A 576,716-nucleotide genomic window follows, 5' to 3' on the forward strand; every position below is an offset into this window, starting at 1 on the left:
CTACCTCACCAGCTGACAGAAACTACCCCTTGCCCATGCTGATCTCCCACTAGGAATCCTGTGAACTTTTGAAATTTTTATTAAATACAAAAACCCAGGTCTCCACGACCGAATGCTGCATTCAACGTACGCTCAAAAAAAGGGTCAGACATTCAAATGTACAAAAGTTGCCAGTGCCCCTGCTGCCCAGCTCTTCCAGCTGGCTGCAGGGGGGTGGCTGTGCCCCCAGCTCCAAGGAGGGGAAATGGGGAGAGATGGGGCACCTGCCCCGCATGGCCCTGTCCTCTCCTCCCTGCCCCAGAGCTGGAGAGGGGAAGTTGGAGAGCAGCAAGGGCAGAGCCAGCCAGTCCCCACTGCCTGCAAACAGCATCTGGGTGGAGAGAGCCCTGGGGCAGCCCCTTGGCCAAGAGGGGCTCTGAGGTTTCACATCACCCTATTGCCCAAAGAGCGGAGAGCTGGTGCACGTGTGGGTTAACAGGGACACGCACACAGCATCTGCCTTCCGAGAGGGGAAAGGGGATGTGGCTGCCAGCCCCGGGGAAACTGAGGCACAGCGAGGGGTATTTGCTAACCAGAGGTCGCTGTTTAGCAGAGCTGAGACCCAGCCCTGAGCACCAGACTAAAGCAGAGGAAGACAGCGAGCCACATCTGTGTCTGATCCTGCCTGTTGTGTGGGCCTGGGCAACTCCCCACACCTTCAGCCAGGGTAGTAACCAGCTCCAGCACTGGTGAAGGGGGAAGCCTGCACCCCGCTTCTCGCAGCACCGGTGGGGACTGGGTGCTAGGCTTACCTTGGGGCTCATTCTTCCCTCCTAGGGTGCAGGCAGGAGCTGGCATGGGCAAGAGGCTCCTCACCGGGGCTGGGATTGTCCCCTCCCTCTGTCTGGGAGCTGCGCGCAGGGCAGATGGGTGTTTCAGCCAACACGCATAGTATGGGGGTTCTGGAAACACGCTTGTAGGGATGGGGAAAGGGGGGGGGGACAACAGATTGAAGAAATCCTCAGGACCAACAGGTGGGCTAGGGCACAGCCGTCTCCAAAAGGCAGCAGAGTAGGCAGAAGACATCCCCGTTTAGTCCTTGCCCGGGGGCTGGGGCAACATCCACAGCGTCCAGCCAGCCCTGGCACAGAGCACCAGCTCCATGCAGCTTCGCCTGCAGGGCAAGCACTAGCCCCGGGCCAAGCGTGGGGGCGGCCTGCCAATTTCCACTGTGATGTTGGTGTACATGGGCTGGCGTGACACCTCCACCAGCCGGTACTGCAGTGAGCTGATCCCATCCCGCTTCATGGTCATTTTGGTGTTCTGGATCTTGGTGAATCTGATGGAAACAGGAGCGGGATGAGGCGGGGGGTAAAGAGGGATGCCTGCTGCAAGGGCAGCAATGCCTGTGAGCCCACAGTAGGGCCGCAGGGATGTGGGCAAATCTGATAGCCACAGGTACAACAGCAAAGGCTGGGCACCTCCAGCTCACCTCTGCGGGTTGGGTTCGTTGTGTTTGTCGCGTTCGTGCTTGATCATGCGATACCTCCCGATGCGGATGTCGGGCCTCGACACCTTCATGCCATTCAGGGAGATCCTGGAGGATGCAAGCAGATGGGGATCAGTGTGCCACCAGGACACCAGGGTAGGATATTTTCCCAAGGGTCCTCATCAAAAATAAACCTGTCCATAGCTAAATGAGAAACACGGTTGTGCTAAGCCAGGCCACAGCTATGACAGTGCCCACGGCCAAGGATGTAGCTCACTCAACAGCAGGCCATGACCAAAGCTAGTGCTTCAGCAGACCTTCAGCACTTCAGGCAGTCAGCGGGTGCTAAGCAAACACCACTATTCCTCCATAGCTCTGAAGCCACTGCTGTTTACATTCTCCAAATGCCAGAGCCCTACCCTTCCCTTCATGCAGCACAGCTCCAGCCTCAATTGCTTTTTTTCTGCCTGTGCAGCCAGCAGGTGGGGAGAGATCTTCTCCGCCTAGAATAGTTCATTTGAAGTTGAGAGGCCAAGTGGGAGTAAGAAAGCTGGAGAGATCCCAGCTCATGAAGAGAAACCTCTCCTCATCCCAGCCACACAACCACCTATAGCTTGATAAGTGAGCAAGCTGAGATTCCGCTGCTAGAGTGGCCAAGTGGTGACACAGCTCCCTCAGGGCCCCCCACACATTTTAATGGCTGCCTAAATCTCCCAGAAAGCTCAGCATGCTGCACTTTGCCTCATCTGGGATCATGTCTTTGGGCTGCTTACTTCCAGAAGGGAACCACAAATGCTCTGCCACACAGCACTTGCTAAGGATTATCAGCTTATGCTACCCTGAGATGCTGTAGTGCACCACGAGCCACAAGCTGCTCACATGTGTTGTTGCTTGGCAGTGTCACAGGCCATGCTAGAAACAATTCTGAAGTTCTCTGGCTCCTGCATTAAACAGAAGGATCTACACATGGATCTGCTGCAGCCTACTGGTTGCAGGCAGAAGTGCCTGTTCTGGTGCTGAGCAGCCACTACAGAGCCACTTTCAAGTTTTGTATATCCTGATCCCGGCCTGGAACAGCGCCTGCAGGCAGGCTTTCCTGCTCATGTGGTTTGAAATCACAGTATACTGATCACAAAGAGCAAGAGGGGGAGGCTGGGCTCCACCATGCCAGACATATTCAGCTCCAAATGCTTCCTATATACTCCCATACCGGCTAGTTTGATTCATGGCACAAGCATGCTGTTCCCAGTCCTGGCAACCTGGAGCACACAGAGGGTAATTCAACTCCTCTTTGTTACATGGCAGGGAGCCAACATACATGTTCCCAGCAGACAGGGAGCTCCTGGCTGCTTACTGTGCCAGGGCTCTTCTCAGCAGGGAGTCCCAGCAAATCCCAGCAAGTTCTGAGCCAAGGAGCGGCACCTACCGGTTAAAGATGTCATCGTCCTCTCCTCCCCAGCCCCAGTACTCGTTGGGAAAGCCATTGATTTTTAGGAACTGGGACTTGCTCAGCCCAGAGACACCACCAAAATACCCTGCATAGGGCAACCTGCAGAGTGAGAGCAAAGAGATCAGGAGCAGGCGAGGAACAGGACCAGTCCCACTGGGGACCCCCAATCCATAGACAAGCAACAGCCCTTCACCATGACACTCTGAGGGCTCTGCACCCTCAGCCATCTCATGTCCCCAAATTAAGCCACTGACCCCATGCACACCCCAGGCATCCCTGGCTTTAACCCGACAAGGGCCACTCCAGCCCTGCCCTGAACATCACAGCTGCACAGGCACCCACCTGAACCCAAACTTGTCCATGCCAACAGCAAAGTGCCGTGGCTGCTCATAGCAGCGGTACAGGTTGCGGTCATCCATGGGGATGAGGTCCACATCGCTGAAAATGAAGCAGTCGTACTCCTCGTCATCCTTGAGTGCCTCCAGGAAGCCCACGTTGAGCAGCTTGGCCCGGTTGAAGGTGTCCTCGCCATACTGTGGACAAGAACACATGGCGCAGAGCTCAGCGATGCACAGACTGTCCACTATAGCCCCGCTGCCCGCTACAGCCCCTGCCCCACTCACCTGGTTGATGATGTAGATGCCGTAAGCCACCTTCTGCCGGCGCAGGATGGGGTGCAGGTAGTGCAGCCAGTATTTGAGGTGGTGCTCGCGGTGCCGGAAGGGGATGAGGATGGCCACCTTCTGCCGGGGCAGGCAATCTGGGGGGGTGTACTTGCCACCCAGGCTCACATCGGGGTTCTCCCGCTGCACTCGCTCCATGCTCATAGGGGAGCTGAACTCGATGAGCAGGCGCCCAACTGCAAGAGCCCAGGCAGAGCAATGGCAGTAGGACAACGACACAGGACAGGTCATGGTCACCTGCTGCTCCCACTTGGGTCAGCAGAGCAAACAAGGGGGACCCACAAAGGGGACCAGCACTGCTGAGGACAAAGGATTCCCCAGACCTTTCCCAAACAGCACTTGCTATCAACTGTGCTGGTACCAATGTTAGCCTTGGGTTTCTCCACCCTGGGACCACCGGAAAGCCTCGCTCAGGGGACATCCCCCACCAGCACCCAACCTCCCCCCTCCTTCACCCTGCACATCTCACCTAAGCCGGAGGGCATCTCCTGGCAGGGCTGCAAGGGCTTCTCTGTGATAGAGCGGTTGGTGTTGGGCTTGGCGCTGGGGGATGGGGGTTCAGCGCCAGCTGGGCCATAGCTGGGGGCCGTGCTGTTGGGCCGAGAGGAGTTGGAGAAAGAGTGCACGCGCGAGGTGTTCCTGGCATTGAAGCGGCTGAAGAAGTCCAGGTGCTGCGCGTAGACGTCAAAGTAGAGAATCATGATGATGACAAAGTGGAGCAGGCAGAGCAGCAGCACGGCCTTGCAAATCCTTTCCAGGGTCACCCCCAAGAGCAACCTGGTCATCTTCTGGGCACAGGGAGGCAGGCAGCTCCAGCCACGGTTCCAATCCTGCTGAGACACCCTATGGTCAGGCTGCGGCTAGCCACTGCCCCACTCTACTGGTAAAACCTGACCTCAGCTCCAGTGCCAGCAGGGCAGATCAAGCCTGATGAAGAGACTAGGACACTGCTCAGAGTCTCTGCTCTGAAAACACCATTGTGAATGCACAAGAAGAACTAGAGCTGAGCATAATGCAGGAGAGCCCAGCAAGGTGACCAGCAGAGACCCCAGCTTTGTTCAGTTCCTGGTCAAAGTGGACACTCCTGCACTCGTGTCAAGTCTCCACGCAATCCCCCATCTCAACTTCATGTAAGCACAGCATCCAGTGCCTTCTCCCAGCAAGGTGGAGCACAAAGAGGTGTTCCCCAGCAGCAGGTCCTGTCTGATTCCAAGGGACAGACCCGCTCTCAGCTCCCTGGCAGGGAACGGTGATTTCCCCAGAGTTGCTGCAAAGAGCCCCCACAGAGGCTGAGTCCCTGCAGAAGGTCACACTTCAAAACACAGCAGGTCTGAGGTGCCCCCAGGGCACTGTTGATACCCTCACCAGCCCCCTCTGCCCGAGGCATCACATCCTCCTGTTCCCACTCCCGACTGCCCCAGCGCTGGTTCCAAAATAGGGCCAGCAACAGAAGTCATGCCGGCAGAGCTGCCCCTGGGAGGGAAAGCAGCAGCTGTCAGGGCACTGAGTAGAGCCAGCAGCTGCAGGCAGACACAGGCAGGATGGAACAGGGCTGGGCAGGCAGCCCCCAAGGGGTCCCTGTCACCTCCAGGGGAGTCCAACTCACAGCAGCATTGTGGCTCCTCTCATCTGCTCCTGCTGCTTGGGATCCCTGGGACACTGTGCCCAGGGTCTCCTTATCTCACATGACACCTGGAGCCAGGCCAGAGCTCTGCTGGGAAGGTGGCACTCAGGCTGAGATGAGCCCTCCCATCCTGCCTTTTCCAGTCCTGTACAGAGGCTGGACCCGCAGCATAGCAGCATGCCTTAGAGAGGAATGACCAAGCCGACCGTGATCTCCAGTCCCTGCCTGCAATCCTCCCTTGGGCAAACCGCTAAGGCAGGAACATCACAAAGAGGGACCCTGGGCCAGGTGAATGCCACAGCATGGACCCTAAGGGACCCAGCAGCTGGGGAGCTGTGGCAAGATCCCCCAGAATGCATGCAATTAGGACTAGAGGGTGCTGGCAGCTGGCCCAGAGCCTCAGGGCTAACCCACCAGCAGCTGCCAGACCAAGCTGGGGAGCCTTTAGGGCAACAACAGGCACAGAGCCTGTGGTGGCGGTGATACAGGGTGGGAGTGCAGAGTAGAGCCAAGGTGTGAAGCAGGGGTTCCTGCCAGACCCTAGTGCACCCTGTGCAAACAAGCACAAGAAGCAGAGAGGAGCCAGGAAGGCTCCAAGCCCAATGCACTCCTTCCCATGCACAGCACAGGACCCTAACCTGACAGCCAGGCACTTTTGAGGAAATCACTCTGTGGGCTTAGGGCACAAGAAGTTTTTTGCTGAGTTTGCTGTTAGCTCCCAATCTCTCCCACGGTCACAGTGCCCCACATCGACTAGAGCCTCACTGCAGTATAGGGTTGCCTGCCGGAAAACTCTCCAAAGCATTCCCTGAGGAAGGCAGGTCTGACCGGCACCATGTAGCACAGAGCAGCACCTCCACAGCCAAGCAGAGAGGAACAGGTAGAGCCAGGAACGAGCGGGACAAGTTTTAGGGCAGCCCTCCCTTTTGCCTGGGAGCTTACACCATGCTACAAGGGCTGACGGTTGATTCAGTGCAAACAAAAGCAAAGCTTTTGATTTAACCACAGCCACAGGATGCTGTGGAGGCCAAGAGCACAAACAAACAAAAGCACAAACAAAAAATAGGCAAAAAACACAAGCAAATTCCTGGCGTGAAGGTCCACTGGGGCTATTAAACATGACGTAACTCTCAACACAATGTCTGTACCAAAAAGGCTGTGTGTGGCTCAACTAGCAGGACCTGCCCTCACACCTCTTCACAGCACACACCCCAGTGCCTGGGGCAATGGGGCTGGCCACACCTGCTGCAGGATATGCCTGTCCTATAGGCAAAGGGTGCTGCTGGAATGTGGGGGGCTCCAGTCCTCTCCCCTCAGCACTCCAAGGGCTCAAACTGCAGCTCCAGGCTGGGAGGAGGAGTAGAGGGACCCGAATGTCCTGGTGCTGCAGGGACGGCACAGAGAACACTCAGTGAACCAGCCCTCCTCAATCTTGCAGTCCGCAGGGAACGCAGAAACTTCCTGGAAGGCTAGGAACAAGCCTACAGCAGTGTATTTTCTCCTGGAATGGACTCAGAGAGACTTTTAGAGCCGAGCGCTGATGGACATTACTGCTGCACGCAGCTTTTCAAAATGCTCTCTTAAGCGGCGAGGCCTTCATATCGCATTACTCCATACCCAAGCACGGAGCATCAGGCCGTTACCGCCCTGCCCCACTCGATGCCAGCGGCGCTTTTCAGCCCGACGCCACACTGACCACCATCAGCGCCCACCGCCGCGCCCGGCCGGGTGCCCATCACCACTCGCGCACCGGTGCGGGCGGACTCCTCGACGACACCCGGCACCCCCGCAGCCCCTCTCTCCCCACCCCCCGCGGAGCCGGGCCCAGGCCTGGCCGGCACATCCCGTGGGCGGCACACACGTGTGCGGGGACGAGGCTCCGCAGGCCCCACGCAGCCGTTGCCTCTCATCGCGCCCCGGGACCCGCAGTCGGGGCTCACCCGCCGCGAGGCCTACGCGGCCCGGGACTCCCCGCCGCCCCCCGCTCGCCCAGGCCCCACTCACCGCGGCCGCCCCGCACCGTCCCCCGCCGCTGCCGCCGCCTCCACCACCTCCTCCTCCCGCGGCCCCGGCGCGGTCAGCGGCCCCCGCCGCCTCCCCAGGCCGCCGGCCCGCGGGCGCCCATGCCGGGGCTGCGGGGGCCCTGCCGGCCGGGCCGCCGCCGCCGCACCGCCGAGAGCCGCAGGGAGACGGGCCGCGCCCCGCACGCCGGCTCCGCCCACCGCCGCCGCACCGGGCGGGGTCGCCCCGCCCCGCTCCTCCCCTCCCTTCTCCGCCGGGCCGGGCCGGGCCGGGCCTGCGCTGCCGCTCCGGGCGAGGCGGGCGCGGGAAGGGCCTCGTAGGCCGACGAGATCCAGCGGCGCCCCGCAGCGCCGGGCCGTGCAGAAGGAGCCGCGAGGGGGCTCGGGGCAACGCCGTTACTTCCGACCTCGGTTCTGCTCGGCCCCGGTGGGTTTTAGCAGCCTCCTGAGGCCCCGCGCCCCCCGCCGTGGGGCTGTTCCCCAGCGCCGCGCATCGCAGCGGTGCTGCTAAAGGCCCTCGGGATGCGCCCCTGAGCGCTCAGCACTCCGCCGGCTGTTCCACGGGGTTGGAGCCTCTCCGTCCTCGCAGCCACCCAAGTCACTTATATTTCAGTATTTCAGTCCCTTTCCTTACCATTGCTCTGTGCGTGGTTGCTCGCTCAAGTGAGGCCCTTCTCTCTTGAAGGAAACGACAACGATCGGAGCAGCAGCCAACAGCTCTTGCCCTGCGTGCCCAGCAGCCCACTCCAGCCAGGGTACAGCTGTCCTGCTCCCACCTCCACCTCTCCTGTGGCTCCTTAGCAGGTGGCATTCTTTCTGCAAGTCACCCAATTGATGCGGCTCTTATGTGAGGCAAGGTGGAGTCCCTCTTAAGCTTCTTCTCCATGCTTGATCAGCAGGTATCCAGCACAAGTATAAAGTGGAGCAGCTAGAATAGCAGAGCACAAGGCATGCTCACTTTGCCCCTACCATTGCCATGTCAGTCCTCGGGGACCTTGCACGCCTGCACTGTGGTGCCCTGCCAACACCACGTTGCACACGTGCTTGTCTAAGAGGGTAGAAGAGCATCTCAGCTGGGAGACTCCTGATAGCTGACTTCTATCAAACCAAGATAAGGCCAGGCGTCACTGAGAGATCAAGTGGATGAGTCACATAAGAGCAAGGAAGGTGATTCACCTGCAGAGCTGCTCCTCTCATCCCAGGTCAGGCTGCCTACTCTCCTGAAGCCCTTGGCCTGCTCTGATAGGACAGCTGCACAGCTCCGAGGCACTCTGCACGTCCCTTCCCTCAGCAGCAGCAATGCCAAGGCATAAAGATACAACCCTCAAGCAGAAAGAGTAAAATGCTGCACAGATCTGACATCCTTCTGGCCGGTCCAGTTTATGTCCCTGCTATTACGTGGGAGACAGAGCTCCTGCTTGCAGCCCCCAGCCCCAAAGCGTGTCTACTATAGCTGGTGGGAGCACACTCTCTGCAATGAGGAGTGAGCACAGAGCACAAAGAGGTTCTCCCTTCTCTGCAAGCACTGGGCTTCACCACAGCACAAGCACCCCTACAGCGAAGTGGGTAGGGCTTGGAGAGAATACAGTACTTAGGTTTGCCCCCACAGTCTCCCTGCCCCCGAAGTGGTACACAGTTAAGCCAAAGAGCAGCCTCTCTGTGCCACATTGTAATCAGGCTAGAGTGTATCACAGCAAAGACAGCTTGCACAGCAGGCAACAGCATGTGCTGGATGCTGAGCCAGGCCACAGCAGGACCAGCCCCACCATCTGCCCACAGCACAGAGATCCCAGGTGAGCTCAAGGTCCCACAGCACATAGGACAGAGTGGAGCAGAGCCAGTAGAGAAGCAGGCCTTGGAGAGGCTGCACAGAGGCAGCTAGTCCAAGGGCAGAAACAATCATTAAGCATGAACACTTCTTGGCTCCAGCAGCCCCACTGCTGCCCCAGCTTGTTGCATCCAGGTGGGAAGGGAGGCAAGTAGCTCCAGGCATGCACCACAGAGCAACACTAAGCACTGAGGATGGATGCTCCCCCTACCAAAGTGTACTCACAGCACAGCAGGCTGAGGGCTTTGCATCAGATGTGACAGACTGCAAAAACATCAGCTCTCTGCAGAGTGGAGGCAGGAAGATCTTGTTCTTCCCTTCCCCCAAACAGAAGAGCTGCAGGCCCAGCTGTCCACAGCTGGCTTCCCTATGCTGAGTCTGCAGGCAGGAAGAAGGGAGCAAAGCCAGCATAACCTGCCTCACCCCCGAGACCTCCACTACAGCCCCCTGGCACCCAGACAAGGCTAGAAGACTTTTTTTTTTAGCCTCTGCCCTCCTGGTGCTCCCCACCTGCACAATGGTATTAAAGGTAGTGCAGGCAGAAACAGTGAGATGTTCCCTCTCTGTGCTAAACTGCGCTTGGATGGGAGCTCAAGGGCCCAAACCAGCTCGTGCCTGTGCCTCCACCAAGCCCTGCATGGGGCAGTGCCAGCACTGGTAGAAGCCTGGCAGAGCCAGTGTGGAACAGCCTGCTCCAGCAGCCTCCTGCTTGTAGTAGAACTCTGTGTTCCCACAACACAGCAAGGGAGGCCTCTTGCAGGCTGAGTGGGCAGCATAGCTGGGGATGTATGGCACCACCTCACACAGGGAAAAGGCCACCTGGAGCAGAGCAGCAGCTTTCCCAGTTAGGGGACCTCCAAGCATCAATTCAGCCCCAGCCTCCCCAGCACACACAGGGCACAGGAAGAGCTGCATCCTTGGACAAGAACCATATTTATTTCACGGACACAGAATTGCACTGGTGATCAATTCTACGCACACCGGGAACACGCAGCAGCACGGCCCTGCTGGGCCAGGCTGCTGGGGCAGAATTCACACAGGATACTTGTTTCTTCCGAGGGGCCAATCAGCGGGATGGGGCTCCATAGCCAGGCTCCCGCTCCTGGGCAGCTTCCGCCCCAACCAAGGATAGAAACGTTAAATAAGTATATACAGCACCTCTTGGGGCGAGCTGGAACAGGCTGGGTGGGACAGGGCTCAATTGCCCATTTTTACTTTAGATGTCTAGGAAGAAAGAAGAGAGGTTAGGCCAGGCCCCACATACTCCAGCCCAGCACCCCAATCCCTCTCAGTCTAGCAATCCCCAAGCACCCTGGGACAGTCCAAAAGCTGCAGGCAGCTGCACCAATAAGAGGTGAGCATGGTACAGGGCGCACCCAAGCTGACATCCTTGATGTTGCTTAGAAGAGCCTTAAAGGCATAGCACCTTGTGGAGATGGTTGTACAACCCCAAACCTCACAGTGCACAAGACTATGCTGGGGCTCAGGTGCGTCTACCTGGAACTAGAGAGCACTCGGCATGGCAGGTGCCTTGTGCTCACATACACCTAATGACCCCAAGAGGCAGGTACCTGCAGGATAGCAACGATGACCCCGAACAGCCCTATGGCACTGCCAAAGATCTCCACGATCAGGATCTTGACAAAGAGGCTGGCATTCTGGGCATCAGCCAGGGCAGCCCCGCTGCCCACGATACCCACACACACTCCGCAGAAGAGATTGGAAAACCCCACAGTCAGGCCAGCCCCAAACATGGAGAAACCTGTGAAAGAGGAACACTGCAAGATCAGGGGGTAAACCCTTTCCACCTGCAGCAGTACAGCATCTCTGTACAGAGACAATGGAAAAAAACAACACTGCTGATCACCAGCACTTCTTCCTTTTGGGAGCACAGTGCATCCAGGCTCCCACTGCAGCAGAGCAGTGGATGACAACAACTGGGGTAGTGCTGGCTGCTGCTCTGAGAAAGTAACTAAAGCCACTTTTTCACAGAGGAGTTGTGTTTGCCATCCAAAGCTACAGGAAGGACACTGACACATCATTCAGACACAGCTGAGGGGCTCAGCTTGCATGGAGCCTGACAGCACTGGCCATCCACCAGGTAAGCTGGGTCCTGCAATCTTGCTCCCAGGGGCAGAGGGAGCAAAACAAGTTATGATTGTAGGGAGGTGGCATTCACAGCAGCATTACCAGGGACTGAGCAGTCCTTACCTGCATGGTAGTTCTTGGCTCCAATCGTCTCTGGGGTGACTCCAGAGAAAGGCTGAGAAAAGCACATGGCCTGGGTTAGCAGCAAGTCCTGGGTGCCCAGGAGGCACTTGTTCCCGATTCAGCTCAAGGCTTTATGGCCACAGCTCATCCCCAGCTTCATGTTCTCAGGTGGCTACACAACCCCTGCTGTATGCCCCCCCAGTAAAACTCTTCAGTCTGAACAAGAGCCGCCACACCACAGATCCCTAGCGAAGGTGCTTCCAGAACTACAGTAGCATCCAATGTTCCCACACTGCAAGCCCATGCACAGCTGCCCGTCCAACCAAGGCCTTGAGGCCAGTGCAGGCAGCCCAAGTCCTCCTACCTCAGCCATGTTACTGATGACGATTGCCATGATGATCCCATAGATGGCCACAGCCTCGCAGAAAATGATGCTGTAGAAGAAAGGCAATATCTGACCAGTGTCCTGGGCTGTGCATGGAGCAGCCCATAACAATCCATGCCCAGCCAACCAGCAGCCAGATCCCTCCACAGCCCCATCTATGCCTGCTCCACTGCTGCCAGGGGCAGAAGAGCAGCCCAGCACACCCATCACCACTTTTCCTCTCAAAGGAGATCTGCTAAGCACAATGAAGGCTGGTTATCCTGTGTCACCTAAAAACCCATGAGAGCCCTGTGGGAAGCAAATCCAGGGAGCCCTCCCATATGCCAGCCCCTTCTGGAAAGGGCTGTGTAAGGCCTGCCCTGGGAAGCCCTTGCCTAGGGCAGGATGTGTAATTTCAGGGTGTTTGTTTTGAACACACTGGACTCATTCACTGCATGATATCATACCACTTGTGACCCTTCCAAGCAGTACTCTGGCTCCTTCAGAGCTCTTTGTTTTGAAAGCAAACAGCAGCAGCAGCAAGGAACAGCCTGCCAGCAGCACCCAGTGAGAGACAGGACAGCAGCCTCCACACCAGCCTGCCCAGGCACAGCATCAACTCCAGATCTGCACTTACCTGACTAGGTTCTTGGTTTTGATCCGAGGGGCTTTGACTCCACCACCGATGATGCTGGAGCCTGTGATGTAAATCCCCCTGTGACAGAGAAGGGTGGTTGGTGGAGGATCTGGTATTACTGAAGTGCTCAGTAGGATCTTCTGGCTAAGCAAAGAGTCGGGCACGCAGCTGTGAGACACTGCTGGCTCAGCCTGCTCTCCCCTAGGGCCCCAAGAGTCCCAGCCACTGCCACCTACGCCAGCAGAACAGCTGGGCTCACGGGCATAGCCTCTGCTATGAATGGGATGTCCCTAACTCTCTATCACCCTTGTATCCTGCAAAGCGGTCTGTTCAGACTTCCCTGGAGCCCAGTAGCCCAGCCCCACTTTAGCAACACATACAGTCCCACAGCCCTGTGTACACACACTGTGCTTCCCCTGCTCTGCTGCAACAAAGCACAAGAGCCTGATAAAGAGCCAGTTCCACTCACCAGGCAGCACCCACCACGGACAAGGAAATGGCCAGGCCAATGCCCAGGTTGGACCACATGTAAGGTGAGGTCTCCGTCAGGAACCTGGGCAGGAAGAAGCACTCTGTATTAACACACAGGCAGAATCCCGTATCACACTGCCGCACAACAGGTACCAGCCAGCCCATTGTGCTCACCATGCAGCCCAGGATGGGTTGGTCACTGTCAGACCCTCTCACTGAAAGCCTCTCTCTGCCAGCCAGTGACCCAGGGCTGTCACCCAAATGGGCTGAGACTTTCCTCCCAAACCCTCACCACGATGGGGAAATCAGGGCTAGGAGAAATTGGGCAGGCATAATGGTGGGAGGGCAGAAATGGCTGCACCAGGACCACACATGGAGCCAGCCATGTATGCGGGCTGCATCTATCCTGCACTTGGCAGGGAGGATGCCAGTATTTTCAGGCAACTCACCAGGCCACATCGAAGCGGAAGCCCAGGTCAAATATTGTGTAGCAGATTCCTGGAAAGCAAGAGTGACATGAGAGCCTGCAGGCAGGCACCAGCCTGACGTTGCCATTGTCTTCCCATGCACTGGAGCCCTGTAGTTCACACAGCCCAGGCAGAGGTGAAGAGCATGGCACACAAGGGGACTTCTGAGGGAATGCTTTGGACCTGTGGTGTCCTTCTCAAGTGGCCCTGCACCCCAGCATGTTTCATTTGCATCACCCAAGGGCTCAGCCCTGCCAGGAGCCACAGCACTGCACTGAGAGCTCTGCTCTGTCTCACAGTATGGACAAGGAATGGGGCTGTGCCCTGACCCATCATCACATGCTGCTCCATCAGTCACAGAAGCTGTGGCTGCCACTCCACTCCCATTTTTCCACAGCTGGGATGATGGAAACATATGCTCTGCTCACAGTTTCCTCCAGGGCCAGCTACTTCCAGGGAAGTTTGCACACTGACCCACAGGCTCCATCCAACACAGGACCCTCTCCTGCAGCAAACCATGGTGGGTAGCTGCAACTGGCAGCCCTGACCGCACACCAAGGCACTCGCACCAAACCCGGCATGCTCTAAACCCAAGTGGGAAATGCAGCTGCATGCTAGAAGAGAGATTTCCTCTTTACGCAGCGCTCAGCTGGAAAAGAGGCTGTGACTTGGCCCTATGTAAGGGATAAGCGCAGGCAGCAGGGCACTGCTGCACCATGTCAGATAGCTGGTTAACACACCAGGAGGTCACACCGACCCAAAATGGGAAGTGGTTACATGCTGCTCACTGCTCCCACCCAGGAACACGCAGAAATGAGGAACAGTGCCATAGCCAAGGAGCAAGGCCGCACCCTGCTGCGTGCCTGCAGCCTTCAGGTCCTCAGTGCTGCCAGGGCACTTGTTTGTGTTGTGGGTTCACTGCTCAGCTCACAGTGCAGGAACCAAACACAGTCAGCCCCAGCTGCCCCGTGTCCGGGGTGGCAGAGAGGAGCTGCAGCCAGCTCAGGGCGGATCCAATGGGCACCCTCCAGTTCCCCAGCAGCACACACGGCCTTGGGCTCTCATACAGTGGTGAAGGAGACTTTCCTGCGAGCTCTGGCTGCCGGCTCCGCAGCCCTGCAGCAAACAGCAGCAGTGCAGCACGGTCGTTCCCTAATAAAGGCCTTGCAATGGGGACAGGGAGCCCTTCGGCGGCCCCGGGCTCCACAGGCTGCGGCACCGCGAGGTCGCAACACCCGCAGCTCCCTGCTCGGCCTCCCCCCGAAAAGCCCTGACACAATGCGCGGCTCCGGGCCGCGCACAGCACAGTGCGCTCTCGTTCCCCGGGGCTTCCCGTGCACAGGGTGCACAGCCTCCATCCCCAGCACCCCGCGGCCACCGAGACCGCCAGCTCACCGATGCCCAGCAGCGTTGTCCAGAAGGCCAGGCCCAGCCCGGAGTACAGCAGCGCGAGCCCCGTCATGGCGGCGGCGGCGCGGAGCGAAACCGAGCGGCACCGGCCAGGACCGAGCGCGTCACCTGACCCGCGCCGCACACGGGAGCGGAACCGCAGCGCCCCGGCGGAAAGCACGTGATGCTTCCGCGCGCGCTGATTGGCTGCTCACACTGACAGCTTGAAGGGAACTACAGAGACCAGAAGGCACCGCGACGGACGCCTCTTCCCATTGACTGCCCTTTCCTCCTTTCGTCTCATCGCGAAGAGCGGTTGGCTGCTCTCCGTCGGGGGCGGGATTTCCGGAAACTGAAAGGGGCGGTGCCGGCTTCCTATTGGCCGGCTACGCGCCGCACGTTGGGAGCGGGAGTAGGCATCCCGCAATATGGCGGCGGCCTTCAGCTCCGATGGGGAGGCCGTGCTGCGGCGGACGCTGGACCCGGCGGCAGCGTCCCCGCGGGGAGACAAAGATGAATTTTACGAGGTGGACCGCGCCGCCGCCTTCGTGCGGGACGGCGGCTTCCATAAGGTGTGTGGAGGCGGCGGGGCGGGGACTGAGAGCCTCCTCTCCGCGTCTTCTCACCCTGTTCTCCCCTCAGGTCGCCCTGCAGTTCCCCGATGCGCTGCTGGCGGATGCAGCGGCCGTGGCGGCCCGGATGGAGGAGGCGACGGGAGCCGAGATGTACGTGCTGGGAGACACCACGTATGGCAGGTGGGTGTCACGGGGAGGAGATCCCGCATAGCGCCCTTCGGTGGGCACTCAGTGTCTCCCACCGACGCCTCTGGGTCTCCCCGCAGCTGCTGCGTGGACGAAGTGGCCGCCGAGCACGCGAGCGCCGAGGCCGTGGTGCACTATGGCCCTGCCTGCCTCAGTCCCTGCAGAAAGCTGCCAGTGCTGCACGTCTTCGGGCGGCAGCCCTTGGATGTTGGGCGCTGCGCTGAAGTCTTCCGGGATCTCTATCCTGATCGGCACAGCCGTGTGGTGGTGCTGAGCGATGTGGTGTATGCCCACGCTATGGGTGAGTGCTGTGTGGGAGGAAGGGAAAGTTCTGAGGGTGCTCCCAGGTACCATCACTTCTGCCCTCTCCTCACCTCCAGTCCTGCTGACAAACTGGTGCTTACGTTCCATTCTTACTTTTCTCTGTCATTAGGTGAGTTGCAAAAGCAGCTGTGCCATGAGTACCCCAACATCATCTTCTCTCAGGTGGTGTATGGGGACCCCCCCAGCCCCACACTGCCTGGGGAAGTGAGGCAGTTTGGCCGCCGATTCCCTATGGAAGCAGCAGAAGAGCTGCAAGACTGTTCCATGTTCTATGTGGGAGCCGAGGGCCTAGCCCTCACCAGCTTTATGTTGACGTGGAACCGCTGCCCCTTCAGCTCCTTTGACCCTGCCACCGGGCATGGCCGCCGCGAGACCCTCAATGTCAACCGGGCGCTGATGCGGCGCCTCTACCTGGTGGAGCGGGCGCGGGATGCCCGTGTGGTGGGCATCCTGGTGGGCACCCTGGGTGTGGCAGGCTACCTGGATGTGCTGCAGCACCTCCGCCAGCTTGTGCGCAGGGCTGGTAAGCGCAGCTACACGCTGTCTGTGGGGAAGCCCAACCCTGCTAAGCTGGCTAACTTCCTGGAGGTGGACATCTTTGTGCTGGTGGCCTGCGCTCAGAACTCCCTGCTGGACTCCAGTGACTACTACCGGCCTATAGTGACCCCCTATGAGCTGGAGCTTGCCTGTAACCCAGCCCGGGAATGGACAGGGAACTACCTCACTGACTTCCGAGACCTGCTGCCAGGTAACAGCTGAAAATCAGCTGCCGATACCCTTCTGGAAAGTGTCTCCCTCTGCAAGGAGGTTGCCTTGACTTGGTATTGTGGAAGGAGAGACGCAAGCAGCAGTCTGACATTGTCTTTTCCTGGCAGGTGCCTGTGCCTACACTGAGCTCCCACCGGCAGTGCCTGCAGCAGAGGCCATTCCTGATGTCTCACTAATCACAGGGGAGATGCGTGCTGCCTACCTCTGCGACTCCCTGGCTCCTCAGCCACCCCCCAGCACCACTCTGGCCTGCAGGGACCAGACGTGGGCCCTGGCAGAGATCAGCCCTGCAGGTTTGTTTGGTTTTGTGGTGGGGCTGAGTGCTTGCACAGGAGCAGTGCCACCTCCCTGCTCCCCAGAAACAGCTCCCCCTTTTTCTCTCCTCCCAGCCACCTTCCTGGAGTCCCGCAGCTGGCGGGGCCTGGAGCAGCAGCTGGGGAAGACAACCATCTCCAAGGCTGTGCAGGGCCGGCGAGGGATTGCCATTGCCTATGAGGATGAGGGCCGTGAACAGTCGTGATGTGGCAGCAACACTGGCTCTCAGCCAGGAGCAGAGGATGTGTAGGAGCCTGCATGCTGTTTATGTTAGACCTGAAAACGTCTCACAACGGTCCATAGCTGGCTCCAAGCAGGATGAGGAGCTGCTGCTGTCTGGCCCTGTGCTGAATATGGACTGCAAGGGGAGAATAGGAGGTACATGGGTTTTTGGGAATGCCCACTGCACCCCTGTGCTTGCAGCCAGGGCAAGAAACAGGGTCAGGAAGGACAAGAAGCTTGGTCCAACTCTGGCTGACAAAGGCTCTGCACATTGCCTGGGCAGTAAGAGCTTTGTCCCTACCAGGAGAGGTCACAGCTTCATGGGAGCTGATAACACTGGTACTGGGGGACTTGTATAGGTTACTGGTTTTAACTAAAGCTGAACTGAGAAGGAGTTGTGAGCGAATTGTCTTCTGGAATAAAGTGTAGGTTGAAGGGGATGTGCGGAGGTGACAGCTGGAATCCCAGAGCAAAAACATATCACAAGGCTCACCTTGGGATTGCAGCCTTGCACGCTAGCCAGTCTAAGAGAACAGGAAACTAAAATGAGCAGAGGCAAAAAGGGCACGCACATCCTCTGTGCTGCCAGAAGGCCCCTCAATGTGTAGAGGGAATGCAGTTCCCCCTGCAGGAGCATAACCCAAAGCTGCTCCATGCTGGACAGCAGACCATGGCACACAGTAGAGACTCCCAGTTTTGCCATCCCTGCTCCAGCCAGAGGGGAACAGGAGCCTGTGAGGCATATCAACCTTAATGTAACCACCCCACACCCTCAGTTTGGCTGTTCCCCAAGTGCAGGTAACAACAGTGATGACAGCCACAGCATAGAAATATCCTTAATATAATTAGGTGTGGGGCCTCCCCCCTCCCAACCTCACACATACAAATGAGCAGGGGGCGAGCCCGCCTGCCCAGCCAGTCCCTGCTGTGCAGCCTCCCCTCCGCAGGGCCGTGCCGGGGAGGAGTGGGCAGCCTGGCTGCAGTGCAGCAAAGAGCAGTCTGTGCTGGGGCAGTCCTGTTCTGGGCCCCCCCTCCCCACCTCCTGCAGCCGGCATTCCCATCCCCTGTGAGGGGGGAGCATGCTGGGGGAACAAAGATGCTGACACCGAGATGCGGCCACCAAGTCTAGCTGGGGAGCGTCCCGAGTAGGTTAAGTCTAGGTGGAAGGTTATTCTATGAGCTGTACTGCAGCAGCAGGGCAGGGAAGACGGGGGCTTCCTGGTGGGGAAGAGCTGGTCCAGGCAAACCATCCGCATTCCTGGTTGGGTGCTCAATAGTCTGCTGTGTACTCTGTGCCATGCAGCCCTCGGCACAACAGCGTGAACTCCTTCACCATCTCCTTCACTCGCCGCTTGTTCACACGCTCTCTGCTAACACAGAGGGAGGGGACAGATGTGAGGCAGGTGGGAGGGACAGCAATGCAAGATACTGCAGCTGCTGCAGCACAGCACTGGGGACACCAACCTAAGGATCTGCTGGCTGAAGGTCTCTTTCTGCTCGGGGCTGACGCGGGCTGAAGGAAAACCATCCTGCTGCATGGCCTCCTTGATCCAGATGCTTAGGTAGCTGAAGCAATGCTTGTTCAAGGCAAAGAGGATTTCTGCAAAGTGATCCATGAGGCTGCGGGAGGCCTGGCCACCGACACCCTGTACAGAGCACACAGATCCTGTTAAACCATGCACCAGGGGACTGAGCTGAGCTCAGTGCTTGCTGCCCCAGCATCACGCCCAGTGCACCCACCCATGCCAGCACCACTCACCTCCAGTACCGCCTGCAGCAGCACTTTGCCATTCTCATGTACCACCTGTCCCACAGGGGCGATCTCCCCGCAGCGTGGCAGCAGCTCTGTCTGCAACACAGCATCCAACCCAGTCAGTGCCAAAGCACTGCACAGCTGCTGCCCTGTGCAACTCACAGCCCTGCTCCTGCTCTGCTTGGTGGGCTGTAGCCACTCTGTGTATCCCTACGATATGCAGTCCCAATGCATCTGAGGAAGCCAAGATACTCACAAAGAAGCCACAGGATGCTTTCACTGTTGGGGCTTCAGGGAACTTGAGGGAAAGGACACCTGCAGACACAAAGCACTCAGGTGAGCGGCCAGAGCTCTCAGACACCATCCCAAACCAGCACCAGTCCCCAGTCCCTGGCTGCTGTGTTCACAGAGCTGCAGGAGCAGCAGGCTGGACTCTGCACAGGGATGGTGAGCAGGTGCCTGTGTGTACCATGTGCCCACAGTACTCACCACACTGAAATACTGCCTTGACATCCAGGTTGCTGCAGAGGAAGAGGTCTGGCTTCCTTTTCAGAGCCTGCAAGGCACACAGACAGACAGAATAAACACAGCCCTGCAGCAGCAGCCAGGAAGGCTCCAAGGATCCAGGCGCCCCAGACAGCCTCTGCCTGGATGCACACTTACCTGGGCACATGCATGGTAACAGCAGATTCACACAGTACAGAAGGAAAACGGTCGCTTTTCTCCCCAAGAAAACACCAATCATACATCCAAAGGCCATTTGCATTTGGGGAGCTCTGACCCCAAGACATGAGGATAGATACTCAGGTGGTATATGCACAAATGCTTCAGACACAGACAGAGGCATCCTGTCCCAGAACAGGCAGAGGCAGTGCTCCTGGGACACAGGTGTCCCAGCATATAACAGCCCCTGCTGGCTTGGTCCTCTCACTGCCAGTGTTCATGAGGTCACAGCCATCAATTTCAATGACACACATTTTGTTTGACTCCAGCCTAGGCCAACAACTTGCTCTGCTCTTGCTGCAGGGCAGTAGAGGGAACGAGATGCTGAAACTGCTTGGCAATTCACGAGCAGCAGGTGCGAGACCAAAAACTTTGGGTTTATTCTGCCACTTGGTGAGCCCACCAGTTGCTGTGGCTTAGCTACTCCACCACTGCTGGGAACAACCTGAGCTCTGGCACAATAGGACCACTGCTGGGCTTGGTCCCTGCTATGCCAGAACAGGGCAGTACAGGACAAAAACATTTCAGCCTGTTCCTGCTGTTCCATGGGTGGGTTTCTGCTTGCTGTTGGCTGGCACAGGGGACAACAATCATACATCCTGTCCCACTGTCACTGCAACAGTGGGAACAGCAGCCACAGCTCTTCCCAAGAGTCTGAGAGCCAGGAGTGGAGTCTGTTTCATGGGCTGAGCTGCATGCTACCCTCCAAACTTGTTCCACAGTGTGAAAGCATGGACAGCCATCAGCCAGCAGTGCTCAGTGCCATCTGCCCACAGCCACCCAGCCCTCCTGGAGCCAAACAGACTTATGTCCCCCTTCTCCTCTAGGGAAAACCCTTGGCCACTGGCCCCTTGCAGGGAACATAACTGGACAGCAGGAAGCTTGGCAAGTTTCAGGGTTACCCCTTCTCCTTTCTGACTCTCTGTATCACACGCTGCAAGAGATGAGACAGATTGGGCACAAAAGGCATTGTATACCCAACAGAGGTGGTGCAGCCACTGGGAACTGCTTGCCTGCTAGATGCAAGCAGTGGCCTTCGCTGGAGAGACAAGGGGCTGCATTATGCCTGTGTGTGTATATACAGCCTGTCCCACATGCTCACTGCAAGGACAGCCTGCTAGCTGGCTGCGCACCCACTCCCTGCTCTGCTGCAGTCTGCTCAGCCCCATACTGGACAAACACACACAAGATATGTTGTTATTTCAGTCCATTAAAGCCACCTGGCTGTCCCCAGCAGCATACTGCCAAGGGTGCCTGGCTCTGGTGCCACCACGCAGTCATCAACTCCTCCATTCTGCAAAGCTGTTCAGCTGGCACAAGTCTTCCAACATGCTCAGGTTACCAAATCCACCTACCTGCATGGTGTTTCTCCTAGCCAACCTGGCCTGCAGTAGCCAGAGGTGTCCAGGCACTCCTGTGGGCCCTCTGCAGCACCTGCTCCTGGCTTGGTGAGTACCATGAGTGAATGTGCTCTGATACAAGAGGACTCCTTCCTGCAGGACATCTCCACCAAGGGAGCACAGCATGCGAGCTCAATCCAGGCATGTGTACACATCTAATGCAGACAGAGATGGAAACGTGTGGAGTTGCTCCACGAGGAAGCCACACTGGGTAGGCACAGCTACTTCTTCTCAGTAGAATCTCACTTCTTCATGGGGCTTCTCACAGCTCATCTGTCCTCCATGTCTCTTGCCAGTGCAGCTCTGGGATGAGGACAGGTCTGTAGACGTTTCACACTGGAAACATCCCCCCTGTCCTCTGCAGTGGGTGCTGTGGAGGTAGGTCTTGCAGGCTGGACAGCATGGTTCTCCTCTGTGGAGCTGGGTCACCCTGCAGAGAGGTCTGAAGAGCAGCTCTTCTGTACCTGGGGACATGGGAGGCCACCAAGCTCCGCTCCTCCCACAGCCAAGGGATAGTATGTGCTGCACAGCTGGTTCCTGCAGTGCTCCAGAGCACTCTCCTCACGTCCAGGACCAACATATCTTCCCTAAGTATACACCTGATAGAGTAGAACCTCCAGCTCAGGAAGGAACACTGCCTCAGGAGGTAATAACCATGCACAGGCAAGGAGGAGCTGGAGGACAGTGCATGGGCAGGCAAAGAAAGTCCCACATCTTCTTCCCAGCGAGGCACATTCTGCCCCTGGAGACACTGCCAGGATGCTACAGAGGTCCACAATGGTGGTGAACTGCATGCCTTTGGGTGGAAGCTCTGGCAGCCACTGGGGAGGTGAACTGGAGAGTGCTGTTCCCACAGCCTGCGGCACTGCCTCCAGCCAGCAGCTCCTGCTGGACATGAAAACTATCCTGAGCCAAGAGCCAACATAAGCTATCATGGTTTGGAGATCGTGCAGCCTAGGAAGAGCCAGGCTGTGGTGTGCACTCCACCAAATCCTGTCTCAGGATGACCACAAGCATGCACAAGTGGTACCTCCTGGTTGGAAGCCAGGCAAGAACTCACAAACACATCACTGATGCTCCTCGCTTCGTCCTGCGCTCAGCCTGGCCACCCCAAAGGGTGCCAGCACAGCTCAGCAAAGGCTTATGGAAGACTGGTTAATTTATACTTGGTTATGAGTACTAAGAATAACTCCAGGGACTCCAGTATCCATACGACATTTGATTTAAACCAGCATGGTCTTGTGATCTGCCAGACATCATCGGGAGCAGATCACAAATTAACACATTGGCAAAGTCACCAGCTGCACAAACTGGGCAGACTCAGCTTGCAGTTGAGCCCAGATAAATATGCCAGAAAGTCAGCTGAGATCTTAAGTCACACACTGACAGCTCCCTGCACACTCATGACTGAAGGCTGATGTGCAGGTATCAGAAGTACGAGCAAGCAGGAGACAGAGGGACACGTCCCTTTTCTTCGCAAGGCTGGCAAGATGGAAATAACTGGCTGGAACTCCAGTATCCACCTCATAAATTCACAAAAAAGACACAGAGTGATGCAAGACCTAGGGAGGACAGACTCTAGAAACAGCTTTATGAAAGCAGAACGTGTTGGTGAGACTGGATGCACCTCTGCTATCAGGCATCCCCTGAAGTCCTGAGAGCCAGGATTTCATTTCTTGCTTATCATTCTTGTGTTTCACAGTACCCTGCTGGGTGCTCAGCCCTGGGAGAGCCACAGACTCAGGGAGGGAAGGAAACCTTAGAAGGAGTCCCACATGTGAGTGGAGAGGAAGGGCATAGGGAGTTTTTGGTCTCTGTGAGGTTGCTGGAGTAAAAAGCCCAAGGAAACATGGGGTCTTGGGCTGCTGTTGGAGGTGGTGGGCTGGCAGCATGATTGTCACCAGAAGGAGAAGGATCCCAAGCTAAAGAAGAACTCAGTACCTCCCAAGGACACAGCAAACAACCTTGGAGGAGTCTCTCTTGGAGGGGTGCCTAGTCCCTCACTCCCCAAGGCAAGATCACCTCTTGGTGCCCTCCAGGAGCAATGAGCTTACTGAGAATCCTGTAAGCCCTCCTACAGCAGCTCCCCAGGCGACCTGTCAATGCTTCCCCTTGCTGTTAGCTACACCTCCTACCGTCTAACCCAAATCCTTTTCCATGACCTCCTCCCATTACTGTTTGTTGCATTCAAAATAAACGAAGGGCTGTTTATCCATGCCTGTGGCCTCATGTTTTACACATCTGAAGACTCATGCATCTCCTCTAGTTTTCCTTCTCACCTTCTGCTGATCTTTCTGGATACCATTCCCTGTGCTCTCTAGTCTGGATCTACAGAAGCGTTGTGCTGGAGCTGAGGCCTCACCTGTCTGAGCAGCAGGGAAAGACATCTTCAGAAACCTCACATCCCATTCACCGAGCTTCAAATCCCATTCACCGATCCTCAAATAATGTTCAAAAACTTGTTAAAAGTCTCAAGACTGGTACCAGAAAAATATGCAAATGCTTCCTATGATCTCAATTATTTTATGTCTATTAACAGGAAAAGTGGGGAAGAAAATGCTACAATATGGTTTGTGAGATGAGATTCACAAACAGGATCTGCAGTTCAAAGTGTGATGTATGGACACAGGTGGGTTGGTGATGAGCTGTCCCCTCACCAGCCCCAGGCCTGCTCCATTCTACAGGATGGGCACATGGCCAAGCAGCCATCAGAGGAGTCAGAGCAACAGCCTCACTCTGAAAACAAGCTGGACCCAGCCCAGCAGCCTGTCTTGGACAGTGGTCAGACACTGCATACCCTCAAGGAGTTTATCTCCCATGAACTTAACATGCTTCACACAGTCAAATGTGGACACTATAGGAAAGAAGCAGAAAGTGACTTTGCCAGCTCCCACTTCACTACCAGCAGCTCTTATAGGGGACATGACTTCAAGGACGCCAGGCTCTGGAACACACAAGGCTCCTAATACCCCAAACAGGTGTATATACACACACGCAGCACAATGCAGACCCTGACTACCCACAGCCAGTAGCATCAGAAGTGCCACTGCTGCTTTGCCAAGCAAACAGGACTTCGCACCAGGAGCTCCACGCTGTAGCCCCATGGAGAGCCTCAGCACAGCTGCACAGCCACGGCCCCACAGACACTGTCCCCTTGCCATCACCCTTGCACCAAAGGGGACTGGCAAGCGACTCCTCCCGACACAAACCATGGCTGCATGCCATCAAACTGGCGGCACAGGAGCTGCAGCCACCACCCCGAAACGCTGCCAGGGCATGGTGGCACCCGGGCTCCTGGTGCCCCCACAAGCAGGTTGCTCGTCCCGGCAGAAAAGATGGTCCAGAGCAGGACCTGGTGGCCACGCAGCACAATGCCAAGCTCAGTAAGGCTGCAGGAACAGCCAGCCAGGTCCGCCTGTCCCAGCTCTGCAGGATGCATCGCAGGGCAGGCAGAACAGTAGGACCACAACCCCTTTATGCTCTAATTTTCTGGCCCCCCCCCCGAGCATGACCGTGGCAGCAGCCCAAAGCCCCTGGAGCTGGCTTCTGCTGTGCCCCCAGGCCAGGCAAAGGGGTGGCAGCTGGGGGCTGCCCCGTGAAGGAAGGCACTGCCCTGGGGATGGTGCGAACCCAGAACTAAAGGAGAATGTTTTGTTTTCAACTTCCACGGAAACAGATGGAGAAACTCGATATTCAACTAAAAGGAAAAAAAAAACGTTGTCAACAGAAAGTTAAAAATAGGTTTAAATTGAATTAAAAAGAGAAAGAGAGAGAACAGAAAGTGAATGAATAAGAAACTAAAACACACCTGTGCCAGGAGTTGCATAAATGAATCAACAATATCAGGATGATCCCTGGGCCCTAAAATATAATAAAGATGTAACTTAAGAGAAAAATCATACAAACAGCAACTCAACATCATATAGTTATGTGATACAGAAAGAATTTACAAGTGAAAACAGGAGTGTAAGGGAGAAGGGGTGTGTAGGAGAGGGGATGGGCAACATGAGCAGCTTGAAGCAAGTTAAAGAAACAAAACATACAAAAAAATCATGAAACTTGGAGAACCCAAGAACAGAAAGAAACCGCAAAGGAAAGGGTCTGAAGCCCCAGGGTCTCCAGCTAGCACCTGGGTGCTGCAGAGCCAAGGAGGAGATCTTCGTGTCCTTGGGGAGGAAGAGGAGGAGCAGGGGCTAGCTGGGCACCATCTCCACAAGGAGAATTAGAGCTTTTGCATTGTGGGGACTGAGCGGGTGTCTTCAGAGCACCGTTTGGTCCTGGAAGATAACTGCAAGTGAACGACAACACCTCAGCAAATGCTCGGCAGGCCCAGCCGGGCTCAGGCGTGCACATGCTCGACATCAGCGCCAGCTGCACGGGAACCCCTGGCACAGCCACTCTCCCACCCCGTTACCCAATGCTCCTCGAGACTCACATCCAGAGACCAACCGGTGCCCAGAGGTGTCCATGCCAGCACCACTCGCCCTACCTTGCCATCTTACTCCCTGCATGGACACGTCTCAGCCCCTGCAGGCTCATGCCTCTCACCCTCTCCTGCCGTATGGAGAGGAGCCCAGGGGTGGGAGCGCAGCCTGGGGCACACAGCAGGCTGCCCTCCTCAACCTTTCCTCCTGCCAGTGTTCTTGTTGCTGCTCAAATGCAAGGCAGGAGGACCTGCACGAACACACACCCATGCCACTGGCACAAGCAGGGACTTGAACTTGGGGTAAGCCTGGCTCACTCGTCACCCATTCAAGTGACACCGGAGTATGACAGGATGTGCTCAGAGCATGGTGTGCCAAGGAAGTGAGGGCCTCCAGCATTCCCCACTCTCTAGAGGGCTCTGAGCCCTGGGCTGGGGGAGGCATCGTGTTACCTACTGATAACGTGAGAAGCTCACGTAACTGGGATGTTGAAGGACCTAAGCCAGCAGCTCCAAAGGGTACTCATCCCTGTCACGGGGTGAGTCACCAGGAGGCTGGTTGGAGCTGCGGTGTGGAGGGGCCTGTCCTAACCCCATTAACCTTTCATAGCAAGGAAGTAATGCAGGCAGCGAGCCAGACACGAGGCCCTGCCCTGAGTGAAAATACTGGACACAGCAGGGTCTGAAAAAGTTTTGCAGACGTTCATCCACATGGCTTGCTGCCTATGCAAGGCCTTGACTCCTGGCCACTATAAGCACCACTGGTCCATGGACAAACCCCAGGACCTTCTGGTAAACATGCAGCCAAGCGGGCCTGGGCTCCTGCTCTAGCCTGGAACACAGCACCCAACCCTGGTGCAGCAGTGGGGCTGCCACCTGCATTGCCAGCCCCGCACTGGGGATCCCCATTTCCACTGCCCTGCAGGGAAGGAACCCACCTTCCAAGGGCTGGGATGAATCCAAGACAAAGAGATGGCCCCATTAGCTTAGCTAGGAGTGAGAACAGCCATTCCTGGAAAGACGCCTCCAGAATCCATGCATGCAACAGCCTGACAACAGCCCCAGCACAACAAGGAGTTAATCACACATACCTTGCTGGAAGAGGGTCAGCGTGACTGAGGTAACAAGCAAGAAGAGGGCCTTGATGGGGGGGAAGTGGGCAGGCTCGTGAGCAAAGATGTGAACCAGCTGCAAGAGACAATGGAGAAGGACTGAAGCTGCCCTGTACCCTTCCAGCTTCCCCTGGACCCGCAGCCCTGGCATGTCCACGTGGTCCTTACCTGTCGTGTCAGGTCGATGGCAGAGGCCTGGGGAATAGTGCTGTACATCTGCCCCAGCATCTCACACAGCTGGGGCACCATGGGAGCAAAGTCATCCAGGAGGGTCTTCACAGACTTCTCAAAGATGGCACAGACAGACTGAGGTGGGAGAAGAGAGACAGCATGAGTAACAGTGACGGAAGACCTCTACCTATGAGGCAGGGCTTGGCAGAGCAACAGGCACGGAGAACAGTCAGGAAGAGGGCTCGTATCTGCTCTGGTAATGACACCCTGCTCTGCAGCACATGATGACAGAATCAAAGAAATGCTTGAGGTTGGAAAAGAATTCTGGAGGTCATCTGGTTCGACATCTCTGCCCAACCAGGGACACCTAGAGCAGATTGCACTGGATGCTCCACTGCTGCTCTCAGATATTGGGATAAGGCCTTCCCCCAGTGCCAGGAATGAGTTGCTTATCTGGACTTTACTGGGCTGAGTGAGATGGAGAAATGACAGCAGAGATGACACAGGTCCCAGGTCAGAGCAGAGCTCCTCTGTTAGGGAACACAAGCATTTGGTAGCCCCAGCTTTCATTCCTCTGCCTCTATAACTGGAGAAGAGTAGGGCTCACTGGGGAAAAAGATGGACAATAGCCAGATGATGCTGGTGGCAACAAGCAGCACTGGCCTGAATAACCCAGAAAGTGACCCCTATTACAAAGGGGTCTCATCACTCTGTTTCCATCCATTGCCATCCACTGTTCAGACAAGGGAAGGCACAGGCAGAGCAGTAACATGAGGATCCCGATTACCTCCACCACCTGGGCATCATTCAGCCACTTGCTCAGGACCTTCTGTATGAGCTGAAAGACCTGCTGCAGAACAACCACCACCTGGGAAGAATGAGAAGGATGAAAAGAATTGGTCTCAGAACACTGGCGACAGGAGGTCCAGCGCTATCTATACACGGCCTGGATGCACGAACTACCATCTTCATGACACGCACTGCATTCTCCATTCACTCCCCTTACTGACTCTCCTGCCACCAGCCACGAACAGTGGGGCATATGACTTGGCAAAGAGCCTTGAACTACTGCTGTACTCACTGGGTTGGGTCCTTGCTGCACTGGCAGCTTCTTGACCTCAGTGCTTTCGTGGTCGTCGTCATGATGGCTGATATCCAGGGTGGTGAACAAGTTGGAGAGCAGCCCCAGAATGTGGATGATGGCCAGCTTGTTGGAGGGATTGGGCTGCCAGAGAAAATACAGGCAGAGTGTGACACAGACTGCATTGCTCAGCACTGGTCATGCCCCTGTGATCCTGTGGAGCAGCATCTGCAGAAGCAAAGTGCTAGAGAGAAGCTCTCTGCAATGAGTCCTTGTCTTTCCTCTCTACCTCCTGGATGAACCAAGAGTCCTTCCACCCATCCTTCCTAGTAGAGAAATCCTGGAGGATGCTCACGAATGCCATCGCTCACTCCAACAGAGAGCAAGTCAAGACAGCCATCACTGCGGTGGCATGTAGGACATTACACAAAAGAGGACAACATAGGAACAAAGTGTGGGCCCCACACCTAGGGTGGCAGCTGCTGATCCAGACAACACACAGCTCGCAAGAGCCAAGGAGCTCTTGGTGACGAGTAGCTGTAAGGGGCAAAAAGCCCACAACTCAGTCTGGTTAGTGGGATACTGCTTGTCATTTCTCTGCCTGTGTTGGGGTGAGGGGAAAGACCACCCATGTTCAGGAGTGCTGCTTTGACACACCACCCCAGGGACATAGCCAACAGAAGCAGCCCTGCAGGAGGAAGGCAGCAGCACAAGGGCACTCACTGTTTCATCAGCCAGCTTCTCCAGCTGCTGGATGTAGGGAGTGATGAGGGAGTGCAGGTTCTTCAGGATCTCCTCCACTTGCAGCGCAGAGAGCAGGAAGCCAAGAGCCTGCATCAGCCACATGCACTGGCTTGTCTGGGTCAGAAAGAGACACAAGCAGCACGTCACTACCCTGCTGCTGGCACTGCTCTGAGACATCCCTGCCAGCACCACCCACTCTTTGCACAGAGCTGTCTCAGCCTCTGTGGAGTCAAGCATCCCCCCTCTCCTGTTTGCAGGGGCCATGTCCCCATGCTCTCATTCCTTCTTTTTCTCTCCAAGACATGCCTGCAGCTGTTATCCCTGCATCCCTGGAAGGAACTGCTAGAGTTACACCTCTGTGGGAGCTTCCCTCTTTGAGGATATACCCCTACAGCCCACATGCAGAGAAATCCCTAAGATTAGCAGAGCAGTGGGTGGCTGCCAGCAGGTATTCCTGGCCACGCCAAGCTGGCTGCATTGCTGAGCTTTCCTCCAGGACAGCCTAACAAATGGTGGCATCCCTCACATATTCTCAGTGAGCACAACTAAAGGGCATGGAGTTGAGCAGAACAGCCACGAGTATGAGAAAGTGCCTCTTACCTTGTGAATCTGCTTCATCAACACCTCCTACAAAAGGGAAAAGGAGAAAGAAAAAGGAGAATGAGTGCTGCAGAAAGCCTTCTCCCTTCCAGGGACAGGACTGAAACAGAAGACAACTAGCAGCAATTTGAGGACAAGCAGCATACAGCTATGCACAGGCAGGGAGCAAAATTCTCATCCTGCAGTAATCTCTTCCCCATGCACCTTACTCAGCTGCCTGGGAGGGAAACCCTGAGATCAGGCAGGCTTTGCAGCAGGATGACTTGAGTAGGGCTTGGTTCTCCCAGCAGAAAGGAGCAGGGGACCCACCAGAATTAACCCTTCACTGACTTCAACAGCCAGGCTGCAACAGATGCAGGAAATGCTCTGTTAGATCAGGCCAGCAGGTCTTCTAACCTGGGGCTCTGTCTCCAGCAGTGGCAAAAGAAGTTTTCCTGAAGAAGGTGTGAAATAAAACCCTTTCCGCAGCCCTCTCCCCTTGTATTTGCCCAGTACCTACCATCTGGAGCTGTAGGCTCCTCGCTGTTTGCCCACAGGGGAAGGAAAGAGTGTCCCTCAGGCTCAAGACCTCCCTGCTCCCATGCAGATCCAGCACCTCCCTCAAGCCCAGTTCACCTCCTAATGCCTCCTAAATGTCATGGGACTCTGAGCCCCATCTGTCCCAGATCTCAAAGCCAAGAAAGCCCACGGGACAACTGTGCATTCATAGGAGGACACTGGGTTCCTACTGTCCCAGGGACTGTACAGACAACAGCTCCCCACACCAAGCAAGATATCCTGAGCTGCTGCTTCACTCCCTCTAATCCAAACAGAGGAAAGGGCTGCCATAGAGCTGTCAGCTCCCAGCTCTCACCTGCGACACAGCCACGATGTTGGCGGCATACGGCGGCAGGTCATACTTGCACTCCCGACAGATCTTCTTCAGGGTGGAGACACTGGAGATGGAGAGCTCAGGGTTGCCCAGAGCCTGGAGCACCAGCGGCAGCACGTTGTTAATCATGACAGGGTGATCAGCCAGCCACTCTGAGAGGGCTCCTGTGCACACAGACAGGGTCAGACCATGTTGCAGCAGCCAGACCCTCGGTCCTCATACAGTGGGCTGCTCAGTTTGCTTTCTACTGTTGTGGAAAGAAGGATGGGCATGCAGGGGAGGCAGGGAGCTGTGCAAAAGCAACCTTGGATGGATTCTTCCCACCCCAGCCTGCGCATGAGCAAGAGCCTCACCGATTGTGAACATGACCGTGTCGGCCAGCTGCACGTTGCTGATGCTGATACGGGGGATGAGGCCGATCAGCCCTGGCACCACATCAGAGTAGTTCACATCAATGGTCTCGGCAATGGACTGGAAACCATACAGTAAGGCCTCCGTGTGCTGGGGTGAGGGAGAGAGACAGAGCCATTTGTTAGACCCCAGAGCCATCCCCCAGCCCCTGCCCTGGCACTTGCTCAGGAACCAGCAGCAGAGACCAAGGATGCTGGGAGCGGGGAGACAGTTGCATGGGCAGAGCCAATAGGCACACCAGGCTTCAGGACAGGGGACATGGCCCACCCCAGACCAGGGTGTCACCAGGGTATAACAAGGCAGTATTTTAGCCACCAGAGTCCGATAGCAATGGCTAGCTGATGGGGATGCCAAGATGAACAGACACATGCCTACTAGCCTGTGGGACAGAGGACCCCGTGCTTCCCCTGCACTCACTCTGCTCCAGGCTCTGCATCATATCTCAGCATTGCACTCTGCAGGCTCTGACAGCAAACCTGGGTACCCCACACAAGCCTCTCCTCTGGTCAAGGGCTCATGGTGACCAGCAGAGTGGTAATGCAGAAAGGATAGGAATCCAGCATTTCTGCTGTGCCACAGCGGCACAAGACACAGAGTGGTAAAGGACCAAGGTCAAACTCCAGCTTGCCTCTGGCTCTAAGGACAGGGATGCAAATGAAGAACCATTTCAACAGGCTCTTGAGAGCCTGCATGTCAAGGAGATCATATTTCTCATCTCTATTCACATTCCTTCTTGCTCCATGGAAAGAACAGCCCCCTCTGATGCTCCCCATGGGGCAGGCAGCCAGCAGCCTGGTGCCCGACTTGCTCACCTGCCACGTGGATGGCTGCTCTGTGTTGGTCAGGAGACGTCCCAATTTGTCATAGAGGCTGCTTAGGAGCTCAGCACCCAGCATCTCATACACGTACATCAACGTGTCAGAGATGTCCACCCTGTAGAGAACATGGAGGTTACCAAATGCTGCCCAAGCCCAGACATGCTACAACCCAAAGGCAGGTCTGTGCCCTGCTCCTGCTACCCAAATAAAGAAGGGCCTTGGCTGCAACCGCACCTGTATATCCGAAACTGCTCCTTCTCATCCGACGACCAGAAACCGTACTCCTCATCGGAGGGGAACTGGGCTTTGTGCAGCAGCACATCCACCAGCTGGAAGTAGACAGGCCTGTACACCTGCTGGTACACAGCCTGCTTGTCCGGCTCAAAGGAGAGGATGTCATCCTACGGTGGGAGGGGAGAAGTCAAGTGTGGAAGAGATACCAGGGGTGGCAAAGCGAGCCCCAAGGCCAATATTCCTGAGCTTCCTCCTGCTTTTGGCTTAAGCCTTTGGTCACTGACCTGTAGCGTGTACCAGAAGGTGAGTGTCAAGGAACTGGTGGTTTCATTGACAGGATAGTGCCCAGGGATGCCCGTGCAGAACATGATCATGTTGACCAGGGCTAAGAAGCTCTGCCAGTGCTCCACCTGGTCCAGCAGTGCCCTGGGGAGCAGAGAGCACGGTCACACAAGCACTGCAGGTGTGGTGATACACCACGGGCAGAGGGACAGCACTCACCGGGAGTGGTTCTCCCCCAGGGCCACAGCAATGCGGCAGATCCCGTGCGACGTCTCCATGTCCCCGCTCTGGACCGCCTGGCGCAGCTGCTCCTGCAGCCCCAGCACTGGGGGGATGAGCTTCAGGAGGGTGTTCACATACCTGCAAGCACAGCCTGATCAGTGCCAGGTGTTGTCTGTAGCAGCAGTGTCCACCCCGCCTGACAACTCCGAGAGCTCCCAGCCACAAAGCTGCATTGTGGAGCAGGACACATCCGTGAGGCTTTACTGCTCCACGACCTCTTCTTCCAACTGGTGGCATGGCTGGGAGAACACCAGCAGCTGAAGCTCCTGGAGCCTTTGTAATCACTCCGCATCACTTCTGCCATCACTCTGCATTAGCCCCGTGCAAATCCTCCATCACACCAAGGCTCCACGACACTCCTCTCAGCACACCTGGGCCAGCAGTGGTTTGTCACTGCCGCAATCAGCTCCTTGGGCAGCTCTTTGGGTTTGTCACCTCCGTGCTCACATCCAGAGCTGCCACTGGGAACCTGTATGAACCCAGCAGGGGCTCCTCCTGCTGCAGGATCCATGCCACCGCATGGCCCCAGCCCCCTCTACTGGCTGCATCCCACAGGGCTCCCCTGATCTCCCTTTCCAGGCAGCCTCGCTCACATCAGCCTCCCCTCCTAAGCGATTGTAACCAAGGCAACGAGCAAGGAGGCAGGGAAGGTGAAACGCAGCCCAGGGCCCCCGGAGAGCGGCTGTGCTGGAGGCTCATCAGCCGGCTGTCAGTTACCTGCCCGGCGAGGCGTGTTATCTGGAGCTGCAGCTCCCTGCCGCACAGGAGCGAGGCTGCAGGGAGCAGGAGGCACTTGCAGTGCCAGCCCTCCCCTGGGGAGCACGCAGCTGATGGCACTAAGAGCTGCACGTCCATCCCACTGCAGCAGGCTGTCCTTGTTCCTGCCGCTCATTAGCAGTAAATGGATCTATCAGCTGCCACCGGCAGAGGGACAAAGCCATGCTGGTGGCAGCAGCTCACAGCTCTGGGCCAGCAGAAGATGTAAGAACATCTCCACTGGAGCTCCTGCACTGGGCTGCACTGCGAGGGCCACCTCCTCCTTCTCTGCCCCCCTCCTCCTGGAAAAAGCTCCTGGGGAAGGGCTGCTGAAGCATTAATCAATTCCAGGTCTCTGGAGCATTGTGAATGACGTACACAGCAGTGCAGGAACACAGTGCTATGGCGCGGATGGAGAACACGTCAGTCACACAGTGACATCTCCTTACCTATTCCCCTTCCCCTCCTGCCATCTGTGTAGTTCTCCTGGGCAAGATTTGCTATCTCTGTATTTAGCAGCTGAACTGATATTTATGTGAGTCTGCCCGGTCATTTCCCAAACTTGTGCTTCCTCTCTGGGACCAGCAACTCCTGCTCTTCCCACAACCCTCTCCAACCCTTACCAGAGAGAGACCACAGCACGGTGCATGGGAAAAAGCCCCTGTGACCAGCTGAGGGGAGACATGGGCAGCTTATGTGGAACAACCTGATTCCTCATGACCCAAATCTAAGCCAAGTCCTCACCAAAAAAAAAACCAAAAAAGCCACAACCTATTATGCATCTGCTTCTAATGAGGCTCTCAGAAAGCTCTTACAGTGAAATCCCTCTGTAGGGGTCCAGTGCCAGATGCTGAGCAGCGCTCTGCTTCTTTCAGGTGGTGCCTGGTGCTCCACAACTTACCCCCTCCATTAAGCCCCCTCCCCACTCTCCACCACCACCCAGTGCTGCAGCTCTGCTCCAGCATGCGCAGCCCGGCTCTCTGACCCGCTTAGCCTGAGGATAATCTTCAAACGAGACAGAAAATCCAGCCCAAGTCTCTTCTGCCAAAGAGATGCAACAAAACCTTGGTGCCTGCCCATCTGTGACTCAAGAGCCCTACTGCTCCAGAAAGCAATAGTGTGCATCAAGGGCCTGCAGCTGCCAGCTCCCAGTGCATCCCAACAGAAGGACAGCATCCAGCCTTGGAACAAACACCTCGTAGGCAGGGAAACAAATCTTGTCCTCCTTTTGCAGGAGCACAACGGGGGAATCCAGGGACAAACCCAAAGCACAGGTTGGGTGGCAGGGGGCAAGGCAGCAGGACGGCATCAAGAATGCTCTGTGAGGCAGGGAGCAGGCAAAAGACTGGGGAGGAAGAGAGCAGCTGAAAAGCAGTGTGAGCCTCTGAGACTGTCAAGAAAAGAGACAGAAAGGTCGGGAGCCTCCCTCGGGGGCTTCAGGAGGAGCTGGATATGTTGTAGCTGAGCAACAAAGGCAGAAGGCGGGACTGCTGGCACTGGGGTGAGCTCAGGGGGTCCCTGCCCCTGGCTCTCTCTTGAAAAGACACCCAGGACCTCAGCAGGGAGCAGAGCCCTGCTCCAGCCAGCCCCCCCGCAGCCAATGTCCCCACTGATGCGGCCAGCCGCGCCACACGCTGCCTGGCAGGGCAGCTTGGTGACAATGGCCCCACTGTCCCCATATTCAGAGAGGGGGGAGCTCTGCCATCAGTGACAGAGCTGCCTGGGGGGAGGACAGGATGAAGTGGTGGGGTGAGCGCCCGACACAGAGCAATGCATCAAAATCCTCTTTGCATGCTGACACTGGTCATGACCAGCAGCAGCACCTCTACCATTGCAGAGCACATCTCCATGGATGCCAGAGGCAGTCAGCCAAGGCAAGGATCAGTGCCGGCATTTGCAGCAGCATCCGCACCGCCGCAGAGGGTTGGAGCCTGCGTGATGCAACACTCAGCACAGCTTCAGCTAAGCCCTCCTCTTGGCGGGGATGGAAAAGGTTGCTAAGCAGCCAGGAGATGTGGCCGAGGGAGCAGGAGGAGATGCACTTTCTCTTCTATGGGCATCGGTCCTAGGAGCCAACAGCAACTTGGACAATGTAGCCAAGCCAACGAGCTCAGAGTCCCATTGCACTGAGCTGAAGGACCACCTCTGGGCAGCCACAAACAAAGGCTGAGCACACAGCTGGACTGAGCTGCTGGAGTCAGAGGTAGGGAGAAGACAGCCAGGTATGGTTTTATTATCACTGCATCAGATACGCTCCTTGGTTGAACCTGAAGCACAAGACAGAGAAGCATCTCTGGCTGCAGCCAGGCCAGCTGCCCCCACATCAGGGCCACAGAGCCCAGCACAAGGAGCCAGAGAAACAAGCATGCCTGCTGGAGAGGGGCTGTGACTGCGCCCTTACTGCTTGAAGGAGGGCTGGGGATCCCGGGTGCTGCTGCTCAAACCTGGTACAAGCAGTGCTCAAATCACATGTTCTGGTCCCCACAGCATGCCAGGCAACCTGTGAGCAGCACCGCTATACTAGCCCATCCCATACCCCTGGGAAAGCTCTCTAGCATGGTGGGCAGGAGCAATAACATGCAAAACACAAAGATGCCCACTAGCCAGCTGTGGTGCAAAGCCTTGCAGCACCAACCGTGTGAGACCAGCAGAATACAGCTGTTTATAACCTCTCCCTCTTCCAAACCATCATTATCTCCAGGGCCAACAGTAGCTAGAAAATGACTGAGGTTTCTCCTGCCTATCCCATTCTCCTGTAGATGCCCGGGAGCAGCATGTAGGAGGAGCTGCCCTTACCTCTGGGCATCCGGCTGGGAAATGGCATTGACAACCGCCTCTACCGCTGTATCAAAGAGCTCCGGGTCCTGCAGGGAGGTGAAAGCTGCTTGGATCAGGTTCTCGCAGTCCATCAGAGGGATCTCCAGCTGGACCCAGCTGGAGAAGCACTTCAACACCTTTTGCTTGATGAAGCCCGGAGAGTCCTGCTGCTGCAGCAGCTGCTCCAGCAAGGGGAAGACAGAGCCACACTCCTGCGCCAGGACGCTGCGCACCTGGCCCTTGCGGTACTGGGGAAGCCGGCTGGTCTGGAACTCCTCAGGCAGCACTGTCAGCAGCTCCAGCAGCGCCAGGCAGCGTGCCCGCCCGTCCACGTTGGAGTCCTCGGCCTGGAACATGCGCACCATGTCAGCCACGGCACAGGGCCAGGCCTCGGGCATCATGCTGAGCGCCAGCGAGGCCAGCGCCACGCACAGCCTGGTCAGCACGATCTTGGAGCCACCGGCGAAGCGAGTGATGTGGGTGAAGAGCTGGGACTTGAGGCTCTCGTACTGGTCGGCCGGGATGTCGTTCCAGTAGCGGGAGATCTTGATGTGCAGGGCGCTGGCGCCGAAGTACTGGATCTCGGGCACCTTGTCCATGTTGAGGAGCAGCCAGCTGAAGTGCCAGGCCTGTGGGGACACCTGCGCCTGCATCAGCCATTTTTGAGCCAAGTTCTTGTTCTCGATGTTGGGGTCGTAGTACAGCTGGTGGAGAGCCTGGAAGAGAGAGCGAGCACCTCAGGACAGCCAAGGAGCACGGCCCTGTCCTGGGCCCAGAGGAGCACAAGGACAGGGCAGCCATCAGCCCACCACAAGGCTGGGTGGAGATAAGACCCACAGCAGCAGGACCCACAGAATGTCCTCCCTTCCTTCCCACTCTGGAAATTTCTCTTCATGAGACATCTTCCATCCTCTCCTTCACCCTGCTGGGGCTGCCAGGAGGTGCCTGTGGTAGGCCAGCCCAGAAGCCACACAGCAATGGTGGCCAAGCCCTCCTTGCCTCTGCCAACACAAGCAGCTGCAGCACCACTGCCGAAGTTTCAGTCTGTCAGGTTTTATGCAGGCCTGGAAAACCACAGTCAATAAGCTCAGGGATTAATCTCTGCTCCAAGTCCCTTTGAAGTGCTCCCAAGCCCGCCCAGCCACAGCTGAGCCGGGAGCTGGCATCAAATCCTATAGCTGCCACCTGGGATGGTCTGAGGCTGCTCACTCAGCTTCCCTGCATGGAAGAGAACAGCACTTACCAGTGAGAGATCTAGTTATGGCTTTGCAGAGCTCAGTGATTCACATGCATAGCCCTGCATCAGCCACGAGGCTTTATTCTCAGAGGACCATCCTACAGAGCGGGCAGGATGGGCACAAAGGAGCAAGGAGAATGGTGCATGGCTTGGAGCAGAAGAGCATTCCTCTACACGGCTCTGCAAAAACCAGGAAGAGATGTCTCTGCCCAGCATCACCACAGCACAGCACAGTCCCACCTCGCTCCTCCAGTAGCAGGACCCAAGGGACAGAAGTCAGGCAGTGCCACCACAAGGACCAGCACATGAAGGGAGCAGAAACCACACCTCACAGAACTCCATCTTCTAGCAGTGAGCTCTCCTGCTCAGCACAGCACTGCTCAATTCAAATCATCAACTGCATGTCCCAGGAGCATGGAGCAGGGATGGCACTCATCAGGATACCATGAACCTAATATAAGCCAGGGCATGAGTTCAGCAGGTGGAGAGGATTTCTGGTAGCCCCATCCTGGCTCCAGATCTCAAATATCTTCCTCCTCCCCCTTTGAAAGCTCTCTCAAATTCTTGTGTGGTTCTTGGACCCAGGAGAGGATTTAAGCCCTATTTTTAAGCACGCAAAGCTGGCAGCCTAGGGCACAAGAACACGCTTCCTAAGCGAGCGCTTGTACCTCGTGCTGCTTCCCAGCACAAGAGCACAGAGCATGACAAAATGGCAGGAGCACTGCAGAAAGGCACTGCCTGGGACACTGTGAAACATCTCTTTTTAAGACTAGGAGGGGGAAAATGAGGACAACCTCTTCATGAGAAAGCAGAAGGTTATGAATAGTCTGGAGGACAAGGCCAGCCATTGGCAGCAGTGCCCCCCATCACAGAAACAACTCACCTCATTACCAAGCAGGACCTGCAGACATGCTAAAAGTTCAGCTGCTTTTGGGGCCAGGAACCTGGCCCCCATCTACACATAAGCCAGCATCCTGCTCCACCACTGCAGCCCGAATCATCCTGCAGCAGGGCTCCAGTCCCAACCATCTCCTCCTCACATTATCTTTGTCTTGTTTGCTTTGTCAAAGCTTGCTAGCTTGCTTCCCAGCAACCTCACTTGAGACTCACAGAGACATTACATTAGGAGGTACAACTTGCAGCCGTGCCTCATGGACCTCCAATTCAGTATGAGGCTTCAAAGCATGCAACATGTTAATTATTCAGACTGTGAAGGGTGTCATGCTGCAAGCTGCTGGAGGGCAGAAGAATATTCTGGAAGAACATCCCTGCTGGCTTCCTCACTTCCTCCTCTTGTCCCCGAGCATCCTTACACAGACAGGAGGCAGTGTGGTGGCTCACCTGGGTGGCCTCTGGCTTAGGATGCCCCCCTGTATGCTCTGTGGGGCTCTGCATAGTACAAGGAAACCCCCAGAGGATCCTCGAGGATGGGCGTAAAGACTAAAATCATGCTCTGCAGGAGGCATCTGAACATGAAGCATGCTCATCCCCAGCAAAAAAAGGCAGAGACCTCCTTCTGCAGCAGCTTTTGGCACCAGCTGCTGCTTGACTTGCACTCCAGACATCACTGTGCCAGCCAGCACTCAAGCCCATAAGGAAGCACTGAAGATGACGAAGGGAACTCAGTGCCAGGAGAGAGAAGCAGAAGGCATGAAATTGGGCAGCGACAGCTAATGGGAAGGCTTTGTGCATTCTGATTTGGAAGCCTGGCTGACACCAGACCTGCCTTTTCTGCAATTAGACCTGTAACATGAGACCTGGTAAACAGTCAGGCTGTCAGCTCTGCCCTTTGGCCAGAGAATGAGCTTTCTCCAACACCATCTCTGTGTGGCTGAAAATAATTCAGGCTTGTTATTATGGGCCCTCCCTGCTCTAAAAAGCAGTGGTCAGAGCCTTGTTGGACTCCAGCTCCCAGAGTGGTGTCAGCCACCGGAGAAGCTTGCCCACAGCATCACAGCTCCCGCTTGGTCCCTCTGGGAGGCACGGTGGGGAGCAGCCTGAGCATTGCTCCTGCCAAGCACAGACAATGGATATCAGCTCACACCGTGGCACCAGCAAGGAAGAGAAGCTGCAGCAGCTGCTCCAAGCCCAGCACCAGTGTAGGCCCAAGCAGAGCACAGAAACAGCATGTTGCCCTGTAAGTTCAGAGTGCCAAATGAAAACAGGCTCTCACCAGGAGCCGGTGCCCAGCAGAGAGGTGCCATCAGCACCATGTGCAGGATGCCAGGATCCCATGAACCGAGTGTGCTGCCTGCTGCTCCCCTGCAGAGACACTGCATCTCCAGAGGCTGATTTGCTGCCAACAGAGGTAACCAAGCAATGAAAACAGCCCATGCACATGGACATGCACATGCACATGTCCAGCACCCAGGGCAGCATCATCATTTCTTAGCCTCCTCCAGCCGCGGTGCTTCCCTCTGCAGCCTCTCGCCCTGCTTTCCAGCCATACACTCGCTCCAGGCCTGCAGCAGCACAGCCATTACTCTGTCGCTGCCGAGCGCAGGGAACATCAGCCCGCCTCCCCCCGCACAGCCGCCATCCTCCCCCCAAAATGGCAGGGGAGCCTGAGCAGAAAGCAGCCGCCTGCTGAAGCATGGAGGATAACAGATAGGAAATAAAGCCGTGTGTGTTCCTCCCTCCCAATATAAACGTGCTGCGGCTTTGGCCGCTCTTTACCCCCAGCCTGGCAGAAGAGGCGATGCTGCAGCCTCAAAGCAGTCTGGGCTGTCCTCCTGCTGCTTAGTGGCAGTTATCTCCTGGCAGAGAGCAGTGCGGTCCCCAGCCCAGATACAGACATGGCAGCCCTGAGCTCACCCTGCTCTGTGCAAAACCCCAGGGCAGCTGCCACTGCCAGCAGTAGTGGGGCCTTGAGGTTGCACGAGCAATGGCTGATCAGCACTTGGAAAGAGACTCAGAATGCAGAGTCAAGGTTGAGCTGCGAGGATGGACCCTGTTCTTCACTTCTTAGCTCTTCTCACTGCCCCAGGAACCAGCTCATAAGCACTTAGAGAGGCTCCCAGTTCCTGTGCCACCCCTGCACTGCAGGTCACTGATGACCAGAAGCTCTGTGATAGTGAAGCACAACACAGCAGAGCGGTGGAAAGCACAGTGTGCCTCTGTTTGCCCAACATCATGGCACAGGAAGGAGCAAAGTATTCAATCAGGGTTGGTTCTGAGGGGAACCTACTGTCTGCAGCAAAGATCTGCTTTCACAGCCAACAATATGACTCCTTTCTTCCTTCAACTTTACAGGAACGTTCCCCCTTCAGCCCCTAACATCCTCACAGGCACTGCTGCCCCATCAGCCTCAGCATCTCCCAGGGGCAGCCACCAGAGCCATCCCTGGGCACAGGGGCCGTGTCACCTTCTGCCTATGGCAGGATGCCACACACCATGGGGACCTGGAGATGCTCTGACTTCTGCCATGGGAGCTCACCCACCCCTCTCCCCACTCCCACCCCAGTGCTCACAGCGCCTGACTCAGCGCCGAGCCAAACCCTGACTTTAATCACTATTCAGTGTTATTAATAGAGCCGTGCACAAAATCTGAGAGGCAGAGAAGCCCAGGCCGGCAGAACATCATTTATTTGTCAGTACCAACTCTGACAACGCGGCTCTGCCCACCACCCTCCCACCAGCCCAGCCCCCAGCAAGAGACCAATTCTGCCCTATTTGTACAAGAACTCCCCACCTGAAATGACACAGGGAGGGCTCCTTGGCGCTCGGCCTCTGGGTTCCTACTGCTCCCACCCTGCATTTTTCTCTCTCCATTCCCATGGCCAACAGCTGCATCTCCTGCAGATGTCAAGGCGATGGTAAAGCTGAGGCTGTGAGGGCTCAGGGAGGGGGATGGGAGCAGAGCATCCTAGAGGGCATATCTGCCCGCTCCCATGCCTCGCTGCCCCCCGGCACTGCCCACCCTCCCGTGCCAATGCAGACAAAGGCGCAGTCAGTGCCTGCTGAAGCAGAGGGAGGTTGGAGGCAAAACGATCCTGCAGCCCTGCCTGCACACGGATTAAGCCACAGAACGTAGCATTATTGTGGCGTTTTGCACACAGGGGCTAATGCTTGGGGCTGAGCTCTGTGTTGCTAGCAGGGGGATGCGGGCTGTGACACCTGCAGCCACAAAGGCAGACGGCACCCGGCACCGGTGTGACACATCCCCAGGCCAGCAGCGATGGGGCCAGCCCCTGTGATGCTCCCACCGCCGTGCCGCGGGCAGCGTTTTGGCAGGAAGCTCCGTTCCCGTGAAGGCAAAACGAGGGCTCCGGGATTGCCTCGCGCTGCCCGGGAACCCGCAGAGGGTCGAGACGCTGGGGAGCTGCGGGGGGCTGCGCTCCTCACTGCGCGCCCTTCACCGCTACGCCCTCAGCCTCCATCACTCCCAGCATCGCCCAAGGGAAGCCTTTCCTCCCCGGGCGCCCTGCTCGGTCCCCAGACAGATTCGGGTTCCCAGCAGCCTCCCGCATCCCCAGTCTCAGCGGCCCCGGTCTCTCTGGGAGCAGCGCAGCCGCAGTGGGGCCGCACGGAGCGGGGTTCGGATGGCACCACCGCGCCTCGCACCCTCCGAGAGCTCTCCCCCACCAACCCGCGCTCCAGCCCCAAAGGATGCTCGGCACAGCCCTGCCTCCCGCTCCCATTTCTGCCTCATCATCTCCCTCCCTCGGGCAGCGGGCACGGCGCGCACCGCCCCGCCGCGGCCACACCGCGGCGGGAGACCGACATCGGTGACAGCGTCACCGCGCCGCGCCCGATCCGCCGCCCCCAGCCCCGCGCTCACCTTTTCCACGTTCTCCACGGTGAAGTCGAGGCCCTGCGGCGGCGGCGGCGGCGCCTCCGCCCTCCGCTCCATGGCTGCGGCAGCGGGCGCAGGGCAGCAGCGCTCCCCGCCTCCCTCCGTCCGTCCGTCCGTCCGCCCGTCCCGCCGCTCCGCCCCGCCCCGCCCCGCAGCCCGCCCCGCCGCACCGCACGCCGGGAGCGGTAGTCCCGGCCCCGCGCTCCGCCCCACCGCGGGATACGCGCAGCCCGGCAGTGCGGGGTCGGCCGTGCGGCCCATCGCTTTATTGCTACAGGAAAAGGCGGCTGTACAAAAATAGAGTTTATCCTCCCGTTTTTTTTTTTTTTTTGTTTTTTTTGTTTTTTTTTTTAAAAACAAATAATAGAAAAACCAAACCGAAACAAAAAACGCTGCGGGCACGAGGAGCCCAAGGCCGGGGCTTCGCATCAGCGCTGGGGTTGCATTACACCCGGCCCCGCGGGCCCAAAGTCATAAATAGGAGCTGCCGCTCGAGAACAATAAATAAATAACTTAGAGCAATAAATAGTTGAGTGCCGCAGCGCCGCGGGGACCCTTGGAGCCGGGCAGGGACCCAGGGCTGGGGTTGGGTGTTGCCCCATGCTGCTGCATGTTGGCCCATGTTCTCAGGGAGAGCCCCCCTGGGTGCCCCCTCCTGCCCTACTCCTGTCCCTTCCGATGCTCGCGGGGATGTGGGAGCAGCAGTCCGGCACAGGGATGCTCCATCCCCTCCATCTCTCCCAGGTTGGGGTGCACCCCCTGGCTCTCTGCTTGGCACTGAGCGGAGGAGCTCGGTTGCAGACCCTCCTTAACAGCCACATCACCTCGGTCCCTCGTGGCCATATCACATAGGGACCACCGTTCTGCCTCCCTCCAGGCTGGGGATCGGCAGCGCGCATCGAGCCGAGGCCGAGCCGGCAGCTCCCCATCAACCGATGCAGCTGCACTCGGCCGCCGAGAGCTTCTCCACCGTCTGCCACGTGTTCTGCACATCCATGAAGGACACGGCTTCGTAGCGCGTGGGCCGGCAGCACGGGTGGCTGAGCACGCGCTCCTGCGGCCCCGGCACAATGAGCTGCTGCCGCAGCAGGCTGCCCAGCGTCAGGTCGTAGTTGCTGCGCGCCCGGTGGCACGACCCGCTGCAGTACTTGAAGAGCACGATCTCGTCCGAGTTGAAGCCCAGCCCCAGGTCGCGCACCTTCACCATCAGGTTGCGGATGTGGCAGTTGCGCCCGCGGGCGCCACGCGAAGGTTTCCTCTGTCCCTTCTTGGCTTTGCCGGTGCCTGGTGGCGAGCGCTCAGCACGAAGCAACAGGTCCTCTGCCAGCTCCACGCCTCCTGGGGCTCCTGTCGTCACGTTGTCACCTGCAGGCCAGCAGGACAGCACTGTCAGCTCCTGCACTCCCAGCACCACTGAGCCTCCCATCCCCTACAGTGACCGCCTGTGCTCAGGCCACCGTGCCCAGGATGGACATGCTACCGTGCCCAAGCCCCGCAGTGTCTGTCCCCAACACGCACCGTGTGGCTGGCTCCAGGCGAGTGGTACCTCCACACCGTCCTCCACGCTGGCAGTGGCCGTGCCCCGCGGTGTGGGGGCTGCATCCAACGTCTTGTTGCAGTGTGGGGTTCGCACGGTGCCTGCCGCCAGCCCAGCCAGCAGTGACAGGATGGCGAGGACCCCCCAGAGCATCCCCTCCTGCAATACAGCAGAGCGTGGTGGGGTGAGTGCCGGCCTCAAGGATGGAGACGGGAGCGGGGAGTCCCGACCACCATGGGCAGCCAGGCGTGGGCTCACCTTGGGCTGTGGATGTGTGCTGGGTCCTGCAGGTCTTGGCTTTGGTGGTCCTGCTTGCTGCTCCATGCTGGCTGCAAGCAAAGTGTGTCAGTGTCAGTGCAGTGGGAATGGAGTGGACGCTGGTAGCACCCACTCCTGCCCACCCAGATACTGGTGGCATCCCAGAGAGGCCATCGAGCCGGCCCAGCAGCTGGCACACCTTTGTTCTACCAAGCGTGCCATCCCTTCCCTCATCTCCCAGTGCCCCATGGCTACATACCCACATCCCCTGTGCATCTCTCCTCAGGGATGCTGGCAGAAGGGCCTTTGCCCAGTACCTCTCCGTGGGAGGATGCAGACTGGCTCCTCACATGAGCAGCCCAGGATGCCAGGCTGTGCTGTAAGGCAGTGGCTGGGAGCGCCATAGAGGGGGGGCCCTTTTCCCAGGGCTCTTCCCTGGGAATGTTTTTCTTCCTGGCAGTGGGAGCTTGACCCTGGGAGCTCCAAATCCATTAGCACAGAGTCTCCTGGTACCAGAGCCACCCTCAAGCCCCACGCTTGCCTTCTTGCCATGCTGTCTGGAAGCTGAGGCACACAGCCCCAAGCAGCGCAGCTGAAGGGTGGGATGATTGGGTCTCTTGGGGACACAGCACTTCAGCACACTGCTCTATCCAAGGCCATTTCAGCCCTGTGCTCCCACCCACTGCCTGCTGACCCCACTACACAGGGACAGGGCTGTCCCCTTGAAGCTCGTTGGCATCCTGCAACAAGGACTTTCCCTTGGCTTTCTCCCCGGTGTTCTGTGGTGGAGAAGCATTGGGATGGGACATGCTGCAGAGAGCGTTGCTGGCCTAAGGATGGGTAGAAGCAGCCAGGGCGCTACCGGGGTGGGGAGACAAACTCCCCTAGCCCTTGAGGAGATGCTCATCAGGCTCCAGGCCCCGTTGCTGCATGGGTGGCACTGAGCCGTGCCATGCTGAGGGGCTGCCATGGGCACTGCCAGGCCTCCAACACACTCTGGGGTCCGAGCACCGGGCAGGGCTGCCAGCAGGCCCCCGCCGTAGCCGCAGCCTGGCCAAGCACGACCCACGCAGAACATTGCTCCCATGGCGGCCCGTGGCCCCTTGCCAGCCACTGCTGCCAGGTCATGGTTTTCCCAGGCCGGCGCCCCCAGAGGGGCCATGCGAGGGTCCCGTGGCCCCGTCGGGAGGAACCTGGGCCCCCGTCCCTGTCCTGCCGCCCCGCCGCGGCCCCTTGGCCCCAGCAGCACATCGGCACGGGACGGGGGCCCTCGCAGGCGGCGGGCCCGGAGCCAGGCGGTGACACAGCCTTGGGGCCCACGGTGCGGGGCTGCCGTCCCTTCGGCCCCGGCCCGGCCCGGGCACCGCCCGCCCCGTCGGGAGCGGAGCACCGCCGGAGATGTAAAGCGCTCTGCCGCCACGGTCCGAGCGGGAGCATCTGCCCCGGGAGAGGGAACGGGCGTGCGGCGGAGCCGGGCTGCAGTTCAGGCTTCTGCCATCCGGCGGCAGCACGGCCCCGAAATCCGCCGAACGGAGCGGGAGAGAGAAGGTCGCTCCTCTCGGCGGCCCGCGTTGGCTCCGCACTCTCGTGAGGAGCGCGGGCAGGGCTCAGCCGGGCTCCTGGGCAGCGCAAAAGGATGGCAGCCCCGCAGCCCCGGCTGTCTGACGGCAGACTGGGTGGGAGCTGCCTCCGGCACGGCTGGAAGAGCCCCGGCCAGTAATGGGTTCCGCAGCTCTTCCCAGGTCGGGATCAGAGCGATCCAAGCGAGGATGCACACTCGTTCGGTTCACGTTGTCCCCTCCAACACGCATCCCACCCCCGGGGCTGCGCACCTCTCGCCGCCCACGCCGGGGAGCCCCAGCGCCCGGGGAGCGCGCGTACCGGCATCCCGGGGGCTGCTCGGGGCCGTGCATAACGCCGGGTCTCCCTAGTAGTGCTCTAAGACCTCCTCGGGCACCTGCGGGCACCACCTCACTGTCCAGAGCAGGACTTACAAGGGGTCGTCCACAGGTGACGCGCGGCTGGCACCTGTCCGCAGGTCCGGAGGAGACAGGGACCGGACACGTGGGACCACGAGCCCCGTGGAAGCGGACCCTCCGACCCTCCGACCCGCGGGCAGCGCCGGGCCCCGCGTCCCGGTGCTCCCATCGGCACTACGGGACGCGCGGTCACAGCGGGAGCTGCCCCACTCCGTGACCGCACGCCGGAACCGGCTGACCCCGGGTTGCCCGATGTGCCCAGCGGGCTGAGACCGGCCCCGTGTCCCGGCCACTCGCAGAGGGGTCCCGGCCTCTCCCCGGCCCGGGCACGGAGTCCCGTTCCCCTCCGCGGCTCCCGAGCGCCTCTGGCCGCGGGGCCGGGGATCGGTCAGCCGCGGGAGCCGTCCGGCCGGGACCTGCCCGGAGGTCCGGGCCCCTCTCGCCTCTCCGCGGGTTTTACCGGTCGGGGCGGGCGGCGGAGCGGCTCCCCCCCACCCCCACCCTCCCTCCGCCCCGGTGTTCCCGCAGCGCCGCTGCCGGCAGGCTGGGACGGACGCTGCCGCCCGCCCCCCGGCCCGCACTCACCGTGCCCGCGGCGGGGACCATCCCCCGGGCCGCCGCCGCCCCGCATCGCCTCCGCTCCCCGCCGCCCCCCGCCGCCCGCCGCCGCCGCGCCGGGGCGGGGCGCGGGCGGGGGCCGGCGCTGCCCCGCCGACACCGGCACCGACTCCCGCCGCCGCTCGCCGTGTCGCTCCCGCTGCGCCTCGGAGATCGCGACGCGGCTCCCGCTGCGCTTCGCGGTGCGGTGCCGGGCCCGGCGGGCGAGCGCGCAGTGCGGGGTAGCAGCGGCTCCATCCCTCTCCCGCCGCAGCCGCCGGTGTCAAATTCCAGCGGCCGTCACCTGACCGGCGGGGCGGGCACCGGCACCGCGCCCCGACCGGCACCGGGACCCCGACCCGCGCCGGACGAGACCCCGCCGGTAGCAGGAGTCGCACCCCGCATCGGTACCGGGATCCGCACCAGCTCCCGAGCTGGGAGGGAGACTCGCACCGCCGGCGCCGGCACCGGGACCCGCTGGGATCACCGGGCAGACGGACCCCCCCAGGACGGGCCGCCGGACGGACGCCTCGACAGCGCGTTGCCAGCTGCACGGACGCACGGACAGCCCTGGACAGAACTCAGCCCTTCCCCTGGCGCTGCGGGAGGTGGGGACCGAACCCCGCGCGTGGGGTGGCCGCAGCCCCACGGCGTCGGGGGGAGCCCCGCGGATCCCCCTCACTCTCAGCAGCCCCGCGGGGGCCCCTCGCACTCGGGGACCCCTCGGAAGGGGTGGCCCGTCGGTTCGGGGGGAGGCAAGCGGGGACCGTCCCTACGGCGCGTCCCACGCACCCGAGCCACCTCGGGCCACCGTGTGCCTCGCGTGCGCGTCCGGAGGAGGAGTCCGCCCGCCTGCGGGCCCTTACCTCCGCCCGCTCCCTGCCTCCCTCCGCCGGGGCCGCCGCAGGCCCGGGGGACATGGGGGCCGGCTGGCGAGCCGAGCCGAGCCCGTGCGAGTCCTTACGTCACCGCCCAGGGCCCTCCACGTCCATCCCGGGGCTCTCGAGTGCTCCTTGCGAACGTGCCAAATCCCAGGGCCGCCTCCGCTCGGCCCCGCTTCGCACGTGCTCCCCGGGCCGGAGCGAGCCGATGGGACGCAGCCCGGCCCCGGCCTCGTCTGCTCGGATTATCCCGCGCGGGGATGACAGCTCCGCTCCCTTCTGCGGCATCACCTGTCGAGCAGTGTGAGGGCTAAGCTGTTCTTGCTGCAGGCGGCCACGCGGTACAGGGCACGGAGGTGCTGCCCCCAGCATGTGGCGGGGAGTACGGCTGCCTCTTAGCAGGGTTGGGGGTACAGGAGCATCCCTCCGGGATGGGGGACACGGAATGGGTTGCTCCGCTTTGCAGGGATGGAGAGTGGGGTGATGGGGATGCGCACTTGGAAACGGTGCTCACGAGTGGCATGCTGTGCCCTGGGGTGCCTGGCTGTGTCTGCAGGGCAAGAGCTGTGTCCACACTGGGGAGATGCCCACGAGATGGGCGTAGAACAGAGGGGTGCCCAGTGAACCTGTATGGTGCCCACGGTGTCCCTTGTAACAGAATGGCAGCGTCCAGCCTCTGTCCTCTCCTGTCCCTTTGTGGCTGTTATCCCAGAAACCAGGGGTCCTGGCTTCCTGCTCAACCCCTGGAAATGTCAGCCCAGTCACACCCTAGTGGCAGGGGGTGGCACTTTCCAGCATTGTGCCCAAATCCCAGCTGCTGCCAGTAGCTGCCTCCAAATCACCACTGCGTCGGCCCTGCAGGGCTGGGGCTGTCCCCATGTCCCCAGTCTGCTCTGACGTCTGTCCCTGCAGGTGCCACCCATGCATGAGGCAGATGAGGCTGATGTGCTCCAGCAGACGACGTGGTGTGACAGAACACATGTGGCAGAGAGCTGTGACGCAGATGGGCCGGACTCTTGCATCGTCCCTGCCTGGTGGCGACGTGGCTTTTCTGGGGACGTCTGCTACCAGCAGCGTCTGTTTCTGCCAACCTGGCTGTCCCCATACGCCCCGCTCTCAGGCTCTGTGCTCCTGGGAGCACATTTGGGCTGCCCCAGGCTGGTGGCAGCAGTGGCTCTGCTTATAGGGCCAGGAAGAGCAGAACAGGAAGGAGTGATCTGTGCGTCTCCTCACTGGAAGGGATCTGTGACCTGCGGCCACACACTGGGAGCCGGCTGTCCCTGCACTGTCCCACCAGTGATGGCAGGAAGCCACCGCCTGCATCTGGCAGACCTGTCACCCACTTGGAAGCGGCCGTCCCAAGCAATGAGACTTGTCCCATGGCTCTGGAAGCTCCCCAGAACCGCCAGGGTTTGCAGCAGGGGTCACATCCTCCCTCTGGGCCCTGGCAGGTGTTGGAGTCGGTCACAAGATCGGCCCCCGGCTTCCTAAACTGCTTCCTTCCTGGACTCTGCTGCGGTGAGAAGGTCAGCGGGCTGGACACCTGCCTTCAATGTGCTGCACCCAGCCCTATGGCTGCATGGCTGGGAGCAGCCCCAATGTGAGGAGACCCAAAGAAAGACTCAGCTGAAAGACTGCGGCAGCTGGGACACCAAACAGCTTTGAAATACACATGATGTGCACCAATGCTGAGCCCTCTCCTATGCCCTCGGTCACAAGGCAGGAGGAGGAGGTAGCAATGAAGGTAATGGGTGCAGCCTGAGCCGGGGAATCCCTCTGCCCACCACAGGCAGCAGAAGAAAGAGGCCACTGAAGCTTGTTTGATAGCTTTATTGCTTCTGTGATATGACTGAATTGATGTGACATAAGCCGGCTTGAAAAGCCTGCGAGACTCCCACCTCCCTGCCTAGAGGGGAAATTAAAAACAAACAAACAACAAAAACCTGCAGAAACTAAAACTACTTTTAAAAACTCATTGAGTTCTTGTACCTCAGTGTGGCACAGTACCGGCGAGCTCACCGCACTCAGAGCAGGTCCCTGTGTCACCTCGGGCTGCAGAGGAGCCCAAAACTGGGAGGTGGCTGCATGGCCTGCATCAAAGGACCAGGCTCCGGCCCTGATGCAGTCCTCAGCCCCAGCCCTGTACCAGCAGCACAGCCACAGGCATGGGGCTTCCCCTGTCCCCACCTCTCCCCTGGCAGATTCCCTGCCACTTCAATGGCCTTTCTGCACGGCAGCGTGGCAGAGCTGTCAGGCAACCCCGCTCTATATTTAGGCCTTGGAGAATTCCCCTGGGCTCTCCTTTCCGAGCTGAAAAAGGTGAGTCATGGTGAGGGAGAGGCCGAGACTCGCATCCGTCCCACTGACCCTGCCCTGACCCGTGCACCGCTCCAAGCTGGCAGGACTGCTGCGTTTTGGAAGGCAGGAGGTGGCTGCAGGTGCACGCGAGGAGACAGCCAAAGGAGCAGCTGCCAGGAGTGAAACTCCTGCATGGGAGGTGGAACGGGCCAGCAGCACCCCCAGCGCCTGGCCAGAGGATGTTCTGTGGCTGCCCTCGTCTCACCAATGTCAATGAGACAGTGAGATGGAGGGAACTGTGGTCCCCCAGCACCTCCATCTTCTCTCCTTCTTCTTGCAGGTGGCCCTGGGCCATGTGCTCAGCTCCTGGGTGCCCCACCAGGGTGCCCAGAGTCACCTCCCCAGGCAGCAGGCACAGCTTCCCATCAGGACCTGTCCCCAGGCGTGGTGGGGAGCTGGGATGGCAGGGAAAGCAGAGCTTCCTCCATGGGCCTGGAGCCAGTGAGCTGGAACGTAATGGTGCCCCACAGCTTTGTAGTGTTCAATAAAACCAACTGAATCAAACTGATGCTATCACAGGTCTCCATGGGGCTCCCTCCACAGCACCTCTGGTGGTAGTGAGGAACCCAGCACTGACACCAAAGGCTCTTCACCCTCCTCCTGGCTGCAGCTCCCTGCTCTCTGGCATCTCAGCTCCTGCAGCACGTGGATGGGGCCCAGCACCACCCTGGGGCTCCCACAGCAGCTGAAGACTCAGTTCAAGCATTAAGGTTCAGCTCAGAGCCAGGTCCAGCCCAGGCCCCTGCACTGTTGCTGTGGCAGAGCCTCTGCTGCTGATGGTTCCTGGGACCAGGCTGCCACAGAAGAATTGCTAAGGGAGGGAGAATACCCAAGTGAGTTATCTGCCACAGCAGATGCTCTAAATCTGCTGGAAAATCCATCTTTTTTGGGCTGGACACCTCATGGAGCATCCTGGGGTGAGCATGTACCTGAGGCAGCAGGGAGTGTCTGCCTGGCAGGGCAGGGGGATAGGAGTAGGGAAACTGGAAGGAGAATGGAAGGGTGAAACTCCCAGCATCCCTCTGCCTCCTGCAGCTTGTAATCCCTGGGTCCCTGCCTGCCTCTCCTGTACACCCCTGAGTCTTAGCCCTGGCGAGTCAGTGGGAAAGAGGCCCACGCAAGCCCTTCTCTGAGCATCTCCTGTTCATACTGGGGACATGTTCTCCCTTCAGCTCAGAGCAAGGCAAGCTGCAGTCCTTGGACTATGCCAGATACAGCACCATGACCCAGCCAGCATCCCTGCAGGATCACTTCCACCAACCCCAGAGGTGGCCTTGACACAGGGACGTGGCTCAGAGGGTACAGCACAGTTTCCCTCGGCAGTCCCCCTCCTGCCCACGCTCTCCAGGTGGATCAGATCATTCTGCTGTCCTTGCACTCAGCCACGGCGCTCAGTTTATTCCAGCCCCTCTGAAATACGTACACAAATCAAATGTGCAAATACTGCATCTTGGGACCAAGACAGCAAAGGAAGGGACATGCTCCTGAGAGCAGGAGGAGCAGCAGTGCTTGAGCAGCACAGGAGGAGCTTGGCCATGAAGTGAGCTGGGGCCAAGTAGAAGGCGAGGGTTCCCAGCAGGCCCCCACACTTGCCAGCACGCTCCATCACTGCTGAGGTCACAAGTCACTTAAATAGGGAACATGATCGAGCCCGGAACATAACACATCTTCGGTGGCCTGCTCTTCATACGCAAAGCTTCAGATCCTCACACAGCATCTGACCTCCTTCCAAAAAACAAACCACTGATCTCCCCCACAAAAACAAAGCAGGATGCTGTCCAGAAATGGTGACACCAATCTGCACGGACTCCACAAGGGCTCTGCACAGCAAGCACGGACCTGACAGCCCTGAGCACAACGAGGTGGACTCCGCAGTGCTGTGACGGGCAGGATGCTGGGTCTGTTGCAGGCAGAGAGCCACCAGTTCCCGTGTCAGGGCAGAGCAAACAGCTATGGAAAATGCAGCCAAGTGAGTGGCTGCTGCTGCCGCTTCTACATAGGAAGCGAATAAAAGTGCAGAAAAACAAACCCATGCTCATCTCCAATGAGAAGCTCCGAATGGAGAACGAGGGAAAGCCAACCTCCCTTTAAATTATAGCAGCACCAACAACACTGACGTTTTGGACGGATTTGTTTTCCTGGGGAAAGGTCTGAGGGCAGTGAGAATGCAGATGGAGCGTGGAGAGGCTGAGCTTTTCGCAGGGCTGTGCACAAGCAGACTTTGCTTTGCACCTTGGTAATTCTAGGATGATTTCAGCAGTTTCTTTTAAAAAATAATACTTTGTACATTCAGGCACTGCTGCCTCGGAGCAGCGTCACCTCCCATTTGGCACAAATCGCTTTACTCACAAACCTTTCTTCTCTCTCCTGAGTCTTTCCTGTTTAATTCTGGACACAGAAGATCCGTCTGTGATGCAGAGTTCAAGAACTGCCCACTCAGCCCCTCTCCCGCCTCCTGCCAGACCCAGAACTGGAGGCAGCAGATGCAACCCTCCTGCAGCCCGGCGATGCGAGAGGGCCTTCCCAGAGCACCCGGGCATCTCTGTGTGTCTCCAGGGAAGTGGGATTCTTGTGGGGGGCTGCCAGTGCCTGCTTCCAGAGCCGCAGCGTGCGTCTTCCTCTCCTCCCTTTGAGGCAGGGGCTGCAGCCACTCAGATCCCACTGGTCAGGTCCGTGATGACTCGGGCTTTCACCAGCTTCCTCAGGAACTCCTTCTCCCGTTGGATGTTGTGCGTCCAGGACTAGAAGGAAATGGGAAAGACAGAGGTCACCAGCTATCCTAGCCATGTGTGCTTCCGCACCTCACATCGTGGGAGGTTTCAGCTGGGGCAGGGCAAGGAGACAGGCCCTGGTGCCACCAGAAGAATCATTGCAGTCCAAGGACCTTCCCTGATCAAAAGCAGATAAAGCCAGCAGTCAGACTTGTGTATCTGAGGCAGGGGTTGGGTGACCCTTTTTGACATTGTGAGATCTGGGCTCCTCAGGTACCTTCACCTTGGGCAGACATATCAGCACGTGTCCAACAGCACAGCATTAAGACCCATCTGTGTGTGGAGGATGCTCACCCCGAAGTGTTAAAGATTTGTTAGTCACATGCCTGATCTCACGGAGTTCTCTCCTGGTGTTGTGTGCTCCTCAGCATTGGATTTCTACAGCAGGGCAGCAGCCCCTGTCCTGCCTCCGCCAGCCCTAACAACAGGAAATTGCATGCTAAAGGTTACGCTAATACAATGAGAAGGGTGAAATGGTCACATCTCCCAGCCAGGCGTTTCGGAGCAGTGATCGCTATGGCTGTTGGCAGCCCACCCAGATGCATTCCCTGCAGCAGGCTTTAGCAATGATCACAGCATTTGCCACCACCCCACTGCGCTTGTACTGTTACAGCACTTAATGAAAGCAGTGAGTAATTTGTCCCCTGGGGAGACAGACAGCAGGGAAAAGCGACTTTCCCCAAAATCTTCCTGTGAGACAAGAATGCCAGGGAAAGGATTCACGTCTCCAGCACGGCGCTCTGGGCAGCAGGTACTACTGGCTCTAAGTAAGATCTGGGATAAAATCCCTCCAGGAGAACTCCCCAGAAACGGCTTCAACCAGCAGAGAGAGGGCACTTGGTCAGCTGGGGGCTCGTGCACAGTGCCTGCCATGCAGCAGCACCCGCACTGACAGCACAGCCCCTTGCTACGAGCACACGGCACTGGCAGAGGCAGCCAAGTGTGCGTGTACTGCTGCCAATGCACAGCAAGTGGCTGTCTGCTGGCACAGGGGTTGTGCTGTGAGATCCTCAGCTTAGTGAGTGCTCTTTCCCTTGCATCCGGCTGGGCTTGTTCAGAGCCCACCTGGAGCATCAAGGAGCCCAACTGCTCCTGACAGCACAGGCTCATTCCTCTCTTGTGTCTTTCTTTCTCATCAGACAGGGGGAGAAGCCAATGGTTTTACCCAGTATGACCTCCGTACATCCTGTGCTACACAGTGACATACATGGAAAGTGGAGCAGCAGCCACTTCTGAGCAAACTTCAAACATCAGCTCAGGCCACAAAGCGAGGAGGCAAGCTGCTGTGAAAGGCACAAGCAGAGCAGGAATCTAAATATGGAAGGTGGGTGACAAAGCTTTGGGTGATACAACTGCACTGCCTTATACCACAGCCAGATCTGGCTCCTGCACTGCACACCAGGCTGCTGGCCAGAAGTACAAATCTCAAGCTGATCACAGCTTGAGGTTTGTACACAGCAACATTAGGGCTGCTCTGTACCCTGGCCACAAGCCTGTTTCCAAGCAGAAAGCCACATGTAAGGGAAATTCAACCTCCCACCTGATCCATGGCTATCGCTGATATCTGTGGCAATGCCTTGTGGTTGAACATATGACCACAGAAGCAGAGGAACGGGCTTCTGTCCCCTGCAAAGAGCACCCACAGAGCTTACAGTGCAGTGCTGTGCACCCAACAGCACCACAGGAAGGAGGGATGCAGCATGTCTTCAACACCAGCTCAGGTTACTGATTGCAGGAGAGGGACTCACCCCACTGACAGACACAGCTAATCAGGCGAAGGAGACTGCATTCCAGTGTGAGCGGCTGCGGGGGGAGAAAGATCTGGAGCAAATTTTTCAAACCTGCCAGTGAGAGGCAGGCACCTCGTTCCCATCACTACTGAATGGGGAAAGGCAACAAATTGCACTGCAAAACCTGCCTGGGAACTGAGTGCTGCAGATGCAGAGAGACGATGCTTCACATCCACGCTGCGCGCAGCAAAGTGCAAAGAACCCCAAGCATGGTGCTGCCAGCAACGTCCCATGAAAGCCAGCCCTCAACAGGCACAGGTCTGCTTTGGGGCCAGGACCACACTAGGGCTGTTGTAGGGGAAGTTCTCTGTATCACACCGAGTATTTGCCACCACTTGTTGGGTAAGATGAGGTGCTCAAGCTGTCCTGGTCTTCTTTCAGCTGATGCAATGTCCTAAGCTGCAGCAGGGTGGTAAGGGAGAGGCAATACTTTGACCACCTGTGACTCCACAGACAGGACAGTACTGGCAGTGCTTGTTTTGACATTTTAGGCACAGCAGAATCCACACCTGGAGGAGGATTACATGAAGCGGTCACGATGACAGCAGCTTATTCCTCATAGCACTGCTGCAACTAAGCCTTTTTTTTCTGCCCTTGAATGCTAGTTGTGTTTGGGCTGCCCTGGCAAGATGCTCACTGCCCCTTCTGATGGCTTTGTCCCTCTCTTCCCATGTGCACTCATTTCCTATTCCTGTATTCCCAGAGCTCTTGCCCTAATTCCTGAAGCCACACCTCAGCGTCACAAGTAGCAAACTCCAGCTACTTCCCTGTGAATCTGCACCTCCAGAGCCCTTGTTGTTTGGGGACCAGCTGGGATTTCCTTTGCTTCGGGTCTTTCACTGATTAGTGGATGCTTGCTCTTTTCTGTTGCGACAGCAGCAGGTGGAGAGCTGCTCTGTGGGCACATGCCCCGTTATGGCTGTCTGTTCCACAGGGGCTGCACTCGGACTGATGTATGATCGTTTGCTCACAGTCATTAGATCTAAATGTGTCATCAGTTAAAGCTGCCTTTCAGGACTACATGGAAATCCAGCAGCACCAGAACCGCTGCTTTTTTTCTTGATGATCCCACGAGGAAGCCCAAAACATCCTCTGTCTTTTCCAATGAAGCCAAGGAGAGTATTTTCAGATTAAGAAAACGTTTCAGAAACCACCCCAGCAGGAAGGTAAGTCACCATCTGCAATCAATTACAACTGTGGCAATGGCTGGGCTTCAGAGTACGTCTTATCAAATAAGTTGCAATACCACAAAATACAGGAAGATTAAATAAGAGAGAGTAAAGTTGACAAGGAATGCACTCAAGGAACAGAGTAGATTCTAAAGGCAGAGGTTTCTCACTCGTTACATCCTGTGTATTTCTGCAGCTCAGCAGCATTTATTCCTGAAACTCACACAGAAGCAGTTCACTCTTTCTAGAATTCCCTTCCTTGAGTCTTCCCAGAGCTGCATCTGCCTTTTTTCTACATCAATAGCCTCACATCCTGAATTGCCCTGGCACTTATTAGTACTTATCTAAGTACTTCCCTCCTCTGTTGTGTCATTGCCAAATAATGCTTTCTCAAATAGAACCAGAATCTCTGTTCTTGTCCCACACTGAATGAGACTCCATTCATACTCCCAGGTTTCATCCCATTTGTTCCTGTTCTTCAGGTAACCGTGGTCTTCCTGGATGATCTTTTGATTCCCTTTCTGTTCACCACACCTGGTTTTGTATCATCACAAATTCCGCTCGCACACCACTGCCTTCGGAGCCAAAAACCATTAATGCAAACACTACACATGACCTCCTCTGGGGGAACTCCCAGCCTCCCATTGAGTGCTGCTCTTTGTTTTCTCCTTCACAGGGACTATTCACATACAGGTGTTGCACCAACCCGTAGCTTCTCAAGCTTAACTAATAATATCTCACGTGGCACAGTTTCACACGCTTAACTGAACTTCAGATGACTGATCTACTACACTTCCTCTGTCCCTTGAATGATTTTTTTTTAATCAAATAAAGATATTAAATTAGTTTTTGTAACCCTCCTTTGGTAAATCCATGTTGTGTTTGCTTTTGGGATTTAATTATTCTTTCAGTCAAACTCTGCTCTGAAGTTCTGAATAGCACCTCTGAGGTCAGATTGAGAGGTCTGAATCTGACAGGGAAATTTCCCTCACCTCACTTCCATCCCCCCAAAAAAGAAAGGAAATACAGGTATTATGTCCACTATAATCTAATCCTGTGGAACCACGTGTAACCTGATAGAAAGACCTTTTCCTCTGGACTTGTGGCTTAATTGGCTCAGCAATGCAGTGCTGGAATGGAGATGCCCCAGGCTTCCTCACCCACAGCATTGCCTCCACCAGCTTTCTGCCTTTCACTACTGACCCAGTCACGTTCTGTCCCTATGAGCTTCTCACCACAAGTCACCCTTTCCCTAACATTCACCACATCACTTTTAGAGAGGTAACACATTCATTTGCACAGCTCCTGCTTAGGCTCTGTAATCCCTGTGCCTTCCGCTGCTTTCACCTCCCTGGATGCCACAGCCCTCATAATTCTTTCCTTGTTTCCATATCGTTTTCCTTTGCATGACCTAATTCAGCCTGATTTTGGCTAGTTTCCATTTTATTGCTGTCCTTTCTGTCCAATAAGCTGAAGTCTTCTCTCTTCCTCATGCTTTCTCTTGCTCCTCCAACCCCACTCCAAAGCAACTTACCAAGTTTCATCTCAAACATTTTCCTATCAATTCTCTCTTTGTTACAAACATGAATCACAATTTTTGCACTTTGGAGAAAAGGAAAGAGGAGAGAGGAGAGAGAAGAGAGAAGAGAGGAAAAGGAAAAGGAAAGGAAAATTTCAAATCCCCTCTACAAGGAGCTGCTGAGCTGCTTGATGCATCCACTCTTGCCTTTCCATTTAATTTCACAATGATGGTGTTGATCAAGGTTTATTTCCAATGGCTCTCTGCATGCTTGCTAAAATCAGCTCTGGAAGGATATCAGCTCTTCTTGTCCCCTTGTGGTTGGTGACAGAAGCAGCACTATGAAATCTGGGGATACCTGGGCTCCCTCTGGCAAACATGATGGCTTCGGTGTACCTTTGTGACATTACCCATCACAGAGGGCTGCGTTCAATGCTGGGGTCAGTAGCCGTGCTCCAACACACTCCTGTAGATCTTTTATTCTCTTTCTCTTCATCACAACTTAGTTCTGCTTTTACCCATGCTACAATCTTCTCTTCCCTGCGGTTAGGGCTCAGTGATGCCCCAAAGGCATCACCATTTTTTGTCCCACCTAACAGTGCAATACCTGTGCTGCAGTAGTGACTGATATCCCACCAATCTCTTCTAGACTTCTATTGCATACACACAGCCCTTACGCACACGAACGGCACATGAGGCCTTCGTTCCGCCAAAACGCTGTCAAACAGGTGGCTTCTAAACAAAGACAAAAATGTATAAACCTCATCAGTCATCACTGTGGGCCCCAAGAAAAAGCGGTGCCCTTTCAGAGGTCCCCTTGCCCCAGCCTCTAACCTCCCCCTCCAGAGCTGACCTCCATTTCAGTGCGCACCATTCCTTGTACTCCAATGGCAATTCATCAGCCGGGCTCGAATGGCTGTGTTTTCAGTCTATAAATCACTAGGCCAGACATCTGCCCTGCTTTCAAAGGAGTTTTGTTCTTCTTGTTGGCTACCGCAAACTTTTAGGTGCTCGGAGGCCAGGAGCAGCCTTGTCACCCCCTCCCAAGCAACTTTCCTTCATTTAAAATGCAAAAGACGGCTTCACAGAGAGAGCCCAGATGATAATAAAGCACTATTGTTTGTGTCTCTATAGGCTGAGGCTCCATACGTGATGTTTGTGGATCATTCTGAGAGGTGGGGAGAGACAGAGACAAAGCTGTGTGTCACTGCGTGCTGCAGGCCACCTCCCCGGGCCTCGTGACAGCCCTTGCACACACTGAATGAGAAGTGTTAGGTGTCCTCCAGCATCCCACAATACAGGGGAAGCCTGCTGCCATCAGAAAGGAGCCATCAAAGGCGGCATGTGGCCTTGCCCTTGGGTCAGGCAGCAAGGCATGAGGTGCCGGGCACAGCTGTATCAAAGGGACTGCCACCTCCGCAGCAGCGGCACTGCTGCTTGATCTGCTACCGCACTGAGAGGGACAGCAGTGGGCAGCCACCGACGGATCTGTGCTGATAAAAGGGCAGATCCCGGCTCCGGGCCTGGGGAAGGCAGGGTGTGCTGCCAGGTGCAGGGCAGTGCTCGCAGAGGAGGGGTTCTGGAAGCTTTGTTCTGGTGATTTAACACAGTCTCCTGCTCGCTCCCTTCTAAAATGATTCCTTCTTTGCCTCACCTCCATGTCCACGTTTCTTTTCTTTATGCTCCGGGAGGATCTGAAACTTCTCCTATATTAACAGACAGTGACCTGCGACAAAAACATACTTTTATGGAGCACTAAGGCAGGAAGCACCAGGGGACCTGAGCAAGAAATTAAAATGCAGTAAATGATAAAAAATAAAAAAAATTCAGCTCGACAGCTCATCACCATACGAACAGAATCAAGTGAGCATACACCTTGGCAAGGGATCGCTCATCTTCCGTACAGCATCCAGGGAAGCAGACAAGGGTCGAAAGCTGTTACAAGTTATTGGCAATAGGGAAAATAGGAAGTGAAAGGAGATAACAAGCTTAAACCTTCCACATTTTGTAAGTTGAAAGAAAAAGACAGGATCAGAACTGAAAAATAATGTGCAAGAATTCACACAGTGGTTTTCCAGTAATAGATGGGAAAGCAGTGGGCCCACACAGCTCATAAAACCCTGTGGAAGTTCTTTAGACAGGACTTTAGCATCTTTCCTTTCTTCCAGAGCAGGAAACGACCGTTCAGGCTTCAGAGTCTGAGATGTGGGAAGAATTGGAGGCAGCTGCCTCCTGCAGTAGCAATAACAGCACAGTTCTGGACCTGGAGGGCTTTCACCCCAGCCGGGAAAGCAAAGACTAAGCAAAACCATACACTCAGGCTGCCTGTTCTGAATCTTGGAAATGCAACCCGCCACAGAGCAACAGGAAAAATCACATTCATTTCCACAGAGATTTTATCACCTCAGACTTGGCATGGGAGAGGCATCTCCGCCCAGCTGTGAGCAAGCGAGCACATTTTGCTGGCTTTTTTTATGTAATCAGAACAAATTCCTTAGAGATGAGTCACAGGGTTTCGGGGGGTGTCCGGGGAGATGTCAAGAGGGCCTCAAGTAGAACTCAGTGACACACCTCACCATGGGACCCATCCCCTGCGGGCACTGGGCAAGGGAAGGGGATGGACGGATGTTTCCGGGAGGATCTCCAAAGCCACACGTGTGGCATCTCCAGATTCAGCACGCTGTTTTGTTTACATTTCTTCTGTGAAGACAGTGATGGTTTCAGGGTGGAGCTGGAGTGCTTCCCTGCAGCTGCTCCTGAGACTCAAACACTGAATACTGCTCAGTAGTTGGGGCTGAAGGAGCCCGCCGGTCGGGTTGCGGGATGGGGTTGTGCTTCAGGAGCCATCCAGGGCCATGACTGCCCTCTTCTCACGAAACTGTAGGTATTCGGTCCATCAGCGAGCCACAACGCCTGCTATCTCCACCTTTGTTTAACCCTTCCAGCTTCCCCAGAGTCTGAGATGAACCAGACCTAGATACAGTTCTGGAGGTCCAAAGGTAACACTGAGAAAAACGTTATGGAGACTGATGGGCCTTTGGGTATAGGAGCAGATGGACCAGATGAACGCCTTGGTGGAGCCTGGCTCTGGGTCAGACTCATTTCACTTGTACTGATGGCGAGGTTTGGCACAAGGTGCCAACAAGGTCAGCCTCCAGATTTTCAAACCACACGCAGGGCTGTCTCTGAGCAAAACGTGCAGAGCATGTCCAATCTAGAGTGGGGCAAATCTGCATTTGTGAGTTATCTGAGGACAACTGCAGAAGACAACTCAGCTGTCATGCCCTTCACCTTTCAACTTCACCCTCAGGTGACTAACAATTACCAGCTACCATTAATATTAAATGGGAGAGAAAGAAATACAATCTTCTTCCTGCTCTTCACATTCCACAATATCACAAACAATTTGTCATATAGGGAGGGGCAGGGGCAGGAGGAGCATTAATTATTGATACTTGGGAACAGATGGCTTTTCTTGTACCAGGACAGCGAAATATAAGAGGAGACTGTGGGCGAGCATGTGAGGATTAGATGGGCAGAAACAGATCAGATAACCAGCCTTCACGTGGAACAGGAACCTTCCTCCTAGAACCAGCCCTGCAGAGCTCTCATCAACGGCCTCGGCTGTAGAAACAAACCCGCTGACATCTGAATTAGTGAGGCTTCACCAGAACCTTTCAACGCTCCCTCACCTCCGTACAGAACATCTAGGGCATGACGACTGACAGCTTCCAGACAGCAGAGCCCAGTCAAACCCAGCACAGGCTGGTCTCTCTAGGAGACCTTACTGGTTGCATTTCTCATGTTCACCCCCACCTACTGCACTGTGCCGTGCTGAGACCACATGCTGTGTTCAAGAGTGACTCCCTCCTGTCTAGTCTTCCACTGGCTTCTGCTTCTTGCTCAGGGTGCTGGCCTCAAGAATCAAAGATCCAAGCAGCTTGCACACGTGTGACAGGGCTCAGGGTCCCATGCATACTCACATCAGCAGGAACTGATAGTGCTGCAGGGGATGGCAGGGAAGGGGCAGAGAAATGGGAAGCTCACTCACAGCAGAGCTTGTACTTTTTTTCTCACTGCAGACTCCTCTTAGTGGTGCTTCCTGACTTTTCCCTCTAAGAGCTTTTCTGCTCCCTGCTGACGTCTGTCAGCTTGTGAAGCAAGGGTGCAGGTGAGTGTAAGAGTAACACAGGGTGCTGCAGCCCCCTCATTCCCTCTGGTATGCTGTTGGTTGTGTGTAACTGCATCAGTGGCTCCCAGGTGAGGCCCTTGAGCATTTTAACTCTTCCCTTGCAGAGGACCAGAGATGACATCCAACTCCTTTTCCCACCAAGCCATGCAAAGAGAGCAAGACTTCATCCTTGTCAGCTCCCACTCTGACATCAGCGACACTTTCCAGGCTGCAAAACAGTCTTGGCACAGGACACAGGCTGTGAATGCCCCCACATTCAAGAGCTGACCGTGGGACTTAATAGCCTCCTTAAGACATAAGAACAACTGGGTAAGAGAAATTTGGCACAAGGGCTCTCCTTACAGTCCTCCTTACTGTGGCCAGAAGCAAATTGCCCAGCAAAGAGTCAGATCTGGGCAAGTCAACATGATACCTCTCCTACTACAGCAACAAAGATATTCCTCAGATATTGCTGGCTCAGGGATTTCACAAGATGCCATCTCTATATGTACTGACTAAACACGATTCTCCTCTTTGGATGTACCCTTTAAATCCCATAAATGAACACTTGCCAAGACAGATTAAATCTATGCTTATTCCATAGAGCGAGGCAGATTTTCGTGCTCCCTCTATAGGTGCAGAAGATACCTCAGGATCACACTTAATATATATGGGGACCTCCTCACAGTCTTTTCTCAAACTCAAATTGTTCCAAAGCATCACTGCTATCATAATGATATGATCTTCTACTTTCTCAAGCTGACTAGGCACTGATTGCTAATTCCTCCCAGTGAGCCTAAGGTTGTGCAGCCTGCAGTCTGTGAGAGCCCCAAGACGTGTACAGCCTTCTGAATTAGAGAAATACAACTTCCAGGCTTCCCTTCTGACCTGGATCAATGGCACAGTGGTTGAGGTGAACAAATATAAGTGCCTGGACATAGCAACTGCTAATGAACAACACAAGCATTCCCTCCCTCTGAGCACTTCCCCTTCTTGAATGCACAATGTGGAGTAAGACTGAGAAAGTTCCTCTTATCTAGGAGACATTGAAGGCCAGGAAGCAATTTTGGAATGACCTGTGCAAAACGTATGCTGGAAACAACTGGGCTCAACTAAAAAAATCTGCAAACTTTCCCAGTATAAAAGGTGCTGAGGCCAGTACCAAAGTTTGCCCTAATTCAGCACATGAAATGGTCATATTTGAAATACTGCTGTATTATAACAACATCGAGCTTCTGTTCCTCTAAAAGCACTGTACATCTCACTAGGACAGCACCAGAAAACGTTTCTAAGGTAGAGCTGGCATTAAGAAGCAGCCTCCACGTGATTACACTAGCTAACTGCTGCTTCAGTCAGCTGAGAGCCAGCACAAGCTGATCTTACCTCCCCCACATTTCACAGGGGCTGAGCAAGGGATCATCTAGCAAAAGAAGCCTGTGGATTAGAGCAATACAATGGATCACAAAGCTGTAACAGGTCACATCTTAACCCCTGAGCAGATTTGTTCCCTTTCATCCTATCTGACGTAATATTTATAGAAAATTTTCCTTGCCACTCTGAGAATAATAGAGCTTAGGTTAGAGGAGACATTAAAGATCATCTAATTCCAACTCCCTGTCATGGGCTGGTTGCCACCTACCAGATCAGGCTGCCCAGGATCCCACCCAACCCAGCCTTGAGCAGCTTCAAGGATGGGGCACCCACAGCTCTCTGGGCAAAGAAGATGGAATCACATTATACACACATTCCAGAGAACTTTTCCCAGTAGAAATAACTGTTTTAAACACACACTGTGCCTGGGAGAATGTCTAGAATTTTATGGCCAAATGCCTGGCTGGAGCTGTCTTTTGACCCGCACAGGAAAGCTGTGAGTCAACATCACCATCCCAGTTGGTCTCTGGAGTAAGGGTGGTTGTGGGCTTGGGAGGAAGACGTGCTCAATGGGAGCTTCCTACCTCTTTGATGGCAGACATCTTGATGTTCTCATAGTAGTGCAGCGGTGCATTGGGTGAACTCATGTCATAGCCAAACCCAGCGACCGCCACCTCATCACAGTTGTGGAGCGCCATGGTTATTGCTACGCTTCCCAAGGTGGGGATGTTCTGAGAAGAGAGAAAGCAGGAATGGAAGCCGTTAGCAGGTTGTCATTTGTGTTATCAAAGATGCCCTTTCATTGTCTCTGTTCAAAAGATACTGCTACTAGGCACAAAATACAGAATAGGATGTTTGGCTACATCTGCACACAAGTTGCTCAGTGCCAGCCTGCAGAGTCAATATCTTCCCAGCTTCCGAAGAAAATCTAGTGTTAGTCAGCTTCCTGCAAAGCATCTAGCACAAAAGCAGTGGCTCTTGTTTGGGACTCCAAGACCTGACTCTCCAGCAAAGAGGGACAAATGTAAATGGTTGGACTCCCAGAAGCCATTCAAAGAGGGCTGCTAGCACCCTGAGCAGATGCCAGCCTCAACCGTTCCCATTTCATCTTGCTCCTATAGTGCCACTGGATGGCTGCAGCTGCTCTTGTAAGCACAGATGAACATGACAGGGTGATGGATGAGTGTTTCCAGTGTTGAACACTAGCTCACAGACATTTCTAACTCCCCTTTAACCAGATCAATCCACTGAGTTAGCTTTACCCCAGGGGCTAGGGAGAGGCTGAGAAATCCACCCACATATCTTATCTTCACTTGTAGATTCATCCAACACCACCGTATCAAAAGTATCACGAACACAGAGGACGTGCTCAGACAGTCACTGGGGGTGACAGCCTCTCAGCTGAGATGCAAAAACCAAACATGAGCTTACATCTTGCAAGTAACAGAGATTTCCTGGTACCAGTGAGCAATGCCATTGCATTTCACCCAACATTCACAGAACTCTGGAGACGGACATGCTTCGAATTTCTCCCTCTAACTCAAAGGAACCAGCTTTAAGCAGCACACTCCCGTGCTCACATCTGATTGCCTGATCATGTCCTGAGACCGGTGTCTTCCAAGCAGAGAACTCCATCCATATCCTAACTGAGATGAGCAGAGCTGGGAGGACAACCTATGCGTGCACTACAGTACATTGAAATTACACTAATCTGAAGACAAGTGTCCAAAAAATGCAATGACCCCTCGTGTCTAAATAAACGATCATTAAATCCGAACATTTGCAGTACAACTGTAACTGTGCAGATCTGAACTGGAAAGACTTGGCTTCTGAGCCAGCTCTAGATGTCAGGAAGAAAAGACAGAGCCATTTTGCTGTTTGACATCAATCGATACTGGCTGCTTCTACCACAAACAATATTGTGTTTATTCTAGTTGCTTCAGTTAATTGTTAATTCACCGGTGGTCATAAAATCTCAAGGATAGGTTTTTTTAAAAAAATGGAAACAGTTGAACGGGCAAGGATAAGAAAAGTCCACTGAATTTCAGAATGCACAAGAATATCCTGCCTTCCCAGGCCTGGCAATTCAAAGGCAGATATTGTCAGCTTTATGTTTTGCTTAGGAGATGACATTCAGATGTCATTTGAATTGCATCAGCTGATACGTGGATGTGCCACAGAACTGTTTCCCCTGAGCTGAGCTGTAGTTACAGTGTCCAAAACACAGCAAAGAAACGGTTATGTTTTTGAGAAAGGGTCATTGTTGGGGAATACGACGGCGCTCACACCACCCACACTTGCACTGGGCCCATTCCCACGGTACAGCTCTGGGGACACGCAGGGTCTTTGCCTGGAGGGAATTTTATTGGCCAAGTTAACGTTCAAGAGCTAACTTTCTAATGTGAGTCTTGCAAACCACAGAGAATTAATCATACTACCCAACCTTATGGGAGAACTGCCAAACCACCACGACTTTCTCTCAAGCATAGTCTTATTTCTGCCTGGGGAGCAACTGATAACGCAAATCAAAAGTGAACTTTCCCTTTGCTCACCAAATACCTGTTTCACTTTATTCTACGTATAAATCCTCCAATGGCTTTTATGGAAACGCAGGAGATAACTTTCTAATCTGTTTCTAGTCTTTAATAATTCCCAACATCGCAGTATCTCAGCATTGCCTGCTCCTCTTTGTAGAATGATTGAAATACCAAAGAATTCCTAACCACCATAGCTGCAGCAAATCCATCTGGTCTGGGTCGTACACTATCAGAAGTTCAAATTGTGCCCTTAGCAAAATAATTTTGTGTTGCCCTAGAATCACATTCAGAAACTGGTGATCTGATGGCAGCTTTTAATTAAGCTACACCTTATCTGTGTTAATGTCATGGTGGTACAGCCTGGTGCACATATTCCCCTTGAGGGCCAGGATCTGTGTCCATCACACTCTCACTGCTGAGATGCAGCTTCATGCGCTGCTCCTGCTGTCAGATCACTGAGGGCTACCAAGGACCACCTACAAAATTCTGCCAAAATTATTATCTCTGCTATTCAGTGAATGCAGTGAGGCACAGCCCACCCTTAGCAAATGGCACAGGTAACAGTGCCTGTTAAGAGGAGAGCACGAGTGCAAAACCTGTGTGCACACATGCATATGGGGCAAATACACGAAACTGGGCATTTGCTTGCATTAAAAAGCAAATGATCATCAGACAGATTAAACAGTAACTAGGGAATTATGGAGACTTTTGGGAGAAGGGAAAAATAAAAAGGAGCCAGTATGAGAGGTGTAAAAGCATGATTGATGGTTAACTACACGTCTTTACTAAGTCAATAGAATGCTTTGGTCCTGGGTTGGTTTGAACAATAGAAACAGAGCAGTTTTCTCCCGTAACAGCTTGCTGAGTTTCTGCTGGAAATGAAGTGCTGCCCCACGTCCTGCTGGCACAAGCAAGAGAAGGCCTTGTAGGATCTCGGGACACATCTCTTCTGACTGCCTGCAGACATATTGATTGGTTTGTTGCTAAGCTCTACTCTGGATCCAATGAAGCAGACACAACCTTTGGGGCAGGCTGGGGGACAGGTCACTCCAAAAGAAGTTAGGCGTCGTGGACATGGTGCACCAAACCTGGCTTACTATGCCCTGCACGGTGCGTCAGTGCTCTCTCAGCACACACACCCTTGTGCCGTGCCCCAAAGAAATACCAAAGCAACCACCACACCTCTTGCATTGAGTTATGAAAAAAAAATCCTCTCTCAAATAACAGAATAGGCTTCTTGCTATTGTAGGCCATAGCTAAGAGGAAAAGAATGAAATCCCAGCATCATCCCTCAGGGTTCATAATCATGCTCAGTGCACGCCAGATTCTCCTCCATCACCAAGCAGCACTGCTTCCAACCAAGCGGTTTGGCAGTAACCAAGAAGCATACCTGCAAATCTGTTCATGCTTAAAAATGGTTAGCCTACATGTCTGTAGAAAACACTGAGCATAAGAAACACCAGCCCTCCTTTGGGCTTCATGGAGACCGAGCATCCCCTCACGGCCCTGTGCTGGAGACCCAGGGGCTGTGACTGCTCCCTGCCTGTGCATGTGAAAGTCTCCGGCTGACTTTCATTCCACGCCTGGGTCACTCCTGTGTCACTGCCTTCTGGACTGGAAGGAAATGACTGCTGTAAATCTGTTTTTAGAAATATTTGACTCCCCTAATATGTTAAATGAATTCCAGTTATTTATGGGATTTCACTTAGCTCAGGGTAAGGCATATTGGGTTGTTCAGACAACTCCAATTGTTAACTTTTTTTAAAAAAGGGTAAATGTTGCTAAGGAAAAATCCCCCAAACAACACTGCAGCTAGATATTCAAACTGGTTTGACTACTACGTTAATTTATTTGAGGGAAAACTTGAAAAACCACTTATCTGGGAAAAATTCATACCTTGTTTTTATCAGTTGCAGACCTGATCACTTAATAGCAATAAAGCTTTAAAAACAAACAAACAAAATACAGAGTGAAAATTGTAAGAGCCACCCCATGATACGCAGAACATTGACCACATCTTCTGTTTGTTCATTTGTTTTTGCACCCCAAACCTACTCTTTGATTCCCTTAGCTGGCAGGTTTGGAAATATACCATAAAAAGCAATTCAGCATTATTGTGAAGAAAAGTGCCTGCCGTTCTGCAGAGTGGTCCCTGTCACAGGAGCTTCTATAGCTGCCTCTATCCATGCACAGAGTCAGCTGCAATATTAGGCTTCAAAAGACAGCACAGAGCATCTCCAGCACTTTTCTTTCACCGCCCCTATCTGCCCCTTGCTGTGAGCTGGAGGGAAGCCTCCAGAGCTGGCAGTTTGCCGCAGAGTAGAACAGAAGGGCCAGGGACCTGAGCCTGGAGACGTGACATGCTGCCCAGCAGGTTTCAGTTCAGCTCAGCCATTTAATTGCTGAGCTCCTGTGTAACTTAGCCTGAGCCAGCACCTTTGACCACATCTAACCTAAACATATGAGCTCTGATTCAGCATTTGCCATAAAGCAGATTCCCATGCTATGCAGTGTTTCTCAAGGACCCAGCAGTTGAACAGAGGGCAAGCAAGGGTGTGACTTCCCTACATTAGCTGCTGCTTTGTGGTGGCCACACATGTGCTTCATCCCACACTAAATAGCAGTTGGTGGCCCAACTCTTTCATTGAAAAGTGAACTCCCTTCAGATACTTTCCATCCATCATGTGTAGGAGCATGCGGTCAGGAACTTACTAAGAAGTAGCTGAGGTGTGCATTTGCCTGCTACCCTGTAAATGCTTTTTCTGAGTGCCCATTCCCCTGTTGCTTGTGGGCTGATTACACTGCAGTGTTCACAGCCCAGCCAGTACAGCAGAAAGATGTGCCTTCCGACCCTGTGCTAGTAACAAGAAAGGGTCTTACGACCAGCCAGAGTAGCTGCAAAGCTGCCTACCAGAGTAAAGGGCTCTCAAGGAGATGCCCTGGGGCATGACACGTGTGCTCCAGCATCAGCACTCTGCAGAGGTGGGGTGCCCAAAAACAATCCTGCACATGGGCTTACAATGGTGTGCTTCTCCTGGTTCCTCCTTCAGCAAGTTGAAGGTTGGGTGCACCTGAAATGCCCTGTCAGCCACCTACACACTTCCAGGCTTCCTCAGCAGCCAGAAAGTCACTGCTCCAATGGCTCCAAGCACTACAGAGTGAGAAGAACTACTCAATACAGGGCAAAAAGTACCTCAGCAACAGCCATGCTGTTGTTCTACATGCAATAGGCAAAGGCACAGTTGAACTGATGTTCGTACTTGCCCTCCAGTAACCTGTCAGCAGGGTAATGTAGGTTATTATGTGCCTGAATTACTAGCTGCAGTATCAGTGCTGTTTGGTTTCAAGTCCCAAAGACCTATATACAGAGAACTTTCACCTAAACACAAACCACATTTGTGTCCCACTGCTCAGTTAGACAGCCAAGCTCGTGCCCGTTCATTAAGAGGATTTTGTAAGCAAAGAGACTAGCTCACCTCTCTTGCATTAAACCAGCTTCAGGGACAGACACATCTTTAATTTTCCCCAGGCATTACTAAAGTCCTAAACTGAAGTTTATCATTATCTTATCCCAATGGATAGAAGCCCATGCATGGTAGGAAATATCTGTCTCTCTCCTGAAAACTTCAGTAAATGGGCTGAGGAAACTCCTGACAAGCTTTGCTGGTCCCAGAGAAAAGTCACTGCTCACTGTGGGTGACTGGGTTTGCTCCTTGCTGACTGCCACATACCAATACCACAAGTACAATCTAAATGCACATCTGAGTTGCACCCCACTGCTGTCCTCCAGAACCATCTGGCCCAAATTACATTATCAAAGCAGAGGTTGTTACTACATTCACTCTTTATTGAATCCTGAGAAAAACGCTTTGAGATCAGCCCTGAGCTATTTTACTAGCTCTCCTCAACCTTGCTGAAAAAGCCACCAAATTACAAAGTTAATTGGCAGCACATTGTTACCATATGTGGTGTGCAGGAGGAACACTGAAGTTTATTTAGGCATCAGAACCAAAAAGCAGTGGAATATTACTGCCTTTTGTGAGGATTTCATGTTGGTCTCGATTACTAAAGGCATCCCCAGCCCTGAGCCCCCTGCGTGCAGCCTGCCCATTACACCACCACGTATTTCGACATGGAGGCACCAACCTGCCCCATCCCACTGAATCGCTGTGTCAGACCATCCTTGCCCAGACAGCACAGGCTATGTTCAAGTCCCAGCTCCACACGTTTCTGCACCTGCAGAGCTCTTTCTGTCCCATCTCAAGGAGCAAACTACAACTTACACAATCTAACAGGGGTCAGGGGTAAAGACTGCTTGTCTTAGGGCTCCATAAACTATTTTTTAATGCTCAAATAGACTTTCATGAAGTGAAACATCAGGTTTCAATTAAGCTGCCTTCATTTCCCAATCTGATCTGTGTTAAACAACCTATCAAAACCTCATAAACTTCAGTTCACAGCATTTTCATTTCCGGATTTCTCTCTTCTCCTCTCAGCTTAAGTAATAACTTGTGTATTAAAATAACGTGTTTAAAAATAAAACCAAATCTGCAGAAAATAAAGGCAAAGGTCTGGTGATTTCTGTCCTTCATTAAGGCATCAGTCCTGATTTTCTGTAAGACAAATCAAGACCACATCCTTCTAAAGGTAAGTATTGGAGAATGCAGAGAGGTGAAATACATTAGTTCCTAGCTAAGGGGAACATTTGGGATAATCACAGAATCATAAATTTTGGAAAAGACCGCTAAGATCACCCTGTCCAACTGCCAGCCCATCCCTACCATGCCCACTAACCATGTCCCTCAGTGACACTCAGCTGGGTCTGTCAGCTATGCTAACGGGCCCCTAAACATAATGTGTGGTCTCAACCAAGAACTAAACCGTGGGTACAGGAGCAATTTCCTATCTGAGTAATGCTTTTTCTAATGGTTGTATATTAGATAGAGTAAGTCTAAACAGGCTCTGAGGACAGTCGCAATGTCCAGGAATCAGAACTCTAGAAAGCCCTGCTCCACACTAATACTCTAAAAAGCTGGAGGCTAGGGATACTAGAAGGATCATGAAGGTGTTTTGTAACTAGGACCTAAAACCACCACATCGTTTTCTATTGCAAGCTTCTGTAACTAAAACCTGTCACTGTGATATCAGAATTTCCTACCATGGGCCTCATAAACCAACATTCACCTTCTTTTACTATAAGCCTAGAATACAGGATGAGTGATATTAGTGATTGCAGGTAATGGAGCCAAAGTTCCTTCCCTTCAATGTTCAACAGTGGAGGTCGAATGGAAAAGAGTTATGGCAGCCAACTCTGCTGCTTGTTCTCATCCTCGTCTTTGGTTTTGCTTGCTCTCTTTTATACCTACCCCTCTGCCCATCAGGCCGTTGTTGAAAGGCAGTCCAATGAAGCTGAAAGCTGCCTCCTGGATGAAGTAGGGATTCAGGATACGTATCTCATGAGGTTCTCTGGGAACACGGGTCGCCACTGACTTCCAAAAGCCATCAGAGGCGCTCTGGTAACAAAAAGGGAAAGAAAATATCAGTAAAGAACACCACACAAAAAATAGCAGATTGCTATTATTACAAAAATGCACCTCTGGCAACAGTTCCTGCTGTCACTGCTCGCTGCCACAAGGCACCAGTATAAGGTTACAGTGGGACAGTACACCCTGGAGGGGTGACAGCATCATGTGCAGATGCACTTGAACTAGTTGGATGACAAGTGCAAGGAAAACAGGGCAGCCTGGGCTTCAGCGTAGCAAACCTCCACTTTGGTGCCACAATTTCACTCTTGATGGCACTTCAGCTAGTTTGATTAATGGCTTAAGCATTTCAGCACACGCTGTGATCAGTCCCACCTGCCCACAAGGGGATGCACTCTTGGAAAACAAATGTTGTTAAGAACTTTCAAAGAGCTAAAAATGAGCACAGAGTGCTGCGTATGAGCTGCATGCTTCCTGCTTTATCTTAGATCTGTTACCTTTCATTACGTTTTTGGTGAATTAAGTCATGAGCTTATAAAGGTCCATCCTGACTTGTGAAAGCTGTGATGACAGAGCAGGAGAAAAAACAACTCAGTATGTTCTTTATGTTTTCCCAATACTGAATTTTAGATCCTGAAGAATGAAACTTTTGGGAGATGCTTCCTACCTTAAAAAGGCAATATTTCAGCAAACTCAACGAGGAAATTCGAGTCCTCTCCTTGAGGACAGAATGCACGTTCTTACCCAAACCAACAGTCTAACACAGCCAAATGTCTGTTTTGACCCCATCTCAAAGCTGCCGAAACACAATACACTTTTGCTGACCACAACAAGGATCCCAAGAATTAAAGCTCGCATTTTGACAATTGCAAAGTGCTCTCAGGACCCAAAATGGAAAAAAAATTCTAATTAGCGCTCATTTATTTTCATCACAGTTGAATTATCATGAATGCCTGAGGTCAGAGTGGTCTAACATTCTCCAATATAACACATTTTCAGTTGTTCGGTGATCCTAGCATTTTCCAAGAAAAAAAAAAAGAAGGGAAAAAAACCCAACTTCACGAATGTTAATAAAGTCCTACATCCATTTAACCAATGGATTTGAGGGATTTGGTACCTCAGCTGAGTTTTGCCTCCTTGTGAAAATTCATTTAAAAATGGATAAATGCTAAACCTTCGGAATTTCCGAAAGGCACATGTAAAGCAAAGGTCTCCCAGTTCCAGGGAAGAAAAAAAGAAATTGCAGATTCCACTTGTATTGAGCATGTTAGCCATCTCACAGAAATGAAGACCATAAACAAAAATCTTGCATAGCTTCTCACTCAATGAAACCATCTTACTGTGGGCTTAAGAAGGCACTCCCTGGAAAAACAGAGTGTGACCCCGAAACTAAAATAAATTTATATGTTGAATTAAGGCTTCACATGCAGTGCTAAATATGGCATTGCTTAAATTTTGCACACTATTAAAAAAAAAAAAAAAAAAGAAAAAGAAAGGGCTGCAAACTACTTAAAGTGGACAAAACCTGCTTTTTGCTTGGATCCGAACTTCGAAAGGGAGCCTACATAAGTTCTGGGCTTTAAAGAGAGTTTACACTGCACATAAAATGCTAAAGAAGTAAAAAGAAAGCTTAGAAAGGCTTCAGATTTTCATCCTTTCTGTTGCTTGAGCTGTCCAGAAAAGTTAAACAACACATACCACAGAGGCTTGCTTTCCCAGTGCTGTGTGAGCCGCTAGGACCAAACCTGTCCTCCTGCTGATTAGCTTAATGCAAGTGTGACACAAATACAGATGCTGGTTGCAGTTGGAATACAACCTGCCCACTTTGGTCCCATTGGTGTGGCTGCTTCTCTTGTCATTCATCCAGACTGATTCCCTGGCCACTTTCCTCAGCTATCTCAGACTGCTCTATTTTGTCCTTTCAGTGTTAATTTCTGCTCATTCTGTTTTCTTCCCTGTAACTTTTCAGTGCTAATCTCCTTTGCCTACAGAAGGACATCTCAGGTGATCTCTCATTGTGGCATGTTCACCATCTCATTTCTAAAACAATTCAAGGGAGAGATGGAGAGTCTCAGCAGATGGCTCTCAGATTTCTACCTACACAATAGGCAAAACCCTGGGATTTTCCCTCCTCACAAAGAACTAAAAACTGTTTTCCCGGCTTATAATTACTGAAATTTGCAGCCTTGTGGTTTTGGCTCTCCAAACTCTGTAATTTCAAGCTCCATCTCGAGCCTTGTGGTTTTGTTGTGCAGCTTGTCACTGGCAAGCTCCAGCACAGAGCCCATCCCGGCTGCTCCCCTGATGCAACCCCTTTGGGGCTGCACACTCGGAAGTGCAGCCTGCGCCAAGGCTCCTTGCTACTGCTGATGCTCGGCTGCGGGCCGCTGCTCTGCTGTGTGGAGATGTGCGGTCTGATTGGACACAGATGTTCAGGGAGGTTTCCAAAGCAATCACTTCCCGTCGGGGAACTCTGTCCCTCTGATGCTGGGAGGAGAGATGGAGCAGCAGGCATAGGAAGGAGGCACGCGGCAGATCCAGCAGCTCAGACACACCAGAGATGGTAGGTTAGGGGAAGTGATGAGGAATGGCACACCTCACCTAGAGCTATAGTCCTCATTCTGTCTATCTGCAGAAGGGTAACAGGGACAGATGGTTGCAGGCTTTTTTTTGGTCTCCATTCAGTTTTCTATCTCTTATTCACTAAAGTGGATCACAATGTAAACTAAAATACAGAAACTCAGGCCCTCAGCCAAGAAGCAGACCTTAATGGAAGAGCAAAGATAGGATGAGAAGTGATGGCTTTCAGTTGCTCCAGAGGAGGCTGGCTATCAGGAACGATTTCTTTTCTGCAAGAGTGGCACAAGCTGCCCAGGGAGGTGGTGGGGTCACCGTTCCTGGATGTGTTCAACAACTGTGGAGAAGCGGCACTGAGGGATGTGATCAGTGGGCAACATTGGAGGTAGGTGGGCGGTTGGACTAAACAATCCAAGTGGTCTTTTCCAACCTCGAGTCTATGATTAGGAGAAGGCTAAGTCTCTCAGAACAACATTTCTAATATCTCTCCAAAACAGGGGTAGTACTATTAAATGCAGGTGTACAATACTATGCTGCGGAGCAACAGGAAAGATGACAAGGCTGGAAAGAGAACCTGCGGTAAATGGCGATGACTGCTCTTGTTACCCTCATAACACCAGCAATGGAGAGGAAGGAGAGCAGGAAAGGAAAGCAAAAGCAATGGAATGACAAGGCAATCACAAGGACTGCAAGTGCCGTGAAGCACATAGCTATAAGATCTCTGCCCCTACCTGGGCTGGAATGTGGTTATTCTATACCTGCCATCCACAGGCACTTGCTGTCACACAAACACAGGGCACAGCAAAATTGCTGTAATCCATCTGCAGAGGCCTTTGAAAGGTTTCTGCTCAGCTGTAACTGGATTAGATGGAAGGTGTGTTTTTGCTAGAAAATAAGCATCTTATCAGCCAATAGGGCATTTCTTAGTGGTCAAGCAGACGTGGAGACCTTGAAAATGCTCTTCTACAAGTAGTAATCAAGATGAAATTACCAAAGCAAAGAGGAAGTTTTAGCAACGAGACAGAGGTGTTGAGAGTCTGCAATCTGGGCTGATGGTCAACTGCTAGCCACACTATCCTGTACTTCAGGTATGTTTAGCCAACTTTCTCAAGGTGACAGAGAAGCATTCACAACCTTCTGTACACAGCTCTGAGGACTGGCACTCATTCTGAGTTCCTCTATCTTTACCTTCTAGAGTCTGCATTTTGTTCCACTCCTATCTACACACTGAAAGCTCTCTTGCTCTGACTGAAGCAGGGTGCTCGAACCTTTCCCTCATCTTGTCCACCCTCATCTTGACTACGAAACAAGATGTAGCTCTTGGAGCATCCAATAATATGTCATTTCTAATCTTTTATCATATTTATTTAATCTCTCCAAGTTCTACTAAGTCTAAAATCAAATGGCTGCAATTTCCCAGGCCATTCCATCTCCCAACAGCACCATCAGCTAACATACTGGCCAAGACAACTCCCAATAGATTGCAAACCCCCAAATTTAGCTTTTACTACTGTTTCTCAATGAGAAACCCAAATATATTTTCTACCCAGGATTTTCAGTGGCAAAGACAGAAGCAAAGCAGGATGGATACAAAACCACCTTCAAATACAAGATGCTACTAGAGGCATTGTGTTTTGGGTTTTTTTTTTAGCAAAAATTTATGTTTCCTCAATGGAAGAGTTGAGCTAATAATACTTCACTATGTGGGCTTAGAGATCACTTCCATTAAGGCTTGATAACTGGGTTGAGAAGGCTTAGAGCTTTAAAGGGCCATGAGTGCAAATTTTTAGCTTTGTGTTATGCACACTGCAAATCCAAAGTAATTATTTTGTTTTTAATGCGTTTCTACAGCTTTATCAGTGTAACTGAGAGTGAAATCCAGTTCACAGTTGTAAGGTAACAAAAGGCTGTCCTGTGACAAAAATGGAACTTGGAACACAGCAGATGAGCTGCAAAGAGAACCAAAGATTATTTTGATGAATATTGTATTTCTCAAGTCAAAGCGTAAATGATAGCTTGCATACGGTGTGTCGGAAGATGTGTTTGTCCTATGTGAACAGAGTGATGGATAGGCTGTACTAGAGATTCTTTTGCTCAGAATGCAAGCTGGATTTTGAGCCAAAATCTGATGAAATTTTTGTGCTTTGAAATACCTTAAGACAGAAGTTTTTAGAAGAAAAACAATGGATTTAGATAATTTATGTTTGCGTTGTGTCTTTTTGTCCATTCATAATAACCTTTCAGCAGAAGAATATCTAAAGCAATACAGGTTCAGAAAAATCCCAAAGAAGAACAGGCCCAGTAATATTACGACTATTTATGGGATATTTTATATCCATCAGGGACCAGTCCCTTTAATTCACTATAATTTTTATTACATAGTTTAGGAAATGTCATACTCATATAACATCTATTACAAGAATATCATGGCTGAAAGGCCAAAACCACATGTTAGGAAGTGCTGAAGCAGGACAGCCCTGCGACTTCAGAACTTCAGCATTTCTGTTGTGAACATTGACATTCTAATTTTCCCATAAGATTTTTTTCTACTATTGCCATATATATAAGTATTTTACAAGCAATACTTTCATATTTACAACATCCCTGCAACATTTGGCATGTATTACACCATTTTACAGGGGAGAAAATGCACTAACAAACATCCAATTTCTACTGCCTCCCGATGCTCAAATTCAGACTCCTTCTCCTCAATTTCCAGAACTTTTGGGAAGCTCACAACACAGCTCCATTAGCTTTGCTGCTTCTGAAGGCACACTTTTTCGGTATGTCCACCCCAGGGGACTTCAACTACGTTTGGAAAATTCTCATCTAACTTCCCCAGCATCACAATGGTCATTTAAAGGCTAAATCACAGAATCATTAGGGCTGGAATAGACCTCTAAGATTGTCTAGTCCAACCATTCACCTACCGCCAGTATTGCCCACTGACCACGTCCCCCACTGCCACATTTCCATGCTCCATGAACACCTCAGACAGTGACTGCACCACCTCCCCAGGCAGCCTGTGCCAGCTCATCACCACTCTTTTGGAGAAGAAATTGTTCCTAATACCCAACCTGAATCTCCCCTGGTGCAACTTCAGGCCATCAACTCTCACCCTATCAAATCACCTCCTCCAGAGGAAGTCTCAGCATCCGCCATCAGGGAGCAATTCTTTTTCTTATCCACATGTCCTGTGGCTTCTGCAACTACTCATGCCAAGGCTTAACTCCTTCCACTATGGAAATCAGATTAAATCACAGCGTTCCCACTCCACCAGATAGACACCACCGCTCCAAAAGAGTGAGGATATAATAATGGATAACATCTGCAGAGAAGAACTGAATTAACACTGAAAACATAACATGAAATTTTGCTTCTCCTAGCTTCTGATGGCTGAATTTTACTACCGTGGAGCTCTTTATAAAATTTTACAGCGTAACTCAATACATTAAAAAAAAAAAACCAACAACTCAAGAAAAAAATCTCCATCAAATGGAATAATTAAACTCAGCTCAGCTCTATAAGTGCAAATATAAGCCCCAGTAGACTACTGTCAGCAGGATTAGCCATTAGGGCAGAAGGCAATCCAGGACTTCCAAACTACTCACTCCTAACCCACCTGCAAACTTTTGAAGAGATCCCTGTTGGTGACAAACCTTTTCTCTCTGTTCCTGTACTCACCCCCCTCCACCTCCAAGTCCCATTTTGGAAAGGAGGTCCCAAGGATACCCCTTGCTCTCTGTTGTTCAACGCCCCCATTTCACTTGGAGAAGCAATTGCAAGGAAAATCCTATTTTATCCCTATATCCTGGAGATGTTGCATCCCAAATGAGGGCATGGGAAGGACACCTGGCCAGCACAGGCTCGGGAAGCCTGGTAGGATGGACCATGCTCAGTGCACATGGAACTGAGCTGCCAGCATCGATTAGCCTCAGGGAACAGACCGAGCCATGGGATTTTACAGGAATAGCAAGAATCCCAGCAGGCTGCCATGGTAACGGCCTGACCAAATTCCAGAATTTCAGTCTCTCAGAATGGGGTGGGAGAGCTTGTTTGTTTTCAACACTTAGAAAATCATATATTTTCACTAGCCTCATCCTGAAAGACAGCTGAGTTACTTCAGCTGAAGTTCCCAGCTGAGCCAAACATGGAAAACATCAGCTTGAAGGTGACAGCATAATGAAGTGACAGAGCCATTTTCCTGGTTACTGACAAAAGAAAACATGAGGTGATCCCAACTAGAAGCACAACTACCTGCTCTACTTATAACAATATGCTGGAACCTTCTCCAAAAAAAGGAAAAAAAAAAGAAAAAAAAAAAAGAATGAAAACAGTGCTGTCTTTGCAGATTTTGGTGGCAAAGCATGAGGGTATCCCAGGGCGCTTGAGGACAACCCATCAGTCAAGTCTTTTTAGGGAGCTGAACTGGTTCACAAGTTTGAATACAAACAACATCTCATTAAAAATCACATATTTAGACTAAATCTTGGCACACTGCAAAAAAGGCAAAAGAATCACCACACTAAGAATTATGGCCTAGAAACCCTCATTGCTCTCTGAAGTTATCTTAAAGCGAGTCCCTAGGGAAAATTTTTACATTGTTTCTACAACAAGAGTACACAAAAAAGCTGTCCTCTCCCATTTTGGCATCTTCACTGAAATGAGAAGCCAAATACTGTCTATGTTCACTGAGTGTTCCTATAGAATATATACAAACTATTCAGCATCTTTTAGGAGGGGAAAGCAGAAAGGTCAAGACAGCAAGAGTTTGGGAAGATGCCAGGGAGATCCTGCCCTACTCTGTTTTCTAGACTTGCATTAATAATAGGTGTTTTACAAAAGACGACATTTTTAGCAACATTATTCTTAAAAGATGAGAACCTATATAAACTGTCATCTAAACAGAACGTTATTCTGGAGCGCTTTTCCAAACAGAGTGCTGATTACCTGGGCCAGACCCACCATCTGCTGTACTTGCCAGTTGTGAGCAAAATTCTTTTCACTGAAAAGAGCCAGAACATGGCAAATCAAACAGCTGAGAAGACCTTCTGAGTTGACCTAGCAAAATGTTCCCAGAGGCTCTCTTGCTCACAGCCTTCACACGGTTTGGTTTATTTTCATTTCAGTCATCAAGACAAGCAACTACAACTGCCAGAAAGGAGGTTGTGGTGAGGTGGGGGTCAGCCTCTTCTCCCAGGTAACAGTGATAAGATGTGAGGTGATGGCCTTAAGTTGCACCAGGGGAGGTTCAGGTTGGATATTAGGAGCAATTTCTTCTTCAAAAGAGCGGTGATGCAGTGGCACAGCTGCCCAGGGAGGTGGTGGGCATCCCTGGAGGTGTCCAAGAACTGCGTGGATGTGGCACTGAGACATGGTCAGTGGGCATGGTGGGGTCAGACTGGGTGATCTTAGAGGTCTTTTCCAACCTTAATGATTCTGTGATTCTATCTGCATTAAGTAACAGCGTGTGTAGAGGCAGGATTGAAGCTGAACCTAGAGGTGAGCTCCGGTGGATGAAGTCAGAGCTTTGCACCCCACACGCATCTTTCTCTTTTGCAGAAAAAAGTTGTGGCCTAGAAAAGAGCCAGAAGCACCGCACATCTCCCTAGCAAAAGGGGAGAGAGAAATGTAGGAAGATAAAAGCAAACAGAGACTTTAGCTACCTCACAGTGCGTTATAGCTAACCAGAGATATAGATCAACTCCCTTATCCTGGACCCTCAGTGCTTTGAGGCAGAGACATCGTTACAAATTGCTCAGACAGCACTAACTATGCCAGTAATCCACTGAGGCCGCCAAGGAACACATGTGTTTCAGGCATAAATCGTCCAATCTATTCCTTTCTGAATTAACATCTGTCATCATGACACCATTCAAAATGACTGAAGACTGGATCATATTAACAACCACACATCTTGGATAAATATTTACTGTTCAGAATTTTTTTTTTTTTTTTTAAAGAAAACATGCAGATACCAAAACTCTAGAGCTGTGAAAGGGAGCCTCTATTCAGTCACTGATAGAAAGCATGTGATTTTATTTACAAAATCAAATTAATGTTTCTCCTTCCTCAGTGGGTCTTCACATGGGTGAAATCACAGCATCCTGTGGTGTTGCAATGCTTTTTGAAGGGCTCTGCTGGGGAATTTTGTGAAGCCTTCTCCCTCAGGACACAGAGGCAGATCTGGCTAAGTAAGCACTGGGAAAAGAAAATTGGATGAAGCAATTACCTTACTTCAATGCAAGGCTGTCAAGGGCTCTACTGGCTTGCTGTCTTGCTCCTCAGTCAACAAACGGGTCACAGAGAGTGAAGACAGAGCTTCCCATAAGGCACAGAACAGGAAGGCCAGAAGGGAACACAAGAGTGCAGCTCAACTGTGGGTACACTCAAGCAACACAGTTTTCCCAGATACTGATGAAATCTGTATTTCAGTGGTTGTCAGTAGCCAGTGCTCACTTCCACTGGTATGTTGCTTGAGTACTATAAGCTCACATCTCTAGGAAATTACACCTGTCCAGGTTGATAACTCACTTCAGCTCCAAGCTACCACTAGGTAGGTACTGTTTTGTAACAGTACTGTGCAAAAAGCCAAGAGATCCTCCTGACATCCTTCAGACATCCTGCAGAGCAGGGAGCAATGCTCCCTCCCTCCATCAACAACCTCTACCAGACCTCCACTCTCCTGCAGCTTCAGCAGAACTTTACTAAGACATCCAGTCTTGATTTTAAGATTTGAAATAAGAGTAAATTCATCAAGCCTGTAGGGCAGATGTAGCAAAAATAATAGCACTGATATCAGCATGCTGCCTTTTTTGGTTGTTTGCCTAGCTTCAGGTATACTTCTTCTAACTGAAGTCTACTGAGAAAAAGAAGTTCCTTCTATGTAGGTACAGTAAGACTGTAAGTAAATCTCCCCAAAATCTCGTGCATAAAGTAAATAAATTGAACTGAAATCTTTTAGAAGAAAGGAGGCTTTGCAGACTTCAAATGATTCTTGTCCTTACTCAAGTGTTAACACAGAACATCTTTATTCCACTAACGCTCGCATGAAGGGCTGAAACCCCTCTGGGCGATGTCTCCATTTCGGTGCTGTTGATGTTCTCTGACTCCCCACGTGCTGCATTCACAACGCACTGCTCTTGCATTGAGGAACAGCTGCTGCACATGTGGGCAACTCAGTATCCACAGCAGGCATGGGTGGCCCTGGGGGCAAAGCCTGGATGGAGGGGACCCACACATCTGCATGTGGGGCCAGAAGGAGACGGTGCCGTGCGAGAACAGCACTTGCCTGCTTGTTTGGTCTGCTGGGTGCCCAATGACGTGCATGGCACAGCAAATGCACATGGCCTGGCCATCATGGGAGCACGCAGTAGTCAGGGGTCAAATGGAACAGAGAGGATTCATGAAGTGGGAGAAATTTGAGAGTACTGTGGTGCAAGAGGGAGGCGTGAGGGAGAAAGACATAAATCCAGAGGCGATCAGGCAATTTTGTTAGCTCTGCTGTTTATAGAGTCATGTCTTTCGTTAGTATCAGCATCAGACTTGGAATGAAATCCTTTCCACCGTCTGAGATATTCCAAGTCTGTGTTTGATCAGTGCAGCTACCAGTGTAACCTGGGTTTACATGCACTATGACCTTGAAATGCATCTCCCAGGATCTGTGTAATTTTGATGTCCAAATACTGCTGGTGTCTGCCAGCGAGGGAGAGCACAACACGAGCACCCTCTCGATGCTTTTTCAAGACAGCTGCATTAGCTCTGGAGTTGGCCCTTGCTCAGGCTGGCTCTTCAACAGAAGGAAATGGTTTAAAAAAAAAAAAAAAGAAGAAGAAGAAAAAAGAAAGAAAAAGCAATTTTCTAAATTCTCCCTTCTTTTTAAAAATAATTATTGCTACTTCATCTGAGCCATGGATGGAGAAGGCAGGAACAGGAAATACCCAGAAAAAGTAATTGTCAACTGGATGGCAGCAGACATCAGAAGAGATTTAGAAGATGACAATTTTAGGAAAAGAGTCTCAGGATAAAGCAGGACAGTGAGGCAACCAGCAGAAAGGGTGCCCTAGGACAGCAATGATCGAGTCTTTCCAGGCGATAATTCTGCTTTGGTGTCTTCATTTAAGAATGATCTGAAGAGGAACTGGAGAGGAGTACAAATCTAACTGAAGAGCTTTGATTTTCATGTCTCAGCTGGGATTACTGAGTCAGAAATGAAGATGATGCTGTCTTGGCAGATATGGGGTAAAGGTTCTTTAAGGACTACCAAAGACTAGCATGAATAAATGTTACTGTCCAGCATGAATCCACCTGATATTATTAAATGCCATGCAGGCATGCTGCAGTGGCAGCAGAGCAGCCCCTGTCACCAGCTGACGGCTGACAGTATACCTACAGACACAGAGTATGCCTGGGTGGGAGCAGCTCTCAGCTATGCAGGGACCTGTCTAATCTTATTATGCTGTTGCATGCAAGTATGTACCAAGGGCAAGCTCCAGCCTGCACCTTCCATACCAACAACCTTCCTTTGGGAATCTGGCCAGGATGTCTACCCCAAAGTCCATGTTGCAAACTGGGTCATTTGTCTACCGAAGTCCCCATCAGGCTGTCACCCCACTGCTATTTGAAAGCTTGTTAAAGCTTACATGGTACAGGACAAAGATCTTCTCCCTTTTCTGGTCAGCAGGGGAAAGATGTTTTATAGCATACACATTTATTTTCCAACCTCTTCTCTGACCATGATTGCAAAAAAATGGCTCACCTTCTCCAACAAAGCACCAGTGCTCACGCTTACTCTTATGTCATCGGGAAATGGTTCTGAACTCCTTTGCTCAAGCAAAAGATTTACTTTTGCATTTGTAAGTCTTCTTTGGTCCCCTTGGGCCATGCCCACCACTACTGCTCACTGAGGGAGAAGGTCCTGACCACAGGGGTACAACCTCTCAAGCAGCACAGTCTTTTGTATGGGTAGAATGTGATCAAAACCTAAGAAAGAGAAGTCCCAAGAATCATTCTAGAAACACAAACCAAATCCCAGTGACTCTACATTAAAGGAATACAGAGCATTCTCCAGAAAGCAAAGTCCCACTTCTTCCTCAGTCAGAGGCTTCACAGGGGCCAGAAGAATTTGCCTCAAGTTCCAACTCTATTCTTCACTTCAACATCAACAGTGGTTCAGCTGCCCTGACCCCGGCTCTGAACTACCACGACGAAGAAACAAGGCACTCTGCTATTGGGTGCTCCATACATCCCCTGCGAGTGGCAGTGGCCTTTGGCCATGTCTGCTGGGACCAGGGACATGTATCTCTGGGAAGGCTTCCTTGCCTCTCCCCCAGCACAAGCCCCATCGTGTCCTTCGTGCCTTACTCACCAGCCATGCCTGCCTACATTACACTTTTGGAAGGATTATTCATAAATGCCTATTTGGTGGAAAACTCAGATTAATGAAAGAAATATGACAGCCCTTAAGACGACTTCCTACATCAAAAGCTTCCTCTTACTGATGATGGGGCAGCAAGCTCAGCTTCTGTCCTCTTCTATCAGAGTCGAAGGAGAGCAAGAAGGCAATGCCCTCGCAAACAGAGGGCTTATCTCCTGCCCACTGCTGCATCTTGGCTGCTTTTCGGGTGGCATTGCTGCAGGGTGCAGGATTCAGAGGCACGCCCCTGAAGGGGACAGCCACACTTTGGCCTTGCTGGCAGGCAGTTGCTCACTTGCTTCCATGACTTTCACTACCAAAGTGCTTCAAGGTGCTGCCACTGCTTACTATACACGGGACTCCTCCTGGCAAGGGCTGCAGAGATTCCTGCTGAAAGCAGCCACGGGCTCATTACTGCACGAGAAGGAAGCTTGTGGGCTGCCAATTGCTAGTGAAACCTTTGCCCTCACTTGGCTGTTTCACTACCGTGTGCCAGATGTTCAGGGAACTGAGCCCTAAGCAAACAAAAGAGCTCCTTCTGACTCACTAATGATGGCAAAAAAGCACTCTGGAAGCAGCCGCCGTGCCAGTCTGTGATGGCTGGTTTGCATAATTGCTGCTTGTAAATTCCTCTGTTTCACACAGCATCTTCCACCCTGAATGCAACGGTATTTAATTCTTCTCCAGCAGAATAGAGAAGGGAACCACATAGAAAAATCTCTTCTAGTTCCCCCGATACTCTAGATGAGCTTCAGGATGAGCTTCTGTGATGGACAGACACAGGTGATGCAAGGTGGTGCAGCAGTGGTAAGGAACCAGGTGAATCATGATATGTGTGGGTAACATCCTTTGGCCAAAAATCAGCCAGGAGAAAGTTCTGAGTGACTGTCCATGAGTAATCCACCACTGGGGATGCACGGCAGCAGCTCTTCATTGAAGGAAGGTGCCTAGGAGCGTCAGCAGCGACTGCAAGTCAGCACTGCAGCCCAAAGTTGCATGAACAACTCACACCTGTGAACCTTCTGCAATAAACATAAAAGCTGTGGGGCTCCAGTCTGCTTCCTTCCCACCTGTACACACCTACACACTGGGTCAACATGGCGCAATACTCCCTTCTGCTAAACATGTCACCTTACTCCATCCCATACCCTCTCTTCTCCATTTACCCACTACACATGCCATTATTTTCTCCTTTATCCTCTGTCTCACTGTTCTGATGCTGCTATTTCATCACACTGATTCTTTCCTCCTAACATCTCCTGAAAATCCTTCTCTCTACAGCATAAAGTACTTATCCCTTTCTCAGCGTGCAAGCGTTGCGCGAAGACTAACATAACACAGAATAAATCCTTCTCAGCTGCATGGAGAATAAGTTAATCCAACCACTGACCCTGGTAATAAATAGCCACTCGTCTCTCATTTAGTCTTTCACAGATAAACTCCCTTTGACTTCATTTGCTTGAGAGAACCATGCAAGGATGATGGTACCTTGCCCAGAACATCCAGTCACACAGCTCCAAGCAGCTCTGGGGCTGATTACATCTGGAGGAAATCAGAAAGTCTCATATCTTATCATGACTGTGCCATGGACATATGTAGTTGCCATCAAAATTCAGAGACAAAGGAAACATCAGAAGTTTGAGTTTGGCCCATTTTTTGAAGGATTATGTCCATTTCCACAACAGTCACGTTCTTTGGCAGATGCTTCCATCTCCCTTATCTCTGTCCTGAGGTCAGACTCCTGACTGTAAGCACTGCTTTGCAGAGGGACAGGCTTAATCTCAGATAAGTAATAAGCAGCAGGTGGACAGAGTACCTCTACGAACCCAAGAAAGGGAGAACCTCCCTTTTCTCCAGATGATCAGCCAAGAGAGAAACAGAAATGCTCCACAGAGACCGTGGGGCAAGTGTCTGTCTTTTTGACCTTGCCACACACTGATAAAAATACCAACAATCACTATCAGAACAAACAGACACCCACACCTTATTCCCACAGCACTGATAGCTCTCCGCTGGGCCATTCCTCCCAGCCAGCAGACACAGCTCTTTCTGCATTAGTCTCCATTGGAAGACGCAGCTGTGAAACCACCTGCTTGCAGCCAGAGCCAGCGACAGCATGATCGCAGCTCAAACACAGAGAGAGCAGACCAGGGAGGACAAGACAGATGTTTTCCAGTCACCCGGACTCTGTCCTGGACTATTCAATGAACTGGTCACCCAGTGGCCTCAAAAACAGTAACGATTCCCTTTGGGAACTTGGTGGAACAGGTAGAGTGTCAGACAGCTGAAAAGAGGACAGAAGTAGTTCCTGTCCCTAAGGAGGCGAAAAAGGAAAGGGACTCAGTTTATGATTGCATTTCTCAGAACAAGAAGATCAATTATAAAAAAAAAAAACAAAGATGAAAAAAACACCCAAAAGAAAGATGTGCAGTAATTCAGGTGGATTTGTCAAAACCAAATCATTACTTATAACAAAACATTATTTCTTTCTACAGTAAAAGAATTACCATAGGGCAGAAGCAAGGCATGAACAGGAATTCAGTAATGCCTCTGACGTCTCTCTCCTCCACAAAGACGCTACAAACGTTTCTTTATTAACGACACTACTGTGATATGAGCTCAGAAGTGGCCATAAAAACACCTATTCAGAAGGAGTTTTCAGTGAAATGAAGGACACATTGGACTGGGGTCTGCCTAGGAACCAACTCTGTTTAGTGTTTTTATTGCCAACCTGGACGATGGAGCAAAAAGTATGTTTATTAAATTGCAGAGGACATGAATTTGGAAAGAACGGCAGGTATGCAGGAAAGCTCTGCCAAAGGAACTTGGCAAACTGGAGAAGCGCTCTGGAAGAAAGAATCAATAGGAACAAGTGCACAGCACTGCCTCTTTTGGCAAGAAGAACCAACTACAGAGCCCTGGAGCTGGGAGGTGGCTGCTCTTTGGCTCATCCAAACACCAGGACACTCACCGGCTGCCCTGTGACAAGGGCCAAGCAGACACAGCAAGCGATGTATAGAAATAGCAAGGAGTGCAAGGCTGATTAAACAGTTGTTTGCTCCTCTCTAGTTGATGTTCTTCGTACTTTTTTGACACTGATCTTCAAGGAAAATATGAATCAACTACAGACTTTCAAAAGAACAAGAGAAATTAAGAGATGTGGGAAATACCACCTACAAGAACTGAAAGAAGAGTGGAGTTTATTCCAAAGACAGAATGATAGTGAGCCAACTCCAAGAGTAACCAACAGTGCAAGAAGCTCAAGCTCTTTCTCCTGTGGGACAAACTGAGTGCTGCAGCATTCAAAGAAGATGACTGCAATCACCCTGCCAGTTCTAATAAACTGCTCACCATCTCTCTTCAGAACCAGGGACACGGTATCACAATCAGTGCTCCATGACTACAGGCATCAGGTGGAAATTCAATTGGATTTGAAGCAAACTAAACCACCCTTAGAACTATAGATCCCTAATGGTGCATTCAGGCAACAGAGCACTGATGCCATCAAGGTATTAAAATCCTTCCTTTGCCTAGAATGAAGAACAAGAGCATGACACAAACCACAAAGAAAACTTTTGACTCAATTGTTCATGCTACCAAATCCCACTGGTGCTTGCCCACAGGCTAACAGGTAACTTCTCCTGCCTGGTAATAGAAAAATAATTGGTGCCAGTGTGAGACAATAGTGAGTACGAGCCCTAAGACCATCTATATAACAGCTAAATAAAACTGTTTTCCCAAACTGTTTTCATTCTGCATAAGGCGAGCCGCCAAGCTCCTCTCTTTATCTCTAAACACACAATATAACATCTTATCCTCCAAACACTGATGGTTTGGTTATTTGTTGAGAAGTCATTAAAGAACATGTGAAAATAGAGAAATACAGTTTGTAAAAGAAGAATTATGGCCAAATAGAAGAGACTTATTCTGGACTTCATAACAACAGATACAGAGAAGCCACCCACTGAAAGAGAAGCCAGTCAACACAACCTGATTCCACTTTAGATGGGAGAATTATGGAGAACAGCACCAACAAGTAACAGGCCTATGGCACTAGAGAAGGGCACTAATGCAACTGATGGGGTCAAAATATTTACATAGGGGAAACAACGTCTTCTCCATTTCAGTGGTTTTAAAACATATGTGACATTGTTCTTCTAGATGGTATGTTAGGCAAACCGAAATTACGAATCTCAGTACAGCAACAAGTTAGCAATGCATAATGGCTGGTGCTCTTCAGGAGATCATATCACACCCATGGATTGTAGCCTTTTCAACACATCGTGCTGTTGCTGCCTCCTCCACCCATTCACTGCCATCACACTCTTACACCCAAAAGCCCATTTTCTTCTGTTGTCATTTTTGTCTTCCTTCCTCTGCTCTTAAATCCTACAGGTGCAAAAAATCACTGAATCATAGAATCACAAGCTTGGAAAGGACCTAGAAGATCATCTAGTCCAACCGTCCTCCCATTACCATTGCTACCAAATCCATGCAAAAGCTGTTCCTTTCATGTACTCTTTAAAATAAAAGTTCAATTCATTGTTCATACCACACACCGCATACTATTTAATGGAAAATCTCATCTGCGATGCAAGCTCAGGTTACAGAGAGTAGATGTATTTGTAAAACAGACTTAATTAAAACCAAAGTCCATGGATGTAAATCTGGGAAGGCACGCTGAGGAAACCTCCTCAAAGCAAAACGTGGCACATATGATTGGGATATAACATCTGCCCACCATTTCTCATTAGGTGACCTCCCCAGTGTCAGCTACCAGTGCTCTTACCACTTTCTCCTTGTAAACAATGTACTTCAGCCACTTGAAATCCTGCCATTTGAATCCCGCCAGAACAAACAGGGAATCCTTCTCATACTGCTCCATTTTCTGGATTGCACCTTCAGGATATGTGATCCGGAGAGTTGTTTTGCCACCCACATCTTTTTCAAACCCCTTCACTGGAGCTGAGTTCAGCCTGGAGGGAAGCAGAGAAGATGCTGTCACAGATCCCCATCACACACAACACACATCGATGATGCACACAGCTGCCATGGCTCCTGCAGTTCTTTGCTGTAAACATTTATACAACTTTACACTAACTGGCAACAGCTTAATTAAAAGCTATTTAAATTACTTGATTTAATACAATGTAAACCACTTTTGCACATCCACTCATGTGATTTAAATTGGATTGGAAGCTGTGCTGAAACAGGCTGCAGCTCTCTAGAACTTTAAGACAACAAATCGATCTCATACTCCTAACCTAGTGCAGAGCTTGTGCTCATCCCATCTGCAGCAAGACTAGGCAGGAACTCAGTTAGGTGATGCTTTTCAAAAGGAGGAACAATATCCAGCTGGTTTAATTCCCCATGCATAAGGCAAAGTGCCCTGCAACGCCAGCAGAAGGAAGAAGAAGGGCTGTGCTTGGGTAAGGTGCAGCAGCACCCTGCTCTCAGCAACTCGGAGGAGATGCTGCCACGGTACAGAACTCCTCTGTGCGTGCCAACCAGCCCATTCAACACCAGAAGCCCAAAGCTGAGGACATTTCAAGCATTTTGGAAAGCAAATCATGCTGACATCAAACAGCAGCCCCTGATGGGATAGCGCTGCCTGCTTGAATTATTACAGCTTTCTTGACTTGGGGTAGTTCAGTTCACTGGAAAGTGCTTACGGACTGCAGATTTTCTCATGTAGGAATGTTAACGAGGATCTGGATTTGTCTTTTTCAGCCCGGATAAGCATTTTAGGTGGGAAACATTTTAGTGGAGGAAGATCCTTACATAAAATCTGAAATTCAGTTCAGAACTAAAGAGGGTTAGCCGTTTTGCTGCTAGCCTTGCTAAATCTCCCCAAACTCAGAACCCCTACATTGTATCTAGACAGGAAACAAAACAAACCATTTCCCCCAAGTAAAATGAACTCCAGCAATGGGCCAGAAGGTGAGTTGCTGATGGAAGCTTAGCACTGAGCCCTGCTAATGAGCCAGCACCATCACACAGGGTCCATGCCCCTGGGGCAGAACTGGCAATTAAGCAAGAAAAGTTCTGGCTCAGAGACTAACGGAGGCACCAACATCACTATGTATCACCATGAGGTGAATCTCAGTCACAGGTTGCTGAGAGACACTTGTTTTTCCCCTCTGCAGTCTATTGTGAGGAGGCATCTCAACACATCAGAGCACTGGTAAGTACTGCAAGAAGCTCTTGCCAGGTAAAACAGCTGGGGGTAATATCTACACTGTAACACTTCATCAATAAAGCAGCAAGAAACTCACCTCAAGCTGTTCTAGGACTGTCAACGCTGATTTGATTCTCTTTACCACCAGATAAAAAAATTCTTGCTGCAACTAGTGCTCCTCACGTGGTAACATGCAATGCATTACGAATCTCCATATACTGCTGGATCACTCCTTTGTCCATAAAGGCATTACGTTTTTTTCCCCTCAAAATTCACCTCCTGGGTTCCAAAATCTGATTCTTCAAAGGAGCTTTGCAACCCATAAGAAAGGATGCTGTACAGAAAGGGCTTCCACAGGAGCAAGGAAAGCAGGTGGATACGTTTAAGAAGAAGTCTGCTCTCACCTCCTCCAGTCCCACTTCCAGCCACCTGGTTTCATTTAACCTTCATAGTTGACTTTTCTCTCCTTTATCCAACCTGCAACCAGTACAGGTGCTCAGCAGCCCTCTTATCCTCTCAGCTTGCAAATACTCAGATTTATTGACATGGGCAGAAAGAGTTGAATTTTTCATTTTGAAATTAAACAGTAGATATAAATTCTAGTGGGTGGCCTGGTAGAGACAGGTTGAAACTGTTCTCTTGTTGCTTTGTGAACAGCCTGAGCGCAAGAAGGGGCTGTAACTGAACATTAATTCAGCTCAAATCACTGCAAGTCACCAGACTATGACGAGCAGTACAAGCTCTTTGATAGCCACAAATAGCAGAATGAACTGAGGCTGTGAAAGTTCTGTCCTGTTCTGAGCAGCACTCGGCCTGTGCACAGCAATGCTGGGAAAACAACGGTTCACAGGAACAAAGGACTGAAAAGGACCTTCTTGGTCTTTGTCCAGAGTTGAGCAGGTATTTATTATGCTATGTTCTATTCATTCCTCACATGCACCGTGCAAAATTACTTCTTCTCTTTGCCTTAAATTCTTTCAGTAATCATTTTCTTTCTTCCACCTTAGCTAAGAATTTGCCATTTAGCACCACATCTCATGGTTGTCTAAAGTTCTGAGATCAGTTACATTCCCTTTGATATGAAATCAGTTATCTTACTGAGGAAAAATGACACCACCTTAGATTAAATTAAACCTTTTATAAACTCACACTGCAGTTTATCCCACTTTTCCTACTTTCCATCATAATATTTGGTTACTCACACTTCAGAACCTGCTCTAAAGCTCTGTGCTTTTCCCCAGTCAGACAAATGGGTCTGCAGCTCCCCAGAGTGCATCCCCCTCCCTCCCACACACACACTCTCTCACTCTCCATTAGTACAGGTATTATGTTTGTTAATCTCCAGTCACCCAGAACACCTCCCTGACCTGACAGATTAATTACTGTGAGTTACGACCAGACCTACGATTTCCCAGATCAGCACGTTTTTCAGGTGGTGACCCAAGTTCTCAGCAAAAGAAAAAAGTCCTAATTCCGACTGCAGTCGTCTCCACTTGATGCCACTCTGCTTCTGCTCCCTTGTTCAACATCATTACCCACAGTGAAACAGAGGCAAAGCATTCACAGCTTCCAAGGCACATCCTACTCCTGTTGCACCATTACTGGGTCCTCACTTGTGGAGGTTTACTGTGTCCTGAGATGCTATGTTGCACAGTTCCTAGTTCTTCCCCTCCTAACTGTGAGGCACTGGCGCAGGTTGCCTGGAGAGGTGGTGGGTGCCCCATCCCAAAAGACACTCAAGGTCAGGCTGGATGGGACTCTGAGCACCTGATGAAGCTATGGGTGTTCCTGTTCACTGCAGTGAATTTGGACCATTCAACCCTTTGGGGCCTTTTCCAACACAAACAATTCTATGCTTTGTAACTTTAACATTTATGTCTTCTATTTCCCTCATGTCAGTTAATACTTTTACACCATTGGATCTTGCCTCTAGTGCAGGTTAGACCTTCACCTGCATAGCATGTCAACTGACAGAGGAACTATATACGTGACAAGAAAACCGTGATGCCAAAGACTCACCTGACAACGACATCATAGTCATCAATTTTTAACCCCAATGACTTATTGGCAAGTACTCCACCATTTCCCACAATAATACATCGTCGGCAGCTGAGACTGTGGAGGAAGCACAGAGGGAAGAGATGACTTTTATAGCATGACTTCAAACACAGAGCTGCACATATTTAGTTTGCATCTATCTGAGAACTCCAGGAAACTTTTTTGGAATATGAAGGATTAAGGAGAGGACAGGGATACATTTGATCCCTATCTCACCCCATCAAGCCCAGGCATTACACGTGATAAACTGCTTTCAACACTTCCCCCAAGTGTGGTCTGATGAGATGGGCCATTGGGACGAGCATGTCTTCTCCCCAAAACCCCTGGTAGATTGGCTTGAATCTAACCCATCTGTTTAGTTAAACCTCCTCATTATTCACTTAGCACTGAAAAAACAATAAGGCAAAGGCTCGGTGAGGAAGTCCTCTTCCCAGCTAATCCTTGTCAGGTTATCTGGGCTGTGCTCACCTTGCTGAGTGCTTTTTTTGTCACTGTTCTCATGAGAACTCAAGCAATGGAAAAACACTAATGGACAGAAAAAGGACCTGCCCACGTCCTCTCCCCAGGAAGAAACGCATACATCGACAGAACGGGAAGGAAAATAACCTTAATTAACTGAGACACAGAAAGAGAAGGAAGAGAACGGTTTCTCGTGGAACCATGAGTCACAAGAACTCCGTGGCAGATGTTATAAAGTGATTTCGTTCTGAAGACAGGGAGAAGACTTCTTTCCAGCCATCTAATCCCAAACACAGCTGGCTCTTCTGGCACCGCGCCTCCAGCTCTGGTAGTTCACTGCAGGAATACGTGTCTGCACAACCTTCTTAGGAAAGGGTCCAAGGCAATCAGTTGCTTAGAGCAGATCTCTGCTGGGGGGCCGTCCTACCCCAGGCACAGCTGAATGGTCTCCTCCAGGCTGTCTCCTGGCCCCACTGAGATGTGTCTGAAGAGTCAGCATGAGGAAAGCTCTGCTGATGTGGGGTCTGTCTCAGCAGAGCGGGGCTGGAGAGCACTTGAAAGATTCAGCAAACCACTGAGGGTTACCCTGCTGACAGCCATTAGCTGGAGATCTGCACACAATTCACAGCGCAGCACCCAGAAAGCACTCAGGAACAGCTGTCTTTCCCAGAGAAAACACTTCCTCAAGAAGACAGACGCACGCCTGTGTCCCTAAGGGCCAAGGAAGTGGAGATGTTTGTGGTGATCAAATCCAACAGCAGAGGAAGAATTTTACAGATACTGGCACAGTTCTGGTGACAAGGAGAAAGCAGGGGCAAGGTCTGGTTCAGGAGGCATATTGTGGCAGGGAAGCAAGAGAATGAGCCTGTCCCAACAACAGGCACTTAGGTGACAAAGGGAACATTTTTGTCACAACCTGTAAGGAAAAGATGCTCCAAGAGGGAAAACAAAAACAGCTTGGTTCTGGACGGGTAAACTTTCAGATAAGAAAAGGCATGTTGGATGATTATGATAAGGAAGTTTCTCCTCCTGACCAACAGAGCACTGAGTGAAATACAGTAACTTCTTTCCCCAGCTGTCTCCAAGCCATGACTCGTCTTATTTTTAGTTTTTGATGAAAAATACCATGCTAAAATCTTAAAGCTACAAGTTACACACGCTCCCCTCTACCCACTTGCTTTCACCAATTTTGGATACAGATGTGTTTGTTCCAGCCTCAAACTACATGAGCACAGCCTTCTCTCGTCTGCTAAATTAAAGTACCATCTACTGTCAGCAGCCCCTTCCACATGTGCACGTGATGCTCCTCCTGACAGACTGCTGTGTGTAAACAACTGCCTGGAGGTGGATGAGCAGCCCTGGGTCGGACTGGTGAGCATTAGCTACACACGAGGGAAGCACCAGTTCCATCAGCTAAAGCTGTCCGAGCAGCCTCTCGTTATGGCCCCGTTCCCACACTGCACTTGTAGACTGATCAAAGCCCATCCTTAATTTTCTCTTGACCATACAAACTGAACCAAGTTCGTCCCATGCCTCATGCTATGGCAGCTCTCCTAGATCTTGAGTCACATTTGCACTACCTTTCCGAACTGCTTTCAGCTTCTCCCCAGACCTCTGAAGCACTGACTCTGGAACACCAGCATGCGGAGCTAACGCTGCTCAAAAACATCCCTTTTGTACAGAGATTTTATGTATATGTACATTGTTTCAGTGTTCCTTTTATAGTCACTGGTTGGCGGAACACAATTCTCATCTTGCAAGCAGACTCTGCGTCGTCACCTCTGCGATGCCTGATTTTTGGTTTGGCTCCAGTAAAGGAGCACTGCTCAGAAGAGAGCTCTACAGAAAGGTCGAGACTCACTCACTCCTCCTATTCCTCACAACCCCACTCTTTGGCTGCAGCAGATGTTTAGTGCAATTTCACGTTTCCTCCAGATCAGCCTTAGGCACTGGGAATACCTGCCAGCAGACTTGCATGGGAAGTTCACTAACGAATTAATTCTCAGCCCTGACAGTGATTTTTAGAAGCTGTGTGTCATATTCCATTCCTAGAAAGCTGATAGATCTACAAAGACATTGCATGGAACATAATGCTGGACAGAGATAAATAACTAATGCCTGTCTTTACAAAGGTTACCTTTATCTAGCTTCCAGCTTATCTAAAAAATATCCCACTTACATGAAAAGGTTTTATTTCCACAAAACCCAAGATAACCGACATCAATTATGCTGCCAGCCTAGCTCTGGTCTAGATCAAACTTTCCAGCATTTTTCCTACAAAACCAAGCTCATCAACATACTGTCACTCCATATCTCTTACATTTGCTGTCCTACTCAACATTCCAAGAAGGGTTAAAAAGCAAACAGTAATAATAAAGAGAACGCCTCATTTAACTCTTTAAATACTATCCAGGGCTTACTGATTTAAAAAGACATAATTGCCAATTAACATCTTCACAGTTACTAACTGAAAATATAGAACATATTTCATTGTCACTGCAGTACAGGACATCATTCTCTCTTTATTCATCGCTCTCCCCCTAGAACAGTAGGTTTAGTCTTTGATCTCCTAATGGCTTTACTTTTTTTTTTTCTTGAGAAGTGTTTTACACACTTTCCCTGCAATGCCAGCCATCTTGTAGGACAGTGAGAAGGTTATAATGCCACCCTATTATAGGTGAGAAATTGTGAGAGAGAAGCCTTGGGCAGGGAAGTGTCGGGCACCTGACTCCACATTCTGACCAGTAGTTTGGACACTTTGCATCAGTGCAGCTGAACTGCTGGCTCCAGGCAAGTTTCTGGCTAAAGAAACACACGGTGCAGGCAGCATCAGTTACATAGCTCAATGGTTTTCCTAAAAAGGTGTGCAAACACCTTTTGGTTTGCTCACATATCATGTCCATCCCATATGCCTTTTCCAGAACAGCTCATGTACTGAATCATCAAATGGAGCCCCTATTCCAATTTGCTACCCGGGTGGTATGAAGGAGGGTCATGGACTTTCTAGAGCAGAAAGGCATTCCCTAAAGCCCCAAGCTGGGAGCCGAAGCCAGATGTGCAGCCTCTGACACATGTGCTCAGAGCTTGAGTTCATCTATACCAAGACTAGGATTCACGTCAACATTCTGGAACAATACAGTACTGTAAGCACATGCATGCATCGTAGCCATTCTTGCCTCCCCTTCCTCCCTTGTCAGAGCACTTCAGGGATTTGTAAAAGGAAAAAAAACACAAAGCCTTCCTCTACGCAACTTTGGAACCAAATGCTTTGAGGAAAGATGTAACAGTAATTTAAAAAAAAAACAACCAAACAAAAACATCTTGAGGGCAACTGGTGCTTAGGGAGGCTTAGCATATGCCTGTCTGATCCGGCTGCTGCTTCTTCTACCAGTGCTATCAGCCTGGAGGGACACAGGCACTTCTGCTCCATCAAGTTCCTTCCTCGTTACTTCATATACTGCATTGGTAAATACTGTGTTATAAACTCAAATTTGCTGTTTTCCTTCTTTACCACCTGGAAGCAATACAAAATGGTCTGATTTTCCCCAGGAAAACTCAGAGCAGAGTTCCAACTACCATCGCAGAGACAACTGCAACTTTACCTACCTCCTGCCCTGGAGTAGAAGCATGACATCAAAAGCTCTACAACACAAAGGTGCCATAAGAAGGATGACATGGAGAATAACTAAGAAAGCAGGACATCACTTGCACTGTTACAGAAGCGAACTATAGCATTTGTTCACATGCCCTCCAGCTGCTGCAAGTTGTTAACAAAACCCTCTGCTCACAATGGAGGGATTAGTTGGAGTGAGTTGACAAAGCTGCTCTGGGATGATGAAAGGTGTACGCATACCCGGAAGGATTGAGTTTGCCTCATTTCGGCACCCAGTCGAGTACATTGTGTCAGGAAAGGTACATCAGGATGCCCTTTTGACACAGGGATAGTCAAACAAACAAGTTCACTTTCAGGGCTTCTAGGACATATGTGAAGTTAACATCTCAAAGGGATATTTTTGTGAAGGGGGACAGAAATGGAGAAGCTTGGGTGGGGACAAGACTGCAGGCTTGGTGTAGATCCCCCACCACACAGCCCTAATCCCCTCTTTCCTTCCTATGCTCTCACGCACTGCTCTGACCTCATCTCCCCTGCCTCTCCCACCCTTCCCCTGGGAAAGCTGCAGTCAGCATGTGGTTACACGAATGCTTGTTTCAATAGGTTCAGATGCACTCACCCTCCCCACCCATCCCTACTCCTCTGCCTCTCCGTGCTGCTGCTCCAGAGCTGTGCCTGAACAACTGTTCAGTGGGAGGGAAGCTCTGCAAATGAGGTGACTAAAATGACCTAGGTTAAGAGAAAAACTTACTTTAAAGCCTGCCCTCAGCCTAGGTATTAGGAAAACAATAGTTACTGGGAGAGTGGTCAGACACTGGAGCAGACTTCCTAGCAAGGTGGTTGATGTCCTGTGCTTATCTGTTCAAGAAGCATTCGCATAATGCCCTTAATAACATGCTTCAACTTTCAGTTAGCCATGAAGGGCTCAGGCAGGTGAACTCAATGATGTTTGTAGGTTGCTTGCAACAGAACTACTCTATCCTGAACATCAGCAGTACAAGGAGAGAGAAGGGAACAACAGAGCAGGTCACAGAAGGAAAGATAGCTTCTTATATTGTCTTTGCCAACAGAGAAAATGTTAATGCAACCCCATTCTAAAGAGAAGGTGAACTTGGAGCATCTTCCCTACTCCTAGAATCACCTTACTAAGCTCCAGAAAGCCTACATGTGGAGGGACTTGAAAGATTTGACCCCTTGTACATCACAGACTAGATACATCTAGTGGTATTGGACACGAAGATCTTCGTAACATTTGTTAATCTATGATTCTATTATCTCTCACCCAGCTCTGTCACAACAGAGCATTTTTTCAGCCCATAAATCAGGGCTGTTCCAGTTGCTGCAAAGAGAAGAGTAAAGGGTGAAGATGGAGACTTTCTCCTTGAATGGTGAGCAGTAAGGAAGCGACCCAAACCTCAGGCTCCTGCTCCCTGCACAGTGAAGCTGTATCAGAAAGAAACCGTTGGCTCTGTTTTGACCTTAAGATGGAAAAGCAGCTAGTCTTCCCTCAACAGTAGCTCTATCAACGCTTCTGAAATCCAAAATAGCAGATGCTCCTTGCTGCCAGGACTGTAAATTCATTAATGATCACACCAGCAGAACATTTTGGGAAGCATACCCAAATCTTCATTTGGCAAACTTCAAAGCAACCTAAATTAGCAGAGGGACTGCAAATAATAAGAATAAACTTTCAATACAAAGATGAACTCCCAACCATAACTACATTTGGCAAGATCTACAGTCCACATGAGAGCTATGGAAAGGCTGGAGAAACTCATGAACTTTGTCACATTGGGAGAAAGGCTGCTGGGCCAGGAAATAAAACGAGTGTGTTTAGAAAGCAGGAGCTGCACTGTTAGCCTGGGTTCAAGGAAGCACTGCTACTTGGAACAGAGCACTACAGGACTTTCAAAAGAGACTGTGCCCCAGTGAAAACCTATGACAGCTTCTGAAAGAAAGTACCTCCAACCCAGGATTTAGCACTAGACCAAAACTGCAGGGCAAAGAAACGAATGACAGAAAAAACAAGAATAGGAAAGACTAAAGGAATAATGCTGGGAAGTTGATCATAAACATGACAGTCTCAGAAGCAAGCTCTACCATAGGACTGAAGAATCAAAGGAACTTCTTCCAAAGGCATCAATCCAAATACCTCAGGACCCTGGAGTACTGCTATCGCATCCTGGCACAGGCTTGGACAATCACACATTCCTGCCTTAAGAGTAAGGAATTCTTGAAACATTTTGTTAAAACAAGCCAGATCCTTCTTTCCCTCTAAGAGGTTCTCGTGATCCTATTGCTTTGTCAGAAAGGCTGAAAAAGAATAATGTGTTTATAGAAAACTTGCTATTTACTTACTTGAAAAATAGTCAAGAGAGTGTATTGTGACACCATAGGAAACAAAAGATTAGGAAACAGTCAAAAGGTAAAGGCTTTTTCCCACTTGTGTTTGACTTAAAAGGCCTCTCACAGTTTACAGTTTACTGGAAAAAGTACTGCTTCCAGCTCCTGATCCACCTCCAAAGCACAGCCAATCTCTGGCAAAGTTTATTTAGGACATGGAAAATAACTGCTTCAATGGCTACTACTCTAAAAGGTCTCATCTTACCTGTCAAGAGCTGGAGTTAGACGGTAATCTTTGGTTGCTGACAGGATGGCTTTGATCAAATTATCTAGGGAGAAAGAAGAAGGCATTAGGAAGAAGTTCTCAGTTCTAACAGAAATGAAAAACAAAGTGATGTAAAGCATCTGAAGCAGTTACTTGGAGGAAACAAGGTTCATATCAGGAACAACAGCTTTTACTTGCGTGTACCTATTTTCTCTGAACAATGATCTTCACAAACTGTCTGTGAAGACATGATGGGCCAAGTTTTGATGTAATGCACGAGTGACTTGCACAGAGAGAGTGCCAGGAAACAGACACACTCCAGTTTAAGGCAGTGGTTTCACACCCACTTCCCTGGAATTGCAGTTCCACAAACACTTCAGCCATGCAAAGCCAACACCACTGTCAATGCCTGCTTTCATTCAAGCTTTTACACAGCTGAGCAGTGCACTGAATGTAGGGCCAGCAAATAGATATAGTATTTCTCTCAAATATAATTATTTTCAAATCAGGGATTTCATACGCTAGGTATAGGTTCTATGTATCTGGCAGCCATCAGTAAATTCTCTTCTATGAGTTCACAGTCCTCCTGAATTCATAGGGACCCATTCATTTTCTGATTTTGAATCTGGCTTCTCTTACCTTCAATTACACTGGAAAAGGCTGTGAACAATCAGTCCCCTTCCACTTTCCCTAAGAGACTACAAATTTCTCTCATATCCTCCCCCTACCGGTCAATTGGTTCAAAAGTGCTTAGGAAACAGCTAGTCAAAAGGAGTAAATAAGTCTAATTTCTTGAAAGATTAAAAATGACAAAGTACCATTGAAAAGACTGACATCAAGTCATTTTTTACAGTGAACATAAACGATTATTTTCCAGATAGACACTACTTATGGCATTTGGCACAGTTTGGGCATCTCTTTTAAGCAAGGACTTCTGTTCTTATGTACTAGTTATACTCTATTAGTCTGCAGAAACAGCAGGACAAGGGTGTAGGACAAACACGTAAGACTGAGGCAGCCAATGTGCCAAACAACTTGGAGCCTGACAAGAAATTGGTGAGACACAAGACAGACATAAAAAGGTGAAGAACAGAAAACCACAGACAGTTCCTCTCAATTTAGTGAATTTCTGACACGGCATTACTGACAGCCCCTGCCAACTGCTGCAAGCTGGGAGCCAGGGTTACTTTCAGAAGAAGGCAATATTCAGGAGTAGAATATGGAAAGAAAAATCTGTAGGGTAAAAGTCACTTCCTTCGCTAACAGAAACAGTTTTTGTTTTCCTGCATTTGAAGATTTCTTTCTGACGTTGACAACAAACTCCCTCTCCAACAGGAATGCTATTTCCCAAAGTCTTCTGCAACAGCAGTAGGTTGTCACGACCTCCAATGGCACGGCGCCACAGCCCTCTCCTTGGCCTGTCTCTTGCACTGACTCTTACTACATGGTATACATTACAGTGGTTATTTTCCCACACTCTCAGAAAAAAAGAGATCAAAAGATCCCAAGTCAAGGCTGCAACCTCCCATCTACCAAGCTTTTTTCCTGCCAGGTTTGGTCTACCATCCCACAGGTCAACACTCTGCACTTCTCAGAGGCCATCCTCTGTATCAAGAGCCACTAATGTGGTTTTTCTCTTCTTGCCAACTTATTAGAAATGCCTTCATAGCAAATGTTCAGTAATTAAATATGACTACTTTAGGACTGGATATGGCAGCATCTGGAATGGGGATGTTCCCCATTCCCATCACCCAGTGAGAAAAGACGAACAAACTAAACAAAATAGGACATTCAGATAAATAGCTAAGATAAAAATAGCTAAATGCGAGATACTTCCTCAGCAAACCCCACAGTCTAACAACTAATGGCATCCAAAGAGTTTTGGATGATGCACAAATCACAAGTGTTATCATTCAAAACTGCTGTCTGAAACTCAAAACAAGGTACTTCACTGCTGAGCGTTGGCTTGTGGCAGCCATGAAGGCTGCCCAGATGCCCTTAGTGCCAGCAAGGCACGGATGCAGACACGGTGCTGGCATATCTTCTCTTCTGGTTGGCACCGAGAGGAATGGAACACTGGTAGGTGTACAAGGTGTATGAGTGCACCAAGGAGGAGCCAGGAGGGGCCTGAGTATACATGTTGTCAGTACTACAAAAGATAAAAGATAAAAATTCTTCCTGTTACAAGCAACAGGTATGCGTGCACTCACCTCCTGCTTCCAGGGCCAAGGTACACAGCCAGCTGAGGTGTAACACAGTTCATTAGCTCAGACACATCCCCATTCAGGCAAGTCTCACTCTTTGAGAGACATTTCCCACCTGGAAACATTTCAGCTACTTCTGTTTGGTGCAGAACCCCAGCCAGCCCAGCAGACATGTCTCAGCAGCACAAGCCTGGAGAAGCAAAACTGGGGGGCATAGTGAAGAGATCAGAGGGGCTCAGAGAAGGGCCAGCTCTGACCCAGCAGAACTCACAGATGCCTCACTAAACACAACAGCAGTATCACTACACACATACTGTTCTTTCTATTCCTCCTGTGCAATTCAAGGCAGACACTGCCAGTACTAAACCTTTCCTCCAGCCTGTAGGAAAACAATGATAATAGAACCATAGGATCGTTTGAATTGGAAGGGACCTCTAAGGGTCATCTAGTCCCATTCCCCCACAGTGAACAGAGACATCTGCAGCTCCATCAGGTGCTCAGAGCCCCATCTAGCCTGACTTTCAGTGCACCCAGGGACAGGGCAGCCAGCACCTCTCTGGGCAACCTGTTACAATGCCTCACCAACCTCACTGTAAAAACTTTCTTCCTTATATATAATCTAAATCTCTTCTTTTAGTTTGAAACTATTTCCCCTTGTCCCTTCACAGCAGATCCTCCTAAAGAGTTTGCCCCCTTCTTTCTTGCAGCCCTCCTTTAGTTACTGACAGGCTGATCTCAGGTCTCCCTGAAGCCTTCTCTTCTCCAGGCTGAACAGCCTCAACTACTTCACCCTGTCCTCGTCAGGTATGTGTTCCATTCCTTGAATCATTATTGTGGCATTTCTGGTTAAAAGGGCAATGGCAGCATAGCCATCCTTAGTGCTACAAATGTTAGCCTTCCTGGAAGCAAAATGCATCTCAGCGTGGCTTCTCTCAGGATCAAAATCCCACATACAAGAACAAGCTAGATATTACAAGTGACATGAGCACGAATGCTTCAATTATTAGTATTTGTGTGATTTTTCCTATAAACATGGCTTTTAAGCCAATTTTTTTTTTGTATAGAAAGAGAAGTTAAAATAACACAAGCCATCCTCAGCTCTACATAGCAGCCTGCAAAGTGCGTTTCTTTCTCCTGCCCTGAGAAGCAGAGTGCGCTGCTTGGCAAGAAGAAATAAGGAGAACAAGGTACAAAAGAAGGGTTTCCCAGTTACCTTCCTGGGGCTCCCACCAGCACCAAGCCAGGTAAGAATCATTTTGTGTTCCTTCCAAATGAGTCAGTGGGGCATTGCTGTGTCCTTGCAGCTCCTTGGAGGGCATGCACAGTCACCAAAGCCTCCACTTTCTCCCAGTATTAAATAATGAACACATCACTGGGGCACGCAATCTATGACAGTTTTCCACAGCTAAAGTTTCTGTTTATTATACTTCTTCTCTTGTCATGGAGAATTTAGGTTACTGGGGACCGAGGGAGGTTATTTAACCCATTTGTCTATCAACCACTGTGCACGCACTATTACTATACAAACAGAGCCATAGGACTCTGCACATTTTCCTCCCATCTACAGGAGGAGTTGACCACGTTTATCTAAGAATCCTGAGTTATCATGACATATTCTATCAGCTTTTCTGTATAACAGCATAAGATTCAAAAGCAACTCAGGACTGCACGGTTTCTCTGAACTAAAGTACATCTTGACTTCAGGTTGACCCTGAAATTTTCAGACATTTGGAAAAACTAAAAGTAAATAGTTAGAAATTAGGCGGGCAGTGACCACACAGTGAGAGCCAGCCTAAGTCTGAATTCTATCATTTTTATCTGTTATTTATGTGGAAGAGTGGAAACCTTCACTGTAAATGTCAACAACACTTAGCACTGTTGTTTCTAATGCATAAGCCTCCTGCTAGTATCATTTAAAAAACCTGAGACCTTTCACTCCACAGAGTTTACTGTGGCCATCTCACAGGGCCTACTTTCTGCCTGCCCTAAAAGCAAGGATGCTGGACTGCTCTCAAATGGCCAAAAGAAGGGGCTGTAATGTTTCATAACTACCATGCCAGACACCTTCCTGTAAAATCAGCAAGTCTCCATACCCTTATTGCCACCAATAAGAACCCGAAGGGCATGGATTAGGGTCACGGAACAGCACGGATGGGAGATGGAGGAATGCTTTACAGAAGGATTTGCCATCCTGGCACCCATCATGAGGCCACAGACTCGGGTCCCACCACATACTCCGTCCCAGGAACACCCCATCCAGAACACGATTTGTATTTTAGAGAATCTGGGAACACCACAGGAATCAAAGAGAGTGAAATTCCTTGCAGCCATTCGTTCTATTGATCGGCTAACTTTGTGATGTCCATGCAAGAGAAAGCAGCAAAGGCTCCAGAACTTCGAAGCACACTGCTAACACGTGAACTGGCTCTCCAACACAGTTAGCTACAAACTGCAGGAATCTGTCCTCAGATCAGCTTTTGTATGTAAACACAAGGCAGTGTTTTCTTAAGGTTATAGCTGTGCCAGATTTAGGTGGTTTGCTTGACATGGACCTTAACAATAGAACTTAAAACCACCCCTGCTTCCAATATCACAATACTTCCATTGATGATTTTTAATCGTAGTAGAAGACACGTATTTAGTGTGGTATAGATACAAAATACAAAACAAAAGACAGAAAAAAAGCCTCCCTAACAATTTTAGGAAATCCTGGCATGTGGTAAATGTAAGCTCCAGAAAGCCCTTAAGGTCTTTTTTTATAACAAGATATAAATAAAATACATAACATTTGGACTCTTGATTTACATCGTAGTTTTAGAGCCTTCAGGGATTTTTTTTTTCCAAGCTTTTCTTCACAACCAAAAGTTTGTTTTTTTCAGAGTACAAGCTTAGTTCCCAACATAATCCCACGGCTCGGAAAGTTGGAACGTTAATTTAAAGAACAATTATGCCAGAAAATGGGCAACATTTTGCAATAGCCGCGCGTTAACCATTTTGAGCCATATTCAACTCTGACGTCTGGGTAGCAAGAAAGTCTGCACAAACACCCTCTAATCCATACCAAATGAAAGTGAACCTTGAAGGATTCATTAAGTGCTATCAAAAAGATACGAGGAAAAACAGAGATAGGTGTAAAAGTGGACTGTTCTTCCTTTCATTGCTGCATTGTTGATGCCACTTCTCAGGTGGACAAGCAACATCTTCAAGGCCAAAAACCTCCACAACAACTACTACAGCAATTTCTAATTTTCCCAAGCCTTGCAGAAGCATTACAATACAGCACTTAAAACAACCAGAAAGCACCTGCTCTTCCCTCTAAGAGGTAAAAGACAGAGATAACGTCCACTTCTCAATTGTACTTCAATACTGCTGAGAAGAACTTTACTTTGGAATCACCCAATTAACTGCAAATGTGGGGCTCAAGAACCCCCTCAAGCACCTTTTGCTTGTCAGTGGTTTGGAGAAGAGCTATTCCCTAAGCACATTCAACAACAGAGTACCCATTTTTTAATTGAAATAAGGGAGTTCACCAGAGGGTTATACTTTCCTCAAGAGACCTCGAGAGTGAAGGTTGATTTAACCTCAAAACCCTCAGGATTTCTTCCCTTTGCAGGCTTTATTCAGTAACAAAAAGATGGCCCTCTACCTCTTCTGAAACTTGAACATTCCTCCCGTCCCCACAACATCCCGTTTAATTTCTTGAGGCTATATAATCAGCTAGATTCCCTGGGGAAGCAGCAACATTTTTACAGATACATTCTCATGTGATAATGGCAACGATTACCAATATTGGCCAAGTGTAAAATTCTAGTGGGAAACAGTTCAGAATTCTGCTTCAATCAAACTCAAGAAGAAAATGCTGTGTTAATACTACTCAGAACAGAATTAACAGCTACGCATGCCTGTGCTTCTTGCTCAGTAGTTAAGAACACTTGGAAAATAAGAAAATGCTCACTGCAGGAAAACCATACATTCAACAGAGTGTAGGTAAGAAAATCAAGAGAAAGTTGGAGAATTAGAGCAGAAGACAGACATCTCACTATCAGGTGGATCCAGCCAAAAAGTAGGAAAGGCATCTGCATGCAGTACTTCAGCTTCTGCAAAGAGCCGGAAGGGCAGGTTGGGAAAGACCGATTTTCCAGATAGCTTTAGTTTGGGCCAGTTGTAAATTTCAGTCATGATGACCAAGCGAATATGTTTGCTCAAAGATAAAACACAGCTCACGCCAAGAAGGTTGAAGTGGAAGCCTCATGATATGAAGAGTTAATCACATGACATCCCTCCCTCTCCATACGGGGGAAAAAAGAAACAACAAAAAAAAAACCCAAAAGAAAATAATAATATTTCTTTCCCTGATAAAATTTCGATATGCCATTTTTGCACACTCAAAAACAACATTTTCACTGAAGATGAATGACCTCTTCCTCGAGAGACTAATGAAAGCACTGGTAAGCAGCACTGAACCATGGTTCTTCCCAACAGCATTCACACAAAGGAAAACATTCAAATAAAACCAAGCATGAGAACAATTAATCCTTGCACAACATATCTACTAGTTTTGGTGCTCTAGTAAACGTCCCTCCTCTATCAGATGAAAATATGAAGTCCACTGGCCTGTGCTGCATATTACAGTCAGTAAATCCGTAGCACTTCAAATACGTTCTTAATATTCTCATACTCCAACGGGGAAGAAACAGCTTCCTGGATTGCTGGTGAAAGCAAATTCTGAGCTGGTAACACGACAGCCGCTCCCTAAGAAATAAACATCACCTTCAAAACCAAACCAATGCAGGGCCAGCAAAGCTGCCTCTCTGCTTAAAACAATCTAGCAGGAACAAAGGTAGAAGACCTATAATTACTGCTATGCAACGACACCATTACTGACTGAAGGCACGAAGGAGATATTACACATCTCATGTTTGCTTAGTTTTTTAGTGTATGCTATGCCATATGTTTTCACTTAAGTTTAAAAAGCCCTGCAGCAACTCCCATCCTCATTACACAGAGATGATGCCAGATACTAGCTACTCTTTCTTATGAAAGCCCTTTATATTCCTTCAGCCACATGTACTGAGAAATTCTATTAATAGTCAGGTATTTCTCCAGCCTTGTTTGTTGTCCTTCTCCAAATAACTCTTTCCTTTTGCTTTAGCTACAGAGGTAAATTTGGGGAGGAGGCCCTCTGGGATAAATAAGCTCACTAACACTATAAACAATTTTCCATTGCTTATTCATTGACAAACTTAACCCTGAAAACCGTGCACTTGCCAGAGGAACTCTGCAACCATATGGACAGCCTGTGCGTATTCATACCTCCGTCAAAACCTTCCATGGAACTCATTTAACAGCTTGAGATTGTTGCAGTCTCCTTGTTCTTCAGAGGAAAAAAAAAAAAAAAAAAGCTGGAAGAACAGGCCTGGGGAGTGCTGGGAAAGAATCATTCCAAAAAAGCAAATGAGAGCCTTGCACATGGTGGAATGCGGGAGGCACTCCAACATTGCAGCCAGTTCTGAAACAATAGCCTGGGACACAGGAGGGTGCTTGGGGTTTGAGCTGTCCTCCGGGGGACATCTTACCATCCAGCTTTTAGAGTTCCAACTTCTTGTTACAGTTTGATCTTCTCAGCAGCTCTTAAAGCTGAGTAATTTCATGGCGTCTCTGAAGGATAGCCTTTATTTGGGTTGAATACATGCTAAGCAACAAACAAGCAGCAGCACAGCGTCCCACAAGCATCTCCTATCAAACTCCAGTTAGCAGAGTCCTTGCATTCACCACCAGGACAGAAAACACCCGCCTCTAATTCCTAATCCATTCAAAGGTTCAGGAGCTCACACAGGTGGGTGACCTTCCTGGGTAGGAAGACAAAATACATCCGCTCTCTTTTTTGGAGAAAGGGCAAGGACTTCACCTGGCTGTACAATGAGATCAACTGCTTTTGGGGCTCTTTTATTAATAGAAATGCAACCAAGCAGTCACAGAGGCACATCCTATTGTTGGTTCTGCCAAGTCACACAGCAGGAGAGTACAAAGCCCAACATGGCACTGGTAGGCTGAGTAGTAAAGTAAGTGCAGTCGAACGTGACAGTGGGCTGTTTAACAAAGCAATCATTCTTTGTCATTTAGAAAACCCTGATTTAGATTCCGAAGAACATCTTCACACATTCATAGCCAGCTGCAGAAGTCACAACTGTGTGAAATCCAGAGGCATCGTTTCACTAAAGGTCAACCAGATACTTGTAGAGATCGTTTTGGGGTTAAAAACTACAAGCAAATACATCACACTTGTTCAAAAAATATGACACATTTGCACACAGAGAGAGCAAGAGTTCCCAAAATGGGCTACAGACATCTGTGATGAATGAAATGATGCCTTAAATCTGCTGTATCGGCTCCCATACTGGGACAAGTTCTCAGCTCTGCTTCTGTCCCAAGTAGCTGGGGACTGCGATCAGGTAAGCAGGCCTTAATCTTGGGTGAACAGAGGGATTGGAGTCAACAAGAACTCTATGTCTATTTAAGACAAATGCTTTTCTTGGAGAGAGTGAAATCTAGATCATAAAAACCCTTTGCACACACTAATAGCCAAATCAGATAATGGCCAAAGGACTAAAGGTGAATTCTTCCCTGACGAATGTCAAATGTTAAGCTTTCTAAGTTCTACCGCATGCTTTTTATCAGCTTGAGATGGAAAAATCATCTTTGCAATCGGATTCTTTTTGAAGAAAATGAAGATCCCTAAAGAACTGTCAAAATGATCTGCATGCTGCCTTCTTGATATGACCGCCTTTACAGAGCAGTAGCCCCACCCTTAAAATTCCTGACCTTTTTCTACTCTTTTGCATGTGATTTATCCAGATGTGTGACTCCAAATTAGTGCAGCTCAGTAAACAATGCTCATCAAAAGCTGCTTTCCCATAAAGTCCGCAAGTTAGAATAGTTCTTTCTTGGACCAGTTAATACCAAGTAATGGATAGAAAAGGACTTTTTATTTTCCAGAGACAAAGCAAAGAAGAACGCTGCTATGAGTTTGAAGACCTTTTATGTAAAAGCCCAAAGAACAGAAAGAAACTTTAATAAAAGAGAACAGAACATGTTATCTCTGAAGCTGCTCAGAGTCTCTCAGTTTCATAACTCTGGTACTTCCAAGCTTCTACAGAGAAGTTTCTCTAAGTTTCTTGGAATATGCAGCATTACTGAAAGTGAGCTCATCCTCTAAGTGCATTTCACACAGAAAGCTTTTGCGCTTGGACTCGACCACAGTCACTTGAAAACACTGGGGAACAGAATATTCACCAAAGTTCTCAGCAAAATCTTCCCGTTACCACACCAGCTACGATGGGGCTCTGTAAACACCAGCACCTTCCCCAGTTGATTCACATCGGTAATCCCAGCTGCTGGCGTCATACATGCACCCAACAAAACCCTGCCCCATCTGTTTCAACACAGCCATGTCCATCTACGCTTTCTCAGCGCCCCTGACCACGCGTTTTCCCATGCACATCCCGCTCGGACTGTCTTCATCTCACACCAGCACGTGACTTATCTCCCCGCTGCCTGCCGAGGTTGTTTGGATATCAGCAGATCGCTCCGACTGAAAGCCCTAATGAGGTGCTGATCCCATTATCCCATCACTCAGCTGAGCCGGGAGGCGTCCTCTGGGACCGGCCAGAAAAGACTGATGCAAGAATTCCAAGTGATGTGTAACATGAAAGGGCGCCTTTCGCATCGCTAGGACTCGCAGCCTGTCAGCACAGCCATTAGAAATCCCGGGTTGCAGAAGTTTATAATTCAACCCTCCCACACACACAACTTGCTCCAGACTGAAACTTGGCACAAAATTCAATCCCAGGAGGGCATTAAAAAAAATAACCCATTCAACTGTTTCCGTCCCATGGCTTCAGCTCTCAGCCATTTAAATAATGGCAATTTCTTATTTCTCTCTTTAACTGAGGAAATCCAATATAAAACACCAGATTTACATAACATTGCGGTGGTGATACAAGCTGGCAACAAATCCAGGATGAGGGCTGCCAGAGCCATTCCGTCATCCCCTTTTGGTGAATTTCTCCATTTGGATCCAGTTTAACGGAATGATTTTTATTAAGTCTGGCTGACATCGTGTGTAATCTGCAAATCCCACCTCCACGTTGGTCAGGCAGTGTGCCCTAGCCTTGTGCACCTTGTGTGCCCATTAGAAGGGGGCGAGCCCTCCTGCAGTCAGCGCTGCCAGGGTTATTTCTCAAGGCCTCTGCTGCAGTCTGCTGGCTCTCCCACAGCACACCTGAGATGCAGCCCCTGCTGCCATATTTCAGCTGCAGGACGGGACGTATCGCACATCACCACCAAGGTATCCGAATAGATTTCTCCTATTTGTTACACAAGCACACAAGTGGCAACAACTATAAAATAAAGATGCGACCAGACGTTTCAAGAAGAAAGCAAAGCATCTGCAGAACCACGTTCTTGATTCAGCAGCTGTGTAGATCTCTCCTACCTTGTCCTTTAATTCCAAAGGGGGGTACAAAGTCCCTGATACGAGCCCATCTTCTGAAGGAATCATCTAAGAACATTGGTGCCGGCTTCGAGAACCTGAGGAAATAAAAAAAAGAGAGAAATTAGCTTCTTATTTAGAGAAGTCCAATTTCTGCAGGGAGCTGGAGAGAATTCAGACCTAAGAGCTTACTCTACAGTCTCACCAGCAGTATCACAACACCACATTTTACTGTTAACCACAGGTGCCTGTGAATCTGTTAATGAAGACACCAAAAAACCTCTAGTTCCAAGCTTGACAATCACTTCAGTTCAACAATTTAGAAGAACATGCTGAACGTCCACGCTATTGTTTGCTGCTAATTTAGCTACAATAAGTTGTAAATTGCAACCAGAGTTTATGTGGTTTTGCTTCAAGCCCTGTAGGCATGAGCCAACTTATGCGCTGTCTATGCCAGCGTGTGAAAGCGTGTGAGGAAGGGCCTCAGACCTCCTTTACACTGTTCATTACACATACTGCTAGCACTGCAGGTGTGCATGCTCAGGAAAGACCTGCATAGTTTCAAGGCAGGAGCTAGCTGCTCCAATGGCTGCTTCTGCCTCATTCATATGCAGGTACACAGCAGTTCTCATCACAAAGGAATAAAGGAAGCGAAGCAGGAGACCATGAAGTAGTACTTGGTTTATAGAGGACAGAAATTCAGTACAGATGTAGGTGTTTTCTTCTGCATTCATTATCATATAAACAATTCAAGAGACATCCTTGCCAAACCAAACAGTTGTGATCTATCCAAAATCACTTAGAAAGAGAGAACTAGTTTTTCTTAACCATGTCATTATGGAAATACAATTAGCCTAATTACACCCTCAACAGAAAAAACAGCAGCTACTAAAAATTTGTCCCTTCTAGAAACAAAACAATTAGCACTTTGCCGAAGAAGCTACAAGAATACTGTCTTCCATTCCAGACCACTTCTGAGTGTATTGAGATCAGTGCTAATGCTATAATAATTGGTGTTAATAACTGTTAAAAATCTGTTCAGTCAGTCATACAAGAACAGCAGTGGGGATGTTCTGGATCAGGATCAGACTGTGAAATGAAGATGGGAATGTACTGTGCCTTGGGAGTCAGAAAGTTCATTACACATCAAGTGCAAAGTACAGATATCTGACGAAGATGGAACTTGACTAACCTAGATCTCACTGGCAGGTGGGATGGAAGCAGGGTTTACTGCTGCTCCTTCGGGCTGTTTGTGCACTCAGCATACAAATCCATGCTACTGCAATCCCTTAACTTCTTGCACCTGAACCATCTGATTTAAGATAAACTCATTTCCACTACGCTGCTGTCATGCACGCAGAAACAACATCAGATAGCGGCACAGTGAGGAAATGTTGGAATGAAGATAAACTGCAAAATACAGCCCAACCTGAGCCAATGAGAGGTTGCGGAAATCTCTGGGAATGTGGGAGTGTTTAACTAAAGAACAGAAGACTGCAACTCACCCCCGTGCACTGCTTCGCAGTCACGCAGTCTTTAGTTAGATAACCTATAGCCATAAATGCAGGATGCACAGATTACCTGGCTGATCTAAAAACAAGGAGTGTTTCTCCAGAGCCCAAATGAGAGCTGAGGAAATGAAAGGATTGGTATAATTTTATCTGGGAAACAGTAGGGAAGATGCGTTAGATACATCACAGCTTCTGAATGCCTCAAGGAAAAAGAAGAAAAACAACAACACTCCACAGCCCTACTCAAAACAAAGCAAAACAACAACAACAAGAAAGAACAGGATACAATAATACCCTGACAACACTCTAAGAACTTCAATAACATGACAAATTAGTTTGTTGTTTGTACTGCTGATTCTTCAAGCTCTGATGCACCGAAATGTAAGTATTGCGTAACACTATTGAGTCTCCCAGGAGTTCTCTCTGCCTTCTGGCAACATCAACAGGAAGACTTCTTGCAGGACTCTCATGCAGGCTCTCAAGGCTTAGAACCCGGATGGCCGCAGGACAGATGTCACAGCTTTCCCTTTAGAGCTTACAGCAGAACGGTGCTCTGGAATGGTCCCCGTGTTCCCCAAGCAGCAGCCTCAGCGCAGAGCCATGGCAGCGCTTGTGGGGCACCACCAGTGTTGGGCTGACTTTCTCAGGTCATCAAATGGCTCTGGTTTTGTGGTGCCTAAACAGGAGGGTGAAGCACCCACTGCCCATCTTACTGCATTTGCTGCAAGTGAAAAGGAAGTTTTCTAGCAAGCGCTGCCTTAGGCCACCTACTGTTATCTGGTAGTACGTAACACTATTTTACTCAGAGCCAGGGAAACTGGCTTTTAATTCACATTTCTGCTTCATTTAAGGCCACTGGGGAACAGATTTGGGAAAAATATTATTGCCGTGTGGGGAAAAAAAAAAGAGCAATTAAAGGTTATCTAGCTGCCATAAATTCTGAAGGTAATCCCATTCTGGAAATATTAAGAGATCATGAATGCCATAAGCACATGATCTATGAAAAGCACTTTGCAACCCCAATAAATCAGAGCAGGCCAGCAGCAATGTCCGTCAGTGACAGGGAAATGCTGTCTGCCAAAGCTCTCCTGGAGCATGGCTGCCCTATCTCGGCTCTGAAGTGTGTCTGGTATACTCTAGGACCCTTCAAGAAATATCAGAATATGCCTCAAACAGTCCATGGGAATGCTCTCAGCACCTAAAATACATTCCAAGGAATTTGTGGGAGTTTGTCAAACAGAAAAACGAAATGCCTCTGAACGATTCTAAATTTTGTATTTACTGAGCATCTTACACGTGGGATGCAGCTTTTCTCCTAAGTCATGGAACCACAGAGGTTGGAAAAGGCTCTCAAGATAACCAAATCCAACCCCAGCCCACCATGCCCACTGACCACATCCCTCAGGCCACATCTCCACATTCCATGAACACCTCCAGGAACGGTGACCCCAACACATCCCTGGCAGCTGTGCCACTGCATCACCACTCCTTAGGAGAAGGAATTGTTCCTTATATCCAACCTCAAGTCATCCACCATGGCTATCCAAAAGGCAGGTCACATTCACAGCGTCAGAATCAAAAGAGGTTTGTTCTCCATGGGAAGACAGCATGTGAAGCAACAGCTTCTATTTTTCACATTCAAATATTAAGTACTTTGCTTTTATTACACCTTAAATTCCCAAACTGACACAATGCTATTTTGTATCACAGCAGCCACAAAAGGGTGAGGAATTTGAGTGTTTATGGCACAAAGCTACAACCTTTGTGATTTGGGAGGCAAACACAAGTATCTCAAAATCTCTAGTCTGAATGGCATACCCCAGCAAAGGATGCCCCAAAAGACAAAAATAGCCATTGAATAATTGCTGATACTTAATCTCAGGTACAATCCTTTACCAATCACTAGCTGCTGTTTTCAAGGCAATTAAATACGTAAGTGTGTAGAAAGGAATGAGCTCAACCAAAGTGAAAGCAAAATAAATAGAACATCTAATAGTCTTTTGCTATAATACAGAGGAAGGAAGACATGGCCAAGTCCCTGAAAGAGCCAGGGGAAGGATGGCACCACATATCTAGGAATCAGATAGTGAGAAAAGACAGCCGGGCACCCACTAAGCTCCATTGTGAGTTTATCTCCCAACTGCTTCCCTAGTAGGAGTTCAGCTGTTCCATTTTTTGTTTCTTTTTTAATTAGGGAGAATCAGAAGAGGAAACTGCAAGATGAAAGAAAATCCAACTGCATTAGAACCTAGAGTTGTATATAACTGCACATTACGTTCTTGAAAGGACATGGAAAGCCTCCAACAATGAGGTGTGTGTTTTGTTTCGTTTTTAAAAAAAAACACCAAAAAATGACTGATGTGTTCTGGCAAGACTTCCACGCTCTCTTTTGTTTGTTTATGCTGAAAAGCATCCACGGTTAGACAGAAGGAACAAAATCTACCAACTTTATTAATAAAATGGCTGAAATACAAACCAAAGCACTCCAGCAGTCAGTAATTAGCACTGAGAGATTTATAAGAGCACAGGGAGAAAGTCTAAACTAACCTTTTCCTTTCTCCCTAGTGAGGCCTAGATGTATGCTCTCTCCCCTGCTTCCCTTCTCTAGGAAGCAGCCTGGTTTGACAGCACAGCGAACAAGAAGGCTTGTGATGTCCTGCTTTCACATTTCTTATTGACAGTAATCCTTTGTCAGAAATCCAAGCAGCTCAGAGATTCCTGAAGCAGTTGAAAAATTTAAGAAATCGCACTAATAAGGATTAAACCCATCCCACAACCTACATACTTCTTTTCCTAAATCAGCAAATAAATGAGTCAAAAATGGATGGCTGCAAGGAAGAAATCTTTGACAACAGAGATCGGGAAAAAAATTAAGTTGATCTTAAACTGTAGAAAAGGACTAAAATAAATTAGACAACTTATTACTGAAGAACAGCCACCATGGGTCAGTATCACCTATCATGGTCATTTGAAACCCCCCTTTCTTTTTTTTTTTTTTCCTATTGCAGCAGTAAAGCCTGTTAAGCACTCCACTATATTCAGGATCAAAAAGCATCAGCTTCAGAGCCATTTCCAGTTCTGGGCCTCATGCAAAAACCATGAACAAACTGGAAACAGGCTGCAGGAGAGCTATGAAAAAGATCTAAGGTCTAGAAAACATGATCACTGAAGAAAATTAGAAAGAAGTGAATTTATTTAGTCTGGTGAATAGAAATTGAAAGAGGACATGATAAGCCCTTAAATATTGCAAGGCTGCTGCAAAAGAGAAAGGTTGTATCTCCTTATCTCTGGTAAATAGAAGTAGGAGCTTAAAATGCTTTAAAGGAAATAAACATTAGAAAAATGTTTCTTATGCTTGGGATTATCACGTATTGAGATCTATTACCTGGATACGTTACAGAACCTGAATCAACCACATGCGTTTCGTACTGTATTGTTCTGTTTGCATCTATTAAGAATGAATGAGTCATAGCTGTGCCCACTTTTAAGTGGGAAAATTAAATAGATGACCTTTTGAAGCGCTGCACTAGTCTACTTCCTCCAAAAGCACTTTCACATTGTGCGATGTTGCTAGGAGGTGTCAGAGTACCTAAGCCACAGTCTGCTGCAGTGGGGCATCAAGAGCTACCCGTCAGACTCCTTGGCACTCAAGTATTTACCTTTATATACAGCAATCAAATTTCAGTACAAACACAGCTTTAGATAAGCAGCACATGGATTTTGCAAGCCTGCTGCCTGCCAAGACTGCTTTCTGTTTGTACCCAGTACCTTTGTGATAAACAGGAAGACACGTAAAGTTTAACCTTTCTGCAGTCATTTAATATCTTGTGCTTACGCACCACCAGGACACAAAATCAAAGACTGATTTAATATCGTCTGTCTCCCCTGTCTCCTCTCCATGTTATAACAGGGATGAAGTCTAAGACTGTGCCCTGATGAGTTCACCTAGAGCGTCTCTTTATAATGACAACAATGATGTATGAGACTGTCAAGTTTTGAGATAAACCATAAATGTTAAAAACCCCAAGAAATCAGTTTGCCTAATCCAACCAATTCCTCAGACTCTGCTACAGATTCTCCAAATGCTTCTGACAAAAAACAAACAAACAAACAAACAAACAAAAAACAACACACGTGTGTACACAAAAATAACAAGATGCTTCATTTAAAGGTTCACTTCCTTTTGGAAAAGAAAAAAAAGCTGTACAACTCAAACACAAGGCAGAAACTTTGTCCTGACCTGCCTCGTGGCACAGCACATAAGACAATGTGGAAAACCTGTCATTGTTCACAGAACCCTCTAATACCAAGGCACAATTAGGTAAGGGGTGAAAAGCTGGCTTCAAGACAGCGTAGAATAATGTTAGTTTAAAAACCAGTCTTCTAGCAACATAGTTTGTTTTTCACGACTTATTGTCAAAGATGCAAGATTGAATTACAGCTGGTTTTTCCTACCAAAAGCCAGGTGGGGTGTTTGTGGCCTCTGAGGGAGAACCGAGCCAAATAGATGAGATTACATGGTATTTGGAAACATGATGAAGGTGAGCAAAAACAGACTGTAATTGCTGCTTGAGCTTTCAAAGTCCTCCATGCAAAGAAAAAAAAAAAGAAAAGAAGAAGAAGATGAGAAGGGAAGAAGAATGGATCTGGTTCTTCCTCCAACAAAAAGACTCCGCTCACATGGAAGATGCCAGCCAGCAACTCTATCAGTTGGCCAAAGTTCAGCACAATTATGGTCCAGCTCATGTTTCACCAGAACAGAAAGGAGATTGCTGTTTCTAATTAAAAAGAATGGCAGAGCAGTTGTCTTGGCTCACTGCAGCTGCGCAACATCGCTCTACCAAAAAGCAGGGAATCAGATCCTTGCGGTGAAGATCTAACGCACATACCAGAAGAGTGCAGGTGATGGCCACAGCTCACATCACTGACCTACTGTCCTTCATCATAGATGCTAATCACCTGATCAGTTAAAATGAGTGACTGCACTTTGATTTTATAAAACCACCTTTATCCTACCTGCAGACAAGAGCAAACCCATGGCCGCGCCACTGCCAGCAATCCTCTCCTACCCACCAGTCTTAGGGTGGAATACACCAAATTGCATTTCATTCTTCCAAAATCCTTTGGCTTTGTTTCTGGCTACCACGTTTCAGATGTAGATACCTGTCCTGATGTTATTCTGCAGTACCTGAATAATTTTTCAATTTGAAAGCACTGAAGGGCATAGAGAATTTTAGTGGCCTCCATGACGAGTAATAGTGCCATTACAGAAGGAGACTGGAATGCCTAATTCTTCCACCTAGAACAGCCAAGCACAAAACTGATGTGACTGCTCTGCACACGTACAGCAGAGGGGATAAAGCAAAGAAGGAAAAGACGTAGGGATGCTAATGAAAAAAGAGGCATAAGAGACAACCATGACCAGATAACGATACGGCCAAACTGAAGACAAAAAGAAGGTCACTCATGTTTAAAATGGGCAAGCTCCAAAATAGCCTTGTGATGGAAGCTGAGGAAGACAGGCAAGTACAAAACAGATTACTCATGTGAAGCTTCATGAATTTACAAAAAGAGTTGCATGTTTGGTGTCTGCACAGGCAGGAGACTAGACTTTGTAATTCATTTGGTTCCTGAATGCCAGGTAATCCTTCACATCTGGCACATTGCTCTTTTTCAGGTCAAAAATTTCCTTAGAGTAAAAATTTCCTGCATAAGTCATACTGGAGCAATGATGTTGGTAGAATAAATGTCAATGTTTAAAGCACCATTCTTGAAACAGAAAGTTTGTTCAGAGAAAGAACAGTGTCACATTCTTCCAGAATGATCAATGCCCTTTAAGAACCTAGACAAAAAATCCCATTAAGATTATATGGAAAATATTAATTTGCTTCAGAGTACACAGCATGGCATTAGCAGAGGTGTTGTTGGCTCTTTGGACTTTGTTATAAATAATACAACATTCTGAAAAGTTTTACAGCACCCAGTTCCCTAGAAAAATCTCAACTTTCACATAAGTAAAAAAGTAATGATAAATTAGAAAGAAAAAAAAAAAAAAAAGGATTTTCCTAGCCAACTATAAGTTGGAAATGAGATTTTCATAGCTGGTAGAGGCTCTGAAACCCGAGGAAAAATACCAACTAATCATTATTTCCAAACTGCTTGCATTTTCTGTTCTGACTCATCATTACTGAATATTTGTAGGCTGCAGTTCTCATCGGTGCAAGTTCCAGCAGTGACCTCCACGTGGTACAGAGAAAGCATCCCCAATGAAAATGCACCCAAAGGAAAAAAAAAAAAAAAGAAAAAAAAAAAGAAAGCAAAACAATAACAGTGGAAGAAAGAGTCCACAGAAGCTATTCTGCCAACAGCAGCTTACAGCACACAGACAGCCAGATGATAAAATGCAAAGAAACAAAGACAAGAATAAATTGTTCCACTTCTTTGTATACAATGTAAATGGACACTCAGACCATCATGCAGATAGCCCATTGTGATGCTGCTTAGAATTTTTATGTTTTTTGCCATTTCCCAAAAAGATTTGTTTTAGTCATCACAATCTGTGTCTGACACAAAAAAGCGGCACAGCAATGACAATCAAGTCTACAGTTTCACAGAGAGAACAGGAAGATAAGAACTAGAAACAAGAAAGACCTTAAAAGAGCTCTGCAGTGAAAACAAAAAGGGAATAAATCCACAGAATCGCAAAGGTTGGAGAAGACCTCCAAGATCACCCAGTGCAATCATCCACTTAGTGCCAATATTTCCCCACCAAACCATGTCCCTTAGCACAACTTCAAAACATTTCATGAGCATCTCCACAGATGGTGACTCAACCACCTCCCTGGGCAGCCCACTGCAGTGCCTGATGGCTCTTTTGGAGGAGGAATTTTTCCTAACATCCAACCTGAACTCACAGGAGAGGCTGGGCAAGCAATGATTTCTTAACTTCTTTAAACTGGATAATGCTTTCCAGTTGAAATCATAATTCTGCACCTTTCAGAAGGTGGACATCCTAACTCAAAGAATGGAAATGTCCATTGCACAAACTCCTAACTTCTTGAACAATTTACCCTGGCATGCTCCTTCATGTACAAAGTTGTTCAAGAAGCAATGGTAAGATTCTCAAGGTTGCTTTCTAGTCAAAGAAGTGCCATTCAGCTGCTCAGAGAATAAATCTTTTTTCTTCTATGAAGTACCACACAGGGTAATACAGCTTCGGGTGACATTATCTGAGTACACAAAAAGAAACCAACACCCAGTTGATGTGCATCTGCACCATGACAGAATCAAAGAATTGTAGGGGTTGGAAGGGACCTCTGGAGATCACTAATATCAGAGTATGTATCACATATGGACACACATCTACAACAAAATTACAAAGCTACTGATGAGATCCATATCCTAACAGGAAAAATTCCATTTGTGTTTCTGTTCCTTCGCTGCACAATAGTCTTCATGTTGTACCGGAGAGTGGATTGGTGGCAGTCAGATGTTCCTATTTAAAGTTCAGACAGAGGCTTTTACTTCCTCTAACCTCCAAGAATTTTAGGATCCCACAGGCACTGATCAGAAGCCCAGACAAAAAAGACCAAAGCAACGCACCCCAGGTGCCAGTAGGTCCCTCTAACTGCACAGAATGATTGACGTGGGAGATATGCCCCCTGCGCCCAGTTTCATGTCATTCTCTATCTCCACACCTTATTAATTCCAGCCCTTAGCCTGCGAGTTATCAGTACAGCAACATGCATTAAAATCTTCCAGATAACATCAGCACTGTTTAATTTAAGCCTCCCTCCTTTGGTCCCATGGTTTTAAAAATAAACAAGAATTTTAACAAAACAAAGCTAAGATACTGTGCTTGTAAAACCTCCTTCTCAGTGCTGCTTCCATAGATAAGGCTCAGGGACTGGGCACTAGAGAAAGCTTCTATCCAAGGGGCCACCTGACAAAAACAAAAAGCTTCACTGACTAAAGGAGTAAGTGGGTGCAGTTGATTCACTACTTAAAGCAGAAGGACTCTTTCCGTTTTCCTTATTACCACCTGAAGAACAGCACAGACCTCCTCGTTCCAGGAATGGAGCTTTTCAGTGAGATTCTTCATTCCAACAAGTTCCCACAGGAGAAGCCAGTAGTAAAAAAGGATGCTGCTGGTTTATGCATTTAAGATTTATGTAAGTCACCGAAATAAATACTAAATATTATTAGCTACTAAAGGAAATGGTTATGGTGAAGATGAGGGGATAAAAAAAAAACAGACATGTTTTCTCTTTCAAAATTCTTGATAAAGAAAGCACTTTTTCTACAACTGTGGGAAAGAAAACAAGACATAATGGTGAAAGTTAAAGCTACACGTTTTGACTGCTATCAAAGGGTGATATGGCCCATGGACAAAATGCAGCTTGAGCGATCCCAGGTCCCAAAGCATGGAAATGCTTCACTCCTGGGCTGGCTGACACAACTCATGCCCCACCAACAGCATTCTAGGAGGGAAGAAATGGGAAAGCGGCACAAAGCACAGAGTGAGCACCACATCTCCAAGGATCCACCATGGAGTCACAAAGGGAGCAATGCACTCTCTGCCTGAGCCTGGAGTTCAACTTCTTCCCTGTATTTTGTAGGTGTCACCCATTTTGGGTTTACTTTGTCATTTTTTCTTTGCCCACCTGTGTTTGTACAGCCACACAGATGGGCCTCACAACCACTGCAGTATGCAGGGGCTTCACAAACAATTATTGACAATTTACATCTGCCGTAGAGAAGGTTTTCGTGTTTTTATTCCACTTCTTGAAAGTTTTAAAACCAACTCCATAAAGGTATTAAACTTTGCACTTCAGACATGTTGGAATTAGACATGTTCAGCATCACAGAGCAGGAAATCTTGCCCTTACGATGACAAATTGCAGCTATTTCCTTGTCCTCTAATCCTACTTTTAACAAAACTATCACCTTTGTAAGAAAAATTGGAAAAAAAGTCATGAAAACTCACAGCCTGAAAAGCAAAACTTTTGGAATGCATTGGCAAAGAAGATGAAGAGCATTATATAAATAGTGAGTTATCTCAATCACCAGCTATTTCTAATGCCTTATCATCTTAAGTACTTTTACCCTCCAATAAATCAACAAATAGTAACTCACTCGTTGGAACTTACTGAAGTGCAACAGAAGAAATAACAAGAAGTAACAAGAAAGCTATGGTACAAGTTACCAAAAAATATTCCTTAAAAATAAGAATTTATTATCCAAAGTGTCATAAGATCCCAGAACACATTTTGACCGCTCTTCCCAATTCTCCCCAAAAGGCTACTGCTCTAAAACTCTATTAGCTGAACACAGTTTAAAAAACAAAGTCGAAGCATGCAAGCCCATCTAATTCAGGACGCTCTTAATTTTCCCTGTCTAAACAGAAAAGCTGAAGGGCTGCTTCATCTGAGGAGCCTTTCATCTTGATGACAGGAGAAGAGCAGATTTTCATTAGCCAGCAAAGCAGCAGCACGGTGGGCCGAACGGAAAAGTTCCCACAAGTATTTATGGGCAAATGTTGAAGAAGACTGAAAACAGACAACCACAGCACAAGCAAACACGGCAGCATCGCCCTACATCATTCACCTCCACTCTGCTCACGCTCGGCCCTCCGGAGCTGCTCTGCTCCTTCCTATGAGCTGCTCTGCCTTTTCCTCGGTGCAGTCGGTGGTGATGCTCACAAGCACCCCAATGACAAAACCTGCAGAACCTCACGTCAACGCTGTGTAAACATCGCTGCCTGACCTTAAGCATCCACATCACCAAAGTCTTTCAGGGACAGTCAGCACTTGGTCGAATTCGACAGAAACTGCAGTTATGTGTCTTCTCACCAAATCGGGCCATTTGTGTTGACCTAATTACCTTCCAGTCATTACTTCCGAACACCCCAGTGCAGATTTTTCTACACAGACAGTCTGATAGGTGCTTTGCAGCACTGGCTTTCATCTTAGCCACAGAGTGTCTCAAACGGACTGCCCTGCTGGAGACCCCGAGCTCCAGAGCAACACAGCAGGTCCGCTCCTGATAGTCTCTATCAGCTAACTCGGGGAAAATGGATTCACTCACTACAGGGATTAGGATCTCCCATATTGGAATTAGAAGTAAAAATACAAGAGTGGCTCTATCTGAAATAAAGGTAGGCAGATATGCAGCAGTAACAACAAAAACCTTCCCAACATGCCGGTGGGTGGCACAGCCTTGAGTTATCCATAGCAGATAGTGTGAGCTTTCATTCACTGGTCACTTAATTTCTTCTTTTGATATCAAGGCGTGCTTAAAAATCTAAGCCACCTTTGCCTGTTTTGCTCGTCGTTAGACAGATACTGAGTTACGGCAAGATTTCCTGGGCTCTGAGAGCAGTAAAATCAGTCCAAAGCAAAGCCTGGGGATCACAGTCACTGTGTTTCAGAGGAAGGAAAAAAGCTCTGCTCAACTTTTAGCCTGGCATTTTTTTTCAAGGATTCATTAACTTGATTGCACAGCAGTAGGGAGAATCCTACCTGAGGATGCAAGCGAGAGGAGCAAATCAGGGTTCAAAATCTCTTCTCTAAAAATGGCAATAAGCAGATGTCCAAGGTGAAGTAAAGAAAAGGGCAAAGCGATAAAATATTTTCTCTGTAACTTTCACATAGCTTTCAAACGCTTTCAGCTCAACGGATTTCCTGAGCTTGATGTGGTTTGTCTAATCAGCAACTCCTATCCCTCCCAGAAACAGAGCACTCCTCCAAATATTTGTCCAGACTCCCCTGGAATCCATACAGACGCTCTGCAGCCGCTGCATTCCTTGGCAAGGAGTTGCCCAGGTATATTACCTGATGCACAAAGAAGAGAATCGTTGGGGTTCTTTTTGATGCATTTAAGTAGAAACAGGTTATGTCGAAAGCTTTTATCAGTGTTTTTTTCCCTTCTTTCTTTCATGCAGGAGAAGTTAAGGGAGAGCAGAGCTTAGCCAGAGCTTGTTGTGCTGTCTCCATCGACCTGCAGGAAGTACAGCAGCATGTACACTTTGGTACAGCAATGCTGACTTAAAGCTCAGTCTTGTGTGGGAAGTGTTGACAAATTCCCTCTGGTAGACACTGAAATCATTCAACCAATTAACCAAGATTAGATTAGTTTTGAAAAATGGTACAAATAAGATGTGTGCAGCCACACGTGCTTTTACTCAGCCATGTAACAGTAGGACATGTATTACATCAGGCACCAAAGGCTACGCCACATCAGGCCAGCAGTTCCAACTAAAACAAAAACCAGCAGCACACCTCCCACAAAAGTAAAATAACTTTCCACTAAGCAACAGTGGAATAAACTGACCTGGGACACAGTTTCTCTCCCATCTCGATCTGCTTGAAAGTCAAGGCAAGTAAGCAAAATAATCCTTACTTTTTAAAATATCTGTTCTATAGTAATATATCTACTACTCATATTAATACACGATTGTTCATAGCTTGTTCAGATCCTGTCTCAGTAAAGTCTACAAGCTAAGACCAGTTTGAAATACAGTCTATTTCCATTTGTTTAAGAGCTGAGAAGGGTTAAAATTGCTGGATTTTTTTTCTTTGTCATCTACTAAGTTTCACACACCTAAGGTATTTCTTCTGCAAACTAAACACATCATGATTTTGCATACACAGACTGCAGCCTTCTCAAAGAGACAGGATGAGATTTTATTTTGGAATAGATTGGAAGTAGATCTGAAGTTTTAAGCACAGGAGATTTCAGACAGGCCCCACATTTCTTGCAGCCATCTGCAAGAAACAGCAGCACACTGTGGGGCTGGCCAGGATAGACCTGATGGCAGACATAAGCAGCGAAGGAATAAATAGCAAGTTTACTTTTATTTGCTGTGCTAAAGAGCACAAGCAAGACAAAAAAAAAACAACAACAACAACAACAAAAAAAAACAACATAGGAAAAGTGAATATAAAGGAATATAAGAACAACAAATTAGACTATAAATGACATAACAGAAGTCACAGAAAAGAAAGGGACAACATTGTGAAGTTTCAGCCAACCCTATTTGTGTAGATTCAGATGACAACAGGTTCACATTGCACAATCTTCAGTCATAGCAGCTGTACTGGGCCATATCATACAGTGGTCATCTAAAAGTCTAGAAATCTAAGTTTAATTTCCCTTTTAAAGAGTTTTCCTGGTAAACAAGGTTGATGCATTGTGGTTTCTAAATTTCCCTTTGCAAGTTTAGATAACACACTTGCTCCTTTTGTTTCTGCAGCTGAAAGTCTGATTTAATGAGAGATTGCACAGTTTGGTTTGCAGTTCAATCATTACGTTCTTAAGCCTCTTTAAAATTCCTAGATGTATACAGTCCAGGGCGGGTGATTTAGTGCTCATTAGTTTTGCAGTGAGAGAGACCAGAGACGCTGCTCCATAGAGTGCTGGAGCTGCTGTTCCCAGCGTTCAGTCTCAAAACCAAAAGGCAGGAAGGCAGATTCACAAACCCACAACACAGAGGAGGGCAGAAGCTTGAACTGGATACAGTCTATCCTCCACCTCCTTCCTGTCTGAGAAGGAGCAGAGACAGTAAGATGAGCAAAGGAGAGGCTCCTGGTGGACAACTGGTGAAACAAGAGCCAACACTGCATTTATACAGCAGAGCCCTGATGTGGACTGCTCAAGAGGATCCCTCTGAGCCCCAGCTGGGCACTGGGGCCAGCACCGGGCTCCCAACTGCCAGAGGCACACGGCAATTAACTAAGGTGATTAAGAGATTGGAGCATCTGCCATGGGAGGGGAGGCTGAGAGCTGGGGTTGTTAGCCTTGAGCAGAGGGGATCAGGAGAATCTGAGTCATGTGTAAAAATGTCTGATGGGGGAATACAGAAGGCATAGACAGACTCTTCACAGTGGTGACTGATGTACAGGATAAGAAGTAATGCAGGAAAAAAAAAATAATCCCCAAATACAAGAAATCTCATTCAAAGTAAGAATTTTGTTTCCCCTGTGAGGGCAGTCAAATATCAGAACAGGCTGACTAGAGAAGTCGTGGATTTTTCATCCATGGAGACATTCAATCCTACCTGAACACAGCCCTGAGCAACCTGCTTTGAGCATGGAGCTGGATGAGGGCATCCTCAGAGGTCCACACTCACCTCAAGGCGGTGATACGGTGATTCTTCCCCCATAGTGCAAGGAACACTTGAAGTACAAAACCTCAAATCCTACTGTGGTCAAATCTCAAAAGCAAGGGTTTGGTGCAACTCCATTTTCATAAATAGAATCATTAAGGTTGGAAAAGACCGCTATGATCATCCAGTCCAACATCCAGCTACCACCAGTACTGCCCACTGACTTCAGTGCCACATCTCCATGTTTCTTGAACACCTCTATTGGCAGTAAGTGTTGCAGCTCTTGCCTCCATCAGCCTAACCAACTGATCAGATTACAAAATGGTAAAAAAGGCATTTAATTTGATCAATGAGTAGCTATTCCACTGAGCTAATGCTTGATGAGAGGGAGCTTGTGAAAATGGGACGAACGCCTGTGACTACAGAATATCATCCACTGGAATTCATCACTTAAATTTGCCAATGAACAAAACTGGAAATCAGTGAGTGTTAATGTCATCCCTTTCCTAATGTACCTGTCTTAAAACACACAAAGGTGATTTGACCAATCAGTGCCTGTATTTTTATAAATCCTTAAGAGTCTGACTCTGAAATGAGTGCCCATACAAATGTAATGCCTGCTGCACAGTAGGTATAAGGAAAGCAAAGGCTTACTCCATTCATTTGATGCTGAGGATAAGCAAGAGAATAACCAACATAAGGAAAAGTGAGCCTCAATGCTGTAGTGTAGTCTGAGGTCTCCTAAAGTTGTAAATGCACAAAGTCCATGCACAGAATTTAACACCTTCCCAGTTGAAGAGATGAGGTAGAAGAACTGATGATAAGTAAATCAACATCAGAGCAGTGTTACACAACTGGGTATAGTGCCAGGAGACTCAGGACTACAATGAAGCCAACAGTGCTGCTGCAGGCAAGGACGAAAGGACAATGACAGAGCAGAGATTAAAAGAACAAAAATGCCCAGCACGTCCAATGAGCATAAACATTATGGCATTGCTACAAACTGTTAAGTTCTGTTATAAGGGAAACAGATAGTAAAAATGACAACTTCTCCCCAATGTTTTTTTTAAGCTAGTCTTCAGAACAGTCTTTTGACAAACTACAGAAACTATGCAACTGCACAGGGAACGCTAATAATGAGCATAAACAGGAAAGCTGCTTCGCTTTTGTCCTCAAGTCAAATTAATATTTCAACAATCTGTCGATTCCTCTATTAGTCACAGCTCCCAACAACCATAGGGAATATCTTGAGAGGAGCAGAGAGATGGGCAAACTGTAAATGATGCAGCTCAGACCTATGATCTGGTTTCACAACGTGTACCCACGTACCATTTTGGCCAGCAGAACAACCTGGTCCCAAGCACACCATGGGAATAATGCAGACTTCAGTTTATCTGGGCTGAGGTGTCATTTCTATGTAGGTCACTCCAAATGTAATGCCTCATATTTATTTACATGGAAACTACAACAGATACAAAGAGCACAATAACACTATTTGATAGAGAAAATTCTCAGGTACAAAATGCTATTTTTCAACACAGTCAACACTATTAGCTATGCATTTTCACCTGTGATGAACAGGAGCCTACATGCCTTGCTCATGAAAATCTGCACGACTGTCTGGAGTGTGGCTCATTGCCATTGCTGAAATGCACATCCACCTCTCACTGTCCCCACACTGTTTGGTGTTCATAAGTGCTCAGTAAGTGTCAATGAATGTCAGGAAATGAATTTCCCACATGGAGGAATGCAGTTCTTTTGCATTACCTTTGCTTAATAGAGATTTCCATGTCAGATGCCATTTTGTCAGGCTGCCCATCTGCTCTCATCTGTCACATGGTAACAAAATCTAATGGAATACTGGTGGGAAGGTTCCACCTCTGTTATTTCCTCTATTAGTTTTTCTGCCTGGTTACAAGCTATAGGTCTAAACACTGGAAAGTATAGTCAGCTCAAGCCAAAAGAAAACCTATTCTCTTTCCCCATACGTAAAATGCATTGCCAGTTGTCTGTGTACCTAAAGGCAAGAAAGTGCCCACCCTCTCTCTTCATCAGCATAGTTCACAGCACCTGAAAGCTACAAAATAAAAAAGGGAGCAAAGGAATCAACATTTAGAAGCTTCCCATGAGGCTAATCCTTAACCTTGATAACCTCTATTATGTTAGTTACACGGTCACTTTACAGTGACTTCCATCATCATGGCATGTTACTGTTATTTGTTAATAAAATGTGGTTCCGCTCTTCTGCAATACAGAGATGTCCCTCACGATGGCCACACATTAGAGAGATTCCATCCTTCTCCAATTAATAAACATAACTGAGAAATACAGCATAAAAACAAATGGGTTCTCTAACCAACAGCACTGCACATTCACAACATATAATACAACATTGCACAAGGACTTGAAGCTATCGCTGAGACAAGCTGGGATGCACATGGTGGCACACCATGCAAAGGCAAAAGCTTCATCCTAAAAGCAGCAGAGCCATGTCAGAGAGAACAAAACCACCCAAGAGAGCTCTTCACTCCTGCACAGCCATCAGTCAGGTTCACCTCCAGCCAGGTTCGCCTCCACCATCTCTTGCCCAGTGCCTGTACCCCTTGGCACACTGCTCAAACTTAGCACATTTGAACTCACAGGGTAGTTTATGGAAACAACTGACAAAGACCATGCAATTTAAATCTAGTTTATATTCCTCCTGCCGGACAGATGAGCAATCGTATGCCTTGTCTTGCATTTTTTCCCCCTCGTCTCAGGTATCCAGACATAAAGATGAAATAATTTTGAATACTTCTACAGGAAAGTATCATCCAATAATTCAACTGTGCAATTAAATTCACTACAGACTTGCAAACAGCTTGTAAGAGCTGTCTGAACGTTCCCAGGCTCGCATGGAAAAAGATTTTATGTTTAACTAAGCTAAGAATTAAGTGGTTGGCATTAACGGCCCACAGAGCCCTGTGGAGGCCAATAAGCCTGAATTTAATATAGTGGAAGAGGGACAGTTAGTGAAAGGAGAAAGATCTTGTCACTGGAAGTATGACAAATGAGAAGGGTGAACTTAATAGCAGTTTTACAAGAGACTAGAAGGAGCAATACAAGTGTAAACAAGAGGAGAAATATGCACATCACTGTAATGAGTCCAAAAAAGAGAAAGTCCCAGGTCAGGGCTCAGCTATGTTAAGAGGAGGCAGCTTAATGCTGTTCGTAGAACAATTCTGGAGCAGAATCCCACGGGTTATGCCTCTACATGGGTATACTATTTGGGTCACATTTAGCAATTGGGACGTGTTTTTTAGCAACACAGATTCAGGACTTGCTGATTCATACAAGCCAACCCAGATCATGAAGTGTTTGGGTTCTCTTTTCCTGTTAAAGTCTTCATTATTTACTGCCTGCAAGATTGCACTGACACTCTTGCCAAAACTCATTCCTGATATTTCCAATGTACGTTCCAAAACAAAAATAGTTGGCACCACACCAAATGTTAAAATAAGATTATCATCCCACTGCCAAAGAGGTCCTCCAGGTTCAGAGAAAAGAGAAATCACAGACTGTGGTGCACCAGAAGGAGTTTGACAAGTGTTTTCACCAAAATGGTATCCCAGCATAGTGGGAGACATGGTGGTTTACAGGAGAGAAGTATTTTAGCACGAAGAAAAAGGTAGATAAGGCAGCAGCTCATAGCCTCAAGCCAACACAGGGAGGACAGCATGCAGAACTGCAAAATGGGCAGAAACATTCAATACAGAAAGGACAGAATAATCTTTTGCCAGCAGAATAATCTAGTAGCCTCTAGGAATGTTACCAACAATGTCAATCACAACGTTAATCAGACCAAAGCTGAGGTCCTGTTGTGCTAAGCACTACAAAACGGAGACCACTGACCAGCCCTGCACTGAAGGAAACGTCTGTCATTCATGCAGATGAGGGAAAGGCAGCATAAATCCCACGAGCAAGGGAACTAGACAATGGCAGCAGTTATTTTAGCTCCATAATCTGAGAAACAGGTTTAGGTAAGAATGAAATGATGCAGTACGAAGAAACTAAGGCATAACTTGCATGAAATACAGTGATTTTAGGAAATCTGGAAAGTTCTAAGGCAGTTGTGGGCGACAGAGTCAGCAAGGCCTTAGAATACAGATGTAAATGAGCCGGTTCAGTAACGTGGCAAATTTAAGGAAGTTCAGATTGAAAAGCTGAAAAGAATTCCACAGTCCAACCACCTTCAGAATTTGTTTGAATTTCTTGTATCTATTTAGCTATTGCAGCTCTTTAAACTTTCCTAAACCCAAGGTGACCTTTAAAAAAAAAAAAAAAAAAAAAAAAACCTGAAAAATTTGCCAGCACATACAAACATATTCTAAAACATGCTGTCCGGAACAAACAGTCTTCAGAACAGGGCACCAAATAGTCTCTATAATAAACCAAGAGCAATTAGTCTGCTGGGAAACAAATTAGCTCGTTTCGTTTCAACAGAGTAAAGGTGGCTGCAGGGCTCCAGGGACGATGTGAACTATGATGTCTTTTACTGAGCTACCCTTCCTGGAAGTCCACCAGTTTGCACCTGCCAGATGGAACTGACAGAGCTTCCACAGCCTGAGACACAAAGCCATGCGCTGGCCGCGGAAAACAACAAGCAGTACCCTGCTCCCTTTGCTCCTCTAAAGCATCCCTCCAAGAGCAAGAAACTTCTGGAGCACCAGTACAGACTGTCCTTAGCCTCTTCTTTGTCTTTGATGCAGTAGGATCCTGCTGCACAAGAAGGTTGATGGAGCTGAAAGGAGAGCACTGGGGACAAGCTGGAGAGCAATGGAAGAGTTCATCTTGCATGGGAGAGAAAGGACAGGAGGTAATGGCCTTAAGTTGCTCCAGAGGAAGTTCAGGGGGGCACCACCCCTGGAGGTGTTCAAGAACCATGGGGATGCGGCCCACAGTGGTCAGTAGGCATGCTGGGGCAGTTTGGGCTGGATGATCTTGGAGGTCTTTTCCAACCTTAATAGTTCAGTGATCCGATGATTCTAAGACTGCTATGAAAAGCAATATTGCAGAGTCAGAGTTGACTCTTCACCACAGCCTCCCAAATCTTCAAGCAGCTAATGAAACAAGGAGATTGATATTAGGTTTTTTCAAAAGTTTGCATCTGCTTAATTTAATGTGTTTGTTTTGCAGCTACTTACAAGCTACTGATCCAGAATTTAAACTGTGATTTCTTAGAAAAATTGCTCTTATGTTTTGTTCTGTTAAGTGGTCTGATGAGCAAAAGTCGCATTGCAACTTACAAAAGAAAACCAAAACCAAAACCACACACAATCACAGATCTACAGAAAATGTAGCAGGCAACCACTCTTAACATGTGGAAAGTGGGACAAGCTTGGAAATCTCCCTTGTTGTGTACCTAACTCTTAAAATGGGATTTGTCAGATCTGAGGTGTTAGGAAGGAAACTCAGCAGCAGTTGGTAGTTGTGCCATGCTAAAAAATGAATGTACAGAAGTGAAAGTCCCAGAACTCTACAAAACCTTATGTCCCAATAGTGCTTAAAGCACCTGTTATAAGCTGGCCTTCCCACTTAATTTTTTACCACCTAACAGCCACAGAGTATTCATTAAGCTGTTGAGGGCTCTTCCTAAACCAGATGTCTTGTGTCTTTCTGGATTGTATCCCCCAGAAGGCAGAACGCAGCTTCATGCTCTCCAAACACCAGTAACTCTGATCATTACTCAGTTCATCAAACACATGTAACAATCCCTTGAGCATTTCCAGATAGGCAGCCCAATCTTGTTAGATAAAGCCTGCAGGAACCTCTTCGCTTTCCTCTTATGCTTCTCCCCTCTCCTCTGCCTTTATTGAAGCTCTTGCATCTTCAGAGAGCAAGATTTCTTTAGATTAGCTAAAGAGAGGATTATCTCAGAATAAACGGCCCTCCCGGTATCACTTTATTTGAATTACTTGATCTTCTAATTGTTTATCATAAAACAACATTCAAATATTTTGAAACCTTAACTGAATAAAGACAGTTCTGTCAGTGAAAATATTTACAGGAGACTCACTAATTGAGATGGATTCCAGCTTCCTGAATCTCATTACAGTAAGCTGGGCACTGCTGCGAAAGTGAAACAAATAAGAGATGAAGAAAAGCAAACATTTAGAAATGCAAACAACTGCATAGATTGACATTAATCATTACAAAAATTTGGTGAAAACCATCACTGTGATTGGCATCTGTCAAAATATCTCAGTGATTCCTCAGTGCACAGCTATGGTTGGAACGGAGAAAGAAAACCTGCAACAGGCAGCACTGCATATTTCACAGAGCTCTCAATTTCTAAGTGAATCATATATACATTATTTTGGTGATGCAGTGGCACAGGCTGCCCAAGGAGGTGGTGGGGTCACCATCCTTGGAGGTGTCCAAGAAACATGGGGATATGACACCCATGCAGATTTTCTCCATTCCTAAAGGTGTTCAAGGCCAGGTTGGATGGGGCCCTGGGCAGTCGGGTCTGGTATTAAATGGGGAGGTTGGTGGCCCTGCCTGTGGTAGGGGGGTTGGAGATTCATGATCCTTGAGGTCCCTTCCAACCCTGGCCATTCTATGATTCTATGGGACACTGAGGGACGTAGTCAGTAGGCATGGTGGGGTGGGCTGGGGTTAGACTGGAACATCTTAGAGGTCTTTTCCAGCATTAATGATTCCATGATTCTGGTATCTTAGAGCACTCTAACAGCGGTATGTCCTACTGGAGAACCTGTCACTATTCCCTCCTTCTCAGAGGGTGCAATGTCCTGAGTTAAAGGTAAACCTTATTACCTGAGAATGTGAAACTTCTGCTGTGGGCAAGCATGGACTGTTCTTTAGGCTTTTTGTAGTTCTGGTCAAGCCAACTTTGCTCAGCCAGCTTGGTCATCTACTATACATGTTTTTGGGCACAGTGGAAACATGCTAGCCAAATGTCTTCATTCAGTGACATAATGGGTAGGTGGGGACTGCAGTGGTTGAGCATATCCCATGATGAACAGAAGGGAAGTGGAGATCAGCTAAGGGGGTAGATAGGGGTTTGACTTAAATTGAGCGTGGGGAAGGTGAAGGAAGGGTGATTACTTACATTTGATTGTGTTCTTTTCCCAATACTAAAAATAAGTGATCAGAAGTTGTTATAAACCAGCAACAAATCAGGTAAACATTCAGTGAGGTTTTTTTTTTTTGAACTCTTAACCTTATTGCCAGCAACAAGTAATAGTTCAAAAATCTCTGCATTTCACTATCACCAATTTGTCTTTTCCCCATTACATTTCCATAGTTTATTTCACGTTTTCCATTATCAAGGTCAGCACACCCTTCTTTTATGTTGGATAACTGAAAGCTTAGGAATGCAGCTATCTGCAAGAGGTCTTGAACTTCATACTCCAGTAAGGCCCGATTTGCTATTACGGCTTTAATTTAGTTTCCTTCTGAGGAAATTAGGTTCTACTCATACGAATAACAACAAAACCTGTTAACTCTAGTTTCCTCTCATTTCCTGTCTGGACATTGTTTAGAAGTCCCTCATTTATAGCAATTCCTAATAATACAACACCAATGAACGAAGAACATGCTTCACAAAGAAGAGATGGAGGAGACAGGCACCTCAAACCTTCCCCTATATTCTGACCAAGGAGCAGACACCAAGCACAATTCCATGCATCACTGAGGTAGGAGGAGAGAACAGAACAATTCTGTCTTTCTTCTCAGAAAAGGAGCCTACTGTTTTCTTGCTAACATACCTTCCTGACTGAGCCCAGGTGAAGCGTTTTGCTGGTTGAGCAGACGTTTTAGCAGGACACCATAGCCAAGAAAGGCCAACAGCTTCTCTACAGATGTTTTTACTGAGCCAAATTTCTTTACCCTTGATAGACAAGGAAACCCCACGTGAAATGAGCAGTTACAGAGCAGAAGTAAACAAGCCTAGCATTTATAAACTGTTTGGTATCCTGTTGTTCCATAAATAGTTGTTGTTACTCAGGAGATCAGAACTGTGCAAAGGAGAAATGCCTGGTACGTGTGCTGACTAAAATCCACAACAAGGGAAAAAACAACAGAGAAAAGTTGGTGGTTTTCTTATTTTAGTTTTCTTTGCTTAAGCCAGAACCTGTAAGCATACTTTGCCTCCTTCAAATACTGGACATCCTTCCTCCACAGTTCCAAGAGCAGCGGACACAAGTCCAGCAACCACAGACTGCGTGCTAGTCTGCTCAGCAGGGCCTCGGGGCCAACATCTTCCTCTACAAATGCCTCAACTCCACAGACAATGTTTAAGAAACAAATCAAAAGTAAAAAAAGAGTTGACCCCCACCTGCTCCAGAGGGCTGCCTGTTTGGACAAAGGTTGTGTTCAGACTGCCTGGAGCGGGATATCATAGCTTAAAATACCAACCCAGCCATCAAATTATACATTTACAAACAAACTCTTAAAATCTAAACAAAGCTTGCAGAGTAGATAGCTGTGCTGCTATCCTTAATTCACTGCCTGGTGAAGCAGCTGGTGCAGCTCTGAGCTTCCCTTGAGACCATCCCCCAGTCGGCCCTCTCTTTCCAAAATGGAGCTCCCACCACAACAGCTGCTGTCCAAAGCACTTTATTGCAATGCAGAACCCCCGGCACAGAGCCCATGGCAGCTGCAGGACAGGGAATTCCACCTTTACTGAAGCATTTGGGAAGTGCTTGCATTCTAACTGCTCACTCATGGGCAAGTCTTCCCTCTCGGTGTAAACCTTTTCATTCCTACATAAATTAGTTGAATTCTCAGGAATCTGTCTATGATACTGACATCGCTGCCAACCGTGCAATTCTGCTTCTGTCCCAGAGTATGCAGTGGTGTAAACATGAACACATCACAGATCAGAAACAATCCGAAACACGTGACATATCAATTTAGAAAGTACGAGTAGTCCATATAAAACCCTATAAAATGATCACCTTTCAATTGGTTGATTGGTTTCTGCAACAGAAAATATGTATTATCTGAAATACACACAGTTCTGAAGCTTTCATCATCTGGTTAGACTTGGAAGAGTAACAAATCAGCTCTGTCGATGCAATGATCTTCAGGAAAATGACGATGAAACAGTTCTCTTAAGAGAGCTAGACAGTTGTTCTGGTTTATGAATGAAGCTCTGGAGAAAGCTAGGGCACTCAAAGGAAGCTTCCTAACTTGTAAAACAATGACTCAAAGTACCTTAAGAGAAAAAGACTACAGTAGGTCTCGAAATGATGGCAAATCACAAAAAAAGGAAAATAGCAATTCATTTGTGGATTTTATTTTGGTGCACGGTTACCTTAAAATTAAAATTAAAGGTACCAAGAAAATAACAGCTGAAACAACTTCCACTGCCTGTGCTGCAGTGAAGTCAGAGCTGCTACAAAATTATCTGAACAATATCCTCCAGTGACTTTTCACATTGCTGCAGTCAAAAGAGAATTTTTTATCTTTCTCGTTTTTATCTTTATTTGCCTAATGTAGAGTTAGGGGGCTCCCCAGACTCCCTGTAAATTAGCCTAATAATCTTGCATCAATTAGGCTTGCTTTTCATCCATATTCTCAGCCAGTGTACATTGGCTCGGTGACAGCATTTGGATCCTGAAACATTTCAATAATAGAACAAAGTGTGACAGCAACAGAGGAGGAGGGAAAGGTAGCAGAGAAAATAAACTGATTTGAAATCTATTCCCAAATAGGAAACTTGCTCATTCTCAACTGCCTGCTGTGGTTTTGATCAATTACCTCTCTGCAACCAAATGCAGAAAACTCTAAGAGATGCTGCACACTTGTTTACAGTGAGGAGAAAGCACTGGTGACACACAGAGCATCAGAGACACCAGGGAACTTCCTGAGGCTCTGGGAAGATGAGGGGCTATGCCAGTAACGATGAACTGGAGAGCTGGAGTTGGAGTTTTAATAAAACAAGAAACTCACAGGAAAGCTTTCCCGAGGGGATTTGTGAGTAATAGAAAAGAAGTCAAGGAATGCATATATAAAAAGCACAGAAATAAAGAGCTCAATCTACATGCTGATATTTTCAGTTTAACTGTATGCTATTAGTATTGTTTACATAAAGTTATCAGAACAAAACTAAAAGTGTTGTATGGATCATGGGTAAGTGAAGAAAGCATTTAAATGGAATTTACATCAATAACTGAAATAAGCATTTAATTGGATTCCTACACATTCAGATCCTCAAGCAATCTTTGCCCCAAGATTTCTCCGGAGTGAGATATTATTGCTATAGCTTTTGAGTAGACAGGCCACAGCAACAGAGCCCAAATACTCACCCACAATAAAATATGCTTGGTTGGTGGCATACATTAATTGTTTCTGTTACTATCATGCATGTTCACAATTACAGCTATTTATTTGTACATTTGCAAAGTCGTCCTTTTTTTTTTTTTTTTTTTGGTTAAAGTTCAGAATTCCAACATAACTATGTGGCATGAGATGAAATGGATTCACACAGGAGTGAGAGCACACATGCTCAGCACCTTTTTTTCAAAGTCAGAAAAGAACAGAATAGAATCATAGTATCGTAGATGCTCAAAATCAGAATAGAATCAGAATCATAATAGAATCATAGTATCGTAAAGGCTGGACCTCTAAGATCATCCAGCCCAACCCCATCCCGCCCCACCATGCCCCTCAGTGTCACATCCCCATGGTTCTAGAACATCTCCAGGGATGGGGATCCCTACATAGAATCTTCTGTCAAGATCAGTACATATACCAATGAATAGAATATACGTGTGCCACTTTGAAACACTTTTTTTTGAAAGTTAAAAACAGTCAACATGGATTAGAGAGGGCAACCTGCACGAACTAGAGGTGGAACTGGACACCCATCTGGTGTCCATGCTGGTAGAGTCACTGCAGTATCATCACCTGGGCTCTTCGCTCTCATGCTGCACCCCTGGTTGGTTTGGTACACTGATTTGGTAATTCCATAAACAACATCAGTGAACCAATCTGGATTAAAAATAATCTTGCACAAAAGGAATAGATGGATGGGGGAGAAGACCAATGTTTGGATATAAGGATTATTTCACTTATGCAGGTTATGGCACTATCCATAGGCATTTATACTAGCTCAGGAGGTGGAGCAGCACAGTGGACAGCAAGGACCCTTACACTACCAATGCCAAGATGAAAAGAGAATGCAGAAGCAAAACCTGACTTTTTTTTTTTTTATATAAATCTTTTTAAAATCTACTCTTGCTTTGGACCCCCTCTCCTTGAACCTGATGGCAGCAGCATGCATATCTTCACAGGCTGTCAAACGGCAGCAGGGAGCTGTTGCCACGTACGTTTGCTCTCAAGTACAAGCTCCCAGCTGGTTCATCAGAACTCAAGTGCTAGCACTAAAGTTTGCACAGCTATGTGCTCATCTCTGCAATCACTGTCACTGCCCCCTACAACAAAAATGAATGCGGAGAAACTGTCACAGACAGATGAGCTGTTTGACCACACTCTTTAAACACAGCTTTGGTTGCCACCCGAACCAGTGGTTCACAACAAACTGCACATCAGTTATCAAAAGTTGCCACTTAACTGCCAGCTTCCTCCTGGAGCCCATACAGGTGGAACCATCTGAAGCAGTCAGTGCACTGTAAAGGGCAATCCAATTGCCATGGTTACAAAAGGCAACAACAGCTCAGACAGCAACTCTGGCTTAAACATTAAAAGCACATCTTCCAACAGACTGCGCTATCCATGCTCTGAAGCACAGTCAGCTGTGACAAAGTATTTTCCAAAGTATTTTGCTTTAAAAAAGTCATGCCCTTTGTGTTTTCAAACCGTGTATAATACCCAGCACACTAACCATGAAGGTGAAAGAGTGAGAAAAGCAAAACACGCAGGGAAAAAAGGCACTATTTGACAAAATTCCAACCTCAGTAATGCAACAAACATTTCCTTAGTTTTTGCTGTGAGAACAGGCAGCGTAAGCAAGGTGCTGTTCATAGATTATAACTAATTCAGCACGTAAATGTATATATAATAGCGTGCATCCTATAATATTAAGAGCATTCCCCACTGCACCTGAAGAGACCAAAAATCGTGCAGAAGGCAGCTTCTGCTACAGTCAGGGAACAGTCCCAAAGTGACATCAATGGCAAACTAACTACCCAGCCTACTTCTTCAGTGAGCTCTCCAGAACCACATGAAGCTGCCGTCCTTTGGATTCTTGCTCTCTTTAAGCAGCTAATCCAAAAGGAAACAGCAGTCACCTTCCCTGGCAGTGGCTGAGCAACTGTGCTTGTGCCATGCCACTTCAATACAAAGCCATGCTGCATCCAGCAGCAATTCATGAAGTACTGGGACAGATAGAGAAGTCTCAGAATCACAGAATTATAAAGATTGGAAATCCCTCTAAGATCATCCAGTTTAACCCCAACCCACCCCACTATGTCCACCCAGTACACATCCCTCAGTGCCACATCCCCAAAGTTGTGAAATGCCTTCAGGGACGGTGACCACCTCCTTGGGAGCCTGTGCCAGCGCACCACTGCTCTTTAGTAGAATATTTTCCTATTAGATTAGATCTGCTAGCAGTCCTTAGGTCTGTTAACACATAAATTCAGCCCAGAGTTTGAGTTGCCAGCAAAGGCAGAGCCTTAGAAGACAGTTCTAAGTAGCAGAGTAATAATTGTTTCTGAATAGCAACAAAGCAAGAAAGTGGGAAATGGAAAGGTGTTTCTATGTGCTTATTTTAGGAGGCACAAGTTCCTGGAATGGGATATGGAAATGAATAAGGAACTATTCGGGATGAGGGGACCGTACTGGCAGTCATGCTGATCCCTATTAAGGCCTCTGCTAACACCCCAGTTCCACCTGTAGCCCCAGGCTACACAGAATTCTGGATGTACAAAATGCTTTTACCTGAAGAACAAAAGCTGCACAAACTACATTTGCATTACAGCAATGGCAAATCTGCCAGGCTCTGTTTGTGATGCAGAAGGCACTCTGGGGCTGTGCCAGCTGCACACGCCTGGGCTGGGTAAGCAAAGAAAGGCTTCGGAGTCTGAGACCTACAGACCTGAAGTCTCTTGAGGGAACATGTGCAGCAGAAAATACAGAAGAATGACTGGAAAGAAAGCCACTGAAATCTATGTCTGGAGAATATCTCCGTTATGTATTCACCACCAATATGAAAGCTTAAAGCATTTTGAACTTTATGTACAAAGAAACAGTTCAGCATGAAAATATAAACCCAGCAGAGTTTATGAGAGAGCTGTTTTTCCTCAGAGTAGGCTGCTGTATTTAAAAAGAACCCAAAGATGAAAAATGTCAAGAATACGCCAGTTGGTAATCCACAGAAAGCTTGCACCAACAATAACCAAACAAATGAAATAGATTTTTTTTACTGCACTGACTTAAATAAGTTTCTATTAATGCATATAGAACTATTTACCAGTACCAACTCACTTGAAAGAGATGCTTACTCTCGTTTCCTTAGTGCTATACAGTCTTACACATCTGAATCACAAATGCTGAAGTCACTATTCTGGTCACAGCAGCTATCGTGCTGTTGTACATCAAGTTTGCCTGCCCTCCGTTACTCTGAAATCCTTTCAGATACTCCTCCTTTCTTTAAATACCACTTCCCCATTTTCTCAAACCAAGCACAGATTCACAAGGCTGAAAGGCCGCATTCCCTGTGTTTATTGCCTCCTTGAATTTCTAGTGTTCACTGCCAGCTTACAAGAGTTTGTGGTTGGAAAATTATCAGCTGAACTGTCCCGGGCTGGCATGTTAACCACAAACCAAGGGCAGAGGTCTCCTTTCTCATTCGATAAAGAATAGGGCATAGAAAAAGAACTGCACACAGGCAGCATCATTTCCACAGCAAGGCCAGACACGCAGGAGACTGCAGTGTTAACACAAACACAAGCGAGTGCCTTCTACAGAAAGGTCAAAGCACCAGCTCCAGACTTGTAGGCGACCTCAGACCTACTAAAAATAGTCTAATTCACTGAATAAAGACCCAGTGATGCCATTTTACCAAAGATGCTTGCCATTTTCTTTGTCTCGTTCAGAAACCAATAACTTTACTTCAGACCCATTTTTAAGAGGCAGCATCAGACTGTCTGGTGAATTGAAGACTTATCTAACAGCATTCCAGCAGCAGAACTGCTCTGGGTGCAGTGAGCACCAGGTGCAACCCAGCTCCTGCACTGAGATGCAATACTGAGAGCATGCGTCCATCTCTCTTGCTGGACAATGGCTGTCATGACTCACACTGCAGCATGTTTCTATGAAGCTATGCCAGTCTGTCTCTAAGTCATACTAGTATTTAAAAAATTACACCCAAAAACACATTAAGGTCGAAGAACAACAACAAAACACTGGTATGGACATGACGAATTATATGACCTAATACTCATTTAGCCCTATCATCATTGTCCTCTGGCCATTACTTTGGTATGAAGTCTAAGAAACAGGGCATATTATGGAATGCCCTGGGTTGGAAGGGATCTAAAAAAATCACCCAGTTCTCACCCATCTGCCATGTGTGGCATATATATAAAGCTATCCTCAAAATGTGTTTAGGTTCCAGCCTCCTGTAACAAGAGATTTTCTTGCCATAGACTGTTACCCATGACTGTCATGGTCAACAGAACTTGATTTCAGTTAATATCTCAAATCTTGTAATGAAAGCAGCAATCACCCAAACAGTCTCCGCAGAGTTCACCGCTTTACACACAGCTACCAACACCTTCTGTCCTCCGATTACATCAGTCTGAAAAGATGAAATCTAGTCAATTTTTTTTGAGTGTGGAAATAGCTGTTTGTTTATTCTTTGTTATCAACATATATACCTAATTCTTCTACATCTGTTTCATAATCCGATCAAGAGACTTAGATCTAACATTGCAGGTGGAGGTGCAGATGGGAGATGCAGTGGGATAACACATTCCTGGTTTTCCTGCATTATTATTCTCATATGTCCAGTAAGTCACGGAACCATCCACAGTAATTCAGTATTTCTCTCCTGATTTGCAAGGCAAAACTGAGTCCATCAGTAGACATACGCTGTCAGATATTTGCAGCTTCTCAATAAACATTGCATCCTATCTAGCAGGACTGAACCTCATCTGACATTTTGTTGTCCCATCACTTGGTGCTGTGAAATCCCTGTGACATTCTTCCTACTCAGCTCCTGGTCTTCCTACCTGGAAAAATGCATCAGCGTTTTACTACTCATCCACTGTTCCAAATATTTTATGAGCACTTGGACCAGCACAGACCCCAGCACACATTCTCCAGAGAACAGCAGGAGAAATGTAGCTGCATTGTCCAATCTTCTCTTTTATTTTTTTTTCCATATGGTTTTCAACCTTTACCAAGTCACTACCTAATCTCTGCAGGATTAAACCAGTTTAATTTCCCAACAGTCCTTGAGTCCATTTCATTTTCTTTCAAAGATATCCAGACATGTTGTACTAGTTAAATTACCTTCACCAAATGCTCATCCAGCCATCCAAACAACATGAACAGATTTACAAGGCCAGACTTCCTGCCACAGAAGACAACTTGACTCCTCTCTCCTATCGCCTTTATTCTTGTGAACACCAATTCTGTTTTTTTTTCTTTCTTTTTTTTTTTTTTATTTTTTTTTTAACCGTTTCTACCAAGGTGCCTACTATAGAAACCAGGCTGTCTAAGAGTTTCCAGTTTCCCAAATGCTCCACGGGCCCCTCTTTGAAAGCCTGACACGTTTACTGCTTTTCATTCTTCCATTCTAAGGCCAATTTAAGCAACGATTGTACACAACCATGTGTAACTCAGCAACTTCATCACTGAGCCCTTCACAAAGTAAGAACTTTTCCTAGCAATTCAATGTGCCAATTTGCTCCAAAATGTCAACCTTCTGTCAGCTTTCCCCAGCTTGTCCCCCATAAAGGCAATCTCCACATGGGAACTACTCTGCAGTGATTAGCAATGCAAATAACTTCCCTGCTATGGCTTTACCTTCCGTTAGCTCACACGGAATGTTAGGTTCACCTATCGGCCCATCAGGATCTCTGGCACACTTTCTGCTTTTGACAGACAAAAAGCTTTATTATTTTTCATGCCTTTGTAAAGTTGTTCCTCAACATTTTCTGGCCTACTCCATTATGGTTTATATTTAACTTGCCAAAGTTAATGCTTTTTCCTATTCTATTCATTCGGATAAGACTCTTGCTTAAGAAAGATGACTTGTTTCTAAGGAGCCTTGTTTACGTTACTGTTTCCCCTCCCAAATCAGACTTTCACCACTGAAACTGGATACAGTACTACAGACTTGTGTTCTTCGCTTTTTTTTCTTTTCCTTTTTTTTTTTTTTGTTAAGATTGTAATGAATTTGACACACAAACATAATTTCTCAACTTACGCATGTACACAAGACCCTGAAACAGCATTTCACTATGATATTTTGTTAAGACTACAGGAAACCTTTTTAGTCTGCTTCCAAGACAGAGTTTTTCTATCTTAAAGGTATAATCTGCATTTGTTCCTTCCAGATGTCTCATTTCATACTTGGACATCTTAACATACATTTTGTTGGACTGTGGCCATCTAAATCAGGCAATCCAGACTGTTCCCTGAAACTACGCAATCATTTATTGAGCACAACCCAATAAATGTACTATGCATGCTTAACCTAGGATTTTTTCCAGCTAGGATTATTAATGAAGACAGTAAGTGCTGCTCCAATGAGAACCGACTGACTGAGGACCCCATGAAAATAACTTAATTCAGTCTTTCCTTACCAGCAACTGCATTTTGAGATTTCTCAGGGCATTGCTCTTTAATCCATCTTGTGCATGTTCATGCTTGATGAAGTCAGAAGTCACATTTTTACCATGAAAGAAGCACTTACCAAGAAGAGTTACATCCTCTGAAAAATATTTATTCTATCTTAACTATTTCCATCATATTTTGCCTATTTACATTTAAAATTGCACAAAAAAGTCAGGAACCTTTAGAATGGGAAAACATTTATTCATTTTATTCATGCTTGAAAACAGCCAAACCCACTTTATCCAAATAAAACAAACAAACAAAAAAACCCCTATGTTTTAAGGCTAGGACCAAGCCTCATGGCAGCCCCAGAGATCATGTTCTACTAATGATATAAGAAACTGAAAACAAAAGCTAAAATAACAAATCACGCAGCTCCAATTCATAAACCTGGTGAGCAAGACAACTTGCAATTAAGAATTCTAAATACATTAAATTATAATATTTGGCTTGGTAACATTAACTTTGCATAGTTCTTTAAATATGAGAGAAGTTTCAGAAGAGAATTATTTGCAGAACTACTAGTCAGCCATGCTTACATGAATGCTAGATAAAATAATGATATATCTGATGTTGAATTCTACTAATAAGGAAGGAAAAAAATCCTGGAAAAAACTGTTGACCTTAGTAAGGTGTAGGGGTCACATTAGAGAAGCAACTGAACACAGAATCCCCAGCAAGATGCCATCTTTAGAACTACACATCTCATTTTTCAATGTCTGAACAAGAAATCAAGCATCTAGTAAGGTCAGAGATGAGCTACTCCCTCTTTACATGGCATTAGTTCAATGCAATAAGCTACTGGGGGCAGGTAACTCAACAGTAGTCTGCAAGTAGCCACTGAAGCAGAGAAAATATTTTGGATTTTAGCACGGAAAAAAACTTGTTTGTGAATCCAAAAGTCTTATACAAATTGAAAATGAAGATGAATGTATTTGCAGTAATGAGTTTAAATCTGGCACGTGATTACCAGATTCTCCATCGGCTGAAATCTTTAAGCCAAGACAACTAGCCCATGAACCATGATGAATTTATTGGGAGAAGTATGGAAATTACTTACTTTGGGAAGATGACAGTCATGAGTGCTGATGCATAACCAGGCTTGCACGCTCCCTCAGAGAAATTCGCATACTTTGATGCCAATTCTGGAGGCCTATAAAAAAAAAAAAAAAAATTAAAAAATGAGAGAGTCAAGACTCTCCTGCTATGAACTGGCTTTTGCAATCATCCAAGCCATTTTTCGTTCCTTACAGATTTTCCAAATATCAGCTATGAGGAATAGCAGCCAACATAGGAAAGTATTCATTTGTTGCAAAATAGCATCACGGAAGAATGAACAATGGATAGGGTTAAAGATATTTGAAATACCACTGAACTACTACTTTTGCTGAAAGATTTTCATACCTAGGAAGGGAAAGTTCATGGAAGAAAAATATTACAACATAATTTTAGACTCTAGCATTTCAGAAGGAACAAAGTGTAACCAGCAGTTTGCTTTGGCTATTTTTCTAAAGTATGATCAAAGTTAAAATTACAGAAAAGTATTACTTGGAAGATACTTTTCAAACACTTGAAACAAATTGCCAAGGAGTTCTGAAAGGCTGTCATCAAGGGATGCATTCAGCATTTGGGACAGACAACGCTGCTGTTGTTCTGTTGAGATGTGCCTAATAATTCAGCTTAGCTAGCAATTTCAGGGCCAAATACAGAATACATGTTTTTCTCCATTTACCTTTTGTAGAGAAACAGGGCCTGTTCAGCATTTAGCAACTCAAGGAAATATATTTAAGATATTACTATAGACCTAATGAGTAACCTAAGAAAAAAAAATAATTTGTTTGTTCGAATATTGCAAAATGGATCCACAAAAATAATTTTGAACAGCCCGTTATTAAATAAAATTAAATAAAAGCCCGTTATTAATGCAAAGTAACGGCACAGTGTTGTTTTTTTTCACCAACATCTGTTGGCTAACCAACTACTGCTAGAGGTAACGGGCCTGGATTCGGAGCATTCTGAGTGCGCAATACAGAACTGCACAGGGTCCTGGAGAGACTGTGAACAGCAGTACAAACAGAACCCTGGCTGGCCAAATTTTGCATTTGAATGTCAATAACTCCATGCTGAACAGGCAGTAACTCCCCTTCTTGTACTGGTACTGAGATCACTTCCCAAGAGATCATGGCCAGTTCCAAGCGGATAATCGAGGCGCAGAGAGTTCATTTACAGTCAGGCACATATACCACAAAGTCTCCTAGACCTATAAAGAATAGGCTATTTCTGATGAATAAAACTCTAAGTATTCAACAGCTAGAAAAGGATATAAGCTAGAGAAAATAAAAAGTTACTGTAAGCGTTTCATTTGTTAAGACCTCTGTAGATGAAAAGAACAGGAAGAAACTTATGGTAACATTGACCCAACTCTAATTCTGTCACAGATTTCACACGTAATTTTGGTCAAATAAATTTCATCTTTTACTTTTGCAAATCCTCATCCATAGGATGGACAGAGCAACTTGACTAGTTATACTGTCATTTATTTACAGCAAAGATTATATTTCTCTTTCTCTATACATATAGACAAACATACAGATATTGCCTAGAACACCAACCTACTCGTTCACCTTCCACAGGTGACATTCTAATACACATCTCTAAATGAGAAAGTATCCAAGAAGTGAGCATCTGGAAAGCTGGATCCCAAACACATGCAGTGAACTATCTGTTCAGACTTCAGTCAGGACCTTTATATAAATAGGCACAGGAACGAAAGGTATTGTTGACAAAACAAAACCTTTTAATAGTGCTGAAATACATCCCCTTCTGATGTGATCCAAAGGGACAACATGGGGTACAGATCACAGCTTGCTGCAGCATGCTACCATTTCAGAGATGAAGAAATGGGGGAAATTTTAATCTTTTATTAAGCAAACTTAAGTGTTGCTGGATTTTTCTGGCTTAAGGAAAATACAGAAACCCTTAATACCAAAATCTTCAAAAACAAGCTCAAAGCAACTGGAATTTATCCATAGCCACCACTGCAGTGAGTCATTGCTGGCAAACCTGTATAACTATTTCAACAGCAGTCCTTTCTCAAACAACCTCAGTGGTCACACAGAATACCTTATGCCACAAGCATAGGCATTTTTCTCTTTTCTGATTTAATGGTGCTTTCATTATCAAATTAAGATGTCATTCAGATGCCCATCATGGTGTTTCTGTAGAATGGTAGGCTGAAAGCCCTGCACACACGATCAGCACAGCGCAGCATACTGATGGTAAAGCTGTCCATCACAGAGCCCACAAAACTCTCAGAGCCTGAGGGCAGAGCCGCTCACATTGCTTGGATGCAGTGAAGTCTATTACCCAGGCAGCCAGAGGCAGAATGCTTCTTGGATGCCCATTGTAGCTGGTGCCTTGTACATCCATGTCCTTTCTGGTAGCCACACGTTAAGCCAGAATGGTACAGAAAATGATAAATTGGCACTATTTTAAATAATCTTCAGATTCCACATTGAGGCCATGCTGCCATTGCTAGTATGCTCATAATGACGATATCAGTGTGTAACTCAAAGCCAAATATTTGGAATTAGGCCACATACAGCCTTGATGCCTACCATTCCGCTGCTTCATGAAGTTATCCAAACTAACATCTTAAGTTGCACCTGGGGAGGTTCAAGTTGGATATTAGGAAAGATTTCTTCTCTGGAAGAGCTGTTTTGCATTGGCACAGGCTGCCCAGGTTGGTGGTAGAGTCACCATCACCGGAGGCATTCAAGAACTGTGGCAATGTGGCACTGAGGGAAGTGGCTTAGAGTCATCACAGGAACGGGCTGATGGTTGGACTAGATGACCTTAGCATCTTTCTGACCTTTACAATTCCATGATCTCACAGACTGCACTTCTGTAAATTAGCCTGCAGAACACCTGGCGTGAAGCACCCCAAACTACGAAGCTGCAGGTATGAGGGAGAGACCTACATAGCCCCAAACAAACAACCCAGCTTTCCAAAGTCACACTGCCTGTTGGCAAGTACCCAGTTCTGTAACAAAAACAGGATGCAGAACTAAAATGCATGAATAAGCATCTCCCATGTTTGACGATGATGTACTTACTATACTGCTACTTTTGTGATTACGTTTCTTATTTCTAAATCAAAACATGGTGCATGGCATTACAGAAGCTTATGCTTGATTCTTCATTTATAATCTTGCTTGCTGCTTACAGCAGAGGGGCCAAGAACTACATTCCAAACCAAACAATATTCTTTCCTCAGTGCTTTACCAGTAAACGGTTTCAATACACTAGCTCTGTTACTGTGCCTGGAATCAAAGGAGATCCCAGTGCCACAGAAGCAGCTGGGGTAGGTGAGCCATGGCTACTATGACCGCTGTTGAATAAAGGCAGAAATCCTCTCTGCATCTCCCAAGTCCAAGCACACCTGTTCCAACTCCTGATTCTCGTACTCCTCATTACAGTAAGAGCATCAGGTGAGTGAAGAGCTGGTGGACATGGCAGAAAGCAAGCCATCAGACAGCACTACGGACCCTCACGTTTTCCTCAGGCTTTGTGCAGGGAAAAAAGCCCAGCAAGATACTACAGTTCTCAAGAATGAATGAAGAAAACAATTTATAGTCAGTAACTGTAAACATCTGCATTTTTTAAACAAGTGCCTGCATGAGGGTGATGCTAAAGTAAAGCAATTGGCTTCTTTCCAGTAAAAGGAAACCACACTCATTCTTTCTTTTTTTCCTCTAACTTTTCTCCTATGAGAATAGCACACATCCTGAATTCCTCCTTAAAATTTTCTGTGCTTCTCGACAATGTTATGTGGCCATCAATCTTAACAAAATTTCACAATTTGGATAAGTTAAAAATCCAGCTGCTTTCAGAGGATTAGAAAAAGGAACAAGATTTTTCCTTCTGCTCTTGAATTTGGCAGATGCGTGTCATCTTTTAATCTCAAATATGAAAGTGTCACCATGGTTAATTCCTTCATCATGTCCTGATCAGAGACAGCATGTCATCTTCATTGGGCTGAAATCTAAATTCATTTTAAAAAAATTAATGAGTATTACAAACTCTGTTTGAACTACTGAAAAAAAAAGTCTGCAATTGAGCTCACATAATTGAATATTACAAAATCCAGTTTAAGAGATATGTTTTGCCTCATCTTCCACATGAACTTTAAATTGTGAATAGTGAAAACTGAAAAACCTCATCTGCTTGAGATCAACTTTCCTGATTAACTCTTGCACACAAGATATATGTACTGGTATGAATAAGAAACAAGGAAAAGGAGTTCTTGAGCAACATGCTAACTCTTCGCCTTGAGGTTTCTCTCTCCTTGCTCCAAAATAACTTGAGTCTTATACCATTGTAACAGATTCACAAAGTGAACAGTTGATAAAGAATTGGCATAAAAAGGGCAAATCACATTAAAATGGCAAATTGAAGCAGCTTATGCTAAGAATCCCATATCCACACAACCCAAAGTTCAGAGCATTCTTCCTCAAATAGGATTTCCAAGGACAGGCTCCCTGGGCCAGCTGCATCCATCACAGACATGGCATGACGTTGGCCAGAAGTATCCCTGTGAACCCCTGGGTCCCAGATAAATATTGGTGTATTTCATAGGCACTTGGAATAAAACTTTCAGTTTACTTTCTCCTAGATATGACCAGAGCTACACGTCAGGACCAGCTTATGAACTCAATTAGCACACAGTACAATATGGGATTTATTTCAAAATTACAGGGCTGCTCCAAACTAAGACACTGATGAAGATACAGCCTACAAAAGCAAGTATGCCATCAACTCTCCCATTATAGATCGCCAGCCTCATGGCAAGCATTACAGTTCAAGTAAAGGCAAGGGAGGACACCCTCAGCAGGGCTGGGGATGCAGCTTCCCTTGCATTCCTTCAGCTAATGTTGTTGAGTCCCAGATAAAGAGAGGTCATTAGCAATAACAAGCAGGTTTAACGTACATAGCAGTCAATTCCCCTGCACCAGTAAGATCTGGGGACCGAAAAGCATGTTTGCACATCAGAGTTCTATAAGCAGAGCCATGATCATCACGTCATTTTGACAAGTGACGTCTCCTTGGGCCCAAGGTATGAAGGAAGGAAGGGGAGCTGATAGACCTTCCTAGCGCTCCCTATTCAAGAGGAGGGCAGCACGGTTTAGGAAACAAACAGAAGTTTGAGGAATCCTGATTGTAGTTCTGTTAAAAGTTTCCAAACTTTGGTTCAGAAGGATTACATGGATGGATCATGTGACACTTGCTGTTTTTCTAGTCCAGCTGAGGAAAAGCTAAACAAACAAAAAGAAGGAATGAGGAGATAGAAGAGGAAAAGCAAAATGCTTACACTGAAAGAGACAGGAAATGCATCTATCACTACAGCCAGCTAAACAGATGTAAATATTTTCAAATGCTACTCCAGTATGTAAGCAAATTCTTCAAGGAGATTGTATGACTGAATAGGAAGAGAGATGATTCAAATCCCTCTTTTTAAAGAAGATATGATGCACACTAAAAAAAATGTCCTATTCTGCTTCTCCACTGAGAACTGTGGCTTTTTGTGAAATTAATTTCTTAACAGCACAGATCACCAAAAAACACATTTATTTATTTATTTGGGCTATTCAAGAACACCAGCTGAAGAAGATTAGGTTACATTAAACTGTCTCAGGAAAACAACATTTTAAAGGCATTCCACGAAAACCCACAGCCCATCTACTTTGCCCTGGACGAAGGCAAGACACAACATCAGTGCTATCTTTGGGAAACATCCACTAGACAGAGGGACACTGGAAGCAAAATACCACTAACATAAGCAGCAGTGTCATCCACCCTTTGTGAAGTGCCACCTTTGACAAACAAGTTCTCCATTCATAAAACAGGCACGAGGATCCTAATTCCTTATTGAATTCCATTTGATATATTTGATATAAAAAGTCAGTCCCATCCTGGAATTAGATCACTAGGCAGAAGGAGGAATCTCAGAAGAGATCTCTGTGAGATACTGTCGGGTACCTGCCTTAGCAGGGGGCTGGACTCAGTGATCTCTTGAGGTCCCTTCCAACCCCTGCAATTCTGTGTCTCAACAGTGCTAAATACATAAACACCTTACAGCAACAAGTCATCTATTTTTCAGAAAGGTTTGGATCACTGCATCATCTCTTACAGATGCAGAATCCAGTAGCCTGCCTGGAGCTTCTGGATAAATAACCCTTTCTCAGCTCCAAAAAAACCCCAATATGTTAGGATTCATGCAGACAAGAGTCAGAAACAGCCAAGCTAGAAAAGAGTTTTTCAACCAGTAAATAAACTAAATGGTGAGTTTACAAAACTGGAGTCAAAGAATGCAGGTGAAGATCCAAGAGAAGTCCATGGCATGTTTTGCATGTGACTTTATGCAGCATGCGCCTCAACAAATTGAGCAATAAACACTGATTTCCTGATCTCCTGATTTCCTTTTTTTTGCTTGTTTTATGTTTTTTGTTTTTTTTTTTTAAACATATTTTCTGTCTTTAAAAAAAAAAAAAAAAAATTCTGCTTCTGCTACAGCTTACCTTTAGGACTAGCTGCAGAGAGAATAAAACAGAATTGTATTCAAATAGACATAGCAAGCAAAGATGTTCATACATAAATCTTTGAATTCCTACATAAATGTCTGAAATAACTGTCTAAAGAGTACTCTGAATTTCCTCCAAACTCAGAAATAACACTTCCTAATAATAGAACATGCAATTTCCAAACTTCAGCAAGTTAAATGCTGTAGCCCTCCACTTAAATTCCTCTGAAAACTCACAGTTTGCACAATGGCCATAAAAGATGAGCCAATTAAAAGTCTGATGGAAAATAAAAAAGCTCACCATTTTTGTCCCGCTGAAGGAATTCAGGAAGATAAATGTGAATGTCATAATTTTATTGCTATAACTCTCAGTCTTCATCATCACTCCTCATCTGTTACATCTACAAGCAGGCAATGCTTTCTTTGGATCAGGAACTGTGTTTTCCTATTTGCAGAGTAATGAATCCAGCAGTGTAGGTCTAGGAAAGACCAAGAAGTGCTATGGGGATGAAAATTAATAACTCAAATTCAATTAGAACACAGTAATCCCCTGCTCTTAGGAGTTGGTACCTCTGCAAACAAAGATACCTTTCCAAAGCTTAGAGCTGGAAAAAAAAAAAAAAGATTAAAACTTCCTGAAGCACCACAGCTGAAATCACAGTTTTAAGTTTGCGGATACTACAATTCAGAAGATCTGATTGTCAAAACGCAGTGGGTTAGCACACTTAACTGCCAAATGAGGAAATCAGTTAAACTAAGGTTTTAATCACCAAATTTTACTTCTGAAAAATGTCACAGAATAGAATCACAGAACCATTAGGGTTGGAAAAGACCTCTACGATCACAGAATCACCAAGGTTGTAAAAAGCCTCCAAGATCTCCAGGTCCAACCCCAACCTGCTCCACCATGCCCACTGACCACATCTCCCAGTGCCACATCCCCACGGATCTGGAACGCCTCTAGGTGACCCCATCGCCTCCCTGGGCAGCTGTGCCACTGCATCACTGCTCCTCCATTCATTTCATTTGGTAACACAACCAGCCTAGAGAGCAGTTAATTTCAGATAAACTTACAGTGCTTAGCTGGTGCGAAAGCACCCTGACACAGCAGAATGGTAAGGAAAAGACCAATAGTGATGCATTATTCACTATTTCCATATTGTCGGAACTAGAGGCATACATTAAAATTATCCTAAAGACAGCACAGCACTAACACAAGGAAGCCCTACTGCCCGGTAACATACACCTACTCATCAATTTCATTATAATTTCATCATAGCATTAGAGCAGCCACAAGTAGAGCAGCCCTCAAATTTCAGGTGCAGCTGGCAGAAACCAAGCCCTAGAGGACTAAGTCCCACTTGGAAGAATCTCTCACCTACATGGTAGCAAATCTATGTATTTTTTTTTTTTAGAGGGCAACAAAGATTGCTCTCTGAACTTTTATTTGAATGACCTGGAATAAAGAACTAATTCCTCTTAAACAAAGAATAAACATTTAAACAAAAATAAACGTTTTCCTTTTTTTCTTTTTCTTTTCTGATCTGGATTGAAATGGAAAGGAGAAAAAAGCTCATCAGTGAATAATTACTTTAGATGGCATGAAGAGACGACTTCACACTTGGGGAATGCGGTTTAGCCCTAGTTTTACAAAATGCTCATACAGTCATGGGGCCCTGAATTTTTTTGCACTCTACTTTCTGAAGAGATTTCGAGAAAAGCTGTCTTCACTCACCTGTATCAAAGACATGCCATGAACTCAAATGTGCACCAAGTAATCTAAGCACCACGCTGACTTCTTCAGAAGAGGAAAGCTACAAAGTGCAACATGCAAGAAATCTGTGTGTTTGTTCTACCAAGCCAAACCCCTGCCTTTCTGATCTGATACATGTTCTTAACATTTAATTTTTAGCACATACACACAGCACAGCTTTGACGTATCTGGTCACGTTGCAGCAAAGCAGAAGACAAATTCAGAGGCAGATCAAGTAAAGCTGTCTCTTCCCATTCACCCCATTCATAAAGCCTCCTCACTGCCAGACACAAAAATATAAATGATGAGCTGACAACTGAAGTGTGTCTAGATACCACAGCAAGAGTGCTTTTCAGAGCGACATGCTTCAGAGGCAGGCTTGATAAACATTAGAGTGTTCCCTTGACAGAATACACACGATTTCCAGTCAGCCGTTCAGGGAGGGCAGATGAGGATTCCCCAAAACGTTTCCCAGGGCAAACAGAAGGAAGCAGATTTCCTTGGAAGGAGAGCATTGCCTACACCAAGTCTAGCAGATGCAGAAGATAAGATGCTCGGTCACATCCGTGCTTTAGGGATTTCTAACAGAGGCAACTTTTGCATCAGTTTAACGAGAAGCCATGACTGCTTTGGTCCGGAATAGGCAGCAACCTGTTTCCACATTGCTCCTTTATAACCAATCATCAACAACATGGTGGTGAACCCCAAAGTTTCACTGCAGATTCATACCAAAACCCATGGTTCTATGGAAATCAACTCCTTGCAATAAGCTGTATAACTAATCAGAATTTGAATGGCACGTTCCCTTAACAATTTTAACACAGAATACTTAATTTCTTTACCTTTCTGAGTTTTGAGAACGATCTGTGTATAGACAGCCCAATCCATTAGAGTCATATGCATTTATTCAACTTCCAAAACATATTCCAAGAGTGAGAACACCTCAGTAGGAAGATATTTAGCAGCCAGGGCAGACGTTAGCAAAAAGTAATTGCTTGAACTGGTCTGTTCTCTGAGGCTTAGAAGATTTTTGGAAGAAGAATGTGAAGTGTGGTTTATCATACAATGTTATCCCAAGAGAACAAAGAAATAGGAAGACTACTGGCAATTTGTGAGCTTATGGGTGGTGCCTGAATTCAGCGTGGCATCTGAAGTAAGTTTACCTTTCTGAGATGGCAACAACTCCAACAACACTTGTTCAAACAACACTGAACAGAAATTTGTAAAGTTAACTAGTTGTAATCACACTCACCCTGAAAAAAAATTGCACTCTGTGAGATTACTACTGCTGCACTAATAAACTACAAAGTTAAGTGTTCCATGTCACAGATAGGGAGGGAAAAAAAAACGGAGACTTTTTTCTGTAGGCTTCCCAGTTTTAATGCAACCAGTCTGTCTAGTTGAAAGAACGAAATTTGCAGACCCAGTCCTAAGAGGAGTATTTAACAAGAACCAATCTCATGCCTATACCAGTTATCTCTGCAGATGTTCATCTTAAGAACGAGTCCATTCAACAAAAAAAAGAAATGCATACTAATTTGAACTACATGAAATGCTTTTTTTTGTGTGTGGAAATTCATATTGGAAACCATTAGTGTGCTAAGAACGGGCTGAAGAGCTTACAGTCATCATTTTTTGCCTTTAAAATATCAATTTTCTGCCAAGAATATGGAGTTCCCCTAGAGCTGGAAGATTTATTAATCATCCCAAGCTGACCAAAAAGTCTTCAACTACTTCTTTAAAGGCTTTAGCAAAAATGTTGTCCAGACATAACAATGTTGGAGTGCAAACATTTACGTACCTGCTGCTGTCCTTGTCCTTGTTGCTGAGGAAGGCACTTTCCATCCAAACAGAACGAGAGCCCATGTATTCACTGAACACTTCAACCTTTTCTGTAAATACACTATCATTGCTTTCACTTAACCTCTAGGTAAAACTTGCTTTCTGTGAACATTATTCTTTCTTTCTTACAAAACTTTCTTCCTCATGAACTTATTGGGGCACGCTGCTCAAAGCGATGCCCAGCCATTCATATTTTTTTGCTTTACATTCTTTTCCCACATAGTTTGGTTCATAATTACTTCCAGCTTCAGGAAACAGGCTCTTTGAAAAGCACCAAATGTTAAGTTTTTAACTTTGCTTGGACACAGCAAGCCAAGTAATGATTCAGTTTTATCTGTAATTCTGACTTCTACAATCTTTATTTTCTTCATCTCCTGATGTTGCATCTAATACAAGAAACCCAAAGTCTGATAAAAGAGATGCATGTTAGGAATTCACATGAGAACTCCAAAGTACCAAAATTGAAATGGAAATGAAATAAGCTAAGAAGAACAAACAAAAAACTGGGAAAGTAGTTAGATCCCAAACTACACACGAAGTTTGATGTGGTGAACAAAAAGCCCAATGATTGAATCAGTAAGAATAGCTAAGATTCACTTTAAAACAGCTGAAATACTACAATTATTGGTACAGATTGAAGGAGATTAAGTAGGCACTAATGGAAAGTCAAGGAAAAAAAATCTGAAATGAAGAAGAAATAAATAACTGAGCATCAGGAAAATACCAACGTTGTGAAGTATGTTAAGCCTTGAAATTGTTTTTCAGAAGCAGCACAGGGACGCTCATGGTTGGCAGAATGCACCCATCACCCTCACTGGTGACTGCTCACTTGACATTTCCCCCCACACCTTGGGCTGCAGAAATGCATAAAGATAAATGGGAAGGGGAATTGGGCACAGAAAAATCCCACAGCACTGGGCACAGCGAAAGCCCAGCATTCCAACAGGTTCATTGCTTATTTTTACAGCGCTTAATGGCGAGGTAGCACACACAGACACACGCAGTTTCAAAGCTACCTCCCACTCCAGAAACAAAATGAGGGGAAGGGGCTCTATTTCACTTCTTCATTATTAAAGCTCCGAAGGAAAGAAATTTCAACAAACAGAAGTAATCTGTGTTTTCCCCCAGCCCCAACTCCCCTCGTTTTTGCGGTCTTTTCAAAGACCAGATTAAGTTTCATTTGAGTTTGCAGGGTGAAGGTTGTTATTTCTGGCTTTCGTTTTTATTTATTTATTTTACAAAGACTCCGTTTCTTTGTCTTTCGCTTTTGAGGATAGCCTGCAAATTATCACAAATATTCAAAAGTTTTTGTTGCATCTCTCAAGTCTGTAATATTGGAAAAACATGTGGATAGTATCACAAGATAGTACTGTGCACAGAGCACGCTGAAAAACAAGTCACTTTAATTATCATGTACAAATCCCAGAACTATGAAATATACACAGTATGCCATATAGTGTAAGAACACTATATAGTAGGTATGTGAGTGTTATGCTACTGTGATCAATCATAACGATCTCGATCGTTTTTCTGATTGGGGGGGCTATGGTTTTTTTTCCTTTTGATTCTACCTATTATAAAAGTGAGCCTTCTCAAGTTAATACATTATAATATCACTGTCTAACCAACTGAACACTTTTTTACTTCCAGTGGTCCCAATTGCCAGCAGTAAGCTCAAACATTCTCTATCACTTGCAAGACATTTGCACTCAGGAATAATTCTTACCCAGAAAACAAAACAAAACAAAACAAAGCCTGGGATGCTTCCTCCACCATTTATCAGCTGAGATTTTAACGCTGAGAGCTGACTGTGGTAGCAGGTGGAGAGAACAGCCATCACCCATGCTGGGCTTTCTTCTGGATAAAGTATCTCTGGAAGTAGCTTTAGAAGGATGAAGTTGAGATGAGGACATAAGTGGCAGTGTGACCAGATGCTAGCTTCCATTGCACTGAGTAACAGAATGGCATGCAGGCATGCAAAACAAGTACAGAAGCACGAGGCAACAACGCAAGGGAACAGCCCATAGATCACACAGGCTATGACAAAAAAAGATCTGAGTGCCATAGCAAGCAAATCTACATTTGTAACATGCCAAGGCATACTTAAGGTAACCATTAACGGCATTAAACCAAATACAAAAAGTGATAAACCAAAGAAGGACCACATAATCTTAAGCCAGGCGTCGCTGAATGAGCATTAAGACACCGTCTATAATTAACTTCATGATCATACACTGATCCTCCTGCAGCACTCTCCCTCCACTCAGTGCAAATATAGAACCTGCTCAGAGCGTGACTCAGAGCCCACAGTGAATGAGGCTCTCGTTTCTTGGACCTGGCCAGCCTCAAAGAACTCCTACAATACAAATATTTAATAGTACTAAAAGCATGCAGCCCTTTTGCCAAACACAGATGTTAGAAAGCAACTGCAAATTTTGATGGCACCCAGTAATCCTCTGGCTGACTCACTAACGCGACTGATGTCCCTAAGTTGTTCAGAAACCAGTCACCCCTAAAAGGATCAAGACCTGTGAATTGTAATGTATTTATTTCTCTATAAGTGCATTTCCCTACACAACCAGTAAATATTGGATTTAAAGCTTATAAAATGGTATGTGGCTCTGCTGCTTGGGAAACTGCTTCACCTGGGAGAAAAAGATGCCATTGGCCCACCTGTGTACTTTGAGCATATTTGGGTTTGGTATTCTAGTTTTGGCAGTGACACTATGGCTGGTATAAACAAAACTCAAAGATCAGCTCCTTTTGCAGTACATCTTTTTACTAATCTGGTCCTGAGGAGCTTCACGGCTCATTTTTTAGTCAAAATTTGACTACAAAAAAAAAAAATTCAGAAACTATCCTGCCTGCAGATGTCTGCAGCTTTCCATTCATCCACTACCAATCCGTACCTGGATACTATCCTCCCTTTTAGAAGGGAAAGGACTTCCCAAATCCAGAGTTAGCCTAAGGATGGGCAGCAGAAAGGAAGAGGCTTTCTTCTTGACATTCTCTTGACAAGCTCAGAGCAATAAGACTTCTGGTAAGAACCCATCTTTTCCATTTCTTAAGAACCTCCCATCCCCTTCCAGGTGAGATTCCTGGCCACAGCAGCTGGGATCCCAAGTGCATGCAGTAACGCATGCATCAGACAAACACTTCCAAAAGAAGACACACACGTATTTCTGACACTTTCTTTCCAAAGCAGATAAATCTGTCTTCCTTACCACATTCACAAACTCAAAGCAAGCCACTGAACAGAACCATCACATTGCTGTAACGATGACAAAATGCACTGCATCTCAATAGCAAGCCTTGGGTACCTACAAGGTAAAGGACACTGAAGCAGTAATAAATGAAAAAAATGGAAGATGCAAAAAGCAAATGGACATATTACTATTTATTTCTGACAAGTGCTTTCCTCCGTATAATGTGATTTAAAAGGCAGGTTGAAGCATTTAAGTTTTATTGCAAATCTAGCTTTGTAGAAAGTGTTACTCCTCCAAGTCATTAGTTTAAACGAGATTAAGTAACACAACCAGCCAGGAACAGATTTTGAACAAATGAAAGATTAAGAGAGCCAAAAAAAAAAAAAAAAAAAAAAAATTAAGAAAACAAATTGTTGCCCCAAGTGCTTCAAAGTCACACAACGTTCTCACTCGCTGTCAATTAAGTGAACTCTATAAAATTATGATCTATGGCAAAATTCCACCAGAACAATTATATCACAACAGACATAATTGAATTATTTCTGCCAGTAAAGTCATCAGTGCAGAACTTATTATCCCTTTTAACTCCCTGAGTAAGTTGTTGTTAACCAGAAAGTCATTCTGTCATAGTATGATCTTGAGTAAAAGTCACAGAAAGCGATAACACATTTTTAACCCTTAAGTTTCTCTGACTTTTAAGTATGTACTTCAAAAAGGCATTTGGTATCATGACTACGTGGTGAACTTGTGGAATGGCAGCAAATTCCTCTGGGCTTCAGCTTCTATCACTCACTTTTTATTCGACGTCTACTTAGTATGTTTTATGGTATTATCAGTTTTTCTCTAGCTCTCTTGCCAGTGAAAACGGTCAGCACAATTCTGCTTGGAAGGCACCCCTGCAGGCCAGCAGGTCCACTCCCAAAGCAGGGCCATATTCACTTCCAAAGAAGGAGGAAAACAAAAATCCACCTGTGTGTTTTCACCTATACAGCAGTCAACAAAAATCTTTTTTTTTTTTTTTTAATTGAAGATAACAGCCTTTATCATAGGGAGTTTTTTTTTTTATTTTAAATAAAACTATTTAGATTTTGGAAGCCCTCCAGCAGATAAAAACCTCACTTGACCTCGTACTGAAGTGTAAGAAGGAACAGGCTGCATCTCAAAGATCTGTAACCTAAGCAGAGAAGTCAGCAAAGAAGAGAAGTTGTAACAGATGTATGAAGTTAAGAAAGGCTCAATGAGAGTTGTTGGAAGTAACAGAGAACAGGACAGTGAAGACAGGAGAAATGAAGAAGGAACAGAAACTGTAGCTTAGACACAGCACAGGCTGATGATATCCAAACCGAGTATATCAAAAATGTGAGGGAAGTCACTGAGTTGCATTTTCAATACATCAGTCATTACCAAAAATAAAAATAACCAGACTAATAAAAAACCCAAAGCCATTTTTCTCTTACCAACACCAAAATGTTCATTCAGAAGTCACTTACCCTCATCACTAAACTGAAAACCTTCATGTTACACCCAATGAGTACAGCGAAGCTCCTTAGAACATTAAGAATGTTTTCCATATTAACCTGATCCATAGTATGGGTGACGCATCCTCAAGGCATTAAAAGCCACTGATTGCCTCAATGTCATTTAGGTAGTAGAGTCAAGTTTCTCATAGTCTTTTTGCTCCTGATGTCAAAATTCCTCTATTGACCTCGGAAACAGAGTCACTGGTGACCCCTAGTGTTAGGAGGTTCAGTTCAATTTGACAGATTAGGGCAAAAACCACAAAAACCATCATCCTTCAGCACTTCTGCTCTCTTCTGTCACTCCTGCTAACTCCTACTGAGGTCCATTTTACAAACAAAAACTGGAGTACCCATTTTTTAAAGAAATAAATGGAAAGGAATCATAAAGTTCTAAACACCTCAAGTAAATTGCAGAGGTGGACAGACATTGCTCCTGCTTTCAATTTTTTTTTATACATTTCTACTCATTTGGAAGATGTCTATCTAGGATAGGACACTTAGGGCAGACTGGCAGGCATGGCTTCATGTGGACATTCATAGCTTCCTGATCAGTCGTTAAGAAATTAAAGGTAGCAAACCTCAATCCAAGGCAGCCTGCATAGTGTAAGCAATGAAGCTCTAATTGCCAGGCTGCCATAGGATGTGGCAGTCCCATAAGCTCAGTAAGCCAACCAGCTATGTGATGTAAGAGTTGCTTGCAAAAGAAAATCGTAACTGCAGAAACAAAGAAGATAGAGATGTACTCACAATTTTGAGTCCAGGTTCAGGAGAAAGCCCAGTTTGTCATACTCTGGAAAACAAAAGCAAGGGACAGCATCATAAAAACTGCAACTGCCTCCCTTCCAAAAGTTACCCAAACAAAACAGCAGCATACCTTTACAGAAGGGCAATAATTATTTCTAACTGAAAATAGATGCATTAGAATTTCCAGTTGCTAGCAGCTGCTATAACAGGTTGTTACATAAAAGTATTCCCAAACTGTAATTGCTAAATCCCACCAAATATTGCAGCATTTGGTCCATGATTAACTTAGAAATGTCCAGAAATGACTAGTCAAAATAGCAAAGCAGAGCCTGTAATTTTATGACAAATACTCCTCCTAGGTCCTGAAGCAGTGGATCTCTCAAATGTTTTTTGATTCCTTGCATGTTCCAACACATGATTTCATAGTCAAGCATCCTTCCTCAAGGCAGTCACACAGAGAGGCAAAAATGCATCACGTTCACATGATGTTGTTCAACACAAACTGCAAAGTCAGAGTCTGTGCTACAGGATCCAAAAGGGAACAGTCAGAGATATTCAGGGTGAAAACTTTGTTTCTGTAAATCCTGTATAAAGTAAGCTTTGCATTCAGCATCTTTGAATGTACAGTCATCTTTAAATCAAGTACTCCACACAACAGATTAAGCTCTGAGAATTCACATTAGATCCCCCTCAAAAAGTCAAAAAGGTGCAGAATCCTTATTCTATCACGTTATATGTGCTCCAGGGATTCCTCACACTGAGGACCACTACGATAAGATGAAAGTTAACACAAAAGTAACAGATAATCCCCCATGCACTCAGGATATATTAAACAAAAAAACAAACAAGACAAAATAGACCAACAAATTAAAAAAAACTCATATTTTTTTAGAAAGAGTACAGTGGAAATAGAGGTTTGTGTTCCTCATGAAACAACACAGGAATCTCTGCTGCAGAAGTTTACCCAAGATGACAAACTCACTGGCAGAAGGGGAAAGCCTAGCCACGTATCTAAGACAAAATGATTGCTCTGGACAGGTCAGTAGAAATTGCATCAATGGTTTCAAATATGTTAAAATTTAATTCCAGATTTAAGGGAAGAATCACAGATGACGTAACTTAGCTAACAGAAGCTGAAGAACACAGGCACTCAACTCAGCATGTCCCATCCATTCCCTGCCAGCACCCCTGTGCCACCCACCATTCCCAATGTACCCAGTATGAGAAATGCACCTGTGCCTCCCTCCTCCAATTCCCACATCCTGAAACTTGTGCTGCCCCCAGATGTTGCTTTCCTCCCAGTTTTCTCCCACTTTACTCCACCTAGAAGAAACCATTTCCTGTCGAACCCTCCCTCCTCCAAAGGAAGGTCTGGGAAAATCATGCTTTCAATTTTTATTAACCCTTTCTCTGTCCAAAAACATCCATCTGTGCAAATAGCAATAGAGATTTATTCTTTTTTTTTTTTTTACAAAGGAAAATCACTGGCAAACCTGTCATCATTCTTACCCCAACTCCAGCTAACATTCTCTTCTTCCCAACAGGAAATACAAATAGAAGAAAAGCAATAAGAGATACATCACCTCGTAACTATAACAGCATCCTGGGCTTTCTGCTAGCTCAGCATTTTACAAGCACCAAAGCACCAGAAAACAAACACATTCCAAACTCCATGTACAGCTGACATACCTCCACTGCAACCTTCCGTAAGATTTACCTTTTGTTTGCTGCTTGCTCTTCTCTATCCCTCAGTTTAAAGTTTTTAATGTAACGGCCTTCAGTTGTGGCAGGGGGGGTTAAGTTGGACGTGAGAAAAAATTTCTTCTCAAAAACAGTGGTGATGGTCTGGCACAGGCTGCTCAGGGCGTCACTGTCCTGGAGGTGTTCAAGATGTGGGGATGTGGCACTGAGGGGGATGAGGTCAGAGGGCATGGTGGGGTGGGATGATCTTAGTGGTCTTTTCCAACCTTACTGATTCTAGGATTCTCTGTTCAGTCTATACTAACAGAGATATGGAGTAACCTTATAAAATTTATGTCACCTATCTTAGAAAAGTCACTTTCCAAGATTAAGTTACCAAGATTAAGTAAGCATAACAAAAAAACCAAAACATTGCTGGTTTCAAAGTAGAAGCACAGGTGCACTGTTTGCTTTCAGGAGGACACATTCTGTCCTTTCAAGCTGTAACACCAGACCCAGAAGCACAAATCCCCTGCCCCAGGCTGGAGAGTGGTGCAATCTCAGGCAGGCAAAGGAACACTGCCCTCACCAGCGGTCACTGCACGCACACAGCCTGGCCTTTATGTGAGCAGCCTGATGTAGCAGTTGGCAATCCTGCCCATGGAAGGGGTGTTGGAATGGGATGGTCTTCGAAGTCCCTTCCAACCTACGCCATTCTGTAATTCCGTGAAGTCAGGTAATCGCTGTTGGCTGGGAAAGGCATCTCCATTACATCTTGCTTCTCCTCAAAGAAAAACATTAGGAGCCTGGAAGTTATGGATTCAAAGTAAGCTTTATTTTTAACATAAATCAGCTGTTACAGATGCCAAGCGCTATATGGCTGTGTCCCTTTTGGCCCTTGTGCTCCTAATGACCGCAGCACATAGAGGTACAGTCCATGTGCTGGCAGGAAGTGGTCTGGAATCGCAAAAGACCGATAAAAATCCAAATACATGGAAAAAGCCAAAATGCACATAGCCCAGCTGCAGGAACAGGCAATTCTTGTCTGGAGTTATGTGTGTAATTTAAAACACAATGAAACACAGACCCACTAAATCAAAATATAACTGAATTGAAAATACGGTATGATCAGGGTGTGATGACAACAGATGGGCTCTGCTCATCACACAGCCCTGTTAGGGGAAGGGGACAGTCCCACTCCTGTCCTATCCCCCTATGGAAACACCAGCTGCAAGAACCTGCCCTGGCACCTAACCTGAAGGTTTTTGCCACCTCTCGTCACCTTGTTCAAAGCCTGACTCACCAAGTTAGCTAGTTGATAAGCAACAATATTCTTTTACATTCTTCTTCGTTTCCTCCTCCTCTGCAGTGGGAAAAAGACTACTAGAAGAAAATGGAAAATACAGCCATAGAGTATGAGACAGAAATGCTCCAGCATCTCCAACTAACTCGGCCCTGATGAGCATGTTCCCGAGGTGTGACATTGGCCCTTCCACAAGAAGAACATCATGGATGAGTTAGAACAAGACTGCACCTTCTCAGCCCATGAGGCTGAGCCTCTAAATCCCGTATGTGATAAAAATAACAGTATCACAAGCAAACAAGGAGATCTGAGGACACTTCCTCACTTGTGCTAGGAAGCTACAGATCTCAGCTGAAAAAGTGGTGTACAGAAGCACAGAAATCAATGAACATGGGGAGAAAGTTTCATCACATGCCCATATGAGTAAGAGGTCTGCTTAGGTAAGAGATAAAAACGCATGTTTACACTTCCAGGAAGATCAGCATTGAATAACAATTTAATAACTGGCAACAATTTTATTATAAAACATGTAATCAGGTTTATGTGAACAGAAGTACAGCCAAACCATAGCAATTTCTATAAATGATGCTAATTGCATACCAAATTCTGTTTGCATAATGTGAAAATTTCTTCGAAGTATCCAACACAAAACTGAGTACCAGACAGCAAGTATGAAATGCAATGTCAAACGCCCAGAAACTCCATACAGACCACCCAAAAAGCCAGACAGCTTTGATACCAATCAAGTTTTCAATTTGCATTTTGCATCTGTAACCATATAGCTATATGCATGCAAAACGTGCAAAATTTTCCACTTCTGCTACTAATTGAAATCAACATTCCAGGCATTAACTTGGCTCACTTGTTTTATCCTTCCAAACCACTGTGATTTCACCGACACTTGAACTCTGTCCCTGTAGCACTCAGCTATTTAGAAGGTACAAATAACTTTGTCTACAAAAGCAGAAAATTAATTTAAACTTTTTAAAAAGATGGGCTAGATGCAGCACTAGATCTCTCTTGTAATGCAAATAGAGGAGGGAAGGCAGAAAGTTCAATTACAGCTGTTTTATTCAAGCTGCTTGTGCTCACCAGAGGAATCTGTATGACACTCAGGAGACAGAAGTGCTTGAAGAACAACTCAGACCACCCCGACACTTCTCATCCTGCCCAGTGCAATTCAGTCTCGGTGGAATCGAGGCCTTGAGCTGAACTAAGCCTTGGTCACTGTTCACATGCTCTACATCTGTGGCAAAGGCGAGGTAAAATGATTTATCCTGCGATGAAAAAGGGCCCAACACCTCACACTGACCTTGGATGAAGACAGCACATATGGACAGTGAGGAAAGTTCAGCTGCGATTCTGCTAGACCTCAAGAAACAAGAATCAATTGACGAAAAAAGGTCATTTGCAATGGATCAACTGTAATGGAAGGAGGAAAAGTTTTCCTTCAGGGTTAAAAAAATACTTCTCAGGACTAATGAGCAACAATAGACAAACAAGGGCTTAACACTGCATCCTCTCCTTAGGATTTTCACTTTAACCTGTTCAGGGAAAGATCTTCCTGATGAAAGCATTATTTCCTGAGGCTGAGTAACTACAAAAAAAAAAAAAAAAATGGATTGTAAGGGACAGAAGGTACAGAACTGAGGCCACTTGGGCTCCTCAGCCCTGTCCTTTCGAAGACTGCATGTCCATCCCTAAAAGCCTGTGTTCCACTTCTTCCCTAATCCCATTTACTCTTCTGCATATAGCCAGGATCGAGACAAATATGGAGAGTATTTCCTTAATTACTGGTACAATATTTTGAAGATGTTGATATTTATTTATTTATTTTTACATTATTTGAAAGATTAACTTAAACATTTAGGAAACATAACTGAAATGCGGTCTCCCCTCCCTGTTATAAAAGATTTCAGCCCAAGTGGTTAAAACTGGACAATATTTGATGCAGCAAAAGGCAGGAACTGTAGAGCAGTGCTCAACACAGGCAGCAAAACTTGGTAGTTCAGATCTATTAAAACTGTTCAAACTGTGCATATTGATCTAAAGACACCCACCCCGCTGCACCAAGCTCAGTATTTATTCATTAGATACTGCAACTGATTAAAATTGCCATATCTGATGGAGATAGATACTGCAAGCACTATCAGCACAAGAGAAATTCAAATCTGTGAGTTCAAAGCAGGAGAATGGGGAAATCTCTCCTCAGTCACAAACCCTGCATCTCCTGGTGACACCCAAACTCTTGAGAATATGGCTTATTTTTTCAGATCTAACAGCAAAAGGAAACCACTTTCATGTTGTTTTGTGCCTACATCTTCACAGTGTTTTGTGTTGTTTTTTTTTTTCCCCCTCTTGTAATTCTTGATTGGGACCCCCCAAAGATACCTGGCCCAGCTTTACAGCCTGAGGAAAGCAATACACAGAGAGGTCTCCTTTGCTAGGAATTGCGACTACATTACTCATCCCCCAGGCACATGGAGAACAAATAAGCAATCACTTGCAGGTCTTCTGCTGGCTGATCTTCCCTCCAAAATAGGTATAATAAAGCAAAAAAAAAAAAAAAGAAGATGACATTCTAGCACATTACATTAAGGGTAACCAAAGCCTTTCATAAACTGTATATCTGCTGACAACTTTTTCCTAATGAACCCACAGCAACCTCCAAGGATAGAAGAGCAATGGATTACTCTAAGACAAAATGAAAGACTACAATAGGAAGATGAAATATTTCCTCCTATGAACTACATATGCCCTTTTCTCTTCCTAGAGAGTCATCTATTTAAAGCCAGACTGCAATCTTTGCTAAACAAGCAGTTGTTTCATTTACTGTCATGTATTCGTGTGGCTAATGGAGTTAATGCTACCCTACTGAATCTTCTGAGGTATTCTTTATTTTAGAAATTGTATCGTATTTCCTAATAAAAGTCAAGAAAAATATTAACAAAACAGTAATCTATTGGCTTTTACTGACCTACAGGATGTACTGACTCGATGGGAAAGAGATGCCACATGATAGAGACAAATCCCATTAAAGTATTTGTATTTCAAGGTATTTTTTAGGCCGCTCCTTGGCATTTGCACCTCAGCTCACTCACAGCTGTATTTTCAATTGGAGGAAAAGAGCATAAATGAGAGTAAGATAGATAATGATGCTGAACATGCAGGCAAAGTCACATAAGGACTGTGTAACTAATACATGACAGCCCTTGGCACAGTCTCAAGCAGCTCCCACAGTCTACAGCTCAAAGAAGCAAAGAATGAAGCAGAACATCATTAATCAGAAACGAAAAGAGAAAAACATTTTTTGCCAAATAAAGCCACTAAGTCCAGCAGGACTTTAAAAAAAGATTATTTATTCTATTTATTCTCTGATTTACAGGAATACAGAAAAATACAGCATATTAAGTCCAACTCTTCTCTCCCAACAGCACCAGCAGTGTTGAGAGAGATTCTGACACACAACGTGGGAAAAGATCAAAAGCAAACAAACAATCCAACACTCAATCAAACCCCAACAGCTCCAAAGGTAAATTGAAATTGTTCTCCTCAAACCAAGACCACCTACCAGAGCCTCATAAATTCTTCAAACTTAATTAAATTAACTTAGATACTATGTAAAGAAATCAAAATGAGCAGATTTAAGGATATTTCTGAAACTGATCGACAGAACTTATAATTGCATCCACTGGTACTGGCAGACCTGCACGGGGAAAGCCACAGAACAGCACACCATCTTCTGCAGGTCACCAATGTCCTCCTCTCACTCTGGGCACCTGTCACAATTCCGCCAGCTTGACACACAACAATGTCAGCTGTATGCCTGCCCTAGCCTCCATCACGCCACTCTCCACCCAAAATGTAGGAAAACAGTCACTACGTTCACTCTGGGTTAGTATTTCAGAGGACATGTAATTGTTCTACTGAGGTTTAGCAAAGTAACATTTCACATGTATCTCATACACAGGAGGCAGGAAAAGTCTTAAACACAGCGAGAGCGTAAATTTTGCTTCCATGGTCATCCAGCGTTTGATATGCTAGCAACTGGGGCCAAGAGATCTTGCTCTCTGCTGTAAGCAGATGAAATCTAGGTCTATTCAAACACTGCGTCCTTCTTAGCGCTTCCCAAGATCAGGGCATGAAAACCTTTTCTGAATCAGTTTCAGCTGAAACACCAGCCTGCACATCACATCAAACATTCACCTTTGCTGCTCAAACTTTGTCTTTCAAAGGAAGGGGCAATCTGTCAGCTAATCACAAAGGCACCTGGGTACGAGAAGGCAGGAGCTCACAGAGCTCAGGCTCACCGCACAACATTTGACTATTATGTCTGTAGGCATCCTTCCATGAAGGATAATTTAAGGCTTAACAGCCAGGTGATCTTTTGAACACTGAGCTCAGAAAGTTTTATGCAGAGTAGCCAAATTCCCAGCCTCAGTGAAAACCAAGATTTGCACGGAACAAAAAATTAAGCAGAAAAGCAAGATGGAGATTAACAGCCAGCTCCAATAAATACAGACACTGCAACAAGACGTTGCCCTTCACACAGCGTGATTAACAATTACAAAAGAGCGATTCTAAAAGCTGTTTAGTATGCAAATAAAGGTCAAGTGTAGCAGTTCTAAACAGCATGACTATTTTAAACAGCAAATATATTATTCGCAGCTGTTTAATTGTGACTGATAAAGAAAAAAGCATATGTATTTATGTTACACAGTATGCAACTTTTGCCCCTTCTTACCCCGACCTGAAACGTCACCTACTGGGAATGGCTGGGTCTGCAGCTGCCATTGTCTCTTTGGGCTCTTTCTGGGCTCTGTCTTTTCCTGGGTCTGCAGCAAGGTGAGATGGGATGGACAGCGGAAGCACAATGGCCACAGCTTTTCTCTCTCTCCTTCCTGTTCAACAAGGAAAGCTATCCCTCAGTTGGACAGACATCACACATTTTATTACACATATCAGTACAGAGCAAGCTCGTTCCCAGAACAACGGATGCAAAATACTCAATATGAAGGCAATAAACATACAGCTCTCTGGTGTATTTTTCAGCCTCCCTTCTCAAATAAGAGAGTTTTCTTCATATTTCTTCAATGAAGAAATTCAATCTGGTTGCAGTGCAACAGAAGATCAAATTTTACGGTCTTATTCCTACCCAACCCAAGCTTGCATTGCAATGCACAAGCGGAGCAAAGAGCAGCGTTCTTCAAAGAGACTCAGACATTTTGCTGGCTCACATGAGCCTTGTGTCCCACCCTGCTCCTATCAGCACTCCACGAAACATAGAGCAGTTGGAGCAGCAGTTGAATTTCTTTCTTATAAATAAATCTACCACTTTGTTGGTAACATCAGAGCACAACGTACGTGACTAATTCCAGAGATACCCTCCGCTGGAAGCTCTCCACAGGGTTAAACTGCTTTGATATCAGTTAGAAGCCAAAAAGTATTAGGAAAAAAAAAATACAGTGGGTAATATTTCAAAGTTTTACTCCAGGACATATTCTGGTCTCAGTTGTACCAATATCAATCCAGCATCATTCCAGTAAAGATATGCTGATTCAGGCTTACTCAGCTGTAAGCAAAATAAAATACCGCCCTGAATTTTATTCCCAGATTTCTTACTTCAAACCTACAGAACTTCACCCCCTCCCAGATGGAAGAAGCTATCATCCAATACAGAAGGCAGCAGGCAGCGACACATTTCAGTTGTGACTGCTACACATCAGCAGAAGGGAAGTAAGAGAGGTTCTTCCTCCCCATCGGCATGGCAACATGCCCACTCTACACCCTGAGTTAAAATGCACCCACAGCAGACCAACTTCCAGCTACAAGTTTTAGAGAGTGGTGCAGGGGCAGCAAAGCGTTTGGGTACTGTCAACAAAGCAAGTTACTACCACTAGCTCTGGGGTTAGTAAACCAGAATTGCATCCAAGCTTTGTTAGTGTCAGGCAACAGGCTCTCTTTGAAACCGTGCAGGCAGCCGACAGGTGCTATGTTGGAAGGCAGCATGTTCCTCCTATGAGCCTAAGGCTAATAATTAAGGTACAATGTGAAACGTTTGCTTGGATTATATTTTCTTTTCTGCAAGAGAGTAAATAACCTCACCTTTTGAGTGTTAAGGGCTTTTTAAATTGTGAAAGTAATTCTTAGCTTTTCCCTTGCAGTTCACATGTTATTATGCATACACTGTAAACTGAATTTTATCTAGTATGGTGCCTGCTATTGTGCGGCCTTGGCTACAGTTCATGTATTACTGATAGCCAAAAGAATAGTTACTGATTTCATAGGCCTCCAACACAAAAGAATTTTTGATTTCTGATTCAGCTGAATTGAAGATCGTGCTTGGGTTCCAAAAGGAGTCAGATCGGGCAGCATTGGCCCTGAGGTTTGATAATGCTGGTCATCCTCCAACCAAAAAAAGTTTCCAGCCCTATTTGTTGAGCTACGACTCTTTTGCTTTCTCCTTCCTGGAAGCATTCCTGATTTCTTTCCCCAAATAACTCAATTGTTTATTTAACTGAGAAACTCTCCCAGTAGCTGGAACAGTTTTTCTTCAGCTGGCAGGTGACATCATCCTCATGCCTTTCACATAAGAAAAGCAGCACTAACGCACGTAACGCGGCCAGGTCATCCTCCTAGCTGGGCAGTGGAAGTGGTCCCACACATTAGCCCTTGTTTCACACTAGGACTAAGTTAAAACTTCCTCTAGGACCCATTTATCCACTGTGGGTTACCTGCCTCCCAACATGGCTACCGTGTCCTATCAAACAGAAGCCTTGTCATGAGGTGGGAGAGAGAGAAGAAGGCAATGTTGTACCTGAGCCTATTGTATGTCCAACGGAGTCAAAGGAAAGAACCACTGAATCTGTAACACAAGAGTACAAGTTCATTTTCCCCTTTTCCTTAGTATTGTTTCTTGCTGTAATATTTTCTTGCTATTGTTCTTTAATATGCCCTTATGCTTCATTGCACGAGGAAACAGAAGAACTTCTTCTGTTTCTGTTTCTGAGCCGGCCAACCAGCAGTCATCTAGCAATGGCAGAACACTGGAGAATGTAACAAACAATGAGGTCAATACCCAACAAAGTAGCTATAACTTATTTACTTAGACATAATTTTATTTTCAATATGTTTCGTCGATCTTGCCAGAACTGAACCATAACACTTTCCTGTTTGACTGCAGAATTCTTATCAAATATATTATCATTTTTTTGACCCCATTTAGGCACTTCTTTATTAAGATTAGCTCTTCCCCGATGCTGCTTGCTAAGCCAAGTGTTTTGTGCATGTTTCGTCCTCACCGTAAAGCTTGCTTTCCACATCCTTAATTGAGCTAGCGACTCCCATCTGAACACATTTCAATTCACCACCCTTCACTTTTGCACTGTTTGCAGGAAGGGTGCCAAGAGCCAAGCAAATATAGCCTCTGCTTGATGCCATTTATTGTGCCATGTGGGGTTCACATCAGATACTAATCACAGTCACAATGACAGCCATCGCTCACCAGTGGCTGATGATGACTTTTAGCCATTGGCTCATGTGATGGATCGTGTGACCGTAGAGCCGCCTCCCGCCTTCAGCTAAATGAATGGACTGAATTCCTCAAAGTTTATCTGCAATTTAAGCCTCAGAGGAGATCACCTGACCACGTCAATTGCAGCATCACAGCAGTGGCCTCCATGTAAGCCCTCACCACAAGGCAAAAATCACCATCAGTCGCTGTGCCAAAAACAGGTGGGGCTCAACTGCATTTGGGCAGGCGACAATCACAGGCACTGACAGTTACCCAGCTCAGCTGAAAGTAACTTGACACGGGACCATCCCACTGGGTTTTCTATGTTATATCATCCGTGCACTTAATTTCCAAATCTTAGAAATGTAATAAGGAAGTTTTTAAAAATCAATATAGTCAAACTACTCATCTAACTGGTTTTAAAACTATTTAAAGAATTAATAATCATAGAAAACTAGGTCTGCTCTGTCCCGGATCCAACAATGTGGTAGTAAAGTTTTGAAAAAAATAGTGGAAAAAAAAAAAAAGATTACTAGTCTCAAAACTTGTTCCAATAAAAATAAAAATCCATCTGGACTTAACAACTGCATTTCCTCTTTTGGGAGTAAAACTCAGACATTTTTATATTATTCTAAATAGCGAAGGGTTTAATTCACTTTAACTGTGTTAAATTCATCTGCCATCAATTAATTCTGAAGTATCTCTGTGGGGCTCTACTTGTAAAAAAACTGTTGAGATTTTTATCAACATAAAATATTGCTTTGTAGCTTATGCCAATCTTAAATATCATTCATTTTCCCCAATATATATTTTGGGCATAAAATATTAGGTCTTATCTAAGAACAGCTGAAAAGCGTTGCAAGCACCAAATTAATGTAATTCTTGCCACCTGCAGAAATGGTATAATGTTTCAGTCCCTTCACTGAGAACATTATCACCCTTCCACAAGCAAAAAGAATGACAAGCAGTAAGTGTGCAAGCTCCCCTTTCCAGTCCAGCTCTCCGTGAGACCATTAGGTTCCCAGTTTTGACACCAAATTGACAGAGCTTAGCCTGCACTGGGGTCAGCTCCCTACAGTGTGAGTGATTTCAAAAACCACAGATCTTTATTAAAGCACCATGTTTATTTCTGGCACTAACGCTTCTAAAAGGGAGAAACTATAAAAGTGCAGAGGGCTGAGAAAGCCATCACGCAATAACGCACAGCTTAGGGCTGTGTGCACCACAATGTCAAGCTTTTACATCTGTTTTCATGTTACCTACCATCTTTTTTCACTGGATACAGCAGTTTAAAAAAGAATAAAAGCAAAAACAAACACACAAACCAAAAATCAAGATACGGCACAAACCAAATGTCATCCTGGATCTGATCCAGTCCATCAGGAGAAACACACAGGGCACTCAGTGCCAGGAATAACAACATCTGAGACCTCATCAGCCTTGGGTCACCCTGAGGCCAAGAAAAGCCAGCAAACCCCTCTTGCAGGAGGGCTGAAACACAAGGATTCAGCTCAGTTTGGAAGAAAGAAGCTCCAAGACAAACTGCAGAGACTCAACTCTGCTCCAAGAACAAACTTAACTCTGTTCCAGCAATCCTATAAGACTCGCCTCTGAAGGAACACAACTGCATTTGCACAGCCCTGTCCTGAAGTCAAGAAAATCCTACAACTTGGAGATGGATCTGTGCATTGCTGCACTTAAGCACAGCTACCATGCAGGCCCAGTAAGTCACTCAGGTACAGGATTGATTGCATTTCTGAGCAAAGACTGGCCTTCAGAAGTCCCTGATCCTCATCTTCCTTCCACATATGCACACACCATTTCCAGCCCAGCATCCTCTATCCTGGTGGGCATGGTGGGGATGGGTTGGCTGTTGGACTAGATGATATTAGTGGTCATTCTAACCTTAAGGAATCCATGATTATATGCCCCCTGCAAATCCCTCATTTGGTTCAATGTGAGCTTTCCCACATCCTGGATAACTCTATGCCACAGTCCCATCCTCAGTTAGAAGAAATCACTCAACTTGCTGCAGATTGCCACCTCAGGCCCAGGCATTTCTGGACACCACATAACCATCCAGCTACTATTCCTCACAGTGCCTTCTGCTACTGCAGCCTCTGAACAGCTATGTCTGCAATGAAAGGAAAATAAATGAAGATCTGAGTCTTCGTAAGAGTTATGACCCTGACCAACAAATGGTAGGGTTTGTAGGAGATGCCAGAAAACATAATTGTCTCATCCTATTGGAAACCAAAAAAGTTGAACCAATAAAATTCTGTCATCCTTCTTTTCCTTTTTTTTTTTTCTTTTTTCTTTTTTATTAAATAAAACCAAACAAAAAACAACAAACCATCTCCAGACTTAAGCAATAACCTGACTTCCCTGGTTGAAAAAACAAAAACAAAAACAAAAAAAAAAAAAAAAAAAAACAACAACAACAAATGAGCAAGAAAGGTTGTGAGCTGCTTTGGAAGTGGTCCTGAGAAACCACAAACCATTAGTCCCGAAGGAGTCATAAGAGTTTAATAATAAAGGCTTAACACAGCCTCAATATCACACAGCATTACAGTAATATGCTCCACAGCCCAAGCCAAACAGGGAACAATACAGTAATACCTCGCAGCATAAGGCTGCAATTTGGCACATCCATCCCCTCACACAGCTCTGAGGTCCGTGCTGGTTTCTTGCATGCATGCTCACTGCTCAGTTTCTCATTCCCCATCTCTGCTCTCCAGATACTTCAACAGACTCCTACAGAACTGCAGCTTGTAGTTAATCACAGGCAATGTAATTTCTACCTCCAGAGCCTGACCTGAGACCAGATATCCTGCAGAGCTCCATCACCTGCACTGGGGGTGGCGACTGCAGTAACAACATTAAAGAACAAAAATTTTATTTAAGTCAGAATGAAAAGAATGTTGTGCTGCTTTTTTACCATGGAATTAGAAGACTAATTTGAGAACAGTCATCCAGCTCTCTCAAGTGAGCAATGAAAAGGATAGGATCAGAAAAACTATTAACCTTCACAATTTATTTCCTATTTGAGATTAATTTTCTATCACACAGCGTATAACAGAAAGTTCCTACACTTAAGGCACAGAACTCTCCAAAAAATGTCAGTAATAAAAGAAACATACTGTTATATTTTGCCTATTCAGAAAACAAAGCTCAAAACTGCAGTGCCAGTCTCAGAGCACAAATTACAGTGGGGATTCATTGGGCAGAGGATCTGTCTGAGCCCACCTCCTGTCCAAAACAAAATACCAGTGTAAAAAGAAAACCTGTGCAGTACACAACTATTAGGCAAAAAACAACAACAACAAACTGTATCTAAACACCCAATTAAGAAGATATAAACGTAAAGGCAGGACATAAAACAGAAAGTACAACTGGTATAAGATTTTCTCTTTTAAACAGATGACATGTATGTTCCTCTGGTTTCCCAAACATAAGAAACACTTCATAGATTATTTTCTCCTTACAACACTACTTGAACTTTACCAGAGAGGTTATACTTCTATTCCTAATCCTTCATTTCATTCTTTAAAGGCAGATATAGGGAAGGGCTAAGCCAGGTTTTCAGTCTAATGATAAATACCATCCTATCAATTTATTAACTATTCTACTTCAACTAAGCTTCACTTTTCCACCTTTTTCCAAGTGCTCTGAGATGGCTCTGTCCTAATTACACTGTCACTGGAGCACTTCTAATGCCACAGCCCCAAGGATGCTCTCAGCTGCCCATGACTCCAATCAGTCATTCTGACACTCCCTGTGCTCCTATATAAGCACTGTGTTCCCATACTAGCAGACCACAGAAGTTATAATTCCAGCATATTGCTTGTGCCCAATACTTTCAATTGTAGATACTTTTTTCAGTATCCACAATTAGATATATCAGGACAAGATACTCAGCCACCGCAAAGGCTGCAGATTTTGGCACCAAACCATGAACAATTTCAACCCAGTGCCATCTCCAACTGATGGGAGCCCTGAGATCAGAGTTCAAACTTATTCCCTTTATGGGAGGGGAACAGTCACTCTGCAACAGGACTTATCTTCAGGAACAGGAAACATCTGATTGTAAAGAACATTTGCAATAAACTCTGAATTTTCTACTTTAATAAAGTGGCTTAAAATGAGACTATGCTGCAGCCCTGATTCTATTACAGTAAATTTGATGCCTGTATGCCCTGGTTCAGAGATGGAAGAGCAGGCTAGTGCTAAATTCCCACAACATAAGTGGAGGGAAAGGCTCACCCTATTTTAAGAACTACTATAATTATTTCATTATACCACAGCAGGCACTGAAACGGGACACGAGTGGGACCCAGCTCACAGGCAGCACAGACACAACCACTGTGAACTCCCAGCCAGGCTGAAGTACAGCCAGCACGGGTAACCTCGCTGTGCCTGTATAATCCTGGGATGCAAGTGCTTCTCATCCCTCAAAACAAACCATCTGCTTTTTCTGCAAAGACCAAAGGCTTGAAAGCTATGGATATAGAAACTTAGCAGCAGACATGGTTAAGCATTATCACTTGTCTCCTAGGCAGCACGGAGATCAGTTACTACCAGTTACTTGGTAAGCTACAAAGTGGCCCTCCAGCAGCTCTCAGTGCCCCCTTGCTGAACCAAAGGTACGGCTCAGTGAGGCACTACTTGAAGATGCAGCAATCTCTTCCATGGATCTCATGGAGCTGGGCCAGCTCTTACGCTTGTTGTGCACATCGTTTCTCTTCTGTCAGGAGGGCTGTAATGAAGTGACAAATTTAATAGCAAGAAGCAACGCTCATGTTCCAAGCAGATGTATTTTTCTAACGTTCTGAGTACGTCAATTTTCTTTATTCTGCCATGAATGAAGTGAATGAAAAGATGTCCTGTGCCAGCTGGCCAACACTTCACAAGGATATTACATTGCTATTGTCTGCAGTCGTGCCCAAGTAAGTTTGACAGCAGGAAGTGCTGATGTGTTTCGCTCACAAAAGCAGCATTTCTTTAACTCCATCACATAACTTTGCATTACCATGACCAATAAAACCTGGACATGCGGACAATGTGGTGCTCTGCCACAAACATCAGGGTTTCACAGCTCCTTGGGATCTGTCCTGGCTCCCTGCCCTTCCCAACAGGGATGGGCGCAGAGTCCCCACATGTAGAGGAGAAGGGAAGACTAACATGCTGCGGAAGTTCAAAGAAATTCTACTTGGCTTGGAGGAACACAACTGGAGACAGATCTGCTGTAAAAAGTCAAGAAAACAAACAGGCCCAACCAATAAAGTTGGCATCTTAGGAGGTTTTTTTACTCTTGACAGAGAGAAATCCTTCAGTGAATCCCAGACAGATTCCCAGCATTTTAAGGAGCTCAAAGTTTTATTGTGTTACCCAAAGCCAAGTCTCATACTTGGGCTTTGATTTTTATTGTATTTACTGTAGCATCAAGAAGCGACTCAGACACCCAAATTCCATAGCGGAACATGCAACGAATTACAAAACAGTTAAGACCTCTCTCTTCTATGCTTATGAGGCATGTGCAAGACAGAAAGTGGATACTAGGAGTTAGGGAAGTACACAGGACCAAATATGAGAATGTGGCTCAAGAACACAGCCCCAGCTCAGCACAGTAATGTTTTTGTCAGCATCCATGGTAGCACCAGACTTCAATCAGGGCAATACAAAGGGAAGTTGGTTTTGTCTCTCAGCGAATCTCTGTTTTTATTAGGAATCAAGAAATAACAGTACTTGTGCACTCAAATTCAAAGCATTTCCCTCAGGTTCAGAATACTTATCTTCTTCAGAACATGCATCCCCATCTAATAGCTCCAAGTCGTAAAGTCCTCCACGCGTTCATTTTAACAGGTTCACTGTTGTCTCTTTGGGATAATCTTAGGAACAAAACAACACTTGAAGTGTCTCTATAATTAAAATTAAGAGCCAACTGGTACATTGGTACATGAGGGACGTATCAAGGGGCACGGGGGAAATGGCATTTAGATTTCCCTGTGTGCAACTGCTGGATCCAACTGTTAAGTACATTTCAATAACAAACCAATTAAGCCACTGAAATGTCTTACAGCAGAAAACTACTGAAATCAAAAGTAAATCAAAAACGATGACATCACTGCTGGAAAAATACTTATTCTTTTAAGGTAATTTTAAGTTAGTATTTATTTATTGCCATCATTAGAAAAATGTAAATGGCAAGCTCCCTTCAGTTTTCTTGCTTAGTGCTCACACCTAAAGTTTTCACATAACTTTTGGACTAATGAACAATTTCCATATAGAAAACCTGAGAAGATATTCAAGTATAATTACTCTTTACTACATGCTTGAAGCTATGAGATAAGCAAATTACCCTTAGATTTGTCCATAAGAAAAAAAAAAATTTAGCCTCCAACTAAAAATAAATGTGTGGATTAGAAACCTATTGCGTAGCGCTGGCACGAGGAAGTTAGTTCTGTACTTTCATAATGCGGTCTAAATTTCTGCTGGTACCTTTGATATCAGCAAACAGAAAACATTCAGAACTCGATACAGTACAAGAGTAAATCATTTCTATTATTTACATGGAGTTTTAACCTCAAAGCACAGTCCTGTAATGACAGTGTCTGACAGTGATGAACAGCCACTGGCTATCAAAGAGCTCGGGAAGGCTGCTGCACATCCTCACTGTTTTACATACAGAAAAATACTTGTGTGCCATCAGTGGCAATTAGGACAACAACTATTCTGATGCTCTACTCACTCTCATTTTAATGTCTACTGGAGCCATTAAATTGTTTTTCCCTCCCCATCCCCGCTATGGATAAAACTTTTCTGTGCGTTGGCTTTTCCGAGCTATCTCCCAGAAACCTCTCCTTCCTCAAAAGCAATAACCAGGGCTCCAGAAATATAAATAGTTCCATCAGGAAACTCGCATTCCTCAGTTTGTTTCAAAATGATCTACTGCTCTGCATAGCGAGCCAGTGGCTGAGAGCCTCCCAAAGCCTTAAAGCAGACAACATCTGGCCCTGCTGCCAGAACAACTGCCAGCAGGTTCCTATGGACAGCTTTACAGGGACACCTCTCGCCTCCCATGTCTGCTCACTGCAGGAAGGGGAAGAGTATGGGTGTAAAACAACTCCTGAACATGAGCTCTTTATAGGCATCTTTGCCAGAAAAGGGCAACGTTTGACTTACAAGGACAGACCAAGCCATTTATCCACATGAAAGGTGATGCTGAACAGAGAGAAATGTTGGATTCATTTTTCACCACTTTTTTTTTTTTTTTTTTGGCAGTTTGGAAGCAGGAAGGGATTGATTTTTTTTTTCCTGCTTGATTCCAAAATCTGAGGAGGTTTCTGACCCATCAAATCCTAAAACTCAGTCAGTTTCCAAAACACACACTAATAGGATTTGATAGGTCCAACACAGTAAATGATTTTATAGGTAACTGCCATACACAAAGAGATACCGAGCATGTGCTCTTCCAAAGACAAACACTTTGAGGAGCACCTTGGGTGACTTGGGCTTCTCTCAGTACGCAGCTCCACGATCACAATCTGCTCAGTGCATTCAACACCTGTACCAAACGCTGTGTGCTGTCCTGAGCCGAAACAACTGCACACACACTTTCATTTCCTATTTTTTTTTTTTTTTTTTTTTTTACAAAAGCGTTTGAGGAAATTATTTGCTTCATCAAAACATGAGAATAACAACCCAGAGATGGAAAAGCAGAAGGTCACTTTCACATGCAGAAACAGCAGGACAGCGCGACGTGATTCAAACAGCAGCACACAAGAGGAAGCAGATCATCACACCGATGGGACCCTGGACAATGCAGCTGGAGATTATCTAAAGGAAAAGTGCTCTTCCTATCACACCACATATAAAAATACAACGAGTCCCTTTAATTTAAGATTTGGCAGAAAAACCCACTGAGAAAACAGATTTAACCCAGAAGGTTAAGCTGTAAGAAACATCAGTTCCACACTAAGATCACTGGAATTAAACTTCTGAGCACCTAACTCGATTTCACAAGTTTGTGAAGTCAAACACCTGCTCACACATTTTTCTTCACATCTCTCTCAAATAAGCAGGAGAAATTTTAAGCTCTGAATCATCAGAAGTGCCACAGTTCAGGGTGTGAACCTCAAACACCCATATTAACCTCGCCCTTTAGCGTGGCCACCTGGACGTCCATTGGACTTCCAACACCTCTGGAAGAATCATCTCCTAGAATCATAGAATGTAGGGGTAGGTTGGAAGGGACCTTTAAAGCCCAGCCTTTCCAACCCCTGCCTTGGGCTGGCTGCTCTCCACCAGCTCAGGCTTCCCAGGTTCCATCCAATCCGGTCTCAGGCACCTCCAGAATGGGGCACCCAAAGCTCTCTGGGCATACTATGCCAGAGAAACAACAACATCAAGAAAAAAAACAAACACAAAAAGAACCCCATACAACAAAATCCCACACCCCAGATCAATGCATTGCTTTAATAAATCTATCAAGGCAAAGGAGCAGCTCGCTTCAGAACAGTACTCAGCATCCAGCAGAGCTGAGACATCAATTGATTTTGACAAAGTGCATCTGAAACTGCCAACCTCACCAAAAGCTACAACTTGCAGCAACTGATTGCTGCCAGCTGCGACTCCATCTGATATGAACTCAGTTTCCACAAAGAAAACCCACTGTACGCTCAGGCAGACCTGCCTTCCCCATTCCCTACCAGCATTTCCAGCCACCTGCTGACATCCACTCCCAGCCAGGATTTCATGGGCTCACTGGGATTCACAAATTTTAGAGTTTCGCCATTCCTGGATTACTTCACGAGCAGAACTCCTCATAAATGGCAACAGTCATTTTATTGGCTTCGTTCTAAAGCAGCTGTTCCTCCTCCACACCTTCACTCGAGTGGCAAAGTAACAGCTCCACGTTGGCAGGTCTGGGATCCAATCGGAAATGGAGCACAGCCTCTTGGTGTGTGACAAGCAATCCGTATGGGCAACATTTTGGCCACAGGTTTGACTGAAATTGCCTGCACACATGAACAGATGACAGGAGAGCAGTGAGTAGAACGCTCCGCAAATACAGGCTACTGCAAAGCTAGAGGCACCAGCTCACCGAATGCAAAGGATTGCTGATCTCTGAGAGAAAACAAACCATGTGCTCCCACATGGCTTCAGCTGGAGGTTTGTTAAGTCTGGGGCTGAGGTGTGGGGGATGCGGCTTTCTTTGGTTTTGTGACATTTTTAAGCTTCAGTAAAAAAGCATCTTTCCCAGTCTGGATAACCTCGACATTCTTTCTCAACCATACTAAAACAAACAAGCCTGTTAATTCTCCCAAGCCAAATCAAGCAATGGCAACCTAGCCATCATTGATGCTATTCAGCGTGTCACAAAACCCCAGCATTTTGAGGCCAAGGTCTCCACATGGAGAAATGTGAGCCAAAAACAGGATTAAAAGCCAACTTCAAAATTGCACATCTGGAAGAGAACTGCAAGCACCTTAAGATCCTCCCTGCATCCAAGCAGGCAGTTATCACCAGCTCCAGGCCCACTGACATGCGAGAGAAGGAAATGAGATTTATCAGTTGCAGCAGGCCACTTTCCCACAGCTGGCTTTAATTAAGCTAATTTGGTGGCCATAACTTACAGCCAGCAGAGCCTTCTCAAATCACTTGGCAAGTATTTCTGCCAGCATTTCACCAGCTGTGCTGACCAGGAACACCAAGTGCAGTATCATTCTGCAGCGCCTGAGGTCCAGCACTGAAGTGCACTACATGCATTCCCCTGAGCTACCAGCCAGTACCACCACTGCCTTCAGGTAACTGTGTGAGAAGACAGCATGTGAGGAAAAGTACCACACTAACTCCACTGAGTAGAAAAATCGCTTCTGAGAAGGCAGCTGGATCCCTAGCCAAACTCCTGTTATGAACTGGGCACACTTATGCTATATATAAAACTTATTACTGTGGATATTGAAAACATTTTGGAGCAGCAGGAACACAATAGCCTATATAATTCCTAGGCTAATTGTGCAGCAAATCCTCTAAGCCAATTTTTCTTCTCTGGGTACACATAGGATAGCTTTACCATGAAGGAGTGTTCTGGGCTACACTGTGACTTCAGCACAACCCGCTGCATTGCTACACTGTGCAAATTTAAGCCCAATCTCCAGGCTTAAATCCCCATCCATAAGTGGATGGCAATGGGTCTGGCAAGAGTCTCAGTTAAATGACATCTAACTAGATGGAGTTTTTACTAGGGAAATTTTGCATGCAGCAATGAGAATCAAAGAGACCACCAGCACAAGTACATAACCCCAACACGCATTAGAAACATATGCACCAGTAAGCATCACTTAGGAGAGAAGATTTCAGCCTGCTCAGGGACCTGCTTTCAAAAGTCCCATTCACAGGTATATTAGGACGAGTAAGGACAGCATGGAACTGCTGATGAATCACACAGCAGACCTGCTGGCAAAATAAATAAACAAATAAATGAAAAAGGGCCTGGAGAAACAGGCAGACAGAAGTCTCATGAAATTCAAAGGGAAATGCAAAGTCCTGCTCCCAGGGAGGAATAACCCTATGCACCAGCACACACTGGGTGCCAACCCACTGGGAATCAGCTTCACAGATAAGGACCTGGGGGTCCTGGCAGACAACTCGTGGAACACGAGCCATCACCACATCCCTATGGCATAGCCTGGGCTGTGCAGGGCAGAGCCCCACAGCTGTTGAAGGGGATCCCTCTGAGCCCCAGCTGGGCACTGGGACCAGCACTGGACTTCCAACTGCCAGCGGCACACTGCAATTAACTGAGGTGATTAAAGGATTGGAGCATCTGCCATGGGAGGGGAGGCTGAGAGCTGGGGTTGTTAGCCTTGAGCAGAGGGGAATCTCAGGAGAATCTTAGTCATGTGCATCTTTACTACTGGAGAAGAACAGTGCATAATCAACCAGCGATGACGCAGAAGGCCCAGCCCCAAGCTGACAGCCTCGAACACATCCCCTGTGCCTCTTCCTCTGAGCAATCCCAAGGCTGAAAGGTCCAGCTGCCAGAAGGCTGTTCCCTTTGGTCTCCCACTGCCTAGCAGCTGGCTGACACTGCCTGCCACGCCGTCAGTTGGACAGAGAATGCTGGCTCAAGGCAAGCCATAAAAACAAGGGCTAGGGCTGAAGCTCAAAGAGCATAAGTGACATTTCAAAACCTGTTTATAACCAGTGCTAGCAGCATTTCCCATAGCCAAAGCCCAGAAGCATACCAACACCTTTCTACCTACTCCCTCTCCATCTTAGCCCAAACCCTGCCAGACATTTATCTCCTGTTTTCCTCTCCCAAGCAGAGGCCAAGTCTCCCCAAAAGCTATCCTACCATCCCAGAAACACACAAAATGTATGTGAAGACAAATTAAGAGAGCAGTTTTCCAGAGTTCAGGATTAAACTTCAAGCTTGTCTACGTACAGACTTTCACCAATGAATTTACACTGCAGTTGAAGAACTTTGAGAAACAAACTCATTTAAGCTCCCTCTGCTGACAAATCCGGGATCCATCTGTACCTACAAGGGGTCTCTTCTGACAAGTGGAAAACGTGATGTGTAAAGAAGCATTTCTCACCAGCAAGACAACAGATAAACCCATACTAAGATGCCCAACAACGTAAGTCAGTTATGGTACAGTCGGCATATGGCTGTGACCAAACTGCAGATGTTTCATTCCCATCAGCATTACCAATTCCAATCCAAAATTAACACCAGCCTCAAGGTGTACTTATATAGTACTTTGGCAACAAAGCAAAATAAAGGCCATTCTCACTCTGTGCATTCCAGCACATCACTGCAGCTCCCCACCACATCTGTGCCAAGACAACTGCTCACTGGGTGGAGGCTATAAATCAGATCACTGAAAAAGTATGAGACAAAAAAATACCAAGAATCTCCCAGAAAAAAAAGCAACCACGTCGTTACTTACAGCAGGTTTGCCACCAAAGTCAACATCCCGTGTAACTGTACCCTCAGAAACTCAGTTTTGGAAAGCTCAGGTCCTTTCCACAGAACTCAAATGGTCCCTGGCAAAGCAGTAACATTCCTTAAAAGCGGGTCTTAAATAACTGCACACCTGTCGACACTCAAATAAAACACAACTCTATGGTGAACAAGGGCCAGACACTGCCTAAGAATGTGGCAAATAAAACAGAAGAGGAAAGATTGCAGTAAGGCTGTTCAACAAAAGACATGGAATAACTGAAGCTCTGTCCCCAAACCATCATTATTTCTCATGCTCAGATGGACAACTCTCTGCAAAGCTGCCCACGGTAACGAATGCCTCAATCTAGGACAAATCAGGAGCGTGGAAGGAAAAGCAAGCTGTGTCAGAAAACTCATCTTCTGAACGCTTTTTGTGGCAGCAAAAAATGAGAAAACATTCATGCTGACTTAAGAAAATTAAGGGATTGTCCACAAAATCACTTGGAAAATTCATAAATGACTGAGATGAAGACAGAGAGGTGAACCAAAGAGGATAGTGCAGTAGCGCATCAACTGTTCCAATGATCAATATATTGGGAGAAAAAAAAAAAAAAAAAAGAAAAAAAAATCAAAGCTCCATGCTCATATATCAACATTTGGAAGATAATAAATAATAATTGTATCTTACAACAACAGTACCCTCTACTGTTACAAAGTCGAATAGCAGAAGACGAAGCCCAGCTCTGACCGTCACACACACCCAACACAGCCACCAAGAACAACTACATAGCTGTAACAGCTATCTAGCTTCCTGTGGAGATCTTTCAAGTCTGTTGGCTTCTTTACACTAAGATTTGGGGTAGGTTATGAAGCCCATTTAATTCTTTTCCCCAGACCTTTTACTGTGGTTGGCAAAGTGACAGTTTCAGCCTTTTTTTTTTTTTTTTAAAAAAAAAAAAAAAAAAAAAAAAAAAAAAAAGAGAAAATCGAACACCAACTTCTTTAGAAGCCCAGAGCCAGTCAGCACTACAGCAATATCTTCTGGATCACTCACAGAATATCACTGTAAATGGAGCCTCAAGGCAAGCCATGAACTTCAGGAGACACGGCTCTCGTGGTGCCCAGCTGGAAAGCAAGGGAAGATGTGAAGATCTTTAGGAGAGCTACAGGGCTAAAAAGGCTCCATCAAAGGCTTGATTTGAAGCACAGGCATCCATCACGGAATGTTTGAATGAACAAGCAGTGAGAAGGGAAAAACACAAAAGTGGTGAACGCTTCAACCAGATGGTGAGGTTACAGTCAATATCTCAACATGGAACTGTGGATATAAACACTCGTGTGTGATCCAGAACTACACACCACTCGCCTTCAGAAAAAACAAAATCCTCAGTATCAAAAGGAGAAGAAACCCTCTCACTACTGAGGAACAGCTGATCCATGCAGAACAATCCTTTATCTGCAGCTGGCTTTTAGAATTCAACTTATGATCAACTCATAGCTTTTTAGTTTAAAATTTTCCCTTGAACTTACTAGGTTTGAACTTTAATTAGCCACAGAACTCTCAAAGTGAACAACATTAAAACAGAATCCATTACTTTGTTAGTGATCAACCAATATCATGAAGAAACAAGACTTTCTTGAAGCAGCTATCACCTTCCACACACTATGAGACCCTTAAAGCTGGACCCTAAAGCTCCTCACAACCTTGAGGAGCTGGTCTGGAGACTCCTCTGCTTCCCTTTGAATTACAGAGCATGCAGCAATAGCACTAGCAGAGTACGGTTCAAGATTCCTGCAACAAAACCCTACCAGAGCAAGGGCAGACCGAGGCACCTGGGAAGGACTCTGTGCCATTACTGAGAGGTAATTTATCAGAGCTCTTAATCTTACCTTAGACAGCTAAAATTACATATCAAGAACATACCCTATGAATTAATCCTGTCTGAAAAGCTTGTATTTGTCTTCTGTTTGGAATGTGATAACTACCAACCATAACCCTGGGGCTAGCATGTTTGCTTTCCCTCCCAAACACATCAAAACAGTTTCGTGTCCTTCCATCAGAGCAGAACCACGTTTGAATACAACCCAGGGCAACAGCAACAGGGCAACCACACAAATATTTGAATCTTGGCAAATAGGCATAGTGTGGGCTATAGTGGTGTTTATGAGTTACAGAGAATCACAAATTTACCTGAATCAGCACCACAAGACTGAAACCCCGACGCATTTGCACCGAAAAGCGTGAACAAGATTAAAACTGCGAGCCACATTTTGCTCCGCTCAAACATACAAAGCTTCCAAAAACAACATTCTAACACAGTGCCACACTCCAAGAAACATATTCACAAACCGCAGTGTCTGAAGAAAAGCAATGAGACGGACAGAGTCTAGAAAATTTAAGAAAACAAGACAAAAGAGAAGACTACCAGCCTAGAACATGTAAAGACACGCTGAGAAGAGGAAAAGGATGTGCAGAAGAGCTTTTCATTGACTTGATTGCAGTCAAAATGATTTAGGGCAGACATCAGGAAAAATCAGTCTACAGGGAAGAATAATTAAGCACTGAGATAGATTGTCCAAGTTTCAATCACATTTTATAGAGTACTTCTGACATACGCTGGCAAGAAATTATGTTAAAAATATTATTTCTAGAGGCCTGGAGAAAGAATTTCTGCAGCTCTTCCCAAGGCTATTTTCTACAATTTCCTATAAAGGAAAATATTTTGAGTGGCCATTGTTGAAACACACAGCTTCTAACATCAGTAGCAATGTTTAAGATAAGATAACCAGGAAATTAAATATTGGCGGAAGTGAAAAACAAAACAGGACAATTAGCTTACAAGTTAAATGTTTACTCAAGTATCTGAGATGGTAACTGAATTGTTATACAACAGGAAAGAAAACCACCTTGCAGTTCTAGCTCTCACTCCTGGCTGTTCCTACTGCCAGTGAGGCAAAGTAGCTGGGCTACAAGCTGGAGAGCCAGGAAAAGGAAAACACAACAGAAATACTGAAATAACTGAAGGGTTATCAGTTAAACCGATTGGCTCCTCAAGACCTCTATTTTCAATGTAACATCAGAGCAGCAATAAATGCTGTGTAGCAGAAGCCACATCTTCTTCTATTCAGCCCAAGTCCCACGATGGTTACAATCACAGCAACTGAACTTCTCCATGGTACAACTGCCCTGCATTCATCCAGAAATCTTCAGCATTTTCAAAACTGTTGTGTGTCCCTTCCAACTCAGGATATTGCACGGTTGTATGACTGCCCTTTAAGTAAATCCAAAATCATTGCCTGGAAATTGGTTGGAAAGCATCATGGGAGAAGAGAGAGATTAAAAGCAATGGTTTTGGATTTGCTCCTGTCTTCTAAATGAAACTTCTGATATACACAAAGCTGCATATGATCATAATCCTGTCCAAGAATGTAGCATCCAACATGCAACTGCACGGGATTTATACGCCATAGCATATAGCCACGTTCCCCCTAACATTTTATGGGAGCAGGCACACATTCCAGAGTCGAGGCTTCACACTGCACAGGATGTAGGAAGGGAACCACACAGCAATCAGTGCAAAACGAAGCCTTCTGGAAACATTCATCCTGATAGCTCCCATTGGATACGGATAAAGGAAATACAAGGATTTTTTTTATTTTAATTAAAATGTTTTATAAAGCATATGCTGAGGAACTGATAAAAGTTCTTTTAAGAGAAACCAGCTTAGAAGAGGAATATATTGCATTCTCAACTCTTAAAGAAGATTTTGGCGTTCGTGCGGCTCATCAGCTTGCACGCTTTAGAAATCCCACCTTTGAAGGCCAACAAGCAGCTGCTGTGGAAAAGAGACAACCACTCCTATCAGTGAGGTCACTGCAAACAAAGACAGTCATGAGCAGTTGGCTAAAAGGACTCAGAAAGTAGATGAATAAAGGCAATAAACTATCCCAAAAATATTTGGAGAATAAAAGCTGTGCTAAATGGGGAACCCTGGAACTGGAACTGTGGAACTGGAAGGATGTAGAAAGAAGATGAGAAAGATGGATTTTGTTCTACTGGAGTCTATTGAACAACCTGTTGGATTCTATTGAAGAATCAACAGAAATGTTGAAAAGGATTGGAAAAAAACAAACACAAGTCTAGAAGAGAAGCCTTGAAGGCGCCCGTTTTCTTGGATGCAATACATTGCCATCGCCCATCTTTCTCCCTGGAGCAGGCTGCAAACCCAAACTTGCAGTCACATCAGTGAAGAGCAAACTTGCTTTCAGCACACCAAACATCCCCATGCTGTCTGTCACAATGCAGACGTGCCTGCCATGAACAGCTGGCAGCAGTGAAAGGAGCGCAATGCAGCAGTGTAAGCATCTGACCCAGCTATTTCCAGCAGCACTATCTTCTGCAGAGGGAAGCAGTTATCACATGCAAGGCTTTCCTTGCAGCCATCATATTCACACCAGTCCTTGACGGCTGATCACACAACAGTCTGCAATATCCGCCCTTCTTCCAAATAGTTCTTTGTTAGTCCAAGCTTGCTAAATAGCTGCTTGCCAAGGACTTGGAGACTAAATTACTAGTGTTGCACTGCCACTGCCTTTCCTCCCCAACTTTCTCATCTATTGAGCTCTGGAAGTTGAAGATAAAGCCTCGATTATCTTGGAATACTGTATTCTCACACGGCCTTTGGAACTTTGCTTTCTATATAATTACATTTGCAGGGATAAAAGCAGACACGTGGAAAACACTCCCAATGCCCACCTCATCCCCTGAGCCCTTTGGGGGAAGAAGGTGACAGTGGCCAAAAGTTACAGTTTAGAAACACAGAGTCCTTTGAGCAGGAAGGGACTTTTAAAGGTCACTTAGGCCAACTCATGAGGGTCAGACCGGACATTAAGGAAAAGTGTTTCACTGGGAAGGAAATGCACATGGAACAGATTGCCCAGAGAGGGGGCTTGTTGTCTGAAGTCTGGTTTTTGGATCATCCCTCTGTTCTCACTCCCTTAACAGCAGCCACTTTTGGACTGAGCCTCTTCAGAAGCAAAGGGCCATTGTGCTTTGTGACAGCAACACCATTTCCCATCCTGTAGTTATGAAGAGCTATAATCTCTAGAGAGGCCTACAGACAAATAAGGGGGTGTGCAGATGACTGTACAGTACCCCGCTGGATGCTGACGTGTGCAACAAAGGAAGGCTTTGCTTAGCCTTAGGAGAAGACAAAGCTTTGGGAAGACAAGACAGCTGCCCTGCAGCACCTGCAAGAAGGTCATCAAGAGAACAGAGCCTGGTTCCCAAAGCATTGCATGGTGGGGCAGAGAGGCAATGAACATAAATCCAGACGTATGGAAAAACCAGCTCACAGTCAAGACAGCAAGGCACTGGATAAGGCAGTACAGAGAGGCTAAGAGGTCTCTTCCAGATTTTCAAAACCTGAATGGATAAAGAGCTGACTAATCTGGTCTCCAAATGAAGTTACTCTGAGAACAAATAATGCTAGAGAAGATTTTTTGTTTGTTTGCTTTGTTTTTAAAGTAGCATTTACTGAAGTTTACCCAGGGGATGGCCAGCTGCCACTTGGTAACTGCAGAAAAAAAGAACAATGCTGTAATTTTCTTTGTTTGAAGTCGTATTTTCTCCACCTGCAACAGCTTCTGACAGCACAGGGTGTCCCAGAGGGTCGAGCAGAAGACAGCTGCTGCCCTCAAGTGGTCCCTGACACAATCGCACATAGCAGAGCCCACGGCCCCCAGCCCGACTGCACACCTTCTAAGTGGTGCTGACACGGACTGAGAATTTCCTAAAGATTGAGACATTTGCTAAAGAGCTGGAGTGGGAGGGGATAGGCAGCTCCTGCATCTTCTCACCACATCAGTTTCCTGTTCCCATCCACGGCATGAATGAATTTTCCAGCATACTTGAATATGAGTCAGAGGAAGACCTGCTTAAACACGGGCTCAGCAGAAGGCATTCCAGTCCCACACAACCTGAATTCAATCTGTATTACCTCTGCTATCACATTATTTAGTCTTTGGAAGATTGAAGCACCTACCAACAACAAAAATCAGATCAGAAATCAAAGCAGTGATCAGGCTCCCCAGACAAAGATCACAGTATTGTATGTTCCTGAAGCTGAGACACGATGTGCCTTTTTAAACATCCTCACTTATTGGAACAGACAAGTGTAAAACACCGACCAAGGAACTGCTCACACGGGCAGAAAGATGGGGATACCAGAGCTGAGCGCTGCACGTCAACCCGAGCTCCTGGGGAGGGACTGGGCAGAAAACAATCCTCCTTTGTGCTATTTTCGACTCAATTAGCGAAGCATTTGAGTCACTGCCCCAAGAAACTCCACCTGTTCACAGGCCACGAGGTCTCTCCTCACAGATACAATGCACTGTAATTGTAAAACTATAATAAAACAAAATTAGTTTGTTGCAGCAAGGAGAAGCAATGTTACATTGTGCTGTAGCTCTTCTAAGCACCAATAGAGCCTGTTTCTCAAGGTGCAAACCCCTGTTTTGAAGGCTTTGGAAGTATTCATGCCACATCTGAATCACCCCAAATATGAAATAAATACAGAGAATCCCTTCAGAATTAGCAGCTCTTTAACAACAATTCAATTTGCAATCTTTACACTGCATTAACGCATGCTTCTGCTTCTAATAAAGCACCGGACCTGAACACAAGGGCTCTGAAATGCATAGAAATTAATGTTGTAATTAAGCACATTTTAAAATAATAAAAGCTTTTCCAATGCTCAGATAAGGCACTTCTAAGCAGAGACTGCAGCAACGGTGCTAATCAAAAGCAGCGTTACTAATTTCCCAGCAGCACAATGGGGAAGCACAGATGCTCTATTTAGAACGTGACAGAAATGTGTGGGACAAGCCTCAGAAGGCAGAAAAGTCTTAGCAACTAAATTCACAGTAATTAGATTTCTAATTATACCTACAGCACCAGTGACTGCTATGCTTGAAGCCGCCCGAACAGCTCCATTATTTCCCAAGTCTCATGTTTGAGTATGGAGAGCAAAAATTACACTTTCCCATTTAAAAAGAAGGCAGATTAATGCAGCTAGAAAGCAGCAAGTGTGGTGCCTTTGATGTGGTGCACCTGAAGGCTGAATAACCCTACAGCAGCACTCACAGCTGATCAGGCACTCGCACATCTCACCAGCAAGTAAAACCAGCTGCATCATCCCCTAATTACAGGGCTCACACCCAGCCACCAACACTGCCCCTGCAAACCATCCCCTCACCAGCTGTGTCACTGACACTGCACTTGGAAACACTGCTGTGCTTTTACAAATATCAGCAGAAATCTCAGCCCTGAGCCAGAGACTTCAGCATATTACTGTTCTGCACCTAGCAGAAGCAGGATGTGCATTACAGGGAAACAAGCCTCCTTTGGCTAAATGGATGCTGGATCAGGAGCCTGGAGACCTTTATTCTATTCATAGCTGTGCCCTTGAGCTTGCTGTGTGACATGGAATAATTTCACCTCCCCGTGCCTCTGCTTCCTCAGCCTTCTTGAGTCAAGTCTATTTAGGCTACTGCCCTTCATCCTAAGCAATGTGCCTCAGTGCATCTTTTTGATTTGGATCTCCAGACACAATCACAATTGAACAGCAATACTTTTGTAGTATTACTGCTGTGAAGAATTTGATTCACTTCTGACCAAGATTAAGAAAAAAAATAATGCAACTGCACTAATACAACATTAATGTGCCAATCACATCCTGCTTAGCCTTAGTATGTAGGCAGCCATCAGCTACTTACCTGCCTGAGAAATTCAACATGAACTGATTTCCAAGCCATTGTGTTTTCACTCCTAATAAAGCATTCCATAGCTACATCATGTTAACTCTGTTGGTTCCAGGACTTAAGGGGATACTGACTCAGCTCAGATGGACCTTAGGTTCAATCAGCATTCCTAATACTGGAAAGCAACAGGAAGATAGCTAAAAGAACAAAAGGACACACTGTAACAGGAGTAAATTAAAGTAGGAGTGACCCCAGCATCATCTGGAAAAAAAAAAAGTTAAAAGCATTTATGCTGCTTGCCTTTAAGCTCCCAAAAATGCAAACATTCTGGTTTGTCATTTTTGGAACAGAAAAAGAATAGCTAAATTCATACTCTCAGATGCAGGTGCCTGGACTGTCCAGGGTATGGTCATTCACAATACTAAGAACCAAACACGGTCTGGCTGGGCTGCCCTTGCCAGCCGTGCCCAGGTCTGCCCGGTTCATTGCCTCAGCCTGAGGCTGTGATGACACAAGCAGTTCACGTGAGAAGAATGACCTGTACAGGAACAAAAGCACCTTGGTGAAAGGCAACAATGGAGGAAAAACTGCTTTTCCAAAACTTGCCTAACTGCTGCAGATACAGTCAGGATCAGTACTGAGGCCATGACGGACGGAAGACCACAGCAGGAACAGCTCGTCCCGCTCCAGACAATCCACTATGAACCCTTTTGTGCAGGAAGCTATTGCACCAGTAACATCAGCAGATGCAACATGAAGCAGAATCCAGATGAGCACGAAGGAAGCTCAGTGCCAGCCCACCCCTGTTACAGGGCACAGAGATCTAGTCTACCAAACGAGCACTGTGGTGGAGCTCCCAGTGAGACCAGTAATACCTTAGGGTTCAACAGCCACGGCAGCGATCTGCACGTCACTGGGATAAGCAGAGAGGAGATGCAGGAAAGGCAGGAGCAGCTCAGCAGCGCAGCTGATGTGGCCTTCACAGGGAGGCACTGTTCCAGCTGAACCCGGCACCAAGGGGCTGGCAGGCAGCTGGGATGAATGAGTCCTTTCACCTCTGAAAGCACCCAGCTGCAGAGCATTTGCTGAGAGGTGAAGAGCTTTCACTGCACTGTGCCTCACAGAATATGGGCACTTGCTGACTTTGACCTCTAGAGAATTATCAGGGTGCAACTTCAGCTCCTGGCTGACACCGAGTGCAGCCCCTTACAAGCCTGAGTACGAGCACAGCGATGCCACTGCTCAGCCTGTGGGGGCTCGTGGTGCTGTGCTGCCCTTCCCACACCTGCCCCTGCACTCCTGAAGTCTCAGGAATTGCCCCAGCAGTTCTGTCCAGCAATGTTACAGACAAGCAGCAAGGAGCCCAGGACAGCGTGGCTGGGCACTGTTGGGTGTTTCACCAGAGGGCACTGGGAGCATCCACCTGCAGTCACACAGAGATACCACCACAGCTGTGCTTCCTGAGCTTTGGGAATTCAAGCTCAGCTGTGCTCCCTGTTCTGGCAACTTAACAGGGAGGACAGAGTAACCTGAACACCGACAGCAATTTCCGAGTATTAAATCTATTTTCCAGTGTTCTGCCCAGATAAGAGAACCAGCCAGCAGAGCAATGCTCAGAGGTTTCCAATTTCAGTCTGAACACGTTTCAGTCCAATAGGAGATTTCTTAGAAAAGTTAAGGTATTCTACTGGCAACTTGTCTCAACATCTATTTTTACACTTTTGTTTCTAACATTCACTGCTGCCACGATAATATTACTTCCTGTTTTGAACTCTTATTCCAGAATGTTATCATTGTGATACATCAATCCCTAAAGCATCTGAACAGCAGCAAAGAAGTTCCTTAAATCTGTAGCTGGATCGAATTACGAGAGCTTTCCAACCACTCGTTACCAGTTCTGGTGAAGCACAGCACTAGCACAGACTACAGAAGAGCTGAGCAAATGAAACAGGCCTTAAAGCAGCTGTTGCAGAAAGCTCAAACAATTGCAAAATACTGTCTAAAAGCTTAAAAAAAAAACAAAAAATGCCACAAACCTAATGCCCACAAGGTTAACAACCATCAGGTTTTTCAACCGACAGAGCAACAACAAGATCTACTGTAAGGAAGCAAACACACCCCTACAGCTAAGGCCACAGATAGAGAACAACTGAAATCAGATCACCATCAGTCTGTCACCCCTCACAATATGGACACCAGTGCTCTGTAATTCTATGCTAGAAAATATGCTCTCTCTTGCACCTAACCATAAATCCAGCCAGCTTAGTTCCAGCCACTCTCATCAGAGATTTATGCTCTCAGCGCCAAGCTGAGTTGGCCCTGAAATGCTATTTTTGTAGGAGCACTCTGCATTTCCCTCTTCTGGCAGAGGTGAGCAGTGCAGTAATCCCATAGCCAAAGGTCTGAGCACAAAGCTATTGCACACCCCAAAGGGCACGAGTTTGTCTCTGTGGCTGCTCACACACCAGCTGAACGCCTTTTCACTTGCCCTTAAAGAACAGAAAGGAAAGAGGTCAGGTGTCAGAGCATGCGGGACCAGTTCCCTTACACAGGACAGGCAGCAATGCCTGTAACTCAAGCTACAACAGTTGTACCCACATTGCATACCATCACATGTACAGTGAGATGAGAAAGAGCATGTGCATTCCAAACCCTCCTAAAAAGATCAATTTCTTTCACACATTTCAGCTCTCTGCACAAGAATTGACAAAAATACCATTTCATTTTAAAGGAGAAAAGTCACATATACAGGTTTGATTGCTTTTTATTAATTTAACCTTACTTGCTGAGCCTGGTCTCCATGGAAATGCAAGCAGAAGAAAAACCTGCAACCAGAAGTGAGTCAGTTTCGTCTGTTTATGTCTCCTCAGTTCCCATAGAAACAGACATTTAAAAAAAAAAAAAAAAAAAAAAAAAAAAAATAAGGGTCCTGAAATACCTTCAGAAAACCTCAGAGCTTTACGTCTTCAGCTCACTTTCCAAAATTAGAGTTGGAAACAACACCGAGCAACAGATGATAGAGAAGCAACTTGGTTTTGTTACATAGACACTGACACAAAATACCTGGGGATGTTTCAAAAGCCACAACCAAACTGAAAGCTCCCAGTCTACAGTTACAAACTGTACCAACTTCAGTTTCGACTGCAGTGCCTAAAGTAGGGTGTGTACTCTTCAATTAATTCAAAGCTGATGTAGATACAAATACAACAGAGAAGAGAAAATCTGCATCGTGCTCCCTGCCCCAAGCATATTTCAGTACTTTGAGAGGCCAATAAATAAATAAATAAGTAAAAATGCAGCCTCAGGGGAATGAGTCCAAGATTTCCATAGGCAGGATATTTTTTTTAAAGGAATCACTCCTGCCTTTGATCATTTTCATTTTTAAGTTGCAAAATCAGCTCTACATATAGTGGGTTAAGTAACAAATACCAGTATTAAACATTGATGCAAGTCTACTCTGTCCTTCACAGTTATGGGTACAAACGCACACTCCTCCAAGCAGATAAAGCAAATCCCAAGGCACTGACAGCAAGAATCCATCTCCCATCCCACTATCCAGGGGTGCTGAGGCACTTCCCATGCACGGCATTCTTCTCCATTGCACTGCTATCACCCTCCTTCCTTTCGGAGCCAAACACCCCTGGGTAGTAAGAAGGACAGGAGAGAGGAAGGGAAGCGGCTGTGGTGCATGTCTCACACCTCCCAGTCCTGCTCCTATCACTCCTGTTATTGGGTAGGATTCCCCTGGCATCACACACAACCAACAGAGTTGCTGCAAGGTCCTTCTGAAATGCACAGGACAACCAACCCCAGTACCAAACTTCTTTGCCTGTGTCCACAACACTGTCATCAATCCCACGTGTTAGCACACTTCCATGTGACTCAACACCTTTAATCAGAGGGCAGTGGCTTTTGTCATTATTGCCTGCCTGGGAAGAACAAGCAAGGGAAATGTTTCTCTTTCATCACTGCCACCAGAGCAAAGCAGCAGAAGTGAAAAGAAAAAGTAACAAACACAACAAAAGAAAGGCTTGGGGAAGAACAGCCCAGCGTGACCCTTCCTGCAAGGAGAAAGAGCAGCAGCAGTCACAGGAAGTTCATCTTCAATGGCAGATGCAGCTGAACTTAATTCAACCTTAATTAGCTCACATTAGCTGAATTCAATCTATTCCTGTTACAGGAAAGATAAGCCTTAGGGAATTAATTATTTTCTACTCCCCTTTGTACTTCAGAACAGCGTAATGTCACACCACAAGGAGAGCAATCTCTCAAAACCCAGCGAGGCAGCACTCAAAGTAGACAGATCTGAAGTTCAGTGGAGAAGGTACAAGAAACACCCACGGCCATCCTTTCAGATGCAAAGCCTCCCTTCACGGAGGTGTCAGGCAGCAGCAACCAGCACACTTTAACTATTCCTTTATTCCAGCAGCTAAATATACAAACAAAGCCTTAGCGTGACTACTTCTCTTACAGTTACCATTCAAACCCATGCATTACAGCTCCATACAAGCATTTCCTAAAGCATTACAGGGACAAACCAGACAAGCAGCAAAGCAGCAGATGGATCGCTTTTCCCTGTACTCTACGACAAATGCAATTCTCATTTGATAGTAGTTCATTAAAACCAGGCTCTGAAGAGATTCTGAGGCATCAGCTGTCAAGATCAGCTTAGTTTTGTACTTCCACCAGCACAAGGAACAGGGCAGAGAGAAGGTGAATGTGATCGCTGCAGCTAGGGAGTCACTGTTACACCCAATAAGGACACTGGTCATGAGAAAAAAAAAAAGAATTTAATGACATAAAATCAATACTCTGAGATTATTCAACACCTGAAAATTAAAACCGCTAACTTAGTTTTACTCATTAGGGCATCATTGTTGTATCAGTCATAAAGAAATGCACAAGGTCACAGCTTGAATTACTGGGAAATTAAAGCACAGCAGCTATCAAGCAGCACCTGTCCTGTGTGCTGATTAGGCAAGGTCCCCTTAGAAAAAAGGAAACATAACTGCAACTTTATACATCATATCACATCCCATCAGCTCAAGGAGGCCTCATCATGGCTAAAAGAGCAACCTCAATTCTGTCATTTGTTAACTCCCAAACGCTTATTTACAGCAGCTTAGTATTAACCCTTCACATCAAGGTTCCCAACACAGGATTTTAAGTCTCCATGTGTTCCTCACGTGCATAATTACAGGATAAATAAAATGTTTTTGATACATACAAAACTCCACAGACCAAGGGAAGGCTGCTTTGAAAAGCAATCATACAGAAACATTTCCTTCTTACATTTGGCTGCTGCTAATGCAAAAATTTCAAAGAGCTTCAGCAAATATCTAAGACGCGATCCACAAAAGTTTCTTGAAGAAAAGGAACTGTGGTGCAGAACATATTAATTGTGACAACTACGAAGATCAGGTAAGCAAACTTCTCAGACCAACATCACTGCTTTGCACCTGTTGAAGATGCTTAATGCAAGTACTGCAACTTCCAGGATCAACTGAAGAACACATTTCAAACAGAAAAGTGGAGAAAAGCAGATGTACCCCTAACAGATCACCTGCAAACTGCCAGAGCACTCAGCACATGCTGCTCTAAGGAGATACAACCCCTCCTCACCTCTGGTAGAAGCGTTCTGTTTCTAGCAACCCACCTTTGCCTACAGATTTGCAACACTGTATGACAAGGCAAAATTACCACCAAAGCCCCAGGAAAGTGACTTGGCTTATAACAACAAGTCACACACACAGCTGCAGCCACACATCCAAACAGGCGGAACCTGAAGGAATTCAGACCCCACCACGGCAGCCTGGCACACAGCACTTAAGCACACAGCTCCTCCTCCACGTTTAACAAAGTTCATTCTGAGGCTGTGGCCTGAAGGGCTTTTCGGTGCATGTTTCTGTTGTTTCTTTGCCTTGGGTTCTGTTTGGTTTTCATCTTTGACTGTTTGTTTTTGGGAAGTCTCAACACGATTTCTGACGCTATGAGAGAAGCAAAGGACAGAAGGCACTGTAAGTCAGCAGAACTGTTCTTTTAACTATTTTCTGTTCCTATTTCCATTCGGGAAGGATTTTCTACGTATCACTGACAAAGTGCTGGTTTATAGAACAGCAGTGAAGCAATGAACCTCACTCTGCGGCACACACCTGAAAAAAAAAAACAAACAACTTTCATCCAGAAAGACTTCCGTCTCCTCCTATAAATTGTCTTTTTATACCCATTCTAGCACAAGTCACTGCAGCAGTTCTCACATTAAAGTCACCGCATCAGTGCGGACAGAATCTCTGAGCCATCACCTGTCACCATACTAAACTTCTGGAGCACACAATAAAACATAAGGGGTGTGCAGAGGTGGGAAAACAGGATCAAGTTTAACAGGCACTGCAGCAGGAACCTCCGGCAGCACACACACCAACACATCACATCAAAGATGGAATTTGACCGATGCTTTGTCAGATACTCAAACAACACTTCTGTGTGTTTCTCAGCCCTCATCCGGGAAGGAATAGTGGGCAGGGAGGGGTATGAAACATCCTGAAAGAAGGCCAGCCTGGCTGTGTGCAGGGCAGGAGAAGAGCTGTTCCCTGCTTTTGCCATTCTGAGTCAATGGTCTCATGTGCAAACAAGAAAGCAACACAAGCAATAATAAAAGCAGTAACTGAGCAATCAAAGCTAATCCCAATGTATATCACATTGCAACCAAAGCCTCCCATGGCACTGCTGCACAGCACAATCCTCACACTGTACTCAGTGAGGTCAAGTGTTTCTTTGGACTTCAAAAGGATGAGAGACATCGTTTTAGATGACAGATAGCTGGCAGAGAATAGCATGGCAGATAAATGGAAGATGAGGATTTCTGAAGGACAAAGCGAGATGGCGATAGCCACCGTGTCGGGTCAGAGAAGGGAATCAAAATCCACCAGAGGGAAAAAAACCTTGGCTTTGACATTGGCTATGCAGAGCGGGTGGCAAAACTGCACAGAGTGGGGAACAAAAGCCTCAGCACTTAACTCTTTATTTTGGGAGTTATGAATCAGAAAGTAAAACGGGCTGTCCCAAGAACTGACAGCTGTAATACCAGACACACAGAGCACGAATCTGCTCTTGTACCTGCTACTAAAAGCAAAGCCGTAAGGAACATCACGCGACGACAAACTCAATCCTTTAAGCACACCGCGTTGCTCGGGCTTCGGCGCGTCCCTCCGACACCGGGACAGCGGCACAGGCTGGGCGGGGGGCAGCGCGGCGGCACGGCGCCTTACTTACTGGAGTCCTCCCAGCGGAGGAGGTGCAGCTTCCAGGCGGAGTAGTACAGAAAGCCCAGCACCAAGAAGAGGCAGAGGGCGAGCAGCAGGTTGCGCATGAACACCAGCAGTCCCATCTTCGCATCGGAGCCGCTCTGCTACGCGACCTGCGGAGGGAGGACAGGGTGAGGGAGGGGCACGCTCGCAGACACGCTCTCCCGGTCCACCGCGCCCTACGTCGGGTCTCCGAATCGGGCCCGCGCGAGGCCTCCTCCTCATCCCCCCCGCCCACGCCGGACTCCCGCCGCCCCTCCTCACCCGGCCGCCGCCGCCGGCCCTGGGCGTTCGGCCGCCGGCCGCGACCCCCGGGCTCGGGGCTGCGAGAGCCGCCATGCCGGGCGCGGCGCAGCGGGACCGGCCGCCGCCACCGCGGAGCTGAGGGGCACCGCGGCCGCCAATGGAGCGCCGGGGCGGGCCCCCGCGCCGCCAACCCGCCCGCATAGCGGCCGCCGCCAGCCAATGGGGAGGCGCGGGGGGCCGCGCCCGCAGCCAATCGCGGGAGGCGCCCGCGAGCCGACGGTGGGCGGGCGGCGGGGGGTCGCCGCTGGAGGGGCGCTGCGGCAGGGCGGTGGCGCGCGTGCGCGGACCCCGCTGTCTCCCCCGCGCGAAGCGGATCTCCGCACGGCGCTCCGCCAATCGGCGCTCCGGGCGCCGCGCCGCATCTTCCTTCGCGGCCCGACCCGCCGCGTTAAAACGCTGCCGCGCTGCACCCCGCCCTGCTCCGCGGTCCCGTTTAGCAGCCGCGCACCGCGCTGCGGTTCTCCAATTCCAGAATATCCTCAGACCCCCGCGCGCCTGATCGCATCGCGCAGCCTCGCCGTGCCGGACGTGCAGCAAAGCGTGACTCGCGCTGCGCGGTCAGCGTCGCTTCCACACGATTGCAGCCTCCGCCTGCCCCGTGAGCACGGCGCTGCGCTGCCCGGCTCGCTGCCGCCCTCGGCCTTGCCGGAGGCCCCAGTAAGATATCACGATGACAAATGTGTTTTCAAAGCGGCAAATAAACCCAATGATTTCCCGTTTCCATCCTGCGTGATTCACTGCTAACATGGGAAACGTCAAGAGCCGCGTGAATTTAAGGCGTTGTGGATAGGACTGCTGGCAGGGTGGTGGCGTTGCAAGCCCAGGTGCCAGGCACACATCGTGGCAGTGCAGGCTGAGCCCTGCCTGAGCCCCTCCTCACGGGGTGAGGAGCGGAGCACATACACAGCCCACGGGGAGCCGGGTTGTCACACAGCCTCTGAGGCACAGCTGAAACCTCACCTTTGTGTTCAGCTAAATGAAGCCGTGCCAGGCTATTGCAGGTGCTGCATCATCGTAGCTGGGCTCACTGATCCACCTACGTTCCCCTCTAGGAATCCTGCTGGGATCTTCAGATGCTCACTGCACGATGCAGAAGCTGAACACATCCATGCTAACGCACAGGTATCGTTGGCACCAATGGGGATGGAGAGGGGCCAGATCTGCATCCGAGCACCCCATGCTGCAGCTCAGCCCCTTGCCTCACACACCAGCCCCTGGCTCCTTAGGATGCTCAGACCCCACTTGTGCTCCCCCAGCCGAGGCAGCTGCCTCCACCCCAGCAGGCTCAGGCAGCACGAGCACTTCCATCTTGCTTGCCCCTTTACTCACCTCGACAGCCTTCCAGCTGGGTAGAGCAAGTTCTCCACTCTGTATCTACTCTGGACATGTTCAGATCTTGCCTAAGCACTGTGAGTTGACTGCTTGCATGCTCAGCGAGCACAGCAGCTGACCCGGTGTCGGTAAGAAGCCAGATAAGCAGAGACCTGTTGTACCGAGGCAGATAGTGACAAGGCTGGGGCTTGCCACGGTGCCCAGGTTTGTCACTTGGAAACCCTACACCATACTATCAGGTGTCAGCATGTTGGAAGGAGCCCAGCACGACATCAGGCAGTTTCCCTGCCAGGAAAAAGCCAGGGAGGAGAGTGCTGTGTGTTTATGGAAATCGGGTATCCGGCTGCTGCCTAAGAGCTGCGAGATGAATTACAGCAACGATCAGTGGAGTGATCTGGTTTGAGTAGTAGGGCTTTAGTCTGAGCGTGTTCCCACTTAGCTTACACATTTCATTGCAGGCAGATGTCAAGCTGGACGTTGCTAGGCGATGGACAGCAGGGGAATAATTAAGCCCAATTCAATTCAATAATATTCCACACTGCTTTCTGGAATGCTCTGGAGTTTTTCCAACAAAACTGACCAAAGGAAAGGGCAAAAACTATGGCTCATCTTGATCCACAAAAACCCACTTGTGATTGAGTCACTAAGCCCTGGCATGGAGCCTGTGTCCACCCACATGCCCCACAGCACCACCCCCACGAGTGAGGAGAGAAGACACAGACGTGGCCACTGCAGCAGGAAGATGACCTGTGGATGCCGTACACCCACCTTGCATCAACCCCACCAGCTCCTCTGAGGCACTGCCATTGGGCAGGATATCACCCAGTGTCCACACAATCCTTCCCCCCAAATTTCACGCCATCACATCAGACTAGATACCACTTAATACAATATATTGTTATTCATCAAATACCACAGCTAAAATCTATTTCCACTAATAGCCAGAGGGGGATTACCTCTGCTGATGCACAGACTGGGGGAACAAACTGTGGGCTGTAACTCACTCATATTTTGTCTTTGGCACTCTGGCCAAACTTGTTTCACCTCACACAGTTGTTGTGCATCATTCTTAAGTGTGGTCTCTGCCCTTCGGTGAGCAGCACGCTCAGTCTGGGAACAGGACTTTGCATTTCTGCCCTTCTAGCATTCTAAGAATAGCAGCGTTGAGGCTCTCATTGAAAGACGTGTTAATTTTTGAACAAATACTCAGCAACAGGGAGGCCAGGGTATTCTGAAGAGCTGAAGCAATGTGCAGAGACACAATGTATTGTACCCTGGGAGGGAAGAAACACAGATGATAGAACAGACTCTGTGAGCGAAACTTCTGGCCCTAGGAAAGGTCAGGAACCGGAGCATCCGTGCAGCACACTTGGGCTTTCCTACAGCAGTCAACAATGATGTAGGATTTTAATTAAAAATATGTATTATAAAGAATTAATAAGGCTCAGTTTAGATTAACTACGTGCATTAACAACTATGCTTAGAGGTCTGTCTGCATGCCAAGATTTAATGGGGAGACATCAACAGCTGGGAACAGATGTAGACCCCCAGCGACTGTTGCTTGGTCGAGTGCCATTTAATAGTTTTTAAAATCAATTATAGAGATGGCAAGGTGAAGGCTTGCATTTGTGGCTGACCCAAATGCTGATGGAATGCTATCATCCATGGCACGCTCACTGCCCTGGCTGCAAAGGAAGGTGCTGGGGAATGGCAAGGATGGTCTGTGCTGCAGGATGGAGGATCTGCTGGAAAGCAGGGGAGGGAGGGAGAGAAAAATAGAAGGAAGAAAGCCAGAAAGAAAGTGAGCTCTCCCACACGTGGCTAGAGCTTAGGTTTGCATTGCAGCACCGTGGCTAGGTGAGAGATGAGCCAAGGATTTACAGATTCAGGTTTCATTACCTTCAGAACAGGCACAAAAAGCTTAAAGAGCACCACCACCTTGAAACAGGTACTTAAGGTCCGGAAATAAGGCAACTAAGCAGCATCTTCTACCCCTCCCCATACCACAGCCTGTTCCCACCACCCCTTATCTTCCCGACCTGGTACCACTGTTGTCCTCACCTCCCCTTAGCTTGCAGGGAGAACCTATGCAGGTTTTAGCATGGTGGGCAGAGACTGTGGGGGTCCCTGCAGCTGCAAGGAGCAGCTCAGCCAAGGACAGCTTGCCCAACCTCCTTGCACATGTGTTGCTAGAACCTGGCATGACACAGCTTGATTTGCCTGCTGCTGTTACATTGGACATCAGCTCCTTGGTTCAAGGACGCTGCGTTTCTCATCCTGCAAACTGTACTTCTGAAATTGACCGCACTGTTGTAAGAAAGTTCTGCAGAAGACTCAAGGTGACGGAGCCATGCAGTGATCTCTTCCCTTTACTCTGCTACCTGAAGGCCATCTTATCTCCAGTCACTCCCCTGATACCTGACAAACTGAATCATAAAGTTAATCATAGAATGGCTTCTGTTGAAAGGAATCTCAAAGACCATCTAGATCCAATCCATCCATCACGTGCAGGGTTGCCGGCCACTAAAACAGGTGCTAGATAAGGCTGTCCATGGCCCCATCTAACCACTTCAAACACCTCCAGGGGTGGGGTGTCCAAAGATTGTCTCAGCAATCTGTGCCAGAGACTCACCTACTGAAAAGCTTTTCACCCACTGGGACACCAAAGTCCTTCTTTTCAGGGCTGCTCTGAATAAGTTCTTCTCCCAGTCTGTACATGTAACTGGGATTGCCTATCTTATTCCTCCTCTGCTATCTCCATCCTCTACAAGCTGGGAAACCTCCTCAAGTTCAAGAGCTGGTGCAGTGTGGAGGGGGTTCACCAATATGATCTCTTAAAAGCAGTAAGTTTGCCAGAGTCCAGAGGGAGAAAGAAGACCTCAGCACACATTCAGTACTGCTTTCGCAGCCCACTTAGTTACATATTGCTTACTTATTGCTTCCCTAAGGGCAGCTCTGCCTTAGAAACTATATTCAAACCACGTGTCTTTCACATACATGTATATATGATATATACAGTACACATGCAAAATATAAATAAATGAATAATTACGTGCCTTCTAGGTTTCCCTCCTGTCTCCCAGCTTCGTGTGCTCCCCATGGGCTCCAGCCAGCTCCTGCACAGTGGCTGTTGCCAGCAGGCTCAGGGCCAAGCAGGCTATGCTGTGGCAGGCAGCACATCCACGGCCCCCAAGCATCCTCGCCCAATACCCACACTGCTCCCCACAAAGCTGCACCCTGTGGAGGGCTGAGAAAGGCACCCCACGGTCCGGTTGCAGAGCTCATCAGCACAGGCAGCCCTAAAAACGTCCCGGGAGCAAGTGGGCTGGTGGCAGCTGTACAGCAGCCTCTGCTATGTTGATGGGAAGGGCTGTTCCATGCCTGGGGCAGTGCCAGCATTGCACCACATGCCTGGACACAGGGCATGGGCACTCTGTGCTGCCATCGCAGAAGGGGCTGAGGTGTGGCATAAAGCATCCCGACTGTATGCAGCGTTTCTGCTCTTGCCTGGGGCAGGGGAGGTGGGCAGAGGGGACCATCCTTCCCGTGTGCCTGGGAGGGAGGGCTGCACAGCCCCCCTGCAGAGCAGCTCTCTCTCTCTTCAGATGCTTGCCTTGACACAGGCTTCAGGGAGGGCTGGGCTGGGTTTTGTGGTGCCAGTGCTCAGGGTGGGAGAGAGGCTCCTCCTGCAGCCCACCACCAAATCACACGGATCTCATAGCAGCCCAACATCCCCACAATGTCGAAAACATTACAATTCCAAGTCACCAGCTACCAAGGCCCCCAAAACCGTGCTGCACCCCAGCCACATCTCAGACCCCCGTGCTCCAGAGCAGTTCTTGGGGCCCACAGGCAGACAACCCCAGGCCATAGCTACAGAGGCTGAGAGCAGCATCTCCCAGAGGGACATTCCCACATTCCCACCCCCAGGGAGCAGCGCCTGGACCGTCTCACCTGTTTCTCCTAGGGCTCAGGGCAGGTTGTGCTTGGAGAAGGGCGAGCCTGAAGCACTGCTGAAGCACAAGGCAGGCTGCTGCCAGACATGTTCAGTGGGGAGGGTACCAGGCACCTCCCCAAAAGTGCTGCACAAGGGCTCTTCTGTCCGTCAGCTTCAGGTCAAAGCAGCCAGGCATTCCGGCCTGCCTGGGGAAGGGGTGGGGATTTGCTGTGGGAGGCAAGGACAGCCCAAGCCTGAGGGATTGCCTCAGACCTGCGTCTCTTGCTGGGAACCATCTGTGCAGCCTCAGCACAGAGTCAGAGCGCTTTGGCAGGGCTGCACAGCTGCAGCGGGAAAGAGCTGAGCCCTGAGGCTGTTCTGCACACCAGTAGCAGCTGGGGGACACTGCGGGCCAGCAGCACAGGTGGCGAGTGCCTGGAAAAGGTTGCCCTACACTGTGAAAGGCTGGGTCTGAAAAAGCAGGGCATTAGGGTAGGAGAGACCCTGCTATCTGCAGGAACAGCTCCTCTGGAATAGCCTTGGGCTCAGCTGGAGAAGGGGATGGGGCACAGTTTCCTCGAGCTGGCCCATCAGGTGCCGACGTGCCTGGCTCACAGCCCGGCAGCTCACAGCCACACAGCCCCATGAACGCTGCCTTTCTTCTCACTGCTGCGCTGCCCTTGGCAGTCCCTCAGCTCCCTGGCTGGGGAGGGAGAAGAGCCAATGCCTGCTTTGCTGTCCCTTTCCCCTTGCCAGGTTTCAGCAAAGCACAGACCCCCATGTTGGGGTCTCCCCTGCTGTGAGAGCGCACAGCAGACCCCTGGCTCACCAAGGAGACATTCTGCATTACCAGCTCGTATGCCTAGACAAAGCAGAAAGGAAAACACAGAGGTCCCTGGCCATTCTTCACAGACACCAGCTGTTACACAGCATTTGGAAAGATCTACCCAGCTGGAAGCAAGGCAGCCAGCGAGGACTCGCCACAGACTTCTCTCTGGCTGCCAGCACAGCTGCTTCCTTCATCTCATCCTGGGCTCCACTGAGCCAGACAAGCGAGAGCTGCACCTCCAGTACAGAGCCAGGCCTCCACTGCAGGCAGTCACAGCTCTCGTGCTCATCCTCCAGCAGCAGTCCTGCATCCCCAGCAGCAGGGCAGCTCCGCATGGACCTCTCCCCATTTCCCGCATTGCTGGCAGTTCCTCTGCACACACCCTGCAGCCAGCACCCGCCCAAAGTGCCCTCATCCTGCACCCAACATACCGACAGGCACTTTGTGCCTCCTCCTCACCTCCCTCCCCAACTTCTTTCTCTTTTAATGACTTTTTTTTTTCTTTTTTTTTTTTTAATCAACCCCTGTTGCAAGGTTGAGCACTAGAATTAACCCAAAAGGTATAGGGGTATTGTATTAAAGAGCAGCATTTGAGGTAGATAGGCTGAAAATGGCAGCCCAGGCATACTAACCAACCACCAACCTCTCCCCATATCTCAGGCTTAACTGGGGGTCTACGGGTAGAATACCTCTTTCATTTCCCTCTTTTCAGGCTTTCCTACCTCCACTCCTTTTTGTCTACAAATGTACTAAACCCTTTTAATCCTTTTCCACTTCCATCCCACACATTTCCTTCTATCTCTGGGTGCTGTCAGAACAGCCTTGACTCGCACGTGGTCGCATTACTCATGCTGCAGCAAGGAGGCTGTGGCAATCATTCCCGCATGGTTTGGCCACAGGTTCCTCCAAGACAGCAATCTAGTGAGTATTTCCCATTCCTCTGCAGACCATGCTGCTGACGTCAAAGGAAGCCTACCAATACACACCCCCAGCTACACTGGTTATGGGAACCAAGCAGCATTTATCCCACCTCAAGTGTGGCACCCTTCACTTATTGGAATGAAAAATCTAACGCTGCTGAACAGCTCTAACAGCAACGCAAAGAAATGAAGAATGAGCACAGGAAGAGAGTAAAAAGCCCAATGTTCATTTTTAGCAATACCTCCCCTTGTTCATGTCAAACATAAAATGTTTTCACACACATTGACCCAAGTGCACACACCTCAAGGATCTGCATAGTGCCCAAACAAATCTGTCAGGAAAAAAAAAAGATGTTAACACCTTCCTCAGTTAAAAAAGCTGGCCCAAGGAATACCTGGCATTTTAGACTCCAAAGATATGGGCTGAAGTAATAATCCCACCAATAACCCATTTATTCAAGGTCACTCAGTGTATCAGTAACAAAAACCCTGAAGCAGAACAATCTCCTCTCCCTGACTGCCAGTTTAGTGAGTGGAAAAAAAAACACCAAGAGTCATCACCAAGTAAAGAAGATCTGACTGCACCCAGGTAGGACTTCCTGATGACCACTCTTGTGGCACTGCCACCCCTTCTGCTACAGGGGGAACATAAGACAACTCTGCAGTTACCTTTGCAATTGGAAACACAAGGAGAATTCCCAAGTCATGCTGTTTTAAGATTTTAAATTATCTAGAGGTCATCCATTTTGAAATTAGATTTATTACATGATCAGATTGAAAACAACATACAGGCTACCAAAGTCTTGTTTTCACCTCGTGCTTGCATTAAAAAAAAATGAGCACAACTGCAGATGTGTCAGACAACAGGAGCCCAGTTAGAGAATGGAAGAACTGAGATGCATGGAAGCCTCTGGGTGTGCCATCAGTCAGAGGGCTGCGCTCCTCACACAGTTCAGGATCAGTTCAACCCCAGCTCAAAACACCAGGGAGAGAGAAGGAGCAAGCAGGCTGGATTCTACTTCTGACAGCGCTGACTCTGGGCATCTGAGGAGGCTGCTGAAGGAGAAAGGTCTCCTAGAAGACCAGCCACGGGCAGAAACATTACTGCAGTCAGGTGCTTCACAAAGAATACAGTCACCTTTTTATACGTTATAAAAAAATAATCACTGGCTCACCAAGCTCATTCTGAATTAAGAACAAGCCACGATTATGTCATACTAAAAATGCTTTTTGTGGGTCCAACCTGAACCAGTTGTGGATGGACGCTCCATGAAGAATGAAGTGAGGTCTATGCCTGCAGCATCGCGGCTAACGGACCTAATTAGGGGCCACAGGAGCTTCCATGGGTGTACTGAGGATGATTTCCTATTGAACACATTCCAGAAGCCCCTGACTAGGTGATACTTCAGCAGCACTTCGTCCTCACTGGAATGATGCTGTAATAGGGATAAATACACTTCTAGAAAACAAGCCACTGAAGAAAATTATTATCAGTCAAGTTCAAACTACCAGTAACTGAAAGCAAATGTACCTTTGAGACAGCTGCTCTGAAAAGAGCTTTTATGGCTACCTGTTATACTCCAAGCCGTTAACCCAGTGTTCTTTTGACAAGCCAAATAATAGGGATCCCCACCCCCACACATCAGGATCACTGATTTTAGAAGTTCACAGACAGGAGCCAAAACGCAGTTCAGTCCCTGCACCGCGATAAAGTACGTTCACATCTGAACGATGCAGCACAAGAACCCACAGGACATTTGGGAAGGCCCTTGTCTCGGAGTGCACGATGGCAGCCTTTTCCAACACAGTGCAGCCAGCTGACAAGAGCAAAGTCTGGAGCCTGCGGGAAACACAGCAGAACAAAGCTCCAGCTCCAGAACAAACGCTAAGCATAGAAGCTCTTGAAAGCCATTCAGTACTGCTAGAAGTGGATAGCAAAACCTGCTGCCGTTGAGCAGCAGCACTCCACACAAATCCAGCTGTTTTGTGCTTGGGTTATCCATGTATGATGAAGCTGTTCAGAGCCAGGTGTTTGAAGCACAGGTAGCACACAGCACCTGAAGGTGCACTTGAGTAATACGGCAGTTTGAGAAGAATGCCCGAATGCAGGCATCCTTTTACCTGGAGGAGGAACGGCAGGTGGTAAGAGGAGTATGTTTTTCAGTAATATGAGACAGCATTCAGCCTACTTGAAGTTAATTCCAGATCTTATTCGGATATGCTGAAAGAACAGAGGCAAGTTTGTTGGGACCCTGCCACCTCTTCCCCATGTTGGCTAACAGCATATCACCTCAGAGAGGCTTAGGTACAGGCTAAGATGTCAAAGTGCAATTCCACTTCCATCGCCTGGGCCAGAGTACCTGCAGCTACTAGACTCTGGCTGTAATGCATCCTAGTTTTATCATGTCAACTATTTCATTCATCAGAAAGCAATTTAATACCCTGAGACCAGGAGTTTAGGGTATGGAATATTTAAAAAAAAAAAAAAAAAAAAAAAAAAAAAAGACACAAAGGAAAGCTGCTATTTCCTTTCAGAACCTGTTCAAGCCTTCCAATACTGATGAACAAGGTATTCCACCACAAAATGGAATGAGGGAGTCCATACAAAATTGTGGTTGTGCAAATCTTTGCTACTCCTATCAGCTTCCTGACCCTATAAAAATGTAGGGATAAGTAAGATTTTTCTTATAAAAGTTGTAGTTTCTTTCTTTTCTGGTCAAGAGCTGTATCACTACACAAGACTACGTTTTATTGCTAATCACAGACGGACGCACCAGGATTTCAGAATAGTTTGGTTTATAGCATTCCTACGTAAGAAAAGGAAAAAAGTTACAAACCCAGTTTTTTGCAGATACACTGCTATCTCCCTATAGAAGCAGGGATGCATTAGGTCTGTTTCACTAGAAAATTCTCCTCTTTAACTACTTCTGGAGAACGTTACTTTATTCTTCTTCAGCAGAAAAGTCATCCCATCATCCTATGCAGAAAGGAAGGTGGCCAATCTGCTCCACAGCCCCAAGACCCTTTCCTACAGAATGGGAAAGGAACAAATATTTACACGGCTCCTGCTGTGGCATGTTAATGCTTACGTTGCTCGGAGCAAGCTGGCACACCTTCAAGGTGCACTTACTACCCAGCTTAATTCACGTTCCTATTGCTGAGGTAGCAAGTCCTCACCAACACAACTGAGAGGTGCCCGACTTATGCTTTATAAAAATGCTGTGGAAACTTTTGCTAGACAGCAACGTGGCAGCACTCCTACTTGAGAAGAGCACTGCACAGCTCCTCAGTAATACATACGGTTCAGTGCATGCTTAATCTGTCACAAACCCAACAGCTTGTGGCCACACAAAAGGCAGTGCTGCCACAGAAAAGGTACAGCACTCATTCAGGTGCCACTGCCCTGTCGTACTCAATACTGTGATGCTTGGATTTCAAAGGTGGAGAGTTAGTTGGAACTCTGCCCCTTTCTTCATTATTGCATTAATTGGAGTGGGAAGAAACTCAGAAGAAACTCTTGGGTGATGAATGTCTATTGGAAGGTGAACGCTTAATCTTGTTAGAAGGCTGCACTGTGCAGGGCTCCAGACAGATTTTTTTTTTTTTTTTTTATACTGAGGCACATATAGTTAAGAGTAATTAAATCAAAACGAGCATTGGAACAAAAATATCAAACGGTTAAATAATCTGTCCAATAGGTTCGGTTTCACATTGCACCTGTTCACACGAGCACCTCCTGTCTGCTTGGATCTGAACAGCCTACAGCTCAACCATCAGAAAGAAGGTGCTGAGAAACAAGAGTCTGAAGCTGCTTACAACAAAAACAAAAAAAGGATATAAATATAAAAAGAGGTTCAATATCAAGCACCAGTAATACTGCCTGCTCAAGCCCATGTGTAGCCAACAGGGAGACTCTCAAAATCAGGAACATTATTCAATTAAAACAACAGACTTTGTACTATTCTGCAGCTGCCAAGATTCCTGGCTACAACTCCCAGAAGAGTTTTTCACCTGTCAAAATAGTCTCTAAAAGAAAAGCAAGATGGCTCAACGAGACGAAAGCAGCACCCTCTCAAGCTGGCTTGTTCAGTACAGACCCAACTTCAGACCACGAGATCGCAGGCATCAGCAAATGGGATCCGTTTCACCATCCAACAGCTGCCTGAGCAGAGCATCAGCTTCACAACTTTCTTTAAAAAAACAAAACAAAACAAAACAAAAAAACACCCTGGATTTGAAGCATCCAAATATGGCCTGTTGTACTGGAGCGTTTAAATCCTTGGGGGAGGTGGGCATCTTCTTCCTCTGCCACAGGCAGTGCTTACTCCATGATGGCCCGGTACAAGGCAGGTTCAATGTAATCTTCCCGGTAGCGTGAATTGATCACTCTTTGTCTCTTCCTCTCCTGCCTGACCTCCTTCTCTGCGAAGATCTCTGTGAAGCGCATATCTGAAGCTATTGACTAAAGGAAAAGCAGAATTAGTCACCAGAACACAGTCCAAATCCCTGCCTCCACATTCTCCTTCTGCGTGAAAGATAGGACCGGGATGGGACACTTGGAAACATTCACACCTCTCAAAAAAATGACCTCTTGGATTTCTGTGCACAAGAAAAATATTTAAGAAACTGGTTTTAAAAGTCTGGGGATAAGTTTACTTGAGCTGTTAATCAGAGACCTAAAGAATCACAGGTTTCAAACTTAACTGAGTAAATAATTTAAGTTCACAGTTGCTTTCTTAAACAAATAAACAGTTTATTCCAATTCCATGCAATCTAGTATATTCTGTGCTTTATTGTGCAGGCAGGTTTAAATGGCTGGTCACAGGAATCATCTATTTCATGCTTTCTTAAACCTTCAATACACTGTGTGCCTCTCAGCAGGTTCTGCAGGACCATGCTGTAAAGCAAGATACCTAGCACACAGTCCCTAGTTACAATTTTCATAGTTGGAAGCATGAAGCAGTGGAACAGGGACACAGAGAGGTTGTGGGATCTCCATCCTGGAAGACAATTAAAACTTAACTGGAGGGAACCATTAACAACTTTGCCCAGCTTCCAAGTTCAACCTGCTGTGATCGGAGTGACCCTGCGCTACTGATTCCCATTATTTTCAGAAAGAGAACAGAAGTTTTTCTCTCTATATCCCCTCTGTCCAGCTCTCCTTTTGTAGCCTGACCAAGCCACCAAGCTTCCCAACAACTCAGCAGAAAATCAAGCTGCAATCTTCTGTTGCTGTGCACTCAGCTTGCTTTTCCAGGACAAATTAAGAACAAATGAACTTATTGAGTAGATATCCGTACCCTGTTTACCTACCAGCCTTGACTTGACTCTCTTAGGAAGCTCCTCTTCCAAAGTGTACACATCATCCCTTTTCACCATCAGCTGTGAACCATCCTCAAATTCCACCTGAAAGAGAAACAAGTTGTTGTGCTACAAGTCTCAGAATTAGAACCCTTCCACAGCTACCCTTGTCTTCTCTCCCCTGCAGAAGCCTCCCATGAAAGCCAAGTGGTAAAAAGTCATTTCATATGATACATATGCAGGTATTTACACTGGAAGATTCTTTAACCAAAACCTCACCAATCCCACAACAGTAAAAGCAGCCAAGAAAGTTCTGTGACACTCTTTCAACACTCAACAAAACAGTCTCCTTGAGCACCTGAATGTTATCACCTTCTTAGCACTCACTCCTTTGGAAGTGTGCGAGGCAGAATGCACTCACAGCAAGCAGCAAAAAGGATAGAAGACTTCTAGATTAAGCCAGAGGAACTGAGTTTGCTCAGGAAAAGATCAGTGCTTTTCAGAAGCTGAGACCTTCGAACAGGTAGCCAGATACAAGCAGAGCTGCAAGTAACCACCTTGCTGTTAATTCCAGCAGCTGTTCCTAGCAACTGGCATTGCTGAAAACACCGAGCAGCTGCCTCTCAAGCATTTTAGCATGTCCCTCCTACAGTTCTGCTCATTTTGCTAGTGGCTCTGTTTATTTACTTCTTGCAAGCAATTCATTTTCAGACAGTTCTGTACCTGGTACATCTGGATTGCATGTGATGCAACAAACTTGGCTCCATAAACCTGTCCATCTGTCCATCTCACCTGCACAACTTCACCTTCAGCTGGAGGACCCAACTGAAGACAGTCTCGACTCTGTAGCACAAAGGAGAAATTTGGGAGATAAGAAAAAAGAAAAAAGAATAAACAGGTTCCCTGTGTGAAGATTCAACAACGCACAGGGGAATCTATCCCAGTCACATCAGGCACATTACACAGCACCCCAACAATCGCTCCATTTCAGGGACTGAGGAATATCTGTGTCACCTGTGTCCAAATCATGACTGTGGTCCTGACTTCAGTAACAACTCATGCAAGAATAGTGTAAAAGTAACAGTGAAGTTATGGACTTACCATTAAGCAGCTCAAGATTAGCTACACTCCCTTAAATCTGTTCTTAATTTAATGCAAGTCGGTCTCATGTAACACCTGAGATGCAGCACATCTCAATCACAACATGGCCTAGGTTTGGAGCACACAATAAATCCCATCCTGACCCAGCTTTGCAGTGGCAGGAATTCATTCACTTCATGTGCCCTCTACTGGAGCTAGGCTCCCAGTACATAAGGTAACATACCACAATGTCCTCTGGATACAGGTTATCACTGAAGGAACCATCATCAAAGTTGACCTCGTAGAAAGTCTCTTTTGCGAGGCTGACCACTTCGCACTGATAGAAGCGGCCATTCTTGTGCTTGCTGATGACTATCTGCCCAGGTGACAGATCTTGGAGTGCAGCCTTAGCTCGCTGAGAAGAAAAAGCACTTTTTAAACACAATGACAAAATAAAGAACACATTGAAACCCACAGCTCTGGTGCTGGCAGAGAAGGAAGCAAAATATTTTATATTTGAACTCAAGTGAGTATCTGTAAACTCCATCAGCAGCATTTTTAGCAAAGTTCTAACTCCAGTATTTAAAATGCTTAAAACCCAATCTGTTAGCTACAGCTGCCCAATCCTAATGCAAGCTACTTAGTAAATTAAGCTCTCATTCTTCAGAGCAACACAAGGCATTCACAGTCAATATTCTCTAATAGACTGTTGTGATTTTGAAAGCTAAATGGACTACACAAGAACTTTACAAACTGATCAATCACTTAAGCATGAAATTCTATGATAACTCACGCAGCCTGCTGGAGCCCCAGAACTAACACTTGCACATCAAACATCATGGCATAAGAACACTATTATTCTTTGTTATAACAGCCACAGGAGAAATGTATGCTCTCAGTCCGCCTGGGCAGCAAACTAAAACATAGCCAATGTTATAGACCTAGCTAATAGCCAAGATAGTTCAGAGCAGCAGCAAGCCTGAGATCAGAATCCAAGACCAATATAATTAGATTATGCTGAATATATACAAGAGTCGAGCCTTCAACAAAGTTTCAGTAGAATTACACCATCTAAAGCCTTTCAGTCCCTTCAAGATACTGCAGTTCAAATCCTAGATGTCACTCACCTCTGCCTGAGATGGGATCTTATGCCTGAAGCAGGTAATGAAGACAACAAACGGCCAGTCATCAGGCTGCATCATAACTCCTGCTGCCTGGGCACAGCTGACATGAAAGGATGTGGGACACCGACCATGGGAGCACTGTACACAGCAACCTGCAATTCTCTTCCTTCGTTTTTTACAGAAGATGCATTTCTGTGGACAGGAAACTAAAGGTCACTGGATGAAATAGGTCTAAAAGTCTGATGCTGTGTCAGTCACGCTGAGAAGGCACTGCTAATTTCCAATGAAAACAAACAGAAAGATAACAGCTTGATTTCATGGCAAGAATATTTCTATGTACGTAATTTCAACGATAAATAGTATACAGTAAATATCTACCAGCTCAGCACGCACAAGGCATGTGGCCTAAGAATTCTGGCACAAGGGGATGTAGGATTACTCAGCCTAGAATGCCTGAAAGTTAACAGGGCCCTTCAGCCCTGGCTATTAAGTTACAAAAGACAAATAAAAGATTAGAATAATGGGTAAAGATCGAGGCGGGGGGGGGCGAAAGTTAATACAGAATTAGCAGTTAAAATTCTATCACTACTACCAGTGACCCAAGGACACCTGGATCAGGCCTGATTGGGCACTGAAGGACACTACCCATAACACACTGCAAAATAGTTATTTCTTCCTTCTTCACTGACCATGAAGTGGAAATTCAAATCCCAACTGCTCAGCAATGGTAATTAGTGACCAAGAATTGTTTTGCTCTGTGCAAAAAGGCCTAACTGCAGAATGGGTTAAAACAGCCTGAAGCAAGAATGCCAGAGACAGAATGATTCCATGTAAAGAGTCATTTCCCTTATTAAGGAGGTAAAAAATGTTGCAACTCTGTCTTGTTTCAGTCATGGTATTTAAGTGCTCAACGATCAGCTTCCAGCTGATCTGGAAGTTGCTGGGCTATGACCCCAACACAGACACTCAATGCCAGGATAGGTGTTAGAGAAAGGGTATATAAGGGTATATAAGGGTATATAAGGGTATATAAGGGTATATAAGGGTATATAAGGGTATATAAGGGTATATAAGGGTATATAAGGGTATATAAGGGTATATAAGGGTATATAAGGGTATATAAGGGTATATAAGGGTATATAAGGGTATATAAGGGTATATAAGGGTATATACATATAGGCTCACGATGCATCTTTCTGCACTCCCTGTAGGACTGCTTCTAGTGCTAGGATTCTGTCTAATGTATTATAACATCTTCTTAAATTTCAGCATAAATATGCATTCAACTCGCCTCCAAAGATAAAAGAAAAATTCCACAACAGCTGTGAGGAGTTAAATACAGCTGCTTTCTTGCTGAAGACGTTCACTGACATTTCCATATTTTGAATGACCTACAGAGATGCTGTTTTGTGAGGTGATGCTTTTATTTTTCCCCATTTTTCCTTCTAGTCTTTGCTGAAGACAATATAGAGAGTTGGAATCTCAGACAATTTTTAAGAGAGGACTTCTCACAGAAGAAAGCCTACAGATTCAAATAGTTATTTTCTTCCCTGAGAGATTCTGCAGAATGGAAGCAAACTATTTTCAAACAGGTGAGAAAGCAGTTTTAACAAGGGACAAGAAGACTAAGAATGAAAAGAAGAGTCCAGAAGGGACACGCAGTATCTTTCCAAGGAGAAACTACATTTTCTCTGATCTGCATTGCATACAAGCAGTGGTATATTCTCTTACTGAAGGCTAATGCTCTCAGATAGCATTAGCAAGATGAACAAAACAAAGGAAAACCCAGCAGTGAAGCACAGGTGCTCCTTACCAGTCTGAAACGTTGCAGGGGAATCTTGCCGACATCTACAGGACTGCGCTCTGCAATGTTCACAAATTTTGCTTCCAGTACACCAACAGCACACATGACATGAACCCACCTGTCAGGACAGAAGAGTTGAGGGGGGAAAAGAGTGAGTACGATCTCCACAGCATCCTCTGTCGGACTACTGTAAGTAAATGCAGTTCTGATGAAGCTTGCCACATAAACTTAGTTTCTGCTTCACTACACAGAGACTGAGAGCTGGCAGTGCAATCTTCCCTTCTACTACTAACACAAGTTTTCTTTATACTTTTAATCTGCTACTAAACAGGTTAAATAGAACAGCAATTTAGTTTGACTTATGCTGGTTGTACACCTGCATTTTGAAAGCATGCCTGATGTGTTTATTCTCTCTCAAACATGCTTCACAGTAATGGCTCAGTCACTCCTGAACTCATCTCAAGACAATGACCAAGAGGCTGCGGCCCCACAGCCTTCAAAAATGTTCTGGGTGGGATAAGTTTCAGTTACATCATAATGCTCCTGGTCTGTACCACTTAGTTTGCATCAAATAACTTCAGATCACTCATCATGTGAAAGGATGCAGGGCAAATAGCTGCACCTGGCATACTTGCTACAGAGAAACCCTGAATTTCGCTCCTTGAAACTGTAGTTGTCCCGTGTCTCCATCTCAATACACTTCATGGAGAAAACAAAGTCTTCTGTGAGAATGTACTGAGATTATTTCATCAGGAATCTACTTTTTGATTTTTATGTGGTACATTACGCCTCTGTAATTTGGTCACTCTGTAACATCAAATGCAGACATTTGCTTTGCGAGCCTCGCCTCATCTACTGTGGAACTGAGCTGCTCCCTGAAGATCAAAAAAGCTGGAACACTCACTTGTCATCATTGGCTCTTTGCAGTGCTCCTCCTCGTAATGAACACAAACAGCAGTCCTGTCACAAGGAGAAAACATTAGCCGAAAGAATGAAGAATGGAGTCGTGCACTTGATAAAAACTTGCTCATCAAAATGAACATCCGGACAAAAAATTGTTTCACTGTCAGAAGAGAGCTAAACGCCTTGGACGGCTCAGCCCTTCATCTCTCATCAGTTGCTGCACTTACAGCAACAGATGTAGACTTCAAATCTGGCAAAGGCAAAGCCTGAAGTTCTTGTTATAGGTTCCTTTTACAAACACAATACCCTATATCCTCTGAGGACGTCTAAATGGATGTGAAAAAAACATAAGCAAATACAATTCCCAAGGTCAAGATATTCTGCTTATCTAGAGCCTACACAGCTTGTCAAAGGCAACATCTCCTGACAGAAGTTACTTTCTCTAACTGCCATATCATATGCTGAGGACTGAGCTATTCCCACACTGATGCGCCGACTCTAGAGATCAGCAGCTTTGCACACGTTGAAACAATTACATGCCTTCTTTACACAAGAGAGATTAAAACAACTGTAACACCATGGAATAAACTTTGAAGCAAGTTCCCAGATGTACTGTACTCCATCCGGAGACTCTCAGAATGAACTTTACCTCTTCTAAGGCATTTTCTGTACACCTGGAGCACATCCAGTCTTCAGTGGCCTTGTCAGGGGATACACCATAACAACCTAGAACAGACACAGCTCAGTTGCAAGCTTACCCTCCTGTACCACTCACAAGTAAAGTAACAGTAAAAATCAATAAGCCAAAAGACAAGGCTGTGTATTTCATGTTGTTCATACAGCCAGCTCCACACTTCAACACCCAGCACTGCAAACATGTACTGCTCAGATGACAGCTGGACTTGCTCTACTTGTACATTAAGGGACGGGTAGAAGCTTACTGGGATGTACAGACTTAACCCAGAAGGCCAGAGTTAAGACTAGTTGCACTCACTTGCATGAACGCAGACTTGGCAGTTCCTGCAGGTGATGAGCACGCTGGTTCCATCTTCCTCTAAGTAAGGGGTTGAAAGATTGAGGTCAGTGCTGCAGCCAGTTGTAGTGAAGCACATTTCAGGAATCAGGGGCTTGGTTCGGATCTTCCCATCTGCAGCACCTGCAGTTACTCCAGAGTTCTGACTGCTGCCTCCACATTCTGCCTACAAGGGATGCACATAAAAGTTTTGTTTTACAAGCAAAACCATCTCATCTTCACTCAACCATTACTCCACACATAATTCTACTTTCAAGAAAAAAGGCACTGAAAGATTAAACAGCTAGCAGATTTGGTGGAAATTAATTTGTTAAAATCCTTAGTAAGTGCAACGTGAAAATTAAATTATTAGTGGCTAAATGCATTGTATCCCTCTGATAAAACAAGCAACGTGCATGAAAAACTGCATCTCTTCCAAAGGAAATCCAAAGGATTCCTCATGGAATCACCTAACCCACCTCATGCTCAAAAAAAAAGTATGTCTGCTGCATCCACCAGCCCATAATGCCGCTGCCCAATACTGTTCAATCATCTTTAGTATTGAAGGATTATGATCACACAGCTAAATACTTGTTTAGATCTGAACTATGAAAAAGTAACGGGAACTGCAACAAGTCTAACAGGCTTGAAACTAATTTGTTCCAGGGAAAAAAGCACACTAATAACAGTTTCACAGTTAAAGCTCAGAAGACTTTTAGGCTAAGCTTTTGTATTTATTCATTTAAACTGATGTCACAGCAATCATCAATTACATGCAAAGTTAACTGAGATATGACTCCATTCAAGCTTTCTAACAGCTAAAAAGAAATCAATCTTCTTCTCTGAAGAAATGTTTCAAACTATCCTTTGTACCACCTCACAGGCCACCACAGAGGTAGAATGTCCGATTAGAAGCAGGCTGCATGGTAGAATGAACCTGCACTGTCCCTCCTGTATGAAAATGAGAATCTAACATAAAGCAACCAAGGTGGAAGCATTTCCAGCAAGTCTTCTTTATTCAGCTTCTGTAACAGATTTGCACTGCATGTCAAGCAGAAAGTAACCTTTAAGAAAGCTGAAGAAAACAAGTATGGCTTTTGTTTTTTGTTTTAAATAAAGCAGCTAAATACTTTTCTTCACAAAGGAAAAAGAAATATTTATCTAGCATTTTGTCTATCTGTAAGGGTAAGTGAAGTGAGTTCTCAGACTTGCTACAGACTTAAAGTTTGAACAAAGATCACAGCTGCAGCTCCATTCTTGGAACAGTCCCTCCTTTTCTGCCTGACAGACTCACCTGACAACCTGCAGCTAGACTTCTCTGCGTGCTGGCACCTGGAACATAACCTAACAGACAACCACACCAGCAACCTTTTCAGCCACCTCTACTACAACATTAACAAACCTGGACAACGTACCTGATACGTCTGGAAGAGCATGCAAACAGCACAGTGAGGAGACTGCTGAGCCATGGTCCGATTGTACTCTTTTTCAGCCTCAAAATTTGGTGGTCGGTTCTGCCAGAGCTGGCTAAGTGGCTTGGCCCAAGCTTCTGTCTCCTCAGCTTCTTCTTCAGGAGTTAGTTGCTCTGATGCCTCTGCAAAAAGAGATCGTTAGTCAGGGACTATGTGTTCTTACATAGACATCCTTCTTGCAAAACACAAAACAAAACAAAAAAACCCCTAAAATAAATAAAGCAAGAAATTAGGAATGGAGATGACAAAGACTGGCATAAGTTAAATTTGCAGAAGAGTGTTGGGAGCTAGTAACATAGCCTTATTTTTAAGCTGCACCTACTAATCAAGCAACCATGCATCAGATACAAAACAGGATTATTGGCATCGGCCAACAGCATCGACCCCAAAGCACATCAAGACAAAGGCTGTTAGATAAAGAATGTATCTATTCTATTTAAAAAAACAGAATAATGAATATTTACACCAATTACTGGAATGCTCTAAAACTGACTCAGTTATGGGACAGCCTAGGGTACTAGTTTCATTTTCCTTTCAGAGCTGTAATTTTCCAAAGAGCAGTACAGGAAAGAAGGAAGTCACTATTAGGGAGGAAAGATTAATGATGTGAACAGAAGAATGAGACAAGCACCTCATCTGTGATGCAGAGGTGTAACCCACGCTGTCCACCAAAGCTATGGCCCACCCTAAAGCTTCTCAAACTGCACAGGGCTTACCATCATCACTAATGCAGTCTTTAACCAAAAGCGGGTGGTGGCGTGGGAGCTTACTCAATGGCTGGCGACGACCCTTGGACTTCTTACTCTCCTTCATTGATTGTATGTATTCCTTTGTTACCTGGACAACGAGAAGCAATTCAGCAGTCAAACTAGCACACGTCCTTTTGAACTCTGTAACAATATATGGTGAACTTAAGAAACCTCCACAAAACGCACGTATGCTTCCACGATTTTGTTTCTAACAGTTTTCAGATGTAAACCTGGCCAAGCTTGTAGAAGAACTGCTTGCACCACGTCTGCTACGGAAAATCACACAGCAAACTTGGTGTATGCTGACTATTCAACTACGTACGTGCTCTGTTGAGTCATTCACAGACAGCACAGGTCTCACTGTGGCTTTTATAAAAAGCCCACCTATATAAGAATGGTGTCAAAAATAAAAACAGACAAAAGACAAACTGAATGATTGCACTCAGAAGGGCTGCAGTAAGAAGTCTCAAGCCTTCTGGAAAAGTCAAGAAGGCTGTATGCCTACTTAGAGATTCCGAGTTAAAAATGAGTGAAGAGCTCACTCAAAATAACAGGCTGATTTTAAAGGGAAGGAAACTTTCACCCCATCTGCTCATTACTTATCTTGGTGTCTTCCCAGACAGACTGGAAGGAGGAGACTACAACAATGGTTTTTATATAAAGCTATGGGTAGAAGAAGTAACAAGTGACACATACTGACAAAATGACTACTAACCTGACAAGTAAGGCAATAAAGGCAATGATTTTAACAGCCCATAACAGTAAGCCACTCAAGAGATAAGAACATCCTTTCTTTGAATCTGTCAGTCCTTTAAAAGCAGAAGCAAATCTTAGATTAAACGCAACTTCAATCTCAACAAATGTCTTTTCTTTTATACAACAAGCCAGAAGAGAGCAAAACCAATCATCATCTCTGCTCTCCTACATAGAGTTGGCTACAAGAGATCTCAGAAACAAACATGCTTTTGTTCTAATGTAGACCAACATTCCCAGTTACTGCCTAATGGAAAATTTGTTTTAAAACAAGCCATACTGGGGAAAGCCATCTACACCCATTCACAATTTCTTGTTTTCCCTGTATGTATTATGAAATGGAAGTGCCAGCATCAGCAACTCTGTGTCTTTCATTTAAGTGTATGTGAGAAGTCTGTCATTTTCAATTTTATCAATAGATTAGCCCAGCTGCTGCTCCATTTATGCAATTCCTGAATTCTGAAGACCCAGCAGTTACCAGCCTCCCACCACTTCAACTCAGAAGAGAACAAAGTTATTTGAGAAGACAACAACCACTGGTAATATTTTAACCTACGGTAGCCTTCTTTTGGTTTGTCTAGTGAAGGATTCATTAAACATTCAAATGTATTCTTATCCCACCCAGTCATTTTTGTTCCATCCTTTCTTTCTAAAAGAGGACACGTGCCCATGTGTGCAACTTTATAAAAACATCAAACAAATGAATGTGGTCACAACAAAGGCTGGATTGAAGTAGATTCACGTCAGGTATAAACAGGTGTCTGTTACCATGAACGGATCTGGATCAGCCTGTAATACTACCACCATCTCGAAACCACCAAGCTACCCTTTTCCTTAAGGCACTCGAATAATTTAGTGATGATCTCAAAACATCTCCCTTGTTTTCTAGAAGAGTAAAGAAGGTGAGGTGTTCACCTTTGTTTCCTGCTGTATTGTAAAAAAGAGAAATGACCGAGCAACCTGATACACAAACAGGCATGGAACGAAAAGTAATCTGCACAGGTAGAAGCTGTGGCAGCAAACCCATGAGCACACATTACAGCTCTCAAGCTTTTAGTACTCATGCCATTCATACCTCTGCCAATTCTTGTTCATTCACACCGGCTGTAGCACTGGCTTTCTTTCCTGAAGTCTGTTCGTTGTCAGATCCGCTGGCATCCCCTCTAGCATAGCTATGGACTGTAAGCACCCCAGCTGGCTCAGGTAGAGTTCTTTTTGGCAACAGATCAGTTGATTCAGAGTCTGAAGACCCTGAATATGCTGGTGAGCTGGGCTGAACACTGGAAGGTGCACTCTGCTTTGAAGTCGGCAAAACTGAAGCAGAATTTGAAGTATGGGAGATGGAGAGATCCAACACAGCTGCCTCTTGCTCTTCCTCTTCTTCTTCCTCAAGCTTCACCACTTTCAGTTCTTCAGATTTAGCCATGCCCACACGATCTAGAAGAAAGGATATACTGACTTTTTCTAAAGTCTGGGAAGCAGAGAGAACAGCCCACCACCACTTGCACAACGTCAAATAGGAAAGCAGACTGGACAAAAAATGATATGTGATGCTAAATCATGTAAATAGCAGCTCATTAATTCAAACATCAACAGAGAATAACCTATGTATCTGCTCATTGCATCTTACAGTACAGAAACTAGGGTATATGAAACCACGTCAGAAGGTGGACTCAAAAGAAACAGCAATGTATGGTCCCTTATATGATGCAACTGAACACTGCAACTCCTGGCCATCTAAGGCTGGGGGTGAGAGCTTACAAGGGTTCAAAGGAGACTAAATAGGGAATACAAACAAAAAAACAACACCAAACCAACAGAGGATTATTAAATACAAATTGCAAATAGAGGGACAACAGAATATGAGACAGCAGTATCATATGGATTTGCCTTCTTATATTGTTCCATAGGCACCCCGATCCTTCCTAGCCAAGAACTGTCCTGCTACAAGCCATATTAATTTTCTTCTGGCATACTAATTACAAAATTATACATCTGTACAGCATACCAGAGCCACACTACCAGGTAATAAGCATGAACAGGTCACACTGTACAACAGTGATATATAGAGGACCGTACACTACTGACAAGTCCAATGCATTTCTGTATGCTGGCAAAAAAAAAAACAAAAAACAGAAATTGGCATTCCTAGCTTTTTAAGCAAGCAAGTCTCATGTGATACTTCCCTTTAATTCAGCTGAAAGAAAACATCCCCATGACCTGCTGCATTCAAGCAGCTATGGAATAGCTCCCTATACATTTATTTTTCCTTCTTTTTTTTTTTTTTTTTAAGTGCAATTCTCACAGAGGAGTTATCCACACATAGGTCACAAAACAATTCCAACTGTATTTATCTCACTTCCTCAAAGTGCTTACTACTCAAACAGTGTCAGCCACATCTAACAAAACGTACTATCAAAAATTGTACAAGCTGCACTCTCTGGTCTTGAAAATTAAATGACAACTATCTTGAGTCTCATGACAGTAAGTGTCTGATGTGCTTTCCATGGCTCTGACAAATTAGGATCTGCTTAATTATTATTATTTTTTTTGGATGTGACAACAATCTACCCACCAGCCTGCTGTGAGACAGCGACACAGTTTAGTTCAGCAGCCTCTGTTTCTGAAGACTGAAACACTTGGTCCTGCAGTACCAGGATAAAGCTTGACACAGTTACCTGGAACCTTGTGTCCCTGCTCACTCTGCTGCGTCACTTCTCCTGTAGCTCTCTCACAAGGTTCTGCAGCATTTGCTTCATCCTGAGCAGAGCTCAGCTCCTCTTTGGGGAAGGCCTCGCTCTCACTCACTTCCTGAGGTACTTCCAGGCACACTCTGTGCCTTTTTGTTCCTATGCGATGCTTGGGCACGCTGCAGAAGACAAATTCACGCCAGGTTACCAAACACATCACAAGCTTGCTCAATTTCTGTCTAGATACACAAAATACAGCCTGCTTTGGGTCATGCTGTTTTATGAGACAGTACCTTGCAAGCTGAATCATTCCCAAATTATTATCTGTTAATTGTATACTAGGCAGTTATGTTCTAGCCAGATAGAAGTCTAGTCTTTACCTTAAAAACAAAACAAGCAAACAAAGCTTCAAGAATATTAGATGACACTGGCTGAAGAAGACTTAACTGCAAAACATAAGATGATGAGCCCATCACAATCTTCAGCAATTGAGACTACTGTAATTTGCCAGCAAGTACCATCTCATGATCCCAATACACTGCCTTTTCCTTCTGACCTCTAAATGCATGCTGCACTTTGGACACACCCATCCAAAGACAAAGGACTATCTTCCCAGCCAGTGCATTCTCCATCTATCACTGACTATCATCAGCTTGGATCAAAACAATAATAAAAGAATAAAAAAGAATAAGCTCTATTCCCAAGAAGAAAACAAACAAACAAACCACTAACTCCAACTGCTATTGTTTTGCATCAGGATCCAATTGCTAATAATTGCAGTAGAGGACTATGTGCAGCATTACCTTTTTGTCTCATCCCCATCCAGTTCCTCTTTACATCCTTCTCCTGTTTCCATATCCTCAGCATATTGCCTCCCACTCTTGACCTTTTGCATGAGATCCCCTTTGAGGAACTCAGCTGCTTCTGGTGTTGGAAGAGCGTGGTCAATGACAGTCACATCCTTCCCAGCTTTCCAAAGCTTGTAACGGTCTGGCTGGTACTTCCTCACAAACACATCCATGGAGATCTTCACCATGTCCTTCCGACATGAACACTGGAGTCACAGAAAATATTTAAGTAAGGCTACATCCTGAACAATTTTACTCTGCATTCCTATACCACTTTGCTTTCAGGAGCTTAAATAAATAAAAAAGACCCCAAAAGCTGCACGTATTTAAGCCTCAAAACTTTCACGACCGCCTCCTAGGAAATCGAAACAGCATAGGCACTAAAAACTGGGCAGAGAAATCAGCAACAACCAGATGGAAGAAGATGCTACAACAGTAGCAAATAAAGAAAGCCCACCAACCCATTTACAGAGTTGCTGGTAGAAGCTTAAAAATCCGTGAGCTCACACAAAACCAGCCAGTAACGCCAGAGGTTGTAACAAGACAGCCCACCCATTGCAGCAGAAGTTCCTCTTAGCTGAGCAGAGTTACAACTAACGTTTGAAAGCTTTGACTTCAACATAATTTCTGAAAACATAACCCACATTTGCAAGGCACCTCTACATGGACACAATACAATGCAATCAAGATTCTTCTTTGAAAGATGCTAGTTAGCCACCCGCACTTCTCCAAAGCCACGCTTGATTTATACGATGATTAAAAAACAAACCAACCCCCAAAACATGCTTTATGCTAAAGAAGGACGGTAGGCTGACTGGAGACGGTTACCTTACCAGAAAGGAAACATCACATCTTAAATTGGACAAAGCTGGACTGAATTCACTTCCTTAGAACAAACATCAGGGGCTCAAAATGAGCAGCAGAGCATCGGGCACTGCATTCAGATTATGCATAACAGAATGGCAACAAACCACTCACCAATACAGACTGCTTCCCATACTCAATCCACCGAAGAGTAGCAAAGTTGGTGGATTCAGCACAGTTAAATCCGTGATTAAAGCCAGCATGATAACTATAAGGAAAAGTTATCATGAACTCTCCTGCCTCCTGTGTCACCTAGAAGACAATTGAGACATCATATTGTTAATCAAAGCTTAAGAGTCTATTTGGTGAATCTAAATAAAAACAGTTCCTGTACTCCTCATGCACCATATCTGAATCCCCAATCCATACAACAGTAACTGGATTTGCTTGCTGCAATGGTAAATCTTGATACTCATTTCCATTATCCTCCTATTTGCCCAAAGTACCTGTTTACTAGAAAGCAATACTCTTATCACTTTTTACTAAAACACAACTGGATGGATCAAAATAGCACAGAAGTACCTATACATAGGAAACACACTGATAAGCCATCTGGAATTTATTAAGACACTCATTTGTATTTACTGCAGGTTTGGCTGGAGTGCCTAATGCCAACTAAAATATTTATTCACCTTGGAAATTTATTGCTGTTCTCATTTGAGTACAGCTTTCAGTCAGCTCCCCTGCACGTCCCTGCTGCCTAGCAAAGTTCCACACAGCCCTTCAGCAGTCCCCATAGATCTAACAGGGTTTCTGGATAAGGCCTGAAAGACAACTGTGTGGTGGGAAGGAGGAAGCAGAGGCAGCAGATTATCAGCTTCAGAAATAATTCTAAAATCACAAATGCCATGAAATGGGAAACAAGTCATACTGTGAGGAGCAGCTCATGGGGAAAAACAAAAAAAAGGAAGGGAACAAGTCTTTAAAAAAATTCTCTTTGACAAACATGCAGCTAAGCAGTGAAGTTAAACTATCACAGGACAAGTGTAATTTCTCACAACCTCCCAATAAACAAAGGTACAATGGAAAAGCATTCCTATGTGGCCTTGCTACTCCTGTTTTCCTCCCTAAGCACCCACTGGTGGCTGTTAGAGATGAGATGGATGTGTGAGCCTTTTTACTGAGCTAGAGTAACTGCAATTACTTGTCTCTACCTTATCAAATGGGATGCCGTATTTTTTCAGAATCGACGGAGAGATCAAGGTCATCTTGTGACGGAGAAATGCTTCACAGCTCTGGGCACTTCCTGGAAAGAATCCTGTTTAAAATGAAGGAAAGGTATGATGTTACCACTCTGTGCTGTGAACTGGACTTATTTTTCAGTAATTTTTAGGTTAAATTTACTTTCTGAACAGCACTTTCCCAAGGCCTAGAAGTATGGGCCAACTTATTAGGACATGAGTTTGCGCTCTGATGAAAAAGGAGATGCCTTTACCATATCCCCATTTGAAAGACAGTAAGAAAGACAACACACAGAAGGATCTTCCCCAGGCTAAAACCTTCCAGATCTAACAATCAGCAGGTAAGGATTTTCTCATTAAAACTTTTACAGACCATAGCTGCATTATTTGTAACGTGACATTTTTCTTGAGCTTATACTGAAAACAAATGGAAGTAATCCCACCTACATCCTGAAAGAAATGATCAGTTCAATCGTGCCAGCTTGTGCACTCATCAATGTTCACAGGCACGTCATACTCCAAAAGAGCTGAAACCTGTAGAGGCTCCACATCCCACAATCTGAACAAGATGGGACATAAAAGAATGGCACAGTTACCTTTAGCAAGTCTCTCCAGTCGCTTGCCATGCTCTGGAGGAATAGAGTACCTGCAGTCAGAAGAACAAGTTTGTTAAGTTCAATTGACACGACAGAATCTCATCTCCACACTGCCTCCTTCAAAGTTTGATGACATAGAGATAAAAATCTTTACCAAGGAATTTCACCTCCCTTCTCAAGGAGAACTGAGAGAAAGATGACTTCTGTGGACTTCTGCTTAGCAGCCAAGGAAATAATAATTCCAATTCATTTAATTAGCAGATCTGTGCAGCAAGGCACATAGAAAAACGCTCAGTGACCCGATTTCACAGGAACACAACCACTAGTATGCCTAGTATAAGAAACACAGAGCAAAACAGAAAATGGAATAACATCTTCCAGCTGCTCAGACCAAGACTGGACTAAATCACACAGTGCCACATCCTCCACCTGCACAACTGGGATGTGTTTGGCAGTACTACGTCTTTCTCTGCACACACCTTTTTATGTGTGCCACAAAACTCCAAGCTGGTTTGGCTACAGTAACTAAAACCACTCACATTTCTGGGACAGAGCGCTATAACCTGCTGACTAAATCAGATTAACCTATCAGCAATGTTAACTTTTTCCACTTAATACTGCAAAAGAAGCAACAGCCAAAAGGTTTCATTTGACTCAGCTACTCTGTTCTCTATTCCCATGTCATTGCCACGGCATGGGGTTGCTCGCTGCTCACATGGTGCTAGCTATTATTTCTGACTTCAAAGTTGTATTAAAAGGCAGCCAAAAAGACTAGTTTCCAACAAAACTGCCATGGAAACAATTGTTGAAATTGTTTGAGAAATTCACTTGTGAACAGAAGGGAATGATTCACTCTTCAAATGCAACTCATACGAGAGAAAAATTCAGGAATCCTCACTAAAAACCATCACGAAGGCTCTGACACTGGACAACTGTTCAGCAAAACCCACTGCTCTGCTTTTACCTCTATGATAAGTAACTAAATTTCAAGCTTTGTTAAAAACAGCAGGCGTATTACTTCTACCTGGCCACTGTAGAGCTCAGGAAATCACAAGCAAGATTTCCAGGTTCCAGCCCTATCACACCAGAGAGCGTCCAGCTTACATTATAATTCTGAAGAGCTCTTTGCATCAGAACAGCAATTACACTTTCAAGAAGGAAGCCAAACAAATTTTACTGAGGCCACGTACTGGTTTCAGCTTCCTCACAAGTTTCTAACACTTTTGTCACCAGATATTACTGCACTGCAAGATAGCAGAGAGAGTAATTTTCAACTATCATAGAAAAAAATATCAGAAAATACAGGTGTCAAAGTGGTAAATTTGCATCTAGAAGCTATCATAGAAAACCTTACCACGACTTAGGCTCCCCAAAATGCAGGTAATTAATACTGTAGAGATCCATGTCCTCAGTATGCCAAGCAAATGAAGTTTTCCACATGCCAAAATAGAGGTAAGGAGTATTCACTCCTTCAATGGTTATGCCGCTCTCATTCTCCACAACATCCAGGATCGTGTTCAATCTGCCAATATTCCATGCATCCACGTGCTGCAAAACACAAGCCTTGTGTTAAACAACCAATACAAAGAACCGAACCACACAACTGAGACAAGTCACAGAAAGTTATCAGTTATGCTTATGATCAAGTGGCACGTCACGACAAGTCATTTTCTGGCACAGCTCAAATTATCAGCTAGCTCACCTACACCAAGTTTCCCCACAGTGTAACCTTACCTACAGATTCTCTACCAGACAGTAAAAGAAGCAACTGGTCAATACACAAAGGATCAGGAGGAGAAAGGATCAGTCACAGAGTTACAGACTTCACACAGTGCAGAACAATAGTGCAAGCCTGAGCTGACAGCAGACCAAAACCTCTTGAGGAACACTGTTCATCCCAAACATCTTTTAAAAAGGAGCAAGTTATAATTCAAGAGGCTAGCAACCAGACTGTGTAACCTTTTCAAATGTTTAGCATGCTAACACACACAGTGACCACAGAACTGTCATATCAAAACAAAAGCACTAGAGAATACCTAAGCAGTGCATGTTCACTGCCTAACACTTATCAGGATAACACACCATAAGAGCACAAGAGTGGATCTTGCATTTCAGAAGCAAGCTGTACTACACTGAGTCATAGAAACGGCCTGGGTTGAAAAGGACCATAATGATCATCTAGTTTCAACCCCTCTGCCATGGGCAGGTCACCAATCATTAGACCAGGCTGTCCAGAGCCACTGAAGTGTGAACAGTGCTCACAGAGGTGCCCCAGAACATTACCTCTAGAAGCTTTCTTTAACTACCTGGTTTACATGGAAAGTGTTACTGTCACTAACTCCTTCTGGTAGCTAGCCAAATGCTGTGCTGGCCTTTATAGAAGGCAGTACAACACATACAAGGATAAGTGCTACTTGAAAACCAAAACAGTGCTTACCTTGTCATAAAGTGTGCCATTAACATCAGCACCATAGATGGGGGCGTTGAACGTAAGGTTCTTCCAGTACTTTCGTTCAAGGTCTTCGAAGTCTGTGTAGCGAGGTGTGCAGTACCTTAAAAACATCAACCAAGGGCTCAGCATTGGTACTTGAGGAGTTTAAAACAAGGTTCTCCACCAATGAAAAAAGACAAACAAAAAAGATACAACAAAAATAGCAAACGCACCAGACAGAGCCCTCCATCCCCCGAACAGCAGCCACAGCTCTGATCCCAAGGGACTCGGGAACAAAGGAAGAGAAGGAAAATGCCTCTCCCCCACTCTCAGCCTACTTTCAGTTTTGGTTAGCACACTTCTCTCAGCTCAGCACAATTTCCCTTTCTACTGCTGCGCCTCGTGTTTGTAAGCAAAAGATAAAAACAAAGTTTTAAGCGACTGGAAAGGAACAGCCCTACTTCCCTACTCCCTGTTAGCGAACTAGCTGAGCTCACCAACGAGACGCCCGCATGTTCCACCCGCTGCTGCTCTGCACGCTAAACAAAGAGCACGGTCTCTCAGGGCAGAACGGAGGATCAAACTCAGCACCGAACGCCTTCCACACAAGGACTCACAGCTCCCCAAGCAGCGGCTCCGCGCTGCCCCCCGGGCACACAGGCACAGCTCGGGATGCTCCTTACTTGTCGCTGTTGGCGATCCGACGGAACTCGCGCACCGTCATGGCCTTCTTCTGGATGTTGTACTGCGTGAAGAGCCCGGACTGCCCGGTCACCACCTGCTGGATGGGCGCGGGGATCACCAGCTCGTCGATGTCGTCGTAGCACTTCCGCGGCTTCCACTCCTTGGGGGGCACGATCTGAGGGAGAGGCACGGGGTCGAGGTGACGGCCCGGCCTGCCTGCCTGCCTTCCCTCCCCGCCCACCCCCCGCCACACAAAGCGCAGTCCCCGCACCCCTCAGGGCCCGCTTCGCCCCGACGCACCTTGGCCAGCCCGGCGCGGTGCGCTCCCTGCGCCTCCACGTACGCGATGTAACGGCTGAAGTCCCGGAACTGCTCCATGGTGGGGCGGAAGGTCATGATGCGCGCGCTGGGGTTGAGGCTCTCCAGCTCCGAGGCCATGGTGCCGGGCCGCCGCTGCACGGAGGAAGGGGTTGGGGGGGGGGGAGGGGGCGCGGTCACAGCGCGCACTGCCCCGCACCCCGCGAGGCCCCGCCCACGCCTCGCGCGCACGCCCCACCTCCTCCCGCTGGCCAATCGCCGCCGGATCCGCACCGGCTCTGCCTCTCCATTGGCGGAGCGCACCCGCCCGTCAGGGGCTCCTTCCTCCTCGCGGCGCAGAGCTGCGCTGCTTCACGCCCCTCCCCCCAGCCCCGGCCGGGCCGGGCCGGTCCCGACGAGGAGGGCTGCGAGTCCCCGCCCGGCGAGCTCACGTCAGCTCCGCGTCCCGCTTCTTCGCCTCTTCCGCCCTCCCCCCGGCTCTCCGCCACGCCGCCGTATCGTTCCGCACTCCGTGCCCGGTGAGTCCCGCAGGCCGCCGCCGACGCCACCGCGGCCGATCCCCGCCGCCCGAGCCCCGCCCTGCTTCCAAGCCACGCCCCCTACCCGCCGCCCCGCCGCCCCGCCTCCGGCGCCGCAGCCAATCGCTTCCCGATCTCCCTTTCGCAGCCAATAGGAATTCGACGTCCGGTCGGGGCGGACCAGCGAATCAGGAGGCCGGGAGAGGGGCGGTTGCTAGGCGGACTGTGGGCGGCCGAGGGCCGGACCGGAGGCCGTCGCTAGGGGGCGGCTGCTAGGGGGGCCGCGGCCTACTCGAGGCGGGCGTGCCGGGCCCGCTCCCCGTGCCCGGCCTGCGGCGCGCCCACCCGAAGCGGCTCAGCTGTCCTCGCAGACCGCGCTCGTGGGCCGGCTGCGTGTTTCTCCTCATACTATGATTCCCTTTGGTGTCTCGCTTACAGGCACCATCAACTTTGATTGGTGGGATCAGAATTCTCCCTGCTCTCAGACATGACCCAGGACAGAAGGAGAAGAAAGAAAAAAAGTATCTTGCTGGCAAACTGGAAACTTTACACATCCGAATGGCAGTGTTGCTGACAAGAAGAAAAGCCAGCACTGTGGGGGAAGAAGTTGCCAAGCAGAGATAAGGGCAGCTTTGCTTGGTGGTGCAGCTGCTGCTTTTCCCTGTTTGCCCTTGAAAACAAACAAATAAAAAAAAAAATGAGCCCCAAAAGGCAAGTTTGGGAGCAGTGTATTATTTAGCAGCGCTAGGAAGCAAGTCAAGCCTCAGCAGGGCTCACATAGCTCTCTTGTTATGGGTACCAATAGAATGAATAGAGATTAACAGGAGCACTGGAGCACCTCGGTGCCCATTAACTCACCTTTGGCTGGCTGCCATTTATCTGCTCTCCCACCTGCCAACCTGCTCACTTTCTGCAAATCTAGCCCTTTACAAAGCTTATCTGAGTGGGCATTAGGGCTACCGGCTAAAAGTAAGGAATGGAAAATTTTCACTAGGATAAAAACCCCAACACCACAGCATTAACAATCCAGATCCACTCCTCACTGCAAATGTGATCAGTCTGTAGGAGAGGTTCCAAAAGAAAGAGGCCAAATGCTTCCTTACTGCAGCATCTTGGGACAACTCTCAAGGTTTGAAGCATGATGAAGTCAGGCCGTTATCAAGAGAGGGAGCGACCTCAAACTGGTACTGTAGAAAATGGGACAATTCTGCCAGCCAGACTAAATTCTTTTTGGCCAGGGGAAGCTGAGAAATGCAGTGCCGAGCATTGGGCCTGGACAGCACAGCTCGTCTGCCTGGAGTACAGCAGTAGCCATTGTGCTGGGCCGAGGGTGGGCGTCATTGTCTGTCAGGGGTATGCGATTACAGTCATTTATTTTTTCCCCCTTTTTTTGTGAGATATACTGAGATAAATGGAAGTAAGTGCTAAAAGAGTAAGTGCTTTCAAACTGTTGTTTGTTCCCAATACAGTCCGTGCTGAGACGACGATTCTTTGTTGCTTCTCTTTTTACCCATGCCATCAGTACTGCCTGCCAAAAAGACACCTCACATGTGGCAAGCGGAGAAGTGGAGCCTGCAGTGCTGGTGAACTGGGAGTGTTCTCTGCCACTGTGTTTTCCTTGGGTTGGTTGTGAAGGGTTTGGACTAAGAACAAGGTATCAAAAGGGGAGAGGAGCCCCAGATGTTCTTGCAGGATACGCGTGCACTTAGAGAGGTTTCCTGGCAGCTGTTTTTTCCATTGACCGCAGTAGCAGCATTGGAAACCATCCATGGACTGATGGTTCATGCTGTGCATGTGGCATTGCCCAGTCAGTACTCAGCGAGCAGCACAGTGGTGTGGCAAAAGCATCATCAGCCGTAGTTCAGAGGCGCAGCCAAAGCATTCTTGCTGCAGCACAGGTGGGTGCTTGCTACCTGCTTTCCAACTGGCTGGCTTCCTAAAATGCAACAGTTAGCACAGCGTCTTTCTTCCCAAATGCAGCCAACAGGTGAGCAGGTGTGTGCTCAGCCACGTAGCACGACCATCCTGGGCCTTGGCAGCAATGCAAAGCAAAGCTCCCCGACGCCAGCGGTGCTGATGTGTGCCTGTGCACACACGCCTGTGCACGTGCTTTGCATCACAAGGACAAAGGTTTGCTTTGCCCTCAGATCTGCATCCTCAAGTGGAGTTGCCCCACAGTAGAGGGATGGGAGGGCTCCACCAGCCTCAGGTCACCCCTGGAGGAAGTGTTGGGTTTGCACCAGGTGGGCAAGTGGGAAACACTGGCTGACAGTCATATTTAGAGCAAGCACAGCCACACAAAGCTTGCCTGAAGTGGTTTCACACCTGAGCGTACTCCAGTACTGCTCTGCAGGCAGGGGCCAAGTGGTTTCACTGCTCAGCAGTACTTTGCACATGCAACTGTGCTCAGTACTGCAGAATGGCATTAGTGCAGCGTTGTCACAGAAGGTCCCCAAGCTCTCTGCTGGCACAGGTGCCCTGTGGGAAGGATGGGGCACCCATGGCTGCAAACTGCCTGCGGAAAGGGCCTCTCTGGCACCAGGCTGGGCAGTGTGCCCGTGCATCACAGAGGGACTCATCGCTTCTGCTTATTGCTGAAGAAACAGACAGCAAAGCCAGCTTGTATGAAACCCGATTATTCAAATTTATTAACATCAAGAATTATGCAATGATGCTGTAGATTTTTTTTTTTATTAACAAATAGAAAACAGACTGTATACAACAGTGACCCCTACAGCACTATGCATCCACAAGGTAAAAATGAATGTGTCCTCCAACATTACCAACCCTGGATTGCTGATTTCAACGTAGCTTGGATTCTTAACATTCGGAATACATGTGATAATACAATTAGATACCCTTCCACCACCTTTATTCATAACTCAATGCACTCGAAAGAGGGCTGCTCACTCTGTCTTTAGTGCAAGCGTGATATAATAAGGAGTATTAATATATAGTACCATTAAATTAAGTCCAGTAGTCTTGCCACATTGGTTCATTAGAACGTCCTGAAGTAGAGGAAAGTACAATATTCTAATGACTTTTAACATTTGCAGGATAGCAGAAATTATAGAGACACCCATCCTCTGAAGCCATGTGTGCTCCCCCTCCCCTTCCCTGCAATACCCTGCCTCCAGAGAGAGCCTGCTTGGCTCGGCTCTGGGAACAGCCGGGGTTGTGCTCCTTGTAAAATGCTCCAGTGCACTTCATTGGTGAGAAGTGACAGGACGGCGCTTGCACGCACAGAGCCGCGGGACTGACAGAAAGGGCCGTGTCTCGCTCCTACAGCCCGTCCCTGCGTGGGACCTGCTCGCTTCTCCTGCCCCCTTCCCAGCGAGACACAAAAAGAGGCTCCCAGGCCAGGAGCCCAGGATTTCGGGTCTCTCACAAACAAGGTGACGACAACTCACGTCATATCGGGATCTGCCAATACACGCGGTCACTGGATTGGTTTAACACGCATTGTAGTAGGACTGAACGGTTTCCAGCTGACAAATGGGACCGCCTCTCCAGCGACCCTACATGCCCTCCCAAACCTACTCAGGAATTAATGGGGGAAGGGAAAGGCTAAAAAAATAATTGGTAGCTTAGGTCCAGTTCCATGAAATTTCATATTCTACAGAGAATTAAAAAGCAGCCTAAGGGGAATGGAGCCGGGCAGGAACCACAAGCCAGCTGCTGCAAATTACCAAGGAAGCTGCACTAAAATGGGCAGAACCAGCAGTGACTGGGCTGAAATAAACATAGGGCAGTAAAAAATGTTAAAGCAAAAGGAAATTAAAAAAAAAAAACAACAAACAAACCCAACTCCCAAAAGTTTGGCGGGTCCAGTTCTGCCTCAGCAAAACATTAAGACTTGCAAAAAAATAAAAAATAAAAAGAGAGGAGATTATAAAAACCACTAGTAACTATTTTACATGTTTAAAAAAAAAGACCCCATTCCACCCACCTAAAGCCTCGCTGTGAAATGCAGTCGCGTGAGAGAGGGCGAGAGATGCGTATGAGCAGAAATGCAGCCAGAGACTGGAAATGCTTTTGGAGTTGGATTCCCTCGTTTGGCGCTGGGGCGAAGTTCCTAAATGCCGTGGTCAGAACTGGTTGGCATGGAGGTCTGCTGCCTGGGCAGCACCTCGGTCTGTACAGAAGGACTGAGGAATGGGCGGCTCTGGCTCAGAGGGATCCGTCTCCACTCCTAGACATCCCCACCGCGACTGGAGGAAAGCACTAGTTACGTTGCATAGTGGTCAAAGCTGCCGAGATACTCCAGTGCCGCTCTGTAGCACAGCTGGTACTGGTCCTGCAAGGCAATGAGGAGAGAAGCGTGAGGCCAGATTGGATGGGGCCCCGGGCAGCCTGGTCTAGCATTAAATAGGGAGGCTGGTGGCCCTGCATGTGGCAGGGGGGTTGGAGATCCATGATCCTTGAGGTCCCTTCCAACCCTGGCCATTCTGTGATTCTGTGAGAAGTGGGGATGCAGGAACGTCATCCCGAGATGCTGGCTCCCCTCCCTTTTCCACAGATCTCCCAGCACTCAGGGCGGCAGGGCACTCACCTCTGTCTGCACCATGGCCGGCCGCTGCGTCCGCAAAGTCTTCACCGTCTGGAACATGTCCACCACCCCCTCGTAGCGCATCCTCTCCAGCACGATGCTCAGTGTGATGAACACGCCTGTGCGCCCGACCCCAGCGCTGTGCAGAGGGAGCAGGAGGTGAAGTTAGAGACCTACCAGCCTCAGTGAGAGCTGCCCACCCTGCACTGTTCCTTGGAGCAGTGCCAGTATGCCCAGCCAAGTGGGGCCAAGAGAGGCTACAGGGACACTGCCAGCCAGAAGTGCCCTGTCAGCCTCATGGGGGACCACAGATTCTGTCTTTCTGGATCAAGCACCATCCCCTGACCAAGAATTCTTCTAAGGAACTTCACATCAGAAGCAGCAGGGCGCTGCCTTGATCTCATCTGGCAGAAATGCTGTCAATGACATCCAGGGATAACACCTCCTCGTCCCCTGCTTGCCTCTTGCAGCGTGCAGCTGCCAGGTTCAGCAAGGAAGGGGTTATCTCCATGAGTTCTCTGCTGCAGGCAGAAGTGGGTGCTGCCCTGTCCCCACTCACCTGCAGTGCACCGTGATGGGCCCGTCCTGCCCAAACTGCTCCTTGGTCTTGTGCACCTGCCCGATGAAGTCGATGAAGCCCTCTCCTGTCTTTGGCACTCCCTGCTCAGGCCAGTCTGTGAACTGGAACTGGCGGATGGTCCGTGACTGGCCATCCTGTGGGGACAGGGTTGTTACATGGAAACCATAGGTAAGGGGACAGTGAGATGTGCTTGCTTTGCTTCCCTTTGTTCTGGTAACTTGCTCCCTGACCCCTCTGCTCCCATTTTGGGCCCAGCTCTAGGGGATCCTATGTTAAACCCTGGCCTATATGTGCAGTGCAGGCAAGGCAGGACCTGGTATTAATAGAGATCGATGAGCTGCTCACAGGAGCCAACACAGCTGGCAAGGAAGGAACTTGCGGTGAGAGCAGTGGCAAGTATGGGCAGTGGCCCCTCCTGCTGCAGTGTTAAGCAGCTCCTTGCTTTCCGGTCCCTCCTGGAGCTGCTGCTTTCTCCCCTCATTGCCCAGGGCTGGCAGAAGCATAGGAGACAGGAAGCCAGAAGGGACACTCACCCTGGCATCTGTGACTTTGAACTCCCGGAGGATGTACTGCGGCATGTTGTACTCTGCCATGGGGTCAACCACGAAGTACTGGTAACGGGCAGAGCGCTCTGCGGGCCAGTACTGATGGCACTTCTCCTGTGGGTGAGGAGCACGGTGAGATGTTAGCACCGACACACTGCTGTTCCTCCCTCCCACTCCCTGGGCAGTGGGAGCACAGGGCCATGGGACACCCCAGGAGGGTGGCCTGGAGCAGCCGGTGCTGGGGTCAGACCGAAGTGACACCCACACAGCCCCTTTGTCCCCCACGCAGGATTCATACCCGGCCCATCTCACGCAGCTTTGTCAACATCACCACGATGGTGGAGTTGTGCTCCCAGAGCATTCGCCAGAAATCCTCTGTGGTCTCGGCCAGTGGTCCCTGTGTGGCGATGTAGGCCTTTTGCTGCCTGCAACAAACAGATGGTGCTCAGAGCAGCCTTGGGAGAGCTAGAGGCAGGGCCCTGTGCTGCAGGGCTGACAACGCAGCTGCGGGACACCAAGAGATGGATCTCCAGGACTGGCTATAAGTACCATGGGAAGGATAAGCCTGCCCAGCTCGTGTCTGCTGGGAGCTCCTCACACATGCAAAAGGCAGCTCCAGGCACAGGATCCAGAAAAGCTGCTGGTCCCTCCCAGGTGACTGACTGCAGCACCCAGCTGTCCTCCCATTGCACGGGAAGGCTCAGAGCAAATGAATCAGGTCACCCTGATCACACACACCAGCTAGTAATTAGGGCAGTGTGGAAACCAATACCATTTTGCAACATTTTTAGAGGCTTCCAAAGTTGTCTGCTGTTCCAAGAGAGCATCTTGTAAAGCACCCTGCATGAAGGCAGTTCCTGTGACCTGTGTTACTTCCCCATCCCCAATGAAAGCTGACCACGCTCTGTCCTGCTCTCCCAAACCCTCCTGGCTCACTTCTGCAGCTATTAGGACCACACACACTGCAGCTTCAGCCACACAGCTTTGTGCTGATGGAACAAAGCAGCACTGATTGCTTTCCAGCCAGTCTTGAGGATGAGGCAACATCCCTACCAAAATGAGATTTGGGCACTTGCCAGTAGTGCCAGCCCCAAACGGCTGCTTTCCCTGCGAGCCTCCTGCCATTTCTCTGCCACACTGTGCCCAGTGCCAGCAGATAGCACAGCCACTGCAGCCCCAAAGGATGTCACAGCATTGCATTGGAGCTGGGAGAACAGTGAGTGGGGCACAGCCAGGTCAGTTTAAAGGATCTGGTGATCCTGAGAAGGGCCAGCTCTGACATGCTGGCTCATTGGTTTGTGAGTGCCCAGCGTGGCATGCTGTGCTGCCCATGTGGCTGCATAGCAGCAGGTCCCTGGGCCAGCTGCACCACTGCAGGGTGCTGGAGCCCGTGGGATGAGGGACAGCATCTGCCCACCATGTGCCTCAGCTCCCTGCCAGCTCTCCAAGTTAATGAGCAGCAGGATAGCTGTAATATGCAGGATGAAGACAGGGGCTGCCTCGAGGTGGATTTATATGGCGTCATAAAAAGCAGGGAGTGGGGGTGCATGTTGAAACAGAAGAGCTAATAAAGATGCAGCATCAGGGATGTCTGCAGGACCTTGGGCCAACCGATCTCTTTGGTTAACACTAAGGAAGACTGCTCTGTTCAAATGAAAGGACAGGAAGAGTTAACAGTGCTCTTTAGGGATGGGGTAGGTAGCACATGAAATGGCACCACCTGCTGTGCTGGCATCCCTCTGCATGGCACCAGTGAGTGGCAAAGTCAGCATCACTCTTGATCAGCTGTGGCACAGCAGCTGCCAGACACCTGATATCTGTTCCCTTGGCACTGCTTGTTGCTCCTGGGAGATCACCAGCCCACAAGCAGCGTTTGGGCAAAGTCACACTGGAGAGAGACCAGGCCACATCCATCACTGCATTATTCACTGCTGTGCTGGATGAGCCTACTGCAATGCTGCAGAGATAGCAGGAGGGAGTCCTGTAAGTGTGTCACTGGGATTTGGCCTGGATTATCATCTGAGGACTTGCTGAGAAGGAGACTTGGCCACTGGGCTGTCTTCCTGCATTCTCCTGGCACTTAGCATTTGAGAAAGTGATGCCAGCTGTAAGTATCATTGCCCTGCCAGATCTCAGTTTGTGCTTTCTAAGAGGGATCCTGGGGAGCAGAACCTGGTGATATGCACCCCAGTGTCCCTGCCTGAGGATCCAAACTCCCTAGAGTCAAGACTGGGTGAATGAGCCCTGGGCTCCTGCACAGATCAGCCACACAATGCAAGAACGCTGCTATCTCTGTTTGCTAGCAAAGGGCTGCAAATCTGCATTACATACTGCAGAAATAAAATACAAGCCAAGAGATGCCTACCAGAAGGTCCTGTAACTACCGCACATGAGCCAGCTAGCACAGGCTCATGCCTGAGCCATGTGGACATCTGTCTATAGCAAAACAAACAAGCCAGGCAGCTCTCACTCACTAGCAGTCTTCACGCACTGTAACTATATGCGTGAAGCATCTGCAAGGATGGACAGAGATAAAATGCAGCAAAATGGTCCCCAGACTGCTTCCAGGTAGCCAGGATCAATCCTTGGCAAAGAGGGGAAGGCAGCTCTGCCCAGGTGCCCTAAGTGGCCCTTACCTGTACCCATCGATGAAACTGGCGTTGATGTAATCAGAGCCCTCGACACCCCGGATGGGCTGCAGGCAGACTCTCGTCAGCTCGTATGGCATGATGTTCACGAGGCGGTTCTTGAATTTGTTGCACGGGAGGTTGGCACTGATGAAACGTGAGGTATGTGCTTTAGAGTTGGCCAGCAGCTGAAAGAGGAGGAGAGAAGTCAGACCCTGCTGGGCATACAGCAGTCTGGGCTAAAACTGGGACCCTGGCAGTGGGGCAGGCAGGAGCTCTGGGCATTTATCCATGGTCCCTCCTCTCACTGAGGCCATCCCTTGGGGACCAGATCCTTCCAGCAGCAGCGGTTCCCTTCCAGTGAGCACTGAAGGGAAATTACTGATGCATACCTGAAGATGCACACAGTGGAGCTGAGACCCACCCCAGCTATCTGACCCACAAAGGACCAGGATATGAAGCCATGCACCTCGCTGAACCAGGGACATGCACTTGGTGGCATCAGGAAAGGAAGGCTTTCCTGCAGCATCCCATTGTTTACTTCTCACCCCAGAAGAACCCAAGAAAAATGCAAGAACTGTGATGTATTCAGGCAAAGAAGATCTATTCTGGGTTACTGCGAGACATTTTATGGTTCTCTTTGAGCCCTGTAAATTGGAGTCATGGAAAATGTATTATTTAGATATGCTGGCAGAGACGTTGAAACAGAAGTCTTTTTTTTCCTTTATTTTCCTCTTTCCAAGACTCCCCCAGCAGCCCCAGAGCCACCGTTGTCTCTGTGTGTGGCAGCAGCTGGTCCTTGGCTCACTGCAAGAGGAAAAGGTCCTCTTTGGGAAGTGATGCAGACCCCAGAACAGAGCTGATCGGCTTTTCCTAATTTATGCAGAAAGTCAGTATTTTGCCTCTCTTGCTCCTCTGTCATTTGGTAGGAATTCCCAGGGTGAAGCTGTATTGCTGCAGTTCATTTCAAAGCCTGCATGGTCTGCTACCTCCCTGCACGAACCATAATCTCCTGCATGAGTTCACTGGACTAATGTACGTCACCTGAGAACATGGGCGCTTACCAAGGCTCATTTCCTTCTCCAAGGCTGCAATAAATATTTGCAGCAGGCAGTTACAAATACAGATAGCAAAATGTGGGCATGGCTTCTTAAAAAGAAGTTTTAAAACTCTGCTTCACCAATTCTGAACACTGAAGCTTGGTGTCTAGGTGGTTAAAAAATAACAGAGCTCAGCATTGAAGAAATGAGGCTATAAACGTCTCACATATTTAAATTGGAGCTGTTTCCAGACAAGTTGTTCACAGTAACATCAATTATCACTAACACGATCTGCATCTGATTTCAGATGCAGCTCCTGCTGCACAGTGAACCTAGAGCAGAACGCGCTGCTGAGAACTGTGCATCCATCTGCCTTTTATATTCTCCCCAGAAGCTGCCAATCCAGGGGGGACCGTGGCCGACACAAGCTTTACAATTCAAATGTACTTTAAAATCACTGCGTACCTGGTTTAGAAACACACAAAAGAATAAGTGCCTGTAATGAGCCACGTCTCTGCTCTCCCAGCCCCTGGACGAGTGTTTTGGTGGGGCTGTGAGGGCAGGGAAGGCTGTGAGGCCCTGGGGAAGGGACGATGGGGCTGTCACCAACCTTGAATTCCAGCTCCATCGCAGTGACGCTCTCTCCTGGAGGCACCTGGGTCAGTTTCTGGATGTGAGCGAAGAGATTGCGTGCAGGCACCTCGGTATTGCCACACGTGGCTGCCTCCAGCAGGGCCTCATGGATGAAGATGTACTGGTCCTCTGTCTGCACCATGTAGTTGCGCTGTGAGCGCATGCACGTCACGTGCCCATAGATGTCCACGGTCTTCTCATGCTTCATCCTCTCCAGCATGGCATCAATGACAATGAAGCAACCAGTTCGGCCCACGCCAGCGCTGCGGGAACAAAGCACGCGGCCTGAGATGATGCTGAGTCCTACGGACGCTGGGCAAGCTCTGCTCTCATTTAGCAGAGCTTCTGGCCCTACAGTGCAGGCTAATGAGCTGAGCCCCAACAAGAGCTGACAGGAGAAGTAGCATGGGAAGGTGTGAGAGGATGCTCAGCCCTTCTGCTGCGCTCCTTGGCCAGAAGGAGCACAAAGGACGCTGCTGCTGGTGGAATGATGAAAGGAGAAATGTGTTTAACAGCCAGGAGAGCAACAACATATGTGTGCATGGAGTTGGAAAACCTGAAGTCCAAGCTGGGCTCCAGCACCAGGGAAGCCCATAAATCTCAAGCCTGCTTGTTTCCTAACCTGGGTGACTGTTTCCTAAGCCATAAAACAAGGACAGTCAGACCTGGAGGGGAAAGCAGAAAGGTGAGTTTATGCATTTCTGTGCTGAGCTCCCTGCTCAAAAACTGGGCACTTCTCTGCATCTGTTGTAAGGGCAGCAGCAACCTCAAAACTGCTCACCCAGAGAGCACCCCAAACACAAGACAAGACACGCTGTCCTGACATGGTGGCTGTCCTGACATGGTGATGTGTAAACATGGGCAGAGGTATGGAGCCAGATATTTCCTCATTTATGGTGCAAATCAGATCCTTAACAGGGCTTTAATACAGCTTGTTTGTGTGTTAATTATACCCCACTCCCATCTGAAACAGAGCATGAAAGGAGAGCATTAAGTACTGCTGATAAGGCGTACACCGGAACAGCAATGATGGAGTGGTTTGTTCAGTAATAGTCTCCACTTGGCTGGTAGAGATAAATCTTGCCTGGATGGGATGCCGAGTCTTAGCAGACTAATATTTTCCCTTAAGGAGCTCTCTTTCTACCCTGCTAGAGGGCTTGACTGTAAATACTATACGTGAATGTTGGCACAGGTCACTGCATGCACGTCTGTCAGTGATGTGCTTCTGAACGGTACCACCTACTTATACTGGGCTCAGAACATTTCATTTTTAAACTGCTTGCATTTTTGCAGGAAAGATGTGTTCTGAGATCGTACAGCAGCACTGTTTTGCCTGAAGTAGCAGAAGCAATACAAACTTCACCACCGCATGGCTGCTTCTAATTGCTGAGCTGTTCCCCTCCCAAGCACACAGAGCAGGTCACACTGCTGTGAAACCTTCCTGCTGGAGCAGGAGATGCCACTTCTGGCTGGAAAGGTCACAGCTCCTCCAGGAGCAGACAGATGCCCAAGCGCAGCTTTGTGAATGCACTGTCCTACCTGCAGTGGACAACCATAGGCCCAGCATCAGGTGGGTTGCAAGCCTTGACCCGCCGCAGGAAAGCGAGGATCGGGGTGGGATACTCTGGGACCCCGTGATCAGGCCACGCCATGAACTGGAACTGTCGCAGCTCTCGCTTCTCGCTGGAGCCGTTCTGTTGAGGACAAAGAGAAGTGTTGTGTGAGGACAGTTTCAGCCTAGGAGGGGAACACACTGATGTGCCTGCACAGCCACAGCCCGATGTGAACCAGGCACAGAGGGGCTGCAGCACGTTCCCCTGTGCCATGACTCCCTGGGCTGCAGAGGCTGCCCCGCTCATGCTGCTGGCATGAGCGATCTCTGCAGCAACGGAGCAAGACCAGCTGGGCAAGGGCCGGGGACCAGATGCCTTCCTGGGGTGTGAGTGGATCCCCAGAGCTGCAAAGCCTGTTTGCACTGCTGTGACACACTGCTGCTGGCGCTGCCCCCAGGGGTTTCCAGACACCAATGAGGTTTGAGCACCAGCCTCCGCCTGGGGCTGTGCCTGGAGTTGTGCTGCACCCCGCAGCCCCTGTCAGCGCCATACCTTGTACAGGGCAAAGGTTCGGACTGTGTAGGTCGCCAGCTCAACGGTGTCCAGCAGTGTGACCTGGATCATCCCATAGGTTTCCGTACCCCGGCTTGGCCAGTACTGGTCACACTTCACCTGCGAGGAGAAGAAGAGGAAAGGTCAGTGTTTGGCCACTGGGTGAGGAACAGGGAAGGGTGAAGGTAGAAGAGAGGTACTGTCCAGCTGGTCCCAAACACCCAGATTTCCTCCTGGAGTGCCCAGTCCCTGGCAGAGAGGCAGCACACCCTTGGCTCCTTTTCACCAGATTTATACTCAAAGGGGGGACTTTTCTCTGATTGGAAGCAGCGCAGGGGGCCAGCAATGAAGACAACACAGCAGTGACTTGTGCCTGCTGTCATTTCTCCTTTTGCCTCCTCTTTGGGAAGGTGGGGGCCTCTGAGGCTGTGCATGCAGCATCCCCTGCTTGGGGAGGTGGCAGCTGCAGCGGCAGGAAGAGCTGCTGGCACACAGCTGCACGTGGTTATCCTGGGGAAGTCTACGCTCAATTGACAGCTGGAGTGATGGAGACGCAGCCTGCATCCTCACCCAAGTGCCTTCAGCATCTCTGAGCAATGGCAGCCTACCTTCCTGGTAGTTGGAGCACACCTCCATCTCCCTGGTGCACAGAAACTACTTTGCGGCAAGGCACAGATGCAAGCTCAGACACACACACAGCTTGTCCTCCCTCTGTGAGAAGATGCAGACTGTGGCAAAACCATTCACTCAATCCCCTCCTGCAGGCGGCACGGTCCCACCACACTGCTGCTCCCTCTGCCCTGCAGTATCCTTCCTCTCCTCCTCCCCAGCCTGCAGCCAGAGCTGCTGTTCCCAGCTCCTGTTGGCACAGAGCCCTAACACACTCTCAGGGATGTGCCCTCCCACTCCTTCATCTCTCTGTGACTCTCTCCCTGTTCACCTGCTGATGCCCTCCTCCTCCTCCACTATTCACAGCTCAGCATTTGCAAAGTGCTCCTCCAGCTCTGTGGTCTCCATCCCCAAGCTCCCTAATGTAATTTGGTGCCCTGAGCTCCCTCCCACAGCGTGCAGCACCCGGCTGCAGGCAGGAGGGCTCCATTCCCACCCGCATGCACCGCACTGAGAATGGCTGCCTGCCCCAAGAGAGAGGAGTGAATGGAAGAGCATCTCTGCTTGTCAGGGAGTAGTAAACTTCATTATTAGCTGAGTGTGTTTACAGGGGAATGTGTGGGAAGAGAAACAACTGGCTTAATTAGAAATCAATGAACTTCTGCTTTTTAATTGAAGGTGCTTTAAGCAGGTGGGGTTCTGCTCTCCTGCTGCAGGAGCAATACAGCCCAGGCTCAGAGGGACACATCTACCCTCACTCCTGGGGTGGCTCTCAGGGTGCCCTGCCCTGGCAGAAGTGCCTGTCCCAAGGCTGCCCCATGGGTGCTGGCACACCCTGCCGTTCAGCCACTTGAGAGTCCCTCTCCCAGCCTGGGGACAGAGCAGCAACCTGCGAGCACTGTGCCAGCCTGTCCCTCAATACAGTGTGCAGGGGATGCTGCAGGTGAGTGGCACAGTGCATCCCCACGTCTGACCCGCACCACGAGGACAGCGGTCCCATGCTGCCATCCACATGCTGCACACCACGTGTGCTCGAGCACAAAACAAACTTCAGAGGAGTTCCCTGCGAGGGATAATAGCAGCGCCTGGGCTAGTAATTGAAAATTATTTATTCATGACCAGATAAGAGTCAGTCACATTTTCTGCCAAATTTACCCATAATGTTTATGCCCCATTTTCAAGCTCTGTAAATTTTATGCTGAAACCGATGCGCTGTGGCACTAAAGCAGATAAGAGATGTTTTCTTCTGGCAGCACTTGCTTCTCATTAACTTAAGGAGCACGGTAATATCCTGAACAGCCACTTATTGCAGCTTTGCTGAGTGGTTCCTGGCCCTCCCCTTTGATGCCCTGTGCCCGAGAACAGCCGGGCACCTCTCAGCTCTCAGTGTGGCGAGCTCCAGCTGGCATCGCTGCCCGTGGCTTCCTGCCCTGGATCCCTCTGCCTGGAGACAAAGCACCAGGTGGGGCTGCACTCTAGGGATGCACTCAATGCTGGGACAGGAGATCTCCCCTCCTTCTGCTCTGCTGCACTTCTGGGGATAGCCCAGGGTGGGAGGAACCCTGCTTTAATGCTGCTCTCGTGCAGCTGGGACACGGCGCGCTCACAGCTCCGGGAGAGCTAATCTATGATGTGTGTTTCTGAACTGCCACTGAATGATTCTGAAACTGATTGTAAAGCTTTGAAGGTAGCTAAATTGCACAATTCAGCCATTTTTATCCTTTATGTGCTTCCCGCTTTGTGAAAACATGAAAAAGGGAGGATGATTTGGACCATCAAGCCAGCTGAAATTGCAGACCATAAAAGCTGATGCTCTTTAAAGATTTTTTTCTCCCCTGCAGCTTGGGAGCCCTTTAAAGCAGTGTCACCCCACAGGGCTGCAAAGCTAGTGCTGGTGCCGGGAAGCTTATCTACAGGCAGCAGTGCTGAGGGTGCCTCACCACATGGCCCCATGGCTGAAGATAGCCCTGTGTCTGAGACTTGCAATGAAGGTCACCCGTGGGTAAGGTCATGAGGTGACCATGCCTGGAGCAGAGCCCCCTGGCAGCACACCCAGCCATACAGGAAGCCTGCAGCCTCCACCAGGGCTCCGGTCACCCCCTGCCCACAGTGGGACCTCGTCCTGTCACCAGAGCCCGTCCCTGCTGCACACACCAGGAGCAGGACAGAAACCAGCACTGCAGGAGGTAATTATGGGATGACACGATGGGAGTGTGCTGGGGGGGAGATAATGCACAGCTCAGTAGCACAGACGTGTCAGGCAAAGAGAAGTGCCAGTGGAGTCACAGGGAACCCGTTATCTCAGAGAAACATACACCGTGGAGTGCCTTCCCTTAACCAAGCAGCCCAGAAGCTGAGTAAGTCAGGACTCCGGGCACAGATTTGCTTGGCAACCTACAAGGGTTTTCCTCTCACTTCAAACATATGCTCCACCACTGAAATGCTACTACACAAAACAAGTCCCTGTATGACCTGTGCTGCAGGGAGTGGCCATCTGCACCTTCAGACCCCACTGAGCTCAGAGCCTGGTGTGCTCCCCTGCCTGCTGGGGCAGCACACAGCCAAGCTAGACCACTCAGAGGCAGCTCCTGTCCAACGAGCGCTGCTTTCCCCTGCAGGCAGCAGGGCATCTGCTGAGCTGGGGAAGCCTGTGAACAAAGCCTATTTTTGTACAGGCAGGAAAAGCAGATCTGTTTTGCCATGGTGATCTGTTGCTCCAGCTGCTTCCTCACAGCCAGAGTGGGCTGGGACACCCTTGTGAGCAATTCGGCACTGAAGCTTTGAAATGGAGGAGAGCATGTGGGCAAAAGTTTCTAGTGAACCCAAACTTGACAGCTTCTGCTTCTCAAGAAGGATCTTATTGGGCTAAAAATAGCCAATGCTTCATAGCTTGAGCACACAGCCCCTTCTCCTGCTGTTGGCATGGCAACACTAAAATATTCCGCAAGCACAAATGCTCACCACTAAAATTTTTACAATTTGGAACAAGAGGAGCTGCCTCTTGCTCAGGCAGGCTGTGCCCAAAGGGTGCATCAGAGTGTGGGAGCTCTCTGGTCACAGCTTATCAACTCCTGCCTCAGGGCTGAACAAGGATTCTATCGTGAGCCCCATCTGCAGCGAGGGCTCTGCTCCGCTCCTTCCCCTCTGCCTCGCATCCTCCCCATGGTCTGCAGGCAGCTTTGCATTTATTACATCAGAATATCTAATACTGGCAGCACGAGTCCAGCGTTTATACATATTGTCATTGGACAAAGCACAAATCAGCTTTCCTGTTGCAATGAGACCCTGCCGCTCCCCTGCATCGCCAGGAACCTGCCAGGCTGCGGGATGCTGCCAACACCGCCTGCCCAACGCCACTCCCAGCTCCTGGGACTGTCAGCACTCCCCATGGCACAGCTTTCCTCTCTGTGATGCGGGCAGGGAAGGGCTGGGTGCACATGCAGACATGCAGGCAAAGCTATCGAACAGCACGGCGACAGGAGGGTCTGCCACCCCTCTGCCCCACCACGAGATGCTCACAGGACTCTTATGGCCGGTGGTGCTGGGGGACCTGCGCTTCCTGGGCTGTACATTGCTCCATCCTTCTCTCCTGCCCACACCAGAATATAGAGGAAGCGCACACTGTACCCTGGACTTCTCCTCCAGCCTGGTCATCATGACGATCGTTGCTGTTCTCTGCTCCCACACCATTCTCCAGAAGTCGCTGAGGGTTTCAGGCAGAGGTCCCTGTGTGGCGATGTAGGCGTTCTGCTTCCGATAGCCGTCGATGTAATTGGCATTGATGTAATCACTGCCTGGAACCCCTGAGGAGGAAGAAGGCAAAGTTACTCCAGAGACAGAGTGTGACCCTGTGCCTATCATTCTTCTAGGTCCCGTGGGCAGGCAAAGAGGCTGGCACATTCACTGGGTTCTGAACAAGGTTCTGTTACAGGATGATTCCAGAATCTCTCCCTGCAAAGGACAGGGATGGTGCCTGAACAAAGAAGAACCCTTTGCAACTACCACATTAATGCAACAATCAGGCAGTACCAAAGCAGAGAGACAGCTGCCAGCCGCACACAAAGGGAAGTTCACAGGCAGGAATATTAAGGAGCTCGTTTGGCCCCAAGCAACTGATTGAAATAATTGTCTTAAATTCACCAGCTATTTGCTACAGTGCTGCAGCACCTTTTAGCATTGAGGCCACTAACAAGGGATGTTGGGCAAAGGATGTCCTCATGCCTCTTCTACAGCAGCACCCCAGAACCAGAGGCCTTCCTCCACAACTCGACTACTCCTCAGGGTCAGGCCCCCACTGGCGGAGGCTGCTCCGGCCGTTATCCTGCCTCCATCACCTCGAGGAAAGGACTTTCTTGTAAAGGCTTTTAAATTGCAAACGCACAGTTGCTAAAATGAATGTGCCAAAGCAGGGGCCTGGAGCTGTATTTCCCAAACTTGCTCAGCATGGGCTGTGGGGAGAAAAAGCAGCAGGAATCTTCTTGTCCCAAAAGGAGAGTGCATCTGCATTTCATTAGAGGTAGGAAACAAAGCTGGGAGTGCTCCCATTCACCCCTTTGTCTAGGGCAGTGTTTTCCTGCAGGTCCTGACAGCCTCCGGCAGAACAAAGGCTATGGGCAAATGGCAGCAGCTGGAGCGCAGCCCCTCACAGGGCTGGGACCTGGCAGAGCTCTCCAACATGGCTCCCAGGATGGCAGCCACCACCAGCAGCAACGGTATCACGCTGGCAATGAGAATTCCTCCATATTCCTATCCCACAGTTGCCTAACTGAAGGGTTTGCCTGTGATCCCTGCGCCAAGCCTCCACATCACTGCTGCTTAAAGGTCCTGCTGTGTGGGACCAATTGGATCCCTCCTTCTCCCCCAGAGAATCAGTGGTGCATTAGCATTAGAAAAGCCACTTCCATCCCAAGAAAAAGGATGCAGGAGACTGCAGGGCCACCTGTATGCAAAGCCAGAACAAGTGATGGCCCCCTGCTATTGCCAGGCTCAGCCACATGCTGGGATGTCCGCCCCAGAGTCACTCTTACCATCGATGGAGGTCAGGATGACACGGGAGTGATCGTAGGCGATTACGTTTGCATAGCGGTTTTTCGGTTTGTTCACTTCCAGGTTGGAGTTCTCCCAGGTGAACTGCTGCCCAGGATCGATGGACTGCGGAGAGAGGAGGGAGGGAGGGAGGGAGGCAGCAGTGGTTACAGCAAAGTGGGATGGGATGCTGCAGCACACAGTGTTTTCCCAGGGCACCTGCAGTTCCCTGCACATCCCCCCCAGAACAGACACACCTTCCTGGGGTGTCCAAGCCAGACTGATAACCACAACTTAGTGTGGTCCCCAGTGGGACTTATCCCCAGGGACTGCATGCATAGCAGTCCCCGATGGCTGTGGATGTGCCTCCACCACTACCCTCGTGGTGTGCTCATCCTTTCCTCCAGATCGACCCGTCAGCAGAAATTTGGTCTCATGCCAGGGCTCCACAGAGATCTGACTGTGCAGTTCTTGACCCAGCGGTTTTATTAGATCTTGAACTGCAGTCTGCTGAAATACAGTGACCCCTGGGTATCTCATGCCCCAGGAGCTCTGGGTATTAGTGTCCTGCAACAGAGCCTGTAAGCTTATGCCAGGGAATAGTCATGAAAATTGATAGGTTACTGTTCACTGCTCCAGCTACTTATGCAATGTAAACATCTCCCGTTTGAGTTAATAAGAGTGACAAGGAGCTATAAACCTGGAGAAGAGATGCAGTTATAAATCCTTCCTTAAGACCTGCATGCCACCTAGAAAGCACGCACTCCAACCCCACGGACACCCAACACTTCTCCTGGTGTGCCCACACCTTGGCACCTGTCCTGGCTCCTCCAAGGCCTGACAGCACCAGCAGCACTTTGCACACCCAGCACCAAGCCAGGCCATGGTCAGCTGTCCCCAGGCCACTGTCCTGCCCCTCAGCAGCAGGCGGAGAGCCCAGCACCAACGGAAACGCATGGGAGGATGTGACATCACAGCAACGCTAATAGGTAGTTTGGGAAATGTAGGATGTAAATAGACATTTCCAAATGGCAAGCCTGTAATTTTCTATTGTTAGCGTAATAAGCAGGCAGCAGCAGCAGCAGCAGCGCTCGGCAGCACTGTGGCAGGGATGGTGGTAGTGAGCTGGCATGCAGCTGTAAAGCCCACTGCCACGGCCCTGCAAGGCCTCTGCCCCAGCACAGGAGCCTCAGGGCCACAGCTCTGCGGCACTTCGCTTTGCAGTTGCTCTCACTTAGTCTTCAACTCAGTGCCAAAAGGCTGCGGGGCTCCCCGAGCGCTGGGTGCAGCATGCTTTGCCCAACAGCGTGCGTCCTGTGGGGTGGTGGGAAGGGTTTGTTCCTGGGGGAGCCCAGAGCCCCTAGAGCTGAGGAGCAGCACCAAGGTATTGCCATTAGGGTTAATTGCTTTGATGTGCAACGAGGATGTGCTGAAATGGTCTAATCATCATCAGCCTCTTCAGAGGGCAAACAGGTGAGAAAGTCAGAAGTAATACAGCACCTGAGTGAAAAGAGGGTCTAATTAAATACTCCTGCAAATTAGTGACTCATTTAGAAGTAAAATGATTTAATTTGAACTCTGGTGATGAATTAATGTACACCTGTTCCGCCCTTTAAAGTGAACAAATGAGTAAATAAACAGGAAGATGATGGGCTGCTTAGAGCAGGGCTGAAGCCCGTGACACAGAGTGGTGCTGGCAAGCCCTGTCCCATCACGAGGTGATGCTCTGCGGTCCCAACTCACAGCAGCACTTCCCTGTTCCCGCCTTGTTCCACACCCGCCTGGCACTGGGAGCTGCCCAGCTTCTTTCTTGGGCTCGCAGGAATCACTGCTTCATCCCAAATTTGATCAGAGTAATGCTTTCGACTCATCCTTCCTAGAAAGCAGAAGGGCCGGGAAACTGGAAGGAAATGAGCCAGGAGCAAACTTAAAAGCACCACGACTTTAGTTTTGCTTTGCTTTAAAGTGACAGGGGAGATGTAAGACATCAAGTGCAAATTAAGAAAAAGCCCAATTAGTAAAACTCCTCCTTCCCAGCATGGAAGTGCAAGGAGCAATCTCTCTGAAGCAGCTCAGGGACCCCTGCTGCTCCTGCCATCAACATAAAGACGGAGCCAGGCCACTGAAATGGGAATGGAAAAAGACTGTTTCCTCGATAGACTTGAGAGCACTTCACAAATGCCTAGAAAATGTTCCTGGGTGGCAGTTTGCCTCTCAGCTTCCTTGCACTGTGGACGAGTTGCCCCTTCTTCCTCAGTGCAGCTCCAGAACCCCTCCGTGCGCAGAGCCCCTCAGCTGCAGACATGGGCAGCGCCATGGGGCAGGGACAGCTTGGCTACCATTGGCCACCGTGGCTGTGACCCTGTGCTGCTCTGCAGCCCACGCTGCTGCTCAGGGGCACGGCTGGGGCAGGCTGTTAGTGCTTCATGGCCTCCAGTGAAATCAACCGCATTAGCACAGGCATTGACCGCTGTCAATCCACGCTACGTCTCAAATGAGGACATAATGCGCTCCTGAATCAATCGCTGGCAGCGTTTCAGCCTTATTATTCCCATTACTGGAACGTGAGCACTGTGTGCCTGCCAGGCCACTTCCCGAGTAGCCCATTAAATTCACTGTGTGCAGCTGCCCAGGTGCCCTCAGAGCCCTGCAGCAGCACCCTGGGGCTCACTAACCCCAGGGACTCCAGCACTGCTCTCTGGCAGAGGATGCTGCCTCTTGCTGGGGCTGCAGGGGTAGGAAATGCAATGTCCTTGGCTGCTGCAGGTGTGTTTGCACCACTGCAGGCTACCCCCAGCCCAGGGCAGGATCCTGCCCACATCTCCAGGCTGCAGCATGTGAAGGTGGCCCACAGGAGGAGCTCCAACACAGCCACAGCACTGCCATGGCTGTCGATAAATAATTAACAGCCTTGGTCTCCCTGCTCCTTATTTAATTCCATTAATCCCACACTGTAAATTCACTGCAGCTCTCACTGTACACTAAAAATGAAATATCCCCTGGTCACAGAACCACAGTATCACCAAGGTTGGAAAAGACCTCCAAACTCACCCAGTCCAAGCGTTCATTGGTACAGCTGGCAGGAACTGCTGCCAGGCCCTCACTGCCCCCCACCTACCAGCTCTGCAGCCGAGCCCCTCTGGTAGCACCACAGGAGCAGTGGGTCCAGCACGACCTCTAAGCACAGCTCCCTCCCAGCTCTGCAATCTCCATATCCCTGCTGCAGACCCCCAGCACTCATCCTGCCCTGCAGCCCTCCCAGCACAGCCCCAAGGGCAGCTGTTGCTGTGCCAAACACAGGGACAAGATGACAGCAGACTCACTGCACCGGCACTCCTCCCAGGTGACAACTGGGCTCTGCAAACCCAAGTTTCTTTTGCAGGTACCTCAAATGGGAAATGACTGTTCTGATGTGCACATGCCAATAAGGGGTAACCATTCCTGCTCTGGGCCCACCCCAGTGTCAAACACCCTATGAGCCTGTCATGTTCAGTGTAATTTCTAGCTGATGAGGAGTCAAACGCAGCAGAATCCAGAGGAAAAAAATTACATGCAACAATCAGCTACTTAATAGCTGCTTCAACATGAAAAGTACAACTGATTGGTGCTCTCAACCAGCCATGATACTCTAAAGAAAGAGAAATGAGAAGAGAGTGGCTCATGAAAACAGCTCAGAGAATTTTCTTAATGCTCATTTTTTTCCAAAACAGCTCCCACAGCTCAGCATTATGCTGCAGGCTCCCAATGGTGCCGAGCCAGCATGTGGTTGGGAGTGCCTGGGTGCTGCTGCATCCCCACTGCATGGCAAAGGCACAGCCTGGCTTAACCCTTCTGCTGCACTCCCAACTGAAGGCTCAAGGCAGACTGGTATGTCTGCACACCTTGGCATCCCAAGATGTGACAATGAGTGGATGCTCAGATCCAATCTGGACTAAAATGCAAAGGGACAGCAAAGTCCCCCCTCAGCACCTTGAAGCAAACACGAGCTCCATGCCTGCCTCAGATATATGCAGCTCACCCTCTGAGCCAGCCAGAATTCGTTCCTCTCCTTCTCAGCACAGAGATTTGCATTACCTTTCCTGGCATATCTAATCTTACCTCGTGGGCAAATGTTCTGATATCATCTCATTAATCAGTGCAGGTATTCAGTGGGAAGGGGCAGCCACAGGCACAGGCAGATCACGATTCTAACAGAAGTATTAACACCTGCAAAGGCCACTTCCCAAATTTATGCCCTCCTTAACGGCAGCGGAGGATTTATTTGTAAGTCCTCTACAGCTCAAGAGGGTCCTGCATGTGATCACATGGACACCAACTCCATTCGCTCCTATAGCCGCAAGCACATCGGATGCAGGCCGTGCTGCAGTGCATTCAGCCCTTTCCCTGCCCAAGCCGTGCTCTGACTGCTCACAGCACATTCCCACTGCTTGGGGCTGGCAGGGCTTACTGGCAGGCTCCCAGCCAGCTTCCAAGCACTGCCTGCAGCTCCCCAGCCCTCTCTGCTGGGGGTCTGAGCACAGTCCTGGCCAGCGCCGCTCTGCCGTGCTCACCTCGTACTCTTGGGAGAACTTGAGGCCATCGTTGGCCTTGAGCCGGTCGATGTTGTCGGCGAGGTCAGTCACGGGGATGGGCGGGTGGTCACGCATGCCTGCAGGTGCAACAGAAAGGGAGGGGAGGAGAAGGAATGGTTATAGCTCAGCACTGTGGGCAAGGGAACCGCAGCACAGCAAACCCGATGGGTGGGCGCGAGGCGGACACGTGTGACGATGTGAAGCGCTGGGCAGGATGGATGGGAGGTCGGCGAGATCATGCGGCACGCGCTCTGAGCACACAGTTCAGTGAAACAAAAAGAAAGGTGATGTGCAGAATGGGCATGACTGGGTGAGCATGCTCAGACAGTACAGCACTGGGCACCCAGAGCAGCCGAGCGGTGGGAACGGCCAAGGAGATGCTGTCAGTGTGATTCCTGGGCTCCCAGATGGGCTGGAGCTGGACGTAGGGTTCTCTGGTACTGCCACCGCCAAGGGTTGAAGCTGATCCTCCTGCCTACTCCTAACCATAGCACCAGCCTAAAAATCTCACTAGGCCTGTGGCATGAGAATTCCCTGAGAATGAATGAGCACAGCTGCTGAGTGGACAGAGCGTGTGTTCCCTGCGGAGCTGGGGAAGGTGGGAATGACCCCACGGAACAGAGTGGAGTCCCTTGGTCAGGGATTCCACAGGTCTCAGAGCTCAGCTCTGGGTGGATGGATTCAGAGCCCAACCATCGCAACATCTTTCCCTGCAGCTGAGATGCTGAACTGGCAGGAACGTAGCTGCGAAACACCTCATCCAAAACCTAGCTTATCCAGATCCCAAGGCTCGTGACTCCGTTGGCGGCTCTGTGGGTTTCCCAGAAACCCCACATGGGTAATAACGATTATTAATAGGCTGAAGCTGTTGATTCACACCCAGGAAGACAGGCTGGAGCATGGCCAGGAGCTTCTCCATTGCTCTGGAGCCTGAATGCTGCCACAGATGGCAGCAACAAGCCGCCGAGGTGATGGAGCAGTCCCTGGGCTGGGCATGTGCATTTTACGCAGCGGTGACAAGTCATTAGGTGATAACATGGAAGTGTCACTGCATATTACACCGCAGCCGCTGCACAGCAGGGCTCCCAACACCTCTGCCGAAGGCACCTGTCATTGCTGCACAAAGGCAAAACCCCATCCAGCACATTTGTCCTTCTACCAATTGACAGTGAAGGTCCACAGCTGGTCTGAGAGCACACGGACCTGGGGAAGGAAGAGCTCCTCTCTGCATTGTGCTGAGGCTCTCCTGTAGATGGTTCCCTGCTTGCTACTCTGCCCACTGGGATCTCATGCTTCGGTTTTTGTACACCCTGATATTGCTGCCAGAGCACAGAGGCTGCAGATCAGTAGCAGCCTTCACAGCACAGAGTCGTTGTGGGTGGGCAAGGAGAAGGGCATGGGAGCCGGGCAGAAGTGTGTGGCTGGAAGAAGAAATACAACTACAGCATGTAGTCATCCTGGTGTGGTCATATATGAAGCACAGCAGGTACTGCACCACAGAAGAGGAGGAAGAGGTAGACAGTATCCCATTATGGTGCATGTGGAACAAGAGCCACATACAGCACAGAGTAAAGCAGAAGGGATTGGTGGGGACTTGTGCACACCACCAGGACTTCTACATGCTCTTCCAATGATTCTGGCAGCAGGAGGTCCAGCTCTCTGCCAGGCTGGGAGGGCTGAGAGGTCTCACAGTGCCACCTCTCCCACTTTCATGTGCAGATTTAAGCAGCCAGGAGCAGATGATTTTATGGTTGCTTTACAGTGAATTTGAAGCTCACAAGACAAAGCAGAAATAAAGGGGCAGTTAGGCCCATAATCTGATATTACTGCTTGCAACCTGCTGGAATACCCTTGGTGTCTGCTCCCCCTAACCTTACGGCTAAGGCTACAGGGGAAGAAGCAGAAGAGTGTGCAAGCAGGGGGACAGGAGTACCCTTCCATTTGGCCAATGGCACTTTCTAGCTGGCCACCTTCTGCAGCCCAGCTGTTCCCACAAAGGCCTGGCACCCAGTGGAGCCCAGGGAGCAGGTGAAGGGCTGCAGGAGCCTCCTGGCAGCTCAGCACCAGGGCCTCCCCTTCTGCCGCACTGTGCCGTGCTGCCGGGAGCCACGCATCATGTCCCAGAGTGGAATCACTGCCATTCTACAGTGAGTGAGGGTGACCTTCATGACATTGAAACAAAAATTACAGAGACGAGAAAGGGAAAGAAAAAGCAAAAGGTGTCAAAAGAGAAATACAGTAGTTAAAACTAACTTGAGATATTCGGGCAACTGGGGACACTGGCACCTGTAAAGAAAAGAAATGGGGCAAGAACAGAAATCCCATTAGCCTTTAAGTCATCATCGCAGAGGTTCAGAAATGGAAAGACAAAGAGGTGAAGATGCAAAAGAAAGCAGCACCTGTACAGCACCAAGCCTCCCTCCTGCATAGGGCTGCCTGCCCCTTTAGCTCTAGCCTGTGCTGTGCCCCAGTACCGATGTGCAGGGGAGTGGGCACAGAGTCCTCCACCCGATGCAGAGAGCCACACTTCTCATTACACACCACCACATACAGCCTCATCCCCGAGGGCGGGCAGCCAGGGCAGGTCGGTGGTTTGTGCTGCATGCAGCCCCAGCAACCTCTGCTCGGTGCTCAGAGCCCCCAGTTCTCCTGCAGCTCAGTTGGTCTCCTGTCATGGCACACTGGGACGCTGCACAGCCCTGGACTTAGCCAAGCAGTACATTAGTACTGTCGGTCCCTGTTAGTACAGGCAGGCTGGCAGTGGGGAAAGTAACCCCTGTCTGAAGTCAGACCCAAGAAAATGAGAAAGCTTAATATTTAATAACAACAGACCAATTAATTATGCATTAAACAAGGTTTCCCTGCTCAGCACACTCCAGCAGGGGGACTGAGGTGTGCTGGGCCAGTAGCCAGCACCTCTTGTCAGTGCACCCACACAGCATCACCTGGGCCACCAGCGGGTGACAGAGCGGCAACATGGGCCCGCTGGGCTCAGTGCCTTCCATGCCTCCTTGTTAACGAGTACAAGGCTGTCAGGAGCTGGAGCAGTTATTGCTAGCCACATGATATCTGCTTATGCCCTGCAGAGCCTCATTAGTGACGCAGGGTGGGGGGAAAGGATGTGGTGCTGTCACTTGGCGGGGAGTGCTGGCAAGCAGCATCACAGGGCACTGCTGCATCTCCAGTGCATCGGACTCTTTGGGTTGTTTTTTCTCTCCAGAGAGCTCTGCAAAATTAATAAACAAGGCAGTGTCGTTGGCTTATGCTTAGGTGCAGGTGGGGAAGAAGAAATCTCCTGGACTGCTCTTCTTTTTGATGGCAGCTCTTGATCCCTCCTACAGCTCTAGTGAAGGATGCCCTCGTTGCACAACCCCATCTCTTTGTTGGAGCAGCTGTAAGCCCAAGCTGTTACATTCCTCCATGAAGTGAACCACAAGCAGATAACAAGATGGCTCTTGTGTCCCTGGGCTGTAGGATGTGTCACAGAGACCTGTCCCCAAGCACAGGTGTCCTAGAGCAGCCATGCTCAACACCTCGCTCCTCCTCTGGGAGCTGCACACTGTTGCTGACTGTGTGTCACTGCTTCTCGCTGACATCTGCCCACTGAGATGTTCTCTCCCCATTGCAGTTCCCCCCCTTGCTCCCCACAGCGTTTTCCTCCCACGCTGGTCCATGTTGCGGCAATTACTGTGCCAGGTGGGCTGGCAACTGCCAGGCTGTTGCTGCATCCTTCCCGTGAGAGCTGCCACCAGCCCTGCCTGGGAGCTGCAATTCCTCTGGCAGCTGCTCTGGCACAGTGGGAGACATGCTGGTGAGGTCTGTGCTGCTGCAGCCAAGGCTCAGACCTCTGTGAGCGGCACCAGGAAAGGCTCCGCTCCCCCTCCCTGCCAGGCACATCTCGTTTACATCAGGAAATGGTCCCTTCAAAACCCTCCTGTTAGACGAAAGCTTTTAGATGAATGAGCAGCGGGAGGAAAAGGAAAGTAGGTTACAGACCAGGAGGAGCTGCGAGTTAGAAAAGAGCTGTGCCTCATTTACTGCCGAACTGCTCCCTCCATCACAAAACCAAGCCCTCCTCCACTTCATCTGTGGCTCAGGCTTTCTGAGAGGCTCTGAATGAGCTGGGGTGAGCCCGTCTCTGATCGTGACAATGACAGGCACCGTGCTTTTGGTGCCATCAGAGACATTACAGACACAAAGCAGCAGCATGAGACCTTTCTGCAGCAGGAAGTGCAGTTGCCTCTGCAGGCTGTCACACAGCTACAGCCTGAGGCACCGGAGGCCAGTGCAGGCATGACTGGAGATGCTCTGCACTGAGCAGTCCTATGCAGAAAGCAACAGCTGTTCCTGAACCGCCATCTGGACAGAGGCCATTGAAACCAGCAGTGCCCATCACCAGGCCCCAGCACTGCCTGGGTAGCAGCAGGGGCTGCAGGCAGCTCTTTGTCCCTACGTGAGCAGGACTGAGACTCCCCCTCTGGTGCGGGGATCTGGCAGAGGGGAATTAGGGCAGGTAGGACACAAGGGGTTTTGCTGCTCCCTACCTGGAGTCTGGTAGTTGAGCCGCCTCATCTCGACTGGGTCAGAAGAGTGGGCCAAGAGCGAGTCCTTCAGGCCAATGGAGTGCTCATCTTTGGAAGAGGGGGAGTGTGCTCTTTTCCTGTACACAGAGAGGACGGAAACAAGCAGGTGAGCTCTGGCAGAGAATGGCATCAACCAACCTGGAAAGGAATCTGTGTCCCTGTGTCCCAGATACCCAGCTCAACCCCAGGGTCCCTGGGGCTCCGGGCAGGTCACGTCCTGTTCTGTGCCTCCAATTTCCCTTCTATGGGACAGCAGTGGTTGTATTTCAGTGATGGCAGAGGTTTGATTAGTGAGGCACTTTGAAATGAGAACTTCTGCGTAACACTGACCAGAGAAAAAGCAGACAGAGGCAAGATCTCATTTCCTTGCACTCCCTCTAGGAACTATTTCCTGTAGTGGAGGGATATAATCAAAATTTTTTTCCTCACGTATTAGACATATTTAAATATAGAACACTGTAATATAATAGTGTAAAGGCTCTTCAGGGTGTATTTTATTGGGCCATTAATATACGTCTTGAATGGCTGAAGGCACCCAAGGCGTGTATTAATGGAACAATAAAATACACTGTTGTCTCTTCATGCTATATTTATGCCTAAAGCAATGCCACCACCTTGGGCTCTTGCTGGAATTCACAGGCAAAGCAGGGACACATCCAATCAAAAAGTGGACAAGTGAACACTAAGGAAAATCTAATACTGTAAAAAGGGTTTCCAGCAATTCTCTAAGTTCCACTTCTCATTCTGTGTTACAAATACACTGGACATTCCCAGCTGTTGGGTAGGAGCAGGACGGGAGCACCATCCCTTTGAGCCTGTGCCAATCCTGACGCCTTACCAAGATGCTAAGCACGCAGCAATATGCAGAGACTCTGTCTTCTGGCTACAGCCTGAAAATGGGTTCTGCCTGATGGTGAACCCCTCTGCTGACCTGATGCTTTCTTCAAAAGAGGGAGCTGCATCACTGCTACTCTGTATAAATGCTAGCACATTTACCATCCAGAACATTGCAACAGCCACTCTCTGCCTTCTGCTCCTGGTTGAGAGGCAATCTGAAGCACCCTGAGGGTTGCTGTGCTCTGCACAGAGGCAGCTGCAGCTCTGGAGGGGGGCACACTGAGCCACGCACCATCAGAAGCGCTCAGTGAAGGCACAGGGTGCTGTCGCTTCCCTTGGCAGCTGTGCATGCCGGGGTTGTTGGCACGAGTGATAGAAATGGTAAAATTTAATGCATAAATCACAAGTGAAATCTGCGTTCCCTCTGCAGCTCAGGTCATGAGCAGCTCCATCTGCAGTCTGTGCTGCATCAGACACTGGGGTTGTTCAGTGGGGAGCACCAGTGTGTCTTTTCAACGTCTCAGAAGCCTTTTAGCTGCCTGGACTGAGACAAAAGAGCTCAAGGACTGAGCATTTTGCTAGAAAGAAAGAAAAATACATGGCAAATAAATAAAGCACTGTTCTTCCTCTCAGGAGCATGGCAGGATGTGCAGTGTGCTACTGTGTGCCAGCCCCTGAGCCCTTGAGCAAGATGGCCCAGCTTTGCTGGGGAACAGGCACAGCATAGAATGAATGTTTATCTCTCTCATTAACCTAATGGGGGCCACAGCTGAACAAACCTCCAGACCCCAAGCTATCTCCCGCTACTCAGCTTCAATTCATTCCCATTGTGGATCTGAAATTGTGAATACGCTCCATGAGTACCTTCAGGAGAAAATGCCTCTGAAGAAGCAGATGGCAAAAAGCAGAGGGATAATACAGCATCCCTGTGAGCACATGGGTAGTGCTGGTTGCAGACATGCTGCTGGCTGGGACAGGAATACTGGGTGTCAGGACAGAGGGCCTGTGCTGCTTCCTGGTGCTTATCTCTGGGTTGTGCCAAGGTGGGCACAGCACCTGTGGGGCCCACAGGCAGATCTTCCCTGGCAGAGAGGGAGGGGACCATTTTTTCAACTTCAAGTCCAGCAAACATTTTATTTCTTCCAATTGTCTGGTATTCCCTTAACATTTCCTCATTACAGAATGCAAGAATGCACCTGCACTCTTGCCAGAATAGCTCTCAGTCTGAAGTGACTGAGAATAGAATGAAACACATGTAACTGTTGTTGTTGTAGTTTCTGGATTTCCAATTTAATTGCGAAAACAATCTGGGAAGTCTTTATGCTGGAACCATCTCCCTGTGTCAGCCTGTGATGCCTTTGAGGAAATAAAGTCTTTGTAAACCCCCAGGGTTGGCATGCCCTCATGCTCCCAAAAACAAAGATGCCCCTTACTAGCTTCAGGCTTGATATTTACAAAGGGAAATAGACTTGAAATTTTAGCGAAACAAGAAGATAAAATGGATTCCTACCTTTCTTGTTTACTAGATCCAGGGAAGAGCAGAAACAGAAAAAGGAGAAGATCACTGACACAGAAAGGCACTGACTGCACATGCACAGCAGAGCTCCATTTAATCAGACAACAAAAGCAGCTCCCTTCCCCTAGCTACAGATACATATGTAAATAGAGAGTCCAGGAGGAGCAGAACCTTGGAGCTGAGCTGATAGAAAATGTGACCTAGTGTAATTGAACAGGCTATGCGAACACATGCAAATGCAATCTGCAGCTCCTTGCGAGGACTGACAATTGCCTCACACCACAGCTACAGCTGTAGCAGGACCGCTCTGCTACCTGCTCTGAAGCAGGCGGCTGCTTTGGCAGGGACACAGCAGCCAGGACCCAGAGGCCTCAAGAGGAGAGCTCCTACTTCGATGTCAGCCTGCCATATCCATGCCCTGCTCTCATCCTGTTCCCCCTGTCAGAATTCACAGCAGTGGGGGCAGTGCCAGAGCTCCAGCAGGCAATTTCAGAAAGCACGCAGTGCTACATACATCCCTGGTGCTGCAAATCCAAGCTGGGAGAGCAGAGAGTGATCAGGCTCCTTCAAGGGACAATGCTGCTCTCCTTTGTCCCACTGCTTACAGGTTTCCCTAACCCACAGCAGCTTTATGTCCTTGGGCTGACATTAATTACCTTCCACATATCCAACCCTGCAGTCTTTGTATAGCTGTTCTGCTGTACCGGGTAGAGACCTTTCTCCTCCCTGTGACCCCGAAGGACTGCCTACCTGGGCTCCCCATACCTGAAGGGCAGAAGCAGGGTCACAAAGGTGCCACCACCTGCAGTGCTCATGCTGTACCTGCAAACACCCTGGAGCATATCTCACCTTTTGAAGAGGAGTATAGCGATGACGATGATGATGATTAGTATCACAGCCAGGACAGGTCCCATCACCCACAGCATCTCCGGCTCGTCCTGCTGCTTTGCTGAAGCCAATTCCATCACAATCTCATCTGAATAGGGGCTGGCTGCGTATCTCTTCTGAACAGCACAGCAGGAGAGGGAGAGAAAAGCAAGCATCCATTAGGCTAAAGCAACAGCCACATCCCTGAAACAGAGGTTTCCCCTAGCAGGGAACAGTGTTGCTTCTCAAACCACATATCCTCCCTCTCTCGGCATCAGCAGAGGTCCCACTGCAGAAGCAGTCTCTTCCTGGTATGAGACAACTCCGTGCCAGCAACTTTCTGGCTAGCAGACCTGGCCCCGAGGTGCCAAACCGGAGCAGCCCAGCTACGAGCCACTTGCCAGCCCTGGATTCTCTCAGAGCCAAATCACAGGCTTTTGAATCCCAACCAATTGCACAGTGGGGCTGGCTGATGATTCCTAAGTGGTTTGTAATACCTGCTGTGCTGATATCAACACATCTCTCCAGGACAGGGCTATATTAGGAAACCCCCTGCTGGGCTAGGCGGTTTTCTTAAAGGAACAAAATGACAGGAACATTTTCTTCCTGATGTCTCTGCTCTGATAAACAGACCTTGGAAAGGGGCTCATGCTCACAAGTCCCTTTCCAGAGATCTCTGCATTCTGGCAGCCCAGTGATTTACAACCTGAAGTGCCAGCTCTCCAGCCCCACCAGTGAGACAGGATTAGCAGAGACCCAAATCCTTCCTGCAGCACAGTGACAGCGCACCAGGCCTGTTCTGCTGCTGTTGCTAAGGCTTTGGAACTGTGCTGTCCCTTCTCAACTCAGCAGGGTTAAACACTGCAAAAAGAAATCCTTTCCCCCTGTTAGCGAGGGCCAGGGCTGTCTCAGTTCTGTGCCTGTGGCTTTCGAGCAGCACCTGCTGCCCTGCACTGGGGAGCTGGGAACGCTCTGCTCTTGCAGAAAGATTTGGTCACTGGAGTGGTGCCTGTGGGTCTATGAATCGCCCAAGTTAAGGTTGGAGTTCAAACATGCCCTTCTGTCTGTGTGCATGTGAGGGGATGGGAGAGAAACATCAAGCGTGCTGCAGCCACTGAGCCGCACAATTTGATCTCCTCTCACAGGTGCCCTTGATCCCAGCCAGCCTGGTTTCACACGTGTGGAGTACAGAGGATGCTCTTATCTGTGCCTTCCTTCTGGCAGCATGCAGGTGCAGCATCCTCGCTGCTCTCCTCGGCTTTATCAGCGGACAGAAATGCCACTGGCTTGTGGGGGTAAGGATGAGGCTGCTGCTTTGACTGTGTAACTTTTCAGCTTTTTTTCGTGTCACTGACATTGCCGCTGGCTCCTAGTTCAGCTCTGTTCCTACAGCAAATATGCTCGAGACCACTGTAACCTGTTGGCCACTGGTGCAACAGGGCAGGGTGCAGCTCTGAGCATGGCAGAAACAGGAAGATGCTCCATCAGAGGTGAGGGAAGGGGCTGAAGGCCTGGGGCTTCTTTCTGTAGGGGCAAAGGGCTGCTCTGGACAGAAGGCATATTGGCTCTACCCAGCTAGATCAAGCTGCAGTGGGCAGAGAGAAGGAGCCCGCTGCTCTGTGCACCCAGGAAACATACGTCTATCTCCAAGCTTTGTGCAGGGGAGGACACAAGATTCACGTTTCTGCATAAACCTTTTGGAAATGCTTCCTTTTAAGAGAAGGCAGGAGCAGAAGTCAGAAGGGCTGTTATCTCAGTGGCATTTCCAACAGCAGACTGACAGGTGCAGGTGCCCCTGAGCTCAGACAGAGGTGTTGTTTCCATCACCCTCCCCTCCACCTTTGAAAAATGGTGATGCTCCACTTGTCTGCTGACGCCAGAGACACAGCAAGCAATTTCAGAGGAGCTGAGTGAGGGAGATGGTGCACAGCCCTGGAAAGAATGTCTCAGGCTTCAAATGAAAATGGGTGTGATGCAGCGATGGATGCAGAGAGGTGGCAGCTAGGAGTAAAAGCCCCACTGGTAGCTGACTGGGGGGCTGTGGCAGATCTGCGCTAGGGAGAAGATGATGTTCATCATCTGCTTATGGTCATCTCTTCTTAACAGAGACTGCCAGGACAGCACACCTGGAGGCCTCTGCTTTACCTTATTGTTACTTTGTGACCCTCCTCCCTTCACCAGCGTGCACATCTTGCCACAAGAACACGTGAGCTGGATGAGAAATGAAGAACTTGACCAGCCCTAATGAGCCATTACAAGCAAATGAGGCCGAGGAAAAAAGCCACAGCTTGGAAGCCGCCCAAAGGATTCCGTGCATCTTTATTATTTCCATTATTTACACACCAGCCGCTGCCACTGCCACTCCTGCCCTTCCTGTTTACAGCTGGATGCTGATGCAAGGTCTCCCGGTGCTGCTCTCTGCTTTGTGCATTGCCACTCCTTTCCCCAGCACAGCCCCAGTGCTTGGTGACAAAGGTACGGCCCATTTGCCTCCAGCAAGGTGAGGCACAGGAGCTAGAAGCCCGGGGTGCAGCAGGCACGTGCATGGCGTGGCTTTGTCCTGCTGACAGCCCTGCAATGGAGGCAGGTTCACTTCTCCCACTTGTCACCTGAGATGGGATTCCGGCCAGAGAAGAGCCACAAAGGCAACTTTGCAATGGGGCTGTTTTTCACAGGCCAAGAGGAAGATTAGAAGCTCTCCCATGCCAACCACGTCACGCTCTGGTCTGGGAACAGCTCAGCAAGCCACAACCAAGCCTGCACAGAGTGGGCGTGTTTGCACTGCCCTCCACTCTCATCTGTTATGTCAAACACATGTGCCATTTCCCTCCAAAAACACCATCTATCAAGTCAGCTCCCACAGACATCCTGGCTCGCAGACACCAGCTACGCAGCCTCCTTCTCTCCTCTTTGGAGAAAGCTCCACCACGCTGCTTTCAGCCCCCACCCGCCCCAAGCCCATGCAGCTGTGCCAGCCTGTGCCCCCAGCAAAAGGTCCTTACCGTGTCCCCATCCTCCAGCGAGGCCAGCACGAAGCAGCGGTAGCTCAGGTCCTGAGAGAGGGGCTTGTTGTAGAAACCCTTGTAGTTCTTCTCATCCCCCAGAGTGAAGGTCTCAGGCAGCACGTCCACTTGGGCAGCAATGTAGGGCTTGAGTCTGTCTGCTTGGCGTCGCTGGCGCCTGCTCTGACTGCCCTGGCTTATGGCCTCCAGCAACTGGGGACAAACAAGGTGCATCACTACAGCTTCGCCTAGCGTGGCACCGCCTGACGCCGTCACCGTACTGGCTGTAAGGCTCAGCAGGGCAGAAGGAAGGCAGGGAAATGATACTGGGTTGGATTTGGACACGGCAGTACAAAGAAACCTGTCATCCCACTGTAGCCCCTATCATCCCAACGGTCTACAAGGGAACCAAGCCATGCTTTTTGGCCCAGGTGTTGGTATGTGCAGTGTCAGGAGATTCTTTATGGACACTGGACGTGAATTACAACTGACACTGATGTATAGGGAAAAAGTGACATTTGCTGTGTCTTTCCCTTCCGTCAGAGCTTCCATATTTCACCTGCTGCTGTGTTGCAGGAAGAGCTTTGCGTAAATCACTCAGTGATAACAGATTTTATGGGATGTTTGGAGCAAGAATGGCAAATTTCATAGTCAGCCACAAATTCACGAAAAAGGATATGAACACAAAAAAATTCAGTTACACTGCTAAGAAAGACTCTCAGATGTTTAAAGATGTTTTCCTAATGAATAAAAACAAATACCAGACCTTGCACAGAAATTCTAATCTACAGTGAAGGAGGAGGCATGAAACACATGAGTGTTGTCAGGGCAGATAGGGAATGCTGGTTCTATTGCAGGGTTGGGGACAGAGATGTGCACACAAAGCCACAGCACTGAGCTCACCCTCCAACCATGACAGCCCTGTAAGACACCCCCTACTCTTTCCTCTCATCAGTCCACCTTTGGCTTCTTCCTAAGAGCCACACTGGAGTAAACACAAGGGGAAAAGGCAGAGAGATGGTGGAGTTTTCCCCCAATACACATCTCCTGCACCTTGGCTGGAATATCAGTGAGGCTCTGTGGCAGAAGACATAGCTGTTTGTGGATGGGCTCACTCCACAAAACCACAGGGCTCCAGCACTGATTGATGCTGCTGGATGCTACTGCCACCTATATATGTAACACACTGTAAGTCTGCACCAAAGGAATGCTAGGCTTGCAAAGTTCAGATCCTGAAAAATTAGATGTCAGAATTATTATCACCTGTACAAAAATAATTCAGCTGTGCACTGTGTTAGAATCCTTGATGACACGGTCACATACCATCTTTTCTGTAGCTCCCCTGCCTCATTCAATAGACAGGACAGACAGTGCTTAATCAAGGAGCAGCTTTGCCATATTTTGTTTTTTTCTTTGCATTATGCAGCCCGAGGCTTTGTTTATTGCTTACTATTCAAACCCAGCTCTGAAGACAAAATTAATAATTTCCTCGTGGGCTTTTCTATGGTGCTGATCACTGTAATATTACAAGTGCTTCACAAACATTAATGATCTTATCTTCCAAACACCCATATGAGGTGAAATGAAAGCGATTATCCTCATTTTACAGAGAGAGAACAGAGGCACAAGGACATAAATGTAAAAAATGTCCACTAATTTTGAATGTCAAATTGAAAAGCCATCAGCTTGTTTTGTTTTTAAAGAAAACTGAGCATGTTCTATTGCACTGACTGTATCAAACAGAGTTCTACTGACCTTTCTCTGCAGCTGGGGATGCTCAGGCTTTCCAAGCAAGGCTTCAGTATCTCAAACTGAGGACTCCAAAAAAAGGCAAAACAGTGACTGCTAATGCAAACGGTGTTTTACAGTGTTTGCCCAGGACTAGGTAAAGCCATTAGAGATAGAAACCAGCTCTCTGAATTGCCTTCAGCTACCTACAGCACGAAACCAAACCACCCCTTCTCATCCTACTCTTGTCTTCCTTGTGCTATTTTCGAGATTTTGCAAGGAAAAGATGCAGGGGAACTACAAATGATGGCTCTTCATTACACAATTCTGCTTCACATGCTGAACAGATCCACCCATACCTGGAGCGAGCTGGGACCCCATGGAAAAGACTCTGCAATCATGTAATTAAAGATTAATGATAAGCAGGAGCTGACTTACATCTTCTAACACTCTGTAATTTCTGAGTGCTTCAAAGCTTACAACTTTGTTCTCTTAATGGACCCGTGTGCGATTTCAGTGAATCTGGGTGTGTGATTTCTTGGAATTTTCCTTATTTCTTTGGGTGGCTATATGTGGGGAAGAAAGAGCCTACAGGCCCTTGTGTGGGATTCTGCCAGCACCCACAAGTGTGCTGCTCCTGCACTGGGCAATCTGCACTTGCGGGTGAATGCAGGCAGCCTGCAACAAGAGTGTGCAGGGAGTTGTGCAGATTTTGCAGGACACTTCTACTGCAGCACCGCTTCATGCTCCTACCTGGTCCAGCTCCATCTCATCAGGCGTCCGCCACCGCGCCGTTGGGCTGCTGGGGCTCTGCTCTGCTGGCACGACCACGATGTAGTACCACCTGGCAGGAAGGAAAGCGTGAGCACAGGGCAGTGAGGAACACGTGCCGCATCCCTCCCCGAGATGACCCGCTCCTCTCCCTGCCCTCTGAGTGGCAGAAGAGCTCAGGAAGGAGGAGGCCAGCTCTCCAGCTGTACCAGAGAGGGGAACTCTCCTTTCTACGCTCATTAGGTTAATGAAGATCTTCATTGGGTGGTGTAGGAGCTGCAAGAAGGACATTTATATAATCGGATTGTAGCAAGAACCCTGAGGGAATTCAGCACAAGGATACCACAGTAACGAATAAGACTTCCACAAACTCGCTTTTTTAATCTCCTTGAGGCTTTAGCCATTATTTATTTAAAGGATATTATATACAGTGTCAGAGAAAGTTCCCCCTGATCCTGAACTGCGTTTTTGCTGGTAGCATCTGGAGCATACACACCAGGGCAAGGGCAAACTGTCAGAGAATTGTCTTAATTTTACTGCATGTAAATATTTGCTCAGAAGGAGCCAGCAGTATGAGCCCATGTTCACACAGGTAAATGCCTGGCTCTGTACTGCAGCCTGCTCTGAAATTCACTCCCAGGTCACAAAGCCCTCAGGCTGGCAGGAGCCCACCCTGCACTCCTCCCCACCTTCAGCCCCTGATACTCCCCTCTCCATCTGTCTTTGCAGAACAGTAGAATCATTCGAGTTGGAAGGAACCTTTAAAGGCCATCTCCTCCAGCTCCACTGCCATTAACAGGGTCATCTACACTCCCATCAGGTGCTCATAGCATGATCCAGCTTGACCCTGGGTGTCTTCAGGAATGGGGCATCTACCACTTCTCTGGGCAACCTGTTCCAATGCTTCACCACTCCTTTATTCAGTCTCAATCTGAATAGTTTGAGTTTGAAACCATTTCCCCTTGTTCTATCACAACGAATGAACTAATGAACAGAAGACAGCACCTACCGAACTGGCACAGTGGTCTGCACTTTGGGAAGGGTAAGCGTGAACTTTCCCTCCTGGATGTACTTGTTGGTGGCGATGGGTTTGCTTTGCAAGACATCAGGTGCGGTGCGGATGGAGACAAGATGCTGGAGCCCCCCAGCACTGTTCCCACGGTTCATGAGCACGAAAGAATAGTCCGTGTCTGGCTGGAGGTCACTTATGAGCTTCTTCATGGAGTGGCCATCCACCTCCACGCTCTGGCTATTGTACAGAATCTGAAATGGGAAAGACACGCTTATGTGGACGACAGCAGCATTACAAATGACAATTTGGCTGTGGGCCCTCCCTGAGGTGTCCAGGTACCGTGTGCTTCACAAACAGCCATCAATCTTCAGATAAAAAAGAGCAGCCCCCAGCAGAGGGCTGAGCAGTGCTCCCTGTGCCTCGCAGCCATGGGGCAGATAGGGGCAGAGCCTGGTGCTCAGTCTCGTGCCACACACGCACGGCTTTTCAGCACTGCTTTGCGGGAGGAATTCAGACGGCTATGTGTTGCCCTCGGATGGAGATGAATGGCTCTTTGTTTTCTGTCTCAAGAGGCTACAACAAGCAATATGCTTTTGGTGTAAAATCCTGTCTGCTTTGAATTGGTGGCGCTCCCGTGTCTCTCAACTGATGCCTGATCAAACGGTTAGTGCTGAGCACCCTCCCACCCCCCAGCAAGGTGACCGGGGGGTATGTGCCTCACTGACGTCTGTGAGATCCCACACAGGGCTCACAGATCGGGACCTGAACCAAATGGCAGCTCTGCAGGTGTGACACCCTGTTGCCATGACAACAGATGCTGGCGCTGCGCTGGCTGCGGGCAGGGGACCAGCGCTGCTTTTCACTGCTGCCGGTGCCCCCCTGCGCAGCCTTCAGCTAAGGGCTTTTTCTCCTTGCCCTGCTGCAGCCATGCCTACCCCTGGCTAAGGCCCTGCAGCCACGAGCACTGCCCTGGGAACCTTGCTCTTCCTCTTGCTGGAACAATTCCTGTGCCCCAAAATGCGCAGTGCTGCCTCTGCAAAGCCAAAACTCAACCAAAGCCTGGAGATGGAGACAAAGGGGTGTTGGAGAGCCGGAGGGAGCAGAGGTTGTGCCCCAGCTGGGACAAACCACCTGCTTCCTTTCATCCAGCACGGCAGGGCAGTGATGAAGGTGCAGACACGGCATGCCAAGAACAGGCAAAGGCAGAGCTGGAGCACGTTGCACTGTGGCAGCTACTGCATGCCACAGGCAGAGACCACACAGTAAATGTGCTCGCTCCAACAGAAGCCTTGAGAGTCAGAAGATGGCTCTGTGGAAGAAAAATGACTTGAAGTAGAACAGATATCTGGCCAGCTGAGCCTGCTGTGCAGGCTGACACAGGCAGCAAGGGAGGGGCTGAACTTTCCTTCCAAGTCACCTTTGCAGCAGGTGGCATCAATCTGCAGAAAGTTGCTGGCTTGCTGGGACAAGGGCAGCTTATTAGCACTGCTCCAGTATTTAGTGCTTCAAAGCTTACAACAGCAATACCCAGGACAAGCTTCAGATTATCTCCAGATCACTGTGATGGAGGCTGGGATAGAAAAAGAGCCCCATTTTCTTGTGCCCTGGCTTTGTGGATGCTGGGAACTGAGAAAGGATTCCCAACAGGTAACAGAGCAGCAGTGAGGAGCTGCAATGGAGAGACATGGTCCAACTTGTTTGTTGATGTGCTTCAGTCTTCAGGGATGAACTGCAAAAATAAGTTCCCAGTACTGAAATAAAGGTGGGGTTTGCAGAGACCAAGCCCCCTCTGGCTGCCCCATGTGCTGAAAGGCAGTCAAAAGGAGGGTGGCTGGGAATGCCCAGGTGTTCCAGACAAGAGCAGACCGTGAAGTGTCCACGGGGAGCAGTGGGATCTCACCTCATCTCACATGCTCCAACACAGACTTAAACAAAACCAAACTTCAAACACTAAGAGATATGCTGGAGTGATGCAAAGCTCACAATGAGTTCACTTGCCTCTCAGACAAAAATTCTCATTATGAATTCTCCCTAATAAAGGCATCACCAACTGCTTCTGCTTTTGCTCTAGGGAAGGCACTTGCTCACCAACTGCCGGCGCACGACACATCTGCTGGGGACACAGCTGTTCTCCTGGGGCGAGGAGACTGAAAAGATGGTCAGGCACTTCAGTTCAGTGTTTCCCTGCTTGCCCAGTATTAGAGCCAGCCAGGACACAGTCCCTGATCCAGTCCTGATATCAGGCTGATTTTCACTGCCATGAACAGAAATTCATTTCCAAAGATGGTGAAATCAGCATCTGCAACGCTTTCCAAATCGTTCTCCAACCTCCTCCTTTTTCACTGCTGCTGTAGCAGTTCCACGTTCCTTTACCTGCCACAACACATTGTCTTCTCAAATGTTATGCACCATTAGGTAAGGTCTCTGCACAAACCTCGCAGTAATGTAAGGGCTCACAAACAGTCATTCGTGCACAGCTGGAGATGCCCGGGAGCTCAAGCAGGAATGCTATTTAGAGGTTGCATCATGGCCCACTGATAACTACTTAAGTCAGCAGCAAATTTGGCCCAAGGGCTCTGAACTGCCAAACATTGCTGACTAGCCCATGGATTGCTGTAAAATGTCATTCGTACTGCTCTTACTCACAAAAGGGAATATGCAAGGCTAGAAGCTAGGTGGGTCCAAATGTCACTGCTGAAGGTCTGCTGTTTGATTTTGAGGCAGTAAAAAATATATTGAACTAAAAGGTGAAATGACACACAGTGCGCAACACTGCGAAAATAATTACTTGATGGAGAAGTAGATGAAGTTGACTTTTTGAGGGGCAGGATTATTACATCCTTGGGACACTATGTCAGAAAGCACCATCCAGGTTCCCAGGGGCTGTATCCAAACCTACATCATAATCATTTTCAGAACGTGCTACTCCTTCTCCAGATTTGTAAGACACCTCGTGATGCTGCCTTCATCAACCAATATACCCCCCATCCTGCTCTTCAGCTGAAGAATGTCTCAGGGCAATTCAGTATCCCCAGGGAGAAGGTCATATCTATCTTACATGTTCCATGAAAGCTCCAGAATGACCTTCTGCATTTCTGAAATAGAAAAGGAATGATGCCTCTGCACCAGCGCATAGGCTGGGCAACATTTTACAAGGAATTTATCTCCTCGACCAGAAGAAGCTGTGAAAATTCCCCAAAGAGAACAAAAACCTTCCTTATTGATTTGGTAGCAATGACAATTCCTAAGGTCTCAGTTCAACCTCTATGAAAAAAACAGCAACAGTCCTGCCTGTGTCCCACTATTCATTGTCAGAACAATATCTACTTTAATTAAATCTGTTAAAGTAGAATATGACACCCTTCGGGACATAGATTTAGCGTGAGACTGTTTATCAAGTGTAGATAATACTAATTGTTCCCATGGAGATTTATCTGTTATGCTAGTTACAATATTAGGCTCTGGCCTCAGCATCCCATGTGCCCGAATTAGAGGAGAGAGGTGAGCCTTGTTTATAAAAATCAAAGTCCTGAAAGTTATGGATTTCCTTCGACTGGCACAGTCAGCGACCTGGAGCTGACCCTCTTAGCTCCTCACCTCAACTCGTGTGTGTCTGCAAGCCTGCAAGTATTAACAGAAAGAAGACACTATTAGAGAAATATCCTTGTAACACTCTTGCTTGCATGACTGCTCTTCAGCTAGTAAGTGGCTGATGCCATCTGCTCCTGTGTCATCCGAGGGTTAACCCGCAGCAGGGGCAGATCCTGAGTCATCGTGCCAGCAGTCACAGCTCCCAGGCTGAGACAAGAAGTCAGTGTCATGCCCTTGGATCCTGGCTACCTCCAACCACTCCGCCATCCTTACGCACTAGTAATGCTCCAAAGGTCACACTGTCCCTTTCGTGCACTCAGCTGCCAGACAGAGATGTGGGCTTTATACCGTAGGAATGAGGCAAGATGAAGTGGCCTGGTTCTTTGGCGGAGTGCACAGTAACAGGGATCAGTGAAGTTCCTCGCGGCCAGATTATCTGAACACTGATCCTAACACATCGTTCGCTTGGGAAAACTTTGAATACCATGAGGTGTCCATAAAAGCCTTGTCTGCCTCAGCTAAATTCTGCATGTTAACAAGTGCCTGCTATTGATCACGGTAATTCAGCTTTAGGATCTAGACAAGGAGAGTTATAGCAAGGATCACATGCACTGACGTGGATGCAGCCCCAGACCTCCATCCCATTCCCTTGGCCATGGCTCCCCCACAGCTTGTGCTGCTCACACTTGTGACACCCCAAGGGTGAGGACGTTCCTTATTCTCTTTCACCCCCTGAGATTTATGCATCTGCCCTGATGTTCTGCAGTAATTGAAAAAAGCAATCCTCGTGTTTGAGACAGGACTTGTTGCAGAAGGAGTCGTTTTTAGTTTGATTCACTGACTGGTTTTCAGACCAATTATTCCCGGTGGTCTCTCACGATTAAATCACATCTGTAACTTCTCACACTTCAACTCTGAATCAGGCGCCATGACAAGCTTTTGCTAGCCTGACCGGTAGGTCCCAGCTGTGCAAATACCAAGTATAAGATATTGAAAGAGATGATGGAGGAGCAAAGCACACATTGGGACCATATGAACAACCACTGCAACTGCTCATCAGCAAAGCACCAGTAATCTCAGGGTCCCAAAGAGTTCCCATCTCTATTAGAAAAGGCAAGCTGCAAGTTTCAAGGGCACTGTCAATGGAGAAATGGGTACATAGCAGAAGTTGCTACTGACAAGATAGGATGGCATCCTTTGCTGATAGGCTTCAACTAACATTATTCATTCCTGTTTACTACCATGAGCTGCAAGTGCTGGCTGTCTATTCCATAACTGATCAAAAGAGAAAGAAATCAACAAAATTACAATATCTTCTGACTTGAGAAGAGTGAAAGGAGGGAAATCAAGAAGCAGTGTGCTCTTCTGTGCATCATGGTTCACACACAGGTGCTCAAAAGCAAGAGCAGCTAGCTAACCTGGGCATGGAGATCTGAGCTCCACAAGACCCCAGACCAGTGAGCAATCTGACCTTGCTCTGCTGGTCTCACATCTGATGGCCTGAAAACACCATGCAGCATGTCAAGGTGCTGCTTTTCCCAGACCTGCTAATTGCCAGCTCTGCATCCCCACACTTACCTTAAAAGGCACTGCAGATTTATAGGAGTCAGGCACTTCCCAGCTCAGCAACACGGATGTTTTCATGACGGCGTTGACACGGAAGTTCTTAGCAAAAACTGAAATAAAAAACAAGATTTTTCAGCACTGTGGGCCAAGTCAGGACAGAGCCAGGCAGCAGCTCAGCTCTGAGTCTCTCTTTGTCTAACTCAGCAGCAGACTTCAGAGAGGTCAGCTACAGCAGAGAAGTGACATATGAGGAGAAAAAAGCAGCAGCCTTTTACCAAGTCTCCAGTCTCCAGTCGAGTTCCCCTTTTTGACTATACTTCCCAGCATCACGGAAATGAAGCTGTGGGCTGAACTGCAGCCTTCTCTTCCCCCCTCCACTCACACTCTGCTGGCCCTTTGCCATGATCAAAGAGCAGTGGTGCTCAGGTACTGGATCTGCAGATGATCCTACCCAGCTGTCTGCTCTAGTTCAAGCAAGAGCCTTTCATGTACAGATAAAAGAGCAAAGTGTGCCTGTGGAGCAACGAAAGCAATTAAGCTACCACCAATACCCCCCTTGCCCCCCCCAAACGACAACTTTAAGGAATCCTTCCTTGAGCCTCCCCTCGCTGAACCAGTTTTACATTAGGGAGCCACACAGTACCTGATCTCATTAGACAGAGCCAAGGGAAGTGAACCGAAGCAAAGGTCCCTGTCCTGGAGCCAGAGTTTGATGTTAGGGCTTGTTAGAGGGCCGCTTACCTTGCTCAACGGGCATGGTCCGAGACTGGATGCTGGGGCTGAGCGGCCCAACCCCCTTATTGGTGCGGGCCCTCACTTTGATGTCGTAAGTGGTATCAGGCTTCAAATTCGTCAAAGTGATACTTGTGTCCTTGGTGATGTTAGCCAGGTCCTGCTGGCTATTTATATCTCTGTATACCACTGTGTAGTTGACAATCTTGCCATTTCTTTCTGCCAAGACTGGGGGGTCCCATGCAACCTCTGTGGTGGAAGTGGTGAGACCCACCACACGCAGGTTCTGTGGGAAGCCACTCGGCACGTCTTCTGCGGTAGTGATCTCCTTCTCAAACTCCTCTCCTGGACCAGCTCTGTTCTTGGCAGACAGTTTGAAGAGGTACGTGGCCCCCTTGTGCAGGTTGGTCACAGTGTAGTGATGGTCCCTCTTCCCGAAGTCTATCGTGTTCATCTTTTCCTCATCAAGACGTCTGTACTGCAGCCGGTAACCCAGCAGCTCCCCTACCATCTCCTTGGGTGGGTGCCACTGGATGAGAGCTGTGTTCATGGCTGTCGTGCTAATCATCATGGTGGGCTTCCCCGGGACTGCAACATAAACACACAATGACCACCTGTAGCCTGGGAGGAGGGAGAGGAAGGACAGCTTCCGTGCTGCTCAGTCCGTGAGGATTGAGGAAAGTGGGAAAGTTCAGACAACAGGGTGAAGAGGACGACAGACAATTCACATGGATAGAGGCAGAATGACCCTAATCCAGTGGTGAGGGAAGCTGGAGCCAGACAGCTCTTGGCTGCCATTTTCCCGTGTGCCGCCATCTAAACAGGCAATAAATCCAGCCACATCCAGCCCCAAAATTCATCCCCTTTTACAGGAAAGGTGTAAGGTACCTCAAAGCTTCCCATTTATCTCAGAGAAGAGCTGAATCCCGTCCTCCTAATCAGTGGTCTTCAGACTCTCCAGCTGGTGCCCAGCACCAGGCCACGGGGCCCCAGTGCAGTTCGACACCAGCCACACAGAAGCCCGAGTCCAGCACCCTGGTCTGTCTGGAGGCAGACTAATTTCATCCCGAAACCTTGCAGTTTTACCATCTGCAGTGGCAGCAAGCGGAGCTGGCCAGGCTGTTTATCATCAGAATGCGTTTTGCTTTAGCTGATGAACAGAGTCATGATGCCAGTGTCGATGTGAGAGGTGAACACAAGCGTTCCATGGGACTTTTGTTTAGGCTGAACAAGTCAAGGGGTGTTGCCGTCACGGGTTGGGAACTGATGGCTTTAGACTGATGGTTTAATACTTTGATCTCCTTCAGTTTAAAAAAGGATGCGTCTTCATATCAGCTCAGATTTGTAAACAAATGAACTGATAGGGAAGATACTCAGAGTCATAGGGATGGGGCCACTGATATGGAAATGAAAATGGGATTGTAGCCAAACCTAGCTTAACACTCGTGTACCATTTTGAAATGTCTGAGCCCACGGATGAGCACAAGAGAAACATGTATTTGACAGAATTATGCCCCCATTTTGCCATGAGAGGGCGATACCAACACTCCCCTGTGAGGTCAAGCCTGCAGACGAGCCAGTGCAAAGGCAGCTATGGGAGTGTTTTTGTAGGTATTTAAGACACAGAATTAAATTTCCAGTGCCAGTGCCATCCTCCTTGTACTTGTAATACAACATCTAGCAGCAGCTAGTATTATGGGAGACATTATTTTTGAAGTTGGTTCAAAATATTAACTTTAAATGTGCATCATAACGTGGGAAGACTCACTGTGGTTTACAGTGCAACACTGGGATGTTTAGGAAGCTTTCCCGTTCATAGGGCAGCTGTAGCAATTTGATGAACAGAGCTTACACCATGGTGAGGCACGAGGGAGACAGCATTTGAGACTGTGACAGTGGAAACTACCTCTGAAGCTCCCCATATGCAGCGCAGAGGAGATAGCAAGCTGTTCCTGTTTAAAAGCACCAGGAACAAATGCTCTCAGTTTGCACAAGCTGCATTCCCATAATAACCAATGGTAAATACCATTCCTGAGGCTGGTGTGAAAAGCAGCAGGATTATCTTTTGAAGGACAGGTCTAATGAATGGAAAATCGAGGACAAAACAATGACAGCTAGCTGATACCACTGCCAAAGGCAAGCTTGATCGCATCCGGAGGAAAGCACCTGATGAACGCTGGGGTGCCCCAGCTCCTGGCACTAGGCACAGGGTACAAGTCTACCGTGAGAGCAGAATGAACTGGCTGGGATCACCAGACCTAGTAGTTGTGTCCGCAGCACTCCTACAGCAGTATTTGTTGCATTCCAGGTTTTATCGCGGCTCTAGGAGCAGGTTGGCTGAGGTATGTAAGCCAGGGAAGGCGGTGGTAGCAAAGGCCAGGTGGAGCTGAGAAGCACCTGAGGGCCCACCACGCCAGCAGCTGTCCTAGGCAGCACTGCAGTCACCACAGGAAGCAAGAAATGGCACTCGCCTACCCCGGCTGCACCAGGGGACAAAATGAGGGCAGGTTGTGACTCCAAAGCTGAGGGAGGGCCTGGACTTTTAGGCTTCCTCTTCCCAGGTCTCTGGACTACGCAGAGGAGCTCAGGCCCACGAGTTTCATGGCTCTCTTGTGGGCCCTGGCAGTGTCCGTCTGTTTGCTGCACTTTGCTCGGGTGATCCAATGGCAAAGCCTGTAGGAAGGGCTGCAGATCACCAGAGCATGGACCTCTGTGGCATCTCCAGCCCTCTCGGTTCCTCCTGCACAGGTGCCTTGCCCGTACTCCTGGGGCACCTCCTGGGAGGCTCCACCACCACCACCCCTGCGAGGCTGCAATCTCCGCTCCCCACGCTCACCTGCCCCTGTGGTGGTGATGACCTTGGGCTTGCTGCGGGCACCATCTCCCTTGGTTGTGTAGGCAGCGACCGTGACGGAGTAGGTGGTTTCCGGCAGCAGGCCTCCAATGACCGTCTCCTGGGAGCGCATCCACGAGGCAGAGAAGAGGCAAATGAGAAGAGCAAACACCCGTTAGCAGAGCGAGCAAATGGAGGGCACGGGGATCAGCATCTCCAACAGCAACACACCGACACACTTGCTGGCGCACGCTCGCGCATTGCACCCAAGCACACACGTCTCGCCTCGCTCCCCCATGGAGCCAGCAAATGGTAACTGCCACCGCTCCAGCACCGAGCTGCCTCACCTCGCCCCTAACTCTTGGCACTCCTGGGGACCCACCAGAACCTGCGGCCAGCACAAGGGGAAAAGAGAACAGCTGTAACCCTAACACAGTAAGCCTGAGAGTAAGAGGGCTGTGGAGCTGTGAACCAGAGCAGAAGCCAGATCAGCCAGCTGCGGAAACCTCCTGGGGGCTCATGTGGGGGTTTTTAAGGTTGTCTCTGGCAACAGCGCAGCCCGGAGCAGGAGCACCTGCAGTGCTGCAGCACCGTGCTCGCCCTCCCTGCCAGGCATGGCACAGCACGACGGGCATGGATGGGGTCAGCACCAGGCACTGGCAAGACCCGGGGGGAAAACCCTGCACTGTGGGAGGTCTGGGAGCAGGCAGTGTGCTAGCACCCCTGCATGCCCTGTTTTCCTTTGGGGCAGGAGGAGGGCACGGCTCCACACTTCTATTTGAGATCAAAGCACGAGCATCACTCCTCCCTGCTGGCCTCCAGTGGTAATGTGACTTGTGCCAAGCCCCGCTGGCCAGGCCTGCACAGCTCTCGGAGCAGCTCTCAGTGACCCAAGGCAGATACTCCTGAACAGCATTCAGCTACGGGTGCTATGAAGGAGATCGGGATCATCAGCACTAGTAACTCGCCAAGTCATTGGAAGGGGCTGGGAAGCTTTTGAGTGAGAGGCAGAGGCTCAGGGTTCGTGATTTATCCTTGCAGATGATAAGAGCAGAGATGGGCTGAGCTCCACTGGCTGAGGAGAGGCAGCTCAGGCACTCTTAGGGGCTGCTCCAGGCTCTGATCTTTGTCCATAATCCCTGCGGTGCCTCTCGGAGCACAGCCAGTCTCTCATCACTCCCTCCCAGTAACACCCACTCTATGAAAGCTGCTGATTTCCAGTCGGTGCTGCTGGTTCAGGTTACCTGCCCAGGCTTACTCATCAATATCGCCCTGTTACCATCGCAGAACCAGCCAGCCCAGAGAAAAATCAACGAGCACCAACAAGAACCCCGCCAAAATCACCGTGTGAACCAGAGTCCCATCCCAACTCTGCCCCTGCAGCAGTGTGTGCGTGCGGGTGAGTGGACGCGCAGTCCGATCGGTGCCAATGGACCCGCAGGGAAGCACTCACACAAAACCTGCAGACTCTGAACATCCCAAGAGAATTCACTCCTCCCAAATCCATGCAAAGAGAAATTCTCACGCAAAAGCATGCCACCGGGAGCAAAGCAAGCGAGCCGGGGAGGAGGGGGGAGAGAGAGGAGGGATGGATGAAAGAAAGTCTGATTGCATAATGTAAACACAGTGCTGGCATGACAAAGCCACTCCGAGTGCAACTCCTCCATATAAAGCAGGAGGAGAAATGCTTTGTGCCGGAGAAGCTCACAGTAGGGCACGTAATTGAATTGCTGACTCTAAAAAGGTCATTTTCGAGTTTGTTCCTCCAATTTGATATTTCAAAATTATATGGAAAAAATTGAATTTAACTGTTTAAATGTGATTGTTTTCTTATTACTATGTGTGTTTCAGCCAAAGGTCATGGTTGAGAGTGTAGGTTATTTTTCATGACTACAATCAATGTGGTTTAAAGATTATATATCTAATTTGACTGTGTAACTCGGTGGGCCAACTACTGCAGAAAGTAGGATGCACCTCCTGAGTCAATCACTTGAGCCTGCCTAAAACTGCACTACAACAAGCTGGAAATACAGATTATAGGAAATGTCAATTGCTTTTCTACATTTAGTAGCAATCTAAATGCCAATTTTCTCTGGATTTGCTGCTTGTGGAAGGTTTCACAGTGTAACTCTCCAGCCTCATTAAGGGAGTGAAAAGGATGTTTTGACAGCACTGTGTCTACAAAATTCACAAATCGATTTTCCAAACCCCTCTCTTCCAACCTGGAATACACACAAGTGGTACTTACATGGTCGACGGAGTCCTCAGCTCTCCACTGACGGGGGAGAAAGGAAGGAGGAGAGAAAAATGGAGACAGAGTTTTAAGGGGCAACGTGTAGGAAGGGGATGACAATGACAACAGCGGGGGTTAGCAGGACTGGGTGGGGGGACTGGAACACTTACATACAGAGGGTCACTTGCCACAGGCTGTGCCAAGGGAAGAAATGGGACAACGCCATTCTCTACATGCTGCTAGCCTGAGCAGGAGGTCTGTGCTCACTCACACAAAGCTGGGCAAAGGACTTTCTTCCCACGCGGACAGAAAGGTCACCACTTCCTAACTTCGCCATCCTTTCCCTTTCTGGCTCTGTTCACACTTTTCTACCTCTTCCACGAGGAGGAGCAAGAAGGGATGAGGCTATGGGAATCAATGATGTCCCACAAATGACAGCATTCACAACACTATTTTGTGGCCTGATCTCCAGGTTCTGTTCTAGTGATCCTGCAGCTATCATCTCTTGCTGAGAATTAAAGACTTCATACACAGAGCCCAGTTGGGACTTCTGCAGGGAAGCACCAAAACGTTATTTACAGATTTCTTTTCTGTAACAATTGCAAGAAAGTGCTCTGAGGACCTCAGAAAACTGCAGAGTGCCTTCTCTTGGAAACACAGTGAGGCCAAGATCCTACTCGGAGCTCCACACTAGGCTGTTCCTCCCCAGCATGCTGCAATGGCTTGGAGCAAGGGTAGATGTGGTGTCTATACCAAGGAAACAGCTCCTCATTCCAAACTACACAACACCAAGGCAGCAAACACTCACTTGGCAAGAGCAGCCCTGCAGGCAACACTTCTACAGAAAACATTTTGCAATAAAAGATCACAAGCGATCGCAGCCATGGCAGCTCAATTATGGCTCTGGAGAGAGACTATGCAGGTTTCTGACGGGATTTGGGGTTATACGGCATCATAACTGTCAGGCATACCAGCAGCACGGTTCTCTGTGGTTGATGCACCAAAAGAAGGTTTGCAGAGATCACAGAGTGCTCTCTCAGCCAAGGTGAAGCGTTACACCTCAGGTTACTAAATCTGCCTGGAGCAAGCGCGGGTCGATGGGTTCAAGCACAGAGATGAAAGTGGAAGATAGGTATTACTGCTTCTGACTCACAGCGTGAGCCATGGTGAGACTTGTGCTGAGCCCGAGCCGCCAGCTGTGAAATGGCACTCAGAGCCTGCCTTCCCCAGGACACCAGGATGCCCAGCTAATACTGCTGAAGTGCCTGGGAACCTGCTGGTGCTGCAGAAGCCCTAAATGGTATTAAAGCTACAAGCTGCCTTTTGTACTCAGGCTATTTAAGGTGGCTTTCACAGGCTGGAGCTTATCGCAGTGGTAGAGAACTCTATCAGCAGTAAAATACATGGCATACCTTCCAAATATTTGCCGTTGTATTCTCTAAATTCAGAAAGCAGCAGCTATGTGAGAAAGGTTCCTTTACAATTTTGTTATAGTTTACTTATTTGATGCCATGAGACTGCAGCAGACCCATCCTCCTAAAGCAGCTTAGAATTTAATTTCAGCAAAGAGGTCAAGTTGTCCCTAAAGAACTCCTATCATACCAAGACCATGACTAGCTACTGCTGTCCCTAAAGGTCCTCTCTCCACATGCAGCTTGGTGCTATTTCCACTGCTGTGTGCTCCCCTGATCCTAAGCCATCACTGCTGATGTCCTACCTTCCACCACAGCCAACAGCCACACACTCTGCCCTGACCAAGTCCTGCTGCAGGAAGGATGTGAGGCTGGCAGCTCTTTCTCCCAGAAGTCACTCCAACACTGTGCTCCTGATGGATGGGGGCCTTGGGGGTGATAGCACCCTATGCTGCTCCAGGGCTGTCTGTGTGCAGCTGCAGGAGCAGCAGCTGATACCCTGCTGCAACAAACAGCAAGGCTACTGCATCTTGCAGCCTCTCTCACCACAGCAGGGAGCTTATCATCCAGGAGGATTTTAGACCAAATGTTTAATGTACAGACTCTGTTTGCTCTTATGTTTTCAGTGGACTTTAATCTTGTATCAGATCAGAGTGCAAAGAAACGCCTTGAGATCTGTGTTGATGAGTAACAGTGAAAATCCAGGTCTGCATAAATACCTTGGTATAGATTCAATTTCATTAAGAAAATATCACCTGTGGATCAAAACATTTCCTTCCTATCCTAGCTTGATTGCTTTTTAAGCGTGTAAGGTTGGTCAGCAAAACAAACTGATCTGAAAGGCCCAGGAGCTGTCATAAAAAGAACTCAGACAGTGCTGCGTGCATGAGGCAGGATGGCTCAGGGAAGTGCTAAAGCTAACAGTCTGTATTTATAGCAGCTGCAGTGCCTTAACGTTTCATTTTACACTTCAGCACTGCCCAGCGTAGTCGTGTCTCAGCAGGGAATAGCTATTTTCCCTGACCACGGCTCTTGCAAAAGACAGATTCAATCCCTCCTAAGTATCCCAAACTATCAGAAGCAGATATTGGGGTTTTCCTGCAGATCCTGCTCTCTGCTTCAGTGACAGCAGTGCAACTGTGAAACTCCAGATGCGAGCTCAGGGTGCTCAGACTGTTGGATGTGAAGGGGCCTGACAGCTCCAGAACTTCTCTTTTACTGAAATGCCTCCCAGATTGTGCTTTTCTTTCATCATGAAGCACGCTACATCTCACCAACACACCACACTCTTAACCTAGGTGAGCACAGGCAGGAGTTGTTCAGTGCAGATCTAGACAAGGATCCCAGACTATCACCCAGCAATAGAAGGCAGCTGTAAATTCTTCCGCTACACCTGGGCTGGGCTCTGTCCATCTCCTCTGGTCTCATTCCAGCAGCTCGAGTGTTCACCGTTACTTCTTGCTGCTCTTCTGGTGGGACATGCACTGGGGCTGCCTGCTGGATGGAGAGGTGCCACCTGCCAACACCACTGAATCTCCCTGTGGGCCTGCAACTGTTCACGCGGGCAGCACACCTCTCCCCTGCTATGGCTCTTTGCAGAGCAGGAGGAGGAAGTGTCAGGAGCCCCTTATCCACACATGATGACCTGAAGCTGTATCCAGCCAACTCCCAGCAGCAGAAGCATTGGTAAAACTCTATGGCCAGGTCTGGGCCTGCAGAAGGCTGCAAGCAGTGAGGCCAGCATGCAGTCTGCATCCCCTGATACCTCCTGTGTGCTCAGAGCTCCAGATTCAGCCCTGCCACTGCTCAACGCTGCACTCTGCAGGCACATGAGTCCAGCAGTTGGGAAGGCATGGGAGGGATTGAGCCACCTGCTTGTGTGGACTTGCTGGAGCTGCTAGGGGATTGAAGACGAAGGAAAGATAGTGGGCCCCTACCCTCCCTTGTGGAACCGTGGACTTGCTGGAGCTGCTAGGGGATTGAAGACGAAGGAAAGATAGTGGGCCCCTACCCTCCCTTGTGGAACCCAACTCCTGTGTCCCACGGCCTTGCTATCCTCCAATCCCTCAAGCCAGCAAGAATTTGTATGAGCAAGGCAGGGTTCAGCCAAGACCTCAGACTGCCCTCACTCCTTTCAAGTGTGGTCATGGGGCCGGGATGACTGCATACAGAGTTCAGACTAGAAGGCACAGAGAATTCTGGAAGAGGTAATCAGTCACACAGGTATGGCCAAAGGGAGGAGGGAGAAGCCTCAGCTCCATTGCAGGGCCTTCCTAACAACAGATTTTTCTCCCTAGGCAGGAGGCTGCAAAATAACGTGATCTCCCCAGCACCAGGGCCCCTATTTCACTGCTGATGGTTTAGTCCTTTCCGCTCAAATGGTTTTGAAAACTGAGAATTTGTATTATCTGCATAGCTAACATCTCCTTTCCTTTTCTTCTTCCTTTCATCTTCGTTTACTCTCTCTGTGTTTCTCGTCTTCAATCAGCAAAAGTCACAAGCCAGCTTTAATGCCAGTGTCTTCATACCATCTGCAGGAAACAGATTATGTGGTACATACCTACTCAAAATCAGCAGACAGCCTGTCTGGGCAGGAGGAGCAGTTCTGCCTACATGTCCAAAGAATTTCTGTCCTGCATCCACATTTGGAATTGGTTTAATTCTCTCTTTGTGCATCAGTTTACATTTTATGAATGTTTATGAGTCCTCAACAGGACTCCATCTACATCCTGTGACCTTCCAGGACAAGTGTACCAGTGAACCTTTGTTCCGCTCCACTGAAAATAACTCTTCCCAGGCTACCTGTTAAGGTTTGATCTGGCTGTTAGCAAAGATACACACTGCTGTACTGAAAGACTGCAGCTCTCGCAGGGTTCTTCCGCTTCTGGAGCAGATGCACAGCACAGGTTATGCCTGGCTTCTCTCTCTACTGGGAGATATCTCTTCTGCCAAGTCAATGAAACCTCCTTCCTGCAGGATCACCGTTAGTTTGTCCCAAGGGTGACATGAACTTCTTCACAGCAGTCACTTCTGAGCAACTATCTTCTGCTCAGGAATTTCAGCAGATGAACACAGCATGATATACGCCGGGAAAAAATACTGCAGCCAGCAAGGACTTTCCCACATAAATTCACCAAATATCAAAGACTGGTAATTGGTTTGACAGGCCAGGAAACTTTAAGCTGCTTGCCTCCTTGATGATAACTGCACGCATTCAAAGCTATGCAAAATCCAGCACTCCTTGGAAAGTTTCTGGCTCTGGTACTCTCATTCCTGAATGTTGGCATGGGGTTCCTTCCTCTCTCAGAAATGTATGTGTAAAGAATGAAAGCAGAACCGGCTGGGCAAGCAGAAAATATTTGAAAACACCAACAAGAACAATACTGCCAGCTTTACCCACCTACACTCGAGACTAACCCATTAACTCTCAACTCCAGCTGAACAACACAGCATCAATTGTTCAAACAACATGGAAGATTATATCCTCCTGGAATAAAAAAAAAGGGCAGCAAGTAGCTTTTTTAATGATTAAAATAAAGCAACATCTGAAACAAACAAAGATGTGTCCCAGATAACACCGTGAAGACCCTCACAGCATCTTCTCTTTAAAGTTTTCCTCTTATTATTACTGAGTTTTATCCTTCAGAATATGAATGGGGAGGAAAGCTGCCTCTGTGCACCACGCTCCCCACTGACAAACGTATAAATGATTCACAGCTGTGTTCAGCAGACAGATCAATTAATCGTTGCAACTCTCCAGTATTTATATTGGGCATCATTCAAGCAAGCCAGCTCAGAATCGATTACTCGTCGCTTCCAACAGCAGCAGATCCTGTACTTCATTTATATGATTATCTTTGTTGAGAACAGCACGGGTCATCCAGGATGAAGGGCTCCTTTCTGCAAAGAAGAGCTGTGCTTCATCGCAGGGCACCGACAACTTCCCTGACCACTGGGAAGAGGCAGAGCAGCTTATTGGGCTGTACAGAGCCCATAACCACATCTGGAGGACCGGGTGGGAACAAGGCCTTGGCTTACAGCTTGGTGAAGTATACAAAGTATACAAAATCCCTGCCTTGCACAAGCAGAAGGGAAGAGCTGAGCAGGAGGGCTCTGCTGAGCCCTGAGGGCTGCCCTGCGCAGCAGCTGTGCCCTCTGAGTGTGCACAGCCACCCACAGGCAGGCAGCTCCCGTGGCTCTGCCTGGATAGAGGCTTTGCTCTGGATACAGTCAGCAGCATGGAAGCAGCAGACCTCAAGCTTGTTTAAGATCCTCTGAAGATCCTCTGGAGTGAGCACAGGATGAAGCAGGCGGAGAGAGGTATGTGTGGGAGAAGGGGTAAGAGAGGAACATCACCCGATACAACATCTCTCCTACAGCAATTCTTTTCCAATTAGCTTTTTACCAGTTACAGCTCATGGATAGAAAGTTCTCCCTGCTTGGGCAGGGCTGTGTGTCCCATGCTCCATATTTGCCAAGCAATGCTTGGGCCCGGACAGCCCAGCCCTCTGCAGAGAGGGAAGGTGCCATGCCCGCCAGCCCACTGTCCCCATATTGTACCTGTGCTTCCGACAGCATGACATCCTTGATGACAGGCTGCCCGCGGGGCTCGTTGTTTTCCAGCTTCACGTAGGTCACCTGGTAGCCCCGGATCTGCCCGTGCTGCTTGTTGGAGATGGGCAGCTTCCAGCTCACCCGGATGGCTGTCGAATTCACGGACTCCACCTCCACCTTTCGTGGTGGGGCACTGGGCACTGTAACACACACGGGACGGGCACTTAGCGGGTGCACAATGTCAGCTCTTCAACCATTGCTACCTTCCTTCCATCTCACTGCAGGGACGGCTGTGCCTCCACAAGTCCCCTGCACCTTGCCCAGGAGGTCGTGCTGTATTTCACCATGTGACACAACCCCGACCTAACATCCCAACACTTCTGTTGCTCCCAGTGGGAGAAAGCAGGGCTGTGATATGCAGGAGCACCCAATAGGAGCAGCAATACTGGATCAGCCCCATCTGTCCCTCTCTTGTCTCCAGCAGTGGGCAAAAGCAAAGCAGAATGTGAAAGAACATGACAGCTCAGGGTGCCCTGTGGCAGAGGTGGGGGTTCTGAAGCTCTCCCTGCACACTGCCTGTCACTGTGAGCCTGCTCCTCGCAGATCTCCCTGCGTGCTCCCGCCGCATCCCAGGCTGCACGGCTGGGTGCTGCCCTGTGGGGTCCCAGCACTGCCACCAGCTTGAGCACGTGTGCTCCTCCCCTGTGACAGCAAGAGGTTAATGAGGGAGAAAAGCACCATCCTAAAACAATAACCCAGAGCTCACAGACAGTGCTCACTGAACTCAGCCAGATAAAGGGGCCTGTGGGGACTGTGACAGCTCTAGGGACTGTATTTCATGCACGGCTAGCTGAATTCTTTTTGATAATAAAATGAAAAATTACACTGCCCAGAAAATATCAATTTTCTTGCAAGGTGAGGCCCGTTTAAAAATGTATTTATACCGTATTTACCATTTGGAAAAATTACCTCCTTATTACTTTTTGCTCTTGCATTGACTGTGACAAAAATGTCAATGCTAAAAAATTAGCCTCTTGGTTGCTCCTGGAAAGCTCCTTCCACCTGAAGCAGCAAGGGGCGGAGGTGTGTGCTCCCTGCAGAGCACACCCACAGAGGGACCTGGGCCCAGCTCCTTCCACCCTCCACTGCCTAGGAAAATCCAGGGGTTTGGAACCCCCCTATGCCCCAATTCTCTGCACAGTAAGGAATAATCAGTATTAGATAATTAGGGATGGATAGCTGACAAGCAGACATAATGAACATTGCTATTTCGATCAACTAGATGGGGAAGAAACAGCTACCCAGCAGGTAAGCACAGTTTTTAAGCCGCAGGGCAATTCATTACTTTCCCCAGATGTCCTTCTTAATTGTACATAATTAAATAAAATACAGAAAGGATGAATGGGGCATTTTAGTGTGATGGGGCCAGCTCAAGGTATGGGAACGGAGTGGGCTGTGCATGAAGGGTAACCACCTTCTGGCTGGAGCAGCCCACGCTGTAATCTGACTCAGTGCAGTGACCGGGAACAAGCCATGGGGCTTTCCTGTCCTAGCAAGGCGTCTGCCCCCACACACAGCTGGGAGCCCAAGCAAACAGCATGATCCTCCCTGAGAACCACAGAGAAGCTGTGTGCCAAGCTCTGCTGGCAGAAGGCAGTTGGCCTTGGCAGGACACAGCGCAGAGACGTTGTGGGGCACGAAAAGAAGTGACCGTGAGCAGCGCAGTGTTTCGAGGAACACTGACTGTGAGAGGGGAAGTTACCCTGTTCTGGGAGGTACATGCTGCATCCCACATCCAAGAGGGAAAGTTCAATTCGTTTTCAGCATTTCTCATCCATCCATGGCTATCTACTGAGCATCAGCATGTCGGAGGAATATGAAATCACTCCTGACAGCTGAGCCGCAAAGTCCAACCATGGTGTCCGAAAATGAACCGAGGAAGCTTGCTGCGACATTTCTAGGGTAGCAGCTTCCCTTGGGCTACAAGTCTGCAGAAGGAGAACTGAAGCAAACAATACAGGCAGCAGGAGACACACAGATGTGTTTGCCAGCCCAGGAATGCAGTCAGCGAGCATTCCCAGACACCACCTCCAGAGCCACAGAGACGCGAGGGACAGTGGTAGCCCATTTAGGGAAACTGTAGCGTGCCTGGTTCCAATTTGCTACGCTGACTGGGCAAGGTAGAGATCACCCTTTCTTTGCCCGGATGCTGCATCTCTTTCTCCTCCCATTAAATCTGCAGCTTCTGGGGTCAGCATGAAGCCATGGAAGTTCCTACTGTCATCCTGAGCTCTGGCACTTTCAAAGGAAATGGCTTAAGTCATGATGACATAACTGACAGCGTTGCTAATACAAAGCAATTTCTCTTTAAAGCTGTCGTATCCAGTAAAGTGTTCTGTACATGCAATATTCTGGCTCTTGAGTGGAAGAGCAGATTTATATAAGCTGTGGCTTGCCTGGAAGCCAGGGCGGGAAGCAGCTTTCCTGAGATATCTACAAGTTTCAAATGGATTTCATTTCCCCCTTTTTATGTGCTGGATTTCAGGTCAACAAGCAAACTTTGAGTCTCACTGATTTCACAACGCAAGAGCAGCCTTTGGCTGGGAGAACCCATGCTACAGAAAAAGGAAGCCACCACCATACCCTCTAGGAAGCCAAACACACAAAGCGCTGTAATGCCTGGAGCTGCTGTCTGGAGCTCCCAGCAGCCATCAGCCCTGTTTGAGGAAGCACATCCCCCTCTGCCTTTCCCCTCTTTGTGAGCTACTCATCTAGGGGAGCACTGGTTACCCCAAGGTGGTAGCTGAAGGAGCTGTCAGGTAACACCTACCATCCTCATCAGTGCGCACGTGCACGGGGATGCTCTCCGGTCCTGGCCCCACATCGGTGTGAGCCCTTACCCACACCTTGTACTCGGTCCATTTCTCCAGGTCCTTGATCTCCCAGCTGGAGTGCTCCCGTCCAATGCCATCCACCACATGCTTGGTGCTGTCATCTCCTTCCACTGCCTGGTATGCAATGGAGTACTGGGTGATGACCCCATTGCGGCTCTGGGCAGGCGGTGGCACCCAACTTACCCGGATGGTAGTGGAGCTGGTGCTTACACACTCGACTTCTTGGGGTGGGGCAGAAGGGGCTGGGGATAAATAAATGAAGGAAGTGGGGAGATGAAGGGAAATGAGTGGAAGGACAAACCAAAATGCACAGGGAACTGTTACCCAGCCAACTGAGCACTGGACATACACGTGGAAATGCCGCCAGTAGGTTCCTGGACTACCACCTGCCCTTCTCTCAGATCATCAGAGATGGCACCAGGGGCAATTTGGATTTGAAAACCTGATGAGCAGCATGGAGACAGAAGAGCTCTTCTGCACCAGAAAGCACCTCCTCCCCATGCTGTTCTGGATGCTGACTTTACCAAGCACAAGTGACAATAAAGGAAGAGAGAGACTGGTAAGGAGAATGAAGATGTTTTCAGTGAAGATCCGAAGCAGATGGAAACCAGAAGAGGTAGGAAGCTACAGAAGGCAAGAATGGCAGAAGGAGAAGCTCACACACCAGACTGCATGAAAGCCTGCTCTAGACAAGTGAAGGAAACAACAGAGGGCAGGGAAGGCAGGTGACTGAGGCTGGCTGGTCGTGTTCAGCTGTCAGTGGCGAGCAGCACCTTGCCCAGATGAGAGCCAGGCACCATGTAGAAACAAAGGATAGCATGGCTGGGCTGCTTTGAATGGGTGTTGTACCTGGGCCTGCGTGCTCCATGCCTGCCACGTTGGTCACCTGCTGCAGCAGCTTGCTGTCCTGTGCAGCTGTGTAGGGGAAGGTATGCAGGTCCTGTCTCTTCAGAGGTGAAAAGCCATCTGCTCTTTGAGATAACTTCTGAGCCTGAGCAGTGCTAACTGATCTCAGTGGAAGGAATGGGAACTGGGTGATGGGTGCACCTCAGTCCTCTTCACACAGCACTGTTGGAAGCAAGAGAGGGACTAGAAAAGGAGATAATAACTGACAGTAGTTCTGTGCTTGGATTTTTCTCACAAGGGTAGAAGCCTGGGGAATGGAGGGAGCCCCTCTGGCTGGGGAAGTGATGAGAGAGATGGGTGCATCCCTGGGTGCTTGCTGGGAAATGAGCCATAAGCAGAGGGCATGACACCACCACCAAAAAGTGTGCACAAACACTGTAAGGCTGCAAACCAGTCTGGCCAAGCAATAAGGGAGTACAAGACACCTCTACTTTGTCATAGTGGATGAAAGGCTGCTTCCAGTTCCTCACTGCACCCAGAAATCTATATATGCAGAAAGAGAGGCTCCCCATGCGTAAGTCCTTTAAGCCACCTGTGCACCAGAGCTTGGCTCTTGGGGGCACAGGGACAGCTTGCCTCCTCATGGGTGAACACAACCTGTGTCACCTCACACAGCAAGGGACCTCAGATAACTGGAACATCCAATGATTGCACCTAGACCGTGCCGGGCATAGGATGGAAGCAAACGAAGATCTGGGAAGGCTGGGGACAGCAGGACATCTCAGTGCCACTGGTGACATCTGCTTGCTGAGGCAGCTGCAGGCTGCACGTAACCCTCAGCGTCCACTTCTGTGCTCAGGGAGCGGGATGCATCCCTGGTGCCTGGGCAGAGCTGGGACCAGCTCTGGGGGAAGAGAAGCTACAGCAGTGTGCGGAAGCAAGCAACTGCCTCCATGAGGGAGGTAGAGCGGGAATGGCCCTGCCATCTGGTATACTAGAAGGGAGTTGAAGTAGAACACGAATCCTCACACACTTTTAGTTAATTGAGCAGAGAAGTAGCAAGAAAGTAGGAAGACACAGTCCTGAAGCAACAGCAAGAGTGAATTCAGGGAAAGACACAGATCCTGCTGGCATCCTTCAGAGGGGCAGTTGAGAAACAAGGAGCTAAGCAAGCTTATGCCACTGTTTGCACAGAGGCAAAGCCTTTTGCTGCAGGCTTGCTCTGGCTTTGAGCCTCTACAGCATGCTTCAGGATGCAACAGTGAACTCCTTTTCCAAAGACAGCTTTGGCTGGCAGCGTGGGCAGGTCAAATGTTGGCTGTTGACTGGGTAAGAGTCACACACATGATGTACATGGCACAAACTCAGATTAACACTTAAAGAAAGCAAAATAAAACTTGGTAACACAAGCAGGATCAACTTAAACTGCACAGGGAGTGAAAGTGTCCAACCCAGGATCAGCAAAGAGCAGACTGGGCAGCCAGCACACACCCACACACGCACCATGCAAACAGCTGCTTTCTCCCAGCTGCTCCAACCAGCCTCCCCCTCTGGCCCACAGCAGCTCCATGTGCCCACCCAGCCCACCTACTCCTCACACTAGGGAACAGGCAGCCTCAAGATCCACCTTCATATTTCAAGTGGGAACAGCACTTTAATGGTGAAGCCTGATGGGCACAGAGCTGACGTTCCTCTCCCACATCACCCTATTTGCCTGAGGCACTGCAGGCTCCTGGAAAACTCCCCCCCCCTCCATGTTCCTCAATCCCTTAGAGAAGCACTGCTTGTACTTTTTGCAGGGGCCCAGCAGCTAAGCAAGCAGCTTAGCAGGAAAGACAGCCCAGGAGCTGTCTGCTCGGGGTCTGAGGTCTGAGCTGTGCTGCTGGAAGGGCACAGACGGGCTATGCATCCCTCTGGTCTTCCACAACAAGCTTCCCTGCTCTTCCTAAGCAGGAATGCCATGAGAAAAGCCCAGCAGCAACAATACAGACACCTTTCTGCAGCCCATTAGTGACTCATTAGCAGTGATGTGCCTCCTGCCTGCCTTACCGGTGACTGGCTTGTCAGGGCCAGGAATAGACCCTGAAGACAGGCTCTTTGGCTGCTCCTGCGGTTTGTGTCCCACCTGAACATGTCATCCTCTGAGATCTAACAGCTTTTCTCAGGGCAATCAGTTGGAAGAGTGCAGGAAGGGAGCCAGTTCGTGGCTGGGAGCAACAGACTTTCTAGATTAATATGCTTGAAGTCCATGGGGGACCAATCCAACCATGTAACACAAGATGTTGTTAAGTGCAGACCAAAGAATTCCTGCCCAGTAGTCATGTGCCATGCACACAACTTCTGTAGAGCTGAAGCAAAGCCTTTTGAAAAACCTGTTTGACTTTGAGACCCTCAGTATGTAAAAATCCACTCTGCCCTTGGACTGCTCAGCCAGTGGTCCGTGAGTCTCACTGAGCAGCTCGTCAGTATCTGCCAAGCAGTTTTCTTGTAAGAACAAAGAGTGCCATTAGAAATCTTCTAATGTAGGAGCCTGTAAGCCACGATCCACTCGCTGGATAAACTGAACAACTCTTAGGGTCATCAACGTAGGGAGGGTTTCATTGGTAAACTCAAGTTATTCCTGTGGGTTTTGGCTAAATCTTTTCCATCCTGTCTCCATTACAGAACAGAAGCAGTTAGCTACTGCTCCACTGGCCAGTGAGGTGACAACCTCAAGAAGAGACCACTGGGAGATCCCCTGTGAGCAGACAGCACATGGAGTAGTAGGCCATGGGAAGATGTCTGCTTTGTGGAGTTCATAAAGGAAAGGCTTCTCTTTCTTGGACTGTTGTGAGACTGAAGGACTCATTTACACACAGAGCTGTCTGCTATTAAGTGTGTTCAAGGATAAGGGCACCCACTGATGAAATTAAGTGGCACAAGAGTTGCTTTAGCCTTTGCCTACCAATACAAAAGCTATCTGAAATAGGTGCACAAATCCCCATACTCAGAACTTGTTCTCAGTGTTTAAGTAGCTATAACTGCTTGATCTGAACTGCTCTCCTTTTTCATACCTGTCTATCTTGCAGCACTGAGACACCATTAGCTCGCTTAAGGGGGGTGGAGGAAACCTTGCAACTGATATATTAATGAAGTCGAGTTTCCCTCAAAGAGAAGGTCGTTCCAATAGTGAGCAGAGCTGCTCTTCCCTGCCAGGGCTCCCTTTCTAATGGCCGTCTCAGGCTCACTGCTGCTGTGCATGCAGGCACCCTCCCTGCAGGGAAGGCTGTCTGCCTTTGCCAACTGCTCACCCCACATGGCTAGCAAATCCCAGACAGACGGTGAAAACGGAAATGTCTTTTTTCCCCTTTTTAATGCTCTTTGCATAATGGCAAGCCCAAAAATCGTTAGTGAAAACGAGCTTATCGCAGGGCCCTTTGATAGCCCTAATCTGCTTATGCACTGCACTTTGAGCTGCCAATCAGAGCAATGCGAACTCCAGCTCTGTGATCACATGGGGCAGAGAGAGGATGAAAGTGATATTGCCTGGGTCACTTCATTATCTAGCCTCCCTATTAAATCTACTGCAGCTTGTTTTGGTTTCCCCTAGTGCTGCAGTCCCAGAAGCAGCAGTCTCATTTGCTCACACAAACCAGGCAGACAGCTACCTTCCCAAACAAAGTCCTCCAGCTGCCTGACAGCCACAGGCACATCTGGCCTCAAAGAATGCTTCACTTTGCTACTGAGTGTATGGACCACAGAATGAGTCCTGCAGAAGCAAGGCAGCCGGAATGAGGAGCGAAGGGGTGAAAAACCTATGGCCTGGGAAGAGCCACATTTAGAGCCAGCCAAACACCCGTATGCTGCCTGTCCAGACAGCTTGCCTGCATGGTAGTAAATTCATAGAGATGCACAAGCCCGCTCAGATCAATCTCTCCAAAGCAATTTCCCAGTCTGCTTCACTCCTCCATCAGTTTTTATGAATCTACCCTCAGGGAAAGACAGCATGATCAAAGGGACACAAAGGAAGAACTTACCACTTGGGTGCACCCCCTCTGCCAAAGAGCCCTGATCCAAAACTTCAGCTGACTTTCCCCAATACACCCCTTAGCAAAATGTATGTCAGCATCCCTGCAGTCACAAAAGGGCAGAGGCACCGAGCTGCTCCATGCCCAGGTGATGAGAACTGGACTGCTTTTACTTTGTCTTTAGTACTGCAGACTGAGACACTTACTGGATTGGGCAGTTCTGGCTTCCACAGTTGGGGTGTAGACTCCTACCCCCAGCTCAGAGTGGGCACCCAGCCTGAACTTGTACAGTGTGTCTGGTTTGAGACCTTCCACAGCATATGAGGAGGTTGGGTCAAACTCCACCTTTTGCTGCAAAATGAAGAGAAAACACAGATTATTTGGTGCAGGTGGAGAAGAAATAAAAGCTGATGCTCAGCTCCAGCACCAAGGAGACCAGCAGCCCCATCACCCATCCTGGCTCCCAAAAAGTCACGGCCATGCTACCTAACCTGCTGCAGTCCTGCAGGACTCCAAAGCATTGAGCTTTCTGGGTGATATACAAGGACCCTGCAGGGAAGCAGATCTCTCCCACCACTTGGCTACACTACTTACAGTCTAGACTTCACTCAGTGCATGACAGCTTTGTGGGAATGCTGTCTCTAACTACAGAGTTCAGACAAGGGGCACAGGACACTGGAATTTGTTTCTTTTCAACACATGATGTCTGCCTGTGAAACAGTGAAGCCCTCATCCATGAGCACTCAGGACTTTCAATGAACCTCAAACCAGCGCTGACAAAAGGCTGGTTTTGCTGACACTTCACCCAGTGGGCGGTATTTCTTATAGCTCTCATGCCACTATAAATCTGAGAGAGTGGGAAAGGACCAGAGGACACTATGATACTGCCATGGAGCAGTTCTCACTGTGTTGTCCTGATGGCAGTGCTAATTTTGATTTATGCAGAGCAGGACAGTAAATGTGGAAGTGCTCTCAACTCAATTTGCTCCTGAGATGCTTTGGAGAGTCCAGGGGCTACAGACAGATTTTGAAGGGCATTTCAGACCCACTTGGATGTCCCACTGCCCACATAAGCATTTAAAAACACCAGCAGTACAGATATATCAGGGAGAGTGCCAGTGCATACTGGAGCTTCTCCTGTCCCAAGCTACTAGTGGTGCTTTGCTAGGGAACAACATGCACTGCTGAGAGCACTTACACAGGGGCCAAACAAAGGCTACTGGACCCTGCCATATGCCTGTGGGACAGAGGAAACATCAGATTAAACAGTCCCATTGTCATACCAGCACAAGCAGCTGAATTGTGATGTTTGGTCCAAAGTGCTGCAGAAGCAGAGACAGGATTCTCACCTGAACACCATCCTCTCCTTCCCAGTACAGCAGCTCATATTTGGTAATGCGTTCCTGAGAGGCAGGCAGCCACGTCAGCAGGATGCGGGTATCAGACTCAGCCTCTGCCTGGAAGTCAGCTGGCTGGGCAGGAACTGGGGACAAAACACACAGTTAGTGCCAGCAGGCAGATGCAGGGAAGGAAGTTGCTCTGCTTTACAGAGACTGTGTTTCACTTTGGGAGGATTCGACCTCCACTTCTGGACCCCCCTTCTTCCTTCTCCCCAGTACTTGGAATATCCTGGCCAACAAGCAAGCACCTCTGGAACCCAGGCAGGTGACAAGGGGACTCTTGCTTACTGCAAGCCCCTGACTCTGCTTCCCAGCTCCTGGGGTACTCATATCCCAGTACAGTTACACAGGTGCCAACACACACATCCGAGGACCTTGTCTCACACTTTCAGCATCATACTCCAGACCAAAGAGTGGGCTGCGTTACTTGCACAAGGATTTATACTAGCTCTCCAAGACCATCTGATGGCTGGGGGGGCAGGGATGACACTGTGACAAGCAACCATTTGAGCATCAACTGCAGTTGTGATGCCTGGTGCAGATCAGACACGCAGCTGAGCTGCACACCACTGGGGTAGGCACAAAGCTGTGGCACCCACGCCATACGTACCCCCTTGCTGCGTTTTGACCTGGATGATGTCTGAGGGTGGCCCGTCGCCCACGGAAGTGAAGGCCAGGACACGGATGCTGTATGTGGTCCCTGTGATGAGGCTCCCCACGGTGGTGAGATGGCTGTCATCGGTGTTGTGCTTTTGCCACATGCTCAAAGGCAGATGCGAGTCGGTGGTGTAGTAAACGCGGTACCCTCGGATCTGTCCATTTGGCTCCTCTGGCTGCTCCCACTGGACCAGCATGGTGCTGGCACTCAGCATCCGTGCCTGGACTTTGAGGGGTGGACTTGAAGGAGCTTGCTCTCCTGTCCGAGCCTCAACCAGCTCACTGGGGGGACCCCTGCCAATGTTATTAACTGCAATGACCCGGAACTCGTACTCCGAGAAGGGGCTGAGCCCACCTATGCTATAGCGGGTTGTTGCCACACCGTCCACCTCCTGGAACTGACCCTCTAAGGATTTGGGCTTGTACTGGATGACGTAATATGAAATGGGGTCAGAGTTGCCCGAATCCCAGGTGAGGGTCACGCTGGTAGCTGTCGTTTCAGTCACTAATGGCTCCGTTGGAGGTTTTGGCAGCGCTGCAATTGGAAGGCAGAGAGGTGTGATTTAAATAATTTAGTCAGCTCAAACCCTGCAATGTGCATGGGGATAAAAATGGAGCTGCCACCTCCCATTAACATTCTTCTTTAAAAGGCAGAAATCATTTCATACTCTAGAACATGCATTTTTATATTACCATATATTGCTTGAAGTGGTTCTTAATGGAAGGATAAACAGAGCAATCATGTTATTAGACGTGCTTGACGCACTTACCAGCAGCAGGCTAAATAAAGGTAATTCAACGGGGATGCAGGAATGTTTCTGTCATGGGGGTTCAGCTGGCAGTAGGAAGGTGCTTGCTGGGCTGGGCTGGCCCCAGAAACCAGGTTTACAGCTGATTTACAGTGGGATACAGTAAAGCAACCAGAGTACCGCAAGTAATCTGGAGCCATGCTGCTTCCACAGAGACAGCATCCTAGGCCACAGGGAGTTCACGGACAATGCTGTTAGATGGGTTGATGGGAAATGCCTTGCAAGTATTACAGTATATGCAGGAGGGATACAGCCAGAGAAATCATCAACTTGCACATCCACTACTTGACTGGGTGTGTCAAACTGCAACCAGACAACAAACTGTTACACAAGAACTCCGTGACACTGTCATCTCTGAAGTGTTAATGAGAACACAGCTACTGCAAGCAAGCATTTCCAGATTTGCCATTTTACCGCAAGAACAAAGAAAGCAAGCATGCATGAGATTTGCGGAGTACACAAATACTGTAAGACAATGAGTGAATTAAAGTCTACAGTAAGTTTAAACCTCCTACAATCCACTCTAGTTAAAGTCATTAGTGACTTGTAATGCAGCTGTGCACAAGGTGGAACTAGAAAAAATGCTCAGCTCAAACAAAGACTCCCAAGTACTTCATTTTCTGGCAGAACCATCAGGCTTGCAGGTTCTACGTGGCGCAGCAGATGGGGGCAGGCTCAGGAGCATGCTTGTCCTGAACGCTGGTGAAGGGTGCCATTTCCAGTGCTAGTGCAACTCAAGCACTGAGAAAATCAGTGAGGGCTGAGCTGGCATAGGAGGCAGGGATATGCAACCCACAAAAGGACACTGCATCATTACCCGTGGAGGGTAGATGCATCTCACCCAATATTACAGCCTGAAGCAAGACACTTCCTACAGCACCAAGAAATTGGCAGCCTCTCTCAGGTTTTGGAGTGCCGTGAGAGTGGCTCTTGCCAGCTCTTGGGTGTGCAGCCTTGTGTGTCTGGTGCCTTGGATGCACTCACTGAAATCAATGTTGTGTCATCTTGCTTCTTCCATATGCCCTGCAAATGTCTACTTTCCAACAAGCACAGGAGAAGCAACATTGGGTGAAGAAGATGGAGACAAAGGCAGCAAGCTGTCCAGAATGAAGGTGCAAATCAAGATAGAGAAACCAGGAGGAAGACAAGAGGTTAAAGTTGCTAAGCAGAGCCTTCCCAGGAACAAAAGAGTAAATACTGGGAACCATCAGTGCAGTGAAGCTGCACCCACCAAGTAGCGAGCACTGTGAGTGAAGGGAGCAATATGTGGCTGAGGTTAAAAGCATCCACTGACTAGCACTAGGGAAAGAGAATTTGCTGTTCATCATCAGGTCAGAGAGGGCTAAGTTTCAATTTTGTGATTTGTTCAAGCAGGGACTCCGTGCTAAAGGTGGCTACAGTGCAAGAGGGGGCCTGTGAGACCAGACAGACTCAAAGGATGACACATCTGTAGAAATCCAAGCTACGTATCAGCTGCAAGGAGGAGAGGGATAGTGTGAATCTGTTTGGCCTTGGATGGGAAAGACAAAACACGTACTTCAGCCTCCCTGTAGGGAGCTGTCTGGGCAGGCTGCCCTGTCCCCAGTGGTCAGCATGCATCAGTACTGTTCCCTGTGAAACAGTACAGGAAGCATGTCTTAAAGACTTAGGAGGGAAACAGGCAGAGCAGTAAGAGAAGAAAGAAAACTGACAGAAGGAAAATTGCTCACTCTGGCAAGGCCTACAGGAAGGTCACACTGCTAGAGCTAACCTCCTTGTCCTGCCCTTACTGCAACAAGGAAAGGAAACATTTGTGCCAAAGGTTCTCTGGATGCAGACTTCCACAGTCACCTGCACCAAGCAGCTCCCACAGCTGCAGGCATGAGTCAGAAACCACTGAGATGAGCACAGTCCCAGTGAGGTTCCCTTGTGACATAGCAAGACACAACGTGACACAAGCTGCATATAGAAGAAATGGCCTCCAAAGCCCAAATGCTAACATACTGCCAGTGGAAAAAAAACAACAACTGGGTTTGGGAACTTCCCTTACAAGGTGGAAAACCCATAAGAGAGTGCAGACAGTTGGCTGTGCCCAAGAGCACTCAAGATCTTTGAAACCCAAGTACAAGGAATAACTCTACCTTTGACAGTGATCTGGGCCGTTGCTTCGATCATGCCGAGGGAAGAGATGGCCACACAGGTGTAGTTGGCAGACTGCATGATGTTGTTCAGCTCCAGCACGTTCCTGCCGACGGGCATCTCATCCTCTTTGGTCAGCTCTTCCACACCAGCCATCCACTTCACGTAGGGCATCGGGGCACCTACTGCCACGCATGTGAGGTTCACGCTCCCTCCAGGCATCACCTCATGGTTGCTCGGAGGGATTGAGAATCGAGGAGCAACACGCCGCACTGAAACAAGGAGGAGACAGCTAGTAGGGCACGGAACCAGCAGAGAGCACTCAGTTGAACCGTAGGGGTACGCAAGGGGGACTCAGAAGTTTTGCCTGTCTATCCCTCAGGACAGATAAAACCGAGTGCAAAAGCTTTACACTGCTTCATCAAATTGTGCATGCTTTGCTCTCCTTCCTCGGCCACTGGAGTCTTATTAGAACTCATTATGGGATGGCTCAGTCCATTCTCTCCACACATGGCATTCTTAAATTGTATCACTAATGTGAAACATTCCTCCATTTAAATTACGTCCCTCTAATTAGAGAGCAAGCACAAATGCCAGTCACACACTCTCTCTGTGCAGGACCCACCGAAGCTCTGCAGAATGGCATTACCTGCTCCGTTTATTAGCTCTAGAGTAAAGAAACCTGTCCCCTAAGCCTCACAAGGTTTGGACAGGGGCAGCAGAAAGGCTTCTTTCTGAATTAGCACGTGTGCTGCTAAATAAAATATAATTCCTTTCAAAATGTAACTCAAGTTCTACCTTGGCTCAGAAAAAACAGTCACCAGAGATGCATGACATTGTCAGGGTCTGAACAGATCACCTTGCTGGGCAGGAGAGAACTAATCTTGACAGATGTGAGTTCATATCCATTTTGACAGAAGGGAGCTGGGCTGGCAGAACCATCCCAACCTCTGTGGCAGTGCTTTGGGAGATGTATTCCTCCTTATTTCACTGTATAGCTTCTCTTCATATCAATCCCTTGCTAGGTATTTCATTGGTATTTCATTCAAGACTTTTTTGTAAGCAACTCTCAGCTACAATAAAGCTCTAAAGCTGCCTGCCATATGCATTCCCGTCAGGAAACTGACACTGAGAAATGAGGCCCCTTCTCCAGGGTTAGTGTTATGGGGCTATTTAAGCAAAGGTAGAGAAACCACTGTGCTCGGTAAATCTTTTGTCTCCTCTGTGCAAGCTCACTTTCGTCTGTAGTTTAAAAAGGGAAACTGCTCCAACGTGTCCTGCCCAGCACCCTGCTCTGCTGTAGCCTCCTCTGCCAAAGAGTGGTCCTGAGGGAGGGCTGCTGTCTGCTGGGCTGGCTCTGGAGGGGCCTTTCCCTGCTGTTTGGCTCCTCCAGTGAGGCCAGCCAAGCGCTGGTGGAAGGCAGATGTGGGGCAATGCACTGCTGGCCCCAGGGGCTCAGCTCTGCCGGTTCAGACCCATCATTTTTCTGTGGATGAGGAGGCTGCCACCAGCCCTGTGAGCCACAGAGGACGCTGTGCCACTTGCTGAGATGACTGTCCCCAAATCTAACCTCACTAGCTCTCCCTTTGATGATTCATCCCCAAACCAACAAGCTTGCAGAAATAGACTGAAGACGAAACCCCCACGCTAGTATGAACAACAGTGCTAAAACTTCGTGATAAATTAGACAATGCTGTCAACACTGTGTGTGTACTACACATCTCAGTGACAAAACAGGGCTCATTAGCTCCTTCCAGCCAGGAGAAGGATACTTGCTTTTCTTGTCTTTTTTTTTTTTTTTTAAATGTCTAAATCCAAATCCAAAGTCTTGCTGGTTGTTTCTTTTAATCAATTATTAAATCTGAAATCAGTGTCTACATGAATGATTGCCAGTGAGGTGTTACCTGACTGACGGGGCAGCACTCTCCGAATGAGACAGAACTGAAAGCGTACTCAGGTGCTACCCAGTCATGAGAATACAGAGTTAACCTGATGGACATGGCAATGGTTTAACATGATGGTGTGTATTTCCAACCAAAGCATCCCAGCGTGTTTGTTAAGAGTCAGCTCTCATTTTCCAATGAATATGGCGTCGAATTATTTCAGCTGTTCAAATTCTGTCCCCATCCAAGGACCACAACCACCCCCCACCCCATGCTGTATGAACACAAAAAAAAGCAAACTTTGAGGACAGAGACAGAGGTGGACACAGGGCGCTCATGCACATGCACCAGGCAAGCAGGTGCCAGAGGCCATAGGAGTCAGAGAGAAAGCAGCACTACAGATGTGCAGGGACAGAGCACAGTAACTCACGTGCAGAGGTCGAGAACTGGACGCCATGCAGGAAGGCTAACGGCCAGCTTACACCAGCAGGTTTTGTCTCCCATCCCTGCGAGACCAGAGGCAGCACAACCCACATGGGCTCTCAGAACCCTCCTGGGGACATGCTGAGTCCAGTCAGTGCAGCGTCCTCCTGTACTGGCAGGAGTATGTTCAGCGGAAGGTATGGGCTCTGCGGGCCTCCCATTCTCGCGGGGGGATGAATGGCAGCTTCTCACCCCAGCCAGTGCGGAGGGAGAGGGGAGATGCTGTCAGTTAGCTATAGTGAGAGCTGGCAGAGCTCACACAGCAGCTTGCAGAGCACCGTCAACACATTCCTCTGGCTCAAGCCAGTGCTTTAAGTCTCTTGCTTTTCTAACACAGGAGTCTGCTAATAATGTAAATAAGTATAACCTCTCAAACGGCGGCGTTCTTCAGAATTTCTGTCCAATTTACAAGTCAAATCTATGGGCAAGCAAAGCCCATGAAGCCACCTTAAAGGCTGCTGGAAATTTCGTTGTTCTTCATTTATTGCAGCAATGAATTTTCCCTTTTAATTAAAATTTACAATTTTATTTTTATTTTTTCATCATCTTTTTGGATCAGGATCTGAGGAGGAGGATTGGAGGCTTTGCAAGAGCAGCACAGGGAAAATTACTGTGAATATTAGAACAATTTCAACGGACAATAGCATAACTCAGAGGTTTGGTTAAACCAGCAGACTGTCAAAAGTGAGATTCGCTGACATTCACCCCAAGCACAGGCGGTGTGAGAGCTCCATGCTGCTGTGCTGTGCAGACAGTGCTCCCAGAGAAACCAAAGTGGAACCAGCGCTGTGCAACCTGAGCCTGTGCCCGGATCCCAGAGGGCAGGGAAGAAGGATGGCAAGGAGATGGGGTCCTGCTCGCTGGGGACAGTGCAGTGAGGATGGAGGGCAGCAGGCAACACATCGGCCACAAAGGTTGAGACTGAGAAGCGTTAATAATTCAGCATGCATTAACATGCACACTTCTTGCCTTGAGAGCAAAGAGCACCAATCGATTGCCTGGCTCCTTTCACCACAGGAGTGGCTGCTTTCTAAGATCTCAGGTTCCTGCTGAGAGTGACGTTACCCCCCCCCCCCCCCCCCAGGGAGCCAGGAACCCTCTCCCTGCTGCTGTCTGCGAGGAGTGGAGGTTCTGAGCTACAGATGCCAGTGATCAAGGCTCTCAGGCTGGTGCTGTCAGCCCCTCTGGCATGCTGAGACACTGCTGGCATGCAGCAAGGAAACACAGCAGCACCAGGAAGGCATGACCATGCTTCTGAAACAGCATGATGCTGCTAGGGAAGGGGAAACCAAGCTGCTTCTCCCTGCTGGCTGTCTTGGCCACAGTGGAGCTGAGCAAATGACAATGCTAACACCCCTGACTCCAGCTTGCAGAGATGCATGGCACTGCTGTCTCCCCCCTTCTGCTCCTCCTCTGCCCCAAGGACAAGCCACCTGAGCTCTGCTCTAAAAGAGGGCTGGTTGAGCAGGATGATGCATGGTGCACAGTGCTCTCAGCCCAGCCACAACTTCCACCTTGCCCCAAACTCCTGCTCTACTCAGCAATGCCTCCTCCAAGTTGGGAAGGAATGAATTTAAGAGATATCCTCAACCACGATCGTAAGTCTCCACGGTTTACTCATCTACAGACACCTTTCATCTCTCCCTAGTGTCATCATTTTAAGGAAGGACTTCAAATGGAAAGGCGGTTGTTGGTGTCTCGCAATCTATTGACAGAATCAACAGCAGGAGAGGAAAAATTGGAACCAGAAAAAATGCATTTACAGTCTAATCTTGTGCTCAAACAATGCTGTACTATTTATGCTCCCAATGCATCCTTGAGTGCTGACATTTTATAGACAATTTCCAAAACAGGGCCTTGCCATTTTTGGATTATATTTCAGCTATAACTTTTAGGTCTAATTATTTGTGCTGACAACCACATATAAAAGAGGATATATCATTACAGTGGTGCAGCACTGGAGACACATCAGCATTCAGCATACTGACATACTAATAGCAAAGTAGGGAAGAGCAAGATTGTGGAGCTGTGCAATTTGCATTCACTCTCTGAAATTTCTCTGATGAAAATAACACAACATTAAGGAGGAGAGTAAGAGAAAGGATCCACTGTATCAAGATAAAATAACTCGTTAATAAATAACCTTGTAGCACTCACAGAGCAATAATTAAATGCATGGGTGAGCAGTACACAGTTTTAAGTAAAGCTGAAAAAACGTAAGATGTAATTATCAGCACCAAACAAATTATAAGTACGGCAAATCCCATTGGAATATTTAGAAACTAATTTCTGTCTTCATATTAAATATTTGCGTACCTGGCTATTTTTGGTGGGGTGGGAAGGAAGGGTCGACAAAAGGAATGGGAAATTACCTGCTCCTGCTGGCTTATATCCATTCTGGGCTGCCTCCCCTCCACTGAAGCATGCAGCCAAACCATCCAGTGCCCTGTCAGAGGTTTGTTCTCCAGAGGCACCTGAGCCATCACAGCAGAGCTCCAAACGCACTGAAATCTGGGAGGCTTTAGGCTTTGGTTTTAATTTCTTTCCTTTTCCTCCTTGCTCTCATTTTCCATCGTTGCCTTGGACCCAGGTAATTTTATCCTTCGTGAAATCTATTTTTAGTTGGTAAACAACAAGGGCCCTATGTCTCTGTACAACCTAAATGAGAGCACGTTCCAGGTAGAGTGAAGGCAGCGTAGTGGAACAACTGCTATGACAACTTGTTAAAACTTGTTCCAGTGATGATTATAAGATCAACTCACACAGCTGCCTGATGGCGCGTGTGTGGGGAGCCAGGGAGTCCCACCGTGCTACCCAGGAGCAACCCTGGGACATATGGCCATCTGAGCATCTCTCTCTTTTCCAGCACGTGCAGATGGATCCACGTGGCACCTCAGTGAGGGAGATATCTCTTGAGCTCCTCTGCAGGCCACCAAAGGCCTCCCTGGGCCATCCCAGAACGGCTGAGGCCACTCCTGAGTTCCCTGCTCACCTACCAGCAATAGCAAGACCCAACCCCAGGGATGAGAAGACAGGAAACACTGCCCTGGCACCACACACGCAAAGGACCTTGGCCAACACAGAGAGCTGGGAGCTGGCCACCGCCCGCGTGGGGACAGCAGGAGGGCAGCTGGAGGAGCAGGTCCTTCTCCAGCTGAGACCAAAGCCAAGTTTTACTCCCTCTGAGAAAGTCAAAACTCTTAAAGCCACATGAGGAACTGAGGGACCTGCTCCCCCTAGCAACTTGTGAAGGGCTGGAGCTACTCTGACTTCCAAAGTCTGCTCGTGATCTCTGGCCAGAAAGCAGCAGCAGTTTAGAGGTATTAGGTAGGCACCTAGCAGAGGTAGTGGGTTAGAGAAGGACCCCACATACAGCAGCATGCACTTACTCCCACCCTACCTTTGAAAAAAAAACATCCTGGCTGGTATTTGCATGGAAAATGTATTCTGTGCATTTTAAAACTCAAGCAACAAAGACATGCAAGCAACGTATCAATGCCATCACCAGAGTCACAGCAAACAGTAAGCAGATTTCATCGGGCACACTGTGGCCGTGCCTGGAAGGGAGCCAGAGTCTGCAGGGCCCCCTCCCCTTTTGGGGATGGCTCTCCTCTCCCTACTGGAAAAGTCCCATCTGACGTGGCGTACTGTAGGTGGATAAGAAGTGAAAAGGACCAACCTTCTCGCTGATCTGAGAGATGAAAGTTTGTTTTGTTTGATGGCAGAGTGCGATGAAGATGAGGAGGGAATAAAAAAAGACAAGGAAAAACACAGAGAGTAAAAACAGGCCAAGCTTCATCTGTCCGCACACCACTGAAACGACAAGACAAGACTACAGAGGTCAGCCACGACTTCCCACCGTGCACACAGGCCGCTCTGTGCCAGGGACAGGAGCGAGCCACTCTTGCACCGCTCTGGCCCGGAGCAGGGCCGGCCCCTGTGCCCCACTGCCAGCCCCGGGCGGAGGGACCCACGCTTACTCACGTGGAGGGAGCTTCGGGGCGGCCCCGCGCTGGGCCAGGTGCCGGAAGCACAGACACGTGCAAAACACACACAGCAAGGGACTCCAGCCATCACACGGACGGACACGCTCCCATGCACCCACTCCGGCTATCAAGATGATGGCAAAGGCACTTTAAACCCGTTGACCACACACTAGGAAAAGCATGTCGATCCGAATTGTATCAAGTGTGAAAGAAAAACTCCAAGTGGTGGATGGAAAATCTTCTACCATGAAGAGCTGCTCCCGCTCTCCAAACAAAGAGCTACACGTAGCAGAGAGATATTAGGCAAGTTACAGGCATGCGCAGGCTCGGCTGGGCTCACTTTCGGGAGAGCCTCATTGGTACCCTTTGCTGCGAGTGAGAGACAGACAAGAAATCAGGACAAAGACACCCAGAGAGAATTGAGCAGATCCCAGATTTTGTTCCTGCGGGAGAGACAGTAGAAGGTTAGTTGCATTTTCCTCATCGACAAGGGAGATCTTATTTCTTTAGCAGGAGTGACCTCACTCCAACTATGGATCTATGGCGTATCAGTTGTAATTGAACCCTCGCTGAGAGAATACAGAAGTGGATTTGATAGTTAAAGACTGCTTATGAGTCACATTTCTGACGGGAGAAGGAGGAGGTGGGGGGAGGAATTTGCTTTCCAGCAGAAACGCTGCAAATGAGAGAACAGCATGTGGCATCATACAGTGCACAGGACAGTCAGCCATTTCCTGCGATTAGAGGACAAGATTTTAACCAACACTGACACGGTACAGACCAGGCAACAAACTGCCAATAACAGCTACAAGCATGGCCTGTGAAGTGCAACGGAGCTTGGAAGAGAACAGCAGAACAGTTGTTTTGATTGCTTCAAGCCAGGGGGACCAACCTGCTGCGCTCACTGGGACTGCGTGACTGAAGGGTGAGAGGCTGACTGAGGGCATGAGCCCAGGGTATGGTGCTCCAGCAGCTGTGGAACAGGCAGCCCCACCAGAAGGATGTTCATGCTACGGGTGCTGCTGCCCCAGGGAGCCCGGTGGGACCGCCCTGCTCAGCACACACAGCTCCAGCTTGCCCAGCGTGTTGACACTTGAGCTTAGAGTTGGAAAGGCGAGGAGACACATGTGAAACACGCTAATTCAAACAGATTACTTTCCGGTCTGTCAAACTGGAACGGGTTTGGGGCCTGCTATTCGTCACTAATTGCCGGATTATCTCTTAATCTCTAATTATATTTGTGGCTTATGGGGAATAAAAGCCAGTAACAGGGCATTTTGGAGCAGCTGTAAGGAGAGAGGAAACACCTGGGCAGAAAGTTCTCGCTCCATTCCCTTCACTTTATGCTTAAGCAGCTGCTGCTTTATCTCAGATGAACCTGATAAATGGTAAATCGAAAGTTTCGTCTCCTTACAGATCCCATTCACATTCTGTCTTATCTCCAGTTCTCCATCCATGTCATTCCTAAGCTAAAAGGCATGTTTTACCAACAGGCTGTTGGTCTTTTTGTTGGTGGTGTCTATTTCTTTCCCTTTCTTCCTTTCCCCAACAAACAAAGGGCTCTGAGCAGTGACAGCAAGAGGCACCTGCCCCTCACGTGGGCATGGTGGAGGGTTAAGGCTGGAATTGCCCCCCCAGCCCACCCTGCTCACAAACCTGGGCTGCCTGGCTCATCACCCAAACACACAGGTCTGCGTGAGGCAAAGCAAGCGATGGCATAGCAGAAGTGCCAACAGAGGATAGGCTGCCCCAGAAGGTGAAAGCAGCACAGCAGCAAGGAGCGAGGCTGTGTCAGAGACACGTCTGCCAGTCCTGACTGTCAGGTGGCTCCAGTGCTCTGCAGACAGAAATCCTCACGCTGATTGCCTTTGGCTTTTACTGGGCTGCAGACATGCTCATTTTCTGCAGCAGCAGCAATACTCTAACCACAGCTGCTCATTGCAGAAAGAATAAGCTTGGGCTTATGGGGAGCTTTGCTTTGTGAATTCTTGGGCATCAGCTCCCTGAAACAAGGCAGGGGCTACGGCCAGGTTGTGAATGCACAAGTCAGAGCTTAGATAGCTAGCCCAAACAAAGGAACATGTTTCTAAAGCTTTTCAGAAGGGGAAACTAATACTTTCCTGAAGGCAACAAGAAAGTTCATTATCTCAATTGGCTCTGCAATTCTGCTGGGAGCTGACAGCATCTGCCCTGTGCTGAAATCCCTCTGGTGCTATGCAAGATGCTAATATAAAGGCAAACCCAGCCACTCTGGAATCCAAAAGACATAGAGGTGAACAAAAACCCAGAGGGGGATGAACCTGTTCCTGCTTATCGCTAAAAGCACATCTTGTGTCTCAAGGACTCCACATAAATCAGATTTTATTTTTTACAGCTTTTAAAGGTCTAGAGGAACAAAAGGACAGATTGCCTTTTTTTACGCCAGATTACATGAGAATAAGACAACCTCCCATTACACACAATAACAATGTGCTCCTGCCACAGTGATGAGTATATTCCATTCCGGAGACAGACAGGATGCTCAGGTCGCCCAAACATCCCTTGCCATTCAGAGCGCACACACATGCACCATGAATTCAATTAAGAGCAGAAAATCTCAGAGCGCCAGAGATGGATCTCCTAACCCTCTGTGCAAGGGGATATGAAAGGGGAGGGGGTGGACATTGAGTCGGCACAGACACGCAGACCTAATTGTTCCACAGATGTCTATGCACACCATGCAGTAAGGAGGGGGAAACAGGCTTCCAAATCCATTTCTGTATTGTGCTGTCAGGCACTGAGCCACCAGCAAGTCTTCTTCTGTTTTCCATAAAGGTCATTTTACAAATAATTAGGCTTGAGCCTTGCATTTCACTGTTAACCACCAAAAGACTTTGCAAGGAATAAAGATGCCTCTGCCTGAAGTGCAGCTGCTATGACTTTGATGAGAGCAGTAGCTTCAGCGAGGAGCAGTGCCCAGAGATAGAAGAGTTAAAAATACTGAGATCCCATAAAAAGGAGCACGCTTTCTTCATTGAGGGGTCATTGCTCTGTGTCGGATGGCTCTGTCATAGTATCACCTTGAGGTCAGGGCTGCACAGAGAATACACACGGAGATCACAGCCCTTCAGACCCATGGCCCTTCCCAGCCACACGCCAGTAGCTTAGGGGTGGTTGCTCTGTGACCTCTGGTGCAGACTGATTTGCCTTCTGATGGTGCAGGGCAGAGGCTGTCCGAAGCAGCAGTCTGGGTCATCCGGGTGGATTCAGCCTGTCAACAGGTGTCCCCTTGCTTGTCCTGCTCCTCACTGCTGGCTGCTGGGCCCTGGAGCTCCAGCAGTGCCCCTCACTGCTCAGGGACTGTCATCCATCTGAGCTGATAGGGTGGCTTAGCAGAGCTCTGCCAGGAGGGCAGGGCTGGGAACAAACGTGTTCTGTTACCCAGCCACTTCTCAGGCATCTCCAGCTCTGCTCTCACCACCGCTCTCAGCTTTTATTCTTCCAGCAATACCCTCAAGCTTTGACTGCCGTTGCTATTTTAGCTGTTATAATATTACATAAGCACCAAATGTCCTTTTTGAAGGCTCCAAGTCTTGTTGCTCCAGGCCAGTGTCAGTCATTCAGAATTATTATTTACACAAGGTCCCCTCTGCAGCAAGCATCACACAGCTGCAAGTGGCCATCTCAGCGAGCTCCCGGTGCAAAACCCTGCCGAGGGCAGAGAACCACTGCTGGGGACGGAGCTGCAGCCCTTGGCTCGTGTTGGGTGACGGCTCCTCACTGAAAACTGGAGAATCAAACTTCAGACTCCAACACGTTTCCCTGCTGCCACATGAGATACCAGCCTGGCCCTTCAAAAGGCTGATTGAGAAAGCACAGATTTTTGTAGTAAAACCATTTCTATTTACGGCAATCTCATATACTGCTTTGTGATCTGGGGACTGAGGAGACACTTCAGTTTTAAATTGTCTTTTCTTTACAAGCAGCTGTGCAGCTGCCTTGGAGGCTGGAAAGCAGCATCTAGAAGTGAAAACTGGGAAACAGCTTTCTTGTTTAAGTATGTGGTCACTACTCCTGTAAGGACTATTCTAATAGCAGATACTGCTCACTGTTGTATGCTTGCATGCAAGGTTGGGGAACACAGCTTGCAAACCCCACAGTTTTGTATGGTTTTTCTTACACACAGTCCTTCAGCTCCCCTCCTTCACTGAACAAACAATAACGCCACAGACAGAGAAAGTGAAGGGCAGAAAAAAACCTTTCATATGGGAAAAGAGATCCACAGAGGCCACTGCCTTCACAGGAATGTCACAGGGCCAGGCCTTAAGCTGAAAACACTCCTCTTTGTGCAGATGTCCCTGAAGACGAAGGCAAACGAAGAGTGAAATGTATTCAGAAAAACCCAATGGCCCACATGAATCGGTGGCATTATTCTTTACTCCCAGCGACCACAATGAGATGACACTGCCTTTTCTCCATGCAAGGCCCACTCTCCCTTCCACACTTAAATCAATTTCTTGTATGTCTTGAATCAACTTCTAGGATTTTTGCTGCTAAATTAGACAGTAAGCTCTGTGGATTAGAGGAATCATCTTCCATATGTTTCTATTCCCTTCTGCTCTCCCTGCAGCACCATCAGTCCCAAATCTAATCACTGTTATGAGATATTGTGGTACATGTAGCCACGGACCACCACTGGATTAGTGCTTCTTTGTAGAGGGAAAAACATCCACGGCAAGCATGCTTGTGCTGGCAGGGCAGGCTGGGAACACGTCGCTGGCCTTCCACAGACAGCCACTGTGGCCTGGCACGCTCTCTGCCCTTGGCTTTCATTCTGTCCTTGCTCCTCCAATGTTTCCTTCTACCCTGCATGCCTGGGGCTGCAGGGCAGCAGCAGGAAGGAGCCCACTCCCAGTGCTGCTCCCAGCCCCGTCCCCGCTCTGCAGCAGCAGATAGACCTGTCAGTCCCGAAACAGGCAGCTTCTGAGGGTTGCTTTCCAGCACACTTAGTAAGATGAAAATAATAGCTTCAAGGAAAATGCATCCATTTTCCTTTACAAATCCCTGGTGTGGAAATGTTTTAACTTTTAATGAAGTCCATCTGTGCAGAAGTGCTGGCTCTGAAGGATTCACAGAGACGAGGTGCTGGTGTACCCGGCTCCTTCCTCCTCCTGTTCTTTCATTGATACAGGAAGCCCTGAGCAGTGCCTGGATGCTCCTTCTATGCCACCAGAATCTTCCTTTGTTAGTGTGAAAAGTATGATAAAGATGCTAATGTGCTTTCCAGCTCAGCACACCCACAAAGGATTACCTGGGAGGCTCGGAAAGGGGAGGACACGATCAAAAACACAAACCCCAAGAGTCAAAGAGACAAACAAACATTTGAACTATTAATAAAACAAGAGGCTGTAAAGGAGAGCGGGTACAAGTGCTCCTGAGAATTACAGAGGGTGGAAATTAGTGTTGCTGCTCAGACCTGCAGAGCAGCGCACTCAGCCTTGCTTTCCCAGAAAGTGCCCAACTTCCTGGGTATTGGCCACAATGAGGTCAATCATTACGAAACCACTGTGTGGTGGTGGTGCAGCAGACGCGCTTAATTTCCGCTGTAATTTAGTATTAATTAATGTCTTCTGCAGTAAAGTTGCAGGCACTTCCTAAAGGCTCTACTGGATGTCACCGATCCTTCTAATGACAACGCTGTAGGACAATCACAAGAGAAAAAGACACCAAGCGTTCTTTATTCTACATCCCAGATGTCAGAAAGGAAGGTATTTCCATTTCCCCCTTTCTCGTTAAAGACATAAAACACCCTGTTGACTTGACTAACTTTTTGCAGTCATTAGCTATCAGAGCAACGACAGGGTATTTTCTGTACAACATTAGCTATCATAAACTGTAAGCACAAGATGTAAGCATAAATACTAGCTAGGCCCCAGCACGCACAGAATTTCATGCAATAGTAATTTATGGGGTACCCGGTCTTAAATATACAGCGGAGCTTTATCAGGATCACACAGGCTAGAGACTGACATTGTAAAGATTATGTGCAATAAAAAAGCTTGTTCCAGAAATTTATGTGTAAGAAAATGGTGGTTAACAGCGAGGCATATGTCTAAGAACATGCTCTCCAGTGAATGTCAGGATCCTCTCCCATGTGCCAACCACCCAAGGCCCACGCTCAGCCCAACATGGACAGGTGAACCTTGCTGAGCAGCGACTCAGGTGTAAGACTCAGTACATCCCTCAGACTTACAGGACTCACTTGCTAAACAAAGAGCATTCGTTAGTAAGAAATCAGAACACTGCAAGAGGAGCTTTTTCTATTCCTTGAAGTTGCCGTGCCTATTTCCAGCCACACTGCTCTAGGAAACACAGCACCAAGAATCTGAGTGTGCCGCAGGAAGCAAACCATCCCCAAACGCTGCAGACGAACGCTGGGTACCCACATAGACCTACGCAACAACAGCCAACATGGTAGACAGGATCCTTTCCCTCAGAGTGCAAAGGGACAATCTGGGATGAGTTTTAGCACAGCTTGCCTGAAAAATGAATGTGGAAGAATAGAGGGAGTTTAAAATCATACGCAATTACATTGTGAGAGTGAAATGAATGATTCCACTGCACAGACACAGCTTCATCTTCTGAATATGTTTAACTGGATCCTTCAGTCTTCCAAAGACTCCCATAATCCAAATTAGGCTGCAAAACAGAAAAGCAGTCCCCCAGAACAAGCAAAGACAACAATGCCAGAAGACACCCTTAGAAGCAAAGAGAAGCAAACACACATCATGTGAAGACTTGTTCACGCTCATGTCCTCTTCCCATACCAACCAATGCGTTGGTTTTTGTATTGTATTTTCTTTCTTCAAAACAGAGAGAGGAAGAAATGAAGATGAGATTTTATTATTAGACAGTTGGTTTACTATGTGAAAACAAAATCTGTTTCTAACTTCCTAGCAAATAATGCTTGCACCTGCACAAGAACCTTCTTTCTCTCCTTGGCAAAATCCATAACCACTCTTGTCAGGGGTTCCTAACCAGTGGCTCTAGTTATACAGAGCTTCATATGAAGCAGCACTTTTTTCTTGCTGAAATTAACAGACAGGGTACAGAAGATCTTAGCCTTTGCCTTTTTCCGGGCTAACTCAAAACAGCTTCTATGTAGAAAAAGAGAACTGGCAAGAGACCATCCTGATGTAAAAGCTAGTTTTTCTGGCGTGCTGAAAATATTTTTGAATTGGCAACATAGCATAATGATTAGAAAATCACTTTACATGAATTGCAGCTAATTTCCAGCAGGTTCCCAGTGTGAGCCATTAATACCCAGAGGCTTAATCGTTGATGCATATAAGATGGATTAGGGCAACTCCAAAAAGCTGTTCAGTTTTTAAAGATACATATTCCAAAGCAGAGGCCTAAGTACCAGCTCACCTGTAGCTGGTGCATCAGAGCATGACCGGCTTTATACAACTGCACCAGAGGTTACTTTGTACTTAAGAGGATTAAGCATCCCTCGCTCCCAATTAAAATAGCTGTGACACAAAGTTAAGGAGTTCAAGGGACAAAGAAATTCCGGTTCTGCCCATATTTTAGCATTTTACAGAACACCGTGCAAACAGCAGAAAGAGATTTCCAGTAAACACGAGTCAAACCCAACATGGATGGACGATACCCTTGAGCTCGATTCACCATTTTGTGGAGCAAATGGTCACATCACGCAATCCACAAAGTGTGACGGTGGCAGTAAGAGGGAACACACTCCTCTGCTGAAAGCTCCAGAACTCTTTGGGCAGGAGAGAAACCTCCTTGGGTGGGAGCTGCTCTTACCTCGAACATACAGGTTGGCTGGGGCAGAATACCGGGTTCCTGCGCTGTTGGTTGCAACACATTCATATTTGCCTTGGTCCGACTCCTCGCTGTTCTCTATTTGCAGAGCTCCTGCACACAAACAAGATGACACAGACAATTCAGGTTATGGTAAACCTGGTAATTGAACAGACAACCTCCGAAAAGGAAGGCCGTGCCCCACGCTTTTTAAGTATCTTCCTGGATAAATATATTGTGATGTTGTTCCCTGGACCCACAGGGTACCAGCATACAGCCACAAGGTACCCAGTCTGCTGTTAGAAGCTTGTGAAATCAATTATTGTTATTCTGTTTTTAATGCACAGCTACTGATGCATTTCCAACCACCCCAACTGCTTGTTTTCATTGCTGCAATAAAGGAAGAAAACATACACATACACACATATTAATTACAGCTTAGTATAGGACTGCCATCTAATAAGAGGACCTTTAATAAGCCTTTAATCAAAACAGCCAAACACAAAGCCCACTAACTGTAGCTGTTTGTTTCTTATCTGATGCACATAAAGCCTAGGAAATGCTCAACAAATTGCTACCTCCTTGCAGAAGCTGGCAGAGTCCCATCTCCCCACCCCTCCTCCCAGCCAATATCCCCTTTTGAGAAGAAAACACTGCCTTTCGTCAGCTTTCTCTCTGCCAGTGATCTCCTTGTCCTTTCAGATTGGATTATACTTGATATAAAACGATTAGAAACTCAGTTTAAGACATCAGATAAAGACACCAACACAATACACCCATTTTTCCAGCATGGTGCTGGTACAACAGCCAGCCTCCCTTCATCCTAGCAGCTCCTCCAGCCTTGGGCCAGGAACATTTGCTTAGGCCAGCCTTCAGATTCCTCGGGACCTGATCCTACCCCTGAAATGGCAGACACACTCAGGGCGCATGAAATAATTGCAGTAATTGTCAGAGTACACAGTAGCAACTTACATGAGGAATCCGTGCAGTGACCATGATGGGTGATGACGTTTTGCAGATGACTGCAAAACTGATCGCACCAAACTCCCCTAGTGGGGCTCCATACACAGGCTGAAAGAGGGGGGTGAAGAGAAGGAAAGAAGCAGGACACTATGACAACAAGCTGGCATGGCAGGAGCCCATGGCCAGCGCTCTGCCTGCTTCCCCCAGACAGTATGGCAGCAATTAAAGGCCTCCAAGTGCCTGGAAGAAGGGAACTCTGCTCACAAGCCATATACCCAACTAAAAGAGAGCATTAACCCCTTTGCTTGTAAGGATTTGAACTCATTTCTGCCTGCCACGGTTCAAAATGACCACTGAGAGCAGCACGGAGAATAGCTGGAGAAATTGCCTTCCCCTTCTTGCTGGTTCAAGCTGCAGAGGTCAAACTCAGTTTTTCATATCATCAGAACAGAAGAAAAACTAATGTGAATCAACCACTGCCACCTACATTATTTAGAAGGATAAATTGAGACTGTAGCATAAGTCTATATGTCATCGGGAAAAATGAACTTCCCTGGGTTCTGCCATATAATAAAAATGATGTACAGAGCCCTCCCTATTGTTGCATTAGTGCTGGAAACGAGGCTTCAGCTAGACAGAGAAAGCCTGTTTGCAGGACCCTTTCCACCTACCATCAAAAGCAGCTGCCAGCTTCCCCCAGCCCTGGCACTCTCTGGACACCCACAGCCCAAAGCCTACAAAGCTCTCCTGCTTAATTCGGGGAGAACAGTGAATTTCTACATGTTGCCTGTGAAAAACATCTCCAAGCAGACAGAAGCATGACAGGCAGTGGAGCAGGAGCAAGCTTCCCAACACTGACAAGATACAGAGAATCAAGAGAATCTAGAAATGGAAAAGACCTATTAGGTTATCTTGTGCATCCCTGGGGGCCAGGGCAGCATTGCTCCCTGTTGTAAATGTACTTGTGTTCTGTCCAATCCCATTTTAAATGCGCCGAGTGATAGGTCTTTCACCACTTCCTCAAGGAATTCATGCCACAGACTGGTTATGCTCTCTGTCAGGATGATTTTCCTGGAGCTCACCACATATTATCCCCTTCCTAATTTCTGCTCATTACTATGGGCACACATGTGCTGCAGAGTTCATTTTCTGTGCCCACATCGGGCTGGCAGGAGCTGTACGCTGCAAAACAAAACAAACTTTAAAATCAAAACGCGGATGTCATCGCGCTGACCAGCAGGCTCCTTCTGGGAGAGGCTGCAGCTCTCATCCCTGGGCTGAAAGCAGCTTCAGGAGCGGGAGGCAGTGCCTGCCAAGAAAAGAGTAAGACCCTCAGGTAACTGCAGGCAGACACACCGAGCCGTAGGTCCCTTTCAGGTCCCTTTCAGCCATCGAATGCACATCACTGGTATTTATATCCTTTAAACATATGCGATCCTGTGATCACCATGCCTCTTAAATGCCAGTTAGTCATACTGTTCTTTGTCTCTAGGGACCTCAACAGCAGTGCTGGAGGGAGAAGAGCAAAACATAAAGAGGATGAAGAAAATGAAGACAGAGCTGAGTTACATGAAATTATTGCCTGTCAGCTCTGCAGCCAGAGCAGACTGCTTTCTGGAATCATACTGTAAACGTGTAACATATAACTGTCTACGAATGTTCAGGGACATCAGGCAAGGGATTCTGGCTTTGTGTTGGTACAGACTTCAAACTGTGGCATGTCAGGAGACAACCCAGAGAGCAGGAAGGAAACCTCTCAACTGAACCAGAAAAGAAGCAGTTAATGTGATAAATCATCATTAGACAAACATAAAGAGCCCTCAGCACAGCTAACAGCACAAAGGGGAAGAATCACAGCGCGCCGATGGCAGTCAGTGGGACTAAAGGGGTTGTTGTCTTGAAGAACAGACTACAGCTGAGTGATGGATACAGGAGAGCACAGTGTGTCTCAGGGTACAGAGATTTCTGAACGAAGTTAAGAAGCTCAGACATGGCTGGGATCAGCAAACTGGAGACGCTAAATGCATCTGAGCCCTGTGAAAAGTCTGCAAGTGTAAAATGCTGCAGGCTGGTCGTGTCATCCCTGAGAAGGGCAATAGCTTCACCTCTCACAGAATTCAAACCTAGGCTGGACAAGGCATGAGGATCCACAGACAAGGAAGAACCAAATCCTGAGCAGCTCCTGTCTCAGTAGTTCATGGAAGCTACATCCAAAGACCTTCAACAGTGTACGGAGATCTTTGATTTCAAGAATCGCAAAGGACTGGGGATGTAGAGACCTGATTTCTATTCCTAGCTCTGCCAGCATCTCATCTTACAGTCCTCTGTGCCTTTGCCAACCAGGGCTAGGCAGGCTGATTTACTTATATTCATTACTTGGGTTTTATGCTGTGCAAGTTGCTGAATAAGGTCTTGTTCACACAGGATGTCATTGCAGACTTCTCGTCTGGTCTCCTCGAGCGCTCGGGTGCCAGGTGCTTTCTCATTTGCCTGACATGCAGTTAGATAGCACAGCTCCAGCGGATGCACGAGGACCATCTACCATCGGGATGCACACAGGTATACAGAGAGCAGCAGAGAACAGAACAGCTTGTTAGAGAGCTTGTGGGGCTCTGGAGCAGTATGCACACATCAGAGCAAAACCTCTCCCTGCAGAGCAGCACCCAACCTCCGCAGCTCTCCAGCTGCAGCAGGGCCCAGCAGAAGAGGGGCAGCCATCCCTCATCGCACTGTCACCTCACGTCAGTCTCACTTGTGGCTCAGATCTGTTCCCGATAACACATCTCAGCTTATCAGAGAGCTGTCCGCTCCCGAGGAAAACCCCTGGCTGCTCTCCAGTGCCAGGGAAAATGGTGACAAGGCAGAGCTTCCTGGGGCTGAGGCAGGAGCAGGCTCTGTTGACTGACAACCATCCCTTGTAGGTCCTTTACTCCATGCTGCTATCTCTCTGCCAGTGCCAGTCTCCTCTCCCAGCTTTTTCTTTTGCTCTTTAAACTCGGGCACAGACAGCATCCCTATTTGCAGCTTTCTGAGATACTTATCTATTTAAATATACTTGTGCTCAGGCAGAGTCATTAGTTGCAATGACAGTGCTAAAAAGAAGCATTTAAAAAGTGCACTGCACAGAGCATGGGGAAGGCAGATCCTGATAAGGGCCACTTCTTGGCAGCGCTGGGTGCTGCTGCACCACGGAGGGCTTGTCACTCTCCTCTATGTGACAAAGCAAATGGAAAAGCTCCAAGCTGCCATATAAATTGATTTCTCTGAAATCCTGCTCCATAGCTCATCAAGAGCAGAACACAAACACCCAGAGAGCGCTGCATGGAGCAGAACATGGAAGCTCCGAGACACTGCTCTGCATCCATTGCAGTGGGAGCTCTGTCCTGGCAGCAGGAGCTGCTCTGTTACTCTAATGGGGTACTTGCTCAAGGACAATGAATGACCTTTTGCCCTGTTATAAAATTAGACATGGAATGAAAGGAGGCAGAGGAACCAGTCTGCTGTCACAGAAGCCCGTGTGATGCAGGTGTTAATGAAGACAGTGGTGCAACCAGGGCCCTTACCCTCAGGCAGATCGGAATAGGCACAACATGCCTGTCCTGCATGCTAGAGCACATGGCTATCTATCCCAAACTGACACTGGCTATCTTGCAGCAGCATTCTTAGCCACCCTTTCAGCCACTGCTCAGGGCTCCAATCCCTCTTCTGCTAAAAACTCCCTCCCACAGAACAACCCTCATAATAAAATCTAGGGAGCTGCAGAGCAGAGCCAGAGCCAAGGCCAGCTGAGACAAGAACTCTAAGTGTGAACACAGTGGGAAAAGGGACAATATGAGAGCCCTGACAGCCAAGGGGCTGCAGTGTGACACCCCGGCTACTGACCAAGACAACAAACATTTGCTTTGGGAGCTGTGAAAAGCTGAAGGACACCAAAACCACACAAGAGCCACTAATAATGGAAATAAGCATTTCCCATATTCATTTGTCGTCATTTGTAACAGCAGCACCTCCCAGCTGTTACAGAGGAATGAATGCACCACACCTCCACTAGCCATCAGCAGCACCAATTACATAACCAAACACACAACAGATGTATTTTTGTTGTCAGCGTTCATTATGTTCATTATGCCTGAGAGGCCGGTGATAGGCAGGCAAGGGGCCTGTTCTGGATGGCAATGCTGGTGAGAAATCGCTCTCCTGTGCTCCAGAGGCAGCTGCTGGTGGCACCTGACCACCGCCACTAAGCACGACTCGGGCAGAGGGAGGGAGAGAACCCAGTGAGCTCTGCAGCACATTGGTCTCCTTTTCAGACAGAGGAGATGCAGGATGCTCTGATCTCTCACCAGCAGGTAAAGGAGATCTCAGGGGACTCCGCATCAGAAGCAAAGCCACAGCACTGTCAAACACACAGTGTTACCTGTGTGTGTTTCTAAAGGGACATGAGTCAATCTGACAGCCAGAAACGTGGCACGACAAACCTTTCCAGCCCTATCCCACCCAACCGCCCCTCTGACACTGTCTGCTCCACAAACGTATCTTCTTGTTTTTAAATTGCTTTCTTTTTTTGTGTGTGTGCATGTCTAAAAAAGCTCAGGCAAAGGGAAAAATTCTTTCACATACCAAGTGCAATCAAATGTACAAACACATGCTCAAAAAGACAGCACAATTCTTTTAGCTTCCTCTAATCTCTCTGGATAGCTTTACGCTCCAGCTCTCAGGAAGGCATAGGAATACTGGAGCTGTATTTAGATCAGTTCGCTCGGGACTGGAAAGGTTTAGCTGCAGCTACACAGAAGGTGGTGCGAGTGTTTACCTGGCTTCTCAGACAGACAGCTTCTGACACCCAAGTGAGCTGATCTAAAGTTAATTCAGACAGACCTCTGCTATGCTGATGTCTGCTGGGAAGAAATACTCTTATGTACAGGAACCTCAGTATTTCCTGTGGTGACAGCAAAGTAACAAATAAATCTGACTGCAGAGGGATAATGCCTGAGATGATGGTATTTCTTTACCTCCTCATGTGCATCCGATCTAATGCCTGCTCAGTCCAGCACCCACCTGAAACACAACTGTGCACTGCTGTCTCACAGCCTGGGGCAGGAAAATGCAGCCAGGTTTCACACACGGTTGAGCGAGCTGAATTCCAGAGAAATGCTAGAAATGAACACCTTATTTTCTGCTTTGAAAATAAGAAAGGAGCATAACGTGCTTAAACGTGGAGCTGCTGATACCATCTGCGGGTTACCTTAAGCAGTCAGCTATTGCCTAACTGATGGGCGCCTGCCAGCTCCATGTCTTCCTGATGAACAAATAGGGGTTCCAAGATTTAATTACTACCTGGGGCAGTCCCTGAGGGGTAAAGACTTAAACTACAAACTGAGACTTATGAATTATAGATGGCGGCTCCTCCCATTTCGGGGAAGCCAGAGATGTCTCGGACAAAAAGGACCAAATAAGTGCTGTGAAGATCAAACAAGATGGTTAGAAAAATCTCCCACAGTTTGGTGAGGAGTGCATGGAAGACGTTCGTAGGTCATCCCCTTGCTAACCCCGTGCTGCTCCACGCAAGTGGGTCCTCTGCTGCTGCGGCTCAAAGGCCTGGGTATCACTTGATCCTCCCAAAGGCTCTGCACACACGGCTCCCAGAGACGCAGTCACAGCAGTCATCAAATCAAAGCGAATCTGCCCTCCCACCCTCAACATCATTACCAAAAGGGTTCGTTAAGAGTCATTAGTTCACCCTTCCTTTCAGACCAAATGAATGGATTCCAAAGCATCCAACTTACCTTAATGAGGAACAAGAGTGCAGCTGGGTATAGAACATGGCAGAACAGTCACTTCTACACAGACACAACCTCACCATCACAAAAGCACTTTCATCTAATCTGTCGTTATCTTTAGAAATTCAATGACCTCCGTTTTAAATAAAAGGCATTAGGCTGACAGAAATCCTCTGGGAGAAGCCAGAGAGCAGCAAGTGGCTTCTGTTTGCTCTCACAGAAATGTCATCTTTGACATTCAAACAGGACACATATATTTTAAATAATGTCAAGAACATTCTCAAAATACCTCATCAGGACTCAAACGGAGGTGGGAAGGGAAGGTGGGGGGGGGTGGGGAAGTTATGTTTCATGAGATGGATGGTTCCGTTTCACAGAGATGCGCTCGGTTCCCAAGCATGGAGCATCCACGCGGTTCTGGTGCTGAGTCACTAATGTCATCAGACAGGGCGAGAGCGCGGGGAGGCACCAGGACGGCCGCGCTGCATGCAGGCTGGCAGCGGGGAGCACTCGGCTACTTAGCATTCCGTCTGTCATTTCGGTTTAGGATTTGCAATAGGAATAGGAGATGAAGAAATAGTTTAAGGAGATTGTAACAGCACAGCTGTCAATCGTGAGCGTTCCAAAGGGAGGAATGACAGATATGTAAGCCCATTCAAAGCAAAATAAGGTTTGCAGTCTTTTTGCCTGACCCAGATTTACTACAGAGGCAACTTAATGCAAATACGCATCAAACGGCAATTCACATTTGCTCTAAAATCACTTAACGGGAGCTGAAAACATTAACCCCCAGCAACAGAACCAGCTCCAGAGTCAGATTATTAACTTCCAGCGGTGATTCAGGGAAAAGGGGGAGGAGAGGAGAAAAGGGGAGAACTGAACGAATGAGGTTGTGTCAGTTTGTAGTGGTAGTCACTCTGTCGAGAAATCCAGGGGTCAGTCAACAGGGGTAACCAAACTCACAAGAGAACTCAGGAGGGCCTCAGCACGTAGCGCTGATTAACACACTGACGTTAATCTGAAGGGACAGCTTTGAGTGTTTAGCCTAGAAAAGACAACACTCCAATTGGAAAGTCATTACTGGTGGACACAGACTTTGAAAACTAGCCAGGGACCATGCACACTGGGCTGTCAAACCATAGGTGGGTTTAATTAATGAAGGCTTAAAGCAGCCAGATATGCTTCCGATTCATTTATTTAACCAAATTTTTGCGCTACAAAGCACCGCTGGCATTTCTGCTCTAAAAGGGAGGTTTGGGGCAGCACTTCCCCACTCTGCTGCCACACGTGGAAGGCAAACATGGGCAATGCAAACAACATCCCAGAGCCAGATTTGCTCAAACTTTCAACAACTGATCTCCTTCTGATTACAGTTTCTTGCCTGTCAGCAGCAGCAGAAGAGAATTTGTTCTCTTGTGAAAATGTTACCTACTCACACCAAAGCAATTCATGTAACACAGCCCCCTCCCAGGAGACAGGAACCCCAGAGGCCACGACTGTTCAGGGAGCTCAGAGCCTTGCAGGAGCTGCAGGAGATGCCAACCCTCCCACGGCAGAGGCTAGGGACCTTTTTCCAGTTTGCAAACTTTCCATTGAATAACCCCCTTTCAACAGTGCAAAATCGCAATGGATGAGTCTACGAGAAGTCACGCTAAAAACCAACCAAAATAAACACACTAGTGGGAGAGTGCGGATGAGTGAGAGCGCTGGCGGAGTTAGGGCTGAGAGTAAAGCTGGAGATGAGCAACACTGGAGGAGAAGGGACAAGGCAGACAGGAGATGGAGTGACGTGACAACTGGAGGCACATTTCAGCATTCTTACCTCTGATCGGTGTACCACCTGGTGAGGTAATTTGAATGCAAATAAGATTAGAGAGAAGCATTAGTACAAAGAGGAAAGGAAGAAAATTATAACTAAAAAAGCAGAAAGTTTTTTTCAAGCTAGAATTTGTATTAGCGCGATAGGAATAAACAAAAAAGAAACTGATGTGCAGTAAAAGTCAGAGTGACACTCTCGGGGGGTTAGTAAAGCTCATCGCTTCCAGGATTGCAGCACCCAGCCTTGCATCTCACCACTGCTGCCACTGGGGACACGGCGCGGGCTGAGCTGCCGCTGCCGGCTGGCCTCAGTGCTGGCATTCACCCCACCAGTGCTCAAGCAGTTGAGATGGAGGACACGTCGGGAGGATGATGCGGTGCCCCTTCATTCCTTACAGAACAAGGAGTGCGTGGCCTGGGGCTGTGTGACGCGAGTGCTGTGCAGGAGGGGTGGCAAGCGCATGGTGGCGGGCACTAGGTGCAGTTTCGCTGTTAGAATGACCAGTGGGACAAAATCTGCTTGCTTAAAGAAATTAAACTTGGGAGACAGTGTAACAAATCAGTTTCGAGCTATTCTCCGCATTTGCCTAAACCGTGCATTGGGTCCCCTGCGGCACAGAAATCGGTGTCATGCAGAATTAACTTTACACAGAGAAGTATTTCTAAACGAAGTGGTTTCTGGTAACGTAAGATCGGCACGCTAGCCAGATCTCTGTCGTTCCTGCCTGATTTGGATGCTGGCTGGAGGAAGGAATCCCACCCTCTTTATAAGGCACCGGAGATAATTTTACATGCTGTAATGAAAAGTATCTTATAAGGAGGGCTTCTCTGGGACTGAGGTTCAGTTATCCTATTGCAGTGATCTGTGAAGGTTTGTTTCTGAGGTCAATGTGTTTAGCAAGTGGAAGACCCACTGGTCAGTGTCTTGAGTTCAGTGCACGATCAATAATGATGCATGATTCACAGGGAGATGCTCCAGCTGGGCAAATTGGCAGGGAACCCTTCTACTCCCCACTTTTGTCCCCTTGGTCTTATTTTGCACATATGAAGGCTGTTAGTATAAGGGAGAGATTCATGCAGATCGAATCCATAGGCAGTTCATGGTATGTGTTGGTTTTATGCAGATTTGTAAGATCTGAATACCAAGCACTTACCAAAGAAAACTGAGGAGTTTAAACAGACAGAAAAACAGGGTTAAACAGGACACAGTGTGTCAGATCATGTTCAGTGTATTGATTAATAAATACCAGTATGCATACAAGAGTGTCGTGTATCTCAGATTTACAGCTCATTCCATTATCCACAACAATGATCACCCAATGGAAAGAAAGACAGAAAAGAATTTCTGTAAATACAAAGAAGCATATTTTAAGCATGTTTAACTTGCCTCTTAAAAAGTAATTACAATATTTATACTTATTCTCTGTCTTTCCTAACTACCCTCCCTTTAGGCAGAGTCCTTTTTCTAAGCAGGAGCAGCAATTCAAACCACTCATTTTAGCATTTTCCTCTGCCAAGATGACATTACCCCATCTTAACTTTATGTCTAGTTATATTTTCTGACACATTCTATCCACACATCACTGAAGCATCAGGAAAGATCCTGCAGTCACTGAAGCTGTGGGTAATCTCTCCCTTACAATAATAAATCTGCTGCTTATTTATCTATCTTAGTAACTATCACTGCCCTTGATGGCCTTATAGCCAGAGATACTTGCACAGAAAAGCACAGCCGTGGAAAATGGGGTTATTTCTCTTCGCCTGTTTGGAAAGTTTGCCAAGGGTTATTTCTGTTCTGTTTGGTCTAGGGCCTCCCTCCACCCCCTTCTATCATTCTCAGAATTAAGAAAAGCATCACCACAGTGTGTCACTTCCCACGGGAACTGTGCAGTGACTTTGAGCATGAGCCCAAGGGGCAGAAAACAGGACTTCCTTCTCTCTCATCTGGCAGAAATAGGGTTTGTTGTTCTCTCCTAGAACTGAAAAGATTTGCAGCAAATCTTTAGATCTACTCCCTGCAGAGGCTAAACCCTTCCTCTAATATGCAACTGTCTACACAGAGCTTTAGGAGCAACTGCATACTTGAAGCAGATTCCCTAACATGCAAGTATGACCAGCTCGTTTTTCCTGCATTAAGTCTCAGTCCTCCCAGTCTCAGAATGTAAGCCAATCCTTGTGGGAGCAGCAGAGAGGCACACCATATTCAGCACACTGTTTGTTCTGGGTCTCTCTCACCTCTGCAAAGTTAAGATGCTCAGCCTTAACAGTCTGCTCAGAGGACACAGTTGGGGCAATGAACAAGGTTTCCCTGTTGATCTCTAAATTTCCTCTTCTAGAAGGAATCAAAGTTCCTGTTCTCCCTTCACATATGCCATCATATGACAACCCATCTCTAACTACTGTCCTTTCAGGCTGTCTCTCACAAGGACCGAATCTCAGCACGTAGGCCACACAGTGCCTGCCAAGCCTGTCAAGTGACAGAGGTGCCATCACATGAACCATTATTGAAGCCGCCTTGTGATCATGAAGTTACTTTATACAAAGGGCACCTCAAGATCAAACCTTAAAGCCTAGGGTGGTTGGAGGGCATATGGTGTGAGTAACACCTCATACAATCACTTCAGCAGGAATAAATGCTGACCCTGATGTACTGGAAGTGAGCAGCCAAGCAGCCAAAGCAAGGAAAAACATAGGATGATGTTGGAAAATTCCCTGGGATTATTTGTATCAGTATTTCCTAGCGTGGAGGAGGCTTTGCTGGAGAAAGTACTTCACTTTGCTGACATCAACTCTTCCCAGACAAATCATTTCGTTATAGGAAACTATTTTATCTCTATCAAAAAAATCAAAGCAACGTCAAAGACAGAAATCAAAGCTCTTGCTGGCCACAACTAGGCATTACGGTAATGCAAACGTGAATCTCGACTGCAATGGCAAGACTGTGTGAATCACACTGCTGCTGTGTGGGCCTCAGACAACAAGACCTAGATGTGCAGTACAGGTTCTTCAAGCACATAACACTTCAACTATCAAATGCTTGGCCATGCAATTGTTTCAACCTTTATCCTGTCAGTCCATTCTCTGAGTGAGCATCCATCCTGTTTGGGTTTCCCGATCTTTTCTTGGATAATACTACCCAATCTCCATTCTTTTGGGCAATTCTTATACTCATTGTCTTACATTGTTGCTTATCTCTTGTTTGGACTTGAAGTTGTATCTTGCCAGGTGTTGAATGCCTTTTGCTGGGGTCTGAATGCCGGCTATCAACAGTGAAGCAGGATAGAGCAGTCACCATCCACGCTGCCATTTCACAGGCACCACCTCTTTTTGCAGGTTCGCTGTGTATGTTGGGTATGTTTCTGGTTTCCACGTAAGTAGTGCTTCTTCCCATGGGAACAAGACTAAAATGAAAATGCTTGCTGGAAACTACAAGCATAAATGCAGTGAGATGATCTGGTGAGCAGCTTCCCACTGCTTCTTCGTTAGAAGCACCCACACTTTCCCAGACAGTGAATGAAGTCACCTGCAGAGCCCTCTCTGATACTTCACTGGCAGTTAATTGCCTGAAAGCCACACTAGGGTCTAGAGCACGGTTCTGTAACTCAGTTAATTGACGGTGATTAAAAAAGAATGATGCTTGTTGTAACATCAAATTCTCTAATAGATGCAAGATGGCAATGCTCCCTGAATTTCTGCACATGGCAAAGACATCTTCTTGTTAACGGTCAAGATGTCTGTTTATTCTCATCGGACAGTTTGTTCAGAAGCTTTCTGAAGAACGAGGTGGAAGAACAATTCAAGCACGAAACTCGCTGGAAGTATTCTAGAGTTTTGTGAGTGTGAACACCACCACAGTTGCTTTGAAGTCTTTAGGAGCTTGTGATCCAAGAACCTTTATGGAATAGCTGTGAAGCCTCAGTACAATCTGGTCTATGTTGAAACAGTTTCTGCTACATCATGCACTAATTTTAAAACATGGTTGGAGGTGCAGTACTGACCCATATGGGCCAGAACCCTCATATGGGCATTATTTGCTACTACAGTCCCCTGATCGTTTTAAAATCAGTTCAGCCAAACAGGTTTTAAAATGAACTGGTGTGCCGGGGAGGTTTCCCAGCCCAGAGCTGGCCTCAGATTTTGTGTCAGTGGCTGAGAAGCAATGACCAAAGCTAAGCACCCTTGGCAAGAACAGGGAGTTGTCCTGAGTCACTGCATTTGCAGAAAAGCAGCTTCTCAACAAGAGGTGGGAAGTACTAACAAGATGAGCAAGGGAGAATTTTGCTACAACCAGCATGAGTCAGAGACACTGCCTTTGCCTTGATCTGTGATAACAGAGATGAAAATCTGTGTTTATTTGTGTTCTCATCTCTAGAGCAATTACCTGAACACGTACTGGCAAAACAATCCAAGAGGTGGACTCAGAATGAATTAAGCATTATACTGGAGGAAAGATCTATGTACTGGGCTGGGGGGAAAGAGGAAAAAGCCTTCTAAATATAAAAAGTTATGTTAACTACCAGGAGGTTTAATAAGGAAAATGCATATATGCAAATATAATTGCAATTAGGAAATAAGGATAGCAGGGCACAGGGCAGACATAAGTTGCATATTTGCTCCTGACAGACACCATTATTCTAGGGTCAAAAGAGCCTAAGATGACAGATTGGTTGCTTTAAACCTCAGACTGTAGTAACTTGACCTGAGACAAACACACCTCTAGAAAGTGATGTTCAGGGCCCACTCGGGCAATGATCCGACTGCATGTGAGTTCAGAGATTGGCCTGAAGCCCTCAGAGCACTGCATGCCCATACTGCTTTGAGTCTCAGGAGACAGCACCTCTCCCAGGTTTCTTTAGCTGTTTATTCCACACGAGAAGCCTGAAGAAAAATCATTCCTCAACTCTGACTTAGTGTCTATAGCAGCTTTGACCTTTATGACCCTTATTCAGGACATCTGAATAATAACATGTTATGTACTGGGTGAAGGTCAGGCACCCTATATATGCAATACTGAGCTGACACTGTGCTGTAACTATTTTAACTATATTACATCTGTCTAAGTTTTATTGGGCTTTAATTAAATGAAATTAAATGAGCGTATATTTAGATTGAGACAGTATAAACTGACATTCCTGCAGATATGCCAGGCTGGCTCTAAGATATGATCTTAATGGAGCAGAGACTTTGCAAACTATTAAACTCTCTCATATAATGAGGTATCTATTTAAATTCTTTTCTTTGAAAAATAATTCTGCCCTACTATGGTGTAGGGCTGGAAAGCTCAATTAGCATCCTGCAGAATGCATCAGAGACTGCCCGACCCATCACACTTCTCACACAGAGAGAGACTGCTGCCATGTAAGTGGGGCTCAGGCACTTTGAGGGGCAGTCCCTGCTTTGTATCGGCCAGAAGCACAGGAAGGAGCCACAGATGCTAGCAGGGGTTGAAGCTCTGGGACATGAGAAGTGGTAAACTTCCTGCTCCCCACTCACGCTGCGGCAGAGCCAGAGCCCTGGTGAATCCTGGTATCTAATCACCAGCTTCACTCATATCTAGAATTCTCTTGCACTGAACTGTGGAAACCTCCCTTACTACATTAGAGAGCTAATCAATTCCTTTTGCAAGTCTGTGAATGTGTGCTGCTCATTGATTTCTAAAAGGTTCCCTTGACACATCCCTTGGTAATTACTGTGTCTTCAGCAAGCAGCCAGCTCTAGAGTTTGAATCCCAGGTGAAATATTCAATTGAGATGTTGCTGAAGAAGAGCGAATAGGAAGCAAAACTTGGACACAGTGACGGAGTTTACTGGTTTGTTTTCAAACTTTCTATCTCACTAAACTTGTGAAGCAGTTGGTAGAGAGGCAGCCAAGTGCTTGTGAAAAAGAGGATGAAGAACATACAGCAAGTGCATCAGGAGCTGCCTTGCTGCTCATTTATGGCAATTTCTGATGCTGATTTAGTCAGCTATGAAGTGAAACACATCCATGTGTACTTTCCTTTTGCTGCTTCCTAAAGCTTCTCGGAATAATTAACAAGTGTGATATTTTCTTTCAGCACAATCAGATCAAGATTAAACCATGTTGTGGGGGAGATAAGCTAAAGGTCACTGGCAAATTTCATAAGCCATAAATGCATTAGTATAATTAGAGCTCACTGGTACATCAAGGTGGGATCAGGAGTGTCAGGCTGGGTTCTATTTTTGATGAGAGTGATGTCTCATTACCCACTCCCCCAAGTAAAATCCTACTTCTTATTATCCAAGCATCATCAGATTTATGCAGAGGACTCCTGCTATGGGGAAATGTGTCAAGACATTCACCTTGCTAGGAGGAAGATAGTGTTGCCCTGGCAGCAGCACTCATAACAAATGGTTTTTGAGTGCCCAGAGACACATCACGGCCAGGCAAGACATTCTGTCTCTTATTTAAGCACGAGATCTTTCCAGAATGAAGCCAATTCAGCTCTGGTCCTTCTGCACTTTCAGCAGGATACCGTGGACTTTTTTTCCCCAGGCTAAAGCTGCTATATGATGATGTTATGCATTGTTAAATATCTTCTGCAATTCACGCCAGGGAGCTGCTTTTCATCAAGTGAACAGAGTCATGTTTTATTTTCTTTAATTCTCTAATGGGCTTTACAGTCCTGAGAGACTGAACAGCACAGTGGAAAAACAAGAGTTTCTCACTAAAATGAGTGCATTCCAAGCCACCCAGAAGAACTAAACATCTGTATTTCTAAAGCTAGTATTCAGCTTATCAAATAGCAAACAAGAAATTGTGTATTTCAAAACTGCATCCACCTTCCTTTGAAATCCATTGGATTGCTGCTTCTTAGATTTTCCTTATTCTTGTAGTGTCACATAGCAAGACTGATAAAGATCTCAACAGCAAACGGAGCATTGTCTTGCAGAGTGTCTCTGTAAGGAGTGAAGTAGTACATGACCACTGATTGTAAAACTTCAACCACCATCTCATTACACTGATCTGCACTGTGCAAGGGTTGCTGAGACCTGCTGAGCTGGCAGCAAAATGACTGAGTCTAGCAAGGATCTGTGGCAATGTCAAGTTGGTCTACAGAAGAAGGAATCCGGCTGATGTTCCAAAACGAATGTCCATGCCCATCTCTTATAACAAGCCACAATATCCTGGCAGACAGGATCAGCTCCAAACTTGGTCTTATGTTGTAAAAGAAGCAACCTCTCATCAAACTGACAGTTAAGTTTAGAATTGTATTTCAGCATCACAAAGAAAAATAATAGCATCAAGAGCAAAGGCAGGAAGAGTGTAGTTGCTGAGATGCTTACTTGCTTTGCTGCCTTACCCGAGCGGAGCTGCTTGATTCTCCCATTGCTAGTTGCAGTGTCAACAGGCAGGAAGTCCTTGAACCAGGAGATTTCAGGATCGGGGTTACCACTGGCAGCACAGAGCATCGTGGCTGTGCGGGCCTTCTCCACCACCTTCAGCTGTGGGCCCATATCAATGGTTGGGAAGCCAGCTGGGAGGTGGTCTTCTGCAAGAGGAAGAAAAAGCAGAGGTTAAACAGAAATGTTCTGGCATAGCAATGGGAAGCAGTTGTAGTGACAGCGCTACCATTGCACAGCATCTGTGCCCCTGCTGGAAAACAGCAGCTAGACTTCCCTACTGAGAAGGTTTTCAAGCCCTTAAAGCACATTAGGCTCTATAATGAGCATTCATTATACCAATAGAAGCTTCCACTAAATTTAACTCCATTTAAATCAATTGCCTTGGGAAACATCTATAATTTTCATTGATACGTAAGCTCATCTATTGTTGTTAATAATTCTGTAAAAGCAGGTATTTGCCTTTCTGTAGGAGGACCCAGTCGAAGATAACAGACAAATGCAATGCCAAATAGTTTGAGGCATCTTGAAAAGCAACAGCTAAAAAATAAAACCCCTTAGAATGGTCCAGAGAGGCCCATTTTCTCTTTTTTTTGACTAGGAACATTCTGTCACACTAGTAGGATAGACTGTAAATCTCTTCCTCGTGCCCTCAAATCTGATTCAGAAGGCTTTTAGAAACTAATGAATGTTAAACTAATGGGCCACGCTCTGCTCCAAAGCTGCCATGCCAAGGCTGCACCGTGGCAAGCTCCTGGTGCATTTTGAGAGCTGCAGACAACAACGAAGATGTGTGACAAATGGCCAGTGCACACTCTGGCTCATCTTACAGAAATACCATAAAATGAAGCACCGCCGTAACTGCTACATCATTCATAGAGCAGGTATGAAAACAGTTAATTGGGTTTGCTGCTGCAGAGCATGCTCAGGTAAGGCTGGGTTGAATACATTAGGCAGCCTTCACTGATAAGCCAAGGCATGCTCCAACATCCTTGTTCAATAGCAGCTGCAGAACTGAGCTCATTTACTCATACTATACCGAGATGTACTGTACTCTGCTAAGCCTGAACTGCAATCAAAAGGACATACTTTCACAGAAAAAAAAAAAAAAAAAAAGAAGAACTCAAAGAACATTAAGAAGCTTTTAAAGCACCAGAAACTCAATTATTTTCAGTAAGTTTCTTCTTTTTCTCATTTTAAGGGAACTTAGGCAAACCTTCCTCCCTTGCAAATCCAATTCTGTGAGGCTCCCAACTCATTGCAGTGTTTAAACAAACAAGATCTCAGCACTTCCCAAAGTCCCAGAAGAGCCTGAGCGTGCTGCAGTCCTATTTCTCCTGCTACCATCACACACGTCAACCTGCATCCCCTCACTTCTACCTGTTCTACTACACCAGCAGCACAAACACAGCTATGTTAGCTAATTCCTCCCTAAGACCTCAGGAGAATTCCCGAGACCCTTGACTTGCTCGTACACCAAGACTGCAACAGAATGCGACATCTGCTGTAAACAAAACATTGCCCTGGAATATTTTTTTTCTGTGTGCTTGAGAGTGGCTATGAGACATCGAGGTCTTTTACAGGAAAGAAAAAAAAGAAGTTCCTGATGCTTATTTAGAGCACAAACCGTATTTTTTCTCTCAGACAGGCCTCCCTAGAAACCTCTGTCATCATGAGCATACATAAAAGGAATATTTTTATTATTATTATTATTATTATTATTATTATTATTATTAAATGAAAGTTACCAGCAGAAACTAATTCTTTTTTAATTTGCTCTCCATTGATTTTCAAAGACAAAAGACACATAGAGCTGGAATGACACCAGAGCTAGCATTCAATAGCAAGCAACAGAAGCACTCGATGCGGAGCAATCACAATGCATTCTCCTACACGGCTGAAAAGAAACAAAAGAAGGGCACACACAGAAGCACGGTCTGGTACGGAGTGGAAAGCAAAGGAAGATACGTAAGAGAAGAGTGACATTCCTTTGGATCAAGGCCATGTTTGCATAAAGTACAACACCTCTCTATTTATGACATTGGGAGCAGATGTTTATTCTGGGGAGGCTGAAACCCTGAAGTGATCTAATCTAATCGCCATGCTTCGTATTTGCAGTGCTAGTTTGTTCAAGATTTTACATGGAATGCACTAAACTAAGTCTCACCTCGTTAACTTTGTCCAAAGTCCGTGCAGAGGGTTAGCAAACAGCTATGGCAAATCTAAAGTCAGTATTTGTGCAAGAAATCTCTTCCCATCTGCACTGATCCTTTGTCCACAGAAACGAGAGAGGGCAGAAAATCCTTTCCAGCATCTGATCCATGGGACGTGGCCTGCCAGCAGCACTGCAGCTTCACTAGGAATGAGCCGCAGACCAGCAGCAATGCATGAGAGATGTCCCCTTGTCCCAACACTACAGGTGATGATAGGAGCTCAGAACTGCTCCTGCCATGCCTTCCCCTCCAGCAAAATGTCTAATGCAGGGCTAATTATGAGGCTCAGTCATGCCTCGGCTCCTCTCAGCCCTCGCTAGCTGTGCTGACTTGTCTGCACACGGAGCCCGTCAGTAATAGCTATCTATCCTCCTGCTCACGTCAGTATGTGGGCACTCTTATTCTAGAAAATGCATCTGCCAGCACCTGGTTTTATTCAAGGACAGCTAGTATGCTTTGAATACACATTAAAACATTAACTTTCAAATGCAGATTATCTAGACAGCGGTTCTTCTTTATGGGATTTGGATACTGTCAGAAGGGATGTATCTCAGGTAGGCATTAGGTTAGAGCAAGCAAAATCCAGGCACAAGCAGGAGTTTTTCAGGCACTGCAAGCTCTAATTCCCTCCTTAAGAGCACAGCAGCAGAAGCAGGAATGACAGAGAGGAAAACAAGAAGAGAAGAGAGGGAGACAACAAGAAAGAAACGAGTGGATTTTGCGATTGCAAAGTGAAACTTGGAAAAGGCACAGCCAGGCTGAGGTCTTGCTAGCAGCAGTCACCAAGGAGCCAGGAATGTCCCTCTGGCATCTAGCGTGACAGCATGTGCAGAGGATATCTCATGCTCACTCGACAGCTCGCCTTGCTAATCTCCTTGCCGAGGTGACAGAAATCTAACCCCCTGCTCTCACAGCTCTTTTGTGCCACAGATTTCCCTTCTTTAAGGGGGAAGAGAAGGTAAGAAATCTTTCCCACAGCCCCAGACTGCAGCTGAAATCTCCATTACAGACGCCGCAATTACGTAGCACATTTATGGGCTCGCCGGATAAACACCTTTCTCAAGGCTGCTGCTGGGAGACACAACCACAGGGCCTCCTTATTTCCTGTATCATTCCAACCATCAGCTGAGGATAAGGACACTGCAGCTACTGAAGTGTATGTCTTTTGAGAAGCATGGGTCAGCCACAGCATGTAATGGTGCAGCAGCTGCTTACAAGAGAGGCCTGCAGGAGAGCCCATGGCGAACACAGCTGTTGAGAGCTGAATCCTGCAGGATTACCCCCGGGATCTTGCTCAAAAACTTGTAATCTCTTAGAGAAGAGGAGAACTGGGTGTGAGGTTCCTACTAATGCAAACCCTGTATGGCACTCCTTGGTCTTGCATCCGTGCAGCTGTGTTTTGCAGGTCATACTGTGACTTAGCACCTGCAAAATCTTTCCCCCCCTCCTACTGTGAATTTCCTTTGTGCCAACATAATTCACAGAAACGGTATTTTAGAAAAGATAGTGAAAACTGTAAACACATTTATGGGTGTTATTTGTCATATTCCTCTTTGCACAAAAGCCAGGCCTGTTAGTATCATAAGTCCAATTGTTCAGACTGCTGAGGGAGAGGAAAAAAAATGATACCCAATATAATTTGGAAATAGCAAAAAGCAACTTTTCTTATACGTTATAGCCACAGCTGTAAGGTGAATTCTCTTACAATCTATCAAAAGCCATTGCCCCATTGGAAGGGGTGTTCTCAACTCATTTCTGGTGAGATATTGGGCCTTACCTGCTCACAGGGCTGGAAATTGCTTTTCTAGCCCACTGGCTTCTGCGAGTTAGTGTCAGCTGAGGAACTTCCAGCCAAACATCGCTTTTAGGGTAGGAATAATTAAAGTGTAACACAGCTCTGTTTTCTATTCTGCCAGCTCCCCGAAGTCAGGCAGGAACTCTGGACAAGGCAGGAAATGGACTGAGGGCAGAGAGGGATCTCTGGTAAATGCATTTGACTGCAATCAGCACTGCGCAGTAGCAGGATGCATGCACCAAAGGTTATTTCCTTTCCTCCCTGCCCGTTTGGTGGGCCAGGCTGGAATCTCAACCAGTTACAGTCATCAGTGCTGAAGCAGTCCTGGTGAGGCAGGGGTCTGAAGCAATGGAACATGGGATGCTGGAGGGGTTTGCAGAGGAAACCTTTGCCTACTGATGGACTCACAATTGATGGATCAGTGAAATTACTTTACACATTTCACAAGCTTCCAAAGCTTCCCCTGATTCACTAAAACATCAGCAAATGGAAAATTATCAGTGCAAGAAAGATAGCCTGGGTAGTCGGCAATATAATCTAATGAAAGATGCAAGCTAGTAAGATCGTAAGCACACCACAATCCAGGACATCTGTTTGCTGAATAAACAGCTCTAATTCCTTCAGCACAGGTTACACAGTGCGGCTATTCAATTACCACAAGACAATCAAAAGCACTGGAGCAATCCAGCGGCCCAGAAGAATGGCATCATTTTACATGATAAGAAAACCCTGACACGGCGCTGCTCAGCTTCAACTGATGCTTGCACAAAGAGCAATTTATCAGCCATTTTGAGGTGACACTCTTCCTGCATCCCCATTCTTACTGAAACCCCTGAAGAAGCTCACCAACAGCATTATCCAAATCTTTGGCCTCCAAAGGCTGCCTGGTGCCGGGCCGTACCCGACAGGGAGAGGGAAGGAGCGCGTGCTGCTGCAGCAGCCAAGTCTCACGCAGGCTAATTAATGCCCTGTTGACATTGGCACCGCCTTGTAATTGCCCAAGGAAAAGGTGGGGCAGTGAAACCAACCTGTTTCAAAGGCAGCAAAGTTAATTGCTGGGTTAGCAAGTATAAAACAGTTTCAGGCAGGCAGAAAACACAAACAGTCATCTATCGATGACAAGGCTCTTAGTGACAAATCTGCTATGTTTGTATGACATCATGCCAACGTGACGCGCTGAAGCTGCCTGCTGAAAACAGGAGAAGGGCCCAGATGAATGGGTGGGTGTGGAAATGAGCTCCAGAAGGACTTTTCTGTGTCACGGTGTAACCACATGAATTACTGCACAAGAGCTTACAGTAAACAAAGTATTCGCTATCTCTCAGAAAGATCACAGCAGCAGCACCAAACAGTTCACAAAAGAAAGAATCTGAGTCAGTCCAAAACAAAGAAAGTACTGTAAGGAAAATTCAAGAAAATACAAGACTAGACATGGCAGAAGGGGATAAACTCTCAGGCTGACTGCTGCCCGGGGGGCTCGCAGCGTGGGAGCTGCCGGACCTGCTCAGCCTGGAGGTTAGGAGCCCATAAAACACCCATCGGGGACAGCACTTATCTTTGCTGCCGGAAGGGCACTGCTCACGCTGTCTCTTTGTGGCAAGAAGGCAGGACAGGATGCTCCTGCTGAGAACCTGTGAGGGCAGCACAGCGTACCCCTCACTGCTCTGATGCAGGATCTGCACCAGCACTGAGATGGCCGGGTACAGCCGCAGCTTCCATTGCAAAGAGGCAGTTCCTCTCTTCTTCACAAATAACAACTTGCAACCTGTGCTTGGCAGAGGGCACACACAGCTGATTAACAGCTGCTGAAGCTGACTCAGAGCAGACCAGAAGCAGGCACTCAGTCACATCCTTGGGCAAATTAAAGGTTTGCACCTACAACCCACTGTTTCAGTCTGTAGTCCAGGGATCTTCCTAACAAATAATAACTTCTGCTCAGGATGTCTTAGCTGTGGAATTTGCTATCAGCTAGGAGACCTCAATCCATGCTGGAAGAAAACAATTATTTACGCCTTTGTCAGATTAGCCTGTGACAGAATCTATGAAATCCCTACTACCACGTCATCCCCCAACCATCCCAGACACCTCTTCGTGCTGCCCATCCTGGCTTCCTCTCTACAACAGTCATTTGCAATCTTGGTCCTAGACTCAATGTTTCTGGCATATCTAAAAAAGTAAAGATGAAGGAAGATTATTGAAGAAGCTCATCTGCTTAGAATGAACTAGCTCTGTACCACAGGACAGTCTACCCACTGACAGAACCTGGCTGGTGGGATATGAAGTGCAAAGTCCCTTCAGAGAGGAAGACCACTCTAAACCTGCTCCAATATCTGCCTCAATCATAGAGCCATCTCCAGCCATTTAAATGCACAGAAACACCTAAACAAGCATTTCTTCCCCTACAGACTGGAGAAACCAGTCACTCATGTTAAGGAAGTACTAGAAAGGGCTTAGCTGTAAGGTGCTGAAAGTCATTTAAGGGTTCAAGGTATGGCACAGCAGAAACTACAGCAAGAAATGTCAAGAATGTGGGTGAGGAAGAGCTTACACACAAGTAGAGCTGATCCTATCTGCGAGAGTCCCCTCCTTAACCCTTCATAGACAGAAATTTTGGTTTATTCTCTCTCCACCAGAAAAAAAAACCTACAGCACAATTTCAAAGAGGTAAAAATAGAGTTTTGTGAAACAAGATTAGATTCTTTCAACACCTAACACTTACAAAAACAAAACAGCAAAAAATCAACCCAAAACCCAGCGGCTGGAAGTATGCCTTTAAAAAACTCACACAACTTCTTTAAACACAATGAATTCAGAAAGGTTTTGTAGCCAGCTATTATGACTCCACAGAAAAGGAACAGTAAAAGACGACCAAGCTGTGCTTTCAGGCAGGACTGTGCCATTTGTTGGTACCAACTGATGAAAATAACTGCCCGTAGACCTATTTTCAAACCACTGCTTCTTTTTAATATTTTATACTGAGGAATTGAACACAACGGCTGTCGCTGCACATTTCCTTGTGACGGGATATATAAACATACTCCCACTAAAACATACCCCAAACTTCAGCCTTTTCAGAGAAAAGCACATAAATGGCTTACTTGTATTTGAAGTCATTTATGAATCCCTTGCATTTTCCATACCACCTCACCTACATATGCCATTAGCATAGAGATTTTCATTTCTAAGATGTGCAATCAATAAAGCATTTCCATATGTCATTAAATACAATGTGTGGTTAAATTAATGGAGCATTTGACTTTTGATCCATTTACGTTTGGTTGCAGTTCAGTGCAGGAAAAGATGCATGAGAACAGAGTTAATCTGACAGCAGAGCTCTCCCACGCTTTCTGACACAGAGTTTCAGATTAATGTGAAGCATTCCTGCTGCCGCTCAGTTGGAATGCTAAATCTGTTCATTTCCACTTCACAGGCCAAAACGCAAGATCTTCGGTCACTTAACTCCTGCCAGAAGGGCTGGATCGTGCTAAAATTTGATTTCTATTTAGCTCCTGCAGCTGCCTGCATCACCACCAATCCTGTGGCTTCTTTTCTGGGGGAACATCCCAGCCTAACACAGCAGCAGTGGCCAGCAAAAAACTTCTAGGACTTGGGACAGGAAAAAGTTGTGTGCTTTGACAAGATATCCTGCCGAAAATATCTAATTCCTATGTTGTTCCTACAAGAGACAGCAATGCCTTTCCTTGCATCTGTACTACTGGAAAGGAAGGCATGCACACAACGTGGCAGAGCAGCAATTGCCAACTTTTTAAGAATAATTGCTCTGATATTACTTGAGAGAGAAGAACAAGTCCCTTTTATCTTTCACCCTCTCCAAAATCCCCAATCAAAAGCTCTTGAGAATGTTGTAAAGGATCTGGAAATATCAGCTTGGAAATTAAAATTTAAGACTGTACTGGGGAGGAGCCAGAGTCATTAGGAAAAGCACAAGCATGCTCCAGTTCTGGGTTCACAAACTGCCAGGGCTTCAAAAGGAAAACCAATTCCCCCCCAAGAAGAATGCCCTCCTGCAATACCTCTTTGCTCTCTGATCTTGAGGACTACACTGAAACTTGGAGGCAACCTCCAAAGTCGCCAAATGATGGGATGGAACAGTTCTGTTCTGTAACACCGTGAGAGCCTGGATCCCAAAGCTAGCAAGCAAGGTGTGTGGGTGTGGGAAAGGAGGACAAACAGGCGTCTACAAAAACAGGCTCCTTTGCAGCAAACAGGCTGAAAAACACCAACCCTGCCTCTTCCCTGACCCTCTGCCTTTTCTCCAGTGCCATCCCCCTTCCTACCACTCTCTGTGAATTCTCTGCATGCGGCTGTGCCTGCCATTTCCTGGGTGGTTGTGATCTGTGCTATAAGCAAGTGCTCAGGAAACGTTATTAATACACATATTTTGGTAAGTTAGCAAAACCAGAATACAGAACCAGCCCCAATAAAGGCCAATATAGTAAAAGTCAAATGAAATTTCTACTCCGAGGTATTACTTTTTAACAACGGTCAAATACTTTTTAATCACCTTCAAGAAAATATTCAGATGTTGGGTCAGGTACTTCTATGACTGAAAATTTCTCATGTATCTTCTGTCGGAGAAATTCTATCTCCAAATAAAACAATAAATGTGAAGTTTCAGTGCACTTGTTCTGCTGCAGCCAATGCAGGCACAGAACTCATTAGTACAATGTAAGAAAGGTGTTCAGCTAATCTGTCCACCAGACAGATCAGTGAGATGGCAAATTACTGCTTCTTATTCCGAAGCTTTAAAATACTCTATCACATAATGCAACTGGACGCACTGGATAACTAACTTTATTTACTTGGTGGGGAAGTGACTTTTTATAAAGTGAAAGAACACTTACCAGAGTCAGGGACAGAAATATTTTCTTACTAAGAGTTCTATATCCTCATGCAAGACACCACTTTCTAGAAGATCCATTAATTACACTGGCTCCAACAGCACTTTAGATGGAGACTCTGGTTACCTTAATAGTCTTTCAGAGACCATGTGAAGTAGAAAGGCTTCAGCAAAAGACCAGCAGCAAGCCAGTGACTACATGCCAACATAAATAAGATGTATTTCCAGACAACTTATGGTCTTTAACGTCAGGATGATGTAATTGATCAGAGTTTACCAGGGCACACATTTTTCACACAGACAGTGAGCATTACGGAGGCTCAGCGTCCTATTTACTGCTTTGCCACAGCACCTATATTTTCAGAAAGATGTACCATAAAAGGAGGGGCTGATAATTTCAGCAAAAACTTTAAACAAATCCCCAGTGCAGGCCCTCATGAACTGCACTGAGCGTGCAACGGACAAGTGGAAAGCTGGCAGCAAAACTACAGCAGGGCTAAGTGGATAAAAACGGCATCTCTTGGCTGCCGAGGGACACAACATAAACCAAATGCAGGAGATCAGCTAGAACTCCTTTGCCATTCAAGAAAGACATATTTCCTAATATTAAATGTATGTGCTGTTAGTCGAAGGCTCAGTTTTGCCAATGAGCAGTATAGAAACCCTGGGTTTCCCCACCTTCTAGCTAGCATGGGATTTCTACTTCTCACATGGGATGGATGTGCTATCCTCAAACGTGGCCCTTGCCTTTTTCCCCAGAACATTCCCAAATACAGACCAAGAAAGCAAAGCAGACGCCCCGATTTGGCAAGCTTCAGCCTCACAAGTCCCTTAAGAATAGCTGACCTTGAAGACCAAAAGATGAGATGCTATTTTTTCACTGCAGTGTGATCCCACTGTTATTTAGGAAGAACCTTGCATCACCATCACACCAGTGGTTGGGAAGAGCAGTCCCACAGTAGATCCTGAGGCTTCCCTTTTTAAAAAAAATTATTATTTTTGTAATGAAAAATCACAGAAAAGGGGAAAAAAGGTGGGCACTGTGACCTTCCCATGCAATAAAGCCAAGGTGTGGGATAGGCAGGACTGAGAACAGCTACTGGGAGATGTCACGCTCTCAGGCTGTGTGAGTTTTGCTTCACTGCTGACTGAACAGCAGACAGCATTCAGCAGACGAGGGCTGAAGCACTGCGAGGCTGCAGGTCTCAGAAAACAATTACGTGGAAATAGAGTGCACAAATGGGTTTGTCTCCCTTGCTCTGAGCCATTTCTCCCGCTGCCCCTCACGTACACACATGGCCGCGAGTGCTCCAGACTGCCATGCTTTGGTGTTTCTATGCAAGATACACATAGCCCAGCTTGCCAGAGGAGGTTGCTCCCACAGGCTCACCTCCAAGGCCACGCTGATGGCTTCACAGGGCTGATGTCGCTGCAGCCATGCAGGCCTTCTCAATTCGCCAGCACGGAGGTGCTGCACACATACAGCCATGCAGGCACAGTGCACTGTTGCTGCCAGCTGCTGCCTCCTCCTGCCAAGCCCAGGTTCAACCAGATTTTCCAGTACAGATAACAACCACCCTATTTACATTTCATACACCTACAGGGAAGAGAGCCTGGATTTGCTGAAGTAGGTATCTTAGAAGGAAGTTCAGAGGCCAGAAAGCATGCTGAAGCCACAGCAGCCTCTCTGACCCACTCCACCACAGCCCAGGAGGTCTCGCAAGGTGTCAGGAACAACATGGCAATGCCAGGGTTTGATTTACTGCCCAGCAAGCAGCGGCTGCCGGCGACCACACAGGGAGTGATCAGGCAGCGCTGTCCTTTACAAGCACTAACGCACTCCCAGATTATGCTGCTGGAAATGAGAGCATGCTTGGGTATAACTAATTGGAAATAGGCCCTGAATTCCTAATAACTGAAGCTATCGTCCCTGGGATTTCTGCCAAATTAGAGACAATTAATTTTCCTCTCTTGATTATTACACACCTTAATAGCTCTGTCCTTGAGTCAATTCCATCCTTCATGCGCAGAGCCCTTCAGCTCAGTCGCTAAAATTTGCTGTGCATGAAGAACGGTTAATAAGAAAGTTCTGAATCAAATCCGAGTTACCGTATCAAAATCTCTCATGTTTTACAACAGGAAAAAAACCCCACACAAATGGATTCAAAGCCTGCTTCAGATCCCAGATTATAAAGGCATTTGCCGCATAGCCTCTGCACTCTAGTCTTTAGAGGCCTTAAACAATTCTACATTTCCCTTTTAAAAAGACGTGCTTTTAAAATATCACATGGTGGTATATACTGATAATCAGGATTGTTTTCATTAAATGATTTCAGTGAAGTTCACTGGCTTTATTTGATATACAAAAGACTGTTTAACCTTCTCCCAAGATACTCCACTGATGCAATTACAAGCGAGAGATGAGGCACGGCTCCTCCAGCTGCAGCCACGAACAGGAGAGAAAACTTCCTGCCAAGCAGAGGCTGCTGCATGTCTTTCCTAGAGGATGCAAGATGCAGCTATCTCCTTGCAGACAGAAGTACTGTGAACCAGTATTTCCCCAGCTCAGCGCACACAGGCTGAGATATTAAGGAGGAGATATTAAGAGCAAGCAGGTGTTTCAGGTAAAATAACTGCTAGTCCTCCTGTCCGAAGCATCCCTCATGCATGAAGTAAAACAAGACCCCATTTCCCTTTCTGGAGAGTTACCAGCAAAAGCTGCAGCAGGACTTTTTCTACCTGACGATGTGGCTGTGATCTTCAGAGCTAACAGGGGCTTGGGCCATGAGCTCACCTGGGACACAAGAGGACACACTAGACAAGGGTGGAAGGCGGCTGGCTGAACCTCAGCTGCTCACTGTGCTGAGCTGTCAGCCAACCCAATGTGCCAGGAGGAGACACTGCACAGTGAGCCTCTCATACTGGAGATGATCACGAGGATCTCCGACTCTGTGAGAAAACATTATTTTTCCTCTTAGAGAGGGGTTTTTAGACTCATGATCTGCCTGAGGGAAGAGAAAGCAGTTCCTGATCCTATCTGAAAGCCAATGTGGCCCCAGCCTGCTCCAGACAGCGCTCAGTCTCCTCGCGACTGGCCCTGTATGCCAGTGGCTGGAAGGGAATCTTGGGGGCTTCAGCATGAATGGAGCTATAAAGCAGAGCGTGATCTGCTGTGATTTTCACCATCACATCTCCCTCCCATCAAACCTGAAACAGATCTCTGTAGAGCCCAGCCATTGAACACTGCCATGTGACAGCTGAAAATCCACATTTTGTACTGTTTGTTGAGTCCTCGAGCTAAGGCTATTATGGCTCTCCAAAGCAGTTTATTCTCCAGGTTTCTTCTTTTCTGTCTGCTGACTTCCCGACACGCTTGGTTTGCACCTACACAGAGATGGAAAGCAGCATCCTCACTGAATGGAAATAGTACAAGGTGTTTTGGGGGATGCAGAACCTCTACAGCCACAGGAGGCAGGGAGAGCAAGAAAGCATCCCCTCAACTTGTGGCCCACAAACATCCCCGATCTGCTCCAGAACAACAAATCAACACGGATTCACCTTTCCACACATGCAAGCAGCAATTAATACGGCCAAGTAAATGCAGCAAGCAAATCCACAATACCTATTTGGTTGTGAATACCCTGAGACAACGTTACACTGGATAGTCTACATATTTCTTCAGAGAACCCAGAGGTCGGGCTCCAGCAGCACGTCAGGCTGGGCTGCCATGTGCACAAACTTCAAGCCCAGACCTTGACACAATGTGAACAAAGGCAAAAGGTTGATTCTTTGCAGAAAACAAGCGGCAAACAAAATAAACAGCATCATCCCGCATTTACACTGAATAACAGAAATTAAATTAGCAAGTAGATTTTGATCATGAAGTGACCTTTAAAAATGACTGAGAGAAAACAACATCCACTGTTATTTCCTCTGATACAGGCCCCTCCTCAAGGCAGTTCTGTCTGCAAAATATTATTGCTTATTTTATTTCACACATTCAAACTGCTTTTAAGAATTTAAGGTGAACCTTATTTTCTTATTTTTTCACAGATAGGTTTTGCTATCTTGTTTCTTCATACAGGCACAAACTGGGAAAGTACTGCAGCTGGACTTAACAAGAAGTGGACAATTTTACGATGCTTAATAACGTTTGTAGCTATAAAAGCTAAAACCAGTAAGGATGATGAAATCTTATGCTCTGGTGCTTAAGGTATTCTCTTCTTCTTGTCCCACATACTGAACTGTGACAACAGTTCATGCCAGGGTGGGAAGGAGGGAGCACGGCTCTGTTCAGACACCTACAGGGCCACCAACTGCTGCTGGAGGTCAGAGGTGCTGCCACCGGGCTGACAGCACATCACTTAACTGTATTTATGACTGCTGCTAACGTGCTAACAATTACAGCATTTGTTGCACACATCTGTATGGGTTTTTGAAATCAAAGTGGGCTTTTCTTTCCTCCTGGCTTATGTAGGGTTACGGAAAAATTGCCAAAAATTACACCTATTTGCAGTTTCAACAATCACATTTTCTGTTGACGCTCTCATCATACCTTGCTGCTTTCTCATTTACATAAAACTGCAAAGATTACGCAGAATTCACATCCGCATTGTGACAAGCTCTTTTAAAAGTTAATACTTCTAGAACACATTTTGACCTTACATTTGGACAGAAGTAATACCATGCATGACTCCATCCTGCACACCAGTTCCCTTATTCATGCGTCAAGGCAAGGGATTTGACTGCCAATGCTTTCTTTTGGCTTGCCAGGTCAGATTTGCCTAAAACCCAAATCAGGACAGAACTGCACTTTCAAAATTTGATAACCTCTTATGGTAGCCAATCTTTTTTTAAACAGTGACACACTGTAATCATTGGACCGTAGACCACAGACCATCTGTCAGCATCATCTCGAAGTCATTTCATCATTGCAAAGGCTTCTGACGTTGGAAGGCCCTTGGCTACTTTTGCCTTTTGTATCTGATATTTTATGTAGTTGAGATTGAGCCACACCACGTCACAAGGGACACCACAGAGAGCAAGGTGGCAGGTGGTTGTACCAAATGATCCAGCAGTCCTTGATACAGCTCAGAACATCACAGCACTGAAGATCAGAAGTTCCAGCAGTTTTTCTACTTCTCATATAACCCGTCTCAATTCTCTCTTGGCTGCACTTTTATCCGCTGCCTAAATGCATCCAAGCCCAAACCTCCTTGCTCCACTGGCCCTGTGCCACGTTCCACAACCCTGTTTTGCTGGGAGCGGTGGTTTGGTGTGCTTGCCAGCCAGTCCTCAGGAGCAGGCTCCAGCCTTCTGAAACCCTCCTGCTCCGAAGGACAGCATTTCACCGGGCTTTGCCGCCTCCCTGACTGGTCTTTCTTGCAAATTCGTCTGCTGATGCAACACTACCTACACAAATACCAGCAAAAGCATGTAAGGTAAAAAACAAAAGCCATTTCCCAGTGCCAACCGTCTGACCCCAAGAGTCAGTGTTCCTACAATTAGCCGTCTCATTACCATCTATCTATATGTTAGTCAACAAAACAGCTCTGAAATCTCACATATAATCATCGGCTGAACCAGCAGGAAACATCTGTGCACAAGAGGCAGGGAGCAGCCCCTGCGGACGTGGGGTCTCCTTGTGTACCAGCGAGAAATTCATTGTATTTGAGGGCTTGGGGCCATCTGTGGAGCAGAGAATGCCCTCCCAACTGCTCACAGGGTTCACGCACCTCTCAGTCAACATGAAGAAACGTGCTAATTCTCAGGCAGAGCAGAGAGACGGTAAATGCTCCTCTGAACGTTTGGAGCAGGTTGCAACAGGCTGTGGCTCCGGTGGGACAGGTTTGCCAGCCCCACCTGACAGCCACCCGCAGGCTGATTGCCTCAGCAGGAGGAGGAACAGGAGGAGGATGGAGGCCAGCTGGGCTCCACGTGCCCCAGGGCTGAGGTGGGGTCAGCCATCCTGCCCGAGGCCTTGGCAGAACCGGACTGTGTGGGCCCATGGATGAGCACAGCCCACCCGCGGGGTGCAGAGCCTGCCCTTGAAGGCGTGCGCTGTGCCAAGCGCCGCTCACAAACTCGCCCGTTTGCAAGCTGCATGCAGAGCAAGGCATTGCTGCAAACTCATAATTAAATTCATTACTCCATACAATTTTAAGCCATTCTTCAAATAATTACAGTAATTTGATAAGCAGAAATCACATAAACCTGCTGCAGTTTTATCTCTCCCATTTGCTGTCTGAAGGAAAATGTGCGGGTAATTAGTCAGATGATAACAGTCCGGGTTATGCAAGCAAAACAAAATTAATATGATCCCTACTAAAAAAAAAATATTGAAAGGAGACCAATTACACCTTGGGCAGCACAGGGTGGGAGTGAGGAGTGCTGCAAGGCCTGAGATGGTGGGAGGAAGGCAATGCCATACCATGGAGGGCTGTGCCTCCTCCTGGGGAAAGTCCTCTCAGGCAGCCTTGGGAACTGGGAAGCAGGAGGCAAAGGCTTCCTGCAGTCTGCATGGGACTAAGAGAGAACACTCATTAGCACTTCATTGCCAGGAAGGATGGCAGTCCTGGCAGCCCTGCCGTTTCAGAGGCACCTGACCTCGCTATGAAGCAAGGAGAGGAGCAATGGGAAGTTTGCCCTCAGTGGCTCTTCCAGAGAGCTTGTGATTGTGTACTGAAAATGGCACACAATGGCCCTTGTGGCCCCTGGATGCCCCTGGAGTTGCCCACCTACCAGTGCCACCAGAGGGTCAACAGGGGAAAAAACCATCAGGTGACTGATGAGTTAATCAACCCAGAAGGGTCCGGGATGAGTTTTGCTAGAGATAAGGAAATATGGAGTACATTAAGGGGAAAGAGAAACGTGGTTCAACAGAGCGATCAATGGAGATGGGAAGGCCAGGGCTGTGGTTACTCAGGAACTCAGATTAAGAGCTTCATCGGATTTTTGCAACCAGATCTGATGATACCACCGGTGAACAAAGGGTGGCTTCGGGCCCTCATTTCACACAGCAGCGAACGAGAGTCATCAATTTCCTGAAAGTGACTTTATGCCTCGTTAAGACCCATCTAAATTACATACAAGATGACTTCCAAGTAATGGAAAAATGAATTTGCAGACAATCCTTTTTTTTTTTCTTTCTTTTCTTTCCTTAAGGATATGTCTCCAACCAGCCTGAAACCAAACAGTTGTTTCAGGGAGAAAAATTCCCATTGCAACAGGGAAATAATTCACAAGGAGCACTTCAGTTTTAAATGCAGCTGCACCTTTCACACTCCTCTTCTTCGCCTGGAGCACGGAGTACCCTGGCCAAGGAAAGCCATTCAAGTCCCAAGCACCACAGATAATATGCAGTTTATGAATGCAGGCAAGATTAGCTTTAAATATCACAGTTTCCAGAAGAATCAATCTCTATGCAGCAACTCTACAGCAATATATATGTATATATATGAAGATCTTAAAATGAAAGACATTTCACATCCTTAATTCAGAAATAAAAACAAATCAGACTTTGCTGAGTAAGCAAGTTCACTGCAACATAAAGAGGGGAGGAGCAGCTGTATAACACACCAGGAGAAAAAGAAACAAACAGGTTCTTTTAGCATTTAATTAACCAGCTGCTAAACTCAGAGTCAAGTATGATGCCTGGAGAAAGACCTTAGCGCAGAGGCTGCGTATTCCTCCGTGACACAGCTGCCCTGTTGCCCACCCGATGGCTCCCTGTGCTCTGCCCTCCCTCCCCAGAGCTGCATGCCATGCAAGGGGACAGGCATCATCTCTTCACTGTGAAGTTGATGTAAAACTGGGGCTTATCACCAGCAAGGATGATGGATTTGCTGCTGCTTGGGATATTTTAGGAGAGATCAAAAAAATTAATTCAAGTGTGTGGGAGGTGGGCTGGGAGTGGCACCAGGAGCAATCTTGGGAAATCTGCACCAAACTGAGGAATTGGAAATACTCATGGACACATCAAGTGGCCAAGGACCCTGGCAGAGGGAGGAAGGACCTTGTCCCCATCACGCACAGCCCAGTGCCACCTGCAGGGATGGGACAAGCATCCTGCAGCAAACCTGTGCTTTTTGGGTTGTCAGTAGCTTCCTGTTCCACCCCAGGATGGGCTCCTTGTTCAGTGAGATGCTCAGCTGTATTTCAGTACCACCTAATGACTGCCTACCCTACAAGGAGGTCTGAACAGATAACTTCACCCCTTCTCTGACATCAGGCTTGGGGTTCTGCTGACAGCGCAAAGCGCACAGCAAACTCGGCTCTTTCAGCTTCACATCTCTGACATGGTCAGTAATCAATACAACACATCGGGCGGCAGCAAACAACTGCTGCCATTTCAGCTGCTCTACCCCAGTCTGATCCCACGTCCCTGCCATAAAGCAGCCCAAAGCCCCGGCGCAATGATGCTGTGAATCCCCATGCTGCTGCAACCTGGAGGGATGCAGCCTGACCGCTGCCGAGCCGGGCAGGGCAGCTGGCAGAGCACAGCACGCCTGCAGCGCTCCAAACATTTGTCACAATTATTGGGGATTTAAGAGGACAGGGAATCTTGTCAGTTGTCTGTAATTTCACTCCGAATGATACCTTCTCTGGAGGAGGTAGCTTGTGAATGAAGCCAGCCTCAAGGGAGGAAGAGAGCTGTCCGCACTGAGTGCCTCTTTGATAGGCAGGTCACCTAAACAGCCTCTTCTGCACAGAAGATTGCTGAGGCCTGTGGAGCAAGGGGTTGTGTCCCCAAAACTCAGGCCAGCAGCACATCTCTGGGTGCTGAAGCCAGCTGCCTGCTAGGCACCAAAGGCAGAGCACTGGAGCTGCAGGTGCCCCAGCTCAGCTGCACTGGAGATGTGTGCTGGTGCTAAAACCAAAGAAAGAATGTTAGGATTTGCATTTGTGCAGGACTGCCAGCTATGAAAAACACTAGCATGTACTGAGCCAGTGGCAGCAACAGCCCCAAAAATCTAGCACAGAGCACTTTAAATGGGAGGGAGGGATACCTTGTGATACCAGACACATTTAATTAAGACACTACTTGCAGCTGTCCCTTATACACACATCCAAAAATCACAGTGCTCTGCTTCAATTTGCCTAATACCAGTTTTGTACTACAGCAACACAGCAAGCGCTTTGCTCCCTTTGCTAATTACAAAGACTTAGCTCTCTGGAATGATACCTGATTGCTGGCAATGATTTTTGCTAATGGAACAGCTCATCCTTTCTTATAGCTGAAAATCTGCAAGAAGGAAATACTCCAGGGGGGAATACATAATGTAGGAGAAGGCATGCTACGCACCTCTTTATATGAAACTATAATCCTAAGGCGTCACAGTTCACACAGTTCCACTCGTTGTACTACAGAGGCACTTCTCACACTCGCACCAAGGTTGTGCAATTCATTTCATAATCACCAAAAGTATCATTTCAAATAGGAGTTTTTAACAGTTGCGTGAGATTTTCCAGCGTTTCTGTTGTTACTGCATCATGGCAATTCTTCCTGCAGAGCTGTGTACTGAAGAGCAGAATTTACTTCTCTCCCAGAGCAACCAATTCTTGCTAACTCATGCTTAACTTTTCCTGGATAATTAAATGAATTCTTAGATTCCTTATTACGTCTGCCAATCCCATTACATCTTTCCAGGTTTGTTTTCATACACCAGCAGGACACCAGCATCACCATCACCTGTGGGACACCCAATTGGGAACATCCACTCTGGCATCCTTTCAGCACCTACAGGGAGCCTACAAACAGGAAGGGAATCAACTCCTTGAAATGGTAGGTAACAGCAGGACAAGGGGAAATGGTTTTAAGTTGAGGGAGGGAAAATTTAGGTTGGATGTCAGGGGAAAGTTCTTTACAGAGAGAGTGGTGAGGTGCTGGAACAGCTGCCCAGAGAGGCTGTGGATGCCCCGTCCCTGGAGGTGTTCAAGGCCAGGTTGGATGGGGCCCTGGGCAGTCGGGTCTGGTATTAAATGGGGAGGTTGGTGGCCCTGCCTGTGGTGGGGGGGTTGGAGATTCGTGATCCTTGAGGTCCCTTCCAGCCCTGGCCATTCCACAAACTGCCTTTCAATGGTATGCAGCCACCGAGGAAAATGGGCCATGGACTGCACATCTGTTACTGAAATTAAGTGTCCTGTCTGCAAGTGGAAGAACCACCCTGTACAAAGTACTGACTCGGGAAATTCTGAAGGGAAGCTGAAGTTAAATAAATATGAATTTTAGAGATAGCAGAATGAAGGTTGTAAACTCCCAAAGCTTTCCTAGAAAACTGTATCTCAAAGCATTCTAGCTGGATCCTCCATTTATTCATTTGCACTAGAGTACTTCTTAGAGACTGCGTGGCTATGTTTAAAAATATGCACAACGATCCTTTCATAGCTGGAGGAGCTCCAGAGGATCCCTGGCAGACAGAGCTTAGTGCAAAGTGCACAGCACAGGAGCTGCTCTGCTGAGGTAATGCAAGCAGCTCATTAAACCCCACAGATCCAACAAAGACAGCAGGCAGCACCGCCGGTCACCACTAATGCCCCATCCTGTAGGAATTTCAGGGTTTCAGTAGTGCTACAGCACATCGCTGCTCCCACCCATCGATGCTGGGCAGCTGCAACCAAGCAACACATCTTCATCTGCCTAGGGACAACAACTGTCCACTATGCACGTTCACAGCGGGGCTCCAACTGCAGCTCCAGCAGATACTCACAAGTGTTCTGTTAATAAATAAATAAATAAAATCAGTCAGCTGTGCTGCCTTTGCAGACAGATTTTCCTTTTCAAATTTCCCCTGAGCTGCATATGGCTCTGTAAAGAGCCATTCTTTCCAAAGCGTGCTGGCTTTGACAACCATGGTCCAGATTTTAACATTTCAAACAATTCAGCAACCAAGAAATTTGTGCTAATGAGGAAATATGCCAATGCACTGTATCATTCTGCATGGGAACAGGAGGGAAAGGAGTAGTAAATAAAGACGTAGAAGGTCTAGGCAAGGCAGCAACTGAGGGAAAAATTTGCAAGGATGGGCCAGGTGGGCTTTAAGCCCACGGGAGTCCCAAAGATGCTCTTCGGCTCATAGATGAAAAGAGCCATAGCTGCCAGTTTGCTCCACAGGCTCTTCACAGTGGGACTGGACTGGAGTGGAGTAGAATTGACTAGAACAATTTGGCAAGTCTTCAAACATTTCTCTGGAGAGAAAGTGGCTAACCAGGCTCCAGGGTGAAGCAGCACAGCAGCTGCACACAGGTGAGGATATAACAATGTCAGGAATGAGGAAAGAGGCCTCAATACAAAGGCAACTCCTACACACAACTACGTGCATATCATACAGGAACACAAGAAAGCATTAAGACATTAAGGAAATGTAGACAGTCTCCACCACTAAGGTTTCCTGGTTTTGCTTTCAACCTTAGGAATAAGGGGCAAGGACTTTTGGTCCAGCAATGGAAATGATGGTATAAGGAAGAAAGGAATTTGAGCTGTTTCATCTAAAACCCTCTGGGCAGAGCTGGCATTAGACCGAAGTAAAGTATGCCACTTGCCTCAATGGGAGAAAAGCAGATGGAGACGATAAGAGGACGAATATCTGTGCTTCCCCTCTCTGAGTGCTCCATTTATTCTTAACTAGCTGTTTCCTGCTCCACTGCAGCAGATATTGCTCCTCCCCAAGCACAGGCAACCCTATATACTATGTCAGTTTTAGATTCTGAGATAACCGAGGTCTGGGTCCTGGTTCCACCATGTGTGAAAATGACCCCTTCTGCTATTTCTAGCTTTAGTTACAAGTTCCAAGAGATGTACAATAATTTAATGAAAACAGCTTGCTAAAGAACAAGGATTGTAGGAGAAAAGGATGAACTTTTCTTCCCGAGAACAGAAAAGTGACGTGATTAGTTGTGAGAGGTTTCCAGAGGGAAAAGAGAGAGAGCAAAGTCTATACCTGACAGTGGTGTTCCTGGCATGCCCCCTGAGGCAGCACCCAGCTGCACCATGCTGGCGCAGGGCACAGCTCAGCTCCTGAAGGCCACATAACTCCAACAAAACCAGGTGCTTCTGCTAATGGAGTACAACTGGCAGCAGGAGCCCATGAACAAAGTTATGTTGCTTGCACCATCTGCTACCTGTCAGCTCTTCCACAGTTTGTTCTCGGATAGTGAGTAACCGGCCAAGCTGGAGGACGGATGCTATAGTTTAGTTAAAGCTTTAGGTTGTGCCAGATGTGCTGGCAGCTCTGTACTACATTTTCTTTTCCTCCTAACTGACAGCAGAAGAAACTTGACAGCATTTTCTATCAGCTGCTGCGTTGCAGCTACATCCTCTCCCGCTCTCAGGGCTGCCAATTTCTCTCCAGCAGCCTTGAAGGAAGATTCATTTTCTGGGAAGGCGATGACACGTGAGCCCCGCCTGCATGCAGCCCTTCCGTCCTTGCTCTTGTTTCCTGAAAGAGCTGTTTTCAGTTCCACACCGCATCAATGGGCTGAGAACTGGGGTTTGTTGATAGTGGACAGTCAATCATAGAGCACAGTCTCAAAACTCGTCCTTTCCCTTCTACTTCGAAAAACGAAAACATTTAATAGAAAATCCCCAGAGAGGACCACAAAAAAAAAAAAAAAAATTCATCCTCTGCTGATGAGTCTGTTTTTGGAATACCAGGGCCACTGCTGAGACAGCTGTGCTGTTCTCATGTGAAAGAGAAACAGCCATGTGGGAAGCCTCAGTAGAATCCATGGCACACTGAGCCAGCACCTTTCCAAGACCCCACAGCAGAGACCTGCATCTCCCTATCAAAAAATTGAAGTTGCCTCCTGATGCACAGATGAAATCGCAAGGCAGGGGGACCCACTTAACCTTGAGATGGAAGCAATGAGGCTGCAAAGATGGAGAGGAAGATTTGCTGCTAATTCGTATGATTGCTTTCTGGGTTTTCCTCCGTGCCACCTCACCGGACAGTACTTGCTGATAAGCACAAACTTCATTTTGCTCACACTTCACAATAGCCTGAGTGAAAATCAGTTCTCTGCTGTTCTCAAGGAAAAGATCTAACCAGAATCACAAAACTGAGTTAATACAGAAATTAACTTGTTACATTTCCAGTGAAAAAACATACGAGCAGAAAGAGCATTTGGTCACCTCACCCGACCCACCATGAGAGAACTCTGTACAGCAGCCCTTCACACCCACCTTGTGCTCTATTTCCACCTACACAGGGCTGAAAGGTCTTGCAGAAAGGTGTCCAGTGCTCAATAACATCAAGAGATAGAGAAGCCAACACTTCCAGTAGCAAATCAGCCCCACCGCTGGAGATCTGAGCCTTATTTCCGCTTGCATTTCTCTGGTTTCAGCTTGCAGTTATTGATTCTTGCTCTGGCTCTATGTGAGGGATTAAACAGCCATGGTTTGCAGCTAGCGTATTCTCTCACGTTAGGTACTCACATGCCACAAATACTTCACCTCTTGCTCTTCTTTCTGGTGAGCACAGCACACAGAGCTTTAAGTCTTCTGCTTTCCTATTTGTAGATTACTTCTTGTGGCCTTTCATGTACCTCGTATTGCAGTTATGGCCTTTATTCCTTATAGTCAGGAAAAATATGGGCACGTAAAACCTTTGTTACTGCACTCATCCTCAGGGTAACTTGGGGCAGAGCAACAATAGACAAGAATCCTCTCTCAGAAATATCAGTATTCTTAGGAAGAATGGTTGATTCTTTGCTCTCTCTCCCTCACATACATACTTACTTCCTTCCCAACACCAACTTAGCTCTTCTATCCTCTATTTCCACGGTTTCTATGCTTACTCGACACACTTCACATATAAATGAAGCTCCTTCGAAGGCTGGGATGGAGAGCAGTGCAGGAAGGAAAAATCAATTATAAACCTGGATCTATTTCTGACAGTACGGTCTTTCACAGAAAATGTTTAATGAGGATATTTTTATGAAATATAACAAATGTAATTCTTACTACAGCAATTTTGGTTTGTATATTATCAGTCCTGGCAAGATTTCAGGAGTTGCTAGCCGTGGTTATGGTGCCAGCTCCTTGTCCTTGAGGTAAGGAACGGCTTGTTCTCACTTTTCATTACAAGAGCATAATGTGACATCTGTATAAGCAGCATGAGAGGAGATCAAAGCTTGTCATTAGTGTCCATTAGACCTCTGCCACTCCTGCCACGACCCAGGTGAGAGGACTGCTGCCCACACGGCAAGCTGGGACAGGGCCTGGGAAAGCAACCCCACGGGGAGCCAAGTGGAGCTGTGGGGTGGCACCGACCTGTGCTGGTGAGAAGGGATGTCCAAGAGAAGTGTGTGTTTGAATCTCCTGTTTTACCTGCAGTGTGCCACACCATTGGAAACCATCTGCAGCCTTTGAAGAAGCCTTGGATCTTGACCTAATACTCTGCCTCTAGTGGAATGAAAACTTACCAGTATGACTGTTACTGCTTGGGGACAGTGCTAAACTAGCAGGCTTTGTGTGTGCTTACGGGCTTCAGAGAGATGGGAAGAACACTCCAAGTGTGCAGAAGCTCGGGATGACAGGTAAGCTCTGCATCCAGAGCAGCACAGCTGCCTGCAGGAACAACATCAGGGAACAAAGCAAAGACTGACGGTACTGGCATGGCCAAAGAACTAAGAAAAGTAAAAGGAACAAACTCCTGGAGAAGCTGCTCAAGACCTCTGAGTGCTGGGGCCAACAGAGTAAATTGAATGAAAAAGAACCAGAGTGGGATCTGAAGAGGCACCAATGGCCTCCTGACAGCAGGGGAATGAGCCTCCTCTCCTGTGATATCTTGATTATAATGGCAACTTTGACCAAGACACACTGAGATACTCTCATACGCATTTAGTGTCTGAAGGAAACTCTGATTGCAGAGACCTTAACTGCTCATACCTCCCTCTGTTCAAAGCAGTCCCAGGATCAACAGATGATGGTGGAGACAACACGCAAAGAGGAAGGAGGAAAACTTTGAGCAGAAATCTAGTAATCATGATTATCATGATAATTTCATCCAGTAATTAGTAAACGGAAAGTTAATTATTGCTACTTCCCCCTTCCTTTCACCATGTCTCACCCAGCTGTTCACAAATTGATAACCATAGAAACAAGCGTGAGCCCAGCCTGGGTAGTTGGTATTCATGTGGAATCAAAGAAACACATTTGCATTCTTTGCCAGAAGAATCAATTTACCTTGATTGATGATTGAACTTCAATAAGTTCTTTAATATTTTGGTCATTAACTGTGATGCCATAACAGTGTCACCAGAGTGCTATTGTATTTCACACCATGGCTCTTATTAGCAGTGCTGCGTAATATGCCTGAACTTCTAATTGAGCCCTTTTAAATATTGATAATCAACATATTTCAGAAGACAATCATTTCAAATAAAGCTCAGCCTGCCCAGAACGGCTTATGAACGTGGTGACCCATCACTGGAGAGGCTGGGAGCTCCAGGTACGTGGCTCGGATTCAAAGCAGCACAGAGCTCCCCTTTTTCTCACCGCTGCTTTCGTCACTGGTCCACTTTTTCTTTCCCAATATTGTTGAAACATTGCTTCTGACTACAAACCTTGCTCCTGCTTCAAAACGACCTGCAGTAATTGCATTTTCCGTGTTAGTAACATTTCAAAATGAGATCAGCAGTAATACTTCTCTTTACGCATCAGGCTAAATGCAGGCAGATCTGAAACAACCTTCCTGATGATAGATATATATATGGCGAAAGTCAAAGAGCTAGAGGCACTTAAAGTGCTATAAAAGGAAGTAAAATAATAAAAAAATGACATTGTTGGTATTTTGCAGTGGAAAAATAATTGAAGAAAATCAAGAAATGGTACTTAATGCAAGTAATAAAACGAAGCTTCGGGGCACCAAGTAGGTGGTCCTCAGCTACAACAGTCGCCTCAGCACTGAACTCCTGTCCTTTCTTTTATTTTGCTAAGCAGTTAAGCACTGACTGTTTACTGTCAGGAGAAAGCATCAAGCTTGTTCCTGCTACAGATATAAATGACAGCGATGCAAAGTCTGTACCCTGCACCACCTCCTATTTGCACGGAGCAGCACACCCCAAGCCTGCCACAGCCCAACCCCTGGCCTCAAGAGATGGCACACAGCTCAGATGCACCTCTGCAGAGCGGAGTTAGCTCACAAGCAAGGTAAATTAGCACATGCTTATCTCCATGCTATCAAAACAAGATCCTTTCAGAGAGCCAGTGTGAGCATTCTACACTGAGCTGTGGCAAGGTGCATCCTCACCTCCCCAAGGATACAGGCTGCCTGCCCCTGATCACACACGAGCACGGCAAGAATATGAAAGACTGAGAGGGATGCTGATAACGTTTCAATACCGCGTTCAGAGGTGAGACAATTAATGAAACTGAGATAGTGGTGCATCTATTAAAATAACGGGACAGTGGGAACCTGCACTCTGTTCCTGCCGCATCAATTGTCTGTTGAGTGGCTGGTAAGAATTAAAATTGTGCTGTCAACAGCCTAAGTCTCGCATGATTACACACCTTTAAAGCTGATCAGGAAGAAAATAAATTCAGATGCGTGTGGCAGGAGTTGAATAGGAAAGATCCTACAACAAGCCTCCATTACCTCTTAAGAGCTGCTCAAATATTAATCGCTACAAAATCTCTTCATAAAACCAGTGGCACAGTTCAGCTTTTCCAGACACGCAGAAATACAGAACATACATGTGAGGATTGTGGCACCATCCACCTATGCTAGACAGCGTACCAAAGGATACCTCCCACCTCCAGCAGCACGACTGCAGAGATCATGCATGGGTCACAGCAGAAGTGCCTGCACTGCACATGGACAGAGGCCCTGCACTGCCCCAAGACACACTGTCAGGGCTGCACTGCTTGCTGCTCGCTGCCTGCAAGGAGCAGCCAATGCTCATGCCCATCAGCAAGAAGAAAACATCATTTTAGCCATGTTTTCATCTCCCTCTGATACAATCCTAAACTCAACCCTGTAAGAGAGAGCTAGCTCTTAAAAATTTGTTATTTGTCTTTGATATTCTCTGCTGAGAAAGCATAGATAGAAAGGAATTTTTATGTTTGCAGCTTTTGTGTCTGCATCTCTGCATATTAACAGAATATTCAATGAACTCATTTAACACTTCCCAGCAATCTACAAATAATCCTTTGTTTTTGAAATGTGGCTACAGGCATAAAAATGACTGCATCATTTATTTATTTTTTTTTAAACATAACAGTTCTGTTCCCTGCACGCAATCAGTCATGTCTGCTTGCTAAATTAACAAAAACGAAGCTAAACATGTTCTTATCCTATTGTTCTACAAAATAAACGCAGCTCTAGGATAGGAAGCTGGCATCTATCCTGGCTCATACATGATTAATAGAATTGCACTCACAATTTTGAATGACTGTATGGCAGAACCAATACTCCAGGTTTACCTCCTGCTCCCCATGCACCTGCAGTGGCAGCAGCAGGGAGAGCACCGCCACCACATCCCTCTTTCTGCAGCCAGAAGACTTTTCTCCTTTGTCACTGGGAGTGAGAGATGGAAATCACAACACACACACACACACACAGACCTTTGGGAAAGGTGAGCTCTGTAGAAACACTGCAGTAAAAGAAACAACAAACCCAAGCTTTTGCCAAACCAGTCAACACGTACGTTCAAGCAAAACGCTTTAAATAGAGGCAATCAAGAGATGTTGATGGATTTAGGGAGATGCTCTCCAAATCCAGACAGCTCCCCACACACCGATATGACAGCTCCCCCAAAGCAGCCTCCCTCAGAGGTGAGCACACTGCGGTGCCTGCCAGGGCTGGTGGCAAGCTGGGTCCTGATGCAACTGACTGTGCCTGAGCTGGAGCGGACTTCGACCGCACTGCCTCCCAGGTGCAGCTGCATTCGCTGCACGAGGAAGTGTGGTTTGCCCTGCCAGCCCGCGCTCATGTAGGAGACTGAGCTATCCGTACACAGCCTGGCTGAGGAAATGGGAGAAAAAGGCCCTTTGGCTGCAGGGTGCATACGAGCAGACACACGTGCACCCCTGTGTGCACGACTGAGGAAAGTTACACTCACTACAAAGCTGATTTCCCCAGCTGAAAGCCACCACCACTTACTCTCTGCTTTGGTTACATCAAACTTGGCATTTTAAAAGCCTGTTGGCTGGGTTTTTTTATTTTTATTTTTTTTTATTTTATTCTTTAAACTGAGCGTTGTTTTGAATTTGTTTTAAGATGAATGCTGCTTTCATTCCCATCACTGGCTCCTCGCCTGCATTTCTGAGCGTTGCTGCATTCTCCCTACACTTAGCGCTCACTCGGCAATTATCACTGAGTCAGGTAGGATGACGGCATTTTTACAGTTCAAGCACACGACTCCGTATTTCAGGGAGCTGATTTTTAAACTACTTAAATGTTAATAGCATCCATCTAATTGCACAGATCGGAATGTCACTGGCTAATCCTCGCGCTTTCCAGCTGACTTCTGTCAGCCGCTTCTTCGCTTTGGTTATCAATGTCAGGATGTATTTTTGATCACAATTATTGAAGGGAGGTCAGAATTACTTCTATTTCTATTCCCGGGCGCTTTCTGGTTTCAAACCTCGCCAGCCCACCGTTTCTTACACACGCACAACCCAGCAATGCTGTTAAAGCATCGCAGGGGAGAACGTTTTTACTGCAATCCTCCATTTTCAAAACAACCAGTACACGATTGCTACAGTCCTCCAGGGAAACCGGCTTAAATGAGCGTCCATATTCCTGCTGCATTGCGAGTTGACACATTTCACAGCATCCAAAATATCGGTGCGCAAGAGAATGATGGAATGTCCATTTGGGATCACAGGAAATAAACCGCCCTCCTCTGCCTCCTCCCAGGTTTTCCTTTATCCCTGTTACAATGGAATTTAGATTTAAAAAATAATCTCCAGACCATTTCAAGGAAACCGTAGCTCTATTATACCACTTTTGCTGCACAAGAAACTATTTCAGCGGAAGGCTACGAGGAGATCCTTACAAGACAAAGTATGCTGCTGTAATGGGAAATGATGAGGGAAAATGATTTCAAAGAAAATCTATTACTATTCCCTTGTGATGGCCAAATAAAAGAGCAAATGCTCTTGCCATGAGTCAGAAGAAAAGCAAAGTTAGAGAGTTCCATTAACGCACCGATTTTGACATGCAGTCCTCCAAAAGGAAGGGGTACAGAAATAGCCAGTAACCGTCTCAGAGCCGTTTATTAAGAGCTAAATTTGTTATACATCTGCTGTCTGTAGACAGACTCCCACCAACTCAGCCAGCACGGTCTGTGGGAAAGGGGAGGGCAGCACGGCTCCACTGCCAGGTTGAAAAAAGAAAGAAAATAGAGCTGGTATGCAAAAGTGGAATGACATGGCAGAAACAGCACAGGATCAGAACACAAAGGAAGAGCAGCACAAGGCAGTGGAAGAACCAGAATTCAGTTAATGCCGCTGTGAAAGTTCTGGGAAATGAGGAGACATCAGGACTAAATAACGACAAAGAGGAGCTGATAAAGAAGGGAGAATGGAGCACCATTTATGACTCAAGTGCTTGAGCTGCTGAGCACTCTTCCAGAAAGAAGTATAAAGAAGAAAAAAAACCAACAGCTTCTAGTTTTAATGCCAATACGTTATGGGAATTAGCTAACAAATTTACAGTATCAATTGCAATTATTTTAAAGTCTGTAGGGAGCTACACCACCAGAGAACCAGCAGAGCCCAATGCAGGAAAGGCACAAAGGGCGAACACCACCTGCAACCCCAAGCAACAGATCAGACATGAGTGATAGACCAGCCCTGTTTAGGTGCTGGCATTAACACAGGGTTCACCATGGACCAAAAAAGAGCAGGTGAGAACAAGCAGATGCAAGCTCTTCCTTCTGGTTGAAACAGCCAACAGAAGTGTGCTACAGATCTCTCTGAAAGCCCATCCCTCGACTTCAGCTCGGTGGGATTAAATCCTGGTGGAAATGTCTGAAAACTCACTAAGTGTCCATAACTAAAGGGTAGGGATAAATGATAACACGCTCCCCCTGGGACAGGTGTTAGGGACAGATCTTATTTAACATTTTAATTAATCTAGGAGTTGGGAAATCACTGCTAGTCACACGGGGAAAGCTCAGGTGGCAGATCATAATTAACCAGTCCCCACCCAGAGACTGATGGCAGGAGGCAATATCTGGCACCTCATATCCTGGCAGCCTGCACACCACTCACACCATCCTTAACAGCACAAGATGCTTCAGAAAATATCATATTTTCACCCTGCTCTCTGACCATGGCTCTGATTTTGCCTGTCAAAACATACTGCAGTGAGAAATCAGGCAGCACGCAGATCCTACGTCGTGCCTTCAGCTGGTTTGTAGCATTGATACAAGCTCTTACAGAGCTGCAACGGTTCACTGAAGTGGTCAAACGTCGGGATGCAGCAGCATTTGTATCTTGAATTTGCAAAGATGTGGGGCCTCCTTTTTGATGAAAAGCACCTGTAAAGTGCATGGTTATTGTGCTCCCTTTTGCTATTTCTTGGATAAATGTCATCATTTTTAATGCTACCAATCTTCTTCTATAGCCTGCAGGGGAGATTTTCTAAGGCAAAAAAATGGCTTGTAGGTGCTTAATTCCCATTAAAAGCCACTGGGGAGAAGCTGCTATTGGAGCCCTTGGGAAAGGAGCCTTCCCCTAAACCATTGCCGTCTACCCTGTCCACACCTGCAATAAGTCACTGTTCTAAAATGTATGGTATTAAAATAAAAGACATTTGAATCTGCAGTGAAAACACTATGTGGCCAGAGAAGTAGCTTTTTGGCAACCCCACGCAAACATGCAAAGTGAGACAAGATGCGCTCTAACTCAGCTTTTAAGATCATCTCTATTTTAGGCAAAGTAACGTGAGAAGGTGGATGTGTCATCTGCACCTGACTCAGCAGAAGAGCCTCATTTAAAAACTCCACGGCGAGCCTCAACTGGTATTAATGAACACTTGCATTTGGTTTAGAGGTGAAATGTTGTGTACATAATATTTAAGAGTGTAGAGGCCAAAGAACAAGGGAGCTCAGGCTCCCATCAGGCGATTTACTATTGCCAATGCTTTGGTTTTTTTCCCTTTCTGTGCTCCTCGGCTGAACTCGTGTGCGGATGGTTCCCAAGAGCCCTTTTCACCATGGATGCATGGCTGGAGTTCTTCCAATTGCTTCAAGAGATCTCAGTAGCTTTACAAAAGTACCTTTACCAGACAGACCTGGAGCACTATGGAAGGAGTTGACCTTGCCATGGTCGCCCTGACTTTCTGCAGGGCCATGACCAGCCCTACAGGATCTGAGGACCCCAAACCAGTGCCTTTGTGGCTTCAACTCCCTACAGCTGTCTGGGATGAGGGCCACCACGATGCGAAGTGTGATGCTGCAGAAGGCAGGCACCTGCTAGAGCAACAGCGAGGTAACGAATCCATTTCAGAGAGCTAATGCAGAGAGATCCGCTGGTAACTTTTAATCAGTGGCAAGTTAAGACAAATTGGAAGCCACGACCTACAAAGAAAGGCTCTGCAAATCCCCCTGCCAGCCTCCTGAGGATGGCAGCTCCCCTAGTGCACAGCCTTGATAAACTGAGCCTTTTACAAGGTCTAGCTTGCTTAATCATTCCCTCTGCTTGCATTAACCACTTCTGCAAGGGTATCTTTCCTGGGAGCACTGCTTAAGTTAGGTCAAAAACTTGGTCTTGTTTCCAAATCCACCCTTCCCGATGAAAGCCTCCAGTCTAAGACCTCTATTCTTCTGAGACCTTCTCAGTTATAAGCACTGTGAATAATTCTTTTGCTCTCTCTCCCTGCCTGTTGTAGAGCATCTTCTCTGCAGCTCAAAGAGTTTGGCCTCTCTGGATCTTTCCTGACGTCTCCTCTGCCTGCAGCCAACAGGATGGGCTCCTCCAGGCGAGAGGCTCTGCTCTCAGAAGGGCTGAACCCACGCACTCCCCAACAAGACAGAACACAGCACACCTGTAGCTGAAAGCTGACACAGACCTCCAGGACTCTGCCCCAAGCCACCCAAAGTGGACTTTAATTTGAAAGCTGCGGATACCCTAACCTTGTAAGAACATACCAGATTACATAATTGCAATTAGGATGGGTAATTACACAGTGCCCACGTGAGACAGACAGCTCTGGCACTCTGCAGCACAACCGTGTCAAAATATTTTATTTACAGAATGTCAGAAGCAGCAACTCCACAAGCTACACCTGATTTTACAGTAAAATGCTATATAATTTTGTTGATACGGCTATACAGAAATAATCATTAGCAGAATCCTTCAAAATGATTACATTCTGTTTCCACCTTGTTACGGAAAAACACACCATTAGGGCCCTCCCTTTTACAAGATTCAGCTGTAAGCCAGTTCCTACAGCCATGGAAAGTGTTCTTGTGTATTGCAGGAACATTACCAGATCATACTATTTCCTGAAGTAAAGCTCAGAGATAAGTAAGGAAAAAAAAAACATTAGCCATGGTAGATATTTTTGTCAAGGTATTTAGTTCTCATTTTGATCTGCTGATGACCTTTAATTGAGTGAATCATAGCTACATCCTAATGCCACAGCTTATTCACCAGTTATGAAAACAAGCTTGAATTGCATGCAAATCTTATTTTTGTTTTCTCTCATGACCTCCAATTTACACTTAGCGCTCCGTCTCAGAAATGTCACAAATCGCACAGGCCTTGTGCAAGGCAGGGGAGAATGCAGAGAAACCTGTCTGCGATGTGGTGGGGATGGGAGATTGGCAGAAATCACATCAGCTGCTTTTTGAACCGGCAGCACTGTAAGGAAGGAGCTGATAAGCTTAGAGAATGCTGCCAACAGGAGCTGCCTCCCGGCATGCCTGCTGCCTTGCAGGCTAACTCAGGAAGCCTACAGAAGGGTTCAGGCACTGCTGTCCAGTGTCATAAATGTCACACGCCGCTCACAGGAAAGCTGGAGCAAGGGCTCGCTGACCCCAACTGATCTGGCGTGGACTTAATTGAATATTTACTTTACATACCAAATAGCCTGGATGAATATTTGCTGTATAGCTAACACAGAACTTCGTTAGATAACCATGGAGCTGCCTGAATAGTGAAACGCTGAGCCCCTCATCACTGTCACACGCACAGCATCACATGCATCTCTGAATTGACCATGACAAACACACGCTAGAGGTTCTCACGGGGACCTGCCACTTATGGTAAAATATATTTTGGGAGGTTTTATCAAGTTTAATTGCTCAGGATGAAGCACTACATCCAGGCGTTTGATTTATTACTAAGCATGGCCCTATATTAGTGCAGCCGCGGGGCGAGCAGTGCCGGGGAATTATTTTTACTCTGTCATGACAGATGGACCCAGGCAGTGCTTGGTAAAGAGCGTGTGCAAGCATGCAGACACATGCTGCAGGTGGGATCATCTGCTGTCTCCTCCAGCAAGCTGTTATGCTTGAAAATGGCACAGTTCAGATGACAAAGAGAACATCATCATCATCATCATCATCATCATCATCATCTACATTTTCAAAACAGCAACGTAGATTTCAACCCTCCAAGTGAGACAAGTCCGCCCTACAGCCTACAAAGTGCTGTACGCCATCCAGATTTTAGGCCATTTGGGAAAGACAAACTCCTGAGGTATTACTTGGCCTTGCACAGGTCTACCCAGTCCTTACTGCAGGAAAACACACAGCTACTCCAGGGAGGCAACAAAAGTTGCAGCAAGGACGCAGGCTGCAACCTCAGCTTTCCAATCTGCACATTCAGTTTGCTCTTGTTTCCTCTCACCCCACAGAGCAGGGCACCCCGCTTCATGCTCCATCCCACCTTATGTATTATCCCTTCCATGCAAAGCCCCTGACTGCAGCACAGTCCCACCTGCTGGGGCCAATTTCAAGCCCTCACTTCTTTTAAACTCTCAGATAATGAAGGTTTCTTCAGCACGGCCTGCATAGGATCATTTTGAAACTGGTATTCCACGATTTATGAGAACTGTAGTTAAAACTTGAGAAAAATGCTTTCGAAGCTGAATTCTCACATAACACTAACGTACTGTTGACAGCCAGCAATACCCTTTTTCCCCATTTGTTTCCTGGGCTGACACTAAACCTGCCTACAAAGCTAATTAAATCACCAGGAAAGGCATCTGACAATGTCCAGCAGGCTTAGAAATGGTCTTAATCAAGGTCTTTGGCATCAAGTTCACATTCTTCAGGAGAAAAACTTTACATTAAATCTCCTTGAAATCAAGTGCTTTGGACTGGCCCCTTTCCAGTGGCTCAAGATATCACTGTCCAAACCCAAAGAGTGCTTTGTTCCAGCTGGAAGCAAGCTTAAAGCCAGATGAAATGGAGGTGGGAGTAAATCTCTGTATTTCCACCAAACAAAATGACATCCACTCTATCCTCTACTTTTAACAGAGGCCAGAAAAGGGCATCAGCTCAACAGGATCAGAATCAATCGCTCCATCAGAAATACTAATGCTAGCTAAGATAGTTCAGCCTTTTACTTAGCAATGTTTTACCATTTCAAGGTATTACTGTGTGCCTAGCAAACATTGCAGCCAGTGACACGTCTCTGGGCTATGTTGAACCAGGGGCACTGGCATCCTGCCTGGAAGCAAAGGTGCAAACTACACCAAGATCCAGGGAAAAGCATTGAAATGAATGCCTGAGGCAATCTTTGGAGCTCCAGTAATCTCTGAAGCTCTCAGGGCAGCTCAGATGCCCACCTGTCTTTGTTTAAATGGTGAGGATTTCGTGGTGGTTTACTCCAGGCACGTTTTCTAAAAAGGCTGATGAATACTAATGCAGATTCACTGATGAAATGCTCATTCATGGGACTTGAAGGAAGGACTGGATGTTATGTTTCCTTTCAAATAACTGCAAAGACTCAAAGTAGATCTCAGATACAAAGAGCAACGTAAGATAAGCAGTGCGTAAGGAGACTGTGAGCAGGTCATGGAGTGTAACAGTAAGTACTACTGAAAGTTGGTATTGATTCATAAGGATTCTCTAAGGACATTTATCATGATTACCAGCAGATTACCTGCCTTGTTTCAGGAGAAGTTGACTAAAGGTTGCTGTTAAAATTATTCCCAGTAGCTGATTACCCATTTTTACTGATTCTTCATTATTAATTCTGATCAACTTTTGTTGATTTATAAACATTGTTGCCTCCTTTAAAGCCTACAATCAACCACATTATACACTAGATAATGAATACACTCCCTAACTCCAGATAATAGGCGAAAACTCCATTAGACAAGAGTTGAATGAAGTGGAGCTCTATATTTATCTCTGTCTACTCAAGTGACATTCCTAAGGAGTTTCTAAGAATGAGGCTTGCTGCCAATCACTGCATACAAGTAAGAGCCCTCGTTCCTCCCCTGAGATATGCTGCACAGAGCTCTGAGCTGCACCAGAGACGCTCCCAGGTGGGTGAGGGCAGCTGGAAAGCCTGGGTGAGCAGCTCCCACTCTCTCACACATGTAGATGCTGGGGCAGAGCTACGCATACACAAAAGCAGAGTGAATTCAAAAAGACTGAGAAATGCAATGGAAAGTCTCTCCCATCTCAGCTTGCCATAATTTAAAATACAGAACAAAATTAAAATGGGTGGAAAGATCGGAAGAGACAGCATGTGTCCTCAAACCTCACGTAGAATGCTCCGAAAAAAGGAGCCAACAGTAACAGTCACACAAAGAAGGAAAGACCTTCACGTTTCTTCCTCCTCTGAGTTCCCCAGCTCATCTCCAGTCTATTAGTTCATCTTTCCAGCAGTCATTCTCATTTTGTGCCATGCACCAGTAATGTGCTTGGCCTTACACATAACAAGCTATAATAATGATTGACGATTACACACGGACAAGGCAAAGCTGAGATTAAGAGCCACATTAAAACAGCATCAAAATTTCAGAGAACTTCATCTGAAAAGAGCTCAGCAGTAAGAATGGTGGGGAAGAGCAACTGCAGAAACCACCGAGGAAACCCTTATTGAGAGGGTCTGCATACATTACAGATAAACAGGGATAATGGAAGAAGAGCATTAATCAAAAATGGATAAGAACAAGCACTGTATATCCCCCAGAATCTCTCCTGCTATCAGTTTAGATGCCAATTTGCATAGCCATACTGTGTACTAAAAGCCTTAAATTTCTGTTTGAAGCAAAACATTGTTTGGCCTTAAAATATTGTTTCTATTTTAGGTAACCTCTCCTCAGAGGTTGTACTTTTTCTGTACAGACTTCTGCATTAAGAAACAATGAAAAGACAGCTCCCAACGCTTCTACCATTCTCCGGCATACATCTTGCATGCAGCCCACCTACAAATCGCTCAGCAGAATTCCTTGGAAGGAACAGAACCAATCTCAGCTTGACTTGGGTTTTCACACAAAAGCCTTTGGGTTGTTAGGAATTATACGAGAAGGCAATCCTTTCAGTCTTTCAGACAATGACTTTTTTTCTTTTTTAACGCTAAAAAGCAACAAGTCTTATGATACTTCATATAATTGCACATCTTCCCACATTTACAATTGCGTTACAAACTGACTTCCTACAGATGAAAACCCAAGGTATTTTCTGCTCCAGTGAATTTCACATAGGCAGTGAGTGCTTATGATGCCTCTGGACTCGTGGTTTTTGTGCCTGTAGAAAGTACAGGACCTGCAAAAGACCAGAGCTCCACCTCACTGAACCCCATGTGGACGAGGGGAAAACAGCCATATTGAAATGATGCAACGTGCCACAACTCCAGTCTTCTTTCCTTCTTTCCTTCTTTCCTTCCTTCCTCCCTCCCTCCCTCCCTCCCTCCCTCCCTCCCACTCTCCAGTGTTTAACATAAGAAGAGTTGTTTAAATCATAGCAGCATTGTTAGAAAGTCAAAGAGTTAAAGGTTTCATCGTATCATTTATGGACTGCCAGATGCTACAAGCTTGTTATATCCCACTTTGATTAGCTGTAAAATGAATCTACAGACAGATTACTGCTATTTGTCCAACTCGCTTTTCCTTTTTTGGTTGAGGATTTGTATCTGTCATTCAGCTGAAGTAGCAGCCGAGATTACTGGCACAGCACTCTTCTCATCCCTGCCCATTTCATTTCTGATAACTGGTGTAAACACTGCAACAGTGCGAAATTCTGACTGACTGACAGCTTCTGTGAGGGATACTTTATTGCACCGCTTTATGCCACGCATCTTCTGCTACAGCACCCTCTCGCACTCCCTCTGCGAGAGACAAAGAACAGAGCAGGGAAGGCAGAGGGGCTGCAGAAAACTCAAAAAGATTCAAGAGATATTCAGAGAATTTAAGGCCTTGAGGGAGCACTGAGACCACCAGCCTGATGCCTCGTTTCATCACAGCACCCCTACAGATAATTATGCTCTACAAGATCGCTGCAGATATCACCTGGGCTTCATTAAAGTCACCTGAAGATGGAGAACTTGTCACTTCCAGTGGTGGATTGCTCTAATACCTGCCCATCTTCTCTGCTAGAAACCCTCACCTTGTTTCCATTTGAATTCACCATGATTTAAAATTTCCAGCTATTAAGTCCTTCTGATACGTTTCTTCACTTGATTAAGAAGCTCTTAAAAAGCCTTTCTTCTCCCCATGAAATTATTTATACACCATAATCAAATTCCTCCCCATCTTCATATTAATAAGGAAAGCAAATTGATCTCCTCCAGTCTACCATTAAATCACATTTTTCTCCAACATTAGATTACGTTTGCACTTTTCCTACCTGCAATTTAACATTCTTCTTAGAACACAGAGGAGAGCCCTGCATGCACACTTACCAACACCAGCATGGGGGATTCTCCCTGACCCTGCATTCCTTCAGGCTGAAGGCCCAGCCAGGCACTGCATCCCCAGCTGCGTGTGCCACACAGGAGGGCAGCTTCTGCACCATTGGAAGGTGCACAGCTCTACACCAAGACAGTGCACCATTTGCATGGCTCTGGTGAAGCTCTTAGCTTCTACAGCTGAGCTTGCAAGGCTGTGCAAAACCCTCACCCTCTGCACAAATCACTTGTTTTTATTTCTCATCCACAAATACTAGACTTACCTCCCATGTCACTGAAAGACGTGTTGTCTAGCAGTGCCAGTCCACACTGTGTCCCGCTAGAACCATCCCTGAACGGTGACTGTCCAACAAGAACCAGTTTTGCTTTCTGGTCATCACTCAAATTTGACAAACCACCATTCAGCGCTGCATATTTCTATCTGATCCATAAAGTCAAATGCCTCACAAAATTCAGTATGTCACTACTGCACAGTTATCTTCATCAATTAAACCTGCAATGCCAAAAGATGAAAGCATTTTCCGTAAGTCTACACTGCCTGGAATTGGCTTAGTAATACTGTAGGTCTTCACTGACAAAATCCCATTACTTTTTTTTTTTTTTTTTTTTAAGTATTTTTATCTAATACAAATATTAGACTTAATAATCAGGTCAAACACTTGCTTTTTTAAAATATTAGCAATAGAGGAGGATATTTCTGTTCTAGGACTTCCCTGGTATTTCACATTTTATTAAATAGGAGCATCCAATTTTCAGATCTCATGATTTAAAACTGCATGGCCTTTGTAAGAGACGTCTAACATCCTCAGTTTTAAGGGACCAGCACACTCCATCATTTTGGCTCAATACAAAGCCAGGCCATCTTGTGCCTCTACCAACAAGGTGTGAGCCAGCGCCTGAACACATTGCTGCTCGCCCTGCTCGCCCTATGGGCCTTCCCCAGTGGGAAGCGCAGTAACACGGGCAGGGTACTGCAGCCTCGTGATCACCGAGACTGATACGAAGTAGGTGAAGTCGTGGGTGAAAGAAGACAACAAAGGCACCTTACAGAGACAGGAGGAAGCAATGACAGATAGACAAAAGCATTGAGATGTGAGCATGAAAGCCTTGAAGGGAAGGATAAGGAGTTTAAGCTTGCTAGGCAAAGACAGTAACGTATGAAATTCAGAAACTGGCATACAGTGACAACTGGCTCAGCGTGCTGGAAAAAAGATGCTGCTATCAATATTCTGCTAACACACACACACACACACACACACACACACACACTCTTTTCCCAATCCATTTGGGCTTGACAAATTCCTTCTTCTTCACTTCTGCCCCTTCTAGAAGGCCACCATGGTGCTGTGCCAACAGGGTGCAGCAAGCAGCTTTGGCAGCACTTTGCACAGCGAGCTTTCCTGCCTATGGGTTGTCCAGGCTTCCTCAGCTCCTCAGACAAAACAAACTACCACAGCAGCGTCACCCCTATTCTGCAGAAGTGCATCACTCAGCCAACTGGATGATACCATCAGCCAGCCACACTGCCACCATCACACACTGACCTACCTGACATCTGCACCCCAGTGTGCACACGGACAGGAAAATCTACTGATGGGAAGCCCAAACAAACACTGAATCATGGACAGAAAGGACACGAGCTGCAGAACTTCACAAGAAGTTTATTTCTGTAGTAGCACTTGGTTTCTTTCTTCACATTCCTATTGGTTGTCACAAGTGACTCCAGCCTTCCCATACAGGCTGTCTCATCCTGAGAGCTGTGTGCTTCCCAGCTCCTGCTGTCACCTTTCTTGCAACACTCTTTGGAGAATATTTCTCCTGTAAGCATCCAAGAAGTTTTCCCTTGTTTTAACATAGGTCATCCTGGATAAACAGGACAGCACGCAAGGGAAGGCTGACCTGCCTGGCAACACAATAGGCTAGTGCTTTTTGCTAACCTCTGAGTGCGAGGAAGGACTTCTGTCATCTTGGTTTGCAGGAGGGATTAGTGCTCTGGTCCACTTCTCAGGGGTTCCTGGTCTGCCAGATTTGAGCGGAGGGGCTAATGGCATGCAAATCTCTGAGGATATTTGAAAGGAATTAGCTTTTAAATAGAACTGCTTTCCCTTGAGAGCTGCTGCTCCTCCTTGGGTTAAGCATGTGGAGACACACTCTGCATTCCCTTCTGCTTTCCCAACCTATTCCTGACAGATGATGACAACACTCCCTTCTGAATCACTAAATTAAAGTACTCCTGAGGTACGAGGGCCCAGGTCCACAAGCGCACAGAGACTATATGGAGCATTCACAAAGGGAGATGGCAGGACAACACCTGAGCTTCTTGGGATCCTCTCAGCACAGCCCCTCACATCCAACCTCTGCTGGAAGGTATGAGCCATTAAGCTGATATTGGGAAGTGAGGAGGAAAAGTCAGGAGAAATCCCTCAGCCTTGCACATGCTTGGTGCTTGTCACTGAGCTAAGACCAGTCATGGGCATGGCTGAGCTCCCAGCATGATCAGGCCAAGAACAGGGAACAGCAAGAATCAAACTGAATGACTGCCAATTAACGGGTTAATGACCATCACAAGGATCACTGTGCTTTGTCCTGCTCCAGAACACACCTGTACCCACGAGGCCACGCCAGGTGATGTGGTGCTGCAGGACCATGCTGCATACAGGCAGGAGCCAGACAGCCTTTGCAAGCACTCCTGCTGTGTGCAGCATGGCAACGTGACCACGCAGCGCATTGCTTGTGAACTTTCCAATGCCACCTCCACCGACAAATTTCTGCAAGCACTGCTGTTCATTCCACAGAAACCACCGACCTGAACATCACCGAGGGAACAAGCACCATCTTCCCCTGTACAGAAACCTGAGCTCATACACAGCCACACGCATGTTTGAACCCTGGCCTGACAACTTGCAACAGCAAAGCCAACCCCTCATCTGGAATGCTTCCTTTGCAAACACAGTCATTGCTCACAGAGCCTGCAGGCCCCAGTTCTCATAGCGGCCCTTCACAGACCTCTAACAAAGCAATATTCCCACGGTGGTAGCAGTGTGATGGATGACACCCCCCTCACAGCTGTATGTGGTTATGCAGGTACAGCACATGTACTGCTCTGTCAACACACCCGGAGCCTCTGGGGGAAAGAAGAACATGAAAGACCTTTGCAACCATTCTCTAGCCCTTTCTTCCTAGGTTATTTGGGCAGCTGTGCCTACCACTGAGCCTCAGCGGATGCTGCTGAGACAGCCAGAGAGGTCCCAGCAGAAGCCTAGGGCTTATCTTCTTCCATGGGCGAACCACTTGCCTCAGACCCTCCGTAAGAAAGTGGTGAACATGAGTCTAAAAGTTCCTTCATCTTCTCCCTTTTATTTGTTTCTAAGTCCTATGGCTGTTCCAAAGAGCTATCCTAGGCTGAGTACCTTTCCTATCTGAGTAGGATAGGAATTCCACAGCTAGTCCAGAACTTGAGCTACTGCACCACATTAATGCTAATGCCAAATCTATTACAAAAACATTTTCCATCAGTACTACCATGTAGAGTTATCTCATAGATTTTTGCATCAGAAAAGCTGCTGCTTTTCAGTGGGGATGCACTGTGATGGAGCCAACTGGAGCAAAACATGCAACCTACAGCCACTTCATTCATATAATTAAAAATTAAATGGTAAGCAGGAAAGCAGCCACATCTTTTCTATGTGTATGTGTTTGTATTTGGTTTGAACAAAAACTTCTGGTCTCTGACTAAGAGATTTCAATTCAATAAGATACATTGGCTAAAAGCAGCTTCTATGCTATTTTGGTGCCTTGAGAAGCCATCAAGTCTTCCTTCTCCCCAGGGAAGCATTGAAATGACCAATGCACACAGCACCCACCAGCCAGGCACCCTGATCTCCCCACCTCTCTTGCTCACAGCTACAGATTAATGCTATTATCTGCAGAAATACTGGCTGGAGAGAGCTGTCACCTCTTTGTATTTAACGGGTGAAACCCTGTAAGGAAGGCACATAAAGCAGAAGTGAGGGTGAGCAGCAGCATAGGAGAATCACTGCTATTTACTTTTTTTCTCTTCTTCCAACATAGTCAGGCTTCAGCTGATCGTTTTGTTTACAGTAGAAGTAACAGAAGAGAGTTTCACTCCTTGCAGCCCATTAAACCTGTTTTTTTCTTCTACTCCCATTCTCCTCCCCCTCTTGAAGTCTTTAACAAGCCGCAGGAATACAAATCAGAAAAAAAAAATGCCCCAAATCTCTGCTGATGAACTGCTAAGAAAAGGTTCCAACACAGTTGGTATTAGCAGTGCAAATTTCCAACCTATTTATATCACAGATAATTGGTGACTAGAAATATTTGCATTGCTAATTTTCTTCTATTAAGATCAAACCCATGGTCCCAATATTATGGTTTAATAGCAGCATTTACGTTACTGCCCCTTCCCCACCTTTTTTGTTTTTAAGAGGAGTTTTTTCCTCTCCACACTCAAGTGAGCTCCTAAACAAAGAGTTCATTGTTTCTTTGCTCTTGTTATTACCAAATTGAGCAACAAATGTGACTTCCACCAACCTAAGTGGAAAACAAAAGACACAGAGGGTGGCCAGGAAACATAGTAATTAAAAATCTGTTACTCTCCGCATTGCTATTTCCTTATTATCAATTAAATTAGAAAACAACAACAACAAAAAGCACAATTTTCCAACACACACAGGACTCTGCAAAGCTGGATTCTTGCATTAAGGACTTGAATTTTAAAATTAGTGCTCTAGAAGTACCTCAAGAAAGTCTTCAAGGGAATGATTGAAGCGCGCTTTTGTTTCCATCAGGATGATCAGCAGAAGACAGCAGTCAGAGCTTCTGAAGGCCAGCTGCAGGCTGTCACCTGTGGGTGACCACAGTGCCGCTTGTGGATGAGTGTCCTGTGCCTGAGGGGCTCAGGTGCTGACCTGGAGGCAGCAGGGCAGAGGCAGAAGCCTTACCTGCAGACCGCCAACCTGTGCGGCCTCCAGGAGAGCAGAGTGCCTCTGACTCCAAGCAGCAGCTCTGTTTCACATAAAGGGCCCCTGTCAGCTCCCTTTAGGATCACGTTAAAATAGATGAGGCAGATTTGAGGGCTAAAGGGAAACTTTTCACATGGTCTGCTGGACCCACACGCAAAGCTCACTGAAAACATCAGAGATGCATACCAAATTAACTGTACTGCATTACCCAAATTAATTGTGTCCTTGCTAGTGTGGCAGCTCATAACGTTTGTTAGCCCATGAAGTCACTCAAGCCACAAACAAATCCCTTCACTGCCATTTGTGCTTGTGGTGCTCCCATAAAGCATCTAGAACAGGTACATGCACCCATTAATAATCCTGTCACTGCTGCCCCGTTATAGGGGAACGTGACACGGTGACATTTAGCTGATCTCTTGTTCTGCAAATTTAGCTGACCAATGCCACATTTCATGAATGAGTTTTCCTCAGTGAAGACAGTTATATACTGAACAAGATGGCAACGGGGCAAGCACCAACGTGGCTGATTTACTGGGGTCAGTGACAGGATGGTAGCGTGCCGCAGCTGCACGGTGGCAGCCAGCTCTTGGCCATCTGCATGGACGTACATACAGCACAGAATGGTCAAGATGGAGTGCTCCTTCTTGAATGCAGTTCAGTTCTTGGTGAAAAGCAGTGCCCATGCCAAAACAGGCTGCTCAGCATGCAAACCTCAGCAGCCAGCCCTCACCAACACGGGAGGGGAGCAGTCCTGCAACTCAGCCAGAAGCATAATGCAGAGCTCAGGGGGATAGGTGGCAAACATCTACGGTAATGCCAAAATCCAGAGGACAAGGCATGCTTTGAGAAAATCAAGAGGAATCCAGCAGGTAACTCCAGCTGAGCTGGAGGCTGCAGGACCGCTGTCAGCTGAGAAACAAAACCTACCTAAAGTTGCACAGCCTGCAAGAAGAAACCAGCATGAGGAAGAGCACAGATTATTTTTTTTGTCACTGCTCTTACCACAATATTCCGCACCACATTTATGGAAATATCATAATCTCCTGAGGAAATCAATGCTCTCAACAGATATTCTAAGCTCTGAAATCACATCTCTGCCACAGTCAATAGCAGGCCCCGTGAAGCATCTGCACTCTCAAGAGATGAATGTATCGTTCTGGTTTAGTACTGTGAAAAAATCTTGGCAGTATAAGAAAATAAGATATATTATCATTCGAACTGAAAGTCCCCTGAATTCCAAAATCCCTTTTCTTAAGGGCTGTTCCTGTGACCTCTGAGCCCTGTGCTGACATCACACCAACCAACACAGAAAAAGACCATTTCCAAAAGCATCCCACCAAAAACAGTGACGTTGTCCACAAGCAGCACCTCTGCTGGTCCCGTAGGCGCCATGGTTCCTCAGCACAGACCAGCTGGCTCCTGACCCCCCACAACACCCCACAGGCTGCACTTGCACAAGGTCCCGTGAATGTCAAGGAGGGGGAAGCAGAAACCATCAACACCAGCACCTTAAATTGATTACAGATGGCTCTGTTAGTGACACATCGAGCTGAGCTCTTGTAAGTGATATAGTGCCAAATGCACAGAAGAGTGCATCTTGATCAAGTCAGGCATCTTGAGTGCGTAATAAATACGATATTCACCCTCTGTCTAATGTAGGTTATGCGAAGCTGCTGAGACAGCAATTTTTAGGCTATCACTGCCCTTAAATTATTAAGCAATATACTATTGGAAAGCAAGACTGTAGGCTGTGCATTGCGGTTTTGTTTTCACTTTTTTTTTGTTTAAACGTGTGGCTGAGTAGGAAACGTGGCTGTAGAAGGCACTGTGGTGACAGCGTGCATCCAGAGGATGCTCAGAGACTGACACTGTGTCAGATGTCACCGTTACCCACGTTTCTATCTTCCCTGTGTTTAGTGCTTGTGCTGCCAAGAAAAGCACTTGGAAGTCTACACCATAAGGAGCAAAAAATTCTGTCTCAGCAATATCTTGTATTAACTGTTTACACGTGTTCTAGCTGTTCTGAAGCCAGTTTGGTAAATGTGTCAGAATATTTTAAAATTACCTAAAATCAGTTCTGTACTTCAGCTCCGGCTGATCTGGGAGATATCAGTACCTTTCTGAGGGGGGTAAGGAAAGCGGTACCCAGGAGTGACAAGCAGGCTTAAGCAAACCCAGGTGCTGCATGCTGCTGTGTGTGCAGGAGGGAAGCCCACCCCCTGCTGACTCACTTCCCTGTCCCCTTGATGCACAGGGTGCAGGGAAAAGCCTCATTTAAATGCACCCAATTCTGGGCAGCAACTGTGAAACTCATCCACAGCATCTCGATTGTTTGCCTAATGATAACATAGTATGAGCTGCTTTTAAAGGAGCAAGTGACTCATACTGCTACCACCTGCGTATTATTCATCCTCCAAGACAGGGAGCAACCCAGTTCAGTCTGTTCTCAGAAAGACAGCATTAATCTGGAAAGCACCTCACTCATAAAGCTGAAGCAAAAAGTAACTTGGAGGTGCTGAGAATTCTTCATACAGCTGTGCAGGAGCGGGGAGTTTGGCTTAAGACCTTAGCATGAACACACAGTTGATGTGTGTTTGGTGACAGGGAGATGCTGTAGGACAACCCCTCACTACGTGGGGTTCCTGTGCTGCCTGGCTTGCCAGCCCCAGGAGCTGCTGGCACTGTGCTGCCAAGCCATTCCAAGCGCCGGGAAGCAGAGCAGCGGGCACACATGCACACAGTCCTCCCAATCTCCTGCTCCCACCACGCTCCAGGGGCCGCTCGAGAAACATTCAGCATTCCACTCCCATGCTGGCTGTGGGCTGCAGTAACTGCACAGCCTGAGCGGTCAGGAATGAGCCAGAAACCCGCAGGGATGGAAAGGGGAAGATTCAAGAGACTTTGCAACATTTATTTCAGGAACAGCTGTCTGCAGAGATGTCCCTGCTGAAGCCCATGCTGCCTTCAGCCAAGAGGCTGGCAACAACCAGGCTGTGTGGTACACAACGGCTTCTTTCAAACAAAGAGCCCCACGACTCCCCTTTTCACTGCAGAAACAGGACATAGTGATAGAATTAGCAGCAGAAGTTGTGCTTGTGTGCACAGGTGCATGCCTATGTGCTACGATGCAAGCCAAAAAGGCAAAAACAGATAGAAACCAAACATGCAGATACAGGGGAAGGGACAGAGAAGAGCACAGGCAGCACAGAGGCACAGCCCTCAAGACACCATTTTATCTAAGCCTCTTCTAAACGGTGCTAACTAAGCCTGTTAGCTCCCAAAGCCTGGCAAGCAAGGGAGCGCGGCCCAGGAGCCAAGCGAGCATCTCTGTGTAGCCCCAGTTCTCTCCTGATGGCCCAAAGGGTACCTGACAAACAGCATCGAATTTGCTGCAGTGTCAGTTTCTGATCCAATCATGCTTGCATACCAGATGGTTTAAAAATATGTATCCTCTGCCACTGCTTGGGCTCTGCTCAGCACTGCCTGCCAATGCCTCGAGTTTACGATGTCTGTAACAAATGTTTTAGTGTTGACATCTTCTGCAATTTGAGTGAAGATAAATTGTATTAAACGCTAAAACATTACTTACAGATGGAAAACAGACTGACTTGACAGGCATTTGCAAGCAGAGCATCTCCAGTTACACCATGGCAGAGGCTGCAGCAGAGAGAACTTTGCTTCACAGGTACAGTTCAGCTGGCACTCATCAAACACAGCCAGTTACCTCTGCTTGTGCACATGGATCGAGCTGCGCAGGAGCAGCTCAGTTCTGCATGGTGTCAGAGGAAGCAGCACTGACGTGTTCTATGCCACAGCAAAGGTGAGACACAGCCCCCTGTCAGCATTTACAAGCAAGCACACTAAGGGAAAGCACTGACAAACATTTCCTCCTAGCCCAGCTCACGCCCAACTACTTCTTACACCAGGATCTCTGCATTCTGTTCCTCCCACTGTACGCCCTGCTCCCCTTGGTGCCGGGGTTTATGATACAAGTGTAATTGCTCTAATTTTTTCCACGTCCTTTTGGGAGAGAGAATATTTCTTCTTTTAAAGCATATTAGTAACCCTCTGGCGATTCCATTTATCTCTCAGCACGTGACCACGAAAGCCCCGGCCCGCATGGGAGCTCGGGCTGCTCTGCACACACCCGCTGTCACGGCAAGGACCGGGCTGGCACCCACCGCAGGTGGCAGCCTCATGAATATTAATGCCTGCCACTCTGTAATAATGCCGAGTTAACAACGTGCATCTTTTATTTATAGGACAGGCAGCAAGAGATGTGTTGGTTTGTTTGCCAAAGCTAAAGGACTTCTGGAACTCCCAGTGCAGCTGAGCAAGAAAGGGGTTAAGGCCAGGGGTTGAAATGCAAAACAAACACGGATAAGCCCCAGCGTTTTTCCAAGGCCTCCCTTCCTCCTTGCCCTCTGCAGAGACTACAAATAGACTGCAGAAGAATAAAGGACGGGGCACCAAGCTAGCTAGCCCCTTCCATTCTCCCTAGGGGAGAAAATAAAAAATAGATCTCTGGATTCAACTATTTTAGATTATGAAGAAATTAACGCCCCATGAAAGATCTGGACATGGTAGTCCTAATTATAATACACGGACCTCTGATTTATCATTGTACTGAATATTTGTCTTTGAATTCTCCTTTCCTTCCTTTGCACCACACTCATACATATTCCCATAGCAATGCCCATTTGCAGAATTCTGCAGTCACATTTCCCACTGACTGCCCATAAGGAAGAGAGCTGTGCGAGACAAGCTGAACCGCAGCGTTGTCAGTGTTTTGCTTTGTTAATTCAGAAAAATCACCGCCCTATGCCTAAATAAATCTGAAGTTTAAGAAAAATGCATTCTGCCCAGAGCTGCTGCTTCTTTCCTCAGCAGTCGTGTGAAGCAATACATGTGAACGTCAAAGACTCAACCGGGATTGCTTCATCTACAATCCTGCATGTGTCACAGTAATCAGCCCTGACTTGACATCCCAAGCCTGTTTGTAGAGCACCACAGATCAGCAGGAACATTTAAGAAATCGGGTATTAACGTATTTGTTTATGCAATCACCAAAATCTGCTTCTTGCCTGCAATCCGACATCTCTCAACTGCTCATGCTGTGAGCTTGGGGCAGGTGCCAGCACTCAGACTGGGGACTGGCTTTCGTGCCCCTCTGAAAGCAGAAAATGCCCTCACAGCTTCTTCAGTGTGAGGGGTAAGAAGAAGATACACCCGAGTAGCTAAAGCACCATGCAGTTGGCAGTGGGGCTTGTCACTGCTGCAGCTGGCCCTGGTGGGAGTAGGGGCTGGGTTAAGTCACCTCCAAAGGGCAGCTTCTAATCTCATTTTCTCCCTCTGCTTCTGAGATAGGAAGCCAGTAAGCAGGACAGCAGGTCTGATGCCCTTCTCCCAGGAAAGGGCCTGAAGGGCAGCATACATTCCCGTGTGGATCCAGGTAAAGCAAGCTGGCATCCATAGCTGATCTGGCACTGACAGCCTGCTTAAGCATCTACTCTGCAGCCTTAGCCCAACCCTCGCAGCTGAATACACGGGGTTTTGATTGCCCAGTCTCTCTGGGAGGAAGGGAGAGGTTAAATGCTGCTGGGTTTATGTGGAGCTGTGAATACAATGCCTTTATAATTCTTCAATAACAACTTGTTTAACTGCAGAAGGGGCTGTATAAAATGAAGGCCACAGTGGCATTTTTCCTTAAACGCATTGTTTCTGTAAGCATTGCACTGTGTAAGAGCTCAGTTTTGTTCAGACACATTACAAAGACAGAGCCCTAAATGGAGAGCACGAGCTCATGGGACAAGGGTCCACACCCCCTGCCGGCTGGTGACAGGACCAGCCATTTGGCACTGCCATCTCTTATCCCATGCTCGGAGCAGACAGGAGCAGTGATGAGCCCCATGCAGACCCTCAGGGAGACATCTGCCATAACCAAGATGTGCAGAGCCATGTGCACTGTTTGTTTTGCTCAAGGGCCCCATGAGGGAGTGAGCCAGCATCCCAGATATGCAGGGCAACATGAGAAAGGCAAGGAGCATTATTATTTTTAAGGTAAGATAACTCCCAGCTCCTTCCTCCAGTTCCTTTGTACCACGGTTGTCTTGTTTTTCCCACAAGTCTTTGCCAGACAGAATGCAACAGATTTTGAAAAAAGATGAAAAAAAAAAAGCAAAGAAAAAAAAAAAAAAAAAGCCCCGAAGGGCTGTGAGAACAGAAAGCACACCTGGTCCCTTCTACCTACCTACCTACTGACACAAGAATTCAGGGAGGCCCGGAAAAGGTGGGATTCTTGTTTCTCACCCGGGACATTCCCACTTTCTCCCTCTCCCCAAAACACTTCCCACCCCTTCACCCTCAGGCTCTGAACTTATAAACTGGCTTTGCAAGAGAGCAGGGGAAAAACTGCAGAAACCAAAATCTCTCAAAGACAGATGTGGCTCTGCCCAGCAAATGACACCGTGTGGTAGTGCTTGGCTGGGGACAGCAGGTGCCTTCCATTCCAACAGCCCCTCTGGTAGGCTGCAGCAGGCTTCTCTGCTTTGGTTTCCTGGGCAGAGAAGTTGCCTGCAGGTCTAGCACTCACTTCTCCCAGACTGGGTTCAAGCAAGAGCAGGAGCTGGCCGTGCCAGCTTGGAAGCATGGGAGCTTTGTTGTGGCCATAATCAGATGGGAAGCCAGGTCCTTGTGCCAGGGCCTGAGGAAAGCGTGCCCACCCAAGGCTGGGAGACTCAGCTCTCTCCCTCCCACGCTCCTCCAGCTTTTGCTTGTGAAAGACGCATTAAGTAACTTTGTTTTTGGGAGCTCCTTCCCCCCATCCACATCTGGGTAGTTTTGAGAACCTGAATGACGCAGAACTGCGTGGTTACAAAGGAAGCGGAACAGAAAAGAGGTTGGTATGAGGTGCTTGAGGGAGAACAGAAATATTATAAGAGACAACAAGTAGTAAAGAGACCAGCTTCAAAGTGTCACTTCCATATATGACATGAAAGTCATCCCTGGAGATGCCAGCACAGGAATAACACAACCCTCGCTCTTACAACATTTAGATCTCAAAAGGATTGGATTAAATAAAAAAAAAAAAAAAAAGTTATCAAGATGTTAAAAACCTTTACACATTTTTCTGGCACGTACATCAGTGTGACTTGGGAGGCAGACACCATGCTGTGCCAGAAGGCCAAGCACAGCCCGCCTGCTCCCCAGGACCTTTGGCAAATGCTGGCGTGGGCACAGCTCCGATGCCTGCTCCCTATGTAGAGCAGGGCTACACTGCCTTGAATCAGCAGCAGGGACTTCGCTACAAGCCCACGAGGGGTCTGCTCCAAAAGTACAAGTGTTTGTCCTGATGGCAGTGTCAGAGAGCTTTTTTTCAGTCTGCCGTAGCGTGCCTCAATGTACCTGCACTGCTAGCACAACAGGTGAGTGTTCTTCGCAAATCTCCTGCTCGCTGTTGGCCAGCCCCGACTTGTCTGTTTTCGTTGTCTCTCCAGGAAACCAGAAGCACTTAGCAGGAATCCTCACTCCCGTTTACCAGTAGGAAACTCAGGTACAAAGAGATTAAAGAACACAAAAGCAGGCAAAGGATGCAGAGTAGTAAAATGCACTGGAAAAATCCTCCTCCTTTCTCTCCTTTACCATCTAACGCCTGGAGTTAATACCACAGCCTTAAACATCTGCAGTTCCTTCTGATACATATTATTTCCTACTTCTTGGTCTTTGATCAAGAACATAAACACAAATAGAAGAGGTTGTGGAGTTCTGTATTATGATGTTTAAAACTCACTCTCCAGATAAACACCCCCCAAAACAGTAGTAAGTGTATTTCTCTCTCTTAGTGCCCTTAATATCTTCACTGCTAACACAATGAAAAAGGCTAAAACTACTCATTTCATTACCTACTGCTCTCCAGATTAATCTCCTTTCTGTGCTGCACAATGACAGGGTCACCACAGGGTTCCCATGTTACCGGGGCTGTGTAAGGAACTACGCGGTCTGTACAAATAAAAGCAGGGGAATTCTTTATTCTCACTCCTCCTAACCTGGGGTTTAATTCCTTTTCTTTTGCAAAATGAAAACCAGTCTTTTTTCAGAACACAAATGATCAGCGCCAGCTTTCCCAAAGGAAAAATATTACACCCGTGCACAGCTTCTGCCAGAGTTAAAAACCTTTTTTAGAAGAACCTTGGCTTAGAAGTGAACTTTGAGTGCTCTAAAATAGTCAGATGGCCTAAAAACAAGCAGATGCTTCATGAAATGAAGATTAAGTTAGAGCCCAAATCGGGCACTCAAAGGCAAAGAATTCCCAAGGCAGAACCTCTAAAAATGGCTTTTGTTGAGGACTCATTGAAGTATGGGAGCAAAAAGATCTAGGAAAGCGATCACAGCTCTTACTACGCCTCAAATGGTCACTGTTACTTTGATTTCATCCTGTTTCATGAACCTGCAGCTTCTTCAGGAAAACACAAAGAAGTCAGCACTACTCCTGGCGTGGGTCTATTCATAGGTGGGAGAGCGGACATTGGGATGGACCCACTGGGACAGTCCCAAGTGGAGCAGGTCCAACCAAGAGAGGAGTGACATGAAAGTATGCAATCTGTCTGCATGTTAGTCAAGGCACAATCCTGAACAGAAACCAATCAGCAGCTTTCAGCACGGTCCCACTTGCCCCTCTCCCACTCCTGTGCATGCACATCTCCTGCCTGACCCAGGGTCCTTGAGGCCATACCTGGTTCTCCCCCCCAGCTCCAGGTAATGAGCTCAGAGCACGGATCATCTCTCCCTGTTCCTCTGGGAGCCAGGTCCCCTCAATCCCCATTCTTTATGGTGACAGGGAGCTCCTATCCCCTTAACAGGGCTTGAATCCCTCTTTCTGCCAACCTGAACCCAGCTTCCACTCACATGATGGGAAGGAAGCGTGAAACACAGCTGCACATGGGCCTACCACTGGGGCTTCTGGCCTGCTCCTCTTCCCCCTCGCCCTCCAAAAAAACAAGCACCGAAAATGCTGATGCCTTAATGGGCAGAGAAAGGCAGTGAGCTGTCCCAAAGGCTCTGAAATGGAAGAGAGAAAATAGGCATGACCATCAGCACTGGGCAAAGCCTCCTCCGGAGGAAAGAAGACCTACCACAGCCCGCCCACCAGAGAGAAATGCCTCTGAGGGAACCAGAATCACATCACCAGGGACTGCTCAAGTACACGTCTACTGCAGAAAGCCTGTCCTCACCCGGCCCCTGGTAAAACACGCCATCTGCTCAGGCTCTCACCTATGCGAGGGGGAAGTCACGGATGTTTTCACTTCAGTATCTCTGCATGTATCACCATCGGGAGAGAGAAGGGACAGAGGAATCAACAACATCTCGAGTGTGAGGCAGCCGTGTTTTGATTTTTCAGGACAGCAGCAAGGTGGCTGAAATAGGCACATTTCCATAGGCAATCGGTGACCTAATGATCACCGCGCCTCCTGAATATGTTGTGGCATTTACAGCTGCACAGAGGTTAAAACAAGAAGCCGTCAGCTTCTATAGACTGTAAGGAAGATATGATACAAAACACTTCCATAGGCTTCCTTTCAGAAAAAGAAGAAGGTCCCTCTTATTTATTTTCACTGTCAAACCAAGCACATGCCGAGAGGTACGACCTGCCCCAGCCTCTCACTAGATAAACAGGGGGAGCTTTCTCTCATCACTCACAAACTCTTCCACGCGATCCCTGCTATTCGCACGCTGAAAACAACTAACAGGAAGCTTCATCCGAGAATTCTTGGCTTTTTCACTCCTGCAGAAAAACCTTGTACCAAGCAATCTAGTTCATCACCTTTTCCCTACAGTATATAAATATTCAACACCCACTGACAGCCCCGGATAACGTGAAAACCAGTCACATTTTTCAGTGCAAGCATCTGTTCTTCCCTAAAGTAAATCTGCTTTAAAAAAAAAAAAAAATAATAATTATCTACACTTTCCCTTCAACCTTGAGAAGAAACAGACAGTTGTGTTCCTGAAGGAGAGCAGAAATGAGAGGTCAGGTTCCTTCTCTCATCATACCTGCTGGAATAAGACATGCTTTCTTCTTCCCTTTTCTCTAAATAAGCAAACAACAACAAGATTTTTTCAGGTGTTTGTGCTTTGGTATCTATCATAACAAAGTCAGAAGACAGTCTCTGCGGTGCAGTGGAGGGGTGCTTGGGTTGCAACCCTTCATTTCAGCTTTCTGTTCCAAAAATAATTTCTGTGATGAATGTGTCTGAAGTACCTGAGCAAATTGGCTTCCCTTCTGTAGCTCCACAGAGGCCTAACAAAACCACAAAACAAAGTCACAGCCCAAACTCAGGTATTCCAGGACGAAGCACAGCCAGCAGGGGACAGAGCTCATTGCATCACAACAGCAGCCCCAAGGTGCCAGCATCCCCAGGTGGCCTAAAGGAACAAAGGCTGCAGCCTTTTGGGAAAATAAATAAGTGAATTCCAGGCTGCCATGAACCTATTATGACATATATTATTTCCTTCTTCATTAATATATGCAAAGTAATCAGATTACAGCCACAGGAGGTAATGAAAACCAACTAAAAGATAAGAGTTTTTCCTGCGTGGCTGTGCAATGCATGTTTAGCTCTAGTTCTAAAAGGAGACCTTGAAACTACTACTGCAGAGCTTGGGGTAAACATTAACTGTAAAATTCTCCAGGCCACCCTGCAGAAGGAATACAATGATCTGCTCAATGAAGTGGGAACTGAACATGCTGAGCCTCCTTGTCAGGCAAAAGGTGTGGCTGGGAGAATCCTACAAAGGAAGGAAAGGAAAAAGCCTGAAGATGAAGGTCAAAGTATTTGGCAACAACCACGATACGTCCAGGCAGCTCAAAGGATACAAGGACTGCTAGGTTTGTCGGGGTGGAAGAGGATCTTGTTTGATGAAGGGCTTCTCATTCATTTTTTCCATCTATGTTATCTAGTCTAATAAAAAATGTTATCTCTTCCTACAGACCTTGTGTCTGAACAGCCTGTGTGCAAGGGAGCCGCGTCCCTAAGCAGCTCTCATGGGCAGGTCTGCAACAGAGAAACCATAGGAGACAGCAGGGCAACCACAGCCCACAGGCAGCAGCACAGCCGCCCGCACCCAGCTCAGGGATTGCAGCTGCTCTGGTGCCAAGCACGTAGGCACAACCGACCAGCGTCAGCCTAAACAACAAATCATCCAACCCCACACGTAAATAAAGGATGTAAGAGAAGCTGAAGACAACATGGAGATCCCATGGACCACCAGATGCACAAAAGGGCCAAGAACAGCCACGTCCAAAAGGGGAACCCCACAGAGGTGTTGGGCAGAAGCCAGCATTATTGGCATGCTGAGAAATACTCCTGGAAGCAGGGATGAGCCCAGCTCTGCCAGCAGCTGCAGGAGTGGAGCAGAGATACTGCTGCAGAGAGAGGTCGCAGGGTCCCAGTCTGCTCACCTTATCAAAGAGAGGACTGAAAGTTAACCACATCAAAGTAACTGAATGCCATCACAGAAACAGAAATTTGAAGCGAGACTAGAGAATCTTAATAGATAAAAAGCAAAGGCTGAAAGGCAGAACTTTTAATGGAGAGGTTAATTAACAACTGAAACAATACACCATGAACTGTGGAGGACAGCGCAGAGCTGAACATTTTTGAGTTAAGATGGGCTGCTTTTCTGAAACATCTTTTCAAGTTCAAACAGGAATTAATCCAGAGAAAGCCTGTATGAGAGATCACAGCTTTCTCATTTCTATAATCTCAGAACGCAGCAGAGCAGCAGTTCTGGATTTCAGGAAAGCAAAGCTAAATCAGTTCAAGAAGGAGCACGAGAATAGCTCTCTAATATCAGTGGGAATAATCGCATCAGAGCAGGACTCCACTCCCATACAGCAACATGCAGCAGAGGGGCTTAATAAAAGTGACAAGCATAGAAAATAAGACCAAAGAAATCTACTCCCTAATAAAATTAAGATACAGTGGGTTGATTCATTTGCAAAAGAAGCTGATCTCTGAAGCAGGAAGCAGTCAACAGAGTTTCCACACAGACCAAGTAAAATAGGTAGGAAAAGGAAGATGTCAGCGTGCACAGTTTTTATACACAGAGGTATATAAAGCAAACAAGCAAACAAAAGACAGCCACCACCCACAGCCCACACAGACTTGGGGTTCTAAATGGCAGCTATCATTGGCTCCTCCTGCAAGCCCTGCCAACAGACTGGGGAAGCATGGGATTGTGGCTTCGGAGACTGTGCCGCTCATTCGTTATTTTAAATATTCCTTATTCTCATACTATGAGAGTTCCCCGGTTTGATTTACGAACCAATGGATCTGAAAAATGCTAAGTGCCCAGATATACCCATAGAAAAAGCTGAGGCTGATCCTGAAAGCAGCTCCCAGGCACTGAGCTCTGCCAGTCTCGGGGCGCACCAGGGAGCTGCTTCCTCCCCCAGAGAGCCTGACCTGCAGACCTGTGATGCTCCTGCCACTGGGGTGCTCAAGGATCCTGCCCAGCCATTCGGTAGTGGCATTTCCTTCTGCATCCTCTACCCGTTCCAAAAGCAACTGTGGCTTTTTCAATTATCCGCACGTTGATTTGTTGGTTTTAAAAGAGGCCCCAGCCCCCGAAGCCTTTCTCTTTCACTGTGCTGCAAACATATGCAAGATGTTTACGATAGCAAACAGCAGGAGTGTTGAGGAGTCTCACCAGCTCTAATTAAAGCAGGCTCATCCTACAATTTTACCCGTGTAGAACTGAACTCGCTTATTTAAGTGCACAGGCTTAGCTTGCAAATACCAAAATACAGGTGTCAGTATACGACAAGCGTAAGCTGCTGAGAGGGGAGTTTTCCGTTAATCCTTTTGAGCAGATGTGTTGCAGCACATCAAAGAACACAGGCTCCTGCAGGCTGGACTAGCACACATCCTGGGGACTGGCAGGGAAGCACTCATCACTTCTTTTCCTAATGGGGATTACCCCATTAGGATGAGTGCAGTACAGGGCATGTTCAGCCTGTCCCTGCTGGTCAGCAAATCTCCACTCATTGCCTTGTTATGGGCACTGTCCCTGTGCCCCAGTGCGTGGCCTGGCCCTGCAGGGCTCTGCTCTCTTTCAAGGGCTGCCATGAGCATGATGCCACGAAGGATGCTCCATTGGGTTGCCTTGGTCAATGAAACCACGGTGCTCAGGGCTGGGACAGGAGCAATAGTGTTCCCCTGTGCAAGCCTAGAGACAGCTCTGCAGAGATGTGGTGAGGATTTTAAGTGCAATTTCACTTTGCTGCTACAGGTGAACAAACACAGCTCTGTTAGGGGTCCAGCAGCACCACAAGCTGCTCCAACCAACAGCTGTTTGTCAACACAAATAATTGGCATGAACAGACCACCAAGCACACAGGCTGTTTGGAGGGGCCACTCACTTCACAGTTACCACAAATCTGTTCTAAGAGTGAGATCTCCAAGTACAGGTCTTGAGGACAGGGACCTCTTCTAAAGGCCAACCACAAATGCCTATCTGTCCCCACAAAAGAAGAAACAAGTGACACTGAAGGTGAATCTAAGCATCAGCCAGCCTGTGCTTCACTCAATCACTGAGAGGCTCTGCAGCTCCTCCAGGATCTGGGCCTTCTTGATGAGAAAGGTGTCTGACAGAGGAGTCTTCTCCTGTATTAACAGACCGGTTTAAATCAAGGTTTTAACAGTATCTCTCTGGAGTGTCCTGAAGGTTTACGGGACAATAAAGGAAGATTTCTGAAGACACAGCCAGTTGCCTCCTGTGTCACCTTCACACAACTCTGCAAAGGACAAGTCAGATGCTTGGGGCATGAGGCTCAGCCCCGACTGCCCACATTCTTGTGGCCAATGCTGATAACAGGATCCAGACAAGTGGGTCAGCTCTGAAGAAACCCAGAAAGGACAATGCTTGTGCATTCCAGCTCTGCTTTTTCAGGTTCATCTGTAGTTCAATGACTCTCTCTGCAGAAACATTCAGTCTTCCATGGGCTTCTCCATCTAGCACAAACCTACTTAATGTTTCTTCTTGCCTTCTGCAGCCAATCTGACCTTGGCTATTTAAGACCCTCTAAATCTTTTTTAAGCCAACAGCCGCTCTCGGTATCTTGCCAATCTTTAACGTTTTCTCAACAACATTTAGATCCAACAATCTTCCCTTTAGTACTCCCTGAAGTGGGAGCTCAGGGTATGGAAGCAAATGGGATAGAGTGTGGCAGCTGGACAGCTGATGAGCAGCACTCGGGAGGACTGGCAGCTGTGCCATGGAACTTGGAAATACACATGCTCTCCATGCCCTGCCCCTGCCACCCATCTGAGGGAAGGCAGTTCTTGTGCAGTGGGGTAGCAGAATCCTGCATGATGATATAAATCTCCAGAAAGCTATGACACTCCTCCTTGGAGAAATGGTAAGAGTTAGTACAAGCCTTGTTTTGCTCTGAGCAAGCATTTCTGCACAGATGTGCTGCTTCGGAGTGACAGCCTGCCCTGCCAGACCCCTCGCCAGGGCTTCACGGAGATGAGCATGAAGCACGCCCTCTCCTCCAGGTGCCTGGAGCCCAAAGCCAGCATGCAGACCATGTGCAGAAATTAAAAACCGAGCTTGGGAAAGGAGGGCGTGAGATAATGCATCTTTTTGTACGGCCAGTTAAGCATCAGCGTTCTGCTATCAGCGCAGGGCAAGAGGGGAAGGGAAGAGCAGGGCGCTCAGGAACAAGGACCGGCTGCCCAGTTTCAGAGCAGGGAAAGTGCAAGCAAGGAGACAACGCATAGGAAGAATGTGGCTGAAAGAACAACAGGAAACAAAAGCCAGGGGCCTTACGGAAAAGACAGCAGCAGTACAACACCACCCTAGCACTGCACAGAAGAGACAGACACTGCTGGAAGCAGGCAGGCACAGAGATAAAGACAACCAGTACTATGTTACTGCTGCCTGTGAACCCAGCCTGCATGGCAGCACTGAATAAGCCTCCTGCTCTGCAAAAGGTGGTAAGTACAGGGAGTAAATGTGCCAGGGGTCCTCCAGTCTTGGGATAGCACATATGGAAGGACGTTGCTTCTTGTAAGAAGTGGCAGTAAGATTTGCAGGCTGCTATTAGGGTTCTGTCAAGCTAATGAGTCTTAAGGGTACGGAGTTCTTCTCATGAATACAATAAATACTGATATAAGCTCTTTCCAGTTCAAATATTGATAAAAGAGTTGTGATCTACAGTGGCGTTACAATTTATGCCCAGTCTGGAGACATTCCTTGTTTTATAGGCATAAGGCTAACAGGTTGGTTAGAGGTCAAAAATGAAGAAACAATTTTCATCAGTCTTGATTATCTTTGAGAGATCCTGAAGCAGATGGAAGCTGCTCAGCCATTCAGCCCGTGCTACATATTTCACACTGACAAGGCTCTGGCATCATGAACGAAGGGAAACTTGAGGAGGAGTATTTCCTCCCATTTAAACCTGTCTTATTATTAAATCCCTCAGTCATCAGCAGAGCATTTCTTCTGCAAGCATTTTTTTAAAGCAAAATGCAAAGTTTAAGAGACCTGACTTTACATACTCAGATCAGAGTCTTGTGACATGCTCTGCTTTTAATTAACAACTCGGGCTGCCGGATCCTGTGTACCACTGACTGCAAGAAGCCAAAACTAATTCCCCTTCAGCCAAGCACTGCTTGTACGTAGCTTCATATATCCCCAGGTATTTGCTAGGTGGAATGAAAGCTGGTTACAGCTACTGGCTCAAAATTAACTGACAGCATCCGTGCGGATGCAATTCCTGACAAGCTCCATCTCTCACGTCAATAATGGCTGTTCACCAGATCGCCGGGCTGCAAGTTAGCCCACCCCGAGCTGCCGCCTCATGTCACAACAGACATTTAAATAATAAATGGGAGCTTTATTTTACTCAGTGAGGCTTTACTAAATTTAACCATCCAATTAACCCAGCAACATTCACAATCTGAGAGTTTCCAGAGTTCACTACTCTCAAGGAGGAAAGCTCAGTTACACCAATTAACATTCTCTCTTCCCGACTATACAAGCAGCTCCTTCCCAGCTCTTTCTGAGTTGGAGAGGCAACGAGCTCAACCAAGAGCCCCATGCAATGCTTTTAAGCTTCCTAGATGAAGACGATATTCTTCCATGTAATGCCAATGCCCTGGCCCACTCTGGGCTCACATGGAAATAGACACAACTGCTGCTTTACCAGTGGTGAGAAATTGCTGACAAAAAATAAAACAAAACAGATTTCAAAGAAAAGTTAATTTTGTATAAAATTAACTGCGATGTCTTAGCCCCATCCTTCTTATTAACTGCTGCACACAGAACAGTCACCACTTCTTTCTAACCTTAGGCAAACTCAAAGCACACACATCTCCTGCTGGCACGATTGCTCACATTTCTTCTGCAATCACAGTGCAAGAGACAGTATGCCCAGAGATGGGCAATGGAAATTCTTCAGGTCACTTCAACCCAACATAAATACATGTCTACAGCATCTGAGCAGCAATCACAGCAAATCCTGTTACATCCAGCTGGCTTCTCCTCTCTATCACACACAAAGCTGATTTTATAGAAGGTGCTAACTGGTAACATCTCCTTCGGTTTATGCAGATCACACTGCAAAGCACAAGAGTGCTCTGAATATTAAGCTACTGCATCTTACTTCTTCAAAAATAAATAACTAAGCTGAGGATGAAAAGCAGGGGAGACTTGGCAGATGCCAAGATGCTATGTTATTCCAAACCTCTGGTGTATCCTCACATGCCTTTGCAAGTGGGACAAGAACAAGGCACCTTCCCTTGAGCAGCCCCCTCCCAGCCAGCACAGCTGCAGCCAAGTCAGAGCTTTGGCCTTCGCCTTTCAATTACCTGCCCCCTAGAAGAGGAATACGAAGGCTATCAGGCCCTTGAAGCAGCACGGGGAATAAACTTTCCCAGACCTGGTTTCTGAAATGCTGGGCAGCCATAATAGGTTTTAGAACACTCATCCCTGGATTTCACAGGGATGGATTCTTTCCTAGACCTCTTCAGTTTAATCTCCTTAAGCCTGGAAGTTATATCTTTATATAGAGTGAAAATATTTTACCACTGTAATCTAGTTACGAATATTTACACAATTTGCCCCAAATTCTCTCATTACAGCTGCCATTCTCAATTATTCACAGGTAGTGGTACATGCAGTTTCCGTGGAAACCTGCAGCTCACAACCAAGCGATGCGCAGCCAACCGCGGGCAATGGGCACTCGAGCAGAACCGGGCGGATGTGTAATTATGCTGATATCTGACCATCTCAAACCCATGGATAGCAAAAGGCTGGTTTACGTTTCAGCGTCTAAATTTCAAGTGTCTTAACTACGTCAGGAAGCAACCAAGTCCCTGCATCTCCCAAAGCATAATAAACTTGACGAGGAGGCCGTAACTTTTATGACACATCACATTTTCAACATCTCACTATCATTTTCTGTATTTACCATTGAAAGTAAATGGCAGATTACACCACCATAAAGTTGGTCATAAGTGATTCACTCCATTACATTTCAGGACCTTCCCCACTTTTAACTAGTGAATTTGTACCGGTAACTGCCTGACAATTTGCTGCCCTATTTTCCTTTCCTTCCACTAATAGCGGTTTTATTCTAATAAAGCTCCTTGTCTCTTAAACGTCCTTTGGCATTTAACACTCTGAACGCTGGGAGCACCAGAAACAGGTATTACTGTAAAAATATTTGAGAAGCCCTTGGAGATGCTCTCCGAGACAACACACCACACCATTTTTTCTGTTGGAAAGACTCACGCTTCTCCCTGATATATGATGTCCCACTGAGTTGTTGCCAGTCCAGGCACCAATGATGCTTCATCACCCACACACTGTATTTTCACATGAGCTGCTTCACATTTTTTCTCAAGCCATCCCCCAAGCTATGGCACAGGCTCTTCCATAGCATGTTCACCAAGTCACTGGCCTCCAAATCCTTCTCTTCCAGAAGAATATCTTCAGCACTCAGGAAACAATTACACTACTAATTGGTGGTGCTCCCAGTGATTATTTTATCCCGGTGATACGCATAGGTGCAAGCAGGTTTGTCTGTACCCACCTGCTGTCCTACCTCCTATCTGTTCTTTAATACCCCTGAGCAGAACTCACAATGGTATGGTGCTCCTGCACAGCATGCAAGGTTTTCTACAAGGCTGTGCTCAGAGCTTTCATTACCCTAACAATGCAATCAGCAACGGCCCATGAGGTTGCTGTGCCCTCCCTGCAAGCTGAACCTCCCTCCTCCACGGCTGTTCAGGAAACTCAAGCTTCACCACACTTAGAACAGTGTAAGACTCACATTTTCATCCAGGAGTTTCCCCACTTAGCTCAGCATCAGGACCAGAGCAACAGAAGACATTTCTGCTGCAAAGCAACTACTGAGTTAATCCCATGTGAAGTTACAGATATAAGCACCACTCAGTACATCTAGATGCTGAAGCAAGGAGCACAGCTCTGACTGGCAGAGACGCTCAGCAGTAGGAAATTAAGATCTAATTAAAAGCACCACATTAAAAATGTTTGTTGCACCTGCTTTGTTCTGAGTTTAGGGTTTGCCAAATGCAATTTCCAAACTAGTGAGTTTGGAAAATCCTCAGAGCTCCCTCTGCACATTACTTCGCAAAGCCAGGCTGGTAAGGCGCTTGCAAAATATCTTTATGAAGATCAACAGCTCCGTTGGGAAAGCAGCGGGTGGTACTCCTACCCTGTGTTGCTGCTCAGAGCAGCTGACATGGGAGCATACAAACGCATCCCAAAACGCAGCACTGTGCTCCTCTTGTTGAAGTAGTTGTTGAAGTAGAAGGGAATTATTTGAGACAGCTGATCAGTGGACTGAAGATAAGCACTGCCGACCTACGAAGTTGTACTCCAGAAGTTCTAAACAAACTTCTGCATATTTACTCTCTTAAACGGTGCTCAGTGCAAGGACAGCAGCATTTCAAGTAGACACAGCTCCCTCTTCCCTTCCTGCCCAGAAAACCTGCTGGCACTGGGGACAAACCCAGCACAATTCCCTATGGTTTAGCCATAACTCTGCTGAAACTTGTATTTAACTGCACAGCCACTTCTCTCAAAATCAGTCTTTAATAAGTATCTGTCAGGAGAACCTTGAAGATGCAATGGCCTATGATAATAAATGCCGAAATAGCTTAAAAATGCTGAAAGGGTCACACTAACAGCAGTGCTACAGAGGCACTGTTAAGCGTGTAGCTATGGAGTTTGGGTAATTCCTGCTGGTAGAGCTTTCGCCCGCACTGCACTACCTGCTCTTTCCACAGTAGCTGTAAATTAGCAATTAATGTGACAAGGAGCACAAGTTCAAACTTTGTTATTTGGCAGTGAGGTCCAGTTTCCATGAAATCCAGCACTTCATGTCTCACTCAGCTGAACAGTGCATAAGGGAGTGAATCACTGGGTTATATTCAGATTCTGCAGATTCATTTTTCAGCCACAGAAAAACAACACTTGCCAGGCTTAGAATAGCAGCACTGATCTAAAGGACAACCGTGCTGCAAGTTTTTAAAAAATGTACACCATAAGAGAACAGGTTAAGTGATAAAGGAAGGCATTTCAATTCTATGCTTCAATGAATATTAGCCACACAGTCAATCGGGCGGTGGAGAAGATGAGCTGTCAAGTTTTGTTACTTAACTTATGTTTCAGACAGTTTTGTTAAACACACCCGTTTTGTTTTATGGACACCTTTTATGTGTTTGCTGTTGGTCAGATGAAGGAACCATATGGTAGCACAGGACTAGGTGGGATGCTCCAGAGATCTCTTGCCTTTCTGTACATAAAAGAGCAAGAAAAGATCAAAAGCAGCAGTTCCGTCTGGCTCAGCTGCACTCACCATTCTATTTGCTTCAGCTTTGCTTATGATTTGTGTAACCGACAAATAAAAACTCACTCGTGCTAGGACTAAATGGACTGAGGAAAAATGGGAAGTTGGATTCAACCAAGTCTCAATAGGTTACTGCGGCTCACCGTCTTTCAGTTTCTCCAAATATCTCAAAATTTGGAACTGGAGGGGCTGAAAGGTTGGGCAAATCCACCAACTCAGGACTGAATTTTAGCAGAGCCACTGCAGGTAGAAGAAAACTGCCTCGGTGCTCAGCAGCATCTGGGATTTTGCCCTTTGCCAGGCAAAAGCCTCACACCACACCTGGAGATGTGCACATCTCCGCTGACAAAATGAACACAAGGAAGAGCTGGCTGCAGCCTTCCACACCCCCTGTCAAAGGGACACGAGAGCCTCCCTCACAGCAGGCTGGCATCTCCAGCACCAAACATCTCAGAGGGATCACAGATAGTGAAGATAGGCTACTGCTACAAACTGTGCACAGCTAAAAAGGCAACATCTAATTGATTAGACTTGAATACAAAGACTGCAAAGTAATCTGAACGCATGGAATTAGAAAAACCCTTCTGAGTCACAGAGGCCAGTTTTCGCCTAGTACATAACACAAACCCCCTCCTGAAGTTTGCTCTTATCTCATCTGACCCCGTGCCCCCACACAGCTGGACAAACAGATGTTCCAGAGCCTTCCAGGTGCACTCTGGGGTGCTACAGGAACAAGCGAAAAAGCATATGCTTGGCCTGTAAGATGGGAAACCTGGAGAACAATAAATCCTAGGGCTCACAATATTCATGCAACACTGTTACAGAAAAGGTAAAGCAGCTCTAGGTTGGTCGTCACCTTCTACTTGCTTGGGATGCTGCAAACATCATGTCTAAATAGACTGTAACTATTTAGTATGGAAGATGCAAACAAGGATGAGTGGAACAAAGAGTAGAATCCAGAGTGAATCATGAAGCTGAAAATGGACGAACACTTCAGTGTTCTTTCCAATGGAAAGCCTGCAAGACATCAAACGATACTAGCAATTAACAGCTATGTTCTCCCAGAATATCTAGCTGAGCTCAGAAACATTTTGCTTTGGGATGTTACGCATACTAGAAGCTCGAAAAATAATCAATTTTTTATTTCATTAGTTTGACTGAAATCATCACCTGGCTCAAAAATCCCTTTGGCACAAACCAGCAGAGGCCAGACAAGCACATTTGGGAAAGTGGCTCTATGAGCGTGCTCTGTCCTTACACACTTCTGGGGCATCCACTGCTGGCTCCTAAAAAAGACAGCAGCATTGACTGCTTTTTGGTTTGAATAATTGTGGCTGTTTCTTACGTTGGTAAAATACAGTGTGAACTGCAAGGCATACACTTCCAGAGTAGCATGGAAATAGCATGAAGGATTCAACAACAAGCTACAAAAAACAAGGCAAGAGAATGAGCTGCACATACCACAGGGGCTTACAGAGCTTCAACCGGTCACCTTTTAGAAGAGAACTTACACATGCCCAAGTTGGAAAAGAATCTTGGAGATGGAGCAGGAAAAAAGGCTCTTCTTGAGATGGAAAACCAATCTGAATTAAAGTTGAGATGATTTCAGTTGTGAAATAAAATATTAAGTTTTGAAACAAACTGGGCAATGTTAGTCCTGAAAACTCACTGTTGCTTTGGTGGTTGTTTCTTTGTGTGTGTGTGTGTGTGTGTGTGTGTTTTGCTTGTTTTTGCAGGGGGAGGTGAGGGAAAGGAACACTATATTTTTCTTGGAGACATCCTTTAACTTTTAGAAAGATGTGCATGGCTGAAACAATTCAAGCAAGAGACACAGGAAAGGGACTCTTCTAGCACAGAGCCTACAACATCATCAGACTGGAGATGGAAATACAGCCAGGCACGTTGGCTGCTAGGAACTTTGAACAGATGCAGTCTGCTCTACCCAAGCACTGCCTGGAAGGCCTGTACCAAGAGGAGTCTTACGAATCCATGTGCTCTAGAAAGCAGTGTTAGGAGTCAGAACATTAACACCAGACAATGCATTAACTACGTAACATGGGCATAAACTTGCTGTGATAGAACAGTGAGTACAGCTTGCCTCATCAGTGCTCATGCTTCAACTGGCACTCAGTCTCTCAAGATCTATGCTTTGATAAAGCACAGGTCTCTAATAAGGACCAGTCTGAATAGCAGTTTGAGTTAAGTATTCACACGTTAACGATTAAATTGTTTTATGGTAATACTGCATGTTGTTGAATTGCTGGTGCCCATCAGGCTATAGTATCTGAGGTCTCCTGGCACCTGCTAGAACCTTTGGGTAAATAGAACTGTCAGCATTAAGCTAGGAAAAAGTCAATGACATCTCGGTCAAATCTGAAAAACTGAAATTCAGAATCCTGAGGAAGTCAAGAAATCTGCAAATCCTGGTTTTGCACCTGACATGTTCATTCCCCATGACTTAGTGCAGAAAACAACCGCATCTACTATAAGGAAAGACCAGGAGAAGGCATGTGACACCAAAAAAGGTCTGCAGCCTACAGAAAGACTCACAATCCTGCTGGGACAGTCAAGCACAACCATTTGAAATATGGATAAAAGTAACAAAAAAGTACAAGGAGAATTAAAACCACTTTCTCTTTGCCAACCACAAGAAATACCTCAATAACATAAAATGTCAGTTGGTACTTGAAGCACACAGGATGGCCAGACAGAAAGTGCATTTTTTAGATCATTAACACATTGGGAACACGCAGATGTGCAGTACAGCTACATCTGTGCGTTGTAATTTCTACAGTAGTCACAACTTAATGAATCATCAGTTGTGACAAGATCAATGAACCGAATGCAACACCAAACTAAAGCTAGTAAATTCATGCCCGGGGCAAGAGCTAAGGGTTTATTTTATTATTATTTTTTAAACACTTCTGCCATTTTTAGTGTCTAATTAGTAAGAACATGAATCCCTCATAATTCTCCCTCTCTTTGAAAGTCCTACTGCAAATGACAAAGATTTTATTCATCTTTGCTAATTTCAAGTCTAGATACTACTCATTTGATCAGCAATGTCTTCCTCAGGACTGTGAGCACATGGCAGGCCGAAGTTATGATGTTAGGACGCATGCTACATACCAATCAGGTGGACACTGATTAAGCTTGCCACCTCTAGGCAAACCAACCTATTTCTTCCATCAGGTCACACATTATTCCTGCAGGCAAAGTTTCAAACTGAGGTCCTCTGCACTGCTGCTTTATGAAGAAACAACTTCATACCAAAATCAAGGACCCCAATCATTTATCTGTAAAGAACACACACAGAGTTTCCTCCTCCCAGCCTCAACAATTTCAGTACTGTGCTTGTTGATGACATGTCTACACACATAATATCAAGCTAGGTCTCACATCCATTAACAATACTCTTAAAGAGAAAAAAACAGTCTCCTGACAGAAGGCAACATGTGACACCCAATCTTCTTATATAGCTTGGTCCATGCAAGCAAGAATAGTCCCTTCTGCTTCACTCCCTCTCCTGGGTGAACCATTCTGACCTCCACCATATGCAGGCTTTCAGCGTATTGGTGTTTGCCAGGGGTTCAGCTGGACTCTTGTCTTCATTCCAGACTGGCTCCAAGGGACAGCAAGCTCTCTGCCTTGCCTGGCTCACTCTCCCCAGTTCAGGCACCGAGCTCCAGCTGGAAGGCGCTGCCTGCCACTGTAGCGCTGCTGGCACACACTGCTCTTCCCTGCTGGGACTCAAAGAGGAGATGCAGGCAGGACTTACACTTGTTCCCTCACTAAAGGCTCTTTTCTGTTCCTCCTCCTGACCTTCCACGTCTGCCCTTTTTTATAATGGATATCCTGTAATCTTGGACTATGCATTCCCCAATTCATTACCTTCCCCTGCAGCAGCTTTTGCTAATACCACCCTGTGTTCAGTTCATGCATTTTTCATAAATATTTTTATGTTTTCTGTTGTCTCTTCAAGGACTTTCTCCACACCGGGACCAACTGTGCCATTGTCTAAATCAAAGAGACACAGAAAAATTAATTCATATTGCCTTGCTTGTAAACAAAATATCATTTTGGAACTGTAGTATCAAAAGCAAGACTTTGGGATTTTAAGATCTCCAACAAGTTAATGTTGGCTGTGTGTTTCCTTTGGTCTGAAAGTAATTAAAAGGTCGTAACAGTTGTATTGTGTGTAATGCTTCACGCATCTAGCTTTATTTTAAAGCATTCTGCATTTGGTGCTGACAAATACACTTATCGGAGGGAAATTTCCCCCAGTCCCAAACTGGATAACAGAACAACAGTGAACACTATAATTGGGTACGGTTATAGCTTTGATTGCTATTTGGATTTCCCCACTTGACTCAAACACCAAGAACTTGGAAAGATTTCATCCAGGCTGGACCCTTGTGATAAAAGGATTGAAACAACAGAGCACAGGATTAGCAAGGCAGATGAATGTCTACATTGCAGTGTTCTCCCATGGCATCAACCGACCTGCTTCATCAAGGAGCTAGATGGTCTTGGGAAAACAGGTCTTATTATACCTCACATCTACTGGTTCTCCTTAGAAAAAAGGATTTAAAGAGCTATTTCGGAGATCTGCAGAAAGAACCTGAGCAGGTGAGACTATTAAGACTATTATCCACTATTATCCAACTGAAATATCCTCAAGAACAAACAGCAGTCAGAAAATTCTATGAGGAAGGTATTAATACCTTCATAAAGATTCTCAGGGCTTCTAAGACAGCAAGTGGAATGGGCGTAGTTTAGACCATCTTTATACCAAGTTTCAGTCACTAATAGCTCAGATGACAAATTAACAATGAGGGGTCACAATAATTACTTCTTTGCATCCCAAATTAGGATCAATTACTCCTCTTGCTTATTATCTGGGCGCTGCTTTTTAATAGGCATCGCAAACGTAGAGCCTTCCTGACTAAATTGCATTTTTAAAAAAAACACGATCAACTAGAGGTGCTAAAGACAAGGAGATGTGAGACTTGTGAATAAGCATGATGCACAGAAACCAGCTGTCAGCAAGATACAGGTCTTTAATGCAAAGCCAGCCTTGCTTTGTACAACTTCTCAGGCCAAGTGCAAAGGGTGGCCCATCAGCAGCACTCACACGATTTTCCTTTTTTTCTGCAGGTGTTCAAGCATTTGGGAAACGTTCTCTCCCTTGGGTACAGTGCCACCCCCGCACGCAGGGCCTCCCTTCTCAACAACTGATGCCACAGATGTATTAGCATGTACAGAGATAGCAGTCCCATGTTGCCCTGGCATTCACTTTAAAACAGTGATCTCCCCAAGAATGATTTAAGTGCTGCTGCAGTTTTTAGCGAGAGGAAGAAGGTAAGGCAGGAGCATAAGCCCAGTACAGCAACTTCTGTACATAGGGAGATTTATATTTTTGCAGCTGTAAGCACCGATTTCTGTATGGTCACGGTTACCACATTCTGTTCTCTCCATGCTCCATTTTCCATTTAAGAAGCCACTCTTTAGTTCTATTAAGTGGATATACTCTCACACTTCTGCAGGAGAAGTTGCAGAAGATCAGTGTAGTGCTATGTCTTCTGAAGTGCCCATGTAAGTCACAGAATACCAGTAAATGACAACAGGTCACTAAGCTTTGAGCAAAGAGTCTCAGTTATGAGCAGGTACAGAAGGTAATTTTGCCAAAGTATTTAGGGGGCTCAGAAAGGCTTTTAAGGACATCTTGCTCTTGCCCTTCCCTTTTTCCTTGGAACCAAAGCAGACAATCCACATGGCACTGTCAAACAGTGTTTCACATTAATTTCCAATAGTTGAAATAATGAGGTACTAACTCTCTCAGAAGGCTGTTCCACAACCTAACAGACTTCAAAGACTCTACAAATATATACTAGCAACTAACTTTATTAGTCAGCAGGAGAAACCAGCAGGGCTAACATACAAGCTACAGAGAGCACATCTGTCAATAACAGGTTGCTACAGTTCTCCACAGACACTCTCAGAATGAGGCATCTTGAAAGAGATGCAGCCATAAGAAAGGTCTTTTGAAACATCTGATGATAAAATCTATTCTTGTAGCTTCTGATGGGCACGAGTAGATATAAACTCTGGTGAGAAATGTGATTTTTTTTCTGGCAAGGTTTACAGTGACAGTTAAATTATCTAAAGGAACCAACTTCTTGTTTGTCTCTTCTAGTTGAATTAAGTACACTTCCATTTAAGTGCCTTTTAAAATAAGAAATTGATTAATTTATAATTGCATGTTTTCCTTTTTTTTTTTTTTTCTTCTCTAAAAGACTTCTAGATCCATTTATACACAACTCATTAATAGAAGTATTTTCCCCTGGCAGCCAGTCCTCCAAACTCAATTCATTAACTGAGAGTCATTGGGTCCAGCCCTAGCATAGTTATTACCAAATAAACATTTTGAGAGCTAAATCAGGGCTCACTGACACCTAATCAACTCCGCTCTCTTGTTCACTATTATTATGTTCACATTATGTTTCTCATGTTCACAAACATAAGAAACGCTAAGAAGTTTTGCGATAAGCCTGCTGTGCCTTGCTTGGAAACAAGAGATGAGACAAACACGGGTGCATTAGAAAGGCAGACAAAGCAGGCTAGCCAGAGAGCACTTAAATGAAGAAAGCAACCTGTCCTAGAAGAGGATAGGGTATCTCCAAAAATCCACAGATTCCCCAGTGCTTTGGGAAAGACATATGCAAGGCTCTGTGTGTCCATCTTTAGATGTGTGTTAAAGAAAATACTAATAAAATCAATTCCTCAAACAGGAATAAGTGCAGAATAGGTCTGCTAAGACTAGACGGGCAGAACTGGAAACAGGCAGACAGTCTGTGATAAGCTGGGAATTTCAGTGCAAGGGGAGGCTCACTCAGTCACATTCTGGGATGGATTAGGGCATCAGCTAGCACGTCTCAACCTATACATCCTTATTCTCCTAACAGATGTATTTACTTCAAATTCTACAATGTATGTTACAACCACATTGTGATGCACCTTTTTTGCCTCCATGGCATCTAGGCCAAAAAGTTTACAGGACATATAACGTCTCCCTGGCAGCCTTCATTTGCTGCTCTGTTCTCATCCTTTTTAGACGACCACTCTTTTCAGTGTCTGCCTCAACATCCTCAGAGAGGACTGAAAGTCCGTCCTAATGATAAACTCCATCATCTAAGCCTGCAGTACCTTTTCCTCGAGCCAAGGCTTTTCTGTCACGTTTCCTGCTTCTCATCCCCTTCACAGTCCCAACCCTGAGCTTTCAGATGCTGCTGTAGCCACAGGGGTGGAGGCAGATGGGACCGCCAGCCTCTGCGTGGAGACGTGCGAGGCAGCGCTGGTGGCTGCTGCCTCCCAGCTGGGACCGATGATCTGTTCCAATGGAGAGTCAGATCAGATTAGCTTAAACCACAGACAATTTAATCTAACCTGTTCGATTTTAAACTGGAACAAAGACACAGAAGCAGTCATCTGGCCATCCCTGGTCTCAGCTGGGACATGGCAAGCCACAGCACCGTCCCCAGCAAGAAAGGAACCTGCCTGCGTGAGCAGATCTCTGCCAGAGTTAAACTGATCTGTGTGCGCCTCATTTACCTCTGGAATAGGCAGAACGTTTTGTAAGCAGAGCAGCAGCAGTGAACAGCCTGACACACTTTCCATAACACTTTCTTAGGAAGCTGTAAGAGTGAGAAGCAACCTGTCTTCACACCCTGAGCCCAGGAGAAGAGAGAAAAAAATGCCCTGAGCTCAATTATCAATTTTCACAACAGACAAGTTACCAGGAGGTTGCCACAATGCTCTAAATGAACATCTGTGCTTCTGGGTATTTTTGTGAGGGATTTGAGGAATGGAATAAGCAAAAAGGTGACAACAGTTACTAGTCACAAAAATTTGTAAGTGTTCATAGAATCACAGAATGGTTTGGGTTGGAAGGGACATTTAAGATCATCTAGTTCCAACTCTCTGCTACAGGCAGGGATACCTCCTTCTAGACCAGGTTGCCCAACTCCCCATCCGGCCTGGCCTTGAACACTTCCAGGGAGGGGACATCCATAACCTCACCAGGCAAACTGTTCCAGTGTCTCACCACACTCATAGTAAAGAATTTCTTCCTAATTATGTTGTTTTCCGCCCCCTCGAGAGTTGGACATATCAGCAGCATAAAGGTCAGCTTGGGCTGGGAAGCAGCCAACATGATGAGGTGAAATATCGTCACTGGCTGACCCAGGACATCAGTCCCTGAAATTAACTTGAACTACTAAACATGCCAATAGATTGAGATACTGTACATGTTATAATCATCATAAGCATACCCTTAGCATGGGATAATGATTCTACTGGACTACAATACGCAAACGTTTTCTTCATAAAACAGATTAATGTGCTTGGAAGAAAAGTAACATGCAAACAGGCATAGAAGAAACAGCCCACAGGGATAGGAACTCAAAAAGTATTGACTGCTGCCTAAATGATGTGAAGGAATATATCTGAGACATTACTTGCATTAAGTATACCTCATCCTTCCTGTAATACAAAAGGGACCACAACCAACAAAACTACAATGGATTCATTCTTTTACTCTTTGAAATTATGCATCTCGACCTTCAGATTTCACTTCCTAAGATGGTATCATTATCAGCAGTTTATGAAGAGTAAAAAATTCCAGAAGACAATGTTCATAACAGAATGGAGAAGTCATCCACACCCAAACCAGTACACAATCCTGATATTCCGTGGTACAGAATTTAAACGGCACCTCTACCCACAGCAGAGTATGGTAACTGGATACGGCCTTAATTACACTTGTTTCACTGAGGTAACTGGAGATTCTCTTCAAAACAAAACAGCAACAACACAAAAACAAACAAAAGAAACCAGCCCAAGCATGAAGTCTTTTTCACAGGATACAACGGCACGCTATTTCAAGATACCTAGCAGTTGCAACACACACTCTGCATTAGAGCTGTCAGAGAGTTCTACAGAAAACAGTTCCTTATTTGTTTGCCACTTAAAGTTGATTTGTTTCTATCTGGGAAGCCCTTCCTGTACCACAGGTTCTGTGCCTGGGTGCTTCTCTGCCACTGGAGCCGTCAGCTTGCTGACAACAAGGTGACAACATCCCCTCCTGCCACAGATGTAATCTCACAGGATCTCATTTGAGAGCCAACATGCAGAAGCAGTCACTCACTGCAAAAGACAAACATTCTCGAGATTAAGTGTCTTTTCAGACACAAGGTTTTATGGGAGCGCACAATTCCAAAGGGCTCAGCTTAGCATTAAATACATGATGTTTCACATAAAACTTTTCAAAGGTTGTATTTCTTGCTTCATAAACTTGTGGAATGAACCTGGATGTTAACCTTAGTGCATGGCAGTCTTCTGGTGGAACGTGCTACCATGGATACATTATATGGCTATGTATGATTAGTTAATCATTCAACAGAGTAAGAAATGGAAATTGTGGCATTTGGGTCTGATAAGTTCTAAAGATCTGCTGATGCTCCTATTTGGAAGAGACCAGCAACATTTAAAACTCTGCCTCTAAGAAGTAATTCTTTGCCTACCACTCAAAGCCAAGAAAGCCTTTCTTATTAAATATTAGAAAAACTGAGCTCTGAGAGTAACACTACTGTTATCATTGAATCTGATCTTTAAAAATAAATAGATAAAACTGTACTGAGATGATAGGTGCTCTACAGATATCAAAGATTAAACAGATGAACTGTCTCCAGGTTATCTTGCAGCATGAGATGTAATGGTGATACAACTAAAACGCCCTATAAATTTTCTTGGTCTATTTCTAACAGATTGCCAGTTCTGCTCAACCTTCTACACTATGGGGACCGAGAAAACACCTATTTTCCTTGAACTTCCAGGATCCTTTCTAGGTGTTGTGCAGTAATTCAGAAATGGCAAGGCTTTTTAGCAGGATGACAGGGCTACTAAATTGAGTTACCAGAGAAATGCCAGGCAACCTGCTGTTGAGCAGCATAATACACTCTTTCCTTGTGAACACTGCTTATACCTTAATAGCTTAAGTCCATGTGAGCTGGGATTTACACTCTTCGAGGTGACAACCTAAACTTCTCAATTGTGTTACCATGAGTAATTGGCTTAACGTTTCCCTTTTTAACAAGCACAAGACATGCCACCATCCACAGGTGACATGCTTCCAGGCTTCTTTGTGCATCACCGTATTAGCAGTAAAGCAGGTGGAGACTCACTGTGCTGCAGTGCTTGGGAAAACAAGTCACAGAGGTCCTTGACCTGAGTCTCATACAGATGGAAAGTACAGTTTGGGTTGCTTGGGTGGAGAGCAAAGAGCAGGGGTAAGATCTCTGCTATCACAGCTGCCTTCCCATGGAGAGACCAAACAAAGCCAAAATAGTCAACGGCCATGGAATGAGAAGAGGAAAGAGCTGTTCTCTCCTGACCAGAGGCACGAAGAGAGCACTACCAGTCTCAAGAGCAGCAGTCTACGAGGATCTGCAGAATCAGAACCAGCACATCCAAAGGGATTCAATTTCCCTTCCATAATTGCCTCAATTCTATAATGCATTGCTAAAAATTCTTCTTGGCAAAAAGACACAAAAGCATGAGTCAAAGCCCAGTGATCCTACTGATCCTTCTGTAACTAACCAAACATAAACAAGGATTAAACATAGCTAACTTCTGTTTACCACTGCAATAACAAAATTAGCTTTAGAAGAGTGTTCACAAGAAGGACATATTGTTTCAGGCCTTGGGAGATCCAGCTCTCTGCAGAAATCATTTGTAACAGTCAAATGTTTATCATGTACCGATTTTAAACAGAGTAACTCTAGGAACTGGAATACAGCTGGCAGATGGTGAAAGAAATTAAACTCATGACATGGTTCAGTAATCAGCAAATTACAGTGATGTGGAGGTGCTTCCCACCCTGGGACATTCCACGGCTCCACGGAGACACACCAAAACTTCCTTGATTCCTGACAGAATGAATCTGACCAGTGAAATTCAGCCTGTCAGGGTATCTGGATGCTGAAAGCAGGCAAGCCCCTTCCCTAGCTTTTCCACCTGTCCTCCGAATCAGGAGCTGCCCTCTGGGCAGACAGCTCCATGCCACATCATTAGGATCTGCATTGGGGATTTGCACAGATCTATGCTGAAAATGGTAAGTGGAGATGAGTCTCATTTTCATTTAACCTACTTAAAAACAAAAGGGAAATGAAACTGAATATATTCAGTGTCACTTGGATATGACTGTACGCTCTGGGTTACAGCAGAGGGGAAAAAAAATAATCTAAGTGCACTGATGAATCATTTGCAATTCATTTCCAAATTCTGGGAATAAAGCTTGTAACCCGATGTTCAATCTGGAAAGCTCTAGGAGAAGGGACTGACCAAGCAGTCTGTATTTGAGCCTTCTTTCTTTCCCAAATAATCCATGTTTCCCTGCCCACACCTCGAGGACTTGTTATGCATTGCTCTTCTCTATCTTCCTGCTGTAAGTCACAGACAGAAGGCATTCTTTAGCCTACAGGTGAGTGGAGATAAGCACCATTCTTTCCACCCTTCCCACACAGCTGCAGTGCTGAGCACGGAGCTCGGTGGAAGGGCACCAGGCTGGCAGTGCTGCAGGCTGCCTGCAGCCACGTCCTTCTGCGCTAGCATCCTTCCTACTTGCATTTCATATAATCTCCCTATTTAAAACGCTTGGTAATTCTCAACATTACAACTCAATGATATATTTATTAATTTGTTAGAGCCACTAACTGTCCCCGAGGCTTTTCTTGGGAATGTGTGTCAGCATATTGATTCTACCCTTCCCTCCTTGCACTGCTTTCCTCCTCTGCCAGGCAGGCCGGAACGTACTTCTGTGCTGCTCCAGGTCATAATTGGAAAAAAGATAGAAATGTTCAATATGACTCATACATAATTCAGCTTATCAGCTACCCGGGAGAAATGAGAAGAGAAGGTATATGCATGTCTTTTTCTTCTACTATCAACTGAAGAAATAATTTCCAGTTACACCAAGTATATGCGTAGTTTGTACACAACGATATTTGAGGTTAGGAGGAAAAAATGAGAGAGAAGGGAGTGAGAATGAAAGGGCAGTAGAGAACCAAACTGTTAGAAGAGATTCACATCTGAGGATTCCCTCTTCCTTAAGAAGACTGGACTCAGGCTTTTCTCTTAATATTCAGAACAGAATAAGTTAGCAATTAGAAAGGATTATCTGCCTCTGATCTGTAAAACATCGTGCAAATCTAAATAAAATAAAGCTCCAGATTAGTTAGCTACAAAGACATCTAATAAGAGCCTGCTAAACCCTGACTGTGACTTCAGGATTTAATGTTAAGGCCTGCGTTCTAAAGAGCAAATTGTGCAGAAGCATTAAAACTTATTGTTATAAAGGATTTTTAATGTAAAAATCAATATGTACTCTGTATTTAGCAGCATGTAACCATAAGGACGTTTTGGATAGAGCTTTGTCATGCATCAGGGACCGCCGCATTAGTCAAATTCTTGAAAGGAAGTGCAGAATATCTGCATCATTCAAAATGCCACCTGAGAGCAATTACAGAAATTATTTTAACCCCAGAAGCAGAGGGAAAATCCAATCCTAGCTGACAGCCTTGAGGGTATCAATCGTTCCACGTGAAATGTGTCATTTCCAAATAGCTCTGCTAAATTCAGGTGAGGAAAGCGGTGGCAAACGAGAGAGGCGGGGTTCTTTACATTTGTATTTTACAGACCATTGAGGCTGTTTGAACACAGCCACAAACAGAGCACTGACTTATAATACCTGCTCTGCAAACCCATCAGCAAAAGAATTTTGATCATCAAAAAATGTCATGTTCTTAACATACAGGAACAGTGTAATCTGCAGCAGACAACAGAGTAGGATGAGACAATACGGTTGAAAAAAAAAATAAACTCACCCCCATAAAACCTCAGAAAAGAAAGCAAGATACAAGATGTGTTTTCTCAATGCAGGTACATTGTAACAGAGCTCACCTGCTCCATCAGGTTAAGCCAACACATGCAGCTCTTCCTCCTCTGTAAGCAAGCTCACTACTCCTTATGCAGGCGCACTCTGAAATCGCTTTACAGCAATTCTTCTTAATTTTACCCATTATGAGAGTACCTGGAAGGGGTCGATACTCTTCAGCTAGAGAGGAAAACACAGTCCCAAGCCTGCAGATGGTTTCTGACCTCATGGTATCATGTTAAACCAAGCATTAGCTCCAATTTAAGGCAGCTTCCAAACAGAAAAGCAGGCTCTGTGCTTGATTGGTACTGACTTTTCTTCCATAGCTCTTAAACAGCGCAGGCATGCCTTTTCCTGTTCCTGGTGTTTCATAGCATTCCCTATTTATGCGGTGGTCTGCAAGTTTTACCTCATCAGGAACTCAGCAGGAGCTGCACGGAGCTGAGAAATACTGTTATGCTCCTTTATGCAATGCATGTCTCCGTGGGCCTTTGAACATTTAACACAGAGCAAATAAATTATTAGTGCATGTGCATACAGATCTAAGATACATAAAGGCAAGAGCAACCAAAGGAAACAGGAATGTGCATGGAACAGTTAGATATTAAAGTATCTACTATCACAAAATCCAGTTCTAAGAATCATTTGAATACAGATCTGCAAGGAAAATGCCGAAAGAGTTCTACTGTGCTTTGTGTGCTCACATACATGGCTGCAAAGGCAAGGAATAACAAAAGGGACCTGCTTCTTTTACCCAACAGTTTTCAAGTCTATAGCACCTGTTATCCATCTCTTAATAAGACCGCTGAAGAGCAAGCTGATCCTTTAAGATGCCCCACCTCCAGAAACAAGATACACAATCACATCAAGTATTGAATGATTTCTATGACTCCCATCATCAGAGTGCCTGAGCACATTACAGCTGTTTGATGTATTCTTTGTCACAGAGCAGAGAGGAAAATATGATTACCTCTATGCTATAAATGGGAAGAGAGAGCAAGGAACCACAGTAATGTATCTGGGAAGCCAGTGAGAAAGCAAAGAAACAGAGTTGCTCTGCATGGCTGGCACACCTACAATGGGACAACGACTCCTGTGCTCTCACAGCCAGACTGAACAGAAAAACACCATGCAATTTTGATGATTCAAAACCATACAAATACTTCCCAGTTTTTTTCCCTACTCAGAAGTTTCTCCATCTACCCAAACACACCAGGCAATTTGCTTAAGCCTTCTCGCACTTGTCTTAGTAAATGCAAATAAAAAAATCCATTCAGCCAAATGCCCTGGGTTTGTAACATCCCAATGCACTTACAAAATCCTATATGTAAACAAATACTACAACACATGGATGTGCCGAGAAAATCCCTTTTGCCTTAAAAGCAAACAATAATTCTGACAATCTATTATAAAAGAAATCATCAAGTGATCACAAGCCCCTTGTATCTTTCACACAGCTCTTCCACAAAACATTCCATTTAGAAGAAATAGAACATCATGGCAAGCAGAAAAAAAACCATATATCAGACAAGGACTGAAATACGTTCTTCAGAAGGAGAAAGAGAATAACAAGTCATGACTACAGTGAAAAGTAAACCCAGCTACATTCCGCATCAAACTCAAAATCTGAAGAGCAGCCTAAAAATCCATTCCAAAAGAACAGCGCTGATTTAATCCAGAAGGTACAGCAACAAAGATTAAGTTTCTGATTGTCAGACACCATTCTCAGATTCCCTGAAGATGGGTATTATATCAAAGCAGACAGATGAGAAAAGTATACAAATGTCTCTTTAGCTGGGCCTCCAAGCCAGGAATAACACACCTCAATCAGACAATTCAACTAATACACTTTAAGGAAAGTTCAGAATCTGCCATCCTTTCTGCTCGTGATTGTCTGAAAAATAACAGCTTCCATCACTAAAAGAAATCACAGCAAATGGAACAGGAAGAACACAGCTTTTCCAGACCAAGCTAAAATATCACCGTGTCATTTAAGAGTGCTACAACACAGCTACCAAAGCCAGAGCTGTCTAAGGACACAAAAACCACTTCCCACTTACCTTCTAACACTGTTAATTTGGCACTTGTGTTTATCTCCCCAACACTGTTGGTGGCTGTGCACTCGTAGATAGCTTCGTCTCGATGAACACGCAGCGGCTGTATCCGCAGAACAGATCCCGACCCATCATCAAACTCGATAACCTTTAACAACAAAAAGCAAGCAGTTTTTAAGCAGCAGCTACTTCAAGAAAAACAAAGTCAAAACAATGCAGGGGTTAAAAACAAAACATAACACCCTGTAATCTACAAAATATCGTGCAACTGGTCTGTTGCTCCACGTCCAGAAATGCAAACGTTTCAGTCAAGAACCCTCTGAGAAGCCTAGAACAAATGAAGATCCAATGAGGTTCTTTATGAAGCAGTCAAGCATGAAAAACTATCAACCTGGTAATAAAGAAGTGGATCTGATGATTTAAAACATCTGAGCCATATTTGCACTAATGGTCTCACTAATCACACTGATCGCAATTTAGTGCCAACTCTCACCTTCATGGAAGAGCAGAATGATGTACTCCTGTAGGATCACCAGGAACACAGTTACAGACCTATAGCAACTGCTTGAGCACCTACAGCGTGTGCTAACTTCAGTACAAAGCGAGGGGTTGTAATGTCCTTCAGCATCAGGTACTTTGCAACTCTGCCACGATCATCAATTATATAATTATAGCTTCTTCCCCAGCATAATAAATAAAGTCCTTAATAAATCATTGCCTTTCCACCTTGCTAAGGAAGCTGCAACATACATTAGTCCAAGAGAAGAAAGAGGTACCTGTTAGCTTACAGCTGGATCACTGTAAGCTATGCCTTAGCGGCAAGCCAGTGAAGAAGCAGCCTCGGGCCATTGTTAATGCTAAGCTCATCCCTCTCCTATTACTGAGCACTGTAAAACTTGAAAATATTAACTGAACTGCAGATGGTGACAACATGAGGGAAATGCACAGACCCCTGCTGTCACTGGGGAATTCAGGGGCAGATTAGAGAGACTAAGCTGAGTGCTCTTCCAAAAACTTGTGTCAGCCTGGGACCTGCATCACCTCTGTGCAAAACTTTCAGCTGATTTGCAAGAACCCTGCTTATGGGCTCTTCTCATGGCTCCAGACCAAGGGAGTGAAAATGAGAATGCAAAAACAGCAAGCGCCACAAGGCTTTGCAGTGACAGGAGATAGGAAGAACCAGAAGGGTAACCACTGAAAATCTGCAGTTCCTCACTCTGGAAGGAATAACCATTCTGCTTGAAGTAATAGAAATAGATGACAAAATACGCTGCTCTGGGGTCAAGCAGCAGCAGACAGGGCAGAGAAAGGTGATCATGACTGCAGTACGTTTCAAGAAATTACTTTTATTTTTTTAATTGAATTTTAAATTAAATATGGAACTGTGACAAAACGCTAAATCTACTACTGTAATCCCTCCACGGTATTTTAAAGCACGTGGGCAGATGCAGACATTCATCCAGTCCAGTGATAAGGATTAGAACGCTACGAGGTGAAAGAGCAGGAAAGCCCTTTTCCCCTTCGTGCCCTCTGAATAAACGCTGTGTGTGTGAGGAAGACAGCTACAGCCACAAAGAACCTGGCAGACACCAACACCAGAAGCACTGCTCCGTTTGCTAACTGTGGATACTTCTTTTGTGCGATAGCTCAGCATGTCTCCATTGGATTTGATGGCTTTTTCTCATTTTAACTGAATTCCTGTTTTCTTCTAACTAAAGACGTAGTAATGAGGTATAATTAACAGTTGTCTGCCAAAATATCCAGACATCACTCACGATCTCCAGCCTCTGCTCTGTCTCAAAAGTGATGTGAATAAAGGTATGAGATTGCTCATGTGAATGCATGTAATAGCACATATCCCTCCGGTAAGCCACAAATTCACTACAAAGCTTATATTTACTTACAAACCTGAATGTTTAAATGGTTACTATACAACAAAACTTAAACCTTTATTGGGGAAAAATACCAATGTAAAACAAGATTGAAATTGATTACTTTAATCAATGTTTCCTGCTCACATACAAAATCATGATTAAAATTGGTGACTTGAATCAATCTGCTCTGGGCTACAAAGTCATCTGCACTCCAGTCAGGAAAGCAAAAACATCAAAGGCAGCAGAATGTTGTCAGGGTCACTCTTCCAAGGGCAGTTCTAGAGAGAAGAACCCAATCCAAAAAAAGCAAAGCGAAGAAAAAGGTGGAAAAGTCAGTGGAAACATATCTGCTATCTAAAATACGAACCTAATTGGACACCTATATGAAGATGAGTAAAAGACTGGAGGGCAAGAAATATGAGGAGCAGCTGAGGTCCCTGGGTTTGCTCAGTGCAGAGCAGAGGAGCTGAGGGGAGGCCTCACGGTGTGCAGCTCCTCACAGGGAGCGGAGGGACAGCACTGAGCTCTGCCCTCTGGGGACACTGACAGGGCCTAAGGGAACAGCATGGAACTGTAGCAGGGGAGAGTGGGGGGCAGGGATTAGGGAAAGAGTCTGCTCCACAGGGCGGTGGGCATGGCCCCAAGCCTGATGGAGTTCAAGGAGCATTTGGACACTGCTGTCAGATGCAGGGTTTGAACTGTAGGTGGTTCTGTGTGGGGCCAGGAGCTGGACTTGATGATCCTTGGGGGTCCTTTCCAACTCAGGGTATTTTATGATTCTAGGGAAGTCAAATTACCCATTGAGATGGCTTCATGATCTCCTTTCCAAGTATATTTGTTGAGGGTGCTAGCAGCAGCACTCACTGAGAAAGTTGGGATTTTGACATCCCACTTTTAAATTACACCAGGTGTAGGAGGCCAAGGAGGTACCACGTCAACGTTCACAATGAAAACAGAAAATCACTTCTAGATGCAAGTTTTATCTGCATCCCATTCAGCATACAGCTGTTTCTCATCTGAAGAAGGGTCTCCCATATGTGTGCAACCAGAATCATGCTTACAAACGACAACACTGGCTCTACAGGTAGCACTGCTGCACAGAAGGAAGCTCACTTTAAAGTCCTAGATTTGGTATTGCTATGTCGCAGAGAAATCTGAGCTGCAGTGACGAATACTGTGTACTGACAACCTGCAAACGTGTGGGTTTTTTTCATTTTATTTTATTTTTTATTTTCCTAATTACCTCAAACCGCTGAGAACTGACTTTCTTCCCCTTCTTCATCCATGTGATTCGAGGCTTGGGCTCTCCTGTTGCCTGACACACAAAAGAGGCCACTCCTCCAGAAATCCCAATCTGATCTTCAGGAGCTTTCATAAATGTTGGTTTGCCTGGAAAAACAACAAGATCACCCCATGAGGACACAGAATCAGATAAGGAAGGAACGAGTCATATACATCTAAATTAAAAGATAATTGTTGCTCTCGCAACAAATCCAGGTTGAACAGCCTCGGTCACACAAAGTCAGCACAGCCTGCAACATGACAAGCACGGTTTCTGCTCGAGTACCCTTTTTCCTGAACTGAATGAAGTCCATCTGCTTTGCCTGTAAATGAGGGCAACAGAGGGCTTCCCCCAGCCCCTAGGCATTCCTTCAGGTATATGAGAAAATGGAACAATTTTTACCGTTTGTTTTTTTAAATAAATGGATTTTTTGCAAGTATATAACATGGTCATTGCACTGGAAAATACAGAACAGCTGACACACCAGACCTACAAAACGTACCATACGTTGACATTCGTTTTCCCGAAAGCTGTTGAGGCATTTGTCAAAATTAACAGATAAGTTTTATCTGCACAACTGAGAACCTTTAATTTCATTTGAGCTGTGGACTGGCATAAAAATCCTACAGCCTAAGTACTTGGAAACCTTCACGGGCTGGGCTATGCTTGGTAAAACTAATCACTAAAAATGAAAGTCAGCAAAGAAACCAAAGTGACATTCAGGCCTGAAAGACTCAGCAAAAATGGAAAAAAAAAAAATCATGTAACATCTTAATAATCAATGAAAAGTTTCATGAAAATACAGTTGTGCCCTCTGGATCAATCAAATTAGGTGTCCAGGTTGAAATTTTGCAACATCCCGGGCAGTTCTGAAATGCTGCTTTGACCAAGGAAGATGCCCGGGATGATCTCTTATCCTTACAGAGCATTAAAACATTTAACCCCATGCAGAGGGTTTGCAGAGCACAGCCACGATGTCACTCAGGCAAAGGTCACCATGAGGCCAAATATGAAATATAGCATATAATTCTGATTAACCACTTCAGAGATGAACCTGGCCTAGAAACAGCACAGAGAAGACAGCAGTATGTGCTGACCACAGCTCCTCACCTTCCTGCTCTTGATGCAGCCATGAGGGTGGCCTTGAGGGAGATGGGGACATCTGCAAACCCAAACGCAGGGGGTTTTAACATTAAGCTTTCCATGAACCAAAGACGGAGTCTTCAAGATCCAGGTGGGTTCAGTGACCCCAAGAGAAAACATTGTTTAAACGTATTTTCCTTATGGTAAGGAGATTAAAATGCTGACCTCGACCACAGGTACTGAGGCGTACTGAGTGGTACTCATCCCCGGTGAAGAGAGCCTTTAGGACTGAGCAAAGAAAATAGCTCAAATCCCAGAAAAAGAAGCCTTTTAAGATGTAATGGCCACCATCAGCAGTCCTTGGCACACTATCCTGACATTAACAGCAAGCAATTATTAAGTGTGCTTGCTTAACTGAGGCTGATTTCCCATATTTACTCATCTATAATCACGTCTATTTCTACTTAGTTTATATTTACATATATCTGTGTTTATTCACCTCTCATCTATCCCAGTGAAATGTTAATTTACTGTTCAGGCAGCTGGTGATTGCAGTGTGATTGACTGCTTTGCGATGCAGTGTGCTGAGCTGATGCCTTGTATTGCATTTCTGCACTTGATTTGTTCTTTTGATTTTCTGTTATTTACTCTGTGATCGTAGTAAAATAGTCTAAATTTTTCAAATGACAAATAAAGCAGAATCCAAAACTTCTGTCCTTGAAGAATACAGTGCAGTTACACCTCTCAGTGTACACCAACTCCCCAGTTCATACACCAAGGACTTACTTTACTTCTGTACATTTAAAAAAAATCAATACTATTAAAAACCGGAACAAAAGGAAACAGAACGTTCGCAGGCAGTAAAACCTTAAAAACTCCCTGTCTTGTTCAGCTTGAATTTACACTGTTCTAATGAATCTTTTTCTCCTGCACATTTAATTGAGCAACTCTCATTTCTGGAAACCATCTAAATCCACCGAGACTGGTCACAGAAGCATACCTGTACATAAACCACACTCTCATGCAGTCTGGGAAAGGGAATTTCTACAAAGCAATTTTAAATGTTTGTATGCCCTGAAGTTTTAAATAAAAGCACTAATTAAACAACCCTAAAATTCCAAGTTCTGGCCCCAGGACAACAGCTGGGCATGGGCATACATATTTTTATAGCTACCGGTAACTTTAACAACAACTCCCAACATTTCTCTCCATGAGAGCTAACAGAAGTGTTGACAGACCTTCCATGAGATTCCTAGACTCTGTGGGCATGATGATCTCCAGAGCTGCTTTCCAGCCACCAACCCCAAGTGTGCTGCTCGGGATGCATCACCACAACCATGTCCCGAGGGCAGCAGTACCCACTAAGGACACGGACATGTGGTGGTGCAAGCAGCCTTCTTTTAACCTGTTTTGAAAGTCTGCACTCTTAGACTAGCCCTGGGAACACAAAAATATACAGATATACTGAAAATACAATATTTAATCAGTAACAGAGTCATTCTCTTGTTTCCGTCTTAAATTCACCGTGACCGAAGTCTTCACATATGATTATGTGTGTGCCAAGTTTGAAGTTTAATGTTTGTTGTTCAAACAAACTACAAAAAAGATATAAGGTTCTGAAGTGCCTTCTGTAGTAAAAGCCTCACTTTTCCTTAATGATACCAAAAAATACATAATCTTTTTTTCTTCAAATTTTCAACAAAAAGATTGCTTGCCTGAGACTAACGGAGAGAGAACCTCCAGATACCTGGGTGACAGCAGGGAGATGTGGCTGCTTTCCCATCACACCCACCTCTGCTTACTCCATCATCACATGGAGTAACAACTCCAGACTTGTGTATTTGTCATCTGACAGCTCCAAACAGCTCAGCCTCTCTCCCTGGCCTCTCTGCTTGGCAAAGATCCCTGGAGCATTCTCCATCCTCACCCTCTAAATGAATTCTTGCTCCTCACTTCATAACCAAGTTCCCACTACACCAGGAGAAGAAATTACTGCTATCATTTCTGTTTACTCATAAGCTTCAAGCAGGAGCAAAGGGAAAACTTTCAGCTTTGCAGCTGAACCTTTCCCTGTTTGGTCTTTGCTCAAAACTACATTATGCTATAGAGCTTATGGAAAGAATGGTTCTGAGGTGGAACACCACGAAAAATAGGGCATTTTCTTACAAAAGCCGGAATCTTATTTGGCTGGAGGCTGAGGGATGACTAGTTCAGACATGCCCCTCCATTGAGGGGAAAAAAACATTTCAAAGAAAAGGACTTTCCTTCCACAGCCAGTTCTGCTGAAAAAGTCACTTGCTTTTTCAGCAAGGAAAGGTTTCTGGATAATCCTATAAAGGAAATCACAAGGAGGGTCTCACGGCATGGAAGAGATGCTATCAGAGGTTATGCACATACGAGCCTGCTTCAGCACACCAGGTAACAGCAGTGGGCTCGGGCAGAGCCCTGTGAAGCTCTCACAGGAAATGTTCCCTTGAGTCACGTTTAAGAGAGCTGCAAGAATGTGGGTGCAGAGAGGCAGAGCGAGATGCACCAGTGGACATGAGGCATGCAGCAGGCAGTCAGGCTGCTGGTCAGTGCCACCAGCAAAGCATATGGAGCTGGGGGGCCTACAGCCTGCAAGCACAGACTGCGCCCTACTGCCCAGCTCCTGGCACAGCCTTCCTGCAGGGCACCTGGGAGCAAGAGAGCCAACCACGAAAATCCATCTCTCTCACTCTTGTTATATATATAAAAAAATCACCATCATTCTCTGCTATTCTAGATGATTTGCTTGTTGCAAAACAATTGTTATAAATCAGAAACCCATCTCAGCAGCTATCTTAAAATTTGCCCTACCAGGAGTAGTAATGTTTCAATCCCTTTTTCCTTCTTCATTTTTTTTCTTAAAAAATAAAAAAATAAAAAAATCAAACCAGTTCAGAGCCACTTAAATGTCACAAGTTCCCACAGGCAGCACAGCTCCTCACCTTCCCAAGAGAAAAGGCAGATACCCCTCAAGGCCAAAGCACAGAGGTGCAGCTCCCTCCCACTAAACTGGCCGGTGACTGTTATGTGAGCCATGATCTTCTTGCAGTTCTATGTGATTTGCATCACCCAACTGAAACATCAGCCAGAGCCTTGAAAAATGCTCCTGGGTCATATATATTTAGCACAGCCTCTTCTATTTTGCTACGCATTAAGCACAGACCAGTCGCATAACAGAGATTTCCTTGTAATCTTGTAATAGCCAAAGCATTTCAAGTGGCTGAAATGTAAGATATGCCAACATAAATATGCTACTTACACAAAAATATTAACATGTTTATTTCAAAGACACATCATCAGATGGTTCCTTAAAATAAAGGGGAAAATGAAATTGAATCCTGAAGCTTTTTCAGTATTTAGCACCCACATCAAACGCACCTCATCCAAAAATTGTAATTCAAACTGGCAATCACAGTACTCCTCCTGTTCTTGTGCACACTGTTTCTCCACAAAGTCACACACAGGTTTGAGAAAAATGAATTATTAAACACTTCTCTGCAATTAAGTGCTCTACGTGCACTCACCTGCTGCGAGAGATTTGAAAGAAAAATCGCTCTGTCCTCCAGCTGCAAGTGCCCACTGCTCCTGGTGGAACAGGGCAACCGAAAACAAGAGCTGCTTTGTAGGAGGGGGGAGCCTGCGCTTTCATCAGAAAGCTTCTGTGACTTGGGCTCAATTAAGATTGAAAATAGCCTCTTCCGTGCAAGAAAAAAGGCTGTGATAGGAGATAACTAGATAAGCACATACAATGGGCATATGTGAGGAACCTTATTTAGGTGCCTGGGCCAAATGAATTAGAAGAAGCTACTGACACGAGCAGGAGAAGGTTACAGGAACGTTTTTTTTTTTATCCTGAAAACTGTGAGATTCAGGTTGAAATCCCTGCCTTTCACCTTCCCCATCACAGCTGTGCCTCAGCCTCCACCATTAAACACACCTGCTGATTTCACATGGCTGCTGTCAGGTTGCACATGTTAAAAATGATGATGTGGCTCCACTTGTACAACACTGGGAAGAAACCAAGGATGACAAGGACTTTCCCATGCTCACAACTAACTTCTAAGAGGAAACAAAGTGGTCTAGAAGACAGAAGTGGCACATTCTTATGCATAAACAAGGATATCTCTTCCCAACTTTCTTTGTGATCCTGGATGACTGATACCTGTGCAGAGACAGAAGCCCACTAAACAGACACTCTGGTGAAACTCACTCTATTCTTTCTCTCCTAAGCACCTCCAGCAAGGCAGGATGCAAACCACCAGGCTCTCCAGCCATCCTCACACCTTCCTTCCAATATACCTACCACCACTTAACCATTCCTGTTCCTTTGTGGTTATTGAAAAGTTTGCTCTTTTTTTGCTTAGTAAAAGGTACTTACTAAATACATGCAAATATACAATGGCTGCTCTGAAAGTATTGCCTTCTATCTTATTATGTTGGCCCACGACGTAAGAGGCAGTATGGCAGTAGAGGTTGAACCTTCCCACCAATATCCCATTACATGTTATTGCCATGTGACAGATGGCAGCAGAGGGGCAGCCTGACAGAATGGCATCTGACATGGAGACGAAGATGAAGCAAAGGTATATCACTGAATTCCTCCATGAGGAAATAATGGCACCCACTGACATTCACCAACGTTTACTAAGCATTTATGGAGACCAAGCAGCTGATGTTCTGCTTGTGAGCATAGTGAGAGGTTGGGGTGCCTTTCAGCAGTGGTAGCCATGACAGTGGGTCAACTCTGCTGGTGCAGATCCTTATGAGCACAGCAAACAAGCTGTGTATAACACTGCTGGTGAATATACATAGTTAATGATGGCAACTATGTCGAAAAATAGTATTATGTAGTTGAGAATTTGCTCTATCAAGTAGTGTTCTTGTGCTTTTTACCTGTTGTAGTTTTCACAGAAACAAATAGGAGGCATTTTGGAGCAACCTATGTACAAACTCACATGTGGCATATGCAAATTTCTCTTTCTCCAACGAGTCACAACCTTTTCCTCATCCACTTCGAACAATATTCAGCCTCATCCCAAACTCAGAAGCCAACATTCCAAACCCAATACACCTCCCACACTGCTCTGAAACATAGAAGGCTGTTTAACACAACCTGCATATCTTCCTCTCGCTTCATCATCTTGTTAGGCTTTAATGCTTAAAAGATGCCCAACAGCCAGGAGAAATGATTCTACTATTTCAATCCAATTTCGGTGGTTGACTTTTCCAGCTTTAAGTGTGTTTGTCTGTAATAATCAAATCTACAAAGATTATCTCCAAGCAAGTTGCCTTTCTCCTCACCTTCATTACCAGACTTCCATGCAGTTACTCTTACGTAGCTTGGAGTTCAAACAAAATGAAACCAAATAAAGTGAAACATTAACATATTAATCTCAAAGCAGTAGATCTTTTACCATGCTCAATGACCTCCGTAACTTTCAGTAGAAAAATTACATTAAAAATAAGAGAAGTGGTCATCCAGCAGAGGCTGTGCTTTTCCCCACCCATTGGAGGAAGTGCCGTGAACTAAGATGCCAGGTCATCATTTCAGGGAGAAACGCATTGTGCTTCGTTTAATTGTAAAAACTGTAAAAAAATTGTAAAAAAGTTTAATTAAGGAGAATGCAAGGCCAGGACACGTGTAATGTGATCAGTATTTACCATGATCTCAGCTCACCAACTCTTAATGTGTTTGACTCCTGTGTCTTCACCTTCCCAGCTAATGGGTGCTACTGACAGTTTCTAGAAGACACTTTCTCACTTTCTCTTTACTAAAGGGGCTGACACGCATGCTGACATCTTTATATCCAAACTTTGTCAAGCCTTCTTTTCCTTTTTGCACTTAGAGGATTTATGTTCACGCAATCAGGTTGGACATCAGGAAAATTCCTTCTGTGAAAGAGCAGCGAGGCAGTGGCACAGGCTGCCCAGGGAAGGTGGTGGGGTCACCATCCCAGGAGGTGTTCAAGACCCACAGAGATGTGACACTGAAGGATGCAGTCTAGAGTAGTCCCAGGCACAGGCTGATGGTTGGACCAGATGATTTTAGTGGTCTTTCCAACCTTAACGATTCTGTGATTCTCAATCCAGTATAAATTACAGAACAGCCTTTTAGTGAAAATTGACTGTTTAAAAACGACTCCTTAAAGCGATATAAGACCCGGTGCATTTCCCTCTGGTCAGGTGTCTGACCTGGTTGTACATAAAACTGTCCTGCACCACTGGAAGCTGTGCCCACTGTGAAATGCTGATGTTTGGAGAAACATGCTTATTCCACAGAAATAGCAGCTAAGAGCAGTTAGTTCACTCAAGTGTTAAGGCCACGATTACTGGATATTAATAAACTACAGCAACAGCCTGTCATTATAGTGTTGCACTTCAGCAAATTTCTAATTCTGTCTCTTTATGAATCATGGAAATTGTTGAAAGAGCTTAAACACCTAAAATTAGCTGACACTGATACTGAAACGGAATTGTCTCAGTCATCCATCACACACGGATGCTGTGCAAGTCACTCAGCAGTGCTGCACGCTTTGGGTGCCAATTTATTTGTAGAAGAGCTTCAGATGGGCAGCTCAAACCTGAATGTGGACAGGGAGGTAAATTCTCCCCCCAGCACCGTCTGCAGGGTGCCTCCAGATTTCATGTGCAGGGTGGTATGTTGTCTGCAATTACAACAGCCTTGAAAGAGAAGGGAATGTCTTTCTTAAAAGTGCCTGGCTGGCTATCAGTGTGAGCTGCTTTACATCTGAGTAAGAAAATCCTTAACTCTGGCTAATCCCTGTGCTGTGATTGACTCTTGTCCATGGATCTTAATGTGTTTGTGCCAGCAAAGGGGGAAAAAAATAAAATAAATCAACCTCTCTACTCTGACACCATTCTTACAACTGCTTCCAACAACTGAAATAACAAGTAGACAAGAAAAATATGCAGAGAAGCAGGGAACAGTCCTACATCTGACTGAAGAGCGCTGATTAAAAACAAAGAAGAAAAGCAGCCCAGAAAAGCATCCTTCTGCATCCTAAGGCCCTCCTCATGCCCCCTCCTCTGCTCCAAGTTTCCCCACAGCAGTCACAATCTGTGCATACAGTTCCCCATGTGCCCAGGAAAAGCCTGGCAGACCCCTGCCTTTGGGTGTAGCTCTCATTTGCAGTTCCTCAGATTTACACCAAGCATTATAAGGAGCAGAAGAAAAGAATGAGCAGGGATTCTGCTCTCATTGCAGCGCTTCCAGCAACCTGACAGAATGGTTTTCTACTTGGCTTTAATTTAAAATTGAAACCTAAAGTCAAATTTCCACCTGGTAATAGCTTAAAGGCACTTCCAATTAACTTGGTAATACACGCTTTCTGAGTTAATAAATTTTCCAGCCTCTGTGTTTAATACAATTAAACATTTGGGCCTTTGGCCTTGGACCTTATTTAGCTTGAGAAAGGATTGCAAAGAGACTGCCTCCAATTATCACCATTTACACAACATTCACTTAAGGGCTTTTAAACACACACCTATAGCATCTGTTTAATCATACACAAAACTCAGTGCCCAAATCCAGGCCTTCTCTCTCCTGTGCTCAGGTGAACACCGCCATGCAGATTAGATATCAGGAAAAATTTCTTCTCAAAAAGAGCAGTGATGCATTGGCACAGGCTGCCCAGGAAGGTGGTGGGGGTCACCGTGCCTGGAGGTGTTCCAGAACCATGGAGATGTGGCACTGAGGGATGTGGGCAGTAGACATGGTGGGGTTGGGCTGGATGATCTTAGAGGTCTTCTCCAAACTTCAGGATTCCATGAGGCTCTAAAACCACTCTGCAGTACACCAAGGCCATCCATAACAGCCATGCCACCTCCTCCTGATTTAATTCCAAAGCTGCATTTTATTTGCAAATTTTCTTCAAAACTTCGAAGTTAATATAAAGTGTGTTGCATAGGTTAAGGGACCTGTGAGATATGCAGCATCAGGAAACAAAGACAGAACTAAAGTCCCGTGCTTGAGAAAACATGAAAATTAATTTTGCCAGCATGCCTACCACATTAAACACCATATTCTCTTACACAAAGGGATTAAAAGGTTTAATCCCTCTTTGCAAGCAGCTACTCCTTGATTCAGCAGTTCAAAAAGCTTTGCCAAGCTCACGTTTTTCCTCTGGTTTTACAAATTAAAAGTGAGTATAAACCTTATTTTGTAAACAGAGAGCATAGCATAAGGGTTTGAATAGTACCAGGAGCCTTCACAAAGACATCCCCAGGTTCTCAGGAAGGCCCATGGTGAAGGAACTGCATTTCATTCTAATGCTCCTGTACATTGTTCTGTCCTCTTCCCATTAATGAACTGAATTTCTGCCTCATCTACCTGGTGAGGAGGAAAACATCCTGCTTAATGATAACGAGGACACTCCAGTATTTCCATTACACCAGTGATTTTTTCTTATTTGTATAAACGGTCTTTATCATTCAGCGTGCATAGTACAGTCCTTGGGAAAACAAGAAAAATCATTTCCACATTTAAATGTTTGCCAGAGTGTAAAAAAAATTCAGCAGGTGGTCAGGCACCCAGGCAAAATACTCTCAAGTGTTTTAAAAAAAAATTATTGAATTTTGTTTAATCGTACATGAAAATCCCCAGGACTATTTCCCCATTAAAAGACTTCCTCCATGGCCGGCTCCCCGCAGCACCAGAGGCTCCATGCTTTCAGGAGAGGCTGGGCAGGATGCTTCCATCCTATTGTGTTTCAGCCTGGCTGAATGCAGGCATGCTGTGATGCACTGGCCCCAGCCCAAGGAGTGGTGCAGGGGGTCTCTGGATGCTGCTGTCTCCTGTCTATGAACTGCCCCCCAAAACGGTTCTGTATACATGCAAAGCATCTCCTGACTATCCAATAAGAGCCCCATGGTAGAGGGCACAACCTGCACACACTGGGGTTGCAGATTGATGATGGCCACAATGCATCCCATCCCCTCTTCATGCACAGGACAGATGCTCTATCCCAGAAGGCAGCCAGCCCCCTTCTCCTACCGGTGCTTTCTGGTTCAGCAAGGGCTGACTTTTAGAAGGCATCAGAACTAATCACCTTCATGGTTGCTGCATTCTTCATTTAATTTTTTTCTAGCATCCCCTCTTCGTTGTGTTATGAATTTACCTGATAGAAATGAAAAGCTCTTTTCATTTTAATAACTTTTCACTGTATAGATGATCAGGTCAGCCTCTAACTGTTTCTAAACTAAGCTCTTTAATTCTCCGCCTAGCAGGCACACTTCCAAATTTGAATTTCTTGTGACCTTTTCCTGTACTACTTTTGTATGATCTCACCTGTTTATGCACAGTGTTTCAAGAAAGGCAAAAAGCTGTGTTCCACACTGTGAAACTGCTGCTTGCCATGCCATGAAGAGCTTCTATAGCCACCAGGTCAACCTGGGAGTGCAGAACAATGCCATGGGACTGATGGTAGAGATCCTCAGCACAAGCTGACTGCACAGCCCAGGTTCTACAGGTGCCAGTTCTACCTCTGGGATCTGACATCCCAGAGCATCTCATGAAGGATGTACACCAGGGTGAAACAGATCTGAGCACGATAAAAACTGAAGCTTGAAAGAATGGCAGCCTTGCTTACCTCCTGCAAGTCAGCACGTCGCTAAATCGTAACAGTAGGGAAAGAACAGGAGATGAGACAAAAGAGCCTGTCCAATTACATCTGCCTCGAGTGAATGTTATTAGTCACACAGCTGCAGGAGCAGCGGGGATGGCATACCTGCACACAGGCACGTGGATCTCCTTTCAGCATTACCCGTGCAGGAATAACGCCCTGCCTATCAGCGATCTTTGATTTTCATTTTATGTTTTAAAACTGACTTGAAGGTGGGTGCCTGCCAGCTCCGCTTATGTTCTCCAGGAATAAATGTTTATCAAAGGGGGTTCCCTGTTTGCTGAGCTGGAATGAGTTATACCAACAGGGTATCAATAGGTGGTGGCTGCCTGTCATCGTTATCAAAGAGGAGTCTGAAACGGCAACACGCAGCAGTGCTGGAGCTGCCAGATCAAGCATGGCATGGGACAGGGCTGCAAGGGGCTCACCAGAGCACAGCCCTGCCCCTCAGCCTCTGTCACAAACAGGTCACACATTCCCTTAGGAGAGCCTTGAGCTTCAGCCACACACCTCTTCCCAGAGGGCTGTTCCAAGAAAGTTGGTCACAGAAACATCAGCTGGGAAGCACACTGCGGTTTCCAAGTTACTTGTTGTCAGTCATACCCACCTGTTTGTATGCCAACACAATCCTTCAGTGTTTCCAGGTTCCAACACCATCCCTTTCCTCCAGTTTATACCTCATTCTTATCTCCCTTCTTAACTGTAGTAAAATGTTTGCTCTAATATTTCCCAACAAAATAATTATCTCCTCTACTGAAAAAGGAAATTGCATGTTGATTCTTATGGGGCTGCTTTGTGCTCTGCTTCATGCTCTCCTAGTAGATTCCACAGCACTTAGAATCCCACTGTCAGCACCATTTTATTGAAAAGACAAGAAAAAGCGAAGCACACATTTGGGTTTGTGTGTCTGGAGGGTACTTTTCATAGTCTCATCAGCATCTCTTCTGCCCTCTCCCCCATCACCACCTTATTTTTTTTTATTTTTTTTAAGTCATACAGCTGAAAAAAAAACCTGTTATACTTCACAAGGTCTCCAAACAGCTCAACACTTGGCAATTCTCCTTCATCCCTGTTTGTTCCTCTGCACACATAGCTGCCTTTGCTGATCCGTCTTTTCCTCACATTGCTTGTACTCTCTTCACTTGTCAAAACCTTTCTGAGGATGCACATCTGCTTCTGTTTAAAGCTTCTTGGGCTTTTTTTTTTCTTTCCTGTTATGTTTTCTTTTTTTCTTGTTTGTTTGGAGTAAAAAAAAAAAAAAAGACAGGCTTCACCCATTTCTGAACTGATTTTGTTAGTTAGCATTAATGTCTCAAAATTTGCCTTTAAGAAAAGTGAAGAATTATAGCAGCATGTGGATATGACCTTTGATAATTCTACCATATAAAACAAACCACGAACACTTTCAGCCTTTGCTTAATTTGTATGACCACATCTGTGATGTCCTCATGACTTGCTGCTTCCTCATGCCTACAAATCCTCGTACCTCACGTGTGGGAGGAGTTCATAAGCACAGCTGCTTGGAAGGCTCCACTTTCACCTTCATAAACAAGTGTATGTCCAGATCTCTGTTCTAAATATGGTTAAGAAAGAAAAAAAATGTCTATTTTTAGCTAGCCAGAAGCCTCAAAGGTATATTTATTGTGAAACTTAGGAGCTGTGTTGTAGAGTCCCACAAATGGCAATTCAGCCCTTGTTAGAACATAACCTCAGATAATTAACAGTGAGACGGAGGTAGAAATGCAGATTAACTGTAAGCAAGGAGGACAGGCCCACCAGCACAAAGCAGCTGCCTACATTCTCAGCACTCAGACCGTAAAAAGAAGGCTGACAACACGATTTGCAAAGTGCTGAAATCACCCAACAGCACCAGTCATAATCTTAGATTCACATTTCCTTCAGCCAAGCGTTTTCCCACTATTACTGGTGATAAAGCTGGCGGATGAATTAAAGGTTTGAAAAAGGATGATGACAGTACAGAAATTAATCACGCATTAATTTAGAACTTCCATCTTTCCCTGCGCTCTGAAGCCATCACAGTGCCACATCCTGGAGGGAAGCGATGCACCGGGCCACTATGAGGAACCACAGCCCTCCTCCTTTTCCAACAGCCTTAAATCTATCAGGAGTTTTCACTGAGTTGCATCAAATCACATCTCAGAGCATTTGAAATTCAGAGTACTGTAAGTTCAGCATTGCAGCAGACACGGATTTTTCTCTCTCAGGGCTTCCGTGATCATTAATAAAATTACCAGCCACTTTTGTTTTGCTACTTTGGTGCTTCACCTTTGAGTAAGTGAACTTTATGAAATAAGTTACACAGAATAATATCAGCGTTGTTCCTACTGTATTAACAGGCATCCATGTATGCAACTCATCCTCTGCAATTTCTGAGAACATCCGGGCTGCACATAATGCCATTAGGCAGCAGGAGGCTGGCTTGCAACCAAGCATGCACTTATGGACTCCTGGATGGCAGCATAGCTGAATTTGGTAGGAAAAGCAGCGCAGAAGGACAGCTGCCCTCTAACAGATCGAGGAACTCCTGAGGTGCCTCTTCAGTTCTTATCTCCCTCTCTGATGGGTGATTCGGGGTCCTTTTTGGAAATGCTGAACAGATCAGTCAAAACGCCCAGTGCTAAAATTAAAGCAGCTTAAATTGAATGCAGGACTGTGTCGCACGTTGTCAAATGTGCTACAGAAAGCAAGAAGTACAGAAACAACTTTGTTGCTGCTGCCTAAGTGCAAGTTGGTGGTTGCATGGGAAAGCGAAGCCTGAATTTAGGAGCTGATAGGCAGGCTCAAGGAGAAATATGTATTTTCTTACAACCCCTCCCTTTCACTTCTTTGCGTGCCATTTTACTGAAGAAAACAGACATTGGCTCGTTTGGTACATCTGCTGCACAATTCCTTTTTCAGAATCCTGAAGTTCGCTTAAAATGTAGGTTTGTTGGTATTTTGGCATGACTTGAAGAGACTGACTGTATCTAAATGACTCAGAAGTACTGCAAAAATCTACTTGTTTAAAACCTCAATTTAAAAAAAAAAAAAATTAAACACAGAGAAGCCCATTCCATTTATGAAAGAAACAAGGAAAACATTGCATTAGTTTTAAAAGGGTCATTATCTACAGAAAGCTTCAGCAAAGCAGTAATAGTGTCACTCACTTCCTAGAACTCCTATCCTATTAATTTACAATCTAGAATTAGAGAAAAATACATTATTAACTTCTCAGTCCATACATTCTAAGTAAATACATGCCTGCAATTGGATTTTCAAGTTCTTTAACTCTGGATGTCATTTAGGAATTCAAGAGAAGGAAGCAATTGGTTTTTCTTTTATGGCCTTTCATTAATTATTTCTGCCAAACAGCCATAACCACTCAGCCTGGATAACTGCTCTGGGAAAGGGCAGGATGCCCACTGCTCCATTGCACTTCAGCTGTCCCCACCGTCCCTGAGCAACACACTGCCTGCCAAACGTGATACACTGAAGCCTGATTTCCAGCTCTACAGGCCAGGCTGAAACCCAGAGCAAACACTGCAACAAGCTTGGTTCTATCTCCTCCAGTCTACACAAGTGACAGCTTGCTCAAATATTCTCGTCCTAGTTACTTGAGGAAAACGGATGTTTTCAGACATCTTCTGACTAGTACACCTACAAAGGATGGAAAATCATGCAGTGCAAACTGAAGCCAAGGCAAGTGTAACTGTCCTTGTGGAGCCAGTATCGGTAAGGAAAGCACAGTGCTGCCTACTGAAGTTGAGGATGAGAGAAGGGAACTGGCAGACCTGCTGAGCAGCCTGCCCCACTGCTGCCCTTCCCTCCAAGCAGGGAAGCTGTTCCTAGAACTCCCTGATCCTCTGCTACAATTTGCAAGTGAACTTCAACACGGTTTCCTCCATCTCTGCTCTCATCTTCTCTATCTATTATGACAGCTATTGAGCAACTATTGAGCAACTAATGACTAAAGACGGCAGATAGTATGTCTGCATGCATCAGAGCCCATGTTTAAATAAACAAAACCACTATTTTCAAACATGTCTAATCACCACATCAAAAGATTTATTAACGGGATTCCAGGACATGGCTGAATGCATGCTGCAGCAGCAGGGACTGGCTTCAACAAAAACACAGCTCCATTCCAACCGTATGTCTCCAAAATAAAAGGAAAATTGGAGAGTAATCAAATGCAGTGGGGATTAAAAAAGAAAAATTAAACAAATGGACAATAACTTTGTTTCATCATACGCACACCATGCACACACACACGAGCTCTGCCACAGTTTTAAGCATGTCAAGAGTTTATGAATCATGGAATAATTGAAGTTGGAAGAGACTTCTGGAGGTCATCCCTTACAAAATCCCACTTAAAGCAGGGCCAGCTTCCAAGTCCCTTCCAACTCTAACGCTGGATGAAACTGATCAAGGCCTCATGCTGCCAAGCTTTGAGTATTTCCAAGGATGGACAGGGCTTGGGACTCCTGCTCTACTTACCCCCTCTGGGCTGACGAAGACTGCAGCAAGGGCTCCTTCAGCAACCTCTCTCCAAGGCTGAACAAAGGCAGCTCCCCAGCTCCTTTCTGGGGCACCCTGTGCTTACAGGGCTCCTCATCAGGACAGTACCCCACATGCTAGCCTACCATGCTGCAATCCCTTCCCCATCACTTCACCTAAAGTTCTTCTTTGCTACCTGCCTTCAGCAGCAGGGGCTGCATTCAGGAGTCAGTCTGTCCCTCCTATCTTTCAGTTTGAGGCTGTGTGTTCATAAGCCTCTACGTTCTATCTGCTGTAAGCATGAAGTACAACTATCACTAATGAAAGATGACTTCTTAAAATACCTCCAAGACCATATTAAGTGTGCAGGAAATCAACCTGCAAATTTATCTCCCTCACTCAGAAATATTACTCGACTAGCAGCCACTACCCTTCCAAATTAACTTCACTTACAATTGTTTTGAATGTTTTCACATGTTGCAACGCTAGCACAGAGAATGGCAAGGCCGTGGGCACTGCCATTCCCACATACCTGGTGCTTGTCACTTTCCTCATACACCTGCTAGACAGCCCATCTTAGTTCAACTCTTTCATCACGTTTCCACTGTTTGCATCCCCCACAGGTGGTAAGACACAGTTCTGCTGTGCTTGTTGTCCCTCATTGAAAGACACTGTAAAATAAGGGGTCTCGTTATCATTTCTCAATCATCATATTGTAAGCGCTTTAATATAAAAGCAGTTCAATGCAGCTTCTGCTACACAGGACTGATAAACTACTAACATCAAAAAAGCATCCAGAGACACTTCCCAATTCTGTTTCAACCCACCACCTCTATTTAAGCTCAGTTACTATGTAGTCTACACACCAAATGAATCCCACTTGCAACTTCCACTAAATAATGAAGCGACTGAACATTTTAGAGCCACAAACAAACAAAATTGCCGTTTTTGGATACTCTAAACCAGCCCTTTTGTCACTGCAAAAAGAGAGCTTGACATCTGAGATATAAAATGCTCAAAAGAAGGCTGTAGCAGGTAATCAAAAGAGAGTGATGACTGCAACAAACGTTATCGATTCTGACATGGCAAAATGAGAGCAGGAGACCACTGTCCTGGACTGGTGATTCCATTAACTCTTTGCTTTACTATATTTCTATTTGTTTCTGGCTGTTCACAGACTATCAGTAGTCATGAGGTAAGTAAGAGCAGCAGGAACACACACAGCCGTTGCTGCCAGCCCTGTTTCAGGGAAATTGCCTTTAGCCACATTCCAGCCACTGAACACAGCTGTGGTGGCAGAAAAAGAGCAGGTTGTGCTGGCAGAGTACTCAGAGCAGTAAGATGGTCATTTCCTATAACCCCAGAATCACTTTAAGGCATCCACGAGAAACTAAACTATTTAGACTCTGGCACCATCACAAAAACCTAGTGCCGTGGGAAATATATAGTCTCTATATTTTTATATAAACAGATCTTTCATCTCCATTTCCCCCATGCCCTTTTGCTTTCTGTTGTAGCCGGCTCTTACAGGACTTGTTAATTCCCACTTACACAAGGGTTTGAGAACCGATTCAGGGACACCGAAGAGTGAACTTTTGAGATCCTGTTACCATCAGATCTACTGGTACCAACAAAGCAGATGAGAAATGAGAAGCAGTTACTGGCTTCGCACTCTTCACATAGAAGGTACACAAAGTTCTTGTTCTTGCCATTTTCTGGAGTGCTGCTGGTCTGCTGCCCTCTGTCTGAGGGAGTTTTTTGAGAAACATCTGGAAGAGCGCACACGGACAGAAGCACTGACACAGCACCAACAAAATGGAGCTTGCCTGAATAAAAACATGCAAGCGAACAAACCAGATGCTTTTTCTCCTTGTCTACAGAGAATCTGCATTAATGGTCAGGGCCACAAGCCTCTCCCTGCAGAAGCTGCTATTGCTCCTATCAGCTTGATAAACCTACTTCGATTGGTGCTTTACACGGCATAAAGGAAAAGCTTAGCACTTCAAGGAGCACCAGGACAACGACACCTTTATGGAAGTTTGCGAACAAGTCAGCAGGTACTGATTAGACAGAGACTGGAGGCTGAGCACTGACAAGACAAACTGCCAGTGTGTAACCCTCAGAGCTCTCACCACGCTGATTTTCTCCTGATACTTCTGAGATCCCCAAACGGTAACAAGAGGTAGAATTAATGAAATCATTAATTTGCTGGAAGGTTCCTTCTTGGTTAGCTATCCGTCAGGGTGCACAGACGTCCCTCTCTGCTGCCCTCACCACGGATCTGCCTACTCCTGGAAGATGGAAGGGGCTTTGCAGAGATAGCAGTGCCCATATGCAATCTGGAGGTAATAGCCTACATGCTGCAGGACATATGTATTCTGCTTGTCTGGGTCCCTAAGACAACCTGTTTTTTGTGCTGCAAATAAAGGAGAAATATTTCAGATGGAGAGAAATGTTACTGAGACAAGCAGAGCAGTGATGGTTTCCATCTCTGTAGCCAAGGCTGGGAGCTCAGAACTGAGATCCAGCTGCCTAGAGGGAGCTGAGCCACACGTTCAGTACTTAAACACCCAGGACATGGCATTCTCCCAGAGGAAGAATGAACAATTATCAGGAACTACACTGTCACAGAAGAAAAAAATTAACAGCAGAAGAAGTTTAATAGCTTCACTAGAGCTGGAAGGCAGGGAAACAAGGAGCTCTGTACCCAGCAATACTCTTTCAGCCACAGCAACTTGCTCCCTGTGCAGGGGAAGCTTCTACCCCAAGAAGGGCAGCCACTAGAGAGAGCACCCAGCCCCAAGCTGGGCAGTAGGCTCATCAGGGCAGCTGCAGCCTTGGCACAGTCTCAGCCTCAGACAGGTAACACAGCACAATAAATTACCTGCCTATACACAGAAGTGAACAGCTCAAGGTGCAACGATCGAGGTGTATTAGTTATATAATGCTGTGAATTATTTCCCATTAAGCCAGTGGTCATCTCCCTATATTTCTTCCCGTATCTAATGGAATGAAGTGTCCTCAACAGTAAATTGAATCATACTAGACCAGAAGAGCATACATTGTTTTTAGGAGTACTGCTAGGAACTGTCACAAATATTGCTTAGAGTTGGAAACCTCATCTACTCTCAGAAAGCAAAGGAGAAGAAAAAAACACCCAATAACTTCTCCAAATACATGGGAGACAGCTCCTGTGAGCGGTGGGTGCAGGTGTGAGAGGTCTGAGCAGCACAGAAGGCTGCGGGAGAGTAGAGGAAAAGGAGGTGACAGAACTCATGGAAGAAGGCTCATCTTGCTTGGGAAGAAAAGTAGCAGCAGCGGCAGGAGGGAGGGGGAGAACATGAAAACAGCTGTCAGAGATCTGGAAGGAAATGGCAACACAAAAAGGAACACAATTTTACTCGTGTCATGCAAACGGGTTAGAACTCATAGCCATGAAACTATCAGAAGGAAGGTGAAGGTCAGGATGTTTGGGGTAAACTGCTATACATCACAGTCTCACAGTATAAACATGTCAATACAGCACTCTAGTAGCTTACTGAGGATAGGGTGGGCTCTTCTCTCACCAAAAGCTCCTAAGGGCCCGCTTGGCAAACAGCTGTGAGCAACTTAGAGCAATCACCTGTCAAGATAGGGACAGGTGAGACAAGTACCTTTGGTCACCATTCTCTACAGTTCTGCGATAAATTACTGATTTGCTCCTTGGCATTCCAGCTCAATTGCACGGGAAGGGAAAACAACTAAAGCATTTTCTTTTAAACATACACTGGAAACCTTCCATATTTCACTGAAGTTGAATAACTTTTATGCCCCATCCCTGGAGGTGTTCAAGGCCAGGTTGGATGGGGCCCTGGGCAGCCTGACCTAGAGCCTGATACAGTGGTTGGCAACCCTGCCCACAGCCAGGGCTTGGCACTATCTGACCTTTGAGGTACCTTCCAACACAAGTCATTCTGCAATTCCATGAGCTCTACTCTACTCTTCTTTAAAATTTTGCAGACAGGTTTAATGATGGCCACAGCTGGGCTGCAATGTACCCATGCAGGAGGACAGCTAAACAAGATCAAACCAAGGCTCCTGCAGGTACGATGCTACCAGGTATCCGTGTCCCTTGCTCTAATGAGATGAAAACATTTGGAGCTGATGATGTCCTCATGTCATTAAGAATTCTTTTTAACATACACACACACTACCTGCTCCAGGAGCCCAGCCAAACACAGCCTGGTCCCAGGAGCACCAGCAGCAGTGCCCAGCATCACACAGCCTGCCTCTGCTCCTGGTACCCTGCTGTATATTTAAACAGACTGCAGCCAAAACAACCTCAGATTTATACTAGATTATAGGAACATCTTATGAATTCATAGCACTGTATCAGACTACTAAATCTATGAACTATGCAGGTAAAACTCCTGAGCAGCATAAGAGATTACTGGACTAGGGGAAAAAATAATTCTAATGCTAGGAATCATGTTCAGGCTTCCCTGCATTTTAAAAATCAGCATTTACATAATGCTTTGGCCTATTCATTTACTGAGGATCTTAATTTTGAAGTATTTATCATTTCTAGCTCAAAACCACCAGCAGCTTAACCCTTCCAGGTCTGCTGTCTGGTTTTTCCACAAACTTACCTCTGCTGCTCCCTTTTAATATTTATGTGTTCAGCAGAGGAGCTACTGGAAAGGGAAAAGCTGCAGCTTTTGAGGTGTTTAGAATCAAATTTTGGCAGGGACAAACTTTGTTTAGGCATCTGTTACGTGTCTGAAAGACATTTGGAGCACCACAGGTCTCTGAAGGTGTTTTTGGTTGGTTGGTTTGTTGATTAAATAGTAACTGGACTATTCTTCAAAACCATCATGGAAAACTGCATGAAACAAACGTATTTCTGAGAGGCAGCTTGCCTAACTGATCTGTTTTAAATGAAATGGCAGTTTACATAAATAAATAAATAAACCCTGCCTCTCCAAGCAATTTGCTATGTCTGAATTCCAGCAGCATTATTTCCTTCCCAGCCATGGTGGTACGTTACATCAAGTGCTACAGGCCTCCTCTCAACACAGCAGTCATGCCATGGAAAACTGCTGTGGAAAGAAGAAAAACAGTCTGAATAACTCTTCTGGCCCATAAGAGTGGCTGAGCATCGCCACGCACAGGATACCACCGACAGGAAATGACACCACCCAGACACATTACTGCTTGTTTTCGAGGCTGCTGAGGGATGCTGTCAGTCTCTGGATCAACATGGGTTTGTCCAAACCCGGGTACTCCCACCTGGATGAAGCAAGGCAACTCCCACAGCAGCTGCCAGGATGTGACTCTTGCCTGTGTGTCACAGGGTCCCTCTCAGACACAGTACCACCTGCTTTTGCCCTAAGTCTGAACAGCCATTTCCTCAGAGCACTACTTTAATGAAGCTAACTCAGGTCCTATTTGCAACTCAGTGAAGCCGAGCTGGAGCTATTTAAATTTTAGCAGGACAAAAAGACCAGCAGTGTAGTGCCCTATAGTTCTGACTCGAGACTGGTGCTTATTATTCAACCAGGAAAAGAGAGCGAACATTAGGATTGCCAGCTCTGTGAGATGGAACCAAACAGAATTATAACAAAATGCTTTTTTTTTTTTTTTCCTGAGTAAGAATCCATGGTAACAAACCCGCATAAATGATAAGCGAAGGCAGATGAAAAGTCAGCGGTGTCTAATTTAAGGTAATGCATTTTGGAGGGAATAATTTGAACCAATCATACACTTTTCTGGATTCCAAATTAACTGTAACCACTCGGGAAGCACTGGACATAACTACCTAAGTAGATGTTTTCAGTCAGCTGCTCGGTGCAAGCACAGGCACAAAAGGAACCCTAAACATTAGGAAGCACATAGAAATGGGTAAGGAACAATACAAAAGTACGCTATTACAACAAGGCAAGAGAATTCCTAAGGTGAAATAATCTAACAGCTGCACTGATGTGACCTTGCCCTTGGAGAAGGGGGTTCTCAAAACTCTAGGGAACTGCCTACAAGAACAGGCTGAGCTGGGTGCTCTATTTCATCCTTGCAGGAGAAGCAGAAGTTCAACGAAATGTAAAGGTGATAAATTCAAACAGGCAAGTCTTTCGTTTTAATAGCCGTGCAACAGATAATTAACCTCTCGTCAGTGAGGTGCCCCAGAGCAGCAGGGCAGCAGCGTGCTTGGAGAACCCCCTCACAGGACAACAGCTCAGGGCAGAAGAGGCATTAATCAATGACCTCACTGTATTCTATACCATAATAGATGCATATTAATATTCATAGATTTTTAGGACCGAATGGTCCACTCTATCATCCGGCATGACCTCCCTTCTGACACAGGATGCGTTGCAGGCAGCTCCTGTCTCCAGTCCTCGTTCAGCTTTTCTCTGCTTTGCTGAAAGAGGTTCCACCGGGCAAACCAGCTCCCCACCACAACACAGGCTGCGAGGAGGGGGCCAAGCAAATCTGGGCTCAGCAGAACCTGGTGGTGCAGTACTGAGCTGAGATCTGAGCGTCAGGAATAAAACAAACTCTCCAGTCATGTTAAATAATCCACAAGACAGGAAATGAAAAACACTGTCAGAGCACCAGCAGTGGGTCAGGAAATCAAGTTCTCTGTTCCCCTCCAGACCGCTTGTTTCAGGCCACCAGTGCACCTCAATGAGGCTGCCCACAAACGAAGTGCGGGGCCTTCTGTAATGCCAGTCAGCAACACTTTTTGGTACAGGTGATGGAACCTCTCTACAGAACAGAAAGTGGCTTCTGTGAGGTCAGAGGGGCTGCTTTTGGGTTACCCCTTCCTGAAAAGGTTAATTCTCATTCATTGCATAGCTGCAGCATGGCTCGAGAGAGGCATTACAATCCAACCAAAAGGGATCCTCTTGTAAAGCAAAGAGCCTAAAACATAATATTTTATTTTTAAGAAATTTCCAGCTTCCAACCATTTCTCTCTCATGATGGGGCTTGTGGGAATGAAGAGTGACAATTCCTAACTGACATACTTTCCTTCAAACTGATACCTCTGTGGCAGAAGCTTGCTTCCCTCTTTAAGAGCTAAGCATTAACTGAAGCAGCTCTGGCAAGGTCTGGGAGGCAGGAGGAGATGGCCAACTTGTTCCTGCATCCCAGTCCAGAGCTGCAGGAATTCCACACAAACAAACCAGTGCTTCCAGGCCCCTCCGCCAACAAGAGGAGCAGCCAAACTCAGCTCTGGGCAACTCATACCTGAAATACCTGAGGGAACAGTTTCTGCTTCTAGTAAGGGAACTGACAGGTAAACAGGGAAAAACAGCATGTGGCTTTAAGATGCTAGCTCCCTCCTGGTGCCTGATCTATAGACCTACACGCCATTCCTTGAGCCAAAGAGGGGGGAAAACCGTGCTGGACCTGGACAGGACACAAGCCCAGGAACAACTCTTAGTGACTATGATCTACAACCTAGCAAGTAATTTGCATTGCTGCACTTGCTTCCCTAAACAACAGCCTTGTCAATGAGAAGACCAGGTTTCAATAAATACAGGTAAAATTTGGTTCAGAGAAGCCTGGATCAGGTCACACCCAGTCTCAGTAGCACAGAGCTCTGCTTGTCAGGGTCCATAGCACAGGCAAAGCCCCTTCCTCTTCACTGTGCTCCTTCCTGCCAAATTCCCTCCAGCTCATTAAATGACACTGAAAGAAAAGGGCTGCAATGCATGCCGACAGCTTAGGAATGTATCACCAAGTTTGGAGTCTATCACAGCAAGCTACAACCATCTGCCCCAGAATTACAGATGCTCAGAAACACAGTTCAAGTTAGAGGGCAACTGCTTAGGTCAGAAATTCATGGTGTGCAGGTGACCGTTGCTGACACTGGTATGGAAGGATGAAGGAGCAAACACAGCAACACCAAACGCTGAGGTTCCCACAGGAGCTGCAGGCTGGGCTAAGTGGAGTATTTAATTAAACACATGTAGATTGTAAGCATCACAATGAAGGGCTTCTGCCCTACATGGAGAGATCCTATGAAATTTGCATACCCATCTAGGAGATCTCACTGGCTTGCTCACTTTTTCGCACTGCTGTGCAACCTGTAATCTGCAACACATTCCACTTGTGCACTATCATGGTGCTATCAGAGTTCTATGAACTCTGTTCCACCTTGGGCAGGTCCACAGAAGAGATCAAGGTTGGGGAAGTCACAGTGAGGGGGTCTGGCTGCTGCTTCCAAATCACCTCAGGTCTTTCTGGAAAGCACACCGCCTCCATCTCACAAACAAGCCATGATAATTTAAGTCTGAAGAACCAGTGATAGAAGACATAAACAAGGACCAGAGACGGATCCTCTGGAAATGACAGAATTTGAGGCCAGTCACCCCAGCTGACATAGCCTCACGGACATACTTTCTGCACAAAGCCCTGACAGAAGTCAGCAGAACAAGCTGGTGCAGAAGCAGGGATCCTGGGGGGATGCAGCTGCAGCTTCAGAGTGACCTCTGCCACGTCCCAGGGCACAGCCTCAGCACAGAGACCAGCAGAGCTGACACCCCGGGGCGCAGAAGGGAATCCGATATTTAGCAAGATTATGCTATCTGCTAATCTGGTTAGCCCCAGAGACTGGAGATAAACATAACAAAGAACAGCCGGACACCAGCTGTAAAACCCATCCAGTCAAGTAAATAACACAGCTGCCCAGAAAAGCTCAGCATCTGGGACCTGTCGAATGCAATGCTTTTAGAGAAATGACAGACTTGCTGCTCTCACGTTAGACATGGGAAAATGTGTTAATCTGTTTACCTTAAATGGATTTAACCTCAATCTGAGCAAGAGAGGTTTGTATGGCCAAGACACTCCAGCAGCGAACAGGAGACACCAATCCTCCACACCACTTACACGGGCTTGAAGAATCAAGCATGACTCAGGGCAAATAAGAAACGTTAAGAGATTAAATAAACAATTATAATTAGGTGTAGTGTTGATTGTCTTCTGCCCTGCAGTGGCAAACAGCTCCCCCACTGAACAGCAGCAACCGCCAGAGCTCAGTGCTGATGGTCCCTGCAGTCAGCACAGGGCTGTGCGTTTGGGCTGGTGAGTGGATGTGGGGAAGAGGGATTTTAAAAGGAAAAAAATAGAATTATCAGAGAAACCACCATGCTATCCTCAGACGGAGAGAGACACAAGCCTTGCAAGCTCACTCATCCTGCACCAGCTGCTACTTTTGCAAGGGCAGTATTTCACGTTTCCACTTTTACACACACAGAGCAAATCAGAGGAACCTGCTCAGGACTTCATACATCACTGCCTGTCAATTACAGAAGCAAAGCTGATCAGTCAGGAGGACGCAAACAGCACCCCACCAGCAGTCCCCTCAGTCCCACAGACATTATGAATACAGAGAAGCAGGTCTATAGCTCGCCAGCTACTCTGCTGCAGCGCACTCCCTCCCTTCCTAATTAATGAACACTCCGTGGCATGAAAACCAGCAACCTCAACCTGTTCCACTGTACTCATGTTTAAGCTTTTCATTAACGCATCAGAAACCTATGTCTCCCACCCCAAATTCGTGCCACGATTCTCCAAGGTTAACATTGAGAGAATCAGCTCAGCTCCCTCTGCTCAACATCAAGGGAGAGACCCTCATTCCAGGCTCACTCAAATGAGAACAGAAATGAATCAGGGCCAGGGGACCCACATGAGTCCAGCAGTGGTACCACCAACATGCCACCAGTGGGCATGGGATGCCCCACCACAAGGATGCAATAGGAACCCACACTCAGCCGCTACTTGGCAATGGCTTTGGAAGGAGGGATGGGAAATAACAGCTTCTGAGGACATTTCAGCTATCACAGCTGCACTGGAGACCAATTCTGGGCAGCGCCTATCGCTCAAATGCAGGCTGAGGAGCTGAGGTCTAACAGAGTTGTGAACAAGAGGGACACCAAAGGGAGAAGATAGAAGAGTTCTAAAGAAATGGTCTAAAATGCGCGTTTTCTATTTTTATGGAAAACATGACTAGTCACTAGTATTCAAATGCAATTATGTACAGGCTGATCTATAAATAATGCAAAGCACAGGAAGGAGAGATCAACACTCATTTACAGCATTCTGCATGCTGTACTGAATAATGTTATGCATCAGCTTTCGCCATCCTCGTAAAAAGGAAATATAGTCCAGAAACCGAGCAAAAGGAGAACACTCCTCCCCCACTTCCAATCCAGCCAAAAAAAAAAAAAAAAAAAAAAAAAAAAAAAAAAAAACAACCAACATGGTAAATGTTAAGGTAGTTCTACTCTGTGCTCCTTTTGTGGATAGAAAACTTTGCTTCTACATTTCCAATTCACCTGCTATTCTCACATTTCCAGAAGCTGCAAATAAGGTATTAGGGAAACACATCAGCCCCCATCTCACTGCTATGCGAGCTGCGAAGTGCTCTCAGTAGATGCCACACAGTGTCACGACATCAAGAAAATCTTCCCAAATGTGTTACATCAAACGTCTTACTCCACTGCACAAAGGATTGCCTAATTTAAGCTGCCAGGGACACATGCAGGTCATTCACTCCAACCTCCTCCTCAGAAAAATAACGAAGTCAGAGCGTTTAGCTCATCATCCTGTCCTGCTGAGATTTGAATACCTCCAAAAAAAGATCTCCCATTCTCTCGTCCCCAGTTCCAGCTGCTTACCACTCTGGTTACCAAAACATTTCCCCACACAACCATTCATAATTACCCCGGTTGCAACCCCTGACTTCTGACCTCTAGGAGGAGAAGCCTAGCAGTTCTCCCAAAAGACTTTTTATTTCTTGACTGCAACCACTGAATTCTAGAACAGTTCTTTGATTTAATTTTTTTTTTAATTTATTCATCTAATATCCTTATTGCAACAATACCTTCCCACACATCCGTTCTGTACAATCAGATTTATGCCATTTACATTGAAAACTAAGGTCTTTTTTCCCTACTTATAGCTCAGTTAGCTTTGTTATAATGCAGTTTGTAAAATTACATTTAATGGAGAAGGGAGCAGGGATTTTGTTTATTTCTGAACTGCGATGGCTAATGGATGGGGTGGGAATAATGACAGGATATATATTATGTAATGGTCGAACAAAACAAGGAGAAAATGCATGACCTGATCATTTCTATCCTTCATTAAGTGGTCTGTTGAGCTGCTTTTTCTCCTTACCAACACTGAAACAGCACAGCAGAAAATAACATATTACTTTGAATCGCAAGATTAGTGTTAATTAAATCAAAAATTACTCAACTGTTTCTTAAATTCATTAGCGATAGCTAAAAATGTACCCAAATCACTAGATTGGCATAAGGAAACTAACTGTTACATGTTGGTAATTACCTCTGTCCACAAACATTGAGGCCCTTTAATTCACACTCCGGACGGCCACATCAGGCTGTGCCATGCTAAGTACCTGGCCAAGCCCTTCCTCCTCCCAGTGAAGCATGCAGGCAGCAGCAGATCCCACACGTCCCACTCACCCAGCTGTCACCAACACTTCACCTGATTCCCAAGGTTCCTCTTGGCTACCGGAACCAAAAGGGGTCTGCACACAGCAGGACCAAACAGCTTGGCCAACAGACTTTCAGGAAGAAAACAGATGGGCTACCAATGGTTTCACCTGCGTTTGAAACAGGGAGAACATGCTATGGATACAAGTGTGCAGCCCTTCCTGGGGAACAGGTAAAGAGGAATACCTTTCCAAGGGGACGTGGCCAAGGGGCCAGCGCATTGGTGCAGCCCCACAATGGGAATCCCACCAGAAACGGGGCAGCTCCTGAGATTGATGAGTTGAACTGAGCTCTTCTGCAGGGAGAAGCACTGCTGTGCAAACATCCGCAGGAAACAAACAGGTCTGAAGCGCAAGCCGAGACCCAATATGCATATTGCACAGGGCATGCCAACTGCCCCCACGATAAAAGCAACGCATGACCAAAAGAGGGAGATAGGAATGGAACTGAATCAGGGCCGGACTGATGTTTGAACATACTCATTTCCTGTAGGGAAAAGGACTGATATTGGCTAACATCGACAGATAACAGGCTGGCTATTAAGGGCTTATGGAGGTTTCAAGAGAACTTTGATCCAGATCACATGTCCCATTGACAGAGACAATAAATTACTCTGAATATCCATGACACAATACATAAAAATATAACTTGAACCAATGAGATGGTGTTCCCTAAAGATTAAAAGCACTAAAACATCTGTGATACATCAAAAACATGCAAGCTTGCAAGGAGCAAAACTCCAAAAGGGCAAACGAGCACCACTGCAGTTAGCTTCCCAGAAACCACCAGACTTTCCCTAGCAAGCTCCCCTATACTTAAGTTCCTTCTATTTCTGCCAACTATGTTTTTATGGCAAGTGAAAAAAAAATAATAATCGTGGCATTTGATTTCAGAAGTCCACATTAAAGAAAGGTTTTCCCAAGGAAGTGCTCAGATAAAAGCCCTCTTCTCACCCTGCCAGGCAATGCAGTGCAGAGCTGCCTGCTGGGCAGAGCGTTGCACAGGTCACTGCCAGGCACAGAAATCCTGCTCTGCTGCTTTGATGTGGAGCAGCTCACAGAGATACCACGGCTATTGCAGCAAAGTGCGTTGCTGCTGAAGCCTCTTCGCGGTGTTAAATAAGCTGCTGTTGTTCTTTAATATTAGAAAAAGGAAGTCTGGTTGTTCCGTCAGCACTTCAGACAGAAGTGCAACAGGCGTAACAGAAGGTGTTATGAGGGACCAAATCAAGTTGGCATTCATTAGTACATCGGTGACTTCCCAACAACAAATCCCAGACATGGTGTGCTTTCAGCTTGCACTCCCACCCAGCACAGCAGCAGCACAGCCAGGTAAGAAGCCCAGCACCCAGGGATCAGGTAATGAGGTGTGGGTTCAGCTGCTCACCTTTCAACTCCACCTCCTTCTACTTTCGACTTTAAAAGGTTTTTCTCTTTATAATGTAAATGATGTAATTTATACCTGCAGAAACACACACTGGAATGTTCTCTTATGTGTTTCTCTAGTCAAGGTTAAACATGGGAGAGAAAGTCTTGGTTTGATTTTTAAATGCTGCAGAGATCCCATTAAACAAATTTTGAACAAAACCACTGCAGTGGTTTGAATATGGTGAACACTGAACAAGAACATCTGCATGCATTTTTATGGCCCACTCCAGCCATAAGTGCATTCAAACACACAGTAGCTTTAGGTTTAAAAGACACGAGTCTATTTATAAACAGCCCACGTCACGATCTGCCCAAGTTATCTAAAACTTCCTCCTCTTGCAGTGACACCTCACCCAGTCTCAGCACCAAACTCTTCCACTCCCCAGGCTCCTCCAATCCATCCTTCCACCAGTCCAAGAGCACCAAGGGCTCAACCCCAACCAAACTTTGAAGTAATTCCTTGAATTTCCTCTGCCCCCAGCTGGCTGCCAGCACATAACCCTTGAATGCTGTTTGTCCCACCCAGCCAGACATCCCCCCTCACTTAAGCCCTTCCGGCCCATTCAGAATCTCGTTCCTTGCACAGCTGTAAACACGCTCCTACGATGCAAAGCCTGAACCAAGAATATGAGAATTTTCTTTAAAAAGAACAAAAAGCAAAGGAAGCTGCTGGCGGAGCTCGGCCAGCCCCAGCTGCCCATCAGCATTCAGGGCACGCAGCTGCTCGCGGGGAAGGCGGCTGGCGGTGGTATCCCTGGAATTCAGCTTGGCGGGGGAAGAAACAACCTCTGCTGCTTTTTCTGAAATTTCACGTAACCACCGTACTATGCCTGTGTAGTTCTGCCCAAATTCTTGTATGTATTTTGAAAGCTTTGCTGAAACAGTTAAAGCTCGGCGTTTATTTTACAGGAGTGCCCTTGTTTGCATGGCTCCTTTTGTTGCCATCTGTCAGGCTTCCTCATTGAAGCTCTTACAGAGAAAACATCAGTAACAGCAAAACAGCAGGAATTTAGGCAGACAGCCACTCCTTCCTTCTGCCCTTAAAAGGTTTGTGCCTGTGTTGCATTAACAGGGATCGCTTTCTGCTGTAACACAGACACCAAGCACAGCATCGGTCACATCTGGATGGTGCCAATACTTCCACACTCCATTTTATGTTCTTTATCTGAGCAGAGCAAGGGCTCTCAATTCCCTACTTCCTATTCTCCCACCCTGATACCGCACAGCTCAGGCAGTGCTGCGCCCAGCTGTGCCAGCACAATGCCCCAAGTCACACCAGACTGCCACGAGCATCCCATCCCCATGGTGTGCACACCTACAAATCTCAGCCTGCTGACTGCTCACACGTGTGGCACCAGAGAAGATACAGGAATTACTAATGTGACAGCTTACATTCCCCTCTACTCATTATCAGGATGACCCCCCTGCCTCCCTCTGACTCATTTTAGCATCATTCCTGGAGAACACCTTGTGTGCAGCCCCAGCACCACCCAACACAGCTCTCATAAGGTTTGTGTATCTTTTTTCCCAGGATGGATGCACTGTATGAGTAGGACTGCCTCTGTTACATGTTTTGTGAAGAGCTAAGCACTTCATTCGAGCTATGAATCATCAGCAGTGACAGCAGCAGAAACATCTTGTCATAAGCAATGAAGAAACTTCAAATTAAGTATCCCACCAAATAATTTACTGAGATTGCCAATCCACAGTCAAGAGGACTTTGCTTATAAAATCATTCATCATTTAAAAAGGATTGCAGGGACAAAATCTAACTCCCCAAAGAACTTCCAAACTGCTAAATCACAAGCAGCAAAGGAGAGAAGGGAGGTGAAGGCCAGTGTGTCTGCAGCACCTCTCGTACCTTAACAACGGCAAACATTTCTCACGTACCGGTACGGTGATCCATCTGCCAACATCCTGAGAAGAACTATTTAAATCTCCCCAGGCAGAAGCACCTTTCCCCCTCCCCATCACTGTTTTGGCAGCTTGGAATCTTCACGCTAACAGCCCAACCTCAATTTTTAATCAAGTCTCAGAACAGAAAGCAGTTCTTCACTGCACCTGTCGGACCTGTCTCAGCACCAACATTCTCAACATGGCACACGCACACACTGGAAACAATCTGAAACTTTTCATGGTCTGTAAAGTAACGTAATGTGTCTCTACAGTGAAAGCTCTCAGAACACAGCTGAAGCAGCACCATCTTCTGTGTTCTGGGTGTGTTGTATTGCCTTCCTTTAAAAAATCCTCTTCCTCTATAGATTTGCTCCCTTTCAAAATCATGGCATTTTCATGGCTTCTGGAACTCGAGCTGTGGGACACAAAGAGCTGTTCTCCCCATCCCCATTCATTATGCTTCCCTGCTTCTGCAGGGAGAGAAAGCAGCAAGTCACGCTATTGGTTCCCTTTGCTGCACATGGACCATTGACTCCCAGAGCCCTTACATCACATGCAATGAACCAAGAAGGTATCATACACAAAAAAGAGCTATTGCACACTTAGTGTTCTCCCAGTGCTCTCTCTAGAAATGTAGCTAAGCTGAAATGTGGGGCTTTCTGTGATTTCAGCACAGCCAGCTTATACACAGACTCAGGCTATGTACTCCATGATCATTAAAAATAACCTGCTACACTCACAATACCTCGCTGCTTCTAGCTATAACCCCATACCAGAAGTCAACATGCCCTTTCAGCACCAACAGCAAGACTCCTCGGCTGTCTGAGCCCTACCACTCCTGCTTCCCAGCCTCCCCCCTATTTCCCCCTGTGTACGATACTGGAAATCAAATCCCTGTAAATACATTGTACCTTGAGGGAAATTATTCACTATCCTAAGGAAGCCATTTCCTTCTCCAGCATCACGTCCCAGTGCAGCAGGATAAATGACTGTGGGCATGTGCATCTGCGTAAGGACTGACCTTCCAGTGTGCAGCTAATGAAGATCAGAAATCATCAAGTTCCCACTACAGATAACTGAAAGCCTGGCATGGATGCTTAGCAAAATGTTCAAGTGACTTCAAAGACCTCTATCAATACAGGAAAAAGCCACACTGAAATTCTGAACCTTCAAATCTATTTAAAGTGTTTCCCAACAAAGACAGAGGATTGCTGGGCTGCCCTCCTCATGCTGCTCTTGGGGAATGAGCCCCTTTGCTCAGCCCAGCCATTCTGGCACTGTCAGTCAATCTGAGCTGCATCTTACCTGTTCCCAAAAGCTCTCTGGGTGAAGACTGACCCTGGGACACTGCAGCAGGGATGGGGCCATCCTGCACACAGAGCCACGCGTGGGCTGCTAAATGGGATTCATTAATCAGGCTCCGACTGCTCCACTTCACCAGGTGGCAGCTCTTTATAGACACTGCCTCATTTCTTTATTTTTTAAATGCCTAGATTAGTTTAGTGCAAAGCCATTGAGAGAAACAATTTGTCTGAGGAGATGATCTATAGATGATTGAATGCGTGCTAATCAGGCTCGCACAGCCCGCAGAAGCAGCCCGCCGCACAGTGCCCGGCTGCGGTGTGGGGATCAACAGACCTTCCCTTCTCCCCATTTCAGATTTCATTTTCAGATTTCAGCAGCCCATGGGCAGCAGTGGGGCATCTCCCAGCACAGCCACTTCTGAGGGCTGCACCCTCAGGCTGCAGGAGCCACCAGCTCAGAACAAACCTTGCACTTGGTCACCGCTGCTAAGCCGGACAGATTCCTACTTGCGCTCCTTAACGTATGCATATTTAAGAAATAAATTATCAGGGAGATCTCTTTCATTCAGATTAGTGATTAGAATATCTTTTTCTTCTTGAAGCAGATTTTTTCCTCAGCTGTATCTGCTGCTATTCTGGGACTCTGTATTGTCTTTCCTCAATGCTGCAGAAAATGTTTAGCAGCTAATTGCACAGTCAAGTCCTTTCACATCATTTTCACTTTGACAAGAGTAATTAAAAAAGCTAAACAGCTCGGGAACCAATTGATTAGGTCTGCAAGCTCTGTTTGGGCAATATTAAAATGCACGTGTACAGAACAGCAAATTTTCACAACACATTCCTGAACATTTATCACTTAGTGTCAGATCCTTGCAAGATCTCTCCTTTGCTCCACTCCTATCCCATTATCACAGCATTTGTCTACGCACCGTGCATATATCCACACCACTTGCATATGGGCTGTGCGTGCTCCATGCTTCAAGAATCAAGAAAATTAACCCTACGGGACAAAGAGAATACTTTCCTTTCATCTCCCATACTCATAGTCTCCAAAGTCTCAGTTTGCAAACAGACTCCAACAACTCCCATCGCAGGAATGCAACCACACAAGGCTACTTTGTCACTACTTTTGAAAGACTGTGTATAATGACAACTTCTGAACTTTTGCCAGTTTGTGTATCTATACCTGCACCACAGAAAAGGTATTTTGAAGCACAACCCTGTCTGCAGACACCCTGTGATACGGTGCTGAACCACCTCTTTGTTTGCCTTCACATTCATCCTAGTCCTCCATAGCAGCACTTTTTCATATTATAACTTTTCAACCACGTAATTGAAATTATAAGGTGAAGGGCTCCAAAATTACAACAGATGCACCAAAATGGTGAGCTTATGAGCAATAATGAAATGGAAAGTCTGGAAGCCTGAGGGTACACACATTCAGAGGTGCTCCCTGTAGTTTCTTTTCAAGAAAGCTAATAATTCTACATCAACAAGAGAAATTGAAAGGATTTATTTTATATATATATATATATACACACACACACACACACACACACACACACATACATATACCTATATATATATATTTTTTTTAATTATTATTTAAACCACTTCCTCCTCAATTATGCTTTCTTTTTGTGGTGGGGAGCAGAACTGAGTGCATATTTAACATCCGCCACAAAAGCCACAAGGTGAAGGGCTGACAGGAACACAGCACAACTCTAACTAAAGAAACTCCCTTTGTTGGTGGCATGAGAGCCATCAGTCACCTTCAGTACCACCTGCCACCCAGGTGCTGGTGCTTCCCAAAGCCAACAGCTCCGTCCCTGTGTGACTATAGGGTACTGGGCAGTGATAGGGAATGGGTTCACGGCAAGAGTCACCAGTGTTAGGAAACAAATCTGTGAACATATTCCTGGTAGCACCTGGAAGGGGCTGGGCACACACATGACTTCTTGCAGAGCAGTTTCAGAAGAAATCCCACTCTGCGACAGCTCCATCCCACCCAGTGCTGCAGCAGAACAGCATCCCAGGGACCTACAGCCACTCTGTTTGGTGCAAAGGCTGCCCTCACCAACCTGCACAAGGTACATGCAAATCCCTCCAGGAAAAGGCTGAAGATGTGAAGAGCTGTATGTAGAAGGAGACGCTGAAAGGAGCAACTGGAAGGTTTCACACATTTGCAAATGTGATAATTTAAATGACAAATGTAACAAATTAAATCCAGCTTGTTAGCTAATAGAATATTTAATTATGTGCAATGAATTATCACTTAAAAGATTTGGGAATTTAACCAGTTATTCTCAGAATGCACGATGCACTCCTGAGCATGATCTGATAACAGCTCAGCACTGGCCCCCTGCATCTCCTTCCACCTTACCTTGTTTACAGCTCTATCCTGTAATAGTTTTTACTTGTTTCCTTGATGCCTTAATTTCCTGCAATAATACATCTGCCATGAATAATTAAGCAACGCATTTGCTGCTCACTGAAAGCTGAACAAGAGCAATAAATCAGCTCTAGGACCCTCTGCCAGCACAGCGGCAATCACTGATCTGCTGCAGGTTGCAGGCTGCGGTGGGAACTGCATGAAGCACACGAGGAGCCACTGGGCAGCGTGGCACCACGACTGGCCACAGAGTCATTAAGTATCCTGAGTTAGAAGGGACTCCCAAGGATCACGGAGTCCAGCTCCTCACTCCACTCTGTACTAGGAGGTATATACAACTCTATGGCTGAGAGCAGCGTCCCAGTGCTCCCTGAGCTCCAGCAGCTTGGGGCTGTGCCCACAGCCCTGTGCAGCCTGCTCCATGCTCACTGCCCTCTGGTGCAGAGCTTTTCCCTGACCCTTCCCTGATGCAGCTCCATGCCATTCCCTCAAGCTCTGCTGTGTTCCCAGAGAGCACAGCTCATCGCTCTGCAGCAACGCAGCAAAGCCCATTCTGGCACTTTCCTTGGGAAGGCCAGAAAACTTAGGTGTGCTCTGTTCTTCACGTGCACTCATTATTTCTTGCACTCTCACTTTCATGGCTGTTCCCACCATTTCCCTGCTGCATGGATAGGAGAGCAGCAGCAGCAGATTGCCTGAGTGAGCATCAGTCCCCTCTCAGCACCAAGGAGATGGGCTGCCTTACATTCCTTGCTGTATCTGCAAATATCTCCCAGTGCCCGTGGTTCCACGGGCAGGAGAGGCTGCAGGATGGGAGCAGTGCGCTGAAGGATCATCTGCAGTCAGGCCCATTACCCCCTCTGAAGGTTTATCTCTCTGATTCACATTCACCCTCAGACAGCTGGGCATGCTGCATTCCTCACTTTTTTCTTTTTTTTATATGAAGACTGATAGAAGATAGGGGAGAACGACAAAAACAACAGCGATAACACTTCCCTACACCACTTCCAGTCGCATGCATATCAGAGGAGAGGAACAATAAAACAACTTTCCATTACCAGAACAGCATCACCTTTTAATTGGAATGAGGTTTACAGTGCAATCGTGTTAGAGAAAGCTCAGCTGCAGAGCAGACAAGGGGCTCCAGCTTGGCAGAGCGGGGCCATTACAAACCTAATCAAGCACAGGTACCCAGCCAGGCCCAGGAAATGTCAGAGGCACCATCAGGATTCCACGTCTTAATTTGAGAATCTCCCCTGTTCACTAGAAAGCGCAAAGGCTCAGAAAAAAATTTTAAAGGTCAAAATGTAGAACAGTTCATCATTAAATTTCCTTACAAAACACCCTCGTGCAGAAACAAACCGTGTAATGTTCCTGTTTTTAATTCTGTTGACAAAAGATTGTACATATTTTAAAAACGTAATGCTTAGCAGCTGTGCCACCAGTCTGCCGAGTTTGCATATAGAGCTGTAATATTACCATACTCTATTATTCATAACAGGCAGCAGACTTCATTCTCGGTCTTGTGAAAAATAATTGCAGTTCGAAGCCAAAGTCTGAAGGCAAAAACATCCCAACAGAATGGCCAGAGTTTCCAGAATGCAGGAGCTCCTGTAACAGCCTGCATCTTGATTTAAATCAATTAAATTAAAAAAAAAAAAAAAAAAAAATGATAAAGAAATTTCCTCTGATCTGTTCTTGAGAAAGCTTTCCAAGAAGCATGTGGCTCTTACACAAAACACAGGACAGGAGAAGCTCCAGTGAGCAAACAACTTGTTTCTTAACCAAAACAACTAAGCCATTAAATAAGTCATCTTCTAGCACGAGGCACTCTCCTTTCAAAGTCTTTGGACTTCACTCACTACATAAATGTCCAGAGGTTCACATGCAGTTGTTTATAGGAAGAAAAAAAATCGATATTTCCACTTCTCCTTGATGTTCACAAGCTTTGCTTGGCGCCTGATCTGAACCTCCCATTTAAGAACCTTCTCTTCTCCTAGCACCAGGCAGGAAGTCTGCACACTCTCCTCGTTCTGAGCTCTCAAGACTGATTCATTCATTGAAGACCTCATCAACACGAGCAGAGCAGAAAGGCTATCATCTAGTAGGTCTTTGGGACAGTACTCCTCATTTCTACATGGCACTGAGGTTGCATCTCCCAGAAGAGCACAACACTGTTGACTCTGTTAACTCCTGTACCGCTTCTGATCTATTAGAACTGCACAACTTTGCTGTCTACCAGCTGTTTAGGCAGTTGTGTCTCATTCTGTATTTATGTAGCTGATTACTCCTATTTTCAAACATCTATCTGCATTTCCCCTTATTGACACACTTCCTTTCAGACAGTTTCTCCAATTTGTAGAGATCATTTTGAATTCTATTGGTGTCCTCCAACATGCTTGCTGCTCTTCCCAGCTTGTTGCTGCCTGCAAATTTAATAAGCATGTTCTCTATTCTATCAGAGAGATCATTACTGCAAATGCTGAATGCTACCAAACTGCCAAATACCCACCCCTATGAGCAGATGTTTCATGAGAAAGAGTCTCACGAGGGAGTATTGAAAGCTTTACTAAAGATAAATGACATCTACCGCTTCTCCATTCACAAGGCCTGTTATCCTGTCATTAAAGAAAATTAGATTGATCTGACCTTGACAAATCTACGTTGGGTATTGTTCCTTTGCCTATGTGGATGTAACAATATTTAAAGTTGTTGCAATTAATAACACTTTAGAGAAGCAATAATAAGCATGCAGCTTCTTACAACAATACCTGATCTTAGATATGAAATGGGAACTAATTTGAACGGGATGAAAAGAGAAGAGAATGTCTTTCTCTTCACACCTCCCTTAAAGATGCTGCATTTTAAGGCCATTGCTGGAGGCTGTGGAGGGACAATTCTGAGGTGCACAGGCCTCGAGTTTGATGCAGTCCAGCAATGATTACATCACACAGTACAGAAGCACAAGCTCAACAAAGAAAACTCTGTATTTAAACAGTTGTCTCAACTGGAGGGATGTACTGGGAAACAAACATCACAGTGCGTGTGAACCCACCTTCCCTAACCAGATCACACCGTGTGCTGCTGGAGCTGGAGGATCACCTCTGGGTCTCCAAAAGGCTGAGATTAGAATAGCTCTGCCTTTATTCACAGAATGAATATGCAGGTGATTGAGGTGTGTACAAGCTCAGACAGCACTCGTTAGCCACATGCACTGAACACTTTGCGTGAAATTCCCTTCCTTCATATTATTCAACAGCAGACTTCTCTGTGGGTCACTGCCTTCCACAAACAAAGTTCCCTTCCCCTCAACTGCTAAAGTGCGCCTGTGGTAATGTCAAACATTTTCATAGACATTTTATCTACGAATAACACTACTACTTGTATTACGGAGTACAGAAGCAAAAATCCTCTTTGTTTTCAAAAGCATCCAAACAATCTCTGCAGGAAGAGCCAAAAAGCAAGCGCCCAACTCATAACCACAGCCCCCCAACTTCAGCTTTGGCAGAAAACCAAGCAAGGCACATTTCAGCCATGAAAGAAACTCATAGAAAGCTAAACCAAGCAGCTTATAATAAAGAACTTTGCGTAACCCCTAGTATAATGCATGCAACAGAGCGTACAGAAGTACCCTGGAAGTCTGCACAGCACACATAAATGGCAAGACAACAGCCAGGACCATTACCTCCCCTTACAGGGAACAGGAGCAGAGGGAGCCCTTCCAGCTCTTGGACTGCCCTTAGCACCCTCCTGAGAGCCCCAGGCAATTCGCTGTGCTCAGCATGCCAACGATGAACACACTGTGCCAGGACAAGGCATCCCAGAGCTTTACAAGGGAATATGAAAGTATTTTCTCTATTTTCCCTTTTGCTTCCCTCCCCCTGCTGCCATGGCCCCATCACTTATTAAATGCCCCGTAAATCAAAGAGTGGTAGATGAACGAGAGAAGCCCGCTTCTGTCAGGGTTTTTCTTGCATTCTGAAACCACGGAAAGCTTATCTGTTTGATGCTAAATAAGATGAAAACAGGTAGCCATCCCTGTCACATAGGTATTTTAATCATCTTAGGCATTTCACAGGATTTTCACTGCTCATCACTCAGTTCTTCAATGAATCTTCCCTCATGTAATTAAACACTACATAAGTAAATATACTTACAGCTTCTCTTGCTTCCAAGCTGGCTTTTGTCAAATACAAGGACTGAAATCCATTCACGGCAACTCTCACATTTACCACCAAACAGAGGACTTCAGTTTTTAGCTCAAAAACCAGCAAAGCACTATCTCTGCCTTATGTAGAGCTCCGCACTGAAAGCTACGACTTGGCAATGTGTGCACGTCTACCACCCTCACAAGCCACGAACTGGATTTGACAAGCTGGTGACAATGTACCATCCTGTCTGCCAGGCACACTTGTGCCGGTGCCAGGACTCAAACTGGTTATTACAAATGGAGTTTTTCAGGGGCAAACAGACCTGGGTGTGTAAAGCTAAAGCCGCTGCATGTTTCCTGGTCTTTCTGGATCCCATTTTTCCAAGCAACCTTTACCAGAAGTAACAACACATACGTTAATAGTTGAAGTGAACTTGTCTAAAAATAAACAGAAAGAAAACACGTAGGTGTTCTGCACTCCAATATCCAAGTACTGAGGCTCAAGAGCCATCGTCTCCTCCTCCTGCGTTGCAATTAACTTGCAAGGGCTTTTATCATTCACCTTTGGGGTGAACCAGGACAGTCATCACAGGTAGAAATTATTGAGAATTTTTAAAAAATGAGAAAAGCATCAAAAGCAGACAAGAAGGATCCCCAGGGTACAATCTTCCTTTTAAATGTGCAGCATTAACCAGTGTCAAATGTGGGTGGTTACTGTCCTCTCTATGGGACCAAATTCCCATAGAAGCCAGCATCAACCGGAGCACAGCAACCCCGCACAGTAGAGGAACCTGCCGTGCTGACAGCACCCAGCACGCCAACACACAGCAGCCACCCTGGTGCCACCAGCCTGCAATGGCCTTTCCACTTGCTTTATGTTTTGACCAGAAGCTATTCATAAAACTCAGCCCAATTTTCAAAATGCGTTCATGGAAACCGTAGCGTTAATTAATGAAAAAAATGGCAACAACGGTAACGCATGTAATGAAGGACAACCTGAAAAGCACAGCAGGGCTCATTCCAGCATGTGTAACATGAAGTGGAAAATATTTTCTAATTATTTCTTTAACACTACATGGAGTGCCCCGATTATAAAGACCTCATGCTATAACACCTGAAAAAGCCCAGACTTTTTCTGGCTGAAAGAAACCAACACTCAGGACAAAGTCTGGCATTGCAGCCTGCAGTTCACACACCAATGTAAATCTGTCATACATCAGATGTGCTTTGGTTTAATCCACTAATCATATGTCAATAAAGCATGTGAGGCAAAAGACACTCCTACGACTTAGGGCTTCCAGCAAGCACCCTCTGGTGTTTTCAGATCAACAAAATAAATGAGATTTGTCTTCAGCATAGACAAAGCTCTGATTCACACAAGGGGCTAAATACAGCATTCAATTAGAAGTACACCACTGCTTTCCAGTTACTCTCACATAAAGACAGACATCTGACCAGAGAAAAAACATCCATGAACAAAGGATTTACTTAAAGAAAAACAAAAAACATAACACACCAGCAAAAAAAAAAAAGATTGAACAACATTCTGAGCAAATTTCATACTTGTAGTTGTTCACCAAATCGTGCTGCTTCGTCTTGTATTACAATATCATTCTGAAGTGCCAACACAATGAACAGATAATCAAAGAACTAAAAAAAGAAAAAAAAGGCATCCATATTACTACTTTATTGCCTTTTTTTTTTTTTTTTAACAACTGCTCAGCTAAAACAGTGCAAGCTCCAGCAGGCCTCATGCTTTTTCCTCACCTGAGGAATGACAGCATGACAAATAGTATTACTTAATCAGTATTTTCCAGCACTCCTTTTCATCTCAAAGGATGCCACCATCACTACTACAGAATATTTTAAAACATCTCCCTGAAGTATTCACAGCAGCCTGTGCAGTCACAACTAACTAACATCTGGGAATACACACAACCAGCTTGCAACTACGTCTGGAAACTGAAGGATGAGCTTTGCAAGACTGGTAGTCAGTAAATAACAGCAAGGATCGATTACTTGGACAAAATTTCTTGGGTAAGTAGATGAGTTGTGATCCAACAAAATGTATTTTCACAGAATCCTTGAGTTGGAAGGGACCTTAAACTCCTCTGCAATGAGCAGGGATGCCTACAGCTCGACCAGGCTCTCAGAGACCCATCCAGTCTTATCTTTTTATGAAGTTAAGGGCAAGAACCCAAGTCACACTAACAAAATGGCAATCGGAGACTTCAGAAGATTCCCAGGTCATCGTAGAGGACCATGCTTCCACCTCAAAGCTATGGGCAAAGGAGTAACAATTGCTGCTGTTGTGTGACACGAGGTGGCACATCTTTTCTCGGTGCTGGTCTCGACTTCAAAATACACTTCTAAAAGTCAGGAGGATTTGTGGAGACCTGTAAATATGATTTGATCAAAAAATCAAGACCAATCCATTTTTCCACAATAAGAAGGACAAACTTTCAGACTGTCCAACTGTTACATTCTAAGTTGCTCCTCAGGGAGCCTGCATGAAGCAGCATGAACTTCTAGCCTAGCTGACAAAGGTTACAGCATCCAGTATCTGAACCCAAAAACACACAAACCAAGCCTAAAATAAATACAGATTTGTAGAAGTAATGATTACTTGCCATTTTCCCAGATCACACAGGAGATGGGTAAATTCTCCACCATTTAGCCTTCAAATCATGATTTGATAGTCTCTTAAAAGCTATGTGCTAGATCATTTGCAGCTGTTAAAAGCAGATGCAAAAATTACTCTCTGAAATTACACAGCCTCCATTGTGCAGGTCACAGTACTGATGACCATTGTGCAGGTCTACACTGATCTGATTTCTGGCCCTACAATCTATGAATCTACACTGGAGATAAAATTTTAAGCAGTCACTTTACTGTTTTTCTATATCACCTAGCCAATAAGCACATTTATAGAACATTCTCTCTCAAAAAAGTGCATTCAGTGTATCTGCCTCCAGCTCCTGTCACTGTACCAATAGCTTGCATAGATGTGAAGGCAGCAGAGCAGCTCTGGCCACCCAACCCCATCTCAATGCCACGGATAGCAGGCAGGTGTGTGACATGAGGAGCCTGGTGCAGAGGCACAAGTCAGAGCCTACAGTGAGACCTCCTGCAAACCAGCAGCCCCGCAACACCACTGATGAATGACAACATGCCCAGAGCTCTTCAAAAGCAAGATCCAGCCTGAGATTTCATCACAGCCCTGGGCTCAGGAGCCTCCCATCACTGGGGGCTGGAAGATGGCGCCAGGAAGGGATCGCTAAATATTTATGCTGTTCTTACATTCTCCATAGGTCTTTGTCATGACCACTGCTGGATAAGAGCTATGGAGCTAAGGCACACCTTTGACCCAGCACCTGATGTTGACTGATGAGTGATGGTGGCTTTAAGAATAAATAAAAAAGACAAATTGCAATGCTGTGACCTGTTATAGGTAGCTATCCAAACAAATTCACAGGAGTCCTGCAAGTGCTGGAGCAAAAAGGAACATGGCTATAAATGCAGAAATATCTGCTGTCTACTCTCAACAGAGCATTTGCTTTTACAGCATCCTTCCTATCTTTTACATCTGCAATGTTCGGCTACAAGCCAGCAGCACCTAGATATTTTACAGAAAAGTGAGGAACCATTTATGCCTAAAAATATATATGATGAGTAAGGACAGCAAAAATAAGCTGCACAGTGACTGTGGTTAATATTTCTGCCTGCCCCTTAACAATGCAACCCAGTGCCTCAGTTACAGGGGCTTTCCTAAGCAATTTTTTACATGTTCTTTTCACTGATTGAATTTGTCAAGCTAGTCGAGGCAGAAATGCAGAAAACTAGTATTTACCTGAGTTGTAATACCTGGATCTGATCATACCAATTATACCTAATCACTACATTCAGTTTTTGGGGATGGGCACGCAAACAAAAATGAGGAAGCGGAAACAGATGTAAGGCAGCAATGGAAAAACCTCAGGTCCAGCTTTCTGGATGGGACTCTGCCATCCAGCTTTGCAAAGCACAGCTTCAGAGGTCTAGGTCCAAAGCACCTGCCACTGGGCCACTGTTTGGGATGCGAAGCCAAGAGGCAGAGCTGAACTGGGGAACAAAGCCCCACCTGGGTCGCAGGAGCAGAGCAGTACGTGTAGGCACACAGCTGGGGCACAAGAGAAGCAAGTGATAGCAAAAGCTCCAGTGCTCTTCCATGCAAAACCTCTGGACAGTGCTTTACCTGCAAGGCAAAATCCCCAACAAAACAGAGCTCATCTGGAACCACGTGTCTAGGAATTGCACTCTCCCATTTCTCAGCCTTTGCACCTCAGCTTCCTATTTGTTTTGAGGTGTCTCCTCAGTACAATTTGCACCCAAGAAATATGGTTAACGGGAAGAATTTGCATGACATAACTATCTGATAGAAAGGACCGAGGTAGGTTTGAGCTGATTCAGATTTGCAGCCCTCACTCATAGGAGGATGCGGGAGGGCAAGGACCTGTCCTACAGGCACCAGCCCACTGCTGCAAGCTGCCCCTCACACACCCTTAAACAAAAGTCAAGCTTGCTCCATCTTTAGAAATCAGATGCAAATTGTTTACCATGTCTCACTTCACACCTAGTTGCCCAAAGTCTGTGACTTTGGTTAGAAAATACTGGGGATGGGTCACCTAACCTCTTCCTTTAGCTAATGGAAGCCTCGCTCAGGGCATCAAATATAAAGCCTAATTTTAAGAAAACGGACCAGCAACAAAACACATCGCTGATGACGGTATTGATTCTTTTTCTCCCTGGTTTCTCAGCGTTTTGTTTTGAGAGGGTTTTTTTTTTCATTGTTGCTTGTTATTTATTTATTTCAGTAGAGTAAATGACATATTTCCGAAGGATTGAAAAGAGCATCTTTTAGCTGAACTGAACATTAAATGAAATCTGCAAAGCCGTTTTTCCCATGCACAATCAAAAGCTGACAGACAAGGATGCACGGAGTGCATAAAAAACACAAGCAAGCTGAGGGAGAAAGTGTAAAACAGTCATCCTGAATCAGCTCTGAGCCACTCTAATGGAATTAGGGTCACACTGACAGAAACACACTCAGATCACAGAGAAAATTTAATAATTTCTTACTGCAGTCTGTAAAAGCAGAGGAGGATTTGAAAGTGCTTTCTGCCAAATTAGCAGTTCTCTATCGACCATTCCCCACACGTTCCCCCTCCTGCTCACCTTCTCCTCCAAACCCCTCACCAGAGAGGCCCCGAAAGCACTGGCCCTATCTTGCTTGCAGGGAGGAACCCAGGGAGCTATGTGTTTAACCTCTGGATGCCCCTTCGATTCCTCAGTGCTGACGTTATTCAGCCCCTGTGAGCTCAGCCCCAGGAGCAGCATTGCAGCGCACCCGCCGCTAATTCCGCTACGCGATACATATTCAATCTGTTTTATCTCAGGCGTTAACTTCTCGCTGTCTGCCAGCTGCCTAATTGTCAGCAAGCTCCAACAGCCAGGCTGAATGTGTTGTGACAACAACAGCTACAAAGCACAGGCTGGGAAGGTAGGGACGCCCAGGTTCTGAGCACCCGGCTGCTGGCAGAGGCAGCCCCTGCCCCGTCCCCTCCTACCAGTACCAAAGCGATGCTGCAGACTGACTCCAGGAATGCAGAGATAATCGTGCTCCCCTTACTGTATTACTTTTAATTGGAGAAATAGAGGAGCAATTTGTGATCCAGAGCCTTGCGATTCTTCTGCTGTCTCCCAGCAGTACCACAATGGGAAAAAGAATCACGGTGATATACCAGGCACAGCCAAATTCCATCAGGAATCCATCCAGACAAGTAAACTGCCATCAAGATGCTTAGGGGACAATAACAATGAGGAGAGGACATATGAGGTGCTTCTTTATCAACATCCCTTTCTACCTTTTGCAGTAAGGTCCACCATGCTTTCTTCCTACCAGGGAGTTCTACCAGGACTCCCAAACACCATCTCCACTATCATATTTTGCCCATCTCCACCATTGACAGCAGTATACAAAATAACAAGAAATTCATCCTGAAACTGCATAAATGCAAAGCTTCCCTCAGTCTCCTGGCCTTCACAGAGCATCCTGCCACTGGGAGCGTCGGTGTTAAAAGTCAGTGGGGCAAGAGAACGCTTTCCACTCAGGAAGACTTCAGTTAATCTACAGTGGCTGTAGCAGTTAAAAGGTCACTGTCCTCCAGATTTGCCTTGCAGATTAGGATAAAGTAATTCAGAGTCAGTCTGCACCAGAGAAAAAGGCATACATACCGATATGTTTGCTTCTCAAGACAGAAGTGTTGCACATCTGAGACATCAATATTTGGATCTGGGCCTGTGAAACAGGGCCAAGTTTCTTCACTTTAAGCATGTGGAAGCATTCCACAAAACTGGCAAACCATATCCACTACAGATTATCCTTAGACCAAGAACTGTTCTAGGATGTCTCAAACTCCACCAGCTTGTGCACAGCTGATGGAGAAATGCTTTTATTCTTCGCAGGGACCAGGATGACGATAATGAAAATTTTTTCATACCTCAAAATATTAAATGTATACTTATCTGTGCCAGACTCCAAAATGGGATATAGCACTTAGACTTAAAATAATCTAGATAAGCATCTTCTAGCACCTCTAGTGATGGTAAAAATAGTGGTGAAATGGTGAAAATGAATTTTCATCTTTCTTCACATCAATCCTCAATCCCCTCTCCAGCTTCTCCAAATTTACTCCTCCCCCTTTAGTCAAGGACACTGAAGAACTCCAGTCCATTTTCTCCACTCAGCCAGGCTCTTAATGGTGTGGAGACCTCCTTCAGCTTTCACAAAATTACATCTTAATTACAAAGCCTGGTGACCAACTAAAGCTGGAGTGAGAGGCAGATGGCTGGTGGCAGTTCAGGAGGTGCATCACAGCCACCTCCCTGCTCCATTTGAAGCATCTCAGGGGCCCAGGGTGTTTGCAAAGATACTGAGTATTCGCAGCTGCCTTAGAGCCTGCAATGAACATGTGAATATTTGGCCATTCTGAAAAATGAATCCTCCAAAATCATTATATGCTGGAGCAGAAAAGTGCTCAGCAACACGCAGGTACATGCGATATTAACCAAAGCACCATGGCAGCTCATAGCAGGCTGTCCCACTCCATGCTGCCAGCAGAGAGCTACAAAGGCTGACTTCCTAAGGACATAAGTCTCTCCTCAGGTACCAGACATGAGCAGAGCACCTGAAGTACCACCACAGGAAAATTTGACTCCAATTCTTCTACAGGTGGAGGGCAGCTACACCAGAAAGTAAAGACTTGAATGTTTTCCCAGCAGTTTTCAATCACCCACTGATTCAGGAGAGATGTTTCAGTTCTACAGAAACTATAAGAGCTGGTAAAAGAACAAAGTAACAGGTATTACTTCAACCCCAGTACATCTCTCTTCCTCCACCCCCAATTTTCTTTACTCATCTATACACGTTAGCAATCAAGTTGTCAGGTTTTTATCTTGCAGCTACTACTGAAGCTACTACAGAAGCTCATCCTGCGCTTGAATAAATGTTGCCAGCCTTTTTAGTTCTATTTGTGCCCCTTCACACACATACTGTTTATCTTCACTGCACACACTGGAAAACAAGATTTGGAGGGTTATCCCTTTGTCCTCAGTGTTGCCAGTACATATCCAGAAGTTTCAGCATTTGTTGAAAGAAAACTTGCAAGACATTCAAGCCTTTAAAAAATGAATGTTACTTACTTTCGGCTCCTGCTTTAGCAGGATCAGGCAGCATCAAGCAGCACAGGATGACTGCTAGCACAGTGAGTACTGAGACGCAGAAGTTAGGCACCATATTCCAAAGCAGGGCAAGTCCTCTTCAGTCTGAGGCAAGTGGTCAGCACATCCAGCGTTACAGACACAGACTTACTCCTGCAAACCAAGAGATGAAGAAAAGTGTTTAAATATGATGCATGCATTAACTGCTGACATGCAAAACTAAACTGTAAAGACAATTAAGACACAAGTACAAATGAAATTTGACTATCTTTCCTGCTTGAGCAGCATAGCATCACACTAATACTCCACAATCCAGTAGGCTGTTTTTAAGGGGCACGAGACATAAAAACATCACCATCTTCAAGTCTGCCTTCAGATCCCGTCTCCATGACAGCCTGACAATATATCCTTTAGCTGTTCTCACTATGTTTGTACAACAAATAGTTCTGAAGATGCACATTACCAGAAACAGTGTCTTAAGTTCACAAAACTCTCCTTGTCTGCCCAAGAGAGACATGCTCAGTTGCATACATACGGTGGTTTGTAGTCAGCAGTGTTCAGCATAGCTGGGCTGGTGAACAACTGCTATAGAAAAGGACATCCTTTTGTAGCACCAACTGCATCTGCACCTCAGTTGGGTCTAAACAGGAGACAGAGCAGCTGAACAGAGTCAGCTCCCATTTCATAGAGCAAATGGGGATGCCAGTGAAAAATAATGGTGAAATGCCTTTAAAGATAAGGTTTACTTAAAGTAAAGAGCTAAGGTTCATACTCTCCAAAAAAGGATAGGAGGCACCATCTAAAAGGACAAAATTACCCATCTCCAAAACAAAGCAAAAAGTCTCGGTAATTGGCTCAACCTGAAGATCTGCTTGGATACAGAAATGCAAAAAATTCCTTGAAACCTAACCAGAAAGACAGGTATTTAAAAAAAAAAAAAACAAAAGTATTTGTGTGTCTACATCCTTTGTCTTCTCATGAGAATGTACTCTATTTACTTTAAAGACAAGAGACTAAGGTTCACCTGTTAAATCAGACGTTAAAGGAGTTAGCAAGCCCCATTCTCTCAAAGTGACAACATCTTGCAGGGACAGTGGCTCACTCTTTCAGCACTAGGCATCTCATCAGAGGCTCAAAAGCCATTTAAAATAAGTCAATGTGTCTCTCCCTTGCTAGGCTGCAAGAACTACAGAAAGTCACTAGTAGGGCACTAATAGCAAAATAAATCTCATGCTGGCATAGATTAGCCTGTGATTCAGCAGCATGCAGCAGGGCAAAGGGGCAATGACTTCAGACCTGAAGGCTTTCTAGGCCTACAACCAGCAGTGCCTTGGTGAAGTCACCTGGAGGTGTACATGTAATTATCATGATTTTGGACTCCATGTTCTTCAAGCAAAGTATTGGAGTGCACAGCCTGTACATGAATGACATACATCTTAGTGTTGGAAGAGGTTTTGAAAAATATGTTAAATATGCTAAAAAAAAAAAAAAAAAGACAATTTTATGTATTGCGAGATTTTTGAAAAGAGCAGCAGCTTTTTTTGAGAGAGAGCCACAGAGCTTTTGATGGAGGTGTGTATTACATGTTATGAACATGCTTACTTCTGACAAAAACAGCGTTCAAAGAATGCCAGCAACCACAGCGTTCAGGGAAATCCACACAAAACCTCAAGAGAATCTACCTAGGCAAATATTTACATTGCATCGTACTAACAAACAGCAGATCATGATTCCTCTTCATTCTGTTACTGTATTTGCACAGTAAATCTTTTCACACGTTATAATATCACACAGTACAAAGAAATCTTTATTTATGCAATGTCTTCTCCAGCCAAGACATCTGAAAATACTTTACAAAATAACCTAGTTCTAACCTAGATGCAGAGCGAATACTGATCATCTCATCCCGCCTTTATTATCTCAATGAAAAAAATAAATCCAAGTGAGCTCAGCAGCAGATTTTGAATACAGAAAAAGAGGCTCTTCATATCAGCCACACTGGATTCTCCACTGCTCTTCAGCCTCCATATTCTCCTCTCTCTCTTGCCAAAGAATTACTAAGAGCGCCAGTGACACGTCTTACACAACAGAGACGGGCAGCTGTGTCTTTATAACAACATCAGCTCTATTTTCAACAGGAAACCCAGTTCAGCCCCCAGGCGGGCTGCCCAGTGTCAGCCAGCCCTCCAGATAAGGCTCACAGGGGAATGGGAAGAAGTGCCCGGATTAAGAGTGAAGATCACAGGTCTAAATTCTGTATATGCGGTGCTAATTTGTGCAGTCTGGAGACAGGAGCTCACTGAAGCACACATTGAGCAGCATTACACCTGGCTCAAAGGCACCTTAAGCTGCTGCTCTTCTTGAGGGAAAAAAAACAGAGGGCTGAAATTACTGTGTCAAAACAAACAACATGTATTAAACTCTGCCAGATTAGGACAGAGAATGTTTTACAGGTGGTGCTGAAAACATCTTCGGTATCTATCAGACCAGACTGGGGATGAATAGCTTTCACAGAGCTTTTCCTCTTTCATTCACTTCCATTAACAACAAAAGTGCCTGATCTAATGGCGTATCTTGAGCACAGATTACTCAGAAGTCATGTGAATGGCACTGCCACTACCCTCATTCAGGAATAACTCTCAGGAACACAAAAACCTCAGCTAAAGAATAGGTCTCTTGATTTCTGTATTTCTGTCTTCTTTCAGCTAATAAGATCAAGTTTGTTCCCATCTCCAGCTTGATGGATTTATAACTTTCCTCTGAAGCCCCTAAGATATGTGCAGCGTACATCATGCAAAACTGATGAACTGCCAGCTACTCTAACCAGATGCCTTATAGATTTGATCTTTTTGCAACTGTTTAGTGCTTCACAACAATTTACCATCTGGTAAAATAAGCCAGATTGCCCTATGCAAGACTGCTGTCTGTCCCTCCAAAGTTGATACAGCACCTTTGTTTCTTAACAGGAATAATCTTCTCTACTTCCTCTCTCCAGAGTTGCTACCTATGAGAAACTCATCTACATACAATATTTAAAGCCTTTAAAATTGGAATGTTTTAAAATTTTATAAATCTGAGCAGCTGTCATTCTCTTTTGAAATTGAAAATACGAAAAAAGTTTCTCCAAGGGGTTCAGCTCTCTTATTTTTAGGAGTGAGGTGCTCTCTCCCTGGAGGACAGCCCAATATTCAAAGCAAGGTGACAGGGTGTGAGCTGAAGTCCAATTCACCTTTCAAAAGCCAACATCACGCTGATCATTTTGAACAGTAACCTTGAACTAAAGCTACAGGCTTCTTTTGTTTAAGGCAGAAAGGCATTATAAGGAAAACATATGTTGTAAGAGAAAAAGCTATAAAACCAAGTAATGTTGGTAGACACTGTTAATCAGCAAAATAGATTTTATAGAATCAGAGCTGCTTTAGTAGAACAAAGTCCAACAGCAAGCAATCAGCCAATGCTCTCAGACCCCTACTGTCTTCTTTGCCTTGACAACACCACGCCTCCTCAAGCTGCTCTGTTTTGCACCTGAAGCTACCTCCTGTGCCCCAGGTGACCTCCCACCCCTCCTTCTGAAGGCACCCTTTAACCTCACTGCTTGGAGCATTCCACAACCGAGACTGCGTCTGGGAGCTCAGGCAATGCAGAAGAAGATCTTGCAAACACAGATGTACATTCTCATTGCTACTTCTGCATCTGGTCCTGGCAGTATCATAAACCCGACACCATGTAAGGCAAAAGGAGGCTGCAGCTAAACATTCCAGATGGCTTTGTAAAATCCTCTCTGAGTTTAGCTTGCGAAACTCCATTCTCTGCTCCAAACTCAATGTTAGAACTACCAAGCGCTAGCTTGGCAGAGAACTAGAAAGCTGGAAAGCACAACAAAAAGAAATAGCCAACTCAATTTAAATATAGCTGATTTTGCCCTAGGGCAGGTGGATGGAAAAGAGGAGGTCTCGAGAACATTTTTGAAACCTGCATGGTTTGATTCTTTCAGACAAGCAGAAAAAGCTGGACTCATTTAAAACAGAGCCAAGAATACCAATGGCTCATATGGTACTCGGAAATGCTGGCAATGAGCACGTCCCATAGGAAACTGCACAGAGATTAGAAAAAGCAGTCAACTTTACAGAGTCAAGAATTGCAAAGCAGTGCTGAATAGCTCACGTCCTCTATGAACTCTTCCGGAAAATAAACTGAACTGAAGCAAGTGTTGTGTGTGCCATCCCATGAATGGCACGGGGAAGAAAAGCATCCTCAAAATAAGCAGCCCATTCCAAAAAGAGGGACCAATGCACTGGAACAGCTTTGCATGTTGAAGCTATTTGCAACCTTACTTACCTAACAAGTCAGCACAAAAAACGTTCTCTGTAGGAATCCCTGCAGTACATCCACAGAACTGCCAGGTTCAGTTTTGAGTACGTCTACTGAAACTATATTTGCTGGAGACATGGTAAGAAATTCTCTAAGAAGGTAAGGCCAGTGCATAAGCAGTGTCCTTGTCTGACCTGGAGACGGAACAGTATCTTTTCATAGAGAAGCTTCAAACAATCGTGTTTGCTTTTCAAGGTGGAAACATCTTACACCTTCTCCAGACCAAGGATGGGATATCAGAAGACATGAGGTGGGTGCCACCCAGCCGCTTGCGAAAAAGGGGCTAAAGCTATCTGCTGCTCCCAACTATACCACATGCACTAATTAAAAAAAGAAAACCCGTTGACTTTAAGAACATGTAGAGGCAGCTTTGCCTTTTACACAAATACCCTGAAAGGCAGGAGATCCGTGTGATTCGAGGGTCCTGATCAATGCAGTACTCCAGGGTCACAAAACTGATGCTAATCAGGAACTGACCATGCAAGGAGGGGCCACGTGCTGCATTAAAAATGAGAACAATCATTGGCTACAGCTCAACTGCTCCATTCTGTATACAACTTCTCAGCTGTGCTCTGAATGAGGAGGATGAAAGCCGTGAGGCACTATATAATTCAAGGTCATCATATTGCACACATTACAAGTTGTAGGAGCACGGTTACATGAGAGTTAATGACTTTTGAACGTTTCACTTCACTACATTAGTATTCCTTTAGCATAGATTTGTTTGTGATTTTCTGCAAGAAATACAATATAAAGAGACCTGGGGAGTAGAGCAATATGGCCAAAATAGACAAAATGAGTCTCATTCACTCCAACCTCCCACATGCAGGGAAAGCATTAGAGAAATTCATTGGAGAGTTACAGGGAAGACTGTAATACTAACACAGATTTGGGGAAGAACTTAATATGAACTTCAGTCCAGTAAAGTGGCCAAAAGTTAAAGCAAGTGCTGTGCCAGCAAAGGCATCACACCTCCAGGCCCCAGGTGTGAACAGGCTGGAGCACCAGATCCAAAACTCCCAACCATCTGGAGAGAAGGGATGAGCAAAGCAATTCAAGAACCAGGAAGGATAAAAAATCTCTGTCAAGTCACAAGCGCTAGACAGACTGGCTAAGCAAGATGGGGATTTGATAACCATCTGTAAGTACATGAAGGATACAAACACCAAGAAAGGAGTGGAGGAGTGTAATTAGCCACGGGCATACAACTGTGAGTAATGGAATGAGACAGAGCAAAAGAAACTGTGCTGAATATTCTCAGTAAATCCTACAAAGCAGAAGACAAAAGAGAGAACAAACCCCAGCAGGAAAATCTTTCATCATCTCTTTAGATGGAAATTAAAAATGGGACAAAATACATATATATGTTTCATAATGTCAGAAAAAAAAGTATCCTGAATGCTGACAATTGGTGTGGTGTTGGGGTGTGGGGATATACCCAACAGCAATGAACAATCCAGTGATACTTGAAAAAGCTTTTCTTCCCCTGTTATAATACTGGCAGAGTATTAGAGACAGTATGAAGACTTGAGCTGCTTGCTGGTCTGGCTGCAGACTTCTGGGACCCTGAGCCCAAATGCTGACCCATGGTGAGAGCAGCTGGAATGTGTAGGCTGACAACGCGCACCCAGTTCCTGGCCACGTTTGCCTCCAAAGATACTCCTTTCTAAAGGCGTTGCTGCCTGCAGACAATCCTAGATAAAAAGGAGGATTTCTTCAACTGAAACAAGGATTATGAAGGGCCCTGTTAAATAACTACAGCGATAAGTCAAAACGTCCACTTAAAAGACAGATCAGCCTTGAGTCTCGCGAGCCCAGCCATCATTCACGCTGAGCGCTAAGTACAGATCACTGTAGATCACCCTATCTGTGTGTATAGGTTCTTAATGCCTGCTGTAAAGTCTCCTTAAAAGAAGCTAACTGTTGCACGCATATCACCCTTTCAACAGAGCTCTGACTGTGTTTATGGAACAGACACAATCGCACAACCAGGTGCATGGAATGTTCGCAGCAGCGTGAAATCCTGCAGGAATTACAAATAAATTCAGCTATTCCTTCACTACTGGCAACTCCACACAGGGAGGAACATGCTTCTGTATCAGCCACTCCCACAAAGCAAGAATCCCTGCACTTTTTCTAGCAATGACTACAAACACAACAATATAGTCTTAATAGAAATGACCATGTAATTATAGGCTTATATTCAGCACAATGAAATGATTAAAATCTCAAGGTACCGAGTCCTCTCCTCTAAATCCCAACTCCTTAGCATCAAGTTTCACACACCCACGATGCACAGCAGAAGGTTCTGAACTATAACAGGAAGGAAGAGCAGAGGAATATTGTTTTCCTGGGCTTGCTGCTTAGGAGGCACTGCAAGCTGACTGCTATTTACTGTACAGCTGGGGCACTGCTGCTCCTGCATCTGGCTTCAGCAATGTTGAACCCATCAGTTCCACATCTCAGACTGACAGGAACAGGCAAAGCTGATCAGACAGATCCTGCAAGCACCAACACGACTCCAACACAAATGGCAAGAACGCAAATGATGAATCAGATGAGGGATAATCTGCCCTTCAAGCATTTGTACGGTGCATGCTGGCTTCAGATGAAACTAAGTTCTAAACCAATTGTAATTCAAACTCAATCACTTCATAACAATGCTTTTGCTCTATTCACACATCTACTCAGCCCCTTTAGTGGCCTCAGTGTAGAAATTTTCCAGGGTTCTTCCGGATAATGAACAAATTGTAGCCTGCTCTCTGCATCTCAAGCATTTACATTTCAAGCAACTACTGGGATGGTTTTCCTTCACAGAATCCATGAAAGGCAGCCCCTACAAGAACATGATCTTTCAAGCGTTTTGTTATTTTCTCTATTTTTGCTTCAACCACGGTAAAAGGTACATAAAGAACTTTCATCTGAAATAGTGGCTCTTTTCAACGAAAAATCCCTTACTTTTGCTGGAAGTTCAGCTATGTTTTATATAATGTAACATACTACTAGGGTCTGCACAGTTAATACGTTCAGATTAATAGCTTATTCCAAAGCTGCTTTTGCCAAGACCTCAATTTCTGAAATTTGCTTATCTTTTATATTTAGAAAGGCATGGTACTAGTGCTAAGTCCTCCATTACATTTTTAGCAGTTAAAAATTGATGCAAAGAAGTAATTTCCCTTCTTAGCAGTACCTTTTCTTCCTTAATTGCCACCTTTAACCTCCCATCATCAGGTAAGCCCACATTTCACACAAGACAATGGGTGCTGATTTGCTTCAATTATTTATCTTCTACTTATAGATGTTAGTTCTTCAAAGTCCACCTTGGATCTTTCAGCTCTTTTATGCTCATTATGCTTTCTACTCTCTACTAACAGTACACAGGAGCTGGATTTCCACATTTTGAAGCACTCCTGCTTGAGCAGCTCCTCAAACCTGCCATCGAGCTAACGCCAACTTTTCCCAGTCTTGCTAACTTTTTTTTCCACCTTTGCTTTCTCATGTTCCATTATGGTTTCAAACCACATCAATGAACTGTTGCACTATTCTCTCCACTTGTTTTCTGCTCTTAACGCTTTAATTTAGGCATTCTTTGAGTAACTTGCTTGCTTTTTTAAAATTCTCCATTCTGAAGCTCAGTCATTCTCACATTTTGATCTCCAAGCCACTGACAGCATTCAGTGCACTACGTGCACCATAGTCATGGTCACTCATGAAGATGTGCACAAGGATTCCACCAGCAACTTTAACTTGACCGATTGGATACCAGCAGCTTGATAAATGTTAACTCTGAGCACCTGCATGTGTCTGGAGTTATCTGAAACCAGGCTATGGGAAGCATGCACAACGAAGCCTCCATCCACCACCTCTCAGCCACCGCCATTTGTGGCAGCACAGAAAGGACTTACTGCTCTGATTCTGCTAATACAGATAATAACCCTTCTTTGCAGGTCCACCAAGCTTCCAGCAAGTTCCCAGACACACCTCAGCAACCATCCTTGCTAGACACAGCTACCACTAGAACAGCTGGTGGCATTGCTATATTAGACTGGACCCAAGCCCCAGCCAGTCCTCACTAAGCCCCAGCCAGAGCCCTCCCAAGCCCATGTCCTGCAGCTCCAAAGCACAGGAGGAGGCACAGCAGCAGGCTGCCACAGGACTCTCCTTAACACCATCACAGCAGACATCTTATGCCGTACTGGAGGGTTTATGTATCCAATTAAACTTTCTGTAATTCTCATTTTGTGAAACTATGAACATTTTCAGTGCTACATTTTGGAACTGTTCCCTCCTAAAGGGTTTTGAAGTTAATTATATCTTAGTTGCTATTACAGCCTCAACCACAGATACTGCTTGAACCCTATTATTGTGTGTATTACTGAAGGCTAAAATAAGAATAGCTGCTGCTTTGGTGTGCTCCAGAGCTAGCCTTTCCAAGAAACTGCTTCTCTAACCTTTGCCCAAACATTCTGTGTGCTCAGTTTATATGCAGGTACTTAACGTAGCCCAGTAGGGTAAATGGGCTTATTAGATTTATTAAACTGAATTCTCTCTGTGCAGAACGCCCCCAGCATCCTGCAGTCCTCTGGCTCTGGAGGCATGTGGCTGTTACCATGGAAGACAGCACCCAGAAATTCCCTCTGCAACTAATAAGCAACAACTATGAAAGCACAAATCTCATGCAACTGCATTCTGTATGAAAAATGAAAGCTGCTCCTGTAACCTATAAAGAAACAGAGATGCAATCAAGCTTATTACAATAAGATGCTAAATTTATGATTACTCTTTTCTTTCCTCCCTACTCAAGCTCCCTCTCTTTCCCGTGTGAGAATAAAATACCCTCTGAGGTAGCACATACACAGATCGCTCCAGAAGTAATGCCTTCTATTTATTTCCATGGAAACTACAACAGATACAAACAGCACTATTACTCTACTTGATAGAGCAAATTATCAACTACAAAACACTATTTGTCAACACAGTGGCCACCATTAGCTGTGCATTTCTGCTATCAATAAACAACAGCCTGCGTACAACACTCACAGAAATCTGCACCAGCAGAGGTGATCCAGCTTTTCTCAGCTGTTATGACAGCAATGTTACTACGAAAATGTTACTCACACAATCCATCATTCATCAGCCAAAATAGACAGGTGACAGAAGGTGCCCAATATCAACTATAGAGTAGGTATGGGAGGAGAGTCCAGCCAAGGCTGGCAGTATGCTCCACAGTCTTCAAACTGGAATGGAACCTGGCCTTACAGCGTTGCAAGAGAAAGGCTATCTTCCGCTATGGCTTGATGCTGTATGTTCAAAGCCTTCAGCTCAGTCAGAATTGTGAGGTAATGGTCAGTCACTGGTTTGTCTGGGTTCCCAGAAATCCAGAAGGATCAGGCCTTTCCTATCCCAAAGGACAGTGCACATCACTCCACCCATCCAGGGCCAAATCTTTAACTTTTCCTTCTATGAGGAATTTACATGTCACCTCTCCATGGACCCACCTTTGACATCATGGCCAACAAAATAAAGTAGGATGCATTACCTTCAGAGCAGCCCCCCCAGTATCCCGTATCTACGATATATTGAAGGCATGCAAATCAAGGCCCAGGCATAACATAATGCTTATTTAAGATGAAGAGGTCTGTAAGACCCGATTAAGAAATCCTGCACTGATAGTACGGAGTCAGTCTCCTGGCAGCATCCCAGGCCAGACCAGCCTTTCACATCATGCAGCAAATCCCAGGACTCTGCACAGTCAAGCAAGTAAAAATATTTCCCTGCTCCCATTTCTGCACGCACTGCAGTGAGCCCACAGGCATGGAGCACACCCTGCAGCATGCACGTGGCTGCAGGTAGTGATGCACCAGGTGCTGCAGATTCACAGGGCCTGCACCTTATCAGGGATGCACAACCTCATCTCCAGCAGACTGAAGAGATGAGAAAAGGTGGGAGGCTAAAAATATTCTGTACATTTTAATGAGCCTGTGCAATTGCCTCTCCCAGCCTCAAAGAAATCCCAACCACGCAGCATTCAAAGTAAACAGCATTACCTGTCAGGTAAGCAGGGCACACGGCCACCCGCGCACACTTGTCACTGCTCCCTCCTACGCACCTCCTATGGACCCCATGCACCACATCACCTGATATCAATGTCTAAATAAAAAGACCTTATACATCATGCATTGTTTTTGGTCCAACCGTAGCTTCGGTATTGAAAAGACAACAAACAAAATCACCCCTGCTTCTTTAAGAAGGTAACCTTAAAATATAATATATTTTTTATATATATGCTCTGTACCAGTGGAATGGTATCATGCAAACAGTCAGAGTCAAGATTACACTGAATGCTAATAAAAGATCCACCTGAAAAAAAGCGACGTACCTCACAGAAAACCTGCCCTTTTGCAATGGAGTCTTCTGCCAATAGCAGATGGAAAGACCTTTAGAAAATAAGACAACCCATATGCCACATCCAGGAACTTCACAGCTTTGCTATTGAAATTATCCCCTCTCCTTCCAGGTCATCATCTGTACATGCCCCTCAGTAGAAGTGAGTGGGTCTACCTAAAGTGCAGCTACTTGGGATAACATTCAGTAAAATCTAAGGAAAGGAAATCACTACTAGTTGTTTTTTTAATCTATTTGTACATTAGTGTGCTGAAGAGCATTCTTGGAGCCAATGAAATCTGATTCAATGTACAATTTACAGTACTTAGGAGGAAAGCTATTTTAATTTTGTTAGTTGCCAGAACGTAAAATCCTGAAGGCAAAAGCTTTCAGCAGAAAAAGCAGGAAAGCTCTTCAGGGGGAAAGACATTACCCAGCTCAGTGAAAAACAAAGGAAAGGTTAAGTGCAACCTGGTTAAGCAGAATTCCATGGCAAGGAGGCAGCTCACACAGCTGCTAGGCAGTCGGCACGAGACACAGCACCTTGTTCACTACATCCAAACACAGCACACCAACAGCAGCCAGAACAACTCTTCAGCGGCCAACGAGCAAGCCCTCAGCAACATACAATGAGTGTGCTTCAAGTCTTAGGCATTTACTTTAGGATATGCAGTATCACCAAATGTCCAAGGTTTTTCTTACCTGCAGACCAGTGCCTCAAAGGAGTTTTGATAACGTTCCTTCTGGAAGTTCATCTGCTCAAGTTCATCAACTTGAACTGCCCAATCATGCTTGCGCTCATCATTCTATTAACCAATGGTAGCTGCAATCTAGTAATAACAATCTACAGTGTAACAGATTTTCCAAGTCCCAAGACATCCATGGACAAAGAACTGGCTGCAGGATCCAGTCCAGAGAGGCTCAATATCTGGACGGAGATCAGTGATGAATGGTGTCCCACAGAGGTCAGTGCTGGGACCAGCATTCTTTACTATCTTCAGTGACACTGACAATGGGGTTGAGGACACCCTCAGCAAGTTTGCTGATGACACCAAGCTGTGGGGTGTAGTCAATACACCAGAGGGACAAGATGCCCTCCAGAGAAATCCTAGACAAGCCTACGAAGCCAATCACATCCTGGGCTGTATCAAAAGAAGCATGGCCAGCAGGGTGAGGGAGGTGATCCTCTACAGTGTGCTGGTGTGGCCTTGCCTGGAGTACTGCATCCAGATGTGGAGCCCTCAGTACAGGAGAGACATAGACCTGTTGGAGCATGTACAGAGAAGGGCCACAAAAATGATCCATGGAATGGAGCAACTCTTCTATGAGGACAGGCTGAGAGAGATGGGGCTGTTCAGCTCGGAGAAGAGAAGGCTGCGAGGTGACCTGATAGCAGCCCTTCAGTATCTAAAGGGGAGCCACAGGAAAGAAGGGGACAGACTCTTTAGTGGGGTCTGTGGTGACAGGACAAGGGGAAATGGCTCCAAGCTCAAAGAGGGTAGATTTAAGTTGAATATAACAAAAAAACCTTTTACAGTGAGGGTGGTGGTGAGGCAGTGGAACAGGTAGCTCAGAGATGCGGTGGATGCCCCATCCCCGGAGGCTTTCAAGGCAAGGCGAAATCAAGTCCTGGGCAACCTGATCTGGCTGTGCATGTCCCTGTTCATTGTGGGGGAGTTGGACAGGATGTCCTTTAAAGGTCCCTTCTAACTCCAAGAATTCTATGATTTTATGATTGGTTGCCTACTTGCTTAAGAGCTTTTCTCAATGCAAGGCACGCTGCGCTGCCAAGGGCCAGTAAGCAAACCCAGATGCACCTCATTCTTCCCAATACACTTTTCCCATCACAGAAGGCCAGTGTGCAGATCCCTGCATTTCCCTTCCTACTGAACAAACCTGGTGCTGGAGCTCACAGCCTTTGCTGTTGACCTTCATTAAGTACATGGATGCTGCATCACTCAAACCCTCCCAGCAACACAATGCAAGGCACACTCTCTTCTTGAGAGCTCTTTGCTTTTATCCTTGTGGTTTTTAATAATTATGCAAAGACACAAAGAGCTTGCAATCAGTGTACTTTAAATTAAATTTTAACCAATTTATAAAGTATTAAAACCCACAATTTTTTATAACATTTAAATTGCAATATTACAGAATTCATCTGGTACCACCTAATTATAATTCTAAATGAGCAGCAATTAACAAGCTATTTTATGGTGCCTAAGTCCAAAATAAACAAGGTCAGGACAGTCCTGCAAAAGGAGCTGCTGCTGTGCCTTTGGGATGCACTCATTCCCCTCCCTCTGCATCAGAGCATTCCAATCTGGAAACTATAGATAGCATCACCCACCAAGTACAGGGCTTGCAGTACTGCAGGAGCCCTGCTAGAAGTGAGGCACGCCAACATTACAGTGCTGCCTGGAAAGGTAACAGCAGCCTCAGTGCGAGAAAATACCCTCAGCCACCAGGAAGCAAAGATTCAAAAATGGGACGGGTTGAAGCCAGGGGAATGAAGGAGTCTCCCCTTCATGCAGAAGCAACGCTTACCGTTCGACAAAATGAGTTCTTGGCATAGAGCATATTCTGAATCTACTCGACACTTAGGAGGAAGGCTGAATTGAAGACAGCCACCAATCTCAGGCCAGAAATTCCAGGACATGTCCCACTAACTTGGACGCTGTCCCAGAAATTTCTTAGAAGATGTCAGCTCCTTCACACCCTGGCTACTAAATTAAGTCCCTCTGCCTGGTTAGCATCTACGGAAGGCTTTAAAAGATAATAAGAAAGATGTCCCATCAACAGCATTTTACAGGTCAATTAGCAAAGGTCCAAAGCCCAGAGCGTTTGCTTTATTTTAGGTGACAGAAGAGGCTTAAATTTTATTTCTGTATTACATTATTTCAAAAGTGAAGTTCTTCGAGTCGAAATGTGAGGGGGAAAAATATCAAATCTAAATCACATGCAGTGTACAAGGTGATTTTCTCTTCTCAGAGTAAAGAGAAGGCTTCTGAAAAGGGCTCTGTGACTGACTCGTGTATCTGCCTTCTGTTTTTCCCTTTAGTACGTGTTCCCTGTCTTTTAGTGAAACTGGATCTCCAAGCTCCCAGGAAACAGCACCGGGAGAACAGGGGCCATTCCCCACTGCAGCAGGCAGCAGAGCAGGCACTCACCACACACAGCTGGCATCTTTTCCGCCTGCAGGAGCAACACAGCCATATTTTGAACTAGCATTAAAGACATTTGGAAAAGTATGCGTGATCAGCCTTGTAAATGGAAGAACAAACTACCCAGGGTACCGTCAGGGCTAAAGCAGCAATCCAGCTCTGGGAAATGTTAGCAACAGAAAACACAGGCTTTATGCATGCTGGTGCTTTATGAGGGTCAACTACAGGTATCCCTCTTGCATAGGAACCACCTCATTTCAATCAGGAATGGCTTCAGAGCACCCGGCAGTGCAGCCACCCTGCTCTGTCCGGATGGAAGTGCCCTCCACCTGCTGTGTCTCCTAAGGGACTCTGTGCTGTCTGACAGAACTTCCACAAATGAAAAGTAAATTTTAAAAAAGCACGTACCCTCCATGATGGCTAGCTGAACAGAGCTGGTCATCTCCAGAAAAAGAAAATCCTTCCAGAGCAAAAGCAGCAGAAAACCACAAGGATTAAAATGGGCAGCCAGGACACGACGCACCTCTCCACCAGAGAAGGCAGCAAACCACGCCATCAGATCACACAGCACAGTTGCAGGATCCCAGCAGCTCCTGCAGCTCACCATGAGCCCCCAGACACTGCTCCATGCTTCTGCCTTCTTCCCTGCCTGCCCACAGACATTCCTACCTGCACACAGACACATGAGGAAGGACAACGCAAGTTAGCAGCAGAGCAGACTCGCAGGCAGCCACTGCCATGCAGACCAACACAACCACTCAGCAGACAGCTGAACGAACCAGGAAAAGTTGATTACTTCTTTTTAAACTGCCCCAGAAAACCCCACCATCCCTGAACCCTTTTACAACAGCTGTACCAAGAGTTTCCAGCAAGTTACTGGAGGTAGAAAACTGCATCCACTTGGCTCTTTATTTCTGAAAGCATTCTGCTTGGATTTATCCCACTACATGGAAGCCAAACTTACTTCAGTTGAATGAGAATCCTATAAGCCCCTCTTTCCTCACCGGAGAGTGGGAACAACGAGTACAGCTAGTGCCTTCTTGCTTTGCTGAATTCATTATATTAAACCAAAAGCAATGTCATCTTAACTTGAAAGGACTTTTAAAAGAGCTTGAAGCAATTCTGCTGCTGCAGCATTTTTGTATTTTGGATTAACTACAAGCCTTCTTAACCCCTCTGAGTTTGTAAATGCACATTCCCATATCCTCCAAAGCTTTCAGGGCAGTCAATCTCAACAGTGTTTGCAAGCTGAGAGTTAAGTCGTACACTTGGTGTAAGTACTGTAATTTGAGCTCCTCTACAAGTTGAAGAAGTCCAAGTTTTAGGTATTTTTGTCCACAAGAAAGGACCTGCAGAATCTTGTAAATTATCTCAGACATTCCACATGTCTCACATGCAATTCACCCATTAGCATCCTAGGCTCGAGGGGGCAATGAAAAGGCCAAAGTCCTATTACAGCAGAGAGTGTTAAAATGTTATTTAATGTTACCTTTAAGACTTTTTCAGTTAGTATCAACACAAAGATTTCTGTCTCGAGGGAGTTGGTAAATTCATTATTACCACCACAGACTGTTACAGCTTTTTTATACAGGACTTAAACTACTCGAGTGTAACAGAAGCTAGGAAAAACCTTAGCAGCAACTTTCTTGAAATGAAATATTAAAAAAACCCTGCCACCAATAACTAGTTTGATGTAGTATGTCATTTTCCTGGACAGCTAAAAGCCTTAGGCAGATACGCAGAGAAAAGCAGCAAACCATCTCATCAGTCTTTTGTTTATTAAACCCTGAGTTTATCCAAGCGGCTTTGAATCCTGAGCTGCACAAAGTCTTCCGAGCCACTCTGTGATCAGCTGCTGATAACAGGGGGGCAGAGAGAATCAAAACAGTCCCTTAACTTTATTAACTCGCAGGGAAAGTGGCAGACTGCAAACCCTTTCATCTCTGCTCACGCAGCCTAAGAACAGTGAGGGCAACAGTGAGCAGAACCGGCACGGCTACGGCTATCGGGCACTTCATGAGCGTGGCACGACCCTCACAAAAAGCCTTCCTGGACACAAGGCTCTCCTAATGCACTGACTTTTATAACTATCTCCTCCTGCAGAACGAAATATACTCAGGTTTTACGTGTCTGACATCAGAGAGCAGATGAGCTCACACTGCCTGTGAAGTTACTGATGTAACTGCATCATTTCAGAAGATGCCCTCTCCTAAGCAGTGTCACAGCCGGGGCAGGCTGACCTGTTTATGGATGTGGCAGGTCCTCTCTTTCACCCTAGTTAAAAAGGTGACAGGAAGCAAGGAGAGCACAACCATTGCTATGGATATTTCACCACAGGCTGTTCTTTGCTCACTGCATTCAGCCAGAAGGCCCACAAGCATTTCACAGCAAGGACAAGAAGGGCACTTTTTATGGCATTATTTTATAGCTGCTCTTTCTCCATCTTCTTCCTCACCCCAAACTTCAGCAGACAGCCCAGGTGCCTGCATCACTATGACTCTGCTGTGCTTCTGTGCCCATCTGCCCAAGCAGCAAACTCACAGCAGCGCAGCAAGGCTCTGTTCCACTGTGCATGGGACACAGTCACACAACAATCACAGAGCCAATTTCAAGTGCACTTTTAAGCTTTCTTCCAAGCTCAATGGCATTTCAGGACAGGCTATGCTTCAGCTGTCGATTAAAGGTTGCCATGCAGAATCAAAGCTGTCTCAGTTACAGGTTACCTACAGGAGATGAACAGAGTAACAAGAAGATACAAACTGTCCCAAGTCAGTGTTATTTGACAAGAGCCATTTATACTCTGCCCATTCACACACACCAAAAAAAAAACAAAAACAAAAACAAAAACAAAAAAAAAACAACAACAACAACCCAAAGAAAGAGAGAAGTAATTTACGTAAATAAAATTACATCAAAAGAGTGCCTTACAGACTTCTGCACCGTTGTCGTTTCCATACTGAACTCAATGAAAACACGCACACATCATTCAGACTGAAGAGCTGCAGCATCCAAGGGCCTTGTTGCAGAGTTTAGGATGGAACAGACTCAGTTACACATGCCCTGCCAAAACCCAGCCCCAAGTCCCTAGAATTGATAGGGGTCTGACTGGCCCTTGGGCTGGCCCTCATACCTCACTGCCTGGGGCTGCAGATTCCATCCCCTTGTTGTCTTTCCTCACACATTTTCCAGTGTTCAAATATGGTTCAAAACAGCCAGAAGGATGTCACCTACAATCTCAGCTCAGCACAACACTCGGTAGCTGAGATGGTTTCTAAAGAAGGAACTTAACTTTTACAGGTTAGTTTGCTGCAAGCATAATTCATTTCTATGCCACCAGTGCCTTCAGTGATGTGCCCAGTCCAACCCCCAGCCCAGGGGATGGGAAGCATGTACTCACAACAGGCCGCACGCTGGAGGAGCAGCATTAGCAGGGCAGCACGCATCACGGCCAACTGCATCACCTTACTGATCCATTAGCATTTGGTCAATGACAAGAGAAGTACAGCCTTTCCTCCCCTTAAGTAAGGCACTAATCTATTACAACTCTACAAGCCAGGGTAATTAATCAAAAGTCTATCATGCCACATAAAAAGAAAATGGCTCTAAGATGTGCCTGTACACACCAATTAATTATTAAAGGCGCATTAGCCGAAGCTTTTCACCTGCCATTTACAAGTCAGGGATAAATGACAGGACACACACACCACCAGCACAGCCCTCACCACCCACAGCCCCAGGCCCATCCGTGCTGCGGGGACACGGGCACAGCAGCAGCACAGCCCCTCCAAGCACCTGCGTGTGTGCGCCTGACATTTCCACTTCTGCTGTAAAATCAAGTCCTCAAGCAACAAGACGAGGGCTTCCTGAACGGCAGAGCGAGCGTTCCTAGAAACCACCAACCGTGTTGTTTGCAGCTGTGTGCACGCTGCTCTAATCAATGGGAGCACTTAGCATGATGAGTACATACTAGCAAGAAACAAACCCCAGTCCTTCGTGCCACGGCTGCATCTTCTTCCAGACCAACCAATGAATCAGGACCGCCAGCGAAGCACAGATAGGGCTGGCACTTAATTAAGGCTCCAGAGCAGGCAGAAATCCCCTCTGCAGCACGCAAGCCAAGAACAGATGACGGCACAACAGCTTCAGACTCCCCCATATTTCTACCACTTACGACCTGAGCTTTATTCTAATTGCACAAATTGAAGAATGATTAGCAGTTGTGTGGACATTAAATGCCCTGTTGATGCAACCAAAACGGATTTGCTTTATTCAGAATGATTACTTAAGGCCATAGCTGTGAAACTAGAATGAATCAAAATGAAAACATACATTAGAAACACAAAACATCACCTCAGAAATGAGGAGGGTGGCAATATAGCCTCAGTAATAATCTGGAAGCTACATGCTTGAACATCAAGCTTCCCAGAAATGGAGAGGCAGGCACTTTTTTCATGCAATACCATAAACCTCCAACAATGTGATTCTCATCCTTCACAGTCTCTGAAATGAACTTTACGAGTACAAACGCTAATGAAATTTATCCAGTGTATTTTTTTTCCCCATCAGGCCTCCATATATCAATCCATATCCAATTTCATGATAGATTTTTTTTTTTTCCCTCTGAAAAGCATCATGAACAATTTTCAGGACCAGCAGAAATACAGGGTCAAGATAGAGACTGGTTTCCATTAAGGCATGAACTGCAGCCCTAACACCTCCGGCTGCCCGTACTCAGCAACCTGTGTTGGCATCACCTTCCCTAGTGAACAACCAGAGGGGCACCAGCACTTCTGGTGGAAGTTGGGAGGTAAACACCAACCTACAGCCTTCAACGTTTTTGTCTCCTCTCCCATTTTTCACAGTTGAGCAGTGAGAAAAGCAGACCACCGAGGGGCTATCACCCACCCCAGCCCTTTCAGACTTCACTCTTAATACAATTATCTACAAATACTCTAAGTTTATCCAGCTGCCAGTCACTTCATTAATCCTAGCAGAAAAGCGACTAAGATAAAGAAAGCTCAAATATCTGTATTTTTAAGAAAGCCATACTTTTTGCCTCAGCATATTCATCTAAGAAGTGGATCTTGAGAGTTAAGGCTCTGGCTGTTAACCAGCTACTTTTCCTCTCCCCACAGAGGAAGAAATTGTGTTTCACTCTGACAGCAACAGATGATGTTACAGTCATTACAGCTGTTTCTGAACAGTTTTAAACTACAGTCATATTTCAGAGCTACCTGCCAGAGCCCTTGTTCAAAACTTTCATCTCTCAATGTATTGTTTTCAAGAGCAGCTTTTAGATTCAGCTGTCCAAGTCATCAGGAACACAGAACAAAATGCATGCTTGAAGGTGGATGATAAGCCTCCCTGCTGCTTTCTGAATAAAATTCAGTCCCCTTCCCTGGAGCTTCCCAGACTGGATGACCAGATTTTGCATGTGCTATGGGACAGTGCTGCAAGTGAAAAATCCCAAGAGAAGGTTCCCTAAAGGCAGCAGTGGGTCAGGCAGAATCCTTGTTGGACACCTTCCTCCCCACAATGTGCAACCCCCACCAGCCTCAGTCATTCTGCCTCTCCAGGTTTTACTTTGCCAGCCTCTCTCTTTTTCTTCATCTGACTTCAGCGTAAACCTGCTAAGAGGTTCTTTCCAAAAGACTTTCATACATGATGTATACACCTCATATTCACATATTATTTGTGCATATTTTATATTTATGTACCTATATTTACGTAAAAATGCTTCCGTGCACATATTTTGTCATCATGGCATTGTAATTTTCCTCTGAGCAGCTCCACCACCCCTACTTGCTTTGCTTTCACACTGCACGCAGCACAGCAGGAGGACGTCCTTCCAGCAGCAGGGCAGTGTGGAGCTCCCATCCCAACCCAATGACCCTGGTGGCCTTGCCACTTGCCTACATATTGGCCCTTCTACTCCCGATTCTAAAGCCAGTGAGAGCACTCATCTCCCTTCCGGACACTACTGTGAGAACAGATTTTGAAGAGCTATGAAGCTCAGTAAGAGTAAACACCGCTATGCTGAAAACAGCAGAAGCTGACCAATCTCATTAGACTGCCACAAAAACACACAAAAATTTACTTTGCAAAAGTTTCCTTGGTTTTATTCTCCCGTTTCTTAAAATCCCACTAATTGTTTCATGTTAGTTTGACAACTCATCATATTGTGCTGGAAAAAAAGTCGCAAAACATTTCGATTCTAGATTTTCCACTTTAAGAAGAGCCTAAAAATGCATAGGTTATCTCCTGTAACCCTGTGACAACAGAAATTCAGCTTCAGGTTCAGCAGAAGAACAATGAGATAAGAAATCAAAATGGTCACCTCTCTGCTGATGGTACATAAACACTGTATTTACCAGCACTTTCACATTCTGGTTTTAGACTAACTGCTGTCTCCTAATAGCAATCGCAGAAATGACCATTTCAAAAATGCTGTCATCCAAATGTCATGAAACAAAAGAACAAATGATCCTCTCCCTGTGAGACATCCAGCTCCCTGCATCTCCTCTGGTATTCAGGGGCCAGCACAAGCACACGACCAGCACTGCAGCTCAGGTGCACTCCTCCTGCCCTGCTGCCCTCCACCACTTTGCAGAAGAGGGTCCTGTTGGTGCTCATTTCCATAATTACACACTAACAATTAGCTGGAATCCCGGTGGGCTGCACTTGTCACCTGTTAGCAGGGTTCCACAAAAAAGGGCTCTAACTAAGCGTGGCAGATGGAGCTATATATCCTGCCCATCTCTAGAGAGTGGATTTGTAATGCAAAGCGCTGAATTCAAGACACGGCCCGTGGATACATGGAAGCAATCAGAACCAAATGGATTAAACAAGGCCCAGGTCCTCACGCAGTGCACAGAATGCTAAACAGCAGAAGGGATCCCTTGGAGGGGGGACAAGTACATGGCGAGCCACGCGCCAGCCACATCATCGCTGCATGCTATTCTCTCTTTAGAAACACTCAGCATCTCCTCTGCAACCGCCAACCCAAAGACACCCGAATCCCTCCAGCAAATGTTGGCAGTCTCTGCCCAAAACACTGAGATGTGACCCTGGAGCTGTCTGTTCGGCTGCAGGGAAAGACACCCTGTGATCCACACAGCCACCCAGCCCTGAAACTCAAACATGCAGTACTGCAGGTCAGGAGTCAAATTTAGGTCAGCAGCCTGGCCTCGGTCAACCCCAGAGAAATTACACTTCCTCCAGGCTGACTGAAGCACATCTGCTGATCTGGGGCAGGAGGAGCCACACCAAAGCAGGGCCAGGCACCAGGACAGGAAGGGGCCGCACTGCTGCTCCTCCCTCCCTGTGCCCCGAGAGTTGCAGGTTGTGTTTCCAGCTCCAGTATTTACGGCTGCGGCATCCAGTCACACCTTCCTGCTCTGCCTTTCCATGCTACACTAAAGCATATTTTTAAATCCTTGTAGTGGGATCTGTGCTTTCCCTTCTCAGCACCGATCTGGCTTCACACACCTCCCACTCGTTTTGCTTCAGTGGCTGAGAGAAGAGGAGCAGCACCAGCAGCCCTCAGAGCTCTCACAGGCAGGCTCATGCCGGCAGGTACAGCCTGCCTCAAACAGCCACCAGGAAGATGGAATTCAGACTTTTAACAGCTCCTCCAACAAGACACAAAAGAAAACCATCCTTAGAGCTGGTTTTATTCCACTGCTCAGCTTCCACTCAGACTGTCAGAACCAGCCCCACTTGTTATTTCACCACCCTACAGCTCTGAGCAGCTGCTGTCACCTCGTCCCACTGCAATGAGCAGTACTGATGTGCACCAACACCAACCACGCTACGAGCAGACACAGTTCACGCGATGCTTTGCAGACACCGTCATGCAACCTGGGCCCCACAACCAAGAGCACTTCAGGGCTTAGGGAGAAGTAGTCATGACTGCTCAGTAGTTCTCACCCACTAGTTTTCCAGCACACATACTGATGAGCTGCTGTGCTGCCAGCAGGCTCAGTGGCCCTGCATTTGCACAAAATGCCTGACATACCCACACACACAAAAAGAGCAATTCAATAGTCAGAATATTTAGAGGTACTTTTCAGAGGCACTTACATGGCCTCGAGGAACACTTTATCTGGGTGAACTGACTTCAGATGTAAAGATGCTGGGGCAACCCTTCTCCTCTCCCTCCTCTCCTCCCCAGCAGTTTCTTGGGGGTTCAGGTTCTCATTTTTTATTTATCATCATTCTCTCATGTTGACAGAAACTTTCTGTCATTCCACCAGATTTTATCCCCTGCTATTTGGCAAATGTTGATTCTCCCCCATCCTCCCACATGTCTCATGTGGAATCACAACAGCCTCTTAAGCGTAAGAAAAAAATTGCCTACCTTTATCATCTTGCAAACCTTCTGGGTTGAACACTGCCTGGACATCAGAGCTCAGCACTTGGCTGCTGCACACAGACAAAGCAAAGGGAAGAGCCTCTGCTGCCCCTCTCAAAGGCAGGAGGCCCACCTCTGTTTCCAGGGGAATGAAGCAATACCACAAAGATGATGGGGCTGCAGTGGAAATAAAGCCCCTGTCTCCTCCCAAGTGAGATGGACTTCACTTTGTACCAGGCACCCTCCCAATCCTTCAGCCTCAAACAAGGCAGGTATTTTATTTTTGCTCTTTTAAGACATGCCTTAGCACCAAACACCCTGCTCCACCTGCACATTCCTGAGCCCCACTATCTGTAAACAAGAGTCAGGACTAACAAATGTAGGTGGCACATCAGCACATGAGGCAAATGTTGAGTACTCTGCAACGTACATTAAAATATCTGGATAGGAGATGGTAAGGAAAAAACAAAATTATATTACAGAATACAGCAGGATACTGCTGGTATAAATGACAAAAAAAAAAAATCACTTTTCAATGATAAATCTCACCATCAGGAGCATTAAACACAGCATGACTGCGAGGGAATGTGGACCTGGTGAAGATAAAGTGTTCTTCTCTCCCTTGAAATCTTTAATAAAAAGGTAGTTATAAGACCAGGTTTATTTTTGCTAGGAAATGCTCGCTATTCCTATATCCAAGGGCTTTTTGTGTTTATGAGTTTAGATGAGATTCAGCATACAATCTGTTCTTGAAGTTAAGAAAGCTTGGCCTCTACTTCATGGGAAGGGAGCGATCAGCCAGCTTTCATTTAATATGGACAAATACATGATTTCAGCAATATCCATCACTTCAAATTCAATAATGAAAAGTATTCCTCAAACTAAAAAGTGTAAAAATTTAACTACCTCCCTTCATCTTCCAGCCCACTAGAAGAAATTAAGTTGATGTCCTGCAAAAGATTTAATGGAGGAGAAAAGATTCTTCAAAGCCTGTTTGAAACCAACAAATCACTGTTCCTGGAATGAGCTGTTGTATCCTAGGATAACACTGACAATAAAATCCACATACAGACATCGGTGAATGCATTTTCTGTTAAAAGGAACTAAGACTTCTTTACATTTATCACCCAAAAGTCTCCGCTCTGGGGCCAGTTTACCCACCTGTTTTGAGGTTATTCCTATTCACACTGTAAACATTTTGAAGAGCAGTATAGGGTTTACCCCTAAAGCTGTAAGTGATAAAACCACTAGTATGTCATTGTGAACCTGACTGAAAGGCAACTGCCAGGTATCTACAGCAGAAAATGAGGATTTATTTTTTTAATACCCAATTTCATTGTCCCAAAACTTCTAGTTAACATAAAAGAATTATTTGCCTCTAATGATGTAATCATATGCTTTAAGATAGCAGAAAACTTCTAATTTTATTTGAATCCAGTCCTTTGAAAACTATAGCAGGTTCTCTGAAAAGAGCTGGAATCTTGCACGTGAACAGAAATGACCAGCAGGCTACCAGGGTAAGCTACCAGTCACCAGTGCAACGTAATATATCCATCTCCTGTAACTGTGGCTGCAATTTGAGAAGCACATCCTTCAGCAGTGGCGATGGGTTAAGCAGTCAGAGCATCCAAGCCCCATCCCTTCCTCACGCACATCGGTACAGTTTTGTGAAGAGAGTTGGATCAGGCAACAGATAAGGAGTCAAAAGAAAAGGGGGGGTGGAGGGGGGTGGCAAAAAGAATACAGTTCTCTTTAACCTGAAGTGGGCTCCTGGTCTGATGCACTGGGCAGCTGCCAGTTATACAGCAGGTTAGGAAGAAAGAGCAGCAAGGTAAAGAACTGCTGAAGCCCAGACTGCCTCCAGAAGAAGTGTTCTAACTACACTCAGTGACCCAATTACTGCACACTGCAAAGTACTTACCAACCTCTAAAAGAGATTTCGAGGCAGTATTTAGATTGATTTTCTTCTGCAAAATAATCTCCCAACAAGGGAATACAGTTATATTTCAATAACATCAGAAAAATTTGCTAAAGCTTATGTCCTCTGCAGTAAACAATCCCTAAGGAAAGCGCTAGCATGTTTCCACAGCCAGAGCAGTGCTCCTCCTTCATTTTCAACATCTTCAGGAGGTTAAATCCTTCGCAGCCTCTTCAGAGGGGAATCTTCTGGTAAATGCAATGTTTCAGCACAGCACTCATGCATTTCCACTTCTTTTTCTGATCAGAGCAACTGCCACATGCTTCCTCACCTTTTAGAAGAGACTTAATGAACGAGACCGAAGATCTCAGGATTTGCAACCCACGCAGACCAACTTCCATCCAATATCAGAGCTATATCTGATAAAGATCTATTAATGAGGACAGCCACTCTTTGAAAAGGTGTCATCAAGGATTTGCCTCCTTTCTCAGCAGACCAGGATTGCGTCTCTGTCTTGCTGGGAATCACAGCTGACTGCAGCGCAGAGATGAGATGGGACACGTAGCTCCTTACCAACGAACAACAAACAATGGTGAGCAGCCCATGGATGGTGCCCTATATTCTTCCAACTATTTCCCCATTCACATGGTCACCAGAAACCTCAGACAAGAACACTCAGTGGCAAATGCTTTGCATTCAGTTCTTAGACAACTTCCTGTGCTTCCTGAACCACTAGGAAGCCCCAGATGCTCCAGGCAGTTCTAATTTACCAAAATACTTATTTTTATATAGCTCTAATAGAATGGTACAATGTCACTGTAATCAGGTTCTCCTCCTCCCTCCTTCTTAAAGCCTACAAATTACAGATCAACATACAACCACAGAACAAGACATTCAGTAAATAAGTAATATGAAACTATTTTCCTTCTCTCTTCCTTTATTTAGTAATGATCAGAGGCTCAAATTTCAGCAACAGATGCTTTTTAATTCCGAATCTGAAGGCTTAGTCCTTCCTGGCCAAACCCTCAACTTTTCTACATATTGGCTTATTGACCAAACTTAAGAATATATATCCCAGGTAATTTCTGTTTTGAAATAGAGACAGTAATCTTTAGTTTCAATATACTTGTTATTCCTTTATCACCTTCATTTTCAGTTTCTGAAATCCTCTTTATACAATCTGGTTTAGTTCCATGCGACTTGAGCTCCACAGCCCAGAGCAGCACCAAAGCCTTTCCTCTTAAAACATACTCCCAATTCTAAACCGTTGCAGTGTGCTTGCAAACCGTACAAGGAAATCAAGTTGTGCTGTGCAGCTTTCCTGCACTGTACCTTTGCCTCAGTAATTCCCACAAACTTCAGTGAGAAGTTACTGGGTCGTCAATCTATTCTCTTTCACGCACCAGATTTCAGGAAAATGCACCAGAATGGCTGATTTACTAATTCTGCCCTCAGTACTATTTCAGGAGCAGATGCGATCTAGCCCAAGAGAATAGACTCATTTAAATGAGCAAAATGCAACTACAAAGCTAGACTAAATTTAGTACAGCTCAGCCACCAAAGAAGGAACGTTACGAGGGCATGTGACAGGTCTGTGCTCCCAGTACAGATGTGACCCAAAGAACCCACCGACACCAGCGTGAGGTGCTGCAAGGTGTAAAACATAATGCTGAAACACGGACGTGCTTAGAGCCCACTCTATCTTTGCATGATTGCTGGTAGCTCCATTAAGGTCATAAATACAGTGAGAGCTGACAACAAGTTCAAGAGAGGGACAGATATTCTCCCAGTAGGAGAAAACGCTCTTAACAACTACCTGTGGGATTATGAAAATAGGCTACTTAAGTATCTGCAGCTATTAGCGATATTGTATTGCCTGCCAGATCTAGGAGAGGTCTCCCTTTGAACACATGCTTGGAGTGCTTTTTCTTTTATCAAGGGAGCATAAACACTAATCTCTGGAAAGGAGAAACAACGCAGCCTGCCCAGCGTGGCGAATGGACAGGCTTGTTAGCCCACGGAGAGCATTAGGAACTTGCGGCATCAGCACGTTGTGAGAGAGGCGTCATTAAATCATTACAGCTGTCATTTACTGAGTGCGTGCTGCACAGCCTGGCTGTCTGCACACTGAGACATCCCCAACACAAGGACCCCACAAACCACACAAAGCAGAGCAGAGGGGATTAACGCAATGGCAAGCAGTGTAAGGATCCTGCAACATCACTGCTGGAAGCATTCAAAGACAGTGCGAAAACTCTGCTGGACCACCACAAGTCACTCTTCTCCTGAAACTATCCATTTGCACGCTCCAAATCGGCCGCTGTTTCTTTTTTGCTTTACCTGGCAAGCAGCTGCTCTATCCAAGCGCTTGTGGAATTTGCCATTTTTCTCGTTCTTTCACATCTGAAATGTCATGGGCATAAAGCTCCCTCCACTCTATAGACACCTAACAACTTGTTAGATGCATGGGAAGACTTCCAGGAACATCAGCAGACCAAGATGGATCCTCTACAGCCCGAATGATGGAATCCACGTTAGGCTTCCAGAAGAGTTTTAAGCAACTGGCATAATTATTTCTAAAATTAAATAACTGCAGACAAACAGTGTTGCTCAGTAAAACTGAGAACTCTATCAAAAATTAAAGGTAATTATAATGCATATGTAAAGGGCATAGCATTCTGCATGTTAAATCACCTTTAATTATATTTTCTGGATTTGTAACACTGACATTTGAATTCCTAACACCAAACTGATATCCCACGTTAAATAAAATATGCAAACAACTCTATTCTGAATCACCTCGAAGGCTTGCAAAACAGAGTTGTGTTTGAACACATTTATCTTTTTCCTTACACTCTTTCAACTACTCACCGAGACCACAATGTATGCTTGTGCAGTCAAAATTGGTCACCAAAGCAACAGCTTGGATGCCAAAAGCAGGATTTCAACTTCATTGCACAGAGAAGCAGGGAGGAAAAGGTGATGACAATGCCTCCATTGTAGGCTTGATCCCGCGACTCAGCCACAGAGGGAACTACAAGTCGTTCATGTGCTGAATCCAAAATGAATAACCGGGGAAAAAAACTGAAAACGAGACTTTGTTTTCTTTTAACTTTTGTTCCTGCTTTCGGCCTTTAAAATGGTCCAGGCATTAATCTCAGGCAGTGAGAAGAGAGATGGGAAAGATCCCCGGCCAGACTGTCATGTCTCCAAGTGGGCGGAGAAAAAAAGGTAATGAAACAAAAATCTCTCTTTAATCAATTCTCCTGAAGTTGTCAATTTTGTATTTATCACCAACCCTTAGAAAGGAAAGTTTGCCGTGCAGTTAACATGCAGCAGTGACAACAGACCTTAAATCCCTTCCTTCCTCAGGGAAAAAAAAAAAAAAAAAAAGCCAACAAAAAAACCAATCACATACCAGAGCCCTTGTCTCATGCAGTCAGCTAACCATAGTTGTAGTGATGGGGAGAACAACAACACCCACTCGTGATAATTTAATTGCTCAACTTTTTTTTTTTTTACAGAGCTTCAGTTTCTTTCCAACTAGTCCAATATTCTGCTATAAAAAGACTGAAAGTGTTTGTCTTTAGGCCATTACCCCCCATTTAGTGATGCCCTTCTCATTCCACACTCTAAGACGGCCGGTTATCAAGTTCCACAACCCAACAGAGGCTCAATTCAGGAATTTCCCTTCCTCGCCTCCTCTATTTAAAAGGTGTTAGATTATCCTCTTCACAGTTTGTGGTTCAAATACTGCAGCTGCTAAATAAATACGTATTTCTAGACATACACACCAACACCTTATTAGAAATATTTACATTATTTTGGTGTGCCAAACAAATACTCGATTTGACCCAGAGAACTGCCAGTGCACTGCAGAGCCCTGGGACGTGGCCAGGGACATTTTGGCAGCAATGCCCGTGCCTGGTGAGTGCCCCCTGACACACATCTACTGCAAAGCGACCACTGTAAAACCTGATATTCCCAGAAATATTAGGCATTTATCACTGAACCACAGAATATTCTGAGTTGGAAGGGACCCAGAAGGACCATCGAGTCCCACCTCTGGCTCCACACAGAAACAATTCAATGAGCTTACAAAGCCAGCCTCAAAGGATTGCAGAAAAGAACTGCCTATGATTGGTCCTCTCTCTGAGGTTTCCACAACTGGATACATGTTGAAGGCACAGAACTGCGCCAACAGAGAAAGACAGAAAGCAAAGCTTATTTAATAACTCTGCACCAAGCCTGCACAAGGCCTGGAATGCACCATAGGCAGAAGGCATGGCAGGTCAGGATTTCTTAGTTTCTCTTCTTTGGGGTCATCTGGAAAAGATGACAGTTTTACTTACATAGATAAGATAACCAGCCATGACCTCACCAGTACGAGGTAACGTTACGAAAAGATTTAATGCGACACCATTACAGCTGCATTGCAGAAAGGCATCAGAACATCACGAACTAACTTAACACCAGCGCACACCGAAATGCTTCATTTGTGCCTGCCATCCCTGAATACCTCACAGTCTACAGATGGGATGGTTTTATTGTTTTTAAATACACAGAGGCATGTATTCCTTAATTACACTTTAAACCACGAATGAAGGTCATGCGCGCACTCGCAGCGAGAGGCAACAACCCCGTATGTCCTGCATGTTCTGTAAACAGCTCCCATCACTTCAACAATTACCAGCAGACCTTTAGACTTATGCATCTCCTGGCCCCTTTCATATTGGAAAAACATCATTAAAACAGATTGAAACTGCTATTCCAGTCAAACTGCTTATCTAAAGGTAGAAGAAAACGTGGACCTACAATTCTCTCCTTCAAAACAAATGATAACATCAACTTACTTCAGACTCCTAATCTTGGTAGAAAATATTCTCTCTAATCAGAGACTGCTAAATCTACTCTCCCTTCTATTAAAACTATGTATTTGCATAATCACAGAACTGTTTCAAAGAAACATTTTTAGGATGGATAAACAGCAGTCATATGTGTTCAGATATGCTGAATTAGATTCAATGCTTTAATAAGAAAAATGTACATGAAGTACAGTTTTACAATTAACATCTGCTTTATCTTTTTTTTTTTTTTGTAAGATGACATTTAAGCTATATGCAATGTATCAGAGTGCTTTATCTCACAGTGCCATTTTCCCTGGAGCGCTCGTGTCTCACTTCAATAAAATATCAGCACACAAGGGCTTGAAACAGGCTTTACCTGCAGCACAGACAACTCCCAGCCTACCAATTTGTAAAAGCAGTGGAAAAGCAGCAAGAACAATATTGACAGATGGCCTCTCCCACACTTTCCCTGCAAAAGCCTCTGCTCTGGCACCACCTTCCCCACAAATTAGTCTTTGGGGAATTGATGGATAATGATCCATTTCAGTCTTTCAGGCCTTAAAAATTCAGTAAGGGGTATTCCAGATGTTTGGTTGTTGGTGTTTTTTTTTTGCTGTTGCTGTTTGGTTGGTCACTTGACTTTTCCCACCCATTAAACTGAACTCTGAATCAGGCTTTCCCAGAGAAAAGAAAAAGAAATAAAAGAAAAACTTAGCCATTAACGCAAATCATTTCATTCTGCTCATTCAGAACCTCAGCAACATTTCTAATGCTGTTGTTTATTAAACATACAGGACTGGAAGCTCCATGGTTGCACCTGAAATCCACAGGCACTGCTCATCCACTATCAGCACTCAGGGTATTTGGCCATCAAAGCTCTGGCCAATCTGGGACCACAGCATCATTAAACCTACATTATTTTAATAACCTCTTCACTCACTTTTTCTGTCAGAAAGAAGAGACAGCACCTTTGGGTCTCCTTGTGAAGAACCAGCCCTACTTCAGCAGAACAAAGTGAAAGATAAAGGTGAAACAATAAACACCATCTGATTTCAGCAGGACCGTGGTTGCTCTTCCTTCCGCTTCCCAGGAGGAAGCCATGATGCACCCAAGGCACAGAGTTCTCCCCTCCTGCCCATCTACAAGCTGCAGCTTTCACCTTGAGCCTACATTTAAATCAAGGTCTGCATGCAAGGGCAATGGCTGCTCCCAACCTCAGGACATCAGCATCCTCAGAAGCAGAGGGTGCACTGGGGCTGTTGTCATTACCAGGTGTGTTTAATTACTGCAATTACTGGCAACCAGGAAAAGGCTGCAAGGCATTCAAAGAGAAAAGGCAGCACAGGGTAGCACAGGCCATTCCAGCAAGCGTAAATACTTTGCCATCTACAAAGTCACTGGAATTAAACAACAATTTTGAAAACCTTTGCTTATTCCTCCCTGACGACACCATGTACGCAGGCACCTACGCTACCCCTATCACCATGGCATCCTCAGCATCTCCATGCCTATGCTCTGATCGATGAGCCACACAAAGTAAATAGAAAGAATTCCAGGCAGAAAGAGTGGAACACATGGTGCACATATACATAAAAGCAAACAATACTTCAACCAACTGTTATTTTTATCCGTATGTAAACAGTACCACACTGAAAAAGTAAATCTCCTGCACCGCTCTTGCTGTCAGCCTACCAAAAGAGAATTATTTAGCACTGCAAAGGAAAGTACATTTCTTAAGAGCCCAGCATCTATGATCTATGAGCTATGTGAAGGAGGCTCAGGCAATTCAGGGTGTGAGACGCACAGCCAGGCAAAAGGTTCCATGGATACAAAGCCTCCCATCAATTTGGCCACTGCACGATGGACACAGCTGCCAGCATCTGCTCCTGTGCCAGGAAGAGGTGGAGGGCTGAGCTCTGCCCTGTCCCACAGGCAGCAGCAGGCTTTACCAGTCAGTGCGCAGCATGGCACTGGAGCCAGTAAGCTCTGAGGGGAGAGGTGAAGCTGACTTAGCACTGTAGAAAAGAACCTTGAGGGCGATGGCGCAGCAGCTTCGTCTGGCCATGAGGCAGCAGGATGTGTGCCCTGGGGCTGCAGGGACACACAGGGGGAACCCACACACAAGAAGTGTGATCAAAGATCCTCTCCTGTTTCTGAGCGGTACCAAAGGTTTCTCTTTTCACTGCACTCACAACTTGCTCTGATTTGATTCAGCTTTTCAAAGAAAAGTGAAAGCTCTGACTTCCAAACAGAAGCTCAACAGATCTTCTGTGCTGCAGAATAGGTGGCTGAACTACAAAGTTGTTCGCTTTCCACAGCGGTGAGCCACGGCCGTTCCTGTAACACAGGGATACCATCTGACACAGACAGACACCTCTGTGCATTAATTCAATCCGTAAGCCCACGAAGGGAGGACCGGCTTTGACCCTGCTGCTGTGGCAGTGAGCAGAGCAGCTCCGGAGGAACAACGGCAGGAACTTGCTCCTCCACCCGAGAGCAGCCATAATTAGGAAGTGATGGATGTCGCTAGTAAAAGTGAGTGATGTTTTTCAGGAGCTCTCTCATCTGTAACTGCACTGTTTTCAGATAAAATAACCCTTTCTGTCAGGCAGTGTCAGGAATGTCTACAGCCAATCAGTCACTCTGCTATCCAGCTAAAAAATATGACGTACTTGTCATAACATCTGTAGCATACATTTTATCAGCCCTTCCTCTTTGTGTACCTCATCAGTTAGGGTCTCTGATTCCAGCAGTGCCAATAATTCGTACTCCTGAGATCAACAGATTGAGATTTCCAAAAAACCCAACCGTGGTGCAGGTGAAACATCTTCATTTGAACAACACATCTTTCACAACAGCATAAAGCAGTATTCGTACCTGGAGATAACGACCATAAAGCAAAACTCAGGAGAAAGCCCTGTTCTCACCTCTAAAGGCCAGCAAAGCAGAACCACCACAAGAAACAGCTCAAAAGAAAGCGAGCAAAATAAGCTGGATCATTTCAAACTCAGACAGCATAAAATTTCACACTGTAGTATCTTCATTTACAAGATTTCAACAAACATTAAACAAGGAGAACAAATATCTAACACAATTAACAGAGATGATGCGTACAGTCTAAAGTCTCGGTGCCACTGTGCCCAGAAGTCCTGTCCCACAGCAGAACAGGCAGCTAGGGCTGCACAGACCCCACAGGCTGTCACAGCTATCATGGGAGATACCCGCCCAGCTGCTGCTCCTCAGCCACATTCCCCTGCCAGCCTAATGGAATTGGTTCCAAAACCGAACAAAAAAGCACCCACCATCAGTGTGATTAAGGAAAAGGAGACAGCTGAGTAAGACAGAGCACTGGTCTTTGTGAATGCTTTGTGTGGTCACCTTTCAAGCAGGTTGGCTATTTTTTAAAGCAATTAAATTAACCCTCTGCAAAAACCTTAGTGTTAATTTCTTAGTGTTCTAACCCCAGAAAAACCTTCCAAGAAAAACAATTACATTAAGTTGTCGATAAGGTTCAGCAAACAGACTACCCCTCCAAATGGCTATGCACTCTGCCTCTGGAAGTCACCTAACAAAACCAGATGGAGCTTAAAACAAAGTTAACATTTCATTACATAAGAGCCATTCGTGTTCTTTAAACACAGCCCATGTACATTAATATTTAACCATCACATGTTACAGATTGCATATCACTATTACGAGCTCATAGCTATTATTTTTGCAAAACATTAAGAAATAGATGCTGAAGTCACTCATCACATGTCTTCTATTTATTATGATGGGAAATTACAAGCTTCTCTGATTAGGGAAATATTTATTACATTACAAGGCTACAATCTCCTTTGAGCAGCCCAATCCAATCCATGCGCTTGATGCAAAGGTTTCTTAAAGGCTCTAAGCTGACCACCAGTAACCAGCTGACCACTAGAAAACAGTCCCGTGCTTCTAACAAAAGAAAATGCCACAGCATTGAGGAAGTTTATACAGCTGATTACAGTGCCTCCTCTTGAAACTTGATTCAGTAAACAAATGTCTTTATGTTAAGAGACTCCACTCAAAGGGAAACAACCTTAATAATATCTGGCCCTCTCAAATCACTGATTAATGTTACTTATAGGAACGCTGAAACTGACCTGACGTCTGTCATTCCAAACTTTCATCCTCTCAAGAAAAGGAGGATGCAAGTAGTTTACTGAACCACAGAATAAGACAGATGGAAGGGTCCTTAGTCCAAACAGAGTAGGGCTAACATCAAAGTCAGACCAGTAGTCCCAGCAGCCCTATGTTTTGCCCTCCCACTCAGATCCCAGTCATGACTGGGGAAGCCTTCAGCCAGCCCCCACTCTCCAGTGAACCAACAGCTCCGCATCTAGGGCTGAGCAGCACTGACCACGGCAGAATTATTACCTCATATTTGATTACAGTCCTGCTAATACACTCCAGATGGAGTTGGTTCTTTCTGTAACTGTTAGGTCATGTATAGGTGGTCATCCAATACGTGTCCCAAAGCACTCTTTTGCAGCTGTGCAGCTTAGCCATGTTCTCCCTGTTTGGTATTTCCTCATTTCAGCTCATTAAGTTGCATTTTGCAGGCTTCCAAATGCTTTTTCAGTCTACCGTGACCACTTAACTCTGAACTCTGCTTCACAATGCTTGCAGCCCCTCTCAGTTTGGGCTTACTTGCAGATTCTGCAAGTATTCCTCTGTGCACATCAGTGAAGAGAACAGCAAACAAAGCTCAGCCCAAGACAAACAGGGGTGTGTTCATACTACTCGCCTTGGTCCCCTGATTTTCACAGCAAGCTATAGGTAACTACTCTCCAAACGTGATCTTTAAGCAGTTACTTGTTTACCATATCATTAAATATGTACGTGTTCCTATTCCACAGAAATACCACAAGAGGTTACGTCAAAAGCTACCGCTCCCCCCAGTCCCTCACCATCATCTCATCCTCCACATTCCTGGAAACTCATTAAAAATTTTGTTCCAATCCTCTAAGCATCATAGCTAGACTAACCAGCCTGTAATTCCCCGGACCTCCCCTTTTCAAAGGCAGGTACTGCATCTGCCCTTTTCAGTCCTCCAGGATCTGTCTTGCTCTTCACAATTTCTAAAAGATAATTGTAAATGGTTCGAAGGTAGCTTGGCTAGTTGCTGCTGTACCCTAGGGCAAATTTCATCAGGCTCTGACTATTTGAATACACCTATCTTATCTGCTTTTTCTGATCTATCCTTTTCCTACTCTGTACTTTACTCCTATCACCTCATTTAAATTAATTTTAATTAATGTGAAGACATGCTCAAGCAATACAATAACTACACGAAACCCACTTAGTATTTTATCTTTCAGCTATAACGTTAGGAAAAAGCCCCAGACTATTCAGCTATCATGACTGTTTTTACAGAGATGCAGAAGAACGTTTCAAAAACAAAACAAAAAACCAACCAAGATTAGAGACTGTATATGGCACAGACCAACTCTCAGCTCAAGTGTCTGAAGGGAAAACATTAAGAAACGTCAATAAGCTCCTTTTCTTCAAAGAAAGATTAAAAGTTAACCGCATATTAGGAGGAACACTTTTCAGTGACTAAACCAGCCTGTTTCAGCTGGTTTACTGAAAAACACAACACTTCCCCAGCAGATAAAACATTTGATAACCAAATGCACGATTTCCTGTGCCATTCCCTGAGTTATCTAGCGCTGATCATTGCCAGGGGTAGGTACCAAATTAGACTGACCGCTGGCCCAAACCAGCACAGCAAGTCCCACCACTCTGTGAACAGACAGGTATCTGGAAGCACATCAACATTTTAATGCACCCACCTGTTATAGCTATAATTTAACTTTCATCAACTGGATATTATCATCCTTACAGCTGAGACACAGCAACTTATTACAGAAGCATAGCTAGCCTGCTTCTATGCAAAACAAACCAGACAGTCTTAGATCATCCTCTATGATTTCTGCTTTTTTTTTCCTCCAAAATGAACTACGTGCAGTTACCATATCTTAGCTGAAGCATCATAACTTCCTAAACTGCTCCTTTTCCACCCTGACAGTCATCAGTCTCCGCTCTGTGATCCCTTAAGCAGGACATACGACGTTAATGGAGATTCTGGCTGTCATTCTCAAAGGCAGTTAGTGGTTTTAATGCCTCAATTTCTAGTGTACCCAACCTGAAATGCTTTAAAAGGTCCAATTTTCAGGAAATGAACATTCAAAATTGCCCAGTGGTGTCTATTTCTCCCCTGGTTTTTAAATCCAGTATCTGGTTTTTACCTGGAGCCTCTATCTAGGAAGTCCTTTTGTAAGACTAAAACCATTGTACCAGCTAAAAAGACAAAAATATTTTCTTTCGCTAGCTGTGAAGAGAGTACAACAAATCCACACATCCTTCCAGTTATACAAAATACAGTATCTACTACAGAATCTGAATCTAAGTGCTTTCTTTGAGTGATGCAGTGCAAATCTTCTCTCACAAAATACTATAATCTTTCAATGAAATCTGTTTTACTGGACGTAACAACAAAGCTTGATTTCCTACACTGCCAGGCCAAACAAAAAAAAAAAACACACAAGAAAACAGTACGTCCAACCCGTGCATGCCTGTGTTTGCTTTTAATACAAACAATCATTCGTAATCCCTTTCTTGCTACTGGCTTCTACTGAAAAACAGATCACAATTAGCAAAACACACTGAAATTACCCCAAACTAACAATGACTAGAAAAAAAGAAGCATGAAGAGACTAAAAAGCCATGCCAATGAAATGTTGACAACCTTCTAGGCTGCCATTCCTTATTTCTTAAGTGGAAAAACTCAGAATCAATTTTAGTAAGGGAAGCTTGCTATCACGCAATCGTTCAATCTCAGTACAACAAAAACAATTATTTCAGGTTTCTCTAGAAATCCATAGCCTTGCCTGAGAGTACGACACGACGTGGCTCCATCCAGCGCAGCACCCAGAGGCCCAGATAACTGCTGCTGCAGGAGGACAGCACTGGGAGCCAGGCAGGCCCCTCCGTACGCTCTTCCATCTGATGCTCTACACAGCCTGACTTCAGAAGTCTAACCAGTGCTAGGTGGTTTCAACCGAGCTTATGCTACTAGACTGAACGAAACCAAGTTAATTAGAGTTAAATGTATCCTCAAAGGAGATCTCAGTACCAAAACTTCTTATGCACATTAACTTATGTAGCATGTATTTTTAATGAGTTCAGCACTTGTTTCGGGCTTAAAAAAAAAACTACACACACATGGCATGGCAGCTATTCAAACCCATTGCACCACAATGCTAGCAAGTGCTGACTATAGGGGACGGCAAAGTTACGCTGCCAGTTATGGTGATTCTACCTTTATTGCATAACTCCCAGATAGCTAAATTAATTAAGGATGTGAAGCGACAAAACAAAAGCCACCTACCAATATGCTGATTATATAATAGAAAAGGAAATGAAAAAGACCAGAGGGCTAATGCTCATGTTCAATTTTGCAAATACGGTTAAGTCTTGTAACATCGCTAGCATCTGTTGATAATGGTTTTTCATAAATACATTTCTGAAAACATATATCCATGTAGAACAGTTAAAGCATACATCTTCAAAGCAGAAATGAGTTTTATTCATCTGAATTTGTAACTTTAAACCCCACCCTCTCCTCCTCGCATACAACTCCAGCACATAGTGTGAAGGCAGGTAAATTGCCAGCAGCCGTGCCTTTTGGGCACCAAGCTGTTAAAGCACTCCGCTCATTGTGAGATAAAAGGGCCATAAAGACTTTAAGTCCAAAAAAACCACAGACAGCCCTACATAGAACGCTGAGCTGTGCCAGTGATTTCAGCCGATGCCCTTTGGAGGCTGTCATTCAACATACAGACAGAAAATACTGCTCAGCACACTACCGCCAGACACAGCAGCTCCTGGTTTCACACTAAGAATTACTGTGCCGAGGCCCAAGTGGCACCACACACAATCACACTGTTAAGTCACACAAGGTTTGTGTCTGTATGTTGCAGAAACATAGTCCACACTACTGAGAAGCCTTTAAATTACAATATAGCATCACATACTGCAAAGTGCAAATCAGTTCAAAGATAGAAAGATTTATACAATTGTAAGAGAAGAATGTTAGTTTGATGACAATTGCTTTACACTTTTATGTCCAAATGAAGAAGACTGATCACGCAGGAGCTTCATCTTTAACGGCAATCCCAATGCCCAACTTTCAGAGGTAATGTTGCATATTAAAAAAAAAAAATCCCCCAAACCATAACCACACAGACAGATAATATTACGCTAGCAATAGCTAGTGCAAGTGGAAAATGCTGGTTATAGGTGGTTGTTTTTGTTGGTTTTAAACTTTTCAAACAGTCTTCAGTTTGAGCTTATTACTTTCAAGACTGTAACATTTATTTAAATGGAAACTTTACATATTTTTGCATATCCTTGGAAGAGCAATCATACAATAATTCCAGCGTAAGCGAATGTCAAGATTGCTTCCAGATGTAGTACAGTCTCCAAACTCCTGAAAACCTAATCTGAATTCTGCTAATCTAGGTTAGAGTTTATCTTCAGGGGCTCTCCCATAAAATCATCTTTAGATGCTTTAGATTCAGGCTGATGTGATCGAAAAGGTTTCCTTTTTCTCCTCCCATTCACCTGAACAACACAAATATAATCTCGGTGGGTTTTTTTTTCCCAGTCCTGTTGTAACCCCCTCCCCATAATGAGATGGACTTTACTACGGAAATTACTTTAGAAGAAACCCCTGCAGATAAAATGTGACCTAGATCAGTGGAGATTTTGCACAATTCCAGCTCAAAAAAGCTATTTACTTTAAAAGATGTTATTGCATGTCACTCAAACTGTACTTTCAGCCACATTTTGCATGGGCCAAGTCTGTCATTCTTTATTTCCTAAAAGTCAAGTTTACATTGAGAACGACAGAAGACCTTCTCAGGGTCAGCTGAAAACATACCCAAAAAGAAAGAGTAGGAAATTGAGCAGAACGTGACCACTGATGGGCTGAAGAACAGCATGACCAAAGCTGCCAGCTCAGCTTGCATGTAAAACCACTGTTGCTCTGGATCCACCACCTCCCCTCTCCTGACCTGCACAAAATGAGTACGTGGTCTTCACAAACAGCTTTGCAGTGGGCACACACACTGTGAGCCTTCCTACCCAAAAGGATAGGAAGATATTCAAAGGAGAAAGGAGGACATCCAAAGGAGCTCACCCTCCTATCCAAATGCAATCAACTTTAAGAAAACGCATGCAGTATGCCTTGCCAACAAGTTCTTCCCTGCTCTTCTGTATCTGTGAAACATAAGACTTCTGCAACAAGCCCTCCCATGCATGCCACCTTTGCGTAACACCTCAAGTGTTAGAGATCCATATTTCTTAATCAGAGAGATCAGTTATGAAAGGTGATCTAGTCAGTAGATAAAGAATTGGCTGGCTGCAGACGGACAGTTGTGGTCAGCAACAGCACTACGTTCAGCTGAAGGCCAGTGACAAGCAATGTCCCCCTTTGGTATCATCGTTGGTATCATCTGGTATTCTTCAACATCTTTATCAATGAAATAGACAGTGATATTGAGTACACCCTCAGCAGTTTGCTCATGACATCAAGCTGAGTGGTGCAGCTGATACAATAGAAAGAAGAGATGCAATCTGGACAAGCTTGAGAAGCGGGCCCATGTGAGGTGTTGCACTTCAGCTGAGGCTATACCAGGTATGTCAACAGACTGAGGGCAGCCCTGCTGAGAAAGACAGGAGGGTCCTGGTGGAGAAAAGGCCGGGCATGAGCCAGCAGTGCACTCCTGCAGCCAGGAAGGCTGGTTGTACTCTGGGCTGCATCACCAGAAGGGTGGCAGCAGGGAGAGAGAAGGGATTGGTCCCCCTCTGCCCTGCCCTTGTGAGGCCCCATCTGGAGCACTGCATCCAGGCAGGGGCCCCAGCACAGGATCATAGGGCTGGAGCACCCCTCCTGTGAAGATAGGCTGAGGCAACAGAATCTGTTTAGCTTGGAGATGAGAAGGCTCCAGGGAGACCTCACTGCAGCCTTTCAGTACTTAAAGGGAGCTTATAAAAATTGATGAAGACCAACTGATAGTGACAGGACAAGGTGGAACTGTTTTAAATCAAAAGAAGGGAGTTCAGATGTTAGGGAAAACTCTTCACTCAGAAAGCAGTGAGGCACTGGCACAGGCTGCCCAGAGAAGCTGTGGGTGCCCCGTTCCTGGAGGTACCCAAGGCCAGGTTGGACGGGGCCCCAGGCAACCTGATCTGATAGAGGGGGGAACTCTGCCCACAGCAGGGGGTTGGAACTAGGTAATCTTTAAGATCCCTTCCAACACACACCGTTCTATGACCCCATGATAGATGGCACATCCCACCATCTGACTACCATCTCCTAGAACTGCCAATGTTTGACCATGGCCACCTGCACCCACCAGAATCCATTCCAGAACACTTTGAGCACTAAAGCTCTCCTCATGCTCTCTTCCAGCTCTACCAGCAGGCTTTCCTCACCCTGTAAGGACCACACCGCTGTGCTTCCAGACACACATACCTACCTGAAGTGCTTCAGTCTCCATGTAAGCAACGAGACCAGTTCCTGGTATTAGAGAAATCTTGTTTGTTTCAAACAGCACCTTAGCTAATGAGTTTTCTCTCCCCTTCTACACTCCACAAATATTGGGTTGAGTAATGCATAGCCTAATTGACTGTTAAGGTCACTGGCCAGCTCTTTAATCTTATTTAGTACACTTTGAGACAGTTCATGAGTCATTAGGGTTTCATTCTTGGGGACACAATGACACATAATATACGTTAATAAAGAGCATAAATATAATTCAATGTGCGTATTATACAGACTACAAAATTAGAAAGGTAGCATTAGTATTTCTTTGCAATGTTATCATTTTAATAATGTTGCTTATTTTAATAGACAATAAAAATATTTAATTGTGAGAGCCTGCCAATGTCTTCATAATTTGTAATGCTCATGTAGCTCTAAGAGAAGGCAGTAAAGTCATACTTTAAATAACAACCCGAGGTGAAACAAGGGTTCAAGGGAGATCTATCTTAAAATTTCCTTATTTGAAGAAAAAAAGTGTATTTTTTCAAGCTGTTATTCATGATATTTGATTTTATGATGTAAATTACACTTCAGTGCGCACACGTTTCGAACTTTGAAATACTTTTGAAAGGGATCATCACTAATCAGGCACTGAAATCCAATTTCTAGGAGAATATCTGGGAGCTCAAAAGGTGAACATTTTAACTGGCTTGAAAAGACCTCTGAAAAATAAAGTTAAACAGTAATTATACATAAATGTGCTTGAGAAACTTTACACCTGCCTTGACATGAATCTCATCTTTGCATGGATGATGAAATTCTTGGCATTGCTTTAGGTGATTGGGATGGCATTAGCTCAGGCAGGGTAAGAATGCAACAGCCACAAGCCCAGACAGGTAGGATAAAGGAGTTACTGACTCAAAAAAAAGCATGACAGCTTATCTGCTGAAAGTCTAAACATGTTAATCATTTAACATAAACAGATCTGCTGATATTTTTAGAAAGGCATTTTAACTCATAAGTAACAATGTTAAAAAAGGACACCAGGAAACCCAATCATGTTTTCTAGAGGTTGTCCCAGCCATTTGCAGATTGTTTCTGCTAATAGGAAGAAAAGAAAGAGGAGAAAAAAGGAAAAGGACAGGTAAGCTGGGTTTGTGATTAGGACAATAAACAAGTTTCTGGCAATCAGAGTTTGACTGCTGGCTGTGCTACAGACTCCTCCTGCAACCTTTATCTCACTGTGCCTCAGCTCAGTCTGTAAAACGTAGGTAATAATGTTTCCCTACCTCACAGGAACGTTCTCAGAATAAATCCATAAATGCCTGCGAGACGCTGAGACGCTACTGTGACAGAGGCCATAAAAATACCTAGGAAAGAAAAACAACAAAAATAAGTGTCATAAACAACAGTAACAGCAGAGAAATTCACAGACTAAACAGAAAAGGCTAAAGCTTTGTTTAATGACATGAATTCTCCATCCTGTGAAAAAAAACGTTAGGTTTGGCACGTATTCCCACCTGTGACAGCACAGGACAGCAGTCCCACCCTCACTCCGACATGACACCACCACATTAACCCATCACCACGTGGATGTGGAGAGCCAGGGGTTTCCTTCACAGATCATAAGCTCAGTGCTGCAACAAAGGCTACCTCAAAGAGCCACTACCAATAGGCTGATCCCCAGCACACTGACAGCATTCCTCCCCTCCTCCTGTGTCTGATGTGCTGAAGAATCCAATTCCTCCCACAGCCAAAACACTGCTCATTTTGAGCCTAGCATTTACTCCCAAATAGTTTTTATCCATTTGTTTTCATGCCAACATTGATCCCGTGGCTTAAACAGCTCTTCTCCATCCCTGAAGTTTATTTCCCTGCCGATAAAACTGAATTATGTCACCTCCCTGTTAGAACTCGTTTTGCTGCCCAGACGAAGCAAGTTAGCTGAGTTTTCTCTTGCAAGGCCCTTCCATCCTTAAGATTATCCATTGCTTTGCTTACCTCACCTCACTCTCTAACACTAATGGCTCTCTAATGGCATTATGCTGTGGCTCACTGTCACTTTGCGACTGTCAACTAAAAACGTGTTCTCTCCAGTAATTTCAGTTGATAACTTCCTTCCATCCTACCCAACTGAGCAAAGTTTCCTCCCACCAGTGCCTCTGTGGTCACCACTCTGCATGCCATCAGCATGGCAACACGGCCTACTTAGAATCAGAAAATCATTAAGAAGATCTCTAAGATCACCATGTCCAACCCCAACACGCCCACTATGTCCGTCAGTGCCACATCTCCACTGAGGCCCCTTCTCACAACCTGAGCTAACTGGCCCAACAAAACAACTCCCTCTTTCATTTTCTGGGGTTGGAGGGCTCTCTGCAGGTGCACAGGCTGGCTGCCAGGTTGGCCAAGTGAGAACCAGCATGAGAGAAGGACGAGCTCAGCCATCAGCTGGCAGCCTGCCACCAGGTCGAGCTCAGCCCCAGCGGAAACCTCAGCCTAGGGAGCCAGAACACAGTCACCTTTCCAAGGACTTGGACCTATTTAAAATAACCTTCACAAATAAATATATTATGCAATTTTGTGTTATGCAGCGTTGACTCCAATGACTCTGTAGTAGTGCTTACATTACTATATTTACTTCTGGCACACGTTCGCCACGCTCACTGCAGTCATTCAGAACACGTTCCTGCTTTAAACCCTGAAGTCCTACCTTACCAATACCTATTTACAATGCTCCTCAGTATATTTTTCCTAATTTTGACCACGTTGCCCCTCTTTCCTCTGTTTCAGCAAGCTTTCTCATCCACTAGCACTAGCATATCTACCTGGATGCTTTGCTTTAAATGCCCCTCTCTAGGCACACTCACCAAAAACCTGGCTCTGGCTGTGCTGCTGCCTTGCGTCTCCAGCTCACTAGGCTTTGCCCTACCAGTTCCTCTCTCTCCACGGATAGTCTATATCCAGCCAACACCTCTTCCAAGTTGAGATAGCTTGGGTTAGACAGTTTTGTGGGCAGAAACAATCATTCTGTTCCATCTAACATGTTGCCTATAACCAAGACTAACATACTCAACTTACAGAAGGAAGATGATAAAAACCTGTTTCCCCCCCCCCCCTTCCCTCATACTAATGTGATGGCCATTTCAGTACTGGCTCTTTTCATTCTCTTCATCAGCTAGTCTTTGTTGCAAGAATGGCAATCACATCTGAGTGGAATCCATCCAACTGTAAGTGGTTTGTTAAATCCCAGGACACGTTATCTACAGAGAAGGATGCTTAAGCTACTTAAATAGCAACCCTTTATTAAATGCATAAAAACGCTTGAAATTTCTGTAAGCCAACAATTTATATTAATTTCCTCCCTTACAAGTCTCAGTCTCTGCTGCTAACTACGACACCGATTTTTATGCATTTCTTTTGTAGCCGTTTTTTTTCTGGAAACCCTCTGGCATTTTCTATAGTTCTAACACACACAACTGCAGTTGTTCATGGGATACACATGTGCTTGCTCCACTAAAGACTCCTTTTTCCAAAAGCTGAAGTAGATTCTGCACTTAGATTACAGGGGCAGTTCAAGTCAACTACCTCAGCCACACCACAGTGACACTACTGCTATAAAAGGGAGGGGAAACGTGCCACCAAAATCCTCTTCCACACTGCAAATATTAATAGACAGAGAGCAAAGACTTAAGATAAGGGTAGAAAATACTCTGTCATAGCACCATGTCATGTGCACTTTACGACCCCTGGAAAACCCTGACACAACACAGCCTGCTCACGTTCAAGTGATTGCTTAAGTATTAAATTTCCTTGTATCTTCTTGACTGACTCATATATATTTTGAATTATGCACCAATTCAGTTTTGTGTGTCATAGCCACCTTCACTAAACAGATGTTCTGCTTATGCAGAGGGCATACAAACATGAAGCATTTGCTATTTTGGATTAAACATTAACAGAAAAATTTAATCAGCAGTGACGAAAGCGGTAACGGCAGTTCACTGGAGATAAACCCCAGCATGAAGTGCACTTGTCTCTACCATACTCACATTGTTAAAAACCTTGAAGTGACAGCAGAGATGGGATAACAGCAGGATTTTAGGACGCTAAATGATACCTTCCCCCACTAAAACAAACTCACTGCTCCCCACACTAGGGTTAAGCTTGGTGCCAGCAGCATCCCCATGCCCAGCAACCATCAGCCCCATGCTTTGCACCAGGTCTGGGAACTACAGCAGCTGAAAGCACAAGCACTGCTGCTAGTGCCTGTCAGCTTCCCTGCGTTTGCATATTGAGCCCAGAAGGGAACAACAACTATTTTTTGAAACTCTGCAAAGCTGCTTTTTTAATCTACACAACAATATTTACTGAACACACAAGAGCAGTAGCCACGAGCGTTTCACACAGTGCTGACAACAGCAAGGAATTCCTTGCTCCTTGGTAAGCTCCCATGCGGTTGACACAGCAAGAGGTACTGTCAGAGGCCAAGAAAATCCGCAACTTATCAAAAGAAAATGGCAAATTGAGAAAAACCTATACGGCAAGGTTAGCTGCCTAGGCACAGTGTTAATAGAGCTCCATAAATACCTCCGTCTAACACTGACAGAGGTTAAAAACCCATTATCTTTCCCAAACGACAGCGCGAACATATGTTCAATCGAACACCCCGCCCCACCAAGCTACAGAGTAGAGTCTGCTCTTTTCAGTTCCACAAATACAAACCACAGGGAGCATTTTAAATGAAAGCATTATGAAGATCACATTAGGCAAGTTTGATCTACTGTAAAGCACTCGCATACAACATTAAGAGGGAGAACAACCTTTAACACCTGCTTTCTCTTCAAACATAGCATTATCTCCATGCATGGCTTGGCTCTTAATGGGATGGAATCTCAGGCTAAATTGCATGGCTTACTCTACCAGCAAAGAATACTTAAAACGTGTGGGACCCCACAGCCCACTAATACTGAACTGTGGAGAGTACTCCTCCCAACCTGCACGTTCTGTTCAGCCTGCCAGGCTCTCACCCCAGCGCAAAGCACTGTGCCACAAGAGGAGATTCAACAGCTGGAAAAGAACCGCGTGACCCAAGCTCTGGAAGTCATCACCATAAATATTCAGATGCAGGGTGATTTGTTTTCTTACCAATAGCACATTGTAATTCACAAATATTAATTAGTTCCTAAATGCCACCTGTTCCTCCTCCCCTCTGCTGCGTGCACAAGGATCCCTTGCTGCCAAGTCTTGAGGCCACTCCGTGCTGCTCAGAGATTGAATCACATTTTATGTCACACAACTTCCACAGCTTGCTCGGCTGCTGAAGGAGAGGCAGGGAATAATGACTTGAGTTATTCCCTCCCGACCTCTCTAGGGGATGAAACAACAGCTTTAATGGCCTCTGAAGGGATCCTGGTCCAGCCTGTCTCAGAATAAGAGGGATGACAACTGTGCTAGTAGTTCTTTGGATTGGAGAACAGTTTTAAAGACCCAAACTTCAAAGATCTCATTGAGGGGAGAGTTCAAAATCAAGCTCTCCCCGCTGGAGAGAGGAAAGTTTCTAATGCAATCGCTTGCATTGCCAGTGATCACTCACATTTTATACAGTGAGCAGGCACAAGGAATTGCCTGTCACATCCTACAGAGTAACAAACAGCAGTATAAATAAATCTCACTCTGCCAAGAGGAAAGCTGTTACAAACCTAGGTGATTTTCTGTAGGTTTCTATATGTTTTTAGGAAGTGATATCTTTGAAGGTAAGAGATACAGGTGTAGGCAGACAGCTAGTGCCAGGTACAGAAGATTCCTCCTCCCCATTACCAACAGCAAGCCTGTTCCACCCTCCTCCTAATTATATGCATCACCCACAACATGAGAAGTTGTGCAGAGCACTGATGAAATGCAGGCATTGGCAGCACCTGTAAGACTTCAGAAGTGACAGAGGTGAATGTCTAATTACCATCTTGGTCTCTACATACCCAAGGCACAGAAATCAGCTCACGCACTTCCCACAGAGGAGACTATCTATTCAATGCATCCTTCCACAACATCAATTTTTCCTTACTAACACAGGATGATTTTCACAAGTACAGTCCAATCTGAATACTTCTGAACAGTTTTTTGTTCTTTTTGTTTTTATTATTATCTGTAAGACTGATGGCACGACACTGAAGAATAGCCACAGAGTAGCACAGGTGACAAATAACAGGCTTAAGGTAATAAAAAAAAACAGAGCAGTGTTTGTGGGAAAATTAAGTCTAGGTACTACCCAGTCCCTGTTAAATGCTGAATGAGGGAGTTGTGACCAAGGGTTGCTATAATTACTACTAGAGAAAGCAGCTCTGCAATAGTCCCTGCAGACAGTAATTGCCCAGCATTAACAGAACATTCTGTAAGCACGGTTTGCCTCTCAACCAAGTTCCCAAAAAACTTTAACACTCACAAATGGGAGTGCAAGAAAGCAAGAATGTCTAAAATCATATCCACAGTAAATGACAAACATGGAGCTGCATTTTTCAGGGACATGAATGGCAAAAGCTGAAGTTAAAATGTGCTGGAGTTATATTTAGTTCTGTGCAAACACAAATTAAGAAACTCTTTCTTCCCAGTTACTAATGCAGTGTGACAGGAAACAATTATTTGCTCAGTGTCTAATGTTACCTTTGGTGTACATCTGGCTTGCAGAAATTTTATATTGTGTAATAAAGAACCAAGCTGATATTCTGCAAATCAGTGAGAAAGCTCATTAAAGAAGATGAAGAAACATTTGATTTGCACACACCCAAGCAGCACTGGTCTTAGCTATGGAGATAGAATCAGTTTTGGGCTCTCTTGTTTTTATACTGAAGTACAAAGAAAGTGAGTTTGTTTTCTGAGCTGTATATTAATTTATTCAAGAACTCTGTGAACCACTCTAAGGAGTATCATAGCTTCTCCAAAGTGTAAAATGGAGCTGGGCAGAAAGACAGAACAATTTAAGAAAAAAAAAAATCTCTCTTTTATGATTTCAAGTGCCAGTTTATCTCTACAGAAAATGCAACTCTGGGTCACAAGGGAGCTCTCAGCTCAGCAATCACTTCAGACTTCAACGTCTACAGAACACAAAAGACAACAAAATGCATGATTCAAATGAAGGGCTAGTTAGGCCATAGAGAACCAAGCTACAGTTGCAGAGAGGAATCCTACGTGCTTCAGAAGTGCTCAAAAGGTCTGCGCTCAAAAAATCCCAGGCATGCGGCTGAGAATAAAACCCACTCCTGCCTACAGCAGCAGGAATGCCTGCTAACAGAGTGGACTTGGGAGTGTCCAAGCCGTACAGTGCAGCATCACAACACACTATGAGAAGTTAGAAAATGTACAATATCAAGACAGAAACAACAATCCTTTCTTTTAGCACCACTGGATCAGTAATCACGAGGCCCTTCACCATGCTGAGCCATATAAGCATTTTTACAGCTGGAGGAGTTGGTATTTCTCGCTTGGCTTCAGCAAATAAGGCTCGACTGGAGGTACATGAAATATCTGTATATTGGTGTGCCTTTTTAGGTATACGTGCCTTTGAGATGAAGGCAGATGAGCACTCAGCAATCTGAAAGATCACCAACACCCAAGCCTTTCTTAGCCAAAAAGGACCACCGGACTGAATGCGTCACCTGCACTCCCCACACTGCCAAGGGGACCCCTGTAGGCTAATACAGGCACTACCTTGATGAAACAAGATATGAGTGAGGCTTCTCATGAATACATGGATACAGATTCATGACCAAACAGCTGAAGTCTGTCAGACTTCAGAGAGACTAGAGTGGACTTTCAGCAGTCAAGCACATGTAGGCTATAATCAACAGCTAGCTGCCTAGATGCCTTCACTGGGTTACTCAGTGACTATTTATCTTCGGTTGTTTCCTAAAGAGAGAGGATGTATAGCAAAACAAAATTCTGGCTTGGGGCAAAATGAACAACATCCCTTGAAAAGACTCATTTTCACTAGAAATTTCATTTCTCACCATACCCCACTCCCCCAAAGACTCATCCAATTACCATCTTCATTACAGTGCTAAAATAATCAAGAGATACTAGAAACCACCCTTCTAATCAAGGCTGCCACACTGCACCTCTGCTTCCCCCTCCATAAAGACTGAGCTTTTAAACAAACACACTGTGAATGAAGTCTCTCTCTAAGAGCTTAACTGAGGTTTAAGGAACGAGGAGGAGAGGCTGACAGGCATACAAATTGCCATTAGCCCATGAGTAATCAAAGGGATAAAGATATATATGTTTTAGGAATTAAGAGTATCTAATTATTATGAATTAGGATTAGAGTTATTCTTTTTAAGAAGAAAAATTACCACACATCAGCCTAATGTGCCTTTATTGCCTTTATAATAGCTACTGCTGGGGACAGGGTGATAGAGCAATGCCTCTCAAGTCTCATCCAAAGCATCCCTACCTCAAGAGCTACCCCAACTTTGGAGTTTGCCAAACACAAAGCAAAAGGAATTTTTCATTCTAAAGAGATCTCAAGATGTGTGCTCTCCATATTTTATAAACACACGATAACAGTGTTGCCTGAGAAAAATCTGTGCTGATACTCAGCTAGTTTGGAAAAGAGTAAAGGAGCAGAATACATTTACAAAGGATGAATCGGAAAGGAGCACTCAGAGCCCTGCTCAGTGGTTCCCCAACTCCTCTGTTGCAAAATTCTAACTCCACATTCAGTAGACTCGTGTACAGAACTGACTCAGGGAGTCCACAGGACTTCGAAGTTTTCTAGAACAAAGCCCACATCAGTACCAAGCCAACACAAGAGAAGCAGAACTCCTCTAAAAGCACAGGAGCAACTCCGAGATAACAAAGTGTCCGAACAGCTATGCTCTAGGGCCTGTAGGAGTATCACCAGTACAAAAGAGACATGAAGTCAGGACTAGGATTGCCCTACTGAGGATCAGGGGCTCCCAGCCTTCTTCGGTTGACCAGTGGCTTACTCCACAGGACAGCATATTCAGACTGTAAGAGGAAAAGAAAAAAGCGGGGAGGGAGGGCTTTTATGTTATGAGAATTAGATGTTACAAAATTAACATGAAAATATGCAGTGGACAGTTTTTTCTTTTCAACCCATTGCAACTTGTTGTATCACACTCTCCCACAACAGGATAATCTCCAAGCAGCTATTGCTAAAATCTTGCAACCGCATAAATCCGAGACAAGCAATAAACAGCGTGAAAGAAAAATTCAGAAGAACTATTAGATTAGGTTCACATTAGCATTGTCTGAAACGTGTCCTCCATTACACCAAGGAGCTGATGTTTATCTGTCTCTCTACAAGGCTTTTGACACAAAGCCCAAAGAACCATATGAATGCATTAACATTGGAGAATTATGGAAACATTTGAACTGATAAACAATTATCACCAGCAAATCCACATCCTAAATATGATCGAGCTTTGCTGACAGCTCTATGAAACCTATTTTGTTCTTTTTTTTCCCTAGATTTTAAAGAAGTGAAACAAGCTCTGCCAAGTGACTAAAGGTAAGCTGATGTTTAAAAATAAAACTCTCAGGTGTTTAAATCACACAACCATTAACACACAGCATCTACTGTAGACACATATTAAACAGAGATGGATATACTCACAGAATCTAGACAAGCACATTTTTAAGCATAGAAACAGCTTTCTCCACTTCCATATCAGAATTATCATGAATTATAATCCCCGATGAGTGATTTGCTATAACAGAAACTGTTAAAATAAAGAGCACTTTCAAAAGTTATTTACCACACTAATACTCCCTGTTTTGCTTAGGATATGTTTTGGCTTATTTTCCTGTCTCAGAGATGCCTCTATTTTTTTTAATACGTGAATAAAGCAGCAAAAAATATATTCATAATAGTAAAATAAATGCATTGGATATCCATATTGCTCTGCATCTCCACCTTTATAACACCCCACACTGAAATATTTGCCTTCTGAAAACTGAACGCGAAACAAAACGTAACCAACAGATCACAACACATCTCCATTCTAATTTGACCAAGTAATAACAAATAGTGCAAGAATCACAATGACCAGATTCAGACAGTCACGTCTTACTTTTTGTAATCACAATTATAAGAAAAAGAAACTTCTTGTAGTCTCAGGATGTATTTATATGACAGACATAGAACAAAAAAAGCACTCACATGCATGAATTTGTCTTTTCACATTGTTGAAAGTTTTTCCTCGAGGAGCAGAGTAAACACTTACTTTTATAGCATTTAAGTATGTCGTTAAGGCTAATTTTATTAGGGAAGAACTTTACGTTTCTAAAATATTAAAGCATTTACTTATTTAAAAACATATCTTCATTGCCTTCGAGAGAGCCCAATCACCGAGCCAGCCATCTGAAAGTAACACACTAACCCAACTCTAAATGGTGATTGACCTTTTGGCTGACACAGAGCAGCGTCTTTGCTAATTTCAGCTTATTCAGTTAATTCAATTCAATCATTTGATTTGCTCAAAATAAGAAATCAATTAAGAAATTACATAGCATGAAGACGCGTTTTCATTTTCCAGTTTAAGAGCAAGCAGTAAGAGCAAGAGGATAAAATCTAGTTTTTAGGATAACTTCAAGGGCCAAAACCATTTCTCAGTCACTATCCAGAGTGAATACCAAAGCTGTTTTTAACCTTGAAAGCGCTACTAGAAGTGAAACGCAGCGAGTTGGCCTTTGATATCAATATTTAGTACATTCAAGAGAAACGCAGTTAACAATTTAATATAATTTCACATACTGAAACTGAATTCTGATTTTGAATCATAGGAATTTGATCACTGCCATTGCTTTCAGCAATCAATGTACGTTACGCAAACATTTTTACTCCCAAAACTACAATCATGAAGTATTTGAGTGCTTACTTGGCATATTTAGACAATCCTAACTTATGCTTATAATGCAGACTGGTTGACAAAAGGTGTTACCTTACTGTAAAAGCTGTACTTAGCAGGAAATCAAGGCAATCTAATAATTACTAAACTACTAATAATTAACCTCTCCTTTGAGAAAAGTAACAAAGCAAGATTAAAGTGACTGATTTACATCAAAGTTTCTGCTCGATTATTATTTAAATCATTATTTAAATCATGTTTTAGAGAATATTTACGAAGTATTACAAAGTAGCAAAAACAAAGAAAAGAAAAGATTTTAAAGCCTTAATGAACTCTGACAATGATCTCTATTTTTAGCTCAGAGTTTTGGGAGCTCCTCAGCCACAATTCACTGTGGATTTGGCAGACAATTCCTGGTCCTTCAGCTACTCCATTGATTTTGTAACAGACACCCTTCAATTTCAGACTATTCAGGTAGGGTAAAGCTGAGAATTTTCATATGAGCATATATTAAATCCTCCCCTCTTACGGCACTGCCACCACAATGCTGCACGATGACATTGTCACACGGGAATCAAAACACTTCCGTGTTCAACCAACTTGCCAGTGCTCCTCTACTACGAAGAAAGCAGGGGTGAGAAGATGCTCACTTATTCCTCTGTAAAGAACCGTTCATCTTCTACCAGATGTTGAGTTTGACTGAGGAATAAATCCAGCAGGTGACATTTTCTACATATAACTCACTCCTTCAAACCCAATCAGTTTTCCAGTTAACCACCAGAAATTGCTTCCATTTACAAAAATCATAAAATCATGGTTGTGAATGAGTTACTTTATAGTTACCTGGGAGCTGGAAAGGCTCAGAGGTACTCAGCTGTATCTCAGTGAACCCCAGTCCTCCCTACAGACCACGATCCTGCTCGAGGAATGAAGCTGCTCCTGCTCACCCCTGCACCACCACCAACTAACAGCACTCCTGAGCCACTGAGAGTCAGCCAAACATCCCAGAGCCCTGAGAGCCTTCTGCCGAGGAAGGGAGTTAGAAGGGAGGACAACCTCTTATCTTGGTATTTTTCCTTTATTACAAGAATTAAAGAATTATGAGAAATGCACAAAGTTAATGCAGACAAATGATTTTGTTTTTGTTTCTTTTTATCTTGCTAGTATTTTAATTAAAACCTTTTGTCATGTCTGCTGAGCAAGTTCAAAGTGTTGCAATGCAGCAGCAATGGGAATGCAGAAATCTTGTTCTGCTCGGGGAAAAAAAATGTTTTCAACTTTTACCAAATCAACGACTGTAATTACTACAAGAATAAATCAAATTTATAGCAGGCAAACACGAGGCATAATCTTTTTTTGTGTGTGTGGCCATAAACGAGCTTATTTTTGTTGCAATGTGATAAAGTTTAGCATTTTTCACAAATCAGACGGACTATTTTGATAATATTCTTTACATTTCCTCCTTATTAATGAGATGAAAAATTTGCTATTAAGATACGCAAGTCATCTCGATACATCTTGCTGCTGGATAAGCTTCAACAAAAATCTTAAAAACCCTTTTTTTTCTAACCACATTAACACAATAATTACATAGACAAAACTCTTGCTTTAGTATTAGACAACGTTCTGTTCTTGCAAATATCAAGAGGTGGAATTCAACAAATTACGGCAACCCAGCTCATATTGTTCAGCACGCCGCAACAGAGGAGACAAAAGCACTTTTAATTTTCATTATTTCCAAAGACATGAGACAAAACTGTTGTGCTTTTTTTTTTTTTTTTAAATCATGCCAAAGAGTGCACCTGCTATTTCAAAGTACCTTCACATCTCCTCCTTCCCTACTAACCTTTTGTGAAGAACAATTTCTGATTGCTAGGCTATTTTTCATTTGCCTATCTCTATTCATAAAGAATGAAGTATGTAAAATGGCAGATTTGAGAGACTGTTAAATAACCTGAATAGCTTACATACATAAAAGCGATTACAGCTCTGCAAAACCTAAGAGAAACGTTATCAAAACACGCGCTCTCTTCGGTGCTGCTACCAGCAGAGCAGGCTACACTCACTGGCACCCAACCACACCACGAACCCAAGTGATTTGTTCTTTGGACAAACGTCAGTTTTGAGAAGTAAATACACGTGTGCACACGCACGTTTGAGTATACATACATACAAAGGTCACCTGTAATCCAATAAACCTGAAAGCTCCTGAAATAGCATTTTTATGAGCCCACATAACTCAAGCCAGCAGCGCAGTTTGGACCAAGTAACTGGAGAATTTTCCACTTACGTACTTCAGCTTCCCCTTGACTTGGTGTGGACAATCACCACGGAAGCACGGAGGGAAGACCCGGCTGAGGGGCTGCCACCTGGGGGCTCCGAGCAGCAGCGGGAAGGGCGGCTCTGGAAATGCCTCTGCCAGACCGCTGCAGGAAGACCTTTATCAGCTAGAGACTATAAATTTATTTTCTGCAAAGGAACCTTCTGGCATAATGTGCGCAGGAAGGACATAAAAAGCAATCTGTCTGCCAATGAAACTAGAAAGCAAATGTGAAGGCGGGAGAGGCAACATATTTTGTTGAAATATGTAGAAACACCGCTTCGATCTCAACGTGTGCCACTATCTGACACCCAAGGGTGAAATGCTCCGATCTCTGCTGACAACATTTACACAAAGGAAGCCTCCACTATTTCACTCAATGTTTCCAAAACGCCTGTCGTGCTCTCTATAATAAGAGGTTTGGCTGCTCAGCATCCATGGGACCTCACAGCGCTCACCTGCTCCAAAGAGCAGCAAATAACTGTGGAAACTGAATTAACACAGCCAGAACTAAATAACACCTTTCCACAGAAAGAATCGCGGTGCCCCAGGACCACTGCCAGGGCAAGAGGCCAACGCCAGCCTCACTGCTCACCAAAACACAGCAGAAATGCAGCTTTGCAGCAGGGGGTAGGGAGATTCTGCTTGCAATAAGATTAAAGAAAAAAATCAAATCATCCCAAAACCAGTTTAGGGATTTGGCTTTTTCCTTTCTGCTCGTCTTTGTTTGATAATTTGTGTAACCTGTAATATTAAAAAGCATGCAAAACAGCAACCATGTCTTTCATAAACAGTTTAAGAAGTAACAAAATAACCGCCACCCTCTAATCTAATAAAGCTGTTAAACAATAACAGCAATATTCCATCAAACAGGCATGCAGAACTCCTGTGCAAGTTAAACAGCCACATATACTTTAAAAAAAAAAAAACAAAAACAACTAGGACTTCTGAGCACAATACAGCTCCATCGTTTGTGGCAACATTAGAATATAATTAGCTAACTATTTTAAAATACAAATACGAAGATAAAGGAGGCCATGGGATCTAAAGGGTAATGGATCTAAAGATACATTTAAATATTTAAGCCAATTTTTGTCCTGAGGGCACAGAACCTAAAGGGCAATGGATCTAGCGACACAGTTTTAAATATTTAAGCCAATTTTCCCCCTTGAATTTTTATCATTCTTTTAACACAAGTTTATACATTTTGTATAATAAGTTTGTGCACCATGAAGATTAAACAATTAAAAAAAACATTGCATTTTTTTAATAAAAAAAAAACACAAAGCAATTGCTGAAGCCTCTGGGTGTATTTATATTAATTAAATACAACAAAACAAAATGAAAGCTTTTGCATTGTTTGAAAGGAGACCACTCGCTATTTTGCTCAATGCACTGCAACAGAGATCTGTAGGCTGCATCCCCAGAGTACCCGAGCCAGAGACAATAGCTGTGCCAACAGCTATTTGCCTACGCTGTGAAGGGAAGCATTCAGCAACAACCAAACAGCAATTGAATATTTGGATTGTGTTTGCACAAAGCACCGCTGAACACAGCGCATCCTCAGTGCCCAGGGCAGCACCTTGTGCCCATCGGAGCACACGCTCCCTCACACTTTGCTCACGCTGGGTGCTTCCCTTTCATCGCTTAAAAACCTACCGAGGGCAGCTGCTTTTATTGCACAGAAGATGAATGTTAACACATTTTGGCCAAAGACCCCACCAGAAATCCAACCAAAACACCAACCAGGTAGCCACATGCATGGGGCACCGGCAGGTTGGCAAAGCACAACTCTTTTTAACCTCATCTGCTAGCCGGCCTGTGTACGAGCCTATTGATCCCACAGTTTATTCATCAGTTTATTATTTTTTTTAAGTACGTTTTTGTAAGAATACAGTCAATGCTGTGGTCACAACAGCTTACTTACATGGGGTCAATCTCTATTTTCATCAGGGAGGGGGATAATTCCAACTCTGCATTCACATTTGATTATTATTTACTCCTACAATCAGAACAGCGCAGTTCAAAACACCAGAAAGTAAACAGGGAGGCTTACAGGGCTTCCTGCCAGCACCTATCCAGAAAAGTATATCCTCAATATTTATGCCTTTTCACAGCAATCAATTTCTTTTCTAACAAAAGGCTGCTCTTGAGGTAAACTCTTTTGGCTGCATAAGGGCAGCAGACTTCAATAGAACTTAAAGAGCATCTTAGAACACGTTTTCTAAAATTGTGCACAAACATGAGGGAACGATACAAGGAGGGAAGAAAACAGGACTTCAGGTCTTTCAGCCCACTGCTCTGACAATGCACAGATTCATTAGAGACAAATGCATAGAAGACTCCAAATATGTGCTATTGCTTCAAAATGTTATTTCATAATAATAATAAGTACACTCGATACAAAAAAAAAAAAAAAAAAAAAAAAGAAGAGACCATGATCTACAGCACAGCAGTATTTGATAGATTTTTTTAATAACCTCACTGATGACAAGTTTTTCAAGCTATTTTATCCGAAAGGCAAGTACAAGTTCAAAATAAATTGTAATGCAGTATTTTCAGGAAACCTATTTCAGTTTATGCACAATGAACTAGTTATTGAATACAGGCAACGTTTAACAACAATAGTAGCAAATAAACAAATTCAGAACATACAAACTACCCCGTACTTTGGGGAAATAACCTGTAAGTAGTCTACTCACTGGAGACTGTAGCATACCCAAATTGGTATTTTTTCCCCCTCAAACTTTAAAACAAGCTTTAAAACAATTCTCGATCCAAAGAAAGCCTAAATGAACATAAGTTATTAAGCACTGCACTATGGGAGGTTGTAGAACACCCCTTCACACCCCCTATCCTCAGCTTTCATCATTTTTCAGTCTTGCTTTCATAGAATCACAGAATGGTTTATGGTTGGAAGGGACCCAAAGCTCCATCCAGCCTTGCCTTGAATGCTTCCAGGGAGTGGGCATCCATGACCTTTCTGTGCAGCCCATTCCAGTGTCTCACCACTCACAGTAAAGAATTTTAGCCCTACTTTCTAGTCTGAAATCTACTCTCTTGAAGTTTACTTTCAGTGACCACCCATTTTTTTTTTTTTACAGAAACTTAGAACTTTGTGGTGCATGCACTCCACATGCATAAACCCCAAAGTACACTGCAAATCCTGTGCACCCAGACAGGGCTCCTTGAGCAACAGGTGCAACAGAGCAGCAATAAGTGACAATACCAATTTTTAAAACATAACATTAACGTAAGAAAATCTGAAAATCCACCATGGGCAATCAGTAGTGAGCAGAGAGATGTCACCAAATCCCTCTTATCAAATGCAGTCTATCGAAGTTTCACCGCTGAAACTCCGGTCATTTTTTCCCCCTTTAGATACTAAAGTGTCACATTTGTTTTAATTCTATTTCTTTTCTGCTAACAAAAAGACCTTCTGGATATTAAGTTTCAGTATCAATTTCATGCTTTCATATTAGTTTCACCTAATTTTCACACTACTAGCAACCAACTGCAGAAATTGGGAGAAATAATTTCTCAGAGTGAACTCCTTATGAAAAAAGCAATATATCAACACAAGAGCCCAAACGAGGCACAGTGCAAGGCCACAGCAGCGCTCTCAGGCCTACAATCTCTCTCAGTAGATTTTGCCAGATCACTTTCAACTACTCACGAGTGCTGCCAGTAATTTTTTTTGATAGCCAACGAAGGAGCAATTACAGAGTAGCACCAAGACACAGCTCACATTCTGGGAGGATTTCACCCAAACTTGCTGCTGATATTCACGCTGAAGATCTCCCAAGGCTCTCTTACTTCTTGCTTGTCCAATAATAGCCAGAATTGCACTGGCTATTGAAACAAAAATCAAGTTTTAACAATCCAGTTTCCCAAAATTTGATTCATTTTAATTGTAACTACGCATAAACCCGTGCTGAACTATTCAGCTATCTACCTGGTTAATTTTATAGCTGTATTCAGATTCCACGTGAATCACATTTAGAAAATTATATATATTACATAAATATGGTATGACATTCCATCAAGTTATCTTTTAATATGTAATTCTACCCTTAAATAAAAGTGAAGATGGTTCCTGCAGGCACTTGCAGGAAATTAATACCTGAGATAGAAGTCTACAAAGTGTCAGAGAAACATTCCCAGTCACCACAGGAGTTTCCAAGCCGGGTAATCCCCCACCTTCCCACACATCAGGCCATCTGTTCCGAAACAGCCTTCTTTCCCCAGACTTTATTTTGGGGCTATCGGTCCTCTTGTGCAATTCCCTCCCAAAGATTACACATTTATCACCCTATTTCATGGCTGCCTACTGTCAATCAACTCACTTTCACTTATGCCCACATTTCAAGGAGAAGAAAGAGGGTACTGAAAAAAAGCAGTAATCCAGAAACCCCACCAGCACCGGCAGAAAATGCATCATGTCCAAACTCTTGCCCAGGTGCGAAGGCCAGAAAGAAAACATGCTCTTCTGTAGCACAGCCCCCAAAATTAATCTTGGGAAGCTGACCTTAAAAACAATCAGCACCCACTCCTAAAAAGCCCCTCTATTTTAAACATGTTCAAGTACAGCAGAAACCTGGAGACACACGGCTCTGGCAGCTTTGATCCCAACCCTAACACCTCCCGCAACAGTACAAGTCAGACCCTTCTCTCCAAACCAATTAGGCTCACTATAGACATTCAGTGCTGCAAGAACAAACCGTGTTTCAGTAGCACCCCCCGTTTTACAAGAGCTTTAAATTAAGTTTCTCATAAAAACTCAGCCTTAGTTATCCCTTAATCAGTCTCCTGTTTATGATTTCACACAATCCTACGCAATATAAAAAAAAATTGTCGAACAGTAATTTCTTAGTTAACATTCAGGTACCAAATAGTTGCAGTGCAAATCAGGTGATGACCCACTGCCTCCCACAGGAAAGCCAGTGTGTTTTTAGGCCTTTAATTATTTTAACCAGTTCAGTTAACCCTAACCCTCTATTTCTCTTCCATTTCTCGTCAGACGGTTTCCTCAGCTGAAAAATTTAATTCCTGATAAGGCAACCTTTCACCCAACAGAAAATGGACTTTGACTAAGGGCAATCGGCTGCCGCAGCAGAGGCTGTTCAATTCTGTTCAGATTTTTCTTCCTTGTACTCATAATCACTGCGACATCAGAGGACACAGAAACGAATTAAAGTGCGAAAAGCCTGATATGCCCCAATTCCACAGGTGCTCGGCAGCACGCTCAGCTTGGCATCTGCCAAAGATCAAAGCGAGGAAGCTCCAACTGCTGCAGCTAAACAGCGAGGCTCTCATGTAAGGCACATTCACTACAACTAACAACGTAGCATCCTATTAACACGGCTTATGGACAGCTGTAAGTTTTCAGCATTACAACACTTTATGATCTTAAATAACATGTCATATGTTGCGCTGATATTTTATTGTACATTTTTCCACTTTGGAGACTTTCACGGAGCCTATTTGAATTGCACACAACCACATATTACCGGCAGCTGACAAGTTATTAAAAATTACGTTATCTGATCAAGTGAGAAACAGAATGCAATAGTACAAGCAAATACTACGTTTTAACACGTGCCTAAGAAGGAATGTTGCAGACCAATTTTTAAGTACTTACAATGAAGTTAATTTTTTTTTTTTTCCAAATGAAGCCCTTGTGCTTGTATAGTATTTGGATGTGCACTACTGTACATTCTGTATATAGAATCACAATGAGAAGAACTGTACTACAATGTAAAAACTGCCATTGGAAATATTGGAAGGATCTGGCTTTCTTGCAACTAAAATCCCCAAATAAATGTATTAGCATGGCCATTTATGAATTATATTCTGATAACAGAGCTTGATTAAGACTCAAGAAGCAAATAAGCCACAGCAAGCACTGAAACTCATGGCTGTCAGCTTCCAACTTGTTTAAACTTGACTGTATATCGCTAAACTTGAACAGAATGTAAACTGCTATCCTGTAACAGCTTAGATCATATGTTAGCAGTCTTTCAAGCATAGTTATTTGTTTTTTAATATTGCCTAAAGGCCCTAAACCAAGATAACACCCCATGATCCTGGATTCTCCACCATACAGTTCCTGTCTTGAAGAAATTATGATCTAACATAGACAAGATGCAACAAAAATATACAACAAGCAATCAAGAGAAGAGTGGGATATCATCAACTCAGAAGTACAGTTAGCTCTCTAACTACTGAAAAATCCCTTCAGACAGGGAGCAAATGAAGACAAATGGTGGCATTTATCATAGGAGTCCTTTTAAGGAACAAATAGTTTGGCATTAGACAGAAGTAACTGCTAGTTAAGGTTTGAGCTTGGAAGCACTGTACTACATGTATGCAATTTATAATCTTAGGAACCATCAATTTGAGGCACAGGAAAGAGAAACTTATCTACATTCTTGTCGTTTTCCATAAGAACTGAAAAGGAGTCATGGCAAGCGATCAGGAAACAAGAACTGATAACCCTGCAGAGTCCTCCTGGATTGTTCTGCTATTTTTATGTTGCAAAAGCACAAAGGTCATTGGCTACAGATGGTTAATGTCCATCCTGGCCTGGGAAGGAGAAATTTTAACCACACACTTTCACTGCAAGGTCAACCAAGGTTTCTAGTTATCTTACCAAAAGTCCGTCTACCTCTTTACCAAGGCAACCTCAGGAACTGCATGCTTCTGTGAACACTCATCTTATTGCTCCATCAATTAGTAGATTTAATTCACAATACTCACTTTTTTCTTATCATCATCAACCATTCTGTGAGCTGAGTTAGAGATTCTTTTGCACTAGGGTAACACTGGGACAAAACACCTTCCATTTCGGATGCTACTTCAGTAGAACTTGTGTAACAAATGTTGAATTTCATACGCTCAGTGCAAATAAGGCATTCAGCAATATATACCTAATAAAAGTTGCAACACGCAAAACATACAACTTGATCCACACTCGAAAAATAAACAGACTGAATCACAAGTTCAAGCAGTTTTCTATGATCACATTCATCTTCTTGAAAGCCACGCTCCACTGTGACTGATTTGTCCTTCCTGTGTAAAACAGGTTCTGTTTAAGGGCCAGTAATGGCATTTGCCACATGTCACGACGGGGGATGGAGGAAACCAAAACCCATAAATCCAAGCTGAAAGCTTGTTCAAGGTTGACTCCGCAGCATAGAACCTTTGTCTCCAGGAGAAAGAAGGTCACTGCCAAATGAAAACAACCACCAGTGACAACAAACCTTGACACTACAAGATCACAGGTGGAGAGACAAAACCCACAATTTACTAAATAACCACTGAGGCTTGTGGCTGTAAAGACTATGCGCTGATTATAAACTCTGTCCTCATATTTTTAACTGAATGTTCAATCCTGCAAAACACATCATTTGTAATACACTGAACCCAAGTGTCTAAGCAAAATATATGTATTATGGAACACGGCCAAATACTACTGATTATCCCACTGCCTCAAAAGCCTGCTGGCAAGGTATGCATTGCTTCAGAATAATCCTAAATTACTAAGTCTTCATTCTTTATGAAAACAAAGTAACCTGTTATCTCTCGCTCATCAGTTACCAAATATTTACTTCCCTGGTGACAGAGCAGCAGACCTTCTTGAGATGCTTTATTCCCACCGAGTGGTCGTGAATATGAATATGCATGGTGGTACAAAAGCATATAAAAATAGGAAGAAAGATAACATAGCAAAATGTGACTATCAATATTTGAATAATGAGGCAGCTTTATGTTATTAATCGGTATATCAATTTATTCACATAGGGTGACAAGAGTATACTAAAGCTATTCTGAAGTTGGGCAATTAGATTGCTTAGACAACCTGATAACTACTGCTGCTGGCAATTAGGAACGCATTTTCACTGGAGGCATTCCATACATCCCTGCTTCAGAAGTGCAATCTGCAGGATGTTAACTTACCAAGGAACATCCTGAGAGCCACTTCTGTCATGTAAGCTCACTGCTTCCAAGTAATTAAACCTGTAGTTCACATTCTTCAGAATAAGTTGATGTCCTTCTGCCAGTTCAGTATTTTCACAAGCATGAGAAAGGTGGCTTTGAGCAGCTGAGCTACGCAACACTATGTCAACTGTAAACGTCCTCTATTCCCAAGTAATTTCAATTTATTTGTAGCACATTTGAACTGAAGTATTCTTACTTTAGACCTCTGCAACATGCATGATTTCATACAGATGCACATGTATACACATGCAAGAAAGGCAAATTTACTCAGCTGTTTTACTGTTAAGGGAAGTCTTGGCATTTCTCTAACAAAGCTGTAAGAGCTATCTGGAATGCAGATCCTAATCACAAGGAAAAAACTTGCTGAAAGAAGGAATCCACACCTAGTTGCATACCAAGCTGCTCCACAAAGATTGGGGGAGCAAGCAACAAGCTGAAAAGAAATGGCAAAAAAGGACTGAGGGGTAAAAAAATAAGCAGCATAAGAGCAAAGTAACAATCGCCTAAGTTTCATTTCCTATCACATCATTAAAATTGGGTGGAAAGAGTTCTCAAACCTTCTCAAACAAACAGGAGGTCAATTCGGCTGTGAATGCATGGATGAATTACGCAAAACTAAGTGGATCGTTTGCTTCAGTCTTCAGCAAGGGTCGGGGTACAGAAACAGCTATAACCAAAGAGGAAACAGCTCTAAAATAGTGCACAACAGACCAAGGACCCAGAAAACTCCTTTAAAAAATTCTCATGGAGATTACTTCAGATCTGATTGCAAAAATATCAAGTCAGACTGGTACCAGAGGATTACAGAACAGCAAATGCAAATATCTGTTTAAGGAAAGGGGAAAACTAATTTTGTTATCTAAATGTTGACTGATTTGATCTCTGGAGTAATGAAGTGTTTTAAAACATTTCAAAAGATAAGTAATTAGAGACCTGAAAGAAAGTGGAAGAAGTTGGATAAAGCACAGCGTGGGTCAGCCAGCATTAACTGGTGCCACGTTTTCCCAGTATGGTTTTCAAATAAAGCATGAGGTTTCACATGTGGTAGAACCCCATTATCTGACTACCAGAAACCACGACTGAAGTTATGTAAGAAATTACAAACATATGGGAAAATATTAAAAAAAAACACTACGTAAGAATATATGGAAAGGCACTTAAGTCAAAAAGTTAAAGGGGAAAAGAGAGGCTGTAGTGGTTACTAACAGATTTTTATTTTTTTTTTCCTCCAAGAGTTTGTCTTGAGATATTTGATGAGAAGTTTTTAAACAAGAGGATAAGGTTAGCAGAAATATAAATCAGGTACAAGCGATCCCTGAGCACATTTAGGGCAGAAAATTGAAGATTTCTTACCATGGGAGGAGAACAGTTTGCCCATTCGGCAAGTAACAACCACAAAAATGATTTTGTAAAGTGGTACTTGATCAGATTACCAGGAAGGCTCTGATGCAATTGCCTGTGATAGCAGCTGACTAAATGCAACGTGTGTGCTAATATCAAGGGGGAAAAGCAGACAAAAATTTAAAGAGGCATTAGCATAACTTTTCCTTTTAAAAGCAAATTCTTCAGCATTCACTTGAGCGAAAGAAGATTGGAACCAGTACACACAGCTAGCACAGGAGGCAGGGAGACCTTGCTGTATTCTCCTTTCTTCATAAAGCAGCCCTGAAGCTGCTGTTCAGACACTGCCTTCATTTTAAAGACAGTTCACAGAAAGAAGAAATGGAGCAGGGTGAAACAAAGGGCAAGAGGGGATTTGTTTCTTTCTTTAAAGGCAAAAACAGACCACCGGTGTCACCCAATACCTTTTGAAAACCTAAAAGGTCAGAAGTATTTCTAAATTCACTGGTAAGCACACAAAACACTTCAGCTAAAAATCTGGCTCTCCTGACACAGTCTCACCAAGATTTTCCTCAGCTTTACTGCAAGTGCTCCAGTAACATGAAGATGAGGGCACAAGAAACTTCCTGGCTTTTACTTCCTGGCTAAATTATTTTTTTAATTTACAAACAAATTTTTAGGTCCAATGGAGATACCTCTCTCAGATGAACCTAACAGCAGAGGGCAGGCACTCCAGCAGAGGCTGGACAGCTGACCCCTACGGTCACATCTCCTCAGGTTCTTCAATGACTTGTAGGCAGCACAACAGAATGCCTCCCTGGCACAAGTGAGCTCATACACCAAAACAGGAACCACCAGAGCATCCGGAATGCTCTATTTTGCACTTGTAGATTCTCAAAAACTCACTGCTTTCCAAGCCGTTTTTTTTATTTGCTTCCATTTATGAAGATAATAAACCTATAGCATCCTTCTAGTAAAACACGATTTATTTAGCCCCTACAAGCCTCCACAACTCACAACAGGAATTAAAATGGATTAAAAAGATTTAAAGAGGACTAAAATCCAGTTTGCACAGTCACACTTAAAAAGAGCAAGAAGATGGCTTCCTGCAGGTGTACCTACCTCTGCAGCAGCCCAAACCACACCTGGTAAAGTGCCTTGGGCAAGCCAGCAGCACACCTCGCACTTGGAGCTGAAGAAAAGGTGCAGGAGCAAGCAGAACAACATTAAGAGTCTGCTGGAGCGTGAAGAACAGGCTGCCAACCCTCTTACAAGCAAACCTATACTCTAAAGAAATGAGAGCGGCTTAAAAATATCTTACGCTCTGTACCTGTTACTGTTTGTAATCATATCATTATGCTTTTGTTGGTTGTTTTGTTGTGTTGACTTTGGTGTTGTTTTTTTTTTTTTTTTTTTTAAGGCAAGAAGAAAAAGTATTTCTAGCAGCAGATTCCAGAAATTAACTGATTATTTTGTCAACAGCACTATATTAATTTTAAAATGTGTCAGTACACACACTCGCTATATAGATGCTACATATATAAAAATGACGATTCCCACTTCTCTATTCCTAATTATGAGTAGCACAAGCTCTCCTCCGTTTCAGAAATAACCCTACTTGAAATATCACTGATGAAAAGGAAAAGCAAACCCTTTAAATTGAGCTATTAAGTCTTTTGTGTTGCAATCTGAGATAGAAAAGATGCGTATAATTATCTTCTCTGTCCAAACCCAATGAATTTCTAGTACAAAGTTAGTAATGTCCCTATATATAAACACTGTATATAAACAAAGAATGAATAATCTGTATTAATTACTATTTGTTGAACAACACATTCTTATGAACATTTTTTTTTAAATAGAGCAGCCAACCCAGCCCTCTAAAGAACAGCTGAGGTAGAACCAGAAGGAAGAAAATGGAGAAAAACATGACCTGTGTTGATACAGGCTGTTGAAGGTAAGGCTGCTTCACACGCAGGGTTGCACACATTCAGTCCCTGAAGCCTTCTATAAATTGCAGGCACCGTGATGAAACACTTTTCATTTTGTAAACATGCTACTGCCTTCCTGGTGTTTCTCTTCAAACAAAAGCAAATATACGCTGCCAGAAATACTAAGTAAGAACAGTCCTGTAGGAACTGGCAAATTCCATCACAAGCCGCAAATGAAAGTGCTGCTGAATGGTAATAAACATCCCAGCATTTATAGTCCCACTTCCACACACCAGCCGAGGAGTAACAACGTGTGCAACATCCCTGCTATGCAACGTGAATGGCACGCACATCCAAAGGAATTGCTATACAGCCAAGACATCGCTTATCAAAAACAAAACTTCAACTATAATGGGAAGCAAGGGAGAGAAGTCAGGACATCAGGTGTCCAAAACACAACATTAAGCAGACAGCTATTGCCTGAACAGGTTTTGGAGTAGTGGCTCAAACCCAGCTCACCTTCCTCGCATCATGAAAATAGGTAACCTTGAGAATCTGGATTCTCAGTCTTGAATATAATATCTTTGTTTCTTCTCCTCTCTGCGGGCTCTGAACATTTTTAGTTTCAACACAATGAAGGTGGCAGAAACAAAGAATAATTTGAACAAGCTGAACGTTCATTATCTTGTCATAATGCACAAGACTCACATGTTCTGAAAGCCTTCTATTCTTTTCTTTAAATATTTTTATTCAAATAACCTCAAACGATGTAGAACCTGAAGTTATGCTACAATACTCCAAGGGGAACCTATATGTTCTCTTTTCCACCCTTCGGAGGAAAATACATATTTATGCCTATGCATGCCACAGAAGTTCAGCCCACTATGCCTTCTCAGAACCCTGCTGTATTAATTTCATTTCTGCTGGTATAAACCAGCCATGAGTATCTGGTGGCCCTACAAGATCAGAAGTCCAAAAAAGCCCCTGCTCCAGTAGTGGTCCACTGTAGCTATTTTGAGAACTTTAAGAAGAAATCCCGTGTTATCATATCATTTTTTATCAATTGGCAATTAGAGATTTTCTATTTTGTAGGTTATAACGTAAAACGTGGAATTTGATAGACATTAACTAGCCCTTTCTTCAGTTTCAACATTCTGGTACTCATCATAGAGCTTAAAGGTATTCCTGCTGTCAAACCCACAGCCTGGGAGCATCGACAGCAGCGATGGCCTCATGAAACTACAAGTCACAAATAAGGGTTCCTGCATCATAAAAAATTCCTGCATCAGCCTCAACTGCACAGTGCCTACCAAATCCCTGAGCATTTATTTCCCTGGATGGACAACAGTATCCTGCTGAACTGTCTCTGTGTGGAGATCACCACATGGTTCTAATGCCCAGTGTTGACTTTGTACTCTTCTGGCTTTCTACCACCTCCCTTCTGTAATTAAAAAAATGAATAGATTTACGCACACTGTTCCAAGATACATGGAGGTCACACTGGTGAGGAACAACGCAGGTTGGTTTGTTGGTTTTATTTGTCTATTTTGAGTGGGCTTTGTTCGGAGTTGCGTGGTTTCAGTTTGTTCTCTGAGGGTTGGGAAACCCTGAAGCGTTTCGGTGAGGGGCCCTGCTGTAACCTTGCTGGAAAGCAACACGTCCCACACCACCATGCTCGCCTCCATCCACACACTCACTGGCTCCTTCAAACAACTTTCCTCCACAAGAGCTAATATTGACTCTTCCCCACATTTTTATGAAGTCTATTCTTTATTACAGTTTCTATCAATATGCTCTGTACATTTACAGTCTGCTGCTCCTTACAACATTCACAAAGCACCTAAGGAAAAAAAAAAAGAAAGAAAACCAGCATCACATTTGTAATCCTCCATTCTTCAGCATCAAGGCCAACTTAAGTAATAGGTTACACACCAGAGTCGGCAGCTCATCAAGTTCACATTCAAATGCTTTTAGAAATCTTGATTTAATACCAACTCGTCCTGATGATTTGTTACAGCCCCTTTCACCAATTAATTACAAATCCTATCCCACTGACACTTCAATTTGAGAGAGTTCCTCAGTAAAGTCCTCTGGAAGAAAAAGGCTCCAATATGCACAACTTACACTACCACCCTCTCACATGCAAAGAAATACTTCCATTTCCACATTTACATTCCTATCTTTCTTGGATGCTCCTTTTACCCTATGAAGCAATCTATTTGCAAAAGATTTTATTAGCAGTTTTACTTAGAACAGTTAATAAGCTCATCTTCAATCACTAAAGTAGACTTTCCTATTTCCCTCTTGCATTTTAACTTCACTGAATTTATCCGGTTTTCAAGCTTCCTTGTTTTATGACAACTTCTCTCCCAGATATATCTTCTTACTTTTAGCAATCTTCTTTGGTTTGACAATATTCATTTTCCCCTCTCAAAAAAACCTTTTTTTTTTTAATTGGAGGTGGAAGTTTGCTCCGAGCCTCTTCACACACTTCCTTATTCAGACCCCGCACATCCTACAGCTACTTTAAGCTTCCAGTTTGGAACAGAGATGGAATTCTCATCCACACAATTTTCATCTCACCCTCACTACCAAATTTGAATATGATGATGAAGATATGTTGCTTTTCAAACCAAGTACAAGACAGTCACCCTTATCTTGGCATTGCTCTGCTTCCACCTCAAATCTACACCAAGATTTGATTCTCTTCTCATTGACCTTCCATCAAGCTATTCCTCAAAAACAGTCACTCATGACATTACAGCACAAAATAACATCAGATTAACCCCGAGTCCCATCTTTGGTTTCATGTAGAACACTTTACATAGAAAGACTGAACAACTTCTCCAAAATCTCCAGCTAACATCAGAGCCCAGAGTAAAAAACACAAGAGACATCATAAAAAGGCAGTGAGGAGCTGCACCCAGAGTTTGTACATTTCAGATGGAAAAAAAGCCAATGAATAATAATACTGATATGTTAGTTGCGTTGTCCCAAAGACAAGTCATATGAGAACTACTTGATAGGTACTCTGTTCTTTCACTTTTTTTGCCTAAGAGCAAACTATAAAGCAATAGGTAATAGAAAAAAATGAAAAGGTATTACTTGCAGAAAATGATTTTTTTTTTCATCACTTTTTTTTTTTTTCTTTAAATCTTATTGCTCTGCAAAGAAATCACAGAAAATAGAGGCAGAAGAACCCTGTAAGGTTATCCTGTCCCCAGGTTGCTCCCACACAGCAGAGTTCCTAATAGCCCGCCCAATGCTACTACTGACTGCCAAGTTACAAAGACCTGTGCAGTAGTTAGACTACCAGTAAAGAAAGCAGTTTCTACAGTATGTTTCCTCGCAAAATCTTCACAAGTGTTAACAAAAGAAGGGGAAAAAAAGTCAGTAATTTCAGTGAAATATCATGAGGACATTAATAAATTTATCATAAGACTACCTCAACAAGGAGAATAGGAAGATATGAGGTAACATAAGCTTCTGCTGTAGACTGGAATACGATTACAAAATAAGGAAGCAGAAGCGCATCAGCTTTCAGCAAAACTTTTTGGAAGGTTGTTACAGAAAAACAAGATTCATCGATACGTCGTGCTATAAAAATCACAAGAGTAGGCAAGAGGCAAGCTGGCCAGTGAAGATAGCTTTAAATACCACTTTGTGTCAGTAGAAGCTATTTTTTAGATCTGCATTTGAAGAACAGCTTTTGAGCATAGCTGAAACTCACTGGCAAACTAGGGTTCTTTCCTGTCAAGCTAGTCGGGCAAAGGAAAAACATCCCTGCTTTAGAAGCACAGCAAAAGTTTAATTATTAAGAAACACAACTTTGAGAGAATGCCAAGCAAGACAACAGCAAAAGGAACCACATGAGTAACGTGAAATCCAAAGAGTTCTGAATTAGTTATTAAGTTTGATTGCGAAGCACTAGTTGAAGATGGCAAGATAAGGCTCTTATGAGAAATGAGCATCTCACTGAGGAAGTCTAGAAGGATAGGTACAAAGGCTTGGCTACATTGCAACAGATGACAAAAAAGAAGTCAGAGCATTTCTTAAGATGGAAGTGACATTAGGGATTGGAATTAGCTGCTGCAGTGCTTCATAAACATGAGAATTCAGTTCAGTACTGTGGATGGGTACCTGGAAATCTGGGTCCCCTCTCTCTGCTGCTCTTTCTGAGCGTGCTTCTCCAGGAATTACAGGCACTTGCCAACATGAACATCTCTGAATTTCAGCCTGACCTTAAATTACTTGCCTGTCTTTCACAAAGCAGCATAATTCCACTTTAACTTGGATTCAGCTTACATGACACTTTCAGGTATCCAACATGTGGTGAGGTGATCACAGTGCCACTGACCATTCAGTGCAGGCCTAGGTGGACCATGGGACCACCTGGGACGGGCCATGCCCCATCCATGCTGGTATATGCCAGTCCCCTGTGAGAATCACAAGCTCTGGTCCTCACAGATAGACAAGGAAAGAACATTTGCCAGGTGGGAAGCTTGGAGGAAGGCTTTTTGTGTCAAGGGAACATGGAAGAAAGCTGAAGGATGTGGCAATAGCAAATTTGAAAGCTTCCAAAGAAAAAGTATCTGCATCTCAATGTAAAGAGGTTTATTTTGAGACAAAGACCAGAGCAAAAGAAGTAAGAGATGTGAATATCCATCTCACCCAGAACAGTGGACAGTTCACACAAAGGGCTGGAGAACAAGGGAGAAGTAACATCTTATCTATCTGAAAGGAAACCTGAAACTGGAGAGAAGTCGAGCCTATACTAGGAACCAGTCCTGTTTCTGTTCAATATATTTCCTGCATGAGATGTTCTGAAAATAGAAGAAAATTATTTACAGCAACACTGATGTCAGCCAACCGCTCATACACTTCCATAGACAGTCTTCCAGCAGAGACATCGCAAACTGTCCAGAGTCGCTACTACAAGTACAATATATCAAAATTAATCTGGCACCTGTGTAAAATTTGGCAGTCATACCCAATAAACTGCTTCGACCATGATGCAGCAGTGACTGACAATGCTAGCAGCACAAGCTCGGCACAGAGCTCCTTGCACGCCTCATTATGGGCCCACGCCAGTCAATACCCGCAGCATCGCCCGGCTGCTGTTACCAGCCCCATTACTCATTACAGGAGCGTACAAAAAAGACCTAAAGCCCTCTGGAACCTCAAGGAGCGCAGTTTGCCTGTAAAACACCAGCAGAAAATGTCAAGTTACTAGGAGAGTCCCTGGAAGAAAACAGGGATGGAGCTGCAAGCACCAATAGGCTGTGCAGAAGGGGGCAATGGGGAGTAATGCATGCAGAGAGCAGCACCATCCTTATGCTTCCAACAATTGAAATTCTGAGAACGAGCACATCCTTAACCAAAACACCCCAGCACAACCATGAAACACTGCACAGACATTTCATTGCTGTTTTGTGTTCTTGCCTTTATGTGTTGCTTAACGCCTCCTCTAGCCAACAGCGGTCATCACAACAAGACGACCACCGGGGGTGATGCCCCCCGCAGGCACCAGTCTGAAGTTACAGAAACTTGTCCCATATGCATAACTCATTTGTTCCTCACTGGTGTTGTACAGCATTTAGCAAGGTTGTGCATAATCATTTGAAGGCATGCAAATCATTTTTATTTTGTGTATTACCTAGGAAATTAAGTGCTGCCTTCTCCTTTATCTTGTTAGCATAAGTCATTACATCTTTTTCATATGCCAAGATAAATTTAACATGCATTCACTGGATTCTAAGGGAAGAAGAAAATTGTGGGTATCAAATTATGCCTAAAATGCACCTCTGCTCTTTTAATTGTATGTAAAGAACATGACTCTATCCTGGTATAAACTTCAGCTTCCCCAAGGTTACTACTAACGTTATTTTTTTGAAGCAGATGATGTTGACAAAATCAACCCAACCAGCTCCCTTTGAAAGATGCCACCTTCTCACCTGTTATCAAACTACAGCAGCTCTGGCATTACTAAAGCTGTATGTGATCACAAAAAACAAATCGGGTGTCTTGGGCCTACCTACCCTTTCCCTCCTACACCTCTAAACCACGGGCACTCAGCTGGCCCTGCTCCCCACAGAGGGCAAAGCAGTGATCCCTGCAACAGAGCCAGCAGAGGGAGCACAGGATGTAATCCATCCAAAATTTATAACTGACTAAAGAAACGGAGGAGATGGGCACAGTCATTGAGATGGCCTGCATTTTAAGCAACCTCTTCCATTGGGTTGCAGAAAAGCAGAAAGTTACACACTGGGTTAAAGCCCACTAGCAACCGCACCGTAAAGTACCAACAAAAACCTTACATAATTTCCATTATTAAATGAGCAAAATATGTTTTTGTTTTGGAGCCACGTTGAACAGCCACAAGGGTATTCTCCTGGAGCACTTGCAGCAGAGTAATGAATTGCTCAGCTGTGAGCTCTGGCAGCGGAGCAGCAGCTGCTGTGAGCACCTCCTGGTGCAGGCAGCTCTGCTCCCTGCCACCCGCTCTGCTCCACTGGGAGCCCGGCAGACACTGCCTGCAAACACAACCTGGCAAAGCTGGCGATAAGGCTGCTCAGCACTCCACCAGGATAGGAAAAGAAATCAATCATGCTTTGAATTTTATTTAAGGGGGGGGTCAGAGGGAAGGAAGGATTCAATTTTACTTTTCCAATTGGAAAAAAAAAAAAAAAAGAGGGAGCAGCAAGCACTGTAGGACTGCATCATCCAAGGTCTCGCTACTCGTTAGTGAACTCAGCCAATACCTGACCATTTCACTACCCAGCTTACTTAATTCACTTTGTTTCTCTGTAACAGTATTTCTTTACATAAAAATGAACATGAGAAAAAAAAAATACATACAGAGCTTTCAAATCAACAATTTCAGAGATGCAATAGAAAGGTGTGGGTTGGTACGGAGAACAAAGCCTCAATTTACTTGACTTAATCCAGAACACCAGGATATTTTTTCTATCAATTCCACCATCAACATTTTCCTAATGAGAACACTCAGACAGAATAACAACTCCTGTTATTGAACTATTAATCAGAGCTGCAAGGACAATCCGAAAGAAAAGAGGAAGAAGAAGAAGAATCAGCACTACAAGATGAACAGGAATATTCTGTTACGTAAGAGCCCAATACCCAAATCACGTAACCCAAAAGCTTAAGAAACTCTCCTCCCCTGGAATGCTCAAACAGCCACTGGGCTAACAGGGCCCTTCAGGGAGTATCAGTGCGGGTGCAAACGAGTCAGCACTATGCAATAAATAAACTGTATTTTGAGTGTATGTGAAGCTGCTCCAGAGAACAGAAAGCCTGCAGCCCTCTGCAGAAGACGCTGGGGCTGAACTAAAGCTCGCGGACAGAAAAGATCGGGCCTCCCTGCCCCCATATCCACAGGGTCTCATCCCCCCAGCAGGATGTTGGAAGCGTTCCCCTTCCAAACAGCACACCGAAACCACCGCTTTGCCTCAGCTATCCTAAGGCACCTTCCTTTTGCGTTCACCTGAAATAACAAACAGCAGCAAGTTTTCTTCTTAAATAGCTCATTGTGTTGGCACAGAGTTTAGACATCTGCTCATACCAGCTAAATGCCTGTATTTTCTGTGCCATCAGGAGTTCTCCAGAGCACTGGCGTGGTACGACGTTTTGTATAATCCATTCCCCACAGTTACACCTGTTAGTGATGCATTTTTCCTAATGGCTATTGCCAGAGGCTTTAAAATACAGGGGAACAGTGGACAGCCTCATCTGGGATCTCCAAGCAGCACAGAAACTGTGTGTGTGTAAACGACCAATTTCAGGTGTCCCCGCTTTGAAAAGAACAGTGCCTTTAATCGGATTAGGGCTGATGACGGACAGCCTGGAGGCCCAGTACAAGGAATGCTTCACCCCTCATCCAGAGCTTCTGCAGCATCTCTTCGTTAAGGTATAAGCAATGAAATTAATTCATGATGTTCCACACCTAACAAAAACGTGCCCATGCATTTCCAATTTCTGCAAACATGCTAAGATCAGACGTGCCTGCCTGAAGTAGAACTGAAATTCCAGAAGGAACAAACACGTACATTGCAATTCAAACAATGCTATGGCTGTATCCTCTTCACAAGCAGAACCAAGCCTGTCATAAAATTGGGGATTTTTTTCCCCTCTGCCTCCATGCACACATTACAGACGCTCGCTCAAGGTGTCACTCCTTCCTGCACTTAATAGCTCTTGTGATCTACTTGACTGTGAAAAATTCTAAGCTGTACTCAAGTCCCTTTCATACTTCATAAGGCTAAAATACATCTTCCACAACAGGGCACCTCAGAGGTTTCCACATCTCTACAATGCTTGGTTACATTAAAAAGAATATAAAATGGTGAAACGTACAGAAAGCAAAGGCACCAGAGCAGAGACTTTGCTCCAGCCTTCCATCTCATTGCGTTACCTTCACCACACTCACCAGCCAGCCAAATACTATTCAATCTGAAAATGCTGAAGCTGAGACTCCCAGTCACAATACTCCGAGGCACAGTGCTGGCCAATGTGCTCCAGCACTTCACGCCATCATCCACGTTTTGCAGAAAGTTCAAGTGGAAGTAACTTCATATCAAAAATGTAGTAATCAGTTTTCTGGTAAACACTTCCGTATTTCTTCACCCCTCTGCACTAAGGATAACAAAAAGTCTTCAGGAATCATGAAACAGCCCAGTAAGAGCCAGGGACATAGCAATGATAACAAATGACTTAATGACAAAACAAAGCTCCTCAAGTGCAACATCACAGGCAGCCCAGCATCCTATCAAGGCAACAGAATTAAAAACACTCTAAAAGACATTTCTTCTCCCATGAGACAAGAGATTGTGCGTTAAAAAATTTATAAGTGTGCCAGTAGACTCATCACAGCCAGAAATATTTGGTTAATATATAAAAGCTACATGATTAATTTGCACTATCAATTTTGTTCTGCAATGACTTCACGCCCAGTGATGTAAGCTACCTCATGTTGAATGATGGCCTCCAAGCTGATGGTGTCAACATCAGTTGTCCTGCTGGCTGGCCACAGCACACACTGCAGGCTGAACACCAAAGGCAGGAGAACTGGGACAGGCCAGTGTAATCAAGTTATCCACACACACGTCTACCACTAACCTGGAGCTTTCTATGTGCCACAGGCAGAGCAGCATGCAGGGACAAGGTAGGATGCCCAGCCCATGCCAGCCCACGGGTTCCTGCTGGATAGGAAGCTACAATGCTTCCAAACATTGATTTGCCATTCAGGGCTAGTAGCAAAGCCAGGTTCTGAGATGGGCGTACCAAGTTTTACAAGGCCTTGTGCTGCAGCACGCTGCGAGCTACCCAAGAGGTGGCTCAGCTGGAGCAGAACTGAGAACCTGTACTTTTACAAGCTGCCTTTCTTCAAAGCTTACAAAGCTAAAAGGTGCGAGAGGACCCTGAGTCGGTATTTGAAATGCAAAACTGCAGTTCGATTTCAGCACTCAGCAGATCCATCCCTGCAAAGCACATAGGAATTTCAGAATTTCATTGAGTTCAAAATAATGAAAACTGGCATACCGTCTACCATGCAAATTTCCTTTCCTCCAAACCATAAGCTGCAAAAACCCATCCCCAGCACCATTCTGTTTACGTAACGTACACCTGTTCGACAAGCAAATGGAGGATTATCTTTGCTATCTCAACTCGATGCTGAATTTCATTGAGTAACGTTTTTAAAAGTTCCTGCTAGAGGGCTGATGTTCATTCAAACAGTGTAAACTGCTTCTGACATGTCAGTAGTGGTGTGTGAAGCAACTCGAGCAAAAATCCAGCGCTGCCCAGAGCCGTGTTACACTGAGGCTGGGGTCTCATACATCTTCATAACCATCCAGGTGTCAGCAGGACGCCAGGATGCACTGGGAAATGCAGAGAAGCTGGAAACACTGTCAGCTGAGAATAATCCTCCCAGCTTCCTCGTGCACAAAGCTCCAGGGGAGAAAAAAAGGAAACCTGAAAACAGATTTCCAGTAAGGTAGAAGATTACTCTGCCTTGCAAAAACAGCAGCAAATCTCACATCCTTTAGCAGAAGCAGCACCAGCACTTTAGCAGAAGCAGCTCTTGTCACCATCAATAAGCATTCAACCAAAATTGCAATTGAAACTGTGCCCGTGTAAACTTTGTTATTGCGTTCCATGCCAGGGGTTCCTTCTTAGATGCACATTAAAATCATAAATAAGCCTTTTTTTTTTTTTTGACTGAGCTATTTACCAACTGTTCTCTTTACTATCAGTCAACACCTACACGCACACAAAGTAAAGGTACAGGAAGAGCACAGGCAAATATTTGATGTGAACAGATTGGCCCCACTTTGCTCAGCTCACAGGATGCCTAGCAAACACCTAGAACACACAGAACTCAAAAGAATAATTAATCTCCAAACACTAGATTAACCAAACGCTTCCCTCAGATCATCACTTTTATTTTAGCACTTAGTAAACTTATACCTAAATATAGCTTACCATCACATCAAATTCTGTGTAGATACCACTGGTATCATTACTCGGAGAAACAGAGGGCAGAAAGAGCCACTACCAGTCAATGCCACAAGGTGCACTGCTACGGTCCAAAGAACAGTTGGGGTGTGCACAGTAGGGTCACTGGTTCTTGACACTCCTGCGTGCACACTTGCTTTAGAAGTGCTTTAGAAGCACGTGCTACATCAGTAAGGTGAGTCTTGTTTCAGAAAGTTAACAACGTTGTTGCTCCACCCTGAATATCCCATTGCAACTGGAGAACAGGAACATGTGGGTCAGTTGGTTTGTACGTCAAACCCTGTCCTGCAACAGCCACCACCCCTCCAGGAATGGAGGATCTGCACTGCTTCACCATGGCAAGGGTGAAGGGGTTACGGAAGTCAGATGAGTCAAGGTATACTGCAGCCTTAGTCAACATCTGCAAATGAAATCACAAGGCAAGGTTCCAATGACACCGCACTTCCCAAAGACTTTTACCTCCAGATCAGCAAGCTCAAGTACTCGTGGCTGAACAGAAGCTGGCCATGCACGTAGCTGCTGCTCTCCCCAGGCAGCTCTCTGGAAACTGCTGGCAGTCAACACATGAAACACCACCGCAAAGGTACAACATCTTGCCAGCAAAAACCCCTGTCCTTGAGTGTGTCAGCAGAAGTGCAGCATCCAACCAGGCCAACTGAAGATCCAGTTAATGCTATAAAGACTCGTCTCAAGTTCAGCATGAGACCAACAGTACCAAAACACTACAGGAGCTACCAGTCAGTAACCCAGTGGTTAAACTACAGGAAGAAATGAAATTATGACTGTGAATTAAATTCAGAAAGGTCCTTTGAAGGCACTTGAAAGAACACAATGAAGAACTAGCTGAACACATTTACACTGTATGACTTTACCAAACGTCACCGTTAGAAAACCTCAGCAGCGACTATCAAGTATCATTCAAGAAACAATAACTACTCAATCTGCATTTACACAGAAGCTTCATGCAACTGAAATGGGTGATGGCTAGCAGAAGAAACTGGCAGGAGGGGTTTATTTCTACCTCTATCTTACATCAGTGGGAAGTCCTTTGGCAACTTAAGGCACAGAACATCAACTATGCACAGCAATGAAGGACAGAGAAGGAAACACTCAGCTGGATGTATAGCAATAAAGACAGCAGAACAGATGTCTAAGCCCTCTCCCAAAATATCCCAATAAAAATCCTTTCTCAGGGTGGGATTTTCATTTAGACAAAGAACATATTCTCCAGATACTGCAGCTATCTCAGTCTTTCTAAATGACTGCACAAACAGTTCCCTTTCTGAAATAAGTAATATCAAATGCATTTTCTTCCATCAGATAATTTCCTCAGCTAAGACATTTTTAGGAATTGCTTCCTTTAAAAACAAAGGAATTTGGTCTTCTCAATAATCCAAAAACATTAGACTGCTTGCTAGAGAACATATCCTCTTATGTTTATCTTACATATTATTTAATATACCGTTCTGAAGAAAAGAAGCTTTGCTAAAAACTGAGTGCTTTTCTTATTCACCAGAAGTTGACAAATTCCAGTACCTGCATATCATTTCTCCTGTGCAGTATTAACACCTTGTCTTGATTAAAGGGCAGAACAAGGAAGACATCTTCAGCAAACACGATGATGTTATTTCAACATTAATATCTAATCAGAAAGTTTATAGCCATAAATAACCATATAAGTATACAGCATATTATCTAATGCATTTGTTTTGAAATATTTCAAGGTTAAACCATTGCTCAAGATAATGATGTAAAGTATTGACTTAAAGCGTGCATTATTTACAAGAGCAAGCACCAGCTTCAGAATTTCAAGCTAAGTCAAGCTAAATTTCCACTAGATACCACCTAAATTGCATTAAAAGCACATACAGAGTACTAACAAATAAAACAATTCCACAAGAACATTCTTCATAACCTGCCTTTTTTATATATCTGTAAAATATATTCATGTAAAAAAGCATATTCTGCTGATGAGATAGTAAAAATAAATAAATTCAGACTGCATTCAAATGAATTTTCAATATGAAGTATATAAAATTATGGTGCCTCTACAGCTCAGAGGGAGAAGGAAAAGATACAGCAACACTGAATTAGGAATTGCACAAATTTATTTTTTCTTAAAGTGAAGCAGATTTTACAATAAACTGCTCCATTCTGCGCTGCTCTCTGGCAATTCTAATCTGGTATGAAGTCTCCCAAGAAGTCTGCTTTTCTTGAAGAAAAATGTTTTGCAGGAAGGCGCACTGCCAGACTACCAGCCCTCCTCCTAGCAGAGGATGTGCTGCTAACCAAGGACACTCAGACAGCAGCATAAGGTTCAAGCCTCCACATCACATGAACTCATCGTGCCTTCTCTTGCCTTAAATCAAACTGTAATCCAAACTAATTAAAAGCAGAGAAGCTCCATTAACCTCTTCTCTTCTAGCAGCTTTTCCCAGCACAAGACTAAATGATTCCTGTGCAATTCAGGCTGGGTATTAGAAACAATTTCTTCTTCAAAAGAGTGGGGATACGCTGGCACAGGCTGCCCAGGGAGGTGGTGGGGTCACTGTCCCTGGAGGTGTTCAAGGAACATGGAGACGTGGCACTGAGGGACGTGGGCAGGGGGTATAGTGAGATGGGCTGGTTGGGCTGGATGATCTTGAGGTCTTTTCCAACCTTAATCATCCTGTGACTTTATGAAGGCTTTTCTATGCTCAAGTTAGTTTTACAACCAGACGTTCATTCTCCTAAACAACATTTACACAGACGTAAGAACTGTCTCAAACACAGGGCATGAATCCTACAGCATCGATCTGTATTCCTGTCTCACACAGTAAATCAGCATTCAAACAGCTACGTTAGCATATTAAAATGAACTACTTCTTAGGTATCTGCTCTATTTTGCCATCTGAATGTCAATAAAGAATTTGGATTCACGCAGAGCCAAGAGACCATGCAGACCGACGGAGTACAAGTTTTTCCTCTTCCGCTAAGTTAAATAAGGTGTCCTTTCCTGGAAGAAGCAAAAAGACAGAAAATGGTCTAGAATTTGAAGTATTAGATAAGTCTCAGTTACTGGAAATTTAGAAAGGCTTTACTTTGAGATCAGAATTACTAGCTTAAATCTAAGCATTGCAGGAAATCATTATTTCAGCTGGGCAAGAATGACCCTTCTCCAGTGGTCACTGTTATCAGAGCTCAGCAGCCAGTCCCAAGCTGCTATCACCTATTTATTTAGAGAGACTAGTACTAATGGGATGAAATTTAATGTTTCATTTGATATATATACAAAGCCCTCTTCCAAAAAAAGCAAGCAGTAGTTTACAGAACAGAGCAAAAAGGCCCCCAAAGTCTGACAATTTAGGGGTCTGAAACATAGTTTTCTCAAAGAAGAGCCAAGACACAAAGACCAGGTCTGCAAGAAAAGACCTCTCCTCAGCAGTGCCTTGCCTGGAAAAGTGATTCAGAGTACGATATCACAAAAATGCAACCCTCCATCTCCCACTCAGCATGCCATGTGGGAGCTGCCCATCCCTACTCCCCTCTCAGATGACGAACTCAGCAAACATTCCACAGGGTTATTTGGAAAGCAAAGTGCTCTACAGCAGTAATGTGAACCCCAGCTCACCCAGGGCTTCCATCCCAGCGCTGACCTGATCCCCAGCCCGCACGTGGCTTGGCTACAGCACAGAACCAAGCACATCCAAGCACCGAGGGGCTGGAGCGTTGAGTCTGAAGCACCACTGGAAGGTCACAAGGAAAACAGGGGAGTCTTTTCATGAGCCTTTGAGCTCCAGGAAGTCCAACACCACGACAAAATTGGTAACTGCAAATTTCAAGGTGAAAAGCTGCTAAAACAACTGCATCTTTGATCTAAGTCCCTTAAAGAACTGCATCAACTGCTAATTACTTCCTGTAAACACGTCCTGTGTTCTTACTGCAAATTGTCTCGCTTCAGCTATCAATTTTGGCTTTTCCTGTAGCTTTCTTCTTTCTGCTTTTTCCTAAATTGATATCTTTCTTTTATTTAAGTATTTCTAAGCAACAGCAATGTCACCTCTTCACCTTCTCTTCAATAAGCAGTTTGAGCTTTAAATCACTCACTGAAGCGTCTCCCAAACTTGAATCATTCTTGAAGATTTTACTGAAAGCACTGAACATTTTAACAGGGCACAAATATCCCCACAGCGATCACATCACTACCAAATGCCAACACATCCCCACCGTAGTATTTCCCCGGCTATAAAAACTCAAGAACATTTTTCGGTCTTTTAACCTCAGAGTCGGTGACAAACACCTTAAAAATCAGATACAGTAAGCTAAATCCTCTTACGCTTACGCTTGATACAATTCAAAGTGGAGCAGAAGTGGCAGATAAAGCACAGCGATACGCAGAACATAAAACAACTTGGGATGCATGTCTCTGAAGTGTAAGTTCCAATTAAACAAAGACCTTCAAGAAAAATTTCCAGCTCTCCACTTTGCTTTTATCACCCCAGTATGCTCTGCTCTTATCAGCCTGTTTGCTCCGCCTTATACCCAAAATAAACCACAAGAAAAGTCAAAGTAGTAACATCAAATAAATCATACGAGGGTTTTCTTCTTTGCTGCCTTCACTACAAGCAAACACCAGAGATGCCATTTGTGAAAGTGTATATAAAGCAATCCAAGGATGGTAAAGGCAAAATATAAAATATGCATTTACGCATAAATATTTTACTTGGGTGAGATAAGACCTTTACAGTCAAACTGGGGGTGTTTTCAGGCACAATTTATTACATTTCATGCAACTTGCAGAAGGTTTTCTATTTCATATAAATCCCTGAAGTACCATCTTTATGAATGCAAGCAAAACATGTCCCTTCATGCCCATTTTATTTGCCTTAAATTCTCTTTTTGGACACTTTCAAGTCAAAATCAATGTTACACTTAATGTACTCTATGAAAACAAACAGATATTTCTCTATGATTGCTAATAGTAATTTTTATATACTTCAAAACCAGCACTTGGTTTCACGAAGTCCTGTTAACTGCTTTCTGTAGTTGACACTAGCGTGGTTCCAAATCCACCCCAACGTGGGGATGCCAGGGACACCCTCTCCCTCCTGCTCAGTAGCAGCAAAGCAGCCTCAGCCTTTTCCTGACGTCACACAGCAAGGGAACATCCATGTCCAAAGAACACTGTTCTTCCTGCAACAGAACCACCAGTGCAGAGTGTTGGGAGATCAGTAAAAAGCTTCCCTTTAAGATCTTGGGTGCATACTCTGTAAATCAACGGCTAAGCAAGGCAAAGCCAACCACCAGGGATTTCGACCAGCACCAAGCTCTCAGCACACTGTCAGGCTGCACAAGACAAAACTGAACAGCGCTGTCAGTAAAGACATGAGGTAACTGAAGACTGTCCTGCTCTGCCAGCAGTGAACATCCTTCCAGCAGAAGACCGGCCGCAAAGAACATGCCTTAAAAGGCAAATTTTTATGGTGAAAATCTGTAAATCTGCCAGAGCATCCAGATACTGGGTCAACTGAAATCTCAGTGCTACGCAAAACACAGGCTGCTTGCTTTCAGAAGTCACCCAAATTGCTTCATTTCTACATGGGAATAATCCTCCCAGGGAAAACTATCACCTGATTGAAATAATGCCAGCTACGCAAAAACTGTTAGATCTACTCCAGGTCATACTGAAGCAAGTTGAATTCTTCTTGTTGACTTCATACAACAGATCTATGCAGGCCATCTCATACTGACAGCATCTAACCAACAAATATCCAGCTGCAATACAAAGAGCATCCCACTTGGATGATCTTCCTGGGCCATATAAAAGACACATCCCATCTCCCACTATTTGCACTGCCAACAGCCATATAGGATTGTTCAAATGCACTTCATTACACACAGATAAGTACTAATTTGTCAGCAGCACAGATATTAAAATATTGATGGCAAAGGATTCCTTTGCAAGCAAGCAAGTTAACCTTTAACAAGTATCAGTAGTGCTTAAAGCTCTTCTTTCACAGTCAAAACTGACCCAAAAAATGTGCATCCTAACCCATCTCGTTAAACTCTGTCAAACACACCAAAATCCACAGCTGTTTATAGCTGGAGCATTATGCATCTGACAGTTTTATTTGTGTAACTGTTTATGCTTTCATTATGTTCTGTCACTTGCTACATGGAATTTGTGTTTAAGAGGATTCCACTGTATCATATCTAAGAGGTTTACAACAAAATCCAAATAGCTGAAGTCGTGGACACACTGCGTCACTAGATTTAAGGCTTCACAGGAACTTCTTGTAGCCAAATTACAACATTATCCATCTTCTTGTGAGTTGATTCACCCACAAACAATACACATTACAAAATTACCTTCAGCACAGATTAAAAATAAATAAATGAAATTCAAGACACAAACACCTGTCTCTCCATCATTACATCAAAAATATAAATCACAAGGCACTTAGATGAAGCAACCAATTTTCACAATGTCAAACACAGCACAGAAGCATGCTTCCTTCCAGCATTACCAGCAGTTAACTGGCAGGAGCTGAACAAGGGGAAAGCCTACAGCAAGGCCCAGAAACAACCAGTGCTAAGACAGGAAGAATAAACAAGAACTGTGCCAGCAGGATCTCCAGCACACATCACTGTGTGTTTTCCTCTTGAGTCATGGCTATGGAGAAATACGCTACAAATGGAAAAAGATGAGGCCAGTAAGGCCAACAGGCTGTAGTAAACCTTTACTTTCAGCAAAAGTACATTTGGTTCCCTATGACCAGGGAAGGTTCTTTCCACTGCACGCTGTCCCCACTAATGAGCCTTCCACCTTATGCCCAACAGCTGGGGCAGGGCCCCATCCTCAGCTGTCTATGGATGGAGTGATGCTATATCCCGTCATCGTTGTTCAGACATCTTCAGTATAAGCATCCCTGCCTCAGGAAAGGACACCTACCTACCCCAACGTATACCACCTTTTGCTCCAACTGACATCATTTTTCTCTTTGCCACTGAATTCAAGATCTCTCCCGCCACAAATTCCCCACCTATGTAAGCACACGCACACTGGTGGTGCACCCATACATCAGTTCCCGTCAAGCCAGCATCATCCCTCCGTCTGCCTGCGCTCTGCAGATGGGCACACTGGTGCCATCATGCCATCCACCCCACTTCAGTAGTATTGTGCCACTCCCCCAGGCTACCCTCTGCAAATCCACTTGACAGAAAGCTTCTCTTCACTGCAGATGATTTCAGTAATTACTTATTTCAATTCATGTAACTGCATTCTGCGGTGGAAAAGTCAAGCCATGCGATGTCACAACTTGTGCTAATTTTTGCTAATGAGAATCCCAACAGTTGCAATAAATGTGTCCATCCACAAACTGAAAAAATAAATATTTGGAATGACGTCTGTAAAAACAGATCTACAAGCCAGGCAGGAGAGAAATTCAGCAGCCTCCTAAGTCAAGGCTGCTGCTGAGTCTCTCTCCTCCCCAGGGAGAGTGGGGAAACATAACAGCAGCACAAGGAACACCCAAAGATCAGAGAAGCAGGAGCTGAAGTTTTAAAAGACTCCATGTCTACGCTGCAGAGATGCTGGGAGAGGTGAGGAAAGCTCTTGTGCTTAACTAGAAAGGACCAGGCAGTCTCTGCCTTGAGGGGATCCTACAACAAGGCATAAAACAGATGCCAGGGTGTATTCCGGGCTTTGCATGAGTGACCTCTGAGGATCTGCCTTAGGGAAAGGAGAGGCAGCAACCTGTAGTTCCAGCAGTGAAGGCAAAACCCTGGCTCATTGCAAGCTACATTGACAGCGCCCAGGCGGCAGCATCCATCCACCTGGTCTCTCTGCCTCAGCATGCAGGAAGAGGAGAGGCTCATCCATGGCCTCAGCATGCACAAAGAGCAGAGGAATGAGGAGCCTGATCCTGAAAGTCACAAGGAATTTGGAAGCATGTAACAAGTAACAGACCCAGCTGCAAGGTGCCACACGGGCACTGAGGAGTAAGGAGGATCTCGAGGAACCAAAGTTGGCCGCTGCTTTGTGCCTGCTGGAACGTGAGCAGAAAAAGTCATTGCCCAGCAGGAGGCTGACCTCGCTGTGGTGGACAAAGTGGGGATGAGGTTCAAGGTAACCATAAACTGCTCTGCCAAAGCAGGTGACAGAGGCTAAAATTAGACGACAGATAAAGTGCTGATTATTTTATTGCATCTCTGACCAAGGAGCAAAGCGTGTCAGTGTCCCAGACAGCGTCCCATGATCCTCACTAGTGAACTATTATCTGCTGTAACTAACAGACCTTGCATCACAAACAAGGCACCCTCAGAAAAGGCGTGGGGCTGTAAAAATCTACCACTTTTGCATTATTATTTATTTATAAAGATGCAGTGGATGAGACTGCTCACGCACTCCCAACACGTAAGGCATACAGTAACTGAGACTTGGCACACTGAAAATAAGGCTCCAAGCGAACTTCTGAACTTTGGAAAATTCCTTCTAAATGCTTCCACGGAGGCTGTGTGTATTAACCTTAAGCAGCAGAAACAGCAATAAAGCCAGTCACAACTAGCAACTGGATTTGCAAAGGCAGTATCTGATTTACTGATTTACCTCACGTCAAAGGCTCAAGCTTTCTAAAGAGCATTTCATTCAGACTGAAGCTTTCCACTATTACTTTTATTTCTTTAATTTGCCCTACAATTAAAAGCAATCTTTGCTTTAAGTTTAAGCAAAATTAGGTTTGATGACTTAGAAAAAAACTCTGGATGAAGATTTTTGAAAACTAACAATTTTATCCCAGTTCTTTCCTCATACGTGGGCAGGAGTCTCAATGACAAGCTGATCTGCATTACTGATGCTTGACATAGCTGTCAGAGCCTCATATTTCTTCCTCCTGCATACTTTTTGTAGCATAATCATTTAAAGAGCCTCTTAAATATTCATCTATTGATCTGCTCCATTTAGTTATTTCATTAGCAACATACTATCAACTTTTTCACTCTAGGTATTAAAAGGCACCTGGTGTTCCTACCAACCGCTCCACTTTCCTCGAGGGTAGCATCACCCCACAGGTTTTGCTGGGCCCTTCCACAGCATTCAACAATCCCAGGTTCCTCACATCAACCCTAAAACCAGGTCACCTGAAAGCACTTATGAAGCATTTGGCAAGCGCTAGTGAGCAGAATTACATCCAACCCATGCTGTTTCATGAGTAATTGAAACAGCCAGGTAGCTTAAACATATAACATTCCACCAGCGTTGTTGGAAAGACGTTAATGCTCATTCTCCCCTCAGTAGCCACGTCGTTTCTTTCCCTTTACTTTATCTTCATAAATCCACTAGAGTCTAAATGCAGAAGAGAGGCCTTAATCAGATAGCCAGCAATGCACAATTAACTTACTTTTCCTCTGTTTCAGTTCATGATTTAGTGACTGCTGTGACATGCTGCGAGCGGCACAAATGGATAAGAAACGGAGGAGGAAGCCTGGAGGGGGGTAGGAGGGGAATGAGACAGAGTTGCTTTGTTTTTTAATACAGACAAAAGATTCTCACCTCAGCAATCCATCCAGCCCCTGAAGTTCCAATATCTACACATCTTTTCACAATTCTTTCTGCAATGCAAATCACTGACAAGGTGCTACACTTGTTTGTGGCACTTCCAACGGGTGACACAAATTAACATGAGGAATGCATTCAGTAACCCATTCAACCACTGTTCTGCTACAGAAAATCTGAAATCTTCATTCTCTTAACGTATTCCCTGTCACTGGACATCAGTCCATGCTAAGCATCTCCTCCAACAACACCACAATTTTGACATCTTATCCTTCTCTTCCAAGTGCTTCCACTTGTTTTCAATGAAGACTGATTTTAGATGCTCTACATTTGTATTTACACGGACTCCAGCAATTAAAAAAGCACAGAGTATACAGGTAAAGATTTAAGAAAGGTCACATTTGCCTCTTGCAAGACTGTTTAACAACACAACAGCAGCTATGGCCATTAACAGAAATCTGGGAGTTATCACGCACCTCTTCTTGACATTTGAGAGTCACCTGGAGGCCGACGATTAAATGCTGATTTATGATCTGTAGACTCTTTATTTATTGGAGGGCAAAACTCCCCTTAGGCAGACAGTGAGATAGCAATGCATACTTGTAATTTTCTGTAGTCTCGGGAGAAAGCATATTCTGGAAGTTGCAAAGGCAAATTTGAGTTAGCTTGGCAGTCTCATGTGCAATTTTCATTTAAACTAAGTTTATAAAAAAAGAATAAGACGCCATTTTAAAAGCTTGCCTTTCTCTCCAGCAAAATGGGTGCCAATTCATTACAGAAACTACAGTTTCTCTTTGGTTCTAAGGCAAAAGCTAAACACTAGTGCCTGCTGATTCTCCCATGACTTCTGCTGCCTACTGAGAAATCCAAGTTGTTGATAAAACAGGATTTAGAGCTGGATTTGCACCACTGGAAGACTTCGCTATGCTTCTGAGTAAACAATTGTATTCTCATTGTAATAAGAAGCTTTCAGGTGCAAATGATTAAAAGGATGCTATGAAACAAGTTGTATTATTTAATATTTCCAGGAAAAGAAAAAAGAAAAAAAACACCTTCCTTTGGGAACAGAACACATAGTTCACGTGGAATCCTCCATGTTAGTGATTTTGCAATTCAGTAATAAGGACAACCTAAATCTACAGAAACATTCTTTTCTTCTGGAAGAAAAATTGACTGTTACTTGTAAAAGTTATTGATTCAGTCGAGCCTACCTAAACTACACAATTAAATTAAAATGCCTTTTAGACAGAGATAAAAGAATACAAGTGGCCTCTCTCAACTTTAAACCAACTCGGATTCTCAGACTGTTGAGCTCTCCCAAACGTCCACTCCCCAGCTCAGCACCGTCACCAGACTGCGCTGTGTTTGCACACAACTGAGCACTGGATTTGCAGGAGTGATCTGCACTGAAGGAACAGCCACACTGCAATACTCCCAATCAAATCATGTAAATACTCATACTTGATTCCCTTGCTTTAATAAACGCTTTCTTTCAGTACATGCATTGACACCGCCCGCTCCCCAGAAAAAAAACCCTGATTGATGAATCTCACTGTTCCCCAGCTGCTTGGCAAACAGCTGAGAATCTCACTGGTGAAAGTGGAACATGATTTACTATCGCTTGGTGCGCTGATTAAAACGTTAACATTACAAAAATACCAGGAGAACACGTGCTATTTGGACTAAAAACTCACTGAGAGACCTTAAAATGCAGATGTAAATTGTGAAGCAGCAGGAAGAGCAACACTTCTGGTTTATCGAAGGTGACTTGACTGCACTGTGCCAGGGAGGAAATGGGCACCAGTGGGCTGCACTGAGCTTTTCAGCTTTGTAAGCTAAGCAGAAGTGACTGCTGGAAGCTGAAGCCAGCCAGACTGAAAATGGCCAAACAGGGTTTGCCTTTCTAATGTTCTTAGCAGTGGAGTAACTAATAGAACAAGATTTTCCTCCTCTTCATGCCTCCACCTTCAGTAGATGTCATTCAGAAAGCCACACATTAGCAGAATCAGAGCTACCACCTTAGTCTAGATGAAAGATACTGCTTTGCAATACACTGAAAAAAAATCAGGAAAGTCATCTAACAACCCCTTCACACCTTAAAGCTTGTGGATAAAGGATAAGAATCTACTACTGCTATTAGCTACTCTTTGTTCACCAGGTAAATCATGCTGTTGGTTCTACCCTGATGATAATCTGCATGGGATTTCATAAACTTACTTGTAGTGGAATTATTGCTTTTCCCCAAAACTTGCTTTCTGTATGAATCAAAGACTTCAGAGCTTTACTACTTGAATTACATCAAAAGCTATAAAAACTACAGTCAAATTTCAAAATGCAAGCATTAAAAATATTAAGTACACTTCAAAATAGAAAAGTCCAGCTTTTTCTCCTGGACATTTCCTGACACAATCTAAATGCACCTTCTAAGTAGCATTCTTCTTTCACAAAAATCAAGATGATCTGAATAAAACAGATGATCCTCATGTCTAGATCCTCAGTGCTTGAACTCTTAACCCTGATGTTCTTTAAAAATAGCTGTCCTGAAGAAATTTGCAGCACGATACTAAATCCTCTGGGGAAGAAGAAAGGCAAAGCAAGTTAAGATATAATTCTCCAGCAAGGAGACTGAAATCAACAGTGAATCTGTTCTTTGACAAAAATGATTAGACAATGCTCTGCAGATGACTAGTAGCATCCCTCTCCCATATCCAATGCTGTGATGATGGCATGATGCGACAACAATTATGGAAGTCAAATGTTTCACATCGTAGCCTTCAAGCCTTGTTTAAACAGTCCCATTTTAACTAACAGCGGGGAAAAAAGGAAGTACGCTTCTGCTCTCATTTCATACAAAGCTTTTTGAGGTGGCTAGAATAACGATATGTAGAAGCAATGTCACTGAAGAAATACCAAAACAAACACACCAAATTATATCTTGAAAAATAATAGGAAAAAATGCCATGCAGACAAACAGTAAGAATTTATACCTGGCAGATTGCTTTGCAAAACTGTATTATTTTACATTACATGCATACAGCCTCATCTGTGAAAGAAAAGTAGCTTGCATTCTATAACATTAGACTGCATTTTTGTATCAGAAAGTTTATCAGGAGCAGACTGTTTCTGAGCCCGCTCTATCTAAATCAATGCAGCCCAGTGAATTACAGACCTCTTTTCTGCATTAAGTAGCCAGAACAGTCAAAATCCACAAAGCCCAGTTGAGAGAACCGATGGCATCACTTATGATGTGCACACAAAGCACGCTTGCTTAGAAGTAGCTAGTAACTTATTTCATAAAAAAAAAAAAAAAAATCACAGATATTCCATTACATGATGAAGTGCCTGTACTAAGATGTGCATGCCTGAAAACTGTCAAACACCAGGCTACAGATCTGGGTGGCTAGGGGAACATGGAAAGCCTGCAGTAGTCAACCCTTTCACTGTATCACTCAGCAACTGGTAGACCTGCATTAATCCCCAGTCAGAACTTGTTTCTGTGAGACTGAAATATTTTGTTCCCCTCATAAGTCTGCTCAATTACATTTTGAACTTCTCTAAACTTCAGGAACCAAAGGCACCCTGCAGAAATGCGTTTCACAGCCTGAACTACACAAGATTAAGCATTCCATATTAAACTTACTGGTGACCTTCAGTCCTTGCATTATGGCTACACAAAATGTCCCCACTCTTTACCCTTCTCTATTCCTTTCAGGTTTTTGTAAAGCTTAACACAGAACTTCCCTGTCCCCGGTTCTCCACTGAAGACCTGGAAGACAGATGGTCATTCTTGCTGCTTTTCTCTGAGTTTTTCTCTTCTACTAAATTCTTTTTTAGACAAAGGATGAAAAAGTGGACTACTGCTCCAGGCTAAGACACAGATTTAGACAATAATGCAATATGCTTTTATTTCTATGCATTTCACAGTAATTCCTAAGGTTTCGTTTTGTTTTGTGTTTTTTGGTGTTTTGTTTTTTTTGTTTTTTGTTTGTTTGTTTGTGTTTTGTTTTTTTTTTTATCACTGCTAGCCACACAGATTATCAGTAGACTATTGTGCAAGACACCGAAGACTTCATCATCTGAATCTGGGTCTGACAAAGCAGTGAAGAACCCACTTCAGAAAATACTTTGAAAGGAGTACTTGATGAATATGGTCTTGCTCTCAACAGATACAATCTTGGTGAGATAATTATGTCTAAATTACACCAAAAAAGTAGCTTAAACTTTACTGGACAAAAGTTCTTGGCAGACTGAGTTGAGAGCAATGCAAAAACTTATTTAAAAGGCAGTCAGTGCTACTAAAACATTAAAGCGGAATGCTGCAAGGTAAATGCTTTGAGTCAAAATAAAGAGCAGCCGACTCCTTGTGGGGCTTTGAGGACAGAGCAGGGCTAAACGCTGCTGAGGCACGGGCAGTCTCCTTGATCAATGGATCAATGGAGACAGAGTGCTGCCCAAACTAGCAACGCCAGATGCAAAAGATAGGGTGAGAGGAAAGTTGTGTCCACATTTTGAAAATTTATTCTGAAAAAGATGCTGATGCCTTGCTACAACCCTTCAAATTTTTACAAAGTGAAGTCTAAGTACTTTATTTCTTCCATAGCACAACTGCTTCCCTCACTCACAAAAACAAATAATCAAGCCTTGCTTACAAATGCATTTCATCTTTTTCCTCATGTGAATGATTTCGCAAAGTCCAAAGGGACTAAGGTATCCTCAAGCACAGAGCTCAGTGAAGCAGCTGCAACACTATTACTCACTGTCCTGCCGCTGGTGAAAACAATGCTACAGCTATGCCTCGGTGGGCAACAAAGGAGTTCATTCTTCAAGGGTTATTCAATTCCTACGTCCTGACCACATGTGCAAGCTCAGAAAGCAGCAGACGAGTTAATGTTCACCAGAACACTTAGAATGTAAAACAAATAGGTGCCCTGCTTAAAAACAGGACTGAGGGCTCCTCACATTTATCGCCCACTGCACAGCACAGTCATTCACAAAGAGCAGGAAAACGCAATTCCCTGCAGTCAGAGGTCTCCCTGTGTAGGAGCCCCAGGCCAGAGCAGGGTGAGGGCCTGTTTTCCCATCAATGGGTTTCTCAGAAACCGTTGACTCTCTACTCAATTTCTCCCTTATGACAAATGAAGAAATAACTTATTCTCATTCCCCATTCATAAGCCACCCAGAAACAAGGCCAAACAGCTCCCAGACATCTGCTCAGGCTGCACGCAGTGCAAACAGTAGCACAGCCCAATTTGCCACAGTGCTGGCCTACTAGAGCTTTCACATCCCAGCTGTCCCATCCCTGGGAAGACAGAAGATGTCTCAAACTAGATTTCAATTACAATGCTGCAGCACTCTCACATACACAGATATCGTATGATGTACTGCAAAACATGAACTGTTGCATTTGCAATGAAGATAGGAAAAAAGACAATCACTGAAGACAAGACAGGAGCTCTGTGAAATTCCCTCCTTCCTTGAGGAAGCAGAGAAGTGACAACAGCCCATGGAGCATCCCAGACACACCCAACCGCTTCAACCTGCAGCTGAGATCTCTATCAACGCAAACAGGCGGTGAATTAAAACTAATTTTCTTTCCTGAGAGCCACAACTAATGCCCAAGCTCAACTCCTGCTACAGTTCAAGTGGCTAAGGGGAGAACTTTTATACTAGGATGCATTAAGAGCCTGCTGCGTGCTCCCTGCAGGGACTGTACCAGGCTGGAGTAATGCTTCTCTCATCCTCTTACACTGCATAACCCTTTCCCTCCTTGGAAGCTATGTTCTTCCAGAGACCAAAACAACTAGCCCTGCGCTGCCTCTCATCCCTTCCTCTCCCCACGCTTTTGGGAAAGTAAGAGATGTCACACTGCACAAGTAACTCCACTTAAGAGAGTATCAATCATCCATACTGTTTGTCAGTTCCTATCTTGCCTGCAAAGAGGGGGATATGAATTTCCCCCCTCCCAGACAGTTCTTGCAGAGAAAAGTGCTATCTTCAATTGCCCTGAAACTGGCATGTTTTTACACCCTCAACTACACTTGTCTGTGCCAAACACTGAAGGTACCTGGGCCTTGCTACCAGCGTGAATGCCACAGACGACGTAACTGCATGGCCAGATTACTTTTAGGGCAGGGAGACCTAATTCTCTTATCTTTCCTCAGAGAGATACAAAAGGCTATTGTTTCTCCCATCTGTGCTCCATTTTCAGCAAGCAAAAGCTGAAGGACAGCGCAAGCCTTACACTGAGGAAGAAGACCCATAAAGGCTAAGCTCACCGCCAGTCCTGGGTACGAACAGGAAACAAGTGTCTAGACTCATGATCCTGACATTTCTCTTTGTAGTCTACTTAACAGCTACATCCTATTTTGCCAGCAGTCTTTTTCAACTGTCCTGTGCACTCCAGCCTTCATCCAACAAGTAGCCATCCATGCCACATTCCACCAATTCTCACCATTTGCCTCTCGCCCACTCTCATAATACACAGCTGCTAAATCCTCTCTGTTGACTCAACTGAAAATTACAAACTCCTTCTGGATAGCACTGTGGGTCACTAATAATCATTCTTTGGCTCTAAGAGCAGACTTATAAAGGAAGAATTGAAAATAATTTGATGTTTTGTCATTCAAGTTTATTCTCACATTTCTGTGGTAACACTTCTTCAATTTACTTAAAGTATACAGTAATTTTTAACTACAGGTTTGGACAACAAAAAAGCAGGATGAATCATTCAGAATATTTAAAGCCTACAATCAGACAGCTTGAGTCTCCCTGTATTTTGCTACAGTTCTCAAGCCAGACTTTTATTTTCAACTTATCAGCAGGAACCTTTGTTATAGGGAGCACTAATTCACTTAACCACGCAAAGCATCTGAAAACTTGGGGATTTCTTGTATTCTGCAAAGCCTTCAAGGTCCTTGTTCTTCCCTCCACATTGATTTTAACCGCATATCCAGAATTAGAGGGCATTAGATCTAAGCTGAGAAGATAGCACATGTGTATAAATATATCGTATAAAAATAAAACCGGGCAGATGCATAGGAAACACCCTGCAGCACACATTACCCTTGTTTTCCTCATCACTGCATAGGCAACACATGTCTGCTAGTACAGTACTTCAGAAGCCAGGACTGCTCTCGGGGACGAGCGCAGGCAATTCTGTTGGAGAGAGGATGCTCTGGGCAAGTCAGCCCTTTTACTTCTCACTGCTCTCCAGTAACTCACCAGCTGAGTTCCATGTTGGAACAACGCCAGAAGTAACTTTTAATTTGTACTGCCTGTAACTCAAGAGATGACAGAGCTACAAAAATATTCAGTTTGTATAAACAGCCTTAGATCAAGCAAAGCTTGCAGGAGAGTTGTCTCAGGTTGGATAAACCCATGGTAGCAATACATACTTTCTGCTGTTTGCTGTTGATTTTTTTTTTTTTTTTAAGAACAGCTTTGAAATATATTACAGTAGCAGCAATTTCCACACACTCACAGAAACAACACTCTAGACTTCTGTTAACACTCAACTTTTTGTTTTAACATGCTCCACAAAATGAGCATCTCAAAGAATTTGAGAAATTACTGTGCACGTGAAAACAACAACAAGCAGGTTAAAGATTTCATAAGAGCAGAATTTCTGCTACGTCATCCAGTGGTCCAGTCTACAGATATGTACCTTAAAAACATACACAACTCCTACAGCCTGTCAGAACTATTCATGTTGATATAACAACGCTGTCATGTGTCAACATAGTGGCTTTTTAGATAGCAGTGATGAACAGCCTGCATCGATTCAAGTGATATAACATCGAACTGCACGTCTTCAGCTTGAGTTCTACATCAAAATCTATCTCTAATATGAAATCTCAAGCGTAGGGATTAATGATACATCCCAGAGGATTCCCAAAGTGATGTTCTTGACCTTTTCGACTATGTTAGTAGATTCCCCTTTACTCCTCTCTTAAAAAACAGCAGAAATTTTTCAGTCTCCTCCTTCTTCTATAGCCAGCACAGCGATAATCTTCTCTGAACACAATACTTAACACTTACCTGGCAGACAACAGGTGCTACAACGCGGGAAGATTAATACAGTGAGGTCCTATTGTAGAAAAGGAAAAGTCACCATCAGCCAAGCACAACATCAATGGCTTTCCCTAGGCTTATCAAAACAGTTCATGCCCACACACATACCTGCATCATTCACAAACGCATAAACATGTATGCTGAAGGCCTGGCAGGGGAAGGGGTATCTACCTTCTAAGAAAGGAAGACAGATGCTATGGCAGTGAAAACAGAACATAGATGAATCTGTACAAACAACACCAGCAAGGATTCACCAGGTAACTGGAGACAGAAATACTGAAAGCTCTTCCACTGAACTCCAGTCTAACCTGGACTAATCCCTACCCTGGAGTTACTTATCATCTTGACACAGCTTGGCTCACAGCCTCAAGAAGTCTATGGAGGTTCTACAGAAGAAAGTAGGATGCAAAGAGCAATGAAGAGGAATTGGATCAATCTTTCTCTTCCACTTCAATTTTTTTGAGCACATAAGCGGGCTTAGCTGACTTTCACTTGTGATTCAGTTTAGCAATTACTATCTGATCCTCTGCTATCGGTCACAACACCGTGAGACTGTCCCCACATTTCTCGCCACTCTCAAGGTATCGCTCAGATCTCATCTCCCAGCAACCACAGCCCACGTGATATATCCCATCAGTGAGCACGGCTCTGCTCTGCGAGTCAGAAGGATGAAAGGCAGGGAGGGACTGTGCTCTTTTGCTGCGACTTGGCAGAGGAAGATAGCAAAAGCCATCCTCTGAAGTTCACTGCAGCTCTGACCTTACTGATTTCTAAGCCCATGCCAACAAAGCACCTGTTGAAAAAGAAGCACTCATTTAAAAAGAAATAAAACAACATCAGGATTTAACCTTTCCAATCCAAACTATCCTTCCTTGTCAGTTTGGACAGGTTCCTTCACTCCAGTGCCAGAAGACCCCCAAACCCAAGACATTTTACTTTATGGGACGTGAATTCCCCGATTATCTCCTGTTGACATGTAGAATCAAAGCACCTGCTCTGCAAATGCAGTGTCACCAGAGCCCCTTTAGCATCTCACCTCTGCAAAATTAGTTCTGTAGATTCATCTCCTATGTACCTGGGGCCTTTTCTGAATACAACATTACAGCACTGTAGATACCTAACCCACTGGGGCTGCCAGCTTCTCCGAGGTACCAAACTGGCTCTACCATACTCATTAAAAATGTAGGGTCAGCAAAAAAACATTCCATAGAAGAAGCCATATTCTATTACATTAAAAACTTTTGCTTTCAGTTATGCTCACTACCACAGCAAAAACATGCAATTAGCAGCACATGCTATAGATATTGTTGAGCAATGTGTGGCAGTGAGAATTCAGTTAAATAGACTAGCCCACAGCAATGTAGGCTGCAGAGGAAAAAACAACAAACATCCAAACAGTATCTACACTTCAACAGCCCGTAAAGTCAGTTTGCTTTTGTTGCAGGAAACACACTGGGAGCCCACTGGGCTGCTTTGTGGTGCCCCACCACCAGCAGTACAGGATGGGATGGAAGCTGCTCCCACCCCACACTGGTCAGTACAGGTGGGCCATCCTGACCCGCACAACAACTGCCACTGATATGGCATGCAGGCACCCTTGGAAGCATTTTTGCAGGATTTCATGAAGACAAAGAGCTATGTGCTATCTTTCAGTCAAAACGTTTTACTTACACAAATGGTCCCCAAACTGGCCTTTTCTCCTGCATTATAATGGTACACTTGCAAACTGCCAGAGTGATCAAACAAGACTGGAAGCAAACAGACCATGGCATGAGCAAGCAAAGCCCACTTCAGAGAAGCAAGATATTCACTTATCCCTGATGAATTATGAATCACTTTACACTTACAGAATGCCTTCGTAAAATTTTCAACGTTAGAACACATCTCATCGGTTTTACCCTCCCTGTTACAGAGACAGGAGGGCACAGAAACAAACCATCTCACAGCACTACAGAGCTCTGGGGAGCACCAGGCACGCGAGCAGAGAGCGGTGGGACCTCGCCAACCACTCACCTTGCATTTCTTCCCCACACTTCTACAGCTCTTGGCCAGAGATGAATTTGAGTTGTCACTCCAAGGGATCCAGGAACTTGGAATTGCTAATCCATTCAATTCACCTTCAAGTGTTTTATTACCTTTGGGCTTCCAAATATTTCACTACTCCACCTATCTTATTTCCATTTTGAAGAGTGCCTACACACGCTCCTTCAAACCTCTGCAGATCAGCCATCCCCCACATTCCAAGCCAAATTTTTGCCCAATAAAGCAAAGTAAATACAGAACAGATGCATCTCCATCAGCATGCCACCTTGTTCTGTAGCAACAGGCAAACTACCATACCTAGTACCAGGCTGAGATTTGAGAGATCTGGGTTTAATTCTCACCTCTGGAGATATTCAATCTTCAAGACCTCCTGTTTCCATGTATGGAAATGTATGGAATGGGTTTTTACTGTCCTATTTCCCCAGGAATTTCCTAAGGATATGAACCTACCAATAATTGCAAGCCTCTTTGGTATCACAGCAACAGCAGCTGCCCCAGGAACCTAGACATACACTGCCACATTTGCACTCCACCCAGGCAGATAGGGACATGCACAGTGTTCCATGGCACATCCTTAAGCTCAGTCATCAGGAGGCTGCAAAACCCCACTCAGAATCTTACTAATCCTTTACATAAACCTGTCAGAAAGACAAGGAAAACAATTCCCTAATGAATTATAATGCTAGCTCTTGGTTTAAAAGACTTCACTAACACACCTAAGCATTGAGGGGAACGATAATGATCAGAGGGCTGGAGCACCTCTCCAATGAAGACAGGGTAAAGGAGTTAGCCTTGAGGGGCCCTTCAGACTAGAGAAGAGAAGGCTCCGAGGAGACTTCACTGTGACCTTCCAACACTTGAAGGGAGCTTAAAAACAGGAGGGAAATAAACTTTTTGCATGGTCTGATAGCGATAGGGTAAGGAGGAATGGCTTTAATCTAGAAGAGAAATTCAGATTAGATGTTAGGAAAAAGTTCTTTACTCGGAGGGCAGTGAGGCCCTGGCACAGCTGCCCAGAGAGCTGCGGATGCCCCATCGCTGGAGGTGCCCAAGGCTGGGCTGGATGGGCCCTGGGCAGCCTGAGCTGGTGGGGGCACTCAGCTCACAGCAGGGGCTTGGGACTGGGCAGGCCTTGTCCCTTCCAACCTAAGCCATTCTGCAATTCTATGATGACAGAGACACAGAACTGGAAAGCCTCCTCAGCTCTCATAGAGACAGCTGAAGTGTAGATTGCAGAAGGGTTTTGCTACAGCAACTACAAAACACAGAAATTTTGTCCCTCGCAACATCTGAAATGGAGTCCTTTAGCTTTTCAGAGTTTGCTCACATAGCAACTTATAGCTGTTAGCAATCAGCAAGAGTTTCTGCAGCCACAGAAGGAAAAGCAAAAGTCTCTCAGCTGCGGTTATCAGCAGTAGAGATGAAGCCTCTCGTGACCCTTGCACCGCTCCTTGCCTCTGCTCCCCTTCTGCAGATGACACCAGCCTAGAGACAAAGCAGCAGCATGGGGCCCATGGGACAGCACACAGCTCAGCCTCCGAGCCACCCGCACTGCACTGGCAGCTGTGGGACCAGCCAGGCTGCGTGGTGCCAGCCCATCCGGGGACAGGGCAAGGGCCAGGAACCCATGCTGCTCCCCCAGCTGCGGCAGAAGGGACCATCCAGCTCACACAATAGCTCTTTATTAAAGCCATGAGTGGGTAGCTTTCTGTAATGAGTGCCATTTCAAAGAAGATATGCTAACCAGAAACAAGATGCTCTTGTTCCAGAAGAAAAAAAAATTCTGCACATTTAATTAATCAGAAACAACTACTGTGCTTACACCCTGCCTTAATCTGCATTTATTTCATGCATAAACAAGACCCAGCTTTCCAAATTAGCACAGGCAAACATGGCAGGCATCTCTGGACATCAGTTTCTTGAAGGTACTTGCCCTGCTCACCACAGGCAGGTTTAAGTCTGAACTCGTCCCTAATGTGCTCCGAGATCTTTCGATAAAAGCTGCTTCAGAAGTTATATTAAAAACACCAACCAGAAACTTTAATAACCATCCAGACCAACGCACATCTTCCCCAAGGATCTTCCCTTCTACTGTGAATTTTAACCACGTACATTTCTTGCTTATTCTTTTATTTGGTAATTTTCAAAGCCAAAGAAATTAGAGGCTACCAGAGTGTCCTCAGTGCTTACACACAGCTCCACACAGCACGTACTGTGGCACACACAGATGCATTAACATCAAAATCTCTCACGCCTACAGTAATACATGACCAAGGCTGTAAGTTCTGAAGCTGCAAGGTGTACCACCGATGTGAATTACAGCAATAATGACTTTTCTTTCCAGTACGCAATTCAGATGACTTTGATCCACATACATACTTATCTTGGTTTAAGAAAAAAAAAATTCAAAGCAAAAAGAAGTCAAAGAAAATAATAGCCAGGTTTGTAGAAGACCTCTCTCTATTTTCTTGCCAAGAGAATGTCTATTGATACCAGTTGTCAAGCAGACTGACAGTAACCATACACTCTTCCTACCATTACTGCCTGAAGGCCGTGCGCCTGCTGCAAACAACCACCAGCCAGAGCCTGCGTATTTTGTCTTTAATCATACACATTACCTTTTTTTTTTTTATATATAAAATATTATTTGCTTAAACACTGAAGAAATTCAAGTTGGTTCCCTTTTGTGAGAAAGCAAATTAGCTGAAGCTTTGGTGGAGGAAAGGAGCCTTTAAAACCCATCTGATCTGCTGCTGGATGCATTTCAGCTCGTATTTAAAATACATCTCCCTGACACCTCCCTGCACAGGTGCTGGTATAAAGTCCAGCGAGTGACTATGGCAACAGCAATGGGATATTTATATAGCTACGTATGTGCGTGCTGGTGTCCATACACACACGACCCTGAACTGCTTTAGGAGGATCGACAAGATGTTCTTTGTTCTTATTTCACAGGAACAGTGTTTGTGACAGCCTGAGATGGCAGCAGCAAGTTTCACAGGGTGAGAATCTTCAAGGGAAGCCCAGAAACCCACCAACAAGCACACACGCTCACTTCCCAATGCTTCAGCTGCAAAGGCCCAGAGGCTGTGCAGAGGTTCAGCAGCACCAACCGAGAAAGAAGCACTCTGCTCCAGGGAGTTTTTAATGGGACGTAATCTGTGGTACCGCAATACCGGAGGAGAGCAGCCCCACGGCTCCTCCTCTCCGCACACCACGTGCACACGTTCCCTCACCCTGCAAATGGAGCAGCTACATGCTGAGCTCCGACTGCAGGTATCCATTTCTGTCCACTGACAAACCTTGATAGGTGATGTGGGAAATTCGAGGTAACAAAGGCCCCTGTTTGTATCAATAAAACACGCTCAGCTGGGGGATGGGGGAGAAAAGGATCTGAGTAAAAGGCCAATATAGGAAGCTATGTACACTGCAGAATATCTGTGTTGAGTCCAGCAAGCAAAAAGTCAAGCAGATTCAAAGCAGTATTAAGAAGTGTTAATCCTTTTACCTTTGAGCTATTCATGAGCAATATGCAAAGCTGTTCTTATGGCGTCGCATTTGCAATGCTCTAGTTATGCTTGCATCAGCATTTCCATTGTGAACCCTGCTTTCAGAGATTTTTTACTTTGCCAAGTTTTAGTCTGGAACAATTTTACCACAAGCCTATGAGATTTTAGTCCAGGATTAGGATTTAAGTCTGGTGAAGAAACATTTGGACAAAATCTGCTAGGCTGTTTTATTTATTAGAGTGCAAAGTTAATCCTCCTGATTCACTGGACTGTAAAAATACTCAAATATATTTATTTATTTATTTTTACAGCTTAGAAAAAGAAAACAAGATTTACTCATTTACCCTCCCTGAGAATTCCTAGTCACCAAATCTCTGAAGTCATAAAGCTGGCAAGGGATATAAAAAAGAGAACTAAGGTGCAGCTGAAACATGCCTGCCCTTAAGGATCAGGCTTTTCCTTTCTGTTACAGATGCAAGGCTGGGGCCAAGCAGGGGAGAAGGAAAGAGGTGCTTTATTGTGGCACACAGGTGAAAAGTGAACTCTCAGAAACACAAGCTATGCATTAACAAGTACAAAAATCCCACCACATCTCAAACCCAATGAACTGCACAGCTTAACACTAGGGGCTGAGGCTGCAAGAAGGCACCTAAGCAGCCATTGTAGTTCAGCGTCAATTAAAGCCAAGGCAAAATATCCAAGTAATTTGCTTTTGTGAGCTTTCCCAACAGCATCCATCATGCAACCCCACAGTAAAACATCAGTTCTGAGCATTGATTCCCTTCTTGCTAAGACACCTATGTGCATATGTTAGACTTACCCGCATTCTATCATAGAGCTGTATGTTTGCAGGAAGTATAAAATACTCTTCCACTCCAGAACCATCCCTGCCAACATGGCCTCACAACACAAACCTCTGTGCCACATTTAAGTCACTCTTAGTACCTGGGCTTCACATGCACACATTACCTACTGTAAACTGGCAAAATCATTACAAGAGTAGATCCTTCCTACATGACAGCTGAAATGCAATGATTAAGTACAAAGCAAGCAAAGGAGAATACATTTTCAATCATGACAAACCATGAAACTTATCTGAATTTAAAGTGTAACACCAAATCCATTCTTCATCTTTTGACCCAACTTCTCCTACCAAAAGTATGTCCAATAATAATTTATACCACATAACTCAACATTATATACATGATTGGGTTCTTAAAAACAAAAGGCAGGAAAGCAGAATGATTCAAATAGCCTGTTTTATTTTGTCTACTTTTGTGCTTTCAAGCCATTTTCCTGAAGAAATGCTGTTTTTCATTGATTGCTCCATACTAGCAAGTATTAATTTGCTTCTAAATCTAGACTTCACACTCTAAAAAAGTTATATGATTTAAGTAACCATGTAAATTGTGTTGTCTGCACGTATTTATATGCACATACACTTTCCATTTTAAGTTTTACATCCTCCACAAGCCATAATTTCCCTTTCTTACTGAGATTTTTCTTTTGACTTGTTCCAGTTGCACTTGGATGGAAACTGAGCCCAGAAGTCTACAACAGCGGCTATTTCAGAGATTTGTCTTCTAAAGTGTTTGCATGAAATGGAAAAGGATTATCAGAATTTACTCGTACATTTAAATCTATCAGGTTTAAACCAAAGATCTATCTACCATACATTAAAACAGTCTCATCTTTCAAAAAATTTATCTTCAGATACAGCAGAAGACGAACACTCCAAGTTGCATAAGAAAAATAAATCTTTCAGTTAGCTAGCAGTGTATGAACAAGGCCGTGAATGGAATTCACTAAATAAACTCTGGCAACACTATTTTGTCTGCAGATGTAGAATGAGTTACAGCTGATTTAACATTCCTACTAATTCTAAATCCAGGTGGTACACAAAACACTTTCCCACGTTCAGCAGTTTGATTACTTTTAAATACTGGAAGCAGAAATGCAGCGCTCGAAAGAATAATTTAATATCAAATTTTCAGGCCTTAACACAAGGCATAATTTTCCATACAATTAAAAAGCAGTATGAGGTACATTCTTTTTTCTTTCCCCCTAATTTAACAAAAATGCAGCGATTTTCACTTACTCCTGGAAGGCGTTCAGCTTCCAAGCTTCCCCAGTGCACAGCAGCTCGGTGGCATCTCAGCTTATGCACCCTCACAAGGGAGGAGCAATGCAGCCCCGTCCCGTTTGTCCCAAAGCTGTCTTAGGTTGTTTTCATATTTTCATAAGTGGGTGGTTGAGCTCCTTCAAAGAAAAAAGCCATGCACTGCCTGAAGATGGTAACTTGAACTGCACGGTGCTCATGTTCCCTTCAGCACGAGGACAGGCAGGAAGCCCAGGGGCTGTCCTTGGGGCCATGACAGACCAAACACACTGGGGTTTTGCTGTTATTTCAGCTACAAAGCCAGACACTTACAATTTTTCTCTCTCACACACACACACACACACACACAGAAAAACTCTTTAGGTTTGTTTTGATGCAGAAGTGGAGATCAGTCTCCAAGTGCTCCTGGTCCTGAAACACACAGATAGGGAGAACAGTGCTCTGAGCACACGTGGCTGTGAGTAGCAAAGCCCACCGTGTGGTCTGAAGAATGGCTGATAGACTAAAACAGTCATTTGCTACATGCCGACAAATGCGTTTAGTACATTGCCACGGGGATTAGAATTTGTCTGGCCATATTAAGTATCTTATTTAATATAAAGATGGGAATAAACTTTGCAATTACATTTTCAGAGACAGTTTTGTAGACTGAGGACTACCATTAGAGACCGGGAGCGTATGTATTATGGATGAAAAAAAAAAAGGAAAATAAAAAATCAGTTTCCACCTGGAAAAAAAAAACGAGCAGAAGAAAAATAATTCCAATGTATTCAATGAGCAGTAACAACTCAGAAAGAAGCAGAACCAAGAGAGAGATGATACAAATGAGATTTGCAGTTGATTATTTTATAAGAGACTACAGCATTTTTAACTATCAAAGAAAATTCGAGCAAAAGGAAAATCTTGACGAAAGGAAAAGGCTAAAGCAGTTTTTCCCAACTGCAGAGGAATAGAAATTGAATGCTCAGAAGAAGTTTGGTGCGTTTAAAAGACAGATTTAATACTAGAACTGGGGGGCAGGAGTAGTAAGGAGGGGAAAGAAGGTGAGAGAGCACTGGGGATGTATCGCAGGTCTCAGGACGGGGTGAGGGGGGTGGCAGAACACCTCTGGACCACACAAGGTGTGCGAGGAGCAGACATCACACTCAGAGGGACTCTGCTAGATTGGCTTCCTGTTCATTAACGAAAATAATGAAACTGGGCAGCATCAGGCAATAAAGTGCATCTCTTAATAGACCTATCACAGAGCTCCCAAGAAGGGAAACCATCCTGGAGTGGCTTCCTACCAGCACAAAGCTGTATAGGAATTCAGAGCAGAGCAAAGTCAGGTGGAAGAAAAGATTAGCAGTATGCAACAACCTCATGAAACTATAAAGTAACCCCAAAAGTGAGGAACTCCAGACCTTCTCTAAGGCAGGCATGCAAGAAGCCCAAAATGACCAATGGGGCCTACACAGTCATGATGGCCAAGATTTGAGCCTCTGCCCTGGACAAGAGGAGGAGGACCCACACCAGAATTGCAATGTCAGATGTAGCTGGCAGGGAGAAAGGAGCACTGCACGGAAGTGGAGAAAGCTAACAGTTTGTGCCACTGCAAGGACAGGCTGCACCATCAGCAAATGATGAAAGAGGAAGGATTAAAAAGTCAAGTAGCCTGCTATGCTGACCATGTTTTAAAAGCTCAAGGGAGAAATAAAGGAAAGGCTGAACAATTAGAATGTAATTGCGGACTTATAAAACATTTTTATATGTATACACTTAGCTGCAACAAGTATGAAAGGCAACACAGAGAAAACAACTTTGAGACATATAGGGTGACAAACATGCATTCAAACATGCAGAAATCAAAACTACAGCAAACAGAGATTCTCAGCAGCACTCCTGCAAACACACACACTATGGCAGCCCCACAATTCTATCTGCATCACCTCAGAGCAGTGCAAATTGATAGCCACTGCAAATGAGCATTAATAAGGGCAGGTAAGAGCCTCAGGCAGACATATCAGCACCATTCCATAATATAATATATTCCAAGGAGGTGAGCCAGTAAAGAGATACGAGCAAACACGCTTGGTAAATACAGACAATAATTATTTTAAGACATGGAATACTGGGGATCTATTTATAGATTAAAGACACACTTGGACCTCAAGTTCACATAACAATTTCCATATGTCTTCCTCTCATATCAGCAAATTGTACTTCTCCTAAAAATGAATAGTTTTACAAAGACTGCAGAAACCAAACCTTAAGACATATGGAAGATGATTATCTTCTTCCAACCAAAAGCAGTAAGGGAAAAGGGGCTTATAAAGTACACACAAAGACCAATGAAGTCAATCACTTTGTTAGAGAACTGCAGTTGCTTGATAACAAGAGCACAGTAGATAAAATACTTGTATGTTAGAAAGCCATTTGACTATATCAAATGACACTCTACCAAAATTATTTAAACTGCTTTCAGTGGGGCCTGAATACTGCACAAGGAAATAAACAAAGCAAACTGAAAATCATATACCAAGTCTTTGGATGAATCTATCAAGGACGCAGGAAGCCTTCTTCATTTTTTTTCTTTAAAATCCTAGCTAATGATGCAGAAATAAAGCATGTGTTCTTAAAATCCGTGGATGATACTAAATTTAGGAGATGCAAGCCCCAGCGAGGACAGAGAAAGTTGAGAAACAGGCAATTAAAAATAAGATTCTCCTTGGGAAAGTGCAGCGAAGACATCCGACAGGAAAATAATCTGAAAGAAAAATTCAGTGGGAGTGACAAACCGAGAAGCCAAGAAATTCTTACAAGGCTTGCAGTGTGATTTGGTAACAAGAAACATTAATGAAACCTTGGCTACGCATGCAAAAAAAAGAAACACCACATCAAGCAGGAGAGAAGCAAGAGTAAAACATGCCCACTTTGTGTAGCAAACAATATAGAAAAATCACAGAAGTCTGCAGTACTAAGATGGATGCAAATAGAACTGGGAGGAGACGGGCCTTATTCAGAATAGGGTATGATCGTAGGCGGACGCATTTAAAAGGAAAAAATAGGCATAAGTATCTGAAAGCTCCCTTCTAACAACCTTTCCAAAGCCCCAGTATTACAACCAGGCCCAGGAGACAGGCTTAAATGACCATTTAAGAAGAGTTCGCTCACACAAACGAGATTAGCAGCAGAAAGCTGGAAATGCATTGAGCGCTGTCCCACAGGAGCTCCCGCGGGCAGCGCAGCACAAACACGAACAGGGCACGGCCATCCTGCATCAGGGCCAGGCAGCAGAGCTGGGCAGCCTTCAAACTGGCTGAAGGTTGTGAATTTCTCAGCAAAAGATGAAGTAAATATTTGTTTTCCTCCAAGCACAACAAATTCCATAACAGGCACGCTGACTCACAAGGAAGTAACTCTACTCTTGTTTATGGAGCACGTGAGCAGCAAAAACAAGAAACACTGTATGTGTTTGTTCACTATATTGAAATTCAAGGGTTTTTTTTTTCCCTTTTTTTTTTTTTTTAATTAATTGTTGTATCTTGATGCAACACATTTCCAGCTCTAGGAACAGTGAAGCGGCACAGCCTGGCAGTAGCACACAGCCCAGCGGATATCTGGCTTTGAAGTTCACCCATCATTGGGACCAAGAGGCTGCAAAAAAATATAAAAAAGAAGCAGCCACAAACCCTCCTCCTCCTGCCATGTCAAGGCACTGTCCTCTCCATTCAAAATCATTATTTTCTGCACAGCTCAAGTGCTAATACATGTCAGTGGACATGACGGCCAAAGAACCGTTGAAGAATAGGTGTAAACTTTACAGGGCAAGAACTGTTTTGCTTTCGTTGCTGGGGCATAACAAGTTCAGTCAAGTTTTTAAAACAAAGCCTAGGCTGCAAATGAAACCCAAACTATTTCAGCTGCTGGGTTCACTCTGGATTCCCATTCCTATCCGCAGTGCTGGACGAGCCAGCCTGTGTGGAACCAGCTTGTCTGTCCACATTAATGACCATCTCATTAGCATACATTATTCAGAGAGCAACATTTCAGGCATATTTAGAAACTGGGATTTTTAGAACTCTAAAGAGATAAATACTAACACCAGATTACATAATTTTGCTAGATGATATTTACTGAATGCTAACAGAACACAAGGGAACCACAACGCTTTGCTGCCTTCAGTTGGGCACTAAGGGTGCATCTGGTGGTTTTCTCAAATAAAACATTGTTTTCAGGTTGCTTCTGTACAACAGAAGACAGATGAAAATAATCAAGACAACTCTGCCAGAAATATTCCAATTTTCCCTGAGCATCTTTAAAGACGTTCATTCTAATTGTATCATTTTGATACACGATGGACCAGACCAAACTTTTTAAAGAAAAGTGTATTTTCTCCTACCTATGTGCTTCTCAAAAGGCCAACCTACTTCCCTGTAATCTTAAAAAAAAGATTTTGTTTAAACACATCTGTATATTTTTTCACCCAAACATTCTTGCAGCAGCTCCAAAGAGAAGTACGACTCCATTTTGTCATTTGTAGACTAAGGATACTAATTATCTGACTCATGGGTTTTCAAGATGAATGTAATGATGTACTAACCACACGTATTTCAAGTCTTGTGTTTTCTCCTGTCCTTTCTGTTCAATCATCACTTGCCTTGATAGTTTTTGTAAGGGTGATTGCAACCTCGGCTCTGCCTGGCACACTGCGTTCTCACCATCACATTTCCCAAGGCTATGCCTCAAGGTTTAAAAACGGTTTTTTCCCCTCTGAGATGATCTTCAGCAATTGCCCCAGTTCTGAGAAATGAATGAAGCGTTCCCAAAACAAGGCAGATTTCAGTAGTAAATTGTAGCTAAAAAGAACCTACGTGACCTGCTTTAGAGGCAAAGACTGCTAAAAATACAGCTGGCTGGGTGAGACATTCGGGCAGGCTTTTGGGAACGTGTTAATTGGGTAATTCCTCCCAGATTAACAGTATACAAGATTCTTGCTTACCATCTAAAATACTTTCCTTAAATAGTCAAAACCATCAAGCAGGGGTAGATGGACCTTTTGTTACAGTAGTTAATACAGGATTGATTTTAAGGACCTGACCTAATGTCCCAGAAGTCAGTAAGAATTTTTGCACTGACTCAGCAGAAATCACATCAGATACCAATATTAATCTAAATGTTAAAATCCATTCAATTTATACCTGCAGATTAAAAAAAAAAAATCCAGTCTTCACAATCCACCAGTTTCCTACAAAAAAAAAAAGCTATGTCCTCTGTATTTTACTTGCACAGCATTTTAACAGGCGTGCCTTGCCGATCTCAGAGGTGCACAAGATGTCAAGAGGGAGTTGCAAGCAAGGCACGACCAGTCTGGAAGCCCACCCAGCACCACAAATCCTTTACAGAGATGTGAGAACTTTAGGGGAAAACCTAGAGTTCCCACCAGAGAACACTACACCTTTTTCAGTTTAAGAACTGTGTTGGTCTTTTAAGATTTAGGAGCTGCTCAAAATAATAATAAAAAGAATCTGTATTTGATTTAAATGCTTTTTCATCTCCCAGTACCCATAAACATGTAACTCTCTGCTGAATTTTAAAAGCAGATGCCCTGAACTGACCTCCCATGCAAACACCTCCTCAGGTGATCCAGCACACACCGTAAAAAGTTTCCTTTCACCAACCTTGAATTGCCCAATTTTCAGTTGTTTCCTATTTCTTTTCTATCTCACAACACAAGAACAGGCTCCTGACCTAGATTTCCTGAACAATTTACTATGTTCTAGAATTAGTTCCCTTCTGATTTGCCTTTTTTGATGCAAAACAGTACAGTGTTTCTTCATATAAAGTCTCCCCAGTCACAGATTATTATTGTCCACCTTTCCTGGCACCTCTCAATTCCTTATGTAAAGCTCCCAAATATAATTCAAATACCACTTTATTAGTTACTTTTTAGGTAATACTGGAGTTTTGAGATCTGAAGAACTTCTGTTCCAACTGAAGTATTTTGACCAGTTTGAAGGTATATCAAATGATATTTGTATTACTTCAAGGATTTCTAACATCAATTGAATCATCCCTGGTCAGTCTTCTGTATCGATAATATCAAAAAAGTTACCTAGGGAGCAATTTCAGATATATTAAACTGCTCTTTGTGGCTTAAGACTTAGCTCGTATTCTTTGCAACACGTATTCACAGGCATTTGAAGCACTATAAATATTTTGCATCATGCTGTGAATGAGTCAAATGCTGTTTTCCAGGCAAAAATGAAGTACAGAGCCAGGCAGCATTTCAGTTCCCGCAGTATTCTCTGTGGCAAATTATTCGTAACTACGAGTAGTCTTTGGCCATAGCAATACAGGTGAGAACAGGCAGCTGCAAAACTTGTGAACGAACACAGCAGCTCAACCAACTTGGGAAAGGGGAGAGCCTGATGGAGGGCATAAGGACACAAGTGGTAGCCCAAGCTATGAGGTGTGTAACTCAAAGTGCTCTAGGACACAGCCCTGGCCCTGAGTCTTGGGACAACTCCTAACCTGGGGGAAAGACTCAGTCCCAGCCAGAGGCTGTGGGCCTCTCCTTGGCTTCCAGCTGAGATGATCACCACTAGAAGCCATGATCTGCATGGGGTAACCTTGAGCACAATGCTTCAGAGACGCAGCATGACCTACATCACGTCCCACCAGCTCAAATGGAGGAACACGTTTAGCCATGTCCTTTGGGAGCCAAGGACAATGCAGACACAGTGACTCCTTGCAGTACACTCTGACAACTACCACGGGCCAAACCGTCGACAAGATGAAGACAAAACCCAGTTTCCTTCATGCACCCCAGGACAAAAGGGACTGAAGACCGTTAAACAGGTTTGGAAAGCATCCAAAACACCGCTGGGATCCTAAAAGGAACAAAAGTCTCATCAGAAATCAGTTCAAATTTGCCCTCAACAAAACTCAGGTAAAGGTTCAGATTTGTTATTTCTGGCATTCTAACAAGGAATAAAATGAAAACAGCTATCAGGCGAGGTATAAGAAATGACTGTATTGCAAATGACTCATCATGAGCCAGTTACCCAGACACAGAAATGTACCAACACACTAACCAGGTAGAAATAAGTTAAAGACCCGTAACTGATGCCTAAGCATACCCCCAACTCCAGGCCATCCAATGCAAAAATGTAAAACTTCAAAGTCTGAGTCTATTACAAGCTATATCCACAGGAAGAAAGCAGTCTCTGTTGCACAGACCATTCTACGGAGAGATTTGTCAACGTGGGCTTGCTAGGGGGCTAGCCTCCTCTGTAGAGATTAATACTCTTGTAAAAACATTTCCAACAGTGGGACTGAATCACCTTTATTTAAAAGTACAGGGAAAAGCTGCACCCTAAGATACTTCTACCTCTAAAGAGAGTCCAACACCTCCCAAAGTTGAGCTCATCTCAATTACAGAGTCCTCAAGTGGATACATGCACTTTCAGAACAACCACTATTGTGTGCTATTTTTGCTAAGCAAATCATAGCTTTGTCATAAAATTAGCATTGTTCTTTTTCCAACACCTTTGCAAACATGATACACAGGCTGTGGGAGAAGTTTAGGGAGCAATTTATCCTCAGAAAAAGCTTTTAACAGTTGTCAAAAGTCACAGTATGACCCTTTCTCCTCACTGAACAGTTTAAATTTCACAAAGCTTTTGCGCCTATAACCAAAACAATTAAAAAGTGAGCAAGGAGATAATGTTTATTTCCCACCACTCGAGACACACATTTGTGTAACCACTTTACCTACCTTTACATCCGCAGTCCTAAAGCGCAGATTCCAAGAGCTGAACAAAACATTCTATTTTTCTACAGTCATCCCCTGCCCCCCAGTCATGCCAATATTCATACTGACATTTCCAAAATCCACCATAAAAGTTACGCACGTTTCTCCCAGAATAAAACATTTCTCTTTATGAACTGCACATTAACGGAATTAATCTTTAAAGAAGCAGTAAGATCAGTATTTCAAACAACATTTCAGTGATGATTTTAAAAGCTGGGCCACCAGGAAAAAAAATAGAAGTTGAGGAAAATAAGTGAATTATTTAACAACACCGCTCCAGAAGGAGCCTTACTGCATAAACTTAGTGAATAGAGAAGCTGCTAATGATCTTCAGCTAGTTAGACACACCATTTTAAAACTGAATTGTAAAGCTTTCTGAAAATTTAAGTTTGTGAGAATCCAAACACCACACCAGCATTGAAAAGTAGGCCACAGATATGTCGATTGACACAGCCTCACAAGAACAGAGACATTTTCTAGTTCTGAATGAAGTACCACTGACCTGCCTGCATGGAAATGAAAATGGAAAAACCCTCTACATGACATTTTGCTGTCCATGAAAGGAAAGTTATTTTGATGCATAGCACTAGACAGAAGCAGCAGAGCAAATCTCTTTTGAAATATGTAAGGTAGAAAGATCCTGGATAAATGAAGGTATTTACAGGATATTTGGAAATCATTAATATTGTAATATGTTTTTAAAAGAAAGCATGATTTTTTTCCCCATCAACTTGAACATTAGTATAAGAATTGAAACAACTCTATCTTCTCGTGCTATTTCTCATACGTGTCTGTAACATTCACAAGTAACTCCTTTCAACTGGAAGCAGATCTTCTCATTTTATGAAGAGGTGTTTTTTGCTTCTGATCCAATAAGACAAAAGCACGAAAGATCGCTGTCTCCCATAGCCTTACAGGGGTCTGATATCAAAAGGAGACCAAAGACATGATCTGTTTTGTCAACAAATTGGCACATTTGCAAACATTGCACTTCTGCACACACTAATTACGTCTGAAGATTTTTATCAACATTTCCTATAAAAAGCACTCACTCCAATAAAACAAAAAACACAACTTCCACAGAAGCAGGAGAATCAGCTTTCACAGTGCCCAGGACAAGTAACATCTAAGTGCCCTCACCCATAAAGCCTAACGAAGAAATTCAGCTCCAGCTCTAATTCATGCCACCTTTCTTTTCTCAACACACTTAATCCTTCTCTCAAGGCAAAACGGAGTCGGTGATTTCTAACTCCCTGCAATGTGGATGCCCTCCTCACTCCAAGACATGCTGAGATTAACCACAGCTGACAGTGATGCATTGCTACCACAGTTCCTACCACTCCAGGAGGGAGCTCCACACTGACATTAGCAGCAAGCTGTTTGTGCAAGGGAGGTGCCACTTCTGCACCAGGGACTGCCTGTGTCTGTCTGGGCACTGCTGCCTTTTACCTGATGCTGGCACACAGCTATATTTAGGCACCATTTATGTTCTACTGAAGCCCTCTAAAAACTCTCTGCAAAGCACAGAATGATAGCTTTTCTCTTGTTTTTCCAAGCGAGAGCCTTCCACAAGTTGTTGTAACAATTGCTGAGGTCAGTGTTAGCAGGTGATGACCACAGCTGGGAGACAGGTGGGCTGTGCTCCAAGACATCTAAGCTGCCTAATGGTGTGCTAGGGGCAAAACAAGAACAACTCACTCCCTTCGCTTGCGGTGCAATCCCGTCCCCATGGGCATTCGCTGCACCTACGAACAGCTTTAATCCACAGAAAGCTATTCAGCTCTTCCCATCCCCCTGTAAGTTATTTTTCTGCTGCTTCAGTGAAACGATGCAACACCAAAATAGCATAAGGTAAGCCGCAGCAGTTGGGAAAAGCACAAGAAAGCAGCAACTACTCGTTTTTGCTTTCAGCTTCAGCCAACTGCAGCTTATCTATTCATTGCTCTTGCTCAAGAAAGTAAGTTCCATGGATAAGGCTTTACTGCTGAGGGCATGCCTGATGTTAAGCAAACTGGGGACGCAAAGTTCACAGAGTTCAGGGCGAAGCACAGGACATGAATGTGAAAACGGATGCACAGGGTCACACGGTATGTCCTGCTAGCCACACTGTCTCTACTGAAGCCTGTAAGCAAACAGCAGTAAGACAAGCACATCTGCTCTTCCCTGAGCATCTCCACAGCCTTCTGTACTCCCAGTGGTACAGACCTTCACAGTCTGCTGTGGTTTGTCTAATTGAGCAATCCCTTAAGCTCCCTCAGCAGCTCCACAAGTTTACCATCTTCCAGCTATTGTATATTCTTCTGAGATGAAAGAAAGGGAAGAAAAAGTATTTCAAGCGTGGACAAACCACAGGTTTAGAAATGGCACAGTAACGGTCTGTATTTTGTTCTCACTCTCTTCATAGCATTTCATAAGATTTGATGAGCTCTCTTTGATCGCTGCTAAGCGCAGAGCTGGTGGTTTCATGGTCTCATCTATCAGTCTCAAGATCCCACCCAGAGAGGTGACAGCCACTCTGGAGCCCTTCACTTTCCATGACAAGTTCAGACTGTCTTCTGCCTCCAGTACAACTCATCTCACGTTTACCTCCACTGAAGGCAGCTACCACGCTCCCTGCACTATCCTTTTATGCCTAATCAGGGAAATACAACACATTTCATGAATTATTTCAGTTAAAATCTGGAAGTCGCATTGATCGCTGAAAACAAGCCAGCAATAGTAAGGAAACGTGTACAGGGGACAAAAAGCTGCTGAAGTGATCCCAGCATGGAGGGTAGGGCACTCCTACTGATGGGGCAGCGCACTCAGGAAGGAGCTCTGTGGGGCTTTGATCCTTCAGCTATTTGAAACCACACAAAAGCTGAATGAAAAAGGTAGGAGATCCCAAAGGAGTCAGATTCCCGCTTCTCCACAGCAAGCTTCTAAAGTTCTCTTTTTATGACCACCTTCCACCAAAATAAATAAATCACTTCAAGCAAAAAAAAAAAAAAAAATGTAAACCGAGGCATTTCCACTCAATTCCTTTCATGTCTTTCCACCACCTCATCTAGAGTCACATGCTCAGTCCTGACCTTTCCAGATTTTCCTCTCTGCCTCGCCACACTTATTCAGACTATCAAATTCATTTAGTGAAACTATCCTATCCTTTCACACTTGACTCTTTTCACAGACAAGCAGTTCATTTTCATGCAGACCCACTTTTAACTTCAAAAGGTTGCTTTGTATCGTGGCTTCTGATGTCCCTTGTTTAAAACACTTTCAAATAAGGATCTGAAAAATGCTGTGGCTGGGAACTCAGCATCTTCTCTGTCCCTCCTGAAAGAAAAAAAAAAAAAAAAGAAAAAAAATCCACTATTAAGCAGAGCGAGAGGCCATGCACCCACACAGAACTTCTATAGCTTGTCAGCAGCTTTTAGCTCTTCTGCACACAGTCACAGTGAGTGCTCAGAAAGCCAACACTTGCCTATATGTTAACCCCTTCTGAAGGGCCAAGTGGAGCAAGAAGGGACAATTCACAGCACCCTACTGCTCACTGCACCATCGAGGAATGCTGCAACATCCCCAACTCCAGCCAGAAGGCTTTGCCTCTTCCAAGATGCTTCAGTGATCACGCAGAAAGATCCGAATTAACAGGGCTACAATGCAAATCCATAAAGCAATTAGGTGGGAAGATGGAGCAGAGTGGCTGGGAAACTCACACCTTCTAAGCACACCTAGAAAATACATTTGTGTCACAGCAAACTGCTGTGAGAACTAATGGAGCAGCTTTATTCACCAAAGCATTTTTCATTTGGAGGCCACAAATACAGGGGAACGCTCGTTCATCGCTCACTTCAGAATCAAAGTTTAAGAATCATTTTCAATTTAAATTATTTATAACTCAGTAGTTTCAGGGGAAAAAAAAAAACGCACTGAAAGGAGTAGTACGTTACAGTAAACTTCTCATTAATTTTCTAGTGAAACATTTGAGTTTCTAAAACCTGACTTTAAAAGTTAATTACGCACAACGTGGACGCTCCAAAGTCAGGAGGAGCTCAGATCTGAATGCTGTCTAGTCACTTTTGCAAAACCTGTATGAAGAAAACATTATAATCATGCTGTTTTCTTGCCAGAATAGGAGAGAGGGGAAGAAAAAAAAAAGTACTATCAGCATTTTTAAAACCACATTTTAATCCCAAGAGGGCTTTGTTTGTATTGGCCTTTTCTCCCACAGAACTCACCATCCCTATTTCTACCACAACAGCCATGGCTGCTCATCCAGCAGTGCACTCAGCTAAGCCAGAGTTGTAGCCACTCTTCTCATTTTCCCCTGACTTTGGCAAGAGTAATGCAGAGAGTTAGCACAGGCCTCCAGGAAAAGGCTAAGATCGAGTTCTTTGGCTTAAACACCTGCTCCCCTTCCCCTGAATCAAAATGGAAATACAGCAATTGAAAGCGTCATTGTTCTCACACAAGTTCTACTTCCCTACAGCTCACATCTCACATCAAAACCACAGCACTGAAAAAGTCAAACAATTTTCCAGCTGAGTGCAAGACCCATTGATAAGCAAAACTGGTTCAAGACAAAAATCACATCTTCTGTATTAAAATACTGGTCAAGCTGCTGACAAGGAGACAAATGAGTCTTTAAAGCGCTAACATAAGCTCACATAAAATTAAAAATGAACATATTGAAAAAAAGTTGGATAACAGTGAGGTGCCTCATGCAGCCCAATATTTCATTTTGATTTTTTTGAGGTGTTATTAGAACAGAACATCTCCCCTCTCCGGAATTCCATTTAATTCGTTATTGCCATGTACAGCTAATGCAGGAGATCAGATGAAGCTTTGACAAGTCTTTTACACATCTCAGGGCAGCAGTGCCCTCTCTGCTTAGGTCAGTAACTCCAGTCACCAGCCAGCACTGACAACCCACAATTAACCATTTCCCCCTGCCCCCATCCCTTCCCATTCCATGTGACAGAACCACACCAGCCTGATTCAGAGCCAGGCCCGGGGCCACACAGGCACCATCTCAGCATCATCTGAGACTCAGAAGCAGCAAAAGACAGAGCATAAACCACAAATGGAGGCCAGCACCCAACAGGACTGCTGACTGTCCAAATATTTAACCGCTCTCCAGTGCTGCAGGTCAGGTGGGTTAATCAAATAAACTTGTGTATCCTAAGGGTTTGCCCATTGTTTGTGCTTCCTTTAAATCCTTCAGGTTGGATATTAGGAAGGATTTATTCTCAGAAAGAGGGGTGATGTGCTGGCACAGCTGCCTAGGGAAGTGGTGGAGGTGTTCAGCAGCTGTGGGGATGTGGCACTGAGGGACTGGGTCAGTGGGGTGGGGTAGGCCGGATAATCTTAGAGGGCTTTTCAAAGTCTAATGATTCTGTGATTCTTATCTGACTTTAGACTCTGAAGAACTGAGCCCCAAGCAGCTAATAATATTTGCATACAAAAGCCAATGAAACAGATGTCCAGATTTCTACATCATCAGCTGAAAGTTTTTCAAAAGGAGGTATTTTTGCTACATGCAAACAACATGACAAGCCTTTTCAGTGCACACTGGCAGCATACTCTGACAGGCAGAGGCCATGCTACACTAGGAATCTAAGTGATGCCATAAGATTTTGATTTAGTGGAGTGTTGTTAGGGTAGTATGGTTAGGTCATGGTTGGACTCAATCTTTAAGGTCTTTTCCAATCTGAGCGATTCTATGATTATGTAAGACGTAATCATGCTGTAAAGTAGGAATATGGCACAGCAATTCTCCCAGACTTGACCATTCAAAATTACCAGGACAAGAGAACAGCAATAAGCACAGGCAAAGTAGATGCAAAATGTTTTCAGTGTGTTACAATGGAAATGAAAATAAATGTAGGACTAAAATATAGCTTACTTTCACAGGTTTCTAATGCCATTTGTCTTCATTCAACAAGAATTTATGCACCATTTCAACTTGATAAGAATTTAATTCTAAGTAATAAAGCTTTACAAATTGAATTCAAAGGAGGAAAAAAAACACCAGCATTTCCCAATTATTTCCAGAGCCCCACAACTCAAGGCTTCAGCTAAGGGAGCAGGGAAAGCTGCCGCCACAAAGCAGAGCTGACATACGACCCCTGGATACAGCGGCACTAGCAGGCAGCTATGCTAAAATCAATACTAATTCTGCACGCTTCTGTTATGAAAATAAAGCTATGAAATTCCCTCATGCCCACCTGCCAAAGGGACAAAACTCAGACCAACTTTGTCGGAGAGGATTTTTAAAGCCTTTCTAAAGGCATGTAATGGATTCCAAGAGCGATCGTGCACTGAATGTTCAGTGAACCAAATAATTTTTAATACGTTCCTCAAGGGAGTTTATTTTATGTTTTTAAATCACTGAGACCTTGCAGTGACACTCCGATTCAGAAGAAGAGAAAGGCCAGTGCTCGTGGGGTGCAGGTTTTGTTTCTTCCAGGGTGGTTGGGGTTTTTTTTGGCTTTTTTTTTTTTTGTTGTTTGGTTTTTTTTTGAAAGAAGAGCCATTGTGCCTACTACAGTTTCTAAGCAGACAGCAAGAAATATCTGGATTCCTACAAAGCTTTAACTTGCAAAATCACTTCTGAAAGAGTACAGTGAGCAATTTTAAGGTTTCCCCTTGCAGAAGAACTACATCAGCAAAGAAAGTTGATCTATGGAAGAAATTGCAGCCGGTACCAGGCAGCTCCCCTCCCTCAGCCGCAGCTGCACGAAGGCAGGAGATCCACTGGGCTACCAGAACCACGGGCCCCGATTTGGAATCCAAAAGCAACGCAAATCGGGGCAGCTTGCAGGTTTCAGGCCAACCTCCTCTCCCCCAGCACCAACACACACCCACCTTACCAGCCACCGTGGCACCCTGTGCTGCGACGGCAGCGTCAGCACGAGATGCAGCTCCTGCAGATGGGAAGTGTTCTCAGCTGCACCACGCAGCGTGCAGGAGAACAAGACGAAGAGCCCCCAGCGCCGCTGCCGTTAGAATGACTTCAGCGGGATTAGGCAGAGCTATGGAGGAAAAGCCTCACACAATGAGTCCTTTCATAGAGCAGAAACAAAACCGAACGCTAATCACACCAGCGATTCAGTTTCCTCTCCTAATTCCTAATCAGACATCAACAAATAAAAGCGAAACACTTATTCTTATTTTAATTCTCTGAAATAAACACAAGCGAATGGAAGCGCTCTGCCCGCACCGCCTGAGCTCTGCAGCCCCTTTACCTCCCCGTGAATGCACGGTCAGCTCAGCCTGCTCACACCACCCGCTCACAGAGTCTGGGATGGGAGATACGGAGAAGAGCAGCGTTAACAAGCGGGAGAAACTTCAAAGCTCGCAGACAAACTCAGCTGAAACACTCCTCCATACAAAAAGGGACCTTGAACCACAGCCATTAGAAAAAACATCTGGTGCGCCGCTTTGATTTTCAACGTTAGTCATTGGACAGAAACAAAACATCATTATTTTTTCCCCCCAAAGCAGCAAATAATTGCAAATCCACTTCTACACATAACCTATCATTTATCACCTCATCAGCGACTGCTTGAGTCTGATGGAATTAAACACTCAAGTCAGGCAGTTTTTGTTAAAAGCAATAATTACATTGTTACTAGAATATACAATTAGGTAATAAAAAAACAAAAACAAATCTGCCAGCAATATTTTTTATGCACTCTCACAGAAATATTACCAGACTGGAAATAGGCAACGCTATAATAATAATAATAATAAAAAAAATCCACTTGCACCGAAGTATAGCTACTTCTAATTTAAAACTTCACCCACAGGCAAAAATACATAAATGATTAGTATTGTAGTGTTTATTTTAATTACACTGTGCAAGAAGAATCCAGGAGGCTGTTAACTCACTTCAGATACAAAGGAAGCCAATATCTGAGCGCTCATCCCCACTTGCAGCCTGGGCACCACGCAGCTCAGCCCAGCACCACCCCAACACCAACAACAGAATGCCAGCATTTCTCCTGAGGTCCCAAGGCAACGTGCAGCAGAGGCATTGCTCAACAAAAAACAAGCAAGAAGAAAAGCAGGAGGTCATCAGATTCCTCACCTGCTCCTCGCAGACAGCGTTTAAGAGCATCAAAAATTCACTAGCCTTCCAAGCGCTATTCGTCAAAGTTTAATAAGAAAAAAACAGAAAGCTTTATCTCAAACTCACATTTACGAACACTTTCCAGCAATCTGACTGCTACACAATGTGCTGTTCTGCACCACATGACTCCTGGTGCCTGCCTTAAACAACAGCGATCCAAGCAAACAAAGCAGTCCATGGTTCCCAGTTATGAAAGACATGGTCTTGTCTTGATAGGACAAGAGGGAATGGCCTTAAGCTGTGCCAGGGAAGGTTCCTTTTGGGTATTAGGAACAATTTCTTCACCGAAAGAGCAGTGATGCACTGGCATGGGCTGCCCAGGGAGGTGGTGGAGTCCCTGTTCCTGGCAGTATTCAAGAACCACGGAGATGCGACAGTAAGGGACGTGGTCAGTGGGCACGGTGGGGTAGGGACTAAATGATCTTAAAGGTCTTTTCCAATCTTAATGGTTCTGTGATTTCTGCAGCCACATGGCCGATCCCAGCAGTTCTGCACACATCCTTTAAAGACAGTCATTTGCCCATCTATCTAGGTGGTCTTGGCCAACCAAGGAGCCTCTGATTGCTCTTCAGAAAAATACATCATCTTAAAAAATGCCCAACTTGATGGCAACAGGTGGGCAGGTTGCTGGAGGAGTGCGGCAGCCTGTTGCCTCATAATCCTTTCGAACTCTTCCTTCTTATAATTAATTATGCTGCTTATTTCTTCCACAGACATAAGCAAGAGATCGTCACTGAGTTATTACAGCAGCACACTTTTACTTTGTAAGCAACATTATAATAAAGCTTCAGGTAAGAAACGTAGTAAGAGCCAAGCACAATTATCGGCAGAAACAGCTTGCTCCCATAAAGCGGCGGCATTTTATCACTGAGGCACACGTGTCACCCTTCCACACATTTCTCCCGTACAGATGAGGCTCTCTGTGAGCCGCAGTCTCAGCAGGCCAGAAAGCCAGGGAAGTGAGCAGCCAAGGAACGGAAATGTGAGCAAAGCGTGACACGCTGCTGGGCAGTACAGACCCATCAGAACCTGCACTCGCACAGTTCTCCTCCAAAATCCAACCACGAATAACAGAAGAGCCCTCCGTCCATCAGCCAAGAGCAGAGCTGCAATCACGCCCATAACCCATGCCTCCAGAAGCTCTCCTTGCTGATCTGTGTGGGTGAAAAGGTTGGAGCCCACAACTACAGACTGCAAAAGATGAGGTCAATGGAAGAGCTGTTCTGAAATGCCCCTTGTGATCCAACAGTCCAAACAAAAGACTGCAGCAGGTATTCCACCACAACACTGCACATAAAGCATGCAGCAAGCCCATGGATCCAGGGAAATGTCAAACCCAAACCAATGAGACTTTCCGAAACACAATTCAACCTCACAAGGGTTTGGGAGGTGACAACACTTTTCTTCAATAGTTTATAATTTTACTCTAATGTCAAGAGGCAGAATTAAAGCAGGAACTTCACAATCTGCTGAAATACTTCTCTCCCTTGGTGCAGCCCGTGCTTTATTAATGGAAGATACCTATGGACAAGGCTACAGCAAGGAGACAGTTGGTATCTGGAACACACCTTCAGAAACTCATGCCTCAACCTCAAGTTAAATACAATTTTATGAGTATGCTTTCTACCACATAATAATGCACAGATTACAACACATAAGACTGTAAAGCAATTTTGTCTGTGCCCAAGATCAGTCTCAGCAAAACCAATGAGAATATGTATCACAAATTATTTCTACATCCACTTGTCCATACGCTTAAGAGGTTAATTTTCACTGTTTACGTTAATTGTTACATATTTCACTTGACAGGGAAAACACGTTATTGGATTCTGCGTGCATTTTCTATTCAATTTGTATCACCCCACAAATTCTGTATTACAAGTAGTTAAAACACGATGGAAGGTGCCTTCATAAATTACAGGTTTTTTTGTTAAGAAAGGAGAATTACTATCGATTCTGCAACTACTAAGCCTTTGATCAAATTTGATGAAACAAATGCAACTAAGATATACACGTAACTACATTGTGTTTGGAGAAAAGTAGTATGCCAAAGTTTACAACTTCATCCAAAAGTAAGTGTTTCCCCCCCCCCCCATTTCCATCCCCAAAACACAACACCACAATGCCTTCTCAGCATCATGTACAAAAGGATGAGGCCCCTCTTAACCCACTTCTGTGGATCTCCTCTGACGTACACAGCCCAACCGAAGGCTCTGACAGTCACCGAACCTGCTCCAGAAGAGCCTGACAATAGTCCCACTTCCATCCCTACTCACAAAAGCCTCTAGAAATGTAATGGCTTTTCCAAAACACTCCAAGAACTAATTTTGTGAGGAAATTTAACTGGAGGATCAAGTACCATCCCATGAATAACCTCCCGCTCCTGCAGAGAGGAGTTATTACAAAGCTTAAGTGCCCGGCTGACTTCAGCAGTTAGGATGACACACAGGAGAAGAATCTGCACACTGGAGGGATAGAAAAGCAGCTACGCTATGTGGATCTCATAAAATAGAACAGATGTTATCCTTTGCATACACACATGCAACTCAGTGTCAAGCACTCCATTTGAAGGGGAAGAAAAAAAAAAATAAGGAAGAGAGGCCTATTAACCCAAAAGATAATTCCTCTCCACAGTCAGATGCATGCATGTTTTGTTTAATTACAAGCAATGACAAGGTTTCTCACACTGCTTTTGAGAAAGCGATGTCACATGGCCAATCTTCACATTTCTCCTCTCTTCAGTTTCATCCGACAACTCCTAACTGTAAACTTCTTGTGCCAACCTAAATAATTCCTCTCTTTCTCAGAAAGGCTGGAAGAAAGCACTTACCCACTTGCCAGCTGCAGCTGAAATTTTGTGCCAAGAAATAAATGTCTTTTGGGCAGGTTGGAAACTGGAAGCTTCTATGCCTGCTGAAGGACAAGGGTAAGAGCAGGACAGCCCTATTCTTTCCCAAATTAATGGCATTTCCATATGTCAGCTACACAGTGGATTGCACTTAATGAAAGCATCCGAACAGAGCTGCCTCCCCCTCTCTCTGAGCTGAGGCGTTAGGAGATGCTCTACCAGTTTTGATCTTAACTAGATTATATACATTGCTTCCATCCCCTGCTCCAGAAGTTGTCTCTCTATTTTTGCTCCTTAGAAAAGGTCTCAGACAGCAGACTCCTTGAAGGAGCCTGACTATTGCACCACGTTTCTCAGGAAGGCACAGTTGTGCACACACGGCATGCACTACCACTAAATAGCAGCACTCCAGTTGCTCTTCCTTAACCTCCTCACAGAACTCAAGTATGAGAACCTCTGGCAGCAAGCAGAACCACTGCAGGTGCAGCTCACTGCAGCCTCGTGAGCATGGCAAAGGTGAAGACCAAGGGCTGCTTCCACCTGCACCAAAGGCACGAAACCAGAAGGGTCATGCTGAGGGGCAGCACAGTGTCTGCACACAGGGCTTCCACCAAGGCACTGCCAACGGGCCTCATCCCTCTGCTCCCTGGTTTGCTCCTTCTCCAATTCCCATGAGCTCCCCTGACTGCAGCACGCTGCTGCCCATTTACCCATCCTGCATTTTTCAGGGCTCTGCAAAGCTCTATGTGCAACTTCTAATAATAAATCAGAACTGCAAAAACAAAGGCATGAACAAAACCTGTGCCGTTCGAGCAGAAAGCACTCTTAGCCTCCTTGCTCTACAATCATTGGCCCCTTTCCCACCATCCTGTTTGCATTTTGGTAGCAATCTGAATTTTATATTCAGGAATGCTTGGCCAAAATTCCTCAACAGCCATTAGAAGCTCAACTAAGAGAAACATGTAAGGATGGCTGTGTACTATGCCAAAACTCAAGCACACACTCCTACAGAAAACGAAACACATGTGCGTTACTAACCTGAACAAACTATGAGGTGTACTAAAAGAAACAAATGTCTCAAGACACGCAACAGTATCACAAACTTGGTTTCAATGCACACAGCACAGGGCATGCCCCTGCTATCTTCACAAATGGAGCAGAGCAGCACCCCTTCCCTCTGCTCATTAGAGCTCTACAACTGGTGCCTCCCGTGTGCCTGCATGCACCGTTTCATTAAGCTCACTTGACATTACATGAAGAAAGAGTACAAGAAAATTGCATATTCCCTGCCTAAAGTAAACTTGTCATTTAAACCCAGCGTATAGATAGAATCTGATACAGCGCTGGCGCCGTGAGTCATTCCTCAGCTTCAGAGTTTGTACGACAGTATTCTTACATATGTTTTGCAATACTTTCCAGTCAGCTACCACCCTGTGTAATTACAAGTTTTTACTGGAAAGGAAGCATACATCTTGCATCTGAGCACTGCACTGAAGCAGTTTGCTCTTACAGCTGGATTGCGATCAGACGTAACAGCATGTAAGGAGCCCTCCAACTGTACACAAGGTGAAAGTGAAGGCACCTCCTGAAGTGGTGATGGTGAGCACCACATAGATTTCCCAACAATCTCTTCCTAGTCTCTTCCTGGCAGCTCAGGTGCCAGGCCCTCGCTAATGCAGCTTCTTTACTACCTAAGTTAGGGCTGCACTCATTCAAACCCTGAACCAGGCATCTGTTATCCATTACAGGCGCTTCACTCGAGAAGAACGCGTTACTTCTGTACCGTGGTGAAATAACCCATTAAAAATCCTCCCTGCTGTGCCAGCTTCACCTTTTGTTTTTAGGCTGGGTAAGAGAAGGGTAATTTAACTCTCAGCCCCAGCTTCTGAGTGGTACTGAAAGAAACAAAGGTATTCAGAGCCGAGATGGAAAGGTTTGTCCTGCTTGGCATTTCCAATGGGATCAGCCCCAACTTGTGCCTGGTGGCACTGCAGGGACGTTCCCCATGCATCACTCCCAGCCTGCACCATCACAGAGAGCTCTTCCTCCAAGCTTTGGGGTTTGATTTAAAGCCAGTCATCATTACTCCTACCGAAATTAAAATGGATCAGATTGGAAAGAAATGAGGAGAAAAGCACCCTCTGTGCAATGAAGTTGGCTGGTTCAGATTCAGGCGCACACAGCAACAATTGGGCTTTTTCCCCCCCTCCAAACTGCACATACTATGACCTACAAGAAACATTTTCTGCTTAAAAGTAATACTTAAATGGAGATCTATGGCTGAACGTTATCACAAGGATTGCACTTACTTGACAGTCTGCTATTAGCCAACTCCATTATCGCTATTTGCAGTTTTTAAATGTACAGATTCAGAAGTAACTGTACAAAGCCTCCATTACAAGTGGATTTATGGAAAGCCACAGCAATAATCATCCTCATTAAGCATATCTTCCCACAGCCCTGCATTATGTGGACACAAAGAGGAAAACATTTCTTCTCTGTTACCCACAAGCTTAGATCTTTCTCCTTATAATCACCAGCTCTCACTGCCTTTGCCAATGACAGTTAGGTAATGCTCCCAAAAGCAGGACTTGGGTTAAAAATAATGAAGAAATACTTGCACATCTCTCAGCCCACAGAATAGGAAGGCTGCTGCTTGGGTTTTCCAGGTACTGACCTTCTCCCTGCCAACATGGATGGGAATAAAACATTATCTCCAGCTCCTGCTATGTCACTAACAGCCTGAACCATACTTCTCCGAGATGTATCTACGGATACGTGTGTGCAAAGAAAAGGGCAGATGGCAAAATCGGTAACGAAGCCGAATTACAAGAATCTCTTAAGTTGAAGTGATGTATTAACTCCACAGCCCTGTGCTAGTTTGACCCCTTCCCTGCAGTCACGCTGAGCCCTATTCCAACAGACAGGGCAGCATACATGGCAGTGACGTACGCTCAGAAACTCGCACGGTGCAATGGAGGGGTGAAGGCTGACACTGAGAAGTTGGCCACCCCCCGCCTTGCCATGCAAACAAGCCCTCCTGGCTCTCCCCACACTTCAGCACAGCGACGCGCTGCTCCCACAACCTCAGCCCCATGGCAGAAATAGTAAAATGAGGATTAAAGTACACTTGTTCCCTCCATAAAATCATTCCCGTGAGCCGAGCACTTCCTGCATTGCTGGAAGAAGTGTAGTATACTTAAATAAATAAATAAATACAGGGAAAGGAAAGAAAGAAGCTGTTTTAAAGCCACCCTGGCAGCCCAGGAACAGCCATCCGCAACCAGGCACAGAGATAAGTCAATTGCAGCGGTGGACCTTTGTAATCTCAAATTAAATTTGTCATTTCTCTTAACATTTACTTTGAAAAATGAGCAGCGGTGGTTCTACAAGAGAATAAGGAAGCTGTATTTGCTATCCCCACTCACGGCAGCCGTCCTCAGAGAGCTCTACAACAGCAAATATCCAACCTCGCCTACGTTTGCAGTGTTGGTTATCCGGTTACCCTCAGACTAAACCACTCCTTACAGCTCAATTCTACACTCGACGTTGGCGATGCAACTTCATTTGCTTACATCTGAAATCAGCACAGCACTCCGTAACGCCGTACCGCAGCTGCCCTGGTCAGTCTCCTGGAAACACGGTGCATCCCTCCAGCACGAGAGCAGAAACACTTCCCTCTATTCCACGTACTCACGCCAGGCGCTCGCACTGCTCCAAGTCGGCTCCCGGGAGCTCTCTCCCACAGCACCCGGACAGCGGGCGCTCACTCCGCTAAGAGCCCAGAACTCCGGCCCGAGCCCCGAGCCGCTCGCCCCGAGCCCAACAGGTCGCGGCTCCCCAACCCCGGCGGCGGCCTCGGGGGCTCCACGCTGAATGCGGTATTTCTCCCCGCCGATCCCGGGACCTCCCCCCGCCCGCAGCGCGGGGCCCTTTGTTCTCGCACCCGTGGCCCCGCACCCCGCGCTCTCCCCGGGGGCACGGCGCGCCCCGCGCCCGCTGCAGCGCCCTCCCTGCTCCGAGAGCGGCACCGCACCGCCCGGCAACGCCACGAGCCGCCCTCGTCCTCCCCGCGCCGCTCCGGGACGGCCGCCCCGGGGAGCCCGGGAGCCGCGGGGAAGGTCACGCCGCGGCCCCCCGGAGAGCGGCCCCGCGGCGGCAGGTGCCCGGCCGAGCCCCGCCGAGCCGCGCTCCCCGCCCGGGGAGGCCCCCGCGGTGCGAAGCCGGCGGCGACCGCGCACCGCGTGGCGGCCCCGGAGGGCGTGGGGGGTGGGGGATCCGGCAGCCGGATCCCGGCGGCCCCGCGGGCCAGAGACCGGCCGGCAGCGGGGCCGGCGCCGGGAGCGCAGAGGCGAGGGGCTCAACAGGCGGCGGAGTTTGGCGGCTTCCCGGGAGCCGAGCCCGCCGCGAGGGGCTGCGGGGGGAAGGCGCCGCGGCCGTAGCCACTTACCGGAGCTCCGGGGCTTCGCCGTCCGCATGCTGCCTCCGGCCGCCGCGCGAAAACCGCCCGCCGGCTCGGCTCGGCTCCGCTCCTTCAACCTCAGCCTCCGCTACCGCCGCTACCACCGCCGCCGCTGCCGCGCGGGACCGCGCTCCGCGCGCGCCGCCGCCTCCAGCCCGCCCCCGCCGGGGCCGCGCACCGCGCCCGCCCCTCCGCCGCGCCCGCCCCGCCGCCGCCGCCGCCGCCGCCGCCGCGCCGCCACCTGCCGCCCTCCGCTCACCTGCGCTGTGCCCGACTCCGACCGCCGCGCTCGGCCACGACGCGAGGCGCCGCAGCGCTGCTCCCGGCCGCGCTCGGCTCCGCTCCGGCCTCCGCCGCCACCCAGCCCTCCCGCCGAGTCGGCCCGCAACCCGCGGGCACGGCCCACCCCGGCCAGGTGTGGGCGGGGGCGGGGGGCGGCCCAGCGGGGCGGGGCGGGGCGGGGCGGGCGCGGCCCGGGGCTGGCGCTCGCTCGACGCCGCCGGAAGGAGCCGGGCCGGGGGCCCCGCGGCTCCGCGCTCAAGGTTGGCGTCTGTGCAGCGCTAGCGGCGCGGCCGGGGCCTGCAGAAAGTTTCCGCGGCGGCAGGTGGACGGCAGGCTGGGACCTGTTGCAATTCCTGATCATTTTGGCCACGTTTCATCAAGCGCTTGTGACTGGAGAACCGTCTCGGCCCGCGCGCCCGCAACCACACGGTTTCTTTGGCTGCCTTGGCGCTTACATCCCTTCTTCTCCCCCAGCAAGTTTCCCGCACGGTGTAACCGAGCCGCTTTGTGCCCCTTCGCACGGCGGAAGGGTTAAGTCCCGCTGCGCTGAGCGTTTCGGTGCTCGCTGGCTCCTGGCCCAGCGCTCTCTCGGCGCTGGATTGCATCAGAGCGGGCAGGAGCACCTCGCTACGCCCCCCCTCCGCGCGCTGTACTTGGAGCGCTTCGCCGTTTCCCACGGCATGTTAATTTTTTCCCCTGTGGTCTCCAGGATTTTTTCTCATGTGTTTTTTGGAGGATGTTCTGCCCCGGTCCTCCCACCCAGGTTGAACCAGGGCGCTGCTCCGCGTTGCCCTGCACAGGGCAACTGGAGCCCATCTTGCGCCCCTGGTACACGGCGAGCCCTTGGTCCCGAGACGCTCCCTGCTCAGTGTCCGAATGTCGCTGCGGAGCAGTCCTTCTGTGCGTTACACAGCGAGCTCACGGAGCTCCCAGTAAGTGTAGCTGGCGTGGGGCCAGGCAGCACTGCCAAAGTGCCCGTGGGTTCGGCGCTCTGTATGAAAATTTGGATGTGCTTCAGAGCGCAGGGAGCTGGGAGAGCCTGGCTTAGGGCAGGAGCTCCCAGGGCTGTGTGGGTGTCCCATCCCTCAGTTCACACATCAGTAACTGTCAGGTGGGTCAGCTCAGCCCGGCCCCTCTCCACTTCATGTGGAAGCGACAGGTTTTTGAATTTTTCTTTAAAAAATGAAAGATTTGGGATTTAATGCCTCCTTTGCTGATGTTGTCAATCTCTTAACAGCTGATGAGAGGAGACATTGAAATGCTGAGCCAACCCATGGGATAGATTTTAAAGACACTCCTAGGCACCTAAAACAGGGGTTCCTAAACACCTTTATAAATGTGGATTCATGGGACTGACGCAGAGCTGCATCATAAACTTTTGATACCCTGGAGCTTCTAGCCAAGACTTGCAGGTAAATGATTGTCCAATGGGTGTAAGCCATTAATCATCGGCAGCATGAAACAAAGAGTGTTCACGTATGGCTACCACCCAGAAATCTTTGTTATTCCCTTGCACACTTGATGCCTTCGGTACATAAAGCCTCGGAGGGCGATGACTGGTGTGAGCCCAGGAGGCACTGGTGCCTGGACCCCTGAATATGGGGTTGCCTGGTGGTCACCTCTTTATCTGTTCGAGCATTCCACAGTGGTGAGACACCATTCCTCAAAGCAAGGGCATCCACCTAGGCAGTCTGCTTGCTACAGGATTATGCTGACGTGTTGTCACCAGAGGTACATTCTGATGCAGGCGTCCAACAGGCTCTCACGACCCCCCTATGCAGCCATTCTGGCAGTAAGTCACAGAGCAACGCCTCGGTGTGTGCTCACACTGCTGGGCTTGGAGGTCGCAGCTCCTGGTGAACCCTCAGTGCGTCCTCCCTTTGATCAGATCATCAGATACACGTGCCCATACGCTTGCCATGCGTGCCATTTGATAGTGAGCTGGTATACAAACACTGTGGGGTGGGCTTGGCATTCCTTTAACCTAATAAATCAGTATGAAATCAAAAGACCACGATTCTGATTTTTTTTTACACTAGTCAGACCAACTGCCTTCCTCATTTCAGGTGTTGCAAAACTTGCTAAATACTTTGGATGGAATCAGTAAGCTGCAGAGCCTGTTGGATGCTCATGCCTTCTCCAGCTATTTTTCATAGAGAGACAATTCTGGCTGATGACTTTTTCTCACCTGATTTTGTAGTAATTGTCAATCGTATCGTCAGGTCTTCTGCTTTGTTTCACAAGTGCCTACTGCAATGCTCAACTTTGTGCTAATGTAAGATAATACGTCTCCATGTGTAGATCGGCTTGACAGCACAGCTTGAGGACCATATGGCCTTGACTCTGACTGCCCACCAGTTTTTCAATATTACCCCCAAGACTCTTTCATTTCCTTTGTCAGACGGGATTATTAGAATTCTCTGTTTTGCTCCAAATAAATTTAAAAATAATTAGTCTTGCCCATTTCCGTTTTTCCCTGACTGGAAGGAGTGCAGCCTTGCAGGAGCACCCCGATGCTTCCCTGTCTGCAGCACTAGGTGTCTGCTCTGTGGAGCCTTCCCGACGAGGATAACAACTTACCCTGAGTTTTGCTTTTCAACAGATTGCACTTGATTGAAGAAATAAAAGACAGAATTGTAATAGCAGCACAGCCACAGTGCCAAAGTGGTGGTTACTTCTGCTTCCTGGCTGTGGCACCGGTTAAGCCCTGTGGGCTTTCTGCTTCTCAGTTACCTTGGTGCAAATTTGGTACAATTGCCTTTCCCTTTCTTCAGCCTTTGTCCCAAATGACTGCAGAGGTCTGGCCAGGATGTGTGCTGTCTTCCTGTGGTGTTGCATAGCACTCAGCACAGCGAAGCTTCCCTCTTGATGGATGCCTCAGAGATCCCACGTAAGCAATAATTCCTGTAGCTCGTTTACCTCCTCGTCATGATAAACTAGAAAGGTACGTTTATTGAAAGAAAAAAAAAAAGAAAAATAAAAGCACAAAACACATACACCACCTGACAGTTTGTTCCTGGCAAATAAACATATTTTGGACATCTATTATATGGGGGAAAAAAGTCTGCTCCTGTCTGAATTAAATGTGGCAGAGGAAGGCCCTGTGAGTGCTGAAATTGAATCATAGCATCACAGAGTCATTAAGGTTGGAAAAGACTTGTAAGATCATCCAGTCCAACCCGTCCCCACTGTGCCCCCTAAACCACATCCCTCAGTGCCATGAGATGTCCTCCTGCTTCTGCTGAGAGCAAAACTGGGAGCACTGGGATTACCAACGGCAACTGGTCCAGGGAGACATTTCCAAAATGCAGTGCCAGGCTCACCTGTGCAGAAAAGCAGATGTATGGATGAGTACTTCTCCTTTGCAGCTTAGCCTCCACATGTCCATGCCCTAGAGACAGCAGTTCAGTCTTTCTCTAACCCTAAAGAATTGGTAATGGGAAGAACAGCTTAAGTCACCGAATTAGATGGTGTACATGTAAGTTAAAGAGAACATCAAAAGCTCAGTAAGCTTGCACTGGGGCAGTCTCTGCTCCCCTCCATTTCCTGACAGTTTGTCTCTCCTGTGTTAGGAGCTGGGATCCATGATCCTTACGGATCCCTCCAGCACAGGATGATTCCATGTCCTGCACCGAGTCTGCTCATGGTCCCCAGCCCCTCCCCGTGCAGCAGGCTGCTGCCCCAAACACTGCGGCTATCTGCACTTCCCAAGCTGAAATACTTCTCCTCACAGCATCGCTGTGAGGTAGGAAATTACCACTCTCCTTTTAGAGATGAGAAGCAGATGCAGGCAGAAGCTAATTGACTTAGCTAATGTCACTCTGGTGTCTGTGGCAGAGCAGAGCAATGAAATCAGCCTCCTGCCCCCGTGCCATGTGCCAGAGGACAGCTCGTCTCCAGCATTTTTGTAAAGATCTCACGCATTGCCCAGGGAAAATTACAGCCCTGTGCAAATTCAAGGCTGAAGCTTTCAGATCATGGCAACCTGGGATGGGAAATTCGAAGAACGATCTCTTGGATCACTGCAACCTCAGAGGGAAGAGATGGGTCTTGTTCAGATCCAAGTTGTTCTGTGGCAGAAATGTGACCGAGCTCTTGTGATTGCTATGAGGACAAAGCTTATTTCCCCTGGACAATGCCAGGGAGCTAGTCGTGACATCTGATCAAAGCTCTCACTTAATTTCAGCCTCATTAGAAAATCATCACTTTCACACTAGTAAAAGCAGAGTCTTCTGGAAACTAAATTTCAGCCCAATTCTTTTTTTTTTTTTTCCCAATTAATTTTTAGACTGTTCTATTATTTTATATTTAGTATTCAGAATGTGCTGAAAGTATTTTAAAAGGAGCCATGAAGCAAGTAACAAAATATTAGAGACTGTGTTCACCCTGATTTGAAATTTCAGGTTGCAAATATGAGACAGGGAACGCCACTCACACAGCTCATGTGTACAAGAGTGGGTTTTGATTAAGTGTTTCTCCTTATAAGCATTTAGACAGGAATTCTTCTTATTCTTATTCTAATTCTTATTCTTACAGCAATAGATTTTGGTAGAGAGGTTAAACTTTTGTGCTGACTAAACTTTCCCACACCCTCATTTCCGCAATAAAAATCCACCTCAAATTTTCAGCTCACAACCGAGAAGCAGATGAAGCGATACAGAATGCTTCATGTTAAAGCAAGAGAAGTATCCCAAAATACTCTTCTGCACAAAAAAAAAAAAAAAAAAGAAAAGATTCTGCCCAAATGTCTGCTTACTCAGGCGGAGCGCTCCGCCTCTTACCAGCCTTTAATATTTCATCGCACTGCAAAGCTGGGGCTTTCCCTTGGATGTATCATCAGCTTGAAGTCTGATTGCAAGGTGGATTCTGCCACGAGTCGTGTGTGCAGTAGCACCCTCTGACTGCAGCTGAGTAAGATGGAGGTAATTGGAAGGCCAGAGCCTGAAGTGTGACTGAGGGAAGGATCGTCCTGAGCGCAGCTCTGTTGCAGACGACAAGCAAACAGGAACAATATGCTGGATTGACTTTTATTTCCCAAAAGAACCTGGTGTGATTGCTGTTTATCAACTTTTCTATCTAGCTTTGAAGATCAGATCTGATAATTTCCAGGTGCAGCGTACTGGGAGTCCAGTTTTCCAACCTCAGTGCTTGAGGGCTGTGATCCTAAAGTGATGGTAGAAATCAAGTATTGTCCCCAGCCAGACAATCAAAATGAGCCCCCCAAAAAATTGAGCAGAATTTGGGCACTCCAGTCCTTGGCAGCAAAAGCACAGAGGAGGGATGTGAGGAGCTGCCCAGCTACGTACATGAAAGCTGGGATTTCCTCATTCAAGTACTTCACTACAGAGTTGGCTGAGTGCAACAGGCAGCTGTGACCTTAGCAGAAGCTCTATTTCCCAGCTGCACCGTACCTGTTCCTCTTACTACCAGCATTTCCTCCACATGAAGCTCAACATCCCAGCTCTGTGCAAAGCCCAGTTTTCAGTGCCCAGCACACACACGGAATGTCACAATTGCTGTGGCAGATTGTGGTGTATCTGGGATGTGACCAGCACCTGGGATGCAGGACTGGGGCAGTGATCTTCCACTCTGTGTGAGTCATCCTCATGCTGCAGCGCAGGATTCTGCCCAGGAACAGGTCAGGGACATGAGATACTTAATTTCCTAAGCTTCAACAGGAGATAAATGCTTCCCAGAGTTTTGCTACCCTACTGCAAGATGTGCACTTATTATAAAAATAAACAGAAGCCATCCCCTAATGATTTTTTTTCCCTTTAATTCGTTCCTTCTGCCACCCTCAAACAAACAAACAAAACAAAACAAAACAAAACAAAAAAAAAAAAAAAAAAAAAAAAAAAAAAGAAGAAGAAGAAAAAAGAAAAAGAAGCCAGCCGGAACTAGCTGTGTTGACAGGTCATTTAAAACCGCTTTTGTAAAAATAGAGTTGTATTTTATGGCTTAATATTTTAGAGGCTGGTGACTGGTTAAACTTCTTTCAGCACCAGCACCTCTTGCTTTGGGCTCCAGCCTTCAAATAAGTCACTGGTTGTCATGATTTACTGTGTATACTAAGGGACAAGTGCAAGATTTTGACAAGAAAAGATATTTGGGTGTTATTTGAGGAGACATGGGGAAAGTCACTTAGCTCAGTGTTTATACAGAATGGCTTTCTTGTTTCAGAGGTCACCTCTGTTAGAATAACAGGTGCAGTCTTCTGAGCACTTCAGACATCAGCTGCAAGGGCTGTTTTGTGCATCAGGGTGGGTAGAGCTTTCCCACTTCAAAATAGTCAGAAATTCAGGGAATATATTTTGTTTAGACTTAACTAAACTTTCCAGCACAATTCCAGCCAAAAGCGTAACAGTTACTTTTGTACTGATTATACTGTTGGTTTTTTTTCCTAAACACTGCCCTCATTAGAATGCTCAGAGCAATGGATGTGGAAATCCGTTCCTGAAAAATGCATCCCAGCTTTGAAGACAACTGTCCACAAGTGTAAGAGCTGTAAAATGGGTGAGGACCAGGCAATAAACGCTGTGCAGACTTTGCTCCAAAGGACAGCCACCCCAGCAGCAAGCGCACAGCCCGCCTCGAAGCTGACCTTCCACAGGCAGGCAGAGCTCACCCACACTTCTGTTTCCCTACCCCACATTTCCCATCCTCAGGTCTTTTTAAAAACTGCAGCACGTCGCTTGTTGAGCCCGTACTGTGCAGGTTCCTGGCCTGGGCTCCTCGCTATCGTATCTGAGCACCTCTCAGTCATGCATGAAGTGATGTGATGGATGTCTGGCTGGGT

The 576,716-nt window shown here is 46.1% G+C and overlaps 8 protein-coding genes across 16 annotated transcripts; 1 reads left to right on the forward strand and 7 right to left on the reverse strand.

Annotated features, from left to right (window-relative positions):
• Positions 1 to 1,167: 1,167 nt before the first annotated feature.
• Positions 1,168 to 4,416, reverse strand: B4GALT2 (beta-1,4-galactosyltransferase 2; the record flags this gene model as incomplete). The annotated part of the gene is made up of 6 exons (XM_079536533.1): positions 4,071 to 4,416; positions 3,542 to 3,777; positions 3,261 to 3,451; positions 2,895 to 3,017; positions 1,472 to 1,576; positions 1,168 to 1,318 (listed from the first exon to the last, which is right to left on the reverse strand). Exons 1-6 carry the CDS (start codon positions 4,384 to 4,386, stop codon positions 1,168 to 1,170), a joined length of 1,122 nt encoding a protein of 373 aa, XP_079392659.1. The 5' UTR covers positions 4,387 to 4,416.
• Positions 4,417 to 10,256: 5,840 nt separating this feature from the next.
• On the reverse strand, positions 10,257 to 14,686 carry ATP6V0B (ATPase H+ transporting V0 subunit b; the record flags this gene model as incomplete). Its single annotated transcript, XM_079535734.1, has 8 exons — positions 10,257 to 10,298; positions 10,646 to 10,836; positions 11,286 to 11,337; positions 11,650 to 11,719; positions 12,287 to 12,364; positions 12,756 to 12,839; positions 13,207 to 13,255; positions 14,620 to 14,686. The coding sequence occupies 8 exons, from the start codon at positions 14,684 to 14,686 to the stop codon at positions 10,272 to 10,274; spliced, it is 618 nt and encodes a 205-aa protein (XP_079391860.1). The 3' UTR covers positions 10,257 to 10,271.
• Positions 14,687 to 15,041: 355 nt separating this feature from the next.
• Positions 15,042 to 16,986, forward strand: DPH2 (diphthamide biosynthesis 2; the record flags this gene model as incomplete). The annotated part of the gene is made up of 6 exons (XM_079536212.1): positions 15,042 to 15,185; positions 15,256 to 15,368; positions 15,455 to 15,675; positions 15,808 to 16,446; positions 16,574 to 16,759; positions 16,856 to 16,986. The coding sequence occupies 6 exons, from the start codon at positions 15,042 to 15,044 to the stop codon at positions 16,984 to 16,986; spliced, it is 1,434 nt and encodes a 477-aa protein (XP_079392338.1).
• A 1,287-nt stretch (positions 16,987 to 18,273) lies between these two features.
• IPO13 (importin 13) lies at positions 18,274 to 41,570 on the reverse strand (the record flags this gene model as incomplete). The annotated part of the gene is made up of 20 exons (XM_079535214.1): positions 18,274 to 18,370; positions 18,468 to 18,649; positions 18,763 to 18,852; positions 19,013 to 19,071; positions 19,246 to 19,312; positions 24,688 to 24,740; positions 26,394 to 26,490; positions 26,583 to 26,720; positions 27,373 to 27,453; positions 27,667 to 27,810; positions 28,390 to 28,524; positions 29,011 to 29,037; positions 29,864 to 30,045; positions 30,235 to 30,382; positions 31,105 to 31,225; positions 31,345 to 31,511; positions 31,629 to 31,770; positions 31,846 to 31,986; positions 35,461 to 36,197; positions 41,499 to 41,570. The coding sequence occupies 20 exons, from the start codon at positions 41,568 to 41,570 to the stop codon at positions 18,274 to 18,276; spliced, it is 2,880 nt and encodes a 959-aa protein (XP_079391340.1).
• Positions 41,571 to 42,441: 871 nt separating this feature from the next.
• ARTN (artemin) lies at positions 42,442 to 45,918 on the reverse strand (the record flags this gene model as incomplete). The annotated part of the gene is made up of 4 exons (XM_079536155.1): positions 42,442 to 42,878; positions 43,032 to 43,209; positions 43,309 to 43,379; positions 45,873 to 45,918. 4 exons carry the CDS (start codon positions 45,916 to 45,918, stop codon positions 42,442 to 42,444), a joined length of 732 nt encoding a protein of 243 aa, XP_079392281.1.
• A 5,856-nt stretch (positions 45,919 to 51,774) lies between these two features.
• On the reverse strand, positions 51,775 to 193,209 carry ST3GAL3 (ST3 beta-galactoside alpha-2,3-sialyltransferase 3; the record flags this gene model as incomplete). 7 transcript variants are annotated; one of them, XM_079535607.1, is made up of 11 exons in its annotated part: positions 51,775 to 51,864; positions 62,499 to 62,645; positions 69,818 to 69,874; positions 86,716 to 86,902; positions 90,124 to 90,219; positions 96,843 to 96,906; positions 107,541 to 107,635; positions 140,029 to 140,121; positions 155,616 to 155,658; positions 165,413 to 165,460; positions 193,095 to 193,209. In XM_079535607.1, the coding sequence occupies 11 exons, from the start codon at positions 193,207 to 193,209 to the stop codon at positions 51,775 to 51,777; spliced, it is 1,035 nt and encodes a 344-aa protein (XP_079391733.1). The 7 variants fall into 7 exon arrangements, with proteins under 7 accessions (XP_079391733.1, XP_079391731.1, XP_079391732.1 ...); XM_079535605.1 differs by having other exon boundaries at positions 69,818 to 69,964; XM_079535606.1 differs by lacking the exon at positions 165,413 to 165,460 and having other exon boundaries at positions 69,818 to 69,964.
• Positions 193,210 to 204,771: 11,562 nt separating this feature from the next.
• On the reverse strand, positions 204,772 to 224,380 carry KDM4A (lysine demethylase 4A; the record flags this gene model as incomplete). 3 transcript variants are annotated; one of them, XM_079536434.1, is made up of 21 exons in its annotated part: positions 204,772 to 204,912; positions 205,764 to 205,856; positions 206,475 to 206,594; positions 207,076 to 207,246; positions 207,959 to 208,147; positions 209,769 to 209,877; positions 210,664 to 210,719; positions 211,312 to 211,388; positions 211,657 to 211,861; positions 213,090 to 213,268; positions 213,863 to 213,983; positions 215,724 to 216,085; positions 217,351 to 217,517; positions 218,142 to 218,392; positions 219,165 to 219,302; positions 220,205 to 220,308; positions 220,828 to 220,877; positions 222,182 to 222,375; positions 223,265 to 223,379; positions 223,942 to 224,117; positions 224,243 to 224,380. In XM_079536434.1, the coding sequence occupies 21 exons, from the start codon at positions 224,378 to 224,380 to the stop codon at positions 204,772 to 204,774; spliced, it is 3,156 nt and encodes a 1,051-aa protein (XP_079392560.1). The 3 variants fall into 3 exon arrangements, with proteins under 3 accessions (XP_079392560.1, XP_079392559.1, XP_079392558.1); XM_079536433.1 differs by having other exon boundaries at positions 217,327 to 217,517; XM_079536432.1 differs by having other exon boundaries at positions 217,321 to 217,517.
• Positions 224,381 to 229,006: 4,626 nt separating this feature from the next.
• Positions 229,007 to 446,634, reverse strand: PTPRF (protein tyrosine phosphatase receptor type F; the record flags this gene model as incomplete). The annotated part of the gene is made up of 32 exons (XM_079535358.1): positions 446,523 to 446,634; positions 400,823 to 400,968; positions 397,712 to 397,853; positions 321,068 to 321,256; positions 305,189 to 305,299; positions 291,033 to 291,302; positions 288,057 to 288,638; positions 287,396 to 287,529; positions 286,253 to 286,397; positions 281,130 to 281,435; positions 278,306 to 278,499; positions 272,349 to 272,375; positions 270,104 to 270,221; positions 267,277 to 267,855; positions 266,548 to 266,645; positions 261,376 to 261,629; positions 260,349 to 260,439; positions 257,868 to 258,080; positions 254,848 to 255,002; positions 251,607 to 251,722; positions 247,042 to 247,139; positions 242,494 to 242,617; positions 241,094 to 241,269; positions 236,858 to 236,977; positions 236,292 to 236,446; positions 234,730 to 235,015; positions 233,089 to 233,267; positions 230,751 to 230,877; positions 230,441 to 230,566; positions 229,887 to 230,041; positions 229,331 to 229,466; positions 229,007 to 229,075 (listed from the first exon to the last, which is right to left on the reverse strand). Exons 1-32 carry the CDS (start codon positions 446,614 to 446,616, stop codon positions 229,007 to 229,009), a joined length of 5,715 nt encoding a protein of 1,904 aa, XP_079391484.1. The 5' UTR covers positions 446,617 to 446,634.
• Between the last annotated feature and the right edge of the window lie 130,082 nt (positions 446,635 to 576,716).

The sequence above is a fragment of the Tetrao urogallus genome (assembly GCF_951394365.1).
Source record: "Tetrao urogallus genome assembly, chromosome: 5".
Classification (NCBI taxonomy): domain Eukaryota; kingdom Metazoa; phylum Chordata; class Aves; order Galliformes; family Phasianidae; genus Tetrao; species Tetrao urogallus.